The sequence below is a fragment of the Pelophylax lessonae genome, assembly GCF_965119305.1.
Source record: "Pelophylax lessonae genome assembly, chromosome: 9".
Taxonomy (NCBI): Eukaryota; Metazoa; Chordata; class Amphibia; order Anura; family Ranidae; genus Pelophylax; species Pelophylax lessonae.
In genome coordinates, this window is record NC_138776.1 from 104,585,864 (window position 1) to 105,162,579 (window position 576,716).

Genomic DNA, 576,716 nt, shown 5'->3' on the forward strand with positions numbered 1-576,716 from the left:
CTGCTAGGCAATGTGGTCAGCTTGGCGCCTTTCTTGGAAGGGATGGCGCTGTGGAGGGGCGCTTAATTTTTTAATGACAGCCTTGCTGCCATTATTGGGTGAGGCACTTGCCCCTTTTAGCACTGGGAGACCATCTGGGTACCCTGCCTTCCATCTGCGACATGGCAAGCAGCCCCCTTTTAAGGGGGCTATTTCCTATTATGCCCTCTAAAGGTGGGCGGTCCCACCTGTAGTGGACTCGCCGGATTCCAGGTTAAATAAAGCTACCTTCATTCCGGTTGAGGAGTCCCCGGCCTTTAAATATCCAGCTGATAGAAGGGCGGAGGCTCTGGCTTACCATATGTTCATTGTGGCTGGTTAGGCACATAGACCGGTAGTTACTATTGCCCTGGTGTCGCAATCTATGACTGAGTTAGCTAAACCTTTACACTGGGACCTGGATGGGAAACAGCTCCTCCATGTCTTTGGGAGCTGGCGGATCAGTTGGTCCAGGCGCTACAGTTTATCTGTGATGCCTCTTGCATGCGGCTTCTTTAATTTCCAGGCTGTCTGTATCAGCAGTGGTCCTTCGGCATATTATCTGGCTGAAATACTGGTCTGCGAACCAGACTTCTAAGATGGCCTTATCTGATCTCCCCCTTGTAGGGGATTGCCCGTTTGGAGCTTCCTCGTTCGTTCGCTCGGTTCTCAGTGCAGAGGAGTCGGGGGTCACCTAGGTAAGTATAAATTTGAAAAAAAAAAAGAAACCCAAACTTCTTTTAACTGATCGGTGTGTGTAAATCCTTACAACTTGTTTGTTTGCTTGTAATACGCCCTTTTATTTTCATTACGTCAGCGGCGCATGCGCGTGTTTCTCTTTTTACGGCATGCTCATTGTGCCGTAAGTCCTCTGACGACATGCCGGGGCTCTGTTCTCTCCTGTGTCCACGGCACAGCTCCAAGATATTGCAAGACTTAATTTCCATTCACAAAACAAACAAGCTTGCTAAAGAATTACAGTGCATTTGCGAGATTACGAGTCGGGAGAAGAACAAAGGGCAGAGGTCCAGAGCCCACCAGATGCAGAAGACAGTAGTTAGAATGTCGGCGGTTGCACCCGGAAATAAGAAAAAAGTAAGAAACATACAATGGGGCTTCTATTTACTGTGCACTTGTTTAACATGATTTACTATGCTTCCTTCTTTGAAATTTAGCTTTGGAGGGTCAGAGTTGACTTCTGCTTTAAGAATAATATTTTGTCTCCAGTAAAGAACCCCTAAAAACTTCCATCTGCAGTGTTGATGCATTTGAGCTTCTGAACTTGTAACCTCTGCACAGCAGCTAAAAACAAATATGTATACAGCGCTATACAAAATCAAATAAAGTGACAATGTGCATCATATAAATCAATAAACTCGCTTAAAGTGCAATATATATTCCTCTTAAGTGCAATATATAATGTCCATAAAGTGCATTCAAAGTAAAGTGCAAAAGAGTCCACTAAAATATAAAGTGCAAGTGACACCACCACCGTTTAGCCACCAGATGGCCTCTCACCTCACTGAAGCATTAAACCAGCATTAAATCCTCAATAAGACCAGTATAGGGAATGCCACTTCCTGAATCGATCTCACTGAAGCATTGAATCCTCAATAAGACCAGTATAGGGAATGCCACTTCCTGAATCGATCTCTCACCATCCCCTGGACATGATATGTGAATAAAGGTAATCAGGCATCTAAGTGTACACTGCTTTTATCCTTTAGGGGGAGGAGACCTGTACGGACGAGCAGCGACCCACCAGCATGGCTCCCGCCAGCTACGGTTTTCGGCGTGTACGGTCCGCACAAGCCCATTGTGCCGATTCATGTGAGTGCAATTCTACTTTGAATGTGAATCAATTAAAGGATAATAGCAGTGTACACTTAGATGCCTCATTATCTTTATTCACATATCATGTCCATGGGATGGTGAGAGATCGTTTCAGGAAGCGGCATTCCCTATACTGGTCTTATTGAGGATTCAATGCTGGTTCAATGCTTCAGTGAGATCGATTCAGGAAGTGGCATTCCCTATACTGGTCTTATTGAGGATTCAATGCTGGTTTAATGCTTCAGTGAGGTGAGAGGCCATCTGGTGGCTACACGGTGGTGGTGTCACTTGCGCTTTTATGTGAAACATCTATCAAGCACCTATTGAATTTTAATCCACGGTTATATTTTAGTGGACTCTTATGCACTTTACTTTGAATGCACTTTATGGACATTATATATTGCACTTAAGAGGAATATATATTGCACTTTTAAGCGAGTTTATTGATTTATATGATGCACATTGTCACTTTATTTGATTTTATATAGCGCTGTATACATATTTGTTTTTAGTTAATTTCTCCCGTTAGTGAAGGAGGTTTTATATAGCTGCTGTATTTTCTTTGTGTCCCAAATTATTGGGTCTTAACACTATATCACTTTATATTTAATTGCCCTGATGTACCTTTTTGCACAATTTCTGCACAGCAGCTGCCTCGGGTTGGCATCTGTGAGACACCATTCTCATTAACATCCACTCATTTTACTAGCTTGCAACACCTATAATAAGGGTGTACATAACTTCTCTGCTGCACAGTATTGGACAATATTTTCTGGCATCAGCAATTGCCATTTGTCCAGAATGCATATAGCATACTGATTGATAGCACAGGTATTTTTTTTACTATAGTCTAATATTTCTCTGGCGATCCAACTAATTGCCATCTCATATAGATATACAGTATATAGCTCTTCCGTTTTTTTTTTTTTTTAACCTATGGTGTGTGTTGTAAATATTTATTGTTCTTCTAATGTGCTTTCCAGTTTTGACTGCACAGCATTCTGCATATAGCTCAATTTTTCAACAATTACCCAACATTTCCTACTGAGCCCTTTTTATTGTCTCATTCCTGCAGCGCAGAACTGCAGGTTCTGTAATAGTCGTTGCGCTCCATTTCGAGCAAAGCCCGCTTTGTTTCATAAGGTAACAAGTTTATTAACTTTAAAACCGTAAAAATGGCAGAGTAGGTGTGAGTGAGTTTTCTGACTTTATTGCAGTTCCAGCTTGTACTGCCAAGTGGCACTGGTCTTTATAAGAAGAAAAAGTATGCATTTGTTAAATGGAAAACGCGTCTAGATTTTTGGTGTCTCGATGTTTCATTCCATCTCAAAGCTTATTAAGGGGTTAGGAACCTTTGTAAAATTTGAAAAAAAAAATGGCTACAAAATTTAGTTGCAGTATGGCTAGTGTTGCCCTTAACTATATAGAATTATGTTAGCAAAAGACGGTAGGAAATAACAGCCACTAAATGTTTGTGTAAACATTTTTTCCATTAATGTTGCACATTTTTAGGGGACGAGGTTGAGGTTAGTGGGTGTTGACAAAAGACTAGGCTGATGCCCTGGCTGAAATTGTTATTTTAAAGTGAAGCTTTGGTATTACTTGTTCAATAGTTTTGAGTTTTCAGAAAGCATACATAGAAACAGCAGACGTGCACAGTGGTGTAAAGTGTACAGAAAGCTGCAGTGGCCACTAACAATGGATAAAACATTAGCATGAACATGGAAAGAAAGTCTAGTAAGGTACAAACGTGGCGGGAAACACAGGTTTGCCAAAGAGTCATAGAGTTCAGCCATAGAAGCTAATATGAAAGTGGAGTGGTACAAAAACATTGGCATCTTAAATGTGTGCAATATTTTGCAGTTGAGGAGTTGAAGATAATCAAAAAAAAAAAAGAGAAACCGAAAAAAGGACAGGAAGGGCGTAAGGCTAAGCTTTGTATTTTTTTTTTTTTTAATAGAGGGAAAGGTTTATATTTTTCTTACCACTGTGTCCTTGTTGGGATGGAAGCCCTCTCCACTTTTTTGTGTTCTTTAGTGTGTACTTATGAGAATGGGTTTTTTAGGCTTCATAGGGACGTGAATAATGCTCTAATAAATCTTATTTAAATACAATGTTTTTTCTGTTGGTCAAAGTCTGGTATTAGTCAGGTTGCTGCCATTGCTGATAAGACCATCAGTGATGACCTTTGTATTGATAATTGGAACAGAGGTGACGACACTGGTATGTCTGAAGGGAGCAACAGTAAAGACGCTGGTATTGGTGAAGGGAGCAACAGTAAAGACGGTGGTATTGGTGAAGGGAGCAACAGTAAAGACGCTGGTATTGGTGAAGGGAGCAACAGTGAAGACACTGGTAATGGTGGTCAGATTGGCAGTGAAGAAACTGGTATTGGTGTTGATTCCAGCATAAAAGACACTAGTGTTAGAATTAATAAGACACTATTAGTACCTTTGATGAAGTCCCGTCCCAGGGACGTAACATGTAAGAGTGGAGCCGAACGTCTGATGTCATTATGCTTATGAGTACAGCTTTTAAGCCATTGGGATTGCTAGCGGCAGTGAGAGTGTTGTATCTTTGACTCTACTGTTCCCAGATTCTCATTGCATAATATAAACACTTGATATGCTGGAATTCTTTTTATTCATGTGAGTGCATTTGGAAGCTTATTTCTTTTCATAAATTAGTTAAAATGGAGAGCACTATATGTGTTTTTATTTTTCTGTGGGAGCTATGAAAATGGATTAGTACCTTTTGGATGTTAGCGGTTGAAAGCTTTACCTGTGGAGTTGCTGCTTAAAGCTGGAATCGATCACCACTATCATTATACTTGCCTTGTGTCTGTTTAGCTCTTTTAATATTTGGGGTTCAATGGCAAGGTAAGCGGATTCATATACACACTGGGTGTAAGGAGGTGTCACTATTTCACTAGAAGTTTTGCGGTATAAAATAATTACGCACAAGACGTGTTTGTTGACAGAACTTTTATTTTATGAAGACACAAACTTTTTTCTCCTTCATCAGTACCGATCGTCGGCATGCAAACGTCGGCGGACGAAAGATCTGCCGATTGTATGCGTGTTAGTATGGTGCCTCCGACAGATGTCTGCGCACAATCCGCGGACAAAAGTCTTTCTTGCAAACATGAAAATTTTTGTCTGCGGACACCAGAACGGACGATTGTTCGCCTGTCAGTACAGAATTCGGCCGACAGACCGCAGATTTGCAAGACTGGGCATGCTCAGAAAATAAAAAACACAGGGAAAGTTAACCATTACATGACATCACTTCTGCAGTCAGCTGAAGTCTGCGGACAAAATTCTTGTGCTGTCCTTGTGCTGTCTTTGCACTTTTCAACAGACACCGACATCCCGGGGAGAAAAGACGAACATTTGTATGACGACGATCTGTGTGTGTGTACGGGGCTTAAGACACTAGTATTGCTGAAAGGACAAGTAATAAAGACACTTGTATTAGTAGAGACTGGCAATGAAGACACTGCTTTTGGTGAATAAGCCAGCAGTGAAGACCCTAGTATTTGGTGAAGGGGCTGTGAAAACACTGCTATTGGTGGTGAGACTAGCAGGGAAAACACTAGTATTTGTGGTGACCCTGGCCGTGAAGACACTGCTATTGGAAATTAGTATGGCGGTGAAGACCATCATATTGGTGATGAGACCAGCAGAAAAGACACTGGTATTGGTGGTTAGATGACAATAAAGATATTGTTAGTGAGGCCTGCAAAGAAGACCATGCTATTGGTGAAGGACTCAGCAGTGAAGACACTGCTATCAGTGGTGAGATGAGCCATGAAGTTCCTATTATTGGTGATGAGACCAGCAGTGAAGTTGCTGGTATTGGTGGTTAGATGACATTAAAAATGCTGTTCTAGTTGAAGAGACCAGCAGTGAAGACACTGCTATTGGTGAAGGGACTGGCAGGGAAGACCCTGGTATTGATGAAAAGGACTATACGTAAAAAAAACTCTGGCATTGGTGAAGAGACTTGACAGTGAAGACACTGATATCATTGAAGGGGCCATCTAGTTGGGAATACCTCATAGACTCCATTATAACAACTGAATAGCTTTTGTAGAAATTATATTTTTATATTAAAATTATTTGCTTTAACCACCTTTTGAGATTTCAGAAGCTTGATTTTGCTAAAACCTGAATGCATGTTTTGGTTGACTTCAGTTACCATCTGGACAAAACTGAAGCTTGTATAAATTATTACTTTGAATTCCTACTGAGTATTTTAATACACTGCCACCTCTTTAGATGAACTAACCGTGAACACAAATTTCTGTAATGTAAGAATTCTCCATTTTCTTTGGCTGCTGTAAATAGACCACAAAGCACAGGTTAGGAGAATGTATTCTTTGGCTCTCACACAAGTTATAAAGTCTCTTTATGGCATTATTGGTTATTGGGCAGTGTGGACATTGCAGATGAAGGAAGTGAGGGGGCGCAGAATGTACAATGCCCTTTTCTACACATTGCCTGATAAGCTTGTGCCTCATGTATAAAAGGTGTGCAAAATATAAAATAAGCGTGTATTATTTTCCATCATAACAGGAATATTCCTTTCATACAGAGACCTGCCCTTGGAAAAAGTACAACCGCTGTTATTGGGCAGCATAGGCACATGGATTTTAGACATTTTATATTAAGTGTTCTTTTTTTTTATCTTCTGTATGAAAAGAGACCAATTAAGATATCTAGTAAATTGGACCTATCATGTAGGCCTAGAGTGGTCAAACTGGTAAACACCGAAAGCCTCAAGTGCAGCCTGTGACCTATCCAAAGGGCTGCACATGAAAATTCACACCAGTGTGCGTGGGGTAATGTTCACATAATGTTTGCACCCTGGTGTGCGCTGTGATGCAGTGTTAACTCATTGTAGCGCTGGCTTTTTTTTTTTTTTTTCACAGCGCATTACGAAGGGTTACAGCTCAGCAGAACATGCAGTGCAAAAATCTACTTTTTTCAACTCGCACCAAAGCAAAATATTGGTGTGATCTGAAGCCATGGGACACACAGCAGCTTGCCTTGTTCTTGCGCTCTTGCAGTTCCAATGCAGTTGCTGTGAACAAGCCCGATAGGTGATTTTAATGCAAATTTTGCATTTACAGCTATTCCTTTCACAATCATTTTCCATTATATTCTCTTCAGATCGTATAAATACTTTGTCTTTTACAATAATAATCCATAAACAAATTTTTGCCATTTTCAGGTTTTCCAGCAGTGGGGGAAGAGGAGGTTGACAGCCTAAGCAGGGCCCCTTCATTTGCCCTCTGCCCATGTTTCCAGGGCTGTTCAGTAGGCCAACTCCACCTACAGCTAGGAGCATGGGCCCACTTAAAAAGCAAACCTTGTATTTAGCTGCAACATCTATTTTAATATACCCAAACCAGCTAGGATATGCAATCTGCAACTTTCTGAAGTGCTAAAATAGTTGATTAAATCATTTGGTCTTTTCACATCTATGTGGGTATGGTTTAGGCAGTCTCATTTAGCGAAGATAAAGCTTTCTGCTGTTCATGAAACAAAATCACTGTAAGCCTGTTAAAAAAATGAACTGCATCCCTCCATCAATTATTCTCCATTCTTCATCTAGGTTTGTTTTGCCTTATTCAACATCCTTTTCAGTTTTAGTAGGCCAGGAGTTAGGCGAGCAATTTAGGACAATAGAAATTAGGTGTAGCGCTAGATACGTGACCAAGAACTAATGTCCATATCCAAAAGGAAAGGCAAATTCAGAGAGAGAGTGTCCAGGTGTTCATATCTCCTGTAAATGGTATAGGGACCACCACCAGCACCCAATTGTAATGCCTCTTACCAGACCGTATTGACCCTCATCACAAGGTTGAATATAAGGCAACCGGTATGATTGTAGGATTCCTCAACAGTCACCCCGCGGTTCCTTTCTAGGTGCCAGATAATGATGATGACCTTTTCTCATCAGCAGTATATAGCAGTCTTGTGACTTCTTTCTGGCTGGGCACTGGTAAAGTTTGTAGGAGGAGTTTTCATTCTACTCTGACTGTCCTATAAGGCTGCAGGACTCCTGACCCTCTGTCTGGATTTTGCTGATTGCTGTGCCAATCACATGCACCCTCCCAGTTACATGGTTAGTCCGGTTGAAAAAAAGACACAAGTCCATCTAGTGCAACTTGATCTCAGCATGCCGGGCCTCTTTGGCTATCTCTTCTCCTCCGTCTCCAGCTGAGCGTGCCTCTGTCCTGGAGTCCAGATGTCTCTTAGAATGTAAGATTGCTTGGGCAGGGCCGCCTTCTCCTGTGGGCTGATTTCAGGTGGGCTTTCTAACGCATCCCTCTTCAAGATTCTAATGTACAAAGTGGTGGATTGCTTGCGGTTGATATATATAAAATTGGATAATCCTTGCACTTCGTTCACTACCCTTTGATTGGCGGTCTATTGGCATCCTCTTTCAGCCAGACCTACGCCTTCTTCAGCCTATCATTTAGGACAGCATAGCATAGGCAGTCATGATTGTGATCCTCTTATGCTGCTACAGAATCTATCCTCCTTGATTAATCCCAGTGCTTCAGGGAAAAGTGTAATATATCTTCAGCAAAAATATCATCATGTTATATATCAAGTTATTAATGAATTTGTTAGTCATTTTTGAGATGATGTTTACATTTTCAATTACATTTTCGTTGTGTTAAATATAGAAGTTGAGGATTGACCTCCTAGAGGGAGCTTTATAGTTTACTCCAGAAGACCTGTCTGTGCTATTAAAAAAGAAAAAAAAAAAGGGTATCAGACAGACAAGTAATTTCCATTTTTTTTGCAAATACCCCTTTAACTCTGTAATCCAAAATCACTTACAACGACATTTCCCTTTTCATATGAAGCACTATGGACCATTATTATTTGGACAGTTTCACCAGACTAGTTTATGTTAGACAGCTGTCTTCCTTGTGCCGGTAAATTAAACAAAAGATAGTGCAAGAGTATTTTTTCCATGATGAAAGCTAGATTATGGTTTTTAATGTTTCTCTGTAGAGACTGTGTAGTAATGTGTGTCAAACTTTACCTTTAGTTGAACTGGTATATTGGTTTTCAAAAAGTTGTCACACATGCAGTTTATAAACCACATCAAAACCTTTTGTGATGAAGTTAGTGATTTGGCAGTGACAGCAGAGGATAGAAGCAGGGAGCTGTGAAATGCTGTGTCAGCCTCATGCTGAGCCCCTTGCTCTGTAATTTGCCAAAAACCTGTTACTGGACTCTCTCTTTCTCTGCTACATCCCTTTGATGTTTAGTGCTACAGTGATTATCGGCGAGAACTGTGCTTTTATATTGGTTAATGGTTTTTGGGTTATTAGTTTATGTAAGCTAATTTTAGTAATCTGGAGAACATTTCACTTTTGCTTTTTATCAAAGCATCTCTCAAACTCCGTTAAAAACATTATGGTGACATTATTCCTGACACAGCGTAATTTCAGAGTATGTTAGAAAAGGCTTGTAAACCTTTCTGGAAGTATATTAAGGTAAATATAACATTGTACTGTGAGGATAATTAAAACATCTGTACACACTTCAGACAATCCTTCTATTATCCCCGTCCCGCTGCCGTCCCCCGGCCCTTCAGGAGAATCTAAATGCAGAGAGGCGGGCATTCCAGTCATGTGACTGCTGTGATTGGCTGTCACAGCGGTCACATGATCGGAAGCCCCAGATCACAAGAATGCATCGGGAGCTTGCCATGACCATTTAGTTGCTGTATTGGGAGCGCACAGTGAGCGGGGCTTTCAGCACAGTAAACCACTCTCAGTGGATGCATATATAAAGCCGCTCAGCGTTTAAAGTCCACCTGCCCAGAGGCCGCATATATGTGTACAGCTGGCGGGAATGAGTTAAGTTCCCTATTCAGGCATTTCCTGTTATGGGGTGACCACTATCTCCCAGGTGTGCTCCTGCATTGTCATTCTTTCACATGTGCTTCAGATGGAGACTATGAGCCGGTTCACACTGGGGCGACTTGTCAGGCAACCTGGTCGCCTGACAAGTCGCCGTGGGTCTCCTGCCATAGATTAGCACAGGACCCGTTCTAATAGGAGCGACACAAGTCGCTCCGACTTAGAAAAAGGGTCCTGTACTACTTTGGGGCGACCTGGAGCAACCTGCATTGACTTCAATGATATGAAGTCCGTGCATGTCGCTCTGAGGTCGCGGTGTGCGCTGTGCACCGCGACTTCACAGGTCGCCTCGGCAGGTCGGGTCGCCCCTATGTGAACCGGCTCTACAAGTGGCCAGGCAATGCACATTGCACAGGCATGTTCTGTGATTGTCAGCCATCACTGGAGCAGTTACATGTAAGGAGAAAGTGCCTACAAAGGGTCTAGAGTAGATCAGCATTTCCCTTCTTTTTTCCTAAAAAAAAAAAAAAAAAAAAAAATGAAAAGGTTAAAATCCCGTAAAAAAAAAAAAAAAAAACGGTTTGATAGATCATGGTTTGGCAAACTAAACAAACAATTAATGGCACCAAAAGCACAACTAGCTCATTCATATTAGGAGGACACACCTATCTTTATACTTACTCGGTATCCATTTAGGCAGGCCTTTGCACTACATATTTAATGGTAGATCTAAAGGAGATTGTACAATCAGATTGTATATGTATAGTATATTGTGAGCTTTACAGACTACCAGGGACACATCGCTCCTATTTTCAATACTACAGCTTTTCTCCACATAGGCTGGCATATGATCACTTTACTCCTCCACACTCCACACCATACTCCTCCACACAAGAAGAAGGTACAAAACAATTGATCAGTAGAGAAAGACACTAGCTGTTTGTTTAGGGAGAACAGTGTTCACTAACATTGATTGCATGTGAGTACAGAGGTGGATAGGAGTAATCTCCTAGAGGGGGAGGGTAGGTGCAAAGAGGAAGTAAACTTAAGTTTTACCTATAGGTAAGCCTATATTAAGGCTTACCTATAGGTAGTGTAAATTTCCCCTAAACATGCACCGTTTAGGATATATTTACTGACCTAGCAGCCAGTTACCTCACTGGGGCATGCGCTCTGAAGGAACGGCCACCCGTGCCGTTTCTTTCACACGGGAGGTGTGCCCGACGGACTCAGTGGGGATCGATCTGCTGAATCCCGCTGAGCAGGTGGATGACAAGTCCGTCTCCGCTTACTTTGCAGAGACAGAGCTGTCAGAGCCCCGCTCTCCTCTCTGGGAGATTGGATGAAAACTGACCACCTGTCTGTTTTCATCTGATCTTATCCGATCCTCCAGTCGGATGGGAAATAGGGTTTCCATCCATCCGGATTTTACAGACAGGATCGGATCAGATAGCAGCGACATCCGCTGCTTCATAGGGCTACATGGAGCATCCAATCAGGTCCGCCTGAAAAACTGACAGGCGAACCGGATCGAAAAGCCCATGTGAAAGGGGCCTAAATCTCTTTTGAGTTTGTATGTTTTCTCCATGCATGTTTCTTCTGGTTAATCCACTTTCCTCTCAAAATCTAAAAGCTTGTTTTGCAACAGTTCAAGTGTGGGGTTTCAGATTGTTAGATGGCCACTGGAAACTGATTCATTTTAAGACTCAACCTTGTAATCAGCCTCTGCCTCCCAGTGCTAATCTGTGCTCATTTCAATGGGACAGAACCTTCATTCTACTTCAAGACGAATGTAGGGATGGAGGCATGTGGTTGGCACAGGAAGCTGAAAATGTAAATCATAACCTCAACTCTGAACCAAGGCTATTTATTATAATTATGTTTTTGTGCTTTTGGCATTGTCTATTGTCATCGATGCCTACTGGGAGCCAATTATTTTTTTTTTACTATGATTTAAAGAATTGAAACTGGCCTGCAGGAGATTGTAGTGAAAATGTATGCCTTTCTACGTGTTATTTAAAACCTTGAAGTATTTTTTTTATTTATTTTTGAGAAGATCTCACCCTTCACTACTCTGCCAAGTTGAAATTACTGTTTTTTCTTGTAGCACAACTGTATTGTCACTGCTTAGGGGAAATATCTAACAAGGGGACGGCATTGAACAGCAGATGGAGGTTCTAACACCCACTGTACCTACACTAAAATGAGGAAATTAAAGTTTTGGCTGGAGTTTCCCATAGACCTTTAACAATCATATCACGTTTATTATGCCATCTTAACACTTAATGGGTTCAGTATGAGCTCAGAGATGGGGTCCCCATTAACGTGCTGTGTTAATGCATCTAATACTGTGGAGATTATCTGAGCTGGAGAAGGATTAGCAGCCTAGTGGGAATGACTGGAGGCTGTGTTGAACGGCATATAGAGGGGTTAACAAGGGTATCCAGTTGCATGTGATTTCCTAATTATAATCACCAGATTTCACAGCCACTTAAAGAGAATGGTTACTCGAATAACCTCCAATTCTTTCTGTGTTTAAAATTGTCAGCGCTGTAACTCTGTAGTTACACTGACTATTGTGTAAAGGAAGAAGAGCATTGTTGAGTAACTTGCTTGACATAATGGGTGAAATGAGATCAGGGTGTTTTTGGTACGGAGTTCTATTTTCTTTACTGTCTGCTCATTAGAATAACTTGTGATTCTTACAACTAAGATGGGAAATTTGTAACAGGAACTAGAGGGAAATTATCCTTTTCAAATCTGTCCATGGAGTTTACTGTCTAATGTCCTACTATTGTCTTAAAGTTTTATAAATGTTATGGCCATTTTGGGTGCGCATCAATGAGTCTTTTAGTATGTTTATGGTTTGTGGGAGGAAGCAAGATCACCAAGAGGACAATATACAGAAACACAGGAAAAAAAAATATATTTTTTATTGTCTTTTATTTATGTTAACAAACTAATATTCAATGTAACCTCACATATCCACCAGCAGTCTGGAAGCCATTTAACCATGTAGTAGTTTTTAGGATTGTATGAGAGCATTGCATGCACAAAACTCCTTACAGATAAAGACCTGCTTGGGTTTAAAATATATGTTAGAATAAAATCAGTGTACCTCTACAGCACATTTCCCTGTGTTTTATCCCTTTAAAAAGTTACAGAAAGGTACAGAATAGTATCTGTTAGGCCCCTTTCACACGGTCCACATTCCATTGCGGACCGTGCTCTGCTCAGCGGGGATCGATTCGCCAATCCCCGCTGAGCCGGCGGATGACAGCTCCGTCTCCGCACTGTGTGTCATGTCACCGCCCGCTGACACCCGCTGCCATCTGCATCCGATCCTGTCCATGAAATCCGGACGGTTGCAAACCCTATTTTCCATTCCGTCCTGGGGATCTGATCGGATGAGAGCGGATGGCGGACATCCGATTCTCCATAGAGAGCAGCGGGGCTCTGACACCTCCCTCTCCACACACAGTGCGGAGACGGAGCTGTCATCCGCCGGCTCAGCGGGAATGCGGACCGTGTGAAAGGGGCCTTAATCTACCAGGAATCCAATGTGGTCCTCGGTTGCTGTTTGAGTTGATAACACATTGCCTCTGCTGCAGTTAAATCCTAACCAGTGTTGTTCACCCTGCCTGCTGAACTACAGAACTCCAGCCTATCCCCCACCTCTCTGGCCTAACTCCCCCTGTAGTCCAGCAGGCTCAGCCTTGCCTGCTGGACTACACAACTCCAGTCTATCAATCACCCCTCCCTACCCCATTCCACCTGCATACATTCATTTCTTTCGAATTAAGGCCCCTTTCACACATGTGGACCGTTCAGATCCACCTGTCAATTTTTCAGGCAGATCTGAATGGATGCCCCATGTATCTCTATGGGGCAGCGGATGTCAGCAGAGACATGTCCGCTAACATCCGATCCGATCCTGTCAGTCAAATCCGGATGGATGGAAACCCTATTTTTCATCCGTCTGGTGGATCGGATCAGATGAGAACAGACAGGCGGTCCGTTCTCATCCGATTCCCCCATAGGGGACAGCGGGGATCTGACACCTCCGCCTCCGCACACAGAGCGGAAATGGAGCTGTCGTCCGCCCGCTGAGCAGAAAGGAGTCGGCCCACAGAGCGGACAGGTGTGAAAGGTGCCTAAAGGATAAGTTTACCTTTGGGAACATATTGCATGTCCACCTGTTTTTAGGGTGGAACATGTAACGTGTTCCCACTGCTGCAGTCTCTCCCTAACCCGCCACTTCTAGTCATGTGACAGCCAGCCAGAGAGCTTCTCCCTGAACTCGCTGTCAAAACAAAAAAATAAATAAAATAACACGCTGTGCAGGGCTTCACCCACCTGGGCGCTTTATTCATTTACAGAGGGGAGAACTACAAGTACAGACAGCCTTTGTGACTGTCGGCTTGTAGTTCTCAATGAACTACCAGGACGCCGTTGAGTGCTCTAGGTAGTTCATTGTTTCTTCCTGCCATTGTGTAACTGCCTGCTCATATGGGGTACTCCCAGACAGCCTAAGCTGACAGTCTGCAGGAGTTCTGCATTGCCCCTGTGATCTGCTGAACATGGGTGCAGTGCTTTACAGGATCCTAGTAAAAAAAATAGTAAACGCACATCTTGCAAAAAGATGTGCGTTCATTTAATTTTTTTTTTTTTACAAAGGTGAACTTATGCTTTAAAACAAAGCTGCTGCCTTAACTCCTAATAGCCTACCTACACATAGGGTTGCCACCTCATCCCTTTAAACCAGGACACATATTAACCACTTCTGGACTGAAATGTTTTACCCCCTTTATGACCAGGCATTTTTTTGCGATTTGGCACTGCATTACTTTAAATGACAATTGCGCAGTAGAAGTACGGCGGCTGGTCGGCAAGTAGTTAATAATTATACAGGTTCACAGGCTAATATAAGGCACTGAGTTTAATTACCACCTTAATCAGCCACAGCACCTGTGTAATTAATGTGTGTCCTGTTTTAAAGGGATGAGGTTGCAACCCTACCTACACAACTGTGTGTGGAAAAAGGGCTTTTGGGAGATGTTGTTCTGGGGAGGGGATCTGCCTAAGGTCAATAGAATATCACCAACTAAAAGCTCCTCTTGCAAGAACTTTATAAGTGTGGTGATGTCACAGGGAGGAATAAAGTAAAAGGGAAAAAAAGCTTGGCCATGCTTTAGAATGGTGAGGTTTTGGGGGTAAGTTTGGGTCATGTCTGGAAATAAACTTTAATCCAGTGTTTTCTGTTCTGTGAGACGGCATTGTTAACCATTGTGCTGCTTCTCCTGCCTTAATATTTTAGAATCTTTATTGGGCCTTCTCTGTAATAGTCTACTGCTGCTTCTTATGACCTGTTAGTTGTTTACTGAAGCTGTATGGGAATAAGTAATCAAGGGTTGCAATGAACAGCAGTGTACTGCTTAATTTGAGTAAATACAATACAAGTGTTTGGTCTACGTTTGTGGATTGGGCACTCCTGCTTACACTAAATAGCACTGTTTTATTCCAAACAGAACTTGTTTCTCTTTGTTCAGTCGTACATTTGGTAATGATCATAGTAAGATGTTTGTATTCTGTGGGTAGTGGTAAGGTTATCCAGGCCTCTTGGGGATGCACTGCTATGAACATTTTGCCCTTTGCTGAAAGGTTTACAGACATCAAAGTTCAGTCTTCTCTGCACTGGTGTGAAACAGGCTGTGCCCTTTACTTTTTTTCAACGGACCTGGAAAATGTAGGGCAGCAGGATATGCCTGACTTAGGCAGGTCCATCCCTCCTGCTTTGGGGGCTGCTCAGGCAGCTGCAAATTTAAAGATGTCTTTCCTGGAACTGTAAAGGAGCAAGCTGTATCTGTGCTGTGCCAGGATTGGAAGAGCACAAAGTGCCAGGCTTGGAAGAGCCCGCACACTTGTCACAAAACTGTCTGTGTGACTGTTTAGTCAGGAGTCTGTTTCTGCGAATGAATGGCAAAAGTCCAGCAATATGTGTTTTTCCATGGTTTCTCTGAAAGTTCACATATAGGGCAGGTGATTTATGTTACTCTTAATGCATGTTGGACCCTAGCATTATTCTTTCCATAGGCACAGCTTTTTTTTTTTGTGGAAAATATTAACAAGATTTTACCATAATTTAAGTATCTGAATAACTTATTGGCACAAGGGTCTGTATGTTGCTTTATGACACTGAGGTACTTGATTTAGATCCCACCTTATTCCTTGAGGCCCACCTTACCTGATGAATATTATGTTTTGTTTATACTTAATTTTAAGGATCCAAGAAACAAGCAGATAAGTTAAAGTTATACCAAAAGTGAAAAAAAAGAGGTAATACCTGCTCTGCACACTGATTTTAAACAGAACGATCCCTTACCTCCTCTTCTGGCAGTCCTCTTTTGGCGCTGCCAGCTTCTCCCCACTTCGGGTGCTTTCTTAGCGCCCGGCTTGTTAAGGAGGCAACCGAAGTGTGTGTGCACTCCCGAGCTGAGCTGTGTGTGTCCATAGACCACAGTCCAGTGCTGGCAAGACAGGCCGTCCCTCTTCACATCCTGACAGCAGTTGGGGCCTATGGCTCCACTGAGAATTCAATAACCCCCTCCCACCACCGCTTCCCGGTCCTTTAAGTGGATCAAATTGTGGGGAGATGAGCATTCTGAATCTGATCATGCGAGCGCTCTCATTGGCAGTTACAGCAGCCACATGATTGAAAAGCTCCCGATCGCAAGTATTCACCAGAAGCTTTCCGTGACACTTCAGGTACTGTACTGAAAACCCATACGGAGTGCACTCTCAGACAGTAATCTGTTTACATATAGCCACATACAAGCAACCACTCGGCTTTAAAACTCACCTGCCAAGAGGCCACATACAGTATCTCACAAAAGTGAGTACACCCCTAACATTTTTGTAAATATTTTATTATATCTTTTCATGTGACAACACTGAAGAAATGACACTTTGCTACAATGTAAAGTAGTGAGTGTACAGCTTGTATAATGGTATATATTTGCTGTCCCCTCAAAATAACTCAACACACAGCCATTAATGTCTAAACCGCTGGCAACAAAAGTCAGTACACCCCTAAGTGTACATGTCCAAATTGGGCCCAAAGTGTCAATTTTATGTGTGGCCACCATTATTTTCCAGCACTGCCTTAATCCTATTGGGGAGTTCACCACAGCTTCACAGGTTGCACTGGAGTCCTGGTGAGCTGGTGGATGCTGGAGACTTTGCACTCCTCCATCTTCCATTTGAGGATGCCTCACAGATGCTCAATAGGGTTTAGGTCTAGGGACATGCTTGGCCAGTCCATCACCTTTATCCTCAGCTTCTTTAGCAAGGCAGTGGTTATCTTGGTGGTGTGTTTTGGGTCGTTATGTTAGAATACTGCCCTGCGACCCAGTCTCTGAAGGAAGGGGATCATGCTCTGCTTCAGTATGTCACAGTACATGTTGTCATTCATGGTTCCCTCAATGAACTGTAGCTCCCCAGTGCTGGCAGCACTCATGCAGCCCCAGACCATGACATTCCCATCACCATGCTTGACTGTAGGCAAGACACACTTGTCTTTGTACTCCTCACCTGGTTGCTGCCACACACGCTTGACACCATCTGAACCAAATAAGTTTATCTTGGTCTCATTAGACCACAGGACATGGTTCCAGTAATCCATGTCCTTAGTCTGATTGTTTTCAGCAAACTGTTTTCTTATGCACTATTTTTAGAAGATGTTTCCTTCTGGGACAACAGCCATGGAGACCAATTTGATGCAGTGTACAGCGTATGGTCTGAGCACTGAGAGGCTAACCCCCCACCCCTTAAACCTCTGCAGCAATGCTGGCAGCACTCATTCATCTAATTCCCAAAGACAACCTCTGGATATGGCGCTGAGCAGGTGCACTCAACCTCTTTGGTCGACCATGGCGAGGCATGTTCTGGGTGGAACCTTTCCTGTTAAACCACTGTATTGTCTTGGCCACCGTGCTGCAGCTCAGTTTCGGGGTCTTGGCAATCCTCTTATAGCCTAGGGCATCTTTGTAGAGCAACAATTATTTTTTCAGATTGTCAGAGAGTTCTTTGCCATGAGGTGCCATGTTGAGCTTCCAGTGACCAGTATGAGAGCGAGCAATAACGCCAAATTTAACACACCTGACACCTTGTAAAACTAACGAGTCACATGACACCAAGGAGGGAAAATGGCTAATTGGGCCCAATTTGGACATTTTCACTTAGGGGTGTACTCACTTTTATTGCCAGCGGTTTAGACATTAATGGCTGTGTTGAGTTATTTTGAGGGGACAGCAAATTTACAAGCTGTACAGTCACTGTACTAAGAAAGTGTCATTTCTTAAGTGTTGTCGCATGAAAATATATAATAAAATACTTACAAAAATGTGAGGGGTGTACTCACTTATGTGAGATACTGTATATGCATGCAGCTGGCAGGAAGAGAATAAGGTTAAAAAAAAACAACCTTCAGACTTTAGAACCACTTTAAGAGTTCTCCAAAGCTCCATATTGGCACATGCAATCTCTAATGCACTATGTTTAATGTATTAGTTCTATATTAATGCTGATGACAAAGAAAAGGGAAGTAGTTTGCAGTCTGCATCCAACTTTGATCTCTGCTCAAATCTGTTCAAAAACCACCCCTCCTCCACCCCAGGAAAAGCAGCAGTGGTGTTCAAAACCCAACCAGATCCCATTTATCCCAGGTGAAGGTTATACAACAACACTTCCTAATTTTCTGTTGGCAAAAGCCTAGATTAAGGCACAATTACTTCTAGCAATTGTTGGTTAAAGTGGTTGCTATAACTTCATTATCTGTATGTTGGTTAGATTTTAGCAATCTAAAAAACTACATTTTATTTTCATTATCTCTCATTTCTAAATTGTTCTCCTATTAAATAATGTGTGTGTTTAAATATGTGAAATAACAATGTGCTTCACATAAAGGTCTTGTGTATTAGAGAATTTATGGCTGGTGCTGTATAAATCAAAAACCATTCAAGTGATCTTTTGAACTGATCAAAAGGTCGTTGATCAGATGTGATAAAAGTGATGGGGGGGGGGGGGGGACACATGGAGCTAATTATCTTGCTGGTACATGGTGGAATGTAACACATTAACACTCTGAACTGTTCTAAGAAAAAAAGGATGCAATTTCCACAGAGCTTCCAAGTTGAGAACTTAGTTTTTACAAGTACATGTCCATTCAGCACACTGGTGGAGTGAGGGTGTTTTCTATAGCAGCCAATCGTATCATTTTGAAAATGTGATTGTTTGCTACAAATACCTCCACTTCTTTCATCCACATTTATAGAATAACACTGTTGGGCTTCTATTTCTAAAACATTTGCTGGACGAATGTCACACACATGGAGGCTCCACAAATTTTGACTATAATTTCTGTAATAGATTAATTTCTATGATTATCAGCGCCATCTAGTGGCAAATATCAGTTTCGTTTTCTGAATTACCTTAATGAGAAAATATGCATTTTGGCCACTAGATGGAGCTGACAATCATCATCATTATTACACAAATTACTGCTGAATTTGTCTCCAATAAATGCTTATAAACATTTTTAACATTTGAGTGTGATTCCCACTTAGTGACCAGTCTTTATTGACACTGCAGTAAAGGTGAATTATATTTACAGTCATCTTGGGTGACCCCATGCCAAGCATAGAAAATAACAGCACACTGGTGTGTTAGGGAACACTTCCCTATTGTCAGTGCACTTGTACATAATAAAGCCTTAAGGCACAATAGTAAGTGAGGATCTGTTAGTCTGACCACTTGTCTGTACACATACTAATAATGGGTTATATAGAAAGAGACTGAGAGCTTTATGTGTAATAATATAGGATTGCCCATTGCAATGCTCAGAAATGATCACATGCTGTAGAACTATTGAGCATTATCCGGTAGAATACATTAAATTTACTCAATGTATCTTACCTTTCATATATCTGTTGTAATTGCCACAAATGATCATAAATACAAATGGTAAAAAAAGCAAGTCTGTTTAGTCTTTCAGATTCAATAGTTCTTTGATATGTGATCAGTCTGGGATAAGTCTAGAAGATTTTCCTATACAAACCTAAAAACTGCTTGTTCCATTTGAACCTAGCCCATGTTGTCTGTGAGTTCAGATTTTTAAATGACTGCTAACACACCAATCTTTTATGTCTTCATCAAAGGCTGATATTTTATAATGTAGAAGCTACACATTCTGCTCCCATAGTGGGTAAATTTACATCTGAGCTGTCTGGAAATAAACATACACAGACACAAAACAGAAGCTGACTGTGAAACTTGGGATAAACCATACACTTACCATATATAGGCTGGGAGTGTGAACGCTCTGTATCAGAACGTGACTAATCTTTTTCTTACTGGAGTTCTTGAAACTTTGTGCTAGATTCCTGCACATAATCAGCCACCTAGGTCATTCTCAAGTGAGCGAGAAAAGTTTATAGCATTAATTGCTAATTAGATAAACCACAGACAGACAGAATCATTTGGAGGTTTCTGAAGGGAAAAAAAAACAGAAGAATATTGTACGTTTCCTGATTAAACTCGTAAACGCTGAAAGATGAACAATGGAAGAGAGTGGTATGGAAATTCCTGATTTGTCTATAGCAGAAGATTTGAACATTAGATGTTGCTTCATTCTCAAGTTAAAACAATGTCTCTGTTAGTGCTATGTCTCTTTTTGTGGAGTGTAGTTGACATACAAGACATCATAGACATTTAAGGGCATTTGTTGGCTGGCTGGTTCCTAAACAAAATTGGTTCTCTTGTTCGGAGGGAGACTCTCAGTCACCAGTTTACTTTTTACAGGTTCCTATATTGCACTGTCAATTTACGCAGTGCTTTACATATATATTGTACATTCACATCAGTCTCTGCCCTCAACGAGCTTACAATCTAAGGACACTAACTCACATTCATACTAGAGCCAATTTAGACAGGACCCATTTTATATATTTACGTATATCAGATACCCTTTCATGTTAAATTTGAAGAGACATACTGTACATACATGACCAGCAATATTCTTACATACTGATAACAATTGTACACGTTTCTTTGAACTGAGATTTCTAACATTTATTTTCTTTTTGTTTCCCTTGCTTAATGTCACCCTTTTCTGGGTCTTGCAGTTCACCAGATTTCTCTGCGATTCTCCTCTAGAGGTAAGTTTCTCATTAGCCATATAAAGACTATTTGGATTGCAACATAAAGTGTGATGCTAGAAGCCATACTGAATCAAATTGTTGCTTGATCCTAGATGTCTTCAAAGTGTTTTTTATTCTTCTTTAATGTTGCCAATATGTTCAGGGATAATTGTACTGGTGGCAAACAGTCATTTTAGTATACATACTAGTAAACAGACAAAAGTCAATAATTGTTCTATTGAAATTAAATCTCTAAGGGCTCTTTGACAAGGTCCGCCTCCGTCGTCGGACTCCGTGCTGCTCAGCATGGGATCGATCCGCCGATCCCTGCTGAGCAGGCAGGTGACAGCTCCCTTTCCGCTTTGTGTGTGGAGAGGGAGGCGTCAGAGCCCCACTGCTCTCTATGGGGGAATCGGATGAGAGTGGACAGGCGGTCCTGGAAGGATGGAAAATAGGGTTTCCATCCGTCCGGATTTCACGGACAGGATCGGATGTGGGTGTCAGCGGATATGTCACCGCGGACATCTGCTGCCCCATAGGGATGCATGGAGGATCCGATCAGGTCCGCCTAAAAAACTGACAGGCGGATCTGATCGGATCGTTTGTGTGAAAGGGGCCTTAGTGAATTTCTTATGACTTTCAAGCTGGCACCCTAATGCAACATATATGTTGTGCTGTAACACATTGTTTATGGAACCCTGTAGCCCCATGTGAATATTGAACCTTATTGTGGTTCTTGTGCTGAGCAAAAGGGTTAGCCCCTTGTATGACCAACTTTAAACTAGCCATACACTTTGTAATATGATTTGTTTAGGCTGGAGAAGGGGTCTCTAAACTAAGGGCCTCCAGTTGTTCAGGAACTACAATTCCCATCATGCCTAGTCATGTCTGCGAATTTCAGAGTTTTAAAATTCCTCATGAGACGGGTAGTTCCGCAACAGCTGGAGGGCCGTAGTTTGGAGATCCCTGGGCTAGAGTATGAAAGGGTAATAGCCGACCTTGTATTTGTCCTGGTAGCCATCATTGCCATCAGGACTGAAAACAATGGGTAATCCAACATTTAAAGGGGGTACTTGTTCCAGTGGCACCTGTTCAAGAGGTCATTCCCCTCACTTTAGAGAGATTTTCCTCACTTAGGCTAGGTTCACACTGTTGTGATTCGATTTTGATGCGGCTTTCAGTGCAATTACATTAGTGCAACTTAGATTCAAGTTGGATACTACTTTGATGCTACTTTGAAGTGGTTTGCATATTCTGTGGGGCACCAAAATCAGGCCGGAATAGCCCCAAAGTAGTACAGAAACTTTTTCCATAATCACGCCCTTCGGAGTTGTAGAGAGTGAACAGGCACCTTTGAAAACCATGTGATTTTTATTGTCATGTGATTCTGCGTGATTCAAGTCACATTTGAAACTGCGCTAAGGTGAAAGGAGGCTTACTGTTGTGTTTGTAGGGCAGTCAGGTATTTGGACATACAGTAGATCCTTAAAATAACTTGAGAGGTAGTTAACTCTTTATTGCTCCCTCCAAAATTAAAAAAAAAAAGAAAAGGATTTGGGTGATATCTAGATATAGATAGGATATATCTAGATATAGATATATGATATATCTCATCTACAGGAGTTTGTTCAATAAGATTGTAATGTGTGTGGCTAGTTTAGAATAAGCTGTAAATGGTCAACAAGATATTTAGCATCACACTAATACAATATGCATGTTGACTGACAAAATGCAGTCACAAAATGCCAAAGATACTATCATTTTTTTTGAAAAATTGGTAATAATTAAGCCATGCAGTGGTCAACTTAAGTTAAATAACTATTATATAACAACAGTTCCAATGTTATTCATCTGTAGATCTCAATATAGGCATCCCCCGTTTTAAGTACACTCACTTTACGTACACTCGCGAGTACGGACACAGCCTGGTCAGCTTGGCATGGCACTTCTCCCAGTTTTTAACATTAGTGTCTATGGGAAATCTTGGTCAGCTTGACATGGTACTGCTCCCAAACCATAAGTGACAGGGATACCAAACTTAGGGAGCACCAAGAGGGGAACCAGGACTACAACATATCCTATTTGTGGGCGACCAGCTTGCCTAGGTAATCTACCATGTCATAGTCCTGGATCCCCTTAACATGCTCCCCAAGCTTGGTGTCCTTGTCACTTATGGTTTGTGAGCAGTGCCATGTCAAGCTGACCAAGATTTCCTATGGAGCTAGAGTATTTACATGCATTGAGAAATGAAAAAAGGTATTGCTTCACTTTAAGTACATTTTCATTCTACATACATGCTCTGGTCCCATTGTGTACTTAAGTGGGGTATGCCTGTACAATAGATCTTTATCACACTTTATAGCAAAAAACTTAAAATGTTTCAGTTAATAGGTTTTAAGTGTGGAGGCCACACTACCACATCAAGACACCACTGATAAGCGTGGTCCCTAACTTTAAACTCTCTGAGTTTTGAGCTTTGTGACATATATAGAAATGCATAAACAGAAAGCAGGCTCACTTAGAGCCAACCCTTCCCTTCCTAATAATGACAGCAACACAACAAACATCACCTTTGCAAGATATCTGAAGACCTGCAGTAAGTCTGCATCCATCTGTGCATCAGCCTGAATGTAGAATTGTTGCAGGTCCTGGTGGTGTGTCCTACACATTCTCATTGACAGTTGCCTATGTATGACCAGCCTCTGGTTGCTCTTGACAAACCAAATCTGCTAGTAGCCCCAGTCACTGCGGCAGTGTTTGACTTCTGCTTTTTTCTTTACACCCAGGTTTTTTTCTGTACATATAAAATCAGAAATTAATTCTAAATTGATAAATATTTAATGTATACCTATAGATTGTTGATACATTACACACTTTAATACTGATACATTTTATAGTTTTTACACCTTAGAGCTCTTTCACATGGTCCGCCTCCGTAGGCAGATCCGTGCTGCTCAGCGGGGATCAATCCGCGATCCCCGCTGAGCCGGCGGATGACAGCTCCGTCTCCGCTTGCAGTGTGGAGAGGGAGGTGTCACAGCCCCCGCTGCTCTCTATGGGGAATCGGATGAGAGCGGACCGCCTGTCCGCTCTCATCCGATCCCCAGGACGGATGGAAAATAGGGTTTCCATCCGTCCGGATTTCATGGACGGGATCGGATGCGGATGGCAGCTGGTGTCAGCAGACATGACATCCGCTGCTCCATAGGGCTGAATGGGGCATCCGATCAGATCCGTCTAAAAAACTGACAGGCGGATCTGATCGGACCGCGCGTGTGAAAGTGTGAAAGACCCCTTAGGGCTCTTTCACACGGTCCGCTCCGTAGGCGGATCCATGTTGCTCAGCGGGGATCGATCCGCGATCCCCGCTGAGCCGAGCGGATGACAGCTCCGCTTGCATGGGGGATCGCTTGTCCGCTCTCATCAGATCAGATCCGATCCGATTACTGAACGGATGGAAAAATAGGGTTTCCATCCGTCCAGATTTCAAGCACAGGATCGGATGCGGATGGCAGCGGGTGTCAGCGGAGGTGTCTCCGCTGACACCCGCTGCCCCATAGAGCTGCATGGAGGATCCGATCAGATCCGCCTAAAAAACTGACAGGCGGATCTGATCGGATCGCCCGTGTGAAAGAGCCCTTACTTTGTTTTAAGATATACAGTACTTAAAATAATATTGAAAATTCTTATACATTTAAAAGCTTGTAGAGCATTGCTGTGTATATTTAGTATGTCCAGGGCTAAAATGATATATTTTTTTATTCTTATTATTAACCAGGTTAATGTGAAATGATACATATCAATATTTTATATTTACCAACTGCAGCACAAGGCAGTAGAACCACCCATTTATCAGACTGGCTTATTACAGTGCTGTGAATAGCTTGAATGTACTGTAATGTATATAAACATGGATAGTAGGATGTTAAATTACACAGCTGAAAGTCCTGGAGGAGTAACAAGTGCAGGAAACCCAGCATGCTCTGCAAGTAGTGTAATGAATACACCATATACTAAATGTTAAAAAAAAATATGCCAATAATGAAAAATATATAACATTTCAGCCCATAAACCTGAAAACTTCTGGTCTGTGTGTTGTCATGTTGTTCTGACTAATTTGTATAAGAGATTTTCAGGGTGGTAGAAACACGTAGTCATGCTTGGGCTAGCTATGTTGCTTGGTAAAGCTGGTTGCATGTACACAAGTCCAGCCCAGCCATACAAAATACATTTTCAACAGAGATGTGCTCCATGGACACAGATCATTTCACACTAGGCAATGCAATAAATTGATCTCAAACTGAGCGCAAGTTTGCAGACAAGAGCATGCCACTGAGGATTTGTGTTTTATTTATACAGCAACTTAGTTAAGCAGAACCCCAGAGGAGTTGGATATGGTTCATGGAAACACTTCTGTATATAGCAGCCAGGAGTAGTCCATCCCACAGTCATTTATTACGGAGAGAGCAACATCCTGAAGGAAAATGGGAAGAATGTGCAACATGCAAGACATTGTGAATGACTACTGGACCCTTAAATAGATCTCTTTAGTCTGGTTTAAAGTGCAGCCATGTGCAATAAGTCATAGCAGGTCAGTAGAAAATATTTGCACATGTTTTACCAGGAAGGCCATGCTATATAGGAGACAGAGTTAGATTTTGAAACTGTTTCCTCAAAAATCCTTAAAGGTAAACACTCCAGTCAGAATTGAAAATGCAGCACTGAATTGCATATAGGGAGTACAACCCACACAGCTTGCTAATCATTTCAGTTTTTCACATGCTTGTAATACTAGTGAGACATTTCCAGTCATACCCACTGCAGTCATATGTTTTGTGCCACTTTATCCATTCAGGGCAAAGTGACAGTGTCAGTGGAAACAAAGTGACAGTGTCAGTGGAAACAATCTACTCCCAACCACTTTGTACTTTCTCTCCAGCCAATCCTTCCCCTATTGCAGGCCCCACAAAAATACCTGATGCTGGGTCAGAGTGAGCGAAGATTTTGCAACCCCCCTCCAATCATGTGGCAGTGCTTCGCCCCAGCAATTGGCCCTGCATCATGAGAAGAGGTCTCATGCTCTTCCATACCTAGAATCACTGGGCATTTTGCAGTAATAGCCAAAGAAGGAGTGCTGCAGAGTTGAGTATAAAGTGACCAGTCAAAGGGCTACAAACAATAGGCAAGATGATGGTGTATCTTTAGGAGAAGTGCCGGTTCACACTGATCCGACTTGTCAGGCGACTTGGTCGCCTGACAAGTAGCTTCCAATGCTGAGCAATGGAACCGCTCTAATCAGAGCGACTCAAGTCGCTCCGACTTAGAAAACGGCTCCTGCACTATTTTTTTGCAAAGTCGGAGCGACTTGCATTGACTTCCATTATGAGAAGTCGTTGCAAGCCGCGCCGAAGTCGCGGTGCATGGGCGACTTCATTAGTCGCCTGAAGTCGGGGCGACTTCGAGTTGGATTAATGTGAACCGACACTTAAACTCTTTTGAGTGGAATGCAGACTGCCATTAATGGTCACCCAAATGGTCACCTTCTGAAAATACTAGTTACCTGGCTGTCTCTGGCTTCATTCAGCAGTTGAAGCTAAAACCTCTGATCTGCATTGTTGCCCCCAGGTCTTTGAGAAAGGTTTAGCATTGCAGCAAAGCAACTTGTATTTTTAGAAAGAAAGCTCTTCAGTTGCAGCTTATCAGTCCCTCGCAGCACAAGTTTCCTTTGAACAATTCCTTTGAAAATATAAGTTTACAGTTTCCAAACTCATGGTCCAGCTTCTGAGTTTTCTTTTTAAAGATCATGGTACGACCATGCATGGTAATATCAGGCAAACATTCAAACTTATGTTTGCGGGGAAGGGAAACACCTTGTAGACATACCTAGCGGAGGCATTCTAGAGACCGAACTAGTTCCAGCCCTCCCCCTTGACAGCCGATGTTTGACACTCAGTAGGACCTTCAAACACATGAAAGTTCCCTGACCTTAACAGCCATATCAGGCAAACCTACAGTGTAGTCTGCAGTGCATGGTTGTATATAAAGCAGTACTGGACGACAAGGGTGTATGTTATAAAACTTAATTCCTAGAGATGGCAAACGCTGCACCAAGCAATCCGATATATTTTAAGGCACAGCAAATTCTTGATTTTTTCTTCAGAACTAGTGGAAAAGGCGACCACAGTGGCTCTAGCATTGCCACAAAATTAATCCATCTGCAATCCAATGGCATCTTCTTTTTAAGAAGGTCTGAAATCTAGAAGCTGTGCCCATAAAATGTAGACCAAGGGCAAAGGACTAGTCATCATTATTTCCTGTGTCCTCCCTGCTGCTATTTTTTTTCTATATTACTAAATTACTGTGCCTTGTTTCACATTGTTTCTGCATGTGGGTGGACTTTTTTTTTGTAGATGAATTGGGCTTTGCTTCCTCAAAACAGAGCTCCCCCTAGATGCCTAATGTTCTGATAATTAATAAGCTTCACAAAGCGCAGATCCACAAAATGAAAGAAGCAAAAGCAGAGACATTCATGCAGAATAACTTCACAACATTTCACCCTAAATCTCATGAAATGAATAGTCATGGGCAACAGTGCTTTAAATCTCATATATTGCTCTGAAATAAATTGTATGTATGTTTTTCAGGAGGAAAAGACAGATTTTACAGGGCAATGCTTATGAACAATATACATTTATAGGTGTTGCCTAAAACATAGTGAATTTTTGCTTTTTGAGTTCATCTTAGCATTGTATTGAACATAGTGCTTTTTTTTGTAGGCTATGCACACTGTATAGTTGACCAGTATTATTGGAGTTTCAGTTGGAATAAAAAAAGAAAATGTATTCCCCATGCCCTCTGCTCTCTTCGTTGTGATGTCAAATTATGCCAGCATCTACAGCTACAGAAAGCCTTTTAATATATGTTTGAAATGGCAAATTCTCCGCTAATCCTCTCCACGTGCGCCTCTTTCATTTCCCTGTATAGTGCATTTCATGCTGTTTCACATTCTGTGCCCGTAAATCAGATCACCATGTGTAGCTGCAAATTTCTGCTCGGCCTTCCCTCCTGCTGTCTTTGCTAGGCTCCTTCTCCTCAACAGTTTATTATGGTGTCAGCTTTCCCCCTCTGCCCTGCCCATGTCCATGTGAAGTGAAGGTTGCTAAACCTTTTTTAACTAGAGTAAAATTATATATAGCTGAGTTGAGCACAAAAAAATTTGATTAGCAGTAAAATGGGAACAGTCAAGAGAAAAGTGGACTATAGATGGGTAATTTTTTCTTTTTTCTCAGTCAGGCTGAATACTCAAAAACAAACCAGGTGTATGGAGGAATCCCCCTTGCCGGGACATTCTATTCTGACCGCTAGATCTGGCACGTACGAATACAGTAATTTAGCAGCTGTAGCCGCTGATCAACAAAAGTCTTTTACCTGTCCATTTGGCAGAAGTCGATATAACAATCGACATCTGCCAAACAGTAACCAACCTACACAGATTAATATTTGGCCGACCCCTGTTGAACTGGCCGAATTTTAACCCAACTATGGCCAGCTTTAAGGCTTTGTTCCTCTGACTGAAAAAGATCTTGCATTGTTTTATTGGCATTCTTCTAGTCAATGAGAGATGTTAGAATTATTTACTTATTTTTTTACACTTTTATCACATCCCATTCCTTTGACATGAGTATCGTATTGGGGTATACATTTTTTTTGTAAATCTTCCTCGAAGATAATCTTAACTATTTCTCCCACACCGTTCTATTTTTATGCCTTTGGATAATTACACCAAAATTACTTGTGCAGTTATTTTACAGCTTTCCTTAAAGTGGTTCTAAAGGCTCAAGGTTTTTTACCTTCATGCATTCTATCCATGAAGGTAAAAAACCTTCTCTGTGCAGCAGCCCCCCTAATACCTGAGCCCCATCGCGATCCAGCGATTTACACACGAGCCTTTGGCTTTCCTGGGGCTCTCTCTCCTCATTGGCTGAGCCAGCTGGCTCCCACTGCTGTCAATTTGTCAGGAACTATAAATCAGACTGAGACAGAAAATGCGGTAAATCACACCTTTAATGTAATGGTAATAAATGATACAGAACAGAGAATGTAGTCAAAACATAAGCCAGGGGGCAGAAGCCAAAACGGGAAGTCAGACTAGCCAGTGATCAGGAAACCAGAAATCGGCATAATCTGAGGCAGAGGAACAGGATCAGGAACCAGAAGGGACATCAGCCAGGCAAAGTCTTGAACAGGAACACAGCAGAGAAACCCCAGATATGTTGACCAAGTGAAGGCAGGAAAGGAATGAACAAGGCAGCTTAAAAAGCCAGAAGGGACTGGCTGTAGGCAGGACTGATGAGCAGATAATGATAACCAGGTGAGCCACTGAGGAAAACAATGAGTGCTGACAACTATCTGACAGCTTAGCAGCAGAGAGCTTCTGCGAGCCCAGACCTGACAATCGCAGCCAGTAAACCGATGAGGATGAAGAGGGGGTGAGGCCGAGCTGCGGCTCTGTGTGTAAATGGACACACAGAGCAGCAGCTCAGGAGCGAGCCTGCTTGGGTGCCCCAATTGCAAGCTGCTTGCTCTGGGGGGCACTTGGCAGGAGGAAGGGGCCAGGAGCACTGGAGGGGACTCAAGAAGAGGAGGAACGGGGTTGCTCTGTGCAAAACCATTGCAGGTAAGAGCAGGTAAGTATAACCTGTTATAAAAAAAAAAAAACCTATAATATTACTTTAAGATGAACTCCAAGCAAACAGCTAAATACACATATGGGAACTGTTTTACCTGCCAAAGGAACTGTATTTATGTTCATCCAGTCCTAAGAATTATACAGCTCTGTCACACAGCAGTACCAGCCAGTGACTGTACAATGAAAAGGGACACAGCTGACCGATGAGCTCTTCTCTCTCATCCTATCAGCATGCTTCTTGCACAGAAGCACAACTAGTTAGCTCCGTGTACTGCCTCTACCTCCCCCAGTCAGAGTTCTGCTGTTTACAGACTACAAGCAGTGGCGGATTACCAAATAGGCACCAGACTATGAGCTCCCTGCCTTTTAAGGGCCCCGTAACAATAGATCAAAATATTGATTTGATATTGATAGAAAATTTACAATGAAGCTTTTTATATTGTTTACAAAGGAAAGAAAAGTGAATCCACTCAAAAAGCTATAGAGAAAATACTGTATTAATGTAATGTACTCAATAACAACTTAAAGTACATAAACTATAGACATTAGGTTCACATTACAGTTTGTCGCTTAAAAGCTTAGCTTCTTTCAGCTGTCAGTTTGTAAAGCATCTTGGTGCAACCTACATATGTGTAATGTACATTGGTGATGGTCATTTCTGTCTAGCAGCTGACGTGCACACTACTTAGTTAAATGTTATCCTACTAAAGCTCACACACGAGAAGCCTGCTAGAGGGGCCCAATGGTTTTAGACAAATTGCACAACCCCCCCCCCCCACTTCCTCTGCTACCTAATACTGTACATTCCCCCTTTCTTCCCACCTCTAGGTAAATGCTATTGTAAGTCAGCTCATCACAGTGATTTTATGATGCAATGTAAAATTTGCCATCAAGCAAGAAGACTTTTGTGACTGATGAAAATGATAACTAGCAAATGCTTGTGTGTTATTCCATTTATCACCCAATTGCCATAGAAGCTATTACGCAAACACTGTATGCTAAATGGGAATCAATACATGCTCAGCCGCTGCAAAATAAAGTGGTTCTTGGGAGGCGGATACAGTGAATTGGTGCCTGAGCTCAATAATTCTCAAAACTATAACTAAACTTTGGTGTGCCCTTTAGCACTGAATTTTATGTAAGGGGTTTGCATTGATTACAATCTCTCCTGCCCTTACAGTGTGTGGTTTATTGGGTATAGAGTGCTCTCCTGAAAGTTACTTTCTTTTGAATGGTATGTGGTATTAAAAAGAATGCATTGTATTGGTATGTATCCTGTAATAACGGTCTCAGGAAGCAGTAAGCCATTGTGTGTTGTACTGTTTTCTGATATTTACATCCAATGCATTAACAAGTGGAAGGGCAAAGAATGGTGGGTGCTGAAGGATCTGCTGTCATCTTTTGGTACACTGGGACAAATCTCTGGATTAGTTTACAGAGCTATGTAGCCTTGTTCGGGCGTTCGGGTTTATCTAGTATGGTACTTATCTTCTATGGGGTTTATTTTCTAAAGCTAGAGAGGGCACATTTAGTCACAATTCTTCAGAGAAACCAATCCGCTTTGTTTTATTACTAAAGCTTAGTTAAACAAGCTGAGGTTATAAGCTGATTGGTTTGTCTGCAGAATTGTTAACTAACAAATATCACATACACAGCAGCCTATGTAAAACGTTGCAAACATTTATCATATATAAGGGATGTTCGTTTTGCCAGATATTAGCTAATCATATAATTTAATTGCACCTGTGCCTAGATTATGGACAATACATTATTTACATATTCTTTGCAATCAGTAAAAGAGTTATAAAACAAGCCACCCCTGACTTCTCTAGCTGCTTGAACTGTGAAGTAATTAAATCTCAAAGATCACAACAAAGACGGGTGCATTTCTAACATCTAAAACATCTCAAGTTTACACTAGAAAGCTGGCAGGCTTCTAGTTCTGTTGAAATAGTAAGTGCCCCTATTGAAGACTTTGAGTACAGATTTCTCCACAATGCCTATAGCTGGAGAGATAACTGAGGGCTTGTTTAAGGCCTCACGCACACAGATGTTTATTAGCTTTGAAGTCCTCCGGTGGCATGTACAGCCTGCCATACAAGTGAATACCTGTACACTCCTGTATTCCTATGCCCAGGCACAGAAAAGTGGTACACACCTGTATCATGAGAAACTCAGGTAATCATTTTTTTTTCTTTTTTTTTTTTTTTACATTTATGGATTTTACCTCTGAGCTTGGAGTTTCGTTCCTCTTGCTGCATTCTCCATTATATTAAACAAATGTTCAAACTGCCACATTCCATTAGTTTATAGGAAAACCTATTTCAACATTGCATAGCTATGTACCATCTAATTCCATTAAGTCATGTAGTTTTCCATTTCAAACTACTATGTGATACACTGGTTCGTCTGTGCGTGTGTGTTCATCGGTTCAGGTGAAATTCAAGTGCAAATTTTTCCCTGAATTCGCACCTGAATCGGATCCACAGGACCCTTTTCAAATTGCGGCCACCTCAGACGTGTGAACAAGCTCCATTGAAAGCTGGTCACACTCACGTTATGCGACTTGAATGCAGTGTAAAATGCATTTAATTTGCGTGTATGTGAACCCAGCCTAAAAGAAAGAAAAGGGCCACACTTGGCCCACGGGCCACAGTTTGGAGACCACTGTTCTAAAAGCTTGTATTAGCTGCACATGCATTTTTGCATTTCTTTATGTGGATACTTGTCTTTTTTGGGAAAATTAATTGTTTAAAGGGAAGACCAAAACCAGAAAATAAGCTATTGCCCATAGCTGGAACAACTGTGTGCTAAAGTCCCATATTATTGGATATGGGTAACTCTAGGAAACAGTTTTGTAAGCAACAATGAAGGGAATTGTGCAGGCAAGCATTTTCACAGATGAAGTCCTGTGTTCTGTCAGATACTTTACTCATAACCTCAACAGCATGTACATTCTGTCCACAATGTCCTTATTTGGTGTCTTAATGTGACCACACGGTAAAAAATAATGTCTGACATGGATGGAACATGATTTTTTTTTTTTTATGTGATAATTTAGTATAGAACAGATATCCTTGTGTAGCAAGTCAATGAATAATAATGTATATTTTAACTTCTTAAAGCATCAGTCTTGATTATTGTCGTTGTTTTACTATATATACCATTTCAAAAGTATAACTATTTTTGAATTCTTATAAGTTTATATGTACATTTTTATTTCTCTCGATAGCCAGAGACCCGTCCAGATGGTCTTGCTTGTGGTTATGGCTCCTTTCACCAGCAGTACTTATTGGATGGGAAGATAATTGCAGTGGGTGTCATTGACATCCTTCCCTACTGTGTATCTTCTGTGTACCTCTACTATGACCCAGATTACTCATTCCTTTCCCTTGGGGTTTACTCTGCTCTGAGGTAAGAAATAAGGGAATATCTTCATGATTGGGATTTTCAGTTACCTAATGCAAGGTCAAATATTGGCTCCTGTCTAAAATAGCCCTAGTATGTGTATGTTTGAATATGAAGTTAGGGACCTTAGATTGTAAGCTCCTTGAAGACGGGAACTAATGTGAATGCACAACATACAGTATGTTAAGTACTGCGTAAGTTGACGCCACTATAAAAGGACCTGTAATAAATATATGAAACAAGAAGACGGTGTTGTAAATGTGTTTTAAACTATGTAGATATTGTTTTGATATTACTATTATGGACTAGTGGACAATTAGGTTTGAGCTGGTCTGGACCCTGCAGATAATCAGTATGACGGTGTCCACTCTAAAGTTTGCATTATGTTGTAACACAATTCTTGATACTGACAGAATTGTCAGAAACAATTTCCTCTGGCAGGTAATCTGGCAATGTCTGTGCACTTTGATTTTAAAGTTGATGTAAACCCTCACATATACCCAGTGAAGTGAACAGCCTCAGATGATACACAGAGATGAAACAAATCTCCCTACATACGTTTTACTTGTATATGTGCTATCTTCAGCTTTATGTATTGTATAGAAAGTGCACATTGTGTTAGAAATGTTCTCTTCCTATTCAGCAGAGAGTGTTGTGTTGGTATACACTGTGAGACAGCTGATTGGAGGAAAGGCACACATCCCTACTCCACATAGGCACAGGAAGGAAGGAATGTGCTGTGAATAGAACAGCTCTCTGCTAATCGATTTATAGCACCCACCCCAACACAAAATTCAGCCTGGTTTTATCTCAGTTGATGGAGAACTTGTCCGAGGTTATCATGCTGATCACAGAAGAATGAAGCATGAGAAAGCTATGGGACTTAGGGCTTTGGAGAGAGATAAAATAACACTGCAGATATATGTGCTTAGGCCAAATTTCATGAATCGGGTTTACATCCACTTTAGGAAAAAAAAAAAAAAAAAATATATATATATATATATTTTTTGTAAAACATAAATTCTAAAGTAGCTCCTGAATTCTAGCAGAATGTTATCACAACTTTTGGAAGCTGCATAGGAATGCTTATTTTAAAAGCTAAATGGTGCATTTATTTTATGTCAAGAGTGTCTGTTAAGTGTATGTCAAGCCAAAAACGTTGCTCCTAGTTTTTAACAGCAGGGAAGGATTGGAATTCTCATTAGGTTTTTCTCCTAGCTTGACCTCCTGTCCTGCTAATAATGGTTTCACCAAAAAGGAAGCAAAAGAAAATCTGCAACAAGGAAACAAACAAAAAATAAATAAAAATCTGTGGTTCAAGGCCTTCCTCTACTCTACTAAAGAAAAGTATTTTCATTTCAGTCTGAATTACTTGTATTAAAATATCATCAGGACAAGAAGTGAGGGGAAATAACGGTAAAAAAAAAAAACAATAGAGGTTCTAACCCTTCCCCAACTCTAAATCTAAGATTCAGGAAAAACATTTTGACTGGAAATAATAAATATATCTATATATACTGTATATGTGTGTATATAGGTGTGCATATATATGTGTGTGTGTATGTATGTGTATACATATATATATATATAATGTGTGTGGTGTGTATGTATGTATTTGTTTGTGTGTGTGTGTATGCCCATACCATAACCCCTATCACAGGCTTAGTCCATAGGGTTCAATATAGTTAGCTCACCCTTTGCAGCTATACCAGCTTCAACTCTTCGTGGGAGGCTGTCCACAAGGTTTAGGAGTGTGTCTATGGGAATTTTTGACCATTCTTCCAGAAGTGCATTTGTGAGGTCAGGCACTGATGTTGGACGAGAAGGCCAGGCTTGCAATCTCAGGTCTAATTCATCCCAAAGGGGTTCTTTCGGGTTAAGGTCAGGACTCTGCGCAGGCCAGTCAGATTCCTCCACCCCAAACTTGCTCATCCATGTCTTTATGGACCTTGCAAGGTGTTCTATCAACCTGATAGAAAACCTTTGGGATGAATTAGAGTGGAGACTGCCAAGCCGCCTTGTCCACATCAGTACCTGACCTCACAAATGCGCTTTTGGAAGAATGGTCAAACATTCCCATACAGACACTCCTAAACCTTGTGGACAGCCTTCCCAGAAGCTGTTAAAGCAGCAAAGGGTGAGCTAACTTAATATTGAACTCTAAGGACTAAGACTGGGATGCCATTAAAGTTCATGTGTGTGTAAAGGCAGGTGTCCCAATACTTTTGGTAATAGTGTATATCAGTGTTTCTCAACTCCGGTCCTTAGGGCACACTAACAGGCCAGATTTTAAGTATTACCTTGGGGAGATGCAGACTAGAACACTGCATCACTGAGCAGCAAATTATATCACCCGTGATGTAGTTCAGTTTTCTTGCAAACCTGGCCTGTTAGTGTGCCCTGAGGACTGGAGTTGAGAAACACTGGTGTATATAGATATATAATTTTTTTTGAATGTGTATATACAGTATATGTGTGTGTATAGGTGTGTGTTGCATGCATATATATAATATAACACAAGCAATATATATTCAGTGTTTTAGAAAAATGTAAAAGTGAACCTGTTTCCAGTCTGTTCACACTAAAATCAATCAATCCAAAGAAGTAACGGCACTTACAACAAGACCTTATTTACCTCCTGTAGGTACAGGTATTTTGGAGAAATTAATCTTTAGGGTTCACAACAGAGGCACTGAAATGTCAGCTATTTTCTATGGACAGCAGATATTAGCAGTCTTCCAGTCTTTTATTGTTAACAATGAGCAGGTGTTTCTAAGCTGTTATATTGCTGTATAGCTGTATATTGAACACCTTGGGTGTATTTTTGCGCTCTGGACATATGTGTTGCCTACAACTGACCATAGTAATGGATTAAATCAACAGAATTACACTCTGCCATTACTCACATAAACCCACACGTGTATGGGCATACAACTCTGGACATGGCCTACAAGTAGAAGCACAAACCAATATACAGAACCCATATACAGTGGCATACAGCCATTCAGCTATTAATTTACTGTTTTCTGCCGTGCATGGCAATTGTGTATTCTTGGTGCAGAAATATGTCCACAGTGTACATTATGCAGCCTTATGCACCCATGCACACAAGGCCTTAAAAACCAACCAAAACCTTATAGTCTTTGTTGTGATATTTGAGAATCTGTGTAATCCAGAGATCCCCAGACTTTATGGAACAAACTTTCTAAACAAAGGGCCAGTTAACTGTCCTCCAAACTTTAGAGGGGGCTGGACTGGCCATTGGGAGCAGAAATTATCTTGGCATCAGTGGGGGGTAAACAATGCATCTTTGGTATTATGGGGAGGAATAGTGCCCTATCACTGGTGTTAGTGGGAGGAATAGTGCCCCATTGTTGGTGTCAGTGGGATGAATACAGCCCCATTGTTGGTGTTAGTGGGAATAATAGTGCCCCAGTGTTGGTGTCAGTTTGAGGAATAGTGCCCCATCGTTGGTGTCAATAGGAGAAATGGTGCCCCATTGTTGATGGTAGTAGCAGGAATATTGCCTCAGTGTTGGTGTCAGCGGGAGGAGTTGTGTCTTGTATCAGTGGAAGAAAAAGTACTCCAAGGGCCAGATAAAGACCCGAAAAGGGCTGCATTCGGCCCCCAGGCCACAGTTTGGAGACCCCTAGTGTAATCCTTTCAACCCAATCAAAAATGTGCATTGCATGCTGTTATTGTCAGGAGCAAATGGGCTGCCTACATTCTTATGAATAAAAATATTAGTAATATCTCCAGCATTCAATTAGGAACAAGGGAGTTCTAGATATATGGCCACCTATAGAAGGTTAGGGCACTGGCAAACAGAAAAGTTCTAGGTAAGCCCCAGTATAATCCCTTAGCTACCTAGCAATCCTCAGTTATTTGCTAATGTCCTAAGATGTTGCATACATTTTCTTCAGCTCTGCTGAAAAAAGTGTAACTAATTTTGCTAGCCTCCCTGGGGTGCACATGCAAGGCTATTTTGGAATGTGACCTCTAGGAACTGATCTCTGTATTGTAGTGCTTTTCAGACCTTCGTGTACTGTGCTAGCAGCAAAGCGCTTTCCAGATCCATAGCCCTATTTGCGACCCTGTATCGAGAAATACTCACTTAGCAAGTAAGGCCAAGCAGAAGCACCAGGAGCGACCTCTCTTATTGCTCCTCTCGTTATGCACCTTTTTAGATCTCCTGCCACTACTAGTTTTACCACTGAGCAATCAAGCACTGATATCAATTTTGCTGGGTGGAATGCTGTGTGCACTGTTCCATGCCTTCTTTCCCACCATTTAGTCTGGAAAAAGCATCACTCTGTTGCTCCTGAAGCATTATGTGCATCTGTAGTCTATTTCCAATACCCACCTACAGTGCCATGGTCATCTCCAGATACCAAAAACCCTTAGAAGCCCCAGCTGTATGATTGATGACTAGTGAGGCCTTGCCACACATTGGACCTAGTTTCTTACCACTATACAACATTTATTCCCAAAGTTACATAGAGGACAGCCTAGCTGCCACTGGAGACCTCAGTCCATACTCCCCTAGTTGTTCTTTGTAGTTTAGCCAGTAACACCAGATGGAACAGATGCCCATAACCTAGAACTAAAGACTCCTATTATTTTAGGGTTGTCATCTTTGGAGTCCCCTTTAGCCCAGTTGAGAGAGGGGGCCCAGAATGAGCTAATGCCTCCCCTACATTCATAGGGACCTCTGTATCCACTCTAGATTTTTTTCCTGTTTGTGCCCAGATGCTAAAGCAGTCTGCCCGCAGTGGTTCTGGGCCCCAGCACCATCTCTGGCAGAGTTTGGGTCTGGCTCTGATCCTCAGCCCATAAATCATTCTGGACCTTCAAACATTTCTGATTTAGGTCCCAACAATATCCCTGGAGAGACTTTTTTTTGGTCTCGTTGCAGTCTCCTGTAGTTGACCAGGCTATGAAGCGTTTTTTTTCAAACCTTAATAATGCTGTAAGTATTACCTAGAATCGGGAGAATCAACCTGCTGTTCCAGGCCATGAGTTTTTTACAGCTCCTGCAGCTGCAAAGACCTTTACACTAAACCCCCTGCAGAAGGGACTGTATGTGCATGGGACACTCATCAGACATCTAAGGAACATCTAATTTGCTTACCCTTCAAGCTTCAAGAGATGTAATGTCTTCAAATGTGCCCTTGATGCTGTCATCAGCAGTGCCAGAGTGTGCTCCTGCCTCAGTACAGGAGATTTGAGGAAGGCGTAGAGGAATTACACACCATTTTCCCTAATCTGCTTTGGCAGTAAATACTAGTAGGCTTTCAGGGCCTAACTCCCATTTCAGGCTGTAGGGCTTAGAGCCAAGTCCTGTTTCTAGTTAGGCAGGTCATAGTGTTCCCTTGTTAGGCCCCAGAGGCATCTGCTGGAGTTTTTGTGAGTACATTTTGCTCTTTCCCCTGTTTGCTGGTGTTCAAGTATGTTTTCACTCACCCTACCCCCCTTTTTCAGTCAAGTTGACTTCAGGATTGGTACACCTGAGTTGTTACCAGTCTCGGGTGCTTTGGCTATCCCATTCCTAAATTCCAAGGGTTGGCATGTGGTTTGGGCCTTTTTGCATTGTGGCTGTCTCATCTACTATTGTCTACCTGTTGTACATGGTTGATCGTCTGTGGCCTTCCATGGTCTTTAATAGACTCCCCTGTCTTTCAGGGGATTTTAATCTCATCTGGTTTCGCTTTGGTCCGTCTGTTAGTCCTGTGATATATTCAGTTATTGGCCCTTTCTCTGTGCTGTTGGCGCCTGTTGGGCACCATTCAGTTGGACAGCTATTAGACCTCCAGACTGTTTTTCTGAATTTTTATGTCCCTCAATAAACAATGGATAAAATGCAATTTTTAGGTCTTTGCACTTATTGTAAAATTCTACTATTTTCAAATCCAGTGAGAGAATATTGGTCCCATCCCTCACTGTTTTTGGCCTAGCGCTTTGCTTTCTTACAGAATTGAGGCATGCTGGCAGGGGTTGTGCAGGACTGGTTTGCAGCTCACTTATTTATCAGTGTCCCAATTTCTTATAGGCTGTAGTATAGCCTGATTTTGTTTTCTGCCTAGCTGATGGCAACTGATGCAAACTAGATAGTAAGAGACAAAACCCTACCTTAGCCACACTTGTCTTTTATATGTGGAGGTGGGTACTGAGGGAGTGAGAGGGCCTCTTCTAGTGCCATGCCTACTAAGTCCATAATCGCTATAAATAGAAACCAAATAGATTTAATTGATATTTGAGGTCAGTTTAAACAATATTTCTTCAGAGTATATTTCTTGGGAGCTCATCACAAACTATTGTGCAAAAGTAAAGCGATGCTGAAACAACATTGCTGCTTTTGCTGCCTTTTCCATAACACCCTGAAAACAGGGAGCTGGCACTCCTCTAGGAGTTGTGCAAGGCTTCTTGCTTTGCATGCCACAAACATCCAGGCCTTAAAGTAGAACTATATGCACAACTTCTTTTTTAATTTTGGATAGAGTAAGGAAGGTTACAACCTCTCAGTTTTCTTTATTTTTTTTTGCCTTCTGTGTCCCATTGGGGAGATATACCTTAATTTCCTGTCCCGTGGCCATACCAAAATCAGTGTCCCCATTGGAAGATTTCCCCTGTATTACTTTTCTGGGGACAACCCAAAATTTGGGTTTTTTGGGGTAAACAGGACAAATAAGGGTGAATCTCCCTAATGGGGGCCCAGACAGCAATAGAAACCTGGCAGGTGTTCAAATTCCTCTTCATTCTGTCCACAGCTAAAAAAAAATTTGCCTTCAGGTATAGCGGAAAACTGTATTTAGTATATGCTGTCTGTTCAGATGAGTGTTGTTCTGTTGGGCTAAGGTGATCAGTCAACTTTAGCTGTTGGGAGAGTATCTAGGTTATTTGCAGCCATGTACTGTGAAGTGGGAGTTTAGGGAACATGAAAGAATCTACAATTTTCATAGATATTTTAAGCCATGTTTTACTGCAATGTGCAACTCTATTGAAGGACTATCCTATATGGTTTTTTATTCTGCCAACAGAGAAATAGCATTCACCCGGGAATTACATGCGAAGACTGCTGATCTGTGCTACTACTACATGGGGTTCTATATCTACTCTTGTCCTAAAATGAGGTACAAGGTAAGCAGATTGCATGTAATGTGGTCTCCTGGTTTACTAAATATATGTTTCAAACAATGAATGAGATAATGGTCTATATTACGATTATAATTAATATTGTAAAAAACTATAAATTCTTTGTTCAAGTCCTATTTACCTTTTTTAAGACCACTCTTAAGTAGAATGCAGTGTGGGAAGCCTGCGCTCCATGCGTGTTTCCCGAACCATGTTCAAAACATACAGCAGTTTCAATCTTCAGCGAGTATCAATGTTGACTAAATGATACCCCAAATGCAGGTCACAGCCTCAGTGCATTTGCCTGCACCAGTAGTACATTCTTCTGCATGAAAGCTGCGCATAAGGCGCTCTTGGACTTTCCAGCTCCTAGATATTGCGATTAAGTTACAGTGTATGAAGATTACCTCCAAGAAAAACAGAAAAATGGGGGGTTGGGGAGATAAAATATGTATTTATCTCTTGTTGTGTTGGGGCCATTAATAGAAGTCCGAATGGGGGAAGTGAGTGCATTTCACCACTGACTCTTAGGTGGAGAATGTAGATGAGAAAAAAGGAAGATGAGAATGTAGAGAGAAGAAATGAGAAGGAGACTTAAAAAGAGAAGAAAAAGGAAGGTAAGTAGGGGAAGAGGTAAAGGGAGGACCGAGAGCTTTTTTTTTTTTTTTTAAGGATGGAAGTATTTGTACTTCTCTTACTATAGGTTTCTTTTAATTCCTGTCAGGGATTCAACACACTTTAGCTTTATTGGCATCCTGGTTATGGCAGTGGGCCTACACTCCTGTTCATGCACACTTTTTGCCTACAAGTTAGCACTGAAACTCTCATAGACAACGGAAAGTATGATGTATACAGTACTCAGTGTGAATGAGTACCCCTTTTGAAAAGTAAAATTTAAATCAATATCTCAAAGAACAATTTTCAAAGTTTTGACAAAACTGAGTTTTATAGAATATTTTTTTAGCTTGTTACATGAAAGTAAGGTTAAACATAGAAACTCAAAATGACCAGCGCTATGGTTTGTATAACTATAACCGTTTGACGTAAGCTGCCACCAACCTACCCCTGGAAGACCAGGGGTCAAGAAATGAGTGAAAGGTGTTGTTCAAACTAAAAATGGATGCACTGAAAATGCTATGCTTTGTATTAATTACATATAAAATTGAACCAATAAAAGTAAGTTTGTACACTTATGGCTAGTGTATTTCAAGAGTGCATACATATAAAGTGCAAACAGCGCGGTGCGCTTTATATTCACTTTATATGTATGCACTCTTGAAATACACTAGCCATAAGTGCAGAAACTTACTTTTATTGGTTCAATTTTATATGTAATTAATACCAAGCATAGCATTTTTCAGTGCATCCATTTTTAGTTTGAAAAGGCAGTTTCACATACCAACAACACCTTTCACTCAAGGTTAGAAATCTACTTAGGTTACAAAATCTTCAGTTTTACTCAAATTAGTTGATGCAAAAATGAATACACCTTCCTCTTCCCCACCCTTTCTCTATTGTCGTCTCTCTTTTTGTTTGTCCTACTTTCTCACTCTTTCTTTCTCTCTTTCCTTTGTCTCTTAATGTTGTTTTCCTTCCTGGCTTGGTACTCTCAGGTCCAGCCTCTGTTTGCTCATTGGAACGTAATAGAACTTTTCCTTTTGATAATCTATCTGCATTGTGAAATACTAGGGGACTTTAGGTCCCTTTTCTATGCACTTCTGCTTGTTGATACTCATTATTTGGTCCTTGATGTTTCCCGGTTGGCGCACGTACTATGTCTGTATCATGTTCTGCTGATATCTGTTTCTCTGCGTTCCATTTTCCTTTATCTAATTGTACACATATACCATGTTTTTGATGTATGTTAATGCCTCTTTTCAAAATAAAAACTTTTGTACAAGAAAAATGAATACACCTATCAACAAAATTGACTACATCTAGTATTTTGTATGTCCTCCTCCTTGATTTTTAAGGACAGCACCAAGTCTTCCAGGCATGGAATGATCAAGTTGGCTACATAATGCAACATCTAGCTTTTTCCGTTCTTCAAGAACAACCTCTTTAAGAGCCTGAATGCTGGATGGAGAGTGATGCTTAACTTGTCTCTTCAGAATTCCCCATAGGTGTTCCCCCAATTGGGTTTAGATCAGGAGACATACTTGGCCACTGAATTATTTTCATCCTGTTCTTCAGAGACATTTGAGTACTGTCCGTGATACTTTTTTTATTTGCACTAACATACAATTTTTCAGGACAAGCTTTCGGGGTATGTCCCCTTTTTCCAAGATCCAAGTGCTGCTTGGATCTTGAAGGGGACATACCCCGAAAGCTTGTCCTGAAAAATTGTATGTTAGTACAAATAAAAAAAAAGTATCACGGACAGTACTCAATTGTCTCTGTCGCAAGTGCACTTATACGGCTACAATGACCTCAAGCATCCTGTTCTTCAGAAATACAACAGTGGCCTTAGATGTGTGTTTTGCATCATTGTCATGTTGGAAAAGTGCATAAAAACCAAGGGCATTCAGTGATGGTAGCACCTTCTCTTTCAATATAGAGCAGTACATCTGTGAATTCATGATCCCATCAATGAAATGCAGCTCCCCAACACCAGCAGCACTCATGCAGCCCCACAGAAGGACCCTGCCACCACCATGTTTTACTGTAGGCACCATGCATTTTTCTTTGTACTCCTCACTTTTGCAACGCCATACAGTTTTGAAGCTTTCCGTTCCTTCGTTCATTGAAGGACACAACTCCTGATCTTCATGACCATTGGGTTATACTGCCCCCTACAGGAGTAGGACACTAGGCAGAAAAAGAATCTGGCTACGCCTATGGGCAGTCCCAGGGGGTATATGCCCTCTCTCTGCTATAGTTACTAAGTTTTTTTTTTGCCTAGTCAGGAGTAAGGACCTTGTTCCTTGCTGGGATCTCTGGTCCTGGCAATTTTTTCTTTAGATAGAAATTTTTCTCCTGTTTTTTTTTCCCGTGAGATCTGCAATCAACTGCTGGACTGGGCGACGGGCTGGATAATCTTGATCCAGTGGTCACCCCACCCCCAGCGTGGGGCTGCACACTAGGTAGGCCGCGACATAGCCCCACTGGGCGGGTGCTGGCCTGCGAGTTATAAGTCTCGCAAGGTCACAGCGTTTTGTCCTAGCTGTCAGCCCCCATTTCGATGGAGAGCAGGTTCTGTCTGGAGCAGGGCCCGTCTGGCTCCTAGTATGGTAAGTAGCTGTCCCCCCTCTCCCCCTGGAGGGTTTTGGGGTGGACGTGGGCACCTCCTTCGGATGGCTGGACCCCCGAATTTCTGTCAGGCACCCCCCTTCATCTGGCCCCCCCATCCTACCCCTCCACTTATGCTGAGGCTGTGTGGATGGTCTGGTCAACCTCCTGGGGTTGTGGCCGAGCGCTATGCTGGCGATGGGGGTCTGGGGGGATGCTCTGCTGGCAACCAAATGATCGGCTGTGCGGGGGGGGGGGTTGTACCTAGTTGGGACTCCTGCCAGGGCCTGTCCTTGAGGCCTAGGGATCCCTCCTGGGTCCCTGGGAGCCTCGTGGTGCCGCCATTTTGCTGTAGCCTGTGTGTTTCTATGCACGGTGGCCATATTTGTGTAGTCCGGCGGCCATTTTGCGGTGGTTTGCCATTGAAAATAGCAGCAGCCATGACAGTGGGCCATGTGGGCGGCACTTTCGGCTGTTGGAGCCCCCCCTCATCCCTTGGTGCTGACTCCTGGATCTTTTCACTTCCTGATCGCCGCGCGTGGAGTGTAGATTATCCTAAAGGTTGCAGGTGCCTGTTTCTGCTGGGTGGTGAGTCTGGTGGGGTCCTCCCCCTCTCTGCTGAGGATCCCTTGGTGCTTTGTGCCTTACGACCATGTGGTGCAGGCCAGCGCGGTGGCGGTTTTCCCTTTGCAGTGTTTTACACTTTTTGGTGACTCATGGAGTCTTTGGAGCACATTTCCCACCTGATTCCCCTCTCTGAAGCTGCGGGTCCCAACCATCTATCTATCCATCCATCCATGCACTGACGGCAGTCCTGGAGTCTTTTGTGTCCCAGATGAAGGTGGCTTTTGAGCAACAGGCTAGCAAAAAGTGCCCCCTGCCTTCCCCTGCCTCATCTGATCCTAAATCTGATTCGGCGAACTTGGGTTTGCGACCATGCGCCCGAAATCCTTAGTGAGGATGTTTCCTGCACATCTGCTACCGTGCACGAAAAGGCGCTGGTGGAAGCACGGATTGTATCTGTGCATGAGACTTTGAAGATGGAGGACGCAGCTGCAATGGAGGCGCAGGTTCTCTTTGGCACTCACAAGCCATCTAGAGCGGCAAAGGTGTTTTCTTTCCCCTCGTATTTTGACAGCATTGTTGCTAAAGAGTTCCTAAGCATTTTACTAAGAAGTGGACTGTTCCACCAGTGGTGGACCCTCCAGTTTCCCAAATTGAACAAAGCAACCATGATTCCAGTTGAAGAGTCCCCGGCCTTTAAAGATCCAGCTGACAGGAAGGCAGAGGCTGTGGCCCGCAATACATGCTCTGCCTGGCTCGGCACTGAGGCCGGTATTGCCCAGGTGTCGCAAACTCTGAGCAAGTGGGCTATGCTTTTACGCCATGACTTGAAGGGAGAACAGCTCCCCACTGCCTTTGCTGAGCCACAGTCATTTGGTCCAGCTACAAGATCGAGTTTTGTTCTTGTCCCCCGGCAAGGTTCTTTCCTTCCAGCTCCCCCCTGCCTTTGCTGAGCTGGTGGACCAGCTGGTCCAGGGGCTGCAGTTTATCTGTGATGCCTTTCTGGATGCGGCTCTCCTAGTGGCTCGGCTCTCTGTTTCGGCAGTGGTCCTTCAGCCTGTCTTTTGGCTTTAATGCTGGTCTGTGGACCTGACTTCTAAAAAGGCCTTGACTGATCTGCCCTTTTTAAGGGGATCGCCTGTTTGGAGCTACTCTGGATGACATCATTAAAGGTCTTACAGGGGGAAAGAGTACTTTTCTTCCACAGGCTACTAAGGGCAAAGAACCTCATCGTAAACGTGGGCCCTCCTTCTCGGCTCATAAGAAGTTTTTTCGTCCCTCGGGGTCAACTGAAAAGGGCTCAAAGCCTTTCAGGGCCGCCTCTGGAGGATCCAAACGAACCTGGTCTGGCAAGCCAAGAGGGGGCTTCTCCAGACCCGCAGACAAGGCTCCTTCAGCATGAAGGTGCACCCTCACCCGTATCTTGGGTGGGGGTTGGGATGACGTCTTCGCTGGTTTCTGGACCCGTGGACTTCCCTGGTACAGGACAAGTAGGTCCACAGTCATTTGATCCAGCTACAAGATCGAGTTTTGTTCTTGTCCTCCGGCAAGGTTCTTTCCTTCCAACTTGCGCCTGTCCCTGGACAGCTTACAGGGTCTGTTTGGGGCGGTACAAGACCTGTTACTTCAAGTGGTGATTGTCCCGGTTCCGACTTCGGAACGTTTTCAGGGTTTTCACTCAAACCTGTTTACAGTTCCTAGGAAGGAAGGCAAAGCACTTCCAATCCTGGACCTCAAGGCGCTGAACTGTTTTGTGTTGGTGCAGTAGTTCAGGATGCAGTCCAGCCGGTAGGAGAGGAGCATCATCAGTGGAGCATTATTGGTTTGTGGCTTTTCCTTTGGTCTTGCCTCTGCTCCTTGGGTCTTCACAAAAGTGTAAGCCCCGGTGTTGTCATTGTTAAGCCAACGGGGATCGCGGTTCTGGGATACTCTGATGACCTCCTTTCATTAGCGGAGTCTCCTATTGCTCTGGTGGAAAACCTGGAAATCTCCATAAGAACTCTGAGGGAGTTTGGCTGGATTCTGAATTTTCTGAAGTCTACTTCACAGATAGTCCACAAAGCTGGACTATCTGGGTCTGACTCTGGACTTGGCCTTAGCCAGAGTGCTCCTGCCTCTGGACAAACTCCAGAAATTGCAGGCTGCAATTAATTTCCTGCTCTCCAGCAGATGGTCATCCTTCCGGACTTGCATGGGGGTGCTGGGCCTGATGGTGGCTACCTTCGAGGCAGTTCCCTTTTTTATACGAGGTCCCTGCAAAGGGAGATTCTGGCCAAATGGGACAAGACTCAGTCTCTGGACAATCAGATCATGCTGAGCCAGGGAACAAAGGAGTCCCTGATTTGGTGGCTTCGCTCTCCGGCGCTTCGGCTGGGCAAATCCTTTATCCCCTTGTATTGGACAGTGGTCCCCACATATGCCAGCCTGTCCGACTGGGGAGGCGTCCTCGGCAAGGACGGCAATTCTGCTAAGGGATCTGAATGCTGGAAGAGTCCAGACTACCGATCAATGTCTTGGAACTCAGAGCGATCAGATTATGCCTGGACCATTGGATGGATCGTCTTCAGGGATGTCCAGTGCGCATTCAATCGCACAATGACATGGCCGTGACTTATGTCAATCACCAAGGGGGCACAAAAAGTGTCCTGGTGGCTCTGGAGGTAGCCAGCATTCTAAGGTGGGCAGAACTGTTTGTTCCAGCCCTCTCTGCCATACACATTCCTGGTGAGGAAAATTGTCAGGCGGATTTCCTCAGTCGGCAGGCGTTGGACCAAGGGGAGTGGTCCCTTCATCCGGAGGGGTTTCATTAGTTGTGTCTCTGGTGGGGCATCCCCGAGGTTGATCTGTTGGCGTCTCGGCTCAACAGAAAGGTGCAGAGGTTTGTGGCTCAGATGCGCTGGGGGCCCCTTGGGGTCAGTATTGTCTTATTTACGCTTTCCCTCCTCTCAAGCTTCTGCCAAGACTTCTACACAGATTGAGGCAGAAGGGATTTCCGGTCATCCTAGTGGCGCCGGACTGTCCTCGCCGGTCTTGGTATGCCGATCTGGTGCGGATGGTCGCCGACATTCCTTGAAGGCTTCCTCTCAGGGAGAATCTGCTGTCTCAAGAACCAATCTTCCATCCTGCCCTACAGGCGCTGGCTTTGACGGCTGGGCTGTTAAACGCCAGGTGCTGATGGATAGAGGTTTATCTGAGTCGAGATTCCAATGCTAGTAAAAGCTAGGAAATCTACTTCTAGGGAGATCTGCCATAGTATGTGAAAGACATACGTTGCATGGTGTGAGTCTCTTGAGGTTCATCCTCGCTGTTTCTCAGTGGCTCGGACCTTGACCTTCCTTCAATGGGGGTTGAACAGAAATTGGCCTTGAGTACTATCAAGGGACAGGTGTCGGCTTAGGCGGTCTTCTTCCAACGACCCTTGGCCACACACTCCCTGGTGTGTACCTTTTTTTAGGTGGTCTGACATTTGGTTCCTCCAGTGCTGTCTCTGTTGCCGCCTTCGGAGCTCAATTTGGTGCTTTCGGTTCTCCAGAAGCCTCCCTTTGAGAATCTTTGGGAGATTCCCTTGCTTACGCTGTCTCAGAAGGTTTCTTTTTTAAGTGGCTATCACCTCTGTGCACAGGGTGTCGGAACTGGTGGCGTTATCCTGTCATTCACCTTACTTGGTGATTCACAGAGATAAGGTGGTTCTACGCCCTTGTCCGTCGATCCTCCCAAAGGTTGTCTCTGATTTTCATTTAAATGAAGACATTGTGTTGCCTTCCCTGTGTCCCAGGCCAAAACTCCTGAAGGAAATTGCCTTGCATGCCTTCAATGTGGTCTGGGGAATTGGGGTGTACCTGGCAGCTACGGAGCCTTTTAGGAAGTCAGACTCGCTATTTGTGCTCATGGATTGGGCCTCGGAAAGGGTTGTCTGCTTCCTCTGCGACCATTTGCAGATGGATCAGACAGATGGTTATTCAGGCCTATTCCATCAGGGGTCAGTCAGGTTCCTCCTTTTCCTATCAAGGCACACTCTACTTGGGCACTTAGTGCCTCCTGGGCCTTCTGTCATCAGGCGTCGGTGACACAGGTTTGCAAGGGGACCACTTGGTCATGGGTGCACACTTTCACAAAAGTTCTATAAAGTGGATTTGTTGGCATCTGTGGATGCTTCTTTTGGCCGCAAGGTTTTGCAGGCTGTTGTTTAGAGGACCTGATCCTCTTTTCAGGGTGTATTGTTTTTTTTTTTCAGGTGGGCTCCAGTTCTTTTTGGTTGAGCTCCTGTTGCCAGGTTGGCTACTGTTTTAGCCTTGGGAGTTTTTCCTCATGTTTAACACTGCTTTGGGACGTCCCAATGGTCATGAAGATCAGGAGCTGTGTCCCTCAATAAACAAAAGAGAAAATTGGGATTTTTGACTTGCCGTAAAATCCATTTCTCTGATGTTCATTGACAGACACAGCACCCACCTCTCTGTGGAGTTGTAATTCTTCTGATACTGCGTGTAACAAAACTGAGTACCTATAGCCGGGAGAGGGAGTATACCCCTGGGACTGCCCATAGGTGTAGTCAGATTATTTTTCTGCCTCGTGTCCTACTCCTGTAGGGGGCAGTATAACCCAATGGTCATGAAGATCGGGAGCTGTGTCTGTCAATGAACATCAGAGAAATTGATTTTACGGTAAGTCAAAAATCCCATTATCTCGGTCCCGTCACTCCAGAGTACAGAGTCAGTTTTTTGTTTTTTTTTCAGCATGGGCCCTGGCAAATTCTAGGTGGGCTTTTTTGTGCATGGGCTTTAGCAGAGGCTTCCTTCATGGACGACACCCATGCATGCTATTCCTCTGCAGTGTACGCTGTATTTTGTCACAGGAAACAATCACCCTAGTTTGGCTTTCTACTACTTTAGCTCACTGCAAGGAACTTGCATGGCAATTTTTTTCAACCCTTCTCAACAGAAGACGCTCCTGACGAGGCATTAACTTCCGTGGACGGCCTGGGCATCTCTGGGGGATGGTTGCAGTTCTATCTTTTTTAAAATGTTGTATCACTTTTGCTACAGTATTCTGTATCACAAGTAAAGCTTTATTGATCTTGTAGCCTTCGCCTTTCTTGTGTAAAGAAATGATTTTCTTTCTCAGGCCTTGTGACATTTGTCTTCCATGTGATGCCATTGCTGACAGCATGAAATGGGAGGGATTTCTTTGTTAAGTAACGCCCTTTTATTATCAACTGTCTGCTGGACACCTGTTTAATGAAGATTTAGACTCCCCTGTAGTTTAAAGAGGTTGTAAACTCATTAAAAAAAAATTAATTTTTTCCAACCTGAAAGAGAAACACATAATGAGCTAGTATGCGTCGCATACTAGCTCATTATGAAATACTTACCTTAGAACGAGCCCCCCGCCGTGCCGTCCGCTTACCTGTATGATGGGCGACATGTTCAGTCGCCCGTCTTCCGGGATCGCGGCATCCGGCTGTCTGATTGGCCGGACCCGCGATTACGTCACTCCGGCGCATGCGCGCGGGAGCCGACGGTCGCGGCACGGGCCTCTGAAGGAACGGCACCAGCTGCCGTTCCTTCAGAGCGCATGCACCAGTGATGTCATAAGCCTTATCATAGGCTTACCTATAGGTAAAAGTTGCAGAGGAGGGTTTACTTCCTCTTTAATTCCTGTTAATTAGGATTTTGTTGTCTAACATTTAGCTTTGCTCCTAAGACTTTCATTAGGGTGTATTCATTTTTGCAATATGGTCTTGAATGGATTTAAAAAAAATAATTTTTTTGTGTGTGCAAATTACCAAATCTTGGTTGCAATCAATGGCCTGCATTTGTGGAAGTATTTTGTAGTAAAGTGTCCCATAAAAAATGTTGACTCTGAAGGGAAAGTAAAGGTTTTCTGACAAATCTGTTGGGGTATACAGAGCATTGTATGTACGTTGCATTAAGAACTACACAGCTAACAAGTCATGATGATAGTTAACGCCCAATTCAAACTTCAGCAGCAAGAATTTGCAGATTTTTGCATCTGGAACGAAGGGTGTGTGCGAAGAGCTGCAGCCGCTCAGCCCACACAAAACAATGTCAGGCTGATGGCAGCTACAGCTATCTGTGAATTTTTACAGCTGTTCGTACAGCCAGCGATTACCTGCAGTTAGGGACAGATAATCCTGGCTGGATGCGATCTGTTTGTGTCCAGCCACAATCACTGCAGGTAATCCCTGCCTGTATAAACAGCTGCAAAAAGTCCTAGATAACTGCGGCCGCAGCTCTGTGCACACACCTGTTATTCCAGTCACAGGAATCCACAGATTCTTGCCACTGGAATTTGCAAAATATGCCAATTGTCCTTGTGGCTGGACTAAAAATCTGCTAAATACATTGCAGGTGTATAAAACCAAAAGGTCTGCAAAGTCTTTGTTTGTTCTCCCTAGAGAGCAGCAACAGCCTGCAATGAAAATCCTGTTCCCAACCAGCATGCTGCAGTGAAATTATCCTTGCTCTGTTTAGAAGCAGTGGTCTGTCTGCAGTTGCCCAACATTCCCCTGCTATGTCAGAGCTAGAACTGTCCAATCAGTAGGGAGCATGAGTTTTTCCAAATATTAAGTTAAAGGTGTGTCAGACCTCTGCAGAAAGACCAATGCTAGAATGTATCTGCTCTCATGACTGTTTTGGAGACACTAGAATTGAGCACCCTTGTGCAAATAGTGTTGTGAATTTGTACCCTATGAAGAGCTAGATGGTACATATTTTGTTAGTATACAATGTAACTTGCTAAGATCCCCAAACTCTGCTGAGGAGGGGCCTACTAATTGAAATTTTGTATTTTTAAATTTAATGCAGACATGAGTTCATTCAGGGGCGATGATGTCACATAGTGGGGGCGTTGGTTGCTTTCAGCAGTATTGAAGTGTTTTTCTGAAATGTGCAACCCAGCTCCCATACAGTCCAAATTTACAAAAAGTGTAAGATATTTTTAAGCTCTTTTTGTTAGCTTTGAGAACCTACACCTCTCATATGTCTCTGCTTAAATGCACATTTCACTGAGCACAATATCTAGTCCTTACAGGGTCATTTTTTTTTAAGTGACAATGATCCTGTGCCTATGAAGCCTACCCAGGTCACCTGCGTTATTGGTTGGTATGCAGGACTTTCATTTCCCTTTAAAGTTGCCGTGTGGTACTTCTCATTTTCTAGATGCCTGTGTGTCTCATGCTGGTTTTGCAGCCTGCTGGGATTTTGAGAATTCAAAGATTTGGTTTGTTTTTACAGAGGGTGAGGTATTGCTGCATACCAAGAATTCTGAACAAGAGCTGGGCTGGCGCACATTGCCCTGCAGGACCTTGGTTAGCCGCCAACCAGAGGTTCCCGTTCCATGCCACACCCCATTTGTTATTGCTGCCATCATTCAAATTGGTATTTGTGTCCCAGAGGCCACTTTTATTGATTTTCATTGGACCGTTCCGAATAAACAATTGTTTTCTGGGCTTTGAACCATGGTTTTTAGTTACGATCAAGAGATCTATAGACTTTGCGCCTCTTATTAACAGAAATTACCTGCTAAGTCTTTGCCCTTTGCAAAAAATTAAAGCTGGAGCCTCTTTGTAAAAGCCATGTTGCATAGAACTTGAGTAGAAAACCATACACGAGAATTGGTTTTCCTGACCGCCTGCGTGTGTTGGCCAAGTTTTAAAACCTCACACAGCTTCTGATGGCACCAGTACAGTGTAAGTATGAAACTATTTGATGAAAACACAGCTTATATGCCAGCCATAAAAAAGTTATGTGCTGTTTTTATTTTTCAGATGAGAATTTGTTCAGATGAGAAAATAATCTGTTTTCTATATTTTGACATAAGATTATTGAGCATAATAATTGACAAGAGTCGTAATGATGACACACAAACTGGTGTAACCCATAGCAACCAGATCAGTGTATTGCAGTCAGCTCAGTGTAAATAACCAAATAACCCTTTCTTAGTTGGTATGGGTTAGTGCATTTTGCTGTGATCACTGCTTTCCTGAAAAAGGCTAAACAGAGGATTGCTTGTTTGTCTGCATTTCCATGAGCATGCATACCTAATTCAGCTGAACATGTATGTTTATGCTGTGGAGGTGAAAAGAGGCAACTACCACCACACATCTGCTACTGGCTTGCCATGGAGGAAACAAGAGCTGTCTACTGCTGCCATTTGACATTAATTTGATTGTTGCCCAAGCTGGACATATACAGCACTTTGCAAAAGTTTTAGACAGGTGTCAAGTAAAATTTATTTAAAAAATGTTTTAATTGTTAATTTTTATCAATTTACAAAATTCAAAGTGAGTGAACAGAAGAAAAACCTAAATCAAATCAATATTTGATGTGACTATCCTATGGCTTCAACGCAACATCAACACTTCTAGGTACGCTTGCACACAGTTTTTGAAGGAACTTGGCAGGTAGATTGTTTCAACGTCAAGTCTGTCTGGGATTACATGAGGAGACAGAAGAATCTGAGGCAGCCTGCATCCACAGAAGATCTGTGGTTATTTCTCTGAGATGTTTGGAATAACCTACCTGCTGAGTTCCTTCAAAAACTGTGCAAGTGTACCTAGAAGAACTGATGCTGGTTTGAAGGCAAAGGTTGGTCACACCAAATATTGATTTGATTTTGATGTCTCTATTTATTTACCTTCCATTGTGTTAATTGATAAAAATAAACATAACGCTTCTTTTTCTGAAAGCATTCTTAATTTACAGCATTTTTTCACACCTGCCTAAAACTTTTGCACAGTACTGTATCCCACTGTACCAGGGTTTCCCAGTCAGAGTTCCTCCAAAGGTTGCTAGGGGTTCCTTAACCACTTAAGCCCCAGGCCTATTTCGGACACTTTTTGTTTACAAGTTAAAATCAGTATTTTTTCCTAGAAAACTACTTGGAACCCCCAAACATTATATATATTTTTTTAGCAAAGACTCTGGAGAAAAAAATGGCGGTCATTGCAATATTTTTTGTCACGCGGTATTTGCGCATCGGTCTTTAAAGCGCCATTTGTTTGGAAAAATTACGAAAAATCACATTTCACTGCATTTAAAAAAAACTAAACAGTAAAGTTAGCCCATTTTTTTTTGTATAATGTGAAAGATTATGTCACGCCGAGTAAATAGATACCCAACATGTGACGGTTTAAAATTGCGCACACCCGTGGGATGGCGACAAACTACGGTCAATAGAGAACTCAATAGGCGACGCTTTAAAATTTTTTAACGGTTACCAGTTTAGAGTTAGAGTGTAGCTCTTTTTTTAGAATTATTGCTCACTCTCTGGCGATCGCGGCGATACCTCACGTGTGGTTTGAACAGCGATTTCATTCACGGCTCGACTTCCATATGCGTTTTCTTTTTCGTGCGCGAGCTAACGGCGACGGGGGCATCTAAAATTTTTTTTTTTATTATTTATTTATTTTTTTTTATATCACAGGTTTTAAAAAAAAAAAATAAAAATCTGATCACTTTTATTGCTGTCACAAGCAATGTAAACATCCCTTGTGACAGCAATATGCAGTGACAGGTACTCTTTATGGAGGGATCGAGGATCTAAAAGACCCCTCCACTACACTTCCATGTATTCAAAATGCCGCAAACAGCATTTTTGAATGCACTGTTTTTTTTAAATTTGCCGCCTTTAGCAGCAGAGTTACCCGGACGTGACGTCATGGACGCTGCCTCCGGGTTACGTCATCAGAGACCCAATCAAAGCCGCTTCTGGCTTTGATCGGGACTCCATCCAGCTGGCGGACGTGCCGGCTGGGTGCTCGGGTCTCCCGGTGGGACGGGAGACCTGGGCAAAGCCGCGGGAGGGGGGGGGGGGGCGTCCCTTCCCGCTCGCCGGGGTAACGACCGAGCGGCTCCCGAGCCGCATCGGTCGTTACATCCGGAGAGCCGACCGCCGGCTCTAAACAACGGTACCGGGGTGATGCCTCTAGCTAGAGGCATCATCCCGGTATAACACTGCAAAATTTGCCAACGTAGCCCTACGTCACTTTGCGTTAACTGGTTAAAGCGGAGTTCCGGCCTCAAAAGTTTTTTCCGATAAAAATACCCCCGGGACAGTCAGGGCTAGTACATTCCACAATGCATAGCCTCTGAACTGTCCCAGGTTGCACTTACCTTTTAGAATAAATACTTACTTTGAAAATGTCTTGTCCAGCGCTGCCATCTCAGGTGTGGGCAGCTGAAGCCAGAGAGTCCTCTTCGGTCCCAGAATGCCCTGCACCGGCCCCGCTCGTCACTTCCGGTGCAGGCGCGTCATCCGTGCACTGCTTCTGGGCATGCCCATTTTCAGCTACGTTACAGCAAGCGGATGCTGTAAAGTAAGTTTTGAGGCCAAAACTCCGCTTTAAGCAACAAGCGATTTCTGCCCCTCAGATAAGTTTCCACTAACACCATTGATCTTTTTTTTTTTTTTTTTTCTCCGATTTTTAAGGGTTTTAATTCTCTCCAATGACCCCAAGTGTAAGGAGCATTCTTCCCAGTGACCATCACATTAACGTATCATGAGTTTTATAGATAGTAATTATTAGCAGGGATTCCCTGAGACTGTAAAGTTATTTCAAGGGCTCCTCTGTGTTGAAAAGTTTGAGAAAGACTCTACTGTAGTGGTTTTCACTTTTGTCAAAATCTCTTTGTAATTGTGAAAAGCATTTAGGTGCTTCTGTATTAAAGTGATGTCTCCATGCAGATTGAGCACACTCATAAACAGTGATGCAGGCACCTAGTCATGTGCTATAGTAGTGTAGCCATTGTGTACATGTTTTGGTCTAGGGATGGCTCAATCTTTCTTTATTAAAGTAAATCTGAGCTCTTCCTATACAGAGCAAAGCAAAAGGTATACTTTGATGCCAGGACCCACCCACAGCAACCTATACTGGTTTTTCCTTCACTCCTCTGTTGTGTTTGCCAAGAGGAAATGGAATCCTATGTAAGCCTAAAGTTGATCTAGCAGAACTTACGTAGGGCAAAGCACTCTCTCTCTGCCTCCATGTTGTAGCGCTGGTACCTGAGCGCACAATTGCTAAGCGCCATGCTGTCACAAATGCTGTCACAAGGGAGAAAAGGAGTGCGTCACATGCTTTGCCCTTTGTGGACAAAGCACCAATTCTCTTTAAAAAAAAAAAAAACTTCCAGCTATGGATATTTTATACATACACTAGTTGCATTGGTCTAGCTTAGACCAGTGTATCTATGCATATACCATACCTGGCTGATGCCCTGAAGCTGGAAAAAACTTGACACTGCAACTCTAGTGATTTCCACTTGCTTCCGGGTCCCTTGCCGAGTGGCTGCCATGCTGCATTCTGGACACAGGCATTCTGCCACTCCGCACCAGAGCAATGTAAAGTATTCTCTGATTGGACGAGGTGGAGAGCATGACATCACTCCAAACTTCAGTTTCTAAATGGCGCCCATGCCGTGCTGACCCAAAAGCAAGTGGTGATCACTGGAGTAGTAGTGTCTTCTTAGTGATTTCCAGCTTTCAGGGGCATTGGCCAGGTATTTATGCATAGTTACATTGGTCCAAGATGTATAAAATATCCTTACCTGGAATTTCTCTCTAAAGCGACCCATAACAGCGTGATAAAAAAACAATGTTCTTTAGCAAGGAGCATACATACCACATTTAGTGTGTGCTGTAAATTGCCTCCAGCATTGTTCCTTTTTCTTCTTGCCACAGGCTGCCATTTTGCTGAAGCCCAGAGCCCACGATTAACACTAAATCTTTAGGCTGTGAAGCGACCCATAACAACGTGCTAAAAAAACAATGTTCTTTAGCAAGGAGCATACATACCAAATTTGGTGTGTGCTGTAAATTGCCTCCAGCCATGGTTCCTTTTTCTTCTTGCCACTGGCTGCCATTTTGCTGAAGCCCAGAGCCCACGATTAACACTAAATCTTTAGGCTGTGAGCATATTGGCTAAAAATGGAAAGCAATTGAGCATGTGCAAGGCAGCATGAGATTATTACTGGATTTTAAACAGTATAGGCACTTATTTTTAATGTTTTACATAGCTATATTTGCAAAAGGGGCCAACCTAGCAGGACTATATTTTTAGACTAAAGTTCCACTTCAAGGCCCACATGTTTGTCCAAGTGGGTGCAAACGATCATTCCACAAATGCATTTCCACAAAAGCTGTACAAATCAATAGTTGAATCATGCGTTAAAGAGATCTTGATACTCCTAGCACCCACACGGCTTCTAATCATCATTTTTGCAGTGCGGGTATGCCAAGTGACAAGAAGAATCTCTAGGTAACAAGTACACTTTTTTTTTTTTCATATGCAAGGTCTGTGATGTATGGCCAAGCTTATGATATTCATCTGGGATAATAAAGGAATTTGGTACACATTCCATACTTTGAATGGTTCATCAAATGAGATCAATTTTAAATAGTCTGTCTCTCTCATGACCTCAGACATATTCCCTTCTGAGGTGTTTCTGTCTACTAATGGCATGTAGGGGAAGGTTTGTTTATGCAGCATGGCTTCTCTTAAACTGCAAAGCTGCCTTAATACTCTTTTAATAAAATCTCAACAGGGGTTATTGTGCAGCAACAGATTGCAGATGTGAATGCAAGAGCAGAGTGTGTGTTTAACCCCTGTACGAGGTTGTGCAGACTCCACTGTGTTAAATCTCCCCATTGTTACCAGCTGATCTCATTGCAGCCCTTTCCTAGATGGGATATGACAGAACAAACAACATTTTCAGACCCTACAACAAATCCCATCCAGTGTTCACTTTGAAATGTCTCCAGAAGGCAGGGTGGGGGAAGGGGTGGGGGTCAGCACTGCTGTCTGCTTCTGATGTTGTCGTGCCGGGGCTTGTTGTATATGTGCCAATATTTGGGCTACATGGCAATACTTAAAAAGGCTTTTCAGTTACCAAACTAAATTAGTTGACGGTGGTTTCCTGTGTCAACTTAGCCGCCCAGGCCTGGAACTCGAGTCCTGCTTTGTATAAGATTATCCAGCAACATCATTTTAAATATCTGGAGTTGTAAATTGGCACCTCGCAATACAAAAATCGGTCCCCTCTCATGGAGTTGCTTTAAATGGCTAAATTTTTTCAAGCTGTTTATGTAAATCAATTTATACAAAGATCAACTCTAGGGCCGAAACAACTGATCGATTCATGGACAACTTATCGAATGTGAAAATAGTTGTCAACTATTTTCATAATCGATTAGTTGGTCAGTCGATTAGCTGGCCTGCATACAGAATGCATTATTTGTTTAAATATCAGGAAATACAGTGCAGCACACCTACAGGTCAGTACACCGTCCATACATGCCAGAAGACACAGTGAAGCATACCTACAGCTCAGTACACCATCCATACATACCAGAAGACACTGCAGCACACTTACAGCTCAGGACACCATCCATACATGCCAGAAGACACAGCGCAGCACACATACAGCCCAGTACACCATCCATACATGTCAGAAGACAGTGCAGCACACATACAGCCCAGTACACCATCCATACATGTCAGAAGACAGTGCAGCACACATACAGCCCAGTACACCATCCATACATGTCAGAAGACACAGTGTAGCACACCTACAGCTCCGTACACCATCTGTACATGTCAGAAGACACATGGCAGCACACTTACAGCTCAGTACGCCATCCATACATGTCAGAAGACACAGCGCAGCACTCATACGGCTCAATACACAGTCCATACATGTCAGAAGACACGGTGAAGCACACATACAGCCCAGTAAACTGTCCATACATGTAAGAAGACAGTGCAGCACACATACTGACATGTATGGGTGGTGTACTAGGCTGCAAATGCCTGAGAACTTTTAAATGTGTGAGGCGTAATGCATCATGGGACATGTAGTCCTGGGCAGGAAGTGAGTGGTTCTAAAGGCAGAAGTTTTTTTTTTTTTTTTGTTTACCTTGCTATAGGGACACTCCTAAGGCAGGAGGAGCCAGAAGCATCGGTGGGGGACCTCAGAAGAGGAGAATCAGGGTTGCTCTGTGCAAAACCATTACACAGAGCAGGTAAGTATAACATTTTTGTTGTTTTAAAAAAAAAATCACTTTAAAGACTCTGTGCAGGGAAGATCAACATCTAAACCCAGAGAAGGTGGAGGCTGATAGACTGGAAGTAATATATAAGGCATTACAATTACATTTAAAGTCAACTTTTACCAGTATTGTGCATTATATTTAAAATGATTATATCCATTAAAGTCTGAACTTTTAGTATACTTTATATAAAGGATTTATATCTCCCTTTATGTCGGACTCCTAGTTAAAATGCCCATATATCCTACTTATGGTTGTATTTATTATTATATAAATGATATAAGTAATATATATTATTACTTTCACTGTTTCACAGTGTAAATGAATCCCTTATAGTAGTGATTATCTGCTCTTTTGCACTAAAAAAAGGATAATTTTAGTTTTTTTAACCCCATTATTACAATTGATACAAAATAAGCATGCTGCTGCTACTAAACGTCTTGGGCCTGGTTCACACCTATGCATTTTGTTGGTGCTTTTTACAGAAACTCACTACAGTTCATTTAACATGGTTTCCTGTGGGACACATTCACATCTATACTTTCTTAGCCGCTGCATATTTGGAAAGGGTCAAGGACTTTTTTCAACGCAAAACTGTTCTTTTTTTTTTTTTTTTTTTTTTTTTGCTTTTCTGGTTCAATAGACTTCAGTGGAGAAGCTGCAGAAAAGCATGTAGTGTGTTTTTGCTGCAATTTGAAATTTTTAATCTGCCCAACAACAAATTGGCCAAAAAAAAGCAAAATAAAATGCAAATTGCAGCAAAACGCACAGCAGAAACGGTTTAAAAGCAAACTGCATAAGTGTGAACCGAGCCTTATGCTGGCCATCTATGTATCAATTTTTGGACGAGAATATTCATACGAAAAATCTTTGTACATTCGCTGAATGAAAGAATGTCATTTGAAAATTTCACTTTTAACATTCAGTTTTAAAATGAATGTTATTTCTGAAAGTAAACCACATACACGGTCTGAAAATTCCTTTGACCAAGAAGTTTTCCATTGTGCTCCTTCAAATTTTCCCATCACTGTGGTCGAAAACTAACATCAATATGACCCCACTATTAGAAAATCAAACTAGTGTTCTTAAAATGAAAATCGTTTTTGAAGGAAGACATTGTTTTTGTATGGCCAGCATAAGTGACAGCAGGCGCAGGTAGGTTTTATCAAGCCACCTGCCTATGACAAGAGAGTCTGTCATACATCATATATTACAGTTCTGTCTGCAAATTTGCAAAAAAACACTTTCATTTTTTTTTTCTTTAAATAAAAAATGTGAACTCTGAGTCTGATGATATTTACCAGATTCAACCTCCTAATACAATATACAGTAGATCTCTTCTGTCTGTTATTCTTGGAGTGGATTAGAGATTGTGCTCCCTAACCATATAGTTGGTTATTTTATATTTACCACTGCATGTAGGTATTTAGAAATTGTCTTTTTTTTTTTTTTTTCCTTTTTTTTTTAACTTTAATAAACTAAATTATACACAATTTTTTTAAAGGTTATTTTCCTATTAATCGAAAAAAAAAAAAAAAAAAAAACAATAATCGGCCAACTAATCGATTATGAAAATAATGGTTAGTTGCAGCCCTAATAATTTCCTCTCCAAGGAAGGAAAGAGAAAACAGACATTGTTTGGTGCGTCTAAATTATTACATATGATCTAATAAGAACCGTCTTATTTAACTTAAGCAGTCTTTATCCCCTTATAACAGCAGCCATATTTATAGGAGCACTGAAAAGTGACATAGTGAAGGAGCGAATCTGAGTCGTGTAGGTACAACATCGTTTGTAGACTGACTAATGGACTAATCATATGCATAGGTGAAACTTTTTTTTGATAGAATGGAACGGTTAGACTGTTTGGCAGGATTGTATTGCCGCCTGTGTCCCCACTGAGGCATTTCACCTTTGTCCCCTCTGGGAGATACCCTACTTTTTGGAGTTATCCTCTCATTACCTGATGCATCTTGATAAAAGGAGGTGAAGAAAAATCTCGCAGTGGACATAAACTCCAAAATATAGCAGGATATTGGCTTTGGTCCTTTCTTTAAAACAAATTGTGACTATAAATACCGTTTAATGTCTGTTGACCTCCATTCCAAACACTATACACTGCACTCTTGGCGGTTCCTGTGTTTGATTTAGGTGGCAAATGCAGCATGCAAGACTTCAGGGAACTTTGCCCGCCTAGGAAAAAGGTATGACTAATTCTGGTGAGAACGAGCCCTAACATAGATTTTCTTTTAGACTCTTTGATAAAGGAAGCCCTATAGCTGGCCATACACTAGTAGAATTTGTAACATTTGTATGAAAATTCTCAGAATATTTGATGACAAATTGATTAACATATGATTTGAGAATGAATAGACTTTCTGGAATAAAAACCACATTCACTTTTCAATCATGCAAGGAAAAATGTCCATCCTGTTCCTTCGAAATTTCTCATTGCTGCAGTCTAAAATGACTGCCAGTTTTACCTCAGTAACAATTAGAAAATTGAACGATCGCTCTTAAAACAAAGCAACCTGCCGGGAGTGTGCATGTTCTCCCTGTGGCTATGTGGATTTCCTCCGAGTACTCTGGTTTCCTCCCACACTCCAAAGACATGCTGGTAGGTTAATTAAAAGAAAATAAAGGATCCCAATAGGTTCTAAATTTGCGCAAACCAATAACGAAAAAACAAACTACAATAAAGAGTTGCGTGTTGTAAAGTGTAAAAAACACCTATACCGTGAAAAGAAACAAAGGAACCGTGCTGGAAAGGGGGGGAGGGGGGTGTGGGACTTTAAATGAAGCACCTAGATAGGTACCTTCATCCCTGATTCTTACAATAAATAAGGAGGGTATTGGGACTTTAAATGAGGCACATGAAAAATGCTAGAAAATTAATCAAAATGTCGTATTTATTAAGCATATGTACAAGTCATAGCACATACAATTAATTAGTACATACATAAATAAAAGGTAAAAAATTTTGATCATTTCATTTATATAGACACCCATGCCATATTCAAATTCATCTATACACATGGATAGCATCATGACACTTAAGCAGTATATGATATTGTGGGCCAGTATTACACCTTGTGGTGGGATCATTAAAACTAAATTACATGGTATCAAAGTATATCATACTTTAGAAACATACATGCATCTAAAAAGAGTTTGATGCGTTTTGTAGTTAAATTCCAATTCCTCAGGAGCGAAATGCTTAAAATGTATCTGTGGAAGACCTATAAAACACGTATGATCTAATTATAGACGCAAATGACTGGGGAAATTAAAAATCAGGAGGGATGGAGATATTCAACCCTGAGGTACTTGCCTATTGGCTCGCAGTTCAAACTCGCGTTACTGTAAACTAGGGGCCGCCTAGAATGCCTATCCCAGGAGCTGTGGTGGTAAGGACCCACGGAAAAAGCTGGGCACGCATACACTAGTCCCCATAAGGACGAGAGTGTCCATGTAACGGTCACTAGTGATACATAGCCTTGATTCCAGAAGTGTCTATAAAATGCATACAACTTTCCCTCCTGATTTTTCATTTCCCTGTCATTTAGGTCTATTAATTAGATCATACTGGTTTTTATGTCTTCCACAGATACATTTTATGCATTTCCCTCCTGAGGAAGTGGAATTTATTGATGAAACGCGTCAAGCTCTCTTTAGATGCATATATTTTACAATGCATGATATACTTTTATACCATGTAAATTTGTTTTTTTAATTATCCCACCACAATGTGTAATACTGGCTCACAATATCAGATGCTGCTTAAGTGTCATGATGCTATTCATGTATATAGATGAATTTGAATATGGCATGGGTGTGTATATAAATTAAATGATCAACAATTTTTACCTTTTATGTATGTACTAATTGTATGTGCTATGACTTGTGAACTTGCTTAATAAATACGACATTTTGATTAATTTTCTAGCATTTTTCACGTGCCTCATTTAAAGTCCCAATACCCTTCTTTTTTATTCAAAGGAACCGTGCTCTTCTATCATAAAATACATATCATCATAGTGAATAGACAAATAAATACATCTTCTTTAAATTATAAAAAATTTGGAAATCCCTATATAATCCCACACGTGAAAAACATCCTCAGTGCGTATAGGAAAGGTTCCTCTCCACCAGCATACAGACGAACTATACACTCACCAGACTTGATTGACCCCTATTACAGGGAGTCAAATTGCGCATATCGGAAAATCCAAGATGTCATATATGAGGTTACTGGAATGAAATCAAACCGCTGCTGTCATCCATTCAGTATGTATATAAATCGTCAGTATGTATATAAATCGTGTATTCAAAGCTTTAGTGTTGCCATCTAGAGAGGGAGAGGAAGGAACACTTTTGGTGCAGTATTTCATTTATTTAAAAAAAGAAGGTTTTATTGTGTTTACATCAAAGAAGACAGGGATCAGCATGTATTGTTGAAAAATCACTGGTTCGTGTTCCAGCTGACTGGAAATGACGTATTGTCTGGTAGGTTAATTGGCTCCTGTCTAAGTTGGCCTTAGTATGTGAATGTATAAATGTGAAATGGAGACCTTAGATTGTAAGTTCCTTGAGGAATAAATGTTTGGTGCTATATAAGTACCCGTAATAAAGAAATAAATAAAATTCTACTAGTGTTTGGCCAGCTTATGTCTTTTTGTTAGCTCATAACGTGTCCGATTGACAGTTAAAGTAGAGGTCCAGTCAAATTATACCTAAACTTAAACCTCTTCCCCCCCTCATTTTAAACCCTATACTAACTACCCTGTAGAGGAAAGATGTGTATACTTACCTACTTTGAGGGTGGTCTGCTCACATGATCTCCCCAGTGGTCAGCTTCAATCAGTAGGAGAGAGTCCCAGAAAAATAAACTAATTCGGAGCCCCTGCAGTTTAGGCGCATCTAGAATACATATGCAGTATTGCTCATTTCCCTCATCCACACAGTGAGTGTTGATGGGGGAATCTCTCCCACAGCGATATTGTGTTCTGCAGGCGAGGGGAGGCTTCTCTTCAGGCAAAACACATAGGTCACTGCAGGGGGCTGTAGCCGCTCACAGTGATCGCATGAATAAAAATATTCCAACAGGCTGGTTGTACTAAAGTTGATTGATCATTCAGCCTTAGTACTATCGGCCTCCCTGTAGATGGATCTAATCTTGGCCATTCCCTGTTGAACCGGCGGAGATTTGATCCATCTGTGGCCGACTTAAGGACTGCATTGACTCATTAATGTGTCCTTGGGTGTCCTTGCAGTTGTTTACATTCATGACCGGGATGTATCTGTTTTATTTAGAGCACATGTAAACCTTATTAAGGCATTTTTCTTATCTATTTCAGTGTACTCAAATCCCTTTTTAATTCCTTTTGATCATCAGCATAGTGTTCTTAAGGATGAGCTATTTTTGCAAGTGAGAAAGCGGACATCCAATGTGTGATAAGTCTCTATCAGACTTGTAATTAGTCTTTTCCGGCCATTAACTAGAAAAGTCCTTAACTTCCATGTAAAGGGTTAGTAGGTGGCATGCAAATGTTATCTGTGTTTGCTGCACAGATAAATATTGATAAGCAAGACAAAAAACAGCTACTTCCTGGCGGGGGAAGAATGTTAGATAATTTATAATTAGGAACTGACACTCAGGTGAGTACACATAACTGCATGGCACAGTGGATTGGGCTTTTTAACTGAAAACTGTCATGTGCCAACTGGAAACCAAGCTGTGTTTTTAGTTTTATTACGTTTCCTTGACAAGGGAACACATATCCCTCTCACCATCTTAAACAAACTGAACTGAAAGTGGCAGCCAAGCTCAAATTCAAGCAAAACATCTCTTTATGTCTTTGCCTGTTCAGCATTGCTGGTTAAAGGACCAGTAAACCTAAGATGCTCGTTAGAAAAATCATCTTGTTAGAAAAATTATCATAATGCATAGTTTAACGACTTTGTCACCTTTAAAAAAGGGCAATAAACTCTGAAGGTCCGGCGTATCGTGCCAGAACTTCATTGCTTCTTGCTGGAACCGAGGGAGTGACATCATTGCGGCTCCGGCCACTCTCAGTGCTGGAGCTTACAATCCCGGAAGAAATGGATGGGAGAAGATGTCAGCCCTCTCAGCGGTTATCGGGCGCCTCTGAGAGGGCTTTGTTTTAAGGTGAGTATTTCATAATTTGCCAGTATGCGATACATCAATGAGTATTGCTGTATTATTGATGTATAATGTTTTTGCACATTCACTTTCAATATTGTTTTTAATCAAATACATTTTTTCACATGCATCTTATGTGTTGAAGCATGAGTGTATTTATATACCTATTGTCATATATGTCTTTTCATTGCTGTTTATATAATTGATATAACACTGCTCCATACCATTTTATTATTCTCCGTGTATGTGATGACACTACAAGGATTGGCTGCTATATAAGCTTTATATATTTCATATTTTTGTATTTTTTATATTTCTGGAATTGAGGTTGTCTTTCTATTGACAGATATGTACTTAAGATTTATGTACTTAGTAAAGTCTCGTTTTTTTTTTTTTCCATTTAAATAACAAACATGTTATAGTTACCTGCTCTGTGTAGTGGTTTTGGACAGGGCAGCCCAGATCTTTCTCTTCTTGGGTCCCTGGCTGGAGCTCCTGGCTCCTCCCTCTTGTTGAGTGCCCCCACAGCAAGCAGCTTGTTATGGGGGCACCTGAGCCAAAATGCAGCTCTGTGTATCCATACAGACATGGAGCTGCCGTTCGGCCCCACCCCCTCTCACTCTCCTAATGGGCTAACAGAGTTTGATTGACAGCAGTGGAAGCCAATGGCGCTGCTTCTGTGTTGCAGCCAATCGGAAGAGTGAATCCCGGATGGCTGAGGCATTTGTGGACGTCGCTGGATAGAGAGGGGGCTCAGGTAAATATTGGAGGGGCTGAGGGGGGCTGGTGCACATAGAAGGCTTTTTATTTCAACGCATTAAATGCATTAAGATAAACTTTCTGAATTTACAACCACTTAAAACATTCTCCACAATATTTGGCATTTGGTTTCTTATTGATGTGTCCTAAGGGAATCCACAGTAATCCCTACTTGACACAGTGGGATTGGCAAACTTGATCTCAAAAATTAAACATGAATGGTCAACTAATACAGTGTTGAGTATATAATGGACTATGTTCTATTCTAAATTAATCAGTCTGTGTTTTGGCACATCAAAAGCAACCCAGGCTTTGAAACCTTTTGAGCTTTCTTCTCATTACATTTTTCTTTTCTAGGGTCAGTATAAGCCATCACAACTCCTTTGCCCTGAGAGCTACTTGTGGGTTTCTATAGAGGAATGTATACCTCTACTGGAGGACAATAAATACTCCCGCTTCTTCACCAGCAACCCTGAAGAAAGTGAGTGCCTTTTTAAGGTGTTTCTTTTTATAACCATATGGCATTTTTATTTTATCCTTATTTATACATATAATGTAGGTGTTGTATGGGTTTTTTGTTTTGCTGTCAATGTCACATGTAATAAAATTGAGAAGACTCCATATTGTTTTTTCTTTCTTATAGAGGCTTTCACTGTTGTGCAGGAGGTGGTTTCTGAAAGCCAGCTGTGCCCCATATGTTTTGGTGAAAACATGTTTGATCGAAACAGATCAGAATCCAATTCTTCTCTGTCCATCAGAGACTTAGCAGACTCTACTGTATTTATGTCACTGTTCCCAGATGTTCCAAAAAGCTACTTCTTCATAACTTTCCTGAGGCACCCAACTGGTTTCATCTCATGAACCATATTCAAACAGTGATAGGATTTGCTAGTCAGCTTCTAGAGTTATGGAATTAAACAGGGAGCAATGATTTGGGGGTAGCTGTCCCCTCTGGATAATTATTCCCAAAATAAACTGTTGCTATTCTTGAATTTTTTCCTATTTTAAAATATGATTTTTCTGCCTGCGGTTTATTTCTGAACAATAACATAGCTTTGCCTTTTATTTTTTTTTAGCTGTGCAAAGGCTGAAAGAAAGTGTTGTAGTATTTCAGCTCCAGTTAAAAAATTTGGATTAGTCTTCAGTGGATTTTAGTATATTCTTAAAATGGAACTTCACTCTCCCAATTAACATTGATTATGTTAATCCTCATATTGATGGCATTTTTAACCACTAGCCGACTGCTCACAGTATTCCTACTGCGGCAGGTCGGCTCCCCTGGGTCCAGCAATGTAGACCTACGTGGCTGGACTCCTAGTGGTCTCAGCAGCGCCCTCCGGCTGTGTTTAGACACAGCGGGAGTCGGGCCAGAGGAGGAGAGGCGGCAATCGCCGCCTCCCTTCCCTGATCATCGGGGAAAGCGTGAGAAGACCTGCCTGCTTATGTAAACAAAGCAGGCTGATCTTCTCAGAGGCTGATCTTCTCAGTGGCAGACAGGGAGATATCACAGGATTCAGCATAGCTGAACCTGCGATCTCTGTCTGTGTCACAGAAACCCCCCCCCCCCACACACGTCAGTAAGCATGAGGCATACATTTAACCCTTTAATCACCCATAGGGTTAACCCCTTCCCTGCCAGTGTCATTATTACAGTAACATACAGTGTCAAAAATGTCAGTTAGGGGTCCGATCTGTCCGCCGCAATGTCGCAGTCCCGAAAAAAATCGCAGATCCCCGCCATTACTAGTAAAAAAAAAATGACATAAATCTTTCCCGATCAAAATGCACTTATTGCAATTTTTTACCAAAAATATGTAGCAGAAAACAAATTGGCCTAAAATGTTAAAAAAAAAATTTTGGGGGGGGGGGGGGGATGTTATATAGCGGAATGTGAAAAATATATATTTTTTTTTTTTTTCAAAATTGTCGCTCTTTTTTTGTTTATAGCGCAAAAAGTAAAAATCGCACAGGTGATCAAATACCACCAAAAGAAAGCTCTGTTTGTGGGAAAAAAAGGACGTAAATATAATTTTGGTACGGCGTCGCACGACCGCACAATTGTCAGTTAGTCGCACAGTGCCGAATCGCAAAAAGTGGCCTGGACGTAAGACAGCAAAATCCTCCGGTGGTAAAGTGGTTAAAGCAGTATTTTTTGCTAGGCACGTACTCAGAACCCCCAAATATTATATATGTATATTTTTTAGTAGAGACCCTAGAGAATAAAATGGCGTCATAAATTTATGTCACACTGTTTTTGCGCAGCGTTTTTTTTTTAAAATGCAATTTCTTTTAGAAAAAATCTACTTTTAATGAATGCAAAAAAAACAAACATAGTATAGACCCCAATTTATTTTGTATAATGTGAAAGATGATGTTACACTGAGCAAATAGGTACTGAACATGTAATGTTTTAAAATTGTGCACGCTCGTGGAATGGCGCCAAACTACGATACTTAAAAATTAAGCAACGCTTTAAAAATTTCTACAGGTTACCAGTTTAGAGTTACCAAGGAGGTCTAGTGCTAGAATTATTGCTCTCGCTCTAATGTTCGTGGCGATCCTTCACATGTGTGGTTTGAACGCCATGTACATATGTGGGCTCGATGTACGTATGTGTTCGCTTACTTTTAGACTTAGACATTTGCGGTGAAACCTCACAAATGTGGTGCAAACACCTTTTTACATATGTGGGCATGACCTACATATGCGTTCACGTGGGGACAGAGCACTTTAAAAAAATTTCTTTTTTTTTGCTTTAAGAAAAAAAAAAATGTTTACAACCGAAAGGGACGTCAACATACCTCTGTTCCTTCAAGGGCATAGAAGTGAGCGGTGCCCATCTTGCCATCGCTTACCTCTATGCATAAACCATACTGACGCTGGATAGTTCCTGTATGGCACCTCTTCCGCTGCTTCTAAAAGTGATCCGGTGGCGTATCCGCTGCTGAGATCACATTTATCGGAAAGCTGGCTACCTAAGAGAAAAGATATCGGGGGTTATGGCATCTAGCTGCAGCCATAACCCTGGTTTTTAACGTCCGTTAACTGTATATTCCCAGTTAGGCGGTTGGCAAGTGAAGCTCTGCAGACTGGAAAAAAAATAAATAATATTAAAACAGCTACAAATATTGTAGCTGGTGACTTAAAAAAAAGGCCCAGGGATCCAACGCCCTCCCCCACCCCGATCAATTCTTAACCGGTCTTCGCCAATTCTTAACCAGTCTTCATGTCTCCGGTGCCAATATCTTTATTGTGGGGATCCAGTCTATGACCCCTTGCAACTTCACAGTCTGCTTCCCACTGCACATGCACAAGCCGTGCTGCGCTTTCAAATTGGTCCTGCAGTCTTCTGTGACCTGTCCCAAGAGGCTGTGGGCAGGGAGGGAGGGGGGCAAACTTCTGCTCAGAAACTTCTGCAAAATAAAAATATAATGTGCCAAAGGTAGAAGAGGTGGGGGGAGGAAGTAGAATAGCTGAACTTGAAAAGATAATCTATAAAATGCCGTAACTCCTGGCAAACGGTATTGTTTACTGCAACTGGATGCTAGGAGGTGATTTCAAATTAGTTAATCTGGATTACTACACTTTACAATGTTTTTAAAATAAATCAATATTTAAAAAAAGTATTAGCTAGTCTAAAATATGAATTTAGTAACTTCATGTTTTTCAAAACTGAAATGGGAATGCATTCCTTTGATTTGTGAATTGTAGAATGCAGCACATTTTCAAACCGCATATGTATTTCACATTACAGATGGCATAGAATTGCATGTAATTCATGAGCCAATGGTTGGCAATCATCTCTTTAAAACATTGCCTTATTGCCTCTTTTCCATTTCACAGGGGACAATAACCGCTTGACAGAACTGGGCCGAGTTCGAGTCCTCCACAAACGTACAGTGATGCCTTATAGCATATACAAGAAGAAACGCAAGGGGCCAAATGATGAGACTACTGTTAAACAATATGCCAGCTTGGTAGGCCAGACCTGTGCTGAGCGCATGCTACTATACCGCAGCTGAGAGTCCAGAGCATTTATGATCTTTAAAGGACTGACCTTGTAGGAAGACTGCATGTTAATATTTTTGGCAATCCAGGAATTCATTCACCAGTTTGGTATGAGCGAGAAAGAGCTGGATCCATCAGTTCTCCATAGCTCAGTCCTGTTTCACCTTAAATTCTAGTGTATAGGAGAACTATGCAATGGGTTTTCAAAATCATGCGCAGTTATGCTTAGCTTTTGTTTTGTTTTATTTAGGAGCAACTCCAGCAGGACAAAAATGACAATATTGTACTGTTATGTGCATTGCTTCTTTTTTTTTTAAATGTGAGTTTTAGAAGTCCCTGTCCTTAGGCTCCTTTCACACGGGTGGTGCGCCCGGCGAACTCCGTTTTGCTCAGCAAGGATCAATCCGCTGATCCCCGCTGAGCAGGAGGATGACAGCTCTGTCTCCGCTCTGTGTGCAGAGACGGAACTGTCAGAGCCCCCCTCTCCTCTGTCCGTGCTCATCCGATCCGATCCTTCAGACAGATGTAAAATAGGGTTTCCATGCGTCCGGATTTCATGGACGGGATCGGATTGGATAGCAGCGGGTGTCAGCAGAGATGTCCCTGCTGACATCCGCTTCTCCATAGGGCTGCATGGGGCATCCGGTCCACCTGATAAAACTGACAGGCGGATCGGATCGGAAAGCCCGTGTGAAAGGAGCCTAAAGGCTAAAGGTTCTACCTCAGTTACCATCAGCTGAAAACATTTGCAAGTGTCGGTGTCCAGAGGTGTTTACTGTTGGAACACAATGCATTGTCTGCAATGGTAACGTGTGTAGCTGATGCTAGTGAGTGGCTTGTGCAGTTGTTATAGATCAAGACTTTATTTGCATAATTTTTTTTTTTTTTTTTTTTTTGCTAACTCTGCACCCATAAACAGTAAAAAGATACAGGTAAATAGGTAATTATGCAGCTTTAATTTTATTCAAAGGGGAATGCCAGGCAAATACATTTTAAGTACAGCTATGTAATCACTCAGATATAAATATTTCTTTATTATGGTGCATGACAGAATAAACAAATCAAACTCTTCTCTCATTAAACAGTGCTTCATGTTTTCAGGCCTTGGGGGCTTAAGCGGTGGCAGTTTAGGCAGCTTATTGGTGAAGGAAAGTGCAGGGAGGGCCTCCTCAGTGTGATGATGTCCATCCAATGTCCTGCACGCAGGGAGGATTATACAGAATGCGGCAATGAAAATAGTGTTGTCATCCTGCTGGCTATGGACTCTGGCCGGCATGTAAATCACAGGAGTGTTTGGATAGAATTAGAAATATTTAGGCAGGGAAAATGTATTTCAAATTTGCAATTAGCTGTTTGCCTGGAGGTTCACTTTAATTATTCTTTCTGGCGTTTAATGTCAGAAATTGGACCTACGTTATTTCTTCGCTTGCAGTCATTTAGGCAAGAAGTGCTAGTATGCAAATTGTCTTCAGTTTAATTTATTTTTGTGTGAACTCCTTTTATTTAATTATCCTTAATTATGTGCATCCCTTGTGTTTTGAAGCAGTCCTGGCCAAAGAAGAAGCAGTCACCAAAAATGTGTTTTGTCTGCCCTCGAGTGCTTACTCAAAGAGATCCTTTATGTCCCTGGGTACACAAACCAGTAAATTAGTATTGTTTTTAAAGGAGCTTTTTGCTTTCTTCACAAAATTGGGCAAACTGAAAAGTTTAAAATTTTGTGCAGCTCTTCATAGAAACCAATAAAGCCTCCAGGTTCTCTTGTCAAAGCTTTAGGCTCCTTTCACACACTCCGTCCGTCGGACGGAGTCCGGTTTTTTCAGTGGGGGATCGATCCGCTGATCCCCTGCTGAGCAGGAGGATGACAGCTGTGTCCTATCTCTGTCAGGTCCCCATGCATCTCTATGGGGGAAATCAGATGGGAACGGACCGTCGGTCCGGTCTCATCCGATCCCATCCGATCTGCTGGACGGATGGAAAATAGGGTTTCCATCCGTCCAGATTTGACGGATCGGATCGGATGTCATCCGATGCCCCATAGGAATGCATGGGAGGACCGTTCAGATCCGCCAAAAAAACTGACAGGCGGATCTGAACGGTCCGTCTGTTTGAAAGGGGCCTAATTGAACAAGCTGAAGTTAAAAGCTGACTACTATGCACAGCTGCACCAGATTTTGCATTGTCCAGTTTTAGTAAATCAGTGCCGATCTTTCCAGGTGTTGAGAAAAGCTTCAGCACTTTTTTTTGGTTAGACAAAAAAAGCAATAGAGAACATGCAGATGGAATCTAGAAGTTGACAGTAACTGCTTTGCAAAACTCCTAGGATGATGTATAAAGGTAAACAGACCCTTTATGGTTAAAAACGCCATTGATCCTTAACTTGAGCCCAGGCTTCACAAAAATCATTTGTGGCTTTCCTTTTGAATATTGGCGGCCATCACTGACTGAACATTTTCATTGTTAAAAAAAAAAATGCTTTTGTCAAGAGTTTTTGTATACTTCCATTCACCTGTACAGCTGAAAACCCACTAGTCCTGAGGGAAAAGGCTACAGGGCCTTAAAGAAAAGAAATGCTTATGAGTGCAGTGATGTGAACTACCTCCATTGAAAAGAATGTGCTTTCCTTTACCCATGGGCTCCAGTTTCAGTGTGTAAAGAGCTGTATAGTACCATTGAAACTGAAAAGATGAGCGTTTGACCTAGGTGATTAGACTTCGGTGTTTGGTCTAAGGACTAGTCAACATGTCTTTTTGAAATCTTGCCATAAATTTCCATGAAAACCCCATCATGACTTCTAACTTGAACATGAAGAAATCCCTTGCCACCCTTCGTGCCTCTATAACATGTCTGTGTTATGTCAAACAATGCCAATCCGTAACCTTATGATGTGTAAACATTACAGAGATTCATGTACTCGCCACAAAAGTGTTTTATTATTTGGCATTTCTTCATGAAAATTTGTCCTGTCGAGTTTTGTTTACGGAACAAGCTTCGTGGTTTGATGACGTGTGTAACCAATCAAAGGGAGGCTAAACAGTCTATGTTTTCTCATTCGGTTTACTTTTCTGTCAGATTAATTTTTGTTACTGTATTTTTCTTTATGTGATTAAAGAGACATTGCAAAGGTTTTCTTTTTATCACAATAAAAAATATACAATTCTGTGTTATATTGCTTTGTGCTTGGCTGTTTTTCTAGCTAGGCATTTCTTGATTGCTGCCCATCAGTAAAGATTACAATGTCTAGCACAGATAGATAAAGAACAGATTTCAAAAACATTTCCTTTGTCAGTTGCAGAGTTTCCAAAAAAGTAATCTGTCAGGATAGGCGTATGCAAGCTACTAACTATTGCTGCCTTTTGTGTGAAAGTGAATGTTCCTGGCCTTTAAACTAATTCTTGATTCACTACCGAATTCATTTTCTCCTGAAACTCTTGAACAATTTGCCCCTTCTTCTGAGAAAATGTCTATACCCCCTTCGTGACCAGACCAAATCTAAAAGTGTCCATATGCCTCTGTTAATCGGATCGCCCTGGATGGCATAGTACAAAACCAACATGCAATCCGGTTGTGGTTCGGCTAGAAAAAAGATGAATGCACTTCTGTGGTGCGATGCGGTACGATCTGAGCCCATTCACAATGAATGGGCTCAAATTGCACCGCACTGAATTGCAAAAGATTGTAGTGCGGTTCGTAGTATGAACCGAGGCTTACTAAATGGAAAATTGTTTGTTTTTTTTTTTTACTTTTAGATAGAGTGGAGAGGGACACCTGTCAGTTTTTTTTTAACTGTCTATGCCCCCGTTTCAGCCTCCTTATTTGTCTGGTTTACCATTAACATAAAAAGTGAAAGTAAAGAAAAATCCCAAATTTTGAAAATCTTTCAATGGGAACACACCTTGAGATTCCCTCACTTTAGAGGGACTTCATCCTACTTCCTGTTTTGACTATGGAACAGGAAGTGAAGGGAAATTTCCCTTATGGGACACAGATGGCAAAAACAACTGAGAGGGTTTATAACCTTCCCTTACCCTATCTAAAATAAATAAGTTACATTCTAACTTCACTTTTTTGTTTAAAACAATTTTCCATTTTTGATAAGTGCAAACATGCTTGTTCATCCTGCCTATCCTCCTGTTTACTCTGCCTCTGATGCATTTAAAAAAGCACCCCCCCCCCCCATGGCAGAGGTTAGGGGATGGTACTTTGTAGTCTATAACTGAAGTGAGCAGGTTAGGGTTACAATGATGCACCCCTTCATAAATGTAATACAGTGAGCATGATCACCCTAGAATTGGAAGTATGTTACTGGCAGGATCAAAATATGAAAATAAAGTAAAAAAGAAGTAAGAAAAAAAGGTAAAAGCAGAAAAGCATGCATGTGGGGGGTGATATTTTTTTAAACTTTGTCATGGCTGCATGTCTGTGCATATAGAGGTGCTGTGTTATCTAATGGTATAAACAAACGGCAACTACCCCAACCTTTAAATGGCCATAACAGCAATGCCCCCCCCCCCCCCACCAAAAAAAACAATGGTACAAATGGCGACTGCCCCAACTTAAATGCACCAACTTGCCTCCCCTTACACCTTGATGTGACTATGTAAAGCCTTATTAGGCACGTAGCTGTATAAATGAATTGGTTGTGCTCAACCAAACTGTCAAATCATCCAATGGCTGGTGTCATAACTGATCACGTGCAGCATCATGGCAGTTGTAGATTAGATCACATTACATTAGCCAAGATGGCAGCTTTCTTGGCTGAAAACAATAGGAGGGTTTATTCCCACTTTAAGGACATGTTCAAGCTGATCCAACACGAAAGTCGCATGACTTTCATTCCAATTTCGCTCTGCAACTTCAGGTCTGACTTCCATGCAACTTCAATGAATGGGATCCAGTTTTGATCCGGCTTTGAGATTGTAACTTGTCCTTTGACCAATCAAAACACTTCCTTTGCTTCTGGTATGGATGAAACCTCATGCCAAATTCATTAAAAGAAAACAGTGTGGGGTCCCCCCCCCCCAAATCCGTACAGAGCCCTTTAAGTCTGATAGGGATCTTAACCACTTAAGCCCTGGAAGATTTTACCCCCTTCCTGACCAGGGCCTATTTTGCGATTAACGGACTATTGCGCGGTCGTGTGACGCTGTACCCAAATGAATTTGATGTCCTTTTTTTCCCACAAACAGAGCTTTCTTTTGGTGGCATTTGATCACCTGTGTGATTTTTTGACCATGCGCTATAAACAAAAAAAGGGGCGACAATTTTGCAAAAATAACAATATTTTTCACATTTTTTTTTATATGAAATTCCCCAAAACAAATGTAAAAATCTAAATTTTTTAACATTTTAGGCCAATTTGTTTTCTGCTACATATGTTTGGTAAAAAAAATCGCAAAAAGCCTATTTTGATTGGTTTGCGCAAAAGTTATTGCGTTTACTAAGGGAAAGCTTTTTGTCGTTTTTTATTGTATTTTTATTTAACGAGTAATGGCGGCGATCTGCAAATTTTTTTTTTGCGGGACTGCGACATTGCGGCGGACAGATCGGTCCCTTGACTGACATTTTTGACACTTTAGGGGGTACCAGTGACATTACTACAGTAATCAGTGCTATACATATGCACTGTTACTGTAAAAATGACACTGGGAGGGAAGGGGTTAACTTTATTGGAGAGGGAGGGGTTAAGTGTGTCCCTAGGGGCGTGCTTCTAACTGTGATTGGATGTGGCTGTGTGTGTAACAGCAGAGATCAATGGTCCTACATAGCAGGACCGTATGATCTGTGCTTTTACACAGGGGAGAATGACAGGTGGCTTTGTTTACACTAGCCTTTCTCCCTTTCCACCCGACGATCGCGAGTGACCGGCGGACATCGGGTCCGCCGGTCACACGCGCGGGCTGCATAGGGAACGAGCGGGGGCGGGAGCGCGCCTCCGGCGGCGCGCGCTCGCCCCCTTTTGGCTCCCAGGCTAGTGACGTACCGGTACGTCACTTTGCCTGGGAGGGGCTGACCGCCGCCGTATATAGTCGGGCAGCGGTCGGCAAGTGGTTAAGGGGAAACACAACGTCAAAGTTAAAAAAAAAAAATGGCATGGTTTACCCTAAGACTATACCAGATCCTTCGTCTGGTATGGATCTTGAGGGGAAACCCCATGCCAAAACAAAAATAAAAAACGGCATGGGATCCCTCCAAAATCCATACCAGACCCTTATCCGAGCAGTAAGCCTGGCAGGTAAGGAAGAGGGGGGGGGGGGGGGGGAACGAGCGAGCACCTCCCCTCCTGAATCATACCAAGCACATGGTGTAGTGGGCTCTGCCCCCCACCCCAAAGCACCATGTTGATGGGTACAAGGGCCTCTTCCACACAACCCTGGGCTGTGGGCAGAGGGCTTATCGGAATCTGGAAGCCCCCTTTAACAAAGCAGCCCCCAGATCCCGCCCTCCCTCATGTGAATGAGTAGAAAACCCATTCACCAAAAAAAAAAAAAAAAAAGTGTAGTGTAATAAAAACATGAGCTGGTTTTTGACAAGTCCTTTACTAAAAATGACTAATGTCCCCAAATGTAGACCAAATGTCAATCACGATACATGAGCCCTAACAAAGTGAAGCAGTATAGTAATGGCAGCTCAGAGTGATTGTCTATTGTTGTGACTTAGATGATGATCAGATCACATTTTATGACCAATTTGTGCAGAAATCCATATCATTCCAAAGGGTTCACATACTTTTTCTTGCAGCTGTATGTGGTCAAACCTAAACACTTTCAGTTTGTCTACAATCAGGCAGGCCCTTTTACTACATAGTTGAAGGTAAATCTAAAGGAAATTAAATAAGAGCATTGTATAATGTATGGCCAGCTTTCTGTAACCTGGGTTTTTAGCAGTTATTTTTTGGGATGCTTCTAAACCGGACATAAGGGAGAGATTTCTAAGATTTAGTAAATGGGTGTCTGTTCTCAACAGAACCATAACATACCCTAATTGAGCTTGTATAGGGCAAATTTAATTAAAAATAAATCTAATCAAATGGCTTCTGCATTATTGAGTGAAGTTGTGGCTCTCTGGTATGGTGAAATGCCTCATGGATAACAGTAAAATTAGGTATGGGACAATATTTACAGAGCTAACAACTGAAGTGGTCCTCCGTATTTCTCATGGCTGGGTCGTATAAAGTTCTGCATGCCTCCCGTTTTAATATTAGTGATTGGCTTGGAAGCTCAGCCTTCCTCCTGAACCACAAAGAAAAGGGTGAAATAACAAGAGCAAACGCCAAAGAGGATTAGAGCCTGCACGGAACACAAGGAGTAGAAAGGAGCCCAGAGGTTTCAGATGTAGGCTAAGCCCTCTAATTCTGGGCATATGGGTTTTATTAAAACTGAGATTAGAGAAATGAACTCATGCAGGCTATTCAGAGAGGACACACTTCAGGTTCCTCGATCCTGAGTGCAGCGTAAGGCCACACATATACTTAAGATATTCAGTATGTATAGTGCCTCTGTTTGCAACCACATTAAAGCCTCACAGGTAATTGGGTCCATACATTGTAAGCAGAAATGTACATTGGATTGCTTTTTCCAGTTTAACTTGCCTCTCCCAGACTACATGTCAGTCTGCCCATTGATAGAGTAGCTGATACAGGACAACTCCCAACATCACAGTGCATAGAACACAGAAAGAAGGTATGGCCCTCTGATTCCTCCTGTTTTGAATTGTACTGTAACTGTATTGTCTTCCCCCACACTGTAAAGCTCTGCGCAAACTGTTGGCGTTATATAAATCCTGTATAATAATATTAATAATACTGTATTGTATGCATTTGACTTGAGTCAGAACTTCCTAGCTTAATTTTTTTTTTTTTTTTTAGAGTGGAAAGCCAAAGATACAAAGTATAAACATGCTCTTCTTGCTTAATATGTAACTTAAAAAGGTGACTCCCCAAAAGGGGTTATTTGTTTGTAAGCAATCCCACCATCCTGCGACGTGTATTTTATTTGACACATTCACTATCAAGTCTTTCATGTCTCTAGTAATGCAAGAAAGTTTATGTCCATTTAGCAACAGAGAACAAGGTTTTATGGAAAATTAAATTTACATATATGGGATCTATAGGCTTTTTTTACATTGCAGGAAAGTGGCAGTGTGAAATAAGACCAAACAATGTAAAGCCTAGTACACACTGCTAGTTTTTTTTTTTTTTTCTTCGTTCAACCCAGTGGGCTGAATGAATGAAACCCTAAAAGTTCAGGTTGGAGGTGTTGTACGAACAGTGTGAAGTTAGTACAGCGATCTCCCCTGCTGTGCTATTGTGTTCTGACAGAGGGGCAGCCCCCCCGCCAGCAGCCATGGGCTGAGAGCGCTGATCAGGAGCCAGTCGGCAGACCTTTTTGGCTATGCCTCATTGACAGAAGCTGGCCCGGCTGCAGTACACACTGGCCGAATGTTGGACGGTTTCTATTAAACTGGCCAGTGCCATCTGATATTCGGCCCGTGTGTATGGGGCTCAAGCTTCAAGTTAGGGGTTCAGCTGTAAATCTTTGTTAATTATTGGCAGCTTGGCTTGACATTTTCCAATGAATATGTAGTAGGTGCCTAAAAACCAACCAATGTCTAACCTTCTGAGCTTTTCTAATGTCCTCAATAGACAGTGTTCTCTGGCTTCTGAGGTTGCCTGTTGGCTCCCAAGCTAGCAAAACGTTCTATTGATAGTGTTTGAACATAAAGTACCACTGATCCATATGTTTATTCATATTTGATCATTATGTTTTTAAACTGTTCTTGTATAAAGCATTGAGCAGTAGTAATATCTCACAAATATACTCAGACCCTGGGGGTTAAAGCATTGTTAGTGTCATTGAGTACAACTTCTTCAGTTCAGGTTACACACAACCTGCAATTCAAACAACTTAGGTGACGTTACTCCTGCAACTGATTTCTTCCTGTAGTCATTAAGCAAAAGGGTTTTTTTTTTTTTATTGTAAACTCATTATTAAATATTTCTCTGAAAATTTCTATATATTTTATACATAAGTCATCTCTGATATTAAAGTAGAAGTTCAGCCTAAAACTAAATCTACTGGCAGCCACATTCCAAGACTAATCTACGGTATCTAACCCTGTAAAGCAAAAATCGCTTACATACCCTTTCTGCAGCCAATTCTGTCCTATGCTGAGCTGTCAGCAGTGGCTTCTCTATGTAGGCATGTGCATCAGAGGCAGCCAACAATGGAAGCCCCATAGTAAATCTATGGGTAACGTCACTTCCCAGCCATTGTCGGAAGTCTCTTCTACACAGCATTGGCCGCTGGAGACCAGACCAAATCAGCTGCAGAAAAAGTATTTGTGGTCGGCTAATTAATGATGATTAGAACCTGCAGGTATGGATAAGTCGGTGTGGTGTGCCGGAACCGACGTAGGGGGTAGGCCTGTAAATAAAAGAGGGCCCACCCGAGGGATAGAGTATCAATAAAAAGGGTGAAGGTGGGTGGGGTGACAGTGTGTGACGCGGCAGGCGGGGAGGGGAGGAGCAGCGTCTTAAAGGCACGCTAGCTCCTCCCACAAATATAGGCCTGCGGCCTAACACTTGTGGTCGGCTAATTAATGATGATTAGAACCTGCAGGTATGGATTAGTCGGTGTGGTGTGCCGGAACCGACGTAGGGGGTAGGCCTGTAAATAAAAGAGGGCAAAAAGTAAGCAGTAACACACTTATACTTGACACAACTTATGATACAAGATTCTTGAAGGCTAACCTTACCTCTTTCCCCGGGTGAGGGGTGTATGCGTGGAAAATAGCTGATTCCCATCGCCCTGGTTTTAATTACGTGCCCTGGCGTATTGGCACTAGAAGCAGCTGAAGCCGCCCCTGTTCTGAATGAATGTCCGGAATGCGAAGAGGGGTCCCAGCCTAATTCAATGCACAACGAGCGAATGTAAAATATAAATTAAGTAGTGGTTAGGGGACTACCTGTCAGGGAGAATAGCGGAGAGCGGCTAGGAGTGACCCGAGCTGGAAGATGTTCAGGATTCCAATTAGGCACCAGTTAACCTCGGTCGGGTAGACGGGGATGCCAACGGATGGTATGTCTGCCCGGCCTTTGAACGTCGGAGTGAAAGGACAGCGGTCCTCTACCTACCTAACCTCTTGAGGAGGCACGATTGCCTAGCCGACTGGGTTGCAAAGGTGAAATCCCGGGACTAAGAAACCCATAGACTAAATAAAAGGAAGTTGATGACTAGGAAGTACGAGGTTTGAATGGTGACGTGTTCAGTACGCCAGAAAGGTCCGGTATTCCCATCTAAGGGCAGCGCTTGATGTCTCGTGATGCTCTCCCTACCAAACCTACAATACCTTCTTCACTGGGCAACCCTGAGGAAAGGAGAAAGGCTTGGAGCAGATGACAAAGCGTGGATTGAAGCGCTAGACAAAGTAAAGTTTGCCCATGTTATAGAGAAGTCTGAGCTAAAAGGTGGCAAAACAGCGAATGCGACCATGGTGAACTGAACGACCGTGTAAGACGAGTTTAATTTAGAACCTTGGAAGATGGTCATGGCTCTGTCGTGAGTCCTCCTGGTGTACGCAGATACGGCCACCCGGGACAATTGTCACCGTGAGCAAAAACCGGGCTAGCCCAGGATCAACTTGACGAACTTGGGGAACTTGTGATATATCGCCGAAGAGGAAGAACTGACAGGTGGCTGCCACCCAGGTCAGCCAGCAAACCAGCCTCATGATGATCAAAGAAGATGAACGGCCCTACTTGATCTCGTCGCGGCTGCCTAGTTGATACTAATACTTCACAGCCATACCTGTCCAGGATTGCCCCATGCGAAAGCCGCCGTTACTATCAGGTAAAATCCTAATAAGGCGGATAAGTCAAGAGACTCAACCGGCCAACAAACACCTAATGAAGTGTTAATGAGTGCTGCAAACCCGGTAACGGCGGCTGCGTCCGTCCAGACGTAGAGGGTTCGCCAAATGTAGAGGATCGGGCGGATCCCGGTGGGATGAACATGGAGACCCCATGCTAGTGTACCAGGAATACCAATCACATAGCCAGGACTACCCTAGCCGGGGAATCTGAGCGTCCAAAGTTCATCTGGAAGGACCGATAATAAGCCCAACAGCCTAGAAATAAATTATCTACCTTGGGGAATAATGCGCGTAGCAGAGTTCAAAGAACCAACCAGAATGAAGATCCTTACGAATAAGTTCCAACTAGTAGGAACTTAATTACTTCCTTGCGAAACACCCGAGTTTGACCACGGGGAGACTAGACTGTGTGGCGTGGAAACGAGTGTGACGCCTAAGAGGACTAGTCTAGTGGTGGGTACAGTAGTCTTGTCTAGTGACAGGGGGACGCCTAAGGTAGTGACAGTGCTACAGTGCCAAGGGATTGACAGGGTTGCAGACGCTATGTACGACCAACAGGAAATCATCCACGTGATGAAACATCGTGGGGCATCTAGAGAAAAAGAGGAGGAACCAGCAGGGAGTCTCAGCAAAGTGTCGAAACTTCCCAGGCTACTCTAGGCCCCAAACGTGAGACTAACAGGAAGGAACATACTTCTGCCCTTGACACCATGAACAAGGAAGGACGAATGGGTAACAATTCAAAGGCGTAGGAGTGACGGACTAACTGAGCCATGCGGCCCTACCTGCCTTCAAGTTTGCTTGGATGGCATGACCAGGGTGAAATGGTAAGGAGAGAATTGGTAGATAGAATGAGGGTAAATACAGGCTCGGGTTAGTGGACGAACGAAGAGCAGACAGATAATGACAAGATGTTTATTGGAATATGCGCTGGTGGCTACCCCTATAGAGTTTGGCGGCTTAGCAGGCCCATGGATTTGGCATGGGCCCAAGGCATATGGAACAGATGTGCAGCAGACTGCAGGCGCTAAAATTACAGGCACCTCCATAAGGGTTATAGCACAATTGAGCCAAACGAATGACGGGACGACCAAGCCTGTCCCTTAGGCTACGTCGATCGGGTTTACTAGCTCCCCCATGAGGAACCAGGAAAGGAGGGATCAGCCTCCGAGGGGCACAGGTCGGCAGTATGAGAGGTGGAGGAGCAGACTGCCTAAGCCTGCGAAAATACCTGAAAAAATAGTTCTGAGCCCAAGAGGCTCCAGTGAGAACGGACATAAAACTGGGCCAAGCTGCCACTGCTTGCTGATACAGACTTGTGGAAGTCGAAGGACAAGAAAACCCCCGTACTTGCCGCCTAAGTCAACCACTACGAGAAGTTAAAACCTAATACCTTCCGGCATTGCAACGCACGGAGCACGCAATGTCCCTGTGGATGCCGAAGGCTAGGACAAAATCTGGTATGGAAGCTTGTAGAGTCTTGGGTCTCCAGCCTTCATCATGATGGCCGAATCACCGTAACTGTACACCCAGTTTCCTACATCAACTAGGGAGGCAGACAGTAAGGAAACCAGGTACATGTCCACCCCTTTAAAAATGTCCTTACGGAGTGCTGGGGGGACAATGTGCCGGGGAAAAGACTGGGGAAGCAGAAGGGAAGAAAGGCGAGGCTGGGGGCCTACTCCGTCAGTTGTTAGGAGTGAGAGCCTGTAACGGCTTAGAGGGAAGTGGGACCATGTGGGATGGTCAGCGTTTCCAGTTTGGACAGTCTGACACTGTTTGATTGTAGTGATCAGAAGATGGTGTCTAGCGTCCTTTTAATGTCCGTCTGAGCCCCCCCCCCCCAGAGCTGGTACCCAGTCCAGGATCCCCAGGATGTGCTGAGAGCTGTACACAGAATTCAGCCTACTTGCCGTAGCTGAAAAGGGGAGCCCGTATGGCTAAAAACAGACGAAGTCCTGGGGATGGTCCAGGGTCTTACAAGGGGCCTGGCGTGGAAGGTTCTCGGAATTCCCTGGGGGTACTAGTTCTCACAGGGGTGGCAGGCCTAGCGGGTGTGCCTGGAGGGGATGACCCTTCGCCTACGATGACTGCTTGAGACATGCTGAAAAGAGAAAATAACACACAAGAAAAATTGGTTAAACAAACACCGTTGAGCTAAAACAGAACTGGCTGGCTAACTAGTGCCGAGGCGAAAACTGACTACCCCGTGACAGGTGAGGCCCTGCTAGTTGCCGAGCGGCAGATGAGAGGCTCTATCTATGATTTGGGTGTGGGGCACGAGCCACTAGCGTGGTGGCGGGGGGTTGGCCTCTCGGTGACGGTAAAATATTAAAACGTGTGGCCGTGACAGGTGAGGCCCTGACTATGACCCCAAGAGATGGGTGGATGCGAGGCACTAACTATGATTTGGCCCGAGGGCGAAAAATCTCCGTGTTGAGATTGGGGTGTTGGCCTCGCGGGACCAGCTACCAGGGAGACTAAGGCCAGTGCCTAGCCCTAAATAGCCAGTTCTCTAACCCTATACGGAGGCTTGATGAAAGGGTAGTGCAACATAACGAAGTAGTAGTGGTACACACGGAAGTAGCATACGTAGTGTAGTAGTATAACAGCGGCACCACATGCGTATTGGAAGTCAAGTAGTGTAGAGTGTAACCGTAGCACGGCGGTGGTAACAGCGTTGGTAGTAAAACAATAGTGTAAAGCAGTCATGTGGTGGGAATAGTTTCAAGGGTGATATAGCGTGGCCGTATGGTAGTGTCCATGGTAGTGACATGCGTGACGGCATGTAAGGCAATGGTGCATGAAGGAAATGATATTGGCAGCGCCTCCGTAGGTGTAAGCAGTAGCGCGTGCGGCGGAAATAGAAAATGTGGCAGTATATATATACCGTCATGGTGCACACAGTACCGGCATAGCAGTGTATCGGCACGCAGAAGTTGTAGTATTTAACAGTATAGCCGTGTAGCTGAAAACAGTAGAACACGACATAGGAGTGAAGTGGCACGAATAGCAGTAGACCAAAAGAGAACAGCAGTAACAGTAGTGTGACAATACATAGCAGCAGTACCCATGGAAATAGTATACGGAGTAGTATGCCTAGTACCATAGAGTAACAATACCCGTGTTAACAATAGTATTTGAGTAACAATGCCCATGGTAAGTAGTATAGCAGAGTAGCAGTACCCCTGGTAACAATAGTATTAAGGTAGCCGTGCCTATAGTAACAATAGTATAAGAGTATCAACCCATGGCAAGAGTATCAGTAGTAGCAGTACCCCTAGTCACGATAGTATTAGAGCGGCAGTACCATGGTAACAAGGCAGTGTCCATAGGCAGGGCAACAGTACCCAAGTAGCAATAGAAAATAACAGTAGAAGTACACAGCTAGTACAGTGGTACGGACAGAAAGAGTAGAAAGAAGCAGGGCCGTGGCCTGGTGCAGGCAAGACAGAAAACAAGACCCCCCAGAGACCCTCGTATGAAGTGTGGCCGTGGCCTGGAGCAGGCAAGGCAGAATCAAGCCCCCGCAGGACCCCCCCCAGGAACATCCCCCCCCAGCAGTACCTGCCGCCCGGCGGCCGGACGGATGGTCGGGCCGCCCGAGCGGAAGAGGACGGTGCAGGAGGTTGGAAGAAAGCTGCAGGCAGGCCGGGAGGAAACAGCAGCGGGGGCGTCAGCGGAGTGGCGGCGTCGGCCGTGTCAGCGGAGATGGCGGTGTCGGCCGTGTTAGCGGAGATGGCAGGGGCAGCGGCGGCTGCTGCCCAACCGGAAGTTCGGCTGTCCGGGATGACAGCGTGTGACGTGGCAGGCGGGGAGGGGAGGAGCAGCGTCTTAAAGGCACGCTAGCTCCTCCCACAAATATAGGCCTGCGGCCTAACACGTATAGCGATTTTTACTTTACAGGGTTAGATAGATAGATTAGTTTTATAATGTGGCTACCAGTAGATTTAGAGTTAGTTTTTATGCTGAACGTCTACTTTATTATCAGAGATGACTATTATGTAAAAAAAATATACAGAAATTTTCAATAATGAGTTTACACTAATATTAATGAAAGCATGCTTCAGATTGTTACAAAGATGTTACTAATGTGTCTGGGGAGAGCACTGCAATTACTTCCTCCGTGTGCACATTTCCACTTACAGGCTGGTGCATGGACTGTACTAGGCTCAAACAACTAACATAAAGGATATACAGTAAGTATCCCTCCAGCACATGTAACAGACTCAAGAAAAATAGAAAAACAAAATGGTGTTCCCAACCTTCCCTTGGCTCATGCACTTTGCATGCATTTTCTATGGCCATTTCTTCTCCTTTTATGGAAAAATGATGAACAGGGCTCATCATGCAAGTACCAAGCTGTCAAATGAAAGTTTGCACTGTTATCAATCAAGCCATATAGGTAAAATTGGCCTTTCATATGAGGTTTTTTTCACAGTTCTAGTATGATTATTTATGTCAAGTACGTGGAGCTAAAGTGCATGCATCTGCAAGCAGAAAGAGATTGCACCAATGTAACCAGCATGGGAGGTGTGCCAGGTAAATGAAGATTACAATATGCCACTGAACAGATGGATAAATAAAAGTGTAATTTGGTCTAGTAACCATAGACATACTTGATGCAAATTGAAGACATTTCAGGAGAACTTCATGCTAACTGTGCAGCACTGTGGTAGAAATGTTATGGTTTGGGGCTGCCTTGCTGCTTTAGGGACTGGGCAGCTTGAAGTCATAAAATCAACTATGAATTCTGCATCATATCAGTTTGCGTGGTGAGAATGTGGGGCCATTTGTCCCAAAGTTGAAGTTGACGTGGGAATGGATCTTTCAATATTATAATGATACAAAGCACACAGCAAATTCATCAAGAAATTAACTCAAAAAGAAACTGAGGGTTATGAACTAGTTAAGTCAAAGCACTGATTTGAATCCCATTAAAAATGTATAGGGCTATTTGAAATGGGCAGTTAATGCAAGGAAACCCTCAAACATCTTGCAGTTGAGAATAGTGTGTAGACTATTGGTAAAAAATGTATGTAGTTAATGTCAGAGATTGGTAGGAAGTTATGCACTACACCTACAAAAGGTAATTTCTACTAAAGGGAGCGTACTTCCTTTGTCATCAGGACATTATTAAATCTATTATTTTATGGAATACACACTTTCCCTTGTAATTTTATCTAAGTATATGACCCTTATCTGTAGATATCATTGAATAAAGATATAATATTTGTCTGTTCAAATGTTTTGAAAAAAAAAAAAAATTCCATGGGGTTTAGTTACATTTTTATATGTCTCTACCTGTGAGTGTTACACTTACATGCTACTTAGCATGTATAGACTTAAAGTGGTTCTAAAGTCAAAAGGTTTTTTTTATCAAAATTGCCTTAAGGAAAGAAAACATTCATTAGCCACTAACTGTTTGTTCCCCCACCTCCCTAAATACTTAACTGATTTCTAAATCGATCCAACACTGTACCTGTCTGCAGCAGTCCTGGTCTCTCTCCTGGCTTTCACAGAATAGATTAATAGCAGTGACAACTATTGGCTCCTGCTGCTGTTAATCAGATCCAGTGGGGAGGGAGTGGGGGGATGTGGTCAAGCCATGTTCTTTGGGGGAGACTAATGCCCCGTACACACGTGCAGATCGTCGGCCGAACGATCGGCCGTCTTTTGTCCCCGGGCTGTCGTGTCTGTTGAAAAGTTATAAAGACTGCACAAGAATTTTGTCCGCCGACTACAGCCGACTGCAGAAGTGATGTCATGTGATGGTTAACTTTCCCTGTGTTTTTTCTTTTCTGAGCATGCCCAGTCTTGCAAATCTGCTGTCTGTCGGCCGAATTCTGTATTGACTGGCGAACAATCGGACGCTCTGGTGTCGGCATACTAAAATTTTAATGCTTGCATGACAGATTCTTTTCGGCCGAAAGTGCGCTGTCGGCTGTCGGAAGCATCATACTAACAAGCTGAAAATCGGCCGATCGGATTCAGCCGACAATCTGCACGTGTGTACGGGTCTTTACTAAAACTGGAGCACACAGAAGCTGGAGCAGCTGTGCATAGTAACCAATCAGCTTCTAACTTCAGCTTGTTCAATTAAGCTTTTACAATCAGCCCTGATTCATACTGAGGCTGTTTTGAAATCGTGTGAGTTCAGATGAACTTGCACGATTTCAAGCCAGCATTTCATTCTGACCTCGGGGGCGATTTCACAGATATCTGTGTGGGTTCCTGCACAGATATCTATGGAAATCGCCCCCGAAGTTACCAAAAGTAGTACAGAACCTTTTGGGAATCGGTGCGGTGCCGCAAAGTTGGCGTTGCACCGATTCAGATGATGCAATTGCCGGAAATTGGCACTGATTTGACATGTCAAATTGATTGTCAAACTGGACCAATGTGAACTAAAACCTAGAAGCTGATTGGTTACTATGCACAGCTGCACCAGATTCTGTGTGCACCAGTTTTAGTAAATCTCCCCCTGTGTATCTGTTGATCCACACAGCCCAGCTCAGTAGTGTGCTCCCATAGCAAACAGTTATGGGATGTGCACAGGAGAGGAGTGGACAGCGCTGGTGGGGAAACCCAGAAGAGGGGGTAAGGGCCTGCCCTGTACAATATCCTTGCACAGAGCAGGTAAAGTATAAACCTCTTTTTTTAATTTTAGGTAACAAAAAAAAAAAGACTTTCATATCACCTAAACATAAGGTCCCCTTGAGGTGGTAGGAGGTTCTTTATTGTTCAGTTTACCATGTTACTTTGTAACTGATGAGAACAAATGGATAACCTTTAGCAGCACTAAATGGGGGTTCAGCACAGTTTCTCTATAATAAATAGACTTTTTACTAAAAAAAAAAAAAAAAAAACAATTCACCATCAGGGAATATTCTAACTTGTTCACTAAGAGAAATCCCACAAAATAGGGGGTTCCGTCTCATTTTTGGATGCTGGATAGCTTCAAATGGTTTCTTTTTTTTGTTCCTCAAATGTATTTTTTTTTTTCTCCCATTTTATTAATGCCAAAAAAAATGTTCGTACTAAGAAGTAATTCACGTAGTTTTCTAGTCATGCTCTGTGATCGCATAGAGCCTAAGTTGCTATTAATTCAAGCAAAATGCACAGTTGGGCCGTGTCTGACCTCACTCAATCAAACGTGGATGACAAATTGCATGGAGGGAGTGGTGGGGATGCAAAGTTTTCCTATTTTTATGGTGTTTGTATAATATTCAGCAACTGGACTTGTCCTCCCTCCCCATGGAAAAGTCACTGTTAAAACATACAGGCTGATATACAAGACCTAAAAAATAACATTCTCCTGAACGGTTACAAAGAGTTTCCATTAATTCAGATTTCTTCAAGGAGGTTTTGCCAGACATGACACATACAGCCTTTCAGTCTCTTTCTTCTTTTCCTTTTGTTGTATCTGTTGCTTCCAGAATAAAATAATTGCCTTATTAATATATACAGAAAATTTACAGCCTCTAAATGTGTGGTATGCTACTGATTTGCCATCAGTGCATGCTGTCTCTGCCAAAGACTAAGCTACAGTCATTTTGGTTTTAACCATTTCTGTCCTCATTTCTCGGCCTGTGATTTTCTTACATTTTTTTTCCAATACATATGGTATTTCTTTAGCATAGCTTCTAAGGCTCAAATCTCAGATCACAGGAGGGATAGATTTATCTGCCCAAATGTGATAAAACTAGAGGTGGAATTTTGACTGTGTTGGGGGAAGAAATAAAGCTGACCATACACAGCAATTTTCAACCTGGTTCTAATGAACCAGGTGAAATTTGCTCCATGGGTGGCCCTGTTGGCACCCTACCACCAGACATCCTTTGTAAAAATCAGAGTAGAATTGTCGGCCAAACAGCATTATCATCCAATCAGGAATCTGTTACTTTTTTTCATTACAGGCTGAATGAAATCTCTCTGTGTATGACCAGCTTTAGGGTAACTATATATGTATAGATTTAATATGTTTAAAATCCAAGAGGTCCTGGGACTTTAAATGAGGCACTTCACATGTGAAAATTGTAATAGATCCACAAGATTGCAAATGAATTGTTCCATAAATAACCACAGTAGAAAAAAAAAAAAAACAGTAAAAACGTAATAAAATAGTAATAATGAGCTGATTTATAATATATAATAGATCAATATGATAACAATATAGACTAATTCCATGTCATAAAATAGTTTAGGCAAATAAAGTACAAATCTTGATGCATGGTGATATATTGTATTGTATCCCAGAGCTCATTGCATCCAGTGACTCTATGCGTTTCGTGGCTCAAGACTACTCTTCACGAGTAGATGCAGGTTTTATATCTATAGAATAAATTAATAACAAAATAATAGTATCATATAATTCAATGAATAAATCCCTAAATATAACAAATAACCCTAATACTTGCAAATCAGCTTCAAGTAAAATCAAACAATACACATGGCCGAAGGTCCCTTCTTCCTTTACGTTTTTCTTGTTTATACAGTCATCACATATTACTTACTGAATGCCAGCACATCTATTTAATGTAATAACTCACATCCAATATTCCCACAGAAACTGTCAGCATTTGTTGTTGACACTATGGCTTATTTAAATGGTACCTGATCTCCCCTCCATTTGCCCCTCCCTTGGTCCCTACAGGTCATACTGCCAATGCTCCCGGGTCAGAAGTTTTCTATGACCGTCAGCCATGTGCATTATTTGATTTTAAAATCAATCAAATCATCATCAGCTCATTAGTTTTTTCACTGTGGTTATTTATTGAACAATTAATTTGCAATCTTGTGCATCTATTAACATTTTTACATGCAAAGTGCCTCATTTAAAGTCCCAGGACCTCTTGGAATTTTATACATATGTATTTAGGGATAGAGACACTTTAGCAGGGACAAGGAAGCTGGTCAGAGTTGATTGGGAAATGGATGGACCCAAATCCAGGGCAATCTTGCAAAAGACCTGAGACTGGGGCGGAGGTTCACCTTCAAGCAGGACAATGACCCTAAACATACAGCCAGAGCTACAATGGAATGGTTTAGACTAAAGCATATTTATGTGTTAGAATGGCCCAGCTAAAATCCAGACCCAAGTCTAATTGAGAATTTGTGGCAAGACTTGAACATTTCTGTTCACAGACACTCTCCATCCAATCTGACAGAGCTTGAGCTTTTTGCAAAGAAGAATGGGCAAAAATGTCACTTTTTAAATCTGCAAAGCTGGTAGAGACATACCCAAAAAGAACCAAAACCAAACCAATCCTAAGGTTGAACTTTTTGTTCACATGATCATGAAGGATATTCAGCAAATTAAACCCCAAAAGGTTAATACATTGAATGAATGTGGTCGTAATGAATGACTCACAGTACTGTATACTGAGATGTGCAAACATATTCTAAATAATAGGTCTTGGTATTCGAGGGTAGACTGTTCTCTCTTGGACAAGAATCAACGTGAATTCTATCAATTAGTTGACTACTATCATATAAAGGGCATATTAACTAAAGAACTAGTTGAATTTTCAAAATTAAGGAACCCTCCACTCCCACCTTCTATGCACTTCAAAAAGTGCATAAAGGACAGGCTAACCCTCCAGGACGTGCCATTGACTCTCGTATTAATAGTCTTACACAGAACGCAAGTTCCTATGTGGATGCATAGTTACGGCCGTATGTAGTCTCTCCCCTATTATTTAAAAGACACAATGCATATGCTCCTTACACTGGATGGTATTGAAATACCCCCTGATGCGATTCTAGTATATACAGATGTGGAGGCATTGTACTCAAACATCCCACATATACAGGGCATTGAAATCATGGAAACGTTTTTAAATGAAAGGGGATTACAACAAAGAAGCCAATAACAAGTTTTTTGTGGATCTGTTACACTTTATTTTGACACACAATGTCTGTCTTTGATGATTCCCACTACCTCCAAGTACAGGGAGTGGCGATGGGCACCTAGTGTGCCCCATCGTACGCTAACCTGTACCTGGGGGGTTGGGAACATTGGCTCTTCTCTTCGGAGTCTTTGTCTCGATATGTCGCCCACATTGATATGTGGTGGGGATATATCAATGATATTTTGTCCTTTGGTCAGGTCCGATTGACCTCCTGAATACATTTGTTCAGACTCTGAATAGGAACACGTTTAACTTACACTTTACATTTATGTTTGACAATCAAAGAATTTCTTTCCTTGATCTGGCGATTTACAGAGGCCCCAATGACTTTCTAGCTACCACCTTATATAGGAAACCAACATCAACCAATGCCCTTTTCTGGATAGTTAAACCATGCGCAGTTCTTGTTAACTTGTAGATTTATGATGTCTGTTCTGTGTTTTTCCCTTTTTTTTTCTGCCCCTTGAATGTATCTGGTCCTCTAATATTTATGTGAAAATTGGTATATCAGTGTTAGATGTTTAAAATGGATGAGCATTGAGAGGAACATGTCTGAAGTTCTAACATGTTTAGTATTCTACACATATGTGTGCCATAATATATGCAAACTTGGTATAGTCTATACATGCATTTGTTTTTTTTTTTCGTGGGGGTTTGTATGGGATTGACTCAGTCTGACAATTGTCCTCTTCTCCCGGACGTTGACACATTTTAGATATTAGGTGACTGCGTATGTCACGGACACTGTGATAATACGGTGCCTAGGGTTTGTTTTTTGTGCTTATACGTTGCACTTTTGCCCGCTGGCCCCTATACAGGGGTTTTTTTATTTGTGGTATATTATGTGGTTTTGCCGCTTTTGGGATGAACTTGCCAGGATGACGACGCTGTTTCCGGTTTGAATGTGGTCACCGGAAGGATCTCCTCGGCTGAGCTGCGGGTTCAGGATGACGTCACTTCCGGGTGCATTTACTGGAACTGTCATCCGGGTTAGGAGGAACATCCCCCGCACTCAGGCCGGTATCGGCGGCTTCTGCGGGCAGATGTGGGGGGCGGAAGGCGTGCGGAAGGGGAGGATCTCCTCCCTATTTAGAGGCACCTTGTATGCAGGGTCTTTCAGATGGCGCTCCTCCTGTGTAGGGAACCGTTACAATGAAAGGCATCCTCGCGGTATAGAGATTTCTGGTCGGTGTATCTTTACATATCAATCTACAATATTATGCATTGAATGGATTGGAGTCAGCGGTATTTGAGGTCTGTCTGTTCTTCTCTTCTAGCGTGCTTGAAATATATATATATATATATACCTAATTTGGGACAGGATTGATTTACTCCCAGGGCTATGGACTTGGGGAGTCTTCCCTTTTATGGTTTGCAGTACTTTAGTACGTCTATTTTCACCGTTTGATGGGCTTGGGATTGAGCATTTTTCCCTTTTCCCATACTGATTTTTGTTTCAGCGTGGTCAGTTTTTTTCTTTTTTTGTTTACTTATATACACCTTTTGGGTGCTAGCCCTGTTTTTGCACCGATGTCCATTCACTTTTTTTTTTTTGTGGTTGCTGGTTTTTAACTTCTCTCTATTTTTAGGATACGGTGCACTCTTTTTTGTGTACACTTGTGTCACCCCCATATATAAATATATTTTATTTTTATTTTATTCTTTTGTAGTAACCTCCTCTTCCTTTTTTCTTATTTTCACACTTGTAGTTTTTCACCTCACCCACTAGAGCCTTCACTTCACTTACACCTTTCTCTTTTAGTTTGCTGCACTAATTGTTTTTTTTTTTATTTATTTTTTTTTATGCACGTGCACTTCTCATCTGTTTTGTATAACTTGCACTTCACCCGACACTTCACTTTATATATTTTTAATACCCCTTGTGGGTTCTTCTTTCACCTTTTTTCCCCACACATTTTCTATTTTTTGATCTTTACACTTATCACTCTTTTTTACATTTTTGATTCTTTACACTATCTGGCTGTTTTTTTTATACAGGTTCCCTGATGTCACCATATATAATTCAGTACTGTAGGAGATTTACAGATTGATTTTAAACGAAGGGTAAGGATATACATATTTACCTTTTTGTTCATTAATTAAGAATTTCTTACAATTATTTAATTTTTTATTCCTTTTCTTTGGGGGTATGCCCCCCCCTTCCCTTTTCCTGCCTTCCAATTCCTTGGATTTGCTGTCCCTTCCCCCCCTGATGGCCCAACTAAGCCTGGTTCTCTACACCTCCAATTTAAATACAATGACTTGCGAAAGTATTCAGCCCCCTTGAACTTTGCGACCTTTTGCCACATTTCAGGCTTCAAACATAAAGATATAAAACTGTAATTTTTTTGTGAAGAATCAACAACAAGTGGGACACAATCATGAAGTGGAACGAAATTTATTGGATATTTCAAACTTTGTTAACAAATAAAAAACTGAAAAATTGGGCGTGCAAAATTATTCAGCCCCTTTACTTTCAGTGCAGCAAACTCTCTCCAGAAGTTCAGTGAGGATCTCTGAATGATCCAATGTTGACCTAAATGACTAATGATGATAAATAGAATCCACCTGTGTGTAATCAAGTCTCCGTATAAATGCACCTGCACTGTGATAGTCTCAGAGGTCCGTTTAAAGTGCAGAGAGCATCATGAAGAACAAGGAACACACCAGGCAGGTCCGAGATACTGTTGTGGAGAAGTTTAAAGCCGGGTTTGGATACAAAAAGATTTCCCAAGCTTTAAAGGAGCACCGTGCAAGCGATAATATTGAAATGGAAGGAGTATCAGACCACTGCAAATCTACAAAGACCTGGCCGTCCCTCTAAACTTTCAGTTCATACAAGGGGAAGACTGATCAGAGATGCAGCCAAGAGGCCCATGATCACTCTGGATGAACTGCAGAGATCTACAGCTGAGGTGGGAGACTCTGTCCATAGGACAACAATCAGTCGTATACTGCACAAATTTGGCCTTTATGGAAGAGTGGCAAGAAGAAAGACATTTCTTAAAGATATCCATAAAAAGTGTCATTTAAAGTTTGCCACAAGCCACCTGGGAGACACACCAAACATGTGGAAGAAGGTGCTCTGGTCAGATGAAACCAAAATCAAACTTTTTGGCAACAATGCAAAACGTTGTTTGGCGTAAAAGCAACACAGCTCATCACCCTGAACACACCATCCCCACTGTCAAACATGGTGGTGGCAGCATCATGGTTTGGGCCTGCTTTTCTTCAGCAGGGACAGGGAAGATGGTTAAAAATGATGGGAATATGGATGGAGCCAAATACAGGACCATTCTGGAAGAAAACCTGATGGAGTCTGCAAAAGACCTGAGACTGGGACGGAGATTTGTCTTCCAACAAGACAATGATCCAAAACATAAAGCAAAATCTACAATGGAATGGTTCACAAATAAACATATCCAGGTGTTAGAATGGCCAAGTCAAAGTCCAGACCTGAATTTAATCGAGAATCTGTGGAAAGAACTGAAAACTGCTATTCACAAACGCTCTCCATCCAACCTCACTGAGCTCGAGCTGTTTTGCAAGGAGGAATGGGCAAAAATTTCAGTCTCTCGATGTGCAAAACTGATAGAGACATACCCCAAGAGACTTACAGCTGTAATCGTAGCAAAAGGTGGCGCTACAAAGTATTAACTTAAGGGGGCTGAATAATTTTGCACGCCCAATTTTTCAGTTTTTTATTTGTTAAAAAAGTTTGAAATATCCAATAAATTTCATTCCACTTCATGATTGTGTCCCACTTGTTGTTGATTTTTCACAAAAAAATTACAGTTTTATATCTTGATTGTTTCGAAGCCTGAAATGTGGCAAAAGTTCGCAAAGTTCAAGGGGGCCGAATACTTTCGTAAGGCACTGTATGTGGGTTTTTTTTCTGTTTTTTTTCTCCCATTATTTGCTCGTCCATTTTTAAACACCATCACTGATCTGGTATTATTTTGTATTATTTTTATATTAAAGAAAATGTTTGTTTTCTCTCTTGTTATACTATGTTGAATGTACCAAGTTTGATATACATTGATATCTATTATTGTCCATTTTAGATACTATGATATAATTAAAGTCTATCTGGGCTGCATGTATGTTATGGATCCTGAAGAAGCTCCTTAAATGTGAGCGAAACATGTAGATCCACAAGCAGTTCACATATAGTGTATGTGAAATGTAAAATACATGCACTGTTATACTTTATTATGATTGTATTCCTTTTTTTTTTTAACATGTATGATGTATTCTGTTCAATAAATACAAATAATTAAAAAATGTAACTCGTTGTTTGTAAATCTCAAGGCACATTTAAATCCCCATATCCAGGTCTGGTAGAACTTTTTCCACATCTGTCTTCCCCATTTACCCCTCTTTACCCACTACCACTCCTGACCACATTACAAATTGTTTACTTACCCTAGGGGATGGTGCCATCTACCTGCTAGACAGATCATGTCTCTCCATACAATTTAGGACATACCCAAAAAGACTTGCAGCTGTAATTGCAGGGAAAGGTGGTTCTACAAGCTACTGACTCAGGGGGGCTGCATACAAATGCACGCCACACTTTTCAGATATTTATTTGTAAGACATTTTGAAAGACATTTATCATTTCCCTTCACAGTTATGTGCCACTTTGTGTTGGTCTATCAGATAAAATCACAATAAAATACGTTTATGTTTTTGGTTGTAACATGACAAAATGTGGACAATTTCAAGGGGTATGAATACTTTTTCAAGGCACTGTAAACAGTATCAAACATGTGTTCCCAAGGGGCAAAGTGTTTCGCAGATGTAGCACTGCCCCCCTAGGGGACTGCTGAGAATTACGCTTTCTGGATTCCCCTGGGTTACCCTTAGCTACGGATAGCAGACAAACAGCGTTGAAAGTCCTTGGCTCAGTCAATAATCCAGGGGATGTTGTTTTTTTGTGTTTTTATTGAGAACTGGGATAGGAGAAGGGATGAGTGGGATACTCCAACTATGAACTATGCACAATCTTGAGGACAACTAGCTGTAGTGTGCTGCAAGGCCGCTGCTTCACCTTGCCACTGAAGCGAAGATAGATTTAAAGGTTCCTGTGTTAGTTATTCTCTTCAGGGTTCTGTATCTGGCACCCCCTTTCCTCTCAACACCAGTGTGCTAACGCCTGTCCGCTGACCCTAGCTTTTGGAGTGGTCCCCTTCCTGGCAGACCCCTGTGCAAGTTCCTCTGTACTCACGGACACTGTTTTTCCAGAGTCACTGGACCTCTGCGTTCAGCAACACCTTCAGGGTAACCAGGCTGACTTCCTGTGACCACCTTTCCCAGCTGCAGAAGGAGAAACAGCCATACTCTCCTTCTGGGACTTAGCTTCCCGCCCAAAGACACCCTGCCTCATGTGCTCTCGGCTTTTATACCCTATCCCATGATGCTCCTCTCTTTGAGCCAACCCACTGGGACAGTTACAAAAGCCTGTGTATCATTGGAAAGGTTTACTCCACTGTCCAACAGGCCTCCCTATTGGATACAGTGGGGACACTCCCTCAGACCAGATGAATACACACTGAACACAATGAGCAGGCCTAACTATCGATCAGGCTCCCCTGATAAGCAGAGAGAGCAGACTATGTTTTACCTGCTGCTCCCCTGTTAAGCAAGCAGAGCAAACTATTCTCCCTGCCTAGCACCTATCTAGGAAGGTGCTACACAGATATACCACTTCCTTCAGGACCAGGATACAGCAAACATCTCTCTTCAGTTATGACCAGATTGTATCCATGTAGAAAGATATGCAACACATTATAAAGAACTTTCTTTAACTCAAAAAGATACACAATATGCATATTCCACAGAGATTACTTACTGATGTAAAAACCTGATTACAAAGCGATCATCTCAAACATAGCTCTCAGTGATGTATATGATCATCTCACAGAGAATTAGCTTGGGCAGATGTTTAAACCCATGCATTAGTGGTAGTAAGTCCAAGAGAAGTGCTCCCACTAAGAAAAAGCCCTATGAATATGTACAGAGGAGAGGGGCCAACCAAATCCCACCAGCCAGTGGGGAAATTCTAGGGCAAAAAGAAGCATGGACAGTTTTATATCACCATACTACCTACCGACTGGTAGTTATAATAGAGAATATTATTGGGAAAAAATAAAAGGGGAGCTTCCTCTATATTGGTAATATCAAATATAAAAAAGCAATTGACAATTTCATGAATCCCAGATCAATCCAGCAACCTGTGACATAGAAAAAAAACAAAAGTGGGTGCTAACTTATGATAAACCATGAAATGTATACATAATTCATAATAGAAATGAAATACATTTAAAAAAGTGATACATATAATTGTAAAAAAATAAAAGTCCATAAGTTACAAATTCCTAACACCATGGTTTCCTTAACATCAAAATCTTGTTTCTTCACCTCTTGTGCCCAAAAGTGTGAATGTAAACTCACGAGAAATGTCTGACTCCTTTTTACAGGTAGGTCAAAATGTGCTTTTTGCCCCCTTAGGCTGGTACTCTGCTAATGTTTATCTCCAGTGCGTTACTCCAAATGATTGCCCATCAGAGGTGAAGTGACCCAATAGGAGACATATTAATGTCTTTGGCATTAAAAACAAAAAGATATCTGCACTCACATGGTAGGGTGCCTGGATACCGGCACCAGCTTTTACAGCATGTGTGGAAATAGGTAATGCCTTCTCCATGCCTGCCCGAAGCTGGCGTGCTTTCCAAGTCTCGTTCCGGTTAGTGCCCAGAAGTGATGTCAGACAGGACCCGGAAGTGACGAACCCACGCTTCAATGTAGGTTTTACCAAGATAGTCTCAGAAAGTCAATCCAGCAACCAAACATGAATGAATGAATGTACCACAACAGCACTCCAAGTGGGAAGATGTAAGAAGGATGTACAACAGCACCCCAAGCAGTAGGATGTAAACAAACAATATGCTAAAAGAAAAAAACAAGCAACATGAAGACCAAAAAATAAATGGTAATCCATAAAGGAAAAAAAACCTCCTATCACCAAAAGAAACATATTTGGCAAAAAAAAATCTTAGTACATAGGCATCCTTTCTATGGTTCAATCTGATGAGCTATGCACACTTCAACCACTGTCCATTCTGATATACTCCTGGGTCCCCCAGGATGCCGTCCACCCCTCTCAAAGGGGAGGACGGCCAAACAGGCAGTAGATGTGGTCCACAAAAAGAGAGAGGGAGACTCCCCACACACACACATACACAGGAACTCTCTAGATGGCATCCAATAGATCCCACTGTGCACCCATTCCTGAAAACACCAGAAATGATGCACTTGAACAACCTGATGACATTACTGTATCCTCCCGAACGGTGCACTTCAAGAAGGAATGCATTGTGCCTACCCTACAGCACATGTGCCACAAGTAGCGGTGCACTAATAGAATAGAAACAGAGGGGGCTCAGGGAGATATTTCAACCATGGAAACATCTGCTAAAGGGATGGAAGTTGGTATCAGACCTCGCCATCTTAGGGGAATTGGAGACATGGTCCAGAGGTCTGAGAACCCCCCCCCGGCCCCCGGGACAAAAGTAGGCCACAAACAATAAAACAATAGCAAACTAAGGGGATCAAAAAAGGTGGAATATAATCCTCCACTATGTGTTGTCCCTGAAATGACGTCAAGACATACCAAAGACAATCTAGTATTCCTAATGCTATATCCCATATTATACAAATATAATTCAATGGCACAGCAGAAATGCATATTAGCAACAAAAGACTCAAAAAGTAAAATTTTATACAGCATAGTATTTTTTTAAAAATAGGACAAAACTAACCATGTCGGTAAGCTCAGGTTTCGTTACACCTTTTAGCAAATAAATCCACCTTGTCTCCACCTGTAAAATTTGTAAGAACAGATCAACTTCTCTTGATCGTATGTCTTCAGATAACTGCTTTTTGCAAGACATGGTTCACATCAGCTGATGTTCCCTATAAACAGCAATCTTAAAATGTTTGAGTGTCTTTTATCGATCAAAGTAGCTCTTAACCACACCTCCAAACTCCTTTCATTGATTGGACTCTAGGTGTGAAAACTACTAACTCCAATTAGCTTCTATTGAAGTAACTAGTCTGCGGGTTCACTTACCTTTTCTTCCGACACTGTGAATGTTTAATGAGTGTGTTCATTAAAGACACAAGAAATTAGAATTGATTGTGTGTTATCAGCTTAGATGAGTATCCAATCACATTTTATAGAAAACTACTGCAGAAAACCAGGTAATTCCAAGGGTTCACATACTTTGTATTGCTATCTTACATGTAGCAATTTGGAATATGGGTTTTCCATTTCTTCCTCCTTTCTATATGTAATGTTTATTATTATGGTTGCTCTCTAATAATATAGTCTTCTCGACCTGTAAGTCTTAGAAAACTTGCAAGCTGTTTTTAATAAGAATTGTTCTTACTAAACTTTGCCTTCTCTTTTACTATACCTATAATTTTTGACGATTTAAGATGTTTTCACAGTAATGATTTATGTTCTGAGTGTCACAGCATAAAGCCGTTGGTAGCTGCGAGACTAGAACAATGGGGCTCCTCTTTCCCCTTAGTGTATGTGAGATTTCCATGAGCATTTCTTTATTAGACCCTTGGAAGAGTCAACCCCTTGTTCCACACATGCCCTCCTAGTTAATGTGACATTTCTTTCGTGTTAGGAGACGGTTTATTTTTCCCACCAGGCTGTTTATTTTAGAGAAAATGTAAAGTAGCCAGCGGCAGACACTGAGCCTTTGAGTTGGGGCCTCTCTGAACTTTCTATGCCCTTGAGGAGATTTTGCTGGCTTTAATACAGATCCCAATCACCATCTAGGCAATATATATAACCTCAAGCATGCCGATTGGAATTGTGGGATGTGTAGTTCAAGACCATGCATTTTCTGCACAGTCCTGTGAACCTCTTTGCTGACACAGATGAGACTAACAGATATTGATACTTTTTGAGCTCTGTTAACAGGTAAATTGTGAATAGATCTAACAGAAAAATAATTTCATCCACAGAAAAAACACATACATAATAACTGGGGTCATAGCCTAACTGGGCAGAATATATATAGCCAAGATTTGTTTTTACATTACTTGTCAAATTTTGACTTTATACCTTAAAGTAGCCTTTCTTAACCTTTTCACCCCAAAAGAATGCTTGCAATAATATTCAGGTCTCAAGGAACCCCCTTAGTCCATTCGTGGTCATTGGGAAAATGCAACTTACATTGGTATTGGTCAGCGGGAAGAAGGTTCTCCTTAGGCTGGGTTCACACTAGCTGTGGCCGTGGCTTACAGCAAGGGGTACGCTGCGTCACTGTTCCCTGTTTCAGGTGTGAATCAGGTCTGAATTTTTGCCTAAATTTGGACCTGAAACTGAGCCAAAGATGCACAGGACAATTTTCGAGTGCGGACCATTGAAAGCCGGTCACAGTCTCCTGTCATGTGAATTGGATTTGGGGAAACCCAGCCTTACAGTGGTAGTCAAAATGCCACCTTTATAGTCATGCCTCTGGCCCTGCCTAGTGGTGTTGGACCTGGAACTATGTGGGCACCATCACATTGAAGGGGAGTTAGTCACAGCCAAAGGTACCCCTAGCTACCTCTGGAGGAACCCTATTTGAGAATGGCTGCCTTAAAGTGTACCCAAAGTCAATTTCTAGACAGAGTTGGAAAGTGTTAAAACATTGCTGTGTCCCAGCTGGGGAGGTTCACCCCTCTATTTAATCCTTATGGTCATTGTCACTGGGCCAGAAATAAACTAAAAATCTAAAATGTTATAGTTGTCAATGGTACAGGAATATATTCATTATTTTCTTATTGAGGCACCTTTTCCAGTAATAATTGTCTGAGAGATTTCCACCACTTGGTAATGGATTCTTCTCAAATTTCTCAAATGAGACAAAAATCTAAAAAAAAAAGTGTGTGTGTGTTGAGGGGGGGTTAAGAATTTCCTACGCTATCCAAAACGAAGACAGTTTGGGCTGTATATTTTAGGTATGCCAAATGCCTTATCAATGTTACAAAATCAAAATTTTTTAATTCAAAGGGTTTAATGCTAAATAGGAGGTTTTTCAAGCTTTTGGGCACATACGAATAGCATGTGTATTAAATATCCTGTGGTCATTGGCGGGCATTGCCAAATTACAGGCCATGCAGCGCTCCAGACCATTAGTCTGCAAGTCATAGCCATTGTATTTATAAAGCTGTTTCTGCACCACAACCACCCACAAATATTAAGAGCTGAGAGTACTACACCAGTATTCTTAGCGTACATGGATTGTGGAACTAATTACGCTCAAAATGTATGAAAGTCTTGAACGTTAAAAGAGAAACATCATCTTGCCTTTGCATTATATTGCTTTTTAGAAAAAACCTTGTTTCTATTAGGTTGTTCTTTTACACAAACATAGTGGCAATCTTTTCTGATCTTCTTATTTCACTACTGGTTGAAAGCAATGAACTTTCCACTGTAAAAATCAGCAGCCAGAGAGCCTGTAATCTAGGCTGGGAACTGTACAGCAGTACTATTTTTTCATTAGTGGCAAGCAAGAGACTTTTCCATCAAAACTTAACCCCAAAGGAAGACCTTGATTAATATCAAAAGCCAAAATGTGTATGTTTTAGTTTTGGACAGAGTGGTGAGGAATTAGAACCCCTGTTTGATTCTTATTTCTAAGCACTAAAAGAGTTCACTAGCACACTTTCAACGTAGACAGCAAATAATTATTTCAACAAAATAATACAGTGGTTTTGGTTGCATACATTTTTAAGTGCATGTAAAGTCACACTGTTGCATCAAAGCACTCCTGAAAAGTGCGTCCTAACCCTAAACTTTCTGAATTTACAACCTCTGAGACATATACTGTATAGCAATGCTTGAGCTAAGAGCAAGTTTACCAGGATGCAGGTTTTTCCTTCTTAAAGTTACAGCCACACACAAGAGGCCAAGATATCGCCCAACATAGCTGAAGCCTTCTAATAGTTGTCTACACCAAATTTAAGGAAGTAACCATATAAGCCGCACTGATTAGTTTGAAACAAGCAAATACATGCAACAAAAAGCCCTGTTTTGGCCCAAGTAGTGGTGTGATAGCCCTGCTCTGCTGGTTATGGAATCAAAAGTCCACTGGCCATGATGAGGAAGAGGGGTAGGTGATCTTAATGATCAAAAGCATATACAAGGTTGGGCACAGGAAGAGGGAGCAGGTTGACAACATCTCTATTTAGAGTGTTCCCTTCCAGCATCCCCTTCCTTCCATACCTGTCTGCTACCGGGTATGCTACCCTGCCCTCTCTTTACTTTCCATTGCCATACCTCTCAACTGTCCCTGATTTTGAGGGACTGTCCCTGATTTGGAACAAAGTTTCTCTGTCCCTCTTTCCTCCTCATTTGTCCCTCATTTTGGGCTGATCTATGTAGTTGTATATAAAATGCACTGTTTATCTTTCAATAAGTGTTCTAAACCTTTCATCCAATTTCTAATTTGCTGCATTTGTAAATTTCAAAAGCCACTATTAGGGAGTCATATTGTTAAAAAAAAGCACTTGTGGGTTTAACTTTTTTTTTTGTATATTTCTCGTTTAAGGGGGCGTGGCGGGGTGTGTCCTATGCCTACATACTTTTGCTAATAGTTGCCCCTCGTTCCCAGCTCAGAAAGTTGGAAGGTATGTCCAATGCCGCTTTTAATCCTTCTGCCCCTTCCTTGAAGGTGTTGGAGGTGCCAAAGATGTTTAGGAATCCTAGTGACACCCATGCCTAATACATCCTGCATTTTGTTGTCTGCAATTTTCATACATAGATCCACTTGCAGCCATGCATATGATTACTATTGAGCATTCCACCGCAACTGAGACCTTGTAAGCTCATTTGAAATGGTCTCCCAACTAGTATAGCTTAGCCCTGACCTGCATGGTGTGTTATACAAGGTGCAAAAAAGTGTAACCCCACTTTTATAGAGGAAAAAACAATCCTCTGTGGGTGTTCTATGTGCTCATATCAAGGTTTAAAGAAAGCTGCAGTGTCTGCATATTGTAACATGAGGTACCTTAAGCTCAGTGGCAGATGCATTTTTCAAGTGATTCACTGTAGTCAGGAACTATATTTTTAAGGGCCTGGTGGCCCATTTTTATTAAAAGGCAAAATAAAAAAAAGTCCATAACATAGGTTTCCCACGCAGGGGTTCTTTTCCAGTCAATATATCTAAAAGAAAATGCTAGCTCACCTGGCTCTTAAGTTCTCACGCAGCTTTTCCTCAGCAGTACCTCTGCTCTCTGTATGCAGGTCCCCAGACCATGAATTCTCTGAAGCTTCACTGTAGCCTTCGTCCTCAGGCCAATTTCCTGTCTCGTCATTCTCACACATGTGCTCTGGCTGCTACTTGCAGCCTCTGACTCCTATAGAGTATTGGAGTCCTCCGGACTCCCCATGAACAGACCTCCTGTCTGTTGGGCGAAACAGTCTCTAACAGGGAGCCCTGAGGTCTTCCTAGACCTTCATTATATGGGGTGTGTGTACCTGAGCACACACCCTGCTGGTCATTCACAAAACATGGACACAGGGCTGGAGATTCCATCCCATCCAAGACACTATGGAATCTCTAAACTACAGAGCCCCATCCAGGTATACAAAAACCTGGAGAAAGATGCAAAATCAGTTTTCTCCACTGCACAACTACGCTCTGTAGTTCTGCACGGAGCCAATGTGCTTACTCTGTGTCTTTTAAATGACCATTTTCACCATCACAGGGTCTCGACCTGTCACAATCCCTATAGATGTATTTAACCCTTATGGGGTATTGTACCAAAATGTAATTCCTATTACAGAGGATGCCTAAAATTATACTTGTATCTTAGTGCAGTGTGTCTGAGAAAATCAGTGAGCCAATGACACAGGAAGAAGATAACATGTCTGAGGGCATTCTGTCACAGAAAAATTGAATTACAAGATTGTTGGAGGCAAACTGTGTATAGAACACAGCGGCTTTGTTGTAAAGGAAAGTTAACTTGTAAAATTCCATTAAACTACAAAATTCATTGTGTGCCAATTCTATATGCTATATTATATTTTTATTTTTTTATTTAATCAAAATTTAATTTTCTTTTAAAAAGGTTGTTGAGGTTAATATATAGCAGACATATTTGCTGTTCTTCTGGAGTTAGTACCTTGTGAAATAATTACCACTGTCTGTTGCTGAAAATTTACAGGAAAACTATTACTATTTGCTTCCTGCTCTGTAAAGACAATCTCTGGAGCAAAAAGACACATATTGTGGAACGATCCGTGTGTTGCAAATGTATGTGTGTTGCTTTTAAACTGGGATAGAAAGAGAGGGGCCATAAATACAGCCCAGGGTCCAAAGTACAATTAATCCACCACTGGAAATGAGTCTAGTATGAAGGATCCACTTAGGGCTTGTCTGTATGAAAAACTGAGAAGACTAAATCTTATATCTCCATTTGCTTGAGTCACACAAACACATTCTAAGGAATTAACTAAGCTTCCTGCATAAATATAAAACTGTCACACATGAACTAAATCGGATGTCGGCAACCCGTGGACCGCGATCTTCTATTAGATCGCAGCCAGGTGACTGATGGATCTCACCCTTGGTTTGCCGACCCGCTGACCCTACAGCATCAAGCACAGTGCAGTTCTATATGAGTGGTGGGACTAATTCCTTTCATCTGCAGTGGAGCCAGCGGAGGGAGCAGAGAGCCGCGAAAGCAGCAAACGGCTGAATCTGCCAATACCTCCTCTATAGTTCCGACTGCAGTATAAGGCGGAGTGATATTAATTACCCTCCGCCTCTTATCCCTGCTTGTATCATCCAATGCGTCGTCAGCATCTGTTGCACTATAGAGAAGAGCTGTGTGATGTACTTTACTTCTGTACTGTACTTCAAGTTCTTCATTGTGTCTGTTGCTACAATTGACAGGTGTTATAGCTTGTCCCAACCTCTATAATTTTTGTGGATAGCTCAGCTTACATTTTAAATGCAAGGATGAGTATTTAAAAAGACATGTAAAAGAGTAAACTAAGCATAATAGCACCTAAAATTCTGTGAACTCTGGGTTACTATTTTCAGGAGGCTCAAGGTAGTAGGGCTTTTACATTTGGGGGGTTGTAGTACCTTGTAGTTGAGCCATGTTTTTACGCCCCTCCCGCAACTGCACCCCCTTGAGCTGAGTGGCCAGGGGTGTACACACGTCATGGCTGCAGCAGGAATTATACGCCCCATCATGCTTGGCTGGTGTAGCGCCCACCAAGCATGACTCATTCAAGAGAATGAGGCTGCTCTGCAGGTGCCCTGCAATCTTGTGCCGTACAGCGACCAAGGGGTAAAAGTAGATAAGCATGCAGTTGCGGGGCACTTGTAGAGTGGCCCAATTTACTGGAATAGGTTGCCATTTGTGGGCAGTACACCCACTTAAAGCAACAGGGGGTATAATTCCTGCTGCGGCATGTGTACACCTTTGCCTGCTGCCTCTGCAGCTAAAGGAGTAGGGCGGGATCGGCAACCCTTTGATCGCAGGCAGGTGAGAGGTAGAAGGCGCCCCTTATTGCCAAAACCCGTGGAACGTGGGCAGGAGCAGTGGCAGCATTTACTAAACCCTGTTTTATCCTCCTGCAGCAGCTGAAAGACAGATTCTCCTCCTCTCCCTCTTGACACATCCACTGCTCTATTGACACCATCTGCTGCCCTACTGACAATGTCCACACACATTCCACTGCACAACTGACACTGTCTACTGCTGTACTAACTGACGCTGCCCACTTTATGGTAGGCTAAGTTTAATTTTTTTTGTACTATGACATTTGTTTTATTATATTTTTCTATGTTTTCCTTACAATTTGATTAGACCTTGCTAGTTAAAAAAAAAAAGGCACAGAACCGTGGTGATCTTTGATATCTTTTATGTTGCTTAGGTAGATCTTGACCTATCAAAGGTTGCCCACCCCTGATAGAAAGACCTGTTTCAGGTCTATCTGTGCCAACCATGCCAGTTTTCTTTTTTTGCAGGTCTGCACCTAATTAACAGATTCCCACCAGGTGTGACCTGTTGTATGACATGTGAGCTGTCAGCAGACATGCAGTGATTACACTACATGAGCAGAGCCTGCAGGGTTTCAGCTGAGACTGTGAGCCAGGCCTTCTTGTCCAATATTAGTGCCTGACCTCACAAATGCACTTCTGAAAGAATGGTCAAACATTCCCATAGACACACTCCTAAACTATGTGGAGAAGGGATTAGTGGGATACTCCAACTTTACCAAGCACAGAGGAGGACAACTCTCACTTGGCCTCACTTGATTGAACTGGATAGCAGACCCTCTGCTGAACCATACTGCATTTGTATGGAAGAAAAAGTCCTTTTCTCACTTTGGTAGCAGACTCAATGAACACTGACTCTTCAGGACACTAACCAGTATCCTCTTTAGCTGGCACCTGCCCACTGACTTCACTAGCTTGTAGGGATGGCCCTCACCAAACAGGCCCCTAGATGTGGATCTGTAGTCACAGTAGCCCGGAACAGATCTTTCCAGGTATATCTCTCAGTTAGCTCTGCAGGACATCTGGGTTGCAATTTCTGTAACTCCGGGCCCTCAGGTCATCCACCTGAGGCTGCATGGCAGCCTGTACAGAGGAGGGGCAGCAGCGCCCTCCCTCCGGGACCCTATTCTGCAGCCGAAGACCCCGTGCACACGTGCTCTCTTGGTAGATGTAGCACCTTCCTAGATAGGTGCTAGGCAGGGAGAATAGTTTGCTTTGCCTGCTTAACAGGGGAGTAGCAGATAAATCATAGTCTGCTCCATCTACTTATCAGGGGAGCCTGATCAGTAGTTAGGCCTGTTACATGTTCTCAGGGTGGGATTCATCTGGGCTGAGGGAGTGTCCCCACTGTATCCAATAGGGGAGCCTGTTGGACAGTGGAGGAAACCCAACCAGTGATACACAGGCTTTTATGACTATCCCAGTGGGTTGGCACAAACAGTGGTGCATCCTGGGATATATTATAAAAGCCAAGGGCACATGTGACAGGGTGTCTTTGGGCAGGAAGCCAGGTCCCAGGAGGAGGGTGACGGCTGTCTCTCCTCCTGTCTGTTGTGGAAGGTGGTTGTTCTGCTTCGCGTTATTGAACTGTTGTATAACACTAGTCAGACAGCTTAACAATAATTCAGAAGTCAAGAAACGTGAGACATCAAATCTGTATGTATTCTTTTTTCTGAATAACTTTGTAAAACTACAACATAAGCATAAACAAAACATATGTGTCAGTACATTAAACATTATACAGCAGCCTCACTCCATCAGTGGATGTACTTACAGACAATTCTCTCATTAGTCCTGGAATAGATAAGAGCTCTTCTGAATGCTGTCAGGAATAGTTATGAAATGGAGGAAATACAGTTCCAGGTTAAAGGTTACTGCCCTTCCCTCTGAGGGGAATACCTTTTCCTGTCAATCTCTAGCAAATACACTTCCAGGTTAAAGGTTACAGCCTCTTCCTATGAGGGAAAACATTACTTACTATAAGCTCTGGCAAATAACTAACTCTGACCACTAGATGGCAGCAACATCAACAACATTGCAGTATAATCTGCAACAGCACTGACCAATATGGGCAGAACAGTGGTCACAGGCGTTCGGCCTAGTGAGCCAAGAGTGTGGTGCTGAGCCAGGAGGTCCAGTAAGCTGACAAGTGAAGTTGGAGGCAGTGTCGGTGAGTACCGGGAAGCTTGCCAGGGGTCTGCCCAGGAAAGGGGACCGCTCCAGTAGAGAGTCAGTGGAAAGGTGTCAGTGCACACAGCAAGTGAGAAAGGGGATGCCAAATTAGAACCCTGAAGAATAACTCAAACAGGATCACATTATCTATCTTCACTTCTGTGGCAAGGAGAAGCAGCGGCCTTGCCACACACTAAAGCTAGTTGTCCTCAAGATTGTGCATAGTTCATAGTTTGAGTATCCCACTCATCCCTTCTCCCATCCCAGTTCTAAATAAAAACACAAAAAAACATCCCCTGGATTGATTATTGACTGAGCCAAGGGCTTTTAATGCTATTTGTATGCTATTAGTTGCTAAGGGTAACCCAGGGGAATCCAGAAAGTGCAATTCTCAGCAGTCCTCTAGGGGGCAGTGCTACATATAAATACAGTCACCCAGCATGCCTTGAGGCACGTTCCTCTGCCAATAGCCAGGGCTGTATCTACTACACCCATGCTCCCTTTTGTTAGGTTTGCTCCCACTGTCCAATATGCCTCGTCCTATTGGACCAGTGCAAAACAGGCAGACAACGTGAGCAGCCTCTGATCACACTGAGCAGACCTGATCAATGGATCACTGCTCCCTGCTAGGCAGAGAGTACTTAAATTTGCCCGACAGTTCCTCTGGTAATCCGGTAGGTGCTACACAGCAAACAGTTTTTTCCTTTAGGGATAAAGGTGTGTCCAGTGTTAAGTGGTTTGTCTCATCCATGTAAAATAGTACATTCTGCTGGAGAGTTTATGCTGTGAAAAACAATAGATTTCCTGGCTGAATCACCAGATGAAAATGGAAGAAAGAAAGCCTATAAATCATGGGTGTCCAACCTTTTGGCTTCTCTGGGCCACATTGAGTGTAGAGAAATGTTCTCGGGCTGCATATTAAATATATACTATAGTTAAGGTATATAAGTAATAAAATGCCGCCGCGCCCTTCCCGCGCCGCCCGCACTAATTTAACACAACTAGAGGATGATTAAATGAAATGGAATCAGTATACAGAGGTGTACATCTTCTGAGCGATAATAAAGGAACACTCTAACCACCATGACCACTTCAATGATTTGAAGTGGTCATGGTGGTAGGAGTCAGAAACACTGCACATGCTCCCCTCCCCCCTCTGAGGCAGCCTCTGCCTACCGTTAGTTGGAAGCTGCTGTTGCCGTGCCCCCGACCCGACTTCCTTCCTCCCCAGCAAAAAAAAAATTGTCAGGGGGCAGTGGGCCGCATTGCTTGAGGTTCTGGGCCGCAGGTTGGACATGCCTGCTATAAATAAACTAATACAGCCATCACCAAGAGTTGGTCATTTGAAACATAATAAAGGTTTGCTTTTGGGTTTAATCTTTCTTAAACTTTTTTTTTGTCCGATTATAAATCTATGTTTGTATCCAGCATGTTTGAATCCATTTGCTATTGTCTGACTCACTACCTCTGCTTGAATTCTATTCCAAGCAGCAACTACTTTTTCAGTAAAATTATACTTTCTAAGATTAGTTTTTGAACTTTCCTCCTGCTAGTTTGAGGTCACGTCCCCGTGTTCTTGATCTTAGCTTCATATTGAAAATACTGCCCTTCTGAACCCAATTTATTCCTTGATGTAAATAAAGGTTTCAATCATGTCTTCTTTTTCCCTTCTTTCTTCCAGACTGTACATATTAAGTTCCTGATGTCTCTCCTGATATGTGTTATCGCTTAGACCTTTTACCATTTTAGTTGCTCATCTCTTGACTCCTTCTCCAGCACAGTGGGAGCTCTGACAATGGCTGTGAATTCCTGGAGCCATAACATCACAATAGACTCCCATGGCCCAGGCATGGTCGGCGCTCCCTCCTCTTCCTTGCAGCAGCTGACACAGGGGAGCCACAGTTGCTGGATCATGTGACTGGACCAAACTACAAATAGGTAGATACACAGGTCTTTTTTTTTTTTTACAGGGTATGCAGGATAGGTAGGAGAGAACATTTTAAGAATATATAGACATAGCCTTTTCTGACACATTGATACATGCCTAAAAGTTTTTTTTTTTATGCCAACAGTGTAAATACCTGTGTTCAAAACTAACATACAAAATGAGTGTTGTGCAACAATATATAATAAACAACAATCAATTTGAATCCCAACATGTGATATTAATCTTAATAGGTCCCACTGAGGAAGTCCAATCATGGTGCATAATGCACATAGGAGGGAGCAGCCAAGCCCGTAAAATCACCCCACAGCCATCTTGGAAGTTTTTGGGCTGAGCCGTGACTATTAACTGGTTTTTAACCTTTTTTGTGGGCAATAATAATGAAAAATACACAGCGCTATGGTTTTCCCCACTTTTTTTATGCTATCCGCATTCTGTGATGCCTGAGCATTGTGGAGGAGGAGTATGTAGTGTGAAGTTGCGTCAAGTGGAGGGGAAATGAGGGAGTTGATTGGAGAAAGTGTAACAAGTGATTTATGACCCATCTATGTGGACTTACAAGGAGGAGAGCAGGTTTTCCAACCACACGGTGGAGGCACGTTTGGCACTTAAGGAAGAGTGAAGATTTTGTATCACGTGCCACACAGTACTGTTTTCATATCACAGCAGTTGAAGATTAATGTCACAAGTTGGGATTCATATTGATTTTTGTGTATTATATATTGTTGCTCTACACTAATTTTGTATGTTGATTTTGTCTGGAGAGGGTGTTGTGGAATCACCTATTAAGTGTTTGAGTGGCAACAAAAATTCTTTTATATATATTTTATAGATTGGGGGAGATAATTATTTGTTCCCCTGCAAATTTTGTAAGTTTGCCCACTTACAAAGAAATGAAGGATCTATAATTTTTATCATAGGTGAATTTTAAATTATAGAGACAGAATATCAACGAAAAATCCAGAAAAACCACACAATACAAATGTTATAAATTGAGTTGCAGTTCATTGAGTAAAATAAGTATTTGATCCCCTACCAACCAACAATAATTCTGGCTCCCACAGATTGGCTACAGTATGTGCTCAAGTGGTACATAGATAAGTCCTGTCAATTTAAGAGGGTGCTCCTAATGACAACTCCTTATGAGTATTAAAGACACCTGTCCACAGAATCTCTTTCTTCCATTTAAACTTCACCATCATGTGCAAGACCAAAGAGCTGTCAAAGGGCCTTTGGGGCTGTTTCTCTGCTAAAGGTACAGGCTGACTTTGCTGCATTGAGGGGCCAATGGACGGGGCCATATGTTGTAAAATCTTGGATGAGAACCTTCTTCCCTCAACCAGAACACTGAAAATGGGTCTTGAATAGGTCTTCCAGCATGACAATGACCCAAAACATAGCGCCAAGGCAACAAAGGAGTGGCTCAAGAAGAAGCACATTAAGGCCATGGATGGAGTGGCCTAGCCAGTCTCCAGACCTTGTTCCTATAGAACATTTAGCGAAGTGTAGCTGAAACTTCGAGTTGCCAAGCAACGGCCAAGAAACTTTAAGGAATGAAAGAAGATCTGTAAAGAAGAGTGGACCAACGTCTTACCTCTCTGCTTGCCAACAAGGGTCTCTCCACCAAGTACTAAGTCATGTTTTGCTTGGGAATCAAATAGTTATTTTATGTGTTTTGTTTTTGGATTTTTGGTTGATATTCTGTCTCTATTATTTAAAATACACCTATGATAACAATTATAGACCCTTCATTTCTTTGTAAGTGGGCAAACTTACAAAATCAGCAGGGGATTAAATATTTATTTTCCTCACTGTATTGTATATATATATATATATATAGATATATATATATATAAATATATATATATATATATATATATATGAGTGTTATAATTATAGTTCACTAATTAAGGTTGCGCTGATTGCGCTTTCAGTTTTAAGTACCTGTGTTTGACTTGATATCAGCCTGTTGCAGTCCATGTACAGGAGAGCTGATGTTGGTGGAAGGACTGCTCTAAAGGCTCATTCACACCAGAACGGAGTGCGGGAAATCCACGTTCCGTGTGCACTTCCCCCACTGCGCTCAAAACGCACTGGGTGTGTGATCTGTTGCAAATGTCAATGTCTTCCTAATAAAACCCCAAATGCAGATAGAAAACTCAGTGCATTTGTCTGCACTGTAATGCATGGTACAATAGTATCATGCAATCCATCTGCAGTGCATTCTTGAAAAGTAGTGCATGCGCCACTTTTTGTTTCGATCCAGTGCAATATCAGCCTATTCAAAGGAATAGGCTGAAAATTGCATCACGCTGAATTGCACAGGAACACAGACCACATTCCTGTGCGATTCAGGTGTAAACCAGCCTTAAAAGCCAATCAGTTATGCTAGCGTGCAAGAAGCTTGCTGATAGGTGGAGAGAACAAAGTGACCATGAGACACGCTCATCAGTCTGCTGTTTCCTTCTTTCACTGTCTATTGACAGGCTGGGGGAAGGTGGGGAGAAGAACTGTAAGTGTTACTGAACTACAGCAGAGAAAATTCAGCTCTCCTGTTCATCTAGACAAGGCTGTGCCGTGTGGCAGAGCTGTGTAAATTTTAGGACTGAATGGCTAGGAATACAACTACTTTGGTGGGTAAAGCAGCTCACTTGTATGTAGTACATCAGTGTATTTAGCTGTTTGCCTGGAGCTCAGCTATAAAGGACACATTGCAGGTGAAAGAATACATATATATCTGGAAAAAAAGGTTTTTTTTTTTTACCATTTGTCAGAATTTGAACATAATTTTATCTAGGGTGTATTCCAGAAACACAATAGCTAATAAGCCCGTACTGTACATAATTTATTATGACAACAGTCATCAATTATGACTGCTCATTAATTCTCCTGCAGTTCATTCTATTAGCAGTAGAGGACACTGCAGTCATTCAAGCTGTGTATGTAATTTGTTGATGTACATTATTTGTACCATTTACAGTTTGAAAGTTAACATTTGAATCCAGATTGAAAGACTCCACTTCATTCAGGGACAAATATATTCCTTCTGTGCAGCCCATCAGGATGAATGAGGGGTGCTGTGGTCTGCACAAACAAGTTCAAAGCCTTGTTACATCCTATCTAATTACTGAAATCTGAACAGTGCATCGATATGGATTGTGTTAGTAAATAGTAACAGACTGTTAGGAAACATTTATTTTTACTTTTTATGATTTTTACCATAGATATTTTACTGTTTAATATAGAGCTGCATGATTCTGGAAAAAATGAGAATCACAATTTTTAGTAAAGATCACGATTCTCGGCGTAACATCATCTTTCACATTAAACAAAAAAACTTACTGTAGTTTTTTAAAAAATCATTAAAAATGTTTATTTTCTCAAAAAACTGCGTTTGAAAGACAGTGAGACATAAAAGATTGCAACAATCGCCATTGTATTCTCTAGGGTCTCTGCTAAAAAAAATATATAATGTTTGGGGGTTCTAAGTAATTTTCTAGCAAAAAATACTGATTTTAACTTATAAGCAACAAGTGTCAGAAAAAAGGCTTATGCTGGCCATACACTCTACGAAAAATCGGCCGAAATTTGGTCATTTGGACATTTTTTTATTTTTCCGGTCAGTTAATGGGCACAAATCGGTAATCGGTTGTGAGGTTTTTGAGCCGAAAAAACGCAGCACAAGTTTGGAAATTTTCTCCCGAACGAACAATAAATTGAAAGGTTAATGTGTTTCTTGTCCAAACTGTTTGCACTAGGTATATATGACAAAACGAGTTGGAACGATTTTTCGTATAGTGTATGGCCAGCATAAGTTTTAAGGCCCTTTTCATGCTTATGTGACCTAAAAGCCCTGCGATTTTGCCGCTATTTTACAGCAATTTTTGACTGGACTTGAAGCAATGCCTATGTCTTTGGACCTTTAAAAAGCATTAAAATTGTCCCAAAGTAGTGCAGGGACTACTTTGAAGTTGTTGCGACTTGACGTCATACAGATATGAATGGTACTCTTTAGAAATCATGGAGTACGACTTGTCATGCGTCTTTGCAGTCCCAAATCGCAGGACAAGACGCACAAGTGTGAAAGGGGCCTTAAGAGGTTAAACTTCCCTCCCTTTACAGATGGAAGTTCATTCCTTTGATCTAAAAGAACGAAATTATTCATTGTAAAGCATTGTGTTTATAGCTATCTCGCAGCCTTAACAATGTTGATAAAAATTTGCTGGAGGCTCTTTTTTTTTTTCTTGACAGCTGAGAGTGAGCAGAGAACAGCTCTGTATGAATGGAGGACATGCCGTTTTAAGATCCTGAGGGGGATTGAATTGAGATCATGATTTTGAATGATTAATCATTAAAGCAGAGTTCCGGGCACAGATGTCATTTTTTGCTGAACATACCCCCGGGACAGTCAGGGCTAGCACATTCCACAATGGCTACCCTCTGATCTGTCCCGGTTCGCACTTACCTTTTAGAAGAAATACTTACTTAGAAAATTTCTTCCACAGCGTTTCCATCTCTGTTGTGGGCAGCTGAAGCCGGCGCGGTCCTCTTCTCTGTCTTCTTCCGCGTCTTCGTGTCCCAGAATGCACTGCACCGGCCCCTCTCGTCACTTCCGGTGCGGCGCCGCATTCCTAAACAGCTTCTGGGCATGCCCAGAAGCTCTTTAGCAGGGGAATGCGGCGTCGCCCGGAAATGACGAGCGGGGCCGGTGCCGTCGCATTGATTCCTGGGAGCTATGACGTTTAGCTCTCAGGAATCATCGCGAGGCAGGAAGTGACAGGGTGAGCCTCGGCGCTGGAGGAGGAAGCAGTCATAGGTGAGTATTTACGATCTTCAATAAAAAGGTGAGTAAACAAAAAAAATAAAAATAACTATCCAATTCCTTTTCAGGTGAGCTCTACCTAGCGGAGGGGCACAAAAAAAAAAAAAATAATTTTTGTGCCCGGAACTCCGCTTTAATTATGGACCTTGCCTTGTGCACTGGTGTGCAGTCTTGTTGGAACAGGAAGGGGCCATCCCCAAACTGTTCCCACAAAGTTGGGAACATGAAATTGTCTAAAATGTCTTGGTATGTTGACGCCTTAAGAGTTCCTTTCACTGGAACTAAGGGGCCAAGACCAACCCCTGAAAAAAAAAACCCACACCATAATCCCCCTTCCACCAAATGATTTGGACCAGTGCACAAAGCAAGGTCCATAAAGACATGGATGAGCGAGTTTAGCATGGAGGAACAGACTGCGAGCCAGGCCTTCTCATTCACATTAGCGCCTAATCTCATAAATACGCTCTTGGAAGAATGGTCAAACATTTCCATAGACACACTCCTAAACCTTGTGTACAGCCTTTCCAGAAGAGTTGAAGCTGTTGTAGCTGAAAAGGTTGGGCCAACTCAATATTGAACCCTACGGACTAAGACTGGGATGCCATTAAAATTCATTTTTCCGTGTAAAGGCAGGCGTCCCAATACTTTTGGTGATATAGTGTATATCTAAGGCAAACTTTTTTTTTTGCATAGAGTGGGGAATGATTAAAAGGTTTGTCTGGTCTTTTTGCCATCTGTATCGCATTTCAGAGCTTTGCCGTCAGTTTCTGTCCTGTAGACTCACTGGAAGCAAGAGAAAATTCCTCCAAAGTGCAAAGAACTTCTTTCCCCATTATTCCTGTTTTGGTGACAACTCAAAATTTGAGATTTTCGCTCACTTGACAATGGCCACTAGGATCATTAAAAAGGTTGCATCTTCCTTCCATCTTCTAGCAAAAATATAGACAGCAAGAAGAACCTAGAAAGGGTTCTAATCTAAACAACAAAAAAAAGTTTTGCCTTTATATTGCAATCCTTCCCTTTTTGCTGAAAAAAGAGAAAGCCTTATGCGGTTCAGTCTGTGGTCCTACTTTCATGGCCAATGCTGAGGCAGTGGTCAATTTTCTCTTCTGAAGGATCTCTTAAGGCAAGTCTCAGGCTTAGTTCAAACCACATGAGATGCGGGAAACACATGCACGCGCTTTCCTACACGGTACAAAAACATGATGCCTTTTTCGGGGACATGCACGAGCGAAATTAATTCTTAATGACACCCCATGCATCTTACAAACGTGCATTGTGCCTACCAAAAATGCATAGTGCCGCAGTACCATGCATTTTTGTGTGGCCCAATTTAAAAAATCGCCCCTAAACTTTTTTTAGCATTTCTTGTACATAGGCAGTTTATTGAAATTATTGGGTCGATCTAAACCGCGGTGTGTGGGAACTTGCAAAAAAGTGCAGATGCTCAGGCGCAACTTCTGATGTGAATACGGCCTTAAAGAAGACCTTTTCCCCTGTCACTAAAGTTCATATTAGCATGAATGTGAAATCAACTAACAATAATGTTTGTATTTAGTCACCAAAGTGTTACTAAAACCCCAACAGTAAAATCAGTCTGTACAGTAAAGCATGCTGGTTATACTCACTGTGGAACTTAAAGCCCTGTACACACGATCAGATTATCGAACGATCTGTCGTCCGTTTTTTGTGGCATGCTAGTCCGATGTGGAAAGTGAAGAGGTTTTTTTCATACGAATTTTCCCGTACGACAGAATTCTACTTCAGAAGTGATGTCATGTGTTGGATTGCTTTGTATGTGTTCTTTCGTTTCTGAGCATGCCTAGTCTTGCTCTTAAGATTTTTTTCCGTCAAAATCTGTACTAATGAGATGAAAATCGCACTTTGTCTTACGGACAACAAAAAATTTTATAGCCTGCACATCAGGATTTTGTCAGCCGAAAAGTCGCAGTTGGCTGTCGAAAGCACCATACTAACAATCCGAAAATCGGCAGATTGGTCGTCGGACGAATTTTCCCTACAGATTTTCTTATCGTGTGTACAGGCCTTTAGGGGTTAATCCTCTGCATTGTGTTAAAAGGCTGTTCTATCCTGTCTTCTCTGATCCTCCCCTTCTTCCACAGTCCTCAATCCATCTCCTAATAGTACAGAGCCTTGGGGGCACTCTGTGCATGCTTGATTTGGTGTGTATTGCTAGAGAGGTTGTTTTTTTTTTTTTTTTTTTTATTTAGGAGGGTGCATGTGATGTGTGCAGGGCCAATCAGCGCTGTCCAGGCACAGGGTCAGGGGTCATTCAGCCTCATAGGACAGTCAGAGGAGATGGAAAACTCTGCTATATACTGCTGATGAGAAAAGGTATTTAGCAGTTTATATTTACTAAAATAATTGCATTTCCATGTTCTGTGTACTGTGGGAGATCAGATATGGTGAATGCAGGCTCCTGGCTTTATTAACACTTTAATGTAATTTCACTTCCTGGTTCTTCTTTGGCCCTGGTGACATAGCCAGAGCCTCACCGGTGCCCCCTGGGAAGGATACATCACCACTGTATTCCTAAACTGCAAGATCTTGCAAGATCTCAGGAAAAACAAGGCTTTTTTTTTTTTTATTTCTTAAAAAGCTGAGTGTGTGTTGACATTCTGTACAGGAATTGGATGACGTGTATGACATCACACGCCTTATCTTACACATGCGCCGGCCGTATGACATTGCACTCATCTGTTGGAGAGAAGAAAAAAAAACCTTCCCGTTAAACCTCAGGAGGATGGTTTTTTTTTCTTCAACAACTGAGTGTTAATATTGTACAGCGTATTTCCAAAATGAGACACATGACATCACGTGCCTCATCTTGTCCATGCACCATACAACTTCACACTTGAGATAAGGCGCAAACATCATTGGTGGACCAGCAGAGCAGAAGGAGGAAGAAGCAGGCAACCAATGACATTACTTTTCAAAATGGCATGGAGGCAGAGCAGAGCCACAAGAAGTGTATGGCTAATGTGGCAAAATGTGAAAAAAAAGGAGCTTTAAGATATGTAAGAGGAAAAGTTTTCATTTATACTTTTAAATAGCATTGGCGGTTTAAAAGAGGAGGAAAGGGAAGTCTCCTTTTTGTGTGCTGCTCTTTTATCCTTGTATGTGTATACTCAGGCAGGCCTGCTTATTGTATTATTCTGGAAAACAGTGTAATCCTATGTAGAGAACACAGCAAGGATGAGAAGTATCACCAACACCTAAACATTTCTGCCTGACCACCATAAACATTTAAACAACTTAGAAGCCATTTAGAACATTTTGTAGAAGGACAAGCACAAGTTAAAAATGGAAGTAAACTTCCATCTTTAAGTTTTACCTATAGGTAAGCCCTATATTAAGGCTTACCTATAGGTAGTGTAAATATCTCCTAAACACGCACCGTTTAGGAGATATATACTGACCTAGCAGCCAGTTACGTCACTGACGCATGCGCTCTGAAGGAACGGCCTCCCGTGCCATTTCTTCAGAGCAGTGTGCCATGACTGGTAGCTCCCATGCGCATGCGCAGGAATGACATCATCACGGCTCCAGCCAGTCCACAGAGCCGGAGCCAGAGCCGCGAACCCGAAAGGAAGATCGAGTAGAGATGGACGCTGCCTCCATCGATGGCATCGCATTGCTAGAACACTTCATTTTCAGGTAAGTTTAACATATTGTGCTTGTATGCGATGCATACTAGCACATTATGCCTTTACCTTGCAGGTATAAAAAAAAAAAAAGTGCATCGGTTTACAACTGCTTTAAACACTTGAAGACCAGGCATTTTCTGGCACTTTTTGTATACATGTGAAAATAATTATTTGTGCTATGAAGTGATATATATAAAATTATATATATTATATATATATATATATATAGATTTTAAAGCAAAGGCCCTAGAGAATAAATTTGTGGGTTTATTTATTTTTTTTTATAAATAAACACGGTATTTGTGCAGCGGTTTCCAATGCAATTTTTGGGAAAAAAGTACACGTTTAAAAATTTGAATGCAAAAAAATACAATACATAACCTAATTTTTTTGGTGAAATATAAAAGATGATGTCACGCCAAGTAAATAGATACCAAACATGTCACGCTTTAAAATTGTGCATGCCCACGCAATGGCGACATAGAATGTAAATTTTACTATCCATAGGCAACGCTTTAAAAGCCTTTACAGGTTACCATTTTATGTCTACCGAGGAGGTCTAGTGCTAGAATTACTGCCCATGATCTGTTGTTTGTGGCAATATCTCACATGTCTGGGACGATTGCTGTTTGTGTGCAGCACCGACGCACGCATTCGCCCTTGCGCGCTAGCACAGGGGGAAGAGAGCACTTTCATTTTTTTATTTTTAATTATTAGTTTTTACATTTTTTTTTTGCTTTTATTTTATTTTTTTAATTACTTTTATTGCTGTCATGTTTGTGTCAGCAATAGGCATGTGACAGGCACTCTTTATAGAGGGATCTGGGGTCAATAAACCCCAAATCCCTTCTTTGCATTTGAAAGCAAAAGCAGCGTTTTTGAATACTTTCCACTTTCAAAAAAATGGCGCCATTACAGCCAGGCAAACCGGAAGTAATGTCATGTCATCGCTTCTGGGCTACCATAGTGGAGACCCGATTAAAGCTGATTCTGGCTTTGTTTGGGTCTCAGACTAGCCGATGGACGTGCCAGCTAGTACATCGGTCTCCGGGTGGGACTGGAGAGCTCAGGAGAGCCGCCTAAGGCGGAGGGAGGGGGGAGATGTCTGCATGCAGATTTTTTTACCTTTCTAGATTGTAAGCTCTAACAAGCAGGGCCCTTTAATTTCTCCTGTATTGAATTGTATTGCAACTGTATTGTCTTCCCTCATATTGTAAAACGCTGCACAAACTGTTGGTGCTATATAAATCCTGTATAAATATAATAATAATAATTATAATAGGGGAAAAAAAAACTTCTGCCTTTAGAACCACTTTAAAGGAGTTTTTTGCTCAGCTCTAAACTCCTAAAAGAATGTAATGACAAGTAAGTTGAGTGGACATGTCAGAATGAGTAGTGTGGTACAGTAAGATCTGCCAAGACTGTACAGCGTATTACTTCTTTCTCTATACCTGTTTAGTATCAAACTTTCCCTAAAAATGTATCCAACTCGCTGGCAATTATAAAGTGGATGGGGTGACTGTCTGGCCAACCTGTAGAACTCCGGCTGCGAGCTATCATTAAGTATAACTGTCCACATGTCACCCTCTCCACCTACAGCTGACTGAATACATATATTACCATTATTATTATTATTATTTTTAACAAAAATTTAAATAAATTAGGCAAGCTGACTGGTATAGGCAGCAAGAATATTTACCATCAGCACGGCCTTTAGACATCAGTGTAAACGAAGGATCGCTCAGATGTGCGGCCAGAAAGGGGAAAAAATAAAAAACGCCGGTTAGGCTGAGGTTTTACTGCCCCCCCTCCGACCACCCACCTCAAAGAGGGCATGCTGCCAATCTGGGCTGTACACATGCCACAACAATTAATTCCCCCTGTCATATCTGGTAGGCAGTACAGCCACACATTTAAGTAAATGGGACTGCGGCGCAACTGCCCTGGCAAATGCGGCATGGTGGTGTGGCCTTTAGAGGGTTAAACAGACCTGTCAAAGCGGGACAACAGGCTGTGTCCATGCAGCCATTGCTTGTCCATACACTTGCATGGGCTGCCCGCACTCAGCACCTGGAAGCTCACAGCACATAAACACATAACCCATTCATGGACTACACCTGCCAAGTAGTTAGTGTTAAAGTGACCCCTTACCTTGGTAGACAATGGACCATTGTCACATGTATTGGTGGCCAGTGGATCATTGTCCCATGCATTGGTGGCCAGTGGACCATTGTCCCATGGATTGGTGGGCAGTGGACCATTTTCCCATGCATTGGTGGGCAGTGGACCATTTTACCATGCATTGGTGGCCAGTGGACCATTTTTCCCACGCATTGGTGGCCAGTGGACCATTGTCCCATGCATTGGTGGCCAGTGGACCATTTTCCCATGCATTGGTGGCCAGTGGACCATTGTCCCATTCATTGGTGGGCAGTGGACCATTTTCCCATGCATTGGTGGCCAGTGGACCATTTTCCCATGCATTGGTGGCCAGTGGACCATTTTCCCACGCATTGGTGGGCAGTGGACCATTTTCCCACGCATTGGTGGCCAGTGGACCATTGTCCCATGCATTGGTGGGCAGTGGACCATTGTCCCATGTATTGGTGGCCAGTGGACCATTGTCCCATGCATTGGTGGCCAGTGGACCATTTTCCCATGAATTGGTGGCCAGTGGACCATTTTCCCATGCATTGGTGGCCAGTGGACCATTGTCCCATTCATTGGTGGGCAGTGGACCATTTTCCCATGCATTGGTGGCCAGTGGACCATTGTCCCATGCATTGGTGGGCAGTGGACCATTTTCCCATGCATTGGTGGCCAGTGGACCATTTTCCTATGCATTGGTGGCCAGTGGACCATTTTCCCACGCATTGGTGGGCAGTGGACCATTTTCCCATGCATTGGTGGCCAGTGGACCATTGTCCCATGCATTGGTGGGCAGTGGACCATTTTCCCATGCATTGGTGGGCAGTGGACCATTTTCCCATGTATTGGTGGGCAGTGGACCATTGTCCCATGTATTGGTGGCCAGTGGACCATTGTCCCATGCATTGGTGGCCAGTGGACCATTTTCCCATGCATTGGTGGCCAGTGGACCATTTTCCCATGCATTGGTGGCCAGTGGACCATTTTCCCACGCATTGGTGGGCAGTGGACCATTTTCCCATCTATTGGTGGCCAGTGGACCATTGTCCCATGCATTGGTGGGCAGTGGACCATTTTCCCATGCATTGGTGGGCAGTGGACCATTTTCCCATGTATTGGTGGCCAGTGGACCATTGTCCCATGCATTGGATGGCAGTGGACCATTTTCCCATGCATTGGTGGGCAGTGGACCATTTTCCCATGCATTGGTGGGCAGTGGACCATTTTCCCATGCATTGGTGGGCAGTGGACCATTTTCCCATGTATTGGTGGCCAGTGGACCAGTGGACCATGCATTGGTGGGCAGTGGACCATTTTCCCATGCATTGGTGGGCAGTGGACCATTTTCCCATGCATTGGTGGCCAGTGGACCATTTTCCCACCCATTGGTGGGCAGTGGACCATTTTCCCATGCATTGGTGGCCAGTGGACCATTGTCCCATGCATTGGTGGGCAGTGGACCATTTTCCCATGTATTGGTGGCCAGTGGACCATTGTCCCATGCATTGGTGGGCAGTGGACCATTTTCCCATGCATTGGTGGGCAGTGGAACATTTTTCCCATGCATTGGTGGGCAGTGGACCATTTTCCCATGCATTGGTGGCCAGTGGACCATTGTCCCATCAGTGGCGGAGCCAGAGGGTTAGCTGGGGTGGCAATTGACACCCCAGAAGAAGCCCTCGCCACCCCTGTTGCCACCCCAATCCTGGACAGGTGGCCGGGTGCATGGCAGGGCAGCGGAAGAATCACAGGGCATCGCCGTACAGGCGGTAGCTGCGGATGGAGAGCAGGGAAGACTGGACTCCTGCTACTTGAACAGCCAGTGGTGTCGGCGGGGGGGGGGGGGGGGGGGTGTCTGAACGGAGCTTCAGCCCCGAGTGTGCCCCCAAAAATCCCCAGGTCTCGTATGGATCGTTAACCTCCTTCCTGAATCCTTCAGCTCTCAGCTACAGCGCTGCAGCCAGAAGACGGAGGGGGGGTGGAGGCGGAGCCAATGCTAGGCGGCAGGGAGAGGAATTTGAAATCCTCCTCCTCTCGTCATGACAGCAGAAGAGGTTCTCGGAGCGGAGGAGGATTTCAAATTCCTCTCCTTGCCGCCTAGCATTGGCTCCGCCTCCACCCCCCCCTCCGTCTTCTGGCTGCAGCGCTGCTCTGAGAGCCGAAGGAAGAAGAATGTGAGTGCCCGAGGGGGGGGGGGGAGAAGAATGTTAGTGCCCCAGGGGGGGGGGAGAAGAATGTTAGTGCCCGAGGGGGGGGGGAAGAATGTGAGAGCCCGAGGGGGGGGGAGAAGAATGTGAGTGCCCGAGGGGGGGGAGAAGAATGTGAGTGCCCGAGGGGGGGGGAGAAGAATGTGAGAGCCCGAGGGGGGGGTAGAAGAATGTAAGTGCCCGAGGGGGGGGGGAGAAGAATGTGAGAGCCCGAGGGGGGGGTAGAAGAATGTGAGTGCCCGAGGGGGGGGGGAGAAGAATGTGAGTGCCCGAGGGGGGGGGGAGAAGAATGTGAGTGCCCGAGGGGGGGGGGAGAAGAATGTGAGTGCCCGAGGGGGGGGGAGAAGAATGTGAGTGCCCGAGGGGGGGGGGAGAAGAATGTGAGTGCCCGAGGGGGGGAGAAGAATGTGAGTGCCCGAGGGGGGGAGAAGAATGTGAGTGCCCGAGGGGGGGGGAGAAGAATGTGAGAGCCCGAGGGGGGTAGAAGAATTTGAGTGCCCGAGGGGGGGGGAGAAGAATGTGAGAGCCCGAGGGGGGGTAGAAGAATGTGAGTGCCGGAGGGGTGGGGGGGTGGAAGAAGAATGTGAGTGCCAGAGGGGGGGGGGTGGAAGAAGAATGTGAGTGCCCGAGGGGGGGGGGGAAGAATGTGGGTGCCGGGGGGGAAGAAGAATGTGAGTGCCACTACCCGAGGGGGGGGTGGAAGAAGAATGTGAGTGCCCGAGGGGGGGGGAGAAGAATGTGAGTGCCCAAGGGGGGGGGAAGAAGAATGTGAGTGCCACTGCCCGAGGGGGGGGTGGAAGAAGAATGTGAGTGCCCGAGGGGGGGGGGGGAGAAGAATGTGAGTGCCCGAGGGGGGGGAAGAAGAATGTGAGTGCCCGAGGGGGGGGAAGAAGAATGTGAGTGCCACTGCCCGAGGGGGGGTGGAAGAAGAATGTGAGTGCCCGAGGGGGGGGAGAAGAATGTGAGTGCCCGAGGAGGGGGGAAAGAAGAATGTGAGTGCCCGAGGGGGGGGGGAGGACAAACCCCTTGCCATTTGCCACAAGACAAACCCCTTGCCATTAGCCGAGGAGGAGGCGGAAGGACTCGTGGAGACGCGCCGCCGGTCACCGGGACTGAGAAGAAGCCGCCCGCTGCCGCTCCAGGTAGGTAAGGGGGCACGCACGCTGATCTCTGCATTGGGGGCATGTACGCTGGTCACTGCATTGGGGGCATGTACGCTGGTCACTGCATTGGGGGCATGTACGCTGGTCACTGCATTGGGGGCATGTATGCTGGTCTCTGCATTGGTGGCATGTATGCTGGTCACTGCATTGAAGGGGGCATGTACACTGGTCATTGCATTGAAGGGGGCATGTATGCTGGTCACTGCATTGAAGGGGGCATGTACACTGGTCATTGCATTGAAGGGGGCATGTACGCTGGTCACTGCATTGAAGGGGGCATGTACGCTGATCTCTGCATTGAAGGGGGCATGCACGCTGGTCACTGCATTGAAGGGGGCATGTACGCTGGTCACTGCATTGAAGGGGGCATGTACACTGGTCATTGCATTGAAGGGGGCATGTACGCTGATCACTGCATTGAAGGGGGCATGTACGCTGGTCACTGCATTGAAGGGGGCATGTACGCTGATCACTGCATTGAAGGGGGCATGTATGCTGGTCACTGCATTGAAGGGGGCATGTACACTGGTCATTGCATTGAAGGGGGCATGTATGCTGGTCACTGCATTGAAGGGGGCATGTACGCTGATCACTGCATTGAAGGGGGCATGTACGCTGATCTCTGCATTGAAGGGGGCATGTACGCTGATCTCTGCATTGAAGGGGGCATGTACACTGGTCAATGCATTGAAGGGGGCATGTATGCTGGTCACTGCATTGAAGGGGGCATATACGCTGATCTCTGCATTGAAGGGGGCATGTACGCTGGTCATTGCTTTGAAAGGGGGCATGTACGCTGATCACTGCATTGAAGGGGGCATGTATGCTGGTCACTGCATTGAAGGGGGCATATACGCTGATCTCTGCATTGAAGGGGGCATGTACACTGGTCATTGCATTGAAGGGGGCATGTATGCTGGTCACTGCATTGAAGGGGGCATGTACACTGATCTCTGCATTGAAGGGGGCATGTACACTGATCTCTGCATTGAAGGGGGCATGTACGCTGGTCATTGCTTTGAAAGGGGGCATGTATGCTGATCACTGCATTGAAGGGGGCATGTATGCTGGTCACTGCATTGAAGGGGGCATATACGCTGATCTCTGCATTGAAGGGGGCATGTACACTGGTCATTGCATTGAAGGGGGCATGTATGCTGGTCACTGCATTGAAGGGGGCATGTACACTGATCTCTGCATTGAAGGGGGCATGTACACTGATCTCTGCATTGAAGGGGGCATGTACGCTGGTCATTGCTTTGAAAGGGGGCACACTATACCTTAATTACTGAAGGCCCCTTTCACACTTTTGCGACCTCAAAGGGCTCTTCAGCTCCCCACAGTGCTTTACAGCTCCCCCCTATTTTCATAAATTTAGGCTAATTTGTATTCTGCCACATACAGTATTTTTTGTAAAAGTGTATTTTGATTGGTTTGCAAAAAAGTTATTACATCTACAAACTATGGAACGTTTTATTTTTTAATTGTTTTTACTAGTACTGGCAGCGATCAGCGATTATTAGAGGGACTGCGACATTGCGGTTGCAAATCTGACACTAAATGACACTTTATATATTGACCCCCCAAAATAATACCTTGCCACCCCTTTGCCACCCCTGTTTTAAAAGTCTAGCTCCGCCACTGTGTCCCATGCATTGGTGGGCAGTGGACCATTTTCCCATGTATTGGTGGCCAGTGGACCATTGTCCCATGCATTGGTGGGCAGTGGACCATTTTCCCATGCATTGGTGGGCAGTGGAACATTTTTCCCATGCATTGGTGGGCAGTGGACCATTTTCCCATGCATTGGTGGGCAGTGGACCATTGTCCCATGCATTGGTGGGCAGTGGACCATTTTCCCATGCATTGGTGGGCAGTGGACCTATTTTCCCATACATTGAGACCATTAAACAGGGGATCAATCTGTCACAGCTCAAGAAACCCCATTGCACCTTAAGGAGGAACCCTAGGATTCTACAGAACCCTAGCTGAGAAATCTGCTCTGGGGTCTCCAAACATTTCAGTACGAGGGATCATCATATATTTTACAAATATTCGCAGGCCAAGAAAAAAATGTTTTTTTAAAGTAAAGTAACGCATTTAATTTAAATGAATGAATACATTTTACTTAAATTCTTCTTGTAATCAGCATGATATGATTTAGAACAAGAACAAGAAAAAAAAAAAGTAAAACAAAGCTAAGAAATTTCAAATAAATTAGTGTCCCATCAGAGCCCCTTACATCAGAGTCCCCATCAGAGCCCCTTACATCAGAGTCCCCTTTAGAGTCCCTTACATCAGAGTCCCCATCAGAGCCCCTTACATCAGAGTTCCCATCAGACCCCCTTACATCAGAGTCCCCATCAAATCCCTCTTATATCAGAGTCCCCATCAAATCCCTTTTATATCAGGGTCCCCATCAGAACCCCCTTACATCAGAGTCCCCATCAGACCCCCTCACATCAGAGTCCCCATCAAATCCCCCTTACATCAGGGTCCCCATCAAACCCTTCTTACATCAGAGTCCCCAACAGAACCCTCTTACATCAGAGTCCCCATCAAAGCCCTCTTTCATCAGAGTCCCCATCAGATCCCCCTCACATCAGAGTCCCCATTAAATCCTTCTTACATCAGAGTCCCCATCAGATCCCCCTCACATCAGAGTCCCCATTAAATCCTTCTTACATCAGAGTACCCATCAGATCCCCCTCACATCAGAGTTCCCCTTTACATCAGATGGTCGGATAAAATCTTGCAGCGGGCCAGATTTGGTCTGCAGGCAGTAGTTTGGAGACCCCTGCTCTATGACATAGATGAGAAAAGAGAAGCCCATAAAAAGGTAAAGAATTGAAAGCGTAATAGTTTTAACAACTGATACACAAGGAGCTTGTTATGTGTAGTTGAATTATAAAATGTTAGCTCATAATGACAAGACCGATTTCCCTTCTGGGAAAAATGACCTGGATTTAGTTGCAGAGCAGAAATGAATACACACTTGGCTCACACTGTACACTCTTGCACGCTTTCCAATATACACGCGCAGAATGTAACCTGAGCCTCTTCTTAGTGACTATAGAGTACAGTGCAGGATGCCAGCTGCAGGCACAGACTGGTCTAGTATCAGCAGAATTGTTATAGAATCCCTACTACTAAGAACAGGCAGCCCTGGACAATGACCCCGCACACGCCAATCCACTGCCTCTACTCGCTGCTCCACCTTAAATGTAAATGTCAGCCTTGGGAGGTGACTGTCACACGTCTAGTGATGCTGGCATCATGACAGTTCCAGAAATGTCTTTATTACTCCCACATGTCAGATTACTTTTTGTTTTCTACCACATCTTGCAAGCTAAAAGAGAAAGACAAAAAATGTCCCTTGAGATCAGGACAAATGGTTGCTGTTACCTTACGTCTACTCCTGGTAATAGGGGATCCAGACATGGGAATATCTCCTACTGAGAGATGAGGTGTAAACTAAAGGGAAAACCTTTTTTTTAGTTTGGGATAGAGTGAGGATGGAATAATACCCCTGTCAGGTTGTTATTGCTATCCCTAATGGAATGCTTCACTGCATTTGTACAAAATACAGAGAAGCCTGCATTAACCATTTAAGCCCCGGAAGATTTTACCCCCCTTCCTGACCAGGGCCTATTTTGCGATTCGGCACTGTGTGACTTTAACAGACAATTGCACGGTCGTGCGACGCTGTATCTAAACAAATTTGGCGTCCTTTTTTTCCCACAAACAGAGCTTTCTTTTGGTGTTATTTGAACACCTGTGCGATTTTTTGATCATGCGCTATAAACAAAAAAAGAGCGTCAATTTTGCAAAAATAGCAATATTTTTCACATTTTTTTATATGAAATTCCCCCCAAAAAATGTAAAAATCAAAATTTTTTAACATTTTCGGCCAATTTGTTTTATGCTACATATGTTTGGTAAAAGAAATCGCAAAAAGCGTATTTTGATTGATTTGCGCAAAAGTTATTGCGTTTACTAACAAAGGGAAAGATTTTTGTCATTTTTGTTGTTTTTTTATTAACGCGTAATGGTGGCGATCTTCGATTTTTTTTGTGGTACTGCGACATTGCGGCGGACAGATCGGACCCTTGACTGACATTTTTGACACTTTTGGGGTTACCAGTGACATTTCTACAGTAATCAGTGCTATACATATGCACTGTTACTGTAAAATTACACTGGCAGTGAAGGGGTTAACTTTTTTGAGAGGAAGGGGGGGTGTGTGTCCCTAGGGGCGTGATTCTAACTGTGATTGGATGTGGCTTGAGCTGTAGGAACAGTGATCAACGGTCCTACATGGTAGAACCGTATGATCACTGTTTCTACACAGGGGAGAATGACAGGCGGCTTGTTTACATCAGCCGTCTGACTTTCTCCCTCTGCACCGACGATCGCCGAGTGACCGGCGGACATCGGGTCCGCTGGTCACACACACAGGGGGGGTCCGTGACCACGCGGGAGCGGGAGAGCGCCTCCGGGGGCGCGCGGGAGCTCCCTAGACCCTCACAGGCTAGCGACGTAGATCAACGTCACTCTGCCTGTGAGGGGCTGACTGCCGACGTAAATAGTCGTGCGGCAGTCGGCAAGTGGTTAAAGACACCCCCCACCCCCAAAAGAAGACCAACCCTCCTAAATAAACAATATATTTTTTAAGCATGCAGCGTCTTTATCCTTTAATCCTTGCCAAGTTCCAGTTTAGGTTGATGCCATGACCCCTTCCCCAGGTAGGGCAGCTCCTTAACTACTTGACCTCCAGAAGATTTAGCCCCCCCTTTCATGACCAGGCTATTTTTTGCTTTTTGGCACTGCGTTACTTTATCTGCTAATTTACGCAGTCATGCAACACTGTACCCAAATTCAATTTATATAATTTTTTTCACACAAATAGAGCTTTCTTTTGGTGGTATTTGATCACCACTGGGTTTTTTATTTTTTGCACTATAAATGAAAAAGACCAAAAATTTTGAAAACAAAATATCCCCCAAAAAAATTGAAAACATATTTCTTCATAAATTTATGCCAATATATATTCTGCGACATATTTTTGGTAAAAGAAAAAACCCAATAAGCTTATACTGATTGGTTTGCGCCAACGTTATAGTGTCTACAAACTATGGTATATACAGTATACCGGAATTAATATATATTTTCTTTATATACTAGTAATGGTGGTGATCAATGACTTATAGCAGGACTGTGATATTATGTTGGGCAGTCTGACACTAACTGACACTTTGTGGGAAACGGTGTCACTAATACAGTGATCAGTGCTAAAAATATGCACTGTCACTGTACTAATGACACTGGCTGGGAAGGGGGTTAAACATCTAAGGTGATCAAAAGATTAAATATGTGGTTAACAGTGCTTGGTGCATTCACTGTGAGGTGCTTTTACTAAGGGATGTGCTGGTTTTTACTCCCTGCTCTGAAGGGAAACAAAATCTGGAACATCCCCACGTACAGGACAGAGCTCTGTATAGTTTACATTCACAGAGCTTTGTCCTGTCATCCTCTTGGCTGATCAGCAGGGACTGGAGTTCAATCATTGGCCAGGACACCCTGAACGGTTTGTGCTGTGACTAATCACAGCACAGCCGGCGCAGCGGCCATGCACCTGCGAGACCCCCTACCTGGAAGTATTGGAACATGTATCTAGTATGTGATCCAGCACTGGAGAGCAGCTTTGCTGCTGTACTCCTAAGTGAGGCGGTCAGTAAGCGGTTAATCTTGCAGCATCCTATGGAGCCATTCTTGCATGCAGGGAGATTAGAGTTGTATCTCCCTACACTGTGTGCATTAATAGAAACACACATCTCCTTAGCCTAGGATAGCAAGGCATTCCCCTGCACCTCCCTTCTCCAACCTAACAGACTGACTGGAGACTGCACTGTCCACTTTTAACTCTTTCCTATAATGTGGGCTAAAAATATAAACGTAAACTACTCGCCAGGAGGAGAACCTCTGTGGGAATCAAGGATAGAGAAAGATTTGGGGGTCCTAGTAGACAGACTGAGCAAAAGCATGCAATGTCAAGCTGCAGCAAAGCTGGCAGAATATTAGCATGCATAAAAAAGGGAAAAACACTCCAGAGATAAAACTATAATTCTTCCACTTTATAAAACTCTGGTTAGGCCACATCTGGAGTATTCTGTCCAGTTCTGGTCACCAGTCCTCAGAAGGGATGTGCTGGAGCTGGAGAGAGTCTAGAGAAGGGCAACAAAATTAATAAGGGGACTGGAGGACCTCAGTTTAGAGGAACGACTACAAGCACTACATTTATTCTTGCTGGAGAAGAGACGCTAGAGAGGAGATTTGATAACAGTATACAAATACCTCAATGGTGATCCCAGCGTAGGAAAAAACTTTTTAGTCTCAGGGAGTGTAAGAGGACATGGGACCACATAATGAGATCGGAGGAGAAGCGGTTTAACCTTAAGCTAAGTAGGGGTTTTTCACTGTCAAGGCGGTAAGGATGTGGAACTCTCTTCCACAATTGGTGGTGTCAGCAGGGAGCATTGATATTTTTAAGAGACTCTTGGAAGTGCATCTTAGTGAACACAATATACAGGGGGGATATGGTAAATGTTTATCGACACTGAAACACAAACACCTACACAGGTTGAACTGAATGGACTATTGTCTTTTTTCAACCCTGCCTACTATATAACTATGTAAGAACAGAAGTTCAGGGTAGCAGCGCTGCCCAGAGAGAGCAGGAGTCAACGGCACTGAAAGCTGTAAACTGCGAGTGCTGGGGTAAGAATTTTAACAAATAGCTTAGTGGGGAACGTTTATTCCTCAATATATTAAATTAAAAATACTCAGGGTTTAATACTGCTTTAAGCATTAAGATGTATGTTTACTATGACCACATCAACAATGGCAGATTTAGACGCACACATAAGTCAAATTCTGAAAGACATGTCGTTTTGGGGTTTGTTTCAAAAATGTGGAAATAACATAGGTAGTCATTGTAAAAATACTTTACTAATTCGAGACTCGAAAACTAGAAAAGCTTTAAATTGTACAGCCTTTGCACTCTGAGTACTTAAGAATAAATGAGCAAATTTGTAAAAGTTTATCTGTGGCTGATCGTTAGTGCATTTTATGTCCACTTTTGCTATACAGGGGGCAGATAATAGTTTTTTCCCAATAATGCAAACACTATTAGTAAGCAAACAGAGTTCATTGTTCACTGTAATTTCTGAAATCTAAAAATGTGGTTCCCAGCTTGCCACACATCCATGGCATCACCCATGAATCTATAGACTTGATTCACAGGCATAATTTGAACATTTGATTTTTTATTTTCAGCTGTTAAATGCAGTGCCTATCCCCAGATGGGACAATGTGCTGGTGTTCATACAATAACAATTTTTTTATATAATATATATACATCCAAAACTTTATACTGATGATTGAGTAGGTCCCATTGAAGAAGTTTTCCGTCACTTCCTGTAATGATGACACAAGTGAGAAAACTGCCCTCCTACACAGTTGTCACCGAAGTAGGCATTCCCATCAGAACATTTCCCCTCTGTTCATCTTCTGGTGACAACTCAAATCTTTAGATTTTTTCCTCACTTGTCCTCAGTGTTTATTAGGTAAAATAAAGAGTCAAAATCTCCTTAAAGCGGTATTAAACCGCCAGTGTTTTTTTTTTTTTAAAGCTGCAAGGCAAAGCATACTAGCACATTATGTGAAACTTACCTTAAAACAAAGCCCCCCCAGTGGCACGCAGTCATCGCTGGCTGGGCTTCCATCTTCACCCAGTCTTCCTTCTGGGTTTGCAGGCTCCGGTCCTTTGATTGTCACTCCCACGCATGCGCTCCAACTCTTAAAAAAGAAAAAGACAAGAGAATAGAGATGAAGAGAAAGAAATAAAGAAATAAAACAAGCCATTTGACTAGTCTAAAGAAAATGTTTTATTCATAGGCCTTGAGGAAGAATCTAGGCAAGGAAAATAGACTACTTGTCTGCAAGAGCCTTGAGGGCTGCACAAAAAGTGCCTAAGGGCTGCAGGTTGGACACCAGGGCTCTAACCCTTCACCAGTCTATCCCAAAAAAAAAAAAAAAAAAAAAAAAACTTGGCTTTAGTAGACTTTAATTAATTCATATGACATTTACAGTTTCTAGTTCTCAGGGTTGGATGTTCCATGGGCTAATGATGTTTACTGAGAGATTAATGTAAGCTGTGGAAGACTTCGTATTGTAAAGCCTGCTATGGTCAGTTGGCTTAGTAAAGCAAGCAGTTATGTAAAGTGTATAGGTGTAAGTCACAACTTGCCTGTATAGTCTTTAGTGACATGTATGGAATGCTGGAGATGAGGGGTATATATTCACCATTCCAAACAATGAGAATTTTTAAAAGGAAACATTAAGGCTGTTATTTTAGACCAGTGTTTTTCAACCTTTTTTCGGTCAAGGCACCCTTCAAAATGATGGACAGTCTTGAGGCGCCCCATTCTGAAATGTAAAAACTATTCTGATAGCTTTACAAAATGCAGCAAAATCAATAGGCATAGGACACCCAACGTTAGAGGTGATTTATTCTTCCAAAGCAAATACACTTTTGCAAACTGGTACTGACTAGTATTCCAATATTTCTCTTCTTCCTCAGTTTTTCGCCATCACTTAACTAATGAGACCCCAAAGCTGATGGAGAGAGGCAAGGAAGGGTCAAACAAGAATGGTACGCAGGCAACTGACATTTTCCCTATTAACTGATGATGTCATTGGTCATTGGGCGGTTGGCTGCTAAAAGGTTGTAAAGGATTCACAATGAAAACCTGGGGCTTTGTGTAACTAAAAGTCAGCCTTCATCCACCAACTGGCTTGTATACAATTTTGGGGCAATTTTTAGGCATTTTGCCAAGGCACCCCTGAAGGACCCTCAAGGCACCCCAGGGTGCCTGGGCACCCTGGTTGAAAAAGGCTGTTTTAGACAACCCCTTCTATAAATACCAGATTCCCTGACTGTCATGTTAACTCTCTGGCTTCAAAACTGTCTGGACTAGGGAGTGACCAGCGCCAAAGCCAAGCAACTAGCATTTTTAGAAGGAGGTCAGCCATAGTTACACCTATATGAGCTCCAGGCAGATTTAGGGCTCATGCACATGGACTCTTTTGCCCCATGCGTATTCTGGTGCCCAAGAGACACCAGTGCAGTGAGTAGCCTTGTCAATATCGATAACAGGCTGAAATATGCAGCAGCTGTACCCTGTTCCAACTGGTAGTCGCATTCAGGGCCACAAGCGATCAGGGACATATGCCCTGAAGGTGAATTTTCCGCGTTCAAGGCATACATCCCTAAACACGAGTATCACTTGGAACAGTATGCAGCCACTGAGTATTTCGGCCTGTCATCAGGGCCGGTGCTAGACTATTTTACACCCTAGCCAAGACTAGCCACTTGCGCCCCCCGCCCCCAAAAAAATAAAATAAAAAGGTAAGGGGTTAAAAACTCCTTTATGTCATACCCAGTGACCCTGACCTGATGGCTCCTCTATGTTATGCTGTCATACCCAGTGACCCCCATATTCCTCCATGTCACACCTGGGGACCCTAATGTCCCTCTATGCCACACCAAGGGACCCTGATGATCCCCCATGCCACACCAAGGGACCCTGATGATCCTCCATGTCACACCAGGGGCACCTGATGTTCCTCCATGTCATACCCAGAGACCCTGATGTTTTTCCATCTCACACCTGGGGACCCTGATGTTCCTCCATGTCACACCTGGGGACCTCAATCCCCCATGGTACACCCAGGGACCCCAATTCCTCATGGCACACCTGGTGACCCCTATCCCCCATGGCACACCTGGTGACCCTGATTCCCTTTCACACCCATGGACCCTGATCGCCTGTTCTGGGGACACTCACTGGGCAGTATGAAGAGAGTGGCCCGCACTCTGCACTCCTTCACCGTGATCCTGCTGATTCCCTCTCCCAGGATGCTCCTCTTCTGGACCACAGTGCTCACCACAGCTCCAACCGGCTCCTGGTGAAGGGAGAAGCAGCAGTCAGAGAACTCCGCACATCCCTAATTCCCAACCTCCTCAGACTATTCCGGTGCCTCGTCGTTTCTGCTCCAGTAAAGGTGCCGCCCTCCAGTGCCAAGCTTGAGGTCAAGTTCAACTCTCCTCCGCTACCCTGCTTAATACCGACCCAGGGAAATTAATAGCTGCCCACCAGCTCAGTGCAGAGAGTCACTTCCTGCCCAGGGTTTACACCACTCAGCTCCAGCCAAAGAGGATCATCATGCAGGCAGCACTCCTGTGGGCTCCCTTCCTGCCTCTTGGCCCCCCCCCCCAACAGTGGTGGAAAACCAAGGCCTGGTAGTTCAGCCAGTGCCCCAGACACCTGGCATCTTCCTCTGTTCATTCTTCCTCCCCCACTGCCACCCCCTCCCCTGAGCTCACAAGGATCATTTATGATGGACAGAGAGTGCAGACTCATGGCTGCGCCCCTAGGTTGCAATGCGCCCTAGGCGGCTGCCTAGTTTGCCTAGTGGAAGCACCGGCCCTGCCTGTCATTGATTTTGACATGGCTGCTGACAGCCTGCTGTATGCTGCACCTGTGTTTCCTGGTGCTAGAACAGGCCTGGTTTTTACACTGTATGCTATGCATAAAAAACGCATGTTAATGCTATAGGCGCAATAGTTTGCTATAAGCGCATTCGTTTGTTATAGGCACATTTGGTTTGCTATAGGTGCATTTGGCAGGTAAAACAAACCCCATATATGTTTTTTTTTTTTTTTTTTGCTCAATGTATTTGGCTGTTTGCCTGGAGTTTAATTTTAAACCAGGTTTATTGGATGACATACTAAATGTTGTACAGATTAAGAAAGAATAAAAATAAGTATTTTTTTTCTAACCTGACTGAACAATGTTGCTGTGTTGAGGCAAGTCTAAAACATTTGTGTAAATGTCCTTTATTATTTTTTGTACAAATAATCAGTTATATTTGCTTTTTATTTGTCTTTCCTAAAGTAAGGTGACCAGACTTTTAAATTAAATCCGGGGACATTTATTTTTTTTTTTATTGGCAAATGGTAAACTATTTTATAAGCATATTTTCCTCAAATTTTATATGCAGGGTATGTGGTATGTGTTTATGAAATGGTTGTATGATACAGTATCTCACAAAAGTGAGTACACCCCTCACATTTTTGTAAATATTTTATTATATCTTTTCATGTGACAACACTGAAGAAGTGACACTTTGCTGTAATGTATAGTAGTGAGTGTACAGCTTGTATAACAGTGTAAATTTGCTGTCCCCTCAAAATAACTCCACACACAGCCATTAATGTCTGAACTGCTGGCAACAAAAGTCAGTACACCCCTAAATGTTATCACTCTCTCATACTGGTCACTGGAAGTTTAACATGGCACCTCATGGCAACGAACTCTCTGAGGATCTGAAAAAAAGAATTGTTGCTCTACATAAAGATGGCCTAGTCTATAAGAAGATTGCCAAGACCTTGAAACTGAGCTGCAGTACAGTGGCCAATACCATACAGCAGTTTAACAGGACAGGTTCCACTCAGAACATGCCTCGCCATGGTCGACCAAAGAAGTTGAGTGCACGTGCTCAGCGTCATATCCAGAGGTTTTATTTGGAAAATAGACTTATGAGTGCTGCCAGCATTGCTGTAGAGGTTGAAGGGGTGGGGGGTCAGCTCAGACCATACTCCGCACACTGCATCAAATTGGTCTGCATGGCTGTTGTCCCAGAAGGAAGCTTCTTCTAAAGATGATGCATAAGAAAGCCTGCAAACAGTTTTCTGAAGACAAGCAGATTAAGGACATGGAATACTGGAACCATGTCCTGTGGTCTGATGAGACCAAGATAAACGTATTTGTTTAGATGGTGTCAAGCATGTGTGGTGGCAATCAGGTGGGGAGTACAAAGAAAATTGTGTCTTGCCTACAGTCAAGCATTGTGGTGGGAGTGTCATGGTCTGGGGCTGCATGAGTGCTGCCGGCACTGAGGAGCTGCAGTTAATTGAGAGAACCTTGAATGCCAACATGTGCTGTGATATACTGAAGCAGAGCATGATCCCCTCCCATCAGAGCCTGGGCCGCTGGGAAGTATTCTAACATGATAAGGACTCCAAATACACCTCCAAGTTGGCCACTGCCTTGCTAAAGAAGCTAAAGGTAAAGGTAATGCGTCATTCTCAAATGGAAGGAGGAGGAGAGCAAGGTCTCTAACATCCACCAGCTCCGTGATGTCTTGATGGAGGAGTGGAAGAGGATTCCAGTGGCAACCTGGGAAGCTCTGGTGAACTCCATGCCCAAGAGGGTTAAGGCAGTGCTGGAAAATAATGGTGGCCGCACAAAATATTGACACTTTGGGCCCAATTTGGACATGTTCACTTAGGGGTGTACTCACTTTTGTTGCCAGCAGTTTAGACATTAATGGTGGTGTGTTGATTTATTTTGAGGGGACAGAAAATTTACACTGTTATACAAACTGTACACTCACTACTTTACATTGTAGCAAAGTGTCATTTCTTCAGTGTTGTCACAGGAAAAGATATAATAAAATATTTACAAAAATGTGAGGGGTGTACTCACTTTTGTGAGATACTGTATGTACATTATTTCTCACATCTCGTCCATGAGACAAAAAAAAGATACTTTTTAGAATTTTTTGAGATATGACTACCAAATGTTATGAAGGTAAGATAGAGAAGAAAGTGTGCAGAGTTCAGGAGTGCGCTACTTACAGAGTGCAGAGTTCAGGAGTGCACTATATAAAGAATGCAGGGCTAAGGAGCATGCTACATAAAGATTGCAGGGCTAAGTAGTGCTCAGGAGCGTGCTACATAAAGAATGCAGGTTCTCAGGAGTGCACTACATAAAGAATGCAGGGCGCAGAGTGCGCTACATAAATAATGCAGGGTTCAGCTATGTCCATCTATGCAGCCTGACCAGCGCCCATCTATGAAGTCTGACCAGTGCCCATTAATGCAGCCTCATCAGTGCCCATCAATGCAGCCTCAGCAGTGCCAATCTACGCAGCCTCACAGTGCCCAGCAATGCAGCCTCACCAGTGCCCACCTAGCAATGCAGCCTCACCAGTGCCCAGCAATGCAGCCTTACCAGTCCCCATCCAATGCAGCCTCACCAGTGCCCAGCATTGCAGCCTCACCAGTGCCCAGCATTGCAGCCTCACCAGTGCCTATCCAATGCCGCCTCACCAGTGCCCATCTTTGCAGCCTGACCAGTGCCAGAAATGCAGCCTCACCATTGCCCATCCAATGCAGCCTCTCCAGTGCCCAGCAATGCAGCCTGACCAGTGCCCATCAATGCAACCTCACTAGTGCCCATCTATGCAGCCTTACCAGTGCCCAGCAATGCAGGCTCACCAGTGCCCATCTATGCTGCCTGACCAGTGCCCAGCAATGCAGCCTCACCAGTGCCCATCTATGCAGCCTCAACAGTGCCCAGCAATGCAGCCTCACCAGTGCCTAGCAATGCAGCCTCGCCAGTGCTCATCCAATGCAGCCTCATCAGTGCCCATTCAATGCAGCCTCACCAGTGCCCATCTTTGCAGCCTTACCAGTGCTCAGTAATACAGCCTCACCATTCTCCAGCCATGCAGCCTGACCAGTGCCCAGCAGTGCGGCACCTCTAGTGCCCATCCAATTCAGCCTCACCAGTGCCCAGCAATGCAACCTGACCAGTGCCCAGCAATGCAGCCTTACCAGTGCCCAGCAACGCAGCCTCACCAGTGCCCAGCAAAGCAGCCTGACAAGTGCCCAGCAATGCAGCCTAACCAGTACCCATCCAATGCAGCCTCCCCAGTGCCCATTTATGTAGCCTCGCCAGTGCAGGGGATCAGAGATGTAGCACCACCCCCGCAGGAGCTGCTGATTAGATTATTGGGTCTACGTCCTGCCTTCCAACCCCTGAAATTGGCTCGAACCCTCCCTAGGCACAACTGACACGAAATGGGACTATAATACCAAATGGCTACAGGAGAACACAGTTCAGGATATATCACCCCAATAAGTAATAATAACTTGTTACCTTTCTCCAGCCGCAGTCCCTCTGGGTGACACAAGGTGCAACACACAGACTTTTGCTTAACCAAAGTAGCTTTACTGAGAGTTAAAGTACAAGTTGACTCCAAAAGACATCACAAGAGTCAACTAAGAAAGATAAAGTTATTGACACAATAATAAACAATATGATTAAGATAGCTATTTTTGTATACTTATGCAACTAAAAGATAACTCATAGGCTTTCTTTTACCCAATTCAGGCTATACTTTACACACGTCTAGTCTCTTGTATCAGGTAGGCAGAACCTATTTGAATCCCATACACAGTTCCTTCCTTTTGGTTTGGAATCTTCGCTAGCAATCGTTGGTGCACAAGCTATTTGTAATCCAAAAGTAAGGATATATAGTCAAAAGGGGTGAGAAAAAAAAAAGGTTACAATCACCCGCAATGTTACTGCGTAATTGGGCGTATTAATCTTCTTAGTGGTGCATATATAGGCCCCTGACACCTTATGTACTTGTGTTTAAATGCTTAGTCTCCTGGAAGGTGCACTAGGCCGCTGAGTGTACTGCGTACTATCTGAAGTGTAGTTAGCACCGGCTAAAGTTACTTTCTTCCAAGCGAGAAACAGATTTGGGCATGTGCCCTGCTCACCAAACGGCCTCTTTCTTCCCGAGCTCTCCACCTCCGATTTCTGTCATCAGCCGCGCTTGTGGTTAGATGTGGGCAACACCAGTCTCTGCAGAGCATCAATGGGTTCTCTGGGAAGGCTCCTTTACTGCAGATGAAATGCTTCCACTCCGTCACTTCAGGCTCAGGCTTCAGGCCTAGTCCGCAGCATCAGCCCACAGCACTTGCTTCCTTCTAGCTGTTGTGTCAGGAGACAAGAGAGAGAGCCTGGCTCCTCCCTTCCTTTATAAAGCTTCCCCCAAAAGGCTGTGCGGTGAAGCAATGCACCCTGGTGTTCCAACTGAATTGTGGGTATCGTAGTATCTGATGAACATCACCAAGCTGCAGTGTGGCAGTTTGGCCACTAGAAACTTCTGATGAAAACCACCAAGCTGCAGTGTGGCAGTTTGGCCACTAGATGGAGCCGAGTTCCTTCAGAATGTTATACAGTCTACTAATGAACAATTGTAAATGGGAGGATGCCCGCTACAGAGAGAAGAGAGGAAGAGGAGAGTCGGCCGGATCATCACACAGGCCTGCGCCGCCCACTGTGTCAGCTTTTAATTTGAATCACTGGGCGCACGCTGTCACACAAGTCCCGGCTCCTACCTATGATAGACAGCACATGTCCTGGCATTGGACAAGTGTGCTGTCTATCAAAGAAGCCAAACCAGGAGACGGGACTTTGTGTGACAGCGGGCGCCCGGTGTTTCAAATTAAAGCTGTCACAGTGGGCAAAGCCGGCCTGACACCCCCCAAGTGTGTGCGGACTGCCCCCTGATGGTATGCCACTGGCTTTGGCGCCCCCCCCCCCCCGCCTCAGCACCTTCCTAGAATCGGCCCTGCACCTAGCGCCACCCCTGCAATCCGGGGAGAAATTATACCCAATCGCTCGGCAAGCGCCCCACGATCACGTGAAATGCATGTGGCTGTGGTGCGCTAGTGCAGGGTTTAAGGGGTTAATGCAGACAGTAAGGTGCCAGTAAACAACAATAGACATACAGAAAACAATGGATCATTTCAGTGTGCGGCTAGTGTAAAAAACAGGCCCGGAGCTATTTTTTCAAGTGCACAGATGGATACAGGTTCTATCTACTGTATAACATTGTCTTTGATAATATGTGACTGATGCACATTCTAAAATAAGAATGAGTAAATGAGACCTTAGGCCTCATTCATACGGGCGTACCTATCCTGTATGGATGTCTTTGCCCATACGGAATGCACAGGTGTTCCATCCATCCTGGTGCAGGCAGTCCCATTCATATCTACTGGGACTCAGCGGCTGCACAGACACACATCCGCACATTTGTCAAATTGGGAGCACTGGCTGTGTCCCTGCAGCCGCTGCGTCCTACTAGACATGAATGGGACTACCTACACAGGGCTACATGGAACACCTGTACATCCTATGCAGGTGAATATGGCAAAGGTGTATGGACAGGTACATTCATGTAAGCAGGGCTTTTTTTCCTCAGAGAATAGGTTCAGGAACTCCTCCCTTTCGAGTCACCCTTTCATTCCGCCCCTTACCCACCTCCAAGCAGCGTTCCTTGGTTCCACCCCTTACCCACCTCCCAATGCCGCCCCTTTTAGAATGTACAGACTCAAGTATTATTTTGTGATGCTAATTATTTGGATGGAATTTGTTAATGATAACAAGAAAGACAGTAAGATAGATCTAACAACAATGGACACTCCAATGACAATAGATCCAACCCAGCATCAATAGACCCTCCAGCAGCCAGCAACAAAGACCCCCTGCAACATAAGATCCTCCCCCAGCAACAATAGATCCCTATCGGCAACAATAGACCTTCCCAGCAACAATACCCCCCCTGAAAAAATAGATCCCTTCCAACAACTAAAGGTTTCTCAGTAGCCAGCATCAATAGACCCTACAGCAGCCAGAAACAAGACCCATCCTCAACAGTAAATCTCTCCCAGCAACATAAGACCCACCCCAGCAACAATATACCCTCACAAGCAACAGAAGAACTCCCCAGCAACAATAGACCCCCCTTCCTACACAAAAATAGATCCCTCCAGCAACAATAGATCCCTCATCAGCCAGCATCAATAGACCCTCCAGCACACCCCAGCACCTGCTATTACATACATTCAGTGCTGGAGGTGCCGGAACTGCGTTCCCCCGAGTTCCCCCTGAAAAAAAGCACTGAATGTAAGCTTAAAAATAAAAATATGTACTACCATACTGTAACAATTAGGCCCTGTTACCATTCTCACACCTTCAAAGTCGCGTCACTGGGATGTCAGTACGACTTCAGCCCTACTTGCATATGACTTCTTTAACCACTTAGGCCCCGGAGGATTTGGCTGCTAAAAGACCAGGGGGTATTTTGCGATTCGGCACTGCGTGACTTTAACGTACAATTGTGTGGTCGTGCGACGCTGTACCTAAACGAATTTGACGTCCTTTTTTTCCCACAAACAGAGCTTTCTTTTGGTGGTATTTGATCACCTGTGCGATTTTTTGATCATGCACTATAAACAAAAAAAGAGCGTCAATTTAGCAAAAATAACAATATTTTTCACATTTTTTTATATGAAATTCCCCAGTAAAAATCAAAATTTTTTAACATTTTCGGCCAATTTGTTTTATGCTACATATTGGTTTGGTGGCGTCACCTCTATTACCTCCACCTTCGGCATAAGAAAGGGCTCAGGTCATCTTAAGGTACTTTATTGGTATCATTGTCTTTATAATTATGTAAATTAATTGGGCACTCAATATTAGGACCATTGAGATAAGCCCTATATACATACACATGTCATGTTTTTTATGTCTTTTCCCTTTGTTACCTAGAAATGTTCACTCTCGAGAAATGTCTATGAAAACTCCTGAAGAAGCTATTATGAAGATGGCGAAACATGTAGAGTTGATATTTTCGAGTGCATTTTCTTGATTTTATCATTTTATATTGATGTATTGTCTTGTCCTCACCTTCTATGTGTAATAAAATGTACAATTTTTGAGAATTCAGATTTTTCTCCATCATTTAGCACCGTTAAAGTCCCACTTGCCCCCCTCTATTGTAGTTACTCAATTTATGGGATGTGGTGCCTCTTACTTCATCTCTAGCAATATCTTTTCAAAATTTTATGCTACATATGTTTGGTAAAAAAAATCGCAAAAAGCGTATTTTGATTGGTTTGCGCAAAAGTTATTGCGTTTACTAACAAAGGGAAAGATTTTTGTCATTTTTGTTGTTTTTTTTTTAACGCGTAATGGCGGCGATCTGCGATTTTTTTTGCGGTACTGCGACATTGGGGCGGACAGATCGGACCCTTGACATTTTTGACACTTTTGGGGTTACCAGTGACATTTCTACAGTAATCAGTGCTATATATATGCACTGTTACTGTAAAATTACACTGTCAGTGAAGGGGTTAACTTTATTTGAGAGGGAGGGGCTGTGTGTGTCCCTAGGGGCGTGATTCTAACTGTGATTGGCTGTGGCTTGAGCTGTAGAAACAGTGATCAACGGTCCTACATAGTAGAACCGTGTGATCACTGTTTCTACACAGGGGAGAATGACAGGCGGCTTGTTTACACTAGCCGCCTGCCTTTCTCCCTCTCCCCCGACGATCACAGTCGGGTCCGCCGGTCACACGCGTGGGGGGGTCCGTGACCGCGCGGGAGCGCGCCGCCGCCGGCGCGTGCTCGTTCCCCAGAGCCTCACAGGCTAGTGACGTACCGATACGTCACTCTGCCTGTGAGGGGCTGACCGCCGCAGTATATGTACTTGCGGCGGTCGGCAAGCGGTTAACAGACGTCAACGCAAGTCGTACTGAAGTCGCACCAAAAGTAGTGCAGGAACCTTTTTCTAAGTCGGAGTGACTCAAGTCGCTCCTATTAGAACAGTTCAATTTCACTTAATGGGGAGAGACTTGCGCTTTCAAAAGTTGGAGTGCAAGTCTCACCAGTGTGAACCGGGCCTTAGTACGTGTAGCAACCAGTAAACGGAAACTGTTTTCATTGTAATCTCCCTAAGGATGCTAACTTCATGTTTTTATGGATCTCCTTCATAAAAGATTGCGTACGGCTAACTGAATCTGTGTCCCACAGCAAGCACATTCCAGTTGTCATTTTTCTAGTGCAGTTTATACAATAATTGAGTATTGGTTTTCCTTCTACAAATGCTATTTTAATAAACATCCCCAGTTCTGTCAGGAAGGAGCTCCTGCCTTGTTTGCAGTGTTTGAAAGCTGTTTTGAGAGGAAAAGTACACAGAACGTTCCTGAATGGCGGGTGTGTTCAGTCAGGGTAAAGGTTTTCAGATAGTGAGTGATAATTGAACTTTCTTACTTATTGTGTGTCTCCAGAAGGATCCTGTGCTTGTAGGGGCAGCGTTCCCCAGACAGGCTGATATAAAGTAGGTGTGACTGGGATATGTCTGTGCAGGAAGGATCCCCCCTGTCAGCCTCCAGAGTGATGAGGTAATGTGTAGCAGAAGCACCTATATAAGCCATAGCTAGAAGCGGTGGGAAGGATATGGAGGAGCTCTCATGTAGAGATGAAGTTATTCTTAGGCCTACAGGCTTGTTCACACCAGTATGTTGTGGTAATGCACACACCATTACAAGTGCGTAGCATTAAGGCAGCATATTCGTTTTGAATGGGCTACAAATGCATCAAAAAATAAAAACATGCAGCAATTTTTAAAATGCTGCATGCCGCAACACAAAGAAGGTTTTACACCTGTGAGTTGTTGTGTGCTACAATGTGTATGATTTGTGGAGCAATACCTAGCTGCATTTGGGGGCCCTTCAAAACTAATGGCATTGCATTGCACTGCATTTAGCTTTGAGCGTTACTGCTAATTGCGGAAATACACCACATTTTAGGGGCTCTTTGACACTGCTGAGGAATAGGAACTTGCTCTGGCTTCAAAGTGCATTGAATGTACAAAAACACAAGAACAAAAAGAGCTAACATACACCAAACATTCATCCCTGGGCAGTGGGCACATACTGCCATAATTGAAGTACCGCTGAATGCATCGCCTAATCCTGTCCACACAAGGTAAGCCTGCTATATGTGCATGTATGCTATGCTCCTGGGGATCCACCAGCCACAGTTCCCACCCTAAAACTGGGACCGGAGTACAGTAGTATTATTAGCTCAATGTTTCCAGCCCATGTACCTTCTTCTTCATGTCTCTGCTATTTACTGAATTGAACTAGTCATGGGTAGTAGTGGCCTATAGACTTCTATGGCAGGGACTACAACAGGGGCGGAAGGCAGAGAGCACAGTCTAACTTTTACGCCATAAGTGGAGTCATATTTTAAAAAGGACTGCAAGGACATAAATGTAATGGGATAGTTAGGCATGATTTTTTACCATCATTTAACTTAAATATGTAAAGGAACTTAACCATATAATTACATTAATAAAATAATAAATAAAGCAGACAAACCAAAATTTGGAAATAAATTGGCTGCGGCCGTTTATTATTGGTTTAAAATATTTCATAACTCATTCAAGACTATATTAAAAACACTTAAACAGCCTAGCCACTACGGCTCAGGCTCTATCAATAAATAAAAATCAGTTATTTCTATAACTCCTAGCTCACAATAAATGTACAACTAGTCCACCTTTGCATAGCTACAAAAGTGACCCACCACATAACAACCGCCGCGACATAAAGGGAGGGAGGGATGGGGAACACCACAGCAAATGAGCCCCTAAGAACAGAACCCTCTTTTTATAGGCCCCCCAGGCTATTCTAGAAGCTTCCTCATAGATCACGTGTCCCTGCAGGCGCGACCAGTCACCTGTCAGTACACGTGTTCCCTCAGGCTACCTCAGGCAACTCTTCCCGCTCTTTTTCCCTGAGGAAAAAGTAAGGGAAAAGCCCGCCTAAACCTGACTAGAAAACTACTGACCTTTCTTCCCACCACTTCTCCCATGAGGAAAAGGGGGCATATAAAATGCCTTCCCTTTTTCTTTCATTACAATAGATTTTTTGTTACTCAGATGACGGTTGCCACCAAAAAATTATATATTTTATTAATAGCATTGGATAAACATGGCCAATAACAATGGCCTCAATTTAAGAATATAGTGTTACATTACAGATTTCCAAAGAGCAAAGGGATCAACAGTGTCAGACTTAAAACTAAGTCCAATGCCTTCCGAACATGCATTATATAATGTTCTTCATCAGGGAAGTACTACTATCATAGGCAAATACAGGTTCACCTATGATCTCCCGAAGAATCCACTTGGCTTTAACTTTTGAGTAAACCAATCAATATACGCTTATTGTGATTTATTTTTACCAAAACATGTAGCAGAATACATTTTGGCCTAAATTTAAGAAGAAATTCGATTTTTTACATTTTTTTAAAGGGAAATATTTCATACCAGAAAGTAAAAAAATATATATTTTTTTAAATTGTCAGTCTTTTTTTGTTCATAGCACAAAAAAATAAAAAAAACAATGGTAAACAAATACCACCAAAAGAAAGCTCTATTTGTAGGGAAAAAAAGCAACATAAATTTTATTTATGTACAGCGTTGCATGACAATGCAATTGTCAGTTAAAATAATGCAGTGCTGTATGTAAAAAAATGGCCTGGTCATGAAGAGGGGTAAATCCATGGGCGTAACTACAGGGGTTGCAATTGCAACCGAGACCCATTCTCCAGGGGGCGTATGCAGCTCCCCTGTACATCTGGATCGGAGGCGCTGCGGGTGCAGCATGTAGAGAAATCACTGTCCTCCTTTTTCCTCCTGTAGCTGCAGGAGGAAAATGGAGGAGATTGGTTCCTCTGTATGCTGCCCCCCTGCCACTCCTATCCACTTCACTTGTGTTCTGCTGTCTCTGGACCCCTGTGTGCTCCCCTGGTCCCCCCCCTCCCCACTGTGATCCCTCCCCTTTCCTGCTGGCTGCTGCAGGGGATGTGTAACAATAGAGAACCAGGAAGGGGTCGGTAAATATGCAATTTACCAGCTCCTTCCTTTTCTGAATGGACAGAGTCATAGTCAGTGACATTGTAAAAAAATAAAAAATAAATAAAATGATAAAAAATAGTACTATTAAAATACCAAAAAATAAAGACTTCTGACACCAGTGGCTGAACTTCCAGGATCGCAAAGGTCACACTTGCAACTGGGCCCTGGCATTCCACCACTGTGGAGAGGCCCCAAGATGGCAGGAAGGGGGCCCACTGCAGAACTCGTGAAAGGGTCCCGCTGAGGGACCATAATAAAGGGACCCGCAACGGGAGTATGGGCCCCAGGATCAGTGGGAAGAGCCCCAGACTTGAAGAGAAGGGCCCCGGCCAGGGGTCCATGGGGCCCTTCATGGTTTCTTGCAACGGGGCCCTGAGGGTTCTAGTTACACCTCTGGGTAAATCTTCTGGAGGTCAAGTGGTTAAGCTTACTTGCAAAATTTCCTTTCATGTTGTGAGTGCTGCATGTCTGCTGGCCATCTCTTTCCACAACTTCCTGGATTCCCAGCATGCTTTGGAGCTTCTACCCTGCTGTTTACTTTCAATTTCTAATGTTTCTTGCTGTCTGCAAGCAGTGATTCCTGTACTAACTCCGCCTCCTGAAACTCTTTCCTCCCAGCACCTCGAAGGCAGGCCCTGTGAAATGTGTGACACAGCAGTGCCTACTCAGGTCATAGCGAATACATGTCACAGAAATCAAGGAAATAAATGTGTGGGGATCTTCACAAAGTAAGTTTACAAAATTCAAGATTGTTTAGATTAATAGAAGATGGCCAGAAATAAATGAAATTAATAAACGAATATATGGATTTTTGCCTTCTACGTTTTGGACCCAATTGAATTAAAAACAAATAAACATTTCTGTTAATATTTCTCTGTATAATTATCAGGATGGGGTGGGTGTAGTCTGGGGTGTAGCAAAATGATTGGAGGTGCTTAAGGCACCAAGATTTGTGTGCCTATTGGGTTCCTTTTACATAGATCCGGCCGGGCTGCGTCTGATGGGAAGCTCTACAGATTAAATTGCATTACCTACACAGCCAGCTATGTGTGTTATGTTGTTTTTAAGTCTGTGACTTTGTGTTAATGATTATAATTGCAAATAAAATCTGAAGTAATCAGCGTGTGTGTGCAGTGCCAGCAAAATGTACAATCTGAACTTCATCGTAGCTATAAAAACCTTTCTCATTGTAGCTACATTACATTTTGTATTGTTAGTAAGATTTATGAAAACTGGAGCCACATGGAAATGTTGTCTGCAATAGGTTAACCACTTCAGCTTCGGAAGGTTTTGCGATACGGCACTGCGTTGCTTTAAATGACTTTGTACCCAAATAAAATTGATGTCCTTTTTTTTGCACAAATAGAGCTTTGCTGAGAGCACTGCTGCAAAATGTACATTCTGTTGGCAATCCACTCACTGATTGTAAGCTTCTGGTCCCAGTGCTAATGTATGAACTGAATAGGTTTTTCCCATAGAAGTCTATGGAGCCGCTCTCCATGGACACACACAACATGGCTTAGCCCTCCCCCCAGCTTCCTCCGCACAGAATTTGATTGACAGCAGCAAGAGCCAATGGCTCCTGCTGTTGCCCGAGTCCCTCGGTGAAAAGGAAGAGAGGAGACCCAGCCGTGCACAGCGCTGGATCAATTGAGGAATCATCCATCCTTTGATGAAGCCATGTGATGTGTGGCACAACGCGTTAGGTCGGAGCTTGGTGACGCAGGAGCACAGACCAAAAAATAGAATGGGATTTGAGCTGTCATGAGCTGGAGGTTTTCACTGAATGCCTTTACTGTGTTTGTGAAATGTGAATGTCACCTATATCTATAAATAACATTTTCTAGTCATTTTAACTACTGCACTATGGTGGTCCCTATGTGGTTTTGAGAACCCATAGTGTCTAAGTCCATTCCTTTTTGAGTTTTAACCACTTGAAAACCAGGCTTTTTCTGGCACATTTTGTTTACATGTAACAATCAGTTTTTTTTTTTTTTTTTTTGCTGGAAAACTACTTAGAACCCCCAAACATTAAATATACATATTTTTAAAGCAGAGGCCCTAGAGAATAAATTGGTGGGTTTTGAAATTTTTTATGTCACACGGCATTTGCACAGCAGTTTTTTCAAACACAATTTGTTAGGAAAAAAAAAATTATAATGCAAGAAAGAACACAGTACATGACGTTTGTGGTGAAACCTCACAATACGACAATCGCTGTTTGCGTGCTTGCGGGACCGACACGCACGCTCACCTTTGCGAGCTAGCAGGGGGCAAGGGGGCACTTTTTTTTTTTTGATCACTTTTATTGCTGTCACAAGGAATGTAAACATCCTTTGTAACAGCAATGGGCACGTTACACATACTCTTTATGGAGGGATCTGGGGTCTATAAGACCCCAAATCCCTCCTCTATGCTTGAAAGCATTCAAAACACCAAGATCTGTGTTATTGAATACTTTCGATTCCTAAAAAATGGCGACATTGACACCCAGGTAAACTGGAGGTGATGTCATGTCAAGGGTATATTTAAATGACTTGTATAAAAGGGTATATTTTAAGTAAATAAATCACCATTGAAGAGGAAGTAAAGCTTCTTTCTATAACTTGCACCTGTAGGTAAGCCTATAATAAGGCTTACCTATAGGTAGTGTAAATATCTCCTAAACATGCACAGTTTAGGATATATTTACTTTACATGCAGCCAATGACATTACTGGCGCATGCGTTCTAAAGGAACGGCCGCTCGTGCTGTTCCTCCGGAGCCCTGTGCCGTGAACGGTGGCTTCCACGTACATGTGTGGTAGTGACGTCATCGCGGCTCCGGCCAATCAAAGGGCCTGAGGATGAAAACCCGGAAGGAAGATGGCTGAACATATCAGCCATGTCACCAGTGAGCGACCGGCACTGCAGGGGCTTCGTTCTAAGGTGGGAATTTCATAATGAGCTAGTATTCGATGCATACTAGCTCATTATGCCTTTGTCTTTCAGGTTTTTTGTTATTTCGTTTTTCTAAAGGTTTACAACCTCTATAATGTTGGTATCCTGCAATGTGGATGTTGCTGCATTATGTAAAACCATTTGTTTATTTTTTTTACATTTTAGAATGGGATGCCTTGAGATTGCGCATAATTTTAAAGGGTACCTTGACTGAAAAAAGGTTGAGAAACACTGGTCTAGGATACCCCTCTAAGATGGAATGGAAGCCACCTACATGAAAGGTACTTTGTACTAATTACAAATTGCATTCTTGATCCTTTGTCATTTTTTTTAATACTGTTTATATCTGCACTGAAGAGGTTTCCCATCACTTCTTGTCAAAAATGACAGAATTGGACAGAAAGCAACGAAAAATCTTTCTAGTTGGGTCAGAGAGTAAGTCCCGGTTCACACTATAGTGATGACAGACATCGCATGTGATTCGGAGCGCACTACTCTGAAAATCACATGCAATGTCTGTGTGATACCAATTCAGCCATACAGATTGTATGGCTGAATTTGCATCGGATTCGGACACAACACGCACAGGACCCTTTTTTGGGTCCGCAAGCAGAATTGGATCCCATGGTAATTCACACCTATGGGATCCGTTTAATGTCCAAACTGACAGTTTGCACCATGATATGCGAACTGATCTGGGGGTGTCCTTAATTTTTTATTGAAACCCCCAGCGATTTGCATATGGCAGTGTGAATTCCCTGTGATTTGAATGCGATGCGGGAACCCACAGTGGATTTGCAGGGTTTCTTCATGGTATACTGTATGTGTGAACCGGCACTCACAAGACAGTATGATGTCACATGTTGTCACAACATGGTGGCACAAAGTATTGTATATATGTTACAGCAGTTTGCATATATGATTGGTAAATCCAACATTAGTCAAACATCCCTTATAGTTTTGGTAGATTAGAGAAGAGTGACAAAAACTCTAACCCTCTCCTATTCTATCCAAAACTAAAGGAAGCGTATGGCTGTAGTTTGACTTTTTTTTTTTCATGTATGGAAAGGAATGTCATGTATATACATTACATATCTATTTATCATACAGTACTGTACATAAATGGCTTGTGACATCATAGATGGAGAGGGTGAAAGTGTAGGTACAGTCCAGCCTGTTTCCCCCTGATAATCAGGAATTGCTTCCCCTAATTGTAGCTGCTTACAATAAAATATAGTCATTGCTTGGTAAATATTTTATAGAGACAAAGATCTATATTATGACTCATTCCTGGGCACATGAGCATTACCTACAAACTAAACGCCCAAAGAATTACACACATCGCCTAAAGGCATAGTCTACCTTTTGCAGGAATGAGATTAACGCATCCACATTATTAAAATAAAAAAACGTACATTTGTCAATTTTTTGCATTGAAGCCTGCCCAGGTCCCTGCATTGTTTATATCCCAGCCCCAGGTCTCTATGGAGGTACAGAGCTACCCTTATGGGGCTGGAGGAACTAAACATATAAGCTATAAGTATGGTTCCTCTGTGAGAGATCCTTGTGGGTGGATGATGCTAAAATCAAACATCAAAAGAATGCCCCAGCAACGCCCCGCAACCTTTTTTCCTTCACATGACTTAGGTAGGTGGGATGGGGGCGAGGGGTTCAGTTTGAGAGTGGGAGATGGGGAATGTGAACATGTTTCATGCTCCACCCTAAATATGATGTAACATGAATCAGGAAAGGTGAACTAACCCTCTAACAAGTGAAAGGATAGCTATAAATCCATTGGCACCTTTTTGCACAGTACTATTATCTTGGGAATATGCTAAAATTCATTTTATTGTAAAATCTATCAAGTTTTTACTTAGGCTCCATTCACACTCGTGTGATTTGTCATGCGACTTTGGACATCAAAGTTGCATCACAAATTGCACCCCATTCTTTTCAATGACCCCGTTAAAATCAGTGCGAGTACAAGTTGCAGCGACTTTGAAAAGGTGCCTTCACTACTTTTGGTGCGACTTTTGATTTGACTTTGACTCATAGAATTTAAGGTCAGACCAAAATTTGCATCAAAGTCGGGCTCCAAAGTTGCACTGGAAATCGTGTGACTTTCAAGACGTGCTAATGTGAATAGAGCCTTACAGAAGTACACATTAGGCTCACTAAAGTGTAACTATTATATTCAGCTATAAAGACCAAGAAGAGATGAAAATAGTCATATGGCTGAAAATAAGGATTGTTTTGGCAGATATCGCATGCATTTCAGATTAATAAATTCTGCCAAATGCTACAAAAATGAGTTTCCAGTTTCAAAGATGTTTTTATTCACAATAATTTTTAATGTATATGAAAACGCAGTTATTAAAAATCTCATATAGGCTTTAACATGTTAATCCATTATTTATTGTAAAAAAAAGAATAGTAAAGTAAAAGTAAATGGAAAGTAAAATGAAGTTTTAGTGCCCTCAGTTTCAGCCTGATATAGGCATTGCATGTTCAGTGTAATAATATAGAAAGTTCAATAGTTTAAGAGGGAGAGGTGATAGATAGTGGTGTTGTATTTCAAATAAAATGCGTACTTTGAAAGTAAAAGAAATAAGGAATAAATTTGGATGTTGAACTTCTATCAGACTGCCACATTGGAAGGGTTCTGTGGTAATAGAAACAGCGGAGGGGTCTACAGTAACATTGCAGTTCTTGGCTTCCCGCTTAAGCTAAGCCTAGAAGTGTACGGCTTTGACTTCCAACCGGGAACACGCCCAGAGGCCGGAGGACTGATTGCCAGATTATAGAGCATGGTTGCCAAGTGCATTGCTGTCAATTCATGGGGTAACTCAGGAGACACCTTGCTTTGAGGATTCTCTCTCTGGTGGTTGAAGCAAATTGTTTGAGACTCTTTTTGATGATCTGCATCTACAATCTGCACTGGGGAGGAAATGATGTAACCAAAAAGGAGAAGGAGGATGTGGTTGGAGTCAACAGATTGGCAGAGAGCTCAGAAACTTGCTCTCCGCATATCCTTGCATAGGTGGCATGGCAAATGGGGAGCAGTGACAGGGGTTAGGTGTATGCAGTAGAAGAGTTGCTGGAAGGCGGTGGGTCAGAAAGGTGAAATGGTGTGTTGGGTTGCGCTGTTAGGGGTGCTAGGAGGCAGGACTTCAATGGTAGGGCCGCTGGGTGACAGGTAGATGCAATGTCAGGGTGCTGGGTTTCAACTAGGCCCAAATGCAAAAGCTGTATACTTATAAGCCTGCAGAGAGGCTTCTCCAACTGAGTGCCACCTGATGTTGACCACATTGCCTTCTGATTGAAAGTACAAAGGGATTCAGTTAGCATGGGGAGGGTAGTCAATAGAGTTGTTTGAAAGTACAGTTGGTCTTTAGGTTCCCTTTAGACCTATGCATGGCGGTAATGTGTGTTTTCATCCTGAAATACCTCAATGCAAAGTTAAGCACTTAACACAAGTATGGTAGGTACCAGCAGACCCGCACTACAGCACACCACAATGCAATTGCCCTGTGATGTGCTGCCTTAAGGTGCAGGTCTGGTTTTTCTTACTGTGCATTGGCGGTCCATTCTTGGTGGATTACCAACACGTGCAAAATACCACACATTAACGTCTATGCAGTAACACAATGCAAAGGAATGACAGTGAAAAGGGGGCCTTGACAGTTTGATATGCACTGCTGGTCACGTGATGTGTGGAATATGAGGAGGGGGCTTCCCAATATGGCAGACAGTATGTGCTTGCCATATGTTTTAAGAAAACTTCCAGCTCATGAAATCTGAGCTGCTTTATTATGTTTTAGATCTCAGCAGATATGTTTTAAAGCAGTTCAGAGTTAAGAAGTTGGACACTTTTACTGTGAAAGGAATAGTCATGCAATATATGGAAAAACACATCTATAATTACATTATGATTGATTTTAAAGGGTAAGGAAACTTTTAAACAGCATTTTCTGAACATTTTCTTACATGCCCCATGAAATGCACTCTGAACTATTAAATCTGAACTCCGGCCAGGAGAAACAAATTTGCAAGTTACTACCTTACCTTGTGCAAAAATGGTCTCCCTTTCATTTTTCACTAGTATTTCTCTCCTAAACAGTTTTATATGCCACTTATTTATTGTATGTCACACTGCTTGTGTGACTGGGTGCTGCTGTTTTCCCCAAAGGAAAAAAAAGCTTTGGGATGCTCTGTGTAGTTTCCGAAATAGAGCGTGATATGCTTATGTCATCGCTCCTTATGTGGGCAGGTACCATCACCCTAGCACCGGATCACTGCCTGCTCACAGTCATTAAATGACAGCTGTGCTAATGACTGCTCACTAAGTTAGTACAGTACTGTCCTTCATAGTCAGTGCGTTCCCATGGACAGGATGTGTATTTCCTATTTGTCTCCAAGAAGCACATTGGATATGATGTCTGCCACCTGCCTAAAACTTTCCCCCTTCCCAGAGCCTAGGTACAGTAAACTTTATTGAAGGAGCAGATGACATCACTTAGGAGAAAAACCATAAAGAAATCAAAAAGTAAAGCAGCCCATAAATTAATCATTTTTTTCGTTCAATTAGCAGGTTGCAGGAAAAAAAAGATTTGATTCCCCCATCCACACATTTGATGTGCATGAAGGAATCACTCCAGCTGTACTATTGTATTCTGACTCCCCACTGGCACTGATGGTTCGGGATATACCCAACAGGCTGGTTGTATAGAAGCCGATCAGTAGATTTAAAAGAGCCTTTTTGTGGCCAGAGTTGAGCCTTAACAGAACAGAGTAATACTGTACATACAGTATATATATTTTTAGAACAAGCAAGTATTTGTTTTATTGTCCTGCAAAAGTTATTATATTTTTTATGCAATCCATAGATAAAAATATCACAAAAGAAAGAAATTGCTTTTTTTTTACTTTAAATTTTTAACGCAACAATAAAAAAAAAAAAATGAATGAATAAAAAAAAAAAAAATTGATAGCCAATGAAATTGATTGACTAAAGAAAAAAAAATCAGCAGAAAAATAATAGCTAAAGTGGTTCTAAAGGCAGAAGTTTTTTTTTTTTACTTTAATTCATTCTATGCATTAGGGTAAAAAACCTTATGTGTACGGCAGCCCCCCAGTCCCCCTAATACTTACCTGATCCCCATCGCAATCCAGTGATGTGCATGAGAGCCTTGGCTCTCTAGGGACTCTCCCTCCTCATTTGCTTAGACAGCAATCACCGCCAGTAAGCCTATGAGGAGATGGGCTTAGAAAGAAAGAAAAAAAAATCAGCAGAAAAATAATAGCTAAAGTGGTTCCAAAAGGCAGAAGTTTTTTTTTTTTTTAACTTTAATTCATTCTATGCATTAGGGTAAAAAACCTCATGTGTACAGCAGCCCCCCCAGTCCCCCTAATACTAAACCTGAGCCCCATCGCAATCCAGTGATGTGCATGGGAGCCTTGGCTCTCTATGGACTCTCCCTCCTCATTGGCTTAGACAGCAATCACTGCCAGTAAGCCTATGAGGAGATGGGAGTGGGGCCAAGCCACTGCTCTGTGTGTGAACACGCAGAGCAGCGGCCCAGGAGCGAGCCTGCTTGGGTACCCCTGTAGCAAGCTGCTTACTCTGTTGGCACTCAGCAGGAGTGAGGGGCCTGGTGCGCTGGCCAGGGACTTGAGAAGAGGAGGAAAAAACCGCACATTCAGATAAGTACAACATGTTTGTTATTTAAAATAAGAACATTGTCTTTAGTATCACTTTAAGACTGGGTTCACACATGTGGTGCGATTTTCAGGTCCATTTGCAGTGCGAATTTTCAAAGTAGCTGTTCAGCAGCAATTAAGCTATGGTTATGATGTGAATTTTAGTAGCGTTGCAGGCAACGGCATCCTTTACACTAGCTGGTTGTTATGGAGCAGGCTGGCAAGCCAGCCACCACGTCCTTAACAACCAATGACTCATCAACTGTCAGCGAGTTTCCCCATTGACAGATGATGTAAACAAAATAATTGCCGGCAATAAAGCTCTGGGTGGCTCTGCCCCTTATTTTATTTAGCGGCAGAGGCATCAAAGCTGTCAGGAGCCAGCATCAGGTATCATGATTGATGCTGGATTTACTTCGGGGGGGCATTGTTTTTTTTTTTTTTTTTGTGAATAACTGTCTCTGTGTTTTTTATTTGTTTTTGACACTTTCTTTGTAAATGAGTAGGGGTACATTGTACCCCAGCTTATTCACATGGGGGGATCTGGGGGCCCCTTTATTAAAGTGAGCTTCTAGGTTCTGATAAGACCCCCGACTGCAGATGCCCACAATCACCAGCCAAGGTTGTGGGAAAGAGGCCCTTGTCCCCATAAATATGGAAGCGGCCCCTACCCCAAAGCATCTCCCTATGTTGAGGGCATGTGGCCCGGTATGGTTCAGGAGGAGGGGGGGGTCCACCCCCCTTTTCTGGTCTGCGAGTCTGCATGCTCGAATAACAGTCTGGTATGGTTTTGGGGGACCCATGCCATTTTTTTAATTTATTTTGGTGTGGGTATCACCTCAAAGTCCATACAAAACCAAAGGGTCTGATATAGATTGGAAGGGGGCCCACGCAGTTTTTTTTAGTTTTTATTTTGGTGTGGGGTTACCCTTAAAATCCATACCAGACCTGAGGCCTAGTATGGACTGGGGGGGGGGGGCCCTAAGCTGTATTTTTTCAAAACTGATGACCATGTGCAATTCAGAAGCGATCCTGTACAAGTAAATGAGCTTGTAATTTGCACCTGAACCACACCGCAATTCTCAGAAAACGTACAGGACTATTTTTCAATTTCGCACTGAGGATGCAGTGCATATATGTGAACAGCTACAATAGAAACCAAGGTTATTTCACGTCATGCAAATTGGATGCGGTTCAAAACACATCCAATTTGCATAAATGTGAAACGGGGCTAAAGGGAGAAGGGGAAGAATAACTTAAATAGGGCTAATTAAGGCAAACTAACAGCTAATAAAATACTTTTTGTTTTACTCGTCAGGTTCACACTGATGCGACATAGGATCCAGTTTGTTAAACCCCAAGTCAGGTGACATGTGAAATTCAATATTTCCATATGAGCGCTGTCCTCACTGATACTTCACAAGTCTGTCCGACTTTAGAAAAGATTCCTGCACTACTTTGATCCAACTTTGATGTGACTTCAATGTCATAGAGCGTAAAAAGTCACATCAAAGTCCTATTAAAGTTGGACTCAAAAGTTCCATTGAAAGTCACGTGACTTTGGAGTCAGGCTAGTGTGAACCATGCCTTAATCTGCAGATGAATAAATATAAGTAAATACAAAGTAACAGTAGTGCTACTTTGTATACCTGCAATTTTAACAGTGTTAATAAACGCTGTGTGGGATTGTCCAGTTTTGGTAGCAGCAGCTTCTACGTCATCTGTATTTACATAAAAACTCCCTGCTTTCATTTTGAGAGCCAGGAATTGTCGACAAGTGCAAGGAAGTTAAAGTGGGGCTGGAAGACAGGGCATACCACACACACTCTGTGTACCTCAATGAAGATTTGTGGACATGTGCAGCACACCCAGTCTTCACAGATAATGAAAGGGACACTGTCACTGTTCCCATGCAGGTGACATAGGCAGAAGGTATGTACTCATTTTTAGAAAGAAAATATATTTGGGATTGAAATTGAAAAGGTATATGCCAGCTGTGGGATAAAATCAAGAGAGGCTGTAAATATGTGGTCCTTTTGCTGACAAAATCTAGAAAACATGAACAGAAAGATAGGACAACAATCATAATTCATAAGAAGACATTTTTTTTGTTAGGGGCAGAAATTGCATTGTGAGATGTACAGGTCAACTACTAAAGAAAAATTATTTCAAGCCCCAACTATTGACTAAACATTTGTTTTATTTAAGTTTTGGATAGTGTAGGAAAGTGTTGCAGCCTTTGTCATGATTTTGTTGGCTAAAGTCAGCCATAGATGGATCGAAATTCGGAAAGGTCAGCAGGGATAGGCCAAAATTCAATCCATCTATAGGCAGGCTGGTTGTATAGAAGCTGACCTCTCGATGAACAACTTCTGTACAACCAGCCTGTTTAAAAAATTTAGCTTGATCAGTGCCGCCGGCTATAGCTGCCGGTACTGATGAGTGTATTCTGACTTGCTGTTTAAATGAAAGAAAAGTAATCATACATGTTTTTCAAATGTGAACAGCTCTGTCTGCTGTCCATTTTATCCATTGTAGGCTGCTTTGATAGGCATTCCGGGGAACTGCAAAAATGCAGGGCCTTAATGTCAAGTTAACTGACAAGCAAATCGATGCTGCTAAATTTGGTTCTGGCACCTAGGGTCGGAACTACCACTAGACGAACTAGGCAGCCACCTAGGGTGCATCGCCACCTAGGACACAGCCATGGCCGCTGGTTTCCCTACCCTTCGCTGGCTTCCTAACACTCCCCTGGCTTCCCATACCTTAGCCAATCTGTGAAGAAGAGGTAGCCAGCCAATGAGGTGCCGTGCAAGACGTGCTGCACACAACATCACTTCCTCCCTAGTCAGTCTCCACATGGAGATAACATTGGCAAAGTGGTGAGGAAGTATCCCTGAGGGGGGCTGCAAGTAGCTGGTCTTGCCTAGGGTTCAAAATAGTCTAGCGCCGGCCCTGATGGCACCTAGACATTAATGATCTCTGGTCAAGAAAGGATTAAGCCCCATTCACTCTTCGTGTAGCAGGAATTTGCATTCCGACTCACTATTCAAATGAAAGAAAATGAATCATATATGACCTGACTTAGGTGTTCCTGTTGGGGAGGTTTCCTCTCACTTCCCGTACTGAAAAACACCTGGATGGCAATAAAAAAAACTGAGAGAGGTTCCAACAGGGTGTGTTCATAAAGTTTTGTTGACAATGATAGGTATCTTTAATAAAAACAAATATAATTAGTTCTTTCAGTGAAAAAATTGTTACATCAAACACAGAAGTGTTACTACGAATCATGGGGCCCCATAGCAAAATTTTTAGGGGGCCATCCAGCTAACTCTTTCTGTACCACCTGCCAGAAGCGTAACTAGAACCTTCAGGGGCCCGGTGCAAGAAACCATGAAGGGCCCCCCTGACCCCCGGGGCGACCCAGCCCCATGCGTCAACCCTAGGAGGGACAGCATATAGAGTAACTCCTGCAGCGGAGAGGGGATTGGATCCTCTATATGCCGCCCCACTGCCCCTCCTATCTAGGTGTACAGGGGTGAGGCATGGACCCCCTTGAGCATGGGGTTGGAATGAGTCGCAGTGGTGGTGGTAGTGATGAGGGGATAGAATGGGATCAGTGGCAGCGGTGGTGGGGGGAATGAGATCAGTGGCAGCTGTGGTGGGATGGAATGAGTGGCAGCAGTGGTGAGGAAAAGAGGTGGGATCAGTGGCAGCAGTGGTGGTGAAGAGGGTGGGATCAGTGGCAGTGGTGCTGGTGAAGGGGGTGGGAATAGTGGCAGCGGTGGTGGTGGTGAGGGGGGTGGGATCAGTGGCAGCTGTGGTGGGATGGGATGAAATGAACGCACACGAACATACTGTTGATCTGGAAAAATGCTAATTTGCATATTTTACAAAAACGCGAGAATACATTTGCGGGAAAAGACGTGAATTTGCGTGAACGCATATGCGCGAAAATACGCGCATTTCAATAAGACAAATTTTACGGCTGAAAAAGGAGATGCTCAAACAGGAGTATCGTGTGTAACAGCCTAAACGTGCAGCCTGGATTGCATTGGGCATCAAGATCTGTGTTTTATATAATAGTTTATAACATCATATATATGTGCTAAGGCTGATGAAGAGGAGTGCCTCCCTGAATAACATTCCAGATTCCATGACTAGATTTCTCAATAGATCCTACCATCCACACTAAACAGTATTGATGGAGGAATATTCACTGCTGGCTATTGTATTCATGCAGCAACAGAGCTGGCACTACCGCTGCATGAGACGGCAGTTGGATTTTTGGATCCACCTACGCATACTAGGGCCAATTAGCCTACCAGCATGTTTTTGGAGTGTGGGGGGAAATCCACACAAGCACAGGTAGAACATGCAAACTCCATACATGTGCTGGCCGACATTTGTGCTAGCCACTAAGCCACTATGTAAAGCCACTATGCATTGTATACTTAGGAGTGCTTGTTACATCATTGACCTAATATGGCCATTGGACAAAATAAAAGCCTCATTTCCCCTAAAAAAGTATTTAGGGAGGCAAATTAATCATAGAATTAGGCTAAGTTCACAATTTCAAACATTGAAACTGACACAAACCAAAGCAACTAAAGCGTTATTGCACGTTTCTGATGCTTTTTATGTGCATTTAAGCCACAAAAAAAAAATGCTCCCCAGGTATTTGATAAATGCTTGTGAAACACACTGTAAAAGTGCGTAAATGCACTGTAAATGCTACAGATGTGTTTTTGGGCTCATTAGCATAGACGTAAATGGAAGGAGTTGACAACCTGCAACCTCTTGCACATGTGGCATGCAGCTTCATTTTTGCCACACAGCCACGCAAACACTACATGTTTTTCAAATGTGAACAGCTCTGTCTGCTGTCCATGTTATCCATTGTAGGCTGCTTTGCTAGGCATTTCAGGGAACTGCAAAAACACACTCCAAATGGCTGTTTCTAATGTCAGTGTGAACAGGGCCTTCATGTCAAGTTAACTGACAAGCAAATTGATGCTGCTAAATTAGGTCCTGGCAACCAGGGCTGGCACAACCAGTAGGCAAACTAGGCAGCCATCTAGGATGCACTGCCACCTAGAGCACAGCCACAGCCGCTGGTTTCCCTACTGTCCGCTGGCTTCCTAACACTCCGCTGGATTCCCCACACAGTCCGTCGATGTTCCGAATACCGCTGCAGGGCTGAATGATGTTAGCTGGAGACGAACTTCAGCCAATCTGTGAAGAAGAGGTACCCAGCCAATTAGGTGCCGCACAAGCCGTGCTACACACAAGATCACTTCCTCCCTAGTCGCTAACATTGACAAAGCAGTGGGGATGCATCCCTGGGGGGGCTGCAAGTTGCTGGTCTTGCCTAGGGTGCAAAATACTCTAGCACTGGCCCTGCTGGCACCTAGACAATAATGATTTCTGGTCAAGAAAGGATAAAGCCCCATTTGCACTTCATGTAGCAGGAACTCGCATTTTGTGTGGGTGATTTTCACATGATTCCGCATATTGCACATAGGGCAGCCCATTCACTTCAGTGGGTTGCTCAATGCATGTTTGTTGCCCAAAAGAAGCTCCTGCTCCTTTTTGGGTGACAAGCTTCACTCAGTTTTAAAAGTCGTGTTTTGCTGAGATCACTGACAATCTCCGACAATGAGATCACCGAAAATGACAATTGTGGCAAAATCCCACCACGTTTTGGAGGGTGCCATTTGAAATGAATGGCACCTAAATGTGCTTTGCAGTGATTACCACGCAATTTGGTATAGTGAGCAGAATCTCACAGATTGTAAATGGGGCGTTCAGGTTATTTCTGAAATAATAACTCAAAATATGTCCTCATCTGCCCTCACCTGGAAATGCATTCTTCTTTCCCTTTAAGTGTGGTTTCCTTCTTATAAAAAAGCAGCCCAAAGGACTTTTCCGTTGCCTGTGTAGTAACTTCCCAGTATACATTTGTGAATGAATCAAGGTATTGGGCAAAAGGAAGCCACATTGAAACCCGTGTTCCAGTACTGGAAGTAAACAGACAGACAATAGGGAGTGTGTTAGGCCTCACATGTATTCTAAAGTACATCAATCTGACACTGAAAGCACAATAGAGCTAAAACAATACTTCTATAGTCCCTCCGCACTGGCAGAATGGAGACCCTGCACTGACTGCCACAAGCTGAACTAAAGACCTAGTGTTCAAAGATTCCTGGCACTTCTTACAATAACTGCTACTTACCTTGCAGGACAATTACCAAAACCTACAGTGATTCAACTTCTGCTGCTAATACACCAGAGCTCAGCCTGCTCCAGTTTTCTCAGAGCAGTCTCTTAACGCTGAATTTCAGGTATGGATTTATTGCATGTTTACATTGGCCTAGCTTGGACCAAAGTAGATATGCATGTTTTATACCTGTGGAAACTGGAAAGCACTGTAGTAGTTGCCATTCTCCTCTGGCTTCAGTGTCAAGTTTCTGCCCTGCTGCATAGTAAAGATAGGAGGTTGCTTGCTCAGCACAGGTGTCATTCACAAAACGTGTTGCATTTTTCTCAATTAGTGCAAAGCATTCTTTGATTGGATGGGGTGGAGATTGTGATATCAGTGCACCGCCCCTCCGCCATACAGGTCAGAGAATCTCATGTGTTTATTGAGAAAAATGCATGACATTCTGTGAATGGCACCTGTGCCAATTAGGCGACCACCTGTGGTTACTAAGCATCAGAGCAGTTGCTTGGTGTGGAACCAGGAAGATGGTGGCAGTTACTGTAGTAGTAGCAGCAATGTTCACCTTTTAAACACAGTACACTACTGAATGGTGGTAATTGTGAGGTTCAAAGACCCGAGGTGCTCAACATGTGGCCCCCGGAGCCATCTGATGTGCCCTGGAACTTCAAACTAGAAAAGTGCAGGCCCATGCTTTGAAATGGTGGTTTGTTCAAGCCCAAATTGGATCAATGGGTGGCCAACCCGTCATCCCAGAGGATTAGAATGTATGGAGCTGGCATCGGCAGCAGAGGAAGCAGGTGGCCATGGAGGGTGCAGAAGCTGCATAAGCTGATGCTTCCTCTGTAGTACTAGCTCCTGCCCCAGGCGGAGTGATATCAAATACACTTCGCCTGATCTTATACAAGCTATTGTCGTCTTGTACATTGCGGCGATAATATCTGATATCTATGTTCAAGACTGGAGGAAGTGGTATACTGAAGGAAGCACACAAGCACACTGTGGATTGGTTCTGTCACAAGACCTTTCTTGTAGCCTGGAGAGCGATGTCAGCAAAAACTGGAAGAGGAAAAGGTCAGTGTACTAAACATTGCATACACTGCACTTTTGCAATGGGCATATTAGCACATATAACCCTATTATATGTGCTAATTCGCAGCGCAGCAGTATGAAAGCAGCCCAATAGGGGTCTCAGGACAGTAAGGGCTCATTTACATTTGCACTTTGGGGGGGGGGTAAAACCCCATAGTTTATTGTGGCTTGTGACCAATTACCAAATCACTTAAGTGGCCCTCGCTCTTCAAAAGGTTGAGCGCCGCTGTTCTAAGAAGTGTTTATTTAGCAAATCATTGAGGATAAAATAACGAATGATGAGATACATTGGCTTGTGGCAGTTAAGCCATACATAGCTCAGATGTGACTGATTCCTGCTGTGGGTGTCCCTGTCAGCATTGCCCAGGCCCATAAAACTCGACCTTTAAAATCAAAGGAGCCAGGAGGAAAATTGCTGGTCAAATAGTGATTGCAGTCAATTAGTTACAGAAAAGGCGGACGGAGGAATCTAGCTGTGTATAGCTAGTGTAAGTCAATTTACATCCGACCTCCAATATAGAAAAGTGGGCTGTGTCCGTGTCTCTGCAAAAGCGAAGCAGACACAGATCTGTCATCTGCCTGCTCAGTGGGGATCAGCAGACAGATCCCCCGCTGAGAAGGCGGATCCACTGGTGGAGAGTGCCAGTTTGAAAGGGGCCTTACTATATATTGTACATTCACATCAGTTTCTGCTCTCAGGGAGCTTACAATCCAAGGTCCCCAGCTCACATTCATACAAAGTACATATACACACGGAAACCAATTTAGACAGGAGCTAATTGACCTACCTGCATCTCTTTGGAGTGTGGAAGGAAATAGGAGTACTCGGAGGAAATCCACGCAGGCAAACCCTAGGCAGGTAATATTATTAATAATATTACTAATAATAATAATCTTTTAATGAAAGCAAACCTTCAGATGCTGTCTTTGTTAGGTTGAATGTCATTTAGGGTAATGCTCCAGGTTTGAACTTTGCTGATTTTCTCCATAAATATTTTGTAACACAGAGCACACAGTACAGACAGGATGTGTTAAGCTGTCAATGATGGATGTCATTATGCCATCTGTCATTGCAGTGGCAAAAAAATTGTCACATTTGAGCATTTAGGGACCTGGCATGTCAAAGATGTTCTGCTTCATAAACAGCTATTTTCCCTCTGCTTTGTTGTTTCAAAAGAATATGCTAAAGTTAGCAATGCTCAGAGAGGGGACTGGGGGAGAAGGGTGGTGGTTGTCAGTCAGTGGGAGACTGAAGAGAACAATGCTGAGATATCTTCCCCACCCCTCACCCAGCGACACAGTCCCCCACTTTGGAATCTCAAACTCCTCTGAAAGTCTGACTTTTTATGGAATAAAAACTGATAGACTGACATGTTTGAAATGTTTCTTATGTAAGCTCAGAGAACACTTGCCAGCCTGGTACAAAAAGTGTCATTCTGTTCAGACCTTAACTGGGTAGTGCCCGTTACTGAATCTTCCAGCTCTAAATAAGGGAAATTGTAATTGCAGACTTTAAATAATCAGATAATATGTTAAGTGAATACATGATCAGATTTCAAATTTAAATAGGGTTATTATGTAAATGGTATATAAAAAGCAGAGGTGGTGTTGCAAAGTACAGTTTGCTGACACTATATCTGTAAAACCTTTAAATAATAGAAAAGTGTAGCAAAATGTGAATTCACAGTATATGTACCAAAAAAATACTAATAAATGTCTCAACTAAAAACATTTACACCAAATAAATCGCTACAACATTCCTGATCCAAAATCAGTGAAAAAAAAAAAATACTTTAAATGGTACTCCATCCAAAAATGTCTCAAACTTATGTGCTCCAATATAATGTGATTATAAGCTCTTTAAAGTTGATTGAAGTGTCCACAGAAATCAAAGTGGTCATAAATATTTATCCGAAGTGCTCAAGTGTTCATTTAGTGTCATTCTCGAAATAACACACATATGACATATATAATACAGTGTATATATATATATATATATATATATATATATATTGGGTAAAATAAGTATTGAACACGTCACCTTTTTTCAGAAATGAAGTTATGTATTGAACACATGAAGAAAGGGAGGTGCAAAAAGGTATGGGAAGCCAAGACACTGGCTGAAATCTATAAGTAGACAGAAAGCAATCCTACCCCTTGTCAGTGAAAATTAATATCAGCTGGATCAGTCTCAACTGATGGCCTATAAAAAGGTGTCTCATTACCAAGGTGTCACACAAGAAATATCTCATGATGGTAAAAGCAAAGAGCTCTCTAAAGACCTTTTGCGACCTTATTGTTGCAAAACATACTCATGACATTGGTTACAGAAAGATTTCTAAACTTCTAAACGTTCCAGTGAGCACTGTTGGGGCCATAATCAGGAAGTGGAAAGAACATCATTTCACCATAAACCAGCCATGACCAGGTGCTCCCCGCAAGATGACACAGGAGTGAAAAGAATTTTCAGAAACGTTTTCCAAGAGCCAAGAACCACTTATGGAGAGCATAAGAAAGACCTGGAATTAGCAGGTACAATTGTTTCAAAGAAAACAATAAGTAATGCTCTCAACCGCCATGGCCTGTATGCGCGCTCACCACCTAAGACTCCAATGCTGAGGAAAAAGCATGTTGAAGCTCGTTTTAAGTTTTCTACACATTTAGACAAGCCCGTGAAATACTGGGAGAATATTGCCTGGTCAGATAAACACCATGTTTGGAGGTCAAATGGCACTGCACATCACCCCAATACACCATATCAACAGTGAAGTTTGGAGGTGGTAACATCATGGTGTGAGGCCGAATACATAGCAAACAAACAAGGAGCTGGGGGGGCATACCGTGAACATGCATTTCTAAAGCTGGTGCAGCTATGAACCAAGCAACATACATATTTACAGAGAATAGCGCACACATGCAAAAGAAATGACTATCAAATATAAAGGCAATCAATAAATAAAAATGGGGATTTAGTCCCACCATATGGGCATATTGTGCTCAAGCCCACCACTACGTCAAAGTACCCCATTGTCAGTGGGTCCTACACTACCCATAAAAAGAAGCATGAATCCAGCCTCTAAACCATTGGAGATACTACTCCTTACTGGGAGAGATGTGCGACTGCACTATAAGGGACTCCTCCTATATCTACTTGTTAGTGGACACTGATAAGGTACAGGTGTGGGAGGGTGAGCTGCTCAACCCCAGAAGTCTGGTCAGACCGAATACATAACAAACAAACAAGGATCCAAAAATGTCTCAAACTTATGTGCTCCAATAGAATCTTTAAGATTTGAAGACTGTGTGGAAGAATAGGCAAAAATCACACCTGACCAATGCATGCGACTAGTTTCTCCATACAGGAGGCGTCTTTAACCACTTTACCACCGGAGGATTTTGCTGTCTTACGTCCAGGCCACTTTTTGCGATTCAGCGCTGTGCGACTTTAACTGACATTTGCGCGGTCGTGCGACGCCGTACCCAAACGAAATTTACGTCCTTTTTTTCCCACAAACAGAGCTTTCTTTTGGTGGTATTTGATCACCTGTGCGATTTTGACTTTTTGCGCTATAAACAAAAAAAGAGCGTTTATTTTGAAAAAATAACAATATTTTTAACATTTTTTTATATGAAATTCCCCCAAAAGAAATGTAAAAATCAAAATTTTTTTTAATTTTTGGCCAATTTGTTTTCTGCTACCTATGTTTGGTAAAAAAAAATCACAATAAGCGTATTTTGATTGGTTTGCGCAAAAGTTATTGCGTTTACTAACTAAGGGAAATTACGAGTAATGGCGGCGATCTGCGATTTTTTTGCGGGACTGCGACATTGCGGCGGACAGATCGGACCCTTTACTGACATTTTTGGGGTTACCCGTGACATTACTGCAGTAATCAGTGCTATAAATATGCACTGTTACTGTAAAAATGACATTGGCAGGGAAGGGGTTAATTTTATTGGAGAGGGAGGGGTTAATGTATGCCTGGTGCTTACTGACGTGTGGGGGGGGGGGTGACTGAGTGAGTCAGGGACAGATCGCATGTTCAGCTATGCTGAACACTGCAATCTGTCACTCCTTGTCACTGAGGAGATCCGCCCGCTCTGTTTACACAGGCGGGTGGATCTCCAAACTAGATTCCCTGACGATCGGGGAAGAGCAGCGGCGATCGCCGCCGCTCCTCCCCTGGCCCGACTCCCGCTGTGAATGAAAACAGCGGGAGCGCGCCTCCTACAGGGGGAGGAGTCCAGCGACGTGGTACTACGTCGCTGGACGATAACGAACCACTTTGCCGCAGTACGCTCAACGTGACCGGTCGGCAAGTGGTTAAGCTGTCATTACCAACAAAGGATTTTGTACCAAGTATTAAAATAATTTCAGCTAGCGTGTTCAATACTTTTTCCCTGTGTCATTCCTTTTTTTTTACACATAACTTAATTTCTGAACTTATTTGTTTTGGTTTCTTTGTATGTATGGATTGCATGGGTTGTTACCAACATGTGGTGAACAATTCATGTCAATAGCACCTTTAGAAATATATCTACCTAGAAAAATGGTGGCATGTTCAAAACTTATTTTACTCACAGTGTGTGTGTGTGTATGTATATACTGAACAAAATTATAAACGCAACACTTGTTTTGCCCCCATTTGAAATGAGCTTAACTCAATGATCTAAGAAAACCGGGATTCATCCGTCAAGAGAACACCTCTGCAAAGTGCCAGACGCCATTGAATGTAAGTTGGTTAAGACAATGAACTTCAGTCAGGTCCAGACCCCAATGAGGACGACAAGCATGCATATGAGCTTCCCTGAGACAGTTTCTGACAGTTTGTGCAGAAATTCTTTGGTTATCCAAACCGATTGTTGCAGCAGCTGTCCGGGTGGCTGGTCTCAGACAATCTTGGAGTTGAAGATGCTGGATGTGGAGGTCCTGGGCTGGTGTGGTTACATGTGGTCTGCGGTTGTGAGGCTGGTTGGATGTACTGCCAAATTCTCTGAAACACCTTTGGAGACGGCTTATGGTAGAGAAATGAACATTCAATTCATGGCAACAGCTCTGGTGGACATTCCTGCAGTCAGCATGCCAATTGCATGCTCCCTCAAAACTTGCGACATCTGTGGCATTGTGCTGTGTGATAAAACTGCACATTTTAGAGTGCCCTTTTATTGTGGCCAGCCTAAGGCACACCTGTACAATAATCATGCTGTCTAATCAGCATCTTGATTTGCCACACCTGTGAGGTGGATGGATTATCTCAGCAAAGGAGAAGTGCTCACTAACACAGATTTAGACAGATTTGTGAACAATATTTGAGAGAAATAGGCCTTTTGTGTACATAGAAAAAGTCTAAGGGCTCTTTCACACGGGCGGTCCGATCCTCCATGCAGCTCTATGGGGCAGCGGGTGTCAGCGGAGGTGACCTCCGCTGACACCCGCTGCCCTCTGCATCCGATCCTGTGCTGAAATCTGGACGGATGGAAACCCTATTTTTCAATCCGTTCAGTAATCGGAGCGGAGCGGATCTGATGAGAGCGGACAAGCGGTCCGCTCTCCTCCGATCCCCCATAGAGGGCAGCGGGTGCTGAGACACCTCCCTCTCCGCTCTGCAAGCGGAGACGGAGCTGTCATCCGCCCGGCTCGGCGGGGATCGCGGATCGATCCCCGCTGAGCAACACGGATCCGCCTGCGGAGGCGGACCGTGTGAAAGAGCCCTTAGATCTTTGAGTTCAGCTCGTGAAAAATGGGGGGCAAAAACATAAGTGTTGCATTTATAATTTTGTTCAGTATATATATATATATATATATGTAGTCAATAAACACTTGTCATTATATAAATATTCAAGCCAGGCCCTCCATCACACTCTCCTTGTTGATTGCCAGCTGATGTACGAAATCCTCCTTTTAGGTAGACATCTCCCTGCTTGATAATGCAGCCTTCACCACATACAGGAATTCCTCAAAAAGACACAAGAGGATTCTCTAAATTCTCCCTGTATAAAATAAAGTTTAGAGGCTTAAACTCTTTTTCCGGGACAACTACAGAACCCTTTCTGCCACATCCTAGACTTTGGAGGCATTTTCTGTGGTCTGGCGCCCCGCACATGCATGATGCACAGTGTGCAGCCAAGCTGCGGGATGGGCTTTGTATATGGTAAAGATTAGGTAGGTTTCTTTGTTTGTTTGATAATTTTTTTTCCTTTTTGACATTTTTTTTATCTGAATTGGTGATATTATTTAATGCTGCAGCTCCCACCAATATCTTCTGTTGCTGTCTGCCCCTGCCTTCTGGCCTCCTGTCTGATTCTGGCTTGACTGGCCACGTGTATAATACACAAGTGTTTTTAACAACTTACCACAGGCTATACCTCCATATGTGATCTTTGTCATACCCCTGAATGTCGTAAGTGACCAACATTATGTGTCCTATGTTCCATGCTTATACTTGTTACCTATGTTTTTGTATTTACAAATGCTACCTCTAATATTAGGGTTCCAGGTTGTCCCTGGCGAAGAAATTCAGTCTTGAAACACATTGGACATTGGAACCACATTATCTGGACTGAGATACATCAAAGGATTTTAGATACTGTATGTGTGTATGTGTGTCCCAGATAGTAAGGATAACTTGCTACAAACTTGTGGCAGTGTTTAATTGTAAATCTGTTAACTTGCTGTACATTTTCCCTGGCAAGTTGTACACATGCAGAGAACTTGAAGCACAATTCTAGTTGACACTTTTCCAATTTGTAGCAAATTTGCTTGGCAAGTCTCTAGCAAAAGCAAAGTTGCAGTGGTGAGTCTACAGCAAGAGCTCTGCAAGTCTACAGCATGAAAATTCCGTCACAGTGCCCCCTGTGGTGGGATGACTATAGCACAACATAACCGAACCAGAACTTGCAGCAGACTTGCAGAACGTTTGCAAAAAAAGTTGATCTGGAGTCATGCAATGCGGACTGCAATTGTGCAACAAATTTGTGAAGCCTGGCAAGTCTAGCAATAGCTTAGTAAGTCATTTTCAAACATGCAGCACAATCGCTTACTACCTGGGGTATTGTCAGCCAGCCCTTGTTGGGCTATTATTTAATGATTACTTCAATCTTTGAGCCTGTGTTTATACTGTTTAAAGCCTGGTACACACAATGAACTGTCAGCTCCAGTCAAAGCCACTGTACTAACTAAGTAAGTACAGCAATCTCCCCTGTTAAGCTATTGTGTTCTCACAGGGGGATGCCCCCCCGCCCCCCCCCCCCCCGCCAGAACACTCCGATCAGCGCTCTCCGTCGGGTGCTGGTCAGTTACTGGATTCCAGCATGCTCTTCCAACAGAAGCCGGCCAAATGTGTTAATGTCACAGAACCCCCAAAAGCAGGGTTGGTCCATGAGATCAGCAAGCTACTGGGAGGAATTTTGGCAAAGTCATCAGGTGAGCTAAATGGCTGCAGGGATTACTGTGAGACCAGGAGGTGCAGTCAATGCACAGGTGTCATTTTAAGTTCTGTTTCTGTTTTTTGCTGGTATTCCATTAGGAATATGAAGGCAAGCATTTATTTGCCTTCTATGTATATAGGGATCAAATTTTTGCCCATGTGTGGTGATTACAGGGTGACACTGAATAAAGAGCATGTTGAAAGAATATTTCTGAATGCTTTGATTTCTGTGGACACTTTAATGAACTTTTAAGAGCTTATAATCACATATTATTCAAGAAAATAAGTTTGAGACACTTTTGGAGGAGTGCCAAGTGTTTTTTTTTTCTCACAAATTTTGGATCATTAATGTTATTGCAATTTATTTGATGTAAATGTTTTTAAACGTTTTTTTTTTTTTTTTGTACAAGTATTTTGTCGTTGCATATTCTGTATATTTAAATGTGGATTGCCTCACTATAAGAAGTGGAGCGCTACACTTTTTTATTATACAAATTAGTCTTGAAGTATATGTGATAAACTTTTTGGTGTTAGCTAGCGCTACAAACATGTTATTGGTGGTGTTTGGAAGCCCCACCAGGGAATATTTTATATATTAAATACAGTGCATTGCGAAAGTATTCGGCCCCCTTGAACTTTTTGACCTTTTGCCACATTTCAGGCTTCAAACATAAAGATGTAAAACTGTAATTTTTTTTTTTTGAAGAATCAACAACAAGTGGGACACAATCATGAAGTGGAACAAAATTTATTGGATATTTCAAACTTTGTTAACAAATAAAAAACTGAAAAATTGGGCGTGCAAAATTATTCAGCCCCTTTACTTTCAGTGCAGCAAACTCTCTCCAGAAGTTCAGTGAGAATCTCTGAATGATCCAATGTTGACCTAAATGACTAATGATGATAAATAGAATCCACCTGTGTGTAATCAAGTCTCTGTATAAATGCACCTGCACTGTGATAGTCTCAGAGGTCCGTTTAAAGCGCAGAGAGCATCATGAAGAGCAAGGAACACACCAGGCAGGTCCGAGATACTGTTATGGAGAAATTTAAAGCCGGATTTGGATACAAAAAGATTTCCCAAGCTTTAAACATCCCAAGGAGCACTGTGCAAGCGATAATATTGAAATGGAAGGAGTATCAGACCACTGCAAATCTACAAAGACCTGGTCGTCCCTCTAAACTTTCAGCTCATACAAGGAGAAGACTGATCAGAGATGCAGCCAAGAGGCCCATGATCACTCTGGATGAACTGCAGAGATCTACAGCTGAGGTGGGAGACTCTGTCCATAGGACAACAATCAGTCGTATACTGCACAAATCTGGCCTTTATGGAAGAGTGGCAAGAAGAAAGCCATTTCTTAAAGATATCCATAAAAAGTGTCGTTTAAAGTTTGCCACAAGCCACCTGGGAGACACACCAAACATGTGGAAGAAGGTGCTCTGGTCAGATGAAACCAAAATCAAACTTTTTGGCAACAATGCAAAACGTTATGTTTGGCGTAAAAGCAACACAGCTCATCACCCTGAACACACCATCCCCACTGTCAAACATGGTGGTGGCAGCATCATGGTTTGGGCCTGCTTTTCTTCAGCAGGGACAGGGAAGATGGTTAAAATTGATGGGAAGATGGATGGAGCCAAATAAAGGACCATTCTGGAAGAAAACCTGATGGAGTCTGCAAAAGACCTGAGACTGGGATGGAGATTTGTCTTCCAACAAGACAATGATCCAAAACATAAAGCAAAATCTACAATGGAATGGTTCACAAATAAACATATCCAGGTGTTAGAATGGCCAAGTCAAAGTCCAGACCTGAATCCAATCAAGAATCTGTGGAAAGAACTGAAAACTGCTGTTCACAAACGCTCTCCATCCAACCTCACTGAGCTCGAGCTGTTTTGCAAGGAGGAATGGGCAAAAATGTCAGTCTCTCGATGTGCAAAACTGATAGAGACATACCCCAAGCGACTTACAGCTGTAATCGCAGCAAAAGGTGGCGCTATAAAGTATTAACTTAAGGGGGCTGAATAATTTTGCACGCCCAATTTTTCAGTTTTTTATTTGTTAAAAAGTTTGAAATATCCAATAAATTTTGTTCCACTTCATGATTGTGTCCCACTTGTTGTTGATTCTTCAAAAAAAAATTACAGTTTTATATCTTTATGTTTGAAGCCTGAAATGTGGAAAAAGGTCGAAAAGTTCAAGGGAGCAGAATACTTTCGCAATGCACTGTAATGTGAAAGATCTGCTTGGGTCCTATTGGCTATAGCATTATACTAATTCTTCTTAACCTTATTAACAATGTTTAATGGTCTTTCCCATTTATTTTTTTAAAGATATATACACTGCTCAAAAAAATGAAAGGGACACTTTGAAAACACATCAGATCTCAATGGGTAAACATATCATGCTGGATCTCTATGCTGTTATGGACTGGGAAATGTGTTAGGAACGAAAGAATGCAACATGGTTTGATGGAAATTAAAATGATCAACCTACAGAAGACTAAATTCAAAGACACCCCAAAAATCAAAGTGAAAAAATATATGCAGCAGGCTAGTCTTTTTTGCAGAAATTTCATTGCAGCAAATCAAAATGGTACTTAGTAGTTTGTATGACCGCTGTGTGCCTAACAACGTCGGGGCATGCTAATAATGTGACGACGATAGATGTCCTGCGGTATTTCCTCCCAGGTCTGGATCAGGGCATTACTGAGCTCCTGAACAGACTGATGAGCAACTTGGTGGCGACGGATGGACCGAAACATAATGTCCCAGAGGTGTTCTATTGGATTTAGGTCAGGCGAGCATGGGGGCCATTCAATGGTATCAATTCCTTCATCCTCCAAGAACTGGCTGCATACTCTAGCCACATGAGGCCGGGCATTGTCATGCATCAGGAGGAACCCAGGAGCCACTGCACCAGCGTAGGAGCTGACAATGGGTCCAAGGATTTCATCCTGATACCAAATGGCAGCCAGGGTGCCATTGTCTAGTCTGTAGCGGTCTGTGTGTCCCTCCATGGATATGCCTCCACAGACCATCTGTGACCCACCACCAAACCGATTATGCTGAATAATGTTACAGGCAGCATAACATTCTCCACAGATACTCCAGACCCTTTCACGTCTGTCACATGTGCTCAGGGTGAACCTACTTTCATCTGTGATAAACACAGGGTGCCAGTGGTGAACCTGCCAATTCTGGTGTTCAATGGCAAATGCCAATCGAGCTCCATGGTGCGGGGCAGGGAGCACAGGGCCCACTAGAAGATGTCGGGCCTGCAGGCCACCCTTATTAAAGTCAGTTTCTGATTGTTAGGTCTGAGACATTCACAACAGTGGCCTGCTGGAGGTCATTTTGTAGGGCTCTGGCAGTGCCCATCCTGTTCCTCCTTGCACAAAGGAGCAGATAACGGTCCTGCTGATGGGTTAAGGACCTTCTATGGCCCTGTCAGCTCTCCTAGAGTAACTGCCTGTCTCCTGGAATCTCCTCCATGCTCTTGCGACTGTGCTGGGAGACACAGTAAACCTTCTGGCAATGGCACGTATTGATGTGCCGTCCTGGAGGAGTTGAACTGCCTGTGCAACCTCTATAGGGTCCAGGTATCGCCTCATGATACCAGTAGTGACACTTACCCTAGCCAAATGCAAAACTAGTGAAACAGTCAGAAAAGATGAGTAGGGAAAAATGCCATTTGCCTCCACCTGTAAAACTATTCCTGTTTTAGAAGTTATCTCACTGTTGCCCATCTAGTGCACCTGTTTTTAATTTCATTAACACCAAAGCAGCTGAAACTGATTAACAAGCCCCTCTGCTACTTAACAGTTTGTGCAGCACATTACATACTGCACATTCACTCAGATAGCAAGGATAACTTACCTCAAATTTGTAGCAGTGTTGAATTTTCTTTTAACTTGCTGCACATTTTCACTGGGAAGTTGTACACTTGCAGAGCACTTGAAGCACTTTTCTGATTTGTAGCAAATTTGCATGGCAAGACACTGGCAAGAGCAAAGTTGCAGTGGTGATTTTACAGCAAGAGCTCTGCAAGACTACAGCATGAAAATTCAGCCACAGGGATCCCTGTGATGGGATGACTATAGCACAACATAACTGAACCAGAAATTGCAGCAGACTTGCAGAATGTTTGCAAAGAAAGTTGATCTGAAGTCACATGCAATGCGGATTTGCTGCAATTATGCAACAAACTTGTGAGGCCTGGCAAGTCTAGCAATAGCTTAAAAAGTCATTTTTAAACTTGTAGCACAATTGCTTGCTATCTGGGCACATGAGTCTCCTTTCCCAAGGCGCTTACAATCTAAGTTCCCTACCTCACATGTATACATAATATGCTAGAGCCATTCAACCTACCAGCACTCTTTCGGTTTTGGAGAAAAAAAAGAGAACCCACATATTTATAGAATGTGCAAACTCCATGCAGACAGGGTCCTGGTTGGAGTTCAAACCGAAGATCCTAGTGCTGCAAGGCAGGAATGCTAACCACTAGGTCTCATTTTGTGTGACTTATTGGCATTATTGGATTTAATTAACTGCTTAAAACATGTGGCTTTTATTTTGAGCCAATAAGAGCCAATAAGAGAGAAGGTGATCCTTATAGCAAGCAGCACGGTCCCCTGTTTAGTTTTCAGAGTGCATGTTTGGGAATCAAAGGCTAAATCTCATTGGCTGCCTGAGGTCTTATTTTCTTTTGCTCCAAAAGGTTCAGCATTTGGCTATACTTATATTGCCATATATAAGTGCAGAAAGCAGCATGTGGACATTCTGGTAGTTGACACTTTAATATTGAAGTCATCAGTTTGGCACAGAGTGCCTGGCACATAAGCAGTTTATAGCCGTCAAGTGTGCTTCTTTCTGTAAAACAGTCTTCCCATTGTGAAAATGGTCCCACAATGCCATGTCCTGTTGAATGTACTGCCAGTTGGGAGAGTACACAAGTTGTTGTTGCAGATGACATGCTAAACGTATTGCCATGTTTTCCTTTTATATGTAAGAGACCTCAGAATTTTTCCAGGAACGCTGGCAACTACAGCAGTGACTCCTGTATGTATTTTGGACATGCTGAGCACAATAATTTTGGAATTTGGACACTTATTGTATAGGTATAGTGCTCTAAGAATTTGCTGTCACACTACCTCCCATGTGTGTGACAGTAGCTGTGCAGCACTAACCAATGTTTATCAAAATACAGAAATGTTTAGTTACTCCAAAATATATAAAATCCCTACCCATGAAGTCATTTAAAAACAGTTGCCCCCAAATGCAGAACTATTTGGAAAAATATGAAAATCATCAGTTCAAAAATGATATGAAATGTTTAGTGTGTGTGTGTATATTAGTGATCGACCGATATCGTTTTTTTAATGCCGATACCGATATTTTGATCATTGGATATTGGTATCGGCCAATATCTGCCGATATTTTCACACATGTAAAAAAACTTTTTTTTTTATTCTTTTTTTTCCACTGGTACTCATTGTGGAGGAATCTGGGGGTCTAAAAGACCCTAAACCCCTCCTCAGCACCGAAAAGCATTCAAAACGCCAAGTTTGGCTGTTTTGAATGCTGTCAGTTTTTTTAATTTGGCGCCGAGTACCCGGAAGTGATGTCATGACATCACTTCCGGAGACCCGGGTCTTCTCTTGGGCAGCGGCGGTAGGATGTCCCACCGGGAGACCCGGGGCGAGCTGCAGAAGGCGGCGGGAGGGGGGGGACATCCCCTCCCGCTCCTTGTAATGACAGCCGAGTGGCTTCTCAGCCGCATCGGTTGTCATTACAAGTCAGCCGACCGTCGGCTATGGACACCGGTACCGGGGGGATGCCTCTAGCTGCAGGCATCAGCCCGGTACAAGCACTTTCCCTAGATATCGGCAATATCGGCAAATCAAAAGGCCGATTACGATATATCGGGGAAAGTGCATATCGGCCCCCGATATATCAGTGTTGCCGATAATCGGTCGATCGCTAGTGCATATATATATATACAGTGGGTACGGAAAGTATTCAGACCCCCTTAAATTTTTCACTCTTTGTTATATTGCAGCCATTTGCTAAAATCATTTAAGTTCATTCTTCTTCCTCATGAATGTACACATAGCACCCCATACTGACAGAAAAACACAGAATTGTTGACATTGTTGCAGATTTATTAAAAAAGAAAAACTGAAATATCACATGGTCCTAAGTATTCAGACCCTTTTCTCAGTATTTAGTAGAAGCCCCCTTTTGATCTAATACAGCCAGGAGTCTTTTTGGGAAAGATGCAACAAGTCTTTCACACCTGGATTTGGGGATCCTCTGCCATTCCTCCTTGCAGATCCTCTCCAGTTCTGTCAGGTTGGATGGTAAACGTTGGTGGACAGCCATTTTTAGGTCTCTCCAGAGATGCTCAATTGGGTTTAAGTCAGGGCTCTGGCTGGGCCATTCAAGAACAGTCACGGAGTTGTTGTGAAGCCACTCCTTCATTATTTTATCTGTGTGCTTAGGGTCATTGTCTTGTTGGAAGGTAAACCTTCGGCCCAGTCTGAGGTCGAGAGCACTCTGGAGAAGGTTTTTGTCCAGGATATCCCTGTACTTGGCCGAATTCATCTTTCCCTCGATTGCAACCAGTCGTCCTGTCCCTGCAGCTGAAAAACACCCCCACAGCATGATGCTGCCACCACCATGCTTCACTGTTGGGACTGTATTGGACAGGTGATGAGCAGTGCCTGGTTTTCTCCACACATACCGCTTAGAATTAAGGCCAAAAAGTTCTATTTTGGTCTCATCAGACCAGAGAATCTTATTTCTCACCATCTTGGAGTCCTTCAGGTGTTTTTAGCAAACTCCATGCAGGCTTTCATGTGTCTTACACTGAGGAGAGGCTTCCGTCGGGCCACTCTGCCATAAAGCCCCGACTGGTGGAGGGCTGCAGTGATGGTTGACTTTCTACAACTTTCTCCCATCTCCTGACTGCATCTCTGGAGCTCAGCCACAGTGATCTTTGGGTTCTTCTTTACCTCTCTCACCAAGGCTCTTCTCTCCCGATAGCTCAGTTTGGCCGGACGGCCAGCTCTAGGAAGGGTTCTGGTCGTCCCAAACATCTTCCATTTGAGGATTATGGAGGCCACTGTGCTCTTAGAAACCTTAAGTGCAGCAGAAATCTTTTTGTAACCTTGGCCAGATCTGTGCCTTGCCACAATTCTGTCTCTGAGCTCTTCAGGCAGTTCCTTTGACCTCATGATTCTCATTTGCTCTGACATGCATTGTGATCTGGAAGGTCTTATATAGACAGGTGTGTGGCTTTCCTAATCAAGTCCAATCAGTATAATCAAACACAGCTGGACTCAAATAAAGGTGTAGAACCATCTCAAGGATGATCAGAAGAAATGGAAAGCACCCAAGTTAAATATATGAGTGTCACAGCAAAGGGTCTGAATACTTAGGACCATGTGATATTTCAGTTTTTCTTTTTTAATAAATCTGCAACAATGTCAACAATTCTGTGTTTTTCTGTCAGTATGGGGTGCTATGTGTACATTCACGAGGAAGAAGAATGAACTTAAATAATTTTAGCAAATGGCTGCAATATAACAAAGAGTGAAAAATTTAAGGGGGTCTGAATACTTTCCGTACCCACTGTATATATATATATATATATATATATATATATATATATATATATATATATATATATATATGTGGCAATCAGATATATTATCTTTATCATGTTACACATGTATTCATACCTCCCACCTTTTTGAGATGGGAATGAGGGACACTTATTAGTAAAAGTATGTAGGCATAGAACACACACAAAAAAAAAAAGGATTAGTTAACCGACAAGTGCTTTTTACCACTACTATTCCTTTATACTGGCTTTTTAAATTTAATAGTGCAGAAATTTGTAAATTGGATGAAAGGTTTAGCACTGGGAAACCCTTTTTGAAAGATAAATAGTGCATTTTTATATACAAGTATATAGATCAGACCGAATTGAGGGACAAATGAGGAGGAAAGAGGGACAAAGAGGGACGTTGTTCCAAATCACGGACAGTTAGGAGCTATATGTATTGTTGTTTGTTTGCATTTAACCACTTTACCCCCAGCCCTATTTCGGACACTTTTTGTTCACAAGTTAAAACCAGTATTTTTTCCTAGAAAACTACTTAGAACCCCCAAACATTATATATATTTTTTTAGCAAAGACTCTGGAGAATAAAATGTCGGTCATTGCAAAATTTTTTGTCACGCGGTATTTGCGCAGCGGTCTTTAAAACGCCATTTTTTTGGAAAAAATTTGAAAAATCACATTTCACTAATTTAAAAAAATACTAAACAGTAAAGTTAGCCCATTTTTTTTTGTATATTGTGAAAGAACATGTCACGCCGAGTAAATAGATACCAAACATGTTACGGTTTAAAATTGCGCCCCCCCGTGGGATGGCGACAAACTACGGTCAATAGAGATCTCAATCTGCGACGCTTTAAATTTATTTAACGGTTACCAGTTTTGAGTTAGAGTGTAGCTCTTTTTTTTTAATTATTGCCCACGCTCTGGCGATCGCGGCGATACCTCACATGTGTGGTTTGAACAGCGATTTCATTTGCGGCTCGACTTGCGTATACGTTTTTTTTTGTGCGCGAGCTAACGGCGACGGGGGCGGCTAAATTTTTTTTTTTTTTTTTTTCCTATTTATTTTTTCTTTTTTTTTAACTTTATTACAGGTTTTTTTTAAAAAAAAAAAAATCTGATCACTTTTATTGCTGTCACAAGCAATGTAAACATCCCTTGTGACAGCAATATGTGTGACAGGTACACTTTATGGAGGGATCGAGGGTCTAAAAGACCCTAGACCCCTCCACTACACTTCCCTGTATGCAAAACGCCAAAAACTGCATTTTTGCATACAGCCGTTTTTTAAATCTGCCGCCTTTTGCGGCACTGTAACCCGGATGTGACGTCATGGACGCCGCCTCTGGGTTACGTCATCGGAGACCCGATCGATGCCGTTTCCGGCATTCATCGGGACTCCATCCAGCCGGCGGACGTGCCGGCTGGGTGCTCGGGGCTCCCGGTGGGACGGGAGCCCCGAGCAAAGCCGCGGAAGGCGGCGGGAGGGGGGGGGACGTCCCCTCCCGCCCCCCCGGGTAACGATCGAGCGGCTCCCGAGCCGCATCGATCGTTACCGACGGAAAGCCGACCGCCGGCTTCAAACAACGGTACCGGGATGATGCCTCTAGCTAGAGGCATCATCCCGGTATAACCACTCAAAGTCAGCCGACGTAGATCTACGTGGCTGGTCGTTAAGTTAACTCGTTAAATAACTCACTCCTTAGCTAGGGAATGCTCTAAGTAGTTAAGCCCCATTCACACAATCAGAATATTGCACTTTCGAAGCGATTGTACGATAATCTAATTGTTAATACACAGCTTTTTTAGTACACAGGGACAAGTACACAAACATGTTTCTCGTACAATACCAGATCGTACCATTTTTGTTTAATCAGTAAAGTTTTTATATGAAAATACAATACAAATACATTACATCACTTTTAGATTTTTATTCTGTTGAAATTTTTCATACTTTCGTAACCTATTAGATTTCGATATGAGACTAGCATGCAAAAAAACCCCCCAAAAAACGGACGATCATTCCTCCGACAATCTTATCCTGTGTACTAGGCTTTAGTGCCATTCTTCTTCTTCATGCTTTAGCCTCCATTCACCACATGTACTGTATTCTGCTAGAGCTACAAACACTATGATCTGTTGACCTATCTGATGTTCATCTGTTATGATCTGCACCTGTTTTGAATTTGAGCTTTCTATGATCTTCAAGAGCTTTCTATGATCTTCAAGATGTCATTTGGATCGAGCCACTGTCTGCTAATTCTACTGAGACTGCAAATTACAGCTACGGAATCCAGTGGCTGCTGGTGAAGTTTTAAGATGGTGGGGCGCAAGACCCCGCCCTTCCATTTGACCCCTCCCATTTCTCAGAAGCCCCGCCCCTTATAGACTCCACCCATTTTGTCCCCTGTATTTTGCTTGCGTGAACAAATTCTCCCAATATATCACATATTAAGGGGTCCATCAGTACTAGTATATCCCATAATAGGGAGCAGGGGCCCTATTATGGGATATACTGTGAGAGACACCCTATTATGGGATACACTGACTGTGAGTGGCACAAACCCCACAGTACAGACCCCCCCAGCACAAACCCCTCAAGCACAAACCCCACAGTACAGGCCCCCTAGCACAAACTCAAAAGTTCAGGCCCCCTAGCACAAACTCCACAGTACAGGCCCCCTAGCACAAGCCCCACAGTACAGGCCCCCTAGCACTAATCCACAGTACAGACCCCCTAGCACAAACCCCACAGTACAGGCCCCCCTAACACTAATCCCACAGTACAGACCTCCTAGCACTAATCCCACAGTACAGACCCCCTAGCACAAACCCCACAGTACAGGCCCCCTAGCACTAATCCAACAGTACAAGCCCCCTAGCACAAACCCCACAGTACAGGCCCCCTAGCACAAACCCCACAGTACAGGCCCCCTAGCACTAATCCAACAGTACAGGCCCCTAGCACAAACCCCCACAGTACAGGCCCCCTAGCACAAACCCCACAGTATAGACCCCCTAGCACTAATCCAACAGTAGAGGCCCCCTAGCACAAACCCCACAGTACAGGCCCCCTAGCACTAATCCAACAGTACAGGCCCCCTAGCACAAACCCCACAGTACAGGCCCCCTAGCACAAACCCCACAGTACAGACCCCCTAGCACTAATCCCCACAGTACAGACCCCCTAGCACTAATCCAACAGTACAGGCCCCCTAGCACAAACCCCACAGTACAGGCCCCCTAGCACTAATCCAACAGTACAGGCCCCCTAGCACAAACCCCACACAGTACAGGCCCCTTAGCACTAATCCCACAGTACAGACCCCCTAGCACTAATCCAACAGTACAGGCCCCCTAGCACAAACCCCACAGTACAGGCCCCCTAGCACAAACCCCACAGTACAGACCCCCTAGCACTAATCCCACAGTACAGGCCCCCTAGCACAAACCCCACAGTACAGACCCCCTTTCAATGCAGTGACCAGCATACATGTCCCCTTTCAATGTAGTGACCAGGATACATGATGCCCCCAATGCAGAGATCAGCGTGCGTGCCCCAATGTAGTGACCAGCATACGTGGTGCCCCCAATGCAGAGATCAGCATGCGTGCCCCCAATGTAGTAACCAGCATACGTGGTGCCCCCAATGTAGTGACCAGCATACGTGGTGCCCCCAATGCAGAGATCAGCGTGCGTGCGTGCCCCCAATGTAGTGACCAGCATACATGATGCCCCCAATGCAGAGATCAGCGTGTGTGCGTGCCCCCTTCATAGCACCAGAACAACTGACAGGTCACAGGACAGTGTGCGGGCCGGGCCCCCCCCGAGGCGTCATTCAGAATCAGAAATTTAATAATTTCACTTACCGTTACCGGCTGCTGCTGGTCTGACTGTCACTGTGGGACTGCTGCGGAGTGCGGACTCCGGAGTACTCTTCCTCCCTGCGCGGCTGCGCCTGCAGCCTGACTGAAGACTCATCAATGTCAAGTGTCTGACTCTGGGACTGGTGGGAGACTGGTCTCAGTGGTCTGGAGTGAGGTCACTCAGCCTTCAGGAATCAGGACGGTAGAGGTAGGTAGCGGCGTAGGTCACTCACTCGCGCTCGCCGATCCGACTCAGGCAGGAGGACTCACTCACGTCACACTGCTCTCGCTCGTCGCTCCTCTCTCTCTCTGCGCCGAGCCGCGGGCGGGAATGGAAGGTGATCGTGACACCGGGCGGTGCACCGCCCCCAAGCGTCACGTCACCAGGTCCGATGTCCTCCTGTGATTGGTCCAGGCTGGACTCTGGACACTGGACCAATCACCGCCCGGACATCATTAAAGTGGGGTGTGTCGGGGCGCATTGCTCTGCGCCCCGATGACCCCCAGAAGAGCGCCAATCGGCGCCTCTGCCAGCCGAAGGTGGGGTTAAACCCCCCTCCCATACCCAGCGAAAAATAGACAATTTTTTTTAATGTAATCTTTTTTTTCTTCTTCTTGTTTTTGGGGGGGGGCTGCCTATGGGCAGGCCGCCACTGACAGAATCAGTTATAGAGATCACACTTGCAGTGCTTAGTTTGAAGAGGCAGAACAACCTTGTTTGCAATGAATTATTGCCAAACAAGTGCAGACAGGGTCTAAATAGTGTGACCATAAATGAAGTTCATATACAATTTCAATCAAAACCGTAAAATACAATATGCAATCAAAGACTATTCCGCAACACACAATACTGAAATCTCTGTTTCGCTAATTGGTGGAGACGGCTCCTTATCTTCCTGACCATTGGGTTATACTGGGGGTATACTCCCACTCTCAGCTATAGGCATTCAATTTTTTCTGCCTGATCAGGAGTAAAGACTTAGTGAATTAACTTTTTCCTATCCTCGTTGTTTTGTTCCTGTGAGAATCTACAATCAACTGCCGGACTGGGCGATGGACTGGATAACTTAGATCCAGAGGGTCCCCCCAGTCTGGTAAGCGAGTGTGCACAGGCCTTAGCTCCGCGCTAGGTCGGCCATGACATAGCCCCACTAGACAGGGGCTGGCCTGTGAGTTAAACGTCTCGCGAGGGCGCATATGACCTGGCCTCGGCCTGAGTCACAGCATTCCTCATGGCTGACAGCCCCCCCATTCCGATGTGGTGGTCTTTCCGGGGCGGTGCCCACCCTGGTTCTGGTATGGTAAGTAGCTGTCCCCCCTCTACCCCTGGAGGGTTTTGGGGTGGACTTGGGCCCCTCCCTGGGATGGTCAGACCCCCGGGTTCCCCTCCTTCCCATGCAGCGCCCCCCCTTTTTTTCTCGGTCGTCCTCTGTGGACTTGTTACCCCCATCTGCCCACACCCCTCTCCCCCCTTCCCATGGGGTGGCCATACCTCTTAGGTCGGCCTGGGTTGTCGAACTGGTGATGGGGGTCGTGTTTGAAGTGCCTGGGGCCACCACTTTCTTGTAGCCTTTTGTGCTCTAGATCACCATTTTTTCTGGTTTTCTCATTGAAAATAGCGGCTACCATGTTTTTGAAGCTATATGGGCGGTGATTTCGGTGGTGGGAGCCCCTAGTATCTTTCTCTTTCTGATTGCCGCATGGTGTGCAGTTAGCACACCATGCGGCAATCAGAAGTACCTGATCGGTTGTGGTGAGTCTTTTTTGTGGGGTTCTCTCTCCCTCTCGCTTCTATAGCAGCGGTAGTGCTCTGTGCTGGGCCCTGTGGTGCTGCCAGCGCAGTGAGGGTGTCCCTAGCAGTGTTATACACTTTTTTTGTGTGGGTCCCCCTCTACACTTATGGAGTCCCTGGAGCACATTTCCCCACCTGATTCCCTCGCAGAGGGGACCGGGCCCTCTGCGTCCCAACAATCCCTGACTGCACTGACGGCGGTCCTGGAGTCCTTAGTGTCCAAGATGGATTTGATCCTGGGAAAATGGGTTAGCAAAAAACGTCCCCCGTCTTCACCTGCTTCATCCGTCTCATTAGATTCTGGATCGGATTCAGCCGCCGTGGATGCGATTTACCCTTCTAGGTCTGAGTCCATGCACCCTGCATGTTTAGATAGTGAGGATGATTCCTCTGCTCCTCTAGCCGCGCATGAAAAGGCGATGGTGGATGCACTGATTCTGTCAGTGTGTGAAACTTTAAAGATGGAGGATGCGGCTGATGCTGTGTTGGAGGCGCCCCGACTCTTTTGGCACCGAAAGGCCCTCCAAGGTGGCGAGGGTGTTGCTCTTTAATGCTTTGATAATATTGTAAACAATGGGGTTGTCCAAAATGCACTTTTGCAGTCCGTAAGCATTTTATGAGGATTCCCTGCTTAAGAATTGGACGGTTCCACCTGTAGTGGACTTTCCAGCTTCCTGGGTAAATAAAGCCACCGTAATTCCAGTTGAGGATTCCTTAGCCTTTAAAGATCCGGCTGATAGGAGGTCAAGGGCTCTGGCCCACCATATGTTCACTCTGGCTGGTTTGGCACTTAGGCCGGTATTCACTATTGCCCTGGTGTCACAAACTCTGACTGAGTGGTCTAAACTTTTACAATGGGACCTGGAGGGGGAACAACTTCCCCTTGCCTTTGTGGAGCTGGTGGATCAGTTGGTCCAGGGCCACAGTTTGTCTGTGATTCCTCTTTGGATGTGGCTTAAAAACCCAATGGTCAAGAAGAGAGTTGTGTCCGTCAATGTACATCAGAGAAATGGATTTTACGGTAAGTCAAAAATCCAATTTTTTCAATAAAAAATAAAGGAAATGATAACCACAGCCACACAATATGCACACATAAAAAGATAGTGATCACCCATGGTCAATCAGTCACAAGGGGCCCATACATGTATTGATTTCTGATTGAGATAAGTACGAGTGATTGCAAACAAGTGATTCTACATCAATTAAAATATAAAACGATGCAATGCATATGGTATTGGTGGAAAAAATGATCTATTAGAAACCATTAATTGAAAAGGATTGTTTAATTGGTCTATATTACAATCAATTGTCTGACACACATGGATATATTTGTTTGATCAGTTGGATACGAACAATAAAATTCTTCCACGGTCCATCTACTTGCCAATTTTGAAATTGATCAAAATCTCACTAATTTGATCTAATGGAGGGTCTGTGGTTCTAATTTTAGTTGCATCAAATGATCAGTTGAATGATTATATAAATACGTGTGTGGCCACGGAAGAACAGCTGCTTTTTTTTTAAAATAACTATTAATGTAAATGTAGAGCAGAGACAACACAACATTTGGGATTTTTCATCACTTTTAGTCGCAGTATCAATGGACACCAGAGTAAAAAGGGGGGGGGGGGATTTCCAAGCAGGGACTTAACAGGGGTTCTAACACTTTCACATTCTATCCGAAATTAGAACAAAAAACTTTAGATAAGATTCTAGCATAATGTATATAATAATTGTTATTATGAATAGTTTGCCGCAACTCCTTTTGCATTACACCATTACTGCAACCATTTAAACTTTTTTTTGGCCCAGAGTTTTTTATCACTGATTTAGAGATCAAATGGTTATCTGATATTTTGTTGCAATGGATGAAGAAATGATTAGTTAAAGCCAAGTGTAATACAACATTCAAGTTTCACTTAATATGTTATGGTCGAGTAATTTTAGGACAGGGTATTGTTGTTTGTTATGTATTCTATTCCACTTGATTAATGCTTTCCTTTTTGTCTTCTTGCTTTTTCTTTAACTTGCACATATATACAAACAAGGACTGAAGCAATTTATGCCTCAGTGAATATAGGCTGAAGGGTTAGTTTCCATCTATTGTGCCTACTCAGAAGACTCTTGAATACCCAAACATGAAAACAAAAGACCAGTCCATTACAGTATCCCCGAACCCCCCCAGCAATCTGAAATGCCTCTCACATATTAAAAACTACAATTGTTCTTGGTTTGCAGATGACATGAAAATGAATAAAATTCACTTTAAAAACATGAATACATGGAATAGATCAGCTCTAGCATGAAACGTTGGCATGAACCTTTGGAAATTATTTCATGTGCGGTCTGTTAATGGTACCGTTTGGAATCATATAATCAGATGGAAGAACAGAGTGTGAGGAAAGAACGTCCTTTCATTTATTTATTTGTTAATTGTTATATTATTATAAAGGCCAAATAGCAGTTGCATTTCATTTACTGACATAAATTAAATTAATGAAATTCATTTAATGAAATAAATGAAAGCAGGACAAATGTCAATTATGAAAGGCAGGACAAATCCAACAAAGTAATGTTCCTAAATGACAAAACCTTTCTGAGTATTTTTTGTTGTGTCAGAGAAAAAACGGCCTTTTGCCAAGGAAACCATAGTCTTTTTTTATAGTTATTTTTTTCTACATAAATTTGCGACCAGTTTAAAGAGACACTGCCTCTACCGATTCAAGGTGAGGTGACAGTGTCTGCGTGAATCCCACCTCCTGACCTCAATCCCTACATCTCTAGCACTCCCCCTCTTTTGCCTCCTCTATTGCAACCGCCACCAGCATTTTTCCTAGTATTGTGAAAAACAGACTGTAGTGAAGAATGGCTGGGGCCACATTGTGCTGAAATTGGGAAGGACTTTAATGGCATAGCTAAAAAGAAACTAAGCTTACTCATTGTATACATGGAATACATATGTCTCAGCCTTGTATCCCAAAAATATGCTTGCAAGTAAGAGTCTCACAGACACATATAAACCTCAGCACAATATTTTTTTAATAGAAATGCTTCAATTGCATATGCTTTCCTGCATAATAAATATAGACATAAAGCTAACACTGTATATAACAAGTATTCCGTCCACGCCGAAGATTTTTAATATCAATCCCAGCTGCTGTATTAGAATATCCCCTGATATTAGAAATATATAAAATTTGCAGCTCTAAATGTTTTCTAAAAATCTTATGTGACTAGCCTCTATCTCACATTTCTGTATACCTCACACTTCCATATCATTACCAGCATGTCCATTTGGTGCTAAATAAAGAGCAATCCTATGTAATCAATACAAATTCAACAACATAACCCATATAACCATGTGCAAAGATGCAAAAGATGTGCAAAATTGCTAAATCAATAATCCAAAAACTGTCCCGTGCAAACTAAACTAACAAATGACAAGATGATAAAGTGCATACATCGCGCACTGTGCAATTATGAGACGTATCCAGTGCATGCAATCACTTTCGCTTAAGCCATATATTATCAAATGAACACCATCTGTCATGATTCTAGTCGTACCCGCCAGACGGCTAGGCGTGGCCACCCCACTGGTGCCTTTCAGAGGTATTGAACCTGTGTCCTTCTGGCTTCCCAGTCTGCAAACTAGTATCTGAGCCACTTCAGGACTTTGGATAACTCCTGTTTATTCCTGTATTGCCTGCAGCACTAGGGGGCTGGACTTCACCAGAGGCTCAGACCTGTCAGTAACTCTCCAGCTGTATTTGATACCTAATTAACAAGGTATAAGACACTGCCCCTCCCTAAGGGCAGTGTCAGTTCATTGATTCTGGTTTCCTGGTTTGGTTCCTGTTGTTTGAGTTCCTGCATTCCTGTTTGTTTCCGGCATTTGATCCCTGGCTTCACCTGACGGTTCTCCTGCTCTTGTCCTTGCCTGTATTTGGACCTGGTTATCCTGCACAGCCCCCGTGCACAAACTCACAGGCCAGGTGGCTTCTTACCTGGTCACCCTGGTCTGTGTTTGTTTGCAAGGGTGAGCATAAATCTCTGCCTGAATGACTCCCAACAAAGGTAAGCCCTGACAGAATGAACTGACCAAACATGGAGTCAGCAGAGATGTGCAAGATGCTAACCCTGCAAGTGTCCAGCCTGGCCCAGACTGTTTCAGAGCTGCAGCGTGAAATTCTGTTACTTAAAGGCACAGTACGCCCAGTCTCGGAACCTGCATATTCAGAGCCGTTTGTTGTCATGCCTGAGAGATTCAATGGTAGTCGTGCTTCTTTCCAGTGCTTTAAGGTGGACTGCGAAATTTTATTTGCCTTAAAGCCTCGGACATATGCCAGTGACTTTATCAAGGTCCGTGCGGCTATCAATCTGCTGTCTGGATGGATCAAGACATGGGCACACCAGATGTTGCTTGCTCAGAATCCTGTCCTTGACAGCTGGGTGTCCTTCTTGACTGCATTGGACTCGCAGTGTAAGACCTCTAGAAAACCGTCTACTCCAAGGTCAGGTTTCAGAGAATCCAACATACCCAGAGACAGGGAATACCAACACCACACGTCAATGTTGCCATCTTGTGAACCTGTTCATAGAGAAACTCCAGAGGTTTCCCATGTTCCTGCCGACTCTGAAGAACCCATGGAGATAGGTCTCATAAAGATAAAGACCAAATTGACACCTGATGAAAGAGACCGGAGGAGAGGCCGTGGTCTCTGCTTTTACTGTGGAGAAAGAGGGCACTTTATCTCTCTGTGCCCTACGCGCCCTCCTAGACCTCGGGCTCTCCATTTGGGTGCTGTTCAGTTATACCCAGTCAGCAATACACCTCTGTCTGTGAATTGCCAACATTGTTGTCACACAAGTTCATGTTCGTCTATGGCCAAAGGTACTCAGACCACTGGGATTGAAACCACCAATGTCCTTCAGGTACCTGATAACGTGACCTCTGTGACACTTCTGTCTAAAGCCCCAGAAGAGGCAACGCTGTCTCCTGAAGATGCAGTTCTTATTAGTACCAACACTACTTCAAGCCTGCTCGAAGAAGATATACCACCAGACTGTACCTATGCTTCTGATGGTACTGTAGTCTGCAAAAAAGACTTGCGTTTATTTGAGGAGGCATTGCGTGCCAGACGCTCCACTCCTGCTGAGGAAAATGTTCACGCCCGGCGGGCGTCCCTAAAGGGGGGGTACTGTCATGATTCTAGTCGTACCCGCCAGACGGCTAGGCGTGGCCACCCCACTGGTGCCTTTCAGAGGTATTGAACCTGTGTCCTTCTGGCTTCCCAGTCTGCAAACTAGTATCTGAGCCACTTCAGGACTTTGGATAACTCCTGTTTATTCCTGTATTGCCTGCAGCACTAGGGGGCTGGACTTCACCAGAGGCTCAGACCTGTCAGTAACTCTCCAGCTGTATTTGATACCTAATTAACAAGGTATAAGACACTGCCCCTCCCTAAGGGCAGTGTCAGTTCATTGATTCTGGTTTCCTGGTTTGGTTCCTGTTGTTTGAGTTCCTGCATTCCTGTTTGTTTCCGGCATTTGATCCCTGGCTTCACCTGACGGTTCTCCTGCTCTTGTCCTTGCCTGTATTTGGACCTGGTTATCCTGCACAGCCCCCGTGCACAAACTCACAGGCCAGGTGGCTTCTTACCTGGTCACCCTGGTCTGTGTTTGTTTGCAAGGGTGAGCATAAATCTCTGCCTGAATGACTCCCAACAAAGGTAAGCCCTGACACCATCCCTAATGACATCTGAATGACGAAAAGAGTAGGGCGGGGCTAGGCATGTGATGTCATTCTGCACAGAGTATTCGCTCACATCAAGGAAGCACTGGTGGAGTCGGTGTTGTATGAAAGAAAAGAAAAAAGCACAAAGTGGGCCACTGGAGTTAATAGAATCACATAAATACATTTTTATTAAAATCAAGAGCACGCTTACGTCTAAAAAAACTTTATCCAGCATGGGATGGATGATGGATCTCCATAAAGTAGCCTGGATGCATGCAGACATGGGGATCTGGCAGATCACACAGCAGCAAAAGACAGCAGAAAAAAGTGATGTACGGTCAGTGTGAACCAAAAGGTGGGCAGACTAGCGGCATCTATGGCCACAATCAGAGTGGCTAACTATCAAAAACATGCACTGATGTTGGGAATGCGCAGAGTGGGTGGGCCTCTACACGTTTCAGGGGCCCTGCCCCTTTTATCAAGCGGATCTTGCTGGAAAGTACTTATGTTTAGACACGTTTACATGTACACGAGTACATTAAAAACGCAGGATTTTTTATGGGCAGGCTAGCAACTCTTTTATCTAAATGCAGTGGTCACAAATGCACAGGTCTGAATGACTAAATTAGTTTGTATGGTATTGCATACAGATGTGTGCAGAAAACTGTGTTTAAAGATAAAAAGACAAGGCACCTCTAAGTGCAGTAGGCTCTGAGTATTTATTAGGTTAAAAGTGTAAAAGCACTGACATTTGGTAAATGTGACATGGGCATAGCAAAGATCTGTCTGGAGTCTTCCTATCCGCTGTGCTGAGTGGTTGCAATGAGGACATCCGGTGATCCGCTTCCTGTAGATGCGTCCTTTCATCTAGGTCTCAGCAGAGTTGGCATGAGATTTCCTGAAGGCAGAGGTCCGAAACATGTAACCGCCCACCATCCGCTCAATTGGACACCGGTCGCTGCGTCCACACCCTGCCTTCAGGAAATCTCATGCCGACCAGGCTGAGACACAGACGAAAGGAGGCATCTGCAGGAAGTGGATGAACGAATGTCCTTATTGCAGGCAAACAGCACAGCGGATAGGAAGACTCCAGACAGATCTTTGCTATGCCCATGTCACATTTACCAAATGTCAGTGCTTTTAAAGCCTGCTGTATTCCACGGAAGCGCCCATACAACAAACCTGTGTTCTCAGAAAACTGTGTTTAATGATCATGCAAATGGACCCTTAACTGTAAATACCTTTTTTAAAATTCATTAGGTCTATGAGCAATATGCCTTTACATGTACCAGATTGCGTTCCAAGATGGTGGCACAGTAACAGAACGGAGTAAAGGGAACTTCACCTTCAAGAAGATAACGCTGGACTTCATGGACTTCATGGACTAATGAGTATGTATTTTTTTTAAATTTGCATACGGGGACATGTGTTGGGCATTTTAAATTTGATTTAGGATAGATAGGGTGAAATTCTTCTTTATCTTTCTCCTTCGCCTGATGTTATGTTCAGGCATCAGGAGCAATGACAAAATATCCAGTACTTCAGAGTACGGGGAAGAATTTTTCCTCCCACGTGACAGAGCTGGAGCTTGGTGATTGGCCCAATGGTGTCACATGAGGGAGGGAAAGAGTCTTCAGTCTTGAGTAAACTCCATTTCGAAACTTGGATCCCACACAGACTTCCTTTCTTCTATCCCCATGGCTGAAAGGAATGACGTTGGAGCACAGAAAAGAACAGTATGTACTGCTGAAGAACACAGAAATTAAGTAAACCTGTTGTTTTGCCCTGCACAGGAAAAGCACTGGTTCACTTTAGGGACTAAGAGATGCTACAGATGCCTAAAGAGATCATTTACAAACCCGTACATAAAATAAAATGAAACAACCTACGGAACAGCTAACACATGAAAAACTGGAAGTCACATACAAAATGAGACATGTCAATTAATTTGACCTCAGCATTATGTGCTGGCAACTAAGGGGACAACTGAAGTTTCGTCTGTTGTGCAGGGGAAGATGAAAATATAAAAAAGTAAGAATTATAGAAAATTAAGCAATCCTAATTTAGCCTCTGTTTTTTAGCATCTGAAATCAATACATCTTTATTGCTTATTGCAAATTCCAGCTGCCTTATTCTAGAACAGGACAGAAGACTCAGGCAGTTGTTATTGGCAGCACAGACTTCACATTTTATGCACTTATGCTGGCAGACCCCACTTTGTAATGGTTGTATAATTCAATGCCCGATCAAAATTATCCAAAACACAGGGCTTTATTGGAACTGGCTGCAAAATCAACTTGCAGCATATCTGACAGAGAGATGTGTGAGGTATTCAGCTACTGGGAAGTGATAGGAAACATCAATTTGCTCTGACATCTTATTGGTTGGAAATTCAAGCTTCCGAGCTACACTATATCGCCAAAATATTGGGACTGCCAGCCTTTACACACACATGAAGAACTTTAAAGGCATCCCAGTCTTAGTCCGTAGGGTTCAATATTGAGTTGGCCTACCCTTTGCAGCTATAACAGCTTCAACTCTTCTGGGAAGGCTGTCTACAAGGTTTAGGAGTGTGTCTATGGGAATGTTTGACCATTTTTCTAGAAGTGCTTTGTGGGGTCAGGCACTGATGTTGGACATGAAGGCCTGGCTTGCAGTCTCTGCTCTAATTCATCCCAAGGGTGTTCTATTGGGTCAAGGTCAGGACTCTGTGCAGGCCAGTCAAGTTCCTCCTCCTCAAACTCGCTCGTCCACACTATATTGCCAAAAGTATTGGGCCATCCCCCCAAATCATTAGGTGGAGGTGGGATTATGGTGTGGGATTGTTTTTCAGAGGTTGGGCTTGGCCCCTTAGTCCCTTAGTTCCAGTGAAGGGAATACCAAGACAAACCAAGCATACCAAGACATTTTGGACTCCCAACTTTGTGGAAACTGTTTGAGGATGGCCCCTTCCTGTTCCAACATGACTGCGCACCAGTGCACAAAGCAAGGTCCATAAAGACACGGAGGAGCGAGTTTAGGGTGGAGGAACTTGACTGGCCAGCACAGACTCTTGACCTCAACCCGATAGAACAGCTTTGGGATGAATTAGAGTGGAGACTGCTATCACCATCTTAGAAAGTGGAGAAAATCTCCTCACAGGGACACACAAAGCAATAATACACTGAGTTTCTAACCCTTCTCCTCAGTGAAATTGATCTGTACTCCTGTTTGTATCTTCATTGGGAAGATTTTTCCTTACTTTCCTTCACACTGACAGATGGATAGAAAATCAGGGGAAATTATCCCAACAGGGAAACAAACAGCAATGAAACCAAGACAGATGTTTTAGACCTAAAAAAAGAAATACTATTAAACTCTTCATGGCCCCATGCTTGCACAGAATCCATCAATCAATGTATGTATGGTCACTTCATTACTGCATTGATTTTAGTGCAATATGGCACTAGCTTAAACTAATACATTTCTATGTTACTGGCAGAAATGTATTAAAATGCTAAAAACCAGGTAACATTTTGCTGAAGAGGACTGGGTGGGGGATGGTTACTGCCTGCTAGGCAAGTACTATTTATTTATTATTTATTGATTGCAGGTACTTATATCGCACTTTACATATATATTTTATTTACACATTAGTCCCTGCCCTCAATGAGCTTACACTCTAAGGTCCCTAACTCAAATTCATGCATACACATACTAGGGCCAAATTAGATGGGAGCCGATTAACCTTCCAGCATGACTTTGGAGTTTGGGAATAAACCAGAGTACCTGGAATAAACTCACACAGGCACAGGGAGAACATGCAAACACCAGGTAGATAGTGCCATAGTTGGGATTTGAAATGACGACCCCAGTGCTACCAGGCAGTACTAACAAAATTAACTAGCCTGTACTGCAGGGGAGGAGCGGAGCTGTACTAAGGGGAATCTTTATTAGTGGCAGTGGGGGTATACTGTATCTATACTGGGGGGATATGTTGGCTTGGCAAAGGGGGGCATTTTTTGTTGTAATCTGTTTACTGCCATGTTAATCTCTCCTGACTTTATACTCATTACTTAACCCTGACCACTGAACTCTGCATTAATATACCCTGACCTGTGTACTTATGTGTTATGTATTCCTGACCTCTACAATATGTGTGATATGTCCTCGTGACCCCTTCATACTCCTGACCCCTGCATTCTGTGCGTTAGGTACTTCAGACCCCTGCACACATTGCATTACGTACTCCTGATCCCTGCGCTCTGTGTGTTATGCACTCCTGATCCCTGCACTCTAAGCGTTACACATCACTAAGCCCTGGATAATAGGCATTATGCCTAATTTCATTCTCCTGACTACCGAACTGTGCTGTATATGACACTGCACTCTTTATACTGTACAACAGTTACTGGTTACTAAGAATTTTGTTGGTGAAGTTCTTCTTCAAGGTGGCCTGTGTGCATATGCAATGGTAGAGTCTTATGTTTTTACGAATGACTGTGCTGAGGTTTGTGTGTCCCTTGTAGACTCTCGTTTGTGGCACAGTAATTGTTTGTGGATTGTGACATGTGTTACCATGCACACAGCGAGCAGGGTAGAGTTTTAGGCCCTTCCACAGTCGGCGCAATTTTGTCATACCCACAATTCTCGCTTTGCTGCAGCATACCGCCTAATTATTCTCCTCTGGGTGCGCAAGTCTGAACCCCACTCAGGGAAAAAAAATACTAACGCCCTGCCTGGAAATATGTGTAGTTTAGGAGTCCTGACTTCCTTCCTTTTTTATTATCTACATGCACAGTCCAGATCAGTGATTCAGAGAGCCAGGTAAGTAGTATTTTAAAAAGAAGGTCAGCAATGACAGCCCTGTATTTCTTCTAGTACTGATTTTCTTTAAAATGGAAATTACCCCTAGGAAATTTGGTCTACAGTGCAGTACTGGGATATTCACTTGCTCTCAATAAGCAGCCAAAATGTAGACTGAAGTAAATGGAAACAGTGACTCACTATGAAAAATCCAAAGGGTTAAGCAGTGTTTATTTGAATTGGGCACCTCTCTCTCCACCACACACACAGAAGAGAAAAAAAAAGACCTATTAAAATATTATGACATTTCAGCAGGAAAGCGTTCCCTGAAGTAAGGAATTATGGGTAGGTTATTAACCTGTATCATTCGTAAAAGAAGTTCTTAGCAGCTAATAGGGAACTACAAGCCTCAGCATGCCCAGTCAGCCGCCGGCAGTAATTCTAAATCCCAAACAATGCAAATGAAATCAATTCTCTGCGGCTGTGTTACCTGAGCTGGTAATTATCCCGCCATAGTGTCAGATGCATCAGACTGTGAAAAATATGATGTCAGGGGCTAAGATATAACATGCTTGTTATTTTAAGTCTCTCTTCAGAATTACTTAAACAGGAGCTGCTTTATGTTAAATAGTAAATGCTCCTGTCATTAAACAAGGTGGAAAACATTATTTATTGAGTGAGAAAAGCATGATAATATTCATATACAATATATACGTTTTTTAGAAGGGGGCATGAAGTAAAACTTGTTTACTTGAGAAGGGTTCATGCTGAGAACAGATTATTATCTTTTTCATTTTTCAATAAAAATTGTTGCACTCTTCTATTTGAAGTCAATCATTTGTTTTTTGAGCTTAAAGTATAACTAAAGGCAAAACTTTTTTTTTCAGTTTTGGAAAGTGGAGAGGGATTAGAATGCTTGTCAGGTTTTATTGCTTTCTGTACCCCCGTTAAGGTGATTCCCCCTCTCTATTTGTCCTGTTTACCATTATCATTGAAAGGAAAAGTAAAAGAAAACCCCAAGGTTGTCCTCGGAGAAGTAATACTTTTTTAGTAAAAGAAATCTTCCAATGGGGACACTAGTTCTGGTGACAGGGGGTCCCCAAGAAATTCCTTTAACCACTTCCCGCAAATTGACGTACCTGTACCTTGGCTCAGAGAAGTGGTTGTACTGGGATGATGCCTACAGCTGCAGGCATCATCCCGGTACTGTTCTTTAGAGCCGGCGGTCGGCTTTCACAAGATAACACTTGATGCGGCTCGGGAGCCGCTTGGCCATTATCCCCCCCACCCGCCTTCCAAGGCTCTGCCCTGGTCTCCCGTCTCACTGGGGGGATGCGAGCAACCAGCCAGCACGTCCACCGGCTGGTTAGAGTCCCGACAAAGCCAGATTCGGCTTTGATGGGGTCTCTGATGTATTAACCCGGAAGTGGCGTCATGACACCACCACTTCCGGTTTACTCGGTGGTGAATTAAAAAAACTGTCAGCATTCAAAAATGCAGATTTCGGCATTTTGAATACTTTGAAGTGCAGTGGAGGGGTCTGGGGTCTTTTAGACCCCTGATCCCTCCATAAAGAGTACCTGTCACTGCTTATTACTGTCACAAGGATGTTTGCATTCCTTGTGACAGCAATAAATGTGATCAGATTCTTTTTTTTTTAAACAGTGCTAAAAATAAATATTAAATAAAATAAATAGGGAAAAAAACAAATTTTAAAGCGCCCCCATCGCCGTGAGCTCACGCAGGTAAGTCGCGCCCGCAAATGAAAACGGTGTTCAAACCACATGTGTGAGGTATCTCCGCGATCACCAGAGCGAGAGCAAAAGTAAAAAAAAAAAAAAAGACCTATGCTGTAACTTTAAACTGTTAACTGTTAAAAATTTTTGAAGGGCCGCCTATGGAGATTTTAAAGTTACCGCAGTTTGTTGCCATTCCACGAGTGTGCGCAATTTTAAACCGTAACATGTTTGATATCTATCTACTCGGCGTGACATCATCTTTCACAATATACAAAAAAATTTGGCTAACTTTACTGTTTAGTTTTTTGCAGTGCAGTCAAATGTATTTTTTTCCAAAAAAATTACGTTTGAAAGACCGCTACGCAAATACCGTGTGACAAAAAATATTGCAACGACCGCGCCATTTTATTCTCCAGAGTCTTTGCTAAAAAATATATATATAATCTTTGGGGGTTCTAGGTTTTTTGGGGTTTTGGGTTTTTTGGGTTTTTGCTTGCTCAATCTAATATATAAAAAAAAAAAAAAAAAAAGTTTTGGCCATGCTCGACTGATTTTTAATCTGCTTATATTTTGCCTTCCCTGCCCCATTCCTTCAACATGCTAATTTCACTTTTAGGGAAAACCTTTCTTTTTTCATGATATACCTTATTTTACACCCAGTGATGTCTTTACTGGGTCTCTGTGTTCATTTATACATTTTCAGCATATCAAGGCTGGCGGAAGGGGCCAGCAGGTGCAGTACATCGCTTTCTAAAAACATTTCAGCGCCCAGCCTCAGTAAGTAGTCCTCAGACCTGATTCAAACAGTGGGCTAGCTCTAGATATCAAAATGCCTTGATGGGTAGATGCAACAAAAGCTAAAAAAGGCTCTTCCCCTTTGAATCATATGTTGGCCCTTCATACAAAGAAGATACTCACCTATACTGACCAGTAGCATTCCTTTTTTTTGGTGTTTGTCCTCAATTGTAAAATAGCAATAGGCCTGAGACAACTAGCATGAAGGTACTCTTGCCGTCTCTCAGATTCCTTTAATCTTTACCATTGCATACATTACAGCATTTTTTCTGTAATTGCTAGATGCCAAAAAATAAAAAAGATTTAGATTGCGAAGATTGGCATTAGACCCAGGAATGAATCTTGGTGGTGCACCCTAATGGATACTTTTTTTGTGATGTTCCCTTTATGAAAACATTAAACTCCACTGCTTCCCAGAATAGTTATATAAAGAAATGTAGAAATGTCAAGAAAAAAGGGAAAAAAAACTCTAAGGGCATGTTTTTACTATTTAAAGTTTCTTTAAACCCACATAATTAAAAACTATCAATAAATGTGTATTACATGCTGTTCATACTCACCCAGTCACTATAAGATTAATTTCCTGTATTCTGCAAAAAAAAAAAACTGGTTGATCCTGCTGTTCTCTGTCTCCCCCTCCTGTCTTTGTCCCCACTGCAGTTGGGGATTTTGCAGAGCAATGTTGCCAGCTAGTGCACATGCTCAGTTTTCAGTGTATTTCTATGCTAAGCATTTCCTCCCCATCACATCTGAACAGCCCATGTGACTATAGAGTCACACATGTGGGTGTATACACAGTTGTAAATGACAGCCCACTCCCTCCCTCCTCCTCCATGCCCACTAACCAGCTAAACACAATGGGGACGGGATATTACATGTAGATTGATGGAGGCCTCACCTCTCTGTTATTCTAAGACACAGGCTGGAGGGGGGGTGACTGTCAGAAATCCACCCACATCGTGTTATTACCAACAATAATAATGATTTGTTTTCAAATAAATATTTGTATGACAATTTAAAATAGTTTATTGATATCAAATATTTATTGTAACTCGGTTTTCCAAAGACGATTGTTTTCTAATTTTGAACATGTGACCAGCAGCAGAGGACTAGAAGCTTCTTTTGCTTATGTCTCCCTGCAGACAGGCTGGGAAAGTTTTCGGCCATGTAAGAGCTGTACATCGATTAGGAAAAAGGTACTTCGATTTTTTTTTTTTTTATTAAAATAATTACAGTGCCATCATCCACATACAGAAATAGAAGGGACAATGTAAATTAAACAGTGTGTGTTTAGTATTACTTTAAGTCAATTTAAGACTTTGGGGTCACCATATGCAGTACAATCTGACCCTACAACATTTGTACAATCAGCATTAGATTTACCACACCCACGTAATATGAGGACCTAACTAATCCAATCCAATCAGTTTGTATCTGATCAGGCAGGTCCTTGCAGTTCATAGTTGTTTGTAGATCTAAAGGAGATTGTACAATCAGATTGTACTTTGTGGTGAGCTTTAAGTCTGGTGGTGCTTTTAGCAACTGCCATGTTTAAGCTGGTTGCCTGACACCCCCCCCCCCCCTCCTTAAAGAGTACCTCCACTTCTGTTGAGAAAAAAAACTTGCCCTCTGGGTGATGTACAATATGTATATTGCAGGGATTTTATCAAACTTTATTTTAGATTTCTACCTTAAGCTATTCTGAAGGAATAGCTGTTGTTTGTTTGTCTGTGTCCATGTGCTAAGTGAATCTGTATGGGAGTGATTTTATAATTACCAATCAGCTGCTGCACCTGCAGGGCTCTAATGTGACCAGATTTTTAAAATTGAATCCGGGGACATATTTTTTTTTTATTGGCAAATGGTAAACTATTTTATAAGCATATTTTTCTCAAGTCATATATGCATTGTATGTAGTATGTGTTTATGGAATGATTGTATGATATATACCTTATTTCTCACATTTCCTCCATGAGATAAAAAAAAAATTATACTTCTTAGAGTTTTTTTGGGATATGACTATCAAATGTTATGAAGATAAGTTAGAGAAAAAAACTTTTCAATGCATATCTGTATATCATATACTGTATTTCCGTCTCTATATACTGTATCTCCCTCCCTCTATATATTGTATTTCCTTCTCTCTATATACTGTATTTCCCTCTCTCTATATACTGTATCTCCCTCCCTCTATATATTGTATTTCCTTCTCTCTATATACTGTATTTCCCTCTCTCTATATACGGTATCTCCCTCTCTCTATATACTGTATCTCCCTCCCTCTATATATTGTATTTCCTTCTCTCTATATACTGTATTTCCCTCTCTCTATATACTGTATTTCCCTCTCTCTATATACAGTAGATCTATATATTTCTCTCTCTCTCTCTCTGGACCCCCTGGGGCTCTCTCTGTACCTCAACAATGTGGCTCTGGCTCTCCACCGGTAACGTGTAGTCTCTCTGCAGGCTGCAGCCAATGGTTGGTCGTGGTGTGGCCCCTGAAGCTCCTCCCCGAGTGTCAGTCTGGGCCCTGTCCCTTCATTGCTCCTTCCTTTCATTCAGCAGAGCACTACAGTGGGAGAAAAGCAGTGACCCTGGCCGGGGCCTGCAATCTTGGGACAGACTTGGTCCGGGGACAGTGTCCTCAGTCCAGGGACTGTCCCCAGAAACGAAGGACAATGAGAAAATTGGCAGGGTCTGCATTCCTTTAGATGTAATTTCTCTTTGGGAGTATGTCACCAAAAATGACATTTTTGTTGCAGGGGATGCTCAAAATCGGATTTGTATCTTAGTGCAGACTTCTTGGTAAACCAATCACACAAGCAGGAAATTATGTTTCTGGGGGTGTTCTGTACACTTTCTGTGTACAGAACGCCTCCAGGTAACCATATTGCATTGCATTTAGCAGAAAATGACAGCGGCTGCAGATTGAAAAGGAAAGGTGATTTTTAATAACTTTTTTAATAACATTCAGTCACACTATCGTGTGTTGGAATTGTATATGCTATATTTTTTTTACTTGCTTATTTTTTTTCCATGAAATTGGACTTACCATTTAATTACATACCTATTTCCTAAAGCAGGGTACCGCTGGGATTTTCTTTTTAAGCCATGGCCAAAGAAGAGCTCTACATGAGGTAGAAACTCTGATTATCTTCTGTTCTGTCTCTAGGACAGAGAGCTAAACCTTCCTGCTCCATAAACTTCAGATTTCCATATTTTGAACAAGCCAGGTAAAACTTCTCAAATGGTGGTTGATTTACTTCCTGTAGAAATTGTACCCAGAATGCCCTGGTTCCTAACAATTTTATTTAACACATTCTGTGAATTTACAATATGTAATTGTTGCAGAACAGTTGAAGCTACACCAGAAAAGAACAGTAGGTCGCACCTGTGCTCTGCATATAACTAACATGTGTGAATTAAGAAAAATGTTATTTTAAACAACATAAACACAAGTAATCTGAAAAGAAGTCTGGTGGGCAGAACATCTACTACTTAGGAAGAAGCAGGTACTCATACCTTGGTTTTACTGATCTGGTTGTTTGCTGTGGGTGACAGAAGTGGTAGGAAGGTATTGCCTGCCTGGACTCTAGGGCACCCCTCTTCAGGAGAAAGGTTCACATATTGGCGAGATATGCATCTACAAATGGGACCAGCTATCTAAAATGCTTGGCAATAGAGACAAAGGTCTCAAAAATAATTGCACAGTATACACTATATTACCAAAAGTATTGGGACGCCTGCCTTTACACGCACATGAACTTTAATGGTATCCCAGTCTTATGCCCCATACACACGTGCAGATTATCTGCAGACTTACCAAAACCATATAATATGAGGTCAAACCTAAACACTTTCAATTTGTATGCAATCCGGCAGGCCCTTGCACTACATAGAAAAGGTAAGTCTGCAGACAAAAGTCTGCAGATAATCTGCACGTGTGTATGGGGCATAAGTCCGTAGGGTTTAGTACTGAGTGGGACCACCCTTTGCAGTTATACCAGCTTCAACTCTTCCAGGAGGCTGCCCACAAGGTTCAGGAGTGTGTCTACGGGAATGTTTGACCATTTTTCCAGAAGCGCATTTGTGAAGTCAGGCACTGATTTGGATGAGAAGGCCTGGCTCGCAGTCTCCACTCTAATTCATTTTAAAGGTGTTCTATCGGGTTGAGGTCAAGACTCTGTGCAGGCCAGTAAAGTTCCTCCACCCCAAACATGCTCATCCATGTCTTTATGGACCTTGCTTTGTGCACTGGTGCGCAGTCATGTTGGAACAGGAAGGGGCCATCCCCAAACTATTCCTACAAAGTTGGGAGCATGAAATTGTCCAAAATGTCTTGGTATGCTGACACCTTAAGAGTTCCCTTCACTGGAACTAAGGGGCCAAGCCCAACCCCTGGAAAAGCAAATCCACACTATAATCCCCCTCCACCAAATGATTTGGACCACTGCACAAAGCAAGGTCCATAAAGACATGGATGAGCGGGTTTGGGGTGGAGGAACTTGACTGGCCTGCACAGAGTCCTGATCTCAACCCAATAGAAAACCTTTGGGATGAATTTGAGCAGAGACTGTGAGCCAGGCCTTCTCCTCCACATCAGAGCCTGACCTCACAAATGCGCTTCTGGAAGAATGGTCAAACATTCCCATACACACACTCCTAAACCTTGTGGACAGTCTTCCCAGAAGAGTTGAAGCTTTCATAGCTGCAAAGGGTGGGCCAACTCAATATTGAACCCTACGGACTAAGACTGGGATGCCATTAACCACTTAAGCCCCAGCCCTATTTCGGACACTTTTTGTTTACAAGTTAAAACCAGTATTGTTTCCTAGAAAACTACTTAGAACCGCCAAACATTATATATATTTTTTTAGCAAAGACTCTGGAGAATAAAATGTCGGTCATTGCAATATTTTTTGTCATGCGATATTTGCGCAACGGTCTTTAAAACACCATTTTATTGGAAAAATTTTGAAAAATCACATTTCACTGCATTTAAAAAATACTAAACAGTAAAGTTAGCCCATTTTTTTTTGTATATTGTGAAAGATGATGTCACGCCGAGTAAATGGATACCCAACATGTTACGGTTTAAAATTGCGCCCCCCCCCCCCCCCCCCCCCCGTGGGATGGCGACAAACTACGGTCAATAGAGATCTCAATAGGCGGCGCTTTAATTTAAACGGTTACCAGTTTACAGTTAGAGTGTAGCTCTTTTTTTTAAATTATTGCCCACGCTCTGGCGATCGCAGCAATACCAGACATGTGTGGTTTGAACAGCGATTTCATTCGCGGCTCGACTTCCTTATACGTTATTTTTTGTGCGCGAGCTAACGGGGGCGGCTACATTTTTTTTTTTCCTATTTATTTTATTTTTATTTTTAACTTTATTACAGGTTTTTAAAAAAAAATAAAATCTGATCACTTTTATTGCTGTCACAAGCAATGTAAACATCCCTTGTGACACCAATATGCAGTGACAGGTACTCTTTATGGAGGGATCAAGGGTCTAAAAGACCCTAGACCCCTCCACTACACTTCCATGTATGCAAAACGCCGAAAACGGCGTTTTTGCATACAGCCTTTTTTAAATTTGCCGCCTTTTGCAGCACAGTAACCCGGAAGTGATGTCATGGACGCCGCCTCCGGGTTACGTCATCGGAGACCCAATCGAAGCCGTTTCCGCCTTTGATCGGGACTCCTGCAGCACAGTAACCCGGAAGTGACGTCATGGACGCCGCCTCCGGGTTACGTCATCGGAGACCCGATCAAAGCCATTTCCAGCTTTGATTGGGACTCCATCCAGCCGGCGGACAAGCCGGCTGGGTTCTCGGGGCTTTCCGGTGGGACGGGAGCCCCGAGCAATGTCACAGAAGGCGGCGGGAGGGGGGGACGTCCCCTCCCGCTCACCCGGGTAACGATCGAGCGGCTCCCGAGCCGCATCGGTCATTACCAACGGAAAGCCGACCGTTTGCTCTAAACCACGGTACCGGGATGGTGTCTCTAGCTAGAGGCATCATCCCGGTATACTACCGCAAAGTTTGCCGACGTAGGGCTACGTCACTTTGCGGTAAGTGGTTAAAGTTCATGTGCGTGTAAAGGCAGGCATCCCAATACTTTTGGTAATATAGTGTATGTTCCTATAGTTCATTTATGATCACTGCAATATTGCAAAGATATCAAATCTTCATTGAATCTTGAGTCTGCCTATGTATGGCCCGTCTTAAACAACTAGATTGAATGAGAAGAAGCAGCCCCTTACAATGCACAAATGCCCAGACTCTGGCTGTCCCTTCCTGGCAAGAACGCCATCTTTCATGTCACATCTTTGCAGTTCCCAGGAAGAGAGGGAGAGGATTAATTGTGTATTGTCTCACTTCTGATGGCGTAATCTTGTGTGTGTGTGTACAGAGGAGGGAGGATAGGCTTGGAACAAAAGAATGGTTGGGACGGTTTCGGAGTCTCTCAGTGCTGCCTGGGAGATGCTTTGCGTTAAAGCTTCTATCAAGACAAACACTTTGGCACACGAAATATCAGTGCTGTGAGGCTGGAGCCAGAGCCACAAAGACCCTGAGAACATCCGTTCGAACACAATATAACCAACCAATTCAGAATGAAAAGCTGTTTTCCTCTGAATTGCCTTCACCCCTCCACTGCCAGAGGGTTTAGCAGTGCCATTCAATTCAGTGGCTTGTCAAACCCCTTTGGCAAGGGAAAAAAAAATTGGGCTCATCCACCACTTAGCTCCTATTGGTATGCACTATGCATCTTTAAAGATGTCTATAAACTTCACACTATAACACAGCCTATATTTAGATCAACTAATGTTGTCATTACAGTCATGCTAGATAAAGAATAAGGGAGAAATAAAATCTAAGCAAATTTTATTATTCACATATTATGATTTTCATTATAAATGCATGTTTTACCGCTCTGCCGCATTAATTGTAGTGTTATATGTGACATACCTAAGGCTGGGTTCACACTTTTCATGCATTTTTGTTTTATGAACTCTTTCGCATGTTACTGAATCGCATGGTTTATGTGCATTGTCCTTCATTTTGAATGGCACTCCAAAGCACATATACAGCAGAACCAAACCTACCTGCGCTATAGAGCATCACAAATCATAATGGTTTGTGAATACCCTCTGCATTGTGATATGCTTCTTTGCAAAACTAGTGCAGGTACTGTGTTGTGTGTGATGGGAGTATTGAGAGCCCATTTAAACTGGTGTAGGGACCCTGTCTTAACGAATATGTAAACCCAACATTTTATATTTTTGATATGTGCCTGCTGTACCATGTACTTGTATGAGAAAAACGGAAAATTTATATCAAATACTTACCGTAATTTTCCTTTCCTGATGGACTCCATGGCAGCATACGTATCGGGGTTTGGCCCCGCCTCCAAACCTACCCATAGGACATCACTCCCATAAATCTTTGCACCTGTTCAGCACACGTGTTCTGTAACTATCCTCCTTAGAATCCGGGAGGGAACTCCTGCTGCCATGGAGTCCATCAGGAAAGGAAAATTACGGTAAGTATTTGATATAAATTTTCCGTTTTCCTGACAGACTCCATGGCAGCATACGTATTGGGAAATAACTCGCCGTACACAAAAGGGTGGGCAGGTGCTGAACAAAAGTTTAATTTTACTCTGTCAAACAGACAGGACTTGTAAACCAAAGTTAACAGAAGAAAGAGCCGCCGGCTCAACACAATAGTGAGACAAAAAAGTATTTATAGAGGACCAGGACGCTGCTCTACAGATCACTTCAGGCGAGACGTGTCTGGACACTGCCCAGGACGTAGAGACACTCCTAGTTGAATGAGCTGTAATCGCCACTGGAGGGGTCAAGCCCTTAGCCCTATAAGCCCATTGGATAGTTTGGATGATCCAAGAAGAGATGGACCTTGAAGAAGCCCGAAGACCCTTGTTCTTTCCACTGAAAGTGACAAACAAATGATCTGACTGTCGAAAGGAGACCGTAGCTTCCAGATATTGCTTGAGGCAATTTCCAACATCCAGCGGATGGACAGAAGAATCTTCTTCTTGCCTAAAGGTAGGCAGAACTATTTCCGTGTTTTCATGAAAAACTGAAGTAACCTTTGGTCTAGCCTCCAGCATAGGGATTAATACTACCCTGTCTGGAAAGAAGGTTAGAAAGGGCTCCTGTGTCCCTAAAGCTCCGATTTCGGAGACTCTCTTCGCCGATGTAATGGCTACCAGGAACACGGTCATCAATGTCAACTCCTTGATGGTAAGAGTTTCATCTGTGTCACGTAATCGTTGTGATAGAAAGTCCAGAACTAAGGGGAGATCCCACTTGGGAAACCTTGGCTTCTTCTGGGGCCTGAGTCTCATTGCCCCTTTGAAGAATTGTCGGACTAGCGTATGGGTAGCCCAAGAAATTCCGGTAAAGGCTGAAATAGCCGACACCTGAACTCTCAGAGAACTCACTGATAGAGGAAGATCTAGACCAGACTGTAGAAAGTTTAGCACATCCTGAATCCTGATGGATGAATGAGGGTTGAACCTAGTGGCCAGATGAGAGGAAAATCTTGACCAAATTCTCTCATACACTTTATTAGTTGAACTCCCTCTGCCACTCAAAAGTGTAGAGATGGCCTCTTCAGAGCACCCTAAGGCTTGTAGCCTTCCCCTCTCAACAGCCAAACCTTCAGATGCAGCCGGGCTGGACAAGGATGCAATATGGTGCCTTGAGATAGTAGATCTTGCCTGAGAGGCAGCGGAATCGTTTCCTGAACGCTGAGAAGTGTTAGCAGAGGGAACCAAGGCCTGTTGGGCCAGAATGGAATCACCGCCACTATTTCCGCTGCTTCCGACCTGAGTCTCCAGAGAAACTGAAGGATTATGGGAACTGGGGGAAAGGCATAGGCCCTGTTGAACCACCAACAATCAGTGAGGGCCTCCAACCCCAGAGCCTGAGGATCCCTGAACCTCGCACAGTATTTTTTCAACCTGCGGTTGCGAGGAGAGGCAAACAGGTCTACCCCTGGGGAGAACCCCAGGCTCAGGATCCACTCGAAGACCTCCTCGTGAAGAGACCACTTCTTGTTGTCCAACTGCACACAAGATAGAAAGTCGGCTTGGACACCTTGGACTCCCGGAACATACACTGCTGACAGGTCAGACAAGTTCTTTTGAGCCCAGACCATAATTGGCTCCACCTTTCGCAGCAAGGACCAACTGCGTGTCCCTCCTTGCTTCCTTATGTATGCGACTGCTGAGGTGTTGTCCAGTCTTAGCATCACTGGAAGACCTTTTGTCAAGTGAGGGAACGCTTTCAGAGCTTGAAGGGCCGCCAGTAGCTCCAGAATGTTGGACATTATCCTCTGGGAGGGGAATTTCCATTTGCCCTGAGCCACTTCTGAGAGGCAATGAGCCCCCCAACCTGTGCTGCTGGCATCCGATGTTATCACAACCCATGAGGTCTGTACAAGAGAATGGCAGCACAGAAGATGCTCCCGCTGCAGCCACCATGGAAGACTTGCTCTCATGGCTGGGGTCAGGAAGATGGTATGATCCAAATGCCAGGTGTCCCATTGACGAAGAAAGCCTTTTTGGAAAGGCCTCATTCTTCATAGGGCCCACTTTACCATGGGAGCTACAGCCACCATGGTCCCGATTATTCTCAAGCACTGACGCGCTTGGAGGTGAGGTGATGCGAGGGCACGGAGAATCCTGTCCCTGACCACCGTGATTTTCTCCTCCGGAAGGGACACTGTCGCTGTCAGTGTATTGAACAAGGCCCCGAGGTAGACGAGAGACTGGGTGGGAATTAGATAACTTTTCTCTAGATTTAGCAGTCACCCAAACATCTGAAGGGTGGACACCACCTGGTCCAGGTGCTTCAACAGCTGAGATTTGTCTTGGGACAAGAAGAGCAGATCATCCAAGTAATGATGTAAGCGAATGCCCTTTGTTATCAATAGAGCTACCACAGCCAGCAAAACTTTCGAGAAGGTTCGTGGAAAAGTGGAGAGCCCGAAGGGGAGGCAAGTGAACTGAAGGTGTAATTAATTGACGAAAAAAACGGAGGTATTTCTGGAAATCTTCTGCAACAGGGACATGGAAATAGGCGTCCTTTAAGTCTATAGACACCATCCAGTCCGCAGGTTAGACCGCCTGTTGAATAGAAAGAAGAGTTTCCATCTTGAACCTTTACTTTCTGATGAATTGATTTAGAAAGGTCAGATCGATGACTGGCCTCCATGTTCCGTTTTTCTTGCGAACCAAGAAAAGAGGGGAGTAGATTCCCTGGCTGCACTCTGGTTCTGGTACGGAGACGACAGCCCCTTGAGAAACTAGTGACTCTATGTAGGAAAATAGTGCCTGGCGCTTCTCTCCTGAGGGTGGCAGGGAGGTAGGAAGAAACCTTGATCTTGGAGTTTCTCTGAAAGTCCACTTGTGCCCGTACGTGACTGTCCTGACAGTCCAGGAGTCTCGGATTGAGGCCGCCCAGACATGCCGGAAGTGTAGCAACCGAGCCCCCACCCGACATGTCTTAGCGGGCCCAATCTCAAAAAGACTTGGTCGTATCACGTTCACCGGAGGGGACACTCTTAGAAGGTTTCCGCGAGGAGGTTTGTCATGCTCTCCAGTTGCGACCAAATTCTCTGCCAGGCCTATAGGTACGTGCTTCCCTGGCACGGTCAGGAACATACCTTCTGGGTTGTCCTTTCCTTGGATTGAGAGGGCGTCGAGCCTGAGGGAGAAACCCAGACCTGCTGCCCGTGGCCCTGGTTATCGCCTCATCCAGCTTATTCCCAAGAGGGAGGAGCCTCCAAAAGGAATACGACACCAGACTTGTTTGGAAGCTGGGTCAGCCATCCAAGTGCGGAGCCAAAAAGCCCTCTTGGACGTTACTGAGGACAGCATAACCCTGGCCAACAGACGTATAAGGTCAATAGATGCCTCCCCCAGAAAAGACAAAGCCATCTTAAGTTCCTGAATCAGGGAACTTCTGGCAGCCTCCTCAGAAAGGCTCCAAAAGGATTCATCCACTAAGTCAGACCACAACTCCATTGCTTTGGATAATGAGGCTAAGGCCAGTGCCGGCTTGCAGGCCATTCCCACAGTCAGGTAGATTCTTAAGATCAGAATCCATCCTCCTATCCAAAGGATCTTTAAAGGAGGCTGGATCCTCTAGTGGGAGGGTCACATGTTTGACCAGCCTCATTACTGCGGCTGTCCGCCAAGGGAGGAGATTCTAGATGTTTTACATCTTCTTCCTTGAAAGGATATAACCGGGACATTTTGGAAAGCATGGATTTCTTCCTTTCCACTTTATTCCATTCTTCAGTAATGATATCCCCTAATTCACCCAAAAAAGGGAAGTTGAGTCGCTCTTTGCAGAGCTGCTTAAAGAATCTCTTCTGTTTTTGGCAGAGAAAACAGCAGAGTCTTCCCAATTCAGGGTCTCTCTTACCGCTCTTTTTAAGGAGGGGACGAGAGCATACTCAAATCCCAAGCAGGGATCTTCAATCTCTGAATCACTCTCTGACAGGTGACTAGGTTGAGAGGTTTCAGGATCTTCCCTAGGCTGTCTTCCAAGGGGAGGGCTTGGAGGAGTCACTTCTGGGCTCTGCGCCCGACCTACTCCCATGTCTGCCAGGGAATCCTTGACGACCCTCTTGACTAGGGCCTCCAGTCGCTGGTCAGGATTGTCCCTCTCTCCCCCAGCTTGAGAGAAGCATTTGTCACACATTGACTTGCTTTCAGGGACACGTGCACCACAACCCCAACAGCCCACTCTATCTGGGCGTCGCGAGGGGCCCGCTGAGGCAGATGATTTCCCACGATGATGGGAGCCTGACTGTGACCTCCGAGCAGATCTCGAGGAGGAGTGCCGGTGGTGAGAACTTGAGCGATGCTCACTCTTGCGTGAGGAATGCCGTTCCGACCTAGGAGGGCTGTAAAACAAAGGAACAAAGCAAGACAAACAGGGAGCCAGGACATAAATGATGCCCTAATCCCCCCCTCTCTACACACCCCAACCGCCGCATACCTATTAAGGGCGGGCTGAGGGTGAGGAGGCTTCCATCTGGCGCTGACCTGCAGGGGGAATAACTCCCAAAAATCTGGGGCCGGTACTCACCAGGAAGACCGTATGGGCAAATGCAGAGCAGCAGCGGATGCTGCAGGTAGACACACCGAGAAACCGACAGCAAAATACAGAATTCCAGCAACAGAGTGTATGATCTACACACTCTGCTGACACCTGAAGGGTTTTCAATATGGCACCCGCTGACATCATCAAGCAGCGCCAAAAAACCCTACTGCACATGCTCCACATCGTCACTGAGCATGTGCGAGAACCAAGCCTCGTTCTGAGGCGCCCGCACATGCTCAGTAGCCCTAGCCACCAGGAAATAACAGGAAATAAGGTAAGAACATACAAAACCAGCTGAAATAAAAACTTAAGCTGCCATGGAGTTAAACAAATATGACAGGTAAGGGGTACTCACGACCACCAACGAACCGCTAGCCACCAGAGATGGATGAGCATACAGCACACACCGGACTTCATGATTCTTTCAGGGTACAGGCCACCCGCAGCAGCTGGGCTTTTTGGCCAAGGTGCACGTCAGAAGAATCTTCGCCCCTGCTCCATACCCCGCAACAGCTGGGGCTTATTGGAGAACTCAATACCCGAATGGTAGAGACATCCATCTCCTGGGATCCATCTTCAGGTAGGATACAGGTAATCCATTAGGAGTGATGTCCTATGGGTAGGTTTGGAGGCGGGGCCAAACCCCGATACGTATGCTGCCATGGAGTCTGTCAGGAAATATTCTGTTCTCTTCGTATCGCCTCCCTTGCTTGAAACCCCTGGTGCTCCTGCCAGTCCCTTTGCTTTCCTATTAATAACTGACCACACTAAGCAGGAGAAAACACCGTGGTCAACTTTGCTGGGAACTCAGCCTGATCTCCTCTAATAGTAGGACAATCGTTTTTATTGATACGTGCCTAAAAAAAGTCCATATTTTTCCACATACACTTCCAAACACTGCACTCCTCTAATGATCAAACTTGTCCTAACCCCCCCCCCCCTACCTTCACAGCCTTTTACTGGGAAGATGAGTGTACTGCTGTTTCTCCTCCCCCAGCTCTTATGCAGCTGAGAACAGAGGGAATGCGTTCACTTATAAAAAATTTATTTATAATGTTTTTCACATCTATAAATGTTTTACTTTTCCTTTCTCTTTTAAACTGAATGGGTTGTTTTACAAGCTGAGGGTTTTACATACTGTATACTTTAAGCTGAAGCATCCCTTTACTAAATGTTGTGTTGTAACTGGGCTGTAGTTAGCCTTACCTTTCATTGGTTAACTTTTCTATGATCTGTAGTTCTCCCCTAGGCCCTGCACATTGATAACTTCTGCCTGTGGTGGTTGAGTGTTCTCCAGTAGGTAAGGTGAAAAGATAAAACGTAAAGCTAGGGTTATGAATATTTATTTTGCCTTTGCCAATCAATGAGGGGTTTATTCCAGTGATGCACACTAGGGAAGGAGATACATATTTGGGATGGCCCTCTAAAAGGGTCTTTGTCTCCTGGACTTTTTCCTGGTGAGAATGCCACAGTGAAAGGCTCTTCTTTCTTAAACCCTAATCCAGACAGGGGCTTGTGTTTAGGTGGTTTCATACCTCTTACATGAATGAATGAGCAAAGCATATCTTCTATAGTGTGTACTTGCCTCAATCCAAAGCAGCAAGTTTGATTTCTGTCTGCATCCTGGTTCCTCTGTTATCTGCATGAATCATTTCTTACAGGGTGTGTCCACACCAGGTGATCAAGGGGGGATGGGGAGGTCAGCTCCAGCACACTGCCTATAAATTACAGCCTCATCTGTTTTCCTATGAGATTGTGTAGAGGGGTGTGTGTTGCTTCCCTCCACTCAAGTTTCAGATTACACTCAGCTATCCTGTCTGAGCTGTGCAGAGTGTGGTGTCAGATCCTCACCCCCTTCCTGTGGAAGCTTAGAAAAGCTGTGTAAATTTTATACTTTAAATGGATGTAGAGAAGAGATGGCTAAAGAAAAACAAATACAACTTGTAATGGATGATTTGTTTAATTTCTGTGTCCTAGTCACTTCACTGGGTATATGTAATATATTTACAACTACTCTAAAGGCGTAAACACTTGCCGTCCAGCTTACATATATAAACATTCTGGACAGCAAGTAGTTATACCAGTATCATGGCTGCAACTGCAGCTATGATCCTGGTACTGTTTTTTTTTTTCAGCTGGCGATCGCTGTCAGGTAAAAGTGATCCAGGTGTCTTTACAGCTGCCCAATCTCTTTTACAGTGCTTGGAAGGCCCATGCCTCCCACCGCTGCCTGTGATGGTTCCCAGGTTCCTTGTTCCACAGGGATCCCAACACCTTTGTTATCCTCTGAGCACTTCTGCATTATTGTACTGACATTCTTGTGTACCTTCAAGTCTACCTTCAAGTCTGAAGCTTGCTACAGTATTTCCCTGTGCACTCCTAACCAGCTTCCTACTCTGTGTAATTCTGTGCAGTCTACCTGCCTGGACTGAACACCCTACTGATCCCAGTCCATCTGCCCGACAAGAGACTTTTCCTGCATGCTTAACCACTTACCGCAAAGTGACGTAGGGGTACGTTGGCAAATTTGCTGTCAGGGTCCGGACTAGCGGCAGGTGACTGCACTGGAGGTGGATGCTCTGTGTCAGTGAGGGATTGGCGTGGACCGTACCAGGGGACCGGTTCTAAGTTACTACCGGTTTTCACCAGAGCCCACCGCAAGGCGGGATGGACTTGCTGCGGCGGTAGCAACCAGGTCGTATCCTCCGGTAACGGCTCAACCTCAAAGACAGCTGATTCAGGCGCGGTACAGAAGGACAAGGCAAAGGCAAGGTCAGACGGAGCAAAAGGTCAAGGCAGGCGGCAAGGTTCGTAGTCAGGGGCAACAGCAGACGGTCTGATACACAAGCAGGGAAAGATACACCGAAAGCTTTCTCAAGGCACAAAAGGCAACAAGATCCGGCAAGGACAGGAAGGGGAAGTGGGTTTTTATACATTTTGGACTGATTGGACCAGGCACCAATTAGTGGTGCACTGGCCCTTTAAATTTCAATGCAGCGGCGCGCGCGCGCCCTAGGGAGCGGGGCCGCGCGCGCCGGGAGGAAGACATGCAGGAACCCGGCGTGCGCCGGGAGACAGAGCTGAGGGAACCCGGCGGGTGAGTGACAGAGGATGCGGGGGAGCAGCGCTCACGGTCGGGGACAATGACCGGAGCGCTGCAGCCCGCGGGACGCCTCGAGTGCTCCGGGGGAAGCCACGGGACCCGGAGCACTCGGCGTTACATTTGCGGTGTTATACAGGGGTGATGCCTCTAGCTAGCGTGGTTTAGAGCCGGCAGTCGGCTTTCAGTCGGTAATGACCGATGCGGCTCGGGAGCCGCTCGATCGTTACCCGGCTGAGCGGGAGGGGATGTCCCCCCCCCCTCCCGCCGCCTTCCGTGGCTTTGCCCGGGTCTCCCGTCCCACCGGGAGACCCGAGCAACCAGCCGGCTTTGATCAGGTCTCCGATGACGTAACCCGGAGGCGGCGTCCATGACGTCACGTCTGGGTTACTCTGCTGCAAAAGGCGGCAGATTTAGAAAAAAAGAGTGTATTCAAAAATGCAGTTTTTTGGCGTTTTGAATACATGGAAGTGTAATGGAGGGGTCTAGGGTCTTTTAGACCCTCGATCCCTCCATAAAGAGTACCTGTCACTGCATATTGGTGTCAACAAGGGATGTTTACATTGCTTGTGACAGCAATAAAAGTAATCAGATTTTTTTTTTTTTTTAAAAACCTGTGATAAAGTTAAAAAAAAAATAAAATAAATAGGAAAAAAAAAAAATAATTTTAGCCGCCCGTCTGTGCTTTGGTCCTTTGACATGGTGAGTGGGGATAGGCTCCCATCCATGACATGCTGTAAGTCCTCTCTCTCTGGCTGCTCCTGCGCAGTAAAGCCCCCAAAAAATCTGCACATAAAAGCTTTTATCTGAGCTCCTCTAACCACTTCCCGACCACCCGCCACCTTTTTACTGCGGCAGAGTGGCTCTCCTGCGCAAACCGACGTAGGTCTACGTCGGTCGCGCGCGGGAAGCTAGGGGGCGGCACACTCGGCAGCGAGGAAGCTGATGCACGGGTGAGGCGGCTCCAATTGCCGCCTGACACTAGTGATCGCTCCCCGCTGAGAGAGAAGGACGGTCGGCTGTTGTAAACAGAGCCGACCGTTTTTTTTCTCCCGGAAATGATCACAGAGCTCATGTGATCCTTCTATATAGGATCACATGTCTCTGTAGTCATTTCAGAAGCCACGCCCCCCCATAGTTAGAATCACTCCCCTAGGCTCACATTTAACCCATTGATCACCTTTAGGGTTAACCCCTTCCCTGCCAGTGTCATTATTACAGTAACAGTGCATATTTTTAGCACTGATTACTGTAGTAATGTCACTGGTACCCCCAAAAGTGTCAAAAATGTCATTTAGGGGTCCCATCTGTCTGCCGCAATGTTGCAGTCCCGCAAAAAATCGCAGATCGCCACCATTACTAGTAAAAAAAAAAAAAAACAGAAAAATTACATAAATCTTTCCCGCTTATTGTGATTTTTTTTTTTTACCAAAAATATGTAGCAGAAAACAAATTGACCTAAAATGTTAAAAAATTTTGATTTTTAATTTTTTTTTTTTGAGAATGTCATATAGCAGAATGTGAAAAATATTGCTTTTTGCTCAAAATTGTCGTTTTTTTTTTTGTTTATAGCGCAAAAAATAAAAATTGCCTAGGTGATCAAATACCACCAAAAGAAAGCTCTATTTGTGGGAAAAAAAGAACATCAATTTTTTTTTGGGTATAGCGTCGCACGACCGCGCAATTGTCCGTTAAAGTAACGCAGTGCCGAATCGCAAAATAGGGCCTGGTCATTAAGGGGGCAAATCCTTCCGGTCTTAAAGTGGTTAAAAGCAATTTTTCCACTTAGGCAAAATGATATTGGCAAAAGTAGGGCTGTTGGCCATAGCAGCCAAGCACGATTATTTGCTGGAAATATGAAAAAAGGAAAAAGATTCTGGTTGCTAAGGGCATCAGCTTAATGTTTGCTACAGTTTTTGTTTCTTAGATATTGATTTATTTACAAAGTTTGCTTCCTATGCATCAATGGTAAACAATTGTACACTTCCTGAGACTTCTATTAGGCAGAGAAAATCCACCTGGAAAACCTACAATCTGATCTGTGCCCGATCAATGCAACACATGGTAGGACCAACCCTGAAACTAGCAGTAATCCATCACAGTAATCATCTGTGTTGCTTAGCTATTTAAAATAATTAAATTTGTAGACTAAATTCTTAAACATATTGATTTAAGGTTTTATTAGTTTACTGTATAGTACTTAAACATAAAGGTGTTAATAATAACAATAATTTCCTGAAGTCATAGTAATAAAAGATGAATGCTGGTAGTTATAGGTTACTGCAAACTGCACATTGCCCTTTTCTTTATTAATAAATGTAGTTTCAGCAGAAGGCAAGGACAGGCACACTGGTAAAGTGATTTGGTGGAAAGGTAAATAAATAAAGCCTAGCTCAGTCCTGTTTCTTTGTTAAAATGCATGGAGGAGGGAGCTAGAAAAAGAACTAGCCCACTTTAACAGGCTACAAAATTGTACTTCTCCAAGGACACTGGCTTTACTGGAACAGTGTGAATAATGACATTGTTAAAAAACAGTTACCTCCCACCTAGTAATTTGTGGCCCACAGATTTCCTAAACACCAATATGAATAGTGCTATATACTGTATACAGGGTAGCCATCAGAAATATTGGGGCCCCCTACACAGCTTTAGGCTTCGGCCCCCCCTCAGGGCATGACCACCAAAATTCCCCAGGACCCACCCACTCGCCATCCCACCAAGTCCTTCAATATATTCACTTTTATTTTTTAACACTCTACACTCTTTACAATATAGTATATAAAAATGTAAAGTGTATTCCAAATCATCAGTGCGTCCAAGATTTAACAGTAGGGAAATATATTTTAGCCAAAAAATATGAAGCCTGCCAGCATAACAAAATAGACTGTTTAAGCAGAACCCTACATTAATACTAGCTGCACTACCTTTTCAATGCCCCCGACACCTACCGCCCTCTCTATAAGACCCTCCGACACAATGACTTCTAAATAAGTTCCCCTGAAACCTATTGGCCTCTATTTACAAACCCTGGACACCTACCAACCTCTATATAAGACCCGTGGACACCTACCAACCTCTATATATGACTCCAGACAGAGACCTACCTCTGTATAAGACTTCCAAATATCTACCAACCTATATATAAGACCCCCCTGACACTCACTTATATCTATATAAGACACCTGGACACCTACCTACCGCTATATAAGACCCACTGACACCTACCTACCTCTATATAAGACTACAGACACCTACCTACCAGACCCCTGACACCCTACTCTACCTCTATATAAGACCCCCTGACACCCACTTACCTCTATAAAAGACCCTGACACCTACCTACCTCTATTAAAGACCCCCTGACACCTACATACGTCTATAAAAGACTCCAGACACCTACCTACCTCTATATAGGACCCACTAACCCCCATATACAACCCCAACACAGACCCCCTCTGCCCATCCACCTCCATGAGAATGACACCCTCACTGAGGAGGGATCCAGGAGGGTGATCAGAGGGGACCCCCACACATATCCACGCCACCCTTCTCCAGTAAGAGGAGACACCCAGCTAGGACCACTGCAGGGGTATTCATTGAGGACCCCCATACATACCCCCCCCCCCGCTCAACCTTCTCCAAAAAAAGGAGACCTCCTCCCAGCTGGGAGGATTCATGGGGGATGATCAGAGGGGACCCCCACACAAACTGCCATGCCCACCCCCCTGAAGGTGAAGGAGACCCCCACCTAAGATGACTGGAGGGGGTCTTTAGAGGGGACCTCCACACAGACCCCTCACCCACTCTTCCCCAGTAAAAGGAGACCATCAGCTAGGACTGCAGGGGGGCTATCAGACATGATCCCAACACAGACTGCCCTACCCACCCTTCTCCAGTAAAAAGAGACCCCAGCTAGGATGACTGCAGGGGGTGATCAGTGGGGACCCCAAAACGGACCCCCCCCCCTCGCTCATGACCCCTCATGACCCCTCTAGGAGAAGGAGACCCCTAGTTAGTAGGACTGCAGGGCATGATCAGAGGGGACCCAAACACAGACCCTGCTAGAGAAATGACAGAGATAGTGTGCTGAGACTCACTGACATATCAGGAGCTGTGCACTCACGGTTGCAATGCGGAGGGAAGAGAGAGACTTTTAATACCAGGAGCAGAAGGAAATCCCAGCCGCACTGTCCTGCTTCTGCACGCTCTGCTGGCTGAATCCACTCTCCTTCACTGTATAGACGATAAGCCTGTGTGGGGAGCCACATATTATTGTGTTCCGCTCAGGGCAGGTGCTACTTCTACCCATCGCCAGTCGCAGGCCCTGGTCAGCAGCAACAGTTGTTGTTAGGGGCTCGGGCCCCTTGCAACACTGGGCTTCCTGCATGTGTATTGGTTGTCCCCCCCCTGACGGCGGCCCTGACTGTATATACACTGCTCAAAAAAATTAAAGGAACACTTTGAAAACACATCAGATCTCAATGGGGAAAATATCATGCTGGATATCTATACTGATATGGACTGGGTAATGTGTTAGGAACGAAACAATGCCACATCATTTGATGGAAACAAAAATGGTCAACCTACAGAGGGCTGAACTCAAAGACACCCCCAAAAATCAAAGTGAAAAAATGATGCAGCAGGCTAGTCCATTTTGCTGAAATTTTATTGCAGCAACTCAAGAGGGTACTCAGTAGTTTGTATGGTCCCACGTGCTTGTATGCATGCCTGACAATGTCAGGGCATGCTCCTAATGAGACGATGGATGGTGTCCTGGGGTATTTCCTCCCAGATCTGGACCAGGGCATCACTGAGCTCCTAAACAGACCGAGGTGCATCCTGGCAGCGTCGGATGGAACAAAACATAATGTTCCAGAGGTGTTCTATTGAATTTAGGTCAGGTGAGCCTGGGGGCTATTCAATTGTATAAATTCCTTCATTCTCCAGGAACCGATTGTCGCCACATAAGGCCGGGCATTGTCGTGCACAAGGAGGAACCCAGGACCCACTGCACCAGCGTAGGGTTTGACAATGGGTCCAAGGATTTCATCTCTTTTCCTAATGGCAGTTATAATGCCATTGTCTAGCCTGTAGAGGTCTGTGCATCCTTCCATGGATATGCCTCCCCAGACCATCACTGACCCACCACCAAACTGGTCATGCAGAACGATGTTACAGGCAGCATAACGTTCTCCGCAGCTTCTCCAGACCCTTTCACGTCTGTCACATGTGCTTAGAGTGAACCTGCTCCCATCTGTGAAAAGCAGAGGACGCCAATGGCAGACCTGCAAATTCTGATGTTCAATGGCAAATGCCATTTGAGCTCCACGGTCCTGGGCAGTGAGCACAGGGTCCACTAGAGGACGTCAGGCCCTCAGGCCACCCTCATGAAGTCTGTTTCTGATTGTTTGATTAGAGACAATCTTACCAGTGGCCTGCTGGATGTCATTTTGTAGGGCTCTGGCAGTACTCATCCTGTTCCTCCATGCACAAAGGAACAGATACCAATCCTGTTGATGGGTTAAGGACCTTCTACGGCCCCGTTCAGCTCTCCTAGAGTAACTGCCTGTCTCTTGAAACCCATGTTCTTGAGACTGTGCTGGGAGACACACAACAAACCTTTTGGCAATGGCACGTATTGATGTGCCATCCTGGAGAAGTTGGGCTGCCTGTGCAACCTCTATAGGGTCCAGGTATCAGAATGAAATATTGTGTTCTTAAAAAATTCTTAGTGGTAACAATCTGAAGAATGTAATGTTTAGCACAGAGTATATAGTGCAACAGTTTGTGGTATATGGTTACATTAGTGGTCAGGAGAGAGGAGTGTGCTTACACTACCTCTTAGCGGAGAAGTGCACAAGTGCAGTGGCCATCAGAAGAAAAGGGCTTAAAGAGGAGTTCCAGCTGTGGAAAAAAAAATACTGTAGCTACTGACTTTTAATATAAAGACACTTACCTGTCCAGAGAGCCCATGATGTCAGCACCCCAGCCGATTTTCGGATCGGCTGCCGCCGCCATTCATTTTAAGGGAAACTGGCAGCCGGCTCCCTACTGCGCATGCGCGAAGTGCACTGCGTATTCCTGATTGGCTCGGCGGCAGGGGAAGGAGAAACTGGGACGGCGCTGCGGAACTTCCGAGGGACAATGGCAGCCAGTGGAGAAGTGTGTGTGTATAATGGCAGTCAGTGGAGAAGCAGTGGAGGTTATTGGAGATTCATATCTAATAATAATCAATTAATACTTGATTAATAATCAATTAGTTAAATAAATGTTTAATAATTTAACAATCAACATTTGTTAAGCCAGGTGGTACCAGCAGGTCCACCCACAGTGTGAATTTTTGCTGATTCAGCATGAATCTGCCAAAATTTGAGATGTGTATGGTAGCTTTATGTCAATGAATTGTTTAAACCAATGTTAGGATAAAGATAACATTTGAACTGTTGAATGTAACTGATAACAAAACTGATATTTGTTGTGATAGGCATCAGTTGGTGGAATCATGCGCCACTTTGTTATAGCTTAGAGACTTCAACATCATGATTTCACCAGAGCAGTTTGTGTATCTGTTTTTCCCCCAGTGACAAAATAAAAGAGTTACTCTTTTTATATTCCACCTTGGTTTGTTTATTCAGTAATAATCATGCTCAATACCTATCCTTTGGCTTAGGGGTTCCCTAGAGGTATACAGAGTAAGCACTTGTTTTGGGTGTAACTGGTCTTGAAAAATACTAAATATTTATTGCTGGATACATGTTACAGATTAGAGAACAGAATACTGTACTTGTTGTGTGATTGTGCTGTAATTGCAGTGCCAGTAGGAACTGTGCTAGCCACACAATGTACTCTCCCATAATGATGCTTAGAAACCAGCCTTCTAATTAAACACTCTTACTATTACAGACAATTAAAGCACTTTTACATTTGTTTCTAGTGTATCTTGGAGCTAAACCTGATTCTACCATTTGGTCATAGGCAAACAGTCAAGGTGTTCCTTTGACATGCTAATAAACTGACATTAAAATGCTTCATACAGCTAGGGCATCTGGCCTGCTTCCACCTCTGTGGTGTCTGCACAGGTTTTGAGTAGCTCATTGACATTTAATAATTTCCAATTCTGAAATTGTTGCCCTATTTTGGTGACAGTCATCCAAGGCTAGCCATAGCTCACCTGATATTTATAAGCAAAGCTTCTAATTTGCACACTGATTGTGATAATCTGCTACCTGTGACCTCCTTTAGGGTAATAATGAGGGCCCCCTGCTCAAACACTTATCATATTATCATATCAGATCCTTCCCTCTACTGTGCAATAACAGAAAGAGCAGAAGACTGAACAAGCTTCATTTCCTTTCACAGATGACTCAAAGTCAAAGTCAAAGTGGGTTCTGGAACTGGAATTATGGTTTTGAGCACAGGTCGATATTGGCCCATTCATCATGGGTCAGAGATAGTTACCACCTATGGGCCTCCCTAATGTCATATCTTGAGCTATTAGCATGGATGGGGGAATTCACTGATTTTCAGAAATCAAGAAAATCAAGCCATGTAAGTTGGCCTTTAGGCTATACCGCACATGGCCTAGTTTCCTCCAACCTTATTAGATGAATCTCAAACTAAAATTAGACAATTTAAGGTTGTGCCTATGGGGTAATAATGTCTTCTTACAACATTTGAGAGTACTCATTGGGGGAGCAGACGGAAGAGAGTTGGGTGGCTTTTTTGGAGAGAGACCTGCAGGTTTTTGGCTAGTCTTTGTACACAATCATTTGTATTTTGTGTCAGAATTTATTTTCTTATTGTTTGCTGGATGTTTGTTTTTAGTGTTCTTATTTCTCCAAGATTGTGTAGAACAGTTGGTAAAGAGAACTACTTACATGGGTCAGATGGTTTAGTGAAATGAAAAGAATTTGCTGAGCTGTTATACTTTGCATCTAGCCATTGTTTACCCCACCAGCAGTATGGAGCCCTCTCTCTTAAAATAAAGCACTTCCATGAAGAAGAGAGGCCTGGAGGGTCGCCTGGTCCCATGTGATATTTTTTAATATAATATACTTTCTTGCAAACACTAAATGTTTAATAATTCGATATTAGTGCAAATATGTCACACAGGTAAAGGCTGATCAAATAGACGATACCAGATACCTGGGACTCTGACCTACTATTCAGTAAAACATCATCTCATATAGTTATAAAGGTCTATTTATCAATGTTTGTAACCAAGATGAACACAATTTTACAAAGTATGTATACATTTTCCACATAAGATTTAATTAGAAAAATGTGTGAAAACATGAATAAATAGGCTCATAGTCATCTATGGAGTGCTTATGGTCCTTCCTTTTCATTTGTAGTCATGCCAGGAAACAGGATACAATAAAGATGCTACAAGCAAAAAAGCTATCTGAATTATAAGACAACACAATAAAAATAAAGATATATTAGGTAATGTTGATTGTTAGGTAAGTGTAAAATGCGTAAAGCATGTTTTTTGCACACAGAATGTGTATAGTCTCATTGATCTTTTTTATTTTAAACTGATGAAATTGTGACATGTAGGTATACCAAGAGAGAATTTGGCTATATACTGTACTAGTAGAATTTAACTAAAAAAGTTTCCTTTTTGGAACATTCATTTGATTTTATAATAATTAGTGGGTACAAAGCAACAATCGATTTGATCATAGTGATGAGAAAATGCAAAGGAGAGGATGAAAAATGTTTCTGGAACAAACAAAAATCTAACTGTGAATGTGGTTTTCATTCAGGAAAATGGTACATATTGTAATGGCATGTTCTAGGCACAAAATAAGTAGCAGCTCAGGATGACATTTTTAAGGGCTTTGGAATAAAAGTAGTAGACTAAACGATTGCAAGATGAACAATTTTTCAGAATTTCTCTATAAATGTTCAAACTAAATTTCCCTGGTGTATGGCCATTTTAGGTCTTAAAAATCCTAGCCCTAGAAGTTATCTAATTTCCCCATTTATAAAGCTGCAATGCCCAGCTAGTGTTACACTTGGGCAGGGAGCTAGATGTTCAGTTGCCCTGGCTGTAAATAAATACAATGGGTGATGGCTGGGATCTCAGTTTCTATAAAGACTGTGAAATGTGAAATCAGCAGATATAATTCTTGCATTTCATCACTTGACACAATGCTGCTGAATAAGCAATCTAACCAGAAAATGATCCTCATGGTGAAACTGGCCATAAGCTGCAATAATGACAGGTATTATCCAACTGTTTGCCTCCATCTCAGCTCCAGTTTGTTAGAAAATCAGCCTTATTGTGCACAATTGTATTGCATGCTATTACCATCATTAGCCAGAATGCCAGTTTTTATGAATCTTTCTGAATTGGTTTAATGGTTTTACTAAGGGCTTGACTTGCTTGGATTTGAGGGCTTAGCCTTGCTGACCCTCCGATTTCTGTCCAATGAAAGTGCACTTATTAGTCACTATGGTACAGGGGGTGTCTGGAAAGTGTAATACTTTGATGCGCGCTTAAGGGTCGTACATACAAGCCAAATATCGGGCTATATTGGCAGCCGCTCCGACAGAAGACAGACGTCTGTCCGACTTCTGTCGAAGAGACATGACCAAAAAAGGTCTGCCAATCTCCATCTGATCAGCTCTCTCAGCCAATGGCTGAGAGAGCTGACCAGTGTGTTCTGGCCGGGGGGCCGTCCCTCTGTCAGAAAACAATAGCTCAGCGAGGGAGATCGCTGTATTACCATCGTATAATTAGTACATAAGCTCCTCTCAAACATTCGTTTTTTTTTTTCATTCAGCCTGCCGGGTTGAACAAAAAAAAAACCGACTAGTGTCAACCAGGCATTAAAAAGTGACATCTGCCATCACTCCTAAAAGGTAAAAAGCTCTGTAAAGCTCACCACACACACTAATATCTGATTGTACCTCCTTTAGGTCTATTGGCCACAATGTGGTGCCTGCCTCATTGGATACAGATTGATTAGATAGTAAATAGTCCCCATATTACATAGTTTTAATAAATCTAAAGTTGATTGTACAGATTGTAATATGTATGGTGACGCAAAAGACACAAAGGATACTGTCTGTGTCTGTTTTCGATTCTAACAGCTTGGAGCTGGAATCTTTCAATGCGAAGCTGTCAGTACAAGGAATGAGGCCAGCGAGCTCGTGCAGACCTATAGCTACGTGCTGAGTCAGCCGAGACATGCCACCATCCTAGACCAGAGCGGGCAGCGAGTTAAACATCTCGCGGGAACACATATGACTGGGCACCTTTAGTCCATCTCACAGTGTTACCTTGGCCGACAGACCCCCCCCCCCCTTTGGTGGAGAGGAGGCTGTCTTGGGAGTGTTGCCCGCTTGCACTGCTGGATCGGTAAATAAGTGCCCCCCTCCCTTTCTTTTCTGGATGCGTGGTGGGGCGTGATTACTCTCTGGGTTGGTCGGTCCCTACGGGGTTCTCTTCCTCCCCCAAACCCTCCCTCCCCGGGCTTGTTCTCCCTCTATCCCCCTGAGGTGTTTGGGGCATATTGAGGTGGGGACTCTGTTTCCGAGTCCCCCTGAGTCGGGGGGGGGGGGGAAGTTGATGGACTGGGGATGCCCGTTTATGGTAATAGGGGCTGAGCTGTTTTACCTGGGTACTTTAGGCCATGGCTTTTGCAGCCTACTAGTGGTACGGCCGCTCGCACAACTTTAGGCCGCTGCTTTTATGGCCTACCAGCAGGGATCCCTTGCCTGGCAGGAATACCCACTCCAGTAGCGGGGCAGCCACAGGCTCCGCTGCCTTGCTGAAGGGCTTTTGCCTTCCTCTCTGCTGTAGTGTGGAGGTCAAGGTGGTAGCCATTTTTTGTGTTGTGGCCCCCGGCGGACATCTTTTTTTGGCCTGTGCTGGGCCTGATAGCCTCACCTGGCTGTACCTTTTTGGAGGGGTCTCAGACTGTGATCCCCTTTTGCGGGTCTCAGACGGTGGGGTCCTTTGCGGAACCCTCAGATAGTGAGCTCCCTTGCAGAATCCTTAACGATGGGCTCCTTTTGGATCCGAAAGAGCGTGGGTTCCTTGCGGTCCCTCAGAGCCTGAAGGGCCTCGGCCGGTGGTTCCCTTTAGTGGGGTCTCAGACCTTGTCCTCCCTTTGCGGGGCCTCAGATGGGGAGCTTCCTTGCGGGGCCTCAGATAGTGGGCTCCCTTGAAGGGCCTAGGATAGTGGGCTCCCTTGTGGGGCCTCAGGCGGAGGCCTCCTTTGTGGGGTCTTAGCTGGTTGCTCTCTTTGCGGGGCCTAAGCCGGCGACCTGGGGCCTCCGTTGTGGTACCTTAGACAATGGCCTCCATTGCAGGAATATTAGTCAGACTTCCCTTGCGGGGTTACAGCCGGAAGCTCCCATTGCGGGGCCTCAAGTTGGGGGCCTCATTTTCGGGGCTTTAGATGACTACCTCCCTTTGTGGGGTCTCAGCCGGTGGCTCTCTTTGCTTGGCCTCAGCCGGGGACCTTCCTTGTGGGGCTTCAGCTGGCGGTCTCTTTTGTGAGGCATCAGTCGGCAGTCCTTTGGTGGGGCCTGAGTTGACAGTTCCCCTTTTGGGGCCTCACCTGGCGGCTCCCTTTTCATGGCCTCGGCCAGCAGCGTTCTTTGCGTGGCCTCAGATATCGGCCTCCTTGTGGGGCTTCACGTTGGCGGCTCACTTTTGCAGAGCCTAAGACGGCTGCCTTCCTTGTGGGGTCAATGCCTTTTGACTAAGATCGAGTGTAGTATCTGTTGTTATCAGTTTAATATCTGATACGTCCCCTATCTGGGGACCATATAGGGCCTTGGCCGGCAGGCTTCTTTATAGGGTCTCAGACAATGGCCTCTTTTGCGAGAATGGCCTCCTTTGCATGGCCTCCGTTGGTGGCTTCCTTTGTGGGCCTCAGACGGCAGCTTCCTTTGCGGAGCTTCAGGCGGCAGCTCCTTTTGCGGGGCCCCCAGCGGTGGCTCCCTTTTCGGGGCCTTCTTTTTGCGGGACCTCTGTCAGCCTCCTTTTGCTGGTTGGCTTTCTGTGAGTGGCTCATCTGTTGACTGCGTGTGGCGGTTCTCCTTCGAGTCCACGGCTATGCCTTAGCATGTAGATTGGCCCTGCCGTGGTTTCCTAGGTATCATGCCACCGTTTTTGGTTCATGGGTCTTAAGTTCCACAGTATAGGCCATGTACTGTGTCTGTCAGGCCATAGATAACCGCTTCTACTTGCAGCTGGAACAGTTACAGCTCTTCAAGCACCCCCCCCCCTCCAAAGCACTCCTGGACCAACGAGTCTGCAATGCTCACAAATAGGTCCTATTTAGCATTGAGGTGGTTCCATCCACTCTCTGGGTAGGGGTTTGCCTTGCTGGTTTTTTTCGAAACTTGGAACCCCCTTGTTCCCAACATGTGGGTCTACGTACAGTATGGCTAGTCTGGCTGCGTATAGCATCTCCTCCTTATCTGCTTGAACAGTTCCTTCCCCCCAATTTCCATTTCCTCTATGCACCTGGGGCTAAATCTGCCATGCTAGGATGTATTTGTTCCTATGTCCGAGGGTACTTCCGTTCGGTTCGGTCCCGCCTCAGGGACCAGAGTCCAAGCTGTGGGTCAAGCTGGAATCCATCCATTTCTTCTCGAGGGTTTTTTTTTTAGCTAAGACTGTCCATAGGCAATGCTGAGTTCTTTTTTGTGCCTAGTGTCCTATTCCTGTAGGTGGCAGTATAACCCAATGATTAAGAATAAAGAAGAAGCTGTGTCCATGAATGAACTCATTATTCGGTGAGTAACAAGAATCCTGTTTTTCTCAATGGGCCCAATAACACCTCAGCATTGTGTCACCTGTTGCCTGTCACGTGAAGCTTGAAAAAAAAGTGCTTTAGCTTCTTTAGGGCAGAATCTCACACTTTTATATCCAAAGACGGAGTAAACCCTTGAAAAACACATGTTTTCAGGTGCTATGATTTAAGAGTCTCTGGGCCCAAAAACGCTCCGGTACTACAAGTCGTGCAGAAAAACATACAGAAAGTGATTACAAACACCAAAAAAAAAAAAAAAAAACATCTAAATTTCCTGGCTATGTCTAAGTTAAATGTGAATGGGAGGCTAACTGTGCAAAGACCACTTCACCTGCAACACCCTCGCAGCTGTTATTTTCAGCAGCTCCAAGGGCTGTGCACTTTGCAAGGGACAATTTGTAACAGGGACAATTAGGCCCCTTACACACGGGACACTGGACAATTAATTTACAGATGTTTACTCAGGAGCTTGAGACTCCCTTGTGCAAGGGGTCAAAAACGGTGTGTAAAGAACTGAGTACTGTTGAGTATAAGTGAGTAAAGGTGTGTAAGCGTACAGACGAGAAATTCTTCTTCATTGGCAGTATTGTAATAAACTAATTTATACTCACGTAAACATGCTTATAGACAATTAAACATGTGTATGCGAGTAAATTACTGCACTTGTAGCACTACCCTCATAGGGATTGCAGATGAACGGGATCCCCCACTCCTGCTCAGCCAGGCACACCAAATCTTCACAAGCATCCAGAGTCAGAGAACAGCCCGTGACTTTGTTTTTTTTTTTTTTTCTTTTTTTTGTTAATAATTTGGATAGGGATAGGAGGATATGGGATGCCCACTTGACTTCAACAACTTCAGGGACAACTTCCTATATACATCTATATGCAATCTCTTCTCCTCTTTGCACCAGCACAAACACTTGTTTGCTCCAGCTGAATCTTACAAGCTCCCAGTCAGACTTAGCAACAGCCCATTACAGGCAGGAACTCGCAGCTCCTTTAGGTGTAGCTCAGATATAGTGAAACAGCATGTAACTTTTCCTCTGTGGCCACTGATCCCAGCACCACCTCTTCAGGCGACTGACTCTTCACCAGCCCACCTGGCTGACTCTCAGGAGATCTCTCAGGGAAAGGACTGAAGACTTAACCACAACACTGTCTTCAAAGGAGACTGGCTACATGTGGCAGTCTCCCCTCTTTGTTAGTTCCTTTTTGCACTACTCACTCTATCCTCTTTGCTCCTGTGCCTCCAGGAAAACTTCCTCCTCTGTGTTTTAGTAGGATTCATCTAGCACCCGAGCCCTGGCCCAAGACAGGACATACCCCCCCCCCCCCCAGACAAGGGGGCACCCCTAAGGGCCACTGATTGCCTCCTCAACACTGTATCTCCATCTTCCACTTGACTGCCCCAGCTGACATAGCCCATGTCTTTTTATGATCTATTATAATCTCTGCCCCCTGCCAGCCCATTACTTGGGATTGGTTGAGGCCTCATAAATATGCATGGCAGCTCCTCCTAACCCCCCCCCCCCCGCCCTCTAATTCTAGAAGATTCTCCAACCTACTAGACCAGGGGGAGGCACTAGAGAGCTGCCAGGATGAGTCACCCAGCCCTAAAATTTAATGAACCCTGACACAGATTCCATGGCTTAGCCCTGAGCCAAACTATTTTTTACTTATACTAGTTTCTACCACACACTAAAGGGTGCTACACACTCAAATGAAACATTTTCAATTTTTGTTTTACTGCTCTGTACTCAATGCTGTATTACTGATCTTTACTCAGCTGTGTGCAATCCCATAGAAAACAATGCATCTCATTTCAGATCAGTAAAAAACTCTGACTTTTTTACTCTCGTGTGCAAGAGGCCTTAGGAGAGCTATGGTGTTTACACTTGCTGAAAACTACCAGCACCAAGAACCGAGGTTCTGTGCTTCTGCCTGGGAACGTCCTTGGAACATTCCCAAAATAAGCCTTTCTAGCTGTGGGGCACCCTGTGTCCCATCTCACAGCTCGACTTCCTGAGAGTGATTATTGTGAGTGAAGACTGTCCAGCCTGCAGTTCCAAATGTTCTTTTCCAAGTGACAGAGACATGCCCTTATATTCAAGGGAAAGCTGCAGGCTTCTTCTGTCCTTCAATCTGTCAGAGCAGAATAATTACCACGCAACTGGTAATGTTTTTATTCAATGTTTTTAATTACAAAAAGCTTGCCAAATGAAACAAGGAGTATGCATTAATTTAGGTGTATTGAAGCACTGAGAATGCATTTATATTAAAGTCTAATGTCATCAATCTGACAAGTTGTAAGGCGGGGAAGTGACATGATTATTGTAAATAGGCAGGGCCGATCCTAGGGTCACAGGCGCCTGGGTGCAGAAATTTTTCTGGCGCCCCCACGTGGGCGTAGTCATCTTACTAACTCCTCCCCTTTACAAATGTTTCTATGGCAATGGCTCAAACACAGAGATGCTCCCCTAAGACGTCTTCCTTACCGCGGGACACTCCCACGATCTCTTAACAATAAACAAATTACAGTAAGAGAAGCAGAGTACTCTAATGGGAACTGGAGGGGGGTCTATCTAATGGACACAGAGAGGGCATCTGTTAGAGAGTCTGTTAGACAGAGCCCCCAAACAGGAGATGGTAAGAGACTGCAGACTTGATACAAGAGATCAATGCATCAATGCAGACTGATCAGTGCCCACCAAATGCAGCCTCATCAGTGCCCACCAAATGCAGCCTACCAGTGCCAACCAAATGCAGCCTACCAGTGCCCACCAAATGCAGCCTTATCAGTGCCCACCAAATGGGCATGGTACAGGGGGAGATGGTTAGAGGCTGTGGACATGGTACAGGGGTGAGATGGTTAGAGGCTGTGGACATGGTACAGGGGGGAGATGGTTAGAGGCTGCAGACATGGTACAGGGGGGAGATGTCTGAGGCTTCGGACATGGTACGGGGGGGGGGGGGGGAGATGTCTGAGGCTGCGGACATGGTACAGTGGGGGAGATGTCTGAGGCTGCGGGCATGGTACAGGGGGGAGATGTCTGAGGCTGCAGACATGGTACAGGGGTGAGATGTCTGAGGCTGCAGGCATGGTACAGGGGTGAGATGTCTGAGGCTGCGGACATGGTACAGGGGGGAGATGTCTGAGGCTGCGGGCATGGTACAGCGGGAGATGGTTAGAGGCTGTGGACATGGTACATGGGGAGATGGTTAGAGGCTGTGGACATGGTACATGGGGAGATGGTTAGAGGCTGTGGACATGGTACAGGGGGGAGATGTCTGAGGCTGCAGGCATGGTACAGGGGGGAGATGTCTGAGGCTGCAGGCATGGTACAGGGGGGAGATGTCTGAGGCTGTGGACATGGAACAGGGGGGAGATGTCTGAGGCTGCGGACATGGTACAGGGGGGAGATGTCTGAGGCTGCGGGCATGGTACAGGGGGGAGATGTCTGAGGCTGCGGGCATGGTACAGGGGGGGGGGGGAGATGTCTGAGGCTGCGGGCATGGTACAGGGGGGAGATGTCTGAGGCTGCGGGCATGGTACAGGGGGGAGATGTCTGAGGCTGCGGGCATGGTACAGGGGGGAGATGTCTGAGGCTGCGGGCATGGTACAGGGGGGAGATGTCTGAGGCTGTGGACATGGAACAGGGGGGAGATATCTGAGGCTGCGGACATGGTACAGGGGGGAGATGTCTGAGGCTGCGGACATGGTACAGGGGGGAGATGTCTGAGGCTGCGGACATGGTACAGGGGGGAGATGTCTGAGGCTGCGGACATGGTACAGGGGGGGGGAGACGTCTGAGGCTGCGGACATGGTACAGGGGGAGACGTCTGAGGCTGCAGGCATGGTACAGGGGGAGATGTCTGAGGCTGCGGACATGGTACAGGGGGGGAGACGTCTGAGGCTGCGGACATGGTACAGGGGGAGACGTCTGAGGCTGCAGGCATGGTACAGGGGCAGACGTCTGAGGCTGCGGACATGGTACAGGGGGGGGGGAGACGTCTGAGGCTGCGGACATGGTACAGGGGGGGGGAGACGTCTGAGGCTGCGGACATGGTACAGGGGGGGGGGGGAGACGTCTGAGGCTGCAGACATGGTACAGGGGGGAGATATCTGAGGCTGCGGACATGGAACAGGGGGGAGATATCTGAGGCTGCGGACATGGTACAGGGGGGGGGAGACGTCTGAGGCTGCGGGCATGCTACAGGGGGAGGTGGTCAGAAGCTGTGGAGGGGTCTTACCTGGCCATGATGAGAGGCACGCGCCACTGCTGGGCCACTGCAGTTTACTTTAGATTTAAAAATGGCGCCCCGCCGGCGCCATTACATCACTGCTGACAGAGAGGACAGGAGGCGGGACTGCTGATTACTTAGCTGAGAGGAGACAGGACGAAGAGGAGGCGGGGCGGAGGCGGGACGAAGTTCTTAGCTGGGAGGAGGCGGTATGCAGAGAAGACATCCTCAGGTCTGAGAGGAGGCGGGGCGGAGGCGGGACGAAGTGCTTAGCTGGGAGGAGGCAGGATGGAGAGAAGACATCCTCGGTCTGAGAGGAGGCGGGGCGGAGGCGGGACGAACTGCTTAGCTGGGAGGAGGCGGGACGGAGGTCGAGCATAATTGTAATAATGCAGAGCTTGCTGATTACATTTTTTCTCTACCTCCGTCCCGTCTCCTCCCAACTAAGCAATCCGTCCCGCCTCCTCTCAGACCCGAGAATGTCTTCTCTCCATCCCGCCTCCTCCCAGCTAAGCAACCAGTCCTGCTGCCTCCTCTCTGTCAGCTGTGTATTAAATTTTAGAACACCGACACTGTCACTGGAGCTTCGGCGCCCCTCCTCTGCCTCAGCTCGCGGCGCCTGGGTGCGAGGCACCCCGTGCACCCGCCTCGGACCGGCCCTGTAAATAGGAATCTATTATTTGTTTTGACCTGTTAGGTTTGTATAGAGCCCTCAGAATTTCTTATGTACAAATATGATCAGCAAATTTGCACTTTATGGCACACTTACCATGCAAAACACTCTCATCCAGCGTGATTCCCCTTGTTTCTCCATTGGCAGCATTTCCATCTTCTCCCTGTCTTCTTCTGGGTTCAGCATCTTAAATCATTTTAATTGGCTGGGCTGGAATAATGCAACTTCTAGCATGCACCAAAGGAGTGCCTAGATTGTACATTGAGCTGCACAAGCAAGGCCTAATGTGACACTAAACTCTGATTTAAAAACAAAAAAAAATTCAAGCATGTTTTTTTAACCACTTAAGTTCCGCCCTATAGCAGTTAAATATACGTGATCCGGCTCTTCTGGGTAGCGGGCGTTAATGCGCGCCACCAGCTGCTTACTCCTGCTGTGATTATACACAGCGTGAGCTAATCTGAGGGAGTCGATGTCCACCGGCACCAGCTGATCACTCGGTACAGAGGCAGAACGGCGGCCTGCCTATGTAAACAAGACAGATCGCCATTCTGTCAGGAGGGAAGGCATTGATCCTGTGCTTCTGCAAAGCAGGGACATGAATCTATGTCTTTCCCTCAGTGAAAGCACCTCTCACAGTATTCAGAATCACTGGCTAGGCACACATTTAATCTTTTGATATCCCCTGATGTTAGCCCCTTCCCGGCCAGTGTCATTAGTACAGTGGCAGTGCCTATTTTTTTTTAGCACTGATAACTGTATTAGTGTCACTCGTCCCCAAAAAGTGTCAGAAGTGTCAGTTAGTGTCCGAATGTCTGCCGTAATATCACAGTCCCGCTGTAAGTTGCTGATCGCCATTACTAGTAAAAAATAAATAAAATATCCCATAGTTTGTAGACGCTATAACTTTTGCACAAACCAATCAATATACGCTTATTGGTAATTTTTTTTTTTTTACCAAAAATATATAACAAAATACATATTAGCCTTAATTTATAATGAAATTAGATTTCATACATTTTATTTGAGTACAGCATCACACGTCAGGAAGGGGGGTAAATCTTCCGGGGGTCAAGTGGTTAAACTGATTGTAAAGAAAAAATGTTTAAAAAAAATAACAAACATGGTATACTTACCTGCTCTGTGTAGTGGTTTTGCAAGAAGCAGCCCTAATCCTCCTCTTCTCGGCTCCCCCACTGGCGCTCTGGGCCCCTCCCACTTGCTGTGGGGGAACTTGTGCGTGCTTTCTCCCGAGCCGGCTCTCTGTGTGCATAAGACTCTCTGGCTGTGGTTGACAGCAGCAGGAGCCAATGGCTCATGTTGCTGTATCTCAGCCAATCAGGAGGCAGAGACCAGAGAGAGCCTCGTGTCTTGTTGTAACGCTCCTGCGTTTCTTATATGGTGTGGATTTTCAGCTGCAGAAATAGTTCCACGTCAGTTGTCATGTAAGAGATATGCTGAGATACCATTCCCAACCTCAATGACTCATCATGTGTGGAAGGTCTTATTTCAGCCAGTAAATACACACAATTAGCAAGCTGGTTCCTAGAGTGACTTTATATATGTGGTAACACAATGATGAAGGTTTGAGGGATAGGTTGAGTGGAGGTGGTAGGTGATAGACACTTGAAGGTGAGACAGTAGCAGATGGATGCAGGAAGGTTTAACAATTTTGTATGATAGCAGATGATAGAATAGCAGGTGGACATACAAAAGAGATCAACCCAGTGCAGAAAAGTAGCAGTAGTCTCAAGAGCTAGCAATCTAGTTTATGCAGATGTGATAAACAGTCTCTACTATGCAGAGCTAGATAGTGTAAGCTTAGTATAAGTTTATAGAGAATTCCCCTGCGGGGTACTTAGCACTATTAGCGATACAGCCGAAGGGTGGTTCAGGAGAGGCGGATGATCCAGTAGCGGGATACAGGGATCAGCGCAGCGAGGTTCCGTCAGCGAAGTAAGCTTGCAAGCATGGAAGCTTCAAGCAAGGTTAGCATCCAGGTAAGGGTGTTTGAAAGAACACATGTGAGTGAGAGCCGACGCCTTAAATAGCCATCTAGTCCGGCGCTGAGTGATGACAGCTCCAGTCTTAAAGGTGTATGCGCACCTTTCCAAAAGTAAATGGTAGGGCGCATACACTTGTGGAAAGTGTAATTTAGGGTACCAAAGGTACCGGAACATTACAATACCCCCCTTTAAGGCCTGCTCCTGAAGGCCTCTGGAGCTGGTTTGTCTGGGTATCTCGCATGAAAATTGCGGATTAATCTAGGGGCATGTATGTCAGAGGTGTTTAGCCAGGTGTCGTCTTGGGGCCCATAGTTCTTCCATCTAACCAAGTACTGAAGTCTTCTTCTGTAGATACGAGAATCCAGAATCTCTTTTATCTCGTATTCTTCTCCACCTTCAACTTGTACAGGAGGGGGAGGTGGAATATTAGGCCTTATTCCTTGGTCCGGAACATGGGGTTTTAGTAGCGACACATGGAAAATGGGATGGATTTTTAGGTCCATTGGCAATGTAAGCTGCACTGCAGCTTTTCCAATAAGTTTCTTGATTGGGAAAGGTCCCAAGAACAGAGGTCCAAGCTTTTTGCTAGGGATCTTCAGTCTCAAGTTTTTTGTTGAGAGCCAAACGAGGTCCCCGATAGTATACTGTGGAGAAGGTCTTCTACGAAGATCATAGTACTTCTTTTGTTGACTGTGAGCGTGTGCAATGGTAGTATTTAGTAAACCCAGAGAATCCTTTATTTGGGAAAGATAGTCTGAGGCTACTGGGTTATTTGAAGGAAGGATGCGTGGAGGGAGAATAGAGGGATGGAATCCATAGTTCAAGTAGAACGGACTCTGCTTGGTTGTACTGTGAGTTGCGTTGTTGTAGGCAAATTCTGCCAGGGGGAGAAGATCCAACCAATCATCCTGTTGGTAAGAAGTGTAACAACGTAAATACTGCTCGATGCATTGGTTGACTCTTTCAGTCTGTCCGTTGGTCTGCGGATGGTAAGGAGAAGTGAGCTTCCGCTCAATCCGTAGTATGTGACATAGTTCTTGCCAGAATTTAGAAATAAATTGGGATCCACGGTCAGACAAAAGAGTTTTTGGGATACCATGTAATCTGAAGACATGTTTCATCAGGAGTTCTGCCGTTTGTTTGGACGAAGGTAGTCTGCGAATAGCAATGAAATGTGCCATCTTTGTCAGATGGTCCACTGACACCAAGATGGTATTAAATCCTTTGGAAGGAGGCAATTCTACGATGAAGTCCAATGACAGAACCTCCCATGGAGTTTGGGGTATTGGTAGACTGCATAGTAGGCCGGATGGTCTCGTAGTGTCAATTTTGGACCTGGCACAGACATTGCATGAAGAGACAAATTTTTGTATAGGTGTTTTCATGTCAGGCCACCAGAATTGCCGAGAAATCAAATTGAAAGTCTTTGTCATACCCATATGTCCTGCCATAGGCACATCATGCGATAATTCCAAGATCTTGGTGCGTAGGGTAGGTGGTATGTAAAGTTTGTCGTTGTAGTAGAGGAAGCCTTCTGCATCGGTATTTAGTTGTGGTGGGGGTGAATCCAACCTTATACCATGCAGAACCTCTTCCTTCAAGGAACGGACAACTCCAATAATGCGTTTGTGAGGTATTATAGGAACGGAAGGAATTTCAAAGTAATTTTCTTCAGTTAGTCGTGATAGTGCATCCGCCTTTTTGTTCTTATCTGCAGGTGTGTAGGTCACTAGGAAGTTAAACCTTAGAAAGAATAGTGACCATCGTACCTGTCGATGCGAGAGAGTTTTGCTAGTCTGAAGATATTGGAGGTTTTTATGGTCCGTGTATATAATTATTGGTAATTGGGTGCCTTCGAGTAAATTTCGCCAATTCTCCAGAGCCAATTTTATAGCAAGCAGTTCCTTCTCACCCACGGGGTAATTTATCTCGGGACTGCTCAGGGATTTAGAAAAAAAGGCGACTGGATGAAGTGGTGAAGTGGGGTTAGGTCGTTGGGAGAGTATTGCTCCTACTGCCAGGTTTGACGCATCTACCTCCAGAATGTATTGGAGGGATGGGTCTGGATGGCGTAATATGGGAGCGGAAGTAAACCTTGTCTTTAACAAGTGGAAAGCCTTATTTGCTTCTTCTGACCATTTAAATGGTATTTTTATGCTAGTGAGCTGTGTGAGGGGTCTCACAATAGCAGAAAAGTTTTTTATGAACTTCCTGTAGAAATTTGAAAATCCCAGGAATCGCTGTAGCGCCTTGCGTGTAGTTGGTGTAGGCCAATCCTGAATGCAGGATATTTTACTCATGTCCATCTCGATTCCGGTTTTGGATATGATGTAGCCTAGAAAGAGTACCTCATCTTTATGGAACAAGCATTTCTTCAGCTTCACATAAAGATTATGTGCAAGCAATCTCGATAATACAAGTCTTACATGTCTTATGTGTTCAGACAGGGTCCGTGAATATATAAGTATATCGTCCAGATATACCACAACACAGACATCTAGTAAGTCTTTAAAAATATCGTTTATAAATCGTTGGAAAACTGCAGGGGCATTGCATAGGCCGAATGGCATCACAAGATACTCGAACAATCCGTATCTAGTTCTGAACGCAGTCTTCCACTCGTGTCCATCACGGATTCGAATGAGATTGTATGCTCCTTTCAGGTCTAATTTTGAAAAATAGGTAGCTCCACGCACCTGCTCAATGAGCTCAGTGATAAGTGGTAGAGGATAGCGATCTTTTATTGTGATAGCATTCAATTTCCTGTAGTCGATGATAGGTCTGAGACTTGAATCTTTATTGCGAACAAAAAAGAGTCCTGCTGCTGTGGAAGAAGTGGAAGGTCTAATAAAACCTTTTTCCAAGTTCTCATCCAAATAGGTTTTGAGATGGGCAAGTTCATCCTGTGAAAGAGGATAAACATGACCGAACGGCAATTTGCTATTTGGGAGTAGATCAATGCTACAATCATAGTCTCGATGAGGAGGTAATGCTTGAGCATTTTTCTCAAGAAAAACCTCAGAAAGATCCTGATAACATAGTGGTGCAATCTCATCTGTCACCACAGACAGAATCTTCCCGGAAAACGGGAGGTTACACGTTTCCTCGCAATAACAAGAAGGGAAGGTCAAGGACCGTTTCTTCCAATCTATGGTTGGTTGGTGTGTGTGCAACCAGGGAAGTCCCAACACAATGGGAAAGTGGGGTGATGGTATTAAATCGAAGGTAGAAGTCTCCCTATGAGACTCGTTAATAGTGACTAGAAGTGCTTGTGTCTGATCGGTGATCGGACCAGAGGATAACGGAACACCGGTAATAAGACTTACTGAGACAGGTTTGAGTTTAGAAATAATAGGAATTTTATTTAAAGCAGCAAAACATATATCAATATAATTTCCACAAGATCATGTGTCAATCATGGCCTTAGTAGTAATCCTGTTCTGGTCCCACTGTAATGTCAAAAAAACAGAAATGTAGGGGTTAGTGAATGAAGTTGTCCATCCTCCTAGAGAGACATGTGAACACTCACCCTTCTTTTTGTTGACTAGGGGACAGACGTTTATCTTGTGATCCGGGGATGCACAGTACAAGCAGAGATTTTCATTTCGTCTTTTGGCTTTTTCCATAGTTGATAGCGGTGGGCGTATGGTTCCTATCTCCATAGGAACGGGGTCAACGGCCAGACTCCGAGAGGAAACGGATAATGGCATTCCCATCTTTTCAGCCTTTCTTTCTCGTAGTCTTCTATCTATGGTAATACTGAGTTGTATTAATGCATCCAGGGTTTTTGGCAGATCCGCTCGGGCGAGCTCGTCCTTAACGGCTTCTGATAGGCCAAGCCTAAATTGGGTTTTCAGAGATGCATCATTCCATTCTGAATCAAGGGTCCATTTCTTGAACTCTGCGACAAAGTCTTCCACAGGCCTCCTTCCTTGTTTCAAGGATCTTAACTGAAGATCAGCAGTACTCTGCCTATTGGGGTCATCATATAGGCTAGTGAGCTCTGCCAGGAACAAGGCATAGGAGTTGAGAAGCTGGTCGTTTTTCTCAAAAAGAGAATCTGCCCAGGCTCGAGGATCGCTTGATAGGTAAGAAATAATAGTACAAACCTTAATGTGATCAGTAAGGTAGGTACGAGGTTTTAGCAAAAAAAGTAACTCACATGCGTTTTTAAATTCGCAAAATTTTTTGCGATCGCCTGTAAATACCAAAGGGGGATTTATCTTGGGTTCAGGGGACTGAGCAGAGGTAAGTTGTGTCAGTCTAATTACCTGCTGCGACAGAGCCTGATTGTCTTCTTTTAATTCAGCAAGTGCGTGTATTAACGCAGATACTTGCTGTTTTAATTGTGTCACCTGAGTGGCTATTTCTGCTGAATCCATTTTTTAGGTTTGTTCAATCTGTAACGCTCCTGCATTTCTTATATGGTGTGGATTTTCAGCTGCAGAAATAGTTCCACGTCAGTTGTCATGTAAGAGATATGCTGAGATACCATTCCCAACCTCAATGACTCATCATGTGTGGAAGGTCTTATTTCAGCCAGTAAATACACACAATTAGCAAGCTGGTTCCTAGAGTGACTTTATATATGTGGTAACACAATGATGAAGGTTTGAGGGATAGGTTGAGTGGAGGTGGTAGGTGATAGACACTTGAAGGTGAGACAGTAGCAGATGGATGCAGGAAGGTTTAACAATGTTGTATGATAGCAGATGATAGAATAGCAGGTGGACATACAAAAGAGATCAACCCAGTGCAGAAAAGTAGCAGTAGTCTCAAGAGCTAGCAATCTAGTTTATGCAGATGTGATAAACAGTCTCTACTATGCAGAGCTAGATAGTGTAAGCTTAGTATAAGTTTATAGAGAATTCCCCTGCGGGGTACTTAGCACTATTAGCGATACAGCCGAAGGGTGGTTCAGGAGAGGCGGATGATCCAGTAGCGGGATACAGGGATCAGCGCAGCGAGGTTCCGTCAGCGAAGTAAGCTTGCAAGCATGGAAGCTTCAAGCAAGGTTAGCATCCAGGTAAGGGTGTTTGAACGAACACATGTGAGTGAGAGCCGACGCCTTAAATAGCCATCTAGTCCGGCGCTGAGTGATGACAGCTCCAGTCTTAAAGGTGTATGCGCACCTTTCCAAAAGTAAATGGTAGGGCGCATACACTTGTGGAAAGTGTAATTTAGGGTACCAAAGGTACCGGAACATTACACTTGTGCACATAGCTGGATCAAGATCAGGCTTTGGTAAGTATTGGGGGGGGGGCTGAATGGGAAGCTGCACACTGAATGTTTTTTACCTTCATGCATAGAATGCATGAAGGTAAAAAAACGGCAGCCTTTACAGCCACTTTAATGTAAAATTTACCTACTGCTGCTGCGATTTGACTTCCTGTTAGAGGGTGGCTACGATTGTTCTTCATGGTCCCACTGTATGTATATAGCCACCGTCTCTTTCTCACTCCTGTAATGGGCTAGGAACTATGAACTCTGGCAGTAGTCCCCAACTGGCTGTGCGAAAGTCAACTCCTCCACGGAGTGCAGGTGGTGGTTGCAGCCTGTCACTGCAAGGGGTGGGGAAGTGGGGTTGGGGGTGTAGCTTCTGAAATCTAGTCCCCAGCCTAGCTTTCTTCCCTCCCCTTCTCCATGACCACAGAGAGGGAAGGAAGTAGTGGTGCTAGGGAAGGGGAGTGGGTGCCCAATGGAGGTTGGAGGGTTGGGTGTACAGATTGTGCTGGCTCGCTCTCCCCACCTCCAACCCTTGCCATGTTGCCCGGCTCCCAGCAGGACACAGACCCATACCATTCCCTGGCCCAGGGGTTGGGGACCTCTGGACTATGGGATTTGTAGTGGCATAGTGCAATGTGCATATTCACAGCTAACATAAACTGCTCATTTAAAACAACGTAAAGTGCGGGGGAAAAGTAAATGTTCCAGAGCTCATGGAGGACGTTAGAAGGAGACAGAAAAACACAGTATATCATAAAAAGGTGCGTATAAGAGCAACAGCCCACATAAGCACTAGCAGCGCTAAAACACAGCCTCTATCGAGGTTACGGATATATGGCACAATGTAAGACAATATGAATAAAAACAATAAGTGGATTTTAAAGAACCAAAAGTTCAAAAGTCCATGAAGCTCTCAGGGTAAAGTCACATGAAAGACAGGGTGCATGGGGAACTTGATGTATAGTAAAAACAAGACTTCTATGCTGGTCACTCTGCAACCACCAAATCCTTCACCTCACCACTGTGCCCCCCCCCTTGAGAGTGAACACGTACCCTTAAACGCTAGGGTATAGCTCTTTGTTCAACAGGTGATCCTCCACTCCCGGATGGCGATCCCCTTAGGATTCCACTCCAGCTGGCTAAAAACCTTCAGGGCGTGAGCACGCGGCCATTCGGTCAACACCAAGGACATCCCAGGAGATCCCTAGCTAAACGCCAATTTGAGTCCGGGCAACATCCCTATCAGGTGGCTGGATCACCCGTACCGTGTGGCTCAGTGGGGACAACGTTAGCAGCGGGAGGACCGGGTCTTGTCCTTTGGATATGGTTTTTAGCCTAACTACATCCGATTCCATGTGAGTGTGATTTTAACATTCATGGACTTTTGAACTTTTGGTTCTTTAAAATCCACTTATTGTATTTATTCATATTGTCTTACATTGTGCCATATATCCGTAACCTCGATAGAGGCTGTGTTTTAGCGCTGCTAGTGCTTATGTGGGCTGTTGCTCTTATACGCACCTTTTTATGATATGACCTAAGATATAGCGGCTGCTTAATTGGGGATATTGGCATATGAGATTTTTCACCTTGCAGAGCTGCTAGGGGTATATGTTTGATCCATTGAGCATTGCATATACATAAGCGCTGAGTGGGTGAGATAAGGAAATATTGTTTCTTTCTTGCTCCTTCTGAGAAAAACACAGTAAAAAACAATTTCATGTGTATGAATTATTTTTGGAGAATAAGGATATAATTTAATGTCACTTTAAGCCTCAGATACAGTCACTCTTCTGGTGTTCAGACAGTGGATGGAGGATCTATTTGATTTCTCTCGTTTAGCCCTCAGACTGAACGGGAGAAATCTAAAACTGTATGGCTAGCTTTGTGTATTATTAGAAATAGAATGCTATCAGGCAGGGCAGAAGCATTTATGGCAGAATAGACATCTGTCATATAAACTACCTATTAGCATATTTTCCATAACAAAATAACAAACATGTTATACTTACCTGCTCTGTGGAATGGTTTTGCACAGAGAAGCCCAGATCCTCCTTTTCTCGGGTCCCTCTTTGGTGCTCCTGGCCCTCATGTTGAGTGCTCCCACAGCAAGAAGCTTGCTATGGGGGCACCTGAGCCTAGCAGCAGCTCAGTGTATCTATTCAGACATGGAGCTGCGGTTCAGCCTCATCTAATTTCTCTCCTGATTGACTAACTGAGTTTGATTGACAGCAGCAGGAGCCAATGGTGCCGCTGCTGTGCCTCAGCCAATCAGGAGGGAGAGTACCGGACAGCTGATGCACTCATAGACATCGCTGGTCAGAGAGGGGGCTCAGGTAAGTATTTGGGGGGCTGAGGGGAGGCTGCTGCACACTGAGGGCATTTTATCTTAATGCATAGAATGCATTAAGACTAAAAAAGCCTCTGACTTTACAACCACTTTAAGTATAATTTGTACTCAATGGGAAAATATCCAAATATTATTTGATTTTATAGAAAACTGTACATACTGTACATTGGTATATAGTCCTGATTTATGATTTAAGTGAAAGGTAGGAGTTAGGGCACTGTAATAGTGAGGCTAAGTGTTAAGGGTTAAAGGAGTGCTTTAGTGTTAAAGATCGCTTACATCATAGGTTAGGGATGGATTTATACTAGTTCTTGGCATTAAGATCTCAACACTGAAAATTACCAGAGCAATGCTTGGCATAAAGAAGAGCAAGTGAAATTATAAAATAGTTAGGGTGGGAAGGTATAGGTCTGTTGGTGTTATGTCTGCCAGATCATCACCACTGCATCCCAAAATTGTTTACTCTAGTTTATTGGGGAAGAATACCCATCATATAGGCATAATTTGGATTTTTGGTTGGGAAATCTTACAACTGGATTCCTAGATATAAATGGCCAAAGTGTTATTTACCCAACCACACAGAATGAAGATTTTGGATAGTGTTGCCCTTCAACCTTGGTGGTGATGCCCAAACAACTATATCACCCAAGCGCTTACTCCGATAGGGATGACAGACATGCCGCTCTACTCAGACTGGGAGCTCCAAACATAAGTACATGAAAGAGAAAAGGAGGCGCAAACACCTAGTGCATTACCCTTGGACACCTTTAAAAAGTTTATTAAAAGTTTATTAAAATGTCAAAAACATACTCACAAACATGAAGAGTAATAATCGCATATAGAGAACCCACCACATGTGGAATTGGCAATGTCCCTGTGTTTGGACCATTAAATGACCATTGACCACTCTCCAGTATATAGTATAAGACTAAAAAAAAGATTGTAAGTACAATGAATTTACACTTTTCCACATATGTGTACCTTGACTTGTTAGGGGATTAAAAAGCTTTCAGATATGAGGTTTTTACTGCCCTCCTTTATAAAGCCAAATTTGTCAGAAAGTGGAAATGAATGGTGGGAGTTTGGCTTTGTGGATAGTGACAGCAGTCAAAGAAAAGAGCATGTTTAGAGGATGGCTGGAGTTGTGTTAATTGGAATGATTTTACAGCCTGACAATAAACACCTATTTAATTAACAACAGTGGAAAGTCTAGTTAGTAACAGATAAGGATCTTGTGTAATTATATCTAGGTCAGTGGGGACCTGGAGGCAAGGAGCTAGCGTTTTGATTATTATTATTATTATTATTACTAAATGTGTCCCTAGATATTACACTCCAGGGTACATGCCGAGCTTTTGCTGAACAATAGGGCTTTTTATTTACATTGTGGTCCAGGCAATTTAAATAGAATAAAGAATAACACTATTGCACAAGGACAAGTTGCATAATATCCAGTAGCAATATTTTTGTCACTGCTTTATATTGTTCTATCTGTACACCAGGTGGAAAAAAGGACTGACCAGTGTATTTCCTTTTGCTCATCAGAGCTTCCTAAATGCCCCAAGGCTGATGACACACGGATGATTCTCTTGCAATGATTACCCCCTCAATTTGTCACTAAGAAAATTATAATGATTTTCCATGGGATTACTAAAGCTGGCCATACATAGCTCAGTTTTTTCTGTTGTTCAGCCAGTGGATGGAACAATAAAAACTGAAACAATTCCCCCATCCACACATTTAAGGTGGTTGTGGGAATCCTCCCCGCTGCGTCATTGTATTCTGAACTCTGAGTTGTCAGCTGGACTCCACCGCTGTCAGAATACACTGAACAGAGTATACTGACCTGTTGGCTGTAGCGCTGATCAAACTAAAGTTTTCCAGAAAGCCCGTTCATGAGCAGCCGATCATCAGAATGACTGCTCTTGAACAGAACCGGCCATAGATGGATTGAAGTTCACCCAGTTCCTGCTGAACTGGCTAAAATGCAGTCCATCTATGGCCAGCTTTACAATAGAATTTTTTAAAGTGATTTGTACAGGGCTGCTGTTAGAAATCACAGGGCCCCTTACAGCCTACACGGCAGCCCCCCCCCCCCCCCCCGAATTTATTAAGACAATATTTTCACTAAAAATACATCAAAATCATGTGAATTAACCCTTTTTTAATTGTTGTTTACATTTTTGAAAAAAAAATGTATAACTTTTTTTTAAATAATACAAATGTTTACAATTATTTTATTTTACATTTTTTTAAATTATTTATTACTGTTTAATTAATAATTGTATTTTTACAATTTATTATTTTAAATTTAAATTTTAACTTTTTTTTTGCAGGGCAGGGAAGCCAGCAGCGCTGCGGGAGGGGGGGGGGGCGTCACAGTGATAGGGGGGCAAACAGGAAGGAGGGGTCAGAAGCAGGAAGAACAGGGAGGGGGATCAATGTCAGAGAAGCAATTACAGGAATGACGTCCTGTATCTGTGTCTCTCCCTGCAGCAGGTGAAAGATGGCAGGAGGGGGAGAAACTGGCTTTCAGCTGCTGCAGAGAGCCGCACAGGGTTTCCTTCTGTAATTGCCCCTTCTCCCGACCGCACCGGTTCCCCGTTCTGTTGGGGCCCCCCTGTGTGCCCTGCCCCCCTACAGGAGGACTGGTGGTCCCCCTTATCAGTGGCCCTGGATTTGTAGCTCTGCTGCTCAGGGATTAGGATTCATCAGCTTTTTGACTCAATAGCAAAGTCACTAGCGATAATCGCTCTTAATGCTTTTCTATGAAATTTTACAGCATTCTAGATGCTAAATCACGGAAGAAAAATGATTTTTGAAGGGCACAGCTCAATGTTGTGGCAAATCGCCATTGACTCTAGATATTAAATCGCTATCTACAAATTACTGTTAACTGCTGTCATTAATCTCTAAAAAATCACCTGTGTGTCATTTGCTTAATAGTGGTCATACACGCTTCCATAAATGATCGATTTATTTTCCAGTTGATCTCTTCTGATAGGAATAATTGATCTATAGTCAACAACAGTACAATAGTTAAGATGCAATCACAACTCACAATCATAAATTATTGGTTGCATCATGTACTCTCATAATCCTGATCATCGAACTATGATCCTAGTCATAAAAAGGGTATCCTGATGGTGCAGACTGATGCAAAATGGTTGATAATATTCCTCCACCCCCCGCCGGTCCACTTGGTCTTATCAGATCTGATTGAAATTGAGTTTAAATCAGTTGGAAAGGGGGGGGGGGGGGTATGGCTATTCGTGTACTTGTGGATGGGACTGTTTTGATCGACTTGCACATTGATTGGATAAAGAAGCCTATAGCCACCATAATGGGTATACTGCATTTCACAAGCTTTGATGCTGTCATTTGTATATAGCTGGAGCATCTCAAGGTATCCTTTTATTAAGCAGAAGTATCTTAATACAGCAAAAGTATCTCAACTTATCTTTTTGAATAATGTATCCTTTTATTATTTTGAGTAATCTCCTGCATAATATATCAGAAATGCAGAATAAATACATTTTTAAATATAACACTCAACGAAATTCAAATTTAATACACATGACATAAAAAACCCTATATTTACTAGTACACAATTCAGTGATAATATGAACATGTATTGGGAAAAAAAAGCATACGGTAATTGTTTGCTAACATTCACAAGACCCCCCAGGACATACAGTTGATCATATAATATATTTTTTTTAACAAAAAGAAAAGATATCACAATTATTACAACATAATAATTCCAATTTTGCAGATATAGGTGTGGCCAATGTAGATACATTCACTTTCTCAGGGCCAGCAGTAAAAGGGTTAAAGATGTCCAGTGTTTCCATAGTGTACATTGTAGTGGCCAATACGGTGTAAAACACAATTAACTTTGTAAATAATGTTTTCACGTGGTGCAGAGGTTATTGCATGAACGCACACACCCAAACCACAAACATTACTGAGCACTTACAGGTAATGCCTTAAGTAAGGTTAGCAGAGAGTACAATATCATTACTCATATATGCTCCTTCGGAAGACCGTTCAGGTGAAAGGATCCTACAAAAGGGAAAAGCATAGTGCAGACAGGAGTTAAGCCCCGTACACACGATCAGATTATCGAACGATCTGTCGTCCGTTTTTTTAGGCATGCTAGTCTGATGTGGAAAGTGAAGAGGCTATTTTCATACAAATTTTCCCATTCGACAGAATTCTACTTCAGAAGTGATGTCATGTGCTGGATTGCTTTGTATGTGTTTTTTCGTCTCTGAGCATGCCTATTCTTGCTCTTAAGATTTTTTCCATCTAAATCTGTACTAATGAGACGAAAATCAGACGTTGGAAGTCGGAGTCGGCTGTCGAAAGCACCATACTAACAATCCAAAAATCGGCAGATCGGTCGTCGGACGAATTTTCCCTACAGATTTTCTTATCGTGTGTACGGGCCTTTAGTATTCCCATTAATGCTGCCCATAGATGGGTCTTTTTTGTAATCAGCCAGCCAATCTCCTATAGATTTACCACAATGATATAATATGAGGACCTGCCTAAACTATGCATGCCATTTGCATCCAAGCAGACAGACCCTTGCCCTACATAATTGTTGGTAGATCTAAAGGAGATTGTACTACTCAATGTTATGGTTCATGGTCAGCTCAAAGCTGAATTCCATGGATAGATTTTATAACATAGAGACAGTGGTCCATCTTGGGCCAACGTTAAGTATGCATGTGCCATTCCTGTGGAATCAGAGGATTACTGTCATAGGCTATTACAGTGATTGCCACTATCTTCTGGGTTCTGTGTCCAGCGGCTGCCCTTTGTGGGTTGTCTTCTTGGCACAGGCACCATTCACTGAACTCCATGTTTTTTTCTTAGTGAATGTAAGCTTCTTTGTGATTGGACGAGGTGGAGTGATGAGGTCGCGATCTACACCTAGTCCAAACAGGGAATGGCTGCGGTCAGTTTGGCAGTGCCCCTAGCTAGTGGCGCTAGCTTTCAGAATACAATAGCCTCAATAGAAGATTCTTCCAGCAGTTTAGCATGGATGGAAGAATCTATTGATGAACAGAAAAAAATCTATCAATATATGACCAGCTTTATAGATTGACAGAATCAGCGCAGCCTATGGGTGGGGCTACAGGAGGCATGCATTAAGCGAAATCAGATGTCCCAGCACTCACGCTTCAATGTAGACCTAACTGTTGGTGTGCTGCTCAGCATGCAGCATCTTCTGTGTTGGAGAAGTCATTTTTACCCCGGAAAAAAAAAAAAAATTAGAGAAAGCCTGGAGGGAACATAGTTTTTATGGATAATCATTTTTATTTCATATAGGCATTTATACACAGAAGCCCTGACAATGTATGCAGTACTTTACTTATTGAACATTTACATCAGCCCCTGCCCTCAAGGAGCTTACAATCTAATGTCCTGACCTGTCACGGGCTCATAAACTAGAGCCAATTCTTCTCCCAGCACATGCTCAGAGTATAAGGCAGCCCATACATGGTGCAAATTTCTTTCCTGCAACCAATTCACACCATTCCCTCATCAAGACAGACAGTACTGAAAGGGGAATCCCTCCTACCAAGACATTGTCTGCTCCTGGCAGGCTATAGCAGCAGCTAGCACTAATCGCAAAAGAATCCGGCAGGCTGGTTGCACCCAAGTTGATTGATCGATCAACTTGGTACATTCAGCCTGCCCATGAATGGTTTGAATCTCAGCCAGTTCATGCTGAACCGGCCAAGATTGGAACTGTGTATGACTGGCCTAAGAACAGTGGCGGCTGGTGGATACAAATATGGGGGAGGTGGCGGCAAAACCAACAATCCCCCCGCTTGACGGATGGCTGGCCTGCAATCTACTCTACCACCCCCTCCCTCCTTTCTCCCCCCCCCCCTCCCAGGATGGATGGCTGGCTGCCCGATGGAACAGCCAGCATCCTTACCTGTTTCTTCACCGAGCACCGCTGTGTCTTCTCCTCGGCCGTATGTCCCCTCCCTCTTCCTGGCCAATGGCCAGTAAAATCATGTCTCTTTTTAGCCAATCAGGAAAGGGGTCTCATATTCATTCGCTATTGTCATACAACTGGGTGGGCTCGGGGCACAGTGCTCTGCGCCCCGAGCCCATCCCTTTCTGAAGCCTATTAGAGCCTCTGGCTCTAATCACGTGCTTCAGGAAAAAAAAAATCCTCTATTGGAATCCATGCATCCGGCGCCCCGCATGTAGATTAGGGGGCCGGACGCATGGATAGGGGGGCGGTGCCCCTGCGCCCTCAATGGACGAGCCGCCCCTGCCTAATGGGCCATACACACTATAAGATTTTCTGAAGACTTTTTCCTTTAGACTTACCAAAACCATATAATATGAGGTCAAACCTAAACACTTTCAATGTGTATGCAATCAGGCAGGCCCTTGCACTACATAGAAAAGGTAAATCTGAAGGAAATCTAACCACAAAAGTTGGATAGTGTGTACACAGCTTAAGAGTAAACCAGGGTACACAGAGGAAACCCACACAAGCACTGAGAGAACATGCAAACTCCATGCAGATGGTGTCCTGGCTGGGATTATAACTACGGACCCCAGTGCTGCAAGGCAGAAGTGCTAACTGCTGAGCCCTCGTTCACATATGGCTGTGACTTTTCAAGCTACTTAACAGATCAAAGTTGCATGACAGGTCGCACTCTATTTGCGGCTATGGAACCATTTATATCGGTGTGATGTGAGTCGCCCCGACTTTGAAAAAGGTCTCTGCACTATTTTTGTGTGATTTCATGTATGACTTGCATTAACATCTGTGTTTGAAGTCGCACATATGTCAGCAAGCCACTGATTGGCAGCTTTGAAATTGCGCTGAAGTAGCGCAACTTTAAAGCGTCACCTGGTGTGAACGGGGGCTTAGGCAGCATTCACATCTGCACGTTCCATGAATGTGTGATCAAATACACTTTCACAGAATGCGTTAAAAACACGCGTTGTGCTTGTGCTGCCATTTGTTGTTACTGGCACCCCAAATGCGGCAAGCCGACGTGTTTTCATAAGTGTCAAAAGTGCGTTTATAGAATGTGTAAAGATGAATGTTTAGAAAGGTACATGAGCTTTTTTGGCCCGCTTGTCACGTGTTGAGCATCCCATTGATATGAATGGGCTGTCCTACGCATGCAAGGAAGAAAGGTGCTAGAAATGCGCGTTCATGGGACGCTAGGTGTGAACACAGCCCTAAGCTGCCCATACACTGGAAGAATACTGCCAACCTAGACTTTACCACCTTGTTTGAGAGGACTTCCAAATGTTGTCTGCTTTTAACATTCGATTCTGAAATGAATGGAAGTTCCTGAAAGAAAACCACACTTTCTTGTCGCTGTGGCTGGAAATTAATGCCAATGTTACCAGTAACCAGAAAAAAATTGAATGTTCTTAAAGGAAAAAAATCCTAACAAAGTTCTATTAATGTATGATCAACTGAAAGCGCTATCATGGCATTCTTCTTTATTAGGGGTCCAGAGACAGGTGACATCACAGGGAGCTCCTCTGACGTCACCTGCCCCTACATGGTCCAGGTAATGTAGCTCACCTTCCCATGCAGCAAGAAGGGGGAAGCAGAGGAGAAGGAGATGGAAAATAGAGAGCCAGGGCGCACATAGCATAGTAATTCCAATCCAAACAAACCATCCCTGTGTGCAGCGATGTGTGCCAGAGGAGAGGAGGAGGGAGGGGATGGGAGGGGTGCCGGTAAGAGGCAGCTGATGGGATTGGTGGAGGGGAGGAGTAGAAGGTCAGCTTTCAGGCACGGGGGTGTGTCTTGGGGAGGAGGAAAAGGCTGGCAGTGAAGGGGGGAGGGAAAAGTCTCATCCACTTTCCATTGCTCCTCATACACAGGACCTGCGCGGGTCACCCCTCTGCTCTCTGTACACGTTGGGACCTTCTCTATCCTCCTGTGGGTTATGCCGCCGCTGTAATCAGAGGGGTGCACGGCTGGCCGGGATATTCCATCGCTCAATGTGGATTGTAGACACTTGGATTGCAGCTCTGACACTCACCCTGGATGGGGGGATCGGGATCTCTCCCCTCTGCTGAAGCTGGGCCCCGCTGTGTAAGGATTACACCACTGGGCTGACATCCAGGGGACCCCCCCCCCCCCACACCTGACAATTCTACACGGGCGTCCGATCTCTGCACACCGACAGGTAATCATCATCATCATCAACATACCCCAGCGATCTATTCTCCATCCCTGTGTGTGTGTGTGTCACTCTGCCATGGACATTCCCTTCATCAACTTCTAACCCCCCATTACACTCTGATTGTACAATCCAATCATACCCCCCCCCCCCCAATACACTCTGATTGTACAATCACATCATACCTCCCCCCCAATACACTCTGATTGTACAATCACATCACACTTACCCCCCCCCCCCCATACACTCTGATTGTACAATCACATCATACCTCCCCCCCCCCAATACACTCTGATTGTACAATCACATCACACTTACCCCCCCCCCATACACTCTGATTGTACAATCACATCATACCCCCCCCCCCCCATACACTCTGATTGTACAATCACATCACACTTATCCCCCCCCCCCAAATACACTCTGATTGTACAATAACATCACACTTACCCACCCCCATACACTCTGATTGTAAAATCACATCATACCCCCCCCCCCCCATACACTCTGATTGTACAATCACATCATACCCCCCCCCCATACACTCTGATTGTACAATCACATCATACCCCCCCCCCCCCCCATACACTCTGATTGTACAATCACATCACACTTATCCCCCCCCCCATACACTCTGATTGTACAATCACATCACACTTACCCACCCCCATACACTCTGATTGTAAAATCACATCATACCCCCCCCCCCCCCCATACACTCTGATTGTACAATCACATCATACCCCCCCCCCCCATACACTCTGATTGTACAATCACATCACACTTATCCCCCCCCCCCCCATACACTCTGATTGTACAATCACATCACACTTACCCACCCCCATACACTCTGATTGTAAAATCACATCATACCCCCCCCCCCCATACACTCTCTGATTGTACAATCACATCATAAATAACCCCATACTTTCACTCTGATCATACATTCACATTGCAACATCACCCCACACATGTATTATAATTGTACATTCCCATCATACTTATCAGTTGTAGCTAACTGATTACCCAATACACTCATCAGTTGAATCCCGTATATTATATAATCACTCCATATCTTTGTACATTCCCATCATACTTCTCAGTTGTACCCCATAAATGATTCGCTCACCCCACACATACACCCTGTCTATACATTACCTTCATCTTTATGTGTCTTAGTGATGTTAAACTTCCCCCATACACACAGTGCGATTGGATATTCCCATCGTCAGCAACAACAAACCAATTTTAAGATTAACCAAAAGTTTTTATCCTTTCAATTACATGGTTACCCCATTCCCTGTACAACCTCATGTGGCTTTACTGTCAGCTGTGTAGTACCAGGGTACTGCCTGATTACATGGTAATGTTAAATGAGATTGTACAATCAGATTGTATAGTGTTTGGCCAGCATTTATCTGATTGCACATTACCATCTTTCTTATCAGTTGTATGTGAAAGATAAGATACATTTAATCTGATAGGAGCTTGTTACATAGATCGTAGTTGTCAGTTTTATCTGAGAGAATATAATATATATGTAAAGTGCTGCACAAATTGTTGGCGCTTTAGAAGTACTGATAATAAATATTGCCCAATACACTCAGATTGTACACTTCTATGTTACTCATCAGTTGTATCTGAGCAATTATCGAATCACCCCGTACACATTCTATCATCATTCCTCATCGGTTGTATCTGAGCATTGACATGATTATCACTTATGATCCCATATATTTTACATTTTCCAATATGATTGTACATTCTGATCATACTACTCAATTGTGATCATACTACTCAATTGTGTATTAGAGATGATAAAATATCCCCATAAACATAATCTCAATATACGTATTGATCATATTTACCAGTTCTATTGTATTGATTGATTACAGGTACTTATAGAGTGCTTTCCATCTATCCTGTATATTGTAAGATTCCTCCATACTTACAGAGTGTACCCATATTCATCAAGTATAGCTGAACCGTAAGCTTACGCCATAAACACAATCTGATTGTACAGACACACACACACACACACACACAATCTGATTGTACAGACATACACACATACACACACACAATCTGATTGTACAGACATACACACACACAGTCTGATTGTACAGACGTACACACACAGTCTGATTGTACAGACGTACACACACAGTCTGATTGTACAGACGTACACACACAGTCTGATTGTACAGACGACTCCCTAAATCCCCAATACTATTTATACACATCACATTCTTAAAGCCTCCAGTCCAGTTGTAAAAGTATGATCTGTAATCTCTGCCTCCTCATTAACATGCACCGTTAATGGTAATATGAATGTAAAACCTGGAAACGCCGACCTAGAGAACGTTTTATAGAATTGTACGATTTCAGTGGTTTATAATGTCTTTGTCAGCCCCCAATCATGTTTTCATATAAGCCCATCAAACATTAGAAGACTGGATTGTGTCTTGTGTGCCCAAACAGAGTGATTTTTGTCTAAAGCCTGCCATACACTATACAATTTTTTTATTCAATTTCCTTTAGATTTAGTGTAGTGCAAGAGCCTGCCCGATTGCATATAAACTGAAAGGGTTCAGGTTTGACCTCCTATTAAATGGTTTTGGTAAATCTAAATGAAAATTGTATAATGTATGGGGGCTTAGAGAATTGTACAATCCAGTTGTAACGTGTGTGTGGTCAGCATTCTGATGATCTCACCAGCCCATCACACTGGCTCACTCCAGAGGGGTTGGAATCTGTCATTGGATTAGCATGCCTGGAGAACACGTTATCACTTATTAGGAGAGACCATTAGACAAAGGGGGGCGATGAGCTCCAGGTTTTGTTGGCGATGACACAATTCTTGTAGTTCTGAAGGTTTTCTGGTGATGGCTCCAGAATTCCTCTGACCTCGGTGAAAGTTTGGTATGGTATTTGTATCTGCCGTAGCACAGCTTGGGTTAACCTACCTGGGCACATTAACCTGACTGTTTTCACGTGGGCGATGGAAGACTTAATTGCTTAAAAAAATGGAACAATAGGGGAGGGAGGACCCATGTTGTCATTCTTTTAAGACTCTGCTTTAGATCTCTGGCTTCACTAGGTTTGCCTTTTGTGCATAAGCTTTATTTTATCCTATGGGACAGGCTGGATGTGTTTGGCTGGAGAACAAGTTTTTGTTACAAGTAAAAGAAAACGTTCCAAAGAGAACCAAATATGTGAAAACGTTCAACAGTTGTATCCCTTCTAGACCCAACTGTCAGATGGAAGTAACTTGATTGTTTGTATTTGACTTTAAAGTATCTAAACCTAAACATTTTTCTTTTTTGTTTTGAATAGAGTAGATAAGGATTAGAGCCTGGTCAGGTTTCCACCCTCTCTCTCTGTCCTGGTGACCGCTGTCAAGGGGGAAAGTGATGGCAAATTCACAATTTTTGAAGTTGTCACCAGAACTAAGGGATAATCTTCCAATGGGGACGCTTTTTCTGGTGACAACTGTTTTAAGAGTTTACTCACTTTGGAGAGATTTATTCTTACTTTCTGTCATGTCTTCTGGACGGGACGTAAAGGTCCTCCAGTGGGACACAGCAAAAAAACAGTTTCTAACCCTTCTATCCTCCCCTGCTCTATAAAAATAGCCTAAGCTATCGATGGATCCCTTTTTAAAAGCAGTATTAAACCCATGAACAAAATGTATTCTTTTGCAGCTTATCGATTCCTAGATGTGGTGGCTGCATTTGTTTTTTCTGTTTAGGCTTTATTTTCACCTGGCTGTACAGTGGTTAGCACTTCCACCTGGTAGCACTAGGGTTGTCGGATCTGAATCATAACCATGGCACTACCTGCCTGCAGTTTACATGTTCTCCCTGTGCGGGTTTTCTCCAGGTACTCTGGTTTCCTCCCACTCTGTGTATGTGAGTTAGGGACCTTGGACTGTAAGCTCTTTGAGGGCAGGGACTGATGTGACTATAATTTATAAAAAAAAAAAAAAAAAGTATTATTATTATTTATTAAAATATATATAATATATATATATATATATAATATTATTATTTTTATTTTTTTAAGCTCCCTTTTAAGAGAATATGCCGTCCACGAAAAGTGGCAGTTGGAGGGTTGAGACAAACCTTTTACCACTGGCAGGGGTGCTTACAAGGGTCAGGGAATAAAAACAGTGGCTGTAACCGCTTAAAAGGTTTTAGCTGGAGTTTGGCTTTAATTCATTAGTCAAGTCTATATAAATCTGTTTGTACATCTAACACTACCCGCTCTCTCGAGACTGACCATGCTGCTGTCCTAAGGTGCCTCCATCCAGAATTCCAGAACGGAGACCCTGTCTAAGACAAGAAATGTGTTAGTGGCTGGATCATCAGCTTGAAATAAAGAAATAAAAAGTGTACATAAAAGAAATGCAGCCACCACATGTAAGAAGTAGTTAACTGCAATATGTTCCTTTTTTTTTTTCTTTTTGGGTTTAATAAAGCTTTAAAAGTTTGGTATTTAAAAGTTAAATACAGGGGCACTTTAGAAACTATTGTCAGATTTTGTCTCTATTTTTGTATTTGTGACATTCCTTAAAACGTCTTTTTGTGTTTTTGGTTTTTTTTTTTTTTTTTTTTTTTTTTCTTTCTTTCACAGTAGTTCCAACTTTCCCATCAACATGGTGCTTTTTTTTTTTTTTTTTTTTTTTTTTTTTTTTTTCTTTTCAGCCAAAGGGTTAAGTGCCCTAGGGTAGCTGCATATATTTCATTCTTCAATTCAAAGTTAAATGAAAAGTCTTGGCCTGAATAGGTTAGACTGACTGGTTATAAAACTGTCTTAAACAGTGACAGATTTACACAGTCTGGGGGTGAGCTGGTGGAGGATGGCTGTTTTACTCCAGCCTGGACCCTGCTAGGAATGTCACATCTCTGTGTAGTGTAAACCCATATTTCACCCTGAGAGGCCTTTTTATGTTCTCCATTATAACAAAGGATCTCTCTCTGGTACAGTGAAAGTCACCAATCACTCTTCTGTTAACTGTTTACAGTCAAAGGTAAACTCCAGCCTGAGACTCAGTCAATGGATACATTGATGCGGGATGAAAGCAAGGTCATAGAGGCATAGGGGATCGTGACATATTATTGAACAGTTTTCTGCGTATAATCAAACACCGCTCCCGTCCTTCTTCTCAGCTGGTTGTAGATGTGTTGTTGGTGACCTACACAAGCAGATTGTTCTTGGATAATGGAGAACCGTCGTCAGTATGTGTGTAGTGGCTGAGATTGCTTGTTTCCTTTTTTGATTTAGAAAATGTGTACATTAAGCTCTGGTTCACACTGCTGGGACGTGTCATGCTCTATTAACGGCAATAGAAACGTTCCAATCAGTACAACTCAAGTCGCTCCGACTTAGAAAAAGGTTCCTGCACTACTTTGGTGCAACTTCAACACGACTTGCATTGACTTCTGTTAAAGAAGTCGTACCCAAGCCTAGATGAAGTCACTGGGGGTTGTCGGATTCAAAGCCGCGTCAATGAGAACAAGGGCAATGTCCCCTACGTACGAATGAGTTCCGTTCCAAGAGCACGTTCGTACGTCCAACTCAGTTAGCTTAGGTACCCAACTAACACAAATGGGCCAATAAATTACTGTAATTGGTTTATAACACAGTTCATACAAATATTACGTGGAAAAATGGGTTGAAATTTAGAAACCGTGCTATATACAGCAAAGTACAACCATCAGAAATGTGAACTAACTCATACGATTGGACCTACAAGCACATGTTCGTATCTTTCAAAGCTTGCAATTCGAAGGTTTCTAACTGTAGAGCAGCTTTTCCCAACCAAGGTTGCTAGGGGTTCCTTGAGCAATGGGAGATTTCTGCCTCATATGAGTTACCGCTGAAATCCATGATCTTCTTGGTTATCTGTAAAAAGGGTAATTCTTCCCAATGAATACAAATGTAAGGCGCATTCTTCCCACTGACCATCACGCTAATGCACAGTGAGCTGTAGATATAATAATTATCTGTAGGGGGTTCATTGGGACCAAAATGGTTCCTCCGTGTTAAAAAGGTTGAGGTGTGTGTGTGTGTAATATAATATCCCACACTTGTTAAAATATTTGTTAAAGCTAAACCCCCAGGGAAAGGAAAAATATTCCCCTGGTTGGGCAGCTCCTGCGCTGCAAGGGTTAAATGCTTGTTTAGGTCTATGAGGTGCCAGAAGCACTTTTACGTATCCAATTCTCTGCTCCCGCAGGCTGTAAGATTGATCCCTGCAGCCTCCTCTGCCCTATGCTCCAATGGTCGCAGGTTCTCTGACGTCATCAAATCCATTTCAGAGCCTGTAGCTCAATATTGGATGTGAGGATGCAAAGGAACCATCCACAGATTAAGAGTTGGGGAGTAGAGGAGAGCAAGGGCAGCTGGGGAAGCAGGGGATCAGGTAAGTAAAACCTGTGGTTCCTGGTCCACTAAACCTAAATTAACCTAAAAAATCTCCTTGCAGTGTGGGGGCAGCCCTACTGCAAGGGAGGATTTCCCTTTCCCCAGAAGATAGGCTTTAGGTTGCATTGTTGATCACAATCATTTTTTTTTTTTTTTTTTTTTGGAACGGCATACATTTTCCAGCATGCTGAGAGATCTTGGCAGCTGGTGCTTCCAGTTTGTTTGTTAGCACTTATGTTCCTTAAACACTCTTTAGTTTTGGCAGTCAATGACTAAATCATTGTCATTGTACAAACCTATTGCTTTGACTTTTGGTAGCTATAGGTATTACATGGCTGTTTCTTAAGGGCCATACACACTATAAGATTTTCTGAAGACTTTTTTTCCTTCAGATTTACCTTTTCTATGTAGTGCAAGGGCCTGCCAGATTGCATACAAATTGAAAACGTTTAGGTTTGACCTCATATTATATGGTTTTGGTAAGTCTGAAGGAAAAAGTCTTCATAAAATCTTAGTGTGTATGGCCCATTAGGAACATAAAAACTATTGGGGATTTACTAAAACTGGAGAGTGCAAAATCTGGTGCAGCTCTGCATAGAAACCAATCAGCTTCAGGTTTTATTGTCAAAGCTTAATTAAACAAGCTGAAGTTTGAAGCTGATTGGCTACCATGCACAGCTGCACCTGATTGAGTGCTCCAGTTTTAATAAATCCCCCCCCCCCATATGGTGGGGTTTTAAGGTTGTTGTGGTGTAGAATAATTTAGACTTATTTAGTATAACAGTGCAAAGAATAGGGGAAAATATGGAAAGGGCAGTGACCCCATAGAAATGTGGGTCCGTTTACCGTAGTTGGTTCGGAGGTGATTTCTGGTGGCCAATGTGTTTCTGAATAAGCCCATGTTTGTTGTCATTGTTCAGCTCCATTACTCTCCAGGTACAGAAATGTTGTATTGGATAGCTGTCATCTAATGCCTATAGGAACCTGAACGCTGACAAGGGGAAATGAGAACAGTTGATTGGCCATGGAAAGAAAAGCACAGGTTTCCTATTGGCAAACACTAGAATGGCTTCATTATAATGCACCTCAGGAGTTGAGTAACATATGCCAACTGCTGCAAATCTTTTGCTTTATAATATACTCAGTGTTCAGATTCCTACAGGGTTCTAAATGGTCCTTTCAAGCTCCAATTTGAAGTGTTTGGGGGGTAGAAAAGTGCTATCTAATTAAAGCAATTATCGGCGTTCTCCAAGCTCGGAGACCAGAGTGTTTTGCTGTAAAACCAGAATGTCTTTGTATGAAGCGTGTATTGTGCAGTAGCTGCTGAATGTACATTGTGTGTTGGCATCTGCGGAGTGCAGTTGTATGTTCGTGTGAAATTTTGCATTCTTAACCTGCATGGTAAAGTGTATGTCATGTCTCTAGTGCCATTCAGGTCTCATTGTAACTTTTAATGGGGGATGCAAAAGCTCCTTGATTTGGAAGCAATGAGTGACTAAGAAGGGGTGGCCCCCTCTTCTTGGAATGCCAATTAAAATGCAGATTAGAACGGTTTTGTGATCTCTCCAAAGCTTTAGAAATACATCTATGGTGGGGTGTTGAGGGAGGAGGCCAGGTCCCCTTGGAGCTAAAATGGGAAATTCTATATGGGATTTGCAAGCACAATTAAAGATGATGAAGAAGCATAGCCTTCGAGGGATTTAGTGAAGGCAATGGAGCGGGGGTTAAACCTTCCTTTTTTTTTTTTTCCTCCAAGGAGGTTTGAAAGCCCATTGGGTATTACTGTGTTAAAAGGAGCACGTTGTGGAAGAAGGTGCTGTTTTAATGAGAAGCAATGTGCTTATAATTGGGGTCCTTGCTGTAGAAAGTGACTGGCTCAAGTACTGGACTTTATTATAAAATAGTTGTATGGATGAGAGAACTTTGGTCCTGTCAATGTCAAAAAGAGAGGGGTGCCCCGGTAAAGGAGATGTGCCTATTACAGAATTTCTTTTCTGTGCAACTGGAAAGAAATGAGTTGGTAAGAATAGGCACTTTCTTCCGGGTGTCTTTGTCTCCTTACAGCCAAGTTCTGACGAAAAATTTCTTTGCTGCAGGTTTTGTTAAATTAACATTTTATGGTTATTCCTGGGCTATTTAGGTCAAAGAGGGGTTCTTTGTCTAATGAATCATGGCTAGTTCGGTCTTGGGAGGATGGAGGGGAGGGGGGATGGCTGTTAGTCCAAGGGTAGCAGCACTTTTCTGACAATTTGTTTTTAATGCAAGGCAGCATACCCTGTAAATAATATTTATTTCATATACCTGTAAAATGTTTTTTTTTTAATTATACATTTTTTTTTGAGAAATCATACATTTTGTAATTGTGTTGGTGCAATTTGCAGTTACTTACTTCCATTTTGTTTACGGAATGTTCGTAAAGAATCTGCATTCCAAGAAGCTATGATCCCCTCAGGGCAACACAGAAAGTTGAAACATTACCCTTTGGACATGGTGGTTTCTTCCAAAGTCTGTATGTGCCTAAAGGAACATAATAGTTAATGCACGTATTCTACAAGTTGATTATTCGAATTCCAAGTTTATGTGACTAAACGTTCCTGGGGAGCCATAGATTGCCTGGCCATGTTTGATTCTTGTCAGCTCAAGAGATGTACTTTTGCTAAGTATGGTAATATTTTGTGGTTTGAAGCTAGTGTATAGTAGAGCTGCACGATTCTGGCAAAAATGAGAATCACGATTTTTTTGCTTGGAATAAAGATCACGATTCACTCACGATTCTCAGCACCACGTATATTTATACATTTATTTATTTATTTTTTTAGGGATTACATTTTCTGCACATAACACTACCTTTTCAGCATTTTTACTTGTGAATTATCAATATAATAATAATTAATGAAATTATTATTTTCATTATATTATTTATTATTATTTTATATATATATATATATATATATATATATATATATATATATATATATATATAAAATACAATAAATAATATAATGAAAATAATAATTTCATTAATTATTATTATATTGATAATTCACAAGTGAAAATGCTGAAAAGGTAGTGTTATGTGCAGAAAATGTAATCCCTAAAAAAATAAATAAATGTATATTATAATGAAATATATATATATATATATATATATATATATATATATATATATATATATATATATATATATATATATATATATATATATATATATATATATATATATATATATAATTTCATTCATTACAATATACATTTAATTATTTATTTTTTGGGTTTTCCCCTCTCTCCCCCCCTCCTCTGTCCTTGATTACCTCATGGAAAGCTCATCATGCCATAATTTTCTCGGACCCGTGAAGAAATAGGACCTCGTCACTTGCGGGGACAGAGCAGGCGGGGCTGAGGTGGGACGGAAGACACCGTCGCGTCATCTGCAGACTTGAATTGAGGAGGCGTGACGGAGGTGCGGCCTGCCGCGTCATCTGCAGAGCACTGAATGGAGGAGGCGTGACGGAGGTGCGGCCTGCCTCGTCATCTGCAGAGCGCTGAATAGAGGAAGCGTGACGGAGGTGCGGCCCGCCGCGTCATAGAGGAGGCGTGACGGAGGTGCGGCCGTGAAATAACCCCACCCCCAGAATCGCCGATATTCGTGATGGAGATCGCATAGGGGGGTGGATCGAGATCGCGATCCCAGAACGATTAATCGTGCAGCTCTAGTGTATAGGCAGTGAAGTCAACCAAGTTACTTCAAAAACTTGCAGCCAATGAGGCGTTTTCTCGTGTTTTAAATTTGATAATGGTATTCTTTAACTGTATCAGTTGCCTGTTGTCATTTGATATCCAGTGTAATTTTGTATAATTTGTGTTCAATCTTTTAAAAGAATTTTAAGAATTATTTTTCGGTTTGGCTATCATAAGTACAGGGATGTAATGCAACAGATTGGTTGCCAATGATTTACTACAATCAGAAAACCTGAAAGCTGATTAGCACCTTTTCTCTTCTCTTTTCTTTGGTCTAAAATAAACTGCTTGCCTGTAATTTACCATATGGGAAAACCATATTTTTTTATTATATATATAATATATATATGTATATGTGTTTTTTTCATTCTGGTTTATCTGTGGAAAAAGTGTATTTTAAGCTGATCTCTCTAAAAGTAATTTCGACATGATTGTTTTGTTATCAATGGTATTTTTTTCGGGTGGAGGAACATTTGCCACAGATTACTTTTGCAAGTGATAAACGCTTGTAAAAATTTTATATTTCTATCCCTAAAGTTTTAAATAGTTTTACAATACTCCATTCGTTTTTAACCTTTTTCCTTCAACCTTAAGTTGAAATAATTTTCTAAATGGATCACTATAAGAATATCTATTGAACAGACAAGGAGTCACTGCTCAAGGTGGTGTAATTGCCTGATGACTCACACAGGTGCATGCCCCGACTCGCCTCCGTGAAAACTTGATAAAAGAAAAGGAATTGGCAGCACTCCAGGTTGAGTCAAAATCCAGGTTTATTGACTGGACATCCAAATATGACAATCGTGACAAGGTAGACGCGTTTCACACACTGACTGTGTGCTTAATCATTACTAAGCACACAGTCAGTGTGTGAAACGCGTCTACCTTGTCACGATTGTCATATTTGGATGTCCAGTCAATAAACCTGGATTTTGACTCAACCTGGAGTGCTGCCAATTCCTTTTCTTTTATAAGAATATCTAACCTGCAAATGTTTTAACTCTAAATTGAACTGGATGCCCAATCTGTAAACCTAACCCCAAATTGGATCAATCTTTAACTGAAACCTTAACTATCTTCCCCGCTGCATGTTTTGGTCCCTCCCACCAGCTAATAATGTTGGTACAGGATATACAAGCCAATGGGAAGAACCACGATGTGCAGCAGGGATAGCAGGAATTCAACAAAAATGTTGGAATACCGGGAGCAGTGAAGCGACGGCTTTTAAACACATGGCTATTGCTGCTTTTTGTTACAGGCAACCTTGTGTGTAGAAGTGACTCTGTTGTGACAGGGATACTTTTACCTTAGCCCAAACACAATTCTTAAAAAGTAAGCTTGTCCTTTTCCGTGTAAGGCAAAGTGACAGGTTCAGTTTATTGGTAGCCCCATCGGAAGCACAAACACAGTTTCTCTTCTCTCTTTGACCTTAGTCTTTGCCAGCAGGATTGAAGAAAAATACCTGGTTCTTCGAAGTATGAGTATCTCTTGCTTTCCCCTTTTTATTTGACAGTGTTGATGCTTTTAATGAAATACTCTGCACTATTATGAGGGGGTGGGATGAGTTTCACTCTAGATTAACTTCCGGGAGCCAAACGCACTGGAGCAAAAGAAAGGTGAGTGTGTGCACTTGGGGTGGTTGGCATTTAAAGCAGAATTATACTTTCTTCTGCTACAGTGATGTGATGTCCGGGATCACCTTCGCCGATGTCTTCCTCTTCTTGCCAGCTTCTTCCATGTTCCAGGCAGGTGCTAGGCAGGGATGAAGTAATTCCAGCATATGCACGCAGAAGTCCCTTCATCCCACCACCTTGTAGAAAAAAACCTTCCTGCTCGCAAATGTTGTTTTTTGCCCAAAGTTCCGCTTCAAAGTAAGCCTGTGTCATTACTCTGCATGGGCAGAACAAAGCTTCCCTTTACATTTTAAAATTGAGGGGTATTTATAGCCAAAACTTTTTCGGAGAGAAGGGAAGTTTTTAAAAACCCCTACCAGTTGTTGTCTCCCTCTCATTGGGAAAACGTCCCTTTTACTTCCTGTCCCAGAGCCACAACAGGAAGTGAGAGGAAATTCTACAAAGTGAAGGGAGTTTCCTTCATACAGAGTTGTCACTCAAACTTGTGTCCCTATTGGAAGATTTACCCTCGCCTCTTCTGTTGGCAACCACCTATACGTTTGGTCTTCCTGTGATTTTTTTTTTTTTTTTTTTTTTCCATTTTACTCATCAGAACAAATCGAGCTAGGGAATCTACCCAGTGGGGGCACACATGGCATTTTAAACTTGGATTTGAATCCTTCCTTATTCTCTCCTTTCTCTGCGTACCCTTTAACCTATTTACAAAGCTGAAAGTCACGTTAAAACCACTATTGTGCTAAAACAATCCTAAAAAATCCCAGCTCCTGAGTTCAGTAGACCAATTCCCCTTGTGTCCATAAGCCCTGCACCCAAACTGTTACGCCACTGACCCCTAATCCCCCGTGACTTTGTTTTTCCCATCTGAATGCAGACAGTTGCAGTAATGGTCACTACACAAAGGAGCTGTGAGACTTTTATTGTGCTAAGCTCATCAGTACCACAAAACAATACATAATGAGGGGTGGGGTGCTGGATTGTCCTCTTTGTTTTGTTTTGGCTTTTTTTCCCCTTGATGCCGTAATGGAACTGGTCTAATTTTATTAATGGTCCTCTTTTGTCTCTTTATCCCATTAAGTACCTTTTCTGCCAAGGGATCTTTCACAGAACATTAAATGACTATTGAAATCGATTTTCAGCATTATCCAATAAAAAGATGTGATTTGCAAGAAAGCCTTGTATGTGTTGGCCTTCTTTGAGTATTTTCTTCATGCATGTGTGCACTTCCCATCGGATTAATGGAGTGTTCAGGATATTTAAAGTATTTTATTCAATAGTTTTATTTAGTTTAGTTAAAGTCAATTTAAAACCAAACTGAATGATATTTAGTTTGCTAAAGCACATTGTAGCATTAACAAGTTTCTTTTCAATAAAATTGTTTTTTTGACCTTTTTGTTGGTCTGCTGAAGTATTTTGCAGACCCTTCTGCATGTATGCATGCTTTATAATAAAGGCTGCGTGGAAGGGTGAGCTTCCTGATGGTGATAAGAGTAGACCATCCATGCCTGTGTATTATGTGTTGAAATAGAAACTTGCAGTCTTAGCTTACATTCAGACTGGGGCGACACGACTTGGTGGGGCGACCTGTGAAGTCGCGGCGCACAGCGTGCACCGCGACCTCGGCATGACTTACACGGACTTCATATAATTGAAGTTAATGCAAGTCGCCTCCAGGTCGCTCCAAAGTAGTACAGGACCCTTTTTCTAAATCAGAGCGACTTGTGTCGCTCCTATTAGAACGGGTCCTGTACTATTCAATGGCGAGCGACCCACCGCGACTTGTCAGGTGACCAAGTTGCCTGACAAGTCGCGATAGTGTGAATGGACCCTTAAAGGATAAGTTCACCTTTTTAAGGAAAAGACTGTTTTACACTAGCAGGAAGAATCAATGAACTACCACAGCGCTCAAAAGCCCCTTGGTAGTTCATTGAAAACTACAAGCCGACAGCTGCAAGGGCTGTTGGTAGTTGTAGTCCGATCACAGAATACTGGGAATGCATGATGAGGCTGACCCCCACACAGCCACGTTTTCTTTTGATTGTAGCAGTGAGCAGGGGAAGAAGATTCCCCCCACACACACTGCCAAAACAAGGAATCAGGTTGGGGGGAGCGGTATAATTGTAAAATGTTACTCCCTGAATATGGGTGTAATGTTCTACAAAAGGTGACCTTTATCCTTTTAATCAGAACTACATTTCAAAGGGTGACAATGCAAGAGCACAACTGAGACAGGGATAGGGTGTTGTTGCCCTATAACCACATGTACTATATTTCAATTTAACATAACTGTTGCTTGATTGAACTTCTAACTGGATTCTTTTATCCATCTAAAGTCGTGTACATACTAGCCCAGCAGATTGAACTGGGAAAATACTGTCCACTCTGGTTGGAGCCACTGTATTCAGCATGCGAAATAAGTACAGCGATCTCCTCCACTGAGCTGTTGTGTTCTGACAAGGGGACGGGCTGCCCCACCCACCCCACAAAAACAGTCCGATTATGGCTCTCCACAATTGGCTGCAAACGCTAATCGGGAGTTGGTCGGCTGCTGGTTTTTCAGCATGCTCATGCAATGGAAGCCAACCAAACCAACATACACACGGACCGAATTTCTGTTTTTTTTTTTTTTCTAACCGGCAAATGTCTCCCCACATTCGTCTTGTCTGTACTCGGCTTAAGGCTTTGTATACCCTTTTGGTTGGTGAGAAGGGGGGGGGGGGGCGTGGCGTGAAAAAAACATGAAATTGAGCTGCATTTTTACTGCTCTTCCTTAAACTGCAAAGGCCCATGTAAATAAAACCTAAGGGCAGATATACATGGTTTGAAATTTTGGCCAGTCCCTGCTGAACTGAACTAATTTCAATCCATGTATGGGTAGGCGGGTTGTACAAAAGTAAATCTACTGGTTTTTCCCAAAGGATAAGTGCTGCCGGCTATAGCCATCAGCACTGATCAGTGTATTTTGATGGCTGGGAAGGCTCCCTGCTGTAAGAATTTAACAGTTCGGTGGGAGGATTCCTTAATCCATATCAAGTGTGTGTATGAGGGAATTAATTATATAGATTATTATTTATTTATTTATTTTTTTCAATATGCTGTTTGAGCAGGAAAAAAAAAAAGAAAAGATTAATATATATGGCCAGCCTTAGAGTATGAAGTCTTTGTAGCTCAATCTTCCTATTGGATTCCTAAGGTTCTGAAGAAAGACATTAAAGCAAATGAGAAGACATAGGATAGTGGTGGGGGAATGAGAAGACATAGGATAGTGGTGGGGGAAGACAGAAGTGTAGGAGGGAGATGGCAACCTCAACTTCACAAAGCAATGATGAGATGGTACATAATAAAGTCAATTAGTGTTTTATAGAGTGGGATTAAAGCAGATCTACCAAATTTGACTTGGTGTTAAGCAGACCATACATCGTCTGAACTCCTTTTCAGCTCCTTGGGCTGAACAAGAAAAAAATCAACAGATTCCCCCATCCCTGTTAACAGTGTGGATGGAGGAATCTCCACTGCCTATTGTATTGCACTGCACATGCAGTTCCCTGAATACAATGGCACTGCCAAAATTGACTCTAGAGTGCAGTCACTGTTTTGCTGATTATTTTCTCCCTGGCTCAGTCAACTTGTGTTTTTTTATTATTACGTGAAGTTGGGTGTGCTTGCAGGGCCACCCACTGTGCAAATCTTAGAAAATTCACCAAGAATCAGCTGAAATTAAAGCCATCTATGAATCCATTTAGCCACTGGGTTGCTAGTGATCTTTTCTTTCATCCCATGGGAAGTCAATGCCTTTGTTGGCCAACTGTGTTTAGTGATTGAAGCATCTCCATTTAGGGACAATTCCTTTAATTACACCAAACATTTTTACAGAATCTATCCTTAAGCCTAGTACACACTACTAGTTTTTTTTTTTTTTTTCTTTTTTCAACCGAAAAAAAAATAAAAAAAACCCGTACAATCTGTCTGTTCAGCGACCTCCCCTGCTGTACTTTTGTGTTCTGACAGGGGGACGGCCCCCTGCCAGAACACTCCGGTCAGCGCTTCTTTGGAGTCGGTCAGCCGCTGGTTTTCCAGCATGCACGTCTGACAAAAGCCGGCCGAACTGGAGCCAAATGTCGGACAGTTTTTATTGAACTGGCCAAATTCACCCAACTCCAGGCAAACTGCAAAATATACAGATGAAATTTGTATATTGGAACTGTTTGTTTTACCTGCCAAAAGATTCATATCCATTTCTATCCATTTACTCCTGAAATTTACACTCCTGTCAAACAGCACAGTCAGATTGGTGATCCGACTTTTCTATTGAGATATGCAGGTAGATTGTCTTGACTAGCAAGAAGATTGTTGTATGCAGCCTGTATGCAGATATCTGTTCGAGTTATACTGTAAGTGAAAGGTGTTCCAATTCTAGTTGCTCAGAAATAGCAGCATGAATGTCGAACTTCAAAACCATTTCTGCTGCGTCTGTCTGTTTCTCCTGTTGCTTTCTGGCTGAACTGCTTTATGGGAAGAACCATTTGGCAGCTGCTTGCAAGTCACAAATCACTGCCTCGTTCTCCTACATACATGGCATATATCGTCATAGAAGTGTGTAACATACAAGTGCAAGAATAGACAAGGACAGCCTTTAGGCTTCCAGCTCAAAGGCATGCTGTGACTTGTACTTCCTCAGGATGTGGATATGTCATTGTTAAAACCTATGCAATACTCCTAACTGAAGGGATCTGTACTAAATCTTCAAATTCCTCAAACCTAGACTAAGATCAGTGTGGTCAGCTCCATCCTGAGTCTCGGTTCACACTTATGCAGTTTGCTTTTGATAGTTTCTGCAGTTTTTTTGCTGTGCATTTTGCGTTTTTGCACACATAATTCTACTTCAGTTTTACCACGATTCCTGTTTTTTTTTTTTTTTTAATAATTCAATAGCCTTGAAATGGAGAAGATGCGGAAAAGCACCTAGTGTGTTTTTGCACTTTTAAATCTGCCCAAAAAAAAAAAAAAAAAAAGTGCAAAAACACACTACGTGCTTTTCCGCATCTTCTCCATTTCAAGGCTATTGAATTATAAAAAAAAAAAAAAAAAAGCACAGTTTTGCATTAAAAAAAAGTCCCTGACTCTTTCAAAAAGTGGCTTAAAAAAGCATAGATGTGAGCGTGTCCCATAGGAAACCATGTTAAATGACTGTTGTGCATTTTCGGCAAAAAATACCAAAAAAAGACATAGGCCTAACTGCGATCGGAAAGATTATTATTATTATTATTATTATTATTATTATTATTATTTATTCTATTTTTTTTTTTTAATACTTTGCCACTGCTGGTCATAATACAATCACTTCAGATTCAGTCCCCGTTCACACTAAGGCGACCTGTGAGGCGACCTGGTCGCCTCACAGGTCGCCGTAAGTCGCCTTCCATAGGGAAGCTGCGGACCCGTTCTTAGAAAAAGGGTCCGGAGCTTCTTTGGGGCGACCCGGCGCGACCGTCATAGACTTCAATGTTATGAAGTCCGTGGCGGCCGCCCTGAGGTCGCGGCGCGCTGCTCGCACCGCGACCTCGGAGGTCACCCCTCCAAGTCGGAATCGCCCCTGTGTGAACGGGGCCTAAAAAAAAAAAAGAGGTCACATGATGCTAGAACCAGAGGATGGCGAGACCTGCCTCATGACAGCTGACAGATTATTCATTTTTCAGCCCTTCTTCCTATTCCCACCCTAAGTTCTCAATAACTGGACCTTCAAGTTAAATGTAGGGTCTTGTTGGCAAGATCCTGTGTAAAAAATAATGGCTCTTATTGTCCATATGAGTTGAGATATGTAGTCATACCAAATGACTGAGGGCCAAGGTCATTGTTGAGATTTGCAACCTTCAATAAGTTGTTCACTAGGTGATGGTGCAGCTGCAGAATGACCTCGGTCTTTAGTCACTCTGTACGACTGAAGGCCGAGGTCATACTATGCCACTGCCTGGTAAATGAGGCTAGGGAGATATGTAAATGTGTAGGCAGTGATGGCACGGAATTACCTTGGCCTTCAGTTATTTAGAATGACTGAAGGCTGAAGTCGTCCTGCATTGCCACCGCTGCTGCCTACACATTGTTTGTTTACATCTCCCCCTGGCCCTGAATTCATTAGATAGTGGAGGCAGGACATATTGGTCACATCCATTTTTGTGTCCCACAAACATTTACATGCTAAATATTACAGACCAAAACGCAACTGTGTGAATGCACCCATAGCATACAATACTTCTGCATTCAGATCAGCATAGAACTGTACACAGTACCAGTTTCAACGCAGCATATTGTTGCCCATGTGCATAAGCCTTAAAGAGGAGCTCTAGTCATTGTGTTTTTATATATAAAGTCAGCAGCTACAAAAACTGTAGCTGCTGGCTTTTAATAGACCCTCACCTGTCCCGGGATCTAGCAATGTGCTCAGCCATTCCTTCCCTCCATCTTCTGTCCGTAGTGCCAACATCTTAACTGAAGGCACCTTACTGTGACAGCTTGTGGCATCACAGCTGGGTGCCCACTGCGGATGAGTGAGCCATGCTGCGCCCTGTGACTGGACCCATAGTCTTCTGGGACCTGTGACATGTCTCGGAAGACTGTAGGGAGGAGGAGAGGAGAACCTCCGGATGGATAGCCTAGGCCTGTCAAAACCAAGGACATACTCCTCCCCCCCCCCCCCCCCAAAAAAAAAGGGTTTTGATGTGTTTTTCCTGTGCCTTTTTAAGTTGGTGATTGGATGTTTTTAAGGAGGCATAGGGCAAAGCTCAGCATTCAGATGAAAGTCAAAGTTTTCATTTGGACTCTTTCACACGGTCCGCCTCCGTGCTGCTCAGCAGGGGATCATAAAGCAAGATCCCCGCTGAGCAGGAAGGTGACAGCTCCCTCTCCGCTCTGTGTGCGGAGAGGGAGGTGTCAGAGCCCCATGCATCTCTATGGGGGAATCAGGTTAGAGCGGACCGCCTGTCCGCTCTCATCCGATTCCCCTGGACGGATGTTAAATAGGGTTTCCATCCGTCCGGATTTCACGGACAGGATCGGATGCGGATAGCAGCGGGTGTCAGCGGACATGTCTCCGCTGACATCCGCTGCCCCATAGGGATGCATGGAGCATCCGATCAGATCCGCCTAAAAAAAACTGACAGACGGCTGTGATCTGAGCGCTCGTGTGAAAGAGCCCTTAACTGCTTCTTCTACTTTTACATTTTTTTCATCATATGTCCAGTCTTATCCTTTATTATGTGACTATTTGACTTTAAAGCTGGCCATACATTATACAATTTCCTTTAGGTTTATCTTCAACTATGTAGTGCAAGGGCCTGTCTGATTGCATACAAATTGAAAGTGTTTAGGTTTGACCTCCTATCATATGGTTTTTGGTAAATCCAAAGGAAACTTGTACAAGAAAATTGTATAATGCATGGCCAGTCTAGGACCTCAATGTGTGTCACAAAAAAGAAAATTGGTTGGTGATGCCTCCAAAATGGCTCTAACCATTGCTAAAGCTGAACCTTGAATGAACTTTCGATAGGAAGAAGGAGATAGTTTGAAAAAAGCAGAAGTAAAATGTCAGCTGTGTTTTCTAGTATGTATTCTAGGTATCTCTTACCCACATTGTAAACTATTTATGTCAACAGTTTTATTTGCTGATTAGCTAACTGTCTTGCAAGTAGCTCTCAAATCTTTACCATTGCTTCGATGACCTAAATAGGCAAATTAGATTGACTCATTTTCCAGCAGTTCAATCTAACCAGCTGGCCTTGGAATAATTCTTCAGTTTTACATTGGCAACAAAAAATGCTCATTGTATGTCCTGGGATAATATTTAGTTTGGATTACCAATAATGGGTTTAGTTTGGACTTTGCCACGCAGGGCCATGAAAAGGTTAGATTTCTGTTATCTTGTCCCTTTAGGGTTCTCCCACCAAATCTGACCTCTTCCCTACTCTGGTTTCTGTTTAGCTGAGATGTAGAGGGCTGTGATAATGGAGGACTCATGACTGTCATGTGTTAATTGCTCTTGTCCCCTTAAGAGCTCTTCAGAAAGTGAAAAAAACAAAACCAAATGGTTTCTTTTTTTTGCAGTGATGTTTAGGTGTTAAAACACACATGCAGAATATAAAATAATTATTGAAACAATTGGCACCCAGTTGCTCATTAACATTGTATATGTTACCATCAATGTGTGAAATTGGGCATTGTACAGAATGTCTAGGCAATCTATAGAATGCTTTTAGGTAAAGCATTTAGTCGGTTCACACTAAGGCGACACGACTCTGTACTACTTCGGGGGTGACTTGTGCATTACCATGCACCACGACTTCGGAGCAACTTGCAGGGACTTCTCATAATAGAAGTCTATGCAAGTCGCTCCGAGGTCCCCCCGAAGTAGTACAGGACCCTTTTTCTAAGTCAGAGCGACTTGTGTCGCTCTTATTAGAACGGGTCCTGTAGCAGTCAATGGACCGCGAGGGGAGCGCGACTTGCCAGGCTGACAAGTCGCGCTAGTGTGGACCGGCACTTATTTTAATATATATTTTCCCTAAGCATTGTATATTAACTAGGCATTATAAAGAACAAGTACTATTTAGGAAAAATGCCTAGGAAATGTGACTGTAACCTATATAAGCAATTGCTTTTCAGTTCCAGGGTAATGTGTTTCGTAGGTGTATGTGGGGAGAAATCAACCAAAATTCTGAGCTATGCTCTGCAGATTCTAGCGCGAGTGTGGTGAGATTTGGAATCCTCAGCTCTTCTTTTCGTCAAAAATGTTATATAGTGAAGGAATAAAGCATAAGTAAAGTTGACTAAGGAGAAAAAAAAAAATCTTCTCCGTGCAAGGTAAAGTCATAATGTGCTTGTATGTATCGCATACTAGGACATTATGAAAGAATTACCTTGAAAGCATGCCCTCTAGTGGCATGCTGCCACTGCTGACAGGCAGTGGTGTATTTAGCTTTTGTGCTGCCCTAGGCCTGACTAAGTTTGTGCACCCTCTAATTTAAATATGACCCACCCCTCATCTGTACCACAACCCACCCACCACAGACCACAACCACAGTCTATCTGTGCCCATCAGCACAGCCTTATCAGTTCTCATAAGTTCAGCCTCATCAGTGCCGTCTCATTACTGCCCATCAGTGTAGCCTCATCAGTGCGGCCTCATCAGTGTAGCCTCATCAGTACAGCCCCATATGTGGCCACCAGTGTTGCCTATCAGTGCCCATTAGTGCAGCCTATCCTACCGGCAGGTAGCAGTGTGACTACTTTTTATGGGGGTGCCAGACTGATTTGCCTCCTGGACCCTGCCCTCTGGCCCAATTTGCCGCATAATACTGGCACTAAACTAAAAGTGTTGCACAAGCCGGCGGGGACCCTTTTCGTGTGGGAGCATGGAGGAGGCTGTTTTTTTTTTTTTTTTTTTTCTTTTTTTATTGCGGTGTGCAGCTTTTTTGCTGCCCCCCTGCAAAGTGCCGCCCTAGGCCTAGGCCAAGATACAGCACTGCTGACAGGGCTTCCATCTTCACCTGGTCTTCCTTATGGGTTCACGGGCTCTGGTCCTTTGAACAGCCAAGCCCCGATGATGTCACTCCCACGCATGGGGGACACTGTTTATGGCACAGGGCTCTGAAGGAACGTCACGGGTATGCTGTTCCTTCAGAACACATGAGCCAATGTCCCCAACTCCAGAGACACTAAACATCTCCAAAACAATACAGGTTTAGGAAATATTCCTTGTACCTACAGATAGGTAGAAGTGTCCAATGGGGCTTTACAACCACTTAAAACTCCTGTCTGGTTTTTACTGCTATCTGAGGCTCTATTAGAGAGATTTATCCTCAACTTCTGTCCTGTTTACAATGGTTTCACCAGGAAATGAGGGATAATATGCTATGGGGACACAGACCGAAATAAAAATCTGACAAGGGTTTATTAGGCTTACCCTGTTGTACTGAAAAAAATCATTTTTAAAGCGGAGTTTCACCCCCTTTTAGGGGGGAGGGGAGAACGGGTACCTGTCTTTTGACAGGTACCCTTCCCCACTTCTGGGAGACAGTGCCATCCCCCGGAAGTTCTGTCCTCCTTCCCTGGCCACTGAGAATGCGCAGCGCGCTTCACGCATGTGCAGTAGGGAACTGGCTGTAAAGCCGAAAGGCTTCATTGCCGGTTTCCCTTAGAAAGAATGGCGAAAATCTGCTGGGGTGCTGACATTGCGGGCTCCCTGGACAGGTAAGTGTCCTTATATTAAAAGTCAGCAGCTACAGTATTTGTACCTGCTGACTTGTATTTATTTTTTTATTCTCCAGGCGGAACTGCTCTTTAATTCTCTTTAATTCTGTCTGTTACTGTTGCAGAGTTTTACTCCCTGTTGTAAACAGAACAGGAAGTAAAGATAAATCTCCCAAACATAGCCCTGAATAGCAGTAAAAACATTGCATGGGTTCCAACCCTTCCCTGCTCAATCCAAAACAAATTTTAAGCTTAAAGTTTGCAGCATCTGCAATGTTACAGGGAAAATCTAGATATGTTAATTGTGCGTAAGAAGTAACCTGAAAAAAATGTACTCCTTTGTCTGAAATTCTTCTAGCTGTGCACTTCCTGGTATGTATGTGCGCCCTCAGCCTCCGAGATGTATAATTACTGTCAGATCTAGGGCGCTGCTCTTTAGGATTGCTAGTCTCAGGAGATTTGGAGTAAGATTTGAGGATGTCACTACTGAGCTGCTCACTTTTCTCCTTGCTGGAGGCTTTGATGTGAGGAAGCAAGGCCCTGCTTAGAGCTATGTTTCACTTAGAGACCTTTTTTTTTTTTTCATTTGCATAATCCTATTATGTATAAAGCTCAGTTCACATATCGAATTGGATGCATTTTTAAACGCTTCCAATTTGCATAACGTGGATCATACTGACTTTCAATAAAGCTGGTTCACACATGCGGGGCGGCAGCGGTGCAGGACCCTAAAAAGGGTCCTTGTGCGATTTTTGGGTTTGGTTCAGGTGCGAATTCGGGTAAAAATTTGCACCTGAACCAGTGAACAGAACCGCACTGAAACCACAGCCGCATATGTGTAAACCCAGCCTAATGTGAGCATTCTTTTACCCAGACCAACCAGTTATCCAGTCAAAAAAAGTCCTAAGCCTTTTGAATAAGAACGTCAATGCCTGCACTCATTTTCCAAACGGTTATTCTGCGTACAACCATACTTCTAATGTTGTAATATACCACAGTGGAGGAAACGTGGGTTACGAAAAAATATTTTCAGAAACCATTGACCTAAAGCTTGCATCTAACAATAGCCCTAGTGTCTATGTTCATGCATTTAAAGTGGGTGGTATTGTATGTGGGAATACTTATGTTTTGCTAATAAAGTTTCTGTTGTTATAACTGAAATGGTAACATAGAAGTTGGGTAACAAGGGAACGTATTGAGTAACAGCATGAGCAGCACAATATAAACGTATTGTTATCGTCCAGACCACCGCACAGGGGCCATGATGTCACTTTTTTTTTTCTGTTGTGGACGTATTTGGCTCTTTTCCCTGCCAAATCTCCTTGGTCTCATTTTCCTGCTTGAGCCAAGTCCTTCTGGCATAGTCCAGTGTGTGCGCTGTGTGGAGAGAAAGCAGGGTTTATGATTGGGACTATAGGCCTCTGCTTGTATTGATGTAAGTTTAGCAGCCTGGGCTTGAATGTAATTAATCACTGGCAGGTTGACAGCTCAGGTCTGTGGTAGACAGGGAGCTGGCACTTGGGGGACGAAATAAAACAGACCCTTTTCTGAGAAGGGAAAGGATTCTGCAATTAGGGCAGACGGGAGCCTGCAGCAGGTTTACAGAGGTAGAAAACAGACTAGCCCTAGAAAGTTCATAAAACAGAAAAAAGATTCCAGCTTTGGTTCAGGGAACTTTGCTGTCTCTTTGCAAATTATGCATTTTTGTATTTGGCTTATCAATTTGGACTGTTACTTGTAACTTGTCAGAAAGCATATTTGTTGTTCATTGTTTTATCTACACTAAACTGAAGATGAAAGGTGAAATCTGGTTGCTATGAATTACTGGGCAATGGGAATCTTTATAACTTTTTTATATATCTTTTATATACTAAACTATCAATTATATCAGTTTAGCATAGCTGTTTAGTTTTCAAAAACAAACATAGCCGTATAGTTTTAAAATATTTACTGTACTATGTGTTAGAAAAATTGAAGACTCCGTTCACACTGGGGCGACCTGGTCGCCTGACAGGTCGCCTTCCATAGAGTAGCTGTGGACCCGTTCTAATAGGAGCGACAGAAGTCGCTCCGACTTAGAAAAAGGGTCCGGAGCTTCTTTGGGGCGACCTGCATTGACTTCAATGATATGAAGTCCGCGCCGGCCGCTCCGAGGTCGCGGTGCGAGCTGCGCACCGCGACCTGTGGGGTCGCCCCGGCAAGTAGCGTCGCCCCAGTGTGAACGGGGTCTTGAGTCGGTTCACACTAAGGCGACACGACTCCTTACTACTTCGGGGGCCACTTGTGCATTACCATGCACCACGACTTCGGAGCGACTTGCACGGACTTCACATAATGGAAGTCTATGCAAGTTGCTCCGAGGTCACCCCGAAGTAGTACAGGACCCTTTTTCTAAGTCGGAGCGACTTGTGTCTCTCCTGTTGGAACGGGTCCTGCTGCGGTCAATGCACCGTGAGGGAGCGCGACTTTGTCAGGCTGACAAGTCGCGCTAGTATGGACCGGCACTAAAGCGTTTCTAAACCCAAAACAAAAATATATTCTACCAATCGTCGCTGTATTTGTTTTTTAGCCTATTTTTTTCCTTTTTATTTTCACTTAGTGATCTGGTCAATAACACGTTTCTATGTTCCTCCCATCTATTGAGGAGCAATGGAGACACCCTTGGACAGCAGCATTGTCTAGAGGGGGGCTAGTGTTAGATACAACAGTGGATTTAGATGGACTTTTCATAAGTGACTAACAAAAGCCTCTCTGGTTTACACTTTGAGGCAGTTGCAGAAACAGTTTTATCTTTTTTGAGATAAAGGTTTTAATTAAATTAATAACAGCTGACCATTGTAAGCACCCCTGTCAGTGTTAAATGGCTTGTCTCAACCCTCTAACTTCACTGTTGCTGAACAGCCTGGTCTGTTGAAAGAGGTTTAAAAATGACAGCAGGATGAACAGGTAATACAAAGAAGTTACAGGGGAGGCTAAATACTAGTGACAGACCACATCATTGTCATTTTTTATTTTGTCTTTAGTAGCACTTCAACACTACTTTCAAGTATAAAAAGTTAGAACCAGCCTTAAGTGTATGTGTGTGTTTTTTTTTTTTTTTATCTTTTTATTTATTTTTTAAGCACCCAAGAAACACTAGAGCCCTAGGTGCTCCTTCATCTCTCATGGCAAATTCCTACATCAGAGCCCTCTTTTCTCTCTGCGCAACGTGCTAGACTTTCTAGCATATAGAACTAGGCTTGTAGGGAGAGCTCTGACCTCTCATCTCCTTTTTGTATGTCCAGTTCTGAGCTGTAAATAGAAGTTAAAAAAAAAAATATATATATATATATATATATATATATATATATATATATATATATTAAAAAAGAATAGCGCAACCATGCAAAAGAAATGACTATTAAATATGGAGACAATCCATAAATAAAAATGGGGGTTTAGTCCCACCATATGGCCATATCGTGCTCAAGCCCACCACTGCGTCAAAGTACCCCATTATCAGTGGGTCCTACACTATCCATAGAAAAGGGGTGAATCCAGCCTCTCCAACCCTTGGAGACAACACTCCTTGCTGGGATGGATGTGCTAATGCACTACAAAGGTATATATATACACACACACACACACATAATATATCATTTTTTTGCTGTAAATCTCCACTTTATTTGTGGTGATCCCCATAATAATCTACCAAAAAACGAAATTGTGGTACTTTCGGTATGCCTCCAAAAGGAATGCAAAACTTGTTAAAGAAATACCACCATCAAATTTTATTGTGACCAGTGTTTAAAAAGATACGAGAACCATATTTAAAACCATTATTACATATCTGTATTTAGTCAGGTCATAAACAGCCACCAATACAATGCAGGGTGCACAAAGGTCACTGTTTAATATGTCTACGCGTTTCGCAGAGAATCCACTTCATCAAGATCTCATGGACCTCCTATATTTTCCAAAGTAGTTATATATCCAATTAAAGTCCTCCAAAAAAGAAAGGGAAACCTCTGGGTGGCCAGTGTGGGATAGTTGGAGTCACAAAGTTCCAGGAAAGTATATTACCAATCGATAGATACGGGATCCAAACTTGCATATCCCATTCAATGAACATTGAAAGTGAAAGGATTCTCAAAAAGTTGAGCTGTTACAATGCTCTTATGCCTTGTACACATGTTCAGATAATCGTACGACTTATCGTTCGCATTTCGTTGCATGATACTAATATCGAATTCAACAGTTTGTACTAAGCGTATGATTTTATTTATTTTTCTCGTACGATTCTGGAAAAGCTTCCTGGTTGCGTAGCTACGTATCAGATAGTGCAAAACAAACAATGGCAGCCAGGCTTTTACCGGGTTATTTTTGTGTTTCTGATCATATGTGGTCTTTGTCTATCGATTTTTAGCGGACGCACACTGTACTGATTTAAACGATTGTCATTTGCTAGGCTATTGTACGACATAGGTTTTCGTGTTTGTCCCTTCGCATTTTGTTGGACGAACTGTCGTGGTCGGCTGTCGAAAGCTGTGTACTAATGATCAAATTATTGTGCGATCAAGTCGAAAGCGATTTTTTTTTTTTTTTTTTTTTTTTTTTTTTTTTTTTTTTTCCGCGCGATTATCTGAATGTGTGTACGAGGCATTAGGGTTTTCTGAGGAAATCCTACATAGGGAATGCTGTAAAATCTTAAATAACTTCATAATTTTTATTTCATTTTCAGGATCAAAATGTGTAAGACAAAAAACAATAGTAATTATACAAATCTAATAAAGAGTGTCTTTATATTCAACCTTATCCATGTTGACCAAGGCATTGGCCTGACCCGGGGAAAGTGTCAATCCAACTAGAATGATTTTAGTAATTTCTAGTCGCTGCTAAAATCGTGCAGTAGCTTTTTATATCTATTAGGGATCCCAATGGTGAGGTAATGCTCTACACATCATGCTCCACATTGTCAAGTGGCTTACCCCTCATAATACCTAATAATAGGTAGAACCAATCGGGGGAAGTTTTTTTTTTTCTTTTGGCCAATTTCAAGCATGTTTGGGTCGCCTAAACATTACATGTTTGTTATGAAGACCAAGGTTGGGCAAGAAGAAAATCCTTCTAACACAGGCATATTTTGAGGAGAATGAAGAAGGTTAAGCCCGGATGGCTATGTGGTATTTGGGGCTGCTGAAGACATGTGGAACAGTACAGGGATTAAACACCCTGTAAATGGCCAGAATCGGTCTTCATTTTTTTTTCTGTAATAAAGGAAAAAGGAAAGTATTTGCATCAGGAAGAATGAGGTTCCTGAGATTTCAGCATTGAGAGTCCTTAAAAAGAATTGTTTGACACCGACAGAAAATCGGTTTTGGGTGGACTGTTCTTAGTTATATAACCTTTATTCTACCTTTTAGTAATTATAAACCTACTATGCTAACATTCAAATTGCCTTCAATTTTCTTGTGTTACTGTTGATAAGTTATCATATCGAGAGTAAATGCTACTTGCAAACTACTGATGATGACCTTCGTTTTGCAGCTGGCCCTGCATATATCTCGGCTTCTTCTGGAATGCATTAGGCCTTTCACAAGTCGGGCATTCCTGGAGCACAATTTATGTCCTCAGGAGGATGTAGTTGGTGAAGTTAATGAGCGCTAATAAGCCTGAACCTAAGACGTCTGTGGTAGACACCAGCTCGACAGTCAGTTCTGTACATCCACTAAATACTACGAGCCATGTCCTCGTGCTCTCTCTGCTGTAGCCACGCCAGCCCATTGATGTGGGTATGGCTCTACCATGTGTCGCAGACTGCCCCGGCAGATGTTGCATATGGAAGATAGAAATCTTACTTTTCTTCCGTTGGATCCGTTTAAGGATTTGGCCTGCTCAGCCTTGAAAGGTTTTGTAAAACATTGGAATTATTTCCATGTGAGTTGAACAATAGTCAGAAAAACACAGCAGCTTATTTTCCTGTTATGGCCTGTATGATTTCGTGTTGTTAATTAGAATTTACGGTTGTGTGAAAACAGCTGCCTTTTTGTGATTTTTATTTTTTGAATGATGTGGTCATTTCAGTCTGGCTTTTTAATTGGGCACAGTTGGCATGCATTTATACCTACCTTTTTAAAAAGAAATACTGCAGTGACAAATCAGCTGACTTTCCAGGTCTACTGGCTTTGACTAATAAGTGACTATATCTGCCCCAGGCCAGCTCAGTTTAGGGGTGCAGGGTGCCTGTGAATATTCGCTTCTTCCTTTGCTTTTAGTTTTCTAGTCTTACCTCCATTTTCCTGTTCTAGCAATAGCACAGTGTGTCCAAGTATGACTGTGTAGTTCAATTGGCACTAGAATATGACCACAGTTAACCATTCTTCTGCCGGCTCTAAGCCCAAAAACCGAGTGATTACTTGACTGCTGATCACTTGGTCCTGAGGCTTCACAGAGCAGAGAGTGGTAACTGTCAGTCATTGGCCCTCCCAACGCTCACTGGAGTGCCTGGCAGGAAAGGGGGCGGAGTGGCTGGCTCAGGCTCTCAGCAGTGCGCTGAGAGGCTGACCCGGCTTGCCTGTAAGGCATCTGGGTTGTCCGAATCCCTCTAGAGTCTGGATTGGTTCTGTGACATCAGCTAAAGCCCGCTGTAGGCTGAATCTGGGTTACAGGATTTCAGAATGAAGTAGCACTCCGGAGACCCACACAAGAAGTATGGCCAAAAGAATTATGGCTATACCGCCCTTTTTAACCTTTTAAATATCCAATCAAAATCCCAAATATTGATTAAAACGTTTTTGTAAATGACTTTTAGAGGAAATGCAGTTCTGAAACTAATACGCACCTTAAAACATGAAGTGGTCACTGAGATTAGGATAAGCTTCCTTTTTAAAGGCTAATCACTGCCAAACCGTTAAAGAGGAGCTTCACACCCAAAAGGGGAAGATCTGCTTGTCTGCCTCTCTCTCTCCCCCCCCCCCTCCTTTGGTTGGGGGAGGGGAAGCGGATATCTAGTTTTGGCAGGTACCTGCTCCCACTCCTGGGGGATCTCACCGTGGTGAAATCACCTGGAGATTCGGCCCCTCTTCCTCCTTCTGCCGCAGGGCCAGTCACAAAGTGCAGCGCGGTTCATATGTGCACAGTAGGGAACCGGCTATAAAGCTGCAAGGCTCCACTTCTCTTATAAGCAATATAAGCAATACCGGCGGCAGCAGCAGCACCCAAGAGCCGATGGAGAAAATCAGCTGGGGTGAAGACACCGTGGATCCCTGGACAGTGTCCTAATATTTAAAAGTCAGCAGCTACAGGATTTGTAGCGGTTGACTTTTAATTTTTTTTCTGAAGGAGCCTGGAGCTCATCTTTAAAAGGTGATTTGAAACACCGATATGGGAACTGTTTTGACTGTTAGGTTTGTAAAGAAATACACACAGTGGCTTTAATTCACAAATCTAACACCCCAGGATAAGGACCCTTATGTTTTTAGCTGAGACCAGTGAGATTTGAACATTGTCGCATTGCTAAAATGGTTAGTCTACTCACTGTATTTAGCGCTTTGTGAATTGAGCCAAGCATCTTCAGAGCCTGCGATATCTGCCATTTCCATGATTCAGTCTGCTCTTTGGACTGTTGGTGAACATTTACCATACTGGTGACAATCTCTGCCTACCTATTTACCTGCATTACTCATTAGCTGGCAGAGTACTAAAGGTATTTATTTTTTCTTTAATAACAGACGTGTTATACTATACACCTGATCTGTGTAATGGTTTTGCATGGAGCAGCCCTGATCCTCTTCTTCTCGGATTCCCAGCTGACACTCCTGGCTCCTTTCTCCTGCGAAGTCCCCCCCCCCCTCCTCATAGCAAACTGTTTGCCTCGAGGGCACTCGAGCGTGACTCAGCCCTGTCCCCCCACTTCCTTCTCACTGGCTGTGATTAACAGCAGCGGAAGTCTATGTCTCCTACAGCTGTCTCTGAGCCAATGAGGAGAGCCGCTGCTCTCGTGCACCTTGCTGGATCGAGATCATGCTCAGTTAAAGTGGAACTTTTTACCCATAACTTTTTGATAAAAAAAAATGTTGCACATTAAAGAATACATTGCACATGAATAATTATGCTATCAAAATGAGTGTGTTCTGTAAATTGCCTCCAGCATTGCTCCTGTTTCTTCTTGCGGGAGGCTGCCATTTTGCTGAAGGCCAGAGCCCCTAAACAGCAGTACATAAAGTGGAACTAAACCCATCAATTTAACGGTTTAAAAAAAAACAGTTACATTCCTGGAGTGCCGGGATTGCTGTCACATTTGTGTCTTCAACCAAACTGTCAAACTATCAAATGGCTGTTGTTATAACTGATCACATGTGCAGCACCATGGCGGTTGCAGATCGTACAGAAGCCGCATCCTTGGCTGTAAAGGATAGGAGGGTTTATTTCCGCTTTAAGGCAGTCAGTAGGTTGGCCTCTACAAATGTTAACAGTCCTAAAAATTTGAGCATGTGCAGAGCATGGTGAGACATTGTATTACTGGATTGTATACAGTATAGACCCTTTATTTATTTTATTTTTTTTCCATAGCCATACCTGCATAATGGGGCCAGTCTGAAGTGATCTAGCAGGACTTAATTTTCTGACTAAAGTTCCACTTTAAGTATTAGGGAGGGCTGGGGAGGGGGGAAGCTGCACACAGTAGGTTATTTATGCATAGAATGAATAAAGGTAAAAAAACTCTTCAGCCTTTAGAACCACTTTAACTTTCAATTTGGCTTATGCCAACTCAACATAAAGACAAATGCAACCACCTCACTTGAAAACAAGATTCATTGCTTTTCAAACATGCAAGTGATTCAAAGGGAGTTCTTTTTAAAAATTGTCCTGGACATTTTACTGCTGTATCCTTCATCTAGTTAGGTAAGGTGCTATAAAAAGGGTTATTATTTAGCGTAATACAGACTTGAATTATTAGAAAACACTTGACAATGAACTAGTCGTAGGATCGTAGAAGAAATAGGTAATCCTTTAAGCCTATTAGAAATTAAGCTAAATTGCCTAGAATACCAATTACACATTATCGGATATATATATAAATGAAATCCTTTCTATTCATTAGATGGATATGGTTTGCTCTTCGGCTTTAAGCCCATGGATAGAATTGAAGCATTGAGTTTAGGTCCGCCGGAACAAGTCCATGTTCCTAGATATTATGGAAATATTAATCCATATAGACAAGTGAAGTACAAAACTACCTTTTCAACCTGAAAAACCTGGTGACTTGGCACTTGCAGTGATTTGTGGAGGCCAGGGTCATGTTACACATGTTCTCGGCAGTTAAGTAATGCTTTACCATTCTTGGAGAGAATCCTATATACTTGTCAAGCTGAAAGATTTTTTTTGTGTGCACATCCTTTGCGTTTATTGGATCATATAAACAGTTTAAACCGTGGATGTTGCAACATGCCATGTGGTCACTTGTAAACCCCCTTTACTTTACAGAGAGTTTACAGCTTTTTTGGCGTTGTGTTGGATTGACGTACCAGTATTGAAACAATTTAAAAGGCTGCAAATTAAACCAGTCAATTGAACGTACTATTCAGCAAACATGACTAAAAAAAATCTTTTTGAGGAAACTCTTACTTGTCTTGATCTTAAAAAATTTGACTTTATGAGTGTCTTTTAGTATGAAGCATAAAATGGGCCATTTAAAGGCAAAAGGAGAACAATTGCCACCCTCAGTGCTTTGTAATGTAGATGCACCCACAGACACTAGGAGGTCATTTGCCCAAGATGTTGCTTTCTGCCACATTGGGGAGATGACTCCTATGTCTGTGGATGGCTTCCGATTCAAGCAGGCAACCATGGCCAGTTATGTTTGGCAGAAGGTGAGGATAGTCAGACCATGATAAAATATCTCAGCTATTTGCAACCATTCTTTTAAGATCAGTTCTGCACCATGAACATGTGTGCTGCTCTATTTTTTTTATAAAAAACCCTTCTTTAGAAGATGTCCACCTTGCATAAACCACTTTTTTGCATGTTTTGTTTTAGTCTATATGTAATTGCAATAATGATTAATACAATCTTAACTTTGGTATTTTTAAAGCAGAGTTCCAGCCTATTTTGCAACTTTAGTGATTCCTGGAGTGTTTGGGCAATTGGGCATTTTTTTTCGTGGGTCCTTTACCTTATTTTTAGGGCATTTTTGATTCTACTTCCTCCTTCTCCCGCCTCTGTGGCCACGGCCACCGACATCACTTCCGCCTTTGCATTGCATCCTGGGAGCTGTTTGTCATCACTCCCAGGAGGCTGGAATCAGGAAGAACTCCCAGAACACTCCCTGGAATCAGGAAGAAGGACACAGCAGATTACACTGCTGCTTCAGATGCCCACATCCAAGATGGCCGTGCCCAGACAGGTGTTTTTAAAAGTACGATTTTGACTAAAATCCAATACTGTACACCTTGTAAGTATGAGAATAGCGGTTCTGTGAAGGGCAATGGATTAGTATTATAGGGGTATTTTTTAGTTAAAGGTATTTGAGGGCGGAACTCTGCTTTAATCTTTAGATTTTTAAACTTTGTAGACCTGTATATGTAGGTAGGACTCTTGGCATAAAGTTTTATTTAAATCCAATCACTAAAATCTCATAAATGCTAACCTTTTTTTCTTTTATATATGCTGGTTTCATTAAAATAATGCTGGTAATCCAGCCATTAAGGTTCTGACACTGCGTGTTATGGGGTATCATGCCCAGAAGCTGTTTAGCAGGGAAGTGACGAGTGGGGCCGGTGCCGTCGCATTGATTCCTGGGAGCGATGACGTTCAGCTCCCAGGAATCATTGCAAACCGGAAGTGACGGCGCGGTCCGCGGCCGCCGAGGGAGGAAGTGGAAGAAAGGTGAGTATATTTTTCTACAATAACAAGGTAAGTAAAAAAAAAAAAAAAAAATCCTAACTATCCATTTCCTTTTCAGGTGATGAAAAGCAAGCGCATGGCCACAAAATCAATTATGTCGATTTTGTGGCCGGACCTTTTTTAAAATAAAAACTTTCAGATTTGTCTTGGAGCACTCAGATTTGTCTTGGAGCACTCATGTAGAACACCTTTATGTTGCCACAGTTACAGTCCCTCTGCCATTTTAGAAGATTGTTAAGGCTGCAGTTTGAAAAGATAAGGAAGATATACAGGAGGGGGTAGATACAGGACCAGTCACAAAGAGAGCAGCAATGACTGGTCTTTATTACAAGAAGCTCCTGCATAAAGGTTGCTGCACACTGGAAACTGCAGGATATGGAAGAAATGCACAAAGCAGAATAAGGCTCCTTGTACACTGGCCTAAAAGAAAAACAAAAAAACAAAAAAAAAAAAAAAAAAAACAGGCAGCTAACTTGACAGAAAAAAAAAATAAACGCTCACATGGAGCAATTTTATACAGGATTTTAGGGGTGTTTAGTGTGCTTTCTTTTCCGCAAGAAAGCTCAAGCGCAAACCAGAAGGGTTTCTAATGCCTGCCTTTAAACGTTTTGGGGCGTTTTTTTATGGTGTTTGGAGGCAGACATTGACATCTAACAAAAATGCTGGTAATCTGCCAAAAAAGAAGCTCATGTACTTTTTTGAGCTTCAAACATTTTGTTATACTCACTGTGGAACCTAAGGGGTTAATCCTGTACATTGTGTAGAAAAACTGTTCGATCCTGTCTCCTCTGATCGTCTCCTTCTTCCACTGACTCCAATATATTTTCCTGATTTGTACAGAGACAGGGGACAGGATACACATGCTCAGTTGTTTGTGTATTATCAGAGGGTTTTTTCTTAGGAGTGTGCATGTGATCAGCACAGGGCCAATCAGCACTGTCCAGACAGAGGATCAGGGGCTTTAGGCGACAAAACGCTCATATGTGAACAGGGGCCATTTAAATGAATAGGATTTTGCTTGTTGGGCTTTTTAAAAATTCAGAGATAAGCGTTTTTTACGAGCTGAAAAACGCTCAAGTGTGAAAAGGGCCTAAAGCCAGTGTGCATGGACCCTGAACGTCTTGTAGGAATAGACATGCCACTTGAATTTAGACACTTTTTGCTTATCACAGAGTTCAGCCTTAAAGTGTTGCTAAACCCAGGATCCTTCATTCACTATATCTGGTCCCCTACAATACACAGAACATAGAAATCCAATTATTCTAGTAAATATAAACTGCTAAATACTTTTTTTCATCAGCAATTAGAGCAGTCTAGAGCAGTGGTTCTCAACTCCGGTCCTCGGGACCCACCAACAGGCCAGGTTTGCAAGATAACTAAATTACATCACAGGTGATCTCATTTGCTGCTCAGTGATTGCAGTATTCTAGTCTGCATCCCCCAAGGTAATACTTAAAATCTGGCCTGTTAGTGGGTCCCGAGGACCGGAATTGAGAACCACTGGTCTAGAGCAGGGATTCCCAAACTACGGCCCTGCAGCTGTTGCAGAACTACACATCCCATGAGGCATTGTAAAACTCTGACATTCACAGACATGACTGGGCATGATGGGAATTGTAGTTCCTGAACAACTGCAGGGCCTAATGCCCCATACACACGTGCAGATTCTCTGCAGATTTACCTTTTCTATGTAGTGCAAGGGCCTGCCGGATTGCATACAAATTGAAAGTGTTTAGGTTTGACCTCATATTATATGGTTTTGGTAAGTCTGCAGACAAAAGTCTGCAGATAATCTGCACGTGTGTATGGGGCATTAGTTTGGGAATTCCTGGTCTAGAGACTTCTTTGAGTGTCTGATTAAAGCTTGTAGGAGGAGTTTTCATTCTCCCACGATTGTCCTATGAGAATGCAGGACCTCTGATCCTCTGTCTGGACAGTGCTGATTGGCCCTGTGCTGATCACATGCACACTCCTAAGAAAAAACACTCTGATAATACACACCCAACTGAGCATGTGTATCCTGTCCCCTGGCTCTGTACCAATCAGGAAATATATTGGAGTCAGTGGAAGAAGGAGACGATCAGAGGAGACAGGATCGAACAGTTTTTCTACACAATGCACAGGATTAACCCCTTAGGTTTCACAGTGAGTATATCAAGCATGCTTTACTTCATATATAGATGGATTTTACTGTTGTACATTTAGTAACACTTTAGGATAGCTTTCAGATTGGTTAAAGGCATATTATATATACAACCACCTCATTAGCTGTGCCTCTTAACTGTAGCCTGTATTCAACAAAGAAGTGCAGAATACAGCTTTGCTTTTGGAAAGAACATAACCAGTTTTGCTGCACTGACTTGTATCTTTTTTTTTTCTTTGCTGCCTCAGGCATCCAAGTTAGATTTTGATAACCTTTACCCAGCAGGGGCATAGACAATGGAGTGTTTTCAGGACCTTTATAATTGTTAGTACTGCAGAAAAATACATTAGGCCGGTCAATGACAAGCAAGCCTTTCAAGCATTTTCCTCAAGTACCACTACAAGTTTTATTTTTTTTTTACCCCTGACTTTGTTGGAAACTTTCATTTCATGTGTGCATGATTGGCCATGGAGATGTTTCATCATCCTGGAAAATCTCTGCAACCAGAGATTCGTGACACTGATTTTACATTCTTTACATGGCCAGAGTTGTGTAAGCTGTCACATTTGATGCAAGCCGCATTTTTGTGTTGAATGTATGTGAGGGGATCAAAAGCATCAATAAAAATCCAATCAGTAAATAGGTTCTGCTGCATAGTAAAATCAATGAATCAATCAATAAAAAATCAATGTTACCTGCTTATGCTACATTGCAATTCTGCCACTTTAAACTTTAAGGACCTGTTCTTACTCAATTCCTGCATTTTCGCACTTTGTTTCTGGTGCATGGATATGTGCCGCGGTGCCCATTCATCTTCCACTGCTGGCCAGAAACCATAGCTTTGCTTGTTTTTGTCCTAGTGGTCGGCTGAACAACCGTTTTTATTTTTTTTTTTTAATTTTTCTATTGTATCGAAATATTGCATGTGCATTTGTGCTTTTCATTTGTGTGTTTGGGGGGTGCCATTAAAAATTAATGGTAATTTGTTCTGCAATTGGCCCAGACAATCCAAAGGTGATCTAACATTGAGCCCCCCCCCTTCATTTTTCCCAACTCTGTTGCTGTCCACCTCATTGTTTGGGGTATTGTTACACATGTTCCAGCTTCTGCTATTCCATAAAGAAGAGTGAGACCCTTATTAATGCAGCATCTGCCAAAACCTTTTGGACAGAATTACAGCTTTTTGTCATCATTCAGCAAGCTCTGTTACATAGTTAGTCAGGTTGAAAAAAGACACAAGTCGATCTGGCTCAACCAATAAAAAAACAAAACCGTAATGAAAACCCAACCATACAATCCTATACCCGCAGTTGATACAGAGGAAGGCGAAAAACCCCAGCAAAGCATGATCCAATTTGCTACAGCAGGGGAAAAAAATTCCTTCCTGATCCCCCGAGAGGCAATCGGATATTCCCTGGATCAACCTTGCCTATACATATTAGTAGCCACTTATATTAAGTACACCCAGGAAAGAATCCAGGCCTTTTTTTAAAGCAATCTAGTGAGCTAGCCAGAACCACCTCTGGAGGGAGTCTATTCCACATTTTCACAGCTCTTACTGTGACGAAACCTGTCCGTATTTGGAGACGAAATCTGTTTTCCTCTAGATGTAAAGAGTGCCCCCTTGTCGTCTGTGTTGACCTTAAAGTAAACAACCCAACACGAAGTTCACTATAGATAGATATTACCTCCTGAAATGGCTGATCCGCTTGCATTCTATTTTGGTTGCAGCAGGGGTGTCCAACCTTTTGACCCTCCTGGACCACATTGGAAGAAGGGGATTTGTCTTGAGCCACACATAAAATACACTAACAACAATATAGCTGATGAGTGGAAACAGTCAAGCAGATCACAAGTTAATGATCACTGCTATAGATAATGGACCTATCTGAGTAATAAAACTTCTTCATTGTTTTGTAGAAGAGGGCAACATAATCCTAGTGCGATGTTTGACACTGTTCTTGATAAACTAACGGCATCAATATCTGTTTTGATGGATTTCCTAGCAATTCTCAAGGTTCTCATCCGATATTTTGGTTCTAATGTTTCCCTTCTTAGGCTTTATCCTTGAAAATTATTCACAAATGTAGGTTCTGCCAAAAACCGATGACTTGATTCAGGCACGATTGTGAAGAGTGGGAATTTTTTTTTCTTTGGGAATATAAAGCTTATAGTCCAGTAAAGGGACACTGTCAATTTTTTTCAGCCGCATGTGTTTGCTAATTGTATAACACATTTTTTACAAAAAATTCCAAACAAAATAATCAACATTTTTAAATATGGTTACGATTTTGTGTTGGGCAAGATTTAAAGCCCCTGTGGGCCGCATGTTGGACACTTCTCATTTACAAGTAGAATTTGGTGGACTAAGCCCTAATCATAGGTTCAAACCCCCTGTTGGATTATCTATAATCTAAAATATTCAAAAACCACAGCAAGCTGTGCCCGGCACCCTTAGGCCCCTTTCACACTTATGTGATCTAAAAGTCATGCGATTTTTGCCGCGATTTTGACTGGACTTGAAGCAATGCCCATGTCTGTGGATCTCAAAACGCATTAAAAATTGCCCAAAGTAGTGCAGTGACTCTGAAGTCGTACAGATCTGAACGGTACTCATCGGAAATCATGGAGTACGACTATTCATGCAACTTTGCAGTCCCAAATCACAGGACAAGTCGCACAAGTGTGAAAGGGGCCCTATAATGGTTGGGATGCATTTACAGGACTGGGAAATCAAATGCAGAGATTTTGCCATTAGATGCAGGGAACAGTTGGTTGGCTTAACTCCCCACTGTCTACCAGTAATGGTTTTGTGTGGACGCACAGTTGACATTCTCTGCCTTTTTCCAATAACTTTGCCTGACATTAAAACAACCAACTTGCCTAAAGAGAATGAATGAATAGATTTTAAACCATTTTTCTACATTCTATTATGTTCAGAATTTTTTAAGATAAGGGAGACTGTATTATATCGTCCTGCATGCCCAACAATTTAGAGTCAGTAACCATCCATATGAATTTCATACATAAAGAATAGGTACAAAGACATTTTGTACAGCTAAATCAAATCCTCTTATTCAATCGACCTTGGCTATGTAGCGTACTTCAAAAATAACCACAAAAATGCATTACAGCAGACAGTGTTTTATTACGGTATTTGCTAACCAATGCCAACCTCTACCTATTGATACACAGTATTGCCAGTGTAATCCTTATAAACATCAGGGTTTATGCACACTGGCATAATAAAGTACTGACATCTATGCAGGATCTTGCTGGTAGCTGGCAAAAAAAACACATGTAATAGTCAGTGTAGTGCTTCCGTGTACATGCATTTAAACTACCCATAAATGTTTAACTTTTGTAAAATTCTTCCTCTATTCCATTATCTCAATTTTCAGTCCGAGCAGACTGCAGACAGGTAATTTTATACTTTTGGTTTTATGCAACTAAAAGCAGCACAAAAAAAGAGAAAAGGAGGCTGCAGCTCTGAGGAAGGGAATGGGTCTCCCGAAACGCGTCAGCGGTCCAAACTCAGTGACATGTTCATTTCCACATGTGGTGGACTCATTCTATGCAAATTTTTCTCTTCATGTTTGTGAGTATTTTTGGCATTTTAATAAACCTTTTTAAGGTGTCCAAGGGTAATGCACTAGGTGTTTGCGCCTCCTTTTCTCTTTTTTGTGTATAGTTTTTGGAGTTCCCTGCCTGAGGAGAGCGGCACGCCTATCATTCCCATCGGAGTGAGCGCTTGGGTGATATAGTTGTTTGAAAGCAGCACAAGATTAAAGCAGAGTTCCGGCATCAAAAATGAGTTTGGGCCACATCCGCTTGCTTTTAAATGCCCTAAAAAACAAATGGATAGTCTCGGTTTTTTTCTTTTTTCTTTACTTACCTTGTTTTTTTAGAAAGTATACTTACCTTCCTTCTACTTCCTCCCTCTGTGGCCGCGGCCCGCACCGTCACTTCCTGCTTGCGTTGACTCCTGGGAGCTGAACGTCATCGATCCCAGGAGTCAATGCGCCTGCACCGGCCCCGCTCGTCCGTTCCGGTGCAGGCGCATCATTCCCTGCAGGGATGACGTGCCTGCCCTGGAAGTGATGAGTGGGGCCGGTGCAGGCACATTCTGGGATGAAGAGGACATCGAAGAGGACGCCCTGGCTTCAGCTGCCCGCACCTGAGATAGCAGCACTGGACAAGAAATTTTCAAGGTAAGTATTTCTTCTAAAAGGTAAGTGCGACCTGGGACAGTTCAGAGGCTATCCATTCTGGAATGTACTAGCCCTGACTGTCCCGGGGGTATTTTTTTCTAAAAAAACTTTTCCGAGGCCGAAACTCTGCTTTTAATGAGCTTGGTGCATGTGCTCATAATGAGCAATACTACTGCATTCGGATCTTGCTTTTTATGCCGCTGTGCATAATCCCCAAAGCTACAATCCAGCTGTTAGGCCGGTCATAGACAGTTTGAATCTCGGCCGCAGGAACCAGCCGAGATTTGAACCATGTGTGGGTAGGCTGAATGTACCAAGCTGAACGATTTGATCAACTTGGGCACAACCAGGCTGCCGGATCTTACATGCAATTATCTGTAGCAGCTAGTATTGCCGCCAGCAATAATCACGGTTTCGGCAGTGATACAATGACTTGGCAGGAGGGATCCCTTGTCAACACGGTCTGCGTTAATTGAATTTGAGCGAATTTTGCACAGTGTATGGCCCGCCATAAACCGCGACGGGCAATAAAGTGCAGTTCTTATCAAGTGTAGCCTAAAAGTGCCTACCAAGGTCAAAACATGATTCGCTGTAGTGTGTGTATGTATGTGGGTTTTTTTTTTTAAATAGAATTGTATAGCATTTTTTTTAAAAATATATTTAAAATAAGATAAAATTGTTTGGGTTTGCCTGTACTAGTTTTTTATTTCTAAGGCAAATAAATTAGATGATATAGGGGTTTATTTACTAAAATTGGAGAGCAAAATCTGGTGCAGCTGTGCATGGTGGCCAATCGACTTCTAACTTCAGCTTGTTCAATTAACCTTTTAGCCAAAAAAAAAATTGAAAGTTGATTGATTTCTATGCAGAGCTGTTGCTAGATTTTGCACACTCCTGTTTTAGTTAATGAACTCCCCATAGTGTGTATGTATTTACCATTAGAGCCGGCAGGTGGTACAATAGGGGCAACATCTGAAGACCTTAATCTGATTTTGCTGCTACGCTCCTAATAGCCCATGTAATTTACCCAATCTGCTATTCAGGCATGTTTACAATACCTACCCCTTTCTTGTGTTAGCTCTTGCAGACCCATATGGATTTTCAATTAGGGACAGGAGTACACAGCAAATGAGCAGACAGTAGTTTTTCCCCAGAAAGACCCGTTCTGTTTGTAAAGTAAAGACTATTTTTAAGTAATTAAAAAAAGATATAAGATAATTTACAAATGTGTAAACAATAAAAAGTATAAAATTACCCATAACGATAATTTCCATGTAACAGGGTTCATTGTCAAAGTCCAGGTAATTGTAATTAGAGCTTCAGGTGCTAAATACTTTGTACAATTAAGACCCAACTGTTCCTATGTTGGAGATTTCTCCCTTACTTCCTGTCTATTTGGCGTGTGTTGGACATAACAGGAAATGAGGGAAAGTCAAAGAGTGGCAAAGGGTTAGAATTCTATGTCGGCTTTGGTGTATAAGGTTGGATTTTTTTAAAAAACTGCATCATGTTGGGTGAGAGGGAAGGAAGTGTAATAAACATTGTGTGCTGTGCATCATCTTTTGAAAATTAAAGTTGATCATGACCACATGATTCAAGTTTGGAATAAGCTTTGACTTTTTCAATTGTAAATCTGTAGCGCTTACTAAAATGATCCTGGTGAATAATTTCCCTGTTCAGATACTCCTAGTAGAGACTAGTCAACAACATTCTGCCCACATCTCTCAATTGTTCTTCTGCATTGTCACCCAGTCAAAATGGCTTTCAGTGGAAGCTACAAGTGATCATTTCAACACACATTATGCAGACATAGTCCACTGTTATAAAAAAAAAACAAAGGACGAAAAAGGATTGTATTTTTTTTTTTTTTTTTTTGTGATCAAACCGTAGCAATTGATACTATTGCAAACTAAAGGACATTCAGTTAGTGTTTACATTTCAAAGTGCTGATTGAAACCAGGAAAAATGGGCACCCAGCCATAGGGTAAATTAATCCAAGAAGATTTTAATTGTTCATAAATTGACCCTGAAGAAAAAAACTTCCAACACGTTTCGGGAACACTACTTTCCCTTCATCATAGCTAAAAACGGACACAAAACATAATGAATAAGTACATGTATCTGTATACTTAAAAATAAAATACTGTAAAAAGTGAACCTATCTAATTGACCATAAAAAAAAAAAATTACATAAATTAGAAGTATGTAAGACTGAAGTTGCATAAAGTGGACCAAAAGTTGCATAAAAAGACCCGAGAGTAAGTTAATGCTAGGTTGAAAATTAGAGGCGGTAAGCTTGATTGAATTCAAATGTACAATTTTCATATTTGAATGGGGCATACCTTTTTAGCAGGTAAAAACTGTTACATCGGTGCCTGAAAATCCGGTGTACTTATTCCAGTGTGTAGGAGGTTAAGGTTCCCCCTGCAGGGTGGAAGGAGAGGCAGCTGCCTTCAGGCTCCATCTTGGGTGCAGTTGCATGAAAGAATCTGGAACTTTCGGTTGAAGTGTTGAAATATATGTTTATGATGGATGAGACCGGGACCATTACTTGGCTTTTTACACTTTAATGTGTGTGGCTTCCTGAAAATAATACATGAGATTTAATATTAAATATGTAATCACAGTTCCAAATACATCCAAATATAAAAACACAATTTATTCTGCTAATGTATTTATTAGAAAATCACTAAAGTGTATCCTAAAGCCAAAATCATTTTTTTTCTAGTTTTGGGTGGCATGGGTATTGACACATCCTCCAGTGGGGAGGTCAACATTTTTTCCAACTAGTTGCCACTGTCAGCAGAACAGAGAGTGAGACGGAAGCTAAACTTTTACAGTTGTCACCAGAACAGGAAATGAGGGGTAATCTTCCAAAGGAGACACAGTCCTATTGCTATGGGGTAGTCAGTTGTTAACGATCAGCTTTTAGGTGCTTCTCTGACTATTGAAAGTTCTTAACTGGAAGCTGCATGTAGAAATAAGTACACTGCAAACCGTAAGGCCCTTGAAAACGGGGCAGACTCTGTCAAGCAAAACTGCCTGCTTAGCGAGGGATCTGTCCGTTGATCCCCACTGAGCAGGTGGATGACGGGTACACGTCTGATCCGCTATGCAGAGCGGACACGGACAGATGCCGTTCTTCTCTATGGGGCGGTCAGTTGGAAACGTACTGCTTGTCTGTTTCCATCTGACTGACATCTGACCTGATCCGCTGGAGGGATGGGGGAACAGACCTCCATCTGTCTGTTTTTATTGGATCAGATGCCCGCGGGTGTCAGCGGCACATGTCCAATGACATCCGCCGCTCCTTAGAGAGCTATGGAAGGTCTGATCGAGTCAGTATGAAAAACTGACAGGTGGAACCTGATTGGTCGGCCAGTGTGAAAGGGGCTTTACTGAGCCAAAATTTAAGTATGGGCGTTAATGTGTATCCAAAAGCAAAAGCCAAAAACTTTTTCTTTTAGTTTTTTTTTGGGTAGAATATGGAACGATTAGAACACTGCAGGGTTGTTTTTTTCTTTTTTGTTTTGTCTTAATATCGTTGTTCTTAAATAAGGAGACTCCTCCTCTTTCCCCGTTTTACCATTGTTTTTTCAGTGGGTACACTTCTGGTGAGTTGAGAAGAGAAGATGCTCATAAGCTGGCCATATATACCACGGAGCAAGGCTCATTAGGGACCGGCCAAAATTCAACCAGTGTTTGTCCCTTTTGGCCCCACTCTGTGCAACATCCTTCAATTTAAAAATCGAAGCAATTTAGAACTAAGATTGTAGGCCGAACAGCACCTGCAGGTTGTAATCCCAATCCAAACACTGTAGCTGGAGATTTGTCCATCTGTGCTGTTTAGCATGGATGGGGGAATCTCTTAGATTTCTTTCATTCAGCCATGGGTGTATGGCCAGCGTTACTTTGGAGAGATTTCATCTTAAGCCCCGTACACACGTACCGATTGTTGGCTGTGAATTTTCGGCCAACGTCCGATCGGCCGATTGTCGGCTTGTTAGTATGATGCTTCCGATAACCGACTGACTTTTCGGCCGAACAAAATCTGGTGTGCATGCTATAAAATTTTTGTTGGCCGTCACCAGAACGGCCGATTGTTCGTCAGTCAGTACAGATTTCGGCAGACAAAAATGTGATGAGCAAGACTGGGCATGCTCAGAGAAGAAAAAACACACAAAAAGTAGACCAGAACATGACATCACTTCTGCAGTTGGTTGTTGTTGGCCGACAAAATTTGTGTGCAGTCTAGAGCACATTTCAACCAACACAACAACACTGGACAAAAGATGGCCGATCGGTCGGCCAACAATCGGTGCGTGTGTGCGAGGCATTAGTTTCTGTTTTGTAGACCCAACAGGAAGTGAAGGTACATTTTTCCAATATGGGGAAAAAAACTGGTTCCTTTTTGATAGAATTTTTTTTTAAATTGTTTATCCATATTGATTGTTAGTTGTTTTGTCTTTTTACGTGTTTACTTTAAATGCATTCTGAGTTCTTTTGTGTATTCCATGTGTGTGGCATCAGATTTTTTTTTTTTTTTGTCCGCTTTGTTTATAAAAGCAATTGGCATAAAAGCTAGCTTTTACAAAATTCATTTTGCCACAAAGCATCTCTCTCCCAAGCAAGGAGATAAAGTTCTATTTACATATATAGCTTACAAAAGCCATGTCTCCAGAGACGGTGAACAAACACAACCACCTGGGCACTTACATTCCGTAGCGTTTCCCCCTTTCACCTTCTCACAAAAGAGGCTTTTGACTATTGTAACACACAGGCCTTTGTGCCTTTTGTGGTCGATTGCTGAAGCATGTTGTGTGTTTGTGGAGGTGTGTGTATGTGTGTGCTTAGCGGTTGGAATGTGGGTAGGTTCTTACAATGACAATAAATTGCCTCTATTCTCCATGCAGTTATGGCAGTTCATTATTACACGTCCATTATATAAACTTGCTCTCAATCTATATCTAATTGACCTTTTCTAGACTGTCTTAATCGAGCACAAAGCCTGCTCTGTGGTTGACAAAGTCAAATATTTCACACAATTATGTAGTGATATGGCTGTCAGAGGTAGACAAACAAATCCAGTCTATCGGTTCTGGAAGCCAGCAAGCAGTTTAGAGACCTGAACATTGCAACAGATTAGGGTAGGTGTCTCATCTGATTGTTTCTAGAGCAGGGGTCTCAAACTGGCGGCCCCTTCAGCTGTTGCGGAACTACAAGTCCCATCATGCCTCTGCCTATGGGAGTCTTGCTTTTAACTCTCAGCCTTGCAATGCCTTATGGGAATTGTAGTTCTGCAACAGCTGGAGGGCCACCAGTTTGAGACCCCTATTCTAGAGGCTATGTTGAACATTATGCATTTTACATGCATTACCAGTTAACTCTGACATGCGCGTTTTGCTGGAAAACATAGTAATCACTTGCCTACTGGGAACTTTTACCCCTTTCCTGCCCAGGCCCATTTTCAGCTAATCGCCACAGTTTTTTTATTTTTTTTATTTTTTTCGCTAAATAAATGAAAAAAATACAGAAAATGTTGAAACAAATATTGTTTTTCAGTTTGTTATAAACTTTTCCAAACCAGTAAATTTTCTCCTTCACTGGTGGGCGCAGATGAGGCTGCACTGGTGGGCGCAGATGAGGCTGCACTGGTGGGCGCAGATGAGGCTGCACTGGTGGGCACAGATGAGGCTGCACTGATGAGGAGGCCCTGGTGGGTACTGTTGGGACTGCACTGATAATCAGTGTCGATGTCCCATTAACACAAGCTGGTTATCGGCTCTCTTCTTTCCTTACCCTGTCAGCATGAGTAAAGAAAAGCTGATAACTGGCTTGTGTTTGCATCCATAATCAGCTGTCATTGGACACAGCTGATCATGTGGTAAAGGGCTGCTGTGATTGGCCTTTTACCCTGAGTCTGAAGGCAGCGTGATCACGGGAGGACGGCAAAGTAAGCCCGCGCTGTAGCAGTCTTTCTGCTATAGCACGGCTGTGAAGTGGTTAATGTGTTACTAAACCCAGGACCATGCATTCCTATCTGGTCTCCCACAGTACACAGAACATGGAAATGCAATTATTTTAGTAAATGTAAAATGCTATATACCTTTTTCTCTTCAGCAGTATATAACAGCCTTATGACTTCTATCAGTGTCTGGTTAAAGGTTGTAGGAGGAATTTTACTCTGACTGTCCTATGAGGCTGCAGGACCACTGACTCTCTGTCTGGACAGTGCGGGTTGGCCCCGTGCTGATCACTTACACCCTCCCAAGAAAACAAAAAAAATAAAAAATAAAACACTCTCTAGCAATACACACGAAACTGAGCATGTGCAGAGTGCCTCCTAGGGCTCTGTGCTATGAGCAGATTGGGGATAGTAAACGAAGGGGAGGATCAGAGACGACAGGATCAAACAGCCTTTTTACACAATGCGATTAATCCCTTTAGGTTCCACAGTAACAAGCATGCTTTACTGCATATACAGAACTGATTTTACTCTTCTGGGTTTAGTAACAAATAGGAAATTTATTCTAATGCAACGTGATAAAACATGAGATTTAAACAGGGCCTCAGTTCACTGGTCGAAATTCAATGTCCTACAATGTTTCATGGCTTAAACCGAATAGCCAAAAAATTTATATAGTGTGGCTTTCCAATCTTTATAGTATATGTAAACCCACACCTTGTAAAACAACCTATTCAGTTTAAAACCAATATGAAAGGCAAAACATTTATGTATACATATAAACACCATTATAAATACCCTTTTTTCCCTTCTTATAAGAATAAGTGATCACATTCCCTCTGTTCTCTGCTCTTCCCAGTGAATGGCTGTGCAAAGGGGGTGTGTCAGCAGACATCTGATCATTGGGGAAGAGCAGGCTGATTTCAGACGCAGCCAAAAAACTGACCACATTGTGCTCTCCTGCCTAGTGTGGTCAGTTTTTAATAGGATAGCAGAGGGACTGGCAGAAACACCAGGGATTTCACACAAAGAAAGCAATACAAAGAGAACAGGATACTTTTTTTCATATAAGTAGATGATACAGCAGGCATGTATCAGGAATATGAAATGTTGGGTTTACATATTTAAATTCTAACAGTAATTTTCTAGCTAATTATGTCTGTGCTCACTTTCTCTGCAGTTATTAATTAGCATTGTTCCCAGCTATCTTTGACTACAAAACCACTCCCCTTGTGTTGTTAAATACACCTCACACCCTCCCAACCTAGATTTAATACTAAAAAAGTGATAGCTGGAGTTTGGCTTTAATATATAGAATGCTGCCATTCATAGGTGTCCCCATTGCTCTTCCATAGAGTGTAGCCACTCTAATAACAGGGAGTGTATTACTGGCTGGATCACCAGGCTTAAATTAGTACTTACCCAGCACCTAATGGGTTGTTTTGTATGAGGTTTCTGTCCCTGTTAGGGGAGATTATTCTTAAATTCCTGCCCTGATCCTTCTAATAGGAAGTAAGGGTAATCGTAACAGTGTGAGCGCAGAAATAAATATGTCTTTGTTGTTGAATGGAGAAGAGTTAAGAGGTTTGTCATGTGTTTTTTCTGTTTGTGGGTTAGCGATTGGAACCTTTTTTTTTTGGGAGAATTCTTCTCACCTCCTGTCCTGGTCCAAGATGAACACTGGGTCAAAAAATTAGGGGAAGTCCCCCACCAATGGAGACACAGACAGCTATTACAGTATGTATCCCAGTTTATAAGCCTTCGTCCTTTCTATCTAATCCAAAACTAAAAAAATAAATAAATAAATAATCCTGGCCACAATTTTTACAATTTCATGTATAAACAGCCAATTAAATATTGTTTGGTGACATTAATAAAAAAAATAAAACCCTCCATCTTCTATTCTCTAAGTCCCAATAGCAAAGAGCTGTACTAGTCAGAATAAGTAGAAGGAAAATAGTGGTGTGCAATGTTAAACACAGAAATTCCTCTCTACTTCCAACAGTCAAGGTCGTTTTGAAAAATGGTTCCAGTGAATTATAGGCACAAGCTGCAAATATGTTTTTATAGAGGCAGCAAGTTTCGGCAAGAGAATGTATAAAGGGAATGTTTGTGTAAGTGCTGTTTTATAGGGGAATGTTTATTTAAGGATTTCGTAGTAAAGGCAGTGGGCTTTGTGAGAGGTGGGTATGCTGTTTTATTCCTGGAATGCCAATTCTCACTCAGGATTTGGGGGTGCTACCCACAGCAGACTTTCTGAACCCCGATGTTTCAATGCAGCGCAAATTCTGGTTGTCCATGATTAATACAAAAAAGTACAGAATGTGTATGTGTGTGTGTGTGTGTGTGTGTGTGTGTGTGTTTGTGTGTGTAAATGTGTAATTTTTTATTTTTTTTAGTATACTATATTGCTAAACAATGTTGTTGTAAAGCTTTAGTAGATAGAATTTTAGCTGTTAACATTGATGGATATAAGCCGGCAACTTGGTGGACTCAAACTTTGAAAATCTTGGCTACACAAGTACATCTACTAAAACCATGCTAACGAGTAAGGCCACTGTGGCCGAACTCATAGCATCATTCTTTAGGTAAGAACCCCAATGTTGTAATGTGACTTAAATTGTGGTTGTCCACAATGGATACAAAAACCCCAAGTATGCCTTATTTCTATTTTTTTAGGTACACAATTACTAAGCAATGTTGTTGGATCTAGCGCAGGGGTCTCCAAACTTTCAAAACATAGGGCCAGTTTACTGCCCTTAAAAGTTTAGAGGGGCTGGACTGTAGCCAGTGGTAGTAGAAAATGCCCTGGGATCAGTGGGAGTAAACCATGCATAAGCGTCATTGTGGTGTCAGTGGGAGGAATAGTGCCCCATCATTGGGGTCATTGGGAGGAATAGTGCCCCATCATTGGGGTCATTGGGAGGAATAGTGCCCCGTCAGTGGGAGGAATAGTGCCCCGTCATTGGTGTCAGTGGGAGGAATAGTGCCCGGTCATTGGGAGGAATAGTGCCCCGTCATTGGGGTCATTGGGAGGAATAGTGCCCCATCGTTTTGGGTCAGTGGGAGGAATAGTGCCCCGCCATTGGGGTCAGTGGGAGGACTAGTGCCCCGTCATTGGGGTCAGTGGGAGGACTAGTGCCCCGTCATTGGGGTCAGTGGGAGGACTAGTGCCCCATCATTGGGGTCAGTGGGAGGAATAGTGTCCCAAAGGCCTAATACGGACAAACGCCCTCATCTGGCCTCTAGACCACTGTGTGGAGACCTCTGATCTGGCGGATTGAATTTTTGCTATTCTTAATGTAAAGCACATCTGATACATATTAATTACGGAAAATAAAACCTGGTTGCTGTGGGTTACTGCCCATTGCTTGATGTGCTTAAATATTGAATACGTTTCAAAGTGCAAATTCCTGTGCAAATAAGTTATGAAGTAGGAGCATAGTAAAATTAATTTGTTGTATCAACTTTTCATCCATTGCCACACCTAGGTTTTGATGAAAAGTACATGGATGACAGTTATAATGGGGCATTTGGCACACATTATATAACTGATCAATTTGTATATTCAAGAATGACCTAATTTATTCTACAGCAAGGATGTGTCGATTACGATTGAATGAATGGTCACATTCTGTGGGTAGTATGCATTTTCTGTAAATACCCCTTGCTTATCTAATCTTGGGGAAGAATCGGTCAGCTGCCATTGACACGTCATGATTGTTCCAACCTGAGCATTATAAAAAGTTGGTCACCTAGAGATTCAGTTTTGGGTTGCATGTCCTGCACTTGGGTGTTGCCATTCTCTGGATTTTTTGGAATTACTTATGACCTTGGCAAAAACGGTGTAGAGCTACTCTGGGTGTGACCTAATGGCAATCCAGTTTCCGGTCATGTGATCAGTTAGCCAACCACAAAAACCCAATTTTTACAACTCTAGGGTGTTTGTGTTGTTTGGTGTTGTATTACTACCCTCAGCTCAGCCTGCATCCCTAGTACCAATCTAATGGTTATCTCTTAAATCAGACCTAATTAGCTAACAGCTTTAAATAGCTTTAACATATTTTGTATGGTGTTTGAGTGCAGGTCACATTCCATATCCCTGTTTATTTATAACCAGATAAGGGTTATCCATGTTACTACAAGTTGAAGATCTCTAGAGTTGTAAAAAAATGATGCAGTGAAAGTGTTAACATTCCATTAACACATGTGCGGGTCCAAAGTTATTTTTTCTTTTTCTTCCTTTCATGCCTGCACTTGCATTCAGACTTGCACAAAGGTAACTACACACCCGTTCACTCTGGAAAGTGACGTTGTGTATTCCTAGTAGGGGAAGTTCGGAAATGCAGCTGTAAAAACTTAGCAGTGTGAGTGAGGAATCTGCAAACAACCCTTCATACACCTCAGCAGACTTCGAAAACCTCCTGGAGCTCTGCCTGGCTCAAGATTGCTCGACTTCAACTTTAAGTTATAATAGTAGGGATTAAGATTCACGATTGCCATCTGTCTCTGATTTCCAGGGATGGTCCTAGGTATTGGAGATCAGTCTGGAAAATGTCTGTCTGGTGTAAGAGCATGGAGCCGCTTCTCAATAAAATTCCTGCTCTTAGTAAGGTTGTATTGAATTCTTGTGATCTCTCCATATTGTCTTGACTTTATAAACGTACAATCTTTTCCAGTATTTAAATCGACATTTACAGGAGACCAAAGTCTACCTGCTGAGCGAGTCTAATTTAGCTCCTGCCATTCATCTTGTACAGCTTTTAGGCTCGCTTGCTAAATCCTTCTGGTTTGCCGGTGTCCTAAATGGCCTGCAGAAATTAGGAGCACGTGTTTCCAGTTCATAAACATGGTCTTCTGTAATATGTATGTAAAATGGCAATGCAGCATAAGATCATGTGACAAGAGGTTGCAATGCTGCTGCCAGAAGCATAGTAGAAGACTTCGTAAGTTGCACTTCAATGGAAGACAAACCAAAACCTAACTAAACTTGAATGTACTCCCACCCTCATTCTTTGCCTATTCTACCTACCCTGTAAAAGCATAGATGCCTATCTTTAATGAAGTCGCTCCAGTCTGGTCATGTGACCAGCTTTCAGCACTGTCTTCAGTATAGAGGACGAACAGCCGACAATGTAGTAAACCTGAATTGCATTCTTTTTTTTTTTTCTTTTATTTATTCTCTCCCTGCATTTTGCAGACTCTCTGTAGGAACCTCCTGTGTATGTGGGTACGCACTTACAGCCATTAAATGCCTCAATTTTACTGTAGTGAGTTCACTAGAATGAGCCAGCACACTCTGCATTCATATACCTGCTTTTAGTTTAAGTCAGGGAGGCACAGGAAAGGGTGAAACGATGCAGCTGAATTGCATAACTGTTGTCAAATTAGGAGAGGAAGTGTACTGTATGTTTAATATACGGTACCTTCCTGCTATGATTTATCTAAAAACAGCTACATTTTTTTTTTTTTTTTTTTACAGAAATATATGCCTTATTTGTTTTAGGGGTTTAGATTTAGATGCACTTTAGGCCCCTTTCACATGGGGTGGACTTCGGCAGCGTATACACCCGCAGGTGGATGACCGTTTCCATCCAACTGTCATCCAATCCGATCCGGTAGACAGGTGGGAAACTGATCCCCCATCCGTCTGTTTTTAACGGACCGGATTGGATCAATGTCACCAGGCATGTGTCCGCTGACATCTATCACTCCCTAGAAATCAATGGATAGTCCGCCAGTGTCAAAGGGGCCTTATAAGCACAGGTTGCTGTTACTGAGATCCACAAGTCAAAAAAAAAAATCTGTAGATTAGGCCAGTGTTAACTAAACTTTTTTTTTTTTTTTTTCAGTTGCTGCAGCCATTAAAATTTTGCACAAACTTGAGCCACCTCTCTAAAAAATTAAAGCGGAGTTCCACCCTGGATTTGTTTTTTTTTTTTTTAATACCCCCGGGACAGTCAGGGCTAGTGCTTTCCACAATGGCTAGCCTCTGATCTGTCCCGGGTTGCACTTACCTGCAAGACGAAATACTTACCTTGCAAACGTCTTGTCCAGCGCTGCCATCTCAGATGTGGGCAGCTTGAAGCCAGCGCGTCCTCTTCGGCGTCTTCTTCCGCCTTCTGTGGTCCCACGATGCTCTGCGCCGGCCCCGACGTCACTTCCGGGTCGCGCGCGTCACCCCTCCACAGCTTCTGGGCATGCCCAGAAGCTGTTTAGAAGGGGATGACGCGCGCGACCCGGAACTGACGTCGGGGCCGGTGCAGGCGCAATGATTCCTGGGAGCGATGACGTCCAGCTCCCAGGAATCATTGCAGAGCCAGGAAGTGACGACGGGCCGCGGCCGAGGAAGGAGGAAGAAGGAAGTAAGGTAAGTATATTTTCTTCGCTACGAGGTAAGTAAAAAAAAAAAAAATATGCGATTATCCATTTCTTTTTCAGGTGACCCGGAGCGAGAAGATGGAGGTAAGTATTAAAATAGGGTGGAACTCCACTTTAAGAAAATTTTGACTAATAGTTTTATACATTGCAGCATCATCCACATATGTAAGATACCCAATTTTAGAGATCTATTCTTATAAAGCTAATGCACCTTTGCACACTGGTACTGACTAGTGTTTTTCTCTTCATCCCCAGTTTTTTCTTGCTCGCTCGGCTAATGTAATTCCAGTGCGAATAGTGAGGGTCAGGGGAGGGGTGAACACGGGTGTTGTGCAGAAGTCCTCCTTATCAACTGATGACCTCATTGGTTGTTAGGATGTTGGCCCACACAGTGCCCAAAGTTGTAAAGCTGCACAAAAACACCTGTGACCTTTTTGTAACAAAAAGGCGAGCTTGATCCACCCACTGGCATGTTATTTTTTTACAATTTTTAGGCAATTTACCAAGGCTCCTCTGAAGAACCCAGAAGGCACCCTGGTTGAAAAAGTCTAGATTAGGTGACATGCCTGACTGAGGTTATTTGCAATCCAGTCAAAGTCAAACTTTGGAGGCTGCGGAGATGGGAAAGGCTAGTGCTAAGCTTACGTGTTACATGGAAAGTTAAGATTTGCAAATATTTTAAGCCACTTGTATCGCTACATCTGCTGATAGTTTTACACCCGGTTCACACTGCAGTGACGCTACTTCGGAGCGGCCGCCACGGACTTCATAACATTGAAGTCTATGGCGGTCGCCTCTGGGTCGCCCCAAAGAAGCTCCGGACCCTTTTTCTAGGTCGGAGTGACTTGTGTCGCTCCTATTAGAACGGGTCCGCAGCTTCCCTATGGGAGGCGACCTGTGAGGCGACCAGGTCGCCTCACAGGTCGCCCTAGTGTGAACCAGCACTTAACATGCAGTTTCACTGAAGGTAACCCTTTCCTTTTCCTTGTCGTATAGTCAGAATCGCCCAGGTTTATGGTAGTTATTTCTTTCATATACAGGCGGTCCCCGGGTTACAAACATCTGACTTACAAAGGGAGAGAGACAACAGGAAGTGAGAGGAAATCTACCCCTAGGAAGGGAAATTCACTCCTGTAAGGGCTCTGCTGCTCAGCGGGGATCGATCCGCGATCCCCGCTGAGCCGGCGCATGATGGCTCCGTCTCCGCTTGCAGTGCAGAGAGGGAGGTGTCACAGCCCTCACTGCTCTCTATGGGGAATCGGATGAGAGCGGATCACCTGTCCGCTCTCATCCGATCCGATACCTGAACGGATGGAAAAATAGTGTTTCCATCCGTCCAGATTTCACGGACAGGATCGGATACGGGTGTCAGCGGAGGTGTCTCCGCTGACATCCGCTGCCCCATAGAACTGCATGGAGGATCCGATCAGATCCGCCTAAAAAACTGACAGGCGGATCTGATCGGACCGCCCGTGTGAAAGAGCCCTAAGAGTTCTCATGGGGGGAAAAGGTGTCTCCACTGAAGCTTTATCACCAATCCTTGTTTCCACAACCACCCAAAATTTTCAAAATCCAGTTGTCACAGGGACAGAAAGGTGAGGTGAAATCTTCTGAACAGGGGTACAGACAGCAAAACAAATGGTACAGGATTGTTAACCCTTCCCTATGCTATCCAAAAACCGTAAAAATTATTTATTTGGCTGGAGGTAAACTTAAAAATGTACCTGTTCCGACTTGCAAACAAATTCAACGTAAGAACAAACATACAGACCCTATCTTGTTTTGTAACCCGGGGACCGCCTTTTATATGCATTTTTGAGCCTGACAAAGAATTGACTTGTAATCAAGTTGAGTAAATGTTCAGTGATTGTAATGAAGTATTGTGTTCTAAAAGTGTATAATAAATAGCTAGCTTAGTTCCTTTGCACACATGTAACTCCTACTCTTCCACAGGGTTGTACTAATCCAAATGGCTGGGCAGCCAATGTGTTTAAACAAATCAAAGTTCAGCATTTGGAGCCTTGGGAGCTGTTTGAATAGATGCATGTTTTCTTTGGCTTTTTAACGAAGGAGCAGGACCACATTAATATTTATCAATGACTCTGTGTTATTGAGTTGAGTGACATATGTAAAATCTCTCCAGGGTGTGTACTTAAAGTAAAATTGCACTTTTTATACGTTTTACAGGATTTAACAAACTTTACTACCGATAATATTCATCTTTTCTGTAGATGCTGCGACAGGGCTTTCTAGTGCACTTAATAAAGTCTTTTAATAGAAAGTTCTCTTTTTGCTATAACCACACGATCGGTCCAAAAATAGGGATAAGAGGCAGTGCATCGTGATATCTCTTTTAGAGGTTCAGCATTTAACTCAAAATTTAAACAAATGAAATTCTCAGTGCAATGAACCGGGATAAAATTGAACTTTGCTATCTGACTCCAAGCTCTGTGTAGATTTGTGGCAAAGGCATTGAAAGCATCACTGAAGCTAAAGGTGGATGAAAATTCTGTGACATCCGGTCTACAAACACACTATTGTGATTGCATCTTAAGGAAGATGCAGAAACACTTGGAGGGGTCGTTTGAAATTTGACTAGACTGATATGAAAATGGAAGAAACAAAATTACTCTTTCTACAGATATGACTACTTTTAACTGAGATTTGATTAATTGCCTGCGGTTACTGCACTTTGCATATTGCGTGTGTGTATATGTATATATGTGCGCAAAAGGGGTGCTGTTTGACTGAATGGATTGGATGGAGCTAGAGTTTATCAGGATTATTTAGTCTTTGTTTGCCTAGGTACTCTATGCATCTCCAAATATCGAGAGCTCCACCACTACTGCCATTAACGTTAATTGCAGAAACCTAAATTTTTAATTTTTATAAACCCAGCGGGCTGAGCGGAGAAAAAAAAAAGGAGCTCGGGAGGAACTCTCTGTACGAACTATCCAGTGTTAGTACAGCGATCTCCCCTCTGAGCTATTGTGTTCTGACATGTAGATGCCTCCTACCCAAAACACACTGGCCCATGCGCTCAGCCATTGGCTGATTCGCTGATGGGGTGCTGATCGGCAGACCTATTTTGGTCATGCCCCTTCGACAAACTGGCCCGGCTTCCGTACACACAGGCTAAATGTTGACAGATTTCTATCGAACCGTCGATGCCGCACGATATTGGGCCCTCATGTACAGCCCTTAGGTGTATGTAGCCCCTCTTTAAAGCGGAGTTCCGGCCACGGGGGTGAAGTTTAGCTAAAAATACCCCCGGGACAGTCAGGGCTAGTACATTCCACAATGGATAGCCTCTGTACTGTCCCGGGTCGCACTTACCTTTTAGAAGAAATACTTAACCTTGAAAATTTCTTGGATCTTCCATCTCGGATGTGGGCAGCTGAAGCCAGCGCGTCCTCTTCTGCGTCCTCTTCTGCGTCCTCTTCCGCGTCCTCTTCTCCCAGAATGCACCTGTACCGGCCCGTCTCGTCACTTCCGATTCGAGCGCGTCATCCCTCTACAGTTTAGCAGGGAATGAGGCACCTGCACCGGAAGTGACGAGCGGTGCAGGTGCATTGATTCCTGGGAGCGATGACTTTCAGCTCCCAGGAATCAATGCAAAGAGGAAGTGACGCCACAGAGGGAGGAAGTGGAAGAAAGGTGAGTAAACAAAAAAAAAAATCGTAACTATCCATTTGTTTTTCAGGTGACCAAGAGCAAGCGGATTGCCCAAAATCGATTGTCGATTTTCTGGCCGGAACTCTGCTTTAAATTGTTTTACAGGCATTTAATATGAAAAAGTGTGTTACATCCAATCAAGTGCAATTTTATTTCAATCGAATGATGGTAAACCATGTAATCTCCCTTTTTAATTTGGCCTTAGTACTTTTCAGCTGAACCCCTAGGTTTCCCTTCCTTTTTTTTCGAGAACTTGGCAGACCAGGAAAAGTTATTTTTAGTTTGTAATTAGCGAAGTTCAGGCTACTACCTACAGAATTATGAAAACTTCCTTTTGTGTAAATGGTGTGTATGTATATCGCTCTACCTTCTTTTTCTGTGCTGATTCTTTACGAGTCCCCTGTGAACATTTACACTGTAACTGTCCTTGGTTATGGATGCTATACACCCATCCCTTTCCTGTATCAAACCATAAATAAGACCTCTGCTTGGCTGCTTTTAAAAGTTTGCAAAAAGGCAGTTTTTAGTGTTACTAAAGGATGTCTTTTCATCCTTGGCCTACTCTTGAATGTTTTTTGGTTCTTCAATACATATTTAGTGAAGCCAACCACACTTAATTTTCTGATGAAACCTTCCCAACACATCTCCATATTAAAAGTGTAGGTCCATAGTTTTGGAGAGGAGGAATTTTTATCACTGAACTGTGGCAATAAGCTGTTCTTCATGTGGTTAATATGTTTGCTTGCTGTGCAGATTTTCCTCCTGCTATCCTATTAAAGCTAAATTAAATGGAATGAATAATTTCACATTTTATGGAAATTGAGAATAAGGGGGCTGAATTTGTTTTAATGTTTTGCACTATAAAACTTCTATCTCAGATGAACTTCAGTGTGATGACAAAAACAGACATGGCTGTAATGAAAATGGCTAATTTAAGAGCATAGTTGCTGATTTTATTGCATATTTATTTAATTCAACTATATAGTGCCAACACATTTCTCCTTGTACCTTGTAGAGTACATCCAGTACAGCCAGCCACATCAGTACCTGCCCCAGCAGAGTTTATAGCTTAATGTCCCTACCACAGTCCTACAGTTACACACAAACACACTAGGGCCATTTATGTTTTGGCTTTTTAACCTACCGGCATGTTTTTTGTACTGTGGGATGTATTACAAGCAGATGGTGTTTCTGGTTGGCTTTTAATCTGTGATCCTGAGCTGTAAGCAAATGCACTGCCCAAAATGTGTTTTGTAAACATATTACCTATTTCAAGGTAGCGGTCATCCAAAAAGAGCCAATGGCAATCATTTTATGAGTGGAAACCAGTCTATCATTTTGAGGGGAATTATTGCCACAGTGATGTCTGTATTCCCTGTGAATCAATTTGTAAACTAGTGACCTCACATTTTCCAGCCTTTCCGAAGTGATGGATTGAGATGGTGGGAAGGGGTCTAATCAAAACGATTTTCTAAAGTCAATACATTCTTGACTCCATTGTGCAATGCTGCAAAATATATGACAATGTGATGTACAGTATGTGAACAAGCTCTCCTTCAAGAAGACAACAATTTAGAAGGCACGGCAACCTAAAACAATAACTGAATGGGAATCTTCCACTGGTCTTCCCACACAAAACTTGTAATTGATTACTGTAGGATATTGCTTTTTGTATATTATCAATGTTCTGGGTATTGTGTTACTGAAATTACCCGAAAAATGTATAGATTGATATTTACCCTGGTATTGATCTTTTGCAGGATCTCCCACGCTGATTTGGGAACCACGTAGTGGTACGTTCATCTCATGCTTGCTCACAGCCAGCTGGATGGGTTCGTTCATGGTGCGGCACTCACGAAAAGCATGGGGCGGTTTTATTGACAGCATGCTTCTTCTTTGCTTGTTCTCGGTCAGTTTGGCAATTGCCCGTCCATCTTACAGTCGAGTAGAGGAAACCACTGTAGAACCAGAAGGTAAGCGAGAAACCCAATTATTCAGAATACTGTGTTCAAATGTTATTTCCTCATTTCCATAATGTATTGTTACAGTTCTCAATCCTGTAATTTTGGTTATGTATTGGTGGCTGTGCTTGGTTAGTTTAGCAGAAATCCTTTGGATTGAATTTTTACTCTTAAGGTAATGACCATGGATGTATACACCATAGCTGAATATTTGCAATCCAGCCATCAAGCAAACTTTTTAGACATGCATGCTTGTATAATGCGAGTGTACATGTTTTGCCTATTCAATTTCAGTCTGCAGCTATCCATGACTATAACTGGCAGAAAAAAAAAATATTTTTCTTAAAACCAAATCAGTGGTTTATTATTATTTTTTTTGCCAGAATTTCCCTTAATCCTTCTCCCCTTCTAATGAAAGTGGCTTACTGCAGTTTGCATTTATTTGCATGTATGTGTAAAGGAATTTTAGGAGCGAAGCGTTATTATAAAACTGGGGATAATCATGTGATTATAGCAAAGCCAAATATTTCATTTAGCACTGGGTTAATAAACCTCAGTATACAGAGTAGTAGACCAAGGCATGGGGGACTCTCCACTGGAATGGCAAGTACTAGCATGCACCTAGGATAAGGGAAGGTGGCTGCTGATTTACTTTGCTGATGGCAAAGCAAGTCACAAATACTGAGAAACTGTATCCTAAGTGCATGCATATGAAAGATAACTGGAGTCACTGCCTGAGATTTTTGATTCTGACCTTTTTGATTTGATTCATCCCTCTACCATTTTACTTATTGTCATAGGTTTAACCTTCAGTTTTTATTGAGCCTGTTTAATGTCCCAAAATAGTGTACGAGTGCTTTTATCTTTTTACATGCCCACTGATATGGGTATAATGTGTTCAGTTAGGAAAGTTTAATGCCTCAAATTTCAAGCAACAAGAAAAGCTGGCACACGAATGCTTCCTTTTGATGTGTTTTATTCCAGCACGACACCGGTGTACAACATGGTAAAATGTTAACGCGTTTCAACCGTGGCCTTACCCAATGCCTCAAAATTGTCTGCAATATTCTATTACATTCACATTCCAGGCTCCATAATTGTGCAAGCACTTGTTCAAAAGAGAGATGCCCATGATTACTGTGATAGACTTGCATGCCATCTTCTATTTTTATGTTCTGTTTCGCAGTGGAATTTGCCAATCTGTGATTGTGTTTTCTTTAAAAACACAAAATTTACCTTTACAATCACTTTAACAAATAACAAACATGTCATACTTACCTGCTCTGTGCAATGGTTTTGTACAGAGCAGCCCCGATCCCCCTCTTCTGAGGTCCCCTGTCGGCACTCCTGGCTCCTCCCCTCTTCTGAGTGCACCCCTTGCAAGCCGTTTGTAATAGAGGCACTTGTGCTGGCTTACCCTGAGTCGGGCTTTGTGTTTCTGTGGACATACACAGCACAGCTCGACCATTCCCAAAGCTATTCCCTCACAGGCTGTGATTGGCAGTAGCCAATGGCTCCCCCTGCTGCCTCCTTGTCCAGATAGGAGAAAGCCACTGCTCTTGGGCACACTACTAGATCAAGATTGGGCTCAGGTAAGTATTTAAGGGGGGTGGGGGGGGGGCACAGCCTGGGAAAGCTGAACACAGAAGGTTTTTTTTACCTCATGCAGAGAATACATTTTAAGGTAAAAAACCTTCTGCCTTTATAACCACTTTAAATTCACAGAGCACTGCACATATACATATACACACATACATATATATTCTATATAAAATAAATCCGAGTTAAGTTACATTTTAAAGGTGAAAGTACTTAAGAGTCATTGTGAGTCTGCTTTTTCCCGATCATAAACATGTAAGATAAAGATAAGATGTGCTGCAAGATTGCCTTTTTTCCTGCAGTATCTACTCTGGGGGATTTGTGTTTCTCTTATAGGTCGGTGTCAGAAGATTGTCAGGCTAAGCCCACGTTCACACCGGAATGACTTGTAATGCGATTTGACAGGTCAAATCGCATAAGTTACACCCTATTACTGGCAATTGCACTGTTCATAACGGTGATGCTGACTTTGTGGTGCCGCATTGATTTAAAAAAGTTGTTCCTGCACTACTTTTGCCGATTTCAGGTGCAACTTGCATAGACATCTGTGCATGAAGCCACACAGATGTCTTCCAAGTCACACCTGAACTCACAAAGACTTGTGGCTTGTGATTTCACAAGATCCGCATTCAATGTGAATAAGAGCTAAGAATGCATTGTTTAATATGGATTGGTACACATTGTAGGTTGGCTTTACCTTTAAGAAAACCCTTCCCACCTTATATCAAAATTGAGCTTCAACAAATAGGAGCGTTTTGCACAATCTAGACCTTTACAGGTTAAAAGTCAAGATTTGCATAAAATTTCAACTGCTAATATCTATGGATCGCCTGACTGTTCTGACCCACAGTTTCACTGAAGGTAACCTCTGTTTATTAATTTTGTCATCATATGCTCTGTTTGGATTTGCCAGGTTTATCTTCAAGTGATACTAAAGTCTCATTTTGTTATTTAAAAAAAAAAAAAAAAAAAAAACGTTTTACTTGCCTGCTCTGTGCAGTGGTTTTACACAGAGCAACCCCAATTCTCCACTTCTTGGATCCCTTGCTGGCGTTCCTGGCCCCTCCCTCCTGCCCAGTGCCCCCACAGCAAACAACTTGCTATAGGGGCACCGAAGCTGGGCCGTTGCTCTGTGTGTCCATTCAGACACGGAGCCGCTGCTGGGCCCCTCCCCCCTCTCTCCTCATTGGCTCACTGAGTTTGATTGACAGCAGTGGGAGCCAATGGCACCCACTGGTGTCTCAGCTAGTCCGGAGGGAGAGTCCCGGGCAGCTGAGTCTCTTGTGCAACATCGCTGGATCGGGATGGGGCTCAGGTAAGTATGCGGGGGGCTGCTGCACAGAGGGGTTTTTTTTTATCCTAATATATAGAATGCATTAAAGAACTACAGTCAAAACTTTTTTTTTTTTTTTTTCCCATTTCGAAAAGCGCATGCAAGAGGTTTCCCATGGAGATTTACCCCCTCTTCCTGTCCCATAGCCAAACAGGAAGTGAGAGAAAATCCCTACAAATTAAAGGGAATTCCTTGGGGACCCCCAGGCCACCAGAACTAGCGTCCCCTTTGGAATATTTACCTTTTTTATTACTTTTCTAGGGACAACTCAAAATTGAGTTATGTTTTTTTTTTTCGTTTCACTTTCCCTTTTAATGATAATGGCACACAGGAGAAATAGAGAGGGTGAATCTCCTTTTAACGGGGGCGCAGACAGCAATACAAACTGAAAGGTGTTCTAATCCATCTCCCCTCTATCCAAAACTAAAAAAAAAGTTCTGCCTTTTTAGAACCACTTTTAAATTGGATGCTCCCTCTTCCCCAAACACCTTCAAATTCAGATAGCAAAGGGGATACATGGGGATTCCCAGCCAGCACCAATGTACCTAAACCTGTAAAGGCCACACATTCACTGTAATGTTGCATGGGTCGGCTAGAAAATGTCCTAGTTGATTGATTTAAAAAAAAAAAAAAAATTACAATGTGTAGAGTCTGCATTTTATGCATATTTTTCCACCATACAGTTTATATAGAAAGGTATTGCTCTATGCGCGGCCAAACGACACCATCACATTTCTGGTGAGAAAGGTTCATCACTCATCTTCTTGCCCTTTCAGTTGGCCTCCTTTGAGAATTTCAGGTCCAGGTTCTTCCCTTGCCCAGGGGTAGCTTTTGTAAGCCCTTTATGTTGAATGTCCTGCAGGGGACACTTAGACATAAGATCCATCAGAGTGTATGGCTATCTGTGAACTGTAGATTCCAGGCTGTCAGTCTGAGATGTGAAACTTTGAAAGGTATGGGAGCAATGCAGCTCAGCCTGTCTGTAATGTCTGTTGAGAAGAGCACCACACCTGAAGCTGACAAACTCTCCCTCCAGCACTACACAGATTGAGTGATCAAGTTCTCCCACTGCAAATAAATTAGAAGTAGTAGTCGTGATAATAATCATAACCTAAGTTCATTTAAATGGGGCATGCATCAATAATGTTTTTGACAAATCCATCATTTTCTGGATGTTTCAGTGTAACATTGTATCTTATGGCACTTTTCCACTGCAAGTACCGGCTCGTACCGGGTCGGCTCTACTCGGCCCTGCTTGGCCCGGTTTGCTTTTCCACTGCTGGTACCGCATGGTATAGTGTCGGAACGGTTCGGTACGGTACGGTATAGGTTTGCTTTTCCACTAAAGTAGTACTAAGTTAAGTGGGTGGGATAACAACGGGGTGGGTGGGATTCTCTGACCAATCAGTGGCTAGTAGTGACTGCATGCAAAGGATTGTGTGATATGGTACCAGTTTGGTACCTGTTGGAACCACAATCGAGTAGGTACTGTTTTTTCAGAGCCGTACCGTACCGTTCGGTTCCATGCAGTGGAAAAGCAAACCTATACCGTACCGTACCGAACCGTTCCGACCCTATACCATGCGGTACCAGCAGTGGAAAAGCACAAAAGCGTGCTGAACCGGTACGGTTCCATGCAGTGGAAAAGCGCCAATAGTTCTTTTTTTTTTTTTTTTTTTTTTTTAAATACTTTAACGCCTTTTCTGGATCTATGAATATCAAGCAACTTTGCAAATATAACCTCATACCCCTGTCTTTTTTTTTTTTATGTGTTTGGAGAAATGTGAAAATGTGATTATAGGCCCAGACCAGTGTAAACATTGCATAGTTTATTTTCAGCCCATCTGCACTGTTACTGTAGAGTGAGAACACGGAAGGCTTTTCATACCTATTTGATTCAGTCTATTTAAGTATAACTAAAGGCAAAACTTTTTTTTTTTTTTTTTTTAAGTTTTAGATAGAGGGGAGATGGAATAGAACACTTGTCAGTTTTAATTGCTGTCTTTGCCCCCGTTGAGCCCCTTTCACATGGGCGGTGTGCCCGGCGAACTTTAGTTTTGCTCAGCAGGGATTGATCCGCCAATCCACGATGAGCAGGCGGATGACAGCTCTGTCACCTCTCTGTGTGCAGAGATGAAGCTGTCAGAGCTCCGCTCTCTATGGGTGATCAGATGATAGCGGACCGCCTGTCTGTTTTCTTCCGATCTGATCCTCCAGACGGATGGAAAATAGGGTTTCCATCCGTCCGAATTTCACTGACCGGATCAGATGGCGGCAGGTGTCAGCGGAGATGTCTCCACTGACATCCGCTGCTCCATAGGGCTGAATGGAGCATCCTATCCGGTCCGCCTGAAAAACTGACAGGCGGACCAGATTAGAAAGCCCGTGTGAAAGGGGCCTTAGGGAGATTTACCTGCTTTTTGTCCGGTTTACCATTATCATTGAATGTAAAAGAAAAAAAAAAGAGAGGAACTCTTCCAATGATGACACCAGTTCTGGTGATCTGAGGGTCTCAAGAGATTTCTTAATTTGCTGGGATTTCCTCTCACTTCCTGTTTGGCTATGGGACAGGAAGTGAAGGGAAATCTCCTCAATAGAAAGAAGGGGCAAAAAATGGGTTTAAGATGGCAAAAATTAACCTTACAAGGGAGGTTATAACTTACTCCATCCAAAATGAACAAAAACATTTTGCCTATAGTTCTACTTTAAATTTGTTTTCAGTCGCCATAAAACAATATATCAAAAGTACAATACACTCTTGCAATTATTGGAGAACACAAACCGGCAGCCTGCAACACCATAGGCATTAGTAACTTGGTATGTTGAATTTGATTTGAAGGGTAAGGAAACCTAGACTTTAACTTAGTTGATACAAGAAGGCTTCGTGTTTGCTAATATTTATGTGTAAACTTTCAGTTTGGGTAGTATGGTTGATATATTTGCAGTGCAAAGATTTTTTTTTTTTTCGCAATTCAAGAAAATTTATTGCTTTTTAAAAAAAAAAAAAAAAAATTGCAAAGCTTAGTTCCTGCATTTTAAGACTTGCTTTACCCATGTGCTGCGAGTCTGAACTCTGCTGTCTTCAAGCAGTACAGGTTTGAGTAAAGTCTTCAGCAGTTACCTTTTTGGGAGTTTAAAAGGACATTCCCTGCCATGTGCCGTGGTTTCTCCTGCCAGCCTTTGTCACTAAAATACTCAAAAGTGATGTAGTGTCCAGCAGGAAGGACCAGAATGTGCATGGAGGATGAATGCATTCAGTGCTCCCAGTAATGCTTCTTGCACGAGCCAGTTACTACTAGGAAGTTGGCACTTTAACTAACTTACCCCACCTACCTCCGGATGCCATGTTATTGGCCACTGAGGGCATCCATCACTTTTACTTGTCAACAGCAAGGCAGAGAGGTTTGGAAGGGATGGCCTAAAGCTCTTTTTAGTAAAACGTCCACTGATTTTTGCTTTCGGAGCACTGTAGGTAAGCACTTCTCGGTCAGAGCAGGAAAGTCTAGATGCCAGTTTATAGAACTTGGGGCTAGTACACGTTTACTTTAAATTAGTTTGTGCCTCGGGACAACAAGTGACTACAAATTCCAGAACCTAATCTTTGAACAGCCCTGTGTTTGTTTAGGTGTCAGGGGTCCAGCTCCCACCTTACACGTTCCTATTCTTCATAATGGAAGTGATGACCACTGTTATTAAAGGATTCAATAGTTGTAGCAGAAGTAGGCTGAACATATCCAACTTCTGTTCCTTTTTACGTGTAATTGTTTTAGTCTTCTCACCTTCAGGCGTGTGTAGAGCACTTATGTTTTCCTATGAAACCTCTCAAGTAGAAATATGTTGGCCTGAAAGTTATTAGTGATGTATATAGAAGAGTATGGAAATCCTCAAGGAAATGAGAAAATAGAAACCAGAAGCTCTAAGCGTCCTGGTTTTTCTTTCTTTGTATTTACCTTCCCTATGAATGAGTGGAGTCCCTGCTACCAGTCAGATTGTGTTCTCCTGTGTTTACTGCATAGGACTGACCATGCACAGCTTATGTATTTTTGAGGAGACTGGGCTTCTTAATTTAGCACTCATTTATTACTCCACTTGAGGAAAAATTTGGCAAGGAAAAGGCACATTGCAGTTCATCTTTTACTGTCATGTAGGCAACATTTCCCAGCATGCTTTGTGAGCCAGATGAACAGTCTGTGCTGGGATTTGTTATTCCACATTTGTCAGAAAGCCAAAATGTGCATTGTCCTGCTCTTTCTGAAATCCAAATATGAAAAAACCTGTTCTTTTGAAGAGTGATTAAGATATCCTTGTAAGTGTCCCTTTTTCCAAAGCTTATACAATTTACTATTGTGTACAGAATATAAATTGCAGGGAGGTGCTGGCAAACGGAGTTTCTCTTTCGTTTGAGGGACACAGCTCCTGATATTCTTAACCATTGGGTTATACTGTCCCCACATAAGTTGGAGACTAGGCAGAAAAAAAGTCTGGCTATGCCTATGGGCAGTCCCAGGGGATATACTCCTGCTCTCTACTATAGGTTTTTTTTTGCCTAGTCAGGAGTAAGGCCCTAGTTACTTGCTGGGATCTCTGGTCCTGGCAATTTTTCAATTTTTTTTTTTTTTTCTTTACAATCAACTGCTGGACTGGGTGACGGGCTGGATAATCTAGATCCAGTGGTCACCCCAGTCTGACCAGGGAGTGCACTCAGACCTCAGCTCCACGCTAGGTTGGACTTTACCTAGCCCCACTGGACAGGGCCTGGCCTGTGAGTTAAGCGCCCCGTAAGGTCGCATACGACCCGGCCTTGACCCGAGTTGCAGCATTCCTCCTGGCAGACAGCCCCCCCCTTTTCGATGGCAAGGGGTTCTGTCTGGAGCAGTACCCGCCTGGTTCCTGGTATAGTGAGTAGCTGTTTCCCCCTAGAGGGTATTGGGGTCGACGTGTGCCCTTCCTTGGGACGGGCGGACCCCCGGGTTTCCCTCCTTCCGTCAGGCACCCCCCCTCATCTTTCCCCCCAAATTCTACCCCCCTCCACTTTATGCTCTTGCTGTGTGTGTGTTCTGGTCCACCTCCTGGGGTGGGAGCTGGGCACTATGCTGCTGATGGGGCCGGGGGGTGAACCATGATTCCAGTTGAACAGTCCTCAGCCTTTAAGGATCCAGCTGATAGGAAGGCAGAGGCTGTGGCCTGCAATATGTACACTCCAGCTGGTTCGGCACTGAGACCGTTTTTCACCATTGCCCTGGTGTTGCAAGCTCTGACTGAGTGTGCTAGGCTTTTATGCCGTGACCTGGAGGGAGAACAGTTCCCCCCTGCCTTTGCTGAGCTGGCGGACCAGCTGGTCCAGGGGTTGCAGTTTATCTGTAATGCCTCTTTGGATGCAGCTCCCCTAGTGGCTCAGCTCTCTGTTTCAGCAGTGGTCCTTCGGCATGTCTTTTGGCTCAAATGCTGGTCTGCGGACCAGACTTCTAAAAAAGGCCTTGACTGATCTCCCCTTCCAAGGAGATTGCCTGTTTGGAGCTACTTTGGATGACATCATTAAAGCTCTGACAGGGGGAAAGAGTACCTTTCTTCCGCAGGCTACTAAGGGCAAGATACCTCAGACGTGAGCCCTCCTTCTCGGCTCATGAGAAGTTTTTCATCTCTCAGGATCGACTGACAAGGGCTGGAAGGCTTTCAGGGCCTCCTCTGGAGATTCCAAACAAACCTGATCTTGCAAGCTGATAGTGGGCTTCTCCAGACAAGGCTCCTTCAGCATGAAGGTGCGACCTCACCCGTATCGGTGATCAGTTGTTTATCCAGTGGGGCATCCCGGAGGTTGATCTGTTGGCGTCTCAGCTCAACAGAGAGGTTTAGAGGTTTGTGGCTCAGTCACGTGATCCTCTGGTGGATGCCACAGACCCACTGGTGGCCCCATGGAGTCAATATTGTCTGATTTATACCTTCCACTGGTGGCCCCATGGAGTCAGTATTGTCTGATTTATACCTTTCCTTCTCTCAAGCTTCTGCCAAGACTTCTACGCAGGATCGAGGCAGAAGAGATTCCGGTCATCTTAGTGGCTCCGGACTGGCCTCTATGGGCTTGGTATGCCGATCTGTTGTGGCTGGTTGTCGACATTCCTTGGAAGCTTCCTCTCGGGAATTATTTGCTTTCCCGAGGACCAATCTTCCGTCCTGCTTTAGTCAATGGCTTTGACGCCTTGGCTGTTGGAACGCCAGGTGCTGAAATATATAGATTTGTCTATCAGCGATTCCAACGCTGTTATAAGCTAGGAAATGCACTTCTAGGAATATCTACCATCGTACTGTTTTTTTTTTTTTTTTTTTTTTTTGGTTGAGCCAGATGGTCTTTTTTCAACCTGACTAACTATTTAACTATGTATGTGTAAGTCGCACATTGTGTGGTGTGAATCTCCTTGGAGTTCATCCTCGGTCTTACTCGGTGGCTCGGATCTTGACCTTCCTTCAACGGGGGGTTAGCAGAAACTGGCCATGGGTACTATCAATGGTCATGTGTCTGCCTTATCGGTCTTTTTTCAACGGCCCTTGGCCACACACTCCCTGGTGCGTACTTTTTCTTTTAGGGAGTTAGGCACTTGGCCCCTCCAGTGTGGTCTTTGTTGCCGCCTAGGGACCTCAGTTTGGTGCTCTCAGTCCTTCAGAAGCCCCCTTTTGAGAATCTTTGGGAGATTCGCCTGCTTACACTGTCCCAGTAGGTGGACTTCTTAGTGGCTATCACTTCTGCATGCAGGGTGTCAGAATTGGCTGCGTTATCCTGTCCTTCACCTTACTTGGTGCTTCATATATAAGATGGTTCTTTGTGCCTGTCCGTCGTTCCTTCCAAAGGTTGTCGCTGATTTTCATTTGAATGAAGACATTGTGTTGCCTTCCCTGTGCCCCAGGCCAAAAAATCCTGTAGGAAATAGCTTTGCATGCCTTGGATGTGGTCCGGGCAATTAGGGTGTACCTGGCAGCTACGGAGTCTTTTAGGAAGTCAGACTCACTATTTGTGCTTACGGATGGGCCTCGGAAAGGGTTGTCTGCTTCCTCTGCAACCATTTCCAGATGGATCAGACAGACGGTGATTCAGGCCTATTCCATCAAGGATCAGGTTCCTCCTTTCCCTGGTAAGGCGCACTCTACTCGGTCGCTTAGTGCCATCTGGGCCTTCCGTCATCAGGCGTCAGTGACGCAGGTTTGCAAGATGGCCACCTAGTCGTCAGTGGACACTTTCACAAAGTTCTATAAAGTGGATGTGTTGGCATCTGTGGATGCTTCCTTTGGCTGCAAGGTTTTGCAGACTGCTGTTTTAGAGCACTTGTATTGTTTGTTTTTTTTTTCAGGTGAGCTTCAGTTGTTTGTTTGAGCTCCTGTTTACCTGGTTGGCTAAAGTTTAGCCTTTGGAATTTCTTTTTCGCTGTTCCCACCCCTCCATGTTTAACACTGCTTTGGGACGTCCCAATGGTTAAGAAGATCAGGAACTGTGTCCATCAATGACTGAAAGAGAAAATGGGATTTTTGACTTACCGTAAAATCCATTTCTCTGATGTTCATTGACAGGGACAGCACCCACCCCGCTGTGGAGTTGTATTTTTCTGACACTGCTTGTAACAAAACTGAGTACCTAAAGCAGCGAGCGGGACTAGATATATTTCTTGGGACCGCCCATAGGCGTAGCAAGACTTTTTTTTTTTTTTTTTTTCTGCCTAGTGTCCTACTCCTGTAGGGGCAGTATAAACCAATGGTTAAGCATATCAGGAGCTGTTTCTGTCAATAAACATCAGAGAAATTGATTTTACAGTAAGCCAAAAATTTTTTTTTTTTTTTTTTTTTTTTTTTTTTTTTTTTTATTCTGGTGCTGTCCTCCAGGAACAGCTGCCATGCAGACACCTTCGCTGTAAAATGACCTAGTGTAAAAATCATGAACACAAATAAAATAAATGAATTTTTGGATGTGGACTCAATTTGCTTATATACCAGAATGCCAAAACAAATGTGTTCTTTTCCCCCCGAGCTTCTCGTATCGGCCTTCTCTGTCCAAATTATGCTTACTATCCTTAGTCCTGTCATTTAGCGATTTGCTGCATTGGCTTAGTGACGATGCTAGTGTAATGCATTTTACTTGTAAAAGTATTTTAATTTTATTGGGCAATTTAAAACCTAAACAACAAAATATCAAGCGCACTGGGAGCTTTTCGTAATGTATTTTTAATTTTATTTTAAATCTTATTCTACCCCGTCAAGGCAAGCAAATCAGTCATACGTTGCTTTATCCATAGGCAAAAGGGTTTGTTCTGCCCTATGAACCTAGGTCTCTCCTCTCAACTTGACCACACATTACAAACTGATTGGACAATCCCCTTACCAATTTTTGCTTAAAGCAGATCTAAAGGCAAAACATCTTCCTTTTTTTTTTTTTTTTTTTTTATAAGTTTTGAAAAGAGTAAGGAAGGATTAGAACATTTGCCCGGTTTTTATTGCTGTTTGTCCCCCCGTTGGGGAGATTTCCCCTCTCTATTTGTCCTGTTCACCACTATCATTGAAAGTGAAAGTAAAAGAAAATCCCAAATTATGGGTTGTCCCCAGAAAATTAATGGGGGGGAAATCTTCTAACTAGTTCTGGTGACCTGGGGGATCCCTGAGTAATTCCCTTAATTTTCAGGGATTTGCCCGTTTCCTGTTTGGCTGTGGGACAGGAAGAGAAGGGAAATCTCCCCAATGGGACACAGATGACAAAAAAGAATCTTAAGGGGTTATAACCCTCCCTTGCTTTATCCAAAATTAAAAAAAAAACCCAGTTTTGTCTATGGTTCTACTTTAAATTTACCAATCACAATATAGTCCTAAAGGCTTACCTAAATAATTGGTTTAACTTTTTATTCCGACAGGCCCTCAAACTGCATAATTGGCAAATAAAAGAAGATTGCAAAGTTGTTTTTAAAATATTGCCCGTTTTATCTTGCAATAGAGGGGGTGGGGGGTGGTTTGGAGGCTATGATGCTACTTCGACAGGCCAAGTATAACCAAATATTTAAATATAATAAACACTCTTGTCTTGTTGCTCAAAGCAACCGGTCAGGGTCTTTGGTTTATTTTAAAACCTACACTGCACAAATGACAGTTGGAAGGCGATTGTTGCTTTTGGAAACCATAAATATGCTGCAATCTCCTCCTTCAACTATTAATTCCCTAAAGACAACCATAAGATATTACAGAATACCACAAATCGATTTTGGCAACATTTTGTCCACGCCATTTTTTTTGATTTAACAAATACAGTAATCGTAACACAAATTTGCATGTTAAACCATTATGGCATACCAATAACTTCTTAGTTACCAAAAACTCAAGCAAAATCACATTTATACAACAACGAAGTTGCCGCCCCACCCAGATGCAAGGGTGACAAACCAAAAATAAGTGCACGTGGCGGCAGGGTGAAGGAAGCTCTTTCGCTGGTAATAACAGACATATTCCTAGGGATACGGCTCGTTTATACCCACCACTTCCAGAATTTTCCACCTCACCTGACTGGGCACTTTACCTGTGCAGACAGGTAAGGTGGAAACATTTTAAGAGACAGTACTCAATTTTACAAACTAACCCACATTATTTAATACAATTAATTGTAAATTATTTTGGAGAAAATGGCCGGGGGCCCATGCAAGTGAGACCAAATTTTGGGTCACTAAGGCATTTTTCACGCATAAGCTCCAAAATGGCTGCAGGTTTCTATCAGTGGCGGCTAGATACAAAAGTTGGTAATGTTGGTGAATTGGAAATACCGCTGGCCTGTAGAAGTCGTGTAGCATTTGTGCCTGAACTTGTGGGGGACGTGGTTTGACAGAGACACAGCACCGAGCCCTGTGTAAACACCCTTATGTAAACTTTGTCATATTGTATAGCTGGCTTCTCACTGTGCATTCAGAGCAGGCCAACCATGACCAAGTACAGCGTGTACAGGTATTTTCCTTGTCTTGGGATGCTACCTTGATTCTTAACTGAGCTCCTAAACGATAGTAGGGGGTGTGATGATCATCTTAAAGGGAACCTGTGCTAAAAGAAAAAAGTGGGTTGTCATTGCTGGCTTCATTCTGGATATACTACTTTTCCTGGCCTTATCCAGATTCAGTGCTTAGAAGTCACTGACAAGGAGCAAGGATGCAGATTAGAAATTGGAGTATAATCTTACCTGACCATCTGCATTTGTATTCCACGTATATCAAGTAGAAAGTCTTAAAGCCAAGGGATCAACTTGACAGGTGATGTTGCAATTTTTTTTTTTTTTTGAGCTAAGAAATACCTGCTTAGTGATCCATTTCCTGTAAACAGAATTGGCAACAAGTATAATTTTTACGGGTTTACTGGGCAGGTTGTTCAAATTTCAGCCAGTTGGCAGCCCCACAGCCGGGCCACTACGCTTTACTTTTTTTTTTGTTTTTTTCAAAAGTAGAGGTCAGCAATAGCAGCCTCCGTATATTTCAGGTTTTCTTTAGCCATATCTTTGTCATCAGGCCGAAGTTTGTTTTATTGCTATGGTATATATACGGCATGGAGTTGTGGGGTTTTGAAGTGTCTGCAAAAAAACAAAGTAAAGCAGTGCAAAGAACTGTAGAGATGCACCAACCAGGATTGTGCAGAGGCAGATGCAGCCCGAGGTAGCCATTTTTGGACACTCTGGTCTCAGTCCTGCCAATAACCATGAGTGATGCTTGAGGCAGCCACTTCAATTGGCTACATTGGTGGCACAGCTCAGGTACTCCGGCAACGAATCAAATTTTAGTAGACCAGCAAAAACATACCTCATTGGTAATTGGTTTATTTATTACAATTTCTTATATAGCTCCATCAATTTACATGGCACTTTACATAAATTCTACATTCACATCAGTCCCCGCCCTCAGGGAGCTTAAAATCTAACGTCCCCAACTCACATTCATACATGCACATATTAGGGCCAATTTAGACAGGAGCCGATCTACCTACCAGCATGTCTTTGGAGTGTGGGAGGAAATCCGAGAGCCCAAAGGAAACCCACGGAAGTAAAGGAAGAACATGCAAACTCTAGGCAGGTAGTGTTATGGTTGGGATTTGAACCAACAACCCTGGTGCTGCTAGGCAGAAGTGCTAACCACTTAGCCACTGTGTGGTTGTCAAACTTTGCACATTATTGCCTTTCTAAATAACCTTTATAGACAATAAAAACATAGGACAGTTCAACAGGTCTTTTAATACTTTTCTGGTGCCTAAAACCATGAAAATAATTCACAGTGCTAGCTTCAGATTTTGATGTTAGGACATTCGCTTTTTACTGGAATAACACTTTACAGGATCTTTTTAAAGGGAGGGTTGGTGCCTTTGCACAGTAAAAATGTAAAGTATGAGAAAATTGCATTTGTAAATGTAAACATCCCTTCATCCTGGAAAAAAAGTAAGCCCTAAATTCTATACATACTTACTTACTCCTCCCTTTTTTTATAGATTTTCTTTTTTTTATTTTTATTCTGTTGGGGAAAAAAACATGGCGGGTCCTGGATTATTTGTCACCCTATAAAACTTTATTTTATATATACCCTTTTCTGTTTCTTTTGTGTTAGAAGGTGAAAGCTTCACACTCCTCTCTGTCTCCTTCTATGGGCATGCATGCAAATTGGGAACACAATTCTCTATTTTCTTCTACAATATAGGGAGCTTCTCTTGTGTTGGCTGGAGATAATTAAAAAAATTGAAAGCCTGCATTTCATGGCTGCTAAGGGTTAATGTGAAAGCGAGAGCTGTAAGAGAAAACAATTTCAGCTCACAAATATGCAGCATTGTATAGCTGTAGCAAAGGCATGCTCATGAAAGCTTGTCATTCCTGCAGTCAATTTAATTTGGAACCCAAAGATGATACATCCCAGGTTCTCATTACATTGCCCATATAACCAAGCCAGATGGTCCTTTTAACTAACGTGCTTAGCAGGAGGCAGGAGCAGCAGAACTGATAACTGCGGTGATGTAATGCTGGTCTTTACATGTTCAGAGCGTTTGTTGATGATGACAAAAGAGCTATTGGTTACCCACGCTACAAACAAGGTTTTTTTTTTTTTTTTTAGCATTACATTGAATCAGACTTGGAGAGTTCACACTATTTTTGCCAAATTGAGTTATTGCTTGAGTGGCAGAAGTTTTCCCAGAAAGCCAGACCTATCTGCAACAGTTAATGCAGAGAATAGAAAAAAAAATTAACAAAACTGGAGGAGTTGCACAAAGCAACCAATCGTGGGCCCCACTTTTTATTCTGGGATGATAAAACTATGGGTATTGTCTCCTTTTGATTCATTTTTGATACATTTTTCTTCTTTTCCACCTTTTTATTAAAACTTTTTTTTTTTTATTCATTTGGCCACAGGAAAGGGTTGAAATGTGACATTCGGTTCTCATGAGTTACTACTCATTGCAGCTTTCATCATCTTGTTTAGAACAGGCTAAAATGTTTTGCTGTGCCATAGTGAAACATTGATGAAGTGCTTCTTTGTAGTCATAATAATGGTCACTGTACCACATACTGAGATCACTGTAGTGTTCCCTCTTGCAACAAGTGCTGTATTTAGACCTATACAAATGTTACCACGTTGCAGGCATATATGCAGGGTTGCTGTTAGAAATCAGCGAGCCTTGTACAGCCTACCTGACCCCCCCCCCCCCCCAAACATGAGAACGAGCCCTTGAGTTTTTTCTTTATTTCATAGAATTTTTTATTTATTTTTTATTTTTATAAAGATTTATTTATTTACATTTTAAAAAAAATGTTTTTTTTGCATCCGTGCTGGGGGGTGCTTTAGTGAAAAATGAGGTGTCTAAACAGACCGCCAATGTCTCACTTCTGAGATGGAGAAAAGCAACGATGTTATAAATTCCTCATTTCCTTTCTCTGCAGCCTCAGCTGCACTGCACAGTGTATAACTAAGAATGGCTTTGTGCTGAGCTACTTCTTGTTCATTCACAAACTGAAGCATAATAAACTTTTACTATGCTTCTATAATGAATGGACAGGAAGTAGCTCAGCACAAAGCAATTCTCATTTATACAATTTAGGGGCTCGATATCAATAGTTTACCTAGTTCATTCAAGAAAAGAAGGGTTGGTAAATTGGACATATTTCCCTGCCCCCCACTCTCCATCCTGAAACTGCACACCCTGTTTGCATGCAACAGCTGCTGGCAGGAGAGGAGGGATGCTAGCAGAGCTGCGGGGTAGGGACACACAGGGGTGCCTGGGCAGTAGCGGGGTTGGGGCACAGATGCATGAATGAATCACCCTGCAGTGCAGCTTGAGGGAGAGGGGAATAGTAGGCAGCGCTGAAGGGGGAACCGAAGGAGGAGCAGTAAGGCAGTACAGCTATCCCTCCTGCTCAGCAGGTGCCCAGGCCCCCCTTTTGAACCGATGGGGCCCGGTAAAGTTGGCCGGCCTTACTGCCTTCTCAGCGGCTCTGCATGTTTGCCAATAAAAGTGGTCAATAGATAGGTACTCAATGGCTTACACACTGGGCGATCTTAGTGGTGAACATTGGATAAAGTCTGAAACGGGCAATCTGCCCGCACATGGGCGTAGTTAGACCAACATTTGCAGGAGGTGAAAGAAGGCAGGGCAGAGCAACTAAGAATTTGTTGACTGGTCAGAAGGATTGTAGCCTAACCTAAGCTCTTGGTGTTGCTTCCACTGTAATGCATGATGTGTTTAACCTCACTAATATTTCTGCATAGCTTGTATATCATCAAGTCAGTTCTTTACTGCTTGCTGAGAGTGGATTTGCTATGGGTGCTTTACTGACATTTGGTGTCTTTCCTTTTTTGTCCTGCCGCTTCCCTTCTATCTTTCCACGCAGAACCTCCAACCAAATATCAAATCTCTCAGCCAGACGTTTTAACGATTACTCCCGGCAAGCCTCTTGATCTGCGCTGTCCATACAACGATGCTTCCCTGGTGACTTGGAATAAGGATGGGGTGAAATTAGAATCCAGCAATAGGACGGTGATTGTCATGAACTACTTGCTGATAAACGAGACTCTCCTCAGGGATTCAGGGCTGTATTACTGCTTAGCTCATAAAGGCGCCCAGAGCAATTCTCATTTCTTCCTTGTGAATGTCACAGGTGAGTGACTGGAGAATGGAAGTGTAACCTATCAGACCATAATGCACCATGTGTCATCATCATTGTGTTACAAACAATGGGCTGTATCTAGCAATTTGTCTTTTAGAGAGTTGCCAGGAGGCATAAAAATGAGCCCTCTGGCTTCTGTTTATTCCAGGAGTTGAGTAAAGATTAATAAGCTATTAAGAATTTGTTCTGGCAAACACCAGTGCCTGGTAGGATATCCCAGAATTTTCTCTGGAAGCCCTAACGTTTTGCAAAGCATATAAATATTTTCACAATATAAATGTTTTACTTCGTGACTGATCAGTTTTCTCTTTGATGGTTTTAATGTTTTTATTTTATTTTATTTTATTTTATTTTTTTATTGTTTTTCTGCATTTGGATAGTGCTTACCTCTTTTAACCTACTACGGTTTACGTGATTTATATACATTTCTTGCCTTGTGTTTTCATTTCAGAGGCTAGTTCTTCTGGAGATGATGAAGATGACAGTGACAACGATGTCTCTGAGAACGTAATCAATGACAGCAACAAGATACGTAGGTGGATCACCTGTAAATCCAGGGTGAAAATTCTAATTTCAATGGTGTTAATGAAGAAGTCATGAACATACCATGTGAAAGGCACTTTTTAATAGTTATAACTATCCATGCACCATTTTGCTTAGTTTCAGAAAATTAATATTTCTTACCTTTTTTACAAGGTTACAGGACACTGTGCAGACACATGGTGTACCTGTATTCCATAATCTGTTCAGCTTGAGACAAGAAGCAGGATGTTAATGAGTAGAGGACATGTTCAAGAAACAGGCGGTTATTGGGAGGGGGTGTGTGCCAGAGGCAGGCTGTGATTGGGAGGGGGTGTGTGCCAGAGGCAGGCTGTGATTGGGAGGGGGTGTGTGCCAGAGGCAGGCTGTGATTGGGACGGGGGGTGTGCCAGAGTCAAGCTGTGATTGGGAGGGGGTGTGTGACAGAGGCAGGCTGTGATTGGGAGGGGGTGTGTGCCAGAGGCAGGCTGTGATTGGGACGGGGGGTGTGCCAGAGGCAGGCTGTGATTGGGACGGGGGGTGTGCCAGAGGCAGGCTGTGATTGGGACGGGGGGTGTGCCAGAGTCAAGCTGTGATTGGGAGGGGGGTGTGTGACAGAGGCAGGCTGTGATTGGGAGGGGGTGTGTGCCAGAGGCAGGCTGTGATTGGGAGGGGGTGTGTGCCAGAGGCAGGCTGTGATTGATTGATATGAGGGTATAAGGGCTGAATACATTAACTAATACAGGCATGATGCATGTCTGCACAGTGTCCTGTACCTCTGAACAACCAGCCAAAGGATGCAAACTGACCACTCGAGTACAGTTCAGGTTCTATGCTTTGTGGGGTGCGTTTAGAACAAGGAAGAAATGGGACTGGCAGGATCAACCAGGTACTTCAGATGAAAGTAGTACATGAACATGATAGAAACTATGGTTTATAAAATACACCTATATCATATGTGAACACAGGTAAAAAATATATTTAGGTTAACATGTACTTTAATCTACAGCTTCACATTTAAACAGGAATTCCAGTGTATTTAATATGATTATTACAAAGATGTCTACATTGCAATGTACAGTATATGACGTTAATCAAATGCAGCTATTAGCAGAGTAGGGTGAACTTCACTCTACGGACCCGTTGGTTATATTATTAAGTCTCTTATATCAAGTCTTATCTGAATGGCCCTACAAAATATTTTAGAGGGTTTGTTAGTTTCATAAAGAACATTAAAATCTTAAACATAAATAGAATGTACTATATGAACACCACCTATATAAATATAAGTTTCCCTTGTGCAGAGAGGGTTGCTGGGTGTAAAATATATTTCAAGAGGCAATGACATTTCTAATGAGCACCATAAAATATTGCTTTAAGTGGTTCTTTTAAGATTTTTTTTCCTTTTAGCTTAAACTCCTTCTATTCATTAAGATTAAAAACCTTCTGAGCCCACCCAGATGACCCCCCCTCCCCTTATTTATCTGAGCCCGGTCTCGATCCAGCATTGTGCGCAAGAGCAGCAGCTCTTTCGTCTTTCTCCCTCCTCAATGGGCAAATTGATAGCAATGGGAGATATTGGCTCTTGAATTCAAGAGCCAGGTGTCACTTCCTGATCACTTATCCAAGCCTGTTAAAATGCTGGTGCCAACATTATAATACTGTTCTTAAGCTTCCTAAAATGTCTGATATGCATCCCAGGAGTCTGCGGTCTGGCTGAGGGTTATGCCATCCTCTCCTAGGCAAGGAAAGAGGAAGTGGCTTTCTGCACCAACAAAAAGATACTAGCCCCACCGCACAACCTCGTCCTCCGCCTTTCTAAAAAAAAAAAAAAAAAAAAAAATGTGCAGATGTGAGAGGGAAGGATTAAAATCCCCACCTTAAATAGAAATGTATAACGAGTATATCAGTAGTATGATTGATTTGACTTTAACTTTCCATGCAAGCCATTGGAAACATCGTAATATGTACTGTCTCTAAATTTCTACTGACATGAATGTACAAATCATTTAGCAACATAATGATCCACTTAAAAAATTGTTGTTTCTTTACATCTGATTGACAATATGAAGCCTTGCTAAGTCACCATTTCTGTTGAAAACTTTCTGTTTTTCAGGATCTCCTTATTGGACAAACCCAGAGAAGATGGAGAAGAGACTTCATGCTGTCCCAGCTGCTAACACCGTAAAGTTACGTTGTCCAGCTGGTGGAAACCCCACCCCTACCATGAGGTGGTTGAAGAACAACAAGGAGTTCAAGCAAGAGCATCGGATTGGCGGGTATAAGGTAAGCTAAACACATTAACAGCTGTACCCTATGAATTCTATCACTATAGTGCTCAACTCTTCCTGAGCTTAGGGGTCCCAAGTGTTTTTTTTTTTTTTTTTTTTTTTTCATTTTGTAATTTCTTCAAATTGATAAGCTGTGTTGCCTAACATATTAGTTTGATTAGCGCACTGTCCGTATTTTTTCAGTTCAAAACACTAGATTGCTCATTCCCATTTCATCTGGAGAACCTTTTAAGTTCCTATAGCTCAGATTACCTTAAAGAAATATTTGTTTTCTTCAATGTCCCCTTCCCAATCAGCACATAATTGCGTTTCCTTCTCTTCCTTCTCTTCTGAAAATAAAAAATCTCATCTGGTACTTCTGGAAATGGATGTACATGTGACTTGGCCCCCTTTCTCTCTTGAGATGTGGGAAAAATGTCCTTATCCTTGTGTAAGCTGCAATTTGTGACTTGGAACTTACACTTACTTGGCTTCTTTCCCTTGCTTCTGGTAGCTGAGTGGAGCAGATTCGGTATGTTATATGGTGCTAGAGAGGGTGTCTTCTAAGTGAACTTGTTGCTTTCGCGCTTTACCCAAAGACCTTAATTTAAGAATACTAGTTCCATGTTGATTAACCTGCATCAGTACTTTCTAAATTGCGGCCTAATAATAAGTATAATGATCATGAGTTAAAACTTTCCTGATCTGTATGCTTATCCTGGAAAAGGCAATCAAAATATTAGTTTCCGAGACATCCGAAAATCTCGTATTTTTTGAAAGAACTGCAATGCTGTTGGCATTTCCCTCTCTACACCAACAAGCAGATCATGCTTTGTACATACACAGATTAAACCATTTTTTAAGACAAAGGGTTGGAAGTGCTTATGTGCAGCACACAGTATTACAGCATACCTGTTCTACAGGGAATACATTGGGAAGCTTGTTAGGCAAATGGGTCATAGCAGTTACTAGTCCACTGACCTTTTACCCCAATTACTCCTTGTTTGAAGAGCAATTTACACACATACCCTTAGATGCAGCTGCTAAGTTTCAGATATGCAAACGTAAGGAGTTGGTTTTTCAAAAACATATGCCAATGCAATAAAATTGTTAAACGTTGATAATCGAAGATGGTGTCAGGCAAATTAAAGGGCAATTTAGAGGTGAATTGCTGTTCTGTAATATATTTTCCATGATATTAAGATACCTGAATAAAGCTTTGTTGTGTGGGGATAATAAAAAGCACCAGGTGCAGGCTTGTTATCAGACCAAAACAGTTATTACCATGTGCAATAAGGCATAATAGCAATAGAAGCTGGAGATATGATGTGTGTGTGTTTGGGTGTATCGCAACCTTGTCCTGCCATAATATTACTACAGTCGAGAAGTTAGAAGTAAACACAGTATTTTGCGTGGTGTGTGTGTGTGTGTGTGTGTGTATATATATATATATATATATATATATATATATATATTATGTGTGTATATATACAGTGCCTTGCGAAAGTATTCGGCCCCCTTGTACTTTTCAACCTTTTGCCACATTTAAGGCTTCAAACATAAAGATATAAAACTGTAATTTTTTGTGAAGAATCAACAACAAGTGGGACACAATCATGAAGTGGAACAAATTTTATTGGATATTAAAAACTTTTTTAACAAATAAAAAACTGAAAAACCGGGCGTGCAAAATTATTCAGCCCCCTTAAGTTAATACTTTGTAGCGCCACCTTTTGCTGCAATTACAGCTGTAAGTCGCTTGGGGTATGTCTCTATCAGTTTTGCACATCAAGAGACAGAAATTGTTGCCCATTCCTCCTTACAAAATAGCTCGAGCTTAGTGAGGCTGGATGGAATGCGTTTGTGAACAGCAGTTTTCAGTTCTTTCCACAGATTCTCAATTGGATTCAGGTCTTGACTTTGGCCATTCTAACACCTGGATATGTTTATTTGTGAACCATTCCGTTGTAGATTTTGCTTTATGTTTTGGATCATTGTCTTGTAAGACAAATCTCCCTCCCAGTCTCAGGTCTTTTGCAGACTCCATCAGGTTTTCTTCCAGAATGGTCCTGTATTTGGCTCAATCCATCTTCCCATCAATTTTAACCATCTTCCCTGTCCCTGCTGAAGAAAAGCAGGCCCAAACCATGATGCTGCCACCACCATGTTTGACCATGTGGGGATGGTGTGTTTAGGGTGATGAGCTGTGTTGCTTTTACTCCAAACATAACGTTTTGCATTGTTGCCAAAAAGTTTGATTTTGGTTTCATGTGACCAGAGCACCTTCTTCCACATGTTTGGTGTGTCTCCCAGGTGGCTTGTGGCAAACTTTTAAACAACACTTTTTATGGATATCTTTAAGAAATGGCTTTCTTCTTGCCACTCTTCCATAAAGGCCAGATTTGTGCAGTATATGACTGATTGTTTTCCTATGGACCGAGTCTCCCACCTCAGCTGTAGATCTCTGCAGTTCATCCAGAGTGATCATGGGCCTCTTGGCTGTATCTCTGATCAGTCTTCTCCTTGTATGAGCTGAAAGTTTAGAGGGACGGCCAGGTCTTCGTAGATTTGCAATGGTCTGATACTCCTTCCATTTCAATATTATCGCTTGCACAGTGCTCCTTGGGATGTTTAAAGCTTGGGAAATCTTTTTGTATCCAAATCCGGCTTTAAACTTCTCCACAACAGTATCTCGGACCTGCCTGGTGTGTTCCTTGTTCTTCATGATGCTCTCTGCACTTTAAACGGACCTCTGAGACTATCACAGTGCAGGTGCATTTATACGGAGACTTGATTACACATAGGTGGATTCTATTTATCATCATTAGTCATTTAGGTCAACATTGGATCATTCAGAGATCCTCACTGAACTTCTGGAGAGAGTTTGCTGCACTGAAAGTAAAGGGGCTGAATAATTTTGCACGCCCAATTTTTCAATTTTTTATTTGTTAACAAAGTTTGAAATATCCAATAAATTTCGTTCCACGTCATGATGGTGTCCCACTTCTTGATTCTTCACAAAAAAATTACAGTTTTGTATCTGTATGTTTGAAGCCTGAAATGTGGCAAAAGGTCAAAGTTCAAGGGGGCGAATACTTTCGCAAGGCACTGTGTGTGTGTATACATATACATATATATATATACATCATATATATATATATATATATATATATATATATATATATATAAAATATCTATATGTATGTGTAGCACCCTCCTAGTTAGGTGCTGGGCAAAACATATCTGTGACACTAATCTGCTTATCAGGAGGGTCTGATCTGTTATTTTAGCCTGTTACATGTTTCCAAGTGTGATTCACTGGGTCTGAGGTAGTGTCCCCACTGCAGCCACTGAGGGAGCTCATTGGATAGTGGAGGAAACCTAGCCAGTGGCACACTCTGTTTTATGTCAGTTCCAGGGCGAGGGCATTCCTGCAGTGCATCCTGGGATAGCACATAAATAGGAGGGGGGCATGTGACAGGGTGTCTTTGGGTGGAAAGCCAGGTCCCAGGAGGAGGGTGTTGATTGTCTCTCCTCCTGTTGCTGAGGAAGGTGGCCCAGGCAGTCATCCTAGGGACCAGGGGATGAGCTGTGCTGTGAAGGATCCAGTGTGTGCTGACCAAGTGGAGCCGTGGGGCTGGATTCTTCTGGAAAACCAGTGTTGTGAGTACTCGAGATCTGCCCAGGGGTCTGCCTAAGAGAGGGGGCCACTCCAGAAAGGTCAAGGGGATCAGAGAGCCAGCTAACCCGGGATGTTACAGTAAAGGGGGTGCCAAGTTGTGAAGCCCGGAAGAATAGGGAATAAAGAGGGCGCCAGGAAGGGCCCTGAAGTGTCTCAGCAGTAGTCTACACTACAAGTCCGCTACCTCAGGTAGGAGTACCTTAGGGAGCTTAAAGGACTTTTCACAGTCAAAAGTAAAGCTAAAGTAAGCGGCCTAGCCGTGACCAGCGTCAGTCAGCGTTAACCAGCATCAGTCAGCATTAACCAGCGTCAATCAGTAGTTCTGTATAGTCCCTGCCTATTTTGTGCATAGTTCAGTTGTTGGAGTATCCCACTCATCCCTTCTCCTATCCAAGTCCTCAATAAACCCTAAAAAAAAAAAAAAAAACTAAGAAACCTGACTGGTTCTTGTCTGAGGTAATCCCACTTGAAAACATGCTTAAATGTCCAACTGTTGCTAATGGTAACCCAGGGGAACCCACACTCAGCAGCTCCCATGGGAGTAGTGATTATATATAATTTTTTTTTTTATTAGATCACGCTGAGTGAAAACGTTTCTTAAGGAACAATCAATGCTGTAGTCACAATACCATGAGTGCCACTTCCTACTGACGTGCTGTTCAAATGCCCAGGAAGCATTAAAGACTTTAAATTTCTTGTTGTTTTGGTAGTCAGGATGTTTTAGTGGCTTCCAATTTTTAAAGTCGCATAGATTCCCATGGCTGGGGACTGTTCCTAGTAATTATTCAAATGCCAGCTGATCAGGCCGTAACGAATAGCATTTGGAGATGGCCAGTCAGTAATTTTAAATTTTGATCAGGCAAAGAGAGACCTATTTTTGACAGTGACCATTTTTTTTTTTTTTTTTTAACCCTGCAGCACCCTAGTATTTGAAGGAAAAAAAAAATTACTATAGTGATTTTATTTTGTTCTTCATATTTTTTAACAATTTTCTTTTTAATGAAGGTTTGAGACAAAAGTACAAAGTATATGAGGTGTGAAGCATTGAGGTTTATTTTGTCTAATTTTTAAAAGATCCTGTACTTGGAGAAATAATTTGCTATCGCTACCAAATGCCTACACAGCTCAGTCCTCATCTGATAATTGCAAATAATCCTGAAATTAGATTAATTGGTTCAGGGGCATTTTCTGAAAGCAGTGGACCTCTGTGCGAGGTTATAAATGGGGCCACCTGGCCATGAAAATGTGGCGCGCGTGCAGCATGCCTCTGTAGAAAGTGACCATATTTTAATTGCATTGAATATTGAGCGTGGCTCATAGAGGTGTAGTTAAATAGTTTGAGTTGACTTGCATACTAAAGGATTGAGACAGTGTTGAATACGGAATGTGCAGCACAGTACATTGGAGGGGCCAGCGCCCAAGAGAAAAGGATGGGGTATCTGTTTATGGGTCAGTAGAAGGTGACCTACTACTGACCCCTGAACTCTGCATCAGTTACTACTGACCTCTGAACTTTGTATCACTTACCACTGACCCCTGCATCATTTGCTGCTGTCCTCTAAACCCCTCATCACTTACTACTGACCACCTGTAATCTACTGATCACTACTGAGTCCAGGGGTCAGGAGTAAATGATTGAGTTCAGAGATCAGTAGGGACACATAGTGTTGAGGTTAATACTATGTGACCCTCTGTCTCACAGTACATTCAAACAGCCCTCCCCTGCACAGCTTACTGCTGTTCTACCGCAACCTGGACTCATCACGGTACTTCTGGTACTGCAGCTCTGGTTCGCCGCCTCCTCTTTCTAGGTCCGATAGGTAGGACTAAATCACAGCCCTGCCACAGAACCCCCCTAACTCCAATGCTCTCATGCAAATCGCCTCCTCTGGGCGGGGAGCCAGGATAAGACAGTGATTATTGCTAACTGCTATAGCAGTCGTTTGCCATAGTCGCAAGTAGATCCAGCAGGCTGGTTGTAGCCTAGTTAATAGATCATCTTGGTACATTAGGCCTGCTCATGGTTTGAATCTCGGCCTGTTCCTGCTAAACTGACCGAGATTCATACTGTGTATGGCTGGCCTTAGTGTTTGCTTACTGTTCGTTCAAAAGAATACCTTGCTTTAATACTGTTAATGATAATTTCCGCCTAGAAAAGGCTCTGGCTGTTAATGCTCTCTCGCTCACTAAGTTCGACACAGCATGGCAACACTGGAAATACGCCCAACAGTGATTCTGGGGCACAGCAGATATGGTGGACTTACGCCTTTCCCCTGGCAACTATGTTCCCACTGGAATGCTGGGGGGGGGGGGGGGGGAGGCTGTCTCTCCTCCGTGTCTTCTTGCCTTGCAGAGTGGTCCATCTTCAATATTTCCCCTATGGTATTGTCCTTGAGAGCTAGTCCTTAATGGTACCTTTACCTCTAGTTCTCGGTTGCAATTGTTACTGTTATTGGTTGTGATAATCATTTATCTTGTTACTACTACTAGTAAGTCTGGAGTACCCCCCCCTCATGTGCCCCCCCCCTGATATACTTCTTTTTATGATGGATGTTCATTCTACAATGCAATGTTATTCTATTTTTTCTTTTCATTGTCTGTGTTATTTGAAATATTTCAATAAATATTATTAAAAAAAAAAAAGAATAGCTTGCTGTTCAGTAGCTGTGTGAGTACAGTGTACTGAGAATTTTGACTCAAGTACCACTTTCCTTGCTTGACTCACCTCACCAGCATACCTTGTCTTGTGCTGCGGGTTGTGTACTGTACGTGGCTGTTTTTTGATGTTCCTTTGTGTGTTTCTCCTCATACGTGCACTTTCTGTCTACTGCATGTTGGTACTTGTGATGGTGCCTATGTGTTTTCACTATGTATTTTTTACTGCAGTATGTAAGTGCCGATCCTCCCTACCTCTTTGGCTGCTGTCTCCCTCCCACTTGCGGTGTCTACGCTAGCACTCCTGGGTGTGCGTTCAGCAGCTGTTGTGTGTGTGTTTTATCTTGTGTAAATTACTGTGTTGGACATGTTGCTTTTCATTCCTCTCTGTTTAATGTGCACACTTCTATTTTTTTTTTGTGTTCTATACGAATACTGTACAGGCATATGCTTAGAAAGCCTACCAAAAGAACAAGCACTGTATTTTTTTAGACTTGCTTTCTCAGTGTAAACCAAGAAGAATTCTACTGTGCCTGGGGCTTTTCAACTACACTGCAATTCTCCATACACGGGGAGATATAGAAGTGCTACCTTCCCTAAGAGGCTGGTCTTTGGATTCTAAGAGTAACATGTAAAAAAGTTCAATAGGCAAGTGGGCATCAGAACTGGACCACAAGAGCAATGGAAGAAGGTGACCTGGTTGGATGAATTCAACAATGGTCTGAGGAACACAAGTCGGAGGTGTTGCCTTAAGCTGGACACACACTATACAACTTTTGTTGTTCGATTTCCTTTAGATTTACCTTCAACTATGTAGTGCAAGGGCCTGCCTGATTGCATATAAATTGAAAGTGTATAGATTTGACCTCATATTATATGGTTTTGGTAAGTCTAAAGGAAAAAATATAAAGACAATTGTATAGTGTGTATGGCCCATTACTCATCATATTCTCTAAATCTCAATCAAGTGGAGCATCTTTGGGATGTTCTGGAAAAACAATTGCAATACATGGAGGCCCCGCCTCACAACTTACAGGACTTAAAGGATCTGTTACTGACATATATATATATATTTTTTTTTTTTTCAAAAGTCTGTCTTGTAAAAAGCACCCTGGCCTACATAATCTTACATACACCTTTGAGGGTATAGTTGACCCCAATAGGGCATTCTGGTACAGAGCGTGTTTAGCATGCACTTTACATATGTGCTGAAAGCCTTTAGTAGACCTGTGATCATAAGACCAGCGTTCGTCTTGCCCCTCCCAAAAAGCAAACTTGCTTCTTCTAAGGAAAGCTGGTTTAACATTAACAGGATGCTGTTCCCACATCTGCTGGCCCCGATAAGTTGTTCCCTCCACAGCCCTATCTACACAGTCAGGTTGTTGAGAATAAATAGAGGACTGAGCAAACAGTTCAATCTCTGGGAATTGGCTGAGTACACAGCGCTGATTGTAGGTGAGATGACTGCTGCGGAATGAAGGGCAAGTGTCCTGGAATTTAGCTGTCCACAGCAGACCTGTTTTAATGTGGCCTTGAACCTACACACTTGTCTGCTGTCTAGTACAGGGGGTAGAGCAGGGTGATGCAACTAAACAGAAGCTATTTAGGGTGAGGTCGACAATCGTTACCAGAAATGGCACAGCAAAAAACTGACTTGGTAGGTACATTTTTAATAAATATCTAGAAAGATTTTGCTAAACTGGAATTATTTTTTTTTACTTGTAGTGTGCACAGCTCAAATCCTACTATACAGTTTTCTGAAATGTCAAGCTGGGTGGTGCTGACAAGGCCACCTATGGCCTAAATATCGGCCGATTTAGCAGGAATCCGCCAATGTTTGGGTCATTTATGGCTAGCATAGGACACTGGCAACAGACAACGTCCACTGCAATTGCATAAGTGACCACACCCAGTAGCAATAAAGTCATCCAATATAATTTTCCACCAGTTTTTTTTTTCCAAACGTTCTAATTTTGCAGCTCCCCTAAGCTGTCAAGTGCCATCTGAAGTTCACATTTTGTTAAAATGCACATAGGTAGCTAAAACTAATTTCTGAAGCCATTTGAGCTTTCTATTTGCTCCATAAATATTGTCAGTTTAGCTGAGACTCCCTGAATTCGTAAGATTTACAAATGCAAAATGAGCCTGTCTTAGTGTACTTATTTATGACTCTCTCTCCACCCCATAAATGCTTTGAAAAAAACGACTTTCTGAAAGTCGGCATTCGAAAGACATCCTTCCTTCCACATGACAGTGTTGGGAGTCTGGTGATTGGCCACTGAGTCCTTTGCATGAGTATTTTTAGGCTTGGCCATACCCAGTCTTCGGCAGCTTAGTGTATACTGTATATTCAACCATAGATTCCATTTGTAAACCCTAGGACAAGTTTATTTTAATGAGAACAATGTCTTTACTGTTAATCTTTTAAATGCCTCGTGTTGATGTGCATATGTACACACAGTTTATCATATTTACTCAAAGCAGTGAAGCACAAGAGATGTTTCTGGCTCATTTTTAAGGAAAGTCAATGGATGGCACAGTGGATGGAGTTTCATTGAAAGCTGTGTGTCATTCTGGAAAAACCTTTGCAGCTCAGGTTATTCTTAGTATGGAATACAATGCTCTCTTCACATGGCCTGTTCACTAGCTAATAGTTTTTTACATCAGCTGTCAACAAGGATGCAGATTGCATTGTCTGCAGGAAGTAGCTAAAAACGGAATGCTTACAAATCTGCATACGAAAATATGGCAGAATGGGCAAGTAATATGAGTAACTTGTCAAACATATTTTAGGAACAACAAGCAGGTTTAGGAAAACATTTTTTTAAGAGTTAGGATTAAACAAGATTGCTGTTGATTGACAGCAAATGGCATTAACACATTTAATGGTAAAAGTAGCTGCTCTGGGAATTTGAACACTTGTCATTTGGACTGTCAGGGCATGCAGGGCTCCAGCCTACCAGGGCGATTTGGTTTCTTGATTTTTGCATGCCTGGGCGACACAGGTGGATTTATTTTGAGTGACCCTTTAGCTAGAGATTAGCAAAGAAGCTCTGGAATGCAATTTTACCATGGAATATTACTGACGCTCAGTTGAAGGTTTAATCTTCTAAGCACTTGTACCCTTGTGGTAATCTGTTTTATTACTCCCTACTGATGTCTGCAGTCTGCTCGAAGGCTCTTAAAGGAACCTCATGTGGTTTATCACCAGTTCTGTTTAGGAACAATATTTTAAATACCTTTATAAAATGTAATAAAGTTATGAGATAGATTGGACAGTATGCCTTCCACTGTGGAAATACAAATATCGGAGTGTTTAAAAGTTAAAATCGTCACCTAGAGAAGAAAACTGGGATTTGCAGCTGGTCAGTTGTTAGTACCATGTACCATGTTTTCGTAAGGTCAAAATTAATGTTAATCCTAGTTTATTTTAGGTGTAGCTGTTTTTAAATGGTCACCTGTACTGGCCAGGCACAGAGCGTTAAACGGTCAAGAGGGAAAAGAACCGCTCAAGTGAGGGGATAGTTCCAAACACATCCAACCCAGGTGCAGGCACGGATCCGCAGTCCTGATAGCAGCAAATGGAAAAGCACAAAAAGCCGCACAACCGGTTGAAGATGCAAAAAGTTAAAATCCAAATTTATTTTGCAGGCAAAAAGATAAAATCATCCAAGATGAAACCAAAACAGTCGGAGACATGGGGGGGGAAAAGGGGAGCACGGCGGTTGACGCGTTTCACGGAGTCTTCCGCTTAGTCGTAACTTAGTCGACTAAGCGGAAGACTCCGTGAAACGCGTCAACCGCCGTGCTCCCCTTTTCCCCCCCATGTCTCCGACTGTTTTGGTTTCATCTTGGATGATTTTATCTTTTTGCCTGCAAAATAAATTTGGATTTTAACTTTTTGCATCTTCAACCGGTTGTGCGGCTTTTTGTGCTTTTCCATTTGCAGGCACAGAGCGTTGTCTAGAACCTGTAACTTTATGCAAGTTTCAGATATAGATTCGTAATTTTAAAGCCCATTTTGGAACTAATGGCAAAAATAAGTATTGAAGTCCCTACCCCACATATAGATAATATAAGGCTTGTTGGTCTACAAGGCTTTAAAATATATGAATGCTTCCCTTACACCTCCAGTGCCTGTGCAGCTGGCACTCTGGTCTTCTCCTCTCCTGGCTCTCAAGGACCATGATGATGTCATGATGGCCCAAAAGTAGAGCTGCATTAGGAAAGAAAGCCATAGAAATGCACTGTTAGAGCCCCCCTAGACTAAGCAAGCAGTATATGTTGTTGGGGGATGGGTACCAGTTTTTATTTTTACTTTAACTTTAAATAGCCTCGAAACCAATACAGCATATAAATTATCTCTGTATGGTATTTATCTACATTGTGCTCTTTATAAAAGTGAACCTTTTTGAAAAAACCCAACCCAACTCTGTATTGGCCATCGCTTCCCTTCCCCCCCCAGTCCTACGTGTGTGAGCCTACATGAAATTTGCTAATAACTAATGCTTTAGTAGCTAAAATGCTAGTAATTTTTTTTTTTTTTGTAGAATCAATTTTAAAAATAATAAATGTATCTAAAATAATAAAATTGTAGGCTCCTCGATGGCAGGGAAGCATGTGAATATAAAATATAAGTGTGAAGCGCTATGAAAATTTGATATTGCTAAATAAGTACCTATAATAAATTAAAATAATCCTGGTATCTCGGTTAATGAAAATATAAGTTTAAGTGCATTTAATATACAGTTGTTTAGAAAGCAGTGTTTGCACATAAATTGATCGATTTTGGTAATGATATTAAGTGTAGAGCATTAACAGAAGTACATCTCACTTCAGCAAGAAAACCCAGCAGCGCATTAGGACAGTTGTGAGATTCCATCGCAGAGAGGACGATGAGCCAATGCATAGTCTGGATTCCCCTGATCACAACAGTCCCTCATCACCCTAAAATGATTTCACAATATGAGCCGCTGACAGAGCAGAGGTCTCCACTGAATAGGACTTTGTGTGCTCTGAAAGGAGGCTCGTTATTCCATTAAAATAAAGCGATACCTGTTCTCCCTTCCCCCCACTCCATGCCATCAGCCTCTCTGCTCCCCTCCTCTGCATTCCTCTGACTCCAGCCCTCTGCAATGCTTTCTTCATAGATAGAAGTTCCCCCAGCCTGTAATTATATTTGGGACCAGTAATGGGCACCACATTTTTGGTGTAGGGTCAATGCATTCATAGGAGATAGTGAAGGGGGCTGTCTTAGAATCTGTTTAGATTGGAGCAGCTTTAGTGTCTTGGTGTGTGCAATGTTTTACAGATGATTAAAAACAGACAAAAGACACTATCAATTTGCTTAAATTGTTAAAAAAAAAAAAAAAAAAAAAAAAAAACCCAAATGCATAGTATATTTCTTTATACCCAAAAAAACACAAACCTGTGGTATGTTTATAATATTTCTACCGACATTGCCATATAAGCCATTGATATTTACTTTACAGTTTGCTGGCCAGGAGTGAGGTTTAGACTGTGTTTATGATTCTTTATGAATTATACATATGTATTAATTTGTCTGTGTCAATGTGTCTGTGTAAATAAAATGCTTTATCTTTTTCTGTTGTCCTACCTAAGAACACTTGTAAATCTACTTTAGAGAAAATAAATTAATTTCTGTCTTATGTTGGCCATGCATAAAGCAATTTTCAGGCAATTTCACAATTTTAACTAGCTTTTGGTTGTTAATGTGATCAAAGGTGATTGAAAACCTAAGCGTCAAAGAAGTTTGATTGACTTTGATTATGTTTAGGGATTGAAATTGATTTAATAGGCTGAATAATTGTGATTATAACCTTTTCAGGCATTCTGGTAGCAAATGATTTGTTTTCCCCCCTGTGTTCGAGCTTTCTTCAACTTGATTACACAACAGTTGATTGAAGATAGTAGATTCATTTAAATCTTTTTCGTTTCGGAATAGAGTCTTGCTGACCACACACGGTTATAGCATGCAATGGAAATCTACAGTAATCTGCTGTTTTAGATCTCAAATGTCTAACTTTTTTCCCTCCTATCATTTTTTTACTGTAAATGCAGTATTAAAAAAAAAAAAAAAATAAAGGAAAAATCATTAAAATTAAAAGGTACAATTTTCTGGTTTCATACGCCTTGCTTAAATAAAAACTCCTATTTTCTTTATATAGAAAATGGGACATGTTAAATTGGAACAGGAAAAAAACCCTAAATTGGTAAAAAAAAAAAAAAGTTTTTTGTTAGAACTGGAAAGTTAGCACCAGATGAGTTATTTTTGTTGGCTGAGTTACATTTTTTAGTTTTATGTAATTTACCTTTTTAATAATTTTACTTTCTTAGGTCCGTAACCAACACTGGAGTCTGATTATGGAAAGCGTTGTCCCATCTGATAAAGGCATATATACTTGCATTGTGGAAAATGAACACGGGTCAATCAACCACACTTACAGTCTTGATGTCATAGGTAAGATGCACATCTTCATCTGGTACTTTGTTTTACCAGAAAGACCTGTATATGTTCAGTATATTGTCAGATATAGAGGCCAAGTTTTCAATTGGTGTGACCTAAGATCCAAAGCGAACTTGTTTTTACGAGGATCCCTGAGGCTTTGATTTCTTCCCCTGCCCTAACCAGTTTAACTTCCAGATATTACTTTTTTGAACGAAGTGCCTATAATTTTTCATCATCCAGAAAAATGCATGTGCCTGAAGCTAAGGTTATATTGACTACTTGTTTACTATCTGGTCATTTCAGAATGCTTAAAATGAATCTGCATATTAAAGGAAATCTGTCATCAGAAGTTTGGAGGCCATCTTTGTTGCTTTCTAGCTAGTTGCCTGGCTGTTGGGGTAACCAAATTTGCTTCTTATATTTCAAGTATTTCAATACATTTAAAAAATACTTTGAAATGTCTCTGACCTTGAAGAATTATTTTCACGACAAAAAGGACTTCTAACTCTTCTTCAACCCCCAGTGAGAGGAACAGCCAGGCACCAAGCATTTTCTGAAATGAGCAGTTTTAGATATGAAAGGTTGGGAAATGTCATTTTTTTTTCACCAAAATGATTAAATAAAAAATATATTTGTTTTTTAGATTTTACTGTAATGTCCTTTATGCACTAGGCGCAATCACTAAACTCTCATATAAGCTGTGCCATAACAACGTAATTTCTGTTTTAATATTTTATCAAACTTTGAAGATATTAGAACAATAGTGTATATGTCATTCAATCAATTTAAATACCAGTGGTTCAGACGGGAAGAACATTTGAGGAGCATAAAAAGCCATTGATGACAAGTGTTTGCATACAGAAGCAGATCAAAGCCTAGGTCAAAAATTCCAGCAACATAATTTAAGGAGTATAATGCCCCATACACACGTGCAGATTATCTGCAGACTTTTGTCTGCAGACTTACCAAAACCATATAATATGAGGTCAAACCTAAACACTTTCAATTTGTATGCAATCCGGCAGGCCCTTGCTCTACATAGAAAAGGTAAGTCTGCAGACAAAAGTCTGCAGATAATCTGCACGTGTGTATGGGACATAAGAGTTGCTGATGGTCTGTACCATGTAGCAACAACCCCATGAGGCAAAAGTGGGGTGCCTGCCAGGTGCAGGACACCACACTGGATTAGGGATGACCCATATCCAAAGTTAAGCAGTCAAGACAATATTATTGTCCTTTTTTCAATTGTTTTTTTTTTTCTTCTTCTTAAATCGTACCTCATAAAGGTCCGTGTTCAGGCACTTTCTGTAATGTGGGGTTTAGCGGTTTCCTATTTGTGCTCCTGTGTTGTCACCTGGTCACATGTGCCTCTACTGGAGACTACAGGCGTCTGTTTCCACACAGATTGCACAGTTAATGTCCATTGTTACCACTGATACAAAAGCAATGATGTGCAGCAGACACTCAAGCGAGTGCATGTAGACAGGAAGTGGCTGAAGGTGGCTGGGGATAATCAGAAAAGATGCAAAAAAAGCAATAAAAAAAAAAAAATGAAAATAGTATGCAAGGGACCTTGATTGGACAGCGGTTTCTGAAAACTGGCCCAGGTCTGGCCCTGCTTCATTATATAGCATATGCACATACCCATCTTTTGGAGGGACTCCACCAGCTTGTGTCACCATTACTTCAGGCTTGAGGCCTACCCTTTACACAATAGTGGTATATCCCTGTTTCCAGAGTAAAGAATGTCCACTCAAATTGTGTTACTGTAGAAAAACTTCCCAGGGGAGTGGTATTCCTAAATGGGCATCACCACTGCCAAGAAGTATCTTGTTGAAAAACAAAAATGTGGCAGATGTTTAAATCACAGCAAACCATGTAGTCTAGATGGGGTCTGTATTTACTTTAAATAAACCAGCACATTTTGTTTTTTTAAATTAACATCTTTGATTAATTGATGGATGGCCAACCCTATTAAAATATTGCTCGGCAATGATTTATTGCATGTTGGAGTGACATTTCGTACCCAAAGATGAACAGTAGCTTCCACATGAAACCGGACACAGGAGGAGGGCCAGTTTGGGGAGCCTCCATCCATCTGATAGCAATAATTTTGAAACATAATTTCGTATGAATTATACAAGGGTGCTGTTTGCTTTCAGCCACTGACAGAGCAATATTAAAGACAAATGGCTTTTTGTCAAGCAGCCATAAAGCACAAAAACCTGGTATCCTAATTCAGGGTAGGAGGGCATTCATATGCCTCCAAGCAGCTTGTTGATGCCATAAGCGGAAATGTGCTGTGGCCCCGCCAAACTGGGCCAATGTCCTGTAACCCTGAGCCAAGTGCTTATGTCAGGATACTTCATTACCAGTTTCTTCTTTGACTTCCCAACCTTCAAACCTGACAAACTTTCACAGAGGGCGGCCAGGAGCCGAGGAGGAAAATTCCAAACAAGTCTCCAGGAATAGGTTCTCCTTCCTGCCAAACTGGGTCCTGCCATGCCATATCTTATACTGTAAATGAGTTAATTTCAGCAGTGCTCTCTTTTTCACAAAGGCTTGCTTTGTATACAGTTAAATGGTCTTTTGGCAGACATTGCACTCTTTTTAAGGTAAAGAAATGATCTGGCTTTTTATAGAATTTAAACTTTGCATTCATCCTTATGCAATCTTTGGATTTAGACCTCTTGTCAAACTGTGTTCTTTTATACAACTGTGTAGTACCTTTAGCAGTGTGCACTTACCTTTAACCACTAATCAGCTTTAAGCAGTTTAGTGTGGTAGAACAATGAAAGGTGAGTGATTGGTTAAGCTTTGTTACTGCTGGATGCAAAATAGTGGTAACTGCTGGAAGTTGTCACCTTTTTGTTACGAGGTGAACATATTGACTACTGCGTGGGAATGTTGCCATTAGTGTCGGTGAAAAACAAAAGCCAAGGGGTGACTCAACCCTTTTGACATTCATCACTAAAATGTCAGTTTTGGATATAGTTGGTCCCTAGAGAAAACCTCCGGCACATATAAAAAGTAGGGATTCTTTGTTAAATGTCCAGAGGCTGTAAAAATAGCTAAATTTAGCCCTTAAATACCCCTCCCTATTTTTACTAGAATTTGTCAGTGTTATATGAATGAGTTAAATAAAAATGTGTTGCAAGACTCAGTTGTTCACTTATGAAGCGAGGTGGTATCAGAAGCAAGGTTTAGTGTAGGAAACTGTACACTTCACCTTGAACATAAGTCTTGAGTGCCAGCATTGTGTGCCCTGGGTTGTTTTCAATAGACTTTGATAAGGGCTGTGTGTTTAATACAAGCAGGGCAGAAAAACCGGGGCAGAACCAGCCAGCATGATATTATTATGATCTTCCACGGAGTATGATAATGGATAAGCCAGGTGTACTGCTATGGTACTTTTGCCAACTTGAGAAGCTTATGTTAAACCTTTCCTGAATTGAATGCAGACAATAAGGGACAGGATACAGAATGAAGACCTGGTATTGTACATAAAAGCTGTATGCTGCTGACCTGCGATGCTCTGCAAATTTGATTTTTAAGTTAGTAAACCTCTGCAGGACAGGGGTTTCAGTAAAAAACATTAAGAATACTAGATCTTGAAATCTGTGTTTGCTCTCCTGCCCCAACTTGTCTGTCTGGCAGGCAGGGGAGAGGTTGTTGACATACATCAGGTTTTGTTAGATGGGTTGGAAGTTGAGACATGACTGTGCAGAGCCCCAGGAGCTGGCGGCATCCCTTGCTCTGTGACTTCTGCTGCTCGAAAAAGATAAAAAAAAAATGGTTTTATCCTGTCGAAAGGGCCACAAAAATATTGGTAGTATATACCTATTCTAGTCTAATATGTTAAGAATTACTATTTACCAAAGATGATTTACAGTAAGAATTACTATTTACCAAAGAGGATTTACAGCAACAGAATGTGGGCTATTGCTTTTAAACTAAGATGCTGATAAAATCTCATTAATCTAATGGCATATCAGATAGTACAACCCCAATTCCAAAAAGTTGGCACGCTGTTTAAAATCTATGTAAAACAGAATGCAATGATTGGCAGAATTTATAAACCCATATTTTATACACAAAAGAAAATGGAAAACCTATCAAATGTTTTTAAACTGAGAAAACGGACCATTTAAAGAAAAAAATAGGGTCATTTTGAAATGGATGGAAGCAATATGTCCCAAGGTTGGGATAGGGCTACAAAGCTGGCAAAGTAACTAACTGGGGTTAACAAGGAAGAACTATACTATAGAGGAGAGGGTCCCTCCGGGTTATCAGCGCTGAGTTTAAAAGCCTGCATCCCTGATGGTATAGGGTGCATATGAAATGGGCAGCTTGCACGTCTAGAAAGGCACCATCAATGTTGAAAGATATTTCCAGAGTTTAGAGCAGCATATGCTCCTATCTAGATGTTTTTTCAGGAAAGGCCGATGCTAAACCACATACTGCATCTATGACAACAGCATGGCTTCGCAGTAGAAGAGTCTGGGTGCTTAACTGGCCCGTCTGCAGTCCAGACCTTTCACCAAATTGAAAATATTTGGCGCTGCTTGAAATGAAAAATACAACAAAGATCTAGGACTGATGAGCAACCGGTCTCCTCAGTTCCCAGACATTTACAGAGTGTTAAAAGAAGAGGGGATGATACATGGTGATAAACAAGGTTTCTGAGATGTGATGCTGTCATCAACTTCAAAATTGCCTTATTTTTTCTTAAAATGGTACATTTTCTCAATGTAAATGTTTGATATGTTTTCTATGTTCTATTGTGAATAAAATATGGGTTTATGAGATATATAAATCATAACACTCAGTTTTATATGTAGATTTTACACAGCATCCCCAATTTTTATGAAATTGAGGTTGTATGCAAGTTAGTATCTATCCAGTATTTAAAACCGAAATAAGCAAGTGAGCACCTAGTCTATTATGCAAGTGGAAATTACAGCTTATATGGGGCAATGTAGAGAAAGCTTTTATTGGGTGACCGTAAAATCTTTCCTGGGATTGGGGGGTGTGTGCAGCTGTATAAATGAATATAAATTAAAATTTTTGCACATGTACATCGGTAGAGGCTGGGGACATCAAAAGGGTTGTTTCCTTTCTAAAACTATTATGGTGTAAAGACATGTGACCATAGTAATTGTGCTTAGTGGAGTTGCTCTTTGTGTTTCTTTTTAAAATAGATATCTGCATGTGTTGAGTGCCATTAGCACTGTTACATTTCATTTGGAAACTTTTTTTTTTTTTTAGGCAAGTATGTACAGTATCCCACAAAAGTGAGTACACCCCTCACATTTTTGTAAATATTTTATTCTATCTCCATGTGACAACGCTTAATAAATTACACTTTGCTACAATGTAAAGTAGTGAGTGTACAGCTTGTATAACAGTGTAAATTTGCAGTCCCCTCAACACAACGCAACACATAGCCATTATTGTCTAAACCGCTGGCAACAAAAGTGAACACACCCCTACGTGAAAATGTCCAAACTGGGCCCAAAGTGTCAATATTTTGTGTGGCCACCATTATTTTCCAGCACTGCCTTAACCCTCTTGAGCATGGAGTTCACCAGAGCTTCACAGGTTGCCACTGGAGACTGGAGTCCTCTTCCACTCTTCCATGACAACATCACAGAGCTGGTGGATGTTAAGAGACCTTGCACTCCTCCACCTTCCGTTTTGAGGATGCCCCACACGTGGTCAATAGGGTTTAGGTCTGGAGACATGCTTGACCAGTCCATCGCCTTTTACCCCCAGCTTCTTTAGCAAGGCAGTGGTCGTCTTGGAGGTGTGTTTGGGGTTGTTATTTTGGAATACTGACCTACAGGCCCAGTCTCCGAAGGGAGGGGATCATGCTCTGCTTCAGTATGTCACAATACATGTTGGCATTCATGGTTCTCTCAATAAACTGTAGCATGACACTCCCACAACCATGCTTGACTGTAGGTAAGACACACTTGTCTTTGTACTCCTCACCTGGTTGCTGCCACATACGCTTGACACCATCTGAACCAGATGGGTTTATCTTGGTCTCATCAGACCACAGGACACGGTTCCAGTAATCCATTTCCTTAGTCTGCTTGTCTTCATCAAACTGTTTGTTTGCAGGCTTTCTTGTGCATCATCTTTAGAAGAGGCTTCCTTCTGGGACAAACACAATGTATCTGGCGCAAAAGAGTTTTGCCGAGTCAGCAGAAAATATATCCATATACATCCATATGTTAATAGTCCATCAATAGGCAAGATAAAATAAATTAAAAAATATATTGAGGCGGCAGCTGCCCTTAGTCTAGAAAGCTCTGTATCTGGGAATGAAGGAGGACAGGAAGCGCTTCCTGCCTTTCTCCTTCTTCATTCCTTCTGGGACAACAGCCATGGAGACCAATTTGATGCAGTGTGCGGCGTATGGTCTGAGCACTGACAGGCTGACCCCCCCACCCCTTCAGCCTCTCCAGCAATACTGGCAGCACTCATACGTCTATTTCCCAAAGACAACCTCTAGCTATGACACTGAGCATGTGCACTCAACTTCTTTGGTCGACCATGGCGAGGCCCGTTCTGAATGGTACCTGTCCTCTTAAACCGCTGTATGGTCTTGGTCACCGTCCTGCAGCTCAGTTTCAGGGTCTTGGCAATCTTCTTATAGCCTAGGCCATCTTATGTAGAGCAACAATTATTTTGCCATGAGGTGCCATGTTGAACTTCCAGTGACCAGTAAGAGAGTGAGAGTGATAGCGACAAATTTAAAACACCTGCTCCCCATTCACTGCTGAGACCTTGTGACACTAGCGAGTCACATGACACCGGGGAGGGAAAATGTCTAATTGGGTCCAATTTGGACATTTTCACTTGGGGATACTCTTGTTGCCAGCGGTTAAGACATTATTGGCTCTGTGAGTTATTTTGAGGGGACAGCAAATATACACTGTTATACAAGCTGTACAGTCACTACGTTACATTGTAGCAAAGTGTAATTTCTTAAGTGTTGTCACATGAAAAGATATAATAAAATAATTACAAAAATGTGAGGGGTGTACTCACTTTTGTGAGATTCTGTATATTAAATTGTGATTCAATGGGATAATACTTTTGTACACATGGCTAACACCCCAGTAGTAATGTTTTTACCGCAGTTAGCTACCCTACAGCCCAATACCACTGAACAATTGGCCACACAAAGCAGTTGCTCTAAACAAAAGGGTCCAAGACTAAGAAAGTTTTGGTTCAGGTTTTTGAACTTTTTAGTTTAATATATATACTGTATATCTTTCAGTTGGGTGATGACATTTTCACATTTTGTAATTTTTTATTTGCATGTCATAATATTTTTCTGTTTGCACTAATTCCACGTTGTATATAATCTCTTTGCTTTTGCCTGGTATTATGGGGATATGATCTAGGGAAAGTAACAGGATACTGATTTACGTAGAAGCAATGGATTCGGAGTAGTAAACAAGCTTAAAGTTCACTATGATCCTCCTTTTAATTGCGTGAATTTCGACTTGCAGAATTACGGATCAGAGCTGTTAAGTGCTCCATGAAAGCGCACGAGGCTGCCCGGGTCAATGTGGCCGTTTTTGGTGTTGTCCCAGCCTGGCCTAGTATGATTTCCCTTGCTGGCCCCCTTGCCCGATGTGCTGCTAGGGCAAAGGAAATGAAATCCTGCTGCTGAGCTCTGAAACCCTAAGCTCGGTGAACGAAGAAAAAGCAAGAAAATAAGACTTGTAATAACACCGTGGCTGCTCCCACAGGAGGCAGAGAGAGGCTTGTGGGGGAGCTGTAAGGTTCCAATTATGCAGGAATCATGTGCAGAAATCAGTCTTTTTTTTTTTTTTTTCAACAAAGTCAACTTCCCTCAAAAAAAAATGTTTGGCGGAGGAATAAAAAGGCGCATAGATTCCATGCTAGGCTGCATTAGGCAGGACTTTCCAAGCACTCTCCGACATGGATAAATTCAGTGGAGTGGGCACACATTAAGCCAGTTTGTTAAAACGAATGGACGAAAAGCACACTTGGTTGACAGTGTGTCTTGATCAGTGCCAAAAGACAAGAAAAAAATGTTTCTAGAAAGGTTTTCCAGCAGTCAGCCTCTTTCCTGAAACCACAAAAGATGTATATCTTGTTTTGGTGGGAATTAAAAACTTGCAAACCTCAAAATGTGTTCATATGTTGGGTCTAAACACTTTTTTTTTTTTTTTTGTTCTGTTCTTTGCAACTGGAGATATGGAATTCTATGGCATTTTAAAGGTATCATTAAATACTTGGAACAATTAGTGGTTTATGTTTGTTTCTACAGAGAAATTAACATTTTAAAGCAGAATTCGAGTAAAAAGATAAAAATAAATCGCAATGTACACCCTCAATACAGAGCTTTCCCCCCATTTATTTTTTTCTGCCTCCTAGATGCCCCCAGTCTGATGGCCATCATCCTTCAACCCACTTCCTCTGGGCCAAAATGGTTCTGGACCTGCCTAGCATGTGACTGGACAATGAAGGATAAGCAGCACAATGATTAACTTATCTGTGATTCTGCATTCTTTTTCAGTCCTGTCAGCACACATATACACACACACACACACACACACACACACACACACACACACACACACACACACACACACACACACACAAATAAGTGTTCTGCTTCTTCTGCTCTCACTCCAGCCCTGAAACGCAAGAACTGCAAGAGGCTGCTGCCAGGCCAACTTGCATTTGTTAAATACATTTAATAGTGTCCTAATGGTTTCAGCGCTGCAATAATTTGTGTCCTTTATATCTGCCCAGAGATTAGCTTTAAATATCTATGTAATGGCCCAAGCCACGATGATCCTTTGTATTATTGAATGAGGGCATTCAATTATTGGTTACCCTCTTTTCCTCTTTAGAAAAAAAAAATACTAACATTCAAATATCACAACAAGGATTTTGTTTGCCCTGTAACTGACCAAACAAATGCCATGTTACTAAGGGATGTTTTAATTAGGGATCGACCGATTATCGGCAAAACCGATAGATCGGGGGCCGATATGCACTTTCCCCGATATATCGGAATCGGCCCCTGAGGTCACCGATATTGCTGATATTTCGGAAAGTGCTTGTACCGGGGTGATGCCTGCAGCTAGAGGCACCACCCCGGTACCCGGCATCCATAGCCGATGGTCGGCTGCCTTGTAATGACAACCGATGCAGCTGAGAAGCTGCTCGGCTGTCATTACAAGGAACGGGAGGGGACGTCCCTCCCGCCGCCTTCTGCGGCTCACCCGGGTCTCCCGTCCCACCGGGAGACCCGGGCATCCTACCTGCACGGCCGCCAAACAGAAGACCCGATCAAAGCCGCATTCGGGTCTCCATGTAAAAAAACTTGCACTAAATTAAAAAAAAAATGACCACATTCAAAACAGCCAAACCTGCCGTTTTGAATGCTTTTAAGTGCAGAGGAGGGGTTTGGGGTCTTTTAGACCCCCAGATCCCTCCACAACAGTATTATTGCAGCAGTATATTCAGCTGCATTGTTGGCCAGGTTAGCATTTCTTCGTTGGTCAGTGCTGGCACCTATCCTTCAATAATCCTATAGGCAGAAGATATTGAACACACATGCATTCTTTCTTCCATACAAGGTCACGTTGGCTCCTGGATTTGACTGTCTCTTGAATTCTGGGTTATTTTATCCAGCTCCTGTTTGAACCTCATTCATTTAATGAAGAAACTCCTATCCTGAAAGCGTCTGCTTTCATGTTTGACCAAACAATGATGTCCGTATGCAGCAAAGAATGTCCGAGGAAGTCAAATCATTGTGTTGTCTGCCACTAATGACATGACCATAGTGAGACTTAACTTAGCAGAGGGTTAATGGAATAGTTTTACTGAGAGCTTGTGCAGGAAAGAACCCTGAAATAGTCTGGGCTGGGTTAATGGATGTAGCCTTGATAGTGTTGTAGGAGGTTGTGCAGCTGTCCATCTGCCACCATCCTCAAATTATATTGCAAGTCTTTCTGTGGACAGGGAAAAGGTCCCAGTGGGATTGTTTAACTCACCCTTCACTCAACCCTTTTAGCCCCCTCTTTCTGTTAGAGATGTATTGTTTGTACTCTGCAGCTGGATGTCTACCTCTTCCTGGCAATTTCTTTACTTAAAACTTCAGCAGTTTGCAGATTGGCCTATGTAAACGTGTTGGTTAAATTGAACCTGTGTCTTACCAGTGGCACAAAATGGCTGAACAAATGCGCTTATAACTACAATCCATTTGATTTTCAGCAACATCACTTCCTATCTTCTGCATTCTCATACAAATGCTTTGCTCCTGCTTTGATCCCAAAACTTATTTTGAATAAAATCTGAACAACAAAGAATCATTTAAATTTCAAATCCTATCCCTGTGATTTGTTTTCACCTGAGTTTTCACACAAATCTTATAAGGCTTAGTAGCTACTTCTGTTGGTTACTTTATATTCAGACGAAAGCTTTACAAAAAAATGAAGGAGGTCAGGATACTGTATGTGAACTCTAGGAAATCCTGCGTACTTCCGGATTTGGCTAAGAGATTAAAGTTGGCCAAACACCAGCTGAAAAATTGTTCGAAAATCTGTCATTTGATCTGATCATTCGTTTTTCGTCCAGTTAATGGGCACAAATAGAAAATCATTTTTAACTTTTCAGAGCCGAAAAATCGAAGGAACAGTTTGGAAAATTCTGCCGAACGAACACTAAATTGAAAGGTTAATTTGTTTCTCGGCCGACCTGTTTGCACTGGGCATATGTGACAAACTGAACGAAAAACTGATTCATTTTAGTCCATTGAACGATTTACCGTTCAAAATTCGGTCATTACATGATGGCACGATCGTCTGCTCTCACGGCAAATTTTCCGTTTTTCGAAAATGAGTTTGAATGATTTTTCAGCTAGTGTATGGCCAGCTTTACTTTCAATCACTGCTGGACTAATACTATAGAAAGTTAGAAACATAGAATAGCCCTATGTTGCATAGCTCCCAGCCATTTTTTTTTTTTTTTTTTTTGTAAGGCAGAAGAGATTCCGGAGTCCAATAAAACAGCAACAATTATTTACTGGCCTCACTAATAACTATACATTATTACAGCGTAAATGAAGAACATGTAACAGCACAAAAGGTCCTTGCTGTTTAAGTGAAGCCAGTTCCCAGAGGCTCATGCCGGCCCATATATAGTTTCTAGGATATCGGCTCATACAGCACATGCCAGAGACTCCAGACGAACAGTCTGGGACGCTGTGCATGTAAATATTTCATTACTGCAAATATGATGACATAATTTTAAGTTGGCTGAAGTTGCATCATTACAGAGCCAGAAGCTACGTTAACTCAGGTACACTATTGGTAGTGCTAATTTCTGCACTTTAAACTTTCAAACTTCTTGTTTCTTACATTGATTAGGTGATACTACTTATAGGGGTTCAAAAACTGACTAATGGTGTAGTTAAGGTTGGTTGTAACACTCTGCTACTAGCATTACATTCAATATGCACATTTGGGCCTATTTAGATTCACACTTTTTTTTTTTTTTAACTGAATCCAATAAATTTGCGAATCTTGGGTGACGGTTATGAGAATTTTTGGTGAAAACATTCATAAATAGCCCCCATAGAGTTGTATCTCCACTCTGCAGTACTGGGTCGAATAACAAAATTGCTCAATAGTTACATTTAGCTGTTGGTAAGTCTGTTAGAGAAAGTCAGTTCCATACTATGCACTATTTATTTTCTGGCCTTAGTCACCAGTGCCAGACATGATGGATTGGCTGTATATTGTAAGAGAGTGACTCTTTTCTTGTGACTTCAGATGAAAAAGAGGTTGATGAATGTATCTTTTAAACACACAAATCAGCCTTGCACAGCACTGAGAGTGCAGAGTGATCACTTCAAGTTTTTCTTTCTTTCTCCCCTCTGCCTGCTTTTTAATAACTTTACTGCAAGTAAAACAAGGTTGGTGCTTATGGAGTGGCTGCCAGCATTACGTCAGCGTACCAATTCCCCGCAGAGTGCCAGGGAGAGCAACCTGCATGAAAGCCGCCTTTGTTCCAGGGAGGTGTGCTAGCTTTACATGAGGCTGCTCTCTGGACGTCTGTTTGTGAAACAATTTATTGGAACATGGTATGTGTGTGTAAGACGCTCCCAGAGACTGAATGCATTCAGAACTTTTAACACCTTCCTCTCAAAAAAGGTTGGCAGGCCATTAGTAATCATACGCTTAATATTATGAAGAGGAAAAACTAAAATTTTAAATTTCAAGGAAAAAAAGTAAAAGGAAACATAAGTAAATAAAAACCAAGACAGTGTTTTTTTTTGTTTTTTTAGAACTACAGAAATATTTAGCTAATCGGGTGTTGGCTTTCTCGTATCTGTACTGAAAAAAAAAAAAAAAGAATCAAACCTAATCCTAATCTAGATTGGCTTTTCAATTGAGTCAGCTGTGTGGTTAAAAAAAAAAAAAAAAAAAAAAAAGTTTAATATCCTATAATAGTCTGGTTTCTGATTGGTTGAGACTCGTTTTAGTGCTTATTGTTGTTCTTGCCACATTTAAATGAACTCCCAAAATATCTGTCAAGATATTGATTTATTACAAAAAAAAATAAAAAAATAACGGTCAGATGTTAGTGTTTTGACTATGCAAAAAGAATTGAAAAAGGGCAGATGAAAACTGATTTACTCATGGAAGACAGCCATTGTAGTTGGGGCAACCTGATTTAACTCTGCCTGCTGGGTATGTTCTAAGAGTAATGGAATAGCTGACCGAAAAAATTAAGCAGTTTATAAGTTGTGCTACAATGTAATGGACAACTATATCAGTTCAGGAAAGGCTGGTTATCGGATGAATTTGGCAAGAGGCTGTAGAAAACTTGGCAATGCTTGGCATCTTATCAACTCTGCACTTTCCTGTCCACAACTTTTTATTTATTGGCCTGACTGCAAATGCATAGTAAGTTGACACTTTCTGTAGTTCTTTAGAAAATTTAGCATACACTTCTACATGAATAGTATTTACCCTTTCTGTCTTTATACTAGGGAAAACCAGGTTTTAGAAGCACAGGGGTTAAATAGAACATTCTCGCTTACAGGTGACCCACAAATGTTGGCATCCAGAAATAGCTAGAGATGACGACTAGAATCTATGCTCCCTTCTTTTTTTGTGTCCTGTATAAACTAGCATGTCTTCTATTGTCCTCCTCCTGGCGGTATCTTTTGAAGCTTGAGCTTTTTCCCTCCTCCCTCCCCATTACTTACAAATACACATCTCCCTCCCTTCTAGCTTGGCACCGACTTTGCTGCAGGGACTAGTGCCAGGAGCTTAACGGGTTTACAGACTTGAGTTATTCCCCCCCCCCCCCCCTGCTCCTTGGCGTCTCTTCCCTTATTTATTTTATAACATGTATAACTCAGAATATATACGATTGTAGAGCGAATGTGTGACCTTTACGAAACCTAAATGCAGTCCGTTGAAATCATTGCAAGAAGGTGTTACAAAACTGTCTGGATATATGTATAGCGCTAAACAAAAAAGTTGTATTCTAATGTTATTCCAATGGTCCAATGGTTATGAAACTGGGACACTAACTGTAACAAAGGTTGAACTGCTGCTTTTAGCAATAAGTCTGTTTTTTTTTGTTTTTGTTTTTTTGTTTTTTTTGGCTAAAACATGGAATTTGGGGGTTACGGGTACCAGCCTAGATGTTCTGAATATTTTTCTAGCTAGTCCCAAGTTTCACAGTGGACTCCTCATACAGGAGACTGCTGTTTTTTTGTAAACTTGGCCACTACCCATGAGAGTGCCTTTTTCGTGGATTTTATTTTTTTTATTTTTATTTTTTTAAACAATGCAGATTTATGGCCGGGATAGCAAGGGGCAGCAAGGTTTTAGGCAAAGTTCATACCTTAGAGGGCGATTAGAGAGAGAGAATGTAATAGTCTGAGAAGTGTCCTGGTTTTAAGGCGGGCAGCTTATGTTTTTATAGATAGCATGACCTGCTGATAACTGATTCTGATCTTTATGCGATACAGGACATTTGAATCTCAACATTGGCTGCCTTTTGGGTTAGGGTTCATGATTAGGTTTTTTGGCCATTCTGGAATATTCTAGCAGTTACAGAATTAGGCCAACCAATAATTCACTTCGCGTTCTCTAATGTAAAGGAGTATAAAAGTTTAATGCTTTCTTATAAGGAAGATTTATCCCGATGTATATAAAGCTAGAGTCAACTCCCGTTCTACCTACCAAAAGGTTTGTTTGGCTTCCATTCTTTTTCTGGTCCTGATATTTACACTGCCCTACAGACTGCACAGTCAGGTTGGTGACCTAATTTTTTTCTGCTGCAGCTAAGCCATACAACCAGGCCCCTCTTTTCCAGCCTGTGATTAGATGGTGAAAGAGCAGCAGCACACTGATGAACTCCTCTGTCAGCTTACTCTACATTCTCTTTCTGATTTTTCCCTAGTGTCTATTCGTTTCTTAGTCTGACATTTGCTGTATGGGAGGAGGCTGAAATCAATTCAAATTTGAGTACTTACATAAGTTGCAATTAAAAATTACATTTAAAGTGGTTATATAGCCTAAACATGTTTTACCTCAATGCATTCCTTCCATTAGGTAAAAAAAATGTTTAGCCATCAGTATTGCCCCCTCCTCTTACCTGAGCTCTCAGTCAATCCAGTGCTGTGCCCGTCTGCAGCTCTTCTCTTCCATCACTTCTGGTCTCACAGGCTTTGCTGAGGCAGAAGGAGCCATTGGCTGCTGTTGATGTCACTCAAAACGAGTAACGTAGGAGGCAGGGCTTAGTTCTACTTTCTGTCTATATATGCAGACAGCGAGGCTCAGGAGTGAGCCTGATAGCGTTCCCATATAGAAAGTGGATTTCTATGGGGGCACTCACTAGAGAGGAGGAGCGCCGGCAGGGGATCCGAGAAGAGGAGGGTCATGTAGGTAAGTATAAGCCTGTTGGGGTTTTTTTTTTAAAATGCATTTGAAGTAATTGTGAAATATTTTTTAAATCGAGTACAACTTTAAAAGCTCTCTGGACATTTAGCTGTAACATTGTAATTTAGTCTTCTCTCTGCTCCTTCAGCTGCTATATCAAAAGCCACGAAAATTGGTCTCTCAGATGGTCACACATCTGATGCCATGCATTTTCTTACCTGGCACTTTTTTGAAAAACAGTCCCTAATAGAGGTGTGTAGGTTGGCTGGAAGTATGCCACAACAGGTGTGTGGCAGTAAGAGCTAAAGTTCTTCTGGACTTTTTTTTTTTTTTCTTTGAAGTTCATGTGCAAAAGTGAACATAATTACATATTTCAAATTTTTCCCCTTTAAAAATTGTCATACTTCTTTCATCCTAGATCCCTAGTTTACAAATTAAATTATACTACTGGTCATTACAAAATCGTGTGTACAGTTTCAACATGTTTGTATTCCATCTTGGTATCTGGTTTCAGTTGCGTACATATTTCAAACTGATTTATGAATACAATTAGAGTTATTAAAGGTAATATAAAATGTTTTTAGATAAGCAATCAAAGGGATCAGTTTGATGTAAATAATTTTATCAATGTGTGCTAATGTTTTAATAACTTTGTTTCTATGTATAATTTGAAATACACACTTGCTCTGCATTCTGCTTTGCTATGCAGTGATAGTGCTTTACTGCTCCTCCACACAATACAAATATGTGTCTTTGGGTTCATGGAAAAAAAATGACCTTCCTGTGCGACTAATAATTTCTTGAGAATAGTTAGAGATGAAGTAATAGCACTGAGCCACTGGGAGCCCCTGGTGGTTAATGTACATAGCTCTTTAATGCGGTAACAAAATATGGATGAGCAAGTTTTAAAAGTGTTAGCCAGGTAAAAAATTTAACTTTAACGTATACATTGCACTATTTTTTGCCCTTAATGATTATCATCTGTGTTTCTCTATTCTGCCACCAGAGCGCTCCTCTCACAGACCCATACTGCAAGCTGGTCTCCCTGCAAATACCACTGCGTATGTTGGAGGGGATGCTGAATTCGTGTGCAAGGTGTATAGCGACGCACAGCCCCACATTCGCTGGGTGCGATATGTAGAGAAGAATGGGAGCCGATTTGGGGTGGATGGGATCCCATACATGAAGGTTTTGAAGGTACGAATTTCTGGAACAATCCCTTGTCATAAGGTTTATAGAGCTCTGTGTGATTATGACCAATGGTGATATAACTCAGGATTATTACAATTTTAAAGTATATGTGAACCCTCACCTTGTAAAACAACCCATTCAATTTAAAATAGAAATGAAAGGCAACATTTGTGTATACTAAAAAAAAAGTATTTATTTTTATTTTTTTTATTTTTTGTTAGAAATGATTACATACCTTCTGTTCTGAGCTGCATAAGGAGCTCAGAGAGCTAGGGGAGGAGACCAGCACAATGGTGTTCCTAGTAAAAGGCTGGGTGGGGGGGGGGGGTGGGGCATGTCAGCACAAGTCTTTTCATTGGAGGAGAGCAGGATGAGTTCCCAGCACAGCCAGAAAACTTACCACGCTGTACTCTCATGGCTAGTGTGGTCGGTTTTTAATAGGAAAGCAGAGGGGCTGGCAGGAACACCAAGCATTTTACACAAAGGAGGCAATACAAAAATAATGGAGTACTTTTTCATACAAGTACATGATACAGCAGGCATGGTATATCAGAAATATGAAATGTTGGATTTAGGGGTTTTATGAATGATGGTATATAAAGCTACAAAGCAGTGGCTGTGATGATGATTCTGGTTTGTATTCTTTTTTTTTTTCTCTCCTGATCGCAAAGTGGCTCATAAAAGGTGTATCCTACATGCAGTATTCTTCCTATACTCAGCAATCTAGAAAATAAAGCATTAATGGTCTTGTCTAGAACACCCACCAATATGAGGGTTTCTGGTTGCCAGCTGAGAATGGAGGTTTTTTTCCGTGGTCACTGACTTAGCCTTGCCCTTTCTCAGCTCTTTGTACTTCACTGTTGGTTTAAGAGGCTAACCCCCATAGTGAATGACCCATAGTAAAGCTAAAGAAGTGGGAGAAGATATTGCTAATCACAGAAGCTAGGCACTGCTTCTAGAGTGTGAACCAGGTTTGTGGAGCACTCAGGCACTCTGCAGGACTACAACACTGTCTTTCACGCAACTGACGTTGTCTAGCCTTTGGGGTGTTTGCTACTATATATATTTGTTGGTGGCCACTGGTTCGTGTTAAATCTTTCCAAGTATAGTCAACAATTTGTTCTGAGTGCCAGTTTAAAAATCAGCTGGTTTGCAGGTTAGGGGCCCTGCCAGGTTTAGAAAAATTAAAGGGAAAGATTTCTATACATCATGTTAAGAAATGTAATCGGATGCCATTAGAAACCCTAGAACAATTTTTGGTTAGATGGGAAAACTCGAATGGTCTTTTCATGACAACTGCTTCACTTGCAACCTTAGTAATGCCTTTATTGGGTTGTAATATAAATGCTTTGATTTGGAAATGTTAAGCTGAGCATACATTATAGAATTTTCTTATTCAATTTTCTTTAGATTTAGTGCAAGGGCCTGCCTGATTGCATATAAATTGAAAGTGTTTAGGTTTGACCTCATGTTGTTATATAGTTTTGGTAAATCCTAAAGAAAATTGTATAATGTAAGGCCAGCCTTAGATTGTTTTAACAGCAGCTAGCTTAATTTCAATTACTTTGGGTTCAGACTAGCCCTCGGTTGATCACATCTAGTCGAGGTCAATCTTGGCCCAGAGAATATAGACATATAGGGGTTGATTTACTAAAACTGGAGAGTGCAGAATCTGGCACAGCTCTGTATAGAAACCAAGCCGCTTTCCAGGTTTTTTTTTTTTTTGTCAAAGCTTATTTGAACAAGCTGAAGTTGGAAGCTGATTGGCTACCATGCAAAGCTGCACCAGATTTTGCACTCTCTGGTTTTAGTAAATCAACCCCATAATGCCAGACTCTCCTCCAATTGGACCCACTCTAGACGATACAAAATATTCTGATTTACTTTTCCACTTTTCTGATTGCAATACCCTTAACATAGTTAAGTGTCCGGTCTAATGATGCTGGTCAAAAATGTTTCAGTAGCAGAGTGTTTTTTACCTTTATGAAGGAGGTCATGTTGGAGGGTCTATAAAACTTGACATGCTGCAGTTATTGTTGACTGGCTAATAAAACTGTACAATGAAAATTTATATAAACCAGTCTTTGTGGTTTTGTTATGTTTATCTGTCTAGGAAAAGGTACATTTTGATGGATTCCTGACCTTTTTACGTTACTCAAATTTGTTAAATAAGTATAATTTAAGTTGATGTTTCTAGCCATATTCTCCTAGATCACAGCTTTGTATGTTAATCCCATATGTTGCCTGCCTGTTTTTAGCACTCGGGAATAAACAGTTCTAGTGCTGAGGTGCTGAATCTGTACAATGTGACAGAAGCAGATGCGGGGGAATATGTCTGTACCGCCTCCAATTACATTGGAGAGGCCAACAAGTCAGCCTGGCTCACGGTGGTGAAAAGAGAACCAGGTAACGTCTCCTCCTGCCGTGCACGGGAAGCAGATGGGCTTTTGGTGCTTCTGGCGAAGGTGGCGTTGGACAAACAATCTGGGTTTGGTGTTTTGCTGCACTTTGGTGCCGCCATGGAAAAATACACACAAAGCTTGAGGATTTCACCGATTTTCTTTCCCCTTCTATATTTCTTCCCATGTTTTGGTTATACACTTCCAATGGTTCTTGGAATCAACAGTACTGAAGCTTTAAGCATGTTTTACTGAATGAAGCCTACTCACTTGTGGTCAAAATAAACTATTTGCACCAGTTAAAGGTTGTTTTAAACAGAACATGTTCCAGAATAGATTGTGACTCTCATCAACTGCCTTTTAGGCTGGTTGGACACTTCTTTCTCAAGCATGCTTTTAAGAGAAATGTATATGACTTGCGCATGCTGTCAGCCTTAAGCCCCGTACACACGATCAGATTATCAAATGATCTGTTGTCCATTTTTTGTGGAATGCTAGTCTGATGTGGAAAGTGAAGTGGTTATTTTCATACGAATTTTCCCGTACGACAGAATTCTACTTCAGAAGTGATGTCATGGGCTGGATTGTTTTTGTGTTTTCTTTCGTCTCTGAGCATGCCTAGTCTTGCTCTTAATATTTTTTTCCGTCGAAATCTGTACTAATGAGACGAAAATCGGACGTTGTTTTGAAGGACGACAAAAATTATATAGCCTGCACATCAGAATTTTGTCAGCCGAAAAGTCGGAGTCGGCTGTCGAAAGCACCATACTAACAATCCGAAAATCGACAGATCAGTCGTCGGACAAATTTATCCTACAGATTTTCTTATCATGTGTACAGGCCTTTAGACCAGTTGGTTTTATTTAAGTCCCCTACATTTATTACAGATGGCCATTGTGGAGGCTGCACAATAATTCTGGCTTTAGTAGGAAGTCAGGAATAAAGTGATTTTACCATATTTATTTAAATATTTATTTGTAAAATAAGAGGCTGCAGTTATATAATGGCTTCCACCACTGCAGGAAAGGGATTTGTGGTGATCAGTCATCTGCTGGGGACTGCCTATGGGTAAAGCCACATACTAATGTAGTCCCCTTCTATTTTGTATGGTATATCCCCCCCCCCCCCCCTTTATTATAATTGTAAACCAGAAGGTGAAATCCTCCTTTTGTGAGTCTTGTTTTTCCATGTCATTTGATTGCATGCATTCATGGTGATAAATCCTGGTGAAGGGTCATGTTCAATAATCTGCACTTTGCATTTCAAAATGTTTTTCTTGGTGAATTCTTTGGTATGTTGGGTCTTTTGGAGAAGGGCAAGGGAGATCCTCAGAGGTTTGTACGCCTCTCCAAGCACATGCCGTCTCCTGAGCCTGCTCCACATGTATCCTTTTCTCATCGGGTGTTGCTTTTTCTCTTTTTTTCTTTTTTGCCTTCCCTCTCTTCCAGGCTGCCGGTGTTAACATTACAGATGAAGAGATAGAAGTCTTATATGTCAAAAATGTTTCTTTTGAGGATGCTGGGGAATATACTTGTATAGCTGGAAATTCCATTGGGATTTCTCAACATTCTGCCTGGTTGACGGTTCTGCCAGGTATTATGCTACTGCCTTGGGTTTTCGGTCTCTGTCTGTAGTATTGCAGGGTCAACTGTAAACACTGTGCTTCTATCTCAATGCCCCCAAACAACCATTTACAACCAACCTCTTCTGTGTATAGTTTTTATACCAATAAAAGCCAATATATGCACACAAAACCTTCACATATAATTTAAATATTCAATATATGAAGTATTTAGATGTATTAGAATTCTATGTCTTTATACCACCGCGTTTATTGAAGTTATGTGGGACTTAAGAATGTATTTTAAAGTTAAAAAGTACATTAAAAAGCTACTTTATAGAAGAATGCAATCAACTTCCCATCTTCCATAACCCTTTGTGCACCTAGAACTGTCTTTTTCAACCAGGGTGCCTTCAGATTTCCTTCAGATTTCTTCAAGGGTGCCTTGGCAAAATGCCTAAAACTTTCCCAAACATTGTATGCAAGCCAGTGAGTGGATCAACTCTGCCTTTTAGTTACACAAAACCACAGATTTTTCATTGGGTGCCTTTACAACCTATTAGCTGCCGGTGACCCAACAACTAATAATGTCATTGGTTGATATAGACATCAGACGCCAGCACAGCATCCCTTTTCGGTCCTCCCCTGCACTGGGGTCACAGCTGAGTGAGGGAGAGAAACTGAGGGAAAAGAGAAACACTGGAATACTAGCCAGTACCAGAATGCAAAGCTGTGTTTGACTGGAAGAATAAATCCCCTCTAATGCTGGGTGTCCCAAGTGTGTGAATATTGCTGCATTATGTAAAAATATTAAATTTTTTACATTTTAGAATGGGGTGCCTCAAGATTTTACAGGATTTTAAAGGGTGCCTTGACTGAAAAAAGTTGAGAAACCGTGGCCTAGAAGTTATATGTGGCTGTTTAGATACTATAAAATCTCAACTAAATCCTTCAATTTAAAGTAAAATTTATTTATAAATAGATTAAAATGTTATTCCATAGTAATCCATCTAATAATTTTTTTATTTGAGATTTTATATCTAAATAGTCCCACATCTATTTTATTGCTGTATGCGTAACAAACATTTTAGATGAGAAGGTTGCTGGAGAATCATAATTAATTTTAACATCTTGCTGCCCAGCGATCAAAATAAAAACAAAATAGCTATCTATCGCATAATCCCAGTGTCAACAGTGTCACATGTTTACCCTTGCATTTACTTTCATGGTTCCCTGATTGCATAGCATGTTTTTTGTGCAATCTGGGCAAGATGTTTTACCTCCATTTTGATTTAACCCCTGATGCTCTTGGAAAAAAAAAAAAGTAAAAATGGCGACGGGTTTAAATCATACAGGAAAAAACATTACTCTATATATCATATGACTCCTCTGTCATCTTTGGTCTATTCAATCTCTTTTGACTTTTCAATCATTTTTTTTCTTTCTTCTTTTTCTGCTGCTATAATAATTTGGGGGACAGACAGCTACTTACTGTAGAAAGGTAATATTTTCCCTCTTTTTCGAGGGTAGTCAGCACACAATATTCAGCTATTTTAGAGCCATGTTTGCTGTATGTATATGCAAGAGATTTATGGCACGCTTGTGTATTGAGTGATGTGTGTGTTTTTATGTTTTAAACTGTCCAAAATATGATACTTCACTGACAGATGAAGGGGGTCTGGTGACTTCCTTTATCTCTTGGGGATTTGGTCTTTATCTTGGAGTTTTTGGTGATTCTGCCCACCTTTGAATATTTCCAGTATTACACTTACCATAATTTAAAACCATCAGGGAAGATGGGGCCTGGTCTCTAGATGCTGGACTCGAGGGCAGGAATCTTGCCTCTGGGGTTACAGAGATCTATTAGAACTTAGTAAGTGGTTAAACTTTCTAGAATCCACCAAAAAAGAAAAAAGTAATTTTGGGTGGACTAGCCCTTTTTATTTGTGTTTTTTTTTTTTTAATTATTTTAAACCTTAAATGGGTTTTATGTTATCCTCTCAACTTAAATATAAATATAAAAGTAGTTCTAGTTTTTAATTTACACTATATATTAGATATAGATTTAACCTTACAACTATAGGACAATCACTTGTTTAAAAATGTGAAACATTTCATTTTCAATTTAGCTGAATTATCATTTTTTTTTCTCACCATTCCACATACCAGTTAAAGGTCAGGCGTCTTTTTATACCTAAACTGTAGGCTGGTGTCAAATCAGGTCAGCGTGGCGGTGAGTCACTACCGTGTGCTGCCCACTGTTGGGTATCCTCATCACCTGCCAGTACTAGTAATGCATGATTGCACTGTGTTCACATACAGCCATCGCTCAATGTCTTGGTTCCAGGATGCAGAGGTCAGGTGTTCAAACTGTGTGTGCGGAGATATCGGTCCACAAAGTCATTAGGTGCAGGGAGTATAATGTTGAAAAAGACTGCTAGATGGAAGTGCCTACAACAAAGTAAAAAATCAAGGCTGCCGTCTGGCAAGGTCTGCATATTTTTCATGAATTTTCTCCTTTGGATGGGTTTCCAAGTTGGTGCAAGCAGTTAATTTATTTTATCCATGACAATAGGTTGTCTGTTTTTTTGCAGAATGGTTGGTGTATAAGGAACTGATACAAATTTGCAATCTCTCTATACCAACTGCAAACAATTTTATTTTCTATTCGGGCTTGGGACAACTTGCTGTTCCATAGTAAAATTCACAGTTCAAATCCAAAGTAACATATAATAATGTGTGTTAACACAAGATCAACTCTGTTATGGATTTAAATTCAGAGATTGATTATTATTCTTAGACCTATCATTTTTAATACCTTATCGCAGTATAAATCTACCTTAGTTTGCTACCTTAGTATTAATCATGCATGGTGGCTTGCATCCTTAAAGCGTATTTAAAGTCAAAAGGTTTCTTTAGTTTTGTTAGACAGCAGAAGGGCTAGAATTCCTGCCTTGTTTTTTTTTTTTTGCTGCTTGTGTCCCCTTGGGAATATTCTTCCTCCCTAGGAGAATAATAGAGAAATATTTTCCTCTCTAAAGTGATGAGTTGTCAGAGGGACAGGAGGTGATGGGAAATCTTTTAATCTGTCACCACTGTTCTGATGGCAAATCTCTTAAGAAGGCAAATATCCCCCTGCTTTGGAAAGATCTACTTTTGCTTACTGCTGTGTCTCTAGGACAGGAAGTGAAAGGAAATCTCACTGACAGTGATGTATCTTGGCCTAGGCCGACAAGGCACTTTGCAGGAGGGCAGCAAAAAGCTGCACACCGCATAAAAAAAAAACAGCCTCCTCCCAGTTCCCACACGAAAAGGCCCCCCCCCCCAGCTTGTTCTGCACTTTTAGTTTAATGACAGTATTATGGGGCAAATTGGGCCGGGTCCAGGAGGCAAATCAGTCTGGCACACCCGTAAAGCAGCCACACTGCTACCTGCCAGTATGATAGGCTGCACTAATGGGCACTGATAGGCTACACTGGTGGCCAGTCTGATATGCTGCACTGATGAGGCTGCACTGATGAGGCTGCACTGATGAGGCTGCACTGATGAGGCTGCACTGATGAGGCTGCACTGATGAGGCTGCACTGATGGGCAGTAATGAGGCAGCACTGATGGGGCTGAACTTATGGGAACTGATAAGTTAATGCTGATGGGCACAGATAGACTGTGGTTGTGGTCTGTGGTGTACAGATGACAGGGCGGGTCATAAACAGTAAGGGGTGTGGCCTTTGCAGGAAGGGGCGGGTCATATTTAAATTAGGGGGTGCACAAACTTAGACAGACAGGCCTAGGGCAGCACAAAACCTACATACACCACTGCTGACTGTACACATTGATAAGGGAAAAAAAACTGACCAGGCTATTAACCATTCTACTCTATCTAAAACTAAAAACACTGATGTATATACAGGACCGGTTTGAGGAAGCCCTTTTTTTTCCAACTGTTTTGAAGAGTTGCATCTATTTCTTTTTATATATGAGCATACAGATCTTTAAATGGTAATATAACTTTGCTACTCATTATGTTGGAGAATGGGTATAATTTGATACTTACTTTAAAATCCAGTGCCATAGTTGTAAACTATAAGAATGTCCGGTTACATCATCTTGCAGGTTTTAATGGAAATACCAGACTAATCATATAAAATTAACAGATTAAAATATCATGGGCTATCCATTTTCAAGATTTATTAGTCAAGCAGTGTATGGGTTTAGTGGTAGACTGAAATTATGCTGAGGTGTGTGTGTGTGTGTGTGTGTGTGTGTGTGTGTGTGTGTGTGTGTGTGTGTGTGTGTGTGTGTGTGTGTGTGTGTGTGTGTGTGTGTATGTTTGTAGAATTTGTTTGCTGTGGTATAGGATTTTGAATTGTTCCTCCTATTCTTTTACCATTATCCACTGCTCACATTTCTACCCCACATCATTTTTAGGTACAGAACCCCCTATGGAGGATACCTCATTGCCTTACTACATGGAAATAGCTATATATGTTGGTGGAGGCTTCCTTATTTTCTGTTTTATCGGAATTTGCATCATATTCCAACTTCGTCAGGGAGCTAAAAAAAAGAAATCGTTAATCGGGCCACCCGTTGTCCATAAACTCAGCAAACGAATACCACTCCACCGCCAGGTAACAGAAAGTAGATAAAGAGTTCGAAAAACCTTTTTTCTTGTTGTCTGTCAGCTGCCATGCCACGTGCAGATATTAGATGGGGGTGATAAAATATAAAAAACATCCTTTGCTATTGGAATATTGCTATGGACCAGTGATATGGATTGTGATACATATTGTAAAATTGCTTCAGTTGTTATAGATCTTGGGTTTATATCAGCATAAAGATTTTTTAGATGGTTCCTTTCAATTATGAGGCTCCTATAAAAGACAGTAGCCCAAGACATTTCAGAAACATTTTAGCTTGCATGTGTGGTCTTCACAGTACCGGGACAGGGTCACCCAGCTCCGAGGGCAAGGATCCAGAATTGTGCCCCCTTCTCCACTATTAATAAATGCCATAGAATGGGTTTAACACACTGCATCCATTTTTTGCCCCTTTGCTTCACTGCGCCCAGGGCAACTTTCCCTCCTGACCACCCCTTGTCCCGGCCCTGGTTGCTCACATCATGCAATGTAGGTGCAGTAGCTTTGCAGAATTGGATAGATTTGTATGTATCTAGTGGTCAGGTGTTGCCATTTGTTTTAAGAAGTTATTTTTTGTCATTGCGTCTGGCGATCAGTTGATGCAGGAGATGGAATCTCCTAAGCATGTAATTACATCAACGGATATTTTTTCCTTCTCTATCAAAAGTGACCAGGGAACATTTGATTTAGGCAATCAGTCATGCTTCTTGGAAACAAATTCAGTTCAATTCTGAATATTAATGCTTAGAAGATGACAGTTTTAATCTGTCTGCCATTAAGTTACATGGAATTTCCCAAAATGCATAAAGATCTATATAGTTTTATCAGTATTCAAGTCATAGATCTTAAACTGGTTATACATGGCCAGATGTCTCTCCAGGAACACGTAGCGGAAAGACATGAGGCCATCCTCTACAGTTTTGGGACCTCCCACTACCCTTTAAAATACTAAAACAGTGTACATAGATTTAGCTGGTAACTCTTCTCATTGAGGCCAGATAAACAGGAAAATCTTGGTGAGGCAAGTGTTTCCAGGAATCCGTACTGCTTACGATGGTGATGACTCTCATTGTTGCCCTTTTTGGGTGGCCTTTAAAGCTTGATCCTCACCCAGGTGTCAGGTCTGTAGGGAAAGGGCTGTTAAACAGACACCCATAGTCTACATTGACCAATGCTCATACAAGTTATTTATGTTTATTTGGTAACAGCAAAGTGCTTTTAGACTTTTCATCAAGTTCTTTGGAAGAATATATTTTTTAAGGTTTGAGATTTCCCTTTTCATAATTCATTGTCCTTTTTATAATGTTAATTTTGAAACGATAGAGAAGTGTTGTATATCATACAATGTCTAATCTGTTTCCCTGGCATATTGGCATAAAGTTTCACTTCTACTACAGTGCTGCCTAGTCTGCAACCTAAGTCATGCTTCACGTGTGTACCTGCATGGTTCTGTTTTGGCCTCATGTATCAGATTTAACTTTTCATTGTAATGCTGTTTTTTCTTTTTAAAGGGCAGCAGTAACAGGTAATATGATTCTATCTTGAGATGCCTCATTACATTCACTCAGTTTATTCAGTGAGATAGCATTTGCTGTAGCTGAAAGTTTTTTTGTATTATAAAAAAAAAATAGAATTCAAAATAATGACTATAGAACACAACCAATTTAAATGCTATATAACAAATGCATACAACCTTATTTACCAGAATATTGCAATTAAAAATGTATTATCATTTATAAATACAATCAGAAATTTGCATGTAGCATTTTACTGTAGTCATACCAATGAAAGCTGAGCTCTGATTGGCTGATATGGCTGTACAATTAAAGGGAAACCATAGCCTTAATTGGGTGTTGCATAAGAGTCAGTCTAATGACTAAAAACAGACATCAGAATTAAGTTAATACATTTTTTCCTTTTTAAAATACCCTTAGATTTTATATTTCCACATTTTTATTAACTTATTATGATTGGTAAAAAAGTTATTTATTTTTACATTGTTTTTCCAATGAGAGAATGCTTAAACATCAGTCTAGTTTGCACATGGGGAGCTGACTGTTGGGCTTTTCTTAATGCTGTTGCCATTGGGCACCTATCACATCATCTTTTCCTCTTGCAGGTGTCAGCAGATTCCAGTTCCTCTATGAACTCTACAACACCTTTGGTGAGGATTACCACACGCCTGCTTTCCAGTGCTGATACAGTCCTGCTGCCCAATGTATCAGAGTACGAACTTCCTCATGACCCCAAGTGGGAATTCCAGAGAGACAAGTATGTAATTTTACCACTTTCTTCCAATGTGTGCCAAAAGCTGGAGGAATCCAATGTATTTAATACCTATATAATGAGGATTGACACATCTGGGTATCATGCTAGGTTTGTTTAGTCTTTTGGGTTGTAGGCATATAGAATTCTTTTTACCTGTGATTTATAACTGCAGTGTAATCTTCACCTGAGTTACATGCCATATATCAAAAGCCTGTGCTCTTAAAAGATCACACTGCAGGTATGATGAGGGCTAAATACAAATATTGGTGGGGACATGTCCAAGATGGCGGCGGGAGCAGATGTGTGAGAGTTGAGCTCCGTTGCCTAATCCTGCTTTTACCAGTGATTCTGGAGCAAAAATTGGTGTGGACACTCTATTCGATTCTGTGGGTTTTACCATATGATGACGGGTGGATATCGGCAGACCGGGGACACGCAGAATACCTCAAGAGACTGTGAGTGATTCCCAAGACACTGCACACATGGCCAGCATTGTGACTCAGACTGACTCTGCTGAGCAGGTTGAGACAGACCCTGATCAGTTCCAGGCCCTCATGCAGACCATTACAGGATGCCAGTTCCCTTACTACTAAAACAGGTGCACTTTAGATGGACATTAGCCTGATCAGGAGGGACATGGAGAAATTCAGAGGCCGTCTGACAGAGGCTGAGCGGCGCCTGGGTGATGCGGAGAACAGTCTGTGACCATACAGCAGAGCTGCACACACTCTGCACTAAAGTTATGACCCGGGAGTTTAGAGTAGAAGATGCCGAAAACCGCAACCAGAGAAATAACCTGAGCATTGTTGGGATTCCTGAGGGAGCTGAGGGCCAGGATCCAGTGGCCTTTGCTGAGCGCCATTTCCGAGAGCTGCTACCATGGGCCCAATTCTCCTCATTCTTCACAGTGGAGAAAGCGCATAGAATGCCATCTTTAAGAGGTCCAGTGGGCTCCCCACCCCACACTTTCATCCTGCGACTCTTATATTTTAAAGACCGAGACCTGGTCCTACGGGAGGCGAGGAAACAAGAATTGCTCTATGAGGCGGCTAAAGTAATGATTTTCCCGATATTACGCGTTGGAGACACAGTGACTCTGGTGATCCTTTGATTAAATCAAGCAGGCACTACGTCGCAAAGGCCTCAAGTATAGTATGCTCATTCCGGCCCAGCTTCAGGTACATTGAGGCAATACAGTACAGTTTTTCACCTCTCCAGAGGAGGCATCTAATTGGGTTGAGACTCTACCCAGATCATAGATCTCCCTTATGTGGGCCCCAACCAATAACTCCTTTGCCTTACAAAACAGATGGTTCTACAGCTCTGAACATACGTGTCTTGAATATATTGTAGGACGAATCCTGTTTCTTTTGGCTATCTAGAAACTCCTCTGGGATTTCAATACCCGTAAGATCTTCTATTTATGGAGACATATACCCGGGTAAAGACTTCTACAATTGTATCCTGTGGAGGAGGCCTAAACCTCTTGTTTGGATTTAATCTCCCCTTGTTTGACAACTGGAATCTTTGACCCCCTCATCCTGGGATCAGAGAGGGCTTCTAAGTTTAACGGTTACATTTTGATTGTAACTAAGGATAGTGCCCCCGAGAACCTCCCGGGTGATCTCTTCAAAACACCTTGCGGACAAAAGGCAACGTGACTGACTCTATGTGCTCTTTGACTTCTCTTTAGTATCCTCAGTTCTCCCCCCTTTTATTTTTTTCTTGGCTCATAGCCCCCTAACTTGCGTTTCGCCATGTTAATGTTTAGGTACCAAGCAAATCGCAATTGGGGTGATTTTGCAGGGTGGGTGGGGGTGGGACTGTTCTGCCTGGTTTTTGTTTTTCTTTATTTTGTGTCTGTTTTTGTACAGTACGTACAGTTGTTTTTTGTATGGTACGTACATCTGAAATGTCTGCTCTATGATGTAATGCATGTTAAATAACTCTGTGCTACTGTCCCCTTTGGGATCATTCCGAGGTTCAGTTGGAGATCTGAGGTCAATTTATATTGTGCTAAGTATATAGGGCTCCTGTGACATTGATTTCCTGGCACGTCCAGGGACTAAATGCTACAATTAAGCGCACACTAGTATTTACCTCAAAACATACCGGCCCCATATCGTTATTCTACAGGAAACCCACCTGGTGGGGAACAAAATCTTTGAGTCCTAAAGTACCATGGGTTGGCCATTACTACCATGCAACCTACTCTACCCATGCGAGGGGGATCAGTATATTGATCCGGAAAAATCGTAACTTCCACCTATTGAATCTCCATCTGGACCCTGAGGGTAAATATGTAATTATGCATGCTGTCATTGATACAGTGGAGATGGTTATAGTGGGGCTTCATCTACCTCCTCTGGCCAGTGTTTCCATGCTACTAAAAATAACCCAAATTTGTAGCTCGGTATCCCACCGAAAATGTTATCCTAGCTGGGGACTTTAATATACCCCCCTGTCCATACCTTGATAAGCTTACAACGGATGCCACCACAGAATCTATTCTTTTCAACTGGGCATATGCCTCTTGACCCTATACGATTCATGGCAATGGAAACACCCAACGGAGCAGGGATTCACTTTTCACTCGGCCACCAATACCACTTTCTTCCGTATAGACCTCTTGTATGCAAGTGAGGCAAAGCTCCCAGCCATACAGGAAGCGTCTATCCTCCCGGGAGGGATTTAAGACCACGCACCAATGCTTTTACCTTTTTACATGTGAACTCATCGTGGGGGCTGAAATCGTGGAGATTATCCTAATACTGTATTTCAGATGAGAAGGTTGAACCCCAAATGGTTAGTGATATTTCAGATTATTGGATGCGCAACTCTGGGACGGCCTCCACTGATACGGTTTGGAATGCCTTCAAGGGTTTTACTAGGGGGCAATATAAATCTCATATCAATGGGGCCAGATGTTACACCCAGGCTGCCCTAATTATGGCAGAAACACAGGCCCAGAAACTCAAGGGTTAATATGCTACCTCCCTAGAGAGGACCATTTACCAAGATATGCTACTAGCCTATAAATAGGTTTGTTTACTTAGAGTTGAAGCCTCCCATAAGATCCTACACCAGTCCCAGAGGGTGTTTGATCAGGAAGACAAGACGGGTAACTTGCTGGCATGGCTCTTCAAGGAACAAATTCCCTCTGCTCATATTGATGGTATACAAGGAGATTTGGGGGGGGGGGGGGGCAAATACTGAAGGATCCTGAACCAGATTAATGCTAGTTTTGAATCTTATTACCAGCAGCTGTACACCCCTAGAGCCCAATACTCCATGGAACAGCTGAATCAATACTTGGGCGAGATAGCCTTCCCAGTACTTAGCAACGATGCCCGCCATATCACCAGATGGGATTAAATGAGCATTGGTATATATGCCAGTGGGTAAGACCCCAGGGGTAGATGGCCTACCTGCCAAATTTTATAACCCTCATGCTGACCTCCTCCCGCGTTTATATGAGACACTAAAAGTGGCGCTCACTGATAACCGGCTCCCCCCCTCTATGTCTGAGGTGGTCATAGTGGTGGTCCCCAAGCCAGGAGAAGACCCAGCTTTCTGCTCTTCCTACCACCGATCTCCTCTATTAAATGTCAATGCTAAAATTCTAACAAAAGTCCAGGCCAATAGACTAAACTCTGTCATTCTTACTATAGTGCATGGAGATCAGTCAGGATTTATGTAAGTTAAAGGAACAGACCTCAACCTCTGACTTAATACTGTTATTGCTAGGTTGGAACCGGACTTTGGCTCAGGAGTGGTGGCCTCTCTGGATGTAGAGAAGGCCTTTGACTCCATGGAGTAGGGGTATCTCTGGTTTGTCCTCCAAATATTTGAGTTTGGGCCTAAATTTATAGACTGGGTCAAGCTCCTCTATAGACACCATGTAGCCAGAGTCCGCATCAATGGCTTGCTTCCCCCTTTGTTCCACTGTTTAGAGGGATGAGGCAGGGCTGCCCACTTTGACCAGGATTGTTCACACTAGCTGTTGAACCAATGGCGATCCGCCTATGTGGGGCGGGAGAGGTGGTGGGTATAACAGTGGGCTCTACTATTGAAAGGTATCCTGTATATGTATTAACTGGGACAAATCCGTTTTGTTCCCACTAGCGCAAGGGCCCCTAAACCCGTTGAATAATTTGCCACTGTCAGTAGTTACTCAGTTAAAAAATTTGGGAATTCAAATTTCCGGTAATTTTACAACCTTTTTAGCTACTAACCTCCAGCCGGTGGTGACCCAGCTTGCCCATAGGTGTGGGATATGGAAGTCCCTTCCTCTAACCCCGGTTGGTTGAGTGAATCTAATAAAGATGACCTTTCCGCCGAAATTCCTTTGTGGTTGAAATGCCCTGGTTTTGATCCCTATGGTCTTCTTTGATAAATTTGACCAACTCCTTACTCGCTTCATATGGGTGGGCGGGGTACCCCGACTGGCGAGGTCCACTTTGCTGCTCCCTATGTCTCAAGGTGGATTAGCCCTCTCTAACATTAAGTATTACTGGGCAGCAGTTCTGGTTAATGTAAGGTGGTGGTTTGGTCAGTTGAAAGGGATTCCGGTGGTTAATTCTGAAGTGGCAATGCGAGCATGCTTAACATTTTTAAAGATGGTTCTCTATTGACTTTTGACCAGCTAAAGCAGAAATGTATTTGCCCAATCTACTGTTTTTTAGATATCTACAGCTGCGCCATGCTGTTGCGCAATTTCCAAATCCGGTCACACTTGAATCACACTCAGTTGAGTGCTTCTTTATCTCTAAAAACGCGGATAGAATTCTCTCCTCTTTATCTCTGGATATCGGGAAGAGAGGCCACTAAGATGTCTCAATTATGTCAGATGTGGCAACAAAACTTTCCAGGTCTAATTGTGGAGGACTGGGAGGTGGATATACAACAATTTATCCCTAATGATGATTTCCCCTAGGGATAGGTTCATCCAATTAAAATTTTTGCATCGTGCATATTATACCCTGCAAAGACTATCCACTATATACCCCCAGGGTTGATCAGTCCTGCTCGAGATGTGGAATAGAGGTGGGTACATTAATACATATGGTCTGGTCCAGCCCTGCTCTTCAGTCTTACTGGTAGGGGGTAGTGGAGGACCTGAGTGTTTTGGTGCAACAACGGGTCCCTCTGAAGCCTGCCTTTTTACTGCTTGGGGTGGGTTCCCGGTTGGAGGTTTCCTTCTGTCAACTGTGCCATCTTTTCTTTGCAACGTTTTATGCGTGGAAACTTATCCTACTTAAACGGAAGACATCTTTGGCCCCCATGGTTAGGCAATAGAGAGAGTTGGTGAACAAGGTGCTGCCCCTTTACAAATTGACACATATATGGGTCGAAACTGCCCGAAAATGGTTACAAAAATCTGAGGTATGTGGATTGAAGCGAGAGGACTAGGACTGTGATTCCCAGGCCTGATGTCCCCTCCATACAGCGGTTTAACAGGACAGGTTCCACTCAGAACAAGCCTCGCCATGGTCGACCAAAGAGGTTGAGTGCACATGCTCAGTGTCATAGCTAGAGGTTGTCTTTGGAAAATAGATGTATGAGTGCTGCCAGCATTGCTGCAGAGGTTGAAGGGGTGTGGGGGGGGCGAGGGGGTCAGCCTGTCAGTGCCCAGACCATACACCACACACTGCATCAAGGTGGTCTGCATGGCTTTCATCCCGGAAGGAAGCCTCTTCTAAAGATGATGCTCAAAAAAACCCGCAAACAGTTTGCTGAAGACAGTTTGCTGAAGACAAGCAGACTAAGGACCTGGATTACTGGAACCATGTCCTGTGGTCTGAGGAGACCAAGATGAACTTATTTGGTTCAGATGTTGTCAAGCGTGTGTGGCGGCAACCAGGTGGGGAGTACAAAGACAAGTGTGTCTTGCCTACAGTCAAGCATGGTGGTGGGAGTGTCGTGATCTGGGGCTGCATGAGTGCTGCCGACACTGGGGAGCTACAGTTCATTGAGGGAACCATGAATGCCAACATGTACTGTGACATACTGAAGCAGAGTATGATCCTCTCCCTTCGGAGGACTAAGCCACAGGGCAGTATTCCAATATGATAACGACCCCAAACACACCTCCAAGACAACCTTGCTAAAGAAGCTAAAGGTAAAGGTGATGGATGTGGGGCATCCTCAAACAAAGGTGGAGGAGTGTAAGGTCTCCAACATCCACCAGCTCCGTGATGTCATCGAGGAGTGGAAGAGGACACCAATAGCAACCTGTGAAGCTCTGGTGAACTCCATGCCCAAGAAGATTAAGGCAGTGCTGGAAAATAATGGTGGCCACACAAAATATTGACACTTTGGGCCCCGTTTGAACATTTCCACTTAAGGGTGTGTTCACTTTTGTTTCCAGCGGTTTAGACATTAATGGCTGTGTGTTGAGGTATTATGAGGGGACAGAAAATTGACACTGTTTTCAAGCCGTACACTCACTACTTTACATTGTAGCAAAGTGTCATTTTTTCAGGTCACATGAAAAGCTTAATAAAATATATAAAAAAAAAGTGAGGGGTGTACTCACTTTTGTGAGATACTGAATATACAAAGAAAGGCATAAAATGCTGAAAATAGTCGAATGGGCCTCGTGTGTGATAAAACATGGATTATTATAAAAAAAATACTACATTCACATTTAATGTTAAGTCCTATGAAAAATATAGGGGCTGCTATTACTGTACTATAATTAATTCTTTCAAAGTCACTGATCTAAAACAAGAATGCCCAATAGGAAAGTCAAAAGGAAATAAATGTACAAGCATTGTTGCGTAGAAGTTGCCCTCAGTGTCTAGAAAAATTACTGTTGATTGGTGGCTGTGGGTACACCAGACCCCTCTGACCATCCTTGTTTATATTATTGTACATATTTTCACGTATCTGTATTTTAATTAGCGTATTAAAGGCAACTGCAGCCCCCTTTCCATACAGCTGCTGTTTATTGCATGTTAATAATATGTGTGTTCTTCCACAGGCTGACACTGGGAAAACCTCTGGGCGAAGGTTGCTTTGGGCAAGTGGTCATGGCCGAGGCGGTAGGGATTGATAAAGACCGGGCTAAGGAGTCAGTGACTGTTGCTGTAAAGATGCTAAAAGGTAGGCAAGGAGGGGTTGTGGGTGTTTTGCTCCCTTCTCTGTGGGGGGACACAGGGTCACATTCCTGACCTTGAAGTTAAATCAGAAGCTCTGACAGTTTTGCTGCCCCTCTCTGTGATTTAAAGACTGCAGCTTTGGAAAGAAGTGTAATTTACTGATTTGTGTCCTTTGAATTATGCAATCCTTTCGCCACCATTCCTGTGTGTGATTGCTCTGTCTCCAGGGCTCTGTGACTGCCTTTTTCCATTAAACGCTGTCTGCTCTTAACGTTCCTCTCCATGAAGCCTTAAAATATCTACTAATCAGCGACATACATTCTTGTCCATCAGGGTACAGCCAATATTCTGTATATGCAGTAAGTTGTATATACTGAAATCTGTGCCGGGTTTATATGCCATCATCATGTCTAAAGCTATGCTGTCAGTGAAACCATTCTAGACAAATGTAAAAAACATCCTTTAACTCACATAATACATTCTTTCAAAATTATAAAATTGTTTATTTTAGCTTGATGAGGGTAATTACCTAAGGTTATATCTTTTAAATAGGTTTCCACACACATAAGTTGCAGAAGAAAGAAGTGATGCTTTCAGTGGAAATGTGTGCTTTGTATGCTAGTGAATATACAGAAAAGAGGGAGCTCGGATTGGGGTCACTAGCGTGATCATGTTCCTTTAAAAATCAAAAGCACTGCAGAGTCTTCCTAAAAGAAAATATATTTACCCATTATCACTTCCATCACAAATCCAAAAATTATTTAGTGCCAGGATATGGGGTAGAGCCATGAAAATCCTTTTAATGGCATGGGCCAACTTTGCATCCAAAACTGCTGATTTACAGCACAAATCTAGCCTAATATTCTAGAACCATTATTCCAAGCTAAAAGTTAAAATAACATGCTGGAGGTGGAGCAGTGGCAAAGAGTCTGTAGAACTGCAGGCTCAAAAATTATCCCCCCCCCCCCTCCTTGTGCCATGCAGACAAAAAGGTTAGGCGTGTGTAGATCACATAGCTATTGCAAACCTTTTGACTTTACAGTGTCTATATGTGTGCTTTAGTCACAGTTTTATCAGGTTAGCTAGGGGTCAATGCCCATACCCCTTGAACTGACCTTTTTGGCAGTTCATTGTACTATAATGATAATAGCTTTTGTAAAATTACCTCTCGTTCCTCACTTATAAGCCTAATGTAGTCTAGAAAGCCCCCAACCAGCTGATACCTTACCTCAGCTTGACAACCAAGGTCCTCTCTGCTTTTTACCTCCTCTGTACACAAATACTGGGCATTGACCAGCTCTAAAGCTGGCCATACACTAATAGACTTATTTACTTCAGCCTGGAAGCTGAACTAAAAAAAATAAATATATATATGTGTATATGTGTATGTATATATGTATATGTGTGTGTATATATAAATATAAAAAATTCTGGGCTAGATAGATTACACTGATTGGTTCCTTTTTTTTTTTTTTTAATGAACTTTTATTGAGATGTCAAAAAGATATCTCATAAAGTTTAATTGGCAGCCACGCACTGCATGGCAGTGGATTTGCTTCTTCTACACTGTGCTAATAAAAAGTACTGCATGCAGTATTCAGCGCACCATGTCCAGACATCACCACAGCACAGTGGTATAAACTGGGCACGTAGGAGACGAAGCATTTTGCCTTGTCCATGCAATAAAACTGCGCTGGAATAGCTGTCCAATGCAGTCCCACTGCATCTGGTGTAAACCAGCCCTGACAGTTACTCACACCAGCTGTCAGAATACCCAATCAGTGCCTGCATCTGCTTACCGTTGGTGGCAGGTGTTATTCAGCCGACAATTTTCGACCCGACTTCTTCAATAAAAGTACCGTATTTTCCGGTGTATAAGACGACTGGGCGTATAAGACGACCCCCCCATTACATGATCTACCGGTAATACTTATACTTAGGTTACCTTGGAGATATTATACTCGGCGTATAAGACGACCTCCCATTTTTGGGGGATTTTTTTGAGGTTCAAAAGTAGTCTTATATGCCAGAAAATACATTAGATTGCATAATCCTCTTTTTTGTCAAGATAGCATGGCCACCCACTGTTAGAAATGATTACAGTCAATGGCTGAGGTGATTGTAGCCGTATAGGTGTACTTGCAACAAAAACAGTTTAGATATAGGGGCTCACTGCATAGATAAGGTAAGTTATCAGCTGGTTAAGGGGGGAGGGGGGGTTTGTTCTAAGTTTAGGTTACGAGTACTACAGAGGGGCACTATTTTTACTTTTACTACTTTTACCTGATTACATCACAAAACTGTGAGCTTCACACAGGTTTATTTTTTTTGTTTTTTGCATGGCTGTATATTGCATAAGGCAGCCCATTTATTTTAAATTGGTTGTTTGCATACCTAAACGGGCACAGAAATTGGGTTCTTTTCTATTTAAATAAGATGCAATACACTGCAGCACACAAAGCAATCACATCTGTGCCACACGTATACATACGCATATACATATACAGTACTCTATACTTAAATCAAAATTCATGAATACAATGATATTCAAAGTGTGTCTATACCCAAAATTTTGTATAGCTTTAAATAAATGGGGAAAGGGTAAAGCTAGTATCAGGTTTTACACCTATCTGGAGCACTGTTTTTTCCTCCCTTTATTCTGGGGACAACTGTTTACCAGAGAGGAAGTGCAGGAAAATCTGCAACAAGGAAACAGAGGTTCTAGCATTCCCCCACTTAAAAAAAAATGAATACATAAAATTCTACTTCTGTCTGTGCTCCTGTTTGTAACGTTTTCTTCACCTAATTCCCAGCATCCTCCATGAGTAAAGTTCTAAATATCTAAATCCTAATAATGAAACTGGCCTATTGGTGTCTAGCTAAGCAAAAATGGCTGCTAAAGTCATCTTTCTTTTTTAAACTGCTGATTGGACAGTTAGAGGGCAGCAGTATATTGATTAAGTAATTCCTCTGCTCACTCTGCACTCTTTTCCTCGCAGCACGTGCATTTACAGCATATGTGCACTACGTCAGAGCCTGATTATCTTCTATTGCTGCCCTTCCCTCACCCAGTCTGAGGCCTTATTCTGGTGGGCATTACATGCGGCTCAAGACAGATTCAGATACAAATGCATTTAAAGATTTTGCAGTAAATACCAAACTGGTTTAAATGCTGCTTTTTAATCAACAATTTTTTTGTAGTTATTTTCTTTTAACATCATGGTGCAGGGTGCAGCCATATTTGCTCATTATTTATTACAGGTATTTTTATAGTGCCAACAATTTGCGCAGTGCTTTACATATATTGTTGTATTCATCTCAGTCCCTGCTCTCAAGGAGCTTACAATCTAAGGCCGGCTTTGCAGAAAATGGTTTGACACCACTCCAGTGTTATCGGATAAAAAGTATTTATTTCTCCATAAATGTGACAGCACAATAGACCAAAGCCTCAAACAGCAGACGCGTTTCACGAATCAAGTTATTCATGAATAAGCAAACTTGATTAGTGAAACGCGTCTGCTGTTTGAGGCTTCTGTCTTGTGCTGTCACATTTAGGCTACGTTCACATGTTAGCGATCCAGAAATCATTGCAAATCGCAGGGCGCCTGTGCGTTGCCGTTGATTTGCAATGGCACCCCAAATGCTGTGCGATGTTGCTGTGATTTCCGCCTGCCGAATCGCGGTAACATCGCACAAACAAAATCGCGGGTCACATGACGCCCAAAAAAGGTACAAGAGCCCCCGATTTGCAATGATTTCCAGATCGCGGGCAGAATCACGGTGATTCTGCCGCGGTCCGTTATGCTAACATGTGAACACAGCCTTATGGAGAAATAGACTTTTTATGCAAGAACACTGGAGTGCTGTTAAACCATTTTCTGCAAAGCCGACATTTCCATGGTCCACGGACTGGACGTGCACCCAGTCTAGATTGAATTATCTCCTATCTGGAGCGGCATCGATCCCCTTGGGATTGTGTTAAGGTCCCTACCTCACATGCAAACACACACATACAGTACTAGGACCAATTTAGACAGGGGCTAATTAACTTACCAACATGTCCTTGGCATGTGGGAGGAAATCGGAGTACCTGGAGGAAACGCATGCAAACACAGGGGAATACGCATACTCCATGCAGGTGGTGTCGTTGGGAAATAATCCTAGTGCTGCAAGGTATAAGTGCTAACCATCAAACCACTGTGCCATTTTGCCAGTGGAAGGGCAGAACTTGCTTTTTTTAGTAAAATCGTAGGCTGTAGTTTTTTATGTTTAACACTTGGCTTATTTCCACACAGATGATGCTACTGAGAAAGACCTAGCTGATCTGGTCTCAGAGATGGAAATGATGAAAATGATTGGAAAGCATAAGAATATTATTAATCTGTTGGGTGCATGCACACAAGGAGGTGAGTCCCACAGCTAGGTGCTACTCAGCAATTCTTTGTCTTGGGTAATGAAAGGACCAATACAACTCATTAGAAGGGAGAGTGTCAGGCAGCCCTGTAATGACCAACATTCCCACCCTGCAGCTGACACAAGAATACTTTTCTTCGATCTAGTATCCAAAGACTGACTTCTGTGACCTCTGGACTTTACCTCTGTCCTGTTATTAACATACCAATTCAATTGGTGAGCTTGCTGACCAGTGTGTGTCGTTTTAATTAGTGAGTTTAGCGACTGTCTATGCCATGTTAATTATTGAGTGTAACCACTGTCTGTGGTTTAAACAATGTAATCAGGGCCTTTTAGTAGCCTCCCTAGTCTTTTAGTAATGTACGCCCAACCTAAATTACTGTTAAAGGTTCAGTAACCTTAGAAGTCTTTGCTTACGTTTTCCTAAGTACAGGGAATATTCAGACCCAAGACCATTTTACAGACTTTCTCCTGTTACTCTGCTACATGTTTTTTTAAATTTATTTATAATACCATGGCCACAGAATTATTACGTGCCCCTAGTGATATTGCATGTAATGTACGTTTGTAATATTTTGCATTGTAACAAAACAAAGGGCTTATTTACTAAAGTAACCTGTTTTTAGATATCTAGTGTGACGCAAATTAGTCTACCATACTTGGATGACTATTTATATTAACTTTACTGTTCTTCACATTAGTTTACATGCTACTAAATTAAGCCCATAGGTAGTTGGACTTTTGGAGGAGAGCAAAGAGAGGAGCAGAGCACGGTCATTGTGTAACAAAGCAAGATAAAAGTACATATGTAATGACAATATATGGATTTACTGATGTACAAGTACAGTATGTTTACCAACTAAAAAAAAAAAATTGGCGTTTTAAAATGTGTATAACATTGTTTACAATAAAGTGGAATCCTGATAAATGGCTTTATACACAATTACAGTACATATATACATGTATAAGGAATAAAAAATGATTCCCCTATCAGCAGTCCTTGTCATCCCTCCTGCAGTGTTCTGGTGGCAGGGAGCACGAGGAGCCTTCCCAACCAGCAGAATATGATAATCACTGCTGGCTGCGATATCCGCTGGCAGTGATCGGGCGAAAATAAAGACAGGCTGGTTGTACTCAAGTGGATTGTAGAATCCACTTGATTACAACCAGCTTCCCATAGACAGAATGAAATTCGTCCAGTTCCAGCTGAACCAGCCAAATTTGGACCTGTCTAATGGCTGCTTTTAGGGTTGAGAGCGACCTCTCATGGCTGCATGTAGTTCTACTCCCTGCCTCACCACCCTGCTCATTAGACTGCAATGAGAATGCTGATACATTGTCCATTGGAAGCTTTTAAGCGGCGCCACCCTCCCAGCAACCATGTATGTAGCCCTATGCCTTCAGTTCCACTTTAAGCCAATTCCATTTATATATGAATCTAAAAATGTCCAAGATGCAGTATGCAAATGATTCTCTAACAGTTGTATTTTGTTTGTAGGTACCTTATATGTAATTGTAGAGTATGCTGCTAAAGGAAACCTACGTGAGTACCTGAGGGCCCGACGCCCGATTGAGATGGAGTACTCCTATGACATTAACAGGGTGCCTGGAGAACAAATGACTTTTAAAGACTTGATATCGTGCACTTACCAGCTGGCCAGAGGCATGGAGTATTTGGCATCACAGAAGGTAAAATAAGAATGGTGAATTGTATTTATCGTTCTTTGCTTCACGCCCCTTACCCCTGTAATAAAAGACTTTTAGTAGAGTATAGTTATTATTTTAATAATAAGCAATTGGAGCTATTCATTCAGTAAATTGTATACCTTTGCAATATGCTTAAAGGATAATTCCATCTGAAAATGTTTTAATCTATCAAAGTAGGGCAGCAAAATTAACACATTTCTAATTAGTTTTTATTACCTGTTTTACCCTTTAATGTTATACAGGGATTTAAAGTATGCCTTACTAGTGGATATTGTTTTAATTTTACTTCTTGCAATGAAGGTTCTGTAGAGTTGCATAAAGGGCTTCTGTGTTCTGGGTTGCTACCAACAGCTCTGCCTGCAATACCTCTATTGCAGCATTTTCCTCCTTAGTTAAATAGTGTACCCCTATAAAATAGAAAGTGTTTGCTGAGTGCCCCTAGGTATGTGTGTTTATTTTTTTAGCAGACCCTGCAAAGTGTGTATTTTGGCTTTTTCTCTAAAACGTGTGTAAACATTTAACGAGCAATACCATTCATTTTTAAAGAACACAAAGTACTGGTATTGTACTAAATTTTTAAACCTTGGTCTTTACAAATGTGCCTTTAACTGTACCATCAGCAATACACAAGCATAGAAATTTAAAAAAAAAAATCCACTGTCCTTTGTTTCAGCATTAAATTGTTGAAGGTAGAGTTATAGCATAGTTGATGTTACATAAAGCCAGCCGTAGACTATGCGATTTTCTTTCCTGCAAAGTCAATGTTGATGGGGGAATCCCTCTGGCAGAGCTATTGTGTTCTTCTGGCGGGTGGAGAGCCATCCCTGTTGGGAGAATAGTGATTTTTGCTAAAGACCATCGCAGCAGGCAATAATAGCATGAAAAATCTGACAGGCTGATGGAACCCAAGTTGATTGATCAAGCAACTTGGGTACAGTCAGCCTGCCCATATATGATTCGAATCTCGGACGGTCCCTGCTGAACTGGCCGAGATTCGAATGGTTTATAGCTGGCTTAAAGTGGATGTAAACCCCATTCATGAAATTTGACCTGGGCACATATATCTGTAGTGTTTACTTATCTCTCTCTCTCCAAACCCCTAAGTCCTGTGTGTTTCTGCTGCTCCTTCCTCTGTTGTCAGCATGATAACTTCTGACAAGTTCTCTGACACAGGTGATAAAAGCAGCTGAAAATTTGTGTCAGGGTGGGTGCATAGAGATAGATTAGCAGAGAGCTTATCTATTTACAGCACAGCTCTGCATGTTCCTTCCTTCCTCTGCCTATGTGGAGGGGGATGTGTGCCTTTGCTCAGCTCACACACAGTGTATACCAACACAACACTCCCAGTGCTGAACAGGAAGAGAAAATTCTAACATGATGTTCACATTCGAAACACTGAAGACAGCAGATACACAAATAAAACTTATGTAGGGAGATTTGTTTCATCTGTGTATCATCTGAGGCTGTTCACTTCACTGGGTATACAGTGGGTACGGAAAGTATTCAGACCCCCTTAAATTTTTCACTCTTTGTTATATTGCAGCCATTTGCTAAAATCATTTAGGTTCATTCTTCTTCCTCATGAATGTACACATAGCACCCCATACTGACAGAAAAACACAGAATTGTTGACATTGTTGCAGATTTATTAAAAAAGAAAAACTGAAATATCACATGGTCCTAAGTATTCAGACCCTTTGCTGTGACACTCATATATTTAACTCAGGTGCTTTCCATTTCTTCTGATCATCCTTGAGATGGTTCTACACCTTCATTTGAGTCCAGCTGTGTTTGATTATACTGATTGGACTTGATTAGGAAAGCCACACACCTGTCTATATAAGACCTTCCAGATCACAATGCATGTCAAAACAAATGAGAATCATGAGGTCAAAGGAACTGCCTGAAGAGCTCAGAGACAGAATTGTGGCAAGGCACAGATCTGGCCAAGGTTACAAAAAGATTTCTGCTGCACTTAAGGTTCCTAAGAGCACAGTGGCCTCCATAATCCTCAAATGGAAGACGTTTGGGACGACCAGAACCCTTCCTAGAGCTGGCCGTCCGGCCAAACTGAGCTATTGGGGGAGAAGAGCCTTGGTGAGAGAGGTAAAGAAGAACCCAAAGATCACTGTGGCTGAGCTCCAGAGATGCAGTCAGGAGATGGGAGAAAGTTGTAGAAAGTCAACCATCACTGCAGCCCTCCACCAGTCGGGGCTTTATGGCAGAGTGGCCCGACGGAAGCCTCTCCTCAGTGTAAGACACATGAAAGCCCGCATGGAGTTTGCTAAAAAACACCTGAAGGACTCCAAGATGGTGAGAAATACGATTCTCTGGTCTGATGAGACCAAAATAGAACTTTTTGGCCTTAATTCTAAGCGGTATGTGTGGAGAAAACCAGGCACTGCTCATCACCTGTCCAATACAGTCCCAACAGTGAAGCATGGTGGTGGCAGCATCATGCTGTGGGGGTGTTTTTCAGCTGCAGGGACAGGACGACTGGTTGCAATCGAGGGAAAGATGAATGCGGCCAAGTACAGGGATATCCTGGACAAAAACCTTCTCCAGAGTGCTCTGGACCTCAGACTGGGCCGAAGGTTTACCTTCCAACAAGACAATGACCCTAAGCACACAGCTAAAATAACGAAGGAGTGGCTTCACAACAACTCCGTGATTGTTCTTGAATGGCCCAGCCAGAGCCCTGACTTAAACCCAATTGAGCATCTCTGGAGAGACCTAAAAATGGCTGTCCACCAACGTTTACCATCCAACCTGACAGAACTGGAGAGGATCTGCAAGGAGGAATGGCAGAGGATCCCCAAATCCAGGTGTGAAAGACTTGTTGCATCTTTCCCAAAAAGACTCCTGGCTGTATTAGATCAAAAGGGGGCTTCTACTAAATACTGAGCAAAGGGTCTGAATACTTAGGACCATGTGATATTTCAGTTTTTCTTTTTTAATAAATCTGCAACAATGTCAACAATTCTGTGTTTTTCTGTCAGTATGGGGTGCTATGTGTACATTCATGAGGAAGAAGAATGAACCTAAATGATTTTAGCAAATGGCTGCAATATAACAAAGAGTGAAAAATTTAAGGGGGTCTGAATACTTTCCGTACCCACTGTATGTGGGTGTTTACATCCACTTTAAGTAGATATGCAGTCAGACATTTTAATAACTCCTTTTTTCATAATCTTATCTTCACTATACTGTTTATAGCAGTTGTGCAAGGTGTCTAAAAGTTAGATACAGTGCAGCCTGCAATATAACAGACCTAATCAGAAATACCTCCTCCCCTTCTCTGCAGTACAATTTTGTGGGGACACTTGTGCTGTAGCTTCTACTACTCGGCTCTGCCACTATAGTACACCGCCTTGTGACAGCAGGAAGTGGCATTTCCACTGAGAGAAAAGGGTATTTTATGTTTAAAAGGTGTGCGACTTTAACGATGCATTCACTGGGGTTTTTAGCACACAGTGCAAATTCCAGAGGCAAAATTCTGCACATTCCTGCTTTAGGAATCACAGGTGTGTTCGGAGCTGCAGCTGCTCAGCCCATACGAAACAATGACCGGCTCTTGGCTGCTGCAGCTATCCATAACCGTTTGCATCTGTTCCTACAACCAGCGTTCATGGTTTGCAGCTATCAACAGATGATCCTGGCTGGATGCATATAGACCGCATCCAGCTGCCATCATCTCTTCTTAACTGTAGGTATTCCCTAGCTATCAGCCTGTCGTTTTTTTTTTTTTTTGTATAGACTAAACGGCCGCAGCTCTTCACACACACACATGTGATTCCAGATGAGGGAATTTGCAGATTAATGCCGCTGAAATTCGCATTATGTGCTAAACACCCGTGTCAATGCACTCTAATTTGGCTTTTAAGTTTAGAATTTTTTTTCTGTTTGTAACTTTTACATGATTCACTTTAAGCACTAATGCAGTTGTGGTTGTGCGTTGTAGTGTATACATCGGGACCTTGCAGCCAGGAACGTGCTGGTCACAGAGAGCAATGTTATGAAAATTGCAGACTTCGGTCTGGCACGGGACGTCAACAATATAGATTATTATAAGAAAACAACAAATGTGAGTATGGGAAGAATCTGTAAATTGCTTTTCTGAATGCGTATGCACTTTGTGTTCTCATTTTTTAGAACCTCTCTAAACATGTTTTGCAAATACAAGTCCTAAAACATGACCTTGGTTGTATTTAAAAATCCCTGTTGGAAATAAAAAATACTTACTGCTTAAAGGGTCCCTATTACTCTAGCAGTGAGGCTTATGAGGAAAAATTTCAGAAACTGACCCCCCTCCTCCTCAGTATGTCCTAGCGGAGTAGGTCCAAGGAAGTTAAAGTTTGCATGATGCAATAGGAGTGTCCTCTGTTTCAAACAGACTTCATCTGAATAAAGTGCCCAGGCTAAATAAATGCATTTACGCACACAAACTTACCAATAGGAACATGCATCTTTCTTTAATTTCCCCTTTTCCTATAGGTCCTTCCCACCTGGGCAGCCATTTACATTTTGTTTTTAAAGTTATCAGTGGGCAGGTTCTTCCTTATTATTCTGTGCTGGCTTCTTGATAATGGTATGGCAGATCTTGAATATGTGCCATAAGAGATCTTGGCCAGGTTGCTATCGAAATAAAAAAAATCCCGTGATCTGGGGCAGCTTGTTATTAACTAGATCTGGCTAAATTTCCCTGGAAGGCATTGGTGGCATAGTCTTTCCAGGGGGCACCTGCGAGGCAGAGGCTCATGAAAACCAGGATGTAGGAAATAGTTTCTCAAAAAGTATTTTGTTTTACAACTGACTTTTATGACGTTTTTGGATGGACATGCAGTGCTGCATGCATCGTGGCTTTTTGGATTTGGGGGTTATGGTCGGCTTAAATCTAAGTGGAACTCAAAATCCATATTACAGTGCTTTCGAAAAGTATTCATTCCCTTTGAAATTTTCTTTATTTTCTCATGTTATAACAAAAAAAGTAAATGTATTTTATTGGGATTTTGTGTGATCGACCAACATAAAGTGGCACATAATTGTGAAGTGGAAGAAAAATGATCAATGGTTTTCAACATTTTCTACAAATATCTGAAAAGTGTGGCATGCATTTCAGCCCCTTTTACTCTGATACCCCTAACTAAAATCTAGTGGAACCAATTGCCTTAAGAAGTTACCTAATCAGTAAATAGAGTTCACCTGTGTGTAATTTAATCTCAGTGTAAATACAGTTGTTCTGTGAAGCCCTCAGAGGTCTGTTAGAGAACCTTGGCAAACAAACAGCATAATGATGGCCAAGGAACGCACCAGACAGATCAGGGATAAAGTTGTGGAGAAGTTTAAAGCAGGGTTAGGTTATAAAAAAAAATATCCCAAGTTTTGAACCTTTCATGGAGTACTGTTCAATCCATCATCCGAAAATGGAAAGAGTATGGGCCAACTGCAAACCTACCAAGACATGGCCATACACCTAAACTGACAGGCTGGTCAAGAAGAGCATTAATCAGAAAGGCAGCCAAGAGGCCCATAATAACTCTGGAGGAGCTGCAGAGATCCACAGCTCAGGTGGGAGAATTTGTCCGCTGGACTTTATAGAAGAGTGGAAAGAAGAAAGCCATTGTTGAAAGAAAGCGATATGAAGTTTTGTTTGCAGTTTTGCAAAAAGCCATGTGGGGGACACCGCAAGCATGTGGAAGAAGATGCTCTGGTCAGATGAGACCAAAATTGTTACTTTTTGGCCTAAAAGCAAAGCGCTATGTGTGGCGGAAAACTAACACTGCACGTCCCCCTGAACACACCATTTTCTTCAACAGGCACAGGGAAGCTGGTCAGAGTTGATGGGAAGATGGATGGAGCCAAATTCAGGGCAATCTTCAAAGAAAACCTGTTAGAGTGTTCAAAAGACTTGAGAATGGGATGGAGGTTCACCTTCGAGCAGGGCAACGACCCTAAACATACAGCCAGAGCTGCAATGGAATTGTTTAGTTTAGGGGTCTCCAAACGATGGACCTCCAGTTGTTCAGGAACTACAATTCCCATCATGCCTAGTCATGCCTGTGATTGTCAAGGGTTTACAATGCCTCATGGGACGTGAAGTTTCGCAACAGCTGGAGGGCCGTAGTTGGGAGATCCCTGGTTTAGATCAAAGCATATTCATGTGTTAGAATGGCCCAGTCAAAGTCCAGACCTAAATCCATTTGAGAATCTGTGGCAAGACTTAAAAATTGCTATTCAGACACTCTCCATCAAATCTGACAGAGCTTGAGCTGTTTTGCAAAAATGTCACTGTCTTGATGTGCAAAGCTGGTAGAGACATACCCAAAAAAGACTTGCAGCTGTAATTGCAGCAAAAGGTGGTTCTACAAATGATTGACTCGGTGGCTAAATACAAATGCATGCCACATTTTTCACATATTTATTTATAAAAATTTGTTTAAAACTATTTATAATTTTCCTTCCAATTCACAATTATGTGCCACTTTTTGTTGGTCTATCACATAAAATCCCAATAAATACATTTATGTTTTTGGTTGTAACATGACAAAATGTGAAACATTTCAAGGGCCATGAATACCTTTTCAAGGCACTGTATGTAGTAGAAAAAGGGAGCAAAGGCAACATACTTTTCTGTGTGTCTGAACCTGGCTGGGGATTAGATTCTTCCTCATTGCAAGGGATGGATGTGAATGCATAGAGGCCTATTCTCCAGCTCAAACTTTCTTGGAGTTTAGGCAGGGTAAAACCAGCCATAGATGGATCAAATCATGACTGGTTTAGCAAGGACCAGCTGAGATTCGATCTGATCCATCTATGGGCAGGCTGATTGCACCCAAGTCGATCCATCAATTGACTTGGGTACAGCAAGCATATTGGATTTTTAACATTTCATTATTTCCAGCCATTAGCAATAATCATTGTGTTCTCCCAGCAGGGACGGCTTTTCGCGGCCCACTCGCCGGCAAAACACAATAGCTCCAGCAAGAGGGATTCCCCCATCAATACTGACTGGGGATACTGTTCCTGGGGGAATTGAGAGATTTTCTTTCCTTCAACCCGTGATTGCTGGAAAGGAAATCACATAATCTATTGCCTGCCTAAGGAGGACTTGGGAACTTCTGTCAGTTTTTTTTTTTTTTTTTTATTGTTGTCTATGTCCCCAGAGACCACAAGAAATGGAAATTCTAGCTTTTAACAGATTTAACAAGAACACGTGTCCTCTGGAAGTTTACCCTTTTACCTGCCCCTCTAGTGACAACCATAGCATTTTGAAATCCCCCCCTCACTTTCTCTTCCATTGACAGTGGTCATCAGGAGAAAGTGTGAATCCCTCCAGTGGGCAGGGAGCTCACGCTCCCTGCAAATTGGAGAGCTCAGGTGTGTGGGACGTCGGCAGAGAGATCACTGCTTTCATTCAGAAAGAAATGGTCCTCCTCTGCATCATGTTGACAGGGGACAGGACTTTCTACTCTGTGGCTACTGTTCAAAGTCTTACAGTTTGGTTTTTTAAACACTTTTTTGTTTTGATGCACCTGTAATGTATTTAAATTGAACTTCAATTGGATTTTAATTAAGCATGCAAAAATTTGAAGGACAGAATGTGCAAAGAACATCCTTGTAAAACTAATGGCTGTTGTCACCTCAATTAGAACTGTAGCTTTTTTTACTATCAAACTTTTTGTACATCTCTGACAGACACACCTATTGTCTTTTAGTTAGATATGTGTTGATAGACAGCAGATGACACCCAGTTAAAGAATTGCAAAGGTAGTAGTTCAGTCAGCTGTAGCAACACGCAATTTATACTGATAAGTGTCTCAACAAAGTTCTCAGGCATACAGCTTAACATCGGAAGCTGTGAGGATTCAGGTTTTTTTTTTTTAGGTTTTATTGGATAAGTGGATGGCTCTTTTTTTTTTTTTTTTTTTTTCCCCATTTTCTAGTATTGTCCAACCTTTTCAGTTGATAGCCTATATTAATCAGGTGTATTTAACAGAGAAAATGTATTAAATATTTGCATTGTTGTACATGTATACGGAAAATAGGATACATTGTGTATTGTAAAATCATACAGACAAACCAGAAAGCTCAATAAAACATAGGATTCATTCAATAAATCAGGTATATTAAAGGTGTTGTAGTGGCAAATAGAAAAAAATACTGGTAAATGAGCACATACCACAATCACAATGATTCTAACAAAGCTTAGCATCTTCCTAAAGAAGGGTTCCTGGTTTTGAAGCTGGGAAGCAGTCATTTATTTTGTTGGCCAAGATGATCCACAGAATACTTACTAGGAGCCCTGGATTCCCACGGACAGCGAGAGCGCAAGAATTCTCACTTATTTGTATGTGTTCCTAAGAGTTAGAATACTGCTGGTATTTATACATCAGCTTTCATGAACATGCCATAAATAGTGTCCTCTGGATCTATTGAAAATAATACACTTGGTTACATTGGCTAAGCAGAAACATGTACTTGAAGTTTATTTGGCGTACTAGTTAAAGAGAACAGACAAGTACAGTATAAAATGTTCACTTTTACTCCCCTAAAATAAAATGGAGACAACTATACTTTTTTCTTTTTCTTCTCCGTACTAGTAGAAATGTTTCAGAAATTTTCAGCTAGGCACCTCCCATCTCTCCTGACCCCTGAGGCCCCATTCCAGCATTTCTTTATAGGCTGTAAGCCAGCTTCTCTCCCTGAGGTCAGCACGGATACATTTCAGCTTTAATTAACAGAATTAATGATTTCTACCTGACTTCGACAACTAGAGAGTTTTACTCTGTGCTACATATTGGTCTTGGGATGTAGCTTGGACATGTTAACTGTATATGTTGGATAGTTGTTTTGCATTGCTTATGTTTAATATGCAAAAGAGCATCACCTATGGAATTTTCTGATCTGAAATGATTTTGAAGCATTGTGTATTGGTTAGTCTCTATTGTTGCATCTAAATCTTTAATGATTTTGCTTGTTCTAGGGTCGGCTCCCTGTAAAATGGATGGCTCCAGAAGCATTATTTGACCGGGTGTACACTCATCAGAGCGATGTGTAAGTCACATTTATATTAATATTATTGTGTAGTAGGCAGTACATGAAAGCATTGCTGTACTGGAGCTGAAAAGTAAATTTTACTTTTTAGCTCACTAAAAAGGTATGGTGGTTTATATTTTAATTTACAATCAAATGTCTGATAGGCTCTGCAGAGGTTTAGCCTTTATAGCGGTTGTATACCCCACTTGGTGATTTTTACCTACAGGTAAGCCTATAATAAGGCTTACCTGTAGGTAAAATGAATATCTCCCAAACCTGCATGGTTTAGGAGATATTCACCCTGCATGCAGCCGCTGACATCAGCGGCACATGCACTCTAAAGGTCTGGCGTATTGTGCTGGAACTTCAGTGCCCCTTGCCAGGATGGAGAGTTCCCGCGCGCATGCGCGGAAGTGACGTCATCGCTGCTCGTCCTCTAATAGCGCCAGAGCCTGCGAACCCGAAAGAAACGAAGAGGGAACCTGTCTGCTCCCTCAGCGGTGACTGGGCGCTGCTGCGGGGGCCTTGTTCTAAGGGAAGGAAAGGGGGAATCGGCACTCAATTTCTAAAATGGTGGGCCACAAAACACAAAGTGTATGAAAGGTGTTCACAAGAAATATATGATGAATAAAACAATATATATATAATATGAAATATACAATAAAGATCATAAAATTAGCTAAATAGCTGATAGGTGATAAATATAAAAATATATGCAAATGAGCAAAAAGTGCTGAAGTGCTTAGTGAAGTGATAAATAAGTAATCATAAAAGTGCAAAAGATGTAATAAATCAACACATAAAAGTGACTGTGACAATACTGAACAGCAAATAAATAAAAGTGCAAGTGATGCAATAAAGTAGCATACAAAAACACTTTGAGGATGTTAACCGCATAAATAGTCCATGTGTCACTGGATGGTGTGCACAAAATAGATATGCATAAATAAATAAATGCAAAATGGGGTGAAAGTTCAAGGGTGTTCCAGTGTATAAAACAAAAAATCTCATCCAGTGATATACGTGTGCAATTAATTTGTGAGCTCTAATCCTAGATTAAGTGCAATGGGCGGTCACCTCCATTAACACTCAGAAGAGCGTTTTTGGTGTGTTAGATCACCATCAAGGACATCAGAGGGTTTTCCAACGAAGTATACCTGGGAATGGACAGTGGATATCTCCTCAGATCATATAATAGTTGTCTGTAGTGAAAATTCCTCTCCTTAAGAGGACTTTTATCCTGATGTATTCCTATGCCACTCAATCATCAAAATGACAAGAGGGGGCGCTCATAGTGTAGTAGGTAAATACTTTAATAAAGCAAGCAATAAAAACACTTACAGTTGAAGTAAGGGCAAGCAAGCAGGAACAAGCAGCAAAAAAAAAACACCAATGCGGTGTCTACAGATGCTTCCGGTCTCGGCCGTAGACCGGAAGTGACGTCACCCGGCTTCTCCCTATTATAGCCTTCTGCTATTTATCTACCTCATTGGTAGCGTATTGGTCCCTCCCATTTTTTCTGACTTGTTCTAAGGGAAGTATTTCATAATGTGCTATTATGAGATGCATACTAGTGCACATTATTCTATTGTCTTGCAGGTTTTTTGTTTTTCAGCGGTTTACTATTTAAGTACTTTCACCGCTGTGATTTGAAGTAGTACTGGAGCCGTTTTGAAATGTTTTAAAATTATATACTGAAACATTATTCCTTTTTATAAATGTCAGCTTGCCAATCCAAGCCTTCATTAAAGTTAAGTGAATACAGTAGAGCCCTTTTAGATATCACAGCAGTAACCCTGAGCCAACTATAGCCCACTATTTTTTTATACACGTGTATATTTTGGAGACAGATATCTGAGCAGACAAAAGGGACAAACAGAAAACACACTTTGTAGAGCCAGCACCAGAAAACAAAGCACAACTTTTGTGGTCTTGTGGTCAGGAATTGACTGTTTATCACTCTTCGAATACAGTGTTGAAACCCAGTTCTTTTCAAATGGAGCTTATACTGCAGAGTTGGTGCTACCTTGTTTGGCTGAATGACCCACCCAGCAAGCATGCATGCTAGTGTATGCAGGCACTTGGAGTCCATGCCCGGTGAAAGGCATTTGTATACAGTATCCCTTCTAGTGGGAGTCAGTAAATTATTCATTCAGTGCTGAGTTCCCTATAGCCTACAGAGTAACTGACTTTTGAAATGTATAGTGCAGGTAACATAAAAGCAGCCAATAAGATTTTTACTTTTCCCAGTACAGTTCAGACAATAATAGTTAGCAGCTACATTATAGTGGTCAAAAGATCTACTTTTCTTCGTAGACTGTTGCCCCCCAAAGGTTGATTTGTTGCCTACAGTAATCAGTTTGTTTCAGCTTGGAAAATAAAACAAAGAATCTTATTGCTTGCGCCAGGGTTCCTATATCATTTAGACTATATTTACATATTGGTTCTTTGTGGCTGCAGTTGCCCATATGCAGGGGCCCCCAGCGGCACCTGATCATGGCATTATATGTAGTTTTTGGATAATCACAAACATACCTGCATAATATTAGAGTCCTAATTGCTGTGGATATGTGCAAAACAATGCAAACCACAGTTAACTTTTTCTATATAGGATTTCTAGGAAATCCTTTCTGGTTCAATATGATTTTCAGTACTTTGCATATATTGTTTAATAAGCCTTAAAGTATTTATTTTTTTTTTTTTAGTTCTTGCCTTGTTCTATAAGCAGAGCCAGGAGTTATAGCCTCTTAATCTTGTTTTTGCTCTTGCTTCCGGTAGCTGGTCATTTGGCGTCCTAATGTGGGAGATTTTTACGCTGGGAGGCTCCCCATACCCTGGCATTCCTGTTGAGGAACTTTTCAAGCTGCTGAAAGAGGGTCACCGGATGGATAAGCCAGCCAACTGCACCAACGAACTGTAAGAATTAGTGTGCTCTTGTTTCTAAGAGGCATTGCCTCTTGTTTTCTCTCTCCTTTTTTTTCTTTCTTTTTTAATCTAGAGAAAATTATTTATCAACAAGTTCCTACTTCCTTCTATTACTGCTTCAGTCGTACATGTCTGCTAACCTTTGGTGATTTGTAGTGTTTAATGTGAAACATGGGGCACCATCCATCACGGCTGAAGTCTGCTTCCCATACAATTCATTTGCATATCTGTAACTTCCTCCCATTGAGCCATTTAAAATTAAGACCATGTAAACCATGAATTTAATAATTACCGATTAATGGTTGCCCTAAAGCCGAATGCTTGATTACACATGTTTTGTTTAATTTATTAGCTTAATTGGTCATCATGGCCTTACTCTATTGAAAGTCCAATGCTTTATTGGACTTTTGCTGTTTCAATTTTGCTCTATGGTTCTAATTATTTATGTTTTTGCTTCTGTGTTAGTAGCATGCTTTTAAACATGTTCAATAATCTTTTCAACACTTAACTAACTATAAGGAAGGAAAGGACAAACTAGTAAATCATGTAATTATTTTTCACCTTCACAAGATGTATGGAAAATAGGAGCAGAAAGTCGTTTGTAATTGCTGATCTCCTTTAGAACATTTAGTAGTTAAATTGGTTTATTTGTATGTCTTTATTAAAGAAGAATAGTTTTATTGTTCCGCATTAGCCAATCAAAACTATTTTGTTCTTAAAAGGAAACATAGACAAAATAATGCCATGTGTCATACCCTTCAAATGGCTAAAAATATTTCTAAACCTCAAGCTTTAAGAACACTGCGGTTCCTTCTACTGGCTGACATCATGATTAGATGCAGCCTGAAGAAAGGACCAAGAAGGCCTAAAAGCGTGCTGCTTATACTGTATATTTTAAGAGGGATCTGTCTCGCTTTTTGCCCTTGATTTTTTTATTTTTTAAGAAAATGTTCTTATTTTTCATTTTTATGTACTGATACAAAACGCCATATAATCTTCAAAATTCAGGGATTGAAATAAAAGCCCCTTTCACACATACGGTCCGTTTGTCCATTTTTCATCCATTCGTTGACGGATGAAAAACGGACATCAATGCATCTCTATGTAAAAACGGATGACAACCGATGAGCATCCGTTTTCATCCGCTTCTGTCAGTGTCCGTTTTTTGGAACGGATGAATGCCCTATTTTTCATCCGTCAAAAAAACGGATCGGACGAAAAACGGATGTAAACGGAGAAATGGTCTGTTTTTTATCCGTTTTTGCATTGGTAGTTGGTTTGACGTGACTGAACTGATGAACTGAATGGACCGTATGTGTGAAAGGGGCCTAAGGGATGTTGCACTGCCTCTATAAACCAATCAGAGTTGACTCGTATACACGTAAGGTGATAGTCAGCAAATTCAAATCAGCTGGCAGGCAGGCTTTCTATAATAAGAGACTGAAAGGAAGAACCTACCCAAATCTATGAGAGGTGTTACTGATAAATGGCCAAGAATAAGGTCCCTTTCACACAGGCGGACCGTTCAGATCTGCCTGTCAGTTTTTTGGGTGGATCTGAACGGTCCCCCCATGCATCCCTATGGGGCTTCGGATATCAGCGGAGACATGTCCGCTGACATCCGATCTGTCAAATCTGGACGGATGGAAACCCTATTTTCCATCTGTCCAGCGGATGGGATCGGATAAGAATGGACCGACGGTCCGTTCCCATCCGATTCCCCTATGGAGATGTAAGGGGCTCTGACAGCTGTGTCTCCGCGGAGAACAGCTGTCATTCTCCTGCTCCAGAATCTACTGCAAAATATAATAAACTTATTCAAAGTCAAATTGGCTCAGTGTGTCTTAAATAGAAGATGCTAAATAGGGTGACAGCGTTACAATAAAAATAGTGGAGCGGATTGTGTGTGTGTGTGTGTGTGTATGTATATGTGTATATATATATGTGTGTGTGTATATATATATATATATATATATATATACACACTTGATGCAGCCCCTCTACCTATACGTTACATATTGGCCTTTTGAATCCTAAACAAGGGAATCTGTAGGTTTTATATTTAAGGTAAATTATTTTTATTGGAACTGTATCACACATACTTCATTGGCATTGTATCTGTATGAGATTTGTATGTAAAAGCGAATGACCTTTCTGAGACATACTGCAGTGCACATATAGTTTTGCTGTAAGGCAGGAAGAGCAGGATTGGGAGCCAATCTCCTGTAAGAAAATGTGCTGATGGAGAGAGCAGAGGAATAATGCCACCAATCTGCTCATGATATTTCAGTGTCCAGTAAGCAGGTTGGTGGGGAAGAAATTACACCACTATATTCCATAATTGTAAGTGGTGTCCTTTACCTAGCTATGCTATGTGGCAGGACTGGATAGATGGAGAAATCTTAAAGGCTAAACAAAATGTCCATTTTGGATTTCATTTGTGTATTTAACAGTTTTCCCTGGAGTCCCGTTTTATCATCTTCCATAACGCAGTACATCATATGACGTCCTGGGCTTTCAGTGGGGATATCTGAAAGTGCCCCCGTCCCCGCGTGCTCGCATGCAGAAGCAAACGATACGTACGTCGCGCCCACATATGTAAACGTTTAATCCACACATGTAAGGAATCGCTGCGAACATTAGCGCGAGAGCAACCATTATAGCACAGTACCTCTTCTGTAACTCTAAATAGGTAACTTGTAAAAAAGTTTAAAGCGTTGCCTATGGATAGTTTTGAGTACCGAAGTTTTGCGCCATTCCAGGAGTATGCGTAATTGTAAAGCCCGACATTCTCCTGGGTCTAGCGTCATAGACCTATGCCGCTGGAGTTCATGTGATTCCGGCGGCACGGGAGTCGGCCCGGAGGAGGAGAGGTGGCGATCGTTGGGAAAACTGTGAGAAAACCTACCTGCATATGTAAACAAAGCAGGCGGATCTTCTCAGTGACAGACAGGAGGAGATCACAGGATTCAGCATCACACGTCAGTAGGCATGAGGCATACATTTAACCCTTTGATCACCAACAGTGTTAACCCCTTCCCTGCCAGTGTCATTATTACAGTAACAGTGCATATTTTTAGCACTGATTACTGTAGTAATGTCACTGGTCCCCCCAAAAGTGTCAAAAATGTCAGTCAGGGGTCCGATCTGGCCGTCGCATTGTCGCAGTCCTGCAAAAAAATCACACATCGCCGCCATTACTAGTAAAAAAAATAAAAATGAAAATGACATAAATCCTTCCCGTAGTTAGTAAACACGATAACGCTTGCGCAAACCAATCAAAATACGCTTATTGCCATTTTTTTTTTTTTTTTTTTTTACCAAAAATATGTAGCAGAAAACAAATCAGCCTAAAATGTTACATTTTAGATTTAAAAATTTTTTTTTTTGGGAACGTTATTTAGCAGAATGTGAAAAATGTTTTTTTTTCACAATTGTGGCTCTTTTTTTTTGTTTATAGCGCAAAAAATAAAATCATACAGGTGATCAAATACCACCAAAAAAAAGCTCTATTTGTGGGGAAAAAAGGACGTAAATTTCATTTGGGCACAGCGTCGAACGACCGCGCAATTGTCCGTTAAAGTAACGCAGTGCCAAATCGCAAAATAGGGCCTGGTCAGGAAGGGGGTAAAATCTTCCGGTCCTAAAGTGGTAAACTGTTTTTTTTTCCAAAAATATAAAACACGTTTGAAAAATTGCTGCGCAAATACCGTGTGACATAAAAAGTTGCAATGACCACTCTTTTATTCCCTAGGGTCTCTGCCAAAAAAAACATATATAATATTTTGGGGTTCTGAGTAATTTCTTGAGCAAAAAAATGTTTTCCATGTAGGAGCGGAGTGCCGGAATTGGCCTGGTATGGAAGTGGTTAAGAAAACTTACCTTGCGGTAGCTATCGGTGGTATCTCAATTTTTTGTTTTTCTTCTATAGTCACATCATCACGATGTGTGTCATATTTTTTAGTTATTACAGTATGCGCACATGGTTTAGAAAGATACATTAGATTCATATTTCTGAGACCGCATGCAAGCAGTCATTTAAACTTTTTCCCATGTGGGCAGAATAGATTTAGAAATCCCAAATCTTTCTTCTCATGTTTTGTTAGCCGCCTGTCTGATATTAAATCATTCTGATTAATGACACTTGGAATCAAAGCCGGGAGCTGCAGATACATCTGTTATCTCTGTTTCATCTATATATCATTTTACCGAGCATTTCTGGGCTCATTGATTAGTATCTTTTAATACATTACCCGGCTTGGCACATACTAGTGATTTACTGGTCTTGTCTTGTATTTTATGTCCTTATGGAGTGCTTGCTGTCTGACTGCCGAATCTCACAATCATGCATTTTCTATTCTCCAGGTACATGATGATGAGAGACTGTTGGCATGCCATTCCCTCACACAGGCCTACCTTCAAACAGCTGGTGGAAGACTTGGACCGCATCCTAACATTAACCACCAACGAGGTTAGCAAAGAAATCAAAGTTTGCTAATGCATGTCAAAGACTAGTTAAAGAGTCTGTTATAATAATCGTTTTTCATTCCTGTAAATCTTTGATGTCTAAATCATTCGGTATAAAATGTTAAATGGCTTCTGAGAGAAAAAAAACCTTGAAGGATAAGTTCACCTTTGAAACATGTTATATGTTCCACCTGTTCTTAGGGTGGAACATGTAACCTATTCCAGCATCTGCAGCCTCTCCACCCGATCCCCCCTCGTGACAGTGGGCAGGGGAGATCCTCTCCCCACACCTGCTGTCATAATTTGAAAACAGTGTGACCTTACAGGGCTCCACCCACACAACTGTGTGCATGAATGCCTATGAGTACCATCAGCCATTGCAGCTGATGGCCTGTAGTTCTAAATTAACTTTGAGAGTGCTGGTGAGCACTCTTGTAGTCCATTGATCTTCCTGCTCTCAGGTAACTGCTTGCCCGTACGACGTAGAAGCAGACCGCTATGCTGAGAGTCTGCAGGAGCCTGAGATTGCACCCATACCCAAGAAAAATAAATGCACATTTTTACAGTACCTGCAAAGGTTAACTTATCCTTTTAATCGAATCCTCCAGTACCGGCGCAAAATCCTCAGTCTATAGTTAGGCTTGTGTTAATAATGTCTACAATATATCTCATATGTGCTTGGCCACCCTGTCCCATGGAGGATTGGAAGAGAGTCCTCAGAAATGTCAAGTCTTGTTCATGAGGCAGCCATTGTTTTTGCCACTGGAGTTAATGGTTGTGGCATAGTAGGTGGGTGGTTGTTATGGGTAACAGAATACGTGAGTGGTTATGTGGTCATATGCTTCCATATCAAGGTTGGTTGTTCTAAGCAATGTTTTCCTCTGTTTCCTCCACAGGAATACCTCGACCTCAGTGTCCCCCTGGAGCAGTATTCTCCAAGCTTCCCAGACTCTTCCTGCTCTGCTTCATCATCTGGGGACGATTCTGTGTTCTCCCCTGACCCCATGCCACATGAACCCTGCATCCCCAAATTCCAGCACGTAAATGGGGTAAAAACATGAGGCATCTCGCGTTCTGCAGGCCACTTTAACAGACTGCTGATAATGCTGACAGATTCTGCAGAACGCCAAGGAACCAGGACCTCTGTAGAGGAGAAGGTATAAGGCAGGAGAGGTTACAGGGCAGACTCCACAGTATATTCTCCTGCCACTCCATTGATGGGAACATGACATTAAAGGAGAACCACATGGATCACCACCCCCGGACCAAACACTTGCAAAGAGACAGCAGGAAGATTCTGCCTGGTCAGCGATGGGGGGGAGTCAGTCACTTCGGATGTGGCAGAGCCAGATACACCGCCATTGCCTCGCCATGGCCTCGCCAAGACTGTTTTCAGTGGACTCAAGGCTAAAACACTTATTTTTTTGCCTTTCTTGTTAATTTTGTAATATTTTGAGAAAATATATTCCAGCACTCAAATCCCTTCCATTCTTCACCAGAGCACATATACAGCATTATCGCTGTTGGATATAAATGTAAATATATTCAGAATATGTATAAATATATATTATATATTTACAATGAATTATTTTTTGTATTGATTAAATAACTAATAAATAAAAAAAAAAGAACAAACAAGCTCTTCTATGCTGGATAGGAGGACCTTTATGTTGCTCTCTTTGCTCTCCTATCTAGCAGAGAACAGGTATATATGGTTGATCTTTGGGATTAAAAAATCCTTTGTTTTTTGTTTTGTATTTTTTTTTTTTTTTTTTAATCACTGAAACAAAGTTTCAGATTTTGGGGCCACCCAAATAACCCCTTATGAGAACAATGTTACTAAGTATTTGTAAACATTCCAAAATGAGTTTATTAACCCTTTAAATACAGAGAAATCCATAGAACATTCCAGAAGTCTCTGGGTTCAAAGGCGTCAAATTTTGTACCAGTGGTTTATATGACATTAAAAACAAAATGTGTAGAATGAGACCTATAGAGTAAAGCTTATGACGATTGTATTGTAAAAAGATTTATATGATATTTATGCTGTAAACAGAAAGGAAAGATTCTTTCTTTTAAAAAAGTCTATTGGTTTCTTTTCACTTCAGATAAAATGTAAGATTGTGAATGGGGAGGGGGGTGGGGAGGGAGAAAATGAGGATATCATCAATCTGTAAATAAAATGGCTAACCTTAACGCTCTAGGCTCTTTCAGGGTTTTTACCGCTGGTTGTGTATGGCGATAGCAGGCAAAGGGGCCAGAACACTGTGATTGTTAATGCATTAACGAGATATTCTGAAACGTTATAAATCTTGTTAGACGAAAGAACTGAAATGGTTATAACTGTCTGTAACTTACCAGTTTGGTATATTGTAGCAGAATTTAAAGCTGAACTCCAGGCAAAGGGCCTAATCCAAGATAAAATACATATACAAGAGCTGCTTTACCTGTCAAAGGATTTGTAGTTCTGTCCAACCAGTCCCAAGATTTACACAGCTCTGCGAAACAACACATCCTCATCCGGCAGGGCGGGAGACCTGTTTTTTTTCCTCTCTGCTACACCTATGGCGCTTTTCCACTGCATGGAACCGAACGGTTCGGCTCGCTTTCGTGCTTTTCCACTGCATGGTACCACATGGTACAGTGTTGGTTCGGTTCGGTACGGCGGCGCTTTTCCACTACATGGAACCGAACGGTACAGCTCACTTAAACAGTACCACCTCGGTTGTGGTTCCAAGAGGGCCGTACCGGTACCATATCCCACAATCCTTTGCATGCAGCCTTGACTGTTTGTCACTACAAGCCACTGATTGGTCAGAAAATCGTTGTTATCCCACCCACTTTACTTTAGTGGAAAAGCAAACTGTACCAAACCGTACCGAACCGTTACAACACGTACCATGCAGTGGAAAACCATACAGAGCCAAGCAGGGCTGAGTGGAGCCGAGCCGGTACTTGCAGTGGAAAAGTGCCACTAGATTACATACACAGGTCTTGTCCTTCCCACAGCCTGTAACTTAAAGGCAAAGAAGTAGATTTAAGGCTAATTTCTCTGTCACTCTGCTCTCTCCTCCTATCAGCATGCATCGTGTTAGCATACGATCACTGCAGTCACAACTGTTTGCATGTCCTGTTACTTACTTTCCTGGTCTGCACCCTGCTGTATAGTGAACTGCGAGAGGCTGATGTCAGGTACTTACACTACTTGCGATTTAAAAATACCTTTACGGACACATTAATAAAGAGCTGCAATAATTTATAAATTTCAAATCTGCAATAATTTATAAATTTCAAATCTGCCTGAAGTTCATCTTTAAACACAGAGCATAAACTTTCACCCCTTAATTTACCTCTGATACATTCTTATTGCAAAACAAAAGGTGTACAAATAGGTGTTAAAAATGATCAAACTGCAGTAAAACAAATTTTTTTTTTACAGGCGTTCTTAAAGGAAGAATTTTATTCTAATAAAAAGTCATCCTTACAAAAATGTTTCTCTCATTTCATTTTTTTTTTATGCTGGGGAGGGGGGGCAGAAGGAACTGCTGTCTTGAGGCCCTATTTACATTGTTTAAATATTTGCGAAATGCTAATCTAAAAAGGATCAGATTTATCATGCATTTGCCCTTAAAGCACCTTCAGCTCTTCGGGTGTGTTGAGTGCCGGCTAGAACTTTGACAAGCTTTTGGCAAGCTCTAGGATGAGACCGAGAATGCAGTAGTTACAACCCAACCTACAATGCATATTTTTTTATATTGTCAGACAGATTGACAGCAGCAAAGGAGCCAGCTTTAGGCCAAAAACGACGCAGGCAAACCTCTCTCGTGTGAGCCACGTGACTAGAAATTGGCAGCTATTGATCAGGGATTGCCATGACTAGTCAAGTCCGGCACCAGATTTGTAATTCCTGCCCACTTGGGCCAAATCATCATTCCCTGGTCAGCTGGTTGGCCTTCCTAGCACACAAAAAAAAAAAGATCTGACACAATAGAGAAACTTTGCCCACTCGGTTTTAGTTATACTTAGACCTGATTATTTAAACAGCAGGGCCAACTGTTACCTTATTCTGTTTGCAGTTCTTATCTAGGTGTAGCAGCTTAGAGGAGTGGATGAACTGTAAGAACACATTGCAATATTTTACCCACAAAATGTTTTCTGGCGCAGAGCTAAGCTTGGTTTACATCTATGCAGGTCGTGCTTGACACGTTTTTGTGTTTTTTTTTTTTTTCTCGCATGCGTTTTTCATGTGGTGTTAATTTAGTGGTTTTGGGATGTGTCCGTTGTCATGTTGGACAAACCAGCAAAAACACAGCAGACACTGTGTTTTTTGATGTGTTTCTGCTGCCTTTCCATTGAAAAACACAATCTGCTGCAGGCAAAAAAGTCGATGACCCTTCCCAAAAAAAGGCACCGGTTGAAAACGCAAAGATGTAAATGTGACTTATAGAAAATTATGTTAAAAGGCCTGTAGTATGTTTCTGCAAAACTCAAAATGCATAGGTGTGAACCCAGCTTTAAAGCTGGCTGTTTTTTTTTTTTTTTTTTCTACCTGACAGGCAATGTCATAATGTGCTAGTATGCATCGTATACTAGCACATTATGTGAAACTTACCTGAAAGTGAAGCCTTCCAGCGACGTGCTGTCATCGCAGAAGGCACTTCTATCTTCACCCGGTCTTCCTTCTGGGTTTGTGGACTTCGGCTGTGTGAGTGGCTGGAGCCACGATGACGTCAATGGGAGACACTGTTTACAGCACAGGACTCTGAAGGAACAGCACGGGTTGCCCTTCCTTCAGAGCCCATGTGTGGATGACACGTCCTGCATGTACAGTAAATATCTCCTAAACGGTGCACGTTTAGGAGATATATTTATAGTACCCAGGGCCGTCTTTATTATTGATTGGACCCTGGGCAAATAGTTTCTTGGGCCCTCCCAAAACCACTTATTAACTATTTGCAGGCAGTGCGGGCTCAAGGGGCAGCTGCTTTGGGCCCCACAACAATGACTGGACCCAGGGCAGCTGCCCCTTTTGCCCTGTATTAAAGACAGCCCTGATAGTACCAATAGTTAGGACTCTTTAAAACCCTTGTAGAAGCAGCAATATGGTGGTGCTGTTTGCTAACCCTCATAGCCATACAGGTACTGATTACTAGATGATCACCAAAACCATCTGTGATCAATGGAACAGAGTTGTGGCGAATTATCTATTGATTATTATTATTCAGGATTTATATAGCACCAACAGTCTGCTCAGCGCTTTACAACATGAGGGCAAACAGTACAGATACAGTACAATTCAATACAGGAGGAATCTAATGGCGCTGCTTGTTAGAGCTTACAGTCAAAAATCACTATAGAAGACAATAGACACAACTGTTCTGTAGTCGAGCCCAGTTGTTTTTTAGTTTCCCAACTAACACATCTGAAAATGCAGTTTAGCCTCCGTTCACATTAGGTCGCCTTCCGACTTAGGGGGCGACCTGTAAAGTCGCGTGCAGCGTGACTTGCACGGACTTCACATAATGGAAGTCAATGCAAGTCGCCTCCAGGTCGCCTTGAAATAGTACAGGACCCTTTTTCTAAGTCGGAGCGACTTGTGTCACTCCTATTAGAACGGCTCCTGTACTACACAGTGGGAGCGTGAGGACCGCGACTTGTCAGGCTGACAAGTCGCGGTCCAAGTCGTACCAGTGTGAATGCAGTCTAAGTCCACAAACCTGCACTGCCAGCTGATATTTTTTAAGAAATTATAAAGTACCCAGTTGCACATTTCAGTTATGTCCATGCTTCTGCCATTTTTCATTTTTTTTTTTGTGTTGCCTTTAGTGAAGATAAAACTTTACTGCCTCACAGTTCTACACATAACAAAATACAAAAGTTGTATTCTGTACATATGGATAATTATTTTTTTTCCTTCAGAACACTTACATAAACAAAACAATGTTGGCAAAAAAACTTTTTGCATGCGTAAAGACAAAGATTGACATTCGGTTTTGGGTGTGCGCTAGGAAAAAGGAAGCCATTCTGAAACCTATTGCTGCTGTGTGTTCTGGACAATATGTTAGCCTTTTATATGCAATGTAGCTTGATCCAACATTTAACCTATTATCCCTTTTTTCTCTGTAAATACCAATTATTACAGATACTGCTGCAACCCAAACTTAGATTAAAAAATGGCAATGGACTTTAAAATGGAACTTTAGTCAGAAAATTAGGATCACTTCAGGCTGGCCCTTTTGCAGGTATAACTATGTAAAACAAAAAAAAGAAGTGCCTATACTGTTTAAAATCCAGTAATACACGGTCTCAACATGCTCTGATTGTACTCATTTGCTCTCTAATTTTAGGCACTGTGCCGATTTTGTAGAGACTGATCTCCTGACAGCCTTAAGATTTACTGTTCAGGGGCTCTGGGCTTTAGCAAAATGGCAGCCTCCAGCAAGCAGGAACCGAAAAAATGCTGGGGGAACATGGAAATTTTGATAGCATATTTATTAATGTTGAATGTGTTTTTTACTAAAGAACATTATTTTTTAAGTAGTTGTTATGGGTAAAGTTCAGCTTTAACCACTTTAGCCCCGGAGGATTTTGCTGCTTAATGACCAGGCCCTATTTTGTGATTTGGCACTGCGTTACTGTAACGGACAAGTGCACGGTCGTGCAACGCTGTACCCAAATAAAATTGACGTCCTTTTTTTCCACAAATAGAGCTTTCTTTTGGTGGTATTTGATCACTTGTGCGATTATTTTTTCTTTTTTTGGCTATAAACAAAAAGAGCAACAATTTTTTGAAAAAAAAAAAAAAATATATATATTTTTCACATTCTGATATATAACATTCCTAAAAAAAAAAAAATTTAAAAATCAAAATTTTTTAACATTTTAGACCAATTTGTTTTCTGCTACACATTTTTGGTAAAAAAAAAATCACAATAAGCTTATTTTGATTGGTTTGCGCAAACGTTATAAGTGTCTACTAACTACGGGAAAGATTTGTCATTTTTATTGTTTTTTAATTACTAGTAATGGCGGCGATCTGCGACTATTTGCGGGACTGCGACATTGCGGCGGACAGATCGGACCCCTAACTGACATTTTTTACACTTTTGGGGGGACCAGTGACATTACTACAGTAATCAGTGCTAAAAAAAAATGCACTGTTACTGTAATAATGCCATTGGCAGGGAAGGGGTTAATACTATTGGTGATCAAGGGGTTAAATGTAAGCCTAGGGGAATGATTCTAACTGTGGAGGGGTGTGGCTTGTGAGATCATCACAGAGACATGTGATCCTATATAGCAGGATCACATAGCCTCTGTGATCACTTCAGGGAGAAGGACAGACGGCTGTGTTTACATCAGCCGTCCGTCCTTCTCTGTCAGCGGGGGGAGATCGCGAGTGGCCGGCGGCCATCGGAGTCACATGGACTGGCTCCCCAGCGCACGCTCGCCCCCTAGAGTCTTCTGAGTGAGCGACGTAGTACTACGTTGGTTTGCCCAGGAGCTCCTGCCTGCCCCAGTAAATCTGCGGTGGGCGGTCGTCAATTTGTTAAGGACTTAAATGTTACCCCAAGGTACCTTCTGACTTCATTATGCCCTCCGATGGAAACACGGTGTTTCCATTTGCTTCTTTGGAGTGATCTGTAAAAGCATAGGAACTGATTAATAGCACTCAATGATGATAGTCACTGGCTGCTGGTGGTTTCAGATTGATCCCCCACAGGAGCTGCTGATTCCTGGTACTGGTTTAAAACTGCACTGGAACAAATGGCTCTAGGGAATCTTGTGGTTAAGCAAACTATACATCTTACAATCTGATTGTACAATCGCTTTTAGAAATACCAAAAACTGCAAAACAGGGCACTTCTTATTTGATTCTGATTGCATGGTTGCAGAGGTAGGCCCATATTACATAGTTTTAATAAATCTAATGTGAATTGGACAACAATTGCACAATCAATTTGTGATGTGTGGCTACTGGATAGATCAAAAGGGGACGGTTAGGGCCCCAGTTCTTGTGGTGGCCTAAGATTTTAATTGATGTATGGTAACTGCTTTAGATGGCTTAAATCTGTATATTTTGTGTCCCACTGCATTCAAGTAAAATGACTCGTGTTCCTGGCAGTAAACCTAATATTCTATTGTTGAGTATTCGCATTGGTGCCAATTCTTTGTAGTTTATACGTTGCTATTAATGCAAGTCCAAAGCTTATTTGTACAAAGTTTATCTCCATTGTTCTGCTACGAGCCTCTCCCTGCCTGCAGATCTAGCTAGTCATCTCCAGGCACTAGAACAGGAGGGAGGAGATGTGGATTTATGGAATGGCTTCTAGGTTTTTGCAAGGCGGGAGAGCTTGTCTAGACACGCTTACCTGGCAGGCTGGGCACTCTATTCTGAAACTGTTTGTGAAATAAACATGTTGTTTGAGTAGAGGCAGACCTTGTTTTAAATATTAACCACTTGCTTACTGGGCACATATACCCCCTTCCTTCCTAGGCCAACTTTCAGCTTTAGTGCTGTCACACTTTGAATGACAATTGTGCATTCATGCTACACTATACCCATATAAAATTTATATCATTTTTTTTTCACACAAATAGAGATTTGTTTTGGTGGTATTTTAATCACTACATGGTTTTTTATTTTTTTACTAAACAAACAAAAAAAGACAGAGAATGTTGAAAAAAACAAAAATAAAATAATTTGTTTTCCAACCAAGTAATTTTTCTCCTTCATTGATGTGTGCTGATGAGGCGGCCCTGGTGGGCATTGATGAGGCTGCACTGATGGGTGGCACTGATTGACAGCACTAATGGTCACTGGTAGGTGGCACTGATTGACAGCACTAATGGTCACTGGTAGGTGGCACTGGTGGGGACAGTGTGGGTCCCCCTTACAGAATTCTGATCAGGTTTTTTTTTTTCTTCTCATGCTGTCCGTGTGAGGAAAAAATAAAAGCAGATGACAGACTTCTGTTTAGATCAAGTGATCAGCTGTCATTGGCTGACAGCTGATCACATGGTAAAGGCCACGATCAGCCCTTTACTCTGATCAGCTGTGTCCCAAAGACTCTGTGATCACAGAGCGTGCCACCTGCGCACCTCAAGGGGCACACAGGAAGCGCAAGAACATCCAAGTAGGTCCTCACTGCATTCTAGGCCTGTGCTGTAGCAGTCTTTTGGCTTTAGCATGGGCATGAAGTGGTTAAAGTGGTACATTAAAAAAAAACAACTTGTAGTACATTTCTGCAATACATGCATCATTCCCAGTATTTTATTATTTTAAAACCCCGCAGGTACAGAAAAAAATTAAAATAAATGTTCACCTGCCAGAAATGTATGCAGCTCCTATTTTTCCACTGTGGGCTGAAAATGCACTTCATTTTTTGGACTAAGTGGTGTCAGCACTACCTAGTTTTCTTTTGCTAAACTTCAAACTCGTTGTCTTCATCTCACATGCCTGTCTGTAACTTTTTTGGCCTCAGAAGCACCTCAGGACCCTGATATCCTGTGCTTATTTTGGCTTTTGCCTACAAAAGTAGAAGGCTGGCCTGCTGCTACACAATTTACTATTATTTAAAACGATGGGCAGACTTCAAGAGCAACTGAACTCTGACAGGTGAGCCCAAAAAAGGTAGGCATGGTCAAACGACTCACTAGTATTGCCTGTAGTCTACCTGCAGGGGATCATTCCCCCTATTACTGAATAACTATGGATTGTTCCGCTTAGTGTGGAGGTGGGGGTCATATGGATAAAGGCAGGGCTTTGCTTCCTCATTTAAGAGTCTCCACCACAGAGAACAGGGGAAGCACAGCAGTGACCCCACCAAATCAGCAGTTGGAGGCAGCAGTGACTTGGATATCACACTGCAAATAAATAGCTATGATGCTGTAGGCATACTTGCATATCAGAAAGTACACTGCTATTTTTCGAGGATTTCAAGGCAAAAGGCACATTTTCAAGGTACAGCTTGAGCACAACTAAAGATTCTAAAATAACATCGTAAAATTTTCACTTTCTGCTTTCAGGTCCAATGGGAAAAATGTGGGGTGCAATCTAGCCCTTGACTTTCTTACAAAAAGTTGAGCTGCATATTAGAGCATATGGTGCCTGTATTGCATTCAGACTGCTACTTCAAATACATTATAGCAAGGAAATTGTTATTTTAAAAAGACTACATTAGCTAAAGCTAAAAAGCTCTTTGTATTTGTCCTACACTTACTGGATACTCAGTGCCAGGTTTGGAGCCAAATGGCAGCCCTACAAAGCCCACTAGGCAAAGAAGAGTTCCCACGTCCCAGTATTAACAATTCCTTCACACTTTGAATGCTTCGAGGTCTCTTCCTGTTGTATCTCCTAGACTTGACACTGCTGCCAGGCAAAGGAAACGGATGAAGCGTTGTTTTGGGGCTTTGTATTGTGATGCACTCGGTTGTGTGAATACCAAACAGGGAGACACAGTTGTTCATTTGTTGAATATATGCCTATATTTACCAGGTGTGTAGGGAATAGAGAAGTAATTAGTAAGAAAGACTGTCTTTCCTAAGAATGTTGGGTATGCGTTTTTATTTTCTTATATTACATTACAAGTACAGATCATTCTTGGGAAAATATTACTTCTGGCAATCTGCCTAGTCACTACCTGCATGTGCTTGTCCTACCAAACTGATGAGGGCCAGACAAGGAGGGAAGAACCTGGTCTAACCCCGTTCAGAAATGAATAGATGAATAGTGTTGGAATATGGAATTCTAGCAAATGTTTTGTATCCCACCAGGAATGTATAAGTGATATGGATTTTAGATCTTCTGAGCTTACCATGTTATTTCAGGTGTGTATCAATCCCACAAATGACAGTCTTTATCTACATAGAATGCTAATGGAAAATATAACCATTAGGTCATACCCATGTTGAAAATTGTAGTTCTTTTGCAGCTAGAGAAAGACAGGTGTGCTAGGTTTTGTTTAAGATGTTGTTTTGAGTAAGGTGACCAGATTTTTCAATTTAAATCTGAGGACACCTTACTGGGACAGAGCTGAGTTGGGGATGGGGCTAATGTATAGCCTGCCATGCTAAATTACCCTAACAGTATGGGAGCTTAAAGGGGTATGGTTAATCAAAACCTGGGCATCCATAGAGGGAACTATTGATCAACTTGAGAACATTCAGCCTGCCAATGCATAGTTTGAATTTTGGCCGGTCCCTGCTGAACTGGCCAAGATTCGAACCATCTATGGCCCCACCTAAACCTACTCTGCCCTGGGTCAAGGGTGTGTAATGTGCAGAGGTCAGGGGAAAGTAATGCACAAAGTGTAGGGATATACACACAAGGTTATGCCTCACATTTTTCTTACCTCTGTCATAGTTTCAAGTTCAAAGCTCAGTGCGGAGATCCGTTTCCCTGCATAAGAATCTATCCGGAAGCCCTGTAAATTACTCAGTAAACTACACTGCTCAAAAAAAAAAAAAAAAATGAAAGGAACATTTTGAAAACACATCAGATCTCAACGGGGAAAAATATCATGCTGGTTATCTATATTGATATGAACTGAGTAATGTGTTAGGAAATGATCAACCTACAGAGGGCTAAATTCAAAGACACCCCGAAAATCTAGGTGAAAAAATGATGCAGCAGTCCAGTCCATTTTTCTGAATTTTCATTGCAGTAACTCAAAATGGTACTCAGCAGTTTGTATAGCCCCCACATGCTTGTATGCATGCCTGACAATGTCGAGGCATGCTCCTAATGAGATGACAGATGGTACCTTGAGGTATTTCTTTTCAGGTGTGGACCAGGACATCACTGAGCTATTGAACAGACTGAGGTGCAACCTGGCAGCCTCAGATGGCCCGAAAGATGTCCCAGAGGTATTATTTTGGATTTAGGTCAGGCGAGCATGGGGGCCATTCACTGATATCAATTCCCTCATCCTCTAGGAACTGGCTTCATACTCTCACCACATGATGCCAGGCATTGTCGTGCACCAGGGGGAACCTAGGACCCACTACACCAGCATAGGGTCTGACAATGGATCCAAGAATTTCATCCTAATGGCAGTCAGGGTACCATTGTCTAGCCTGTAGAGGTCTGTACGTCCCTCCATGGATATGCCTCCCCAGACTATCACTTTATCCACCACCAAACCAGTCATGCTGAATGATGTTACAGGCAGCATAATGTTCTCTGGCCCCTTTCACGTCTATCACATGTGCTCAGGGTGAACCTGCTCTCCTCTGTGAAAAGCACAGGGTGTCAGTGGCAGACTTGCTAATTCTGGTGTTCAATGGCAAATGCCAATCGAGCTCCACAGTGCCAGGCAGTGAGCACAGGGCCCACTAGAGGATATCGGGAGCTCAGTCCACCCTCATATAGTCTGTTTCTGATTGGTTAGATTCATTCACAACAGTGGCTTGCTGAAGGTCATTTTGTAGGGCTCTGGCAGTGCTTCTCCTGTTCCCCCTTGCACAAAGGAGCAGATACCGGTCCTGCTGATGGGTTAAGTACCTTCTATGGCCCTGTCCAGCTCTCCTAGAGTAACTGCCTGTATCCTGGAATCTCCTCGATGCTCTTGAGACTGTGCTGGGAGACACAGCAAACCTTCCGGCAATGGCACGTATTGATGTCCCATCCTGAAGGAGTTAAATTGCCTGTGCAACCTCTTTATGGTCCAGGTATCGCCTCATGCTACCATTAGTGACACTGATCCTAGCCAAATGCAAAACTAGTGAAAAACAGGCAGACTTGATGCTATACACTGATTTAAAAAGTGTTTTTTTTTTTTTTTGAGCAGTGTATATTTCCCATTTTATATTTTTGTGATCAAGTGGGGTGTGTCAATGGCAGTAGGCAACACATGACGTTGATACCGTTTGTCAAGAAACTCATGGAGAGCTGAGCTGAGCTGAAACCGTGTGCCCCGGTGATGTCACTATATCGCCCTGTAGATCTTTCCAGAGAAGCAGACACAAATGTTCACAATGGAGTACTGTTTAAGGGTGCTGAAGCATCGTCATTTGACTAAAAGAAGTAATTAAAGATTAGGATGTGAGGATTAAAGGTATATTTTTCAAATTACTAAAAAGATAAGAAGAAAAGAGGGTGCACCAGCCTAGAGCTTTATCCCAAGTATGTTAATTTAGTATAAAGAAAATGGAAACCACTCACAAGCATGGAGATAATGTGCTTATACAGGCCACTGTCCTGTAGATATACAGTCCTTGAATCCGCCATCCCCAGATCACAGGAGGGAACCAAAGAGGGCTAATGGGTTTCAAAGGTCTCTTGTTTTCCCCAGCCAGCAGGGGCCCCTTTTTGGTTCCCCCCTGTGATCTGGAGATGACAGATTCCAGGACTGTATAGCCACAGGACGGTGGCCTGTATAAGCACATTTGTAACTTCATACTTGTAATTTTAATTTTCTTTATACTAAATAAATATGCTTGGGATAATGCACTAGGCTGATGCCCCCCTCTTTTCTTCTTCTCTTTATAGTGACAATAAGAACACACCCAGTCCTAGAGGGCAGCAAGGCCAGAGAAAATATTCCTTAAGAAGTGGATCATCATTCACACTAGTGCTGGGCTATCATACCTATGTGCAAGAGTATTTCTTCTGCTATTCATCAATATTTTTTCAAATTACCTGAGATATTAACATAACAGCAAACTAGTGTTCCTGAGGTACATTTTTTCATCCCGTAGTTCTGCTTTAAATCCCTAAATATGACTGTGAAGTTTAATGGACACCAGAGTTAAGCCCCGTACACACGTACCGATTGTCGGCCGCAAATATTTGGCCGCCGACCGATTGGCCGATTGTAGGCTTGTTAGTATGATGCTTCCGACAGCCAACAGCGCATTTTCGGCCGAACAGAATCTGTCATGCAGGCATTAAAATTTTTGTAGGCCGACAACAGAACGGCCGATTGTGCGTCAGTCAGTACAGATTTCGGCCGACAATCAGTAGATTTGCAAGACTGGGCATGCTCAGAGAAGAAAAAAAACACGGAAAGTTAACCATCACATGACATCACTTCTGCAGTCGGCTGTTGTTGGCCAACAAAATTTGTGTGCAGTCTTTTGCACTTTTCAGCGGACAGGACAGCCCTGGACAAAAGACGGCCGATCGTTCGGCCGACGATCGGTACGTGTGTATGGGGCTTTAGAACCAGCGCACTCAGTAGTGTTATCTCTGCAATATACGCAAGTTTGTCTGAAGACACCTGTACTCAGCAATATGCCTGTTAGCTCTGTCAATACAGACCACTGCAGTGTGAGGGCTGGAACAATATTATCATTGAAGAAAAAGGATAATTTTCGAGGCAAAAGATTAGCAAAAACATGTATAAATTCTACAGGATTTTAAAAATTAAAAAAAATTATTAGTCTTTAGATCAGGGTTTCTCAACCAGGGTTCCTTAAGCTAACAGCAATTTCTATATCTCAAATAAGTTCCCACTTACACTATTAATCTCTTTTACTATCTGTAATAGGGATATTCTTTCCAATAGCCATAACTGTAAGAAGCTTTCTTCCCACTGTGCAGTACACCAATGTATCATGACGAGTTGTAGATATAGTAAATTATACATCTAAGGGAATTAAACCCGAGCACTACTTATCCCTGATCAGATCTATCAAATGGTGAATCTTCACAAACAAAACATCTCAATTAGATTAGATATATTTTACTGGATGATGCACAATGTCAAACTTCTTTAATGCCCTGCGTACATTTATACGCTAACAGCGGAATTGCCTAATATTCACCACGTTCCCTAGCTACAAAATTGCTAATCCAGAAGAATTTTCCCAGCACGGCTTTCTTCTCACTTTCACAGACAGGAGAATCCCAGACACTCGCTCTCCTCACTGTGCTGATGGGCCAAACCTTATTGTTTATTGTCTCGGAACTCTATGTTCTCTCTCCAAACTGTACATGCGGCCAATGGAGAAGTTTCCCTTCAGTACCAGACAGGCTTTTTTTTTTATGTTTATCTGGAAAAGAAAACAATCAACTGGGATCTAACTAGGCAAACTGGCATTGCACTTTAGCTGGGCATATAGTACTTCATTTTTGCTAATATTTTTTATAATTGTTTTTGCTAATGATTATTATATTGGCAAAAGAGGTAACTACCCTGAGTCCAACAGGTCCACTTGAAGACTGGAGCCTGTGCCTTAAAGCGGAGTTCCACCCTGGAATACTTTTTTTTAATAAAAATACCCCCGGGACAGTCAGGGCTAGTACATTCCACAATGGCTAGCCTCTGATCTGTCCCGGGTTGCACTTACCTTTTAGGACAAATACTTACCTTGAAAAAGTATTGTCCAGCGCTGACATCTCAGGTGTGGGCAGCTTGAAGCCAGCGCGATCCTCTTCTGTGTCCTCTTCCGTCTTCTTCGGTCCCACGATGCACTACACCGGCCCGTCGTCACTTTCGGTGCGCGCGCGGCATGCCCAGAAGCTGTTTAGAAGGGAATGAGGCGCGCGCCCCGGAACTGACGTCGGGGCCGGTGCAGGCGCAATGATTCCTGGGAGCGATGACGTTCAGCTCCCAGGAATCATTGCAAAGCCAGGAAGTGACGACGGGCCGTGGCCGCCGCGGGCATGAAGAAGGAAGTAAGGTAAGTATTTTCTTCTCTACGAGGTAAGTAAAAAAGAAAAAAAATGCGATTATCCATTTGTTTTTCAGGTGACCCGGAGCGAGAAGATGGAGGTAAGTATCATTTTAGGGTGGAACTCCACTTTAAGCCAGTAAAGATTGTTTGTAAATAGAAAAAGAGCAGACCCTTCCTCAGACCCGGTGACTGCTGAGAAAATCCAACCACTTTTCTGCTCTTGTCTTGATGGGATCACACAGGAAGGCGCTCCCCAACAGGACCAGCACAGACTGCAGTGAAAACCTTAGGTTACCCTATCTACTTAAAACTAAGTTTAGTTGGGGTTCATCTTTAAGTCTAATTAACATAACAGTACAAAAAATGTTCAGCATGTTTAAACCAGCTACTTACTGCAGCATTCAGGAAGGCTTGTTAGCTCCATTCGCTTTTAAAAACCATTTAAAAGCATTCCCCCATGTTTCTGGTTCTGACTCCCCATGTGCAAGCATGCACATGTACAGCATGCAGCAACAGAAGTACTTTTGATTTCACCCCTATGCAATGCCAAAACCTGCTGTGCCCCTCTCCGGTTTAGGTTTACCTTTGTTACTGGGTCCTTATTGACCCAGTGCCCTTACTGACCATGGAGACATTGATCAGTGCGATGATGGTTGACAGTGCTTAGCCATGATGTCAGATAAAGTCAGATCCCAGCAACACAGTAAAACTAAAACCGACTGGGACTCAGAAAAGCCTTCTTTTGGATTATAAAGGTATTATTGTGCATCTTGGAGTGTCTGATGTTAGGCTACATTATGTGTGGAATAGAGAATCACCCTCCTCAATATGGACCTTAACTAGCTTTAGAAGCCTTTTGCTGTTGCATATATTGAATAACGTAGGAATAATGCACAGAAAAGCTCATGTCATGTTAAATGTAACAAACTTTATTTATAGATAGGCAGAACAACAGTTATTTTACAGAAGGTTTAAAATAAATGATGACTCCCAGTTTGGCCCTTGGTGAGTCCCAAATAAGTTGTAGTCATTTGAACTAATTTGCCAATATGTGTGGTTCGCTGAGTACTCCTGTAGGAATCATTGCTTTGTGGGTCCAGAGGAAGATAAAGAAAACCACCAGAGACAAAGACAGAAAAAAAAATTATTTCTGATTCAAAACTTGAACCCAACATACATAATGGAACTGCATAGACCTGGAAATGAAATCAGGAAAAAAATTCCCTCCTTCCTATTAGGTGCCCATAATACTTTCATTCAGAGTGGAAAGCCGTTGAGTGTTTATTGCATAACTCCTGTATCTCATCAAATACTTCTTGTACACAAAGGGATGCAAATACATATCTATCTATCTATCTATATATATATCTATATATATATATATATATATAGTATCTGACAAAAATGAGTACACCATTTTCATTTTTTTTTTATATTTTATTCTATCTTTTCATGTGACAACACTGAAGAAATGACACTTTGCTACAATGTAAAGTAGGGAGTGTACAGCTTGTATAACAGTGTAAATTTGCTGTCAACATCAAAATAACCCAACATACAGCCATTAACCACTTTACCACCGGAGGATTTTGCTGTCTTCCGTCCAGGCCACTTTTTGCGATTCGGCGCTGTGCGACTTCAACTGACAATTGCGCGGTCGTGCGACGCCATACCCAAACGAAATTTACGTCCTTTTTTTCCCACAAACAGAGCTTTCTTTTGGTGGTATTTGATCACCTGTGCGATTTTTACTTTTTGCGCTATAAACAAAAAAAGAGCGTTTATTTTGAAAAAATAACAATATTTTTAACATTTTTTTATATGAAATTCCCCCCAAAAAAGATGTAAAAACCAATTTTTTTAAAAATTTTTGGCCAATTTGTTTTATGCTACATATGTTCGGTAAAATAAATCGCAATAAGCGTATTTTGATTGGTTTGCGCAAAAGTTATTGCGTTTACTAACAAAGGGAAAGATTTCTGTCATTTTTGGTGTTTTTTTTTAACGCGTAATGGCGGCGATCTGCGATTTTTTTTGCGGGACTGCGACATTGCGGCGGACAGATCGGACCCTTGACTGACATTTTTGACACTTTTGGGGGTACCAGTGACATTACTGCAGTAATCAGTGCTATATATATGCACTGTTACTGTAAAAATGACACTGGCAGGGAAGGGGTTAATTTTATTGGAGAGGGAGGGGTTAATGTATACCTGGTGCTTACTGACGTGTAGGGGGGGAGGTGACTGTGTGAGTCATGGACAGATCGGATGTCCAGCTATGCTGAACAGTCCGATCTGTCATTCCCTGTCACTATGGAGATCCGCCCGCTGTGTTTACACACAGCGGGCGGATCTCCAGACTCGATCCCCGACGATCGGGTAAGAGCAGCGGCGATCGCCGCTGCTCCTCCCCTGGCCCGACTCCCGCTGTGAATGAAAACAGCGGGAGCGAGCCTCCGGCGGCGCGCAAGCGCCGCCCAGAAGGGGGAGTGTCCAACGACGTTAATACTACGTCGCTGGACGATAACGAACCACTCTGCCGCAGTAGTATTACTGTGAGCGGTTCTAAAGTGGTTAATGTCTAAACCGCTGGCAACAAAAGTGAGTACACCCCTAAGTCAAAATGTCCTACTTGGGCCCAAAGTGTCAATATTTTGTGTGGCAACTGTTATTTTCCACATACAGTCCCGCCTCCTAGCCCGGCTTCTTTGATAGACATCACACGTCCTGGTTGGCCAGGTGTTCTGTCTATCAAAGAAGCCGGGCTAGGAGGCGGGACTGTGTGTGTCGGCGAGCGCCCGGCAATTACAATTAAAGCTGTTACAGTTGGATGATCCGCGCTTTGTCATTATCCACCGGCTTTCCTCTCTTCTCTTCCCCTGTTCCCCTGAGCGGCTCCCGGAGCTCGCCCTACATAATTTTCTACTCGCAAAATGCGAGCAGGCGAGTGGAAAATTTGAGGGCTGGTTAATGTTATATGCTAGTTGCAGTAGTTCCTCTGATTCCAATTACTTTGATTAAAATACTGGGTAGTTTCCCAGGAAGGGAATCCGCCTAAATTCTCAGAGGCGCCCTGTCCTGGGTGCAGGCACGTCCAACTTTATTATCGATCCCACTTTTCCGCTTAGCAAAGGTCCTGGTGCTCTCTAATTTACATGTTTAACATAATTTCCTGTTTGGGGAGGGCCATTTCTTATAACCCCCCTACACAAAGTGGTGTACACATACCTTATCCCCTTATTCCTTGATTGGCAGACTTCTACCACACTGTGGGACCAGTCCCCCATAGTCTTTTCTAAGTTGCTCCAGCCAGCAGTTACATAATCTGTATTTTAGTACAATGCAGAGTTACTGACATTGAAAAAGTTGGAAATAAGTTAAAACTCCTGATTTTCATGCTTGTTCCAGGTCAACAATTTAGAAGGTATTGAATTAGCATTACAACCAGGCAACTATCTTTTTCAGAAGGATAGCAAAGGCAGTCTTCACATTCTCTTAGTACAGGTATCCTTTAGCCTTCGTTCACTTTTAATGCGGCTTTGAAATTGTGCAACTTCAAGTGAAATCGAACAATTTTAAAGCCACATGTCAGCAGTGGTGTATTTAGGTTTTGTGCTGCCCTAGGCCTGACTAAACTTGTGCACCCCCTAATTTAAATATGCCCCACCCCTTCCTGTAAAGGCCACACTCCTTCCTCTTTATGACCCACCCTGTCATCTGTAAACCACAACCACAGTCTATCAGAGCCCATCAGTGGCCATCAGTGCAGCATATCAGCACAGCCTCATCAGTGGCCATCAGTGCATCATATCAGTGCCCATCAGTACAGCTTATCAGTGCCGCCTCATCAGTGGCCATCACTGCAGTTTATTAAACAGACAAGGACTCACTGCTCAAGGTGGTGTAATTGCCTGATGACTCACACAGGTGCATGCCCCGGCTCGCCTCCGTGAAAACTTGATAAAGGAAAAGGAAATGGCAGCACTCCAGGTTGAGTCAAAATCCAGATTTATTGACTGGACATCCAAATTATGACAATCGTGACAAGGTAGACGTGTTTCACACGCTGACTGTGTGCTTAATCATTACTACACGCGTCTACCTTGTCACGATTGTCATAATTTGGATGTCCAGTCAATAAATCTGGATTTTGACTCAACCTGGAGTGCTGCCAATTCCTTTTCCTTTATCACTGCAGTTTATTAGTGCCCATCAGTGCAACATATCGGTGCCCATCAGGGCACCACATCAGTGCAGCCCCATCAGTGAAGCTTATCAGTGCCACCTCATACCCATCAATGCAGCATATCAGTGCTGCCTTATCAAAGCAGCCTCATTAGCGCCCATCAGTGCAGTTTATCAGTACCCACCATTGGCAACTCATTAGTGGCCATCAGAGCAGCATATCAGTGCCCATCAGTGCAGCATATCAGAGCATCTCAGTGCCCATCAGTGCAGCCCCATCAGTTCCTTTAAGATATTTGGATATTGTTTGCTGCCACTGATTGTAATCCTAGGATTATGTCACTTATTTGTATAATAAATAGAAAGTCCATAGTCCTCATACAAATAAGTGAAATAATCAGTGGGAGCAAATACAAGTCCAAATGTTTTGCTGCCCCCCCCCCCTACAAAGTGCTGCCCTAGGCCTGGGCCTTGTTGGCCGAGGCCAAGATACAGCACTGCATGTCAGTGTGACTTCAGGTGCAACTTGGCTGACATCTGTACGGCTTCACGCACAGATGTCTATGCAAGTTGCACCTGAAATCACCAAAAGTAGTGCAGGAACTACTTTTTCATATCGGTGTGGCACTGCAAAGTTGACGTTGCAATTTATAGTAGGTGGCAATGTACCCACACTGCAGCTCACAGCTGCACAGATGATATGCATTTTGGTGCACTTTGTACTAATGCAGATATGTTTTTCACAAATAGACTGCCTTTACACAATGTACATTAACACGTGAAATCCTGCAAAGTGATATGCATGTGGTAATGAGTCCTACTGGAGCAGAAAAGCATGAAAGGGCCCTTAACTGCAGTGTGTGGTTTGCAGAGAGCTCTCGACATAGAAAAATGTCTGGTCCGGATGCCTGGATAGTATGCCCCGTACACACGTGCAGATTATCTGCAGACTTTTGTCTGCAGACTTACCTTTTCTATGTAGTGCAAGGGCCTGCTGGATTGCATACAAATTGAAAGTGTTTAGGTTTGACCTCATATTATATGGTTTTGGTAAGTCTGCAGACAAAAGTCTGCAGATAATCTGCACGTGTGTATGGGGCATTATTTAAACTATGTGCACCATGTTTTTTCTCATGGATAAATGCAAATAACTGTAATGACACATAGAAAACAATAGTTTTCTGTGTGTCATGTTCATACTAGAGATGCAGTGTTTCTCTGCACATATGAGATGTGTAATATTATGTAATATATTTTCATAATAGCACACTTCACTGGATGGTGCAAAGCCCCATACTGCTGTGTAGTGGCATGAATGAAGTGTCACTTTGTGTACTTCACATAAAGTTCAGAAAAAAAAGGGAGCTGTGTGATACGACAAAATGTGACTAAACAGTGAGCAAGTGTGAATGGGCTAAGTAAAAACAGAGCCTGTGCAGCCAAAGGATATTTATGCGGTGCACTAGCAATAATGTTGCAGGGGTGATTTTTGGTGTGCTGTGGTTCATTAACCATCTCATATGAATGCACTGCCTCACCACAATATACAGACCACCCTGGTGTAAATAGGCCCTTGATACCAGAGATAAAACCAACATTTAAAAAAAAAATTATATATATATATATATATACTCTTTCCAATAGGTAGTTGAGAGAACCCTCTGGAACATAATTGTGTACTATCACATCACTGTCTCTCATGATTTTCTGAAGGACTCAGTAAGGAGATTACACAGGTGCAGGCCATGCTTCAGCTGATTGGCAGCTCTTCCATTCTCTGACTTGCACTATGTGAAGTGGCTGTTTGAGCCCAGCACTCTGCATCTGGTAAGATCTAATGAACACTAAAGAAAACAAATGCATTGCTGTATATATTTGACTAGAATCTCTCAGCTTGTATATAGGTGTTGTTGTATTATATATTCTGTGTAATAAATATTCATGTTATAATGTTTTTATAAGCTACTGATCCTGAAGGTAGCTAGTATAACTAGTGTGTTGCTGCATATGGCTTTATAGGCCAGTCTTTGCTGAACAACCTATTCAGGCCACACGGTATGACTGAACCTAAGGCTGGCCATACATTATACAATTTTCCTTTAGATTTACCAAAACCATATAGTATGAGGTAAAACCTAAACCCTTTCAATTTGTATGCAATCAGGCAGGCCCTTGCACTACAGAAATGAAGGTAAATCTAAAGAAAATTGTATGGCCAGCCTTAGTCGCTAACATTGCATATATGTATATATATAAAAAAAAAAATTGATATAACACCTACACTCTGAGGAAGATGAGCTTGTACATTGTTGAAATAAACCTTAGCAACTTTCATGCCCCATGGATGCCACCATATCTTTTGAGTTCTATGTATCTTATGCTTTGCTGAGCACTCAGGCCTATTTTTTCTCAGACGTGTGGGGGGAACACCACAACTCCGTTTTGGGGCGATTGAAAAGCTAAGGCAATGAGCCCCCTTAAATATCCTAAAACGGGGGGTCCTGGCGGGCAATTTGAGTGGGATAATTGAGCAGGAAAGTAGCTTAACCTATCAGGGGAAGGACAGATTATAATTTAACCTTAGATACAGGGGTTTTTACCGGAGATTTGAGCGGGGAATTTCTCCCTGGATACAGGGTCCCTTCAGGCGGGAAGTTTGAGTGGGAAGTGTATATCCATGACCCCTAAAACTAAAGGTCACTAATCTTTACCTCAGGGCCTACTACTAATATATTAAAAGTATAAGTCTCAGAGCTTTTCATCCTACCACCAGCCCATAAGAAAAGGGGGCCATATTGCACCCCTTTTCGTTTATACATACCTCATACACATGTTTTAGCTTCTCAAACATATTTCAAAGTTAACAAAGTTAAAACATGTCTATTGAGTTTTGTCTTTTTAACTTGGGATTTTGGGCATTTTGAGGTAAATATTAGTGGTGTTCTCAGTATGATATTGCCCTTCACTATTGTTGTGAACACAGTGGGCCTTGTGGATGGTTGCCAATAAAAACATGTTGCTCATAGCAACTGCCTAAATTGTCCCTGTTTATTCAGTTGTGCTGTAGGCAAAATGGCAGCTAGAATCTCTTTGTTTAACCACTTTAGACCGGACAGTCCCCCCCACCCAATCTATGACCAGGCCATTTTTTGTGATGGCGCTGCGTTACTTTAACCACTTGCCAACCAGCCGCTGTACTTATACTGCAGCAGGTCGGCTCTTTCCTGCGAATTTACGTACCTGTACGTCGTTTTGCCAGGCAGCTAGTTGGGGCGCAGGTGCCGATTGGCCACAGGGAAAGCCAATCAGCGGGCACTCGCGATCAATGTAAACACGGCTGACCACTGTCACTGGTTCCCCCAAAAGTGTCAAAAATGTCAGTTCGGTGTCTAATCTGTCCGCCGCAATGTTGCAGTCCCGTGAAAAATCGCTGATCGCCGCTATTACTAGTAAAAAAAATAAAAATGTAATAAATAAAAATTAGATAAATCTTTCCCCTAGTTTGTAGACATGATAACCTTTGGGCAAACTAATCAATATACACTTAATGGTTTTTTTTTTTTTTTACCAAACATATGTAGCAGAATACATATTGGCCTAAAATGATGAAAAAATTTTTATTTTAAAATGTTTTATTTTTTTTTTTATTGAGAATGTTTTATAGCAGAATGTAAAAAATTTAGTTTTTTCTTTTAGAATTGTTCTTTTTTTTTTGTTTTTTTGTTTTTTGTTTTAGGGCTCTTTCACACGGGCGATCCGATCAGATCCGCCTGTCAGTCTTTTAGGCGGATCTGATTGGATCCTCCATGCATCTCTATGGGGCAGCGGATGTCAGCGGAGACAGCATTGTATGACCGCACAATTGTCAGCTAAGTTAATGTAGTGGCGTATCGCAAAAAATGGCCTGGTCATTCAGGGGAAAACCTTGCGGTCCAGAAGTGGTTAACTGACAACTGCGCGGTTGTGCGGTGCTGTACCCAGAAAAAAAAAATTTCCCCACAAATGGTTTTCTTTTGGTGGTATTTGATAACCTCCTGGGTTTTTTTTTTTTTTTTTTTTGAGCTATAAACAAAAAAAGACTGACAATTTTGTAAAAAATAAATAAATACGTTTTTTACTTTCTACTAAAAACATATCCAATAACAAAAAAAATGTAAAAATTGAATTTCTTCATCAATTTTGGCCAATATGTGTATGCTACATTGTTTTTAGTAAAAAATAAAATCCCAGTAAGCCTATATTGATTGGTATGCTCAAATGTTATAGGATATTTTTATGGAATTTTTACTAGTAATGGCGGCAGGACTCTGACATTGCGGCGGACAAATAGGACTGTAAGTGACACTTTTTTGGGAACCAGTGACACCAATACAGTGATCGGTGCCAAAAATATGCATAGCCACTGTACTTATGACACTGGCAGGGAAGGGATTAACATCAGGGGGAATCAAAGGGTTAAATGTGTTCCTAGGGAGTGCATGCTAACTGTGGGGGGGGGGATGCTTTAACTATGGGAAGACAGAGATCTGTGTTCCTGCTTAGCAGAAACACAGGCTCTCTATCTTCCCTTGTCCAAGAACGGCGATCTGCCTCTCTCAAGAATGAACAGCGGGCCTGCTGATTGGCTCCCGCTGTGACCAATCGCAACAGGAGCGGGACGCCAGCGGCATTTGTGCACGCCCCAGACCTGGAAGTGCAGAATCGTGTACCTGTATGTGACTCTGTGCACAGGAGCATCCCCAAATGTACGTGGGGTGGACGGCAAGGGGTTAAAGCAAGAATTCTCTGTGGTTTGTCACCAAGGTCCTGCATGCATGTCACAGATCAAAGGCAGGGCTGACCTAATTATTCAGTTAAAACTAATGTGAGTTGTCTTGTCTATTTAGCTGTTACACACAATCTGCATAGTAAAAATACTATTTAACAGGCCATGAAATTTGACCCACTTGATAAAAGAACAAAATACTTCTGACCTTCTCTCAGTGAAATGTATGCAAAGGGTCTGTCAAGTGATTTGAATTTAGAAAGGTCCAGAGAATCCCAGGAGCAGAGTGGGTCATGGTGAAGGCAAAGCTTCCAACTGTCCCTGATTTGGAAGAAAGCCCCTCTGTCCCTCTTTCCTCCTCATTTGTCCCTCATTTTGGTCTGATGTGGTTGTATATAAAATGCACTATTTATCTTTCAAAACGTGTTTCCAAGTGCTAAACCGTTCATCCAATTTCTAAATTTCAGGATTTGTAGATTTCAAAAGCCAATATAAAGGAATAGTAGAGGTTAAAAAAAAAGCACTTGTAGGTTTAACCAATCTTCTTTTTTTTTTTTTCTTTTTGTATAATTCTTTAACCGGTTGCCGACAGCCGCAAGTACATATACTGTGGCGGTCAGCCCCGACCAAACAAAGTGACGTACCGGTACGTCACTAGCCTGGGAGCCAATAGCGGGCGAGCGCGCGCCGCCGGAGACGCGCTCCCGCCTTGGCTCATTCACGGACACCTCCGTGCGTGTGACCGGCAGACCCGATGTCCGCCGGTCGCTCGCGATCGTCCGCTGTGAAGGGAGAAAGGCAGGCGGCTAATGTAAACAAAGCCGCCTGTCATTCTTCCCTGTGTAAAAGCACTGATCTAACAGTCCTGCTATGTAGGACCGTTGATCTGTGCTGTTACACACACAGCCACATCCCTGCACAGTTAGAAGCACGCCCCTAGGGACACACTTAACCCCTCCCTCTCCAATAAAGTTAACCCGTTCCCTGCCAGTGTCATTTTTACAGTACCAGTGCTTATGTATAGCACTGATTACTGTAGTAATGTCACTGGTACCCCCAAAAGTGTCAAAAATGTCAGTCAAGGGTCCGATCTGTCCGCCCCAATGTCGCAGTCCCGCAAAAAAAAAAACGCAGATCGCCGCCATTACTCGTAAAAAAAAAAAAAAACAACAAAAATGACAAAAATCTTTCCCTTTAGTTAGTAAATGCAATAACTTTAATCAAAATACGCTTAGAGCCGGTTCACACTGGGGCGACCTGTCAGGCGACCTGGTCGCCTGACAGGTCACTGTAGGTCGCCTGCCATAGAGAAGCTGTGGACCCGTTCTAATAGGAGCGACACAAGTCGCTCCGACTTAGAAAAAGGGTCCGGAGCTTCTTTGGGGCGACCCGGAGCGACCTGCATAGACTTCAATGTTATGAAGTCCGTGTCGGCCGCTCCGAGGTCGCGGTGCGCTGCACTTGTGAGGTCGCCCCGGCAAGTCGGATCGCTGTAATGTGAACCGGCTCTTATTGTGATTTTTTTTTTTTTTTTACCAAACATAGGTAGCAGGGGCTTCCGGGGCTTAAGTGGTTAACCAATTCTGATTCTGGACCGGAAGGATTTGCCCCCTTAATGACCAGGCCATTTTTTGCGATTCGGCACTGCGTTACTTTAACGAAAAATTGCATGGTCGTGCAACACTGTACCAAAATAAAAAACTTTCCACACAAATAAAGCTTTCTTTTGGTGATATTTGATCACCTCTGCAATTTTCTATTTTTTGTGCTATAAACAAAAAAAAAGAGCAACAATTCTGAAAAAAAAATATATATAATTTTTTTTTTTTTTTTCGCATTCTGCTATATAACATTCCCCCCAAAAAAATTAAAAAATCTAAATGTTTCATCCTTTTAGGCAAATTTTGTATTCTGCTACATATTTTTGGTAAAAAACATCGCGATAAGCGTATTTTGATTGGTTTGCGCAAAAGTTATCGCCTCTTTATGTAATTTTTTTTTTTCTAGTAATGGCGGCGATCTGCAATTTTTAGTGGGGCTGCCACATTGTGGTGGACAGATCGGACCCCTAACTGACATTTTTTACACTTTTGAGGGGACCAGTGACATTACTACAGTAATCAGTGCTAAAAATATGCACTGAATTTAAAATAATTATCCGTGTCACCGTGACTATAGATCCAAACTTAATGTGTTTAAACTAGATCTAATCAATTGATTGGTCACAGCTGCTATATCATCATATGTTCATCACTCAACATCCCAAGTTATCAATCAAATCTTACGATACAGCGCTACTGACACCAGATCATGAAAATGTGCAATTCAAGCAATAATAAAGTGCTTAATGGAAAAAAGTGCTATTGTAGGTTTACTAGTAAGGTGCTAATATAAAAGGTGCTTGACTAGTGCTGTGTAAACAATACTCACTATACCATCAAGGTAATTAACATGTGCAAAACAAATAACACTGTGCTTGAGTGCAAATAATGCTGAGAAAGTGCAGATGTAGCATCCAATAATACATAACACATCACTTGTTACATAAACACATATAATAGTCCATAGAGTGCATCCAAAAAAGTGAAAGTCTCTTTAATATCCCAAAGGTGCTCAAGTGTATTACTGGGTTAATGACAAAAGTGCACATGATCTTTCCACCATATACAACTGGCCTCTCACCTCGTATTCTGACCTGTGTTTTACCACCAGGCCAAAATGCGACTGTTTCCCCTATGGGGATCCCCTATGGGGATCAGCTTACTTCCTACTTCACATGGTCTATACACATCGTATGGAAAGAAGGGGAGAACGATCTAGTGCTCTCTGCTTAAAATCTTATTTATTTGAATAAAAGTAAATGGGTACACTCACTTAAACATGGGCATAAAGTTGTGCGGGCTGATCGTACAATGTGAGACACAATAGGACCGTGTCCTGTGCTGGCTGCCGGGTCATGTCCCTCTGGAGCCTCGGCCCCCCCTATACACGTTGCGTCATAGGTTGTAAGCTCTCAATTTCCTCAGTAGGGGGATGGCCTCCCCCTACTCACAGTCTAAGATTGTATACTGAAAATAAAAATAAAAAGCAGAGCGCCTCTAAGTGATATCAGTTTAATTAAAAGGGTAAGGCAGGTACAGGAGGTGGCTCTGAGGAAGAGGCTGAGCCTCGAAATGCGTCAGCCGTCATCTTATTGGATTATGGACTTTCATATGGACTATTCCTGACACTGGAGCAATTGAGCTTGATATGATAATTTTTCACCTGTGTTTGTAAGTAGCCATTTTATATGTTGCATCAATAAAGCCTATTATTGAGGATAATGCGCTAGGTCGGTGCGCCCTTTCTTTGTTTCTTTTTGCCTTTAGTACCGTTGGACTACCCCAGTCCTTTTTGGGCAGCAAGACCTTAGCCATCCAAGACGCCAGCTGTGAGTCCCGTGGGGAGTGTGGTCGGGGAGCTTGGATTCTAAGCGCAGGAGAAGGGTGGTATCACCTTATTGTTTTGGAGACACCTGGTGAGCCAAGAGACCGTTTGGTAGGATGGCCGGTGGCTTCAGAAGGGCGCCCTGCTCCTGAGTACATCCGGCGCCGACAGATAGGGGAGCCCAGCGTGACAGATCCACGTAAATATTCTGCTACAGGGCGGCCTTAAGCGTAAAATCCTGTACATGTACATGATTTTGTTTTAGGGCTATAGGGGGCGATTAGACACAGTCCAGGACGCGACCGCCGGCCACCCACGATTGTGAAGGAGAATGACAGAACATCCGTTTGCCTATGGAAACAAGGCAGGTGGCTGTTCTGTCAGACAGGAAGGGAGAGATAGTGTGTTCCTACTAATCAGGAACATAGATCTCTCTTCCTGGAGTCAGTCCATCCCCCCTACAGTTAGAAAGCATTCCCTAGGAGCACACCTAACCTCTTGATCGCCCCTGATGTTAACCCCTTCCCTGCCAGTGTAATTTATACAGTAATGGTGCATATTATTTAGCACTGATCACTGTATTGATGTCACTTACATAGTTAGTGAAGTTGAAAACAGACACCAGTCCATCCAGTTCAACCTATGATGTGTGTTCTTGCTGTTAACTGTACATTGTATACCCCTGTATGTTGTGGTGGTCTTTAAGGTGCCCATCTAATAGTTTTTTAAACTATCGATGTTCCCTGCTGATACCACTGCTTGTGGAAGAGAATTCCACATCCTTACCACTCTGACAGTAAAGAATCTTTTATGCAGTTTAAGGTTAAACCACTTCTTCTAGTTTTAGTGAGTGGCTCCTTGTCTTATTTAATTCCCTTTCTTTGAAAAGTTTGTTCCCTGTGCTAGGGTCACCAGTACAGTATTTGTACATTGTATCATATCCCCACTCCAGTGTCTCTTCTCCAGAGAGAATAGGTTCAGTGCTTGTAGTCTTTCCTCAAAGCTGATGTCCTCCATTCCCCCGAATTATCTTTTTTGCCCTTCTCTGGACTTTCTCCAGTTCCAGCACATCCTTTCTGAGGACCGGTGCCCAGAACTGAATGGCATACTCAAGATGTGGCCAGACCAGAGTCTTGTAGAGCGGGGAATAATCATTTTTTCTCAGGAGTGAATCCCCTTTTTTATACATTCCAGTATTTATCTGCCACAATGTTGCAGTCTCGCTAAAAATCGCTGATCGCTGCCATTCCTAATAAAACCAATAAAAAAATAAAAAGTCCATAAATCTATCCCGTAGTTTATAAACGCTATAACTTTTGTGCAAACCAATTAATATACGCTTTTTGGGTTTTTTTTTTTTTTTCTTACCAAAAATATGTAGCAGAATACAAATTGTCCTAAACTGATAAAGAAATTTTGATTTATTTATATATTTTTTTTTTTTGCAAAATTGTCGGTCTTTTTTTTTGTTTATAGCACAAAAAATAAAAACTGCAGAGGTGATAAAATACCATCAAATAAAGGTGAATTACCTTACAACGAAGTGGTAATAAAAAACATATACCTAGTGCATATCAATAATATACATAGATATTACAACAAAAAGTGTATATCATAGTGAAAATAATACAATGCCTTGCGAAAGTATTCGGCTCCCTTGAACTTTGCAACCTTTTGCCACATTTCAGGCTTCAAACATAAAGATATAAAACTCTAATTTTTTGTGAAGAATCAACAACAAGTGGGACACAATCATGAAGTGGAACGAAATTTATTGGATATTTCAAACTTTAACAAATAAAAAACTGAAAAATTGGGCGTGCAAAATTATTCAGCCCCTTTTACTTTCAGTGCAGCAAACTCTCTCCAGAAGTTCAGTGAGGGTCCTTTCACACGGCCGCTCCGTGTGTCCGCAAATCATCCAATCCGTTTGCGGATGATTTGCGGACATAATGTAAGTGAATGGCACTGCGGGTGTCAGCGGATGGCATTCCTCCTGTCAGTTCTGTTCCGTTTTTACGAATGGAACAGAACCCTATTTTTCCTTCCGTGTAAAAAACGGAAAGGAAGGAAAATCGGATGTCAGTGGTGTCATCCGCTGACATCCGCAGTGCCATATACTTACATTATGTCCGCATATCATCCGCAAACGGATGGGATGATATGCGTGCACACGGAGCGGATGACAGAAATGTCATCCGCTCCATGGAAAAAAAAAAAAAAGTCCCGCAGCGGACCTTTCCCACGGAGCGGCCGTGTGAAAGGACCCTTAGGCTCTCTGAATGATCCAATGTTGACCTAAATGGCTAATGATGATAAATAGAATCCACCTGTGTGTAATCAAGTCTCCGTATAAATGCACCTGCACTGTGATAGTCTCAGAGAGCATCATGAAGAATAAGGAACACACCAGGCAGGTCCGAGATACTGTTGTGGAGAAGTTTAAAGCCGGATTTGGATACAAAAAGATTTCCCAAGCTTTAAACATCCCAAGGAGCACTGTGCAAGCGATACTCCTTCCATTTTAATATTATCAGATCACTGCAAATCTACGAAGACCTGGCAGTCCCCCTAAACTTTCAGCTCATACAAGGAGAAGACTGATCAGAGATGCAGCCAAGAGGCCCATGATCACTCTGGATGAACTGCAGAGATCTACAGCTGAGGTAGGAGACTCTGTCCATAGGACAACAATCAGTCGTATACTGCACAAATCTGGCCTTTATGGAAGAGTGGCAAGAAGAAAGCCATTTCTTAAAGATATCCATAAAAAGCGTCGTTTAAAGTTTGCCACAAACCACCTGGGAGACGCACCAAACATGGAAGAAGGTGCCCTGGTCAGATGAAACCAAAATAGAACTTTTTGGCAACAATGCAAAATGTTATGTTAGGCGTAAAAGCAACACAGCTCATCACCCTGAACACACCATCCCCACTGTCAAACATGGTGGTGGCAGTATCATGGTTTGGGCCTGCTTTTCTTCAGCAGGGACAGGGAAAATGGTTAAAATTAATGGGAAGATGGATGGAGCCAAATACAGGACCATTCTGGAAGAAAACCTCATGGAGTCTGCAAAAGACCTGAGACTGGGACGGAGATTTGTCTTTCAACAAGACAATGATCCAAAACATAAAGCAAAATCTACAACGGAATCGTTCACAATATCCAGGTGTTAGAATGGCCAAGTTAAAGTCCAGACCTGAATCCAATCGAGAATCTGTGGAAAGAACTGAAAACTGCTGTTCACAAATGCTCTCTATCCAACCTCACTGAGCTCGAGCTGTTTTGCAAGGAGGAATGGGCAAAAATTTCAGTCTCTCGATGTGCAAAACTGATAGAGACATACCCCAAGCGACTTATAGCTGTAATCGCAGCAAAAGATGGCGCTACAAAGTATTAACTTAAGGGGGCTGAATAATTTTGCACGCCCGGTTTTTCAGCTTTTTATTTGTTAAAAAAGTTTGAAATATCCAAAAAAATTTCGTTTCACATCATGATTGTGTCCCACTTGTTGTTGATTCTTCACACAAAATTACAGGTTTATATCTTTATGTTTGAAGCCTGAAATGTGGCAAAAGGTTGCAAAGTTCAAGGGGGCCGAATACTTTCGCAAGGCACTGTATATTATCACAATGGTGAGTGATACAATTAGTCACAAAACATACAACTCAAAGTCCAAATGTGAGTGATACAGTTAATCCCAAAAGATTCAACTCAATGTCCAATGGTGCTGAGTGTGATAAACATGAAAAATGATGAAGTGAACTGGTGCTGGAAATGATCCAACGTAGGGTGCGACAGTTTCCCACCACCTCACAAGTTTGCTTCTTACCAGCAATTGCAGTATAAAGGGCATATACAAAAAGGCAGAAATCAATCCAGGGAGAACCTCTTGTGGCAGACCTATTGGGAGTGATGAGTTCCCACACCTTTTATGCAAAGGGGCTTCTAACCAGATCCCAAATGTTTAAGGTTTTGAGGTAGATTCTTTCCGTCTCTCCTAAACCTTTTAGGTTGTATAGGAAGAAGGTCTTCTGGCTCATGCACTTGATTCAATGTCCGATTGATCACATAAGTGGGACAGAACAGAGGGAGGCCGATAGTGCATTATCCCCAAAAGATTTATTAAAAGTAGGTAAAGCACTTACAATTCTGGCGATACAGTCTGCCTGGTATTGAAGATGACCGCGGTTGCCTGCAGGGCAAACCGCGGTGAGAGTGAGTGACAGCGCGTTTCCTCCTGATAGGGCTTCCACGGAGATAGGAGGGGAGCCTATCCCCTTTTTTTATCCTGCTAGAAAAAAAGCTGTTGATAGCTGTCACCACAAGAGTTGGTTGAGTCCAGTACCCAGAAGCCAGTTCACGAGACTCAGGCGAACCACAGATTTTCATAGACAGGCGTACAAATTAATCTGCAAGATTTATCACCATCAAATAAAAGCTCTATTTATAGGAAAAAAAGGACATAAATTTTGTGTACAGCGTTGCACGACTGGACAATTGTCAGTTAAAGCAACGCAGTGCCGAATTGCAAAAAATGGCCTGGTCATTAAGGGGGTAAAACCTTCCGGCGCTGAAGTTGGTAATGAAGCTTTGACAATAAGCCCCTGTTCACATAGGCGCAATTTGACATGCGTCAAATCACATGTCAAATTGCAGCTTATTGCCGGCAATTGGAGCATCCCAATTGCTGCGAAGCGGAGTTTGCGATGTCGCAGCTATTGCAGTGCGGCCTTGTCCGAGAGTGGCCCGGGGGGGGGGGGGGGGGATGCATGTCTTCCCCTGTTCCCCACTGACAGCTGATTTAAAAAAAAATACCAGGCCTTTGGATCTAGTATGGATATGGAGGGGAAATCCCCATGCGTGGGGTTCCCCCAAAATACATACCAGACCCTTATCCGAGCATGCAACCTGGCAGGTCTGGAAAGGAAGAGGACAAAGGAGCACCTGAACCATACCAGGCCGCATGCCCTCAACATGGGGGGGGGGGGGGGCTCTGCCACCTCTCACCCTAGAGCACCTTGTCTCCATGTTGATGGGGACAAGGGCCTCTTCCCAACAACCCTGGGCGGTGGTTGTGGGGGTCTGCGGGGAGGGGGCTTATCGGAATCTGAAAGCCCCCTTTATCAAGGGGACCCCCAGGTCCTGCCCCCCCCCCCATGTAAATGAGTATGGGGAACATTGTACCCCCTACCCATTCACCAAAAAAAGTGCAGTGTTCCAAGACACGAGACGGTTTTTGACAAGTCCTTTATAAAAAATATTTTCTTCTCCCTCTTCGCTCCGGTGGTTTAGTCCCGCTAAAAATAACAAACCTGGTCTTCCTCCATTGCTGTCTGCCTTTGTTGTGTTTGGTTCCCACTGTCTGACAATTCTTATATAGTCATGGGGGCATGGCCAACAGGTGATGTCACCCAGAGATCCTGCCCTTATGGATGTTACGTGATGGCACAAGGGGCAAGATCTCCGGGTGTCGTCACCGAATAGCCACGCCCCATGACTATATAAGAATTCTCAGATAGCGGGAGCCGACACAACGAAGGCAGACTGCAACGAAAGAAGGGTGTTTTTATTTTTAGCGGGCAGCGGTAGACGAAGAAGATGACATCACCGGAGTCAAGAGGGAGAAGAAAACCATTTTTTAATAAAGGACTTGTGAAAAACCGTTGCTTGTGTTTTGTAGAGGCCCTTGTCCCCATCAACATGGGGACAAGGTGCTTTGGGGTGGGGGGGCAGAGCACCCCCCCATAACGAGGGCATGCAGCATGGTATGGTTCAGGAGGGGGGGCGCTCGCCCACTCTTTCCTGACCCGAAAGGCCTGGTATGGACCGGGGGGGACTCCACTTCATTTCTTTTGATTTATATTTATATTCAGCTGTCAGAGGGGAACCCCACTGACAGCTGATGACTCATGGGTTGCTATTTACAGTGTGTTTACAGAGAAAAAAAACCGCAAAATGCATGAAAACTGCATGCAAAAATGCATAAAAAAACAAGGGTTTAAAAAACACAAAACACACGGAAAAACGTGCCTGAAAAACGCATCGAGCACAGCTGCAAAGATGTGAACCTAGACTTAGTGAATCAGTATAATTGTTCAGTGAGCAATAGCCAACCTAGGAATCATTAAGGCTGATCCACAAAGCAGTACTGCAATTCTACTGTCAATTGACCTCTGTGGCCAGTAAAGGCTCTACTACAGGACAGAAGGATGGTAGATGATGGAGCTTAGTCACCAATTGAGGAAAGTCACCAAATCTGCCCACTGGCCATTGCAACGAGTCCTTCGGTGCACCCACTTTATTTTAACATTCTTAAAACTTAATATATGAAAATGAAAAGTGTATTGTTCCCCATCACTGCACAGAGAATTATCCATCCCTTTCCACAATGTATCCCCATCCTTTGGGGGGGGGGGTTGAGGCGGTGCCAGTAAAATTAATCATGGCCGATTCTGTAGGGCAGGGGTGGGGAACCTTCTTTTCTGCCAAGGACTATTTGGATATTTATAACATGATTTGGGGGTTGTACAAAATTATCAACTTTAAAAATTAGCCTGTTTTATTTGGTCAAACATTTGGTCAAGCATTTAATTAACCACTTGCCTACTGGACACTTTTACCCCCTTCCTGCCCAGGCCAATTTTCAGCTTTCAGCGCTCTCACGCTTTGAATGACAATTGCGTGGTCATGCTACACTGTACCCATATGAAAATGTTATCATTTTTTTCACACAAATAGAGCTTTCTTTTGGTGGTATTTAACCACTTAAGCCCTGGAAGATTTTATCCCCTTCCTGACCAGGGGGTATTTTGCGATTCGGCACTGCGTGATTTTAACGGACAATTGCGCGGTCGTGCGACGCTGTACCTAAACTAATTTGACGTCCTTTTTTCCCCACAAACAGAGCTTTCTTTTGGTGGTATTTGATCACCTGTCCGATTTTTTGATCATGCGCTATAAACAAAAAAAGAGCGTCAATTTTGCAAAAATAACAAAAATCCCCCCCCAAAAAATGTAAAAATCAAAATCATTTTCCGCCAATTTGTTTTATGGTACATATGTTTGGTAAAAAAAATCGCAAAAAGCGTATTTTGATTGGTTTGCGCAAAAGTTATCGCGTTTACTAACAAAGGGAAAGATTTTTGTCTTTTTTTTTTTTTTTTTTTTACGCGGTACTGCGACATTGCGGCGGACAGATCGGACCCTTGACTGACATTTTTGACACTTTTGGGGTTACCAGTGACATTTCTACAGTAATCAGTGCTATACATATGCACTGTTACTGTAAAATTACACTGGCAGTGAAGGGGTTAGCTTTATTTGAGAGGGAGGGGCTGTGTGTGTCCCTAGGGGCGTGATTCTAACTGTGATTGGCTGTGGCTTGAGCTGTAGGAACAATGATCAACGGTCCTACATAGTAGAACCGTATGATCATTGTTTCTACACAGGGGAGAATGACAGGCGGCTTGTTTACACTAGCCGCCTGCCTTTCTCCCTCTCCCCCGACGATCGCCGAGTGACCGGCGGACATCGGGTGTATATATATATATATAATATATATATATATATATATACGTCACTTTGCCTGTGAGGCAAAGTGGTTAATAACCTCTGGGTTTTTTATTTCTTACAAAAAAAAAGAAAAAAGACAGAAAATTTTGAATAAAAAAGTTTTTCTTATTTTATGTGAGTAAATTTTGAAAATAAATACATTTTTCTCCTTCACTGATGTGCGCTGATGAGGTGGCACTGATGTGCGCTGATGAGGTGGCACTGATGGGCGCTGATAGGCTGCACTGATGGGCACTGATGAGGTGGCACTTATGGGCACTGATGAGGTGGCACTTATGGGCACTGATGAGGGGGCACTGATGAGGAGGTACTAATATGCCGCACTGATAGGTGGCACTGATTGGCGGCACTGAGAGGTGGCACTGCTGGGCACTGAGAGGTGGCACTGCTGGGCACTAAGCGGCGGCACTGGGCACTGAGAGGCGGCACTGATGGGTGGCACTGATGGACATTGACGGGTGGCACTGATGGGCGGCACTGATGAGCACTGATAGGCAGCACCATCAGTGCCCACACTCAGTGCCCATAGTGCTGCTAGTCAGTGCCCATCAGTGCCTAGATGAGCACTGACTGGCAGCATTATGGGCACTGATTGGGGGCACTGACACTGATGGCGGACACTGATGGCGGGCACTGATGGGCACAGTGGGCAGTTATGGCATTTTTTTCCCCTCTTGTGTAATCAGGGCACTGGTGATCAGTGCCCTGATTACATTCCTCTGTGTCCCCTTACCGCTGATCGGCTCTCCTCTTCCTCACACTGAAATCTCTGTGTGAGGAAGGAGAGCTGGCGATGAGAGATGATCTCATATGTTTACATTTGCGATCATCTCTCATTGCACGGTCCTATCACGTGGTAAATGGCCGCTGTGATTGGCCATTCACCACGATCTGTGATTGGCTGTGTCCAAGGGACACAGCCGACACAGATTTTCCCCGATGCGCGCTCGCGGGAGCGCGCGGGCAGCCTGTTACTGGGAGGCCGTATAAAGACGGCCTCTCGGAAATTAGAGCCCGCGCTGTAGCAGTCTTTCGGCTATAGCGCGGGCAGAAGGTGGTTAACTCACCCCTAATGTGATGGCTGGAACTGTTTCTCTTAGGTGAGGTGTGTGATGTTAGCTGGTATTGATTATGTTGCTACTCGCATCTGGTTTTCCAGATTTGCATCGGTCCGTCTGGAGCGCAGTCGACTCTTTGCGGTGGTAAGTTTTGGAAAGAACTGTTGGTGGGAAATGCTGGCTAGAGACTCAGGAGTGGCACTGCGCTGGAGGAAGATGCTTTCTGTATTTTGGCCAGTCTCCTCAGAGGTGGAGTGCATTTGATATCACTCTGCCTGTGATTCACTCAGACTGTCAGGATGGAGCCGGAACTATACAGGAAACATCGGCTCCATTCTGACAGCTCAGCTGAGTCAGGCACAGACTCAGCGGCACGGGGGCCGTATGTTCCCCACCCCTGCTGTAGGAGGTGCGGGCCCCCTTGGAAGCGCAGGCCCCTTACAAATGTACTGCCAGTACCCCCCTGATGGCGGCCCTGATAAGGTCATCCCATGTTCTTTGGTATACCACTTTGTACATCTGTAAGCTGACCGGTCTCTAGAAATGTGGTAGTGGAATGTATGATATTTTACTTCTCAGTGATGCTTCTTATATATTTTAATTGAATGACATGCTCTACTCTGGTTGTCATTATTCATTGTTTTGATATACAGTATGTAGGCTCAAATAATGGAACTAAATATACTGTACAGTATTTCCCATAAATTATAATGTATTATGTGGTTTAGCCTTCACAGCATGTGTCCAAGAAAATGTCTTGCATGCCAGTAACTGTATATTTTATAGAAACAAAGATTTCTGTGACGCTTGCCAATGAGAACCTTGATATGTTTCCCCAAACACACTCTCATTGTATAGCTGTAGAATTGTGATAAAGTCTCTGTATTATTATGTACATGTGTGCTTGTTGCCCATTCTGGTGGTTAGCCATAGCGGAAGAAAATACAGCTAAAGAGCAGAGATCAAGTTACCCACAGGCAGGGTTGTGGCATGGGTAGAAAATGTGGTACAAGGTTTGTGATAGAACAATGAGAGCCTTTAAAACCACCACATCCTCCTTTTATTCTAAAATGTACAGTATAAACGAGACACAGTATTTGTTTACCACCTTCTATTGTCCCTGAGCAAACCCCTGTCATAAATAGAATAATTGTAACATCTTAAAATTTATCTCATCCCTTCTTTATTTTTGAATGATTTTAATATGGTAAAGAAAACACTTTGCAGCAAGCAATATAGTTCTGAATGCTCAATCATTCATTGCAGTTAATAGGTTAAAACACATGCATGAGTTATAAACCAGAATAAACAAGGATCAGCTCAATGTAAATCAGCGGCTTGGCTATGGGTATTCAAGTAGTTCATAGTCTTAATAAACAGTAAATTAACTTTAAAAAATGCACTTACTGATCTCTGTAGCTGTAGGTACTGTGGAGCAGTTAATCCTGAGGTTCAGAGCCCATAGTCTTTCCAGGATCATGCCACACCTGCCACACCTCCTTACCCATGTACTGCTCTTAACCTAATTACTGTGTTAACTCGTTGTTAGCTGAGAAATTCCTAAACTGTTTATGTGTTTTGGAATCTGCTCACTTGTCTGAACTTGGAATTTTTGCAGCCCTTCTAATTCCAACTTTCTAATGTGTTGTGCAAAATCTGCAGACAGGATCACAGGTGCTTTTTCAAACAAAATATAGAACCTTGCGGACTTTACTGGTACCAGAGAAGGGCAGTGAAACAATATGTTTATCTTTTTGTAATAAAATGTTCTTTTTTTAAAGTATTTCATAAAACTCTACAAATTGGTGCTTGTATGGATATTACAGATCATAAATGTGAGATTTTTTCAGTATTCCTTTGCTACCGTTTCAAGAGGTCGACGCATTTTGCCATTTTTGCTTCCTCCAGGACCTCAAGTATTACGGTTTGCAAATAGAGCATTGATCTATCCAAAAGGAAAAAGCACAGCAATCAATTACATGTCAATAATACACAAGTATATATAAAATATACTGTATCGATCCTAGAGTCTTTTCCACTACTTTTCCAAAAAACCTTTTCCACTACAGTGACCATTGATGTATTGTGTTTATCTGTGTTTATATATGATGGAAGGTAGGGCTGCGCATCTTCACTTAGCTCACGATTCGATGCGATTACGATTATTAGGGTCGCGATTCGATACGATTCGATTCCGCGATGCATCACGATGCATCACGATTACTATGGGGACCCTTTTCTAAAGGGGGATCTATGGGGACCCTGCTCTAAAGGGGGATCTATGGGGACCCTTCTCTAAAGGGGGATCTATGGGGACCCTTCTCTAAAGGGGGATCTATGGGGACCCTTCTCTAAAGGGGGATCTATGGGGGACCCTTCTCTAAAGGGGGATCTATGGGGACCCTTCTCTAAAGGGGGATCTATGGGGACCCTTCTCTAAAGGGGGATCTATGGGGACCCTTCTCTAAAGGGGGATCTATGGGGGACCCTTCTCTAAAGGGGGATCTATGGGGACCCTTCTCTAAAGGGGGATCTATGGGGACCCTGCTCTAAAGGAGGATCTATGGGGAGCCTGGGCCTGCCCTAAAGGGGATCCAGGGGAACTGAGCTCTAAAGGGGGATCTATGGGGACCCTGCTCTAAAGGGGGATCTATGCAATAGATCCCCTTTAGTGCAGGCAGGTCTCCCGTAGATCCCCCTTTAGTGCAGGCAAGGGCAGGTCTCCTGTAGATCCCCCTTTAGTGCAGGCAAGGGCAGGTCTCCCGTAGATCCCCCTTTAGTGCAGGCAAGGGCAGGTCTCCCGTAGATCCCCCTTTAGTGCAGGGAAGGGCAGGTCCCCCATAGATCCCCTTTAGTGCAGGACAGGGCAGGTTCCCCCATAGATCCCCATTTAGTGCAGGCCCCCCCTTTAGCGCAGGCAGGTCCCCCCCATAGATCCCATTCCCCTTTAGAGCAGGTCAGGGTCCCCTACCAATAGAGCCCCCTTGGAGCAGGCCAGGGTCCCCCTTCCACAGACCCCCCCCTTAGAGCAGGGGGGGTCTACATGCTGGGGGAGCTCCCCATAGACATGTCTACACAGCACTACATATTTCCAGTGTCACTACTCAATGGTCTGATACCCGGACTCTTCTATATCACCTCCACTCCATACACAAGTCATAGCACACAACCTAACATGATTATTATTGCCATAAGACTCATATCTATAATAATGCACAGTACTCAGCATCCTGTCTTCTACAATCATTACTTAGGGCCAATTCAGTGCTGAGCGCCAAGTTCAAGTTCACTGCACAGACAGAGCAGCCCCGCTCTCCCATAGATAATCAGTGAGACTATCAGCACCATGCCCACAGCTCTATGTATATACAGACGGCTCTGTCCTCCCACTGCCACCAGCTCACCTGCCCGGTGGTGCTCATGTCTCACGCTGTACTCCGACACTGTGCCAAGACTCTGCCAGGACTTCCCCTCCCGCTCTATCCCGCTATATGAGACGCTATCCAGTAGCAGTCTCCGTGTGATGGCGCCCTCTGGCGCACGGAAGGACCCGAGCAGCAGCTCTATCACGGAGGAGCTCCGTGTTCCACAAGCCCAGCCAGCGGCCCAGCGCCGCCATGTCACTTCTGTCCCCGCCCCCGGAACTGACGTCATTAGTAATCGATTTTTCAATCACCCCGAATCGATGCAGAATTGCGAAGGGTCGCATCGCGATGCATCGATTCGGCAATTATATTCAGCAGCCCTAATGGAAGGCCCAATACATGCGGTCGTGTCCCCCGTCACACAATTTCCCTGTGTCACAAAAAATATCCTGGGCTATATTGATGGTAAGATTGGCATATGGAAGTGATCTAAGTATATTAGATATATATTGTGTTGTATATTATTGACATGTACTTGATTTCTGTGCTGTTTCCTTTTAGATATATCAATGCTTTCTTTGCAAACCATAATACTTGAGGAAGCAAAAATTGTGAAACGCGTTGACCTCTTGAAATGGTAACAAAGGAATATTGAAGAAATCTCACATTTAAGATCTGTACTATCCATATAAGCACCGATTTGTATGGTTTTATGAAATACTTTTTAACTTTTTGTAATAAAATATTTTTTAAACATATTGATTCACTGTCCTCCTCTGGTACCAGTAAAACCTGCAAGGTTCTATAGATTCTATTTTGTGGATGTATATATTATGGATGAGGTACCAGGTTTATAGCCTATATTCAATCTGCTTTTTCAAAGAATAGGTAACACTTAGGACATGGTGCTTTTTCAAAGAATAGGTAACACTTAGGACATTGCTTTTTTCAAAGAATAGGTAACACTTAGGACATCATGCATATGTAGGCCTAAAATCCCCAAAGCTTTCCCGGGTCTTGGGGAGCCACAGGTGTAGCGTACAACTGCCCATACAGGTGAATTGCTTTTGTGGCTGTACACATCCTAATGACGATGGCTCCTGTATTGCCCTTCACATGCACATATTATGCATTTCCCCATAACATGTTAGTGGCGCGTTTAGGAAATATGCCACGTGTGCATTCACTTGCGGGCGGGCTAAATGGTTGGTACTCAAGATTCCCCACAAACGTTTACTTTACAAATTGAGGTCTGTCGGCAAGGACCATAGGATGACTACCTGGATTGAAAACTGGCTACAGGTGGTGTGAGTACTAGGGGGCATGGCCATGCTGGATGCTATCTCCTCTCCAACCTCTACTTCTGTGTTCAATGGGGGGTGGGGGCGGCTGGGATGGGCATATACCTACTTCTCTTGTTGGGTAGAGTGTATTAACTGAGTGGCGGCTATGCTATCGCTGCATGTTGTTCCTTTATGCATTTGTACATTGCGGGTTGTGCTGAGTGTACTCTGGACTCTATTTCTATGTTATGTTTCTGTTTGTATATTTCAATAAAGTTTTTTTCTTGATATAAAAAAAAGAAAACTGGCTACAGGGGCGGGTCCAAAGGGTGGTGATAAATGGCAAGTACTTGGAATGGTCCAGAGTGGTAAGCGGGGTCCCCCAGGATTTGTCCTGGGGACAATTCTGTTTAATTTATTCATAAATGAGAAAGAGGATGGGATAAATAGCTCAATCTCAACATATGCGGATGATAGTGTGAGGCCGTGCTGTGAGGAGGGAGGAGAGAGCGTTCCCGGAAGCAGTGTGTGTGGGCGGAGCAGCAGCAGCTGCGAGGGAGCTGTTTGGAGGAAGCCTACACAGGTTGAACTGGATGGACTATTGTCTTTATTCAACCTCAACTACTATGTAACTATATAATGTATTGGGGTGGGCAACTGCATGGCAAATGAGGATTATTGTTGAAAAATGTAAAGTAATGCATTTGGATGCAAAAAATACACATGCACGCTACTCGCTAGGGAGAGAACCTCTGGGGGAATCTAGGGTGGAAAAAGACCTGGGAGTCCTAGTAGATGACAGGCTCAGAAATGGCATGCAATGCCAAGCTGCTGCAAGCAAAGCCAACAGAATATTGGCATACGTTAAAAAGGGGATTTACTCCAGAGATAAAATGATAATTCTCCCTCTCTACAAGACTCTGGTTCGGCCTCATCTTGAGTATGCTGTCCAGTTCTGGGCACAAGTCCTCAGGAAGGATGTGCTGGAACTGGAGAGAGTCCAGAGAAGGGCAACGAAGCTGATAAAGGGACTAGAGGATCTCAGCTATGGGGAAAGACAGCAAGCAATCATTGAACTTATTCTCTCTGGAGAGGAGACGCTTGAGAGGGGATATGATAGTGATGTACAAATACTGTACTGATGAACCTAGCATAGAGAAAACTTTTCAGTGAAAGACATGCAGCCATTCACTGAAATTGGAAGATAAGCAGCTTAACTTTAAACTGCATAGAGGGTTCTTTACTATCTGAGCAGTAAGGATGTGGAATTCTCTTACACAAGCAGTGGTATCAGCAGGGAGTGTTTTATGGTAAACAAAAAGGCTTAGATGGGCACCTTAACGAGCACAACATACAGGGATATACAATGTACTCTTGACCTAAACACATCCACCAGAGGCGTAACTAGAGCATTCAGGACCCCAGTGCAAGAAATCATGAAAGGCTCCCCTGGCCCCCAGCCAGGGCCCTTCCCTCTGAGCCTGGGGCACTTCTTTCTGGGCCTGGGGCCCTTCCCACTGATCCCGTGGCCCTTTACACCCATTGTGGGGTCCTTTTATTATGGTCGCACAGGGGGTCCCTTTTACACGTTCTGCAGCAGGCCCCGTTCCTGCTGTCTTGGGGAGGCCCCCCAAGGGGATGGAGGGCCAGGGCCTATTTGCAAGTGCGACCTTTGCTACCCTGGTAGTTACGCCACTGACACACACCCCATAGGCTACAATGGATGGACTGGTGTCGTGTTTTTTTTTTTTTTTTTTTTTTTTCAACCTTACCAACCATGTACTGTCACTATATGTAACTAAGGTAGAGGAAAGACACTCAGAGACAAGGTAATTGGCACAGTTGTTAGTGGAAAAAACAGAAGCAGCAATTACAAGTGTCAAGGCAGAAGTTCCCATCCCAGAGTTGTGGTGGCACAGCAATACACAGTTCAGCTTATATCAGGACTAGGGGTAGTGTGACTCAGCCAGTGATTGGTATCCCATTTACTGGTGCTTACTGTACCGGCAACAGCATCTGAATGAAGAGGGTGCTTGTTACTCAAGTAGCAGCGCAGCAAACCTGCAGACTGGCAAAAGTCTTCAGCCCACTCTATTCTCAAATCAGTGCAGCAGCAGTGGACTCCAGACTCTGTTCCACTTTGACAGCAACCTCTCCCTAGCCAGTGGGGAACCTGTCCTTGCACTATCCACTTTGCAACTGCGCACCTACTGCAGTGAGCCAGTGCTTTTATAAGCATTGCCCTCACTAAAGATGGCCTTGGAGGTCATTCAGGGTTACAGGGTCCAATAGAACAGCTGTTTCCCTGATGACATGGACAGAATCTTCAGTGAAACAAAGTTTCTCTTATCCTCCAATCCCTTCTTACCATCACTTTAGCTCAGCACCACCTACAGACGGGAGGGTAAACTATATCTGCTGGTAAACTCAAATGCAGACGTCATCAGCATTTATATAAATACAGCCATGTACAGCGATTAGTTTGTATAGATTGCTGTGCGTGACAACTACAGCTCCCTGTTTGAGCGAGAGCGCTAAGAATTTTACACCAGAAGGCCCCTTTCACACATACGGTCCGTTCAGTTCATCAGTTCAGTCACGTCAAAATGTATCAGTTTTTCGTCAGTTTTTCGTCAGTTTTTCATCCATTTTGCATCCGTTTTTCATCCGTTTTTTATCCGTTTTTTTTTTTACATCCACTAACAATGCAAAAACGGATGAAAAATGGACCGTTTGTCCGTTTTTCGTCCGATCCGTTTTTTTGACGGATGAAAAATAGGGCATTCATCCGTTCCAAAAAACGGACATTGACCGAAGCGGATGAAAATGGATGTTAACGGATGATCATCCGTTGTCACCCGTTTTTCCATAGAGATGCATTTATGTCCGTTTTTCATCTGTCAACGGATGGATGAAAAACGGACCGTATATGTGAAAAGGGCCGAAGACTTTGCAGCCTTCACCATACTGATGAAATTGTGATTTCTTATACAGTCATCTTTTGCCAGGCAAGTGGAAAAATACTTTGTTGCATTAAATTTACCTTACTGTAGATCTATTTCAAATATGTTATTGGTAATCGAAAGAATGAGAAGATACTTTATATTGCAGAGAGAGAGCTCAAAGTGTAAAGCAGGCTTTCTCAACTAGGGCTCCATGGATCTCTAGGTTCCTCTAGAATTTTCTAGGGGTTCCTTGAGCATTAGCCAGTTAATCTCCCACCTACAATGACCACAAACTTAAAGGCAATTTCCCACTGATATCCAGTGTAAGAGGTCATATCTACATTGATGACCAATGTAAAGGGTTTCTCCACATGTAAGGAGACATTTTTCCATTAAATACCAATGTATGGATACACTTTTCCACCAACCACTAGTGTAAGGGGGCACTACAATTTTCATTTCTTTTATGGTTATTATTTTTAATTATTACTGCTGTATGGAGCAGGGGAGTGTTGTAAAATCATCAATTTTGGGTGCCAAATAGTTATGCCATTTCCTTTATTTTTCTATTTAAAGGATAAGTTCACCTTTAGTAACATGTTACACCCATACTTAGGTATGTAGCACTGTCCTGTAGGGCTTGCTGCATGATGACTTCACGGGCCTCCTCTGATTACCTGCAGACAGTCACTTAGGGACAGTTCACACATCCATCCTTACTTTCAGTGGCTCGTTACTCAATAAACAGTCCAGGGATTTTGGTTTTATATTTATTGTGGAACTTGGATGTGAGAAGGGAATAGTGGGATACTCCAACTTTAACTATTTACAGTTGATAAGGACAACTCTCACTTGGCCTCACCAGGTTACTTGTGGAAGCTGTCACACTACTTTAACCATACTGCCACTTGTATGGAGGAATTAAGTTGTCTTGCTCTCTGTAGCAGCAGACTTAATGCAACTACATTACCTTCATGACACTTCCTAGCATCCTCTTGACTGACATCAGTCAGCTGACTCTTTTAGCTGAAGGGATGGCCCTCTCAGGACAGGCCCCATGACACAGATCTATACCCACTATATGCAGAATCGGATACTTTCCAGTGTCCCCCTTCCAGTCAGCTCTGCAGGACCTCCGGGTTCAGCTTCTCTCTGATTCTCAGGCCCTCAAGTTTACCACCTGAGGCTGCATGACATCTTCTACAGAGGAGGGGCAGCTTCCCCCTACCTCCCGGGCCCCCTTTGCAGCTGAAAGACTCCAAGCACATGTGCTCTTGGAATTTACACAGTATCCCAGCATGCAATGAGGCACTTTCCTCTGCCAGTCACCAGGGCTGTACTAAATGCCTGTGAACTAATTTGTCAGGTTTCCTCCCACTGTCCAATATGCCTCCCTATTGGACCAGTGTCAAATACTACAGACAAACTGAGCTGCACCTGAGCACAATGAACAGTCCTCACTAGCAGCTCCTGCTCTCTGGTAGGCAGAAAACAATATAGATTTACCTGGAAATCTCTCTAGTAAGCAAAAAAGATCCAAAACTATACTCTCTCTAACACCTACCTAGGAGGGTGCTACAAGTATAACATGCAGCATGTTACTATACAACACCTGGCCGCAGCTACGTCACCAGCTATCACAATTTAAGAACGGCGCAGCTGTGCAGGGCTCCCCTGACACAGCTGCGTCATTCATTCTCTGGTCAGCGGCAGACAGCTTGTAGTTCTCAATGAACTGCAAGGGTGCTGGTGAGTGCTCTTGTAATTCATTCACAGTTTCTACAGCTTTCAAACAGAAAGTCTATTCAGAGGTAAGGACAGAAAGCTGTAGGCAGTGTCTTTAGGAGCCTCACATTGCCCCCACAATTTGGTGATTGCAGGTGCAATATGAAAAAAAAAATGAATGTGCATTTATTATATTTTTAAGGTGAATTTTGGTTTTTAAAGGGTCTTCAGCTTTCTGATTATGCTATGTACCAGGGCCCACAGAAATTATTTAATGTGGATTGGCTGAGACCTCAAATTTAATTTCAAGGGTTCCTCTTTGGGTAAAAATTTTTTAGAAATGCTGGTGTAGAGGGTAAGGATCAAGAACTCTGGTGACCTTGCAGCCTAAAGGATTAAACTTTAATCCATACTCTACATTTAAAGTAAAAAACCTTCAGCGTGCTGCTTCTTCCCCTCTCTCTATATTTACCTGAGCCCGATCTTGATCCATCCATGTGCAGGAGAGCAGAGTCACTCTCAATCTCTCTCTCTCTCTCTCCTCATTGGAAAGAGACCCTAGCGAAAGCTATTGGCTCTTGTCAATCACAGGCAGTGAGGAGGGTACAGGGGACGTGGTTGAGCGTCAATTGACGCACAACCCAGCTCAGGAGCGAGATTGTATGAGTGCCCCCAAAGCAAGTGGCTTGTTATGGGGAGGAACAGATATCATCCACGGGGAACCAGAGAGGAAGAGGATTGAAGCTGCTCTGTGCAAAAACATTGCACAGAGTGGGTAAGTACTGTATAACATTTGTTGTTTTTTTTTTAAAAAAAAACTATATGCCAGGGTTTAAAATTAGAGATGGCCTTGCGGTTCACCCGGTGGTCGCTTCGCGGCAAATTTTGCTTGTTCGCTACCCGCCAAATTTGCGAACAAATGGTGTCGTTCGCGGTGGCCATATTTGTTTACATTGGGGAGAACTTTGACCCATGACACAGCTGTCAGGTGGAACGGGACAGCCAATTGAAACATTCCAGCACATGGACAGTCCCCCTACCCTATAAATAGACCTGACCTGGCGGCCATTTCACATTCCGCTTTTTGCCAGTGTAGGGAGAGTTCTGCTGTGCTCATCAGGGAGAGTTTGCTAGACACCTATAGCACTGTGAAGATCCACAAAAGTCCTTTTCAGGGCTGGTATTTCAGTATAGGTATACTAGCATCTTTTGAGTTTAGGGAGAGGTATCCAGTGGTTGCTTTAGGGGCAGTTAGAGATCGGCTGCAGTCACAAACATCGCTCTGTTAATGTCCACAAAAGTCCTTTTCAGGGCTGGTATTTCGGTATAGGTCCAGTCTCTCTTCAGTATAGGGACAGGTTATTCAGTCTGTGCTGTAGGGGCAGTTAGAGATCGTCCTCTGCAGTGACACAAATCGCTCTGTTAATGTCCACAAAAGTCATTTTAAAGGGCTGAAAATGTTTTGGTATTGCTGTGCAGTGCACTAAAAAGGGGGGGGGGGGGGTAATGCACAGTATAATATACTTTGTAGAAAGCATATTATAGTGGATTAGTAGTATTATTGTGCACTGTGCAGCATTGTGACAGGTGTGGTGGTGAGACTGAGCGTTTCTGCAGTAACACTACACACAGTGACAAAAGCACTTATAATGTATTATAACTAGTGTGATAGACCAATTCCCCCCCCCCCCCCCAATACCACATATTGAAGTGGGGTGTTATCTGAGTATACTTTTACATGTTTATTTGTGTCATGCAACAATATTGCTTCGTTTGCTGAGTGAAGTCTGGTACACACAGCGCCAAACTCACTGGCCAATTTTTTGAACTGGTGTGATACACCAATGCCCCCCCAATACCACGTATTGAAGTGGGGTGTTATCTGAGTAAATTTTTTCAAGTGTATTTGTGTCATGCAACAATATTGCCTCATTTGCTGAGTGAAGTCTGGTACACACAGCGCCAAACTCACTGGCCAATTTTTGGAACTGGTGTGATACACCAATGCCCCCCCCAATACCACATATTAAAGTGGGGTGGTATTTAACAGTATAATTTTCTAAGAGTGTATTTTAGTCCTGCAAAAATTTGGCCTCTTGCTGTGTAAACAGTGCTACACACAGTGACAACAGTTACTGGCCAATTATTTGTAGAACTGGTGTGATAAACCTGTGGCCCCCCAATACCACAGATTGAATTGAGGTGTTATTTAACAGTATACTTTTCTAAGATTGTATTTTAGTCCTGCAAAAATTTGGCCTCTTTTGCTGTGTAACTGTGCTACACACAGTGACAAGTTACTGGCCAATTATTTGTAGAACTGGCGGACTGACGGCCCGGCAGATAGGGAGGAGAGGCAGGCAGAACTTGCATTGCACAAGAGGTACAAAGCAGACTGCAAATGTATCAGGAGCGAGCCATCAACCATGTACAGTCACATCTGGCGCTCCCTGGATACCGGCACATGGCTCCGCAGTGTGGGCTTTTTTAATGTGTCCGTTGCTGACACCAGTGTTGCCATCTGCAGCCTTTGCAGTCAACGCATAAGTCGCGGTAAGCCCAACACTCACCTAGGGACAACCGCCTTAAGAAGGCACCTGAAATCCCATCACCAAGCCCAGTGGGAGCAACACCGTCAGAACCCACAAAGCCAAACTCCATGCTCTCACCGTCCAGCCTCTTCTCCTTCTCCTGTTTCCTCACAGTTGTCCAACACTCCACCTTCCATGATGCCATCGTCACGTTGTTCTTGAAAAACGCAGGCTTCTGTGGCTCAAATGTTGGAGAGTAAGAAAAGATGTCCGACAGGTGTCCGACTACATTGGGTTAACGGCCGATGTGGATACTCTGAGGAGTGATGAACCCCTGGACTACTGGGTGGGCAGGCTTGACCTCTGGCCAGAGCTTGCACAATTTGCAATGGAACTGTTGGCTTGCCCCCCGTCCAGTGTCCTGTCCGAAAGGACGTTCAGCACAGCAGGGGGGATCGCGACCGATAAGCGCACTCGCCTAGCTCATGACAGTGTAGACCACCTCCCATTTATAAAAATAAATGAGGCATGGATCTCTGAGGAATTCAACACATGTGGCCACCAGTAGACCATGTTTCATTGAAATTCCTCATCACAGGCCACAAATATCTGTCAGACCGCCATCCACCCACAACAATTCCTGGTCCGTGTCTTCGCTAAATACAGCGGCATAAAAGGCAATTCATGTCCATTGAATGGCAAATTTCTCTCCTCGCCTTCCAGGAAAGCCCAACGTGAGAGATGATAGGCTCCTCCCCACAGGAAACACAACCAATTAACGTTTGTTAAAAGGCCCCACCCTTCCCTCTGCCCCTCAGTTTTAGATTGTGTTTCTTCCTTCAACAAAACGTTTATGTTCACTTTCCTTCAGACTCTGGGAGTCGAAAGGTACCCCTGTGGGCAAGGTTCAGCAAACTGCCTCTCCTGGAAAGGAGGTGAAGGCTGAGCTCTACCTGCCGCCTCCTCAGGCTTCTCACAGGTCGCCCTCAGGTATACAAGCCGTCGGTCACCTGTGGTGTCCGTCCAGGTCTTGTCTCCGGCGCCAGCAGCTCTCCTCCACTGAAGGATTTTGAATTTCCCGCCGGACGGGCGGTTCAAGCCTCGTCTTCAGACTGGAACTTCCGGTGCAACGTCAGACGCACCCAATCATGCGGAAGAAGAAGAGTGTGGAGGAGATGCCGGAACCGCTTCTTAGCGGTGATGCAGACTCCCAGGCTATTGGAGCTCGGACAGCTGCTGGGGAAATGAAGCCCTCCACAACTCATCCTCCGGGGAAGGAGGAGGAGAGGCCGGTCCAGGTGTCGGTAGCAAAACCCAGGATGGAACCAGGTAAGTGAAAAGACTTAAACCTTGATTTGGGTTGTGCTTTCAAGTCTGCTGGTACCGACTTAAAATATGCCTGGACTAAATTCTCCCATTTCCCTGACCTTAGTCGGACGTGTAGTGTCCTTTCTATGGTCTTTTCATTCATGTTTTAGGGAAGAGTGATACTTGTATGTCTTTGTCTCCTGTCTTCCAGAGTCCCTGAGCGGTTCACAAGAAACTTCTACTACTACCCCAGCACTAGTAGGCCCTGTTGCTTCTAAGAAGTGTGGTAATTGCGGGGATAGGTTATCCAGTTTCCACACCAAACCTTTCTGCTACAAATGTATCTACAAGTTAGCAGGGAGAGAAACTTCAGGGTTAATGAAAGAATTATTAGAAGAAATGCTGACTACCGTTAAAACTGTACGTTCTACAGTAGGTACTCCAAGTGCTGCAGATCCTAAAGAACTCTCTTCATTAGAAGGGACTTCTTCTCAAGAGAGCTCTTTACCCAGGATAGAATCCTCAGGTCGCATTCCACCCTCTCAAGGTCTTTCCTCAGTACAAGTTAGGGAGGAAGCTGGGTTGTCACCACAGGAGAACCTCTCAGATTCCCAAACCTGCTCGGAAGGTGAAGGGGACAGGGACTCAGATGTTCCTGAGGAGGTAGAACCATCAAGAAGTTTGTTTGGTCTAGAAAACATGCAGGGACTCCTTCAGGCTATCTATACCTCAGAGGAGATACCTAAACTACCTAAGGAAACCTCAGCTCAGGATAAGCTCTACAGGGATCTTGGCAAAAGCCCTTCTAGAGTTCTACCTATACACCATTCCCTTAAGGATTTAATCCTTCAACAATGGCAACTACCTGAAAGCAGGTTAAACAAGGCGGGATCCTGGAAAAGGAGATTTCCTTTTAAGGAAGAAGAAATAGGGAAATTTCTTAAGCCTAAATTAGATTCCCTTTGGCACAGGTAACAAAAAGGACAGACCTCTTTGTAGATGCAGGTAGCATCAAGGATGTCATGAACCGTAAAGCAGAGTCCCTACTAGGGAAGGCCTGGGATGCCAATGCATCTGCTATGGCCCCAGCCTTGGCTGCTTCCTGTGTGGCAAGAAATGCTTTCTTTTGGATTGAAAGACTTGCCTCAAAAAGTAAAAACTTGTCTCAAACCAAAACCTGAGACATTCAGGATTCCCTTTCAGTAATAGGGAAAGCTGTGGCCTACCTAGAGGATGCTGCGGTAGAGTCAGTAATAGCCTCGGCTAAATCAGGGGCTCTCCTAAATTCTGCCAGGAGAGCCATCTGGCTAAAGAAATGGGAAGGTGATGTCACTTCTAAGACAAAACTTTGTGGTTTACCTTTTGAAGGGTCCCTTTTGTTTGGCTCTGGGCTAGATGATGTACTGACCCGATCCTCCGAAAAGGAGAAAAAAAAAATTTCCTGCCAAACCCAAAAAAGAGGGTAACAGGAAATTTTTTTGTGGCCCGGGGACCAAAGACAAAGGAACTAAAGAGAACCTGCAAAAAATTGGAATTTTCGGAAGGGAAGACTGAGAAGCAGCTTGGTGTTCTCTTCCTCTTCTGGCGCAATTGATAACAAATGACGTCAAAGTCAGAGTAGGGGGCAGACTGAGCCGATTTCTAGCCAGTTTGGAAGAAATGGCAGTCTCCCCATATATTTACTCCCTTGAAAAAGAAGGCTACTCACTACAATTTGCATCGATACCCCCTATGACAGTAACCCTTACACAGCTTCCCAAGGACATTCAGAAAAAAGAAGCCCTTCTGCTAGGGATTCAGGAACTGGCAGAACAGTTGGTGATAATTCCGGTCCCAAAAGATCAAATCTTCCAGGGGTTTTACTCCCATGTCTTTGTGGCTCCAAAACCCTCGGGAAAATATAGCCTTATAATAAACTTGAAAAACCTCAACAAGTTTCAACTTTTCTACAACTGAGGGGCAGAGGGAAGGGTGGGGCCTTTTAACAAACGTTAATTGATTGTGTTTCCTGTGGGGAGGAGCCCCGTTACCGGTGAACTAACGGTAGATTTTTTGCAGCCTATAAAGGCCGACACTTACTTATGTATACTGTGAACGCCTACTGTACCTCTAGCCATCAAATACACTACATTCTTTGCTGTCAGTTAAACCCATGTGAGCTAATTTTTGCCGCCTATACAGGCCGCCACTTCTGTATACTGTGTGAACGCCTACTGTACCTCTAGCCATCAAATACTACATTCTTTGCTGTCAGTTCAACCCATGTGAGTTAATTTTTGCATCCTATACAGGCGGACACTTCTGTATACTGTGCCTACTGTACCTCTAGCTATCAAATACACTACGTTCTTTGCTGTCAGTTCAACCCATGTGAGCTAATTTTTGCAGCCTATACAGGCCGACACTTCTGTATACTGTGTGAACGCCTACTGTACCTCTAGCCATCAAAACCTAAGTTCGTTGCTGTCAGTTCAACCCATGTGAACTCATTTTTGCAGCCTATACAGGCCCCCACTTACTTCTGTATACTGTGAATGTCTATTGTACCTCCAGCCATCAAATACACTACGTTCTTTGCTGTCAGTTAAACCCATGTGGGCTAATTTTTGGGGCTTATTCAGGCCGGCACTTACTTATGTATACTGTGTGAATGCCTAATGTACCTTCAGCCACAGAATACTACGTACAGTAAAACCTTGGGTTGCGAGCATAATTCGTTCTGGAAACATGCTTGTAATCCAAAGCACTCTTATATCAAAGCAAATTTCCCCATAAGAAATAATGGAAACTCAGATGATTTGTTCCACAAGTCCTTCGGTTTATAGTCTATATACAAAGATTATAGCAATGCGATAGGTTGTGTAACCATAAAATGTCCATCCACAATATGCAGCCTTCCCAAGGGGATTAGAAGCAAAATCTAGCACAGCTACAGAATATAAGAGAGATGAGAGGAGCCTCTAAGGGTAGCAATATGGTTACATTTAATGAAGGTTCAAGATTTAGTAACTCACATGGTTGATGATTAAAATAGGCACTCCTAAGTATGCAGGCATCCGGGGTAAAGCTGTCCACATAGACCATCTTCTGCACCACCGACTCTCACCACTGTCAGTCTGCAATCGTGACCGGGAAGAATAGCCTGCAGTAGAGTGATCTGAAAGTGAGGCTTTGAATCACTTGTGGAGTGCAGCGGGGAAGGGATGATGAAGATGGCTGTGCAGAGGATGGTCTATGTGGAAAGCTTTACCCCAGATGCCTGCATACTTAGATGTGCCTATTTTAATCCTCAACCATGTGAGTTGCTAAATGTTGTACCTTCATTAAATGTAACCATATTGCTACACTTTAGAGGCTCCTCTCTTCTTTTTTATACATGACGCTACTTGTATATCAAGACATCGCTTGTATATCAAGTCAAAATTTATTTACAAAATGTGCTTGTCTTGCAAAGTGCTCTCAAACCAAGTTACTCTCAAACCAAGGTTTTACTGTACTTGGCTGTCAGGTAAACCCATGTGGGCTAATTTTTGGAGCCTATACAGGCCGACACTTACTTATGTATCCTGTGAACTCCTACTGTACCTCTAGCCATCAAAAACAAAGTTCTTTGCTGTCAGTTCAAACCATGTGAGCTAATTTTTGGAGCCTATACAGGCCGACACTTACTGTTCTGTGTACTGTGAATGCCTACTTTACCTCTAGCCATCAAATACTACATTCTCTGCTGTCAGTTCAACCCATGTGAGCTAATTTTTGCAGCCTATACAGGCTGCCACTTCTGCATACTGTGAATGCCTACTGTACCTCTAGCCATCAAATACTACGTTCTCTTCTGTCAGGTAAACCCATGTGAGCTAATTTTTGGAGCCTATACAGGCCGACACTTACTTATGTATCCTGTGAACGCCTACTATACCGCTAGCCATCAAAAACGAAGTTCTTTGCTGTCAGTTAAACCCATGTGGGCTAATTTTTGGGGCCTTTTATGGCCGACACTTCTGTATCATGTGAATGTCTAATGTACCTTTAGCCACAGAATACTACGTTCTTAGCTGTCAGGTAAATCCATGTGGGCTCATTTTTGGGGCCTGGAATGGCCGACACTTCTTTATCCTGTGAATGCCAAATTTTTCAGACTGGAAATGAAAAACAATGGGTCTGTAAAAATTGTGGAATGGATGCGGACCCATTTTACAGATGTGTGAATGGACCCTATATGTATTAGACAATGTATTTACCGGCTGCTGTCAGTTCTGGCTGATTTATGAAAAAAAATATATATATTTCTTGCTGTAAAAAAAATACATTTCATTTTACGTTTGAAACCAATGTGATTTACGGTTATAAATACAAATAAACATTTGATATAGGGTGCACTCATTGCACAGTATTCCCGCTGCATTATGGGTTTTCTAGGGCGAGAACAATGCCAAAATTGTTTAATTTAAAACCATAGTTTTCTGATTTAAATTACATTTGTCTGAACAGGGCGGGCAGAAGGGCATGAGTCACTCCCCTGACTCATTCAACTGTGTAATTAGATTTATTTTTTTTTTTTTTTTTTTTAGCAAAGCAATTAGGATTTGCCTAATAAACACATGATAATGAGCCTATAGTTCCAGCCTCTGGCTGGAGATTCTAAATATGAAATGCATATAAGAATATACAATATTCCTTTTTACCGGAATAAAAAAAAGGAAATGTTTTTATAACTTAATTTAAGCCCATATATCATAGCAGGAAATAAATAAAAAAAGGTGTGTGTGTGTGTGTGTGTGTGTGTGTGTGTGTGTGTATATATATATATATACAGTATCTGACAAAAGTGAGTACACCCTTCACATTTTTGTTAATATTTTATTATATCTTTTCATGTGACAACACTGAAGAAATTACACTTTGCTACAATGTAAAGCAGTGAGTGTACAGCTTGTAGAACAGTGAAAATTTGCTGTCCCCTCAAAGTAACTCAACACACAGCCATTAATGTCTAAACTGCTAGCAACAAAAGTGAGTACACACCTAAGTGGAAATATCCAAACTGGGCCCAAAATGTCAATATATTGTGTTGCCACCATTATTTTCCAGCATTGCCTTAACCCTCTTGGGCATGGAATTCACCAGAGCTTCACAGGTTGCCACTGGAGTCCTCTTCCACTCCTCCATGATGACCTCACGGAGCTGGTGGATGTTGGTGGATGAGACCTTGCACACCTCCACCTTCCATTTGAGGATGCACCACAGATGCTCAATAGGGTTTAGGTCTGGGGCCAGTCCATCACCTTTACCCTCAGCTTCTTTAGCAAGGCAGTGGTCATCTTGGAGATGTGTTTGGGGTCGTTATGTTGGAATACTGCCCTGCAGTCTCCCAAGGGAGGGGATCATGGTCTGTTTCAGTAAGGACCAGTATATGTTGGCATTCATGGTTTCCACAATGAGCACTGCTCCCCAGTGCTGGCAGCACTCATGCAACCCCAGGCCATGACACTCCCACCAGATTGACTGTAGACAAGACACACTTGTCTTTGTACTCCTCACCTGGTTGCCGCCACACACGCTTGACATATTTGAATCAAATAGGTCTATTTTGGTCTCATCAGATGACAGGACATGGTTCCAGTAATCCATGTCCTTAGTCTGCTTGTCTTCAGCAAACTGTTTGGGCTTTCTTGTGCATTATCTTTAAAAGAGGATCCTTCTGGGACGACAGTCATGCAGACCAATTTGATGCAGTGTGCGGCGTATGGACTGAGCACTGACAGTCTGACCTCCCATCCTTCAACCTCTGCAGCAATGCTGGCAGCACCCCTACGTCTATTTCCCAAAGAAAACCTCTGAATATGATACTGAGCATGTGCACTCAACTTCTTTGGTCGATCATGGTGAGGCATGTTCTGAGTGGAACCTGTCCTGTTAAACTGCTGTATGGTCTTGGTCACTGTGCTGCAGCTCAGTTTCATGGTCTTGGCAATCTTCTTATAGTCTAGGCCATCTTTATGTAGAGCAACAATTCTTTTTTTCAGATCCTCAGAGAGTTCTTTGCCATAAGGTGCAATGTTGAACTTCCAGTGACCAGTATGAGAGAGTGAGAGCGATAACACCAAATTTAACAAATTTTAGCTTCTCTCTATTCACACCTGAGACCTTGTAACACTAACGAGTCACATGACACCGGGTAGGGAAAATGGCTATTGGGGCCAATTTGGACATTTTCACTTAGGGGTGTACTCACTTTTGTTGCCAGCGGTTTAGACATTAATGGCTGTGTGTTGAGTTATTTTGAGGGTACAGCAAATTTACACTGTTATAGAAGCTGTATGCCCACTACTTTACCTTGTAGCAAAGTGTCATTTCGTCAGTGTTGTCACATGAAAAGATATAATAAAATATTCACAAAAAATGTGAGGGGTGTACTCACTTTTGTGAGATAATATATATATATATATATATATATATATATATATATATATATATATATATATATATATATACACACACATGAATACATTCATATATGTGCTGGCTAAGCCCAACTTTAATGCTACATTTGGTGCAAAATGGCACCTCCTCGACATATGTAACTGCCAATTGCTAGAACTGTATTGCCTTTCCTGCCAGTTGCAATGACCGTACAGAATCTGCCCCTTAGTTGCTTACACAAGAATCCTAGGTACTTCTGCCACCAGCATGCAGCAAGCACAGACTAGACCGTAGCTTGACTCCCTTTAAGTCCATAGTAATGTGTCAAATTCTGTATGTATATAAAAGCGCCTCTCAGCTTGAGATGGTGAAACCACGTTTCATCATAAATCATTTCAATATGCTGAGGGTCTGAAAATGTATGGAATCTGCAGGCTTCTGAATTATGTGGCTGGAGCTCAAGAAAAGCAACTTTTTCTAAGCTCAGTAATAGTTCCCACCATGGGAGATATTCCAAGGCCAGGTGAAAAGCTGATGTGGCCTCTGCAGATCCTCATAAAGCACCAGTCAATCAAAGCCAACTGGTAGATACTGATCCCAAGAAAGCGACCGATTGTCTGCTTTACAGTGTGCAAGCTTTTACACAGGCTGTAGTCAGGAGGTGCTGTTATACATCTGTAGTTAATTGTGATGTTGCAATTAGTGTAACCCTACCTTTTTGAAAAGTTTTGGTCTTAATGTCACAAAGCCATTCTGCCACTAACAACGCTATCCCTAAACTTATTTAGTGATAAAGTAGGTAGAAGTAACTACTATACTACTAAAACTAAATTACTGGTTCAGTTAGTGACAGAGCAACTCTAGAGAATGATAATATATTACATTTGAGTGATTATGCTGTTGGTGGGCTGTTGCTAGTGGCAGTCGCCAGTAGGACATGGTCAAGACAGTAAAGTATCAACCTTGCAAATAGATTACATTTCCTATCTAAACTGTAGATTCAGTATAGTTACATGGTTTCATGGTTTGTCAAGCTGAAAAAAGGTACAAGTCCATTTAGGCTGCATTCACATGTCAGCGTATGATCGCGGGCAGAACCGCCACGGTTCCGCCCTCGATTCGGAGATTTATTGCAAATCGCGGGACGCCTAGCGTTGCCCGTTGATTTGCAATAGCCCCCCAAACGCCGAGCGATGTTGCCGCGATTTACGCCCGCCGAATCACGGCAACATCGCGCAAACAAAATCGCAGGACGCAATACGCTCCAAAAAAGTACAAGAGCTTCTTTGGAGCGTATTGCGTCCCGCGATTTTGTTTGCGCGATGTTGCCGCGATTCGGCGGGCGTAAATCGCGGCAACATCGCTCGGCGTTTGGGGGGCTATTGCAAATCAACGGGCAACGCTAGGCGTCCCGCGATTTGCAATAAATCTCCGAATCGCGGGCGGAACCGCGGCGGTTCTGCCCGCGATCATACGCTGACATGTGAATGCAAGACAAACCAATAAATAAAAAAAATAAATTGAAGTGCATGTACCAAACCCTAAACCCACAGTTCATTCAGAGGAAAACAAAACAAAAAACATTTATAAAGCCTGGTCAAATTTGCTTCAGCAGGAAAAAAAGTCCTCACTGATTGCCTATGGTAATTAGATAATACCACCATATATATGGTGGTCCTATTTATAAATGAATATTCCTGTTGTTATACTTTCACAAATTCCTGTGAAAAAAGAGAGGCCAACATCCCAAGCTAAGCTAAAAATCAAAAAAGAGAAAGCGGGATTTTTAGGGCCAAAGAAGAGGGGATTGTCACAAATGCAACATTATTGTAAAAAACATAATTTTATTGAATCATAAAGATAAAAGGAAAGAATGAATGCATACAAATTTACTTATAAAAATTGTGTTCCCACAAGGGACACTGATACAAAATACCAAATTGGCAATACATATGTCCCATAGCAGTGTTAATTTTGGCAGCAAATTTCAATTTAGTTTTAGTCTTAGTCTTAGGACTAAAATGGCATTTTAGTTTTAGTCCCATTTTAGTCTTCGGCAAGTGTTTTAGTTTTAGTCGTATTTAGTCGACTAAAACTCCAGTATATTTTAGTCGACTAAAACGCCCTACATTTTAGTCGACTAAAACTCATTTTAGTCATCTATAATCAAATGGGTGTAGTTTAATTGTAATTTGTAATGCATTATTTAAGCATTTCTCTACAATTTCCAAACTCATACTACTGCTGGTCCTGGAGTAAAAAATCTAATATGTTATTATTTATGCTTTGAGCATGCACCAGTGTTAATTTTTGGCAGCAAATTTCAATTTAGTTTTAGTTATAGTCTTTTGACTAAAATGCCATTTTAGTTTTAGTCGTATTTTAGTCTTAAGACTAAAATGCCATTTTAGTTTTAGTCATATTTTAGTCATCTGAATTGTGTTAGTCGACGAAAACGTTTTAGTCGGTTTTAGTCGACGAAATTAACACTGTCCCATAGTGATTGTAAACAATAGGTCCTCAAAGAACCGACGCGTTTCGCCAAAGGCTTCTTCAGGGCCAGAGAGACCTTCAACACATTATTTTTTCTACAAGAGATAATACATATCAATATATCATACATGACTGTAGATGGATATTAAACCATAGTGTGTATCTATAGCAAAACAAGTATCTATGTATACTGACCCCATAAAATCAAGTCATGCACAAGTCATATCATCTCCTGGGGCGGGCGTCGGGACAATATAAAAGTGGAGCGGCCACATTCATATACTCAAAAAAATGTGTAGAAAGCTATATTGTAACTGAGGTACTTGGTATCACTAATTAGGAAAGATGTAGATATCCAATATCATTAGTCAGGGTAAATTATCCTGCCAGTATATCCGGCAACTCACTAAGGAGGTCACCTTCCTAAAGATACCAGGCAGTACCCTTAACCTTTTACTAGCCTAGTTTGCATTCCTCCGTTCTGGAGGCTTGTTTCTACTTCCGCCTGCTGCTCTGCCCCTTCACTTCCGGTTCTGGCTGGCATGCGAAAGTGATGCTGTGATACGTGTTTCCGGTGGAAGCTCTCCACGGAACGCGCACAGGAAGTTTGCCCCAATTGGAGCCAAACAATCGGGCAGAGGGGGCTATATAATCTGGTCCTCTTTGGACTGGATGGATTGGAAGAGGCCACGTATGAAAGATGTACTTGGTCAAGGTAATGGCATCACTATCTTGGGGGATCACGCAAATGATGCTGCAAATTGCAATAATGTGGTAACAGCTACTTATATTATTTTTTCAGGCTGTTTAGCGGTTTCGGTCCTGTTGGACCCTATACACTGCTGATATATGCGGCATTGACATTTGGATTCCGTGGAAGGGGTTATCAAATGTAATATTGTCACCAGGTAGGTAACACCTGACTATTAGTTGTTGTTCCCCTTCTCTATTGCCCATGCAATGTAATACCTTTTCCGGAAGATATGCTATTAAACATTATGTCATCCATGCAGTTCAGGGACGGACTGACCGGTCGGGCACTTCGGCCATGGTCCGAGGGCCCGGCTGGGGTAGGGGGCCCGCCGCCTGCGGAAACTCAGTGGACTTGCGGCTGCGGCGCAGCATCTCCTGTGCTGTGTAGTCCAGGAGAGCACCGGCCAGTGACAGTGCGGCATGCGGACAGGGGGAGAAAGGAGGAGGGCAGGCGAGACAGTCATTTCAATAATCCACTTCCAACACCAGCACCCCACTGTCCCACAGGCCGGACTTCTGCTGCCGCTTCACCTGCCTGTCAGTGTGCTGCTGCGTGGGCCCTCTGACCCTGTATAACCCCAGGGCACGAGGAAAAGGAAGAAGATGAGGCATCTACAAAGGCAGAAGCCCCTCCTCACCGGCAGCCTGCACAGACAGAGTAAGTACTTCTCTACAGAAGAAAGCTCTGTACTGGAATGTGGTGGAGGGGGTCTGTACTGAGGGATTTGTGCTAGGGGGTCTGTACTGAGGGATTTGTGCTAGGGGGTCTGTACTGAGGGATTTGTGCTAGGGGGTCTGTACTGAGAGGGCCTGTACTGTGGGCCTGAACCCTGGATTCAGTACACTGTGCACCCCTTCAACCCTGCAGACCTCTACAGGCTAGACAGTGGTACCCTGATTGCCATTATGCATTGGGATGAAATTCTTGGACCCATTGTCAGATCCTACACTGGTGCAGTGGGTCCTGGGTTCCTCCTGGTGCACGACAATACCCGACCTCATGTGGTGAGAGTATGCAACCAGTTCCTGGATTATGAAGGAATTGATACCATTGAATGGCCCCCATATTTGCCTGACCTGAATCATAGGACACCTCTGAGACATTAGGTTTTGGTCCATCCGACCACTGCCAGGTTGCACCTCAGTCTGTTCAGGAGCTCAGTGAGTGTTGTCAGGCTTGCATACAAGCACAATGTGGCATCCTTTCATTCCTAACATATTACCCAGTCCATACCAGTATAGATCCTAACACATTATCCAGTCCATACCAGTATAGATCCTAACAAATTACCCAGTCCATACCAGTATAGATCCTAACACATTGCCCAGTCCATATCAGTATAGATCCTAACACATTGCCCAGTCCATACCAGTATAGATTTCCAGCATGATATTTTTCCCCATTGAGATCTGATGTGCTTTCAAAGTGTTCCTTAAATTGTTTTGAGCAGTGTATAAACCTATTGCACTTTTGTTTCTTGTGTTGAAAGATTCTGTTATTAAACAGTGTTAAAAAAAAGTTGTACAGAAGTTGTACTTTGTGTAAAATGTAGGGGCGGGGCCAGGGATGGGTCATGGGCAGGGCCTGACAGGGGCCCATGCTTTATTTGGTTCGGGGGCCCTGAGTGTTGTCAGTCCGCCCCTGATGCAGGTTAAAGTTACCGCCTGGTATCTTTAGGAAGGTGACCTACTTAGCAGTGTTAATTTTGGCAGCAAATTTCAATTTAGTTTTAGTCTTAGTTTTAGGACTAAAATGGCATTTTAGTTTTAGTCCCATTTTAGTCCTCTGCAAGTGTTTTAGTTTTAGTCGTATTTAGTCGACTAAAACTCCAGTACATTTTAGTCGACTAAAACGTCCTACATTTTAGTCGACTAAAACTCATTTTAGTCATCTATAATGGAATGTGTGTAGTTCAATTGTAATTTGTAATGCACTACTGCTGGTCCTGGAGTGAAAAATCTAATATGTTATTATTTATGGTATTAAGCTTTGAGCATGCACCAATTTTGGCAGCAAATTTCAATTTAGTTTTAGTTATAGTCTTTTGACTAAAATGCCATTTTAGTTTTAGTCGTGTTTTAGTCATCTGAATTGTTTTAGTTTTAGTCGTATTTTAGTCTACTAAAATTGTGTTAATTTAGTCGACGAAAACGTTTTAGTCGACGAAATTAACACTGCTACTTAGCAAGTTGCCGGACATACTGGCAGGATAATTTACCCTGACTAATGATATTGGATATCTACATCTTTCCTAATCAGCGTTACCAAGTACCTCAGTTACAATATATCTTTCTACACATTTTTTTGAGTATATGAATGTGGCCGCTGCACTTTTATATTGTCCCGACGCCCACCCCAGGAGATGATATGCCTTGTGCATGACTTGATTTTATGGGGTCAGTATACATAGATATTTGTGTTGCTGTATAGATACACACTATGGTTTAGTATGTATCTACAGTCATGTATGATATATTGATATGTATTATCTCTTGTAGAAAATCTTGTCTTGTAGCAGTTTATCCCCATTGGTACATTGTACATTGGAGCCAGCGGAAAAGTTGTTTGGGAGCTTGTATATCCACTCCTGGGAAAGGGTTACCATCTATATGTGGATAACTACTACTCAAGCTTGCCCCTCTTCCGCAATCTTCACAGGAAGAAGACCCCAGTGTGTGGGACAGTGAGAGCCAATAGGAAGGGCTTCCCATAAAGGCTTGCTAATGAAAGACTACGATGAGGAGAGACGGCGAGTTTGTGGAATGATGAGATATTGGCTATCAGGTGAAGGGATAGATGAAACGTCTACATGCTCTCATCCATTCATAATGACATCTATGTGGAGATTCCCAGAAGGAACGCCCCAATCAAGAAACCAGCATGTGTCCACGACTATATTTTCCTTCCCACAAGAAAAATCCACCATTGGTTAAAAAAAAGTCTCTATTTATTCAGTTTGGCCATGTAGAATATCCTATCTTTATTACCAAGATGAAATTATCACTGGCCATCAGATTCAGTGAGCAGATTCCACAAATGCCATTTTCCTAAGAACCCCCCGCCCCATGAAACAGGCCAAAGACATCAAAAGAAATGGCAGGTGTGCTCCAGAGGAGGAGGTAGAAGAGACACCGCATATTATTGCCCCCAGTGTCCTTCTTAACCAGGCCTCTGTATAGGTAACTGTTTTTTCGCTGTTACCATACTTCTCTACATTATTAATGAAGTATGGTAAACGTAATTCTCAAATCCTGTCATTTACCTCCACACCCCTTATGCCACTGCACTAAATTGTACATTCCTCTGCCTTCTCCGGAACTGACCCTGGCTTGTTATTTGACCACGCTTCTGCCCAACGCTAAACTGTACATACCTTTGCGTGCTCTGGAATGACCCTGGCCTGCTATACAACTACGCTTCTGCCTAACGCTAAACTGGACATACCTCTGCCCGCTCTGGAACTGACCCTGGACTGTTTATTGGCAAAGCTTTTTGCCTGCCTCTTGGACTGATATTTTACCCTGCTACTGGGGTAGTGGGATTCATAAAACAGGGGTCTCGCGTATGTGAGGAGATTCAGAATTGTTTTTCTGGAAGAAAACACATTTTTGGTTTTCTCATTCCTGGATTAGGGTCTGGAGACAAGAGGCTTAAAAGAGATTTTGGTAGTAGAAGCCTTCACCACTGTCCCCATTCTTTCCTGGCCTGCTACCTGTACTATGGACCATGCTCCTGCCTACTACCAGGACCAATATTTTGGCATTGCTGGCAATATCTCTACCTGCACTGATCCTGGACTTTATATGGGCAGTATCCCTGCATGTACTGACTATGGACAATATTGCTGCCTGGACAATTCCATTCGCTGTGTCTGACCACGTTCCTGCCTGCTGCCTGGATCAATGCTCTCCTGTGGAAGACTGCACTACTAAAACCACAGGTAATCTTTTTGTTTACCCTTTGCTCAGCAGAATGTATTTTAGAGTGTAATTCTTGGTATGTCCATGCTATGTGTTAGAAATATGAAGGGCCCTCAAAAGTGTGATAGGTTGTCAGGAAATTTTATGTGTGTGATTTATGCTCCTAGAACGCCTGGAGGCGATACTTGTGTGTTGGGCCTCTGTATGTGGCCAGGCAGTGTAAAAGTCGCACATGTGGTATCGCCATACTCCAGAGGAGTAGCAGAATGTATTTTGTGGTGTAATTTGTGGTATGCACATACCATATGAGAGAAATAATCTGTTAGAATGACATTTATGCGGGGGGAACCTTTATTTTGCAAAGAATTGTGGGAAAAATTACAACTTCAAAAAACTGATGATACCTCTTACTAAATTCATTGGAATGTCTACTTTCCAAAAAGGGTTCATTTGGGGTATATTTGTACTTTCTCGGCTTGTCAGTTTCTAAAGAAATGAGATAGGCCTTCAGTACATCAAGTGTGATCAATTTTCATTGATTGCCACCATAGCTTGTAGACTCTATAACCTTCACAAAGACCAGAAAAATTTACAACTATTTGTGTTATTTTTACCAAAGATATAAAGCAGTATAACGTTTGGCTAACATTTGTGAAGAAAAATTACTAATTTACTAAATTTTATAACCGAAACGAAGAAAAATTCATTTTTTTTTTTTTTTTTTACAAAATGTTTACTTTTTTCATTTATAGTACAAAAAATAAAAACCCCAGTGGTGATTAAATACCACCAAAAGAAAGCTCTATTTATGTGGAAAAAAAAAAGACAAAAATTTCATATGACTACAATGTTGCATGACTAAATAATTGTCATTCAAAATGTGAGAGCACTGAAAGCTGAAAATTGGCCTGGTTAGGAAGGGGGTGCCCAGTGGGTAAGTGATTAAGGTCATCACAGAGGACCAGGGGGCACTCTTTACGTCTACAGGAAAAGCGATTTTTGTTTCCAAATACAGAAAGGTTTCTTCACAGTAAGAGCTGTGAAAATTTGGAATAGACTCCCTCCAGAGGTGGTTCTGGCCAGCTTAGTAGATTCCTTTAAAGAAGGCCTGTATTCTTTCCTAGGTGTACATAATGACTGGGTACTAATATTTATAGGTCAAAGAAGCCAGGGGGTTTCCAGTCACTACTTACCAACCAGCCAGGGACCAACTGAATAAACCTGTCTTAACAGTATGCGTTAAAAACAGGAGTTTAGTTGCACACATTTGCAAATACATGCGTAAGCTGCAGGCCCCGTCAAGGCACCCTGATATCTGCAGAGACTAATATTTAAAGGTAATGTTAATCCAGGGAATATCAAATTGCCTCTAGGGGAGATCAGGAAGGAATTTTTTCTCCCTTCTGTAGCAAAATGGATCATGCTTTGCTGGAGTTTTTTGCCTTCCTCTGGATCAACTGTGGGTATAGGATTGTGTATATGGGATTGTATGGTTGTGTTTTTTCTTTTTTTGTTTTTTCTTGGTTGAACTAGATTCTTTTTTTCAACATGACTAACTATATATCTATGTATATTGTGGTGGTTTATGCTGTGTTCGGGCGAGTACATTTATTGTATAAGTTCAAGCACAGTGAAGGGGGAGAATCTTTCTGACTTCATAACTTTGAGTGGACAAATCTACATCAAATCCTTCAAAAATAAAAAGGTATTGATCCACGAGAGGCTGACAAGGTCTCACTAGATGAAGTCTTACAAGGAGCTCACCCAAATCACCCTATAGTGCTGAAGCTTCTTCTCAAGGAACCCAGCTCTGCTCCCACCTATTCAGAACTAGTGAAGGAAATTAGAGAGGAAGAGGCTCCATTAGTCTAGTGAAGGAAATTAGAGAGGAAGAGGCTCCATTAGTCTAGAAAAGTAATGAACAAACTACTCAGAGCAAGCCACCTTTTTAAGAAAGAGCAAGCCTCCACACGGGTGGCTTAAAGGGGTGGTTATCTAAATAGCTGACCACATAAAACCCCAGAGCCTGAATGAAATCAGCAGCATCTGATTTGCTGACACAGATTAAAATGCAAAAAATCACAATACAAGTGATGGAGGCCCGTAAGAGTATGCAAAGGTCTAACAGATATGAGACAGACTGCGTCCACCAACTTCAAAGAAAGGAACCAAACAAGGGGACATGTTGACACTCCCAGGAAGAAGATGTTCTCATTGTGGGGAAGCTGGATATTTCAGGGCACAATGCTCCAACAGAGAGTCTGTGTCTATATGCTGAACTTTTTAAAAGCTTTACAGAAACTGTTCCCTGAGAAGACGGAGGGAAACTTCATACATCAAACATTTGGGGTATAGGAACACAGAAGTTCCCATATGATGGGTACCTCCCAATCAATCTGATATTCAGTCCTTCTGCAGTCAGGAAAACAGACTTTTGATACCTTAGCAGTCGTGTATACTCACCCTCCTGGGACAAAACGGAACTCTCTGCTGATAGGGACAAACCCCAATCTAGTAAGAAGACTACTCACCCTCCTAGCCATGAAGACTGACTCATCAGTCAAAGATGTTCACCCTCAACTATATCTGATCTATCAACATGTTCTGCAGGAGCAAAAGGCCCCAATGAAAGGAGTAGAATAGCCCTGGAGACTCGGCTCTGAAAGAGTGCTTTAACCCAGGGAAACAGCCTTCTTGCAAGCCACTATCAAGTTAACCTGGGAACAGCCCAGGCTCCTTGTTGTCCTTGAAAGCTGATTCTTGAAGAAAGGACACTGAGGTGGAGCTGGTTCCCAAGGTAAGTGTCCACTAAGGCTTTGCAGCAAAATTACAGAAAGATCCCTGGCAGCAGTGCTTTAAGTGGCCCAAAAGAGGTGCCGGTACTCTATTATAGCCTATACATTTTGTCTCCCCCCCCCCCCACCCCACATCAAGGTCCCCACAGAGCACCCCCCCTGGTCTGGGCTGGGACTCCGAAGCAGGGGGACTTACTGGGGGTGACTGGTCTGGCTCTGAAGTGGGAAATATTCTTGGTGTGGGGGGGGGGGGGTGCAATTGAGGGCGCAGATGTCCAAAATTAGCAAACTGGTATGCTAAGGCGCATGGAGAGGTGGCGGTATGCTCAAGAGCCATGTTTGGAAGTGGTGGTACTGAGTACCAGTGCATACCGGCCCACTTAAAGCACTGCCTGGCATGGGGGGGGGCAATTGAGGGCGCAGATGTCCAAAATGAGCAAACTGGTATGCTAAGGCGCATGGAGAGGTGGCGGTATGCTCAAGAGCCATATTTTGAAGTAGTGGTACTGAGTACCAGTGCATACCGGCCCACTTAAAGCACTGCCTGGCAGTACCTGAAACAATGCCGATCTCCCAGTCAAGCTAAAACCTCAGATATTGCTCAGGTAGGTAAACAGCATTACCCAAGTGGCATTTGATCAGATGAAACATCAGATGACAGGTTCTACCTTTAAAACTCCCATTATCACCCAATTGGAAGGAGAGAGTCAAGGGACATTCTCGAAAAATGACTGTGACTTGGCTGTGCTAAAAATGCTCAATACAAGATATGACTTCAGGAAGATGAACCTTTCAGGGAGAGAGTTTGATGAATCCCGTTGGGGCGACCTGGAGGTTCTTTGAGAGCAACTGGCTCAGGTAAAGTGGACAGGGATTATCTGAGAGTTGCAAAGCCCTTATGCGCCCCCCCCCCCACCTCCCAAAATAGTGGTAAAAAAGAATGGCTCCCTCAGAATGTACATCAACTGAACGCTCAAACTGGAGAAAAATTCCTGCTCTGCAGTGTCTATCCTGCAAAGTGGTTTAGGGTGTTAGATCTGAAAAGTGGGCAATACCAAATCCCCATGCACCTGGAAGACAGGAAGAAGACTTCATTCATCTGCCCACTGGGGTTTTCCAAATGTAACAAAATGCCCCAAGGTTTGTCATGAGCCCCTGCAACCTTTAAACAGCTTATGGAACAAACAGTAAGAGACATAAGCCTGATTGAGGTTCTGGTGTATTTTGATAAGATCATTGTCTTTGAGAAGACTCTTGAGGAACGCGAGCGAATGGAAAAGGTACTGCAGAAACTCAGTCACCTACAGTATCTAGGGCATGTTGTCTCTGCAGAGGAAGCTGCCAATGACCCAAAACAGTCTAGAAGAAGCTGTCACTTCCAGACCTAGACCGAATAATGTCACTGAACTAAGGTCAATCTTGGGATTCTGCTGTGTTCTACTACCGTTTGTCAAAGGGTTCACTAAAATAGCCCAACCCCTCCATCCATGAGTTGGTAAAGAATGATGAGGAAGACCTGGATGCACCCCAGCCAAATAAGCCAAGTAAAGGACCCAGCAAGCCGAATCTATTTGAGACCAGTGGAAACATCAGTGTGAGCAGGTGTTTTGCCAGCTGAAGAGGACTCTAACCAATGCTCTGGTGCTAGCCAAAGCTGACCCCTCTAAACCATATGAACTACACATCAGTGCTAGCAGAGATGGGCTGTGCAGGGTACTAGACCAAGAGCACGTTATTCATCTGCAACCAAATGCATGTGTGAGCAGAAGTCTGAACCCTGCTGGAAGAAACCACCCCACTCACAAATTGGAGTTTCTGGTCAGTGGTAGAAAAGACCTTGTGGTCAAGACTGACAACCACTCATTTACCTATTGACTCACCTTGTCAAAGCTAAATGCTACCAGGCATTGGTCATTGGCTGCTCTTTCTGTGTTACGATTCAACCTGAAATATCACCCTGGAGCCTAAAACAGGGATAATGATGCTCTCTCCCGAAGGCCTTATGGTTCAGACATCCTCACAGACAGCTGGACACAACTAACTCGAGGAGGAGTGAAAGCCCTGTGTCAAGGGGTGGAGCACTGTGCCAAAGGGGTGACAGGAACTGAAGTCTTTGGAGTCACCACAGCTGGCATTTCCAAAATATTACTGTGACCTTTCCCACATAAGAGGTGAAGGCCTGCCCAGGTTGTCAAATAAGGATCTATAGAAACACGAGCAAGAAGATCCCCTATGTAATCTAATGATGAAAGCTCTAGAGAGCAAAACCCAGATTGATTCTAACTGATACTCTGAAAGGAACATGATTAGTTCACAGAGAATGGAGTTTTAGTTGAGAGATGGGTTGGTCTACTAAAGGGGCCCCTCACACAACTCTGATGACAGATGGCAGCTGTTTCTACCAGAAAATGCAGAGACCAAATTAACAGCTTTACATAATGAGTATGGCCACCTAGGCCCAGAGAGGCCTTTCAGGTCTAGACAAAGCCTGCTTGTATTGGACTTGTATACAATCTGAAGTCAAGGGCTATTGTCAATCATTTATAAAGTGTATTCATCGAAAGTTTTACCAGCCAAACCTGCACGTTCTAAGCCATCTCCTAAGTCAAGGACCAATGGAACTGGTGTGCATTGATTTCCTGTGTCTGGAGCCTGACCCGAGTGGGCAAGTAAATGTCCTCGTTGTAACCAACCACTTTACCTGGTACGCCCAGGCATTCGCAGACAAAGACCAACAAGCTTCAACTGTAGCCAAAGTCCTTCTGGAAAGTTCTTTGTCCACTACTATGGCTTGCCTCAGCAAATCTGTTCCAAAGCAAGTTGGAGAGTAAGCTCATCTGAACCACATCTCTCACCTGTGCCAAGACTATACCGTACCTTTTTTACTGTACCAACCCTGCATGAAAGTTAACTGGGACTATCGCTATGTGCAATGGCATTCTTAAAGGGCCCCAATGATAGCCAGTAGAAGAACATTTCAAAGGACTGCCCCTCATGTAATAATTATTCTGCAAGTCCCCCCCCCTCCTGTTCCTCCACCCCTCCCCACCATCCTCCTTTTCTTGTGGACAGTGCATATCCAGTCGATCTAGGACTAGTATCGCCATCATAAATGTGCTCTGGTAGTATACAGTATTTCCCACACTCGGAAGAATAAACTTTACTACTGTTACTTTGCTACAGCTGCTTTTGTTGGATGTCTCATATCTATTATGTAGTACATAGAGCCATTAACATCATACTTGAATCAATATAATTATATTGACAACCTGAGGGTATAGTGTTACCATAATCCCTAAACAAATTGGTTAGAAAAGAACCCCCTTGGGTGTGTGGGACTTTATAGGTAACCAAGTATTGGAAAGTGTTAGGTTTAACTCAAAGAAAATATTGAAATAAGATCAAATTATTTTTATTGGCCAAAGGCTCTCAAAAAAGCAGAAATGATAACCAAATGTCAATAAACATGATTGAAGATACATACAGCTAGGTTACATACTGGCTACACACACAAAATTATTACATAAAAACATGGATTGAACTACTTGTTGGAGTGGTGTGTAACCAACGCGTTTCGATAAATACACAAGTTTATAATAAAGAAATCTTCATCAGGGATTTTGTACTCCACTCCTGAAAAGTATAACATAGAATCAATTTCCATCACAGTTTTAACAATTCAAAAAAACAAACAATGAAGATCATATGCGTGTGCGACAGTTTCCCCTTGTGGGAACAATCTCGTGGTATCCCCCCCCACATATGTCCCGTAGCATACCTTGTGTCCAAACATTCCGCAAATTTCCTCTTTTGGGTATGCACTCCCTTCTCACCAAAGGGAAGCAAGAGCCACATAAAGAATGGTTCTATAATCTTCAACCTAGGATAATTATATCCATAAGTATAATTCCATGAGTACATGTCCACCAAAAAACTCTCTCCAACAAAAAGGGGGGATGTTTCCCCTATGTATTAAATACTCACCTATATAATGTGTTGATATAATGGGTCTGATCTGAAATGGAAAAAGTGTGTGGCAAACCCTCCAACTGAATCCCATAAAGGAAATATCGGTTTGTCCTCAATGGGTTTTTCTATAAAAGAATGAAGAGCAAGGAAGACTAAATATGAATATGAAACATCTATGTTCCAAGGACAAAGGGACAGCTGCTCCAATGTTTGATTTGTGCATATATTCATGTAGTAATTCTTACCTTCATGGGCAATTGAGATAGGGATTAAAGATATATCTCTCAACCCGTAAATAGAGAGTCTGCTTCCAAGCCAGAGGTAAGACGGATAAAGAAAGGGAAGGATCGCTATAAGCTTCGTTGCCCCAATCTTCTGCTTGATGTCTCAATACCCCTACGAGAAAACATGGGGATATTGGAAAAGCAATACATAGTTCCAGAACTTTAACCCATCTAGGAGTTACCCCAGGAAGATAAGGGGGAGAGAATATGGAAAGCATGTACTTGCATATAAAGTATTTCTGTCCGTGTCTGTAGCACCCCCACGACCTCCCGGAGCTGGAGTGCTTGGAGAGAGATGCCTCTCCATACTGACTCCCGGCGTCCTTAATAAGGCACTGCGCATGCGTCAACGACGTGACGCTCTGCGCATTGTACGTGCCTATGTCACTTCCGCTGGAACACACTTTGCGGAACTTCCTGATTCTCGTCTCACTGGTGTTGTTGTGTTGCTAAGACAACACCAACAACAAAGCCACGTAATATCCGCATGATGTCGCTTCTATAGAATACTCCCTTTTAAATAATGCGTTGCCTTGACGACCTGAAGGACATTCATTTATTTTAAGGAAAAAAACTCTTCATAACACGCTCATTTATTTTGAGTGAAGGAGAAAATTTATCGAAACGCGTTGGATTACACACCACTCCAACAAGTAGTTCAATCCATGTTTTTATGTAATAATTTTGTGTGTAGCCAGTATGTAACCTGGCTGTATGTATCTTTCATCATGTTTATTGACATTTGGTTATCATTTCCGTTTTTTGAGAGCCTTTGGCCAATAAAAATCATTTGATCTTATTTCAATATTTTATTTGAGTTAAGCCTAACACTTTCCAATACTTGGCTACCTATAAAGTCCCACACACCCAAGGGGGTTCTTTTCTAACCCATAACATCATACTTGTATCCTCATAATAGCTTATACTGTAATTTTCATAACATGCATGTACACCTACAATCAGTGTGGGAGTTATCCAATTAACCCACCAGCAGGTTTTTGCTTTGTGGGATGATCACAAATCAAAGCAATTTAGGAAACCCACACAAACATGGGAAAAAGTGCAAATACAGAATGAGTTCCTGGTAGAATTTCAACCAAAGTGCTAAATATTGTTGTGCTAATAGTTATACTTTGAAAGGTACCATTAAAAAAATCCACGTTGCTTACATAGTACAGTGGTCACTTTAGCATATTTCTATGCCCACATTAATAAAATACTGCTGCAGTATCTTTGTGTCCTTATATTACTTTTAGGTTTTCATGACAACTGCCAAATGGAATTTCCAATCCATCCTGTGTATTTGGGTATCATGGATTCAGGGTTTTGTTTAATAATAGTGCTATTTCAATAAAGAGGAACCACTAGATCTACAGATGTCAGTGGGCTAGCACCCCTAATTATTATCATAAGGGTACGCCTATGTATTTCTTCACATAGTATATATTTACCAAGCTATTTTCATGGCAGCTGAAATAATTGGAAATGATAGGGCTGATGAAAATTATAAAAGTATTTTATTGCAAAAGTTCATTTTGAGTAAAAGGCAAGTAGATGTTGATGCTTTCGGTCTGTGGTTTCCAGGCTTTCAAGAGCCGCAGACTCCAGCTAAATATTGTCTGACTCAGCGGAGTCAAAGGCTGCCTTTCCTTTGAAGTGAAAGTATTATCGCTGCAGTAGATCCTGCGTGCATGTGATTTTATATTTTATAATAATATCGTCACAGGGTTTATGTAACATAAGGGGCAGTGGAATCTGATTAACATTTCTTTTCCTGTACAGCAGATGCATTGATAAACATTAATAAATGCTTTAGAGCACAGATGAGGTAGTTTAATTTTATGTGGGATTTTAACTCCTTTTTCAATCATACCTACCTAAAATGTATCTAAAGTCACATTTTTAAGATTTTTTTTTTTTTTTTAATTTTTTAAAGTTTTTGGAAAGGGTTTTAGAAGTGTCGAAACCTCTAGCAGGAATTTTATTATTCTACATTCCCTTTGGCGAGATTCCCCATCTCTGTCACCAGTGTCACCAGGACAGAGATTAATAGGAAACCCAAAATGTTATAGTTGTCAGCAATAACAGGATGAAAGGTGTGCTACACATGGGCTTTAGCTTGTATAAGAGCAGTGTGAACAGCAAGCCATGACAAAGTATTTGCAAAGCTTTCAGCACGCTTTGTTGAAGCTTTTAGTACCATTCAACTTCAGTCTGTAACGTTGAAAACCGATCCTAATGGGAGCATTGATTGCCACTTTAAGCAAACTGCTAGCAGGCTTCAGTAGGCTTTCAACAAGCTTCAAGAAGTTCTGAAGCCTGCTAGCAGCTTGTTTCAAGTGGCAATCAGCACTCCTATTAGAATCTACAGTATGTTCAACATTTACAAACTGGAGCTGAATGTTACTTTATAAGCTTCAGTAAAGCTTGCTGAAAGCTTTGCAAATGCTTTGTCAAGGCTTGTTGTTCACACTGCTTATTATCATTATTTTTATACGGGAGTAATATAGCACCAACAGTTTGCACAATGCTTTACAATCTAAAGGGAGGCAGTACAGTTACAATATAAAAAACAAAATAGGGTTAAGAGGGCCCTGCTCATATGAGCTTACAATCTAATAGGGGGGAGCAAGTGGTACAAAAGGTAAAACCGGGGGGAGATGAGCTGATGGAAGAGTCAAAAGTTAATTGTTAGTTGGCAGAGTTCTTCAAGTGGAAGCCCATGTGAATCAGGCCTAAGAGAAATTTGTTCTAGGAACAACTGTCTGAGAAGAACCTTTTCCTACTTCCTTTTGCCTCTCCAAGAAGAGGAGTGAAAAAAGATCTTTCTAACAGAACACAGACCACAAAACAGTGAGTGACAAAAACGTTTAACTATTCTCTACTGAATCCAAAGAGAAGAAAGGAAAATATTTTGGCTGTAAACACATTTTAATACAGTGAAACTGAAATTTCAGAAAATGTCTCAAGATTATAGAGTTGCCCACCTGCTCAAAGACGACCAGTATTGATGCTACAGTGATGTAGCAAAGGCTATGTGGGTGGCTAGACAGCTACAGGACTTTCATGATACTGAAAACCATTACATTAACATTAAATGTGCAACTTTTGTGTGAACAGAGAAACTAGATCTAAAACCAAGGAGACAAGTAAATTGCAGGTGATGATTAAAACCAATAGATAGTGGTCTAAAATCAAGATTATGCTTTCCTAATTTCTTTTGTGCTTCTATTAAAGTGGTCACTTCTAGCATTGATCAATTCCTAGCACTTTGAAATTTTGGTTGTAGCCGTATTTGATTTGTGTAGACATGACCCAAATTTACCCCCAAACTCCAACTCCACTATCTCCAAACACCTAGGTGTATATGGGCAGACATGATAACCTAGAGGAGAGTTCAGGGGCTGCTGAAAAAAATGCCCAACTGCGCCTAAACATCAGTTTATCAGCTGCAGTGTACATGAGGCCTTACACAGTCTTATTTTGTGGACTTTCTCAAATAGAACACCTAGAGTCTCATGGGTTGTGGGAAGTAGCAACCGAACAAGTAAATCACTTTGTGTCTAAGATTATATTTTAAATTAAAAAAATCTTGGCTTGCTGCACATTGCTTTATTAAAATGTGCCAGTACATGTATAGGTAAAATTATGCTACATTCATATTTTTGACCCTTAATGTTATTGTTTGTCAACATCACAGAAATATTAAAATTTTGGATTAATTAATAATTGGAGATATTCCTCCATTTGATGTCCTATGATTAAGACTATAATTAATTAGTACTATACTTAATAAACATATCTGTAAATATTTAAAAGAAAAACTGTATGAATAGTAAAAACACGATGCAGTGGATGCTTTAGAAAGCCAGGGGTTGGTGAAGAGTGGGCTCACTATTAAAGGGTTTGTTAACCCAAAACTTCATATTCATGATATGTGCCTGCTGTACCTTGTACTTGTATGAGAAAGTACCCCGTTCTCTTTGTATGCTTCCTTTATGTGAAATCACTGGGGTTCCTACCAGTCCCTCTGCTTTCCTAATAAAAAAACTGACCACACTAAGCAGGAGAACACATTGTGGTCAGTTCTCTAGCTATTCTGGGAACTCTCCAATGATCAGACTTGTATAGACACACCCCTGCTGCACAGCTATTTACTGGGATGCTCAGTGTGCCGCTCTTTCTCCTCCCCCCCCCCCCCCAGCTCTTATGTAGCTGAGGACAGAGGGATGTGATCACTTATAAAGAAAAGGTATTTATAATGTATTTTTAGATTTATAAAAACATTTTTTCCTTTTTATTTCTAATTTAAACTAAATGGGTTATTTTACAAGGTGATCGTTTCGAATCACTTTAAGTTTCAAAGGGTAAAGCTGTCCCCCACTTCCCATCCCCCATCTGAAGCTGCTGCTTCCTGCTTCTTAACTATCTGGTGCTGCTCTCCTCCACTCTTTACCCTCCATCCAAAGCTGCTGTATCCTGCTCCTCTCCCCAATCTGACGCCCTCCTCCCCCATTCTATGTTGCTGTCCTCCACTTCACATCTGTCATCTTAAGCTGCTGTTTTCTTCCCCTTACCCCCATCCAATGCAGCAAGCCCACAACTCTTCACCCCCCCCCCCCCACACACACACCCACATAGCTGCTGTTTCCCAGCCATCAACTCTAATTCAATGCTGCTGTCAACTGCTCCTCACTCCCACATGTCCTACTTCACACTCCCATTCCTCCCCCACGGCTCTTCCGTACCATCTATTTCAGCCCCTGGTTACTGCACTTTTCTGACAACCACTACACCTATCTTCTACAGGCACAGCACTTCTCTGCCTTCCTACCATCCACCTCACTTTCAAGGCATAGCACCTTACCACCTGGTCACGATGTCTTCCTTTTCAAATAGTCTTTAATCTTCATTAAAGATATTTAATTAAGGCTGGTTATCGCTAAAACACATGCTGTTTTACCTGCTGAACAATAATGAAAGATTTTAGATGGATTTTTCTGGTTGGTGCTTGTTGGCAGGTATAAGTGCCCTCTATTTGTTGAGCCTTCTTGTGGTAATGTAGTAGGAGGAGATTGTGCCCCTTTATATGCCACCTGTGAGTGTGGACCAGTGGATATGGATTATTAGGGCAGGATGTACAACTGTGCTGGAGTAGAGAGCAATAGCCCTTGGCAGGGATGAAATGCCAGGGTGGTGAGGATACATTGGGAGAAAACCTAGCAGGTCCTGTGGCTTGGTTTAGAATGGCCTCGGAGCCTCCTCATCCAGGGTGTAACCAGAAGTTACACCCTATATGAGGAACATCTGAAATAAGAGACTTTAACATCCAAGAAAGATGGCTGCAATAGTTATCTGAAGTATTGGAGTGTTCTGCACTTGAGAGAGACCACTGTGTGGGAAGTCAGGAGGAGGAGAAAAGGTGTTCTTCACTGTAGAATTCTGTTCATTGAACCGGGGTAATGTTGCTTGCAATGTACTGTGACTACAAGAGTTGTGCTGGAGTGAAGATGTGCAGTGAAAAGCGTTGAAAAAGCTAATGCAATGGAAATTTGTTTTATTCTGGGTATTAGACCTTAGGCCAGGTATGTGAAGGAAGAGGGCCTCAGGTGAAGAAAAGTGTGACACAATATGGTGGAGAATCTTCAAACAACAGGTAGGTGACTATCCCATCCAAGAAGAGGCAGAGTAGGTCCAAAATCAGCAATACCGAAAACTGCCACCCAATCGGGGACCCTTACATGCTGGTGTTTTTTCATGTTATTAAAAAAAATGCAAGGTTTGGAATCCTCTTTATTGGTTAAACATTTGTTAAACTTGCAAACTTAATTTTTATATCTTTATCTTTTATATCATAGCTGTGTAGACTTCTCAATTATCTATGGCTTGAAATCGTGTACAAAATATATATAGCAGATCCTTGTACTCTCCAAGAAAGAGCCTGGTCCTATGGAACATATTGTATTAATCTCTAGTACCACTTTGATTTCTTTGTCTCCTGGCCTTTGGAGTTCTTTATTTGGAGATGTTATGGTCGTCTTCATTATGCTTTGAAATTTGCCATGGGTCTACTTCTCTGTTCTACCTGTTATAGCTGTCTTTGCGCATTTGTCAGTTGTGCAATTTAAATGTAAGAGTTGTTTTCAGCTCTAGTACATATGCGCACTCTCCTTCATCTTTTCCTGTTCTAAAAAACAATGTGGGATTTACTATAGAAATAAATCCACAGGCTTTCTGCAGAACGAATTGGCACCACTCGCCTTGGTGCCCAGGTTGCATAAAGGTTATATTGGTTCTGGTTACATGTTTGCTTTGAATTTTAGCAGGAAGAACATGTGCATCTGCTGCATCATTAACCTGCTTTGTAAAACGAAGCTACAGTAGTTGGACTTCCAGATCTGTTTAGGACCCTGCTCTTTGCGCTTTGCTGAAGGACCCTATATAGCAGTGCCAGTGAAAGAAGTCCGTAATTACAAACACATTGCCCTTGTTTAAGTTTCCAGGAATTTTCATCGACTCTGTGGTTAGAGAAAGACAAATACAGGGCGACATCTCCAACTGTGGTTTGCAGGAGAGATGGAGGCCTCAAATGGAACCTGAGATGTGACTATTAACAATGTGGTGGAATACTCTGGCTCTGTATCCTGTTTATTAACCCTCAGTCTTCTGTACCATGATTCTATCCATCTGTATTTCTTATGGGCTTATATATGATCTAAAATTATGTAATATTCTAGTATTTAGCAACAGAATTGCTAAAAATATATGATGCAGTTATGCCGTCAACAGACTACATTCGTTGAGCAGCTTACTATCAGAAGCTAACCATAAAAATTGTACATGGTTTATCTAACATCTCTTTGCTCTGTTTTTCAGTAAAGAGTTCAAAAATGTATTGTAACTCAATGAAACATTTTATATAATTCCACTCAGAATTTCAGTTTTGGCCAGAGTTTTACCTATATCCCAGCTAAGTTGTAAAAGATCTCCAGGACTTTTGCCGGAACTTCTGCTTTGGCTTTGATGGACCTATCTCACCTTTTATCCTGATTATATTCTCCATATGTAAGGGTAGGGTGCATGTCTTGTGATGGACAGGTAACCTCTCCTCCATGTGTTCCCCATTAACTTGTGGGATGCCAAGTGTAAGGGTCACATAGGAGACCTACCCTGAGTTGGACTATTCTGGGCTATGCCAGGTGACCAGAAGCATCATATGTTGTAACATCGGGTTTACACCTTGCCTGAGGGCTATCGGGACCCATCAAGGGCTGTGGTCATGTGAAGAATCAAACATTACGTTTTAAGTGCAGTGCTATGTGGAATCACTTCTGAGAATGGGGTTATCAGGTATCAAGTGCTGGAGGCCAATGGAGAGAGGGCTTCCCTTGCAGCTAAGTGCCAAACTCCCCTGGAGATGAGACAGGAGGAGTTAGGCCCAAAGTCGCACAGGTCGCCTGCAGAGTTGCTTGCAGAAAAGGGTTCAGGAATACCGCTGTGGTGCTGCGGGGTTACTGCAGGCAGGTGGCACCTGTGAGATGAAGCAGGTACTTGGGATCACTGAGACAGAGGGTGGTTGATTCAAGCCAAGGTTCAATGCCAGGTGGGTAGCGGAGGAGACAAGGTCAAGTGGTAGCCAAGGTCTGGACAGGTAGCAGGCAGAGGAGATCCGTTAAACAAGCCGAGGTCAAAGTCAGGAAGCAAGCTGGAGATGGAGGTGTAACAAGCCGAGTAAGGAACCAGAAATCACAGGAAACAGGAAACAGGATGTTGGTAGAAGCTGAAGATCAAACAGCACTTAGAGAAGGGCTGGCTTCCTTATAAAGGCCCAGGTAATGGGCTGACAGAGTTGCTGGGTCCTAGAGCCCTTCTCCTATTCTGACGGATACTGGGTCCTAGAGACCTCCTGCTATTGGTACCCTGACAGGGGTCCCGCATACTACACCTACTCCTACAGGTGTATGTGTGTCATTAAGAGGGGCATGCAGAGACTATACCCACTCCACCAATCAGCATGCCCTGCCACTTCACTTTCAGTAGCAGAATGGGGTCAAGCAGAGTTGCTAGCGCGGGCCTCATGCTTGCTCACTTAACCCTTCATGTTTCATAGTAACTGACGAGGCTGTGATTCTGCGTGACGCTAATCCGCTCCTGGGGATGGACACAGAGAGACCGCTAGAGAGCTAGCCGTAACACCACACCCCCTCGCTAGCAGAACACCTGTCACCCTACCAGGTGCCACGCCAATGACTGGTTGCAGTTAACCTTTTGTTGCTGAAATGTGACCAGAACCTCATGTGGGTTGTCACAGGCCGTTGCAGACTCGGACCCTTCTGTGTGTGTGCCAGGACCCATGTGCACCCCTTGAATAACTTTCGACCAAGCTTATTTTACTAAAAGTATGGCATTATAAACCTTCCATGGCAGAATGTCCTTTTCCTATCTATCACTACTAGTGGCTGCCCCAGAGTACCTGTGCAGATAAAGTCCATTGCTGGCATGTCTTGATGGGCGAAGTTCAAGAATTCTGAAAACTGGCACTCCATAGAAGGACACAAGTCTCAGAACAGTCTTGAACTATTCTCAGTCACCTGACAGACTGACTGACTCAACCCTTAAAATCCGGTCCTCAGCCCCTTTTATATATCACAGGGCAGGAGGTTGGACTCTCAAAAACCTGAAAAATGTTAGCGGTAAAGCATAACAGAGTTACTCTTTCCATCCCCTAACCTGGGAATCCATGCTAATCTAATTAGCATGAACACCGTAGGCAAACTGTGGAGCAGCCACCTAGGATCATCTTCTCTCTTCTGCATTCTCTATAAATACATGAAAATTTACCATAGGCTTACTATTGATGATGCTTATCCTAAAGCAGAATTAGACTAATCCCTGGTCAGAATTCCGGAAGCCTTTGCCCACCCAAAAAGGGATTGAACCCTCTGCCACTTAGATTTAATCCATTTTATTGAATTTGCCCTCTAAAATCTTCTTTCCATTGATAAAATAAATCTATGAAGTCTTAGGGGTGCCTTAAGTATCAAAGAAAATACATCTTTCCAATATAGCACTGTCGGAAAAGGTAGTGGTAGGGAGAGGGAGAGGTAGTTATATAATATTTTTATTATTTAAATTATAAATTATTTTTTTTTTTTACACATTAATTTACTAAAGGGAAATAGACCATGCGCTTTACAAAATGCAGTTGCACTCTGCAGGATCAGTTTCTCTAGAGCTTAGTGCTGCGGTGTTTCAATTTATTTTTGAACGCGATTGGGTACTCTTTGCAAAGCGAAGCTTTACCTTTTTTACTAAACTCTGGAGCAACTGCACTTGCAGAGTGCAACTACACTTTGCAAAGTGCACAGTCTATTTGCATTAAATCAACCCCAAGATATGTCATCATTTTAAATGACATACACACAATCCATCCGAGGGCCAAAGAAATGTACAAGAGTCCAATGTAATTGAAAGTGTCACTAAAGTTAAACCTTTTTTCTTTTTCTTTTTTTTTTTTGGCATAGAGTGGAGAGGGATTAGAGCACCTGTCAGGTTGGAATACTGTATGTGTCCCCACCGTTAGGGAGATTCCCCTTTCTATTTGTACTGTTTACTATTATCATTGAAAGTAAAAGAAAATCCCAAAAATTTTCAATTGACATTAGAACAGTAATAGAGAGAAAATCGTCCAATGGAAGCACTAGTTCTGATGACCCTGATAACAACCTGGAATTCCCTCACTTTGGAGGGATATTCTCACACTTCCTGTTTTGGCTATGGGAATATCTCTCCAATGGGACACAGAGATAAAAAAGAAAAAAAAAATGATCGGGATTATAGCCACTCCAAAAATGAAAAGGAAAAAAAGTTTTGCCTTTTAGCAACACCTTGATAACATTCATTCAAAGCAGTATAAAGCAAACATGTTTCAGGGGCCAAATGCACTCACCCTCCATTAGGGCTTAAGAATTTTGACTGTATTTAAATGTACGCTAGATGGTGATTTACTGTTTGGAACAGTTTCATGAGGGCAAGTGATACCAGGATTAGTGAATGCAGCAAATTTATACTGGTGTAACCTGCCCTCTTCAAACTGTTCCAAGCTGTGAATCGCAGTGCAGATTTCTTTTGGTATCTGCCCAGCTATCTGTTTAAGCACAGTCAAAATGATTAAGCCCCGATGACGAAGGAGTCCTTGGCCCTTGAAAAGTGTATTATATCGTTAAACCACCTTGGACTCTTGGACATTTTTTGATGCTCTCATTGGATTGCATGTATGTGGATTACCAACTCTTGGTCCTTTCACTTTCCTGAGGGTAGTCCTCATTTTGTGGAAAATCTGAATCCAGCTCCCCATTTGTTCTTGTGTTTGGATCATTTTAAATTAGATGCTGTTAAGAAACACAGATGGCTATAGCAGCACCTAACACCACAATACACAATACTACATTAAGGCTTACCTATAGGTGCTATAAATATCTCCTAACCTTGCACCGTTTAGGAGATATTTACAGTGCATGCAGCCGATGATGTCATCGGCGCATGCACTCTGAAGGAACGGCCACCCGTGCCGTTCCTTCAGATCCCAGTGCCGTGAACCGCGGCTCCCGCACGCATGTGATTCATGCTCCGGGCCAATCAGATGGCCGGAGGACGAGATCCAGGAAGCAGGACGGCCGGACGGACATGTCGGCTGTCCTGTCGGCACTGAGGGGGCTTCCTTTTTGGGTAAGTACTTCATAAGTACTTCATAATGTACTTCATAATGAGCTAGTATGCCTTGGTCTTTACAGGGTTTTTTTTCCCCACATTTTTTAAACTGGTTTACTTCCTCTTTAAATTCAAAGAAAAACAGTAATGGCAAGATCGGCTCATAATGAGTTGAAAGTGCTATAAAACTCACATTACAGCCTGGAACATCAGTTTTAGGTGAACTATCTTTTTTTATAATTAATTTTGTTTCCATATTACAAATTTAAAGCATTGGTTTATAAAACAATCTGATCATATGGTGTTACAATTTCAGAGATACAGTAACTGCTTTCTAGCAGTTGTTCATATTATTATTACTAATGATTATAATGATTAGGTTAGGTTAGTGGTTCCTGTGGTTTAAAAGGTACATATTATGCCTCTGCAGCATTTATTATCATGTTATCATAAATTAGAAGCTTGTTATTTGCTGATATAATAAACTTTTCTATTTCTGAAACATTAGAATAAGCCTGCTTAGTCACTTAGAAAGGTCCAAATAGAATTGAAAGTCCAGCCAGGGGCTCATGTTAGTGAAAAAACAAGCTTATGATATACGATCTGAGATGAAGATGCAAAAAAATACAGTAAGGAATGAAAACTCATGTGTGTTTTTTTTTTTTTTTTTCTCAGCTTTATGAGTGTATGGTGTGAACAAACCCTTAAGGGAAATAAAGGGTATATAAATATGCAGACATGAGAATTGTTATAAAATGCTTATTCTTTATATGTTAGATTAAAATAAGGACTTCAACAAAATTTTGCTATCAGGGTATGAATGATCCTAGTGGGAGGCTGGTGTACTATATTGTGGAGATTCCTCCTGAGCTGCTACTGGTGGACAGTTTCTACCTGTGGGAAATTTTAAAAACATATAGTTTGGAAGGCATAATTATAAAAAGCAAACCATCAGAAGCTTGCCTGTGATTTTAGGCTCCTTTCACACGGCCGCTCCGTGTGTCCGCAAATCATCCCATCCATTTGCGGATGATTTGCGGACATAATGTAAGTTAATGGCACTGCGGGTGTCAGCGGAATACCATCCGCTGACACCCGATTTTCCTCCTTTCAGTTCTGTTCCGTTTTTACGAATGGAACAGAACCCCATTTTTCCTTCCGTGTAAAAAACGCAAAGGAAGCAAAATCGGATGTCAGCGGTGTCATCCGCTGACATCCGCAGTGCCATATACTTACATTATGTCCGCATATCATCCGCAAATGGATAGGATGATATGCGGGCACACGGAGCAGATGACAGAAATGTCATCCGCTCCGTGGAAAAAAAAAAAAAAAAAGTCCCGCAGCGGACCTTTCACACGGAGCGGCCGTGTGAAAGGAGCCGTTTGTTGGATAACTCCCTTTTTCATTCAACAATGGTTGTGGGGTCTTCTGTGGTTACATTCTGAGATCAGATCAGCATATCAAAAACATTTTGATTTTCAGTTTGTTTGTCTTTCACTTGTATAAATAACACCTCAAATGTTTACCTAGGATGTATGAAGAATGTTGGTCAAAGTTCTCTTTTAGCCCCGGTTCACATTTGTGCGAGTGCCGGGTTCGCATGTAATGTCGGAGCGCATTATCAGCTGTGCGGTGCGAGTTTAGCCATACAGTTTGTATGGCTAAATTCGCATCGCACCCGGAACAAACACGCACAGGAGGCATTTTTGCAGCCGTATCAGGATCGGATCGCACAGCGGTTCACACTTGTGCAATCCCATCCTGTGCGAACTGCACGATCGCACTGCGATATGCGATCAAACTGGGGGTGTCGTTAAGATTACATTGACACCCCCAGCGTATCGCATATGGCAGTGTGAACTGCCGGGGGTGCGTGTGCGATGCGGGAACAGGCTGCGAATTCGCAGCCTTCCCGCATCGCATAAATGTGAACCGAGCCTTAGACATAACACAGCTCCAGTGTGCCTATTTTTCCATGCAAATGCGAACAAACCATGAGTAAGTGGTGAAAACTTTCATACCTCACAAATAATTGAGACAGAAAAAAAGTACAACTTTTAGAACGCACAATGTAGGCAAAGTGCACACCCCCATCATACCCCCAATTATGTAGACCACAAATACATCCTAATTCTCACAAGATCAGTTAAACACAATGGGGTTGATCTACTGAAGGCAAATACACATTGCAAGTGCAGTTGCTTCAGAGCTTCATAAATGGCGAGATGCTCTAACGTCCATCATCCAATCATGTGTAAGCAAAAATGCTGTGTTTTTTTTTAAACTTGTGTAGCGCCACCCCTGAAGGAGCCACTTGAATATGTTTGGTTCTGTACTCTGCCTCTCAACCCCTCTGGTCACGTCTGTCTTCCCCTGCCTCGTTCTGAGATGTGCTTGCTCCTAGGAAGCCTTCTTGTCTCCACTCCCCCCTGTAAGAGAGAATGCTGGAGTGTGTAGTCTTTCCCAAGCGATTTAGAATGGACCTGCTGGTGCTAGAGACTACATGTCCCAGAGTCCCTTGCTGTTGCTAGAGTCTTTGCTAGCTGGCTCTCTTCCTCCCATCAATTGGGAAGCAGGGGAGGAAGCAAGGCGGGCAGCTGCCTCTGCGAGCGTTGCTTGCACACTGTGCTGTGTCAGTGAGGAGAGGAAGGGGAGCTGACACATAGCTGCTGACAGGCTTGCTCTCACCATCAGCGAACCTGCCTGTGAATACCCGTCAGTGGGAGGTGAGGGGAAGCGGATGGCAGAGCGGCCCCCACTACACATCTTCCCAACTCCCCCCACCAAAGAACCTTTGATCCTCCAAAGGAAGTAGCAGTCCTTGACCTGGTACATGCTTTTAAATTACATGCAGAATGAAACAGGTTATTGTACACACGAAAACAAAGGATTTACATTTGCATAAGAAACTGGCAGAGGAACCCTCCACCAATTATCATAGGAGGAGAGATTGCCCTGCCTACAGGCCACCTTGATTGGAATGGCCCAGCTAGATGTGCCAGGGGTTGAGTTAGGGTTGCCCTCCACCAAATCTGCAGTGAAAGGATCAGGCGCCTCAAGAGTCCTTTTTAGAAGTGAGAACAACCTCCTTAAAGCTTTCACCCAAAGCATCATAGGCTAGTCTCTTGGGTGGGTGAATAAACCTTTGTTCTCTCTGTTCTCTAGGCTCTGGTGTTAAGGCAGAGTCTTTCTTTGTATACATCTGATGCAGGAGTGGCAATAGCCCTCATTTTCAGCCCGCATGCAGGGCCAGTAAAACCGGTCCCTCACCAGGTGGAAAGTCCTCTCGGGCCCTAGGTGGCCATGGTTGTCATGTAGGGCAATTAATACTGTCTCCCTATGCTTTTCAGGTAGCCATTTCTCTTTGGGATCATCAAAGGGGCCCCTTCGGTAGACCACCCCCTGGTGCAGCTGCAACTGATCCCATTTTCTGTGCAGCAGGTGGGCCTCCTTTCGGGAGTCAATGAGAAGGAAGTCAGGGCGTTGGCTCTCCAAGTCCTTTGATGCCAAGCTACAGAGAGGGTCCTCCAACTGGTCTCTACTCAAGTCTTTCTTCGAGAGCTTGGGCAGACCCTCATCCCCGACTTGGGTAATGTCGCAATAACACCAGCTGCTGACACTCCAAGTCTTTAACCCTGGACCCACCTCCAGCTTGATGTTCTGCTCCTCGACATAGGGCTCGTATCCATTTAGGGGTCAGTTGGGTCTATTCTTCTGGAGAGTCTCTGTAACAGTAGGGCCTCCTGAACAAAGTGCCCGCATCCTTGTTGCCGATTCCCAGCTGGTATTTCAAACTGAAGGTGAACCCCGATACTTTCATCGAAATCACTTTGGTAATTACAGTATCTCCATTCCCATGTCTTCTTTCTGACTTTCCGATTCAATGACGATAAAAGGGCCTGTTTTTTTCCAATTTAACTTGACAGATGCTTGGAGATAAGCTACAAAACTCTTTCACACTGGTCCAGGCACCATATATTCCCCACTCCCTCAGCTGGGTCCTTCTGTTCTTGCACCAACAGCTGGTAGGCTTGTTTCTGCTTGTAGTCGAAGTGCCAGGCTCCAAAACAAGAGGTGTCAACAGCCTCTGGACAAGATCAGTGTTGGCCCCTATGATCAAGGGACTCTTACTGGCCCCTGGTGGGCGAGGACAAACCACTGACAGGGTGTCGAAAGTCTCTGCTTTCCCAGCCACAGAGGGGTCAAATGTCAGCTTGGCTGGTAGATGGCTGCCCATAGGGGAAGTTCTCAGGCCCAATGCCCCATATCTCTAGTTCTTCCAACTTTTTCTACAATGGCAGGTGTTGCAGGTGTTTAAGATGCCTGTCATAGAAGTCCCTGTAGAGAAGGGTCACTTGAGCTCCAGTATCCAGGAGGGCTTTGGTGTAGATTTCCTCTACCTGGATGGAAACATCAGGAGAAGGTCCCACTAGCTTGGCAGGTAACTTGTAGGAAGTGGTTGCCTTGGCCTTTTCTGTGGCCTGTATCCACAGTTACATAGTTAGGTTGAAATAAGACACAAGTCCATCTGGCTCAACCAATAAAAAACAAAAAAATCAGTGAAGAAAACCCAACCATACAATCCCATATACACAATCCTATACCCACAGTTGATCCAGAGGAAGGTGAAAAAACCTCAGCAAAGCATGATCCAATTTGCTACAGCAGGGGAAAAAATTCCTTCCTGATCCCCCCCGAGAGGCAATCAGATATTCCCTGGATTAACTTTACCTAGAAAATATTAGTACCCATTTATATTATGTACACCCAGGAAAGAATCCAGGCTTTTTTAACCACTTGCCGACCGCCGCACGACTATTTACTGCGGCAGTCAGCCGCTCCTGGGCAAAGCGACATAGACCTACGTTGCTCGCCTAGAAACCTGTAGGGGGCAAACGTGCACCGCCTGAGGCGCGCTCTTGCCCCCGCTCGTTCCATGCCTTCCCCGCGCGTGTGACTGGCGGCTCCGATGTCCGCCGGCCACTAGCGATCTTCCACAGGAGAGGGAGAAGGACGGACGGCTGATGTAAACACAGCCGTCTGTCATTCTCCCTGATGTAAGCACAGAGGCTATGCGATCCTGCTATGTAGGATCGTATGTCTCTGTGGTTACATCACAAATCACGCCCCCTAGGGAAACATTTAACCCACTGATCACCAATAAAAATTAGCCCCTTCCTTGCCAGTGTCATTTTTACAGTAACAGTGCATATTTATAGCACTGATTACTGTAGTAATGTCACTGGAACTCCAAAAAGTGTAAAAAATTTCAGTCAGGGGTCCGATCTGTTCGCCGCAATGTCGCAGTCCCGCAAAAAAAATCGCAGATCGCCGCCATTACTAGTTAAAAAAAAACCCAATAAAAATGACATAAATCTTTCCCGTACTTAGTAAACGCAATAACTAAGCAAAATGTGTAGCAGAAAACAAATTGTCCTAAAATGTTAAAAAATTTAGATTTTTTAATTTTTTTGAGAATTTCATATAAAAAAAATGTGAAAAATATTATTTTTTCAAAATTGTCGCTCTTTTTTTGTTTATAGCGCAAAAAAATAAAAATCGCACATGTGATCAAATACCACCAAAAGAAAGCTCTGTTTGTGGGGAAAAAAAGGACACCAATTTAATTTGGGTACAGCGTCGCACGACCGCGCAATTGTCACCTCTGGAGGGAGTCTATTCCACATTTTCACAGCTCTTATGGTGAAGAAACCTTTCCGTATTTGGAGAAGAAATCTGTTTTCCACTAGACGTAAAGAGTGCCCCCTTGTCCTCTGTGTTGACCTTAGAGTGAATAACTCAACACCAAGTTCACTATATGGGCCCCTTATGTATTTATACATGTTGATCATATCCCCCCTTAATCTCCTCTTCTTCTCTAGAGAGATTCAATTCAGTTCCTGTAATCTTTTCTCGTATCTGAGCTCCTCCATGCCTCTTATCAGTTTTGGTTGCCCTTCTCTGCACTTTCTCCAATTTTACCAATACATGACTTACTGCAAAGTAATGTATATTCACGTCGGCAGACTTTGCAGTGTATCTAGCTAGAGGCATCACCCCAGTACCGTTGTTTAGAGCCGGCGGTCGGCTTTCCGGGAGTAACGACCGATGCGGCTCGGGAGCCGCTCGATCGTTACCCTGGCGAGCAGGCGGGGACACCCCCCCCCTCCCACCGCCTTCAGCGGCTTTGCCCGGATCTCCCGTCCCACCAGGAGACCCTGAGCACATGCCGGCTGGAGTCCCGATCTAAGCCGGATGCGGCTTCGATCGGGTCTCCGATGACGTAACCCGGAGGCGGCGTCCATGACGTCACATCTGGGTTACTCTGCTGCTAAAGGCGGCAGATTAAAAAAATGAGTGTATTCAAAAATGCAGTTTTCGGCGTTTTGAATACATGGAAGTGTAGTGGAGGGGTCTAGGGTCTTTTAGACCCTCGATCCCTCCATAAAGAGTACCTGTCACTGCATATTGCTGTCACAAGGGATGTTTACATTGCTTGTGACAGCAATAAAAGTGATCAGATTTTTTATTTTTTTTTTTAAAACCTGTGATAAAGTTAAAAAATAAATAAATAGGGGAAAAAAAATGTAGCCACCCCCCGTCGCCGTTAGCTCGCACACGAAAGAAAACGTATATGGAAGTCGAGCCACAAATGAAATCACTGTTCAAACCACACATGTGAGGTATTGCCGCGATCGCCAGAGTGTGAGCAATCATTTCAAAAAAAGAGCTACACTGCAACTCTAAACTGGTAACCGTTAAAAAATTTTAAACCGTCGCCTATTGAGATTTCTATTGACCGTAGTTTGTCGCCATTCCACGGGTGTGCGCAATTTTAAACCGTAACATGTTGGGTATCTATTTACTCAGCCTGACATCATCTTTCACAATATACACAAAAAATGGGCTAAGTTTACTATTTAGTTTTTTTTTAAATGCAGTGAATTGTGATTTTTCAAAATTTTTCAAAAAAATGGCGTTTTAAAGACCGCTGCGCAAATACCGCGTGACAAAAAATATTGCAATGACCGCCATTTTATTCTCTAGAGTCTTTGCTAAAAAATATATATAATGTTTGGGGGTTCTAAGTAGTTTTCTAGGAAAAAATACTGATTTTAACTTGTAGACAAAAAGTGTCCGAAATAGGCCTGGGGCTTAAGTGGTTAAGAACTGGTGCCCAAAACTGAAGTGCATATTCCAGATGAGGTCCTACTAATGATTTGTAATTATATCTCTCTCTCTCTCTCTCTCTCTGGAGTCCATGCCCCTGTTAATACAATAAAGGACTTTGCTTGCTTTGGAAACCGCAGCTTGGCATTGCATGATATTATTAAGCTTAGGATCTACCAGAACACCCAGATCCTTCTCTGCTATGGATTCCCCAGTTCTACTCCCCGTAGTATGTATGATGCATGCATATTCTTAGCCCCCAAGTGCATAACTTTACATTTATCAACATTAAACCTCATTTGCCACATAGTTGCCCAATGAAACAGTGCACTGAGGTCAGCTTGTAAGTTGGAGACATCCTGTAAGGAAGTTATTCCACTGCAAAGCTTGGTGTCATCTGCAAAGACTGAAATGGTACTTTTAACCACTTAAGCCCCGGAAGATTTTACCCCCTTCCTGACCAGGCCCTATTTTGCGTTTTGGCACTGCGTGACTTTAACGGACAATTGCGCGGTTGTGCGACACTGTACCTAAACGAATTTGACGTCCTTTTTTTCCCACAAATAGCTTTCTTTTGGTGGTATTTGATCACCTGTGCGATTTTTATTTTTTTGCGCTATAAACAAAAAAAGAGCGACAATTTTGCAAAAATAACAATATTTTTCACTTTTTTTACATGAAATTCCCCCCCCAAAAAATGTAAAAATCAAAATTTTTTTTTACATTTTTGGCCAATTTGTTTTCTACTACATATGTTTGGTAAAAAAAATTGCAAAAAGCATATTTTGATTGGTTTGCGCAAAAGTTATTGCGTTTACTAACTAAGAGAAAGATTTTTGTCACTTTTGTTGTTTTGTTTTTTTAACGAGTAATGGCGGCGATCTGCGATTTTTTTTTTGGCGGGACTACGACATGATCGGACCCTTGACTGACATTTTTGACACTTTTTTGGGGGTACCAGTGACATTACTACAGTAATCAGTGCTATACATATGCACTGTTACTGTAAAAATGACACTGGCAGGGAAGGGGTTAACTTTATTGGGGAAGGAGGGGTTAAGTGTGTCCCTAGGGGCGTGTTTCTAACTGTGCAAGGATGTGGCTTTACATGTTACAGCAGAGATCAACGGTCCTACATAGCAGGACCGTTAGATCTCTGCTGTTACACAGGGAAGAATAACAGGCGGCTTTGTTTACTTTAGCCCCCTGCCTTTCTCCCTTCACGGCGGACGATCGCGAGTGACCGTCAGACATCGGGTCCGCCGGTCACACGCGCGGACTTGTTAGGGAACGAGCCGGGGCGGGAGCGCACCCACTATTGGCTCACAGGCTAGTGACGTACCCATACGTCACTTTGCCTGGCCGGGGCTGACCGCCGCAGTATATGTACTTGTGGCGGTCGGCAAGTGGTTAATCCCAGACCCTATATCATTTATAAAGATAAAAAAAGGAAGGGTCCCAACACTGAACCTTGGGGTACACCACTGATAACCTTAGACCATTCAGAGTAAGAATCATTAACCACTACTCTCTGAATTCTTTCTTTTAGAAAATTTTCTATCCATTTACAAACTGATCTTTCCAAGCCTGTAGACTTGACCTTACACATTAGCTGTGTGTGAGGAACTGTGTCAAACACTTTCGTTCCTTTCTTGCAGATCCAGCTTAAGTCTCTGTTGAGATCCAGGAGTCTGATGTTCACTGTTCTCCCTGTGCCGGGCAGCTTATGTCAAAGGGAGAGGGACCCTGGATTACTCAGACAACAGTAGCCCTCTGAGGGGGTTTGGACTCCTGCTGTGGTCTCCTCACCTCGGTGCTTTTGGAATGAACTACTGTAGATGGGCATCAAGGAGGCTCCTTCACAAGGGCCCTCTGTTTTCTGCTGGCTTCTCAGAGCTGGGTGGAATGTTTTAGTGGACCCCTGCAGATGGGTCGGTAATGGCCTCTCTCCTCTGCAGTTGAGACAGACCACTTGATCCATGGACATTTTTCTGCAGGAACAAATGTAGGGGTCGAAGTCTGCTTGGATTCTGAGATGCTCTTGACAGGCAATGTGGTGATTCTAGCTGCCAGCAGATTCATCATTTTTATCAGTTGGGACATCAGTGACTTCAGGATGGCTATTTCAGAAGTGAGCTTGGTTGCTCCCACTGACCCAACATCGACTAGAAGTGCTGATGCTAACCTGGTTAAAGCCTTCTTGTCCCCAAGCATGGCTTCTTCCTTGCTCACTATTTTAATACGCTCAGGATACTTTAATGGCATTGCATCGGCTGAAGTCTTCAGCTGAATCCAAACTGAATCAGAGTGTAGAGCACCTCTCAGGAACTGCTGCATCCTAGCTTGATCCATGACAGAAAGTTGCATCCCTTTCTTTAACACAATCTGGTACAGCATCTTATTCAGGCGCCTGATGTAGTCAGAGAGGCATTCCCCTTTTTGGGTTTGAGAGCATGCTTAAATTGGTAAATTAAGTCTGCTACTGTCTCTGTTGGTCTGAACCCCTCCTGTAGCATAGCAAGGTAAATCCAGTGATTTTATCCAAAGTATTCAGGACAAAAAAAAAAAAGATTACTGTGCATTCACTAAAAATCCAGCATTGTAACATCCATAACAGCAGCTGCTGGAACCAAGAGGAGATATAAATAGAAACCCATCATAGATCAAAAACCCATCAAATCTGGCTGCCTTTTATTTTGATATGTCACCAAGTTGTTTAATGATTTTTTAAGTGAAGACCAAATTGCTGATTTTATTTTTACAAAGTGCCTCCAGGTGTGATGTACAGCCTCTGAGTCTTTCACTGCTGTGGAGTATAGTACCCTTTAAGGGCTAATAAGCTCTGTTAAAAATAGAAAAAGAAAGTTAATTTTATAAAACCGATGGTACTATCACCATTGCCATAAAATGACATTCCCCGACAAAATAAAATGAATTGGGCCTATTTATAAGTGCTGCCGCTGCTGAAATTCAGAGTAAAGCAAAATGAAAGCTCCAGCCACCCCACAAGGATAATTCATTCTCGTTTTGACACCACACATTTCATAATTCTACCACCAAAGACCTCAGGGCAGGCTGTCAGCTTTGCCACTTCTCCTACATTAGTCATGGCCCTTTCCATGGGGTTGGGGGGAGAGGAGTATTGCCTTTGCCAGTTCTCTTCAAAAGTTGAGTGTCCTGTATTCAATATGACCAGCTTCAATAAAAACCAGAGGGGTTGCCTGCCGCCTTGAATGATCTTTCCTCTCCCTTCCTATGTACTGATGTTTACATTTCTGGGCTTTTTGTTCTGTTCCCATCTTTGCAGACATCACTAGATCCCATGGATTAAGGAGAAGCTGCCCATATGGGGAGAATTTAGCAGGGAATTAAAAGCCTGGCACTGATAGGAAACAGTTTCATGGCGTTAAAGTTTGTGAGGGAGAGATCTGCCTTTCATTTGAGATCTGTCTGTGGGAGTAAGAAATTCAATGGGATGAAACAGTGTGTTAAATTAGGAGAGACATGGAGTGGGGGTCGGGGGGTGGAAGATTGGAGCTCACAGTGAGAGAAGAGGGGATGGAGACCTCAATAAAGGCAAAAAATATTATGCAGGTTTAACAGATAAAGTCTGATAACCATCCCTGCGTTAAATTCAATTGTTTTCGAGATTCACTGAGCAACCTATTTGCTCAGTGCTGGCCATACACAATGGTTTCTAGTCACTTCATGTAACAATAAGATTCTCGATGATAAGTTTGTTTTTCACCCAACACTGGATAGTACATGTAGGATGAACTGTCCACAGAGCAAGGCACACAGTGCTTTGTTTATCTGCTTAATCAGTACAGATCCAAAGAATCTGTTTACTGCTTGTTATGGTTAGCATTCAGTTGATGTGGTTTTCTGTGCATTCATGGTACGTTTCTCACAATTCAACTCTTTTGTATGGGTACTTTAAGGACAAGTCTGTGTGTGTGTGTGTGTGTGTGTGTGTGTGTGTGTGTGTGTGTGTGTGTGTGTGTATATATAGATATGTGTTTAATTTTTTTTTTTTCTAGAACTGACATGCTGGTCACACGGCTTAGTTAAAATGCAAAGGTTTAGCATTGGGGTTAATATTAGGGTTTGCTTTATTTAATATCAAAGAAATCGATCGCCATATCCAGTTTGACCTTGTAATTACATTGGCTAGTATTATAGTGAGATGGAGGCGCGCTGGTAAATTTGTGGATCTGATTTGGCTGAATTTTTGTAATGCACTGTATATAGTTCAAAACAGGCAGCTCTTTTGGTGTACAAGAGCGTAAAATAGGTTCTTTTAAAAAAGGAGCAGCAAAGAAAAGAATTCCAATTTAATTCCTGCATATATTCAAATTAGTTTTATTTTTGTTGGATTTCTTTAAAAAGGCCAATGTGTTTTTAGGTAGCTCCAAGGACACCCTTTATCAGGGCTTTGGAATGCAATAGGTCTGAGGTTTAGACATTAAAATAATGAAACAGTGCTTGAAAGTGCCTGTTTTTAATTCTCTGTTTAGCTTCTTTGAAATATAGGTTGTAGTGTATGCTGCACTTTCTAATAAAAAAACCCTTTTACAAATGCTGCACTGAATTTTGTTTTTTGTTAGAAAAAGACAGACCAACTCTGCTCAGAATGCCAAACTCCACACCAATTGAGTTTTAGGTATATCAGCCTTACCTAGAAAATGCCTTGATTTGCAGATTGTCTGTGCCACCAATGAAAGAATGTGTCACGGCACTGCCATGTACTCACCCACTCCTGGGCGCAAAGTTGCAGCACTTGCCCCTCTCAGAGACCTCTCTCCCGGGTCTGTGGCGGTTCCCTCTCTGCCTCTCGCCACTGAGGCCGTGGCGAGCCCCCCATCGCGGCAAGATGGCGGCCGCCCTGCAGGCCTGGCGTTTTGCACAGGGAGAAGATGGAGGGCTGCAGATCTAGAGGAGGAAAAGTCAGGGACTATGATGCGAATCAAGATGGCGCTGGGTCCTGACTTCCTTTTATAGCCTTTGTGTGCCCCACCTACTGGTGGGAGGTGGTCAGTCATGTGATCTTGGCTCTCTATTTAAACCAAGCACGCCTTCCAGTGAGTACTTGGGTATTTTCCTTGCTCTCATATACCTGCCTTTTTGTTCTATTTCTCAGCTGGTGTTCCTGGCTCCTGAGTCCTGACCCTTAATCTTCTGTTTGACTCTCCTTGCCTGCCACCTGACCTGACTCTGGATTGATCAACTTCTCCTTCCTGCCGCCTGCCCTGACTTTGGATTGACTGGCCTCGCTTTCTGCTTCTTCCCATTTAAGGCCTTCGTGCTACCACAGACCCTTCAGGACCCTGTCCCCACTTCCAGGTGCTCCTGAGGGTCGTGATTGTAGGGATTGCTGTTCCGCTGCAATTGGGTTCCGTCACTGCTGCAAAAACCCCAGGAGGGTTGTGATAGAATGATCAAAAAAATGATTGTGCTCTATACACAGAACAATTACCAATTTAGGTCCAAAAACTAATGTTTTAGACCTATTAGTTAGCCAAAATATGACTCGCTTTAAAGTGAACTTTTCCTAAACAGAATTTGGGGGGAGGGGGCTACCATTGCTGCCCTTCTGAAAATGTTTTGTAAGAGTCCTGTGTGGGGACCTGCTGTCCTCTACTGTCTTATCTGAATACATGTGCTTTTAATATTACACAGTTAATTATGTGTGCACTTCCTGTCTCTGGGATTCTGAGTTAACAACCCCAGAAGCCACAGTTTTTTGAGGCCAGATGTTCACATACAGAAGCTACTGTGTTTTTTTCCAGGCCAGAAGCAGAGACTATTATATGTTTGTTCCTGTGCTCGGCTGTTAAACTGAAGCTGCCCATACCGTCTTGACCTGGATCCTAATGACAGACGAGTGTCTGTCCTATTGTTATTAGCTCAAATGCACAGTGCCACAGTGCTAGGTCTGTGTGTCTGTACGTGTGTAGTGGTCACCTTCTAGTACATTATTGAACCTGTTTATTTCAACTGAGTTTATATGCAGCTCCTGTTATTTTTGTTACCCCTATTCCTGGCCAGGACAGCCCAGTAGATAGTTAGAGGTTTGGCTGCATGGCAGATTAGAAGTTGGAAGAGAGTCTGGACTAAGAAGAGGCGTAGATAGGATGACCCAGAGTCCAATATCACTACATGGTTTCTGCTGGTGAGGCGCTACAGTCAATTGGACAACGGTTGGAGAATCTCCCCATCATCACTTATCCTGTCATCAGGTCTTTAACACTAAGACAGATGCCACATTGTGATCATCCTCAGGGGTTCCCTGCAACTGAACCTTGCTGCAACATTCATCTGGAGGTATTTCTATTAATACCTATACATACTCGGGTATATGTGCACAATTCAAAATGCCAAATTTATTTTCAAGCCCACCAGTGGCAGCCCGTCCATTGAGGGCGCAGGGGCACCGCCCCACCTATCCATGCATATAGCCCCTAATCTACATGCAGGGCGCCTGACACATGGATTCCAATGGGTTTTTGTGTGATTAGAGCCAGAGGCTTTAATAGGGTAAATAAAAAAGGTTGGACTCGGGGCACAGAGCACTGCCCCCTGAGCCCACCCAGTTGTGGGACAATAGCGAATGAATATTCGCTATTATCACACTAATGCTCGTCCCAGCCAATCAAGAAGCGGGTCCTGAGACCCGTTTCCCTATTGGCTGAAAGGAGAGGCCATGCTATTGGCCAAGGAGGGGAAGGAGATGCAGGGGAAGCTGCTGCCGGGGGAAGCCAGCGCTGCCGCTGCCTGCCCTCCACGTCAGTCCAGGGTGAGTGAGCTGGCAACAGGGGGGGGGGGGGTGGTGGTAAGTGTGCGAGCTGGTGTGGTCTGGAGGGGGGGGTATGGTGTGGTCCGTCTGGCTCCCCCCCACCCCCCGGCCCATGGAGCACCAACCGCCACTGAAGCCCACTCTTCCACTTAGTGAAGGTACTGGTTCTCCTATTTACCTCCAGGTTTAGTGCAATATCCTGTTTGATGAGGGCCATTTGTTTATAATCATCCAACCCCACAAAAGCGGGATACACAAGCCTACAACAAGCTTGACTATCAACTAGGACGTCCAGGAAAAGCCACAACTCTGACTCAGAATAAGTATACAGATTCTATCACTATTAAAACTAGATGGTTGTCATAACAGCCAAGCTACTAGAATCTGCAGAATGAGAAGTAAGCCTAGGAAGCCTTCATATTTCTGTCTGGAAAGGATTTCTTTATTTTTTAACTGGCAGATGGTGTGTCTGTTTAAACAGCCTGGCCTATATGAGTCTTTGATAACTGGAGCTGTGCATGTAAAAAAAACAGACAAACAGCCTTACCTGTGTAGCGCCACCCCTGCCAAAGTCGCTGATTAACATGGATTCTCTTTTCTTTGCCTCAACCTTATCAAGAACCTCAGGCCCTCTAACACACCAGGTTGAGTGTACAAACATACAATATCACAGATAATCATTGAAAGTAACCCTTAGTACCCTCTAGTAGTACTTTATCAATGAAAACTGGCACCAAACCGGGTAGTAGAGGCAAACTTAATATATTGTCCCCCAATATGGTTGATCACTAGGCAAACATAAAATGGATTAACAATGGTATTAATACAATTTAGCATACAAAATGATTATCAGTAAGGACTAGACATAAGATGACATTTGGCATCCAGATCAGTATAAACAGTAGCAAAGCCATCTCAAGTGCAGTAGTGAGCAGCAGTTTAATCTACAGAGTGCTGGAACTATACTGCCAGAGTGCATTTATAGTGCAATGCTAGTCCTAGACTGACTGGGTATGCACTGTCAAAGAAAAATAGTATGGTAGAGAAGAGGGCAGGAACTTACAACATAACTATTCTGGGAGGGGCAGTCCTTTAAGATGTTCTTCTACTGGCTAACGTTAGGGCCCTTTTAAGAGCATTGGGGCATTTAATAACCATCCCAGTTAGCCTGCAGTATAAGTACAGTATTGGTTTGTATAGACTTGGCACAGGTGCAAGGTAGATGTGTTTCAGATGCAGTAAAGGTCTGGTATAATGCGGAATAGGGTTGGTAGAGGTGCTGTCTGGCTTTGAAATAAGTGTGGTATAGGGTGCAGTATGGGTGTTGTAATGATTTGGTATACTTGGTGTCCTGCTCTCAGTGCCTATCCCTGGGATGCTGCAATGACCTCTCTCTGTAGAAGGGAGGCCCCCCCTCAATCTTTCCACTGAATGCTTCTAGTGATTAGTGGTAAGAAGTAACAGGGTAAGGGGATGCTACGTTCTCTCTGCAGGCAACCGGGCAGATGTGATCATTGTGGTCCATGCTGCTCTGCTCAGGGTATCTCCACCTCTGTCCCAGTCTTTTGGCTCTGGTCACGCACCCTGTGGTTAATCCATGTGCACACCTCAAATCCGGCACTGCAAAGAAGAGGTTTCCAGTGCATTTCCAGTGCAGTCTGGTAAAAGATGTTTCAACACTCCCCTTCCTTCTCAATGTCCTATGGGAACTGTATTGTAAAGCTATTCCGTGTTCTGCATAGAAGTCCATAGACTTCCCTGTGTCAGGTCACCTGTGGCCAGGTGACGACTGCACCCTGTTGGAGGCAGGAGTGCAGCACAAGGTAGTGAACCCAGTAGCTGACTGCTGCGGATGGACAGGAACGTGAGCCCAAGATTTCCCAGGGCGCAGAGTCTAAGACCAAGCAGGTGTTCACCAGAGCCTCTAGTGGTGAGGATGGACTTGGCTGCAGCTGGGCCCAGGTCGCGGCCCCTGGGGTCCCCCAGGTCACGCTCTGTAGGAAGAGAGGGGAAGCAGCCAGTCAGGACACAGGGGATAGTGGTGGGTAATCCGAGGTCGGGGCAACAGGCAGACGAGGGTAACCATGGAACAGGCCAAAGGTCAGGGTCACAGGCAAACAGGAGAAGTCAGAGGCAAGCCAAAGTCGGTACACAGAAAGGTAGATCAAGCACACGGCAGACAGGAAGCAACTAACAAACACTGTTGAACAGCAAAGCAGACTTGCAGTGCACTGGTTAATATAAACTTCCTGGAAGGCCTGGGGTGGGGCCGAACAGGGAGGAGAGATGATAAAAAGGAACCAGAAGTTAAGTCTGGCCTCTAATGCAGACATGAAGGAACAGGTAAGCTGCCAAACACTATTGCAAGTCCCTGACACCCTGGCTATAGTTCTCCCTCTGCTGACTGGAGGGGATAGCGCAACACAACATTCAGCATAACCGCAGAAAGTGAAAATAAATTTATTGTCAAGGGACATTTCTCCTCCATGTTTTTGTAGTCCTGCATTTGGCTACAGTTGCTTTGCCATAAGCTGTGGATAGTCAACTGGTCAATGACTGCTCATAAATATTCCAATTGCCAAATGTCTTCCGCACAAAACAAGCCCATGATTGTGCATGACAAGCCCATAATTGTGCATAATATGCCCACAATTGCACACGCGTAGATGTTGTGTGACCTGTAAATATCCCCATCTGTGTCCCCACTATCTTCAAGGAAGTGTTATGTAATTTACTGATAAATTCCAGCCTAGCCAATGCACATTAATGCCCAATAAAGCTTCACTTAAAAGTGTCAGTAACTGTTTGTTGACATGCTGTGAAGGGTTTTGGTGTCAAAAGCTACTCAAAGCACATGCATGTTCACATATATGTGAACAGTCTGTGCAAAGATATTTGAAATTAACATACTGTACTACTTTCACTATGCTAAACATATTTTTACCAAGCTAGTGCAGTTCAAAGAATTTCTTACAGTAAGGCTACGAATTAAAGTAGAGATTTTAGGCTTCCCACATAATCTTTCTCCCCATCTCCATGTCTTATATTAAATCTCTGTAGTTGATCCTGTTAAAAATAACATTTATTTGAATGTTTGCCAACGTTTGCAGCTCTAGCTCTGCAAATTCTAAAAGGCCTTGTTGTGGTGTGTGCACATGTGGTGTGCAGTGCCACCTAAAAAGAAACTGGACAAGCTGTTTGAGTCTGTGAAGAGTTCAATTTGTTGTATAAGCCACATTACCCTCAAATGGATGAATATATAGTTGCCTATACACATTAGATGGCATCTGCTTTGCATGCATGACCCAGCCATTAGGTAAACTTCCACGTTTGTGCTTATAGAGGAGGGTGCGCTGTTCTGTGCTGGCTGTTTTGGGGGAGAATCAATAGTCAGGAAAATCCATGATTAGGGTGTTACAGAGGCATACACCCAATCATTAATACTGCCAAAATCTACCCATATATATCTGACTCTGAATAAATAACGAATGACGCCAGTCTGGAGAAAATGTGGCCTGGTATGCCATTTTATTAACCAATAAACAAAATAACATTTTCTTAAAACAGAAACCATACATAATCCAGTATCCGTAACATGAAGGTTGCTGGTCTTGGGAGGCCCCAAAAAACAAATTAAAACTGTGTATTAGCATCAATACTAACAGTCCCCAGCCACGCAACACCGGTTAAGGGACAAACACACTTCACCACCGATACCTCCTTGTTACCACTTCCCTGTTAATCCACCATTAACCGGGATACACTAGAGTGCACCATACCTTAGATGGGTCACCTATGAACTTTTCCAAAACTATTTAACGCCTCCAAAGACCCCAACTGCCAAACCAGTAATTATTTAGTCCCACCTACCCATATTCTGACCAATCCCAGAAACTGACCTCCCCATGATCCCAGCTAATTAACCCCTTGAACTGACAGTGTCCCTGTCTCCCCTATCATGAGGCCCTACACTTATTTTATTTTTTTGATTCGGGCCTGTCTGGATTTTGCAGACAGCAAACATTGTAATAATGTTTGTAGACATCGTGCCCATACGTGTGTACCTATGTATTTATGTATGTGTTTGTATTTCAATGTGTGTGCATTGTATGTCATATGTGTATGTATGCATGTATGTATGTATATAATATTATATGACACAGGGATGGTGGTGGCTGAATCAAATTTATGGCAAACACCCAGAATCATGCCAAGATTCGGACCTGGGACTATGATGTCACTGTTGTTTTGAAGCAGGTGCTTAAGCTCTATGAGCCATCACTCCTGGCATTCTACCATCTACCATGTGCTAGGGAAAGTATGAATTATTTTCCTGAGTAACCATCCTTCAATCTCCATCCCAAAAAATCATCATTTCAAGTTGCCAAAATTTACCCTTTCTTGGCATGACTTAAACAGACATTGACTTTCTATTTTCTGTACTGCTGGAGTAAAATACCTATATGTACAAAGGTTTAAAAGCTGTTCCACAAACGTTATACACACAAGTCATCTGTCATTTTAGTTCTATAAAGTATTTTAAACATAATAACTAATCTTAAAAGGATAAAATTTAATGCGGGGCCATTGGAAACCACACAATCTCTCCACAGAAAGTATACCAGCAGGGCTTTTTATGCACAATAGATTCCCACTTCATTCTTTTGGGAAGGCTCTTGGTTAGTGGCCTTAACTGTTGGGTGCCTTCTTTATAGGGTTAACCACAGTAAATTAATCTTTACAAAAAGAGCTAATGTTTTTGTCAGAAACATGATGAAGAAAGAGGGTAAGGTCAAAAATACATGTGTGTGCACATAGCACAAGTGTGACCAGAAACCTTAGATCCCCTTTTCCCATAACTTACACTTTTAGTACCATTGGGGCAACAGGCACTATTGTTAACAGTTAAATTTTTTATTTTTTTTATTTTTTTTTGCTGATTTGTACTTTTTTCTGCAGGAGGATGATGAGAAGATTTTAGGGCCAGTTCACACAGGGGTCCAGGAATATCACAGAACGTGCTGCATGTTCCTGTGTGATTCACATATGGTTGAGTGTGGTGCGATTCCAGCTCTTTTATTTTAAATAGGCTGGAATCACATTGCACTGCACAAAAAGCAGTGCATGCACTACTTTTGGAAAGTCAATGTAACCTCAATCTGGTGCAGGCAAACACGCTGTTTCCGACCTGTGTTTGGGGTGTCATTATGTTAACATTGACAACAGGCACTACAGATTCCAACTGCAGTGCGTTTACAAAGTGGTTCAGGAAACGCACAGTTTCTCCCACTGTGTTATGGTGTGAATGAGCCCATCTACTGTCCACTTACATAAAATACATTTGGTATCATTTTCAGAAATACTTTGCAAATGATGCCCAATCAGGTGTAAGTAAAAAAAAAAAAAAAAAAAGAGCAGCATTTTGCTTGCACATGATTGGATGATGACAATAATCAGAGCTTTACCACATTCATTAAGCTCTATGAAAAATTAGTGCAACAGCACCTGCAAAGTGAAAGTTGAGGAACTGTCCAGTTTGTGGATGGTACATACAGTCGGGCCATAAATATTGGGACATTGACACAATTCTAATCTTTTTGGCTCTATACACCGCCACAATGGATTTGAAATAATACAAAAAAGATGTGCTTTAACTGCAGACTTTCAGCCTAAATTTGAGGGCATTTACATCCAAATCAAGTGAACGGTGTAGGAATTACAACAGTTTGTATATGTGCCTCCCACTTTTTAAGGGACCAAAAGTAATGGGACAGATTAACAATCATAAATCAAACTTTCACTTTTTTAATACTTGGTTGCAAATCCTTTACAGTCAATTGCAGCCTGAAGTCTGGAATGCATAGACATCACCAGACACTGGGTTTCATCCCTGGTGATGCTCTGCCAGGCCCCTACTGCAACTGTCTTACTGTCTTCAGTTCCTGCTTGTTCTTGGGGCATTTTCCCTTCAGTTTTGTCTTCAGCAAGTGAAATGCATGCTCAATCAGATTCAGGTGATTGACTTAGCCATTGCATAACATTCCACTTCTTTCCCTTAAAAAACTCTTTGGTTGCTTTCGCAGTATGCTTCCAGTCATTGTCCATCTGCACTGTGAAGCGCTGTCCAATGAGTTCCGAAGCATTCGGCTGAATATGAGCAGATAATATTGCCCAAAACACTTCAGAATTCATCCTGCTGATTTTGTCAGCAGTCACATCATCAATAAATACAAGAGAACCAGTTCCAGTGGCAGCCATACATGCCCACGCCATGACACTACCACCACCATGCTTCACTCATGAGGTGGTATTCTTTAGATCATGAGCAGTTCCGAATCCTTTCCTTCGCCATACTCTTCTCTTCCCATCACTCTGGTACAAGATGATCTTGGTCTCATCTGTCCATAGGATGTTGTTCCAGAACTGTGAAGGCTTTTTTAGATGTTGTTTGGCAAACTCTAATCTGGCCTTCCTGTTTTTAAGGCTCACCAATGGTTTACATATTGTGGTGAACCCTCTGTATTCACTCTGGTGAAGTCTTCTCTTGATTGTTCACTTTGACACACACACACACACACCTACCTCCTGGAGAGTATTCTTGATCTGGCCAACTGTTGTGAAGGGTGTTTTCTTCACCAGGGAAAAAATTCTTCGGTCATCCACCACAGTTGTTTTCCGTGGTCTTCCGGGTCTTTTGGTTTAGCTGAGCTCACCGGTGCGTTCTTTCTTTTTAAGGATGTTCAAAACAGTTGATTTGGCCACACCTAATGTTTTTGCTATCTCTCTGATGGGTTTGTTTTGTTTTTTCAGCCTAATGATGGCTTGCTTCACTGATAGTGACAGCTCTTTGGATCTCATATTGAGAGTTGACAGCAACAGATTCCAAATGCTAATAGCACACTCGAAATGAACTCTGGACCTTTTATCTGCTCCTTGTAAATGGAATAATGAGGGAATAACACAGACCTGGCCATGGAATAGCTGCGCAGCCAATTGTCCTATTACTTTTGGTCCCTTAAAAAGTGGGAGGTACATATACAAACTGTTTTAATTCCTACACCTTTCACCTGATTTTGGATGTAAATACCCTCATATTAAACCTGAAAGTATGCAGTTAAAGTACATCTTGTTTGTTTCATTTCAAATCCATTGTTGTGGGTGTATAGAGCCAAAAACATTAGAATTATGTCGATGCCCCAATATTTATGGACCAGACTGTATTCTTCACAGTAGCCCTATTTAGCAAGTAGTCCTAAGAACTTAGTACTTTCTCACAGCACTGCTGGAAAATAAGGTGGGAAGAGGAGGATCACCTAAATTGGGTATTTGCACTGTGCATGCACCAATACATGTCTACTGAGGCTACTTTCTCTAATAATCCATGTGCTAACACTTGATTCTCAGAAAGCACAACATCTACTGCTTAACCCCAGCTGACCACCCCCAACACCTGCAGAATGGGGGGCTCATAGGTTTGTATCACGTGAAAAAACATGAATGCAACCTCTTGACCAGGGGCCAGTCTTTTCCACCTTTAATGCAACAACATACATAGGGGCGTGACCAGGCGGTGTAACCAGGTTTCATAAGAGGAGTTTGGAATACCCAGAAGGCGCGGCGTCCACGGCGTGGAGTCTGGACATCATCTCCCGAAGGGCATCCCTCTCCTAATGGTGACTGTAATATGCGTTTGATGACATGCAAGAAATGTGAGTGTGCTACCTTATGTTTTACTTAATAAAGCCTTTAAAAACGGTATCACGCTATTGGGATTATGCTTTTTCTCTCCATATGCTGCTGAGCTTCTGTTGACTGTGCTGGTGTGATTCCCGGTGTGGATACTCTGGACCAGTGACCATCATTATAAGCTTAAATGGTCAAACACGAAAGTGGGTTGAGCCACAGCATCTGGTGAGTGGGCATTTCTCCTCCCCCCTTGGAGCACGGTGGTGGTGGTGATCCCCTTGAGAAACACGTTTCTTTACGTAGTCATCCCAGGAGATAGATTGAAGGATTACGGACTGTTTGACATCTCTCAGTCTTTCCCTGTTGCCTATGTGACATCTGTTGAACTATTGGACTTTGTGCGGTGTGCACATTATTTATGGCACTATCTTTTTGATGAGTTTGCGCTACTATATATATGTAGAGATATTGTGCAATATCTATCTAGTATATATCCATTCCAACAACATACACTGCTGCAGACTTGGTAGAAGTCTACACTTCTACTGCCTTTTGGGTTTAATTATCTCCACAGGCCACAGCCATCCCTTTGGTTTCTCTCTCAATAGCTATTAGTGTAAATTATCACAGGGCAGATTCCTACAGGTGCAGAGAAGCCTTGCAGATCTCGCTAATTAAAGAGTACATGTTGCTTCTTTCAAGTTACCTGCACAAAAACATGTGTAAGTGTAGAATGAGAAAAGCATGTCTGAATATCGGAACCCTCTTGCATTTACTGGCTTCCAGGCACTTTGTCTAGGTGCTAGCTGTAGTGATTGTTGCTCACTGCAATGTTAATGCAAGTGCCATTACTTTGACACTTTTTGCTTACTGCAGGGCACACCATGAACCTTCCTTGAAGTATTTTACAATACTATGTATGATCAGCAAATTGTCAACATGATGAAAATATATCAATTAAAATGTAATTTGAGTTGGTGTTACCTTTCATTTTTACGGTGGACAGTTCTACATACCCTGCCTAAGAGCTGCTGAATGGTCTTTTTGTGAAAACTTGTAATGAAGCTGATTTTGGAGAGTTTGCTATTCTTAAGTGATTTTATGGAAGCTTTAGGAGTGCAATTTGTAAAATGAAAAGTTGCGTGTTTAACTCTAGCTCATATGTGAGTGATTCTAGTTTGATGGGGTAAATATGCTGGTCCTTTGCATAGAGATGATTGCGTTTAATGTAAGCCTACTGATGGAAGACATCACCACAGAGGGGACCAATCTAAAGGAGAAGATTCTAAGTAGTCTTGGGCCTCTATGTCAAAGGAATTCGGGTATCTTTGAAATGAATCTCTTTGTGTGTGGAGAATGTTGTGTATTTGGGCCAGATGTAAGCTGCCGTTCTTTTCTGTACAAAGGGTGGTTTCAGTTAGTCTTTCTAGCCCATCATAACCTTATCATAAGTCTGGTTTGAATTTTGCTCCAACTGTATCTATCTGTTCTTCTTCCTCTTTAAACCTCTCTGCCGTTTTGCTGGTACTCTGGCATTTTGCACAAAGACAACATCTTTTTGAAGTGGAATTTTTAAAGCCCCAGACCCTCTTAAATAAGCTTTGCATATTCCTTTCATCCTGATCACATCTTGTATCATGACCTCTCAAGTAACTTTGAATAGCTTCTGTATCTCTTCAAGAAGTTCTCCGTTTGTAGCAGTGGAGGCGTACTTGTGCAATGTGGCTTAGCTCTTGTCCTTAAATAAATATTTAAGAGATGTGAGAAGTATTTGAATTTTAGCTTCATGGGAACTTGTAAACGTCTTTTCTGTTTCTTTTAGAACAATATCAATTCACTGTGTGCTGGGAAATATATTTCACCATGTGCATGTCTTACTTTTTGATTTATATTTATTTTTTTACTCACTTCAAAAAAGAATGGAATATAATGGCAATTTTCTTGCAAAGTGGTTATATATTGCCTGAGATACTGGGCCTTGCATGAAGACTGGATGCAAGGAAGTTTGGAAGCCTGACTTCTAATAACCAATCTGATTTATATTTTATATTTTGCATTCTGCACTAGATAAATTACTTTGCAATCAGATTGGTTGCTATATGTCCAATTTTTTCACATGAGGCTCTTGGGTAAAAATAAATCACTCATTTACAAAAGTAAAAAGAATTCACCAGCTAATAGTTTGATGGCTAATGATTTCTTAGATGTCTCAATATATTAGAGTAATATTACATGTAAATAAATATCTTTACAGACTTTGGACAAAGCTTAAAAAAGAAGTATGGGGTTAAATTTTTTTCCAGAATCATCTTTTCCTGGCAGGATGCAGCATCTGTTCGATGCTGCACCTGTCCCCCAGGGCCTTGAAGACTGAGAACCGAGCAATCAAACACCGCAAATTGCTCAGTTCTCACAGCTCCCTGAGCAGATTGCTGGTGACTGTCTTTGCTCTGCCACTCTGTGCTTACTGGAGCGCTGGGCTGTGGAGAGGGTGGGAGCGGCCGGCTCAGACTCTCAGCAGCTCGCTGAGAGGCTTAGCCAAGTGCCAGTCCAGGCGTGTGGGTGGATCCTGACTCCATTACCACGATCTTGCCTGAGCCTGGACTGGCTCTGTTACCTTAGCATACAGGAGACATCAGCCTGCTGTCTGCTGAAAATGGGTCACAGGAATGCAGAACGAACTGGACTCAAACAAGCTTTGGTTGTACTTCACCTTTTAATAATGTGTGTATTACTGTGCTTTATTGTTAGGTGGTTACTCTAGGCAAATGGCTAAAAGCATGGCTCAATTCCATATAAGGTGCTTTCATTACCTGCCAATGGATTTGTTATTTTCTCCATCCACTTCTGAGATTTTCACAACTCTGCCACAAAGCACTGTCATGTATTGAAGGAGAGGAGACCTAATTTTTTTTCTCAGCTGCCGTTAAAGGAGAAGTGTGAGAATAGGAAAAAAAAACAAGCACTCATACTCGCTTCCATGCTGCTGCATCGATCTGATGCTGCAGCTGTCCCCTGCCTGCTCTGAGGCCAACAACTGAATGATCACATGACCACTGATCACTTAGTTCTTGGTCCTCTTCGAGAAGAGCTGTGAATGTTTGAAGTTCAATCACTACTGGAGTATAACAACTGAGCACGTTACCCTATTCACAACCACAGAAGCCACCCACCACCACATGTTTTAAAGGAGACATGCAGTGCTGTCTCATCATGCTGCTATCTCCTATGCTGCTGCATTTCAGATTTTTAAGAAATGTCTGTAACACTTGCTGCCACATCCAGACAGGAATGTAACTGTGTTTAAAACTGCGTTAACCCTTCCCCGAGGCAAAGTTCTTTCATTTCTATTTAGGGCGTTGGGAGATTCTTTAACTTCTAGTTAGAGCACTCAGCAATTTTAGCTTAACAATATTTATGTATTGTTCAATTAAATAAAAAGAAAACTGGTGCAGGAAACATTTAACCCCGTTCGGACTGCCCGCTGTAAATACTGTATATGTCGGAACTTTGACGTTAAATACCGGGGTTATGGCAGCAGATAGCTGCCATAACCCAGGTATTTTTTTTAAACAGCGGGCGTCTGCTTTAACATAAGGGTGGTCCCAGCGGTGGATTCACCGCGGGATCACCTTTATGTGCGGTGGGAGAAGTGCCCCCTCCCGCCTCTTCCCAGTAGTTTTCCCCGCTTACTGGAACCGTTGGTAGTGGGGAAACTGATCCGGTCCTCTCTTCTCTTAGGCAGGAAGTCGAGTGAGGGCAAGATGGCCCCCACTCGACTCTATGGCCTTGGAGGACCGGAGCGACGTCCTTAATGGGCCCATTTTTTTCATCATGAAAAAATACTTTTTCTCTTACGTCCTCCGACAGTCGCCGCCTCTTCATATTCGTCACATATGGGGTATTAGACTTTGCTGCGAAGGAGTAGCTAGGCAACAGAATATGTTAACATTAAAGCTTTTAACATATCCCACCCTCAAGGGGTGGTCCCCTCAGTCAATACCCTCCTACTTCCTGCAACCATATCTCAGTTTTAATGTCTAGCTTGTCAGGAGTGGCTGGCTCTCTCTGTGCTGGGGCTTTGTGCCCCAGACTCTTTTCTTCTTTTTTGATTTTTGTTTGAGTTTTCTCTCTACCTTTACTTAGCTGTTCTTTTTGTCAGCATTAGTTGGTTCTTCGGATGAAGAGGATCATGCGGGCTGGGTCTCGGGCTGATCCCCCTGGTCGCAGGTCGTGGGTCAGTGGCTTCCCAGCCTGACATCGAGCGTTCAGCCAGGTAACGCTCCTGGCACAGTGAACGACCCATCCCTGTTCGGTGCAGGGATGATTGGTGAGGTGGCTACCTCCCTGGACGCTGTGCGGTTTCTTAACCCCCATTCTGTGCGTCTTGTATGCGACTCTCCCTGCCTCATGTGCAGCGGCTTGTTCGCCTGTGCGGGTCCCCCACGCCACTGTGAGGTAAGTGTATTTATGTGGGGACCTGTCTGTCTGGGGGGGGTGTCAGTCTGGGACTGTGTAACCTGCCTCTATTCACACTGTTTGTCTCCCTATCTCTCGGCTGCATGCTGTGGGCTGCAAGGGGGGGGGGGAGCTGTGTGACACTGTGTGTGTCAGCCTTGTCAGTGTGAGAAGCTGTGTGCTGTGAGGCATGTTTTGTGGCATGTTTGGGCATTATACAGCGATCGCTGCGGCGATCTGACATGTTTTTTTATATACAGACGTGTGCATTACTGTACTGTGGAGCGGCTGTTTCGGCGCCAAACGGCGCCATTTTGCCTACACTCGCTCCGGCCGCATGTTCTACATGCATGGCGGCCAATTTCTTGTAGCCTCCCATAGCCTTTCATAGAGCGCCCTGGCAGCATCACTTCCTCTTCTCCAGGAACACCGATCGAGGCAGCAGCAGCGGCGAGGGTCTCCTCAGGTTATATCCTTCCTATCCATTGCCTGTGCCAGTTTTATTGTCCCTGTGGGGGTCTCATTGTGCTTGTGGTGGTGCGGTGGGCGGCGCTCGCCGCGCGTGTTAAAGGGGCAGTTAACCCTTTATTATCCGGCATTTGTTATAGGGGCAATGGATTCTCAGGAGGGCAAATTTCCTACCGCCTTGGTGGAAAGCCAGGGGACCGCTGTTTCCCCCCCAGGGGGGGATTTGGCCACTATTGTGGCTGGCCTTGCTGCTCAGGTGCAGATGCTGGTGGCTGCTCAATCTACTAAAAGACCCAGAGTTGCTCTTTCTTCTGATTCTGAGGGTGAAGGTGATGGGGTTGTTATGGCGGGGGCCTCCTTATCGGGGTCCCGCTCCTCCCTGGATCTAGTGGGGTCCGAGGTGGAGGCTGAAGTTGAAGGGGTTGATAATTCTCCCCCTGGCTCGCCTGAAGAGCTTGCAATCATGGATGAATTGATTGCTTCCATAAAACAAACGCTGCGTTTGCAGGATGAATTGTGTCCCCCCGCTGCCTTGGCGGCTTATGGGACGCAGAGAAAACGCAGGACGCCGCAGGAACAATGGCGCAATCTACGCAAACCTTTTACTGTACCAAGTAGGTTCAAGCTGCGTTATCCTTTCTCGCCTTCCACTGATGAAAGGTGGTGTGTGCCACCCCCAGTGGATCACGCAATTGCGGTTTTAAACAAATCCACTGCGATTCCTGCAGAGGATTCCCCTGTGTTCCGTGATGCCACGGATAGGAGATTGGAGTCTCTTGCCCGTCATACTTATTCTGTTACGGGTTCTATGCTTAAGGCTCTGTTTGCCTCTCTCATGGCGGCCCAGGCGGTCGCAAGTTGGACGCAGATGCTTAGGCGCGTCCTAGTGGCCGATTTGGCCTCGCCGGCGACCCTGGATATGGTGGATCAAATCCACCAGGGTGTCATGTATCTGTGTGATGCGGACTTGGACCTAGTCCCGTTGGCTGCACGTGTGCACAGCGTGGCGGTGTTGTCTTGCCGCCTGGTTTGGTTGAAATGTTGGTCGGTGGACCAGTCTTCACGTAAGACCTTAGCCAATCTGCCTTATGATGGGTCTCGCCTTTTTGGGGAGTCCTTGGATGTGTTGATTAAGGGGATCACCGGAGGTAAGAGCACTCTCTTGCCCCATTTCCCCAAGGCTAAGGGGGCTTCTGGGAAGAAGCATGCTAATTTTCGGCCCCCTCAGGGGTCCTTTCGTGCCTTTCGGTCGCACTACAAGGGCAAACCGTTCAAAGGTCAAGGCTCTCAGAAGAAGCCCTGGTCTGGAAAACAGAAGTCCGGTCAATCCGGATCCGCAGCCCATAACAGTGCGGCCTGAAGGGGCACCCTCACCCAGTTTTGGGGTGGGGGGACGCTTGCTCGGTTTTCTTCAGCCCTGGTTGACCCGCGTGCGGGACAGATGGGTTCAGGAGATCGTTCGATCTGGTTACAAGATCGAGTTTCTCTCTCGGCCGGAGAGCAGATTTTTTCCCTCAAATCTTCAACTGTCTCCAGAGCGTTTACGGGACCTGCACCTGGCGGTGCGGGACCTGAGGGCTCAGGGAGTGGTAGTTCCGGTGCCTCATCGGGACAGATTTCGGGGGTTTTATTCCAATCTGTTCACCGTGCCCAGAAGGAGGGCAAGGTTCGTCCAATTCTGGACTTGAAGGCTCTGAACCGCTCTGTGCGGGTTCGCAAGTTCCGCATGGAATCCCTGCGGTCGGTGGTGGCTGCCCTGGTTCCGGGGGAATTCATGGCCTCCATCGATTTGAAGGATGCGTATCTTCACATCCCCATTTTCGAGGGTCACCAGAGGTTCCTTCGATTTGCCATTGCGGAGGATCACTACCAGTTCGTGGCGTTGCCTTTTGGTCTCGCCTCGGCTCCGCGGGTCTTCACCAAGGTGCTTGCACCGGTTCTGGCATTATTGAGGGCCCAGGGCATTTCTGTCCTGGGGTATCTGGACGACATTCTGGTTCGGTCTGCGACCAGCCAGGGTCTGGAGAAGGACCTGTCTGTCACGATGCAAACTCTGCAGGAGTTTGGTTGGACGATAAATTTTCCAAAGTCGACACTGAGTCCGTCGGTTCGTCTTCCCTACCTGGGAATGATTCTGGACTCGGTGCAGGCGAAGGTCTTCCTGCCGGAAGACAAACTCAGAACTCTTCAGGAGGAAGTCAGGTCCCTCAGGGACGTTCCGCACTCGTCTCTGCGGACGTGCATGAGATGTCTGGGATTGATGGTCTCGGCCTTCGAGGCGATTCCCTTCGCCCAGTTTCACACGCGGGGTCTCCAAGCGGAGATCCTGTCCAGGTGGGACGGGCAACCTCAATCTCTGGATCTTCAAATCTCGTTGAGTCATCGCACCAGAAGAGACCTTCTGTGGTGGCTCCAGTCCCCGATGGTGTCCGGGGGCAAGTCGTTTCGTCCTATCTCGTGGACGGTGATCACCACGGATGCCAGCCTGTCGGGCTGGGGTGGTGTTCTGGGCGTTCTGTCCGCCCAGGGAACTTGGTCGGAGGGGGAGTCTTCCCTTCCGATCAACATTCTGGAATTGCGTGCGATAAATCTCTGTCTTCATCGCTGGACGGACCGGCTGCAGGGCTGCCCGGTTCGGGTGCAGACGGACAATGCCACGGCGGTGGCCTACATCAACCACCAAGGGGGCACCAGGAGTGCCCGAGCGGCTCGAGAAGTGGCCGACATTCTGTCTTGGGCCGAGACCCATGTCCCGGCGATAACGGCGGTTCACATTCCGGGGGTGGAGAACTGGCAGGCGGACTATCTGAGTCGCCAGACCCTGGATCAGGGGGAATGGTCTCTCCACCCGACTGTCTTCCAGATGTTGTGCGCAAAGTGGGGTCTTCCAGATGTGGACCTGTTCGCGTCTCGTCTCAACAACAAGGTGAGAAGGTTCGTGGCACGGACGCGCGACCCTCGGGCAGACGCGTCGGACGCGTTAGTGGCCCCGTGGCATCAGTACAGGCTGATGTACGCATTTCCACCGATTCAGTTGCTGTCCAGGTTCCTTCACAGGTTACACTCGGAATGCAGCACGGTGATTCTTGTGGCACCGGACTGGCCTCGCCGGTCCTGGTACGCAGACCTCGTGAATCTGGCGGTCGACGCCCCGTGGCGTCTGCCTCTTCGAAACGATCTCCTGTCTCAAGGACCGATATACCATCCTGCTTTACAGTCTCTGGCTTTGACGGCCTGGCTGTTGAGACCGAGGTCCTGAAGGAGAGGGGTCTCTCCCCAGAGGTCGTTCATACTTTGATCAACGCGAGGAAGTCTTCCTCGGGGAAGGTTTATTACCGTACTTGGAAGGCCTATTTTGCCTGGTGTGAGTCCAGGGGGTTTTCACCCCGCACGTACTCGGTTTCCCGAGTGCTGTCCTTCCTTCAAACGGGTGTCGATCAGCGTTTGGCGCTGGCTACGGTAAAGGGTCAGGTGTCTGCGCTGGCCGTTCTGTTTCAACGTCCCGTGGCTTCCAACTCCTTGGTTGGCACTTTTGTTCAGGGTGTGCGGCATCTGGTTCCTCCTAGGAGGGATCCTCTGCCCCCTTGGGACTTGAATCTCATTCTGTCTGTGTTGCAACATGCTCCTTTTGAACAGATCAGGGAGATCTCGTTGTCTATGTTGTCCAAAAAGGTCGCCTTTTTGGTGGCGATCACTTCGGCTCGCAGAGTGTCGGAGCTGGCAGCTTTGTCCTGCAAGTCTCCGTATCTGGTTGTTCATTTGGATAAGGTGGTCTTGCGACCTAATCCTTCTTTTCTTCCAAAACGAGTTTCGGAATTCCATCTTAATGAGGATATTGTCTTGCCTTCGCTGTGCGCGAAGCCTAAACATCCAAAGGAGGTGAGATTACATTCTCTGGATGTTGTTCGGGCGATAAGGGTTTACCTTAAATCGACTGAGTCTTTTCGAAAGACGGATTCCTTGTTTGTTCTTCCAGAGGGTCCTCGGAAGGGCATGACGGCGTCGGCCTCTACCATCGCAAAATGGATCAGGCAGACCATTGAACAGGCCTATGCTTTGCAGGGGAAGGTTCCCCCTGTGCCTGTGAAGGCGCACTCTACTAGATCTCTGAGTACGTCTTGGGCCTGTCGTCATGGGGCTTCTGTAGCCCAGGTGTGTAAGGCGGCGACTTGGTCGACCGTGCACGCTTTCACAAAATTCTACAAAGTAGATGTTCAGGCATCTGCGGATGCTTCCTTTGGCCGCAAGGTTCTTAGTGCGGCATTGCCCTAGGGTCCCTTGTGGGGACCACTGGCTGTTGGGATAAGTTTTTTATCCCCTGGTTATTTGTCTTTTCCTGGGTTGTTGCTCCTGTTGAGCACTTGTTTTTCCTGTTGCCCAGCTGGTTTCCTTCCTTTGGTAAGGTTCCTTTCTTTGATGCGGAGACTGCGTTGCCTTTTCGGCGCGGATGCATTTCCCACCCCTCATGTTTGCACCGCTTTGGGACGTCCCCATATGTGACGAATATGAAGAGGCGGCGACTGTCGGAGGACGTAAGAGAAAACGGAATTTTTGTAAAATCTTACCTGTAAAATTCCTTTCTCTGAGTCCTCCGACAGTCGCCGCCCCCGCCCCTCTTTTGGGGTTTGGTTGTATACTCTACTGCTATTCCACTAAAACTGAGATATGGTTGCAGGAAGTAGGAGGGTATTGACTGAGGGGACCACCCCTTGAGGGTGGGATATGTTAAAAGCTTTAATGTTAACATATTCTGTTGCCTAGCTACTCCTTCGGAGCAAAGTCTAATACCCCATATGTGACGAATATGAAGAGGCGGCGACTGTCGGAGGACTCAGAGAAAGGAATTTTACAGGTAAGATTTTACAAAAATTCCGTTTTTTTTTTTTTTTTTTTTTGCTTTAGTGTAGATGTGAGATCTGAGGTCTTTTTGACCCCAGATCTCACATTAAAGAGGTCCTGTCCTGCTTATTTCTATTACAAGGGATGTTTACATTCCTTGTAATTGGGATAAAAGTGATCACATTTTTTTAAAAGGAGCAGTGTAAAAATAAAAGATAAAAAAATAGGAAAAGAAAAATTAAAGCGCCCCATCCCTGTTAGCTCGCAAGCCACGCACACATATGTAAATGGTGTTCAAATCACACATGTGAGGTATCGCCGTGATCGTTGGAGCAAGAGCAATAATTCTAGGCTCAGACCTCCTCTGTAACTCTAAACTGGTAACCTGTAAAATGTTTAAATTGTCGCCTATGGAGATTTTTAAGTACCAATGTTTGTCGCTATTCCATGAGCGTGCGCAATTTTGAAGCATTACATGTTGGGTATCTATTTACTTGCCGTAACCTTAGGTTTCACATTAAAGAAAAAAATTGGGCTAACTTTACTGTTTTCTTATTTTTTAATTAAAAAAAGTGTATTTTTTCCAAAAAATGTTGTTTGTTAGACTGCTGCGCAAATACGGTGTATTATAAAATATTGCAAAAATCTCCATTTTATTCTCTAGGATCTCTGCTAAAAAAAATAAATATAATATTTGGGGGTTCTAAGTAATTTTCTAGCAAAAAAAATACTGATTTTAAATTGTAAACAACAAGTTATAGAAATAGGCCTGGTCCTTTAGGTGGTTAAAATTATATTCCAAAATAGACAACAAGCAACAGTAAAATAAACTGAATAAAAAAAAAAATATGGAGTATAGTTTGCCTGGTCTTCCATATGACAAGGTTTCACAATCCAACAACCAAAATATTATTGCACATAAGTTACGTTTTATTGAAGAACAGATATGACAAAAATTGTAAGCCTCTTTCTCCTCAGCAGTCTAATATATCTTATCCTTCTACATTGCACCTGGCAGTATAGACATTTTGGCGTTTGTCACTTACCATAAATTAGTTTAACCACTTTTTATGAAGATAATTCTTTTACAGCAAGTGTTATGGAATATGAACCAAAGTTGACATTTTGAGATTTATGCAAATTCTCTTTTAGTTCATAAACCAGACTCTCGCACATGTGTATTGCTTCACTAGAATGTTTACAACAGGCCTCATTAGAAGTCATTTGCAGACCATAGCTATTCAAGTTTTGTGATAACTCTGCTTTTTGTTAAATGTGTCTTTAAGCCGAACAATTTTTCATCAAATGTCACCATCCATAAATGCCCAGCACATACGTATGTTTTAAATCTTGACTAAGTTTTCTACCAACCTGGGACTTTTGAAAAAACTGAGGGTGGCACTGTGTTCAGTATGGCTCCCCCCATATGCTCCACAGTACGGCTCCCCCCATATGCTCCACACAGACCTCACTATCATCACACCCTGTTAAAAACTCTGCAAATATGTCAGTAGACAAACCCGGGAATTCATAAAGACTTGTGCAGACTGATTTTATGAAAGTGTCTCCTCTGCATTCTAAAAGTGGCGGTGTGCACTAAATTTGTCAATCTGTCTAAATCTTGTATTTGAATTTGAATGCACGTGAGACACTTTCACAAAATCTACCTCTTTCTCTGTATGCCAACAGAGAGTTGGTCTTCTGTAGCTCCACTTTCATAAGATACAAATTGTAAGTATTTTTTTATTTTTAATTTGGCGCAGGCATTGCACCACAATGTAATTGTGGCACATATTACAACTACCTGAATTTGGCGCATGAGTCTCTGTCAGAACCAAAAGCGGTGCAAATATTTCATGAATATGGCTCAACACGTTAACAAGAGGGCGTAAGGCCAGAGAAGTGGCACAGCAGCTTTATTTAATTCCCCCAAAGTGTTTAGATCTAAGTCTGTTCAATCCTGATCAGGACAGGATAGATTTTACTGAATGTAATTCCCGTAGAATGGCCATTTTATTGTGAATTTCCGTTTGCTGATTGTATAATGCATTAGCAACAGTATATCTGTTGTCTTTTTTTTTTCTTTCAAACTCCTTGGACAGCTAGGAGAATAGTACGAAAAATGTGGAGTCATGCCTAGGGGAATTTCCTTGCTTAGCCCTTTCTAGCACATGCCTCCAATCTTTCTGAGCTTAGAAAGAAGGGCACCTTTTTAGCACACTTTTTAGCTTGTAGGTAAAGAAAACACCCTACTAAGCCTCCAGTTACAGAGTTCTAAATAAAAATAGTTGGATAAGCACACCGGTTCATATTTTAGCATTACCTTTCCTTTACATTGATTTTCATATTACCAGGCTTACTTATTTAGAGCAGTGTTTCACAATCTTTTTTCAGTCAAGGCACCCTTTAAAAATTATGGACAGCTTTGAGGCACCATTTAAAATTATAGCCAGTCTGAAGGCGCCCCATTATAACATGTATTCTAATCGTTTTACATAATGCAGCAACATCCACAAGTCCAAGTAGGACACCAAACGTTGGAGGTGATTAAACCACTTGCAGCCCGGAGGATTTTCCACCTTTATGACCAGGCCCTATTTTGAGATTCGGCACTGCTTTAATTTAACGGATAATTGCGCAGTCGTGCGACACTGTACCTAAATAAAATTGACATCCTTTTTTCCCCACAAATAGAGCTTTCTTTTGGTGGCATTTGATCACCTGTGCGATTTTTATTTTTTGCGCTATAAACAAAAAAATAGCGACAATTTAAAAAAAAAAACTATTTTCACATTCTGCTATATAACATTCCCAAAAAAAATAAAAAATCCAAATTTTTTTAACATTTTAGGCCAATTTGTTTTCTGCTACATATTTTTGGTAAAAAAAAAATCGCAATACGCGTATTTTGATTGGTTTGCGCAAAAGTTATCGCCTTTACTAACTACGGGAAAGATTTGTCATTTTTATTTATTTATTTTTTTACTAGTAATTGCGGCGATCTGCAATTTTTTTTTTTTTTTTGGCGGGACTGCGACATTGCAACAGACAGATCGGACCCCTAACTAACATTTTTGACACTTTTGGGGGGACCAGTGACATTACTACAGTAATCAGTGCTACAAATATGTACTGTTACTGTAATAATGACACTGGCAGGGAAGGGGTTAACATTGTTGGTGATCAAGGGGTTAAATGTAAGCCTAGGGGACTGAGTCTAACTGTGGGGGGGGGGTTGGGCTTGTGAGATGAACACAGACATGTGATCCTATATACCAGGATCACATGGGCTCTGTGATCATCTCAGGGAGAAGGACGGACGGCTGTGTTTACATCAGCTGACCGTCCTTCTCTGTCAGCGGGGAGAGATCGAGAGAGTAAGGTGGCAATCAGAGCTGCCTGACACGCGCCAGCTTCTGCGCTCACCCCCTAGCTCCCCCCAGGCAAATGACGTACCGATACCTGTATATATACAGTATACGGTCGGCAAGTGGTTATTTCTTCCAAAGAAAATACACTTTTGCAAACTGGTACTGACCAGTATTCAAATGTTTCTCCATCATTCAGCAAATGTGACCCCACCACTAATGGGGCAGAGAAGGGTCAAACAAAGATGCTGTGCAGGCGACTGACCTCCTTTTGAACTGACAATGCAATTGGTCGTTACAATGCTGGCAGCTAGAAGGTTGTAATGGTGCATAATGAAAACCTGTGACTTAGTGTAACTAAAAGGCAGCATTTATCCACATGCCAGCTTGTATACAATTTTTGGGCAATTTTTAGGCATTTTGCTAAGGAAACCCTGAAGAAACATCAAGGCACCCTGGTTGAAAAGCTGATTTAGAGGGTTGGATGCAGGTTTGCAGTTCTATACAGCAGGAGAGCCACTACATTTGAAGTCTCCGTTCAGAAAAATTGAAAAATCGTGCCCATTTACTAAAGCATTGCAAAATTATATGAAAAAACAAAATTGCCACAGATCTATGTGATTTGATAATGTAGCACATACTAGTGTGCGAGCAGGTAAACCATAGTCTGACTCAGGGTGAGTCTGAGTCATGAAATCTGTGACTGGGTTTACTGGAGTTCAGGGCTGGATGACTCCTACAGGCAGCTCTTTGGTGCCTCCCCCTGGTTCTGGAAAGTTGGAGAACATTCTGGAATCTGGAGGGTGGAGGCTAGGAGGGTTGTGCTTACTTAGGGAGAGATAAGCCAAGCCCCAGGCAGAGGGCCTGGCAGGGAACTAAGTGAGTCCTTAAATATGAATGAGTCCTGCCAGCAGGGGAGTTGGGTGGAAGATGGAGTGCTGAGGAGACAGTCGGTGCCCCTTGAGGCAAACCCTCTAGTCTGGGGGGGGAGGTGCTCTGCTTCGGGCTGGAGGCTCAGGTGCTGGCCTGGGAGAATCCTGACAACAGGAGAAGCTTGGAAGGAGTCTTTCCCTGAGGAACAGTGGGAGTAAAGAGGACAGTGTGAGTACTGTAGCACTGACTTGGACTTACAAGGGAGAGACTGCCAAATGTAGCAGGTCTCTGGAAGCTAGCAGGTGTGTTCAAATCTTCCCTACCTTGCCCTAGGAGATCTACAGAGTCAGTCAGGTAGACTGGGGAAGAGTCAGTCGGGTAGAAGCAGCCAGGTGGGATGGCATTTCCTGCAGTGGGTAGAGCTGGGACCAGTGTCTTTAAGGGAGGTACTCCAGGATGCAGTTCACAACACATTGTGCTACTTTTAAAAGGACTGAGAGTTCGTAGCTTGTAAGGGGCTTTTGCTTTTCTAACAGACTGTTGGCTCCCAAAAGAAGAATCAATCATAGCTGTACATGGGTAGGAAGTTGTCCCTGAGTTTGTTGCTGTCAAGTTGGGCATTTCATAGTTCCTATTCCTCATCCAAGTTATTACCCCCTCATCCAAGTTATTACCCCTCAATAAAACCTAAAAACCAAACTAAAGACAAATCCTTTGTGTCCAGATGAATACTGGAAAGTGCTGTTTGCCTGGCTCTGCAGGAGAGGGGAACCCAGACATCTGCAACCCCTGGGGGGGTAGTGCTACAATAGGAAAAGGGCGATGATGAAGTGTGGTCATAAAGTAACTCAAACTAATTTTACTGAAGTCAGATCTGAAGGGGGATTCTTTTGGCTGCTATGAGTTGAAGCACTTTACTTCAAAGCAATATTGCTCTTTGTTCTGTCTTTCTGGATAAAGCAGCTTGAGTGCCACAGTTTCACTATGTACTGACTTTAGTTAAAGAAGAAATGAGGTTGATGGTGGAAGGAGGCAAGGAGCTTTTGCGGTTTACAAAGGGAATAAAGGATGTGGGGGACCCCTTTGTATTACTCTAAACATAGAGGCCCAAATAATCTCAAAATCAATTTAATAGATATTTGCTTTTGGATATCAGTCTACGGCATAACAGGAGGCCAGTTTTGCAAAAAGGAATTAGTGTAGGGTTATTCAAACACTGTGATTTTGCTTCCAAAATTAGTAACTGATGCTCCTACCCTAAAGTGCTGACAGTCAGTTAACTCACTGATTCACCTTAGTTTCACAAAGAAGTGATGTAGGGAATTGTGGTTAATTAGCTTTGCAGCACTAAGCTAGCAGAAAAGACACGAAGGCAGTTGGTAACTGAGTCATTTTAGTTTATCACACCTCCATAGAATATTGTACAAGTAGGACTGAGGTTTGGCAGCAGAACTGGAAGGTGAATGGGACATTTGAAGGCAAGTTTCCAGGTGACCCGCAGCCAGTACAATGTTCTTTTTATTTCCCTAAAGCAGTTATCAGCAGTAGCAGCCTGTAATCTGTGCAGGAGAACCTGAGATAAGGCTGCTCCTTCCCTGTCATTAACCCCATGGCTGCACAAAGCGCACACACACCTCATTCATGGGCCTGCAGCCTTATCCAGTGATACAGTACCAACCCCTGGTGGATCGACTAACCACCGCGTGCCAGAACACAAGAAGGAAGGCTGGTTTTCACAGTTGGTCGCAGTGCATAGAAGATCTTTTTTGTTTATTTCTACCTTGCAGATGCCAATCTGCTAAAAATTAGGTTATGGCTTAGCTATGCATGTATAAAGATACTTGAGAAAGATGAGTAAACCTAGTTATGAATTATCATATAAGCTTTAATGTGTTAATGTAATTGCAAAAGTAAGTTTCAATATTTTTAAACCTGCAACTTTAACCGCTTCCGGACTGCCCCACATACATGTAATGCGGCAGGGCGGCCCTTCAGCTCGAAATCATGTACCTGTACGTCACCTTTATTTCTTAGTCTGTGGCACACATGCTTGCATGATGCGTGTGTAGCACCTTACAGGTAGGTTCTAGGTAAATATATAGTGGGCTGTGTCTACCTGGGCTGTGTCTGCCTAACAGCAGGGCCATGATTTCTTTTAGGTAGGGTGTCATGGTCTCCAGGGGAGTCTCTCCACTGGCTCTGTGAGAGGCGCCTCATAGGGCAGTGGAGTAAACCCAATCAGGGATACATTCAGGCTTGTAACTACCCCAGAAGGCAGATTCTGTCGCAAAGGATTCTGGGAGGGGGTATAAATTTGAGGGAGAGGACGGCACTCTCTCCTCCTGTCAGAGGAAGCGGATGTCTCGGGGTGCTGCCTGAGAATCCAGAGAGTGCTGAGTTGAACTGAGGGGGATCCAGTGTGCCGAGAACCAACGGAGAGCGAGAGGGGTCCAGTCCCAGGAAAGCCTACACAGGTCGTGAGTACTGAGGATTGCCCCTGGGGGTCTGCCTAGAGTCAGTGGGGACCACTCCGGAGAAGGTTCCGGGATCCAAGAGTCAGCTAGCTGTAAAGGGGGTGCCTAGTCAGAGGACCCTGAAGTGATAGAGGGGGTACCTAGGTTGAGGACCCTGAAGTGGTAAAGGGGGCACCTGCAGTTTGGGCCCTGAAGAGTTAATGCACTGTGTGAGTGCATCAGTTGAGAGTTGCAGCCATACAGGAATACACAGAAAGCTACCTCAAGCAAGGACAAGGCAGGAGAGAGTAGTTAGTGACTTTGCAGTGCAAGCAGTGTCAAATGTTCATTGTTCCACAGTCCTGGATCTGCTAGACTTAAGTCGGAGTTCCAGCACAGCTTTTAGAGATACCATGTGTTCAAAGCGTCAGTAAGCGTTGGCTAGCGTCGGCTGGCGTCAAGACAACGTTAACGGCATTTTTACAACAAAAGTCCCAGAATTATACATAGTTGAGCCAAAGGAGTATCCCACTCATTCCCTTCTCCCATCCCCTAAAACTACAATAAAACAACCAAACAAAGATGCCGGAGTTGTCAATGTGGCAGTTCTCACACCCAGGGCCGCAGCTCACATGGGCTGGAGAGGTAACCGGTAACAATGGCAGACCCACATCAGGCCACAGGCCTGGAAACCTTGCTACACGTGATTAGACACAGTGGGAGCCAATCAGAGGGTTCGGGGGACCTGATGTTCATCGTCACCCGGCGATCCTTCCCAAGAGAGGCAGAATGACGGTCTGCCTATGTAAACAATCTGTGAGAGGGGAAGATGGAGAACCTGTGTTTCTGCTGAGCAAGAACATGGATCTCCGTCTTCCCCCCAGTCAAAGCATCCCTCACATAGTTAGCATGCACTCCCAGGGAACACATTTACCCTTTGATCGCCCCTGATGTTAACCCCTTCCCTGCCATGGTCATAGTACAATGACAGTAGCACTGATCACTGTATTAATGTCACTAGTCCCCAAAAACGTGTCAAAAGTGTCACTTAGTGTCTGATTTGTTCCCCACAATGTTGGAGTCCCACTAGAAGTCGCTGATCCCCACCATTACTAGTAAAAAAAAAAAAAAAATGTAATAAAAATATGCCATAGTTTGGTTTGTGCAAAAGTTATAGCATCTACAATCATTATACGCTTATTAGGATTTTTTTTTTACCAAAAACATGTAGCAAAATACATATTTGCCTAAACTGAAAAAGAAATTTGATATTTTTTTGTTTACTTTTTTTTTTTTATTGGTTGTGTTTTCTAGCAGAAAGTAAAAAATGTGATCAAATGCCACCAGAAGAAAGCTCTATATGTGGGGGAAAAAAAGGACATAATTGTATTTGGGTACAGCGTCGCATGACCGCGCAATTGTCAGGTAAAGTAACGCAAGTGTAGTATCGCAAAAAATGGCCTGGGCATGAAGGGGGGTAATCCTTCCGGAGAGGAAGTGGTTAAACAATAACTTAGGGTTCTGCCATAAAGGTCCTTTTACAGGATGGAACAGAGAAGGATTAAACCCCCAACAGTTTGGTTTGCTGTCTGTCTTGTTTGTGGAGATTTACTGCCCTGGTCATGGAACTGGAAGTGAGAGGAATTGTCTACTAAAGAGAGAATTCAGATTGGTGTGTGTGTGGAGTAAGATGGCGTCAAATTTTCCTCAATTGAAAAGAAAAAAACGCCATAGCATGATACCACAAAAATAGTGAAAAGTGACCCAACCCCTCGTGTGTGAAATTTATTGAATCAAAACACCTCCAAAGTGTTTAAAGGATAGGGGTAAGTACTTCTTACCAGAAAAATATATAAAAAGGTGCTCCATAGGAGATGTGTAGAAAGAGGGAAGCACTCAGTGGAGGGATTCCTTACAATCGATGGATGAGCCCAAAGAGTTGTGACACTTTAAAAAATGGACCCTTGCCAGACCATGATAAGGGAAGCACATCAATATGGCAAACGTAGGGTTGCAGAAATGAGTAAAGAATATCATGTAACTCAATCCTCGGTTCCTTCAACATAAGGGCCCAGAAGAGATGTGTGAAAGGAAAGGAGCACTAAGTGGAGAGATTCCTTACAGTAGATGGATGAGCCCAAAGAGTTGTGACACCCAATAAAGATGGACCCTTACCAGACCATTTTAAGGGAAGCACATCAATATGGCAATCGTAGGGTTGCTGAAGGTAGTGGGGAGATCTCAATTAGGCCAATCCTCCGCAAATGAAACGTTAGGGAATGGTATCCACATTACATGAAAAAAGAGGGGGATGCCATAGCATAAAATCCAACACAATTTAATGGCATAAAAATAAATTATACTCACATAAGTCCGATGAATAACGCTCACATCAAACAAGACAGCAGCCACCAGCCAGACGACTAGCTGCCCGCACTTCCTGGTATCGAGGGGATGACGTCAGCAGGTCGTGGACCGACGCGTTTCGTCAGCGATGACATCAATTCTTTTTGGAAAAAATACATGTATCTGAATTTAAAAATAGAAGCTAAACAGTAAAGTTAGCCCAATTTTTTGTATTTTGTGAAAGATGATGAAGGCGGCAGGAAAGGGGGGACATCCTCTCCCGTTCGCTGGGATAACGGGCGAGTGGCTGCTAAGCTTCATCGGTTGTTCTCACCATAAAGCCGACCGCTGGCTCTAGAAAAACAGTACCAGGTTGAAGACTGCAGCTGCAGGCATCACCCCAGTACAACCACTTCAAGCCAATGTACAGGTACGTCAGTTTGCGGGAAGGGGTTAAGGTGCTCTTATGAAAGTGAAGAGTGTTTCACAACAACACTGTTGCTTCATATGGTGCTTTCTCCAACATGGACAACTGCATGCTTCTTACCAGAAAAGCTGGATCCCAATTTATAGCAATCTAATTCGCTTGTATCCATGTAAGCCAGCTGGATTATTCCACTCCCAAAGCTCAGTGAAAAGCAATCCTCCCTGGTAAGGTGTCAGCTTCAATCAAGTGGATTGTATCCACCCTGGAGCCAAATTCTGTGACCTCACCACGTACCAGTCTGTAGACCAGGTCCGCGTCTGTATGTTTTCCTTCTAACGTTTATTTTCGTTTAAGTGCAATAATCATTTTTTAATGGTAACTTTACATACTGCACTATGAAGTATACTCCTTCTTAAACCCCCTATGCTGGAGAATATCTATGGCAGGATGATCCATGGAGGTGGAGATATTTGAGAAATACATCCACTTGATTGAAGCAGACACCTTACCAGCAAGGATTGCTTTTCATGAAGCTTTGGGAGTGGAATACTCCAGCTGGCTTACACTGACACAAGCAAATGTAGGGTCCTTTCACACGGTCCGTCTCCGTTGGCGGACTCCGTGCCGCCTCCGCCGATCCCCGTTGAGCAGGCAGGTGACACCTCCCTCTCCACTCTGTGTGTGGAGAGGGAGGTGTCGGAGCCCCGCTGCTCTCTATGGGGGAATCAGATGAGAGCAGACCGCCTGTCCGCTCTCATCCGAACCCATCCCCTGGACGGATGGAAAATAGGGTTTCCATCCATCTGGATTTCACGGACCGGATCGGAATAGGATAGCAGCGGGTGTCAGCGGACATGTTCGTGTGAAAGGGCCCTAAATCCCTATAATTTGGGATCCAGTCTTTTTAGTAAGAGGTGTGCAGTTGTCCATGTTGGAGAAAGCACCAGTGTTGTTGTGAATCACTCTTCACTTTCATAAGAGTACCTTAATTAAGTGTGTGTGTATGTATATGTGTGTGTATACAGTGCCTTGCGAAAGTATTCGGCCCCCTTGAACTTTTCGACCTTTTGACACATTTCAGGCTTCAAACAAAGATATAAAACTGTAATTTTTTGTGAAGAATCAACAACAAGTGGGACACAATCATGAAGTGGAACGAAATTTATTGGATATTTCAAACTTTGTTAACAAATAAAAAACTGAAAAACTGGGCGTGCAAAATTATTCAGCCCCTTTACTTTCAGTGCAGCAAACTCTCTCCAGAAGTTCAGTGAGGATCTCTGATCCAATGTTGACCTAAATGACTAATGATGATAAATAGAATCCACCTGTGTGTAATCAAGTCTCCGTATAAATGCACCTGCACTGTGATAGTCTCAGAGGTCCGTTTAAAGCGCAGAGAGCATCATGAAGAACAAGGAACACACCAGGCAGGTTAGAGATACTGTTGTGGAGAAGTTTAAAGCCGGATTTGGATACAAAAAGATTTCCCAAGCTTTAAACGTCCCAAGGAGCACTGTGCAAGCGATAATATTGAAATGGAAGGAGTATCTGACCACTGCAAATCTACCTGGCAGTCCCTCTAAACTTTCAGCTCATACAAGGAGAAGACTGACCAGAGATGCAGCCAAGAGGCCCATGATCACTCTGGATGAACTGCAGAGATCTACAACTTCGGTGGGAGACTCTATCCATAGGACAACAATCAATCGTATACTGCACAAATCTGGCCTTTATGGAAGAGTGGCAAGAAGAAAGCCATTTCTTAAAGATATCCATAAAAAGTGTCGTTAAAAGTTTGCCACAAGCCACCTGGGAGACACACCAAACATGTGGAAGAAGGTGCTCTGGTCAGATGAAACCAAAATGGAACTTTTTGGCAACAATGCAGAACGTTATGTTTGGCGTAAAAGCAACACAACTCATCACCCTGAACACACCATCCCCACTGTCAAACATGGTGGTGGCAGCAGCATGGTTTGGGCCTGCTTTTCTTCAGCAGGGACAGGGAAGATGGTTAAAATTGATGGGAAGATGGATGGAGCCAATTACAGGACCATTCTGGAAGAAAACCCGATGGAGTCTGCAAAAGACCTGAGACTGGGACAGAGATTTGTCTTCCAACAAGACAATGATCCAAAACGTAAAGCACAATCTACAATGGAATGGTTCACAAACATATCCAGGTGTTAGAATGGCCAAGTCAAAGTCCAGACCTGAATCCAATCGAGAATCTGTGGAAAGAACTGAAAACTGCTGTTCACAAAGGCTCTCCATCCAACCTCACTGAGCTTGAGCTGTTTTTCAAGGAGGAATGGGCAAAAATTTCAGTCTCTCGATGTGCAAAACTGATAGAGACATACCCCAAGCGACTTACAGCTGTAATCGCAGCAAAAGGTGGCGCTACAAAGTATTAACTTAACGGGGCTGAATAATTTTGCACACCCAGTTTTTCAGTTTTTTATTTGTTAAAAAAGTTTGAAATATCCAATAAATTTTGTTGTTGATTCTTCACAAAAAATTACAGTTTTATATCTTTGTTTGAAGCCTAAAATGTGGCAAAAGGTCGAAAAGTTCAAGGGGCCCGAATACTTTCGCAAGGCGCTGTATATGTATGTGTGTGTGTGTGTGTGTGTGTATATGTATATATATATATATATGTGTGTGTGTGTGTATGTATATATATATATATATATATATGTGTGTATGTGTATGTGTATATATATATATATATATATAACATTTTACATTAAATTTTTCATTTAGTTTATTAACTTTTTGTTTTATATAGCTTTATCTATGTCTAGCATTATGTACTGCACTTTCGTGCTACATGCACTGTTCTGCAAGTCTGAGTGATGGACAAAATAAAAGTCATGCTGACAAATTCTCAGCAGTGACTGCACAGGAGGCCTTGAATGGCCACATACAGTTGTGGGCAGGGCCAGGACAAGAGATGGGCAGGAGGCAAGGCTGCCGTGGGCACTGTGGGAGATTGGGGGGAGGGGATTTGTGTGGGAAGGGGGAATTTGGGGGGCAGCAGGGGGTAAGCATTGTTTTAGGTGGGGAAATTTGGGGGTGCTAAAAGTGGTGATTAAGGTGCATTTGTGGAAATTTTAGGAAGGGGGGTGTAGTAGGAGGAGAAGTTTTAGGGGTAGAGGATTTGTGCTGGGAGGGATGTTTTTTTTTTTTTTTGGGGGGGGGGCATTTGAGCTGGGGGAGCAAAGATTTGAGAAGGTAGATTTTAGCATGGGGGCAGATTTTTACTGAAGGAGGAGGAATGTAGGGGTAAGCATGCAGATTTGTGCTCAGTGTTTTTATTAGGGGAGTTTTGCTGACATATAATGCTCATATATCTTGGGTGGGGGGTGGTTTCGTTTGGCATGCTCACCCTGGGCACTAGATGACCTTGTCCCGGCACTGGTTGCTGGCCTTGAAGTATAACGAATGGCAAAACTATTTCTTTTAGTATTGGATAATGTTAAGAGGTATTAGAAAATTTGTCAGAAGTTGATTGCTGTCTATGTCCCCGTTAGGGAGATTAACCTTTGCTTTTTGCCCTGCTTACTGTTATTGCCAAGAGTTCAAATGAAAGAAAATCTCAAACTGTTGGTTATCACCAGAATAGGAATAGATTTGAAGTCTTCTAATGGGGACACTAGTTCTGGAGACCTTGATGACCACCAAGGATTCTCTTACTTTGAAGGGATTTCCTCCCACTTCCTGTTTTGGTTACGGGACAGGAAGTGAAGGGAAATCTCCCCAATGGGATACACATGGCCAAAGCTTTTACCCTTAGTCCTACTTTCACGTCTGCATCCCAGTTCTGTGGGTGGCTCAAAGAATATTTGTCACCTATTGAATTCTCATAATATGAATCACTTTCCCACTTTAAAACCCTAAATTTGCTGGTGGCTTTTGTATAGGCACACAAGTAGATATGATTGTTGGTTATTTTGCGCTAAAATTTGATTACTTGTTATTAAAGCAATTTGTATAACAGCACTTTGCAGTAATGTGGCAGTTTTATCTGTGTGTCAAGGACATCAAGTAGTTAAGGATCATGAATCAACCCTGGCTACAATATTTTCAAAACTCGCCTGTAATGTTTTGTTATTACACTTCGTAACATAATCATATAAAGCAGCTCATTTTTATTATGAGTGAGATCATGCATCAGTAGACTTTCTGGCTCCCACAATGTATTATATAAATGAAAAGCAGTTTGATTCCTACTGCCACTTTAAAATGGGCTAAACGACTTTAAATAGAATGTAACGAATGTTGCGTATCTAATACCTGTCCTCTAGTTCAGAAAGGTCACTTTAAAAAAAATGCTAATTGGATTACAATACCTCGTTATAGACTGTAATCATTTTTTTACATGGCTCGTTTGTGGAACTGTGGGTGAGTTCAAATTGCACTAACAATGGGAGGAGCTTAAAAGGGCATAGTTAAATTAACCACCCCTATACTCAACACACAAATATGCCAGTCCTAGTGTAAAAGACGGGTGTAAACCACAGCACACTCATTTTAATAAAAGAAAACTTTTCTATTACATATTTTTTTCTACACAAAGTCTACCTTTACAGCAGTACAGCAGTGAGGAGTATGAAATGTAAAATAGAGTGAGAGGAATTTGTAAAAACTGGAGCAGACGGATTTGGAGCAGCTGTACATGGCAATTAGCTTTTATCTTCAGCTTGTTCAGTTAAGCTTTGAAAATGAAAGCTAGAAGCTGATTGGTTGCCATGCACAGCTGCTTCAAATTCTGTTGTCTCCAGTTTTGATAAATTAGTATCTATAGTGAAGGGGTCAAGAGTACGTAATGCACAGACCGCTTTACAGAGTACAACCAAAATTACCCTCTTTTCAACGTAAACACCCTCCACCCCAAATCCCCCAGTAAAGATCTTCCCTAAGGCAGGCCATACATCATGCAGTTGTCTTTCCTGCAACTACGGGTTGAAGGAAAGCAAATTGCCGAATTCTCCCATCAACACAGTTCGTGTTGATTGGGGAATCCCTCTAGCAGGGATATTGTATTCTGACAGTGGGAGCTTTGCCAGGCATCAGAATACAGTGAGCACTGCTTGTGGCTATAGCCACCAGCAGTGATTGAATGGAAAAAACCGAGACAGGCTGGTTGTACTAAAATTGATCAATACAGCTAAACACGGAATTAAATTCGTCCGGGTTAAGCAGGCACTTCAGCAGAATTTCGATCCATCTTTGGCCGGCTTAACATTCATAAATACCCCCAGCAGAGACCAACCCCCCCAACACAGACTCTTTAGAACATACCATGGAGTAAAATAACTGCACTGCTCCAGGTTGGTCCACCTCCACACTATCCTCTTGCTCACATGAAGAGGTCCAGGTCTGGCTCGCACCTTTGAATTTAACCACTTAAGCCCCGGAAGATTTTACCCCCTTCCTGACCAGGGCCTATTTTGCGATTCAGCACTGCGAGACTTTAATGGACAATTGCACGGTCGTGCGACGCTGTACCCAAATGAAATTTGACGTCCTTTTTTTTCCCCACAACAGAGCTTTCTTTTGGTGGTATTTGATCACCTGTGCGATTTTTTGATCATGCGCTATAAACAAAAAAAAGCGAAAATTTTGCAAAAATAACAATATTTTTCACATTTTTTTTATATGAAATTCCCCCCCCAAAAAAATGTAAAAATCGAAATTTAACATTTTAGGCCAATTTGTTTTCTGCTACATATGTTTGGTAAAAAAAATTGCAAAAAGCGTATTTTTGTCATTTTTATTGTTTTTTTTTTTTTAACGAGTAATGGCGGCGATCTGCATTTTTTTTTGGGCGGGACTACGACATGATCGGACCCTTGACTGACATTTTTGACACTTTTTTGGGGGTACCAGTGACATTACTACAGTAATCAGTGCTATACATATGCACTGTTACTGTAAAAATGACACTGGGAGGGAAGGGGTTAACTTTATTGGAGAGGGAGGGGTTTAGTGTGTCCCTAGGGGCGTGCTTCTAACTGTGATTGGATGTGGCTGTGTGTGTAACAGCACAGGTCAAAATAGATGACCTCACTCAAATATGCAGAAGATTGCAGGAATTTATTGAAAACAGTCCAATACATTATGTATATGAAAATATATTGATAGACTGTTTCTGCATATTTGAGTACGGACTCTCTAACACAGACCCCTCAGTACAGATGCACCCCCCAGCACAAACTCTTTAGTATAGACTTCCTCCACCCCTAGAAAAGATCCCTCAGCACAGACTGACTTCCGCAGCAAAGATCCCTCAGTACAGATGGATCTCCCCCCAAGCACAATCCCCCTAATACAACCTCTCTCCCAGCACACATGGATCCTCTCAGTACAGACCCCATCTCCTAAACCCTCTCCCCCACCCTCTCCCCCAGCCCAGCTCCTCTATATGGACATCCTTCTCCCCAGTTTAGAACCCCCGCCCAAAAAACAGACCCTCATAGAGACAACACCCCCTCCTCCCCAGTAAAGACCTATCAGTACAGACACCCCCAATTCTCTGCCTCCCAATAAAGACACCTCGTTAGTTTAAGCTCCCTCCTTGCCTTGCCCCCAACCCCCAGGACAGACCTCTCAGTATATACACCCTCCATCCCTCTCCACCTCAGTAAAGACTCCTCAAAAGTAACCCCCCCCCTCTTCCCCAGTATAGATCCCTCAGTACAGACAACACAATTTATCCCTTTCTGAGTGTGTTCGGGGGCCCTGCAATGGTCCTTTTTCTTTTCCCAGAGTTCAGCAGCCAGCAATTCTGAAAACCAGATTGCCATGTTCCAAATGGCAACCCTAGAGAGTATTATGCTGAAAAGAATGGGCTGGAGCTGGAACCAATATAGCAGCTGAAATCAAACCTCAGAACCCTGGATAGCTGAGTGATCAACCCTCTCACCTTACAGTAAAGGTACTTTAGCACCCTACAGGTAGGTGCTAGGTAAATGTATAGTGGGCCTTGTCTGCCTAACAGCAGGGCCATGATTTCTTTTAGTTAGGGTGTCATGGTTTCCAGGTGTGCCTGCTGAAGGGGAAGTCTCCCCACTGGTTCCTGTGAGAGGCTTCTCATAGGGTAGTGGAGGAATCAGGGGACACATTCAAGCTTGTAACTACCCCAGAAGGCAGATTATGCTGCATAGGATTCTGGGAGTGGGTATAAGTTTAGGGGAAGCGCGTGACCCGGTGTCTTTGGCGGGAACAGAGTCCCAGAAGGGAGATAACGGCTGTCTTTCCTCCAGTCTGAGGAAGCGGATGTCTCTGGGTGCCGCCCGGGAATCCAGATCGTGCTGAGGTGAGCTGAGGGGATCTGGTGTGCCGAGAACCAGTGGAGAGCGAGTGGGGTCCAGTCCCAGGAAAGCCTACACAGGTCGTGAATACTGAGGATTGCCCCTGGGAGTCTGCCTGAAGAGTTAGAGGAGGCCACTCCAGGGGAGGTTCTGGGATCCAGTGTCAGCTAGCTGTAAAGGGGGTACCTAGGTTGAGGACCCTAAAGTAACAGAGGGGGTACATAGTAAGTGGACCCTGAAGAGCTAAAAGTGTAAAGGGGGCGCCTGCGGTTTGGGCCCTGAATTGTGCAGAGTACCAGTTGAGGGTTGCGGCAATACAGTAATTCACAGCAAGCTACCTCAAGCCAGTGCCAGGCTGGAGAGAGTGGTCAGTGACTTTGCCGTGCAGCAGTGTCAGTAGTTCTATGCTCCACAGTCCTGAGTCTTCTGGACCTAGAGTCGAGGATTCAGCACTTCTGTCAAGTTACAGTGTGCTCTAAGCGTCAGTGAACGCTGGCTAGCGTCGACTGGCATCAAAGTAGCGTTAACAGACATTTTCTGGATAAAGTCCCAAGTTGTATCTAGTTAAGCCTAAAGGAGTATCCCACTCATTCCCTTCTCCCATCCCCTTTATCTACAATAAAACCACAAAACCAAGATGCCTGAGTTGTCAATGTCTCAGTTCTCACACCCAGGGTCGCAGCTCACATGGGCTGGAGAGGTCACTGGTAACAATGGCAGACCCACATCAGGCCCAATGCTTGGAAAACCTGCTACAGTACCTATCCTACAAGAGGCACTATCTGCATATTTTGTTTGTTCTCCCTGTGTTTGCTTTGGCTCCCTCAAGTACCTGCTTTCCTCTCGTAGCTCAAAAACATAGGAGTAGCTTTTATGTCATAAAAGACTAGTCTGGATTTCATGCTGCGCTATGGCTGCTGCTAAGCCCCTTCTGAGTTGAATAGAATTTAGAGGCAGGATTATTAACCTGGTCCTTTGCAGGTGATAAAAATGTGCCTAGTATAATGGATCGGTACAGGGAGATCAAGAAATCCGTAAACCTAGGAAGAATTATAGATCCAGAATTATGGACAGGGAGGTTGAAGTCAAGAGAGGAAATTCTTAATGCAGGCTCACAAGTGTTAAACTTTCTCTCACATGTGATGACCATTTGTAGCAAGGTTTCCAGGACTATGGCAGGACTATGGCCTGATGTGGGTCTGCCATTTAGTACCAGAATCCTCTCCAGCCCATGTGAGCTGAGTCCCCAGGTGTGACAACTGAAGCCGCGACAACTCCGGCATCTTTGTTTGTGGTTTTTATTGGAATTAGGGGATGGGAGAAGGGAATGCGTGGGATACTCCTTGAGGCTTAACTAATTACAATTGGGACTTTACTTCTGAAATGCCCGTTGGCGCTTCCTTGACGCCAGCCAACGCTCACTGACATTGAGAACACTCTGTAGAACAAAAGAAGTGCTAAATCCTCGACTTATAGTTCAGAAGATCCAAGACTGAGAACTGTAGAACTCCTGACACTGTTGTACTGTGAAAGTCACTGAATACCTTCCCCCCGCCTGGCAGAGCTTGAGGTAGTATGTAGTAGAACTCTGTATAGCTGTCACTTTAACTGGCACGCTCTATACAATTCAGGGCCCAAACTGCAGGTGCCCCCTTTGACCTTGAACTCTTCAGGGTCCACTGACTATGTACTCCCTCTGTAGCTTCAGGGTCCTCAACCTAGGTACCCCCTTTACAGCTAGCTGACCCTTGATCCCACAACCTCTTCCGGAGTGGTCCCCTCTAACTTCAGGCAGACCCCCAGGGGCAATCATCAGTACTCACAAACTGTGTAGGCTTTCCTGGGACTGGACCCCTCTCTCTCTCCGCAGGCTCTCGGCACACCGGATCCCCTCAGCTCAACTCAGCATGCTCTGGACACTCAGGCGACACCCTGAGACATCCACCTTCCTCAGACAGGAGGAGAGACAGCCGCACTCTCCTTCCTGGGACTCTGCTCCCGCTAAAGACACCGTGCCACGCACTTCCCCCCAAACTTATACCCACTCCCAGAATCCTTTGCAGCCTAATCTGCCTTGCCTAGTTACAAGCTGGGATGTGTCCCCTGATTGGGCTTCCCACACTGCCCTATGAGAAGCCTCTCACAGGAGCCAGTGGGGATACTTCTCCCCTCAGCAGGCACATCTGGAAGCCCTGACACGCCAAGCTAAATAAATTACAGCCCTGCTGTTAGGCAGACATGGCCCACTATACATTTTACCTAGCACCTACCTGTAGGGTGCTACACATTATAGGCATAAGAACACGGTCTTCAAGTGGGGCATGAGAACTACTTGCATGTTGTACTTACTGTCCATTAGCAGTGTCCCGGCAGGTTCCATTTGCATCATACTCCTCTATGTGGCTGCATTCCCCCAGGCTGTCCCTGCACTTCCTCCTGTGGTCACTGAAATGGCTGTGCATGGCTATCTATGGACACAAGCACCATTCTGGCTCTTACTAGCAGGGTGATCCTGTACCCCTCTTAGTACACCACTGATAAGCAATTGTGCACTCTTCCATTGGCAGGTGGCGCTGTTGTGCTCAGTGTACCTTGTACACATCAAAACTTTTTGGCTGTATAGGCTTTATCCCGGTGGGTGGAGTTTACACATCCGGCCGGGGTCCTTGTATTATTATTGTTCCGGGTCACGGGTAAACCAAGGAGGACGCTAGCTGATTGAATATGCAGCCGAATTACCATTATTGGCTAGAGCACGATAGTAACCACCAATGGGTAGTGGCATGATTTACAGCGTGGTTTTAAGTTTGTATATACACTCTGTATTCTATGTATGCAACATCGGTCTATGGGTCGTTGAGCACTTGGTGGTGTTCTGCTTCCTGTATAGGGCATAGGTAACTTCCGGGGTGTTATACTTCCAGGTTGCATGACGCCCAATCACAATGATTGGTGGCGAGGTAGATGGAAATTGGGCCGTTGTAGTCCGCTATTGGCCAACATACTATAGGCAACCACCAGTAGCTGATGGTGCATATTTCGGCCCCGCCCCACTTCCGGGTCATAGTGCGTGTTACCAGAGAGATTAGCAGAATTAGAGGAAGTTGTTGTGTAAACTTTGACTGCTATTGGTTAATACACCGGAGCAACCACCAATGACCGATGCTGTTTTATCCTGGCCCCGCCCAGCGGGGTGATGAGTAAGGGTATTTAAGGTTACCGCCAAACCGCCGCGGTCACGCTCCCGGGGAAGAAGTGGAAATCACGAAACGCGTCGGGCGTGACCAGGCGGTGTAACCAGGTGTTTGTAAGAGGAGTTTGGAGTACCCAGAAGGCGTGGTGTCCGCGGCGTGGAGCTTGGACATCATTTCCCGAAGGGCATCCCTCTCCTATTGGTGACTGTGATATGCGTTTGATGACATACAAGAAATGTGAGTGTGCTACCTTGTGTTTTATTCAATAAAGCCTTTAAATGGTATCACGCTATTGGGATTATGTTTTTTCCTCTCCATATGCTGCCGAGCTTCTTTTGACTGTGCTGGTGTGATTCCCGGTGTGGATACTCTGGACCAGTGACCATCATTATAAGCTTGAATGCTCAAACACGAAAGTGGGTTGGGCCACAGCATCTGGTGAGTGGGTAATTCTCCTCCCCCCTTGGAGCACGGTGGTGGTGGTGATCCCTTTGAGAAACACGCTTCTGTATATTGTCATCCCAGGATATAGAGTGAAGGAATATGGACTGTTTCTGTCATTTCTGATTTTTTCCTGCTGCCTATGTGACATTCATTGCATCTTTTTGGACTTTGTGCAGTTGGCACATTATTTTTGGCACTGTCTTTTTGATAAGTTTGCGCTACTATATATACATAGAGATACTGTGGAGTGTCTATCTATTATATATCCTTTTTGTTCTAATTGTGCACTCTTGTCTGTTGCATGTAAACTTTATTATCTGAACTATAGTATAGGCCTTCTACAACAGCTTTTTGGATTACTTAAGGTGGAACTTCACTCTTCCAATCAACATTGACTATTTTTAATCTTTAGGCTGCTAGCCTTAGTACATAGATGGGAAGGTATATTATATTTACTTGTTTTATTTTTTATTTTTTTCCTTTACATTACTTCAGTTGCTTGATGTCATACATCCCAGGAGTTTTCAGGAGAGATTTTCTTAGCTAAGCACACCCTCCTTGCTGCATGCCTGCGCTAACGACAGAAGGATTTCAGGAAGTAAATGTTACATGAATCATCTGCCCTTAGTCAAGATGGCCAGAAATGCTAGGGGGTATTTTCCAAAAGTTTTTCTCTGCAAAAAAAAGCATGGAGACCTGAATGGATGGGAGAGTTTGCATTTAATATTAATCACTTCAGCCCTGGAAGATTTTACCCCCTTAATGGCCAGGCCATTTTTTGCAATATGGCACTGCGTTACTTTAACTGACTATGGCCCTGTGGAGTGATGCTGTACCCAAATAAAATTGATTTTTCCCAATAAATAGAGCTTTCTTTTGGTGGCATATGTTCACCTCACCGATTTTTTTTTTTATTTTTTTGCTCTACAAACAATGATTTTGAAAAGAAAAACAAACAATTTTTTACTTTCTACTGTAAAACACGTCCAATAAAAAAATGTAAAAAATCTAATTTCTTTAAAAAAAATTAGGTCAATATGTATTCTAAAATATGTAAACCATAAATCTGTGCAATAATGATACATAAATTCATAAATTCCCAATAAAGTGCAACTGTGCAAACAACTAGTGCCAATCAATCATCCAATATCATCAATTTAAAAATTATAAACATAAGATTTATGAATAAAAGTCCATCTTGTGTATAAAAATAATCAAAATATTCAAAGTATAAATATGTGAAAAAACTATTAAATGTAAAATCCGTGAAAATTCCTTTTCTTAGGGGATGTGCCAGTGCTCTTTCAAAAACATAAATAGTGACTGGTAAAAGTGCAGGTGCTTGAAGCCTTCTTCCCGTGCAATAAATTATAAGATGGATAACTTACCAAATAGAGTGGGTCTCACATATCGTATAATATTGAGAATCCTCCTCTGCCGCTGGTGGTTTTTCCTCCTCACGGTTCCATAAAGCAGCTCAGGTTGTAATAGATAAAAAGATAAACTCCAGATAGTGTAATATTGTAATAAAAGGTTTATTCCCAAAAAGTAGCAAAGTTTAACAGCAAATCAGCAGGGTCCAGCAAGGATATGTTATGCTGATATCCGTGACATACAATACGACTATGCAGAGTGGCGAGCGGAGGTGATTCCGGCTTGCGTTTCAATGGTGTGTCACGTGAGTTACGCTGTGCGGTCCACGTTCTGGCGCGTTTCGTCACATCCAATGACGTTCTCAAAGGCTGTAGACGCACTTCCTCTCTAGTCTTATTTATACAGCAAATTCATTTGAAGCCGCGCCTATTCGTCGGAGGAATTTTCATAAGCGTGCCTATCTCCTCCTCCTTGCCAGTAAATACCAGAAGGAGGCGTCTGTGTCCCCGTGCTAGATTTTCTTGCGGGGCATTTCAAACTAAAAGGACTTTGGTGTTTTTTAGTAGTTTTTGTTACTTTTGCCATAGAAAAAAACTCCGCTTGTCACTCCATCCGCATAATAAGTTATATGCAATGCATGTTAATTACATACTTTATTTACCAAAATGAATAAAATAATTGTATGAATTTTAAAAAACAGTATTACTCTTAATTCAATCAAACACTTTAAATTAATAATTAACCCTTGAGATTAATTATGGATAATGCATTATAACTATTCAGTATCAATATATTAAAATTATTTAAATTTATTAAAAATATTTTATTATGAAATTATTAAAATTTAAAACTATTTATTAAAAACAAGTAAAGGATTACTTCATAAGATAAATGTAAAAAAGAGAATATATGGGACCTCTGTATTTTAAATGCAATTTATGGATTACATATAAAACAATTTATGTCAATATCTATATTTAACCCTTTTGGCTGTAAAGTGCATAACTCATAAATCCATCTTGACTCGTTCCTAGACACTGCGATACGCATGTTCTTGCCTCTCCAATGTGGCTCAATAATATCAATACCACAAAATGATAGAAGGTTGGGGTTATTATTGTGTTTTAAACGAAAGTGGTTTGATACACTGTGATATCTAAATCCCTTCTTTATATTATCTATATGCTCCCCCAGTCTGATTTTTAATTGTCTTGTGGTTCGTCCCACATACTGTAGGTTGCAGGGACAAGATAATAAATATGTGACATGCGTACTCTGGCATGTTATAAGGTTCTTTATTTTGTATTCTTAATGCGTTACATTTGATCGAAATTCCAATGTTCTCCGTTTTCTACTTTTGGATGTTCTACATGGTTTACATCTGCCACATGTGTAGAATCCCTTGTAGTCCAAGAACGTAAAAAGTTTTTTTGGAGGTTCTGGAACATTTTTTACTAATTTGTCCCTGAGATTTGAACCTCGTCTATATACAAATCTTGTTTTTTTAGGGATTACTTCCTTCAATTGTTCATCCCTCAAGAGTATGGGCCAATGTTTACGTACGATGTTTTCAAATTCTTTATACCTGGTATTGAAATTCGTGATAAAAGTAAGTGCCTGTTCCTTATTTTCTTTAGGTTTTTCAATATTAACAATATATCCGGCAACCATACCAACAACAAAACCCACCCCAACGCGAACCAGAGGAGGGAAGAAACGCAGAGGATGCAGAGGTGATGGGAGCAAAAAGAAAAAGAGGCAGCTAGGATGTGGAATTTTCAACCTGAGTGGAGAAACTTTCTCAGACCAGGAACTAGCTGTATTGGATCTCGGTTTAAAATACTCCCCAGAACATTTTTTGACCCTTTTGATGTATATATTGATATACAAAAATTTATAAGGAAAATCAACATTAAAAAACATTACCTAGGCAAAACTGATAGCAATATGAACATGCAAGAAGAAAATGAGTATCAACATAGTGGACTCCGGAATAAATCAGTTTTTAACCCGAAATGTGGTGCAAACCAATTCGTTGAAACATTTAAATCCCTTCTAGAGCAAGATGTAAAAGCACTGAAAAAGAAATGGCATAAACCAAAAGAAGAAATATGGGCAGGAATACGGGAATTGGAAAATAGAAAAAATGTAGTCATTAGACCAGCAGACAAGGGGGGTGGAATTGTCATCTTGAAAAAAGAAGACTACTACAACGAACTTAATAAATTGGTAGAAGATGTTGAAACATATGAAAAATTAAAATCTAACCCCCTTCCAGAATATAGAACTAAGTGCAAAAAACTCCTCAAAAAAGCACATAAGAAAGGAATTCTGGATAAAAAAGAATACCGCTACTTACTTCCTGAAGCTCCAAAATTACCAATAATCTATCAACTTCCAAAAATCCATAAGGGTATTGAAAAACCGCCGGGAAGACCAATAATAAGTGGGATAGACTCCCTTTTCTCACGTGTAGGCGAATATCTGGATGTTTATCTACAACCACTAGTAAAGAAATACCCTTCATACCTCAAAGACAGCAAGCACCTTATTAATTTATTAAAGACTTTACCACACGAAGAAGAAGTGATCCTCGCTACAATAGATATAGAATCATTGTACATAAATAAGGAGGATGCATTATCAGCCATAAAATGGGCATTGGAGGATCAATTAATGATGAAAGAAGACCAAAAGAAGTTCCTTTTAAAACTATTGAAAATGGCTATGAATAGCAATTACTTTTGGCACCAAGGAGGCTACTATAGACAGCATCGGGGAGTGGCACTGGGAGCTAAATATGCTCAGAGCGTGGCAAATATATTTTCTCTGTCGCTCATTGACAGACGTAGTCTTCTTGATTCACAAGAACTGGGTTATGCTGCCCTCTACAGGAGTAGGACTAGGCAGAAAGAAAAAACGTTCTGGCTCCACTCTAGGGGCAGTCCCAGAGGGTATATCCTCTTCCTGTCTGCTACAGAGAATCAGTTTTTTTCTGTCTAGTCAGGAGTAAGGACCTAAGTTCCTTGCTGGGATCTTTTTGGTCCTGGCAAGATTTTTTCTTTAGAAAAAATATTTTTTAGGTAGTTTTCTCCAGTGTTTTTTTCCTGTGAGATCTTCAAGCAAAAACGCCGGACTGGGCGACACTAGTGGTCACCCCAGCCGGCCTACGAGCGCGCGCAGACCATTGCATTGCGCTTGGTCGGCCGCGACACATTCAAGTAAGTATGCGGGGCCGGGCGACGGGCTGGATGTTGAGATCCAGTGGTCACCCCGGTTTCTGCCTACGAGCGCGTGCAGACCAGAGCTCCGCGCTGGGTCGGCCGCGACGGAGTCCCATTGGAGGGACTGACCTTGCGAGTTAAAAGTCTCGCTTGGACGCCAGGAACCACAGAGTCGAGGCGTCCAGAGTGGTCCACAACCCCCCACCCCGGTGGAGAGGGTATTGTGAAGAGAGGGTGCCTGTCGGTTCGGTATGGTGAGTAAACGTTCCCTTTTTTCCTCGTTATGAGGCAGTATGAATTATGGGCCCCTCCATACATGATCAGTATATATCTGACACTAAAAGTCCCCCTTGTAAATACAGTATGTGTTTGGTGGGAAGTGGACTTGGTTTGAGAGCTAACACTCTACCCAGCAGACTGTAGTATTACAGCAGACATAGGAGGTATAATCCTACCTTAATTGTAGTGTACCTCCTGCAGATCGATAAACCGCCACTTAGCAGAGATGCAGGTGGATTTGCTGGGAAAAACGATTTCGGTGGTCCGCCGCCATTTTGCCGTAGACCAGGTGCATGTATGTCCTCAGGTCACGCCGGCCGCCATGTTTTTGGAGTCTATTGTCTCCTGTATGGGGGCGGCCATGTTTGATGAGCCCAGCTACCTCGTGGAGAGCTGGGAACGCCGGAAGGCGTACACAGGGGGCGGAGCCACGTCCTTCTACCCGGGAAAACGAACACAGCTCTTTCCAGTCTGTAAAAGACAGACGCTGACTGCAGTTGGTTGGAAACTTCTCTGCATCGGGTGGTGAGCCTTGGGGGTCCCTCTCTCTCTCTGTGGGGATCGAGAAGCAGGTACTCTGAGGGGCGCTATTGCGCTAGGGGGAGACACATAAAAAAAAAAAAAGAGGTATTTTTTTATTTAAAAAAAAAAAAGAAAGTTTTTTGTTTTTTCTGGCAGAGGTGCCCTGAATTAACATGGACCCTGCCACTTATGTATCTCCACCGGATCCCCTCGAGGTGTCTGCAGGATCCTCCAGCACCCCACTGATGGTTGAATCATTGTCAGCTATTATGGAAACTTTTGTGTCCCGGGTGGAAGTGGCTTGTCATTGACAGGGCGCAAGAAAGCGACCCCCGCCTAACCCCTTATTATCTGAAACTTCGGATTCAGACTCTGAGCCTATTTCTGCAGTTGCAGGTACTTCATCTGGGATTGGTGTCTCGGGTACTGTCTCTTCAGACAGTGAGGAGGATGTTTCGGCATCAGCCATAGCCCGAGAGGAAGCATTGGTAAACGCACTCATTGTATCTGTTCAAGAAACCTTAAGATTACAGGGTATTCCGTCGGAAATAGCTGAAACTGAAATCCCTTTTGGGACTAAAAAACGCATGAAAATGGCGAAGGTTTTTCCATTGCCCAAATGTTTTTGGCAATCCAATCAAAGAGGAATGGAGTCTGCCAAAACGCACCTCTGCTATTTCTAAACGCATTAACTGGCGTTATCCGTTGAGGAAACCCTCATTAAGAAATGGACAGAACCACCTGTGGTGGATTCACCAATTGCTAGATTGAATAAAGCCACGGTTATTCCTTTAGAAGACGCTCCGTCTTTTAAAGATCCAGTGGATCGCAAGATAGAAGCTATGTCTCGCACCTTGTTTTCCTTGATTGGATCAGCTTTCAGACCAATAATTGCTATTGGTCTGGTTTCGCAGACTGTAACTGAATGGACCAAGTGGTTACGCCGGGACTTAGAAGAGGTCCCTCAGGCGGTATCAGATTTGTTGGAACAAATGATACAGGGGTTACAGTTTGTGTGTGATGCGGCGTTAGACGCCACTCCATTATTGGCGCGAGCATCAGTTTCAGCAGTGGTTCTCAGGCGTACACTGTGGCTAAAAGGTTGGTTAGCCGACCAAGGTTCCAAAAAAGCATTAGCTAATACCCCCTTTTTAGGAGAGCGTCTATTTGGAGCCAACTTAGATGAGATCATTAAGGATCTCACGGGTGGAAAGAGCACCTTTTTACCGCAAGATGTTAAGGGTAAAGGAACTCGTCAAAGACGAGGGCCTTCTTTCTCTGCTCACAAAAAAGTTTTTTCGTCCCGCGGGTGAAAAAATTAAGTCCTCCAAAGCTCCTTCAGGAGGCTTCAGGGGACGTTGGTCGGGCAAGCAAAAGCCCGCCCCCTCCAGACCTGAAGATAAATCGTCCAAAGCCTGAAGGTGCGCCCCCACCCATAATTGGGGTGGGGGGACGTCTTCGCCGGTTCCCGGATCCATGGCTTTCCAGAATCCCGGACAAGTGGGTTTGCGAAGTCATAAGGTCAGGGTACAAGATCGAGTTTCGATCTCTCCCACCTGCGCGATTCTTCCCTTCCAATATCCGACTATCCCCGGATCGTTTAGAAGATCTGCGGAGAGCAGTCACGGATTTACCAAACAAGGAGTGGTAGTCCACGTTCCTTGGACAGAACGTTTTCAAGGGTTTTATTCAAACCTATTTACAATACCCAGGAAAGAGGGCAAAGTGCGTCCAATTCTGGACTTAAGGGCACTCAATTCCTTTCTCGACATAAGGAAATTCAAGATGGAATCCATTCACACAGTAGCAGCCTTCCTGCATCCAGGGGATGTCCTAGCGTCCATAGACATCAAGGACGCCTATCTTCACATTCCCATTTTTCGCAGGATATCAGCGGTTTCTACGCTTTTCCGTAGAAGAGAACCACTATCAGTTTGTGGCGTTACCTTTCGGTTTCGCCACGGCTCCTCGGGTCTTCACGAAGGTGTTGGGCCCAATGTTGGCACTACTGCGCCAAAGAGGCATATCGATTCTAGGTTACCTAGACGATCTCCTGCTTCATGCAGAGTCTCCTCAGACCCTGCTACAAAACATAGAAATTACTATAATTTCTTTACAGGAATTCGGGTGGCTGGTGAACCAGCAAAAGTCATTTCTGGTTCCCACCCAGAGGCTCGAATATCTGGGTCTAATTCTAGACACAGTCAGGACAAGAGTTTTCCTTCCGGTAGGGAAACTCCGAAAGATTCAATCAGCAGTCCAGTTGTTACTATCCAACAGCTGGTCTTCCCTTCGGACTTGCATGAGGGTTCTGGGGTTGATGGTGGCTTCCTTCGAAGCAGTCCCATTTGCCCAGTCCCATACCCGAATTCTTCAGCAAGAGATTCTTCTCAGATGGAATCGGAATCCGGAGTCCCTGGACTATCGGATCCAATTGAGCAAACAGACCAGAGAGTCTCTGGTCTGGTGGCTTCGGTCTCCGATGCTCAGCCAGGGAAAGTCATTTCTGCCAATATATTGGACGATAGTGACCACGGATGCCAGCCTATCCGGATGGGGAGGAATTCTCGGTCAGTTATCCGTTCAGGGACTTTGGTCCCCGGAAGAATCCAGGTTACCGATAAATGTATTGGAACTGAGAGCGATCAGACTTTGTCTGATTCACTGGACCGAGCAGCTCCAGGGCAGCCCGGTTCGGATCCAGTTGGACAACGCCACGGCCGTGGCTTATGTCAATCACCAGGGGGGCACCAAGAGTGTCCGAGTGGCCAAAGAAGTGGCTTGCATTCTTCGCTGGGCGGAACGATTTGTTCCAGCTATCTCTGCGGTGTTCATTCCGGGGGTGGAAAATTGGCAGGCAGATTATCTCAGCCGTCAGACTCCAGATCAGGGGGAATGGTCCCTCCATCCAGAAGTTTTCCACCAGTTGTGCCTACGTTGGGGCACCCCGGATGTGGATCTGTTGGCATCACGATTCAACAGAAAAGTACAGAGATTCGTGGCTCGCTCCCGCGATCCTCTAGCAGAGACCGCAGACGCACTGGTCACCCCGTGGGGGCAATACCAGCTAATGTATGCCTTCCCTCCTCTTGGGTTACTGCCAAGACTTCTTCGCAGGATAGAGGAGGAAGGAATTCCAGTAATCCTGGCAGCTCCGGACTGGCCTCGTCGAGCTTGATACACCGACTTGGTCAGACTGGTGGCGGACGTCCCGTGGAGACTTCCTCTCAGGGAGGATCTACTGTCTCAGGGACCGATCTTCCATCCTGCTTTACGATCGCTGGTTTTAAACGGCCTGGTTATTGAGACCCAGGTGCTGAAGGACAAGGGATTGTCAGCTTCAGTTATTCCTACTCTAGTTAAAACAAGGAAAGCGACTTCCAGAAAGATTATCATCGTACATGGAAGTCGTATGTTGTGTGGTGTGAATCCCTTGGGTTCCATCTACATCTTTATTCGGTAGCCCGAATATTGGCTTTTCTGCAACAGGGAGTTGAGCAGAAGCTGGCCTTGAGTGTTATCAAGGGTCTGGTTTCAGCATTTGCTATCTTCTTTCAGAAGCCTTTGTCTACTCATTCCTTGGTGCGGAATTTCATCCAGGGGGTGCGACACCTGGCTCCGCCAGTGCACGCGCCGTTACCATCCTGGGATCTTAATTTGGTGCTGTCGGTTCTTCAGACACCTCCCTTTGAAAATATCAGGTAAATTCCCTTGCTTACTTTATCCCAGAAGGTGGTCTTCTTGGTGGCTATCACTTCTGCACGCAGGGTGTCAGAACTGGCTGCATTATCCTGTTGTTCCCCAGATCTGGTGGTTCATAGGGATAAGGTTGTTCTTCATCCAAATCCATCCTTCCTTCCTAAGGTGGTTTCAAAGTTTCATTGAATGAGGACAGTGTATTGTCCTTCCTATGTCCTTAGCCCAATCATCCTCGAGAATTTGCATGGCATTCCTTGGATGTAGTTCGGGCGATCAGGATATATTTGAATACTACGGATTCAATTTGTAAGACGGATTCACAGTTTGTGATCACGGATGGCCCTAAGAAGGGGTTGCCTGTTCTGCTGCGACCATCTTTAGATGGATCAGACAGACGGTGGTATAGGCTTATTTTATCTAAGGGTCGGGATCCCCCGTTCCCTGTTAAGGCGCATTCTACTCGGGCGCTTAGAGTTTCCTGGACCCTCCGCCATCAGGCGTCAGTGGTTCAGGTTTTCAAGGTGACTGTTTAGTCGTCGGTTCATACCTTTACAATATTGTATAAGGTTTATGTGATGGCATCGTCAGATGCCTCTTCTGGCCGCAAGGTTCCTGCAGGCCACTGTTTGAGGAGACTGTTCGTCTACCTCGAGGATTTGTGGGGTAGGTCTCATCTGTTTACTCGATGAGTCCTTTGATACTTCTGGTTGGCTCCGGTTGGGCCTTCTAGTTTGGATTTTGATTTCGGTCAATCCCACCCCTCATTTGTGGCACTGCTTCTGGATGTCCCAGTTCTTGTGAATCAAGAAGACTACGTCTGTCAATGAGCGACAGAGAAAATCGGATTTTTGTAAGATCTTACCGTAAAATCCTTTTCTCTTAAGCTCATTGACAGACGTAGTACCCGCCCCTCTATCATTGAGTTGGGTTGGGTTAAATTCTCTGTTGCTGCTTTGGGACAGAACTGATTCTCTGTAGCAGACAGGAAGAGGATATACCCTCTGGGACTGCCCCTAGGGTGGAGCCAGAACGTTTTTTCTTTCTGCCTAGTCTTACTCCTGTAGAGGGCAGCATAACCCAGTTCTTGTGAATCAAGAAGACTACGTCTGTCAATGAGCTTAAGAGAAAAGGATTTTACGGTAAGATCTTACAAAAATCCAATTTTTAAGTAAGTGGGAGGATGAGGAGATTTTTAAACACCAGAAAAAGGAACTAAAGATGTACAGGAGATTTATTGATGATGATTTTATAGTTTGGACAGGAACAGAAGATTCTTTAAGAACTTTTTTACAGGAAATAAACATCAATCAATACCAAATAAAATTCACAGGAACGTGGAGTAAGAAAGAAGTCAATTTCCTGGACCTCTCCATACAGCAAGATGACAAAGGTATATGCACGAAAACGCACTTTAAAGCCACCGGCAGAAATAGCTATGTCCCCACTCATAGCAGCCACCATCCAAACTGCATTAAGGCGATACCCAAAGGTCAAATGCTGAGAATCAAACGAAATTGTGGAAATAAAGAAACATGTGAGAATCAGATCAACTTGCTGATTGAAAGATTTGAGGAGAAGGGATACAAACGAGAAGAATTGGAGAAAACTAAGGAGAAAATCCAGAACATGGATAGAGAAAAACTTTTAGAAGAAAAACCTAAAGAAAATAAGGACCAGGCACTTACTTTTATCACTAATTTCAATACCAGGTATAAAGAATTTGAAAACATCTTACGTAAACATTGGCCCATACTCTTGAGGGATGAACAATTGAAGGAAGTAATCCCTAAAAAACCAAGATTTGTATATAGACGAGGTCCAAATCTCAGGGACAAATTAGTAAAAAATGTTCCAGAACCTCCAAAAAACTTTTTACGTTCTTGGACTACAAGGGATTCTACACATGTGGCAGATGTAAACCATGTAGAACATCCAAAAGTAGAAAACGGAGAACATTGAAATTTCGATCAAATGCAACGCATAATGAATACAAAATAAAGAACCTTATAACATGCCAGAGTACGCATGTCACATATTTATTATCTTGACCCTGCAACCTACAGTATGTGGGAAAACCACAAGACAATTAAAAATCAGACTGGGGGAGCATATAGATAATATAAAGAAGGGATTTAGATATCACAGTGTATCAAACCACTTTCGTTTAAAACACAATAATAACCCCAACCTTCTATCATTTTGTGGTATTGATATTATTGAGCCACATTGGAGAGGCAAGAACATGCGTATCGCAGTGTCTAGGAACGAGTCAAGATGGATTTATGAGTTATGCACTTTACAGCCAAAAGGGTTAAATATAGATATGGACATACATTTTTTTATATCTAATCCATGAATTGCATTTAAAATACAGAGGTCCCATATATTCTCTTTTTTACATTTATCTTATGAAGTAATCTTATACTTGTTTTTAATAAATAGTTTTTAAATTTTAATAATTTCATAATAAAATATTTTTAATAAATTTTAATATATTGATACTGAATAGTTATAATGCATTATCCATAATTAATCTCAAGGGTTAATTATTAATTTAAAGTGTTTGATTGAATTAAGAGTAATACTGTTTTTTAAAATTCATACAATTATTTTATTAATTTTGGTAAATAAAGAATGTAATTATTATGCGGATGGAGTGACAAGCGGAGTTTTTCCTATGGCAAAAGTAACAAAAACTACTAAAAAACACCAAAGTCCTTTTAGTTGGAAATGCCCCGCAAGAAAATCTAGTACGGGGACACAAACGCCTCCTTCCAGTATTTACTTGCAAGGAGGAGGAGATAGGCACGCCTATGAAAATTCCGCCGACGAATAGGCATGGCTTCAAATGAATTTGCTGTATAAATAAGACTAGAGAGGAAGTGCGTCTACAGCCTTTGAGAACGTCACCGGATGTGACGAAACGCGTCAGAACGTGGACCGCACAGCGTAACTCACGTGACACACCATTGGAACGCAAGCCGGAATCACCTCCGCTCGCCACTCTGCAGGGTCGTATTGTATGTCACGGATATCAGCATAACATATCCTTGCTGGAACCTGCTGATTTGCTGTTAAACTTTGCTACTTTTTGGGAATAAACCTTTTATTACAATATTACACTATCTGGAGTTTATCTTTTTATCTATTACAACCTGAGCTGCTTTATGGAACCGTGAGGAGAAAAAACCACCAGCGGCAGAGGAGGATTCTTATAAGGGAACTTGCCATTAAGCTTGATTGGTCTCAATATTATACGATATGTGAGACCCACTCTGTTTGGTAAGTTACCTATCTTATAATTTATTGCACGGGAAGAAGGCTTCAAGCACCTGCACTTTTACCAGTCACTATTTATGTTTTTGAAAGAGCACTGGCACATCCCCTAAGAAAAGGAATTTTCAGGGATTTTACATTTAATAGTTTTTTCACATATTTATACTTTGAATATTTTGATTATTTTTATACACAAGATGGACTTTTATTCATAAATCTTATGTTTATAATTTTTAAATTGATGATATTGGATGATTGATTGGCACTAGTTGTTTGCACAGTTGCACTTTATTGGGAATTTATGAATTTATGTATCATTATTGCACAGATTTATGGTTTACATATTTTAGCATGCGCTGTAGATAGCCCTATTTTTAGGACTATTTCCATCACTTCTACCATTTTATACTACTGCTGCTGCTATAAATTTATAATTATGATTTTATATAATTTTACACAATCCTTCACTAAATATATTCCATAAAATAAACTCCTAGGCGCGGGGAGTACACTTTTTTTCGGAAAAGGGTACTTGTTTTTCACAATATGTATTCTGCTACATATTTTTGATTAACATCCCAATAAGTATATATTGATTGGTTTGCGCAGAAGTTATAGCGTCTACAAGCGATAGGATATTTTTATGGAATTTTTATCCATTTATTTTTTACTAGTATTGGCGGCAATCAGTGAGTTATAGTGGGACTGCACACCTACACCGTACACCTAACTGACACTTTTGACACTTTTTTGGGGACAAGTCACACCAATAGAGTGATCAGTGCTAAAAAATATGCACGATTACTATTGACACTGGCAGGGAAGAGGTTAACATCAGGGGCGATCAAAGGGTTAAATGTGTTCCCTGGGAGTGCTTTCTAACTGTGGGGGGGGGGGGTTGTTCTGACTGTGGGAAGACCAATATCAGTGTTCCGACTTAGCAGGAACACAAGATCTTTCTCTCTCCCTGTCAGAACGATGATCTGCCTTGTTTACATAGGCAGACCTATGTTCTGTGTCTCTCGGGAATGACATCTGGTCCACTGGTCCCACTATTTGGCTCCCACTTTAGCCAATCAGCGTACAATGGTGCCTCCAGCGGCGCGTGTGCGCCCCTTGGAACTCCTGCACGAAATGACGTACAGGTCCGGGATTTGCCGCAGAGGAACCTCAGTAAAAATACATTAGGCAGTCGGCAAGTGGTTAATGATGAATTAAGTAGTGTTTTTCATTTTGTGGTGCATAGATGCAGTGTAGTTCTGCCTTAAAGTGACAGTGAATGATTTTCTTATTCTCCAAATTATTCTATACCCATTCACTATTTAATAGCCTTGTAATCTATTCTTAACCACTTTAAGACCAGAAGGATTTGCCCCCTTAATGACCAGGCTCTATTTTGCGATTTGGCACTGCATTACTTTAACGGACAATTGCACGGTCGTGTGATGCTGTACCCAAACGAAATTTATGTCCTTTCTTTTCCCCCACAAATAGAGCTTTCTTTTGGTGGTATTTGATCACCTGTGTGATTTAATTTTTTTGCGTTATAAACAAAAAAAGAGCGACAATTTTGAAAAAAAAAAATATATATATATTGTTCACTTTCTGCTATATAACATCCCCCCCCCCCCCAAAAAAAAAATTTAAAAATCTAATTTTTTTAACATTTTAGGCCAATTTGCTTTCTGCTACATATTTTTGGTAAAAAAAATATTTGATTGGTTTGCGCAAAAAGTTATCGTATCTACTAAATAGAAAGATTTGTCATTTTTTTTTTTTTTTTACTAGTTATGGTGGCGATCTGCGATTTTTTGCGGGACTGTGACAATGCGGTGGACAGATAGGACCCCTAACTGACATTTTTGACACTTTTGGGGGTACCAGTGACATCACTACAGTAATCAGTGCTAAAACTATGCACTGTTACTGTAATAATGACACTGGCAGGGAAGGGGTTAAAAGTATTGGTTAAGGGGTTAAATGTGACCCTAGGGGAGTGATTCTAACTGGGGGGGGGGCGTGGCTTCTGAGATGACCACAGAGACATGTAATCCTATAAAGAAGGATCACATGAGCTCTGTGATAATTTCAGGGAGAAGAACGGTCAGCTGTGTTTACAACAGCTGACCATCCTTCTCTCTCAGCGGGGAGTGATCGCGGGTGTCAGACGGCAATCGGAGCCACCTGACACCCACATGGGCTTCCCCGTTGACGATCGGGGGCGGGAGCGCGGTGGCGTGCACTCTCCCCCTAGCTCCTCCCAGGTGAGCAACGTAGATCTAAGTAATTTTGCCTGTGCGACCCACCCTGCCGCAGTAAATGTATCGTAAGCAGTCCGGAAGTGGATAAGTAAATATTTTCTTACTGTATTTTTCTGCCGCTATGTAAAATACTCTGTGAGCCCCCCAACCTCTCTTTTTTTTCCCTTCACTTCCATGTGTTTGGAAGGAGCAGTGCACATTAGTTATGGTCATGCACTTCCCTATGAGCACTACACATCTCAGTCTATAGTCCCTAGTCCATCTCAGGAGTAAGCAAGGGCAGCAAGCATGAGGGTGACTATGTTCCTACATACAGTGGGACCTTTGAGAAAGAACATAGCCACCCTCTAACAGGACTCCAATCACAGCAGCAAAAAAAAAAGGTTCACCTACACTGTAGGTCCTACAGTGATAATTTTGCTATAAGGAACTCATTGACCAGTCATTAGGTAATGGGTCAAAGTTACTTTTTTGCTAAAATAAAAATGCTCATAAATGTGCCCCCTGCAAGGAGGATAGTTAATACTCACTACTTCCTCCACCCTTGTCCAATATCTCCACTGTATGAAACACATACCACCTGAAGTGCTACCCCCAAAGGAACTGCTGGATTTAATGGTTTATTTTCCCAAATCAGTGCAGAGGCAGCCAGGCACACAGCCACAGTCTGGGATTGGCTAAGCCCTGCTCAATATTCAGGCTGATCATTACAAATTCTATCTCCCTAAGCTCCAGAAACTTTCTGGAGCCAGGTAAGGCAATTCAACTCCCAGCTTGTGAAGCGCTGAACAGACCACATCAAGCAATTACTGCTCCCTAATTAGAGAGGAAGCCCAAAAATAAATTTACCTAGCAGCCTTACTTGGAGGGTACTACACACCATTTACAGAATCTCTCAAATCCCACACTTCTAGGAGTGTATAAATCCTGGTTCCCTTCTATTGTGTGTGCTGTGGTTCCATTTGCCAGTCCCTATGACACTACAGAACACAGTAGCGACGTGAAGGCTGGCAAAAAAAAAAAAACCCTGCAAGCTGAGCGGGAGACCAGGAATACAATATTCTTGGAAGTGTCAGATAATTCATTCAGCAGTTTCTTTTAAATACAGTGGAGATCAAGGTTTTATGCTCGAGATCTTGAGACCCTAACAAGGTTCAAAAATAGCCACTCCAGGTGAGTTAAAAAAAGAAACGCCTTGCGAGAGTGGTTCAAGGGTGCCATCACCGCCTGTCTGTAGATGCACATCAAAGAAAAGTTCCAGAATTGCTGCACTCCTCGAAATCCTTTATTGTATATCATACAAACCATCACAGGCACCATGGGGATATCACAGATGGAACATGTTTCATGCTAGTAGCAGTGCTTCCTCAACCTCCTTTGTCATACCAAGACTGACCAATATATGTAGGCGGCACAGGTGCACGCACTTTGAATTAATGTCTGCCTCTAGCTAAATACAGCAACTCCTCTCATGCAATCAAATCTTATGTGCCATGTGCCGCCATACACCATGCAATTTATGTAATTAAAAAACCTAAGATCATTAAAAGAAATTGGTCGTTCATGTCATTTTTTTAAATTATTTTTTACAACCTAAACAAACCCCTGATGTGTCACTTTTGAGACAGAAAAAGGGACTGAGAAAAGGTTTTTAAGTCCCTATCTCTGCAGCCTCAACTACACATAATGAATGAACAGGAATAGCTCTGTAGAGAGCTTTCCTTTCGTTCATAAACTGAGGCGTAGTAAACAGTTTACTATGCCTCAGCTTTGAATGAATAAAAAAAGTCCGTGACCCATTAAGACAAGGAAGGGGCCGGTAAATGACACATTTACTGGCCCCTACCCCGCTCTCCATCCTGAAAGTTCCCCTGCAGCAGCCGAGGAGAGACCAGGGAAGCACACAGAAGCCCGTGGTAGCATGACGGGTAGGGAGGCGGCAGGAGCGGCATGTAGAGGAACTGATGCTCTCCAATGCCCTCCTTCAGCAGCTACATGGAGGGACCGGTTCCTCTACATGCCTCCCCCCTGCCCTCCTATCTAGGCATGCAGGAGGACTGCATCGGCCCCCTGAAGCATGGGGCCAGGTTGCTTTGGTGACCCCTGCAGGGTGGTCACAAGGGGGCGAGATTTGCCCCTGCTTGTATATATCCTTCTCTTTAACTTTCTGCAAGCAGCCTGTAGCTGGAACCTGCTGGATCTCACTTACATCTCTTTTCTCTGCACAGGCTATATGCAACACAGTGGTGGTGTCACTGCTACTTTTTTATACAAGAAAACCCAGGCTTGTAAAGGGATTTGGTAAGCAGAAAGTGAATTTATATGCTTTGTGACTGCTGAGGAAAATATTGAAATAGGCTTTTATGCCTGGAGTTCAGGTTTTTTAGAGGATTTTAAAAGATCTATTGAGAAGAGCGGTGAGACCAATCTGAATGATATCATTGCTTATCATACAGCGCTTGCTGACCTTTTATAGCTTTGGAGGTCACTGGACTAACAGTGAGTGTGCACTTCTCATGACACACCTCACTAACACTATACTTGCCGTCTAGGGATGGCCTTGCGGTTCGCCCGTCGGTCAGTTTGCGGCGGATTTTGCTTGTTCGCTACCCGCCAATTTTGCGAACACATGGCGTTGTTCACGGCGGCCATATTAGTTTACATTGGGGTGAACTTTGACCCATGACACACCTGTCAGGTGGAACGGGACAGCCAATTGAAACATTTTAGCACATGGACATGCCCCCTACCTTCTAAATAGACCAGAACAGGCAGCCATTTCACATTCTGCTTTTTGTCAGCGTAGGGAAAGGTCTGCTGTGTTCATGAGGGAGAGATTGCCAGACACAAATAGCTCTGTTAAGATCCACAAAAGTCCTTTTCAGGGCTGGTATTTCGGTATAGGTCTACTACAGTCTCTTTTCAGTTTAGGGACAGGTATCCAGTCTGTGCTTTAGGGGCAGTTAGAGATCGGCAGTGACACAAATCGCTCTGTTAATGTCCGCAAAAGTAATTTAAAGGGCTGCAATTTTTTTGGTATTGGTGTGCAGTGCACTATATAGGGGTGTAATCCACGGTATAATATACTTTGTAGAAAGCATATTATAGTGGATTTGTATTGTGCACTGTGCAGCATTGTGACTGAGCGTTGCTGCAGCAATACTACAAACAGTGACAAAAGCACTTTTAATGTATTATAACTGGTGTGATAGACCAGTGGCCCCCCAATACCACATATTGAAGTGGGGTGTTATCTGAGTATACTTTTACAAGTGTATTTGTGTCCTGCAACAATATTGCCTCTTTTGCTGTGTTAAGTCTGATACACACAGTGCCAAACTCACTGGCCAATTTTTTCAACAACTGGTGTGATAGACCAGTGGCCCCCCGATACCACATATTGAAGTGGGGTGTTATTTAACAGTATAATTTTCTAAGAGTGTATTTTAGTCCTGCAAAAATTTGGCCTCTTTTGCTGTGTTAACTCTGCTACACACAGGGACAACAGTTACTGGCCAATTATTTGTAGAACTGGTGTAATAAACCCGTGGCCCCCAATACCACATATTGAAGCGGGATGTTATCTGAGTATACTTTTCCAAGTGTATTTGATTCCTGCAACAATATTGCCTCTTTTTCTGTGTTAATTCTGCTACACACAGTGCCAAACTCACTGGCCAATTTTTTGAACAACTGGTGTAATAAACCAGTGGCACCCCAATACCACATATTGAAGTGGGGTGTTATTTAACATTATACTTTTCTAAGAGTCAATTTTAGTCCTGAAAAAATTTGGCCTCTTTTGCTGTGTTAACTGTGCTACACACAGTGAAAACAGTTACTGGCCAATTATTTGTAGAACTGGTGTGATAAACCTGTGGCCCCCCAATATCACATATTGAAGTGGGGTGTTATATACCTTTTTCCAGATATACTGCGATTCTCTAGAGACTTTTGTCACAGGGTAATTTAAAAACCTAACAGGCAGAGGAAGAGGCAGACACTTACGCAGAAGTGGTAGGGGTAGGGCAGGAGCAGTAGGCCGGAGCCAAAGTGTGAAGTTTCAGAAGGCACGTTCGATTACGTCAAAGGACGCACCAGACTTGGTTGAGTGGCTCACTCTGCCTTCCTCTTCTGCACCCTCCTCATCCTCTCTATCTGCACCCTCTTCACTCTCTGCTGTGTGCACCCCCAAAGACACCACCACAAGCACCACCACCACCACCACATACCCTCCGCTTGAGGCTCTGGAATTATTTTCCGAGCCATCACAAGACATTTGCGATGCACAGCCATTGTTGGCATCGGATCAGGAAGAGGAGGTAGCAACAGCCGCCACTCAGCAGTCTGATGACAGTACCCAGAACAGCCCAAGGAGGTTGGTCCCCGCTGTTGCTGCCTACTCCGAAATCTCGATTGGGGAAGGTGACGTGGATGATGACATGTCTATGGACGTCACGTGGGTGCCCACAAGAGAGGAAGAGGAGGGGAGTTCAGAGGGAGAGACGGACCGGCAGATAGGGAGGATAGGCAGGCAGAACTTGCATTGCACAAGAGGTACAAAGCAGACTGCAAATGTATCTGGAGCGAGCCATCAACCATGTACAGTCACATCTGGCGCTCCAAGGACGCCAGCACATGGCTCCGCAGTGTGGGCTTTTTTTAATGTGTCGCTGACAACAGTGTTGCCATCTGCAGCCAACGCATAAGTCGTGGTAAGCCCAACACTCACCTAGGGACGACCGCCTTAAAAACACCACCACAAAGGAAGGTGCCAGGCAGGAAATATTTCTCACAGACGGGGAATTCCAGAGCTGTATGGCCATGTTCAGTGGCAAGTGAATATATCCCTGGCACACAGTGTTGGTGCCAAGATACATCTGACCACAGACACATGGTCTAGCAAACACGGGCAGGGAAGGTATATCACTTTTACTGCTCACTGGGTGATCCTTCTGACGGCCGTCAAGCATGTAACACGTGGCACCCGTGTAGATTTGGTTGTACCACCACGGATTGCATGCAGGCCTGCCTCTTCTTCTCCTCCTCCTTCATCCTCCCTCTCCTGCTCAGCTGACTCCTCCTTTTCCGCTGCTACCGTCTCTTCTGCTGCACAGCCCAAGATCCCCAGAACCTATTCCACATGCCAGGTGAGACGTTGCCATGCTGTGCTGTGTCTGTTGTGCCTAGAAGCCAAGAGCTACACTGGTCCTGCACTCCTTTCAGCTTTGCATTCACAGGCAGATCAGTGGCTGACACCGCTGAATTTGACAGTTGGTAAAGTGGTGTGCGACAACGGTGCCAATCTGCTGAGCGTGCTGAAACAGGGCAAAATAACACACGTGCCATGCATGGCACACGCCCTAAACTTGGTGGTGCAGTGATTCGTTGCCAAATACCCTGGGGTCCAGGACGTCTTGCGGCAGGCCAGGAAAATCTCGGGCCATTTCAGAAGATCTTACACAGCAATGGCTCGCCTTGCTGACATTCAGCGGCGACACAACCTGCCCGTCAGGCGTCTTATTTGTGACTGCCCGACGTGATGGAACTCAACGTTGCATATGCTTGATAGGCTGCTCCAGCAGAAACGTGCAGTTAACGACTACCTGTACGAACTCTGCGGCAGGACAGGTTCTGGGGAGCTTGGGTTTTTTTTCACCTCGCCAGTGGCTGCTCATGCGGGACGCATGCAGACTTCTGCGGCCATTCGATGAGATCACCAAACTGGTCAGTCACGGCCAGGGCGCCATAAGTGACATCGTACCTTACGCCTTCTTTCTGGAGCGTGCATTACGTTGCGTCATTGATCAAGCCGTCGAGGAGCAGGAGCAGGAAGATGAGGAAGTCACAATGTTGGATGAATTCCCAGTGGGTGCTACTCCATCTGAGACAAGTCAACATCAGGAGTCTGAAGAGGAGTCAGAGGAGGATGGTGCTGGGGGGGGGGGGGGATAAGGAGGAGCAAGAAGAGCATGCTTTAATCCTTTCTGGGATCCCTGGTGTTATCCGTGGATGGGGGGAGGAGAACGAGGACGACATTATCCTGGATGATGAGCTGGAAGCAGGCCACTACACCGCTTCCAGTTTAGTGCGAATGGGGGCCTTCATGCTCCAGTGTTTTAAGGGGGACCCCCGTATAAAAAGCATAAAGGCCAAAGACCAGTACTGGGTGGCAACGTACTTAGACCCCCCGGTACAAACAAAAAGTGGCAGGGGGGATTGTGACCGATAAGCGCACTCGCCTAGCTCATGACAGTGTAGACTACCTCACATTTATAAAAATGAATGAGGCATGGATCTCTGAGGAATTCAACACATGTGACCAGTAGACCATGTTTCATTGAAATTCCTCATGCCAGGCCACAAATATCCGCCAGACCGCCATCCACCCACAACAATTCCTGGTCCTAATCTTCGCTAAATACAGCGGCATAAAAGGCATTTCATGTCCATTGAATGGCTCATTTTTGGGACCTATACTGGTCGACACTTCTTTTTGCTGTGAATGCCTAATGTACCTCCAGCCACCAAATACTACGTTCTTAGCTGTCAGGTAAACCCATGTGGGCTAATTTTTGGGGCCTTTACAGGCCCACACTTCTGTATCCTGTGAATGCCGAATGTACCTTCAGCCACAGAATACTACTTTCTTAGCTGTCAGGTAAACCCATGTGGGATAATTTTTGGGGCCTCTACAGGCCAACACTTCTGTATCCTGTGAATACCTAATGTACCTTCAGCCACAGAATACTATGTTCTTAGCTGTCAGGTAAACCCATGTGGGCTAATTTTTGGGGCCTATACATGCCGACACTTACTTCTGTATCCTGTGAATGCCTAATGCACCTTCAGCCACAGAATACTACATTCTTAGCTGTCAGGTAAATCCATGTGGGCTAATTTTTGGGGCCAATACTGGCCGACACTTACTTCTGTATCCTGTGAATGCCTAATGTACCTTCAGCCACAGAATACTACGTTCTTAGCTGTCAGGTAAACCCATGTGGGCTAATTTTTGGGGCCAATGCTAGCCGACACTTACTTCTGTATCCTGTGAATGCCTAATGTACCTTCAGCCACAGAATACTACGTTCTTAGCTGTCAGGTAAACCCATGTGGGCTAATTTTTGGGGCCTATACAGGCCGACACTTACTTCTGTATCCTGTGAATGCCTAATGTACCTTCAGCCACAGAATACTACGTTCTTAGCTGTCAGGTAAACACATGTGGGCTAATTTTTGGGGCGTATACTGGCCGACACTTACTTCTGTATCCTGTGAATGCCTAATGTACCTCTAGCCACCAAATACTACGTTCTTAGCTGTCAGGTAAACCCATGTGGGCTAATTTTTGGGGCCTATACTGGCCGACACTTACTTCTTTATCCTGTGAATGCCTAATGTACCTCTAGCCACCAAATACTACGTTCTTAGCTGTCAGGTAAACCCATGTGGGCTAATTTTTGGGGCCTATACTGGCCAACACTTCCCTGTGAATGCCTAATGTACCTTCAGCCACAGAATACTACGTTTTTAGCTGTCAGGTAAACCCATGTGGGCTAATTTTTGGGGCCAATACTGGCCGACACTTCTTTATCCTATGAATGCCTAATGTACCTTCAGCCACAGAATACTACGTTCTTAGCTGTCAGGTAAACCCATGTGGGCTAATTTTTGGGGCCAATACTGGCCGACACTTACTTCTTTATCCTGTGAATGCCTCATTTTTCAGACTGGAGTTGAAAATCAATGGGTCTGTAAAGGTTCCGCCAAATTGTGGAATGGATCCGGACCCATTTTACAGATGTGTGAATGGACCCTATATGTATTTGACATGTATTTACCGGCTGCTGTCAGTTCTGGCTGATTTATAAAAAAAGAAAATTTTTTGCTGTAAAAAAAAAAAAAAAGTTTTTTTAGGGCAATTTTTCCAATTGCACTACTTCTGATATGGCTTTGTCCATGTGGTGGGACTATTTGTGCACAGCTAGTAAGTCTTTTGTGGCTGCAAATATGACCTAAAGGTTTTTAAAGTTCGCCTCCCGTTAAAGTCAATGGGGCCCACCGCGAACTTGCGGTTTGCGGACTTTTGAGAAAATTTGCGGCTGACGTTCGCAAACCGCCCCGGTCAATGTTTGTCCATCACTATTGCCGACACATCCTAATATATTTCAAAGAATTTATTAGGCCAAGCATAGCCTAAAGGAAGAGAGGATTAGCAAGTATACTTATACAAATAATTATTGACAATAACTTTACCCTGAGAGATGTGGTTAAACCTGGCCAATAGCACATCAGGGCTTATATCTATCTCAGTGGGCAGAACCTGCCGCAATGCACCCTGGGGTGGGGTTAAAGTCTGAGGGGAGCACATGACAGTGTGTCTTTGACGGGAAGCAGAATCCAAGGAGGAGGCTGACTGCTGTCACTGCACCTGTCAGAGGAAGAAATGTGTCCTGGGCAGTCGGCCTAAAGGACAGAAAGTTGAGCTGGGCTGCAGAATGGGATCCAGATTGCTGTGGACTGAGTGGAGCTGCTGGGCAGAGGTTTCCATGAAAAACAGTGTTGTGAGTACTCAAAACTGCCCAGGGGTCTGCCTAGGATAGGGAGCCACTCCAGAAGGTCAAAGGGATCAGGAAGCCAGCTAACCAGTAGAGCAGTTTAGAAAAGGGGGTGCCTGTGTCTAAAACCTGAAGATAAGTGAAAGAGGGCGCCGGTGCGGGCCCTAAAGCGTTCAGCAGTGCAGCTAAATTGCTTTTACCTAGCAACAGTATATAAAGGCAGTCCCAACTTGCTAGAACAGTCCCCTGGGTTCTGTTCAGCCAGCAGTCCAGTCTTTTTCTCACTGCCATCTCCTTTGAGCCTCTTCATTCTCTTTTTCTCAGAAACCTGCAGACCCTCCTCACCTTTCTTCCCTTTCCCTATAAGGTACCTTTGCTATACTAAAGCTGGCTACACATTATACATTTTTCTTGTGCAATTTTTCCTTTAGATTTACCAACACCATATTATATGAGGTCAAACCCAAAGAGTTTCAAATTGTATGCAATCAGGCAAGCCCTTGCATTACATAGTTTAAGGTAAATCTGGAGGAAATTGAACAAAAAAATTGTATAATGTGTTGCCAACCTAACTGTACTACTGGAATGCATGGTTAATCGCACTTAAAGTGATAAGTCTTGTATTTTGTTTTGTTTAAAAAAAAAATGTTGTACTTACCTGCTCTGTGCAGTTAGTTTTGCAAAGAGCAGCCCAGATCCTCCTCTCTTCTGGTCCTTCGCTGGCGCTCCTGGCCTCTCCCTCCTGCCCAGTGCACCCACAGCAAGCAACTTGCTATAGGGGCACCCAAGCCGAGCCACTGCTCTGTGTGTCCATTCAGACACGGAGCATCGGCTCTGCGCCCCCTCTCTCTCTCTCCATTGGTTCACTGACTTTGATTGACAGCAGCGGGAGACTATGGAGCCTGCTGCTGTCTCAGACAATGAGGAGGGAGAGCCCCAGACAGCCAAGGCTCTCCTGCAACATCGTTATATCTAGATGGAGCACAGATAAATATTAGGCGGCCTGAGAGGGGCTGCTGCACGCAGAAGGTTTTTTATCTTAATGCATAGAATGCTTTAAGATAAAAAAAACCCCTCTGCCTTTAGAACCACTTTAATAGTTATCTGCTTGCTGACTGCCATGACACAACAGCTTGATCATTGTAATCTTTCATCTCTCTCCCACCATTTTTCTGGTTGATCATTGGGTTAAACTTTTGTGTACTTTGTAACATTACCTCCTGCATAATTTCAATAAAGAACAATTGAATCTCAAACTAAAAAGATTTACATATAGTAAATAATATATAATAGTGTACGTGACTTCATAAAACAATTCTTAGACCAGTTTAAAAGAAAACCTTATTAACAGGGACCTTAGTCTTTGCATGTCCCAATTTGAGTGCCGGCCATATGAGTTCAACAAATGACAGTAGTAACAGAACAAACACCAGGCTGACTGAAATGAGAAATGCATTTGGACCAACGTAAAGAGAATTAGTCAGACGTTAACCAACATCGAAGGTACACAGCGTCTTTTGCATTAATTTGCTCGGAAGCGGGTTGTAAAGTACCAGACGAATGTAAGCAAATGAGACTAACATCTGGGAGAGTTAGCATAATGCTGGTTTCAGGGCTGTGAGCTTAACGTAGTACCAGCATGATGCTAACTCTTCCAGATGTTGGAATGATTTATATACACGCAACTGGGACCTTATGATCTTGGGCATGTAGGATGTGTCGGTGTACTCTTGAATGACACTGTGTCCCCTTGACGTTAGTAAACTTTGAAGTGGTTCTCTTTATAATTGTAATTTAGATTAGTCCAAACCAGTCCACTACAGTTACTATGATACACAAACCTTCTAAAGTAACATAAAACTTTCTTTACCTTTTTTGACTGAACCCTAACCTATCATTTGTGCCACATGCCCCCCAGATACTGAAGCTCCCTTTTAAGAACGAGTGCTGTCGATAGAGAAAGCTGTGGGCAGGACTAAATGTGGCCAGTTGCTAATTGATAATTGCAGGCTTGTGAATCAGTAGTGACAATGCTAATATGCGTGCTCCTTGAAACATCTTCTGGTCTCACTGATGTGCAGGCAACCACAGAATACATGAGTGGCCCTTCTGCTCTAAATTCAGGAGCAGTGCAGCATTGCATCTACTCCTTTTAAAGGAAGCTGTATAAGGTAGAATTCACTGTCAGGTGCAACAGCATGTCATTTTTTTAATTTTTTAATGGAGGCAATAGTTCTGCTTTAATTAGATTTAGAGCACCTTGCTGTGGGAAAACAGCTCATTTTCTATGCAGTACCTTACCTGATACTGTTGTAAAGCTTATCTCTTTCCCCTACCAGGATAGCTTAGACATACTGGTGAAGATTTACTCAAACTGGGGCACTCAGAATTTGGTGCAGCTATGATAAGTAGCCAATCAGCCTCTAACTTCAGCTTGTTCAATTAAGCTTTGACAATAAGCCCACGTTCACATTGGTCCGTTTTGACATGCGATTTAAAAAATCCAAGCCAATTGCCAGCAATGTCATCATCCAAATCGTTACGACACCATCTTTGCGGCACTGCACCGATTCCCAAAAATAGTTTCTGTACTACTTTTGGTGAGTTTGGGAGGTAATTTTCAATAGACATCTGTGCAGGGACCCGTACAGATGTCTGTGAAATTGCCCCCCAAGTCGGCTGAAAATGCCAGTTTTGAAATTGTGCAAGTTAAGCCGAACTCGTGTGATTTTAACCCGGCCTCAGTGTGAACCTACACCTAAACCCGGAAGCAGATTGGTTACTATGCAGAACTGCACCCAAATTTGCACTCTCCAGTTTAGTAAATATCCCCCACTGTAACTAAACATTACAAGCTTAAATTGTCACATGAAAGCCACCCTTTCACTTTTAGTTCAACCCTGTAAATTCAAAGGCAATTTTTCATTTTTTTTCATCTTCCTCACACAGGAGCAAAAATGTAATAAGTCACATTTCTCCTAACAGTTGAAGATAAGGGAACATTTTCTGCAGAAAGGTATGTGCTTTTCCAAAAAGTTGTATATCAAATGACCAATGTAATTCATAGGAATAGTCTAGAGACCAGATAATGTTGAACTTCATGGATCTAAATTTCATCCTTATCTTGTGAAGGATTACCTTATATGTACAGTGTGTTTCTTTGTTTATAGATTTAGTTGAGGTGATAATTTTATTTTTACATGTACAAGTTTCCATAGTTGCCTGACATAAAAGAACAGTTTTCTTTTTGTTTCTTTTTTAATTCTTCTTTGTCTGCCAATTTTTTTGGCATGCTATTCTGGTCTACAATCAGATGTGATTTTTTTTTTTTTTTTTGTGCAACTGTCGTGAAGCTACAAATGTAAACCATACTTGATGATCACATACATTCTTGAAAATAATAGAAGGGAGTTTTGCCCAAAAAAATGTTGTACATGTTTTCACTATAGCCATTTAGCTGTGGGTGGAGATAGGTAAATTAGATGTGTAGAGAGCTTAGTTTACATCTTGGATTTACATTTTTTCTGGATGCCAGAAAGGTTTAGCAGATTCCTTAAAGTCGCAATTGGAGAATAACTTGGCTGTACTGAGATTTCAATGGTCAGAATAATTACTTTGCTGAAAACTTTGTGATATGTTTATTTTTATATTTCAAGTCTTCCCATTGTATGTCTGAAAAAAAAAATAAACTTTTTCAGCTGAAAGTAGGTGCCAGTAAAACTTTAAGGGGCTACCTCCAAGTCATGCATGTTCTAATTTTATGCATTATATATAAGCTGGACATGCTTAACTGGTATTTGCAATGGTAAATCATGCACAAGCCAGGACACCCAGGAACAGTTCAAGCGGGCTTGTCCTGAACTTTGTTTCAGCTATGCAGCATACAAACCGTTTCAATGCAGAAGGGCAAGTCCATAACATTAGAAAAAAAAAAAAAAACAGCTTATCTGAGCTACTAACCCAGCTTAGGTCTGTTCCTGACTAAACGTGTCTGCCCTAATGTGGTACCCAAAACAAACAGTCAGCACTTTGTTAGAAGTCAGCCTTTTTAATTAGAAGCAGGCACTCACACACATGAAGGTGAGTGAGAGAGAGAGAGCACTGTGCATCAATCAGTGCTCACTTATATGTAGGCCTTCAGATAGCTGTGCCTAACAATGATGTCTGGCTACCAGGTAAGAAATGGATCTAAGAATGGAGGCTTTATCCCATCCAAAGCTCTATAAAGCCTGTGGGCACCAGGATATTAAATGTTGTCATCACTGGTTCTTTGTGTCTCCATGCATTTTAGAAAAATCATAGAGAGTAAGGGGGCTGGCAGGGTACTGTACATTGCTTCCTGAAAACATCACACCATCCTGCTGCAGTACTCCTCTCACGAGCCCTTAACACTGCAGTCAGCAGTGGGCTGGCTCTTGGGAGGAGTTATGCAAATGTTTTGATGTTAGTCTGGTGGAGTGGGTATTTCTAGGCAGGCTGAGCAGACCACCCTAGGTAACATCCCCACATGATGACTGAAAGAACTGAAAGCCAATAAAAGAGTATTAGTAAGTCGATTGTGAACAGAACTCACTATAAGGATTAAGTGTATACAATAAATATTAGATATCAGGCCCTTGTTAGAAAACAATCCATCTATGGAATGATCTTATTTATGTCCCAACAAATACTCTTTAGCACATCTAATGATTCATACACCAGTCAGGCAACTGAATCACAACTTTTATTTATCTTTGAAGCACAATGGGGAATTAGACAAATATTTTTAACACTGCTCTTCTTCTAATGCCTGTAGTTGTCATTGCAATACTTAGTATCCCAACCCATATTAAGTGATTGATAGAATACAGTAACTGTTCCAAAATCCCTAGTTTGAAAATTATTTTGAAAAATATATATTTGAAATATCCACTTAATATCAATCGTTTTAAAAATCTTGTGTGCATTTATAGTTATTATACGTGTACTTTGGGTCAGCCAGATGTGGATTATTTGTTAATGACATACAATAATGTTTCCTAAAGTGGAATTTACATCACTAGTGGTACTTGCCCATGCTTTAGGGGGAACACTGCATGGTTCAGGATTTCTCTGCTGAACTGCTTTGTGGGAGAATATGTATTTGCAACACATTTTTTTTTTAGATTTAAACTATGTCAAACCTGTGTTGTCAGACTTTGGGCTTGTTTCGATTGGCAAATGCAGCTCGGTTTCAGGTGCATTTTACTTGAACTTTAGATTAATTTGAGATGCTACTAAGATCATTTAAAGTTCACTGACCTGCACTTGACCCCCTTCTGAGCAGCAATTAACCTCCTCCTAAGCTGCATCAAGCTGCTTTTACATTCCCATTGACCTTTATGGGTAGCAAAGCAGTTCAGATATGAAGAAAAATCTGTCAACACATGCCCTAAAAAGACCGTTATTAGCACCCATTTGTCCCAATTCCTGTCACTGCCAATTGGCTAGGACATTTGTTCTGCATATAAATGTGGAGAGAAATGTAAGTAAAGGCATTTGAAAGAATATTGAGAATAAAAATACTAGATATTATTATTATTTCATGAACTAACTGAAGGGAGTATTTGGAATACATTTTTTTGGCGATAGTGGTCTGCTAACATCTCTCTCAGTTGACAACTTTGTTTTACTACATTTTAAGGAAAATGCTACATAACAATACCAGCACTCTTTTATAATATGTACAGTGTTCTGCCATGTAACTGTAGCCAGGTATCTTTTAAAAAAAAAAAAAAATCCCAAGGTTCACATACTGGAGAAACTGAACAGCTTCTTTTGTTTTCTTTATATTTAATACACGTTCCCTGGACTACCTGCCTTCAATTTTGGCTTGTGATGTTGCTGAGTAAGTTTTTGGAAGATTTCATCTGCCCGTGGTGCTGAAAAGGGCTACAAATCCGGGAACTAGAAAAATAAAACTTGCTATGCCAAGTTCAGCAAAACTGCTTTTTGTGAGATGATTAAAATAAAACAAGAACGAGTTGTTTCAGCGCTAAAGAATTCGATCTTTTTTTTTTTTTTTTTTTTTTTTATGCTGTAAAAGCAGATCAGAAAGAGCTCTTTAAATTCTGAATTATAAGAACTCATGTGGACAGCTAAATCTTCCTGGGATTTTTTTCTTAAAACTGAAATATTAACTCCTATACCTTGAAATTTTTACTCTTGTCATTAGTGAAACGGATACCATTGGCAAACCCTCAATACCTCAAAATTGAGATACTTGGAGACTTTCCTTGATCTATCCAATGTCTAACCCAAATGTGACCTTATTTGGATTCTTCCCACAAGTTTTGATAAACTAAACCATAGGTTCTCAATTTGTGTAAAATTAAAAAATATAATGTAACCAAAAGAAGCGGAGAACACACAGGCCCTCAAATTCTCTAATCATATACCAAAATCCCTGTGCATGGCCCAACACCTTAAGTTGCATAAAACAGGTATTTTAATTTACACATAAACCAATCAAACTCTAACTACAATGCAATTACCCAAAATACTGTATACCAGCTACTAAAATTCTCATGAAATAATTAATGCAGAAGACCAAGCTGTAACTTGCAACATATGAATCATGACTTTTTTTTTACCAGCCGCAAGCAGAAAGAGTATGTTGATAAGAAGAGTATTTCAGTTCTTAAAGTATAACATTTTAAATAAGACTCCCACCTATAACTCTATTTTTTTTTTTTTGATTAGAGGCTATGGGTTACAACTGTTAGCTCCGCAAAGTGTAGAATAATCTTTTTGCTACTGGCAGGTTTTGCTGGGGCTCCTCTATTTAAACAGTGCAAAGAGGAAGAACATCTGATCACTGGATAAACTTCACACAGTTTGTCCATATCCTAAAAATTTAGAAACCTTCAATAATGTGAACCTGACAGCCATTTAATTTTTTTTAAAAGAAAACGTTCTGCCTCCAGCAGACAAGACAAGGGGCCTGCTGGTACTTTTAGTATTCGTTAGAGAATCTTCCTTTCTGAACCTCTCTAAAACGAATTTAATTTTGTTTCCAGGAGCCAGACTTCAAGGCTAAACCCCACCAATTGTTTTCGAGAGTGCCTCAGCAACCATTTCAGTAGACTGGGGTGGTAGTTGGTGTGGCTTAGGCAAGTCAAACCCCTCTAGTAGCAAAGTAAAACTAGTTGTAAGAAGGCCCCCCGAAGAGTGTTTTATTGGCACTAAAGGATGCATGCATCTTCTAATAAGCCTAGAGAACTTTTCATTTTTATTTTAAGTTACTTTTTGTAAATAATATTCAGAAAAATGAATAAATAGCTTTTACTGTTATGTAGGGTTAATTGCATCATATTCTGAAGCATCCTGTTGTTGCGTTCTGTTGTGCAAATCTTAGAAATTACAACCTTATTAAAATATTTTGAACGAAGGATTGCCTTTCCAAAAACCTCAGACCACAACTTGATCCTATAATCCTGTTTTCACCAAACATCAGCTGCCCTCTTGGCCTAGTGCTTATTAAACATTTACCATGGTTATAATATTACTGCTCATGCATCCTTCCAAAAATCCCAATGTATTAGAAGAACCAATCAAATCTCAACTTACTAGAACTTTCCTTTTTTTTTTTTTGCCTTCAGTATTTTGCCTTCAGTAAAGAACAGCTTCACTCTTTTATTTTAAAAATTATCTAATAGGGAGAATGCTGCACTTTGTAAAGCCTTTTTATTGCCTTGTTTTTATATTCTTTCACATTGAAAATATTCCAAAATTATTTGTTTTATTTAGGTTTTAAGAATGTTTCACAATGTATAGTATTTAGAGCCAGTTCACATAGGCGCGACCCGACTTGCCGGGGCGACCTGTGAAGTCGCGGTGCACAGATCGCACCGCGACCTCGGAGCGGCATGCACGGACTTCATATCATTGAAGTCAATGCAGGTTGCTCCAGGTCGCCCCAAAGTAGTACCGGACCCTTTTTCTAAGTCGGAGCGATTTGTGTCGCTCCTTTTAGAACGGGTCCTGTGCTACTCTATGGCAGTCGACCCACGGCGACTTGTCAGGCGACCAGGTCGCCTGACAAGTCGCCCCAGTGTGAACGGGGTCTCAGGTTGTGTGTGATATTTTTTTGCGATGTACAGTATCCCTCAAGTCAAACCATAGAAATTTAAAAAAAAAAAGTCCCAGAAATTCTGTTTTCACCCTTGTCCTGTAAACACTCTGGGGTTAATTTACTAAAACTGGAGAGTGCAAAATCTGGTGCATTTGTGCATAGTAGCCAATCAGCTTCTAACTTCAGCTTGTTCAATAAGGTTTGACAAAAATGCTGGAAGCTGATTGATTTTTATGCATGGCTGCACCAGGGTTTGCACACACCAGTTTTCGTAAATCAACCCCTCTGTGTGTAGGAAAATAGGGAAGATGGTTTGGAAAATACAGTGCATCATATGTTTATGTGGCCAAGTGTTGTTTCAGCTGAGGGATCCCCACCTACACACACATTGCCACCTCTACAACCATGATTTTTCAGTCTGAACAGAAGTTTAAAGATTGCCGTCTGCCTAGTATATATGGCACATAATACCATTTTTTGTTGAATTAAGCCTATGAAAAAAATGTCTGTTTAAAAACATACTGGATTAGATATTTGCTTATTGAATTTTTATGATGAGCCTTTGAAATCATTAAAGGTTACCAACTAAAATATACCCTATGCAGGTGGTATGCTGCCCTTAACTGATTCAGTTCCCATGATCATTTGCAAAAAGCTAAAGCAGACTCCCGTGTTGAGATCAAACTAGTTGCATATACTTTTTATACAAAAGGACAGCACTCCGTATGCAAGTCCAAAAGTCCAATACTCTGTCTTCTCAATACACCATGTTGCTGGCAAACAAATTTGTAGTCATTTATTGATATGGGTCATGGTGACTTCTAGCTTTGTCTCATTGTTTTGAGATATAAATTGGTATACCAAAATGTGGAATACAGTGCCTGGTGACATGGTTATGTTAACAGTCTTTAAAAACCCACAAGGCATTCCATGAAAATAAAGTTGTCATTCATTGTGACCTATCTTGATCCTTTTTGAGTTGCATGAGAAGTGAGCAGGGCAGGCAGCCCAGTCAAAGACTTTAGATGTTCCTAGATAATTCCAAAGGCTCTACCAGTGCATGCTTTATCTGCCTGGGGGTTTTTACTGGCTCCAATGGAGATTATCCGGGCTCAGTCCTTTGAGATGCACATGTCATCCCCAATGGCAGTCCACAATTCCACCTTGGGGTTATTTGGAGATGCTTACAGACTGTCATATTCCTCACTCTGCCATGGAGAGTAATGCTGGCCATACACTAGCCGAAATATCATCCCGCCTCTCTGACTCCGCCAATCCGGGCAGGCTTTGTATTCAATAATAGAATACATCGCTCACCGTGATTGGCTCAGCACGGTATACTACAGTACATAGCCGAAACTACGGTACAGTATACTGGTACAGGATTCCCGCACAGCCAGTGCCATGAGAAGATTATACATCTTCCGGTAATACTTTTACGTAAAACACCTTGGAGATTTGTAAGAGAATACATTTACGGTACTTACGGTACCTTGCTGATGAATAGGGCACAGACAGCCAGGGCTTTCATAGATTACACTTAATTACCTTTGGGATTTTTATACTTGGCGTATAAGACGACCCCCCCATTTTTTTTTGGGGGGGGGGGGGGTTGAGGTTCAAAAGTCATCTTATATGCCGTAAAATACGGTACTAGTTTCCAGTTGTAATCACTCTGATAAGGAAATCTTCTTCGCTACAGAGGCACAGAATTTTATAAAGTTTGCCTTTTCCAAGTGTGTTCAATTTGATCTGGAAAACAATTAAGTTACAAAGTTTTATAAAACAAATTCATATTTTTACTGTACCAGATAAAAAATAAGCATAGTTCACATCAAAATTGGGACTTTTGGGTGACTTGTTGCATCTTTGGCAAAGGTGACTTGAGGCTTCCAACGTGCAGCTTTCTTTATCCCTATCGATTAACACAATCTTTTTTTTTCTAAACCAAACATATAAAATTACACATGGGTAATTCCACTTATCAATGACGACATCACTGAGCTGATGCATGTTAAAGACCGTGCGCTCCTCCACCTTCCATTTGAGGATGTCCCACAGATACTTAATAGGATTTAGGTCTGGAGACATGCTTGGCCAGTCGATCACCTTTATCCTCAGCTTCTTTAGCAAAGGCAGGGGTTCCCTCAATGGACTGTAGCTTCCTAGTGCCGGAAGCACTCATGCAGCCCCAGAGCATGTCATTCCCACCACCATGCTTAAATGTAAGAAAGCTACGCTTTAGCTTTGTACTCCTCACCTGGAGTACTCCACACACTTGACACCATCTGAACCAAATACGTTTATCTTGGTCACATTAGACCACAGGATATGGTTCCAGTAATCCATGACCTTAGTCTTGCTTGTCTTCAGCAAACTGTTTGCGGGCTTTCTTGTGCATCATCTTTAGAAGAGGCTTCCTTCTGGGACGACAGCCATGCAGACCAATTTGATGCAATGTGCGTCGTATGGTCTGAACACTGACAGGCTGACCCCCATCCCTTCAACCTCTGCAGCAATAAATATTTCCCAAAGATAACCTCTGGATATAACGCTGAGCATGTGCACTCAACTTCTTTGGTCGACCATGGCCAGGCCTATTCTGATTGGAACCTGTACTGTTAAACCGCTGTATGGTCTTGGTCTTGGCCACCGTGCTGTAGCTCAGTTTCAGGGTCTTGGCAATCTTCTTATAGCCTAGGCCATCTTTATGTAGAGCAACAATTCTTTTTTTCAGATCCTTAGGGAATTCTTTGCCATGAGGTGCCATGTTGAACTTCCGGTGACCAGTATGAGTGAGTGAGAGCGATAACACCAAATTTAACACATCTGCTCCCCATCCACACCTGAGACCTTGTAACACCAACGAGTCACATGACACTGGGGGGGGGGGGGGGGAAATGGCTAATTGGGCCCAATTTGGACATTTTGCCTTAGGAGTGTACTCACTTTTGTTGCCAGCGGTTTAGACATTAATGGCTGTGTGTTGAGGGGACAGCAAATTACACTGTTATATAAGCTGTACACTCACTACTTTTCATTGTAGCAAAGTATAATTTCTTCAGTGTTGTCACATGAAAAGATATAATAAAATATTTACAAAAATGTGAGGGGTACTTTTGTGAGATACTGTATGTCAGTCCCAAAAGCTCCCTGGGAATTCATCAGACAGGGATCATCAGGATGTGGAGTGATAAGAGCAAATCTCAAATAGAACTTTACAGCATTAGCACCCTTCTATGTTCATTAAGAATGGTAATTAAAGCGGAGTTCCACCCTGGATTTTTTTTTTTTTTTTTTAATACCCCCGGGACAGTCAGGGCTAGTGCATTCCACAATGGCTAGCCTCTGATCTGTCCCGGGTTGCACTTACCTGCAAGACGAAATACTTACCTTGCAAACGTCTTGTCCAGCGCTGCCATCTCAGATGTGGGCAGCTTGAAGCCAGCGCGTCCTCTTCGGCGTCTTCTTCCGCCTTCTGTGGTCCCACGATGCTCTGCGCCGGCCCCGACGTCACTTCCGGGTTGCGCGCGTCACCCCTCCACAGCTTCTGGGCATGCCCAGAAGCTGTTTAGAAGGGGATGACGCGCGCGACCCGGAACTGACGTCGGGGCCGGTGCAGGCGCAATGATTCCTGGGAGCTATGACGTCCAGCTCCCAGGAATCATTGCAGAGCCAGGAAGTGACGACGGGCCGCGGCCGAGGAAGGAGGAAGAAGGAAGTAAGGTAAGTATATTTTCTTCGCTACGAGGTAAGTAAAAAAAAAAAAAAATATGCGATTATCCATTTCTTTTTCAGGTGACCCGGAGCGAGAAGATGGAGGTAAGTATAAAAATAGGGTGGAACTCCACTTTAAGAATTGTTAATTTATTTACCAGGCACCCCTTATATATTCCCAAATCCTTTTCCCACCCTGAAACCATGATTTTAAATTGTTCTTTAAAAAAAAAAAAAAAAATATATATATATATATATATATCACTGCCCCCTAAAAGCAGGCTCTGGAAGATGGCGTACTTGTCTTCCTCTCCAAGTCTGAAATATCCCTTCCCATGTGACTGATTAGTACTGGCTTATTAGCAATTAAAAGCTTACACTGATCAGTGACGTGCGAACATATCCACCGACGACCAGGTCGCGGCCTTGCAAGTCTTAGCCATAGAGGCTTGATGGCTATGTGCCTAAGAGGCACCTACTCTGATAGAATGTGCCTTTACAGGTAAAAGGTGGAACCTTCCCTTCTAAACCATATGCCTGGGTAATAACCTGGCAAATCCAATGAGAAATCGTAGGCTTATATGCTGCCAACCCCTTCCTGGGCCCTTCTGGCAGCACAAACAAGCTCTCGTCTTACGAATCCGAGCTGATCTCTCCAAGTAAAACTTAAGTACACGCATTACATTAAGAGAATGCAATAACTTTTCCTCCTCTGAGTGAGGATCTGGAAACAAGGAAGGTAGTATAATGTTCTGATTCAAATGAAAGGCAGACACCATCTTGGGCAAAAAACCTGGCTGTAGATGTAAAATCACCCTATCTTGATGAAAAATTAAGAATGGCTCTTTACAAGAAAGAGCTGCTAGTTCCGATACCCTTCTAGCTGATGTTATCGCAATCAAAAATACCAGTTTTCTGGTCAAAAGAACCAGGGGTACCTACCGCAGAGGCTCAAAAGGCTGTTTTTGTAAAACTGCCCACACAAAATTTAAGTCCCAAGGACACAATGGTGTCTTCACAGGTGGAAGCAAATATAACATTTCCCGGACAAAGGTCTGAACCAACGAATGGGAAGCGATCGATTCTTGGAAGGAAACCAAAAAGGCTGAAATTTGCCTTTTATTAGGGCTCAAGGCTAATTTCATATCTACTCCTGCTTGAAGGAAAGCTAGAATTCTCCTGATGATATATTGGGGAGGCTTCACACCAGGCAATGTAGGATTTGCAGACCCTGTAATAAATGTTTCTAGAGACTGGTTTCCTAGCGTTTATCAGCGTATGAACTGCAGGGCCAGATACACCCCGCTTCTTCAAGATTAAGGCTTCAATAGCCAAGCCGTCAAATTTTGAGACGGCAGGGTGGAATATCGGACCTTGAGAGAATAGGCCCGGATGCAGTGGAAGAGCCCAAGGCCTCGGTACTGCCAACCTTTGGATTTGTGCATACCAAACCCTCTTTGGCCATGGCAGGGCTACCAGAATTACTGGTTTCCCCTCTAGCTGAATCCTGCACAATAGACGCGGTATCAGCTGCACCAGGGGAAAGGCATTATTCAGGGAATACTCTTCCCAAGGAGTTCCTAAAGCATCCACTCCAACTGCGAGTGGTTCCCTGGTCCTGGACACAAATCTCTTCAACTTGTTGTTGAACCTGGATGGCAACAGATCTACGTCTGGGACCCCCCAGCATAGGCAGATTGATTGAAAAAGTTTGGGATGTAAGGAACATTCCCCGGAGACAGCTCAATAAATCTGCCCGCCTGTTCTCTATTCCTGGAATAAAAACTGCTGTCAGGCATGGCACAAACTTCTTTGCCTAGGATAGGATGATATCCACCTCTTTTTGGGCTGACTAACTGACTTTGTGCCTCCTTGATAGTTGATATAAACCATGGTTGTGGCATTGTCGGATTGCACCCTGACAGGGTGACCCTGAAGTCTGGACATCCAGTATTTCAAAGCCCGAATCACTGCTCGGATTTACAGAATGTTCATGGGGAGAACTCTCTTTACCCAAGACTATTTCCCCTGGACACTGGCTTCCTCTAGAGCCAGAGAGACTGGCATCTGTAGTCACCACTTTTCCGGTCACTGGAAGAAAGGATTTCCCCTTCTCCAGATTTCTGGTCAACAACCACCAATTCAGACGACTCTTGACGTACTCTTGATACCAGAGACATGGACCAGTCCAGAGACTGAACCCTTCCGGTCCATGTAGACAGAATGTTGTTCTGTAAGGGTCTGGCACAGAATTGAGCATAGGGAATTTCCTCAAATGCGGACACCATCTTCCCCAGTAACATCATGCAAAGACGTATAGAAGGATATGTCAGCCTTACTAGGGACCAAATCCGATCCTTCAGGTCTCTGACCTTTCTTGTTTGTAAGAATATCTTTGCCTGTATCATGTCCACAAGAAGCCCCAGGTATTCCATACGCTGGACCGGCTGTAATGCTGACTTTGCTGACTTTGCCAAGTTCAGTATCCAACCCAGACATTCTTGGAACTGTACTGTCTGGAGGACATTTCGGGTTCGAGCCGAAGCCAATCTATCTATTAGTAATAGATCATCTAGATATCCTATTACAGATATCCCTCGGGACCTTAGAACAGCCAATACTGGAGCTAGGATCTTTGTGAACACTCTTGGGGCTGTGGCTAACCTGAAGGGCAGGGTCACAAACTGAAAATGATGGTTTTCTATTGCAAAGCGTAGAAACCTTAAATGAGCCTGGAATATAGGCACGTGAAGATATGCATCCTTGATGTCTATGGATGCTAGAAATTCCTCTCCCTGCAGGGAGGCCACGACTGAATTAATTGACTCCATACGAAAAGTTTTCCGGAATACGCATTATCACTCTTTGAGCCCTCAGCTGGTCCAATGCCAGAAAGAGAGATCTTCTTTTTAGGAGATCTGTCGGTATATTTGACCTTCTAAACTGAGGATATGGGAACACCCAAAATTCCAGTTTGTACCCCGGCCAAATGGTGGAGATAACCCAGTTGTCTTATATCGATTCTACCCAAACCTTTGAGAACTGCAGCAATCTTCCACCACCCAAGTGAGTGGGGGCACCCCTTCACAGAGTAGGCTTAGAGGAAGACTTTGCTGATCTCTGAGCCCAGTAACTTTTTACATTGGAATTCCACAGACCAGCTCTTTAACCAAAGGATTCTGCTCATATACACTGTCATCAGAGCAACTTGCAACATTTGCCTTATGGAGAGTCCGTAAGAGTCCTGCAAAACAAAGTGCGAGGTAGATCTGACAGATATTCCAAAGACTCTCCTTGAGAAGGAACTGTCTTGGACACTCGCTTCATACAGTCTTTTAAAGCCTGCCAAACTCTTATGGCCGCTACTGCTGGTTGTATCGCAGATCCTGCAACCACAAAGGAGGCTTTCAATAAAGATTCCAACTTATCGGCTGGGTCTTTTAAACCTGGGCATTATCCACAGGGCAGGTTAAACTCTTGCTAACTGAAGAAATGGCAGCATCCACAGTGGGTATATTCAATTTCTTAGTAAACTTTTCCTCTATAGGATACAATAGTTTCACGTACCTGATCCAAGGCCAATATGCTGAGAGGGCTCCCCTTGCGGCTAAGTGCGCCACACCCCTGAAGGTGGTACAGGAGGTGTATCACCGAAAGTAGCACAGGTTGCCAACATGGTGCTGAAGAGCGGGAACAGTGGACGACTGGAGGGTGCTGGAGAAAGCAGGACACACAGCAAGGCAGATGTCTCTTGAGAGCTGCAGAGAAACTTGGCAACCTTGTGCACAACTGGAAGAAGAGGAAAAGTTAAGGCTGAGGTTCAAACACAGGTGGTCAGTCCGAGGATAAGGCAGGAGAAAATCGCAAAGTCCATAATGTGAGCCGGGGTCATACACAGGAAGGCTGACAGGTAGTATAGAGAAGTCCTTGAGGCAAGCCGGGGTCATACACGGGTGAGAAACGGGAGCAAGGTTGGTGAAGCAAGCCAGAGGGTCAATGCCAGGAGGAGGAGATCATACAAAGTCAGGAGCAAGCCGTGTCACAACAGGGAAATCCAAAGGAAGAATGCAGGAGATCAGGAACACGGGGAAGCTGACGACAATCCAGCAATCTAATGGATCCTACAGAAGTCTTTTACGCTGTTGCGTACACCTGTTCGCTGTTCCCAAGCCAGGGTATACAGAGATGCGCCGGATGCGCCCATTTGCACTACTGGCAACATTGCAAGTTCTCCTATGCTCATTTCCCTGACAAATAGTGAAAACCTTTAAGGAGGAACAAAATTCCTATCAGGATGACCCCAATCATTATACATTTCTTGCTCCAAGAGCAGATGTATGGGAAGCGTCTGAGGACTATGAGGAGGGCGCAATGAGCTTAGAGAGGAAAAAGACTTCAGCCGTCTCTAAGGGAGGAAATTTTGTATCCAGACCAGACCATTTCAGTAAGAGACTGAAAAAGCAATCTCTGGGTTTGAGAGGCTGATAGAGTCCTCTGACCCTGACTTCTCAGAAGTGGAAACCTTGACCTTCCATAGGGTCACCATCAGCTACTTCTTCCACATCCTCTGCCCAATCCTGAACTGATTCAGGGGGTGGCTCAGGTGAGGGGGATCTATCACGTTTCCTCCCTCCTTGTGATGATGCAATCATGCCAGAAATCCTACCCTCAAGGTTGGCTAATGCCGATGCCAAATCATCCTTAATGACGTAGGTTGCAGCAGAAATACTTGGAGTAGCTACTATGTTGGACAACCATAATGGCTTAGATTGGCTATTTGCCTCTGGCTCTTCACAAGGAATAGACACAGTGGAAGCCCGGCTAGGACCCTCAAGACCTGACAGTGGCATCACAGTGCCTCTTCCAACTGTGCCCCCCCCCCCCAGCCCTTTTTTGAGCAGACATTGCTTTATAGCAAGACAAACTTGAGGTACTAACTTAAGTGTACTCAAGGCTTGTGCCAAACTAATACCGCTTATCACACACAGCACTGTTTTTCCCAAGATAAAGGACCTGTTTGTGCCAGTGACATACACCCACAGTGACTCAAACAACCCAGCTGCTGCTGCTCTGTGTCCCCTTCAGCCTCTGACAGAGGCTAACATGTTGGAAACAGTTCCTTCTATATCACGCCCATTTATGCTGTATAGCAGGATGGTACGTGTATGCCAATTGCTTTCAAACATGCCCTCCATGGGAGGTACGCTTGTTTTTAAAAGCGAAGATTCTCGCGCGAATGGGCCTTCGCCACAGACACGCTATCAAGGCAGAAGACGAACATGCAGGAGCTTATGCGCCAAGGCAAAAACAGCAACCACGTGGAGTGAGAGCCGCTTAGGCTGAATCTTGTTTGTCACAGCTGATACCCTTCAGGTGATCAGCCCAGGGCAAGAAAACAGTGGGATAACAATAGGCAAAGAAATAATGTTTTAAACAAACTTTGCATCAATTCCACAACTGCACAAGCTCATATAATCACAATTGATATAAATGACACATTTAATCCCTAAGGAAAAGCCAGAGCTTTCTACAAGATGCATTTTGCATAGCTTAACATCCACTGTCTCATGCACTCATTGGTTTGTCACAGCTGATACCTATCAGGTTATCGGCACAGGGTGAAAACTGTGTTTTAGAAAAACAAGCACAGAAATCATGCTTAACAGGATGTATTTTGCCTAGGCTTAACATCCATAGTCTCATGCAGAGACTCACATGGCACTCGGTCTCTTTTTAAAGGGAACAGTGCATAAAATATTTACAATCTGCAATTATACCAGCAATTGTTACCTTCAAGGTTTGTTGTATGTGTAAATATTTTAAATTGGACTTACCAGTCCTGCCGCAGGATTCTGTTTTGAAACAGGAATCCAATTCTCACCCATCATGGCAAGCTTTGTCTAGGCAACCTTCAAGGACTGGGTCTCCTTGTTTTAGAGGGGCCACGGCCTTGGACCTGTAGAGCACCCTGCATGGAGCGATTTTGGGGTTTGGTATTCCAAGGGTCTGGATCCCAGGGTCCAGCACCTAAAAAGGACAGCATTACAGGCAAAACCTCGTATCTGCTTCCTGAGGCTCAGGTACCATGTTTTTAGTCCATTGACTGTTTTAGATAGATCTGATAGCTAACCCCTTAGATTCAGTGATCTTTGATCAGGTTATGTAGCATATCTTCTTCTTTGAAGAGAAATGTGGAGAGACTCTCCACCGGGACCATCACCTTTAGAAACTGGCATAAAAACTGAGGTAATTCCTGTGTGGGAGGGGATATACAGGGGGGGGGGGCATCCTTTCTGATTGGTTGGTTGCCAGTGTCCTTCACTTGTAGGTGGCTATATAATCCATATGGTATTACTTATGGATCTATGTCCCGTGATGTACCGAAAGAAAGAATATTTTATTTAGGAGAGAGCCACCCACTAGAACATGCTGTTAACAGTGGGCAGTTAAAAATGTATATATATATCTTTGTTACTATAGGTGTGGGGGATAAACAGTGGCACAGGGGGGGGGGGGCATGTTGAAAAATGTTTTTCTTCAATCACTGGGTGCTGGGAAGGTGCTGAGCCCATTCTTGCAGAGGTTCCTGGACCAGATCCCCTACAGTGCTAAACCTTGTTATGAGGAAGATTAATGATGATCTACAGTTGTCATTAACCAAGTACACTGCTTAGTGAGTCTTGTTATTACACAGCAAGACTGGAAAGGCCTCAGAAGATGCACACTTTGGAAACCATTTATTCTTTTTGAAAACCACTGTTAATTATGCTGTTAGTAAAAATAAAGCAATTTTGTTTGATCCTTAGTTCACATTTTAAAAGAGATTGCATAGACAATACACTGTAAATCTACTATACAGAACTTATAGGTATGTAATAATAAATATTTAAATTGGTAGGAGAGAATAAGGTTGATTCTGAATGCTAGTGGGAAGTGAAATTGAGAGGCCTTGGCAATGTGCTTTGAATTTCTTATCACCTGAAATAATTCAAGGACAAGTCTATCACATTGGTATCTACTATTACACATAGTCCTATATGGTTTCACGCTGCATTGGATTAAAAGTTGGAAGAGTTACATTTCCCTTGTATCAACATGTTAAATGTCTGTTACAGACCTTAGTTTGAACTTCTGCTCTCCGCCTCTTGTGAGCTATGAATATGATCGGATTTTCACATAACCTGAGATAAAAGCCAACAAAGTTTAATAGTTTTATTTCAGATTCAGTAAGTGGTGAAATTGGCAATGAAGAACTGAAAGGATTGTCTGCAGGAAAATTGAAAAGCTCTGAATAATTTGGTCTTTTGGACAAGTATATAAGTCTAGGTTGGGAGCTTTTTTATTGTTAAAAGAGCGTTGTCCAACAACATAGTATAGTTGAGCCCTATGACAATGGAATACATGCAGCAGTCCTGTCCACTTACCCCAAAATCATAGGAGTCATTCAGTTTTCACTTCTGTTTTCCCAGCCTCCCTCCATGGTGCACAAATCTCCTGTGATGCCTCACATTCACCAGAGACCTGATCAAGCTCTCTTTTCTGCATAGTTGCCACTTCCAGATGTCTTGTTCTTTGCAAAAGAGTGCCAGTGTTTTAATATGTGAAAAACTGTGCATTTGTATTTAGCTTTTTCAATTACTGTTTCTAAAATGCAAGCAACATTTACATATGCGTACTCCAAATTCTTTTTTTTCCCTATATGATGACATAATTCTCTGTTTTTCTTTCTTTTACATGTAATGCAGAAAAATCTTCTGTATTCTAGGTGAAATTCTCAGTATCGCGTGGACACTGAACAGTACCACTTCTCATGTTCTGTATAAGAATTACACAGTAATTACACATTAGGTGCAATTACTGGTTCTTACTCTGTATGCATGGTCACTGCGCCAAACAGTTCACTTATCCTATATGTTGGGTGTAATTCTCAGTATCTGTTCTCATTCTATATTTATAGACACTGTACTGAGGCGCTTCTCTTGTTCTGTATGTTGGGTATATTTATTGTGTGATCACGTCTGTATGGACACTGCATGGGTCCACTGCTCTTGGATCACATAATTTATTCTTGACCTTGTACAGTGCACTTAGTGAATAAGAACAACATCCTATCTCTTTTCTACATCTCTTATTTTATTATGCCCATTGTATATCCCCCTTTTACTGGGTGTGTTATGTTAGCCCCTTAAAGAAAAAAGATATTAGAATTTATTTTTCTATACTTCTAGGTCAGCGACTCAAAAAGTATTAAGACCTAAGCCTCAGCATGGCAGCCAGAGAACTAAGGAGAGTTTAGTAATGGCAGCCTCCTTGATTCTCACATTAGAGTCTGTTTAAATAATTTGGATACACCGCTTTCACTGCAGTACTCCTCATCCTGCTATCTTTTTATCTCAATTGGTGTTCAGCAGGAATGTTTACTGCATACCTTATGGAAAAATCAGACCTTTTATACATTTTGTCATAATTGAAAATTGGAACTGCATGCATGTAAAATTTCTGCCACCACATGAAAAATTTATTTTTTCTAAACTTTGTACTAGTATCTCATGGCATTTGAAGAATGACCAAACATACAGTATCTCACAAAAGTGAGGACACCCTCGCATTTTTTAAAATATTTTATTATCTCTTTTTATGTGACCACACTGAAGAAATGACACTTTGCTACCATGTAAAGTAGTGGGTGTACAGCTTGTATAACAGTGTAAATTTGCTCAAAAAATAACTCCACACACAGCCATTAATGTCTAAACCGCTGGCAACAAAAGTGAGTACACCCCTAAGTAAAAATGTCCAAATTGGGTCCAATTAGCCATTTTCCCTCCCCGGTGTCATGTGACTTGTTAGTGTTACAAGGTGTCAGGTGTGACTGGGGAGCAGGTTGTTAAATTTGGTGTTATCGCTCTCACGCTGTCATACTGGAAGTTCAACATGGCACCTCATGGCAAAGCACTCTCTGAGGATCTGAAAAAAAGAATTGTTGCTCTACATAAAGATGGCCTAGGCTATAAGAAGTTTGCCGAGACCCTGAAACTGAGCTGCAGCACGGTGGCCAAGACCAAACAGCGGTCAACAGGACAGGTTCTACTCAGAACAAGCCTCGCCATGGTAAACCAAAGAAGTTGAGTGCACTTGCTTAGCGTCATATCCAGAGGAGGTCTTTGGGAAATAGACGTATGAGTGCTGCCAGCATTGCTGCAGAGGTTGAAGGGGTGGGGGGGTCAGCATCAAATTGTTCTGCATGGCTGTTGTCCCAGAAGGAAGCCTCTTCTAAAGATGATGCACAAGAAAGCCCGCAAACAGTTTGCTGAAGACAAGCAGACTAAGGACATGGATTACTGGAACTATGTCCTGTGTTCTGATGAGACCAAGATAAAATTATTGGGTTCAGATGGTGTCAACAGAGTGTGGCAGCAACCAGGTGAGGAGTGCAAAGACAAGTGTGTCTTGCCTTAGTGTGTGTCCTCCAAAATTGAAGGACTACAAGTCTTAGCATGAACCCCTGAGATCTCACGAGAGGGGGGTGGGTGAGGGAGAGAGAGAGGGGGGTGGGTGAGGGGGAATGAGTGAGAGAGAGAGGGGGTGGGTGAGAGAGAGGGGGGATGAGAGAGAGAGGGGGGGTGGGAGAGAGAGAGAGAGAAAGAGGGGTGATGAGAGAGTGAGAGGGGGGGTAGAGAGAGAGAGAGAGGGGGGGGGGTGAGAGAGAAGGGGGTGAGAAAAGTGGTGAGAGAAGGAAGGGTGAGAGAGAGGGGGTGAGAGAAGTGGTGAGAGAGGAGGGGTGAGAGAGAGAGAGAGGTGAGAGAGGGGGGGTAAGAGCAAGAGAGCGGGGGTGAGATTGGGGGCATGAGAGCGAGAGAGAGGGGGGAATGAGAGAGGCGGCTCTAGTGGCCAATAGAGTCTCAGGTGGAGGGGGGTGGCTTTTTGCTGCCCCCTGCAAAGTGCCGCCCTAGGCCTGGGCCTTGTTGGCCTAGGCCAAAATACAGCACTGTCTTGCCTACAGTCAAGCATGGTGGTGGGAGTGTTGTCATGGTTTAAGGCTTCATGAGTGCTGCCAGCACTAGGGAGCTACATATCATTGAGGGAACCATGAATGCCAACATGTACTGTGACATACTGAAGAAGAGCATGATCCCCTCCCTTTGGAGACTGGGCCGCAGGGCAGTATTTCAACATTACAACCCCAAACACACCTCAAAGGCGACTAATGCCTTGCTAAGGAATCTGAGGGTAAAGGTGATGGACTAGCCAAGCATGTCTCCAGACCTAAACCCTGTTGAGCATCTGCGGGGCATCCTCAAAGGGAAGGTGGAGGAGCGCAAGGTCTTTAATCTCGTCATGGAGGAGTGGAAGAGGACTCCAGTGGCAACCTCTGAAGCTCTGGTGAACTCCATGCCCAAGAGGGTTAAGGCAGTGCTGGAAAATAATGGTGGCCACACAAAATATTGACACTTTGGGCCCAATTTGGACATTTTCACTTGGAGTATACTCACTTTTGTTGAGAGCGGTTTAGACATTAATGGCTGTGTGTTGAGTTATTTTGAGGGGACAGCCAATTTACACTGTTATACAAGCTGTACACTCGCTACTTTACATTGTAGCAAAGTGTCATTTCTTCAGTGTTGTCGCAAGAAAAGATATAATAAAATATTTACAAAAATGTGAGGGGTGTACTCACTTTTGTGAGATACTGTAGCTGACTATTCCTTTTTAGATTTTCTTTATATCATTAGGACTGAGAAGAAGGACATGCATAAAAATGTAATGTCTACTAGGTAGTGCTAATACCAGGCACTGTGCATGTCTATACCACTACATACTGATTACTGCCCTGCCGCTTAATACTGCTTACTGCTCTGCAATTGCTACAGCCAAAAATATTTCCTAACAGCTCTGGATACTGGTTACTACTAAGCATTAGAACAGTATGGATCTCTTGCTGTCATTTTCTTTATATGCCTTGCATTTATAATCAGTGATGTAACTACCGTAGGCTGAGCGGGCACAGCCAGTTTTGAACCTCAAATCCTGGATAGTGACTGAGGATTGTCTGGTATAGTAAACATTTGAGGGCCTCTCCATTGGATAATGTGAGGAAGGGTTACAATATAGTGAAGGAGTGTTTCCCCAACAGGGACGCAAGGAGCAATAAAACATGAAAGAACTTTTATACTTGCATCATTCTCTCAAACTATAAAACTAAAAAAAATTGCCTAATGTTTTATTTTAACCAGAGCTTGGTGATGCTTCTCCCTCTGAATGGACCAAAACATAAAAACATGAATGGAACTAGAGACTGGTGTTTTAAATGACATTAAATAATATCCTTCTCCAAAATGAATCCGTACACATCTACCGCTTGGCCCTGTGATCTATTTTTCATTAAAAAATTTCTTACTGTGTTTTTCTGCTTCCATTTAATTTCCCCCATGAGTTAACTTTGCCTTTCCATTTATTTGGAATGTGCAGTGCATGCTAGTTGCAGTCATGTGAGCCATTCTGTGCACACTATAAATCCCATAATCCCTAGTCTATCTTAGGAGAGAGCAAGAGAGGGTGGCTATGTTCCTACATACAAAGGGACTATGGAGAATGAACAGCCACCTTCTAACAAAAAAATGGATCACAGCAGCAAAGAAAAAGAAAAGGAATTTGAACATTTGGAGGAGGCTGAGAGCAATAGAAGGCATTTTTCAGAGTTAAGAATGCATACCTGAATTTATTTATTTTTTAACCAGAGTTTAGTGTCGCTTTAAAGTCATACTGGTTATGTCAAAACATTATAGCCCTGATGGTGTCAATTCTGCAATTCAACTGGAAGTATACTTTACCCACGATTATCTTTTATCTCTCAATTCTATCAAATTCTTGGCAAAGCACCTCCTTCAAAAGTATGCAATTAGCGCCAGTCAGATCTCTTATACTTATTTAGGCAGCTTGGACTACTGAAATGCTTGTAAGTCAATGTACACTCCTAAGCTTTAAATCCCTGACAAATCAATGCAAAGGATTGCGTCCAAGGCTAAGATAGTGGCTGCAGCTCTCTAATGCGCTAGAAGCTTTGGCTTTGTGGACTTTTGTTCCTAATCAAACTGCCAGAGCTGCTTTAAAATGGCAGGAAATTCCTTGTGAGATAAGCTTTGGTACATGGTTACAAGCGCACAGATTAAGTACCCTCTGTGTTCAAGTGCTGCTGACCAGCAGGCCAAGAGTGCTCTTGATTTGGAGTTTTCCTAGTGCACAGGAAGAAACCCCATATCTTATCCTATTTCACGGCCTCTCTCAAGGGTGATAAATTCAGCAACTGCTTTACGCAGCCTTCTGTTTATATCTGGTAATATAAAGACTCCTTTTCAGACTTGAGATGAGGTCACGGCCTTTAGAGCAACTGTGTCCATCTTTTTGCTGCTAAAAATTGCAATGCTCCTAAAACAAGCTTTGTGACATTTTAATGGCGAAAATGAATATAACACAATTTTTTAATTGTCGGATCAGTCGTAGTTAATAAAAAAGAAAAGAAAACCAACTACAAGTCAGCTTAAGAAAGGATCTGAATAATCAAGCTCAAGCTAAACTCCATGAAAAAAAGTGTGTGTGGTTTTTTTTTTTTTTTAGGTGTCCCTTTTAGGAAAAATTCCCCTCTCTTCCTGTCATGACAGGGATTGATGAGAAATCTCTATAACAGAAAGACAACCAAACACATTTTTAGTAGAAGTAATGGTTAGAGCCTCAATGTTTTAATTGCTTTCTTGGTATTCTTGCTCTGGTAATGACCACAACTCTGGTAAAGACCGGAAGACAGGAAGCGAGAGAAAACGTCCCCAATTTTTTAACTATTTTACGCTATATATAAAACCTGAATACTGGCATTTTCTGCTCTGCCAGCTGTCTGACTCTAAGCGAACATATTCTTGGGGAAGTCACTTTTCTGGCGATAATTTATTTTGTTAATGTGTTGCACTGAATTCATGAAGCATTTGCGACATTTGGTTCTGATAGCGTCTCATGCACCAAATTCAGGTAGTTCTAAAGTGCGCCCCTTTTATATGATGCCGCAATTAATGAGTCAAATTCAAAATACAATAGCGACAGTTTGTATCTTAAGAGAGTGAAGCTAAAGACCAACTCTCTTTTGGCCCACCAAGAAAGAAACAAGTGCAGTCAGATTTTATGACAATGTTTCGGATGCATTCTAAAAGTTGTATTGAATTCAAGTACGAGTTCTAGACCGCTACATGAATTTGGTGCATTCTGCACCACTTCTAGAAAGCACGAGAGACCCTTTTTTGCAAAATCTGTCTGTGCCAATCTTTATGCATTCCAGGGACTGTCTTCTGAGTTTGCATAACAGTATCCAATGCCAGTGCCCTGAATAACAGTTGGGTGTAAACTACATGGCTTTGTGTTTGATACAGTTATAGGTACTTAGCAGATGCCCAGAGGCCTCTCATCCTTCCTATTAGCCCCAAGAGTTACCTGGAGATAGACTAATGAGCCCTCTCTAAAGCAGCCGTATGGCCTAATGCAGCTATATTGCTGCTTTCGATATTAGAAGCTACTCTGGCACTACTATGTGTTTTGCTTTGCAATTTTCTGTCTTTACAAATCTGAAGCATACAAAGCCCCTAAAACAGGTGATGTGACAACCTTCTCCTATCCTCTTCTCCTGCTGCACAAGTCTGAATAATACATTTAGTTGCAGAAGAGTAACACGGTACTTTATTCGGATACATTGACAAAAGGAACAATTCTTTGTAAAGTTACTTTGAGATTTTAGTGGTCACAGGTTAAAGACCTTACTAGGGGGTCTGGCTAACCCTATTAGTTTTGCTTTGGAGTCTTTCAATCCCTGGAAATGGGATTTAAGAGTTTTCTGGATGTGGTGATAACCGATCATGCAACATTGTAATGTTTTAGCTGGATTGGCAGTTTAATTTATTAGTCCTTTGTTCACACTTGGGATCTTAAAAGAATCCTTTACTAAAAGAAACCTGTAGATTGTCAATGCTAAACCAATACTACAAATCCTACCTGCCAGGATCTCTTTGGTATCAATAATTTTTGAGTCTCAAATGTGCAGTACGTGAAGTAAGGACTCTGATTTACCATAATCAGTGACCCTGTGTTTCAGCGTAAATCCCCAGTGATTTACTATTTTTAGAAGGTCAGCCTACATATTTATCTCCATAGGGGTTTCCTATAAACCGTTTACCCTATAAAATTCAATTTTGGACCTTGCCCTTGCAATAAGTATGTCTCTGCTCCTCAACCCCCTCAAGTTTCCCCCAGTATGCTGATTAATCGGATACACATATTTTGGTTAGAATACACCACCTCTCACTTCTCTTGTGGTTGTTTTTTGACATTTTTCATTGTCTTTTATGTGCACATATTGTGCAAAATTTTAATTTGGTATTAAAGCCGAACTAAACAGTCTCAAGCAACAATAACTATTTTTAGTCTATATGTTGCTAACCTTGGTAAATAGATAGGAAGGTATATATTTTCCTGTTTTAAATTCGTTTTAAAGTCAAAATGCTTTTTTACTTTAATGCAACATCTGCATAAAATTAACCACTTGCCTACTGGGCACTTAAACCCCCCTCCTGCCCAGACCAATTTTTAGCTTTCAGTGCTCTCACATTTTGAATGACAATTGCTTGGTCATGCAACACTGAACCTATATGAATTTTTCATCCTTTTTTTCATAGAAATAGAGCATTCTTTTGGTGGTATTTAATCACCACTGGGCTTTTTATTTTGTGCGCTATAAATAAAAAAAAAAAAGACGAAAATTAAAAAAAAAAATATATATATATATATATATTTTTTTAGTTTCTGTTATAAAATTTTGCAAATTAGTAATTTTTCTTCATAAATTTTGGCCAAAATGTATAATTCTACATATCTTTGGTAAAAATAACCCAAATAAGTGTATATTATTCGGTCTGCATGAAAGTTAGAGAGTCTACAAGCTTTTCTGCTAATCATTGAAAATGGATCACACCTAATGTACTGACAGCCTATCTCATTTCTTGAGACCCTAACAAGCCAGGAAAGTACAAATGACCCCCAAATGACCCCTTTTTGGAAAGTAGACATTCCAAGGTATTTAATAAGAGGCATGATGAGTTTTTTGAAGTTGTCATTTTTTCCCACAATTTGCAAATTTTTTTTTTTTTTTTTTTACAAAATTGTCATATCCAACAGGTTATTTCTCTCACATGGCATATGCATACTTGCAACTACACCCCAAAACACATTCTGCTACTCCTGAGTATGGCGATACCACATGTGTGGGACTTTCACAGTCTACTCATATAGAGAGGCCCAACATGCAAGAAGCAGGTGTTCTAGGAGCATAAACTACACATCTAACTTGTTGACCACCTATTACACTTTTGAAGGCCCTGGAGCACCAGGACAATGGAAACGCCCACTAAATGACCCCATTTTGGAAAGCAAACACCCCAACGTATAATCTATGAGGCATAATGAGTCTTTTGAACATGTCATTTTTTTCCAGAAGTTTTTGGAAAATGTGGAAGAAAAATGAAAACGCATTTTTTTTTTTTTTACACAAAGTTGTCAATTTATAAGATATTTCTAACACATAGCATGTACATAGCAAAAATGACACCCCAAAATACATTCTGCTACTCCTCCTGAGTATGGCAATACCACATGTGTGAGATTTTTACGCAGTCTGGTCACATACAGAGGCCCAACATGCAAAGAACACCATCAGGTGTTCTAGGGACACATAGCATGCACATACCATGAATTACACCCCAAAATACATTCTGCTGAGCAAAGGGTAAACAAAAGCTTACCTGTAGTTTTAGAAGCGCAGTTGTCCACAGGAGTTGAGCACTGGTAGTCCAGGCAGCAGGCAGGGACTTGGTCAGCAACAGCGAATGTAATTGTCCAGGTAACAGGTAAGGATACCAGTCCAGTGTCAGTGCAGGCCGAGATATTGTGAGCAGTGCCAAAATATTGGTCCTGGTAGTAGGCAAGAACATGGTCCACAGTTCAGGTAGCAGGCAGAGGTGTGGTCAGTTCATGCGGCAGGCAGAGGCATGATGGCAGTAAGTCCTGCAGGCAGAAGTAGGGCCTCTGTCGGGATAGAATGGGGACAGCTCGTGGGGAGCCTGTTACTGGGAGGCCGTTTAAAGATGGCCTCCCGGAAATTAGAGCCCGCGCTGTAGCCGTCTTTTGGCTATCGCGCGGGTGGGAGGTGGTTAAAAAACCTCCCCACTACCTAATCTACCCACCCCCATTCCTAAACATTTATCCCACTGAGTTTTTCTGTCTGCAGCACTGCTCACCTCTCTTCCTGGTCTCACAGGAGACACTCAAAGCAACAGGAGTCACAGTTTACAATCCCTTTAAACTTTTTTTTATTTTTTTTTATTTCTTCAGTTGGTTTCTGGCCTAGGCCAAAATTATGTCATACACCCCAGGATTCTTCATGGGCAATGAGAGGGAGTTTCCCAGCTAAAGTTGTCCATACATTATACAATTTTAGTATTCAATTTCCTTTAGATTTACCTTCAGCTATGTAGTGCAAGGGCCTGCCTGACTGCATCCAAATTGAAAGGGTTTAGGTTTGACCTCATATTTTATGGTTTTGGTAAAGCTAAAGGAAAACTGTACAAGAAAATTGTACAATGTATGGCCAGCCTAAGCAGACACTCCTGTCTTCATGCCTGAGCTAAGGGCAAATTGATTCCAGGAAGTCAATGCTGCATTAATCATCTGCCCTGACTAAAGATGGCCACGGCCAAAAAATGCTGAAGGGTGTTTTTCAAAGTGATTATTCAGCAAAATGAAGGATGGAGACATGGATAGATGGGGGAGTTCACTTTGAATATTTAAAAAGGAATTAAATAGCATTTTTAGTTTTTCATGTTCAGATACAGTTAAAGGAGAAGTTTGAGGTTTGTAAAAAAGCAAACACATTCTCACCTTTTTTCTATAGCATTGGTGTGATGCTGCAGCTGTCCCACATCTGCTCTAAGCCTGGGAACCAGGCAATCACATGACCTTTGATAGCTCAGTTCTCCTCAGAGCAGAGAGCAGTGATTGCAGGTCACTTCTCTCTGCTCTGCTCCTCCGGCATTCACTGGAGTGCCGAGCTGTGGAGGGGGAAGGCGCAGCTTGCTCTAGCTTTCAGGCTCACTCTGAACCAGCTGTTAAATAGGCAGCTGGGTGGATCCTCACAATATTATTGGGATCCTTCCAGTGCTTGGATCAGCTCTGTCATGTCAGCTTATAAGTCTAGTCCAGACATACTCCCCTGTAAAGTGGTGTTCGCTTTAGCTCTAACCATGAGCCATGTAAACAATTAGGTGCGTTAGTATTACTAACAATGACCACAAACTAAATGTGGAAATTCAGTGGGGATCCATACATAATACAGATACTACCCTGTTGCTAGCAGCAACTACTGTAGGTGTTACTGCAATTGGCGTTGACCAAAACCGATCACCCATCAATAAAGTATTCGATACAAGTTTGCTCAGTTCTTTAATACACAGTAAAAACATC

General features: G+C 42.8%; 2 protein-coding genes across 8 annotated transcripts in view; both read left to right on the forward strand.

Annotated features, from left to right (window-relative positions):
• Positions 1-69,287, forward strand: part of ATE1 (arginyltransferase 1) — a 153,456-nt gene extending 84,169 nt beyond the window's left edge. For all 4 annotated transcript variants that reach the window (XM_082267397.1, XM_082267395.1, XM_082267396.1 and 1 more), the window contains 5 exons: positions 20,923-20,955; positions 32,859-33,040; positions 40,072-40,171; positions 65,301-65,424; positions 68,787-69,287. In XM_082267397.1, coding sequence (XP_082123523.1) covers positions 20,923-20,955; positions 32,859-33,040; positions 40,072-40,171; positions 65,301-65,424; positions 68,787-68,965 — 618 coding nt within the window. In that variant the 3' untranslated portion in view covers positions 68,966-69,287. The remainder of the gene's footprint in view (positions 1-20,922; positions 20,956-32,858; positions 33,041-40,071; positions 40,172-65,300; positions 65,425-68,786) is intronic.
• Positions 69,288-139,130: 69,843 nt separating this feature from the next.
• On the forward strand, positions 139,131-392,939 carry FGFR2 (fibroblast growth factor receptor 2). Of its 4 annotated transcripts, none has more exons than XM_082267392.1 (18): positions 244,296-244,591; positions 301,645-301,857; positions 318,642-318,908; positions 319,369-319,449; positions 321,553-321,722; positions 334,401-334,524; positions 350,479-350,669; positions 352,922-353,069; positions 359,052-359,251; positions 361,380-361,531; positions 368,514-368,635; positions 372,927-373,037; positions 374,543-374,733; positions 378,713-378,835; positions 383,735-383,805; positions 386,566-386,703; positions 391,078-391,183; positions 392,076-392,939. In XM_082267392.1, the coding sequence occupies exons 2-18, from the start codon at positions 301,713-301,715 to the stop codon at positions 392,238-392,240; spliced, it is 2,505 nt and encodes an 834-aa protein (XP_082123518.1). In that variant the 5' UTR covers positions 244,296-244,591; positions 301,645-301,712; the 3' UTR covers positions 392,241-392,939. The 4 variants fall into 4 exon arrangements, with proteins under 4 accessions (XP_082123520.1, XP_082123518.1, XP_082123517.1 ...); XM_082267391.1 differs by lacking the exon at positions 352,922-353,069 and adding an exon at positions 354,511-354,682 and having other exon boundaries at positions 359,058-359,251; XM_082267393.1 differs by lacking the exon at positions 352,922-353,069 and adding an exon at positions 354,511-354,655.
• The last annotated feature ends 183,777 nt before the right edge of the window (positions 392,940-576,716 follow it).

Excerpts from the sequence above, each read along its gene's own strand:
- FGFR2 (XM_082267391.1), top strand. The coding sequence starts at position 301,713 with ATGGGTTCGTTCATGGTGCGGCACTCACGAAAAGCATGGGGCGGTTTT. Across the intron at positions 321,723-334,400 it reads ATCGGATTGGCGGGTATAAG|GTCCGTAACCAACACTGGAG; the intron begins GTAAGCTAAACA and ends TTACTTTCTTAG. Across the intron at positions 391,184-392,075 it reads TAACATTAACCACCAACGAG|GAATACCTCGACCTCAGTGT; the intron begins GTTAGCAAAGAA and ends TTTCCTCCACAG.